Source organism: Balaenoptera physalus (genome assembly GCF_965194825.1).
Source record: "Balaenoptera physalus genome assembly, chromosome: 7".
In the NCBI taxonomy this organism is placed as follows: Eukaryota; Metazoa; Chordata; class Mammalia; order Artiodactyla; family Balaenopteridae; genus Balaenoptera; species Balaenoptera physalus.
Window position 1 is genome coordinate 36,963,504 of NC_138886.1, and position 471,626 is coordinate 37,435,129.

Here is a 471,626-nt window from a genome sequence, read left to right on the forward strand (position 1 = left end):
ACATTCAAATTCACTAGGAGTCAGGGACATGCAATTTAAAGTAATAAGGAGGGCTTCCCTGGTGGCGCAGTGGTTGAGAATCTGCCTGCCAATGAAGGGGACACGGGTTCGAGCCCTGGTCTGGGAAGATCCCACATGCCGCGGAGCAACTAGGCCTGTGAGCCACAATTACTAAGCCTGCGCGTCTGGAGCCTGTGCTCCGCAACAAGAGAGGCCGCGATAATGAGAGGCCCGCGCACTGTGATGAAGAGTGGCCCCCACTTGCCACAACTAGAGAAAGCCCTCGCACAGAAACGAAGGCCCAACACAGCCATAAATAAATAAATAAATAAATAAAATTTAAAGTAATAAGGAGGTACCACTTTACGTCCATGGTGGAAAACTGGGGCTCAAAGCCATTGGGAAACTCTGAGAGCCAGTGTAGACCAGTGCCCTCAGAGTTAGCCCCCCAGGGTGAGGTTGCTAGGGGGTACACCAGTTCTCACCAGTCATCGGTTGAGCTGCTCTGGTGCGAGATACTGATTTCCAGCACTTTCTCACTGCCTGCCAAAGAAAAGCTGCAAAGATGCTGGCAGTTGGAAGCCAGGCTGAAGCACACCAAGTGGAAAGACCAGGAGGACAGGGATGGCTGAGGCTCTGCGTGCCTGCGCCTGCATCACTCAGATCCACTCATGCTCCTCCTTAGGTCGCGCTGTCACTGCTTCCCCAAGGTCACAATTTCTTAAAAGTGGAGGAGGAAAGAGAGGAAGAAAACCTTACACTAGGAGGGTTAGTGGGACAAGCTACACTACCGTAGCTGGTGCTAAGGCTGCAGCGGAGATTCTTCCTTCTCTCCATCCATTCTAGACTCCCCCTCGCTCTCAAGCAGCACTTGATGCTGGTCTAGATGGCTTGTCTGGTGGGTAACCCAGACCTTCATTTCCAAGGGGTCGGAGCTCCGACAACTGTGTCCTTTTCAGGCTGGGGAGGTCACCGTTGCCCATTTGTGGATGATGTATCACTGGGCACGAAGCACCAAGGGGCGCCCGTGAATCTCCTGCATGCAGATCCGCTCCTCCTGCTCCCGTTAGGTAGCAGCAACCCTATCTCCTCATGATAATCAGGATACCTGCCAGGATAATCTCTCCGCTTTCAGTGTGTGAGAGAGTAGGAGCCAGGCACAACTGCTAAGCGTGGGAGACTCCGGGCACCACATAGACGCTCTGCATCCTTTCACCTTCTGCTCCCACTGCTACCTGAGTGCTCATCTCCATGTTCTCCCATTGAAATTCCTGAGAACTAAAATTTGATAAGCTCACATCCTCCCTGATTTCCAGGCCAGGCCACCCCGGAGGCCACTGGCTGGTCTCTGAACAGGCCAGCCTTGAGTTTGCCGTCCACTTAGTTATCTCAGTCAGCTGAGGTCAGAGGGGTTGGAGGTCACATAACACAATTTTGGGGGTCTAGGGCTGCCTCATCAGCAGGAGTTTGGCCCCCCTTAGAAGGGGCTGTAGGTGTGGCCGGCACAATGTTTGGCATATTTGGTAAAGAAGCTGTAGTCCTATGGGGCAGCCTTTTATCACCAGCCTTCCTAGTCATACGGTTAATTCATAATGAACTTATAGCCCACTGAGTGTAGTTTCCTAATTTGTAAAATAAGTGGGTCAAGCTAAGATCCTTCTAGCTCCAAAATGACTGATAACTGTCTCTCCCTTCAGACATTTATACATAAACTATTTTTAAGCCAGGACTGCCTCCAACCTATGCTTATATAATTTATTTTTTGAGCCCCAAGTTTCATTTTTCAATAGATTCTAGCTGTTTTATTTATCTTTATTATATTTCAGTCTGTGGTTGGAGCCATCATTTTGCTCTGCTGCAATGTTTGAATCATGAGTTTGCCTTTTGGTGTATTTGCTTTTCTTTAGAGCTCTGTGCCATCAGCATATATGAATGTGCTTTCAAGACAGGACCAAGCAGAGGCCTAGGGCAGTCACTGGAGACCTATTGGCACTCTGCCTTCAGTGATCAAAGAGCTGCACGAATCCCCTTAATAGTGTTGTCAGATGGCCCACAGTCCTCCCTCCTGACTCTGAAGCTATTTCAACAGACTTTTAGCGATGCTTTTGCTAAAATTAACACCTACTATATCTCCAGCCATGGACCCCTTGACTGATGTCAGATATCATCTAGAAAATCCCATATTTTACAGAGAGGAAATTGTGACTTGCCCAAAGTCACACACTGTGGCAGGGTTGGCTTCTTTATCTATGTTCTTTCCATTACATCATACTTCCTCCACAGTTCAGGAAACTTATCTCTTACTGCTGTAAAAAATTACCACGAATCTAGTGGCTTACAACATACAAGTTTCTTATCTTACAGTTCCGTTGGTAAGAGGTCTGACACATACCTCACTGGATTAAAGTCAAGGTGTCAGCAGGGCTGGTTGCTTTCTGGGGTCTCTAGGTGAGGATCTGTTCCTTCGCCTCTTCCAGCTTCTAGAGGCTGCCTGCATTCATTGGCTCGTGGTCCCCTTCCTCTAGCTCCAGAGCCAGCATCTGCAGGTGGAGTTCTTCTCATGTCACATCTCTCTGCCCCTTCTTCCATGGTTGAATCTCTTTCTTCCCATGGCCCTGAAAGCTTCATCCTTTCAAAGACCTGTGATTAGATTGGCCTCCCGGGATAAAACAGGATGATTTCCCCATCTAAAGGTCCTTAATCACGTTAACAATTTTGTCAGGTAAAGTAACCTATCCTGTCCACGGGTTCTGAGGATTAGATTGTGAACATTTGGGGGAGGCCATTTTTCTGCCTATCACATGCAATCTGTAGATTAGGACCTCCTGGAGTCAGTGGGTTAAGGTAATGAAGATGGACAGAACCTGACTTTCAGAGTCTCAGGTGACTTCCTTGACTTCCTGATGTTGGCTGGACTTCACGAAAGTTTATACAGATGAGCCCCCTTTTTTTTTTTTTTAAGGAACTTGATTTTTTTTTTTTAATTTATTATTATTTTTATTTTTGGCTGTGTTGGGTCTTCGTTTCTGTGCGAGGGCTTTCTCTAGTTGTGGCAAGCTGGGGCCACTCTTCATTGCGGTGTGCGGGCCTCTCACTATCGCGGCCTCTCTTGCTGCGGAGCACAGGCTCCAGACGCGCAGGCTCAGTAGCCGTGGCTCACGGGCCCAGCCGCTCCGCGGCATGTGGGATCCTCCCAGACCAGGGCTCGAACCCGTGTCCCCTGCATTAGCAGGCAGACTCTCAACCACCACGCCACCAGGGAAGCCCAAGCCCCTTCTTTAAAAAAAAAATTTTATTTTGCTGCACCGGGTATCAGTTGCAGCATGAGGGATCTAGTTCCCTGACCAGGGATCGAACCTGGCTCCTCTACATCGGGAATGCAGAGTCTTAGCCACTGGACCACCAGGGAAGTCCCTAGATGAGCTCCTTTCCACACAGCAAACTCTTTCCGAGGCCCTCATAGCTGGGCTCCCTCCTCTTGTTTACCGTAGAACCACTCCCTGAAATAAGCATGGAGGGGTCAGGAGAGGGCAAGAAATGGGCTTTGGTGTTTGTCCTCTAGGATCTCAGATGAAATTATGATCCTGGAAAAGCTGAAATGTACAGCACTGGCCCCTCAGCTCTGAGAAGCCCCCAGGCATTCCTGACATTTGGGTAGGTGAGGTGCAGCTCAGAGTTACAGCTGTCCTTTCTGATGTCCAGCCTCAAAAGGAAATATACATGTCAATATCGCAAAGACCCCATGTGGCACACATGGGGAAGGAGACGTACTCTGCTCTCATACCTTCTTCACAAAAGAAGGCCACACGACGGTCTAGGACTGAGGGAATGCAGTGTCATAAGGAGATGTGTATCCATCACCAAAAGAGCTAAAGAGGACAGAAACACAGACCACCTAGCCTAAGACATCCAAGGCATTGTGGGCATGCAGCTTAGCTCATCCAGTCCCATTTGGGCACCCTCCCTCCTAAAGCCTCCCCAAGGGTCGAGTTAGGCAGCATGCCCATTGATTCCTTTTTTGAGCACATACTCATTTGAAGCTTGGTTTTGGCATTTTACCTGGCATCCAGGCCCTGTTGCACATGGGTTCTGAAAACTGGGACATTATCTACAGTTTACAGAATTCCTGCAAGTGTTCCTGAAATTGATTTACACACACGCTGTCCCTACACCCCATGCCCTGTGCACCACAGGTACCAGTACCCTGACCACTCCTCCTCACTCCTGCCACCAGCTGCTCTATGCACTCCCACTCACTCTCACAGGCCCCTGAGGCCCCCAGGGAGTCACCAGCACACACCACTCTCACTGTCTGGGAGAGGGGGCTGGGGTGTTGGAAACTTTAATCAAGCAGGGACGGTTAACAGCTGCAGGGACACCCCAGGAAAGAGTTAGCCTTCAAAAGGAAATACTTATAGACTCTGTCCCCATGACCTTTTAAGACTTCTGAAAATGACCTGTCATTTCCCGCCATGGAAAAAAAACACAGCCGTCACATGCACCCTTCAGGCACCAGAATCCTCCATGCTTAACCCTCCAGGCAGGCTTGGGCAGAGATGCTCGCTTCTCACAGACGCCCCAACAGACTGCAGAGACCTGGGGATGCGGGTGCATGATCGCACACTCACACCCATGTGGATGTCTGCCTCTCCCCCCGACACGTTTCTCAGGTGACAAATGTGTTCTTCTGTGTCAGTGGGCACTTTTTTTTTCTGGGGGGGGCTGGGTGACACTGTTGGGCAGAGCTCTCATCAGACGCCTAGGCCTATCACAGCACCCCTCCACACACCACTAACCGTACACTACGAGCTGCTAGCATGTGGGGAGGATCTCTTTCTCCTTCCTTTTTCCTCCCTGCAGCTGCGGGTTGTGGGGGAGGGTTCTGAGGGGGAGGATGTCACCGACTCAGGGTGGGTTTTTCCCACCTCCATACCTTGTCTTGCCCCAGCCTCTTCTCACCTGCAGTGAGCCCTTCAGGGGTCACATTCTGATAAAAGAACTTTAGGGAGCCCTCTGCACCCCTGCTCAGCTCGCACACCCTCCCCCCTGTTTCCTCTCCTCCATCAGCCAGGCCTCTCAGTCCCTGGTCTTCCCCCACAAATGCCCCCTTTTTCATTGGGGCTGGGAGTAAAGGGACAGTTAGTTTCTGCTGTATAACAAAGTGAATCAGCTATACGTACACATATATCCGCATATCCCCTCCCTCTTGCATCTCCCTCCCTATCCCACCCCTCTAGGTGGTCACAAAGCACCGAGCTGATCTCCCTGTGCTATGCGGCTGCTTCCCACTAGCTATCGATTTTACATTTGGTAGTGTATATATGTCCATGCCACTCTCTCACTTCGTCCCAGCTTACCCTTCCCCCTCCTCGTGGACTCAAGTCCATTCTCTACGTCTGCGTCTTTATTCCTGTCCTGCCCCTAGGTTCTTCAGAACCATTTTTTCCCTTAGATCCCATATATATGTGTTAGCATACGGTATTTGTTTTTCTCTTTCTGACTTACTTCACTCTGTATGACAGACTCTAGGTCCACTGGAGGGACTTGTTAACGGAAGAATTTTACTAGGAAAGTACGAGAGAAGCCAAAACCAAACCAAGAAGAAAGCAAAACCTTGGCTGGTCCAGAGTCTGCCCGCTCAGAACCCAGCCCTGCTCTTTGCCTCCCCTCTGAGAAGCTGCAGTCCATCTTCATCCCCATGCAAGTCCTTTGCTCATCTGCTCCCTGACCCCCAACAAGGTGCATGAACAGTCAGTGCTGAAGGTTTTTCCAGAGGCACACAAACTGTGGTGTCCCTCACCCTCACTCCCAGCCTGGCCTTTCCCAGAGGTTCTGCCTCTTGGACTCACCTTGCTGGGTCTGGCTCAGATATCAGAACACAGGGGTCGCGTTAGTCTGCCAGAAGGCAGGATGGGACAAGGAAGAGGCTGACTGGCCACAGGTGTGATCATTAGGGCAACAAAGGTGGAGGAGGCCAGGGAGAGGCTGTGAAGCGAGAGTCTGGGGGTGTTTACACAGGACAGTCAGTTTGGTCCCAGATCCTCTGCATCCTCCAAAGGGTTGCCTCATTCCCAGGGAAGGCTTTGGACTGAGAACTTCTCTGTGTGTGGGATTCTCAGCAGCTCTGTAGGACTACAGTAGAAGAGGAGCCGGGCCCACCCTGAAAGCCCCCAAAATGATGGAGAGAAAAGTCCCACCAAATCAGGGATCCCCCTTCTGGGAACTCATATCTACTGGGAACCTCAGGATAAGGAGGAGCTAGGGCTTCACACTAGGACCCCTCAATCTGAAGGGGCGGATGAAGCCCCACCCTGGAGCAATGATTAGGGAGATCCTCTTTGGTCAGTTGAGCACAAAAGAGCTCCGACTGCACATAGAAAGCCCGTGGACTGAGCAGCCAGGAAAGAAGCGTGGGGCAAATCAGGGTAGATGATGAGGGTGGGCGTTCGGAGCCCAGCACTGTCAAGGTGGGTCTGGGATGCATGAAGGAGGAGCACAGGCAAGACACAGGGACAGCCCTGAGTATTGGTTCTGTGACACCCCACAGCCCTGAACCCCATGCTCTGGACCTCAGGTTCCCCTCCCCTGCCCCTCTGGCCGGAGCTCAGGGATGCCGTTTGCTTCGCTGAACCCATCTGTCTGAGGCTGGGTCACATCTTCCTCTTTTGTGACTGGAAGTCACAGGGCAAAGCACTAAGCTGTGCAGTCACAGAGGGAACACAGAGCCTAAGAGTGTGAAGGGACAGAGGGGAGAGTGGCAAGAAAGCCTGGGGCCGGTGGAAGAGGAGGGAGGCGAGTGGGAGCAGAGGTGCTCAGGACTATGGCTGAGGCCATCACCTATGCAGACCTGCGATTTGTGAAGGCTCCCCTGAAGAAGAGCATCTCCAGCCGGCTAGGACAAGGTAAGGGTGGATAAGGTGTCTCCTTGATTCTGCATCTCCATCCTCCTTGAAGACCCCACTCCCACCCCAGAGACCCCAATCCTGACCCCACCTTTTCTCTCCTCTCCAGACCCAGAGGCTGATGAAGACGGAGAACTCACCTATGAGAATATTCAAGTGCCCCCAGGCCCTGGAGGACCCTCAAGCTTGGCTTCCACTGGATTAGGGGACAAAGCAGGTCTGGAGACCCCAGGGGATGTGTGTTTATGGGGGACTGTGTCTTGCGCTGGGGAGTCCACAGCATTCTTGGGAGGACAATACCCTTGGAGAAAGGCTGGGGATTCTCAGGAAGAGAATGAGCACCAATTATGGGAGCTAAGGAAGGATAAAGCTCCCAGGGGGTAAGGTGGAGACCCCGGTGGGGAGCTAGGGCTCCACGGAGGGATCAGGGCAGCCCTGTTGGGGAGCTGAGAGCGAGTGGGAAATGGGGAGTCCCGGGAGAGAGAAGAGAGGGGAAGGGGGAGGGGGAGAGCACTCCCGGGGAGAGGGTTTTGGCAGGCAGATGAGGGCCCCCAGAGTAAAAGATAAAGGGAGACCCAGGAGGGTGATAGAGGGTCCCCAGGGAAAGGATAAAGTAAGACCCAGGAGGGACACGAGAGTCCCAGGGGAGATGCGGAACTCCGGAGAGGGCAAAGGGTGTCCCAGAGCAGTGGCAGAAGGCACCTTAGGACAGACTGGGGTCTCGGCGCGGTGGAGGGGGTGAGGGTGGGGAGAAGGGGTATTTCCTGGCTTTCCCACCTTCAAACTGGAGTCGATTCCTTCCGCAGGGGTCCAGTCGGAGCAGCCAACTGCCGCCTGGAGCCCCGTGACGTCACCGGCTGCCGGGCGGATTCTCCCCTGTGAGTACCCGGTCCTCCCCGCCCCGCGCGCGCCACCCGCTGCCCAGCTCTTCTCGGGCCTCCGAGTGGGGGCGGGGCGCGGCCTCGGGCTGGGCAGCCCTCCCCCACCAGGCCCCCCGGGGCGCTCGCGGAGTCGGGTGCTGGCACCGGTCCCCGCGGGAGGTGGTGCTGGGCCCCGCGGTGTGCAGGTCTGGCCCACGGATTGAGCCCGGGGCGCAGCCCTCCGGTCAGCCCGGGCAGCCCCGTGACACCCTCCCCTGCCGCTTTCACCCTCATCCTTACAGAGATCTTTCCGATGCATCAACCCAGATCTTCTGGCCCCTTTCCCCTTACTATGGTCCCCATTCACGTACCCCCCTCTCCGGTCTCCGTCTGAGATTTAGTTCCCCGTCCTACCAGGTAGTGCCCCTCAGTCCTTACCGGTAACAATCCCCAGCCCTTATTCTGGAACACCTTACCTCCTCCACCTGCGGAAACTCTGCGGGACAGAAACCACCGCGCGTGCTCCAAGTCCTCTGCGGGATGCTCTTTCCCGTGAATCTCCTCCACCCACACCCCTTCAGTCTATCAACTTTCGTGGGGCTCACTGCCCTCAACCCACTGTCTCCCTAAGGCTATGCATCCTACATGCAGTACCTCCTTCTGGGCCTGCTCCTCGCCTGCCTGCTGTTAGGGGTGGCTGCCACCTGCCTGGGAGTGCACTGTGAGTATGGCTGCCCCCCATTTCCCACTCACCCCAGACAACTTTCTCCCCCACTCTCCCCAACAGCTGCCCTTCCTCAGCAGGGCCCGGAATCACTACCACCACATCCTCAGCTTTCGTCTGGCTTCCAGCCAGGTCTGTTTCAGAGTGCCGTGACTTCCTAAATTGTCCTCACCTAATCCAGTACCTCCTTAAGCTTTAGGCAGTCAGATCTTATATTCCATTCCAGCCTGTTATGCAAAAAGTTGCAAGAAGCAGCCAAAGGACTGATGCTGAAGCCTCAGGGCACCAGAGCATGGCTGAAGATGTCCTCCAAATCTCTCTTTATGGCCAAACAGATTTCCAGGTGTCTCAGCAGCTCCAGCAGACGAACAGGGTTCTGGAAGCCACTAACAGCACCCTGAGGCAGCAGCTGCGCCTAAAGATAACCCAGCTGGGGCAGAGGGAAGAGGATTTGCAGGGGTCCAGGAGGGAGCTGGCCCAGAGTCAGGAAACACTACAGGTGGAACAGAAGGTTGGCCAGGCTACCAAAGAGCAGTTGCAGGCCTGCCAGTCAGATGGGGAGAAGACAAAAGAGGCCTTGAGAAATAAGGAGATACAAAGGACGAACTTGGAGCAGAAGCTGAGCAGCGTGCGGGACACACTGAAGCCCTTCTTCACATGCACCTCACCAGGTATCTTCTCTGGGAAAGGGGAGATGGTAGGACCTGCCATGAAGGATGGATTGAAGTGAGGGGTCTATCTATCTATTAGGGAGCCACTGAGTTGTTCAGGAAAGGGGTAATGAACCAGAGTGCTGGCTGACATGACCTGTGCACCCTGGGCCTACAGGGCGAAGGATCTAGCTGCATACTGGGTTTAGGGAGGGCTCACCCAGCTCTAAGGCTGATCCTGTAGGGGAGAAGAGGGTGGTAGCCAGCTGTACAAATGACACTGTCCAGAGCAGCAAACTCAGGGCTCACCTGGCTTGACATCAGTGTCAAGGATCTGGGAACCCCCTGAATTTGGATGTGAAATTGATTGTTCGCACGTTTTTCTAAAGAGAGGACCTGTAACTTTAATTAATTCTCTCTACATCTGAGATTCCCCAAAAGATTAAGAATTACTGATGGATGAGGTACAGTCTGGGGTTGCAGCAAGGCAGCTGAAGCTCTCGCAGTGAGGTGGGCAGGGGTGTTGTAGGACAGGGAATTAGGGTGGAATGCTCATCCCTTTTGAAAGGAAGAGTCCAGCCAGTGTGTGGGGATGAGGGAGGGGGACACATAGAAGGTCTGCCAAAATTGGCTGAGGTTGAGGCAGGGTCCCCAGCCCAAGGGGACTGGAATGTCCATGGACTGGTTGTCTAGAGGTTAGGCTCTGTCTATCTCAGGGGCATCTGGCTACTCCCCCAAGGCTTAAAACAGAGAGGTCCTGTACAGACACCCCCAGCCCTCATTTCTTTAACCTTCTCATTCTCTACAAGCCTCAGTTCCATGACAGTGCTGCCCCCTCCTTCCCCACAGCTGAACCCTAGACCTCAGCATCCCAAACTGCTCTTCTGCTGAAAGGATGGCTTCAGGTCTTCACTCTGACCACAGCTGGCCTTCTATAGGCTTTCCACACACTTCTTCTTCAACCTCACGGAGGCCTCCAACCTGCTGGCTCCCCTGTTTCCTCCCTTCCCGTCAGCCATCACCTGTCTTCACTTCTCTCTCTACCCATCTTGGATTTGGGGGCCCATCACTTCAGCCACCCCACTTACTCCTTGGCTCCATTGTCCTGGATGAATGCACATGCCTGTACCCAGGGGTGACAAGCTGTGCAGTCATTCTGCTTGGTGCCACAAATCTCTAGTCTCAACTTCAGCTGGGGCCCCAGCACTGCCTGCCTGGCAAATCTGCAGTGGTCGGCTGGCTCTCTGTACCCTACTACCCTCTCTCTCACTCTCAGCAGATGCCCTACTCTGTCAGAGAGGAACTCCCTCTATTTTTGATCACCAAGTCTATATATCCATTTGCATTTTCCCCCATCTTCATGTCTTGCAAGGATAACTGCAACAGCTTGCTGAATGTTTTTCCTAAACATCCCCCCTCCAAATCCACTTTTCATGTTGCAGCCAGAGTAATCCTTTAAAAACAAAAATCTGATCATGTCATCCCAGTTAAGATCATGTCATTTCACTTAATTAATTACATCAAAAGTTATAGAATACATACTATATGTCTAGCACTGTACCCAGGCACTTGGGATACAACCAGAGAACAAAATGCTTCGGTGTAAAACCCTACATTGACTTTCTCTTGCTCATAACAGAAAAATAAAAAATTCTCAACCTGGCCTCCAAGGCCCCCGCCTACCTTTCAGCATGCTGCTTATCTCCTCACCCTCCTCCATTTGGCCACACCGACTTGTTTTTATTCTTTTAAGTTGCTGTAGGACAGTAACCTAAGGCAGTAGCTGGGTGGGGATGAGAAAACGTAGACAGAAGAGAGGGAGCTGGAGGAGAAGGAATAATTTTTGAGTGACGGAGGTAGGACGGATGGGACAAAGCAACGGAGAGAGGTGGGTTGGGATCAGGAGCATAGACTGGGGTGTGGGATGTTAAAGAAAGAGGGAGGTTTATTTCTGACAGATAGTCAGGAAAAGAGGAACAGAGAAGAGACAAATTTTGAGGTGGAGAGGAGGAAAATGGAGAGAGTTCACACGTCAAGTGTCTGACAATTTCAGCAAAGCAGGCAGCAAGGTTGTCTACTTGTGGAAGAGTGGAGGGGAAGGTGGTGGCTAGCCGCTTGGGGAGTGTGGGAAAGTTTGAATATGCAGTGAAAAACGCTTTAGGGAGCCAATGAGATGAATGGGAGGCCTATTGAACACTTGTTTATCGGGGGCCCAGGTGAAGTTAGCCAAAATGGGGGAGTAAACAGCTATTGTTCAGAAATTGGGGAGAGTACCACCAGTCCTTTTCAAATAAACCTCCTACATTTTAAGGAGTAAAGTTGTTGAATGTTAAAGGCTTTTACTAAGTATGCACAGGTATGGCATTTCCAGGGGAAGTGAAGAAAGAAAGATTGCGAAGATTAAGGACCAGAAGTCAGTGAAGGCACTGAGGTTCGACCCCAGGGAACATTGTTAGCAACCAGATTGCTGAGTGATCACTTTCATCCCAAGTGTTGAGATCTCCCTCCTGGGTCTGGGCAGTGCTGTCACACTCTTTCTGCTTTTTAGATTCCTGCTGTCCCTTGGGATGGATACTGAATGAGAGGAGTTGCTTTTACATCTCAATTACTAAGAGAAGTTGGGAGGAGAGCCAAAACCATTGTAAATCTCTGTCCTCTGAACTGGCCAAAATCAGCGACATTTCTTATGCATATGGAGTAAGAAAACCCCTATTCAAAGACTGTATGGGTATTGTTGGGTAAAGGGACATATGTCATCAAGTCAGGGATGGCAGTGCACACAGGGAGTGCGTCCCTTTTCCACGCAGCTTCTCAGCACAGTGCTCCAGATGGCCCTATTAACTGATTAGGGTTGGCGTGAGAGTTGAAACTTAACGAGCCATCTTTACGTTAACCTGTTTCTCATCTCAGCTTTCTGGTCAGCTCTGGGCTGCTGAACAGGTTCTTTGACTCTCATGGCCTCTCAGGCAGACAGGTTCCATACCTGGTGGGCTGGATTGTAGGGATTGGTTCCTTGTGACCAGAACAGCCCACAGAATGACTCTTCTTCAAAGGCTGGCAGAAATTCTTACCCAGCATGTGTGCGTGTGAGCGCGTATGCACGCATGCACGCACGTGAACTGAAGGGTCAGCCTGCATCTGCAGGGTGGCACTTGAAGGATGCGGGGATGGTCACCGATGAGCCGATGTCATGCACCAAGGTCGAGCACAGTCCTCTTGCCAAAGCTCATAGCCTCTCTAGTGTTCACTTTCTTCCAGGTCCCCTCCTCCCGACACCCCCTCCCTCCTCCTATTCCAATATTTCCCATCACTCCTCACACACCTCTGGTCTCTCCGAATCTCCCTTCAGACTCATTATGCCAGAAGCTTACGTAAGGTGTTGGCACAAGGTGGTTCAGCTGAATCATACTGGATTGACTTCAGAAATAAGTTCTGGCAGTGGAGTGATGGTACAAGATACAATGGGTAAGTTTGTTAGGACTTTTGGGCAACAAAAATCCTCTATAATCCCTTCATAAAGACACAGTAATGAGATCTCCCTCCAGGTCCTACTCTCAAAACTTTTTCACAAATCAATGTTATAATTACCCATTTGTCCATTTCTTCTATTTGATTAATAACAGGCAGGCTTCCTTTCTATTCTATCCCCAGTACCTAGACATCCCTGGCACGTGCTTTACTTAAAAAAAAAAAAAAAAAAAACCAGTTTGGGACCTATGTCATCTTTCTCTCAGGGGGACAAGTTGAGGGTTTAGCTAGGGCTTCACAGCTGATGAAGAACCCCAGCCTTCTAACTTCTCAGCCCAGACAAGGCTACCCAAACTGAGGTTGTACTTTTTCAGTCAAGGCCACTTGGTATACTAGAGTTGCCCCAGGGAAGTGAGAAAGGATGCAGTGGGGTAACTTTGAGAATCAACCCCAGGGACCCTGAAACAGGGTAGTTACCTAACTGGAGTTTCCACCTTTAGGACCTTGGGTGATTTTTTCCCTCCCTGGTCCTCTAGCCTCTTCGGGTTGGGGTCCAGACACCTGTACCTGAACCATCCCACACACGGCTTTAGGTAGGCAGGGTGAGTTAGGACTTGGGTTAGGTTTGTGCAGGGCAAGAGAAGGGAGGACGGGATAGGAGGGGGCCAGAACTTATCCCAGTGCTACATCACCACCCTTTAGGTTTTATGGTCAAAGCCAAAAATGTGCCAAGGTAGGCGAGTGGCTGGCGAGTCTGAAGGCAGAGGACTGTCATTCTTCTCTTCCCTCCATCTGTGAGATGGAAGCTTTCAGGTATCCAGATGTGGACCACTCTTTGCACTGAGCTGGGTAAGTGTCGGGGATGGGACGGAGGCGTGGGAGCCCGGGGGCAGAGGGTCTCAGGGCAGGGGCCCAGAGGCCAGGGGGAAAACTTGTTCCTGTGACAGCCATGTCCACAGCCTTCAGGCTGTGCTTATGTAAGGGGGTGCTGGGCAGGGGAGGCTATGTGGCTGTCCAGGGAGCTGGGGAGGAGATGGGGTGAGCTGGGTGAGGGTTCTTAGGGACAGTCAACTGTGGAGCTCCCTGATGCTTTAATCCTCCAGATACTCACGCCAACAAGAGCCTGTGCCCTTCATCCCCAAGCTGTAGCCTGCAGGTCCTAAGCTCCACCTCCCTGCAGTGTGTCCTCACTCTGCCTGGACAGTGCCTGGCCAAGGGCTGATCCACGCCCAACATTGCTAGGCAAGCCTGCTGCCAATAGAGATCCTGTCCCACAAACTGGACTGTTCCCAGGGAAAGAGTGAAGAAGCTTCTAGAAGAGATTTTGGCCTCCCCCAAAACCTCCCATAGTGGAATGGGTGGGGAGGGCGCACGGGCTGAGCGGATAGGGGCAGCCCGGAGCCAGCCAGGCAGTTTTATTGAAATATTTTTAAATAATTTGCACGTGTTAGTCTCGTGTGTCAGCAACGTTTTGTCTGGTTCAGTGATCCCCACGGGAGAGCAAGCTCAGGGGATGCAAAGGAAATGTTGTGTTCCTCACGTCCATGCCGAGGTTCCCCTCTACAGGGAGAAGCGCTGCTCAGCCCATCCGGGGCTGGCACAGGCCAGCATGTGCGCTCTGTCCTCACAGGGCATCCTGAAGGCCAAGGGTGGAGGCCGGAGACCACAGGCCCCACTGCTAAGAGCGTGCCCCCGGCAGCTGCAGGCTGGTTGTGGGTGGCTTGGCGTGGTGCCCCCGGTGGCAGAGGAGACTGCCCGCCTCGCAGTTCAGGTTGCGGTAGCGGGCCACAGCTGGTGTGGGGCGGGGGCACATGGACAGGAAGCCAAAGCTGAAGGGGCCGAGGCAGCAGCCAGGGCAGGGCAGCCCCTCCTCGGACTCCCGGGGGGCTGACGGGGGCGGCGAGGCTTCTGTCCGCTCCAGGGCTGCTGCACGGGGCAGGCTATGCTGGGCCCGGTTCCAGGGCTCCCCAGCCCAGCCTTGTGGGGAGTTCACCACCACGGCTGGGGGGTTGTTGTTAAGCGGGGCTCCTGATCTAGGGGACCAGGGCTGGGAGGCTGAGGAACAAGTGCTGATGAAGTTGTCTGTGGCCACGGCCAGGGGCAGCTGGGGAGCTGGTCCCGGGGGTTCTGGCTCAGGGCTACTGCCCTCACACTCCATCCTCTCTTCAGCCGAGGGGCCCACAGCAGGAGGGCCAGGACCTGGCAGTGCTGTCTCCATACGTCGGGGGAGTTCAGGGGATGATGGTAGCGAGCGGCAGCGGCGGGCAGGTGTCCCAGGCTGGACCAAGGTCTCTGGAGTGGTCACCAAGGGCAGCTGGGTGGAGGGCAGTGCTGATGGTGGTACAAGGGGTAGGGGGGCGACTGGCTTGCTGGGTGTGTCCAGGAGCTTGATCTTGCCACCTCTGAGGTCTTCCCGTAGTGAAAAGGGGTTGACTCGAGTCAGATTGTCCCCCCAGTTGGGGGGCGATTCTGGCGACGGGGGCAGGAAGAGGTCTGACCGGCTTCGGGAGAGCCGGGGGTCTGGCCTGGGAAGTGTGGCAGAGGGACCCCCTCTTGGAACAAACCCTGTAGACAGAGAAGTCTGTGGTCACTGTTCTCAGCATTGATCATAGTTCCCTGAGGGTCTCATTATTCACCAGGAGGCTGGTGGGACTAGAGCTGAGAAAAGGGAGTCCCACAGGGTGCTTTGGAAAGGGGGAGATGTCCCCTCCAGCCCCCTTTACCTCTTCTTTCCTTCTTCCCCTCCCTCAGGCTCTAGAATTAGAAAACGATCTTCTCTGAGATGTCCTCTCACCCCACTCCCGCCCCCAGGCTTCTCAACTAATAAAAACACTTAGTCTCCCTGGATGATTCTGAGTTCTAAGGAAGAGAGAGGCAAAAGGACCCCAGTTGTGCTCACTTACCCTGACTGTGTGCCAGGGGAGCCCTGAGGAGGGGGGCTGGCTCAGGCAGCTGCTCCAGGATCCATTCCAGGTGCTGGGTGATTTCAGTGAAGGGAGCACGAGTGCCAGGTTCCATCTGATGGGGAGAGACGGGCAGCTTCACTCAGTGCTCCAGAAGAGGGTCCCTGAGTTTCCTCCTGTCATCTGGCCCGGCTGGCCTTGTCAGCTGGTGGGTGGGGGTCGGGGGCAGGGAGGGAGAGTGAGGCTCTTACACTGCAGCAGTGGATGGCCAGGAGCAGGAAGGGCAGTGGGCAGTCATCCCCTACCAGGGTTCGGAAAGCAGGCACATCCAGGCCAAAGTCCTGTGGGGACAGAGAGGAGGGGCCTCCAGGTCAGCCTTCCTCGAGTTCTCCTGCTGTCCCCCAGTCAGGACCTCACCCTCCAGGGAACCCTCCTTGGTTATGATGTGCCTAGTCTGGAGTTCCTCCTTTTAAACCTGGATGCATCATTCACCTCAGTACGGGGTAGGTAGTCAGGGTCCGCAGGTACTCGTGCGATGAGCTCACAGAGGACAATCCCAAAGGCAAAGACGTCGGCCTAGGGGTAGGAGCGAGTGTCAGGGGGAGGCATTGACAGTTTCATGTAAGAATTTTGTCAGAATACGTCAGAATTTGGGGGAGTCTTGACAGTTTTCCTGTGTTGGAAGGGGTGTGAGGGGTAAAGGGGATCTTGGGGGTCTTCTGAATATCTGGTAGGGCTGCTGAGGAACTTGGGATGGAGCCTTATAAGAGTATCTCAAAGGTCTCTGGAAGGCCTTGGGGATCTGAAGGGTTGATATCTTACCTTCTCATCATACAGCTCACCCCGCAACACCTCTGGAGCCATCCAGTAAGGGGAACCCACCACAGCCAACGGCTCCTTCCTTGCCCCTTCCCTGCAGGGGCAGGGGCAGAGTGGTCAGGAACATCCTACCCAGACACCCTCCCCAAACAAAAGAGCATGAGGTCAGCCCCCTCACTACCCCAAGGGAAATGTCCCTGTGGGCTTCACTTAGATAAGGGGCATCTGGGAGATTTAGGGGGATGGGGCATTCACCTCACCTATACACAGGAATCTTTTCAGCCAGCCCAAAGTCGCCCACAACAGCTGTGAAGCCTCGGTCTTCCCGCCGGATCAGACAGTTCTGACATACATATAGCATCCCCACATACCCATTACCTTCTGTTCTCTTTTCTCCCAAAATGCACCCCAAAGACCCGTCACTCCAGAATAACCCCAACCCTCTCTGATCTCCCAGTTTTCCAACGCACCCCAATCTTGCAACATCACCCGTCACTCCAAACACAGCATGGTACCCAGTCCCTCAGAGCACTCCCCTCACCCCAGTCCCCCATTCTCCAGTGTCTTGCTGCCCCAACATCTAATGCTGTCTATTATCCACATTCCAATACCCACGGGCTAGTTACAATCTAATCTCAAATCCCCTTTCATGCCTCCACCCACCTGGCCAGCCTACCTTGGATGTGAGGTCTCGGTGGAATACACCTTTGGCATGCAGGTACTGCAGGCCACGGGCGATGTCCAAAGCCAGGCGGAGCCTGACAGGCCAGGATAGGGGTTCGGGGGAGCTGAGCAGCTGTTCCAGGGTCCCCCCATTCATATACTGGGACATAGGGGTAGGAGAAGGGGAATGAATATCAAAGTTTCAGTCTGTCCTCTAGGTCTCCCACTTATAAGCCTGGGGACACTCAGGAGGATCACAAAAGTCAAGAGGGTGAGTCTGTGCCCTAGGGTCCCCCATTCATATCCTAAGGCTATCATGTCCCACACAGGTGCATCTATTTAAATTTAAATTATTAAGGTTAAATAAAATTAAACATTCAGTTCCTGTCACACTAGCCACATTTCCAGTGCTCCTTAGCCACATGTGGCTAGTGGCTATGGTTTTGGACAGCACAGCTATAGAACATTTTTATCACTGCAGACAGATCTGTTGGACAGCACCCTTCTAAAGGATAAAAAGGACTGGGACCAGCTGAGGCCTTTTATTTGTGGTTTGCCTGAAGGGAAGTTCAGGGAAGCCTCCCCCGGGTCCTGTTGCCTCTCATTACTCCTCTGTAGATGCACCAGGCCGCTGACTCTCTCTCCCCTTGGTGGTGGTTGTGGTGGAATCCCCCCCTTCCTGGCCCATCCTCACCTCTGTAAGAGCGTGCAGCTGCCCTTGGTGCACACAGACCCCCATGAACCTGGAAGAGGTTGGGAAAGATAGCAGGGTAGGCTCTAAGAGCCCCGGCCTCTCCACAGTTCCCACTTTTCCCGCGGGATCTTTCCCCTATCCCCCAGCAAGCTTCCCAGCAAGCGGCTGGGGCCGCTCACCTTAGAATGTTGGGGTGCCGGAGTCGGTTCATCAGCTGCACCTCCCGCAGCGTGTTTCCCCGGTTACTGGGGAGCCTGTTCATTTTCAGCACCATGACTTGCCCTGACTGTCGGTGCCGAACCTGGGGGCAGCAGGGGATGGCGAGTCCCGCGCAGGTTGGGCGGGTCGCCAGGGTCCGGGCCCCCTAGTTCCAGCCTGGCGTCTAAGTCTCGGTCCCGCCCCTCTGCCCTCTCTGCTGGTCCTACCTTGTAGACCTCAGAGAAGAAGCCGGCCCCGATCTTCTCGGCGCAGTGGAAATCGTCCACGCGCGCCAGGCTGGACACGGCGCTGCGGAGAGCCCGGTAGGAGGAGGGGCGGCCCCGTCCCGGGCCTCCGCCAGCGCCCCCCGGCCCCGGAGGCCCCTCCCCCGGCGCCTCTCCGGGCCCCGGCCCTGGGCCCCGTAGTGGGGGCCGTTCCCCGGCCATGGCCGGGCCCCCAGCCCGGGGCCTGCCTCACATGGCAGGGTCCCCGGGGCCCGGGCAGGCCGCGCTCGCCATGGGAGCGGGCCCAGCCCGATCAGGGGCGCAGGGGCTCCCGATCCCTCCCGCTCCCGCCCAGGAGAATGGAAGATACGCCGAAGAGCCTGGGCCCGCCCCCGCCGCGCCGGCTTGCTGGGCCCGGGTGGACGCCGCTCCGCTCCGCTCTGCGCAGGGCCTGGGACTGGGCCTGGGCCTGGGCCGGGCGGTGGCGGTGGCGCTCCCGGGCGCCGGCGGGCAGGCGGGCGGGCTCCCCGCAGGCGGAGGCGGGCGGGCGGGCGGCGGCTGCTCCGCTTCGCCGCTGGGGCTCAGGCTCCGCGGCCTGCCGGGGCGGGGCTGAGGCGGGCCTCTACTTAACTCCTTCGAGCCCGGCCTCCGGGCAGCGGCCACGCCCCCTCAGGTGCGCACCCCGCAACCAGAGGCCGCGACGCCCTAGGCGAGTGGGTCTGGGGCGTCGGGGTCAAATAAGTTCAGGCCTGAGCTGAATAACTGAAGGGAATTCAGGGCTGATTGTGCGTACGCGCAGGTCAAATGTCTTTTAGCTGCCCTGGGAGTCCTTTCTCCCCTCCCTCCCTCAGGTCACTGTCGGTTGAGGGTCTGGCTCCGGAAGCCGCCAGATTCCTGGGCTCCAAGGACCGGCAGGGCAGAAAAGTAGACCCCTCCGGCCCAGCTACAGTCGGAGGCAGCCCAGCAACCTACCCGCCTTCCCAGCCTCCGCCCTGCCCAGCCTGCCCATTTCCCAGGTCTCGACCTTTACACCTTAAACCTCTGTACTCCCTGACACTTTCTTCCTTCTTGGGCGGTTGTGATGCCCCGGAGCTATAGTGAGCCTTTGGCCAGCGCGTTCCGGGTGTGGCCCCGACTCCTCCTCACTCCATCCCGCCTCCCTCGAAAAAAGTTCAGATTCCAGAGCCTCTGTCTAGTGACCCACCCAGCCTGTACCTTACTCTTACTATTTCGTCCAAATGCCCCTCTCTCTCAAAAAAGAAGCCTCCACCTGTAGGGAAGCCCCTCTTTGCGCAAGATCCCACCCCTTGGCAAAACCCCGCCCCTCAAGGAGCCGTTCCCCTCGGAGACCCCTCTCTTTTTCAGTGAGACCTCTCCTCAGTATGGCACGGCCACCATCAGTGTGTACCAGAATCCCTCAGGGCGACACCCCTCCTTTGTGTGTTCCTCCTACCAAGTGAGACCCCACCTCTCAGAGTGACTCCACCAGTCATTGTGACCCCTCCTCTCGACGTGAGTCCGCCCCTCAGTGTGACCCCTCTAGGCAGGTACCGCCCCCATCATGTAGGAATCGGGTCGGCCCCCTCAGGCGGGAGGAGGACCTGCAACCAGCCTCTAAAGCGGTGCGGCGTCCTGAGTGCGCACGCAACGTTTCAGGACCCTGTGCGCTCACCGTACCCAACGCTTTCGGTTCTCCACTGGCTCCTCCTCCCCGTCATCGGCGGAATAGCCAATCATCGCCGGGAATGGGTGACGTCACTCGATCCCGGCGACTGCGCTGGGACTAGCGGTGGTGGGCGTCGGTGAGCCGCTTGCCACCTAGCGGCGGAGTGGAGGGAGGCAGTTGGGCCTCGGGAGTGAAACGGGCTGCGACAGAGCTTGAGGGAGCGAGGCTGAGTTCTTTTCAAATATTCTAAAGTACTATATTTCTATTTCTGTGGTAAGCTAAAAAGAAAATTAATTGCACAGTCCGCGTCCGTGTGGGTGACCGCCTTCTGACAGAGTCCTGTCCCATGTTTGTGGAGAGTTAGAGCCTCATACTATTTAATTGTCAGGAGCTAATGAGAAAAGAATAAAGGCAGTCTTAAATTATAAACGGTGCAGGAGGGTCGAGAGAAGGCCATATGCTGTCTCAGTACAAGCGAAGTTTTCGCACAAGGTTGGAGAGGAAAGAGCTGGAGAGATTCACAGTCCTTCCACAGCCAGTGGAGACAGGCCATATGCATCATATTCATTCTTCCAGAGGCAATTTGGTCTCAGCAAAACAAGCTCATTCGTCACATTACGTGTTAACATCTACAACTATGTAATTTGTAAGTTTGTTTTCTATAGTTGTATAAGATCTGTAAACACTAGGAATTTATGCCTCCTTTTGTTTAAGTAATAGAATAATTTAATCGACTCGTGTCTGACCGTTTACCCAAGTTTGAGAATATCTATAGCTGGTAATAGTAATTCTAAGCAGAGGAGCCAGGTTCCTGTTTTAGACAGATTACTGTGGTTGTATGGAGGCAGGGGGACTAATTAGGAAGGAGGTGCTGACAATGCTTCTGGTGAGGAGAGGATGAGGACTGAACTAGGGTAGGGATAATAGGGAAGGGGAGGAGGAAACAATCAACTAGAATGGGAAGACTTGATTGATTAGTATCCAAAGTCAGTCAGTCCTGTAGAGAGAAAGAGCATCAGCCAGGATAATTTTAAAGTTTCTAGCTTAGATGACTGAGTGTCAACTGAGATAAAGAATCCAGGAGGAGGAAAGGTTGGGGGCGGGGGAGGTAGGTGATTGCCATGAACGAAGGGGTGATGTGATGGTAAAGAAAACTGAAGGTGGATGCCATTATCCAAGTAGGGAAGGAGAGACAGGCTGACAATGGACTTCTAGGGAACACCAACAGTATTAAAGTGTGGCTGGATGAAGTCCATGAAGGAGACACAAGAGACATGCTGAAATATAGGAAGAGAATTTTTTTTTTGAGAGTGTGTAAAATTCTTTATTTAGAACAATAAAGCATAAGTGTTTATAATGTAATTTCAAATTCAAACCTGTATATAAAAGGGTCAGGACTTTTACCTGTTTTAAGAAGTACACATACGGTACACACATACACATCACATTTTACAACCTTTTTTATTTAATTAAAGTCATAATAAAACTGTTTAGAATAGAGTTGATGTATATTTACATTACAATATGCAAACTCCAGTCTATGACTCAACTAGCAATATATCTGTGCATCCATCTAAATGTCTGAATACTTTTCAAGTCCACTGATTTAAAAAATAGTGGCGGGACTTCCCTGGTGGTCCAGTGGTAAAGAATCCGCCTTCCAATGCAGGGGACACGGGTTCCATCCCTTGTCGGGTAACTAAGATCCCACATGCCGCGGGGAAGCTGGGCCCGCGGGCCACAACTACTGAGCCCATGCGCCCTGGAGCCCGTGTGCCACAACTAGAGAGAGAAAAACCTGCACGCCACAAGTAGAGAGAAGCCCATGCACCTCAGCGAAGAGCCCACGCTGCAATGAAAGATCCCGCACGCCTCAGTGAAGACCCCGCGTGCTTCAACGAAGACCTGACACAGCCAAAAATAAAAACCAAACAAAAAACAAAAAAACACTGGTGGCAAGTGGAATCCAAGGAATGGAGAGTTTAGGAAAAGTGGAATAATGAACAGTATTAAATAGTGCAGAGGGGTGTGCTAAGATGAGTTTTAAATGTTCCTTGAGTTAGGCTTCTAAAAGATCCTTTTGTTGTTTTTTCAAACTTTTTAGGATGGAAAATGTCAAACGTGAAAAAAAAGAAAGAACACAGAGAACAATGAACCCTTATTTACCTTGGGTAAGACCATTTTGTTGGAGACCCATTGTTCAAAATCACCCATGCCTCAGTTGTACTGTTGCCATAAGTGACAAGGCCGAGGTGAAAGTATCTGTTTTTATGTACCTTCTATGCCAGTGATCCTCCAATAATCAATTCATGGACAATCTTGTTTCATCTATACTCCTGCTCTTTCCCCCAACCCAGTTATTTGGTGCATATTTCTGACATTATATCATTTCATCAATAAATATTTCAGTGTGTTACCTCTAAAAGATAAGGATTCTTCTTTAAAACAAAATCACAGTACCATGTCACACCTAAAAAAATAATTCCTTAATATCATCCAGTATCTAGTTCTTCATATTTCCCCTGTTGAATTATACTTAGTTTTAAAAAATTGTTAATTTGAATCAAAATCTAAATAAGGTCCATGCTTTGAAGCTGATATGTTTCTTACATCTTTAACTCCATCCACTATCTTTTTTCCCTTACTTTTTTTTTTTTTTTTTTTTTTAAAGAAACCAGGGCATTTGTCCTGTAGAGTTTCTCAGAGTCTGAATTTTGCTGAGCTTCTAGTGTGATTTAGCATGTTCTTCAGTCCCCTGTATTTCCAGTAAATTAGTAGTTAGGGACAATTAGGTTTATATTTGATTATTTTGGCAAAACTAATTTGTAGGTGGTTTTAGCACTTTTATCATGAGGTATACAGTGGGGGTCTTTTTGTGATGTTAGTAACTGATGATGATCATTGTCTAGACCAGAGTTTGTCAAATGTGGCACTACTGACATTTTGGACTGGATAAATTCTTTATAGTAGGGGCTGTCCTGTGCATTGTAGAGATGTTTAGCAGCATCCCTGGCCTCTAGCCACTGGATGTCAGTAGCAACTCCCCCAATTGTGATGACCACAAGTGTCTCTAGACATTGCCAGTTGTCCCCCCTGGGGGCAGAATTGTCCCTGATTGAGAACCACTGGTCTTGGTTCATTAATATAGGAATTGGAAAATAACATTCTCATTCTGTCCTTCCTTCTTTATTAGGTAGAATACCTCTACGAAGAGAAACTTTTCCACGTTAAACTATTTGTTACTCAGAGATATATTTCATGTGGGAAAGGCAAGAAAAATGCTTGATTGTTTCCCTTTTATATTACCAGCTTCTCAAGTAGTGAGTTGGTTCTGTAGCATCCTCCAACAGTGACCAATGAGGTTTGCTTTTTTTAGTACCATCATGAACTCATAATTTAACACATATATGATGTGTCTCAATCATTGGCAATTTAAAAATTCATTTTTGATTCTTAAATTGTCCTTTTTTGGCCACTGGACACTTATTCAAGTTGGCTCCTGAGTCCTTTTGACATGACCCTTAAGAAACCCTCCCTTGGGCTTCCCTGGTGGCGCTGTGGTTAAGAATCTGCCTGCCAATGCAGGGGACACAGGTTCGAGCCCTGGTCTGGGAAGATCCCACATGCCGTGGAGCAACTAAGCCCGTGAGCCAAAACTACTGAGCCTGCGCGTCTGGAGCCTGTGCTCCGCAATGGGAGAGGCCGCGACAGAGGCCCGCACACTGCGATGAAGAGTGTCCCCCGCTCGCCGCAACTGGAGAAAGCCCTTGCACAGAAACGAAGACTCAACACAGCCAAAAATAAATAAATAAATAAATAAATTTATTTAAAAAAAAAAAAAAAAAAAAAGAAACCCTCCCGTAAGGTTTCTTGGATTTGATATAATAAAATGTTCCAGGCTCATTTTGTGCATTCCTAGACTGGAGCTGGTATCAGCTATTTTTTCCAATGATTCATGGTCCTTTCAGTTGGAAATGGTATTTAGAGACCACAATATGGGTACTAGGGATATAAGGTTATTTGACCTTAGGAAGAGCAACTAAATGAATATATTGATAACCTATTCTTTTCAAAACAGTCCCCTCCACCATATCTGTTTTTAAAAAAAATCTATTTATGTTATTTATTTATTTTTGGCTGCATTGGGTCTTCATTGCTGCGCACGGGCTTTCTCTAGTTGTGGCGAGCGGGGGCTACTCTTCGTTGCAGTGCGCAGGCTTCTCATTGTGGTGGCTTCTCTTGTTATGGAGCACGGGCTCTAGGCGCATGGGCTTCAGTAGTTGTGGCATGTGGGCTCAGTAGTTGTGGCACACGGGCTTAGTTGCTCCACGGCGTGTGGGATCTTCCCAGACCAGGGCTCGAACCCTTGTCCCCTGCATTGGCAGGCGGATTCTTAACCACTGCGCCACCAGGGAAGTCCTAACTTCAAGGCTTTAAATTCTATTTATACCCTAATGACTCCCATTTTTCTCCACCTCAACCTCTCTTCTGAACTCTAGACTCCTGTATTTAATTGCTTATTTATCACGTCTAGTTGGATATCTAGTTGGCTTTTCAAATTCAATGGGTACAAAACAGAGCTCTTGAATCCTCCCCCTCTTCCCCAGCTTTTCTCTAAGGCTTCCCCATCTCAATAAATGCAGCCTATTAGGTGCCCAGGCAAGACAATTTAGAGTTATCCTTGATTCCTCTCATTCTATCCTATGTCCAGCCCATCAGCAATTTATGTATGTTCTACGTTTGAAATCTATCCGTAACCTGACCACTTCTGACATTTCCACTGCCTCTAACCCAATCTAAGCCACCACTGTCTCTTGCCTGGGTTGTTGCAATAGCCTCCTTTATAGTCTCTCTGCTATGCCTTTGTCTCCTTGCAGCCTATTCTCTACACAGTAGCCAGAATACCCTTTTAAAGTGTAAGTTGAATCATTTTGTCACTCTGCTCAAAACCTGTCATCTCACTGAGAATCAAATCCAAAATCATTCCTATAGTTTTCTAATATTTATACCTTTGATTTCTATTCCTTTGCTTAAGACCTTCAATACAATGTTGAGTGAAGTAGTGGTAGTAGACACTCATGCTTGTTCCTGATCTTTAAAAGAATGCTTTTAATGTTTCACTAATAAGTTTTATGTTAACTGTAGGTTTTTTTTGTAGCTACCAATACCAATTAGCTATTATCACAGAAGTGCCATGTAACTAGCCATGTCAAAACTCAGTGGCATACATTTGCAGCTGCATGGATGGACCTAGAGATTATCATACTAAGTGAAGTAAGTCAGAAAGAGAAAGACATATGATATGACTTATATGTGGAATCTAAAATATGACACAAATGAACTTATCTACGAAACAGAAACAGACTCACAGACATAGAGAACAGACTTGTGGTTGCCAAGGGGAGTCGGGGGAGGGAAGGATTGGGAGTTTGGGGTTAGCAGATGCAAACTATTATATATAGAATGGATAAACAACAAGGTCCTACTGTATAGCACAGGGAACTATATTCAATATCTTGTGCTAAACCATAATGAAAGGAGTATGAAAAAGAATGTATATATATATATATATATATATATATATATATATATATATGTATAACTGAGTCACTTTGCTATAGAGCAGAAATTAACACAACATTGTAAATCGACTACAATAAAATTTTTAAAAAACTCAGTGGCATAAAACAGTTATTTATTCTCAGAAATCTGTGGTTTGACTGGGGTCGGCATTCTAAACTAGGATTGGCCACATGGCTTAGCTGTGCTCCATCTGTCTCTCACTCCTCCTGAGACCAGCAGGGACCAGCAGGATAGCCTAGGCATGTTCTTGCCGTGGTGATGGAAGAAGAGCAAGACAAGAACAGTTTTGCAACTGCTTTTCATGCCTTTGGGTCACATCATGTCTATCAGCATTCCAATGGCCAAAGCAAGCCATATGGCCAAGCCCAAAGTATACCGTCTATAGAGGTGGTGGTAGGAAGGGGAAAAAGATTTCTAAGCAATGGTACATTATATTCACTGTCTAATGTTAAACCAACTTTACATTTATAGAATAAACCCAACTTGATCTTGATGTATCCTTCCTTCCCCCTTCCTTCCTTCCTCCCTCTCTCCTAACCTCCCTCCCTCCCTGCCTTCCTTTCTTTCTCTCCTTTTTTTACATTATTAGATTTGGGTTGCTTTTCTTTGCATTTTACAATTCTATTTTAAAAGAATTTTTATATACATTTATTTATTTACTTTATTTATTTTTTGGCTGCGTTGGGTCTTCGTTGCTGCACGTGGGCTTTCTCTAGTTGCGGCGAGCAGGGGCTACTCTTTGTTGCGGTGCGCAGGCTTCTCATTGCGGTGGCTTCTCTTGTTGCAGAGCACAGGCTCTAGGCGTGAGGGCTGCAGTAGTTGTGGCACGCGGGCTCAGTAGTTGTGGCTCACGGGCTCTAGAGCACAGGCTCAGTAGTTGTGGCACATGGGTTTAGTTGCTTCGCGGCTTGTGGGATCTTCCTGCACCAGGGCTCAAACCTATGTCCCCTGCGTTGGCAGGCAGATTCTTAACCACTGCGCCACCAGGAAAGTCCCTATAATTTTATTTTTTAATCAGCTTTATATTGAGATATAATTCACCCATTTAAAGTTTATAATTCAGTGGTTTTTATTATATTCACAGAGTTGTGCAAATATCACCACAATCAATTCTAGAATATTTTCATCACCAAGGAGAAACCTCATGTCCATTAGCAGTCACTCTCTGTATCTACATCCATCACCACCCAAAACTCCCTTTTCTCCAGCCCTAGGCACCATGAATTCACTTTCTGATTTTATAGATTTGCCTCTTCTGGACATTTCATGCATGGAGTCATACAACATATGGTCTCTTTTATCTTGCTTTTACTTAGTGTAATGTTTTCAAGGTTCATGCATGTTATAGCATGTAGCAGTACTTCATTCTTTTTTCATTTCTGAATAATATTCCACTGTATGAATATACCATGTTTATTTATCTACTCATCAGTTGATGGTCATTTGGGTTGTTTCTACTTTTTGGCTATTATTAATGATGCTCCTATGAACAATCATGTACACGTTTTTTGTGTGGATGTATGTTTTCATTGTCTCATGTCGTTTTTGTTTTGTTTTGTTCCTCTGTTCCTCCTTTACTGCCTTCTTTTGGTTTAAATAAATATATTTTTTTAGCATACCATTATAATTTTCCTGTTTTTTAAACATATATTTTAATTACACTCTTAGTAGTTGCTCTAGGGATTACAATTTTGTCAAATTATTGAAAGACAAGTGCACAATGACCTATACCATATATAGTTGATTTGCTTTAGATAATCCTCTGAAGAACACCTATTCTGCCATAATGCTGGAAGCGCAAGTCCTCCAATGTGTCATCTAACCAGTAATGCTGGCTAATATGAAAGCTATTAATATTTGAATATATTTTTCATTTAATAAGCCATCTGATAATACTCTTATTAGTTCTTGTTGTTTTTCGGTTACTTCTCTGGGTTTTGTAGTTAAGCAGGTAAACTTTTTCTTCCTTTCCAACATTTATGGTTCTTATTACAACGAGCCTTTGGTATCTGAGGAGGGAAGGGGGAGGGGTTGGGGGGCTAGGGGGTTGGTTCCAGGACCTGCCAGAGATATCAAAATTTGAGGATGCTTAAGTCCCATAGTCCACCCTCCGTATCCGCGGTTCTGCATCATGAATTCAACCAACCACTTATCTGTAGTACTGTAATATTTATTGAAAAAAAAAGGTCCATGTGTAAGTGGACCTGTGCAGTTCAAACTCACATTGTTCAAGGGTAACTGTACGTTTTTTGTTTCATGCGCTGTATAGACCATATAGAACAATGTTGAATAATAAAGGCGATAGTGACCAGTCTTGTCTTGGTTCTGGCTTTTGTAAGATTGCCTAAAGTGAAGGACTATCAACTCTACATGCTAGCATCCATCTTATGCCCAGGGCAAACACAGCTAATCCTTAGCACTTTTTCCTGCTAAGCCATGACCCTATTTCAGAAACCTCACAGTAACATTCCCATAAGTGACTACAGTTAATTGGATTTAGTACAACGCCTAAGATCCGTTTGCCAGTCCTGGCTCTGGCTTCTCTCTTTGATGTAGTTTGATACTGGTTGTTCATTTCAAGTGTTCTTTATCATGTTTATATTCCTGGTTTACTAAAAATCCTTTAAAAAATAACAAATGGATATTTAATTTTATGAAAGATTTCCTCAACAGCTGTCAGGGTGATCAAATGGCTTTTATTTCCTTTGGTTTATTCATGTTAATTACATTGACAGAGTTTCTATTTTAATCACTGTTGCAGTTCTGAAATAAATCCTACTAGTTTTAATGAATGTTATTCCTTTACAATATTGCTAGATTTGTTTAGCTTATATTATGCACCAGACACCTGTGCTTGATGCTGGGGCTACAACTGTGAACAAGAGAGACAAGGTATCTGCCCTTACTGAGCTGTCAACTCAGGGGTGACAAAGAGCAGAACATTTGCCAGCATTGCCCTCATTCTGAACCTCTGGCAGAAATCACTAAAGATATGCAGAGCCTTGGGAGGTCTCAGAAAGTGGGCTGTGATCATTTAGTGGTAACTATTACTGGATGCAAGGAAAGAAGACCATGATGGCAAGCATCTTGCTACATGCTATTCCTGGCTTGATGTTTCATTTAGATTTTTCATCTATTGTAAGACTTGTATGAGGTTTGTTAGATCTTGAATTTGTTAGGTCTTGAATTAAATTCACACTAATTTTGTAAATTAAGTGTAGTGTGGGTCTTCTGGTAGGTGGCAGCTATTTGACCGCTTTTTCAATTTCTTCTATGGTTGTTATTTTATTTTCAGATATTCTGTATCACTTGGGTTGATTATGATTTATATTTTCCTACACAATTTTAATCTCAGTGAGATTTTCTGGTTTAGTTATATAGAGTTTCAGCTAGTATTCTTTTATAATTAAACAAATTCCTGTGTGTCTGTGGTTTTAGCCACTTCCTCATGGCATTAGGGGGTTTGTGTAGTGTTTTTTCTTTTGGCTACCTGTGCCAGTAGTTTGCTTATTTTGTTGTCTTTTTTTAAAAAACAGTTCTTATAGTAATAATTTCAATTGTTCTCCTATTTTCTGATTTATTGGTTTCTATTGCCAGCTTCATAAATTTTTCCTGTTTTCCTTAGCTTATGAGCTTCCTCTTTTTCTAGCTTCTTGAGTTGACTGCTTAGTTATTAGCTAGTTCAGTTAGTTGGTTTTAGACCTGTTTACCAGGCTAGTTTGTGTGCAACCTGTTCTACTGAAGCCATCATGGTCAGCACCACATGACCTTCTGCCCTCTCTGGCACAGCTAGTTGGTAAGTGTAGCCTGTTCATCTGCTGTGAGGCCAGGCTTGAGAGAGATGAGCGTGGCATAAATATTAGTGCTCATCCTATCTGCTTCTCCTTCCTTCCTGGGCACATGGAAGCTTCTCTGAGCTGCAAAATAATGGTAAATTGGTAAATCCATGCACAGGTCATATTTTTATTGCAATTTATCTATAGGTTTTTTTTTTCAAATAAAAAAGTTTAAAAAAAGTATACCAGGGCACTAATTTCCAGAATAACCTGGATAGGGCCAGGGATAAATATTTTATAAAATCACTGTAGTAATTCTGAAGCACATCCCTGCTGAAGAATCAGTTGTAGAGATGTTGGGGAAGAGGAGTTCGTTTCCTGATGAGCCACGTGCACACCGGAGTTATGATGTGGCAGACAAATCCATTTGGGAAGGGGAGAGAATGGGGAGGGGGCAGAAGAGAGGAGAGGGAGAGGGAAAGAAGGGAGAGAAGGAGGGAGGGAGGGAGGGAGAAGAAAAGAGAATGAGAGCATAAGAAAGAGAGAGAGATTGAGCAGGTGTACAGAGGGAAGCACATGGCCTCAAGGAGAAAAGAGCGAAAATAACTGCCTTAGCCCCTGTTAGCTTTCAAGTTCTCAATTCCAGTTTCCATGAGGCCTGGCTATAAAGCATGCTATACAGTCCTTTCCTTGGACACTGATGAAATCTAATTCATCCTTAAGATAACCTCTCTTCCTCTGTACTTGCTATACTTGGGCCAGCAGAAGTAGACAGTTGTTTCTTGTAACAAAAATAGCTCCTACTGGAACACTTGTTTAATGATAATTTTGACAGTTTATTAGGTACCAATAACTATTCTGTGTTACATATACCATTTAAATTAATCCTTATAGTATTACCATTCTCATTTCATCGATGAGGGAAAAAGAGATACAGAGAGATTTACTAATTTACCTAAAATTGTACAGTTAGCTAAGTGATGGATCTAGGATTAAGCCTATGTCCTTAGTCGTGATGCCAGTATACACTTGAGGCTAAAAATTGCCCAACGTTTAGACAATTTTTAAATGCCCTCTTAACTTGGGGCAAAGAAAAGGAGTGTGATTATACACCATCATTTAGAAATACATGAGAATTCAATCAAAGCTGAATTCAGAGGCAACTGGGGTTTTTTGTTTGCTCGGTTAACCTAATTTTTGTTTTTTATTTACAGGTTTGTTGTGTTTGTGTGAGAAAATGTGGCTTATTTGTGCTTGTTGGGATTTTTGAGATTTTTCTTTGTGACCTATTATAAAGTCAGTTGTTTTTGTTTAAATCTACATTGTGGTGTTTATACTGATTTTCTCTGTACCTCTCACTCCTCTTTAAAATTGTAAAATCACTGAGGTCAGGAATTATATCTTATTCATCTATTCATCTCTGTAGTGACCAGAAGGTAATTACCTAGCTGAGATGGTTAATGAAAGTTAGTGGAGGGACTTGCCTGGTGGCGCAGTGGTTAAGAATCTGCCTGGCAATGCAGGGGACACGGGTTTGAGCCCTGGTCTGGGAAGATCCCACATGCCACGGAGCAACTAAGCCCATGCACCACAACTACTGAGCCTGTGCTCTAGAGCCCGTGCTCCGCAACAAGAGAAGCCACCACGATGAGAAGCCTGTGCACAGCAACGAAGAATAGCCCCCGCTTGCCGCAACTAGAGAAAGCCCGCGGCTCAGCAATGAAGACCCAATGAAGCCAAAAATAAATAAATAAATATATTAAAAAAAAAAACAAACTGGTGCTGTGGATTTGAAGAATGTTATACATGTAAAAAGGCCAGAAAGAGATTCTGCCATTTCCTTTGCTTTGATCCATCCTCTATGCTCAGAGCAGTGATATCCAGATAGTGGCCTATTTTCAGGAAAATTTATAAGTTGAATAAGGCTCATTTGGAGCTGCATCCTAGGAGGCACATGCACATTTTAAAGTATGAAACTTTAAAAATATAGTTGCGTTTAGAAATGACTCTAATTAGCAGATGCAAACTGGTATATACAGAATGGATAAACAAGGTCCTACTGTCTAGCACAGGGAACTATATTCAATATCCTGTGATAAACCATGATGGAAAAGAATATGAAAAAGAATGTATATATAACTGAGTCACTTTGCTGTACAGCAGTAATTAACACATTGTAAATCAACTATACTTCAATAAAAAAAATGACGCTAAAAGCACATCAAAGATTCTGCTATTTAAAAAAAATCATATATGTATATATTTTATAATACATAAATATGAATATAAAATGTAAGATAAATATGTAATACATAAACATGTAAAATAATATGTATATATGTTTAAAGCCCATATAATATTTGCATTGGCAAATAGAGAAGGGAGTAGGAACTGGAAGGAATCTTAATAACAATCCAGTGCATCTCTTTCATTTTACAGATGTGGAAACTGAGGCTCAAAGTCTAAGCAATTTGCACAAGCCTGCTCTGTTAGGCAGGACTAGACTATGGCCAGTTTTTAAAGTTCCCTGTGTGTAGCTAATAAATCACCCTTATTCAGATTCTGTTCTTCTTTAATATTTTGACTTCTTTAGCACTAAAACCAGAAAGTATATTCAAGTCTTATCAATACCACTGTTTCTGATTATTTCTATTTGGATCTCCCCAACCCCACCCCATTCCACCTTTTTGGATGTCAAAAGCACAGATTTGGGTTATCATAATCCTTGGTTTATGATACACTTTCATCATTGGCCCATGGTTTAATTCATTCATTCATTCTAATGTGTAATAATAAGCATTTATGAAATCATCATCCCAAACGAAAACTGGGACCTTGACAATAGCGTACATCTAAACGTATGGTCTCCTCCCCCTCCACTGTCTCACTGCCATGCGAGGTAAGCATCTGAACTCATGCTCATCATTACCTTGCTTTCCTGTTCATGTAGTTTTATTGCATCTATATATTTTAATTTTAAAGGGTGTTCTGTTGTATGTAATCTTTTGGAGTTCATTCTTTTCACTTCTTGTTTCAATTTTGGTTGTCTCTTGATCTGAGGAATTTTTTCCAAAGGTCTCATGATTTTCTTTTAATTCATCCTCATAGAGGGGATTTATGCTTGCCCAGTATTGACTTACAATCAAGTGATTGATCTGGGATCTATGTGAAACTTTTTTGGCTGATAAACATTCTGATTTTTAAAAATTGAGATATAGTTAACACATACCATTATATTAGTTTCAGGTGTACGACATGATTCGATATTAGTATTTATTTATATGAAATTTTACAGCAATTCCTGGTCAGATCAAAGGCAGAGCACAAGAGAGTTGTAGACTGCCATTTTGGAGACCCAGCAGGCTGTGTGGAGTGAGCAGGGCACTGTCGTGGCTTTCCTAACTGGACCTTCATCTTGTAGATGGGTGTAATCTCAGCGAAACATTTCTCTCTGCTGCCACATCCAACACTGGCCGCTGGGTGTGGCAGCTGTCGTCAGGAACAAGTTGTGGGTAGGTTACCATGATGACTATCCCTCGGAAGGAGGCACCAAGGCAATGAGCATTCCTACAGGCCCCTCAGCTAGCTCTTCCACTCCTTTCCCAGGTTAGAATGTCCTTCCAATCTTCAGGGATTTAGAAATACTCTTTACACAGATGGAAACAATAATAGTAACAAGCCATTTCACCAGTAACAGTGAGCTGTTTCTTCACAAACCATGAATCTAAGACTAATTATAATTTGTTTCCTAACTTATATTAACTCATACCCAGATTCTAGCTGCCATGGTCTTTTCTGCAGAATTTGTTCCAGTCCCAGCATTCTAATCTACATCCCAATTTGAAATTCTAACCTTTCCATTTCTCAACTTCACAGACTCTTTCCCCTGAACTCCCAGTCTTACTACTTTTTTCTTTTCTCCCATCCTACCAAATTCTAACTAAACACAATGAATTGCTATTTACTTAGTAGCACTTAATGTAAGTTAGACACTGGGCCAGCTGCTCTTTTTTGCATAATCTCATCTACCGTATCCTACTCAGTGAGGTAGTAACATTAGTTTACCCATTTTATAGATGAGAAAACTGAGGGCTGATGAGATGAATTTGGCCAGGGTCCGTATCTCTAGTGACTAGGATTAGAACGAGTGTTTTTGTTTTGTTTTGTTTTACTTTTATATTATGATGTCTTTGGCTCTAAGTAAAAGAAAACTTAAAGTGGCCTTAACAATAATGAAATTATTTCATAAAAGGGTTGGTTAAGTCAGAGGCTCAACATTACCATCAAGGACCCAGGCCTTTCTATTCTGCCATCCACCCTGGATGGATTCAGGCTTTGTCCCCAGGTTAGCTTAGCTTTCCACAGGTTTCATGATGCCTGCCAAGGTTCCAGCATCACATCCACAGAATTTCTAGAGACAGGAAAAGACATCATTCCTTCTTGTCCATCTCTCTTTCTCTAATTTGTTGTGCATCTTCTTAAGAGCAAAGAAACTTTTCCCAGGACACTCCTTCACCCCAGCAGACTTGCCCTCATATTGTCCAGGTCGCCACAAGCCCATGCCTAACCAGTCACTGGCAAGGAGAATGGGACTACTATGATGGGCTTGGACTAATCAAGACTCATTCCTATGGCTGGCTCCAGCTTCCCTGAAGTTCCCGACTGCTTGGCAGAACGAAATTAAAATTCTGTTAGGAAGAAGGGAGACGGGGGTAGGGAATAGGTATGAAGTGTGCAACCAACAGTGTCTGTTACAGAATCCAGAAGTCCAGGTTGTTAGCCTTGACGTACTCCTGCTATTCTGGGCTCTCCCCTCAGCTCCCACCCTCACTCTAGCATATTTCCTGGGAGCCAAGTCCTCTCTAACTCTAGCTCTAAATGACACATACCAAGGTTGTCCTTGGCAGAACACTGAGGAACATGAAATGTATTCTTTGGGGCCCTCTTGTGCAATTCCCAAGAAGTCAGTGACACATGCTTGGTTAGCCCAGGCACTGGCACAGTCAGGCGTGGGGAGGAGAGCAGAGGCTCTGCCTCCTGGAAAGGTGGACCAGCCTGGCCCTGAACCAGCCGCAGAGTTCTAATCATGCTCCCCTCCCCCCATCTTTTTCCTGGTCTGTACTGCTCTTAGGATCTGAATTGTTTTCTTAACAAATTCTGATTTGCCCCCTCGTTAAACCTCAACATTACCTTCATATCTCCTTCCCTTGAACTCCCACAGTGAGAAAACCTGTAACCCCTGAATTTACTAACCATTCATTGATCTCCCATTTGTGTTAGACGCTTAGAGACAATACTAAACAACAGGAAAGGAAATTAAGTTTTAGCAGCTGGGTGCCAGGTGCTGGGGTAAGTTCTTTCACACACACTATCTGACTTTATTTTTAACACCACCTTGGTAGGTTAGGCTATTTTAACCTTCATGTTAAGAGTTTAGGGATTTCAGGTTCAGAAGAAGCCACCTGCTCAGAGAAGGTAAGGTCGGCTCAAGGTCACAAGCTATTAGGAGCCCATGGCTGCCTGACTTCACGTCTGTGCCCTTTCCCCTACCCCACCATTCTGGCTTCAAGGTGTTTGTTACAAAGCACATTTGCATACATTAATCTGAGCCTCACAACAGTAGCAGGGTGAATAGTAGCACCTGCATTTTATAAATGAGGATGGTAGGGTTCAGAGATACTAAATGACTTGCCCATAGGCACGTGGAGCATAGGCACGCTGACTCCTACTCCTCTGCACTTGCTGCCACTGTAGAGCGTGGCTGGCAGAGTGGGGCTATTTGTTGAATGGATGATGATCCGGAGTATAGTAGTAATTCTTGTCCTTACGTTACTGAAAATAAACAACGTCACTGCCTAGAGGCCTTTAGGTTCCTTTTCTCCCTATCACCTCCCCCCTGGGCTTTCCTAGGAACTCCGTCACCTTCAACCAAGACTCACAGAGAGCAGAATCCACATCTCCTCAGGCAGGTGCTCCGAGAGGGGCTTAAGAAGGAAGGGCCCTCTCTCGAGACAGAGCTCAATGGGCCTGTCAGTGGTTGCTCCCCCACCTCCCACTTCAGGGCTTCCTTTGGTTCTGCAGTGGCGAGGCTGTACGCGGCCTTCTCTCTGCCCCCAGGTGGCAGGGCTGCCCTTGATCCGGAGTGGACGGACCAGTGAGCCTCTACTCCCCTGCGGCCCGGGCCCTGACAGCCATCACACTAGTGCCCCCACCCCTCTCTCCTCCCCGAGCCCCGCCTCTCTGCCTCCCAGCCCTGGACATAGTCAGCACACACAGCCCAGGAGCTCGGCTCAAAGAGAAACGAAGGGAACTGCCTGGGTTCCCACGGCTATGGCTAGCACCTTCATACCAGGGCTGAACCCTCAGAACCCTCATTATATCCCAGGGTAAGACTTCTACCCAGAGTAAAAGGGTGCAGAGTTGTGCCACCTCAGCCTTGGGGGCCAAGTGGACATTCTGGTATGGGAGGCTTACGGCTGGGATGTCTATGATGTTGAATGGAAAAGGAAAAGCAAGGGAATAGTAGTAGCCGGGCCTGCTACGAAGCTTTGTGTTGTGCTCTCCATGGTAACAGGGTAACAGCAAAGGGGAAGGGTTGAAAACCCAGACAGAGAACTAAGAAACGCCTGCTCCAAATATATACACAGCTGAGTCCAGAAGAGATCAGGGCTTCAGAGGTCTCTGCTTCTGCCTCTGGGGATGGTGAGGCCGGGGGATTCTGGAGGTGAGTGGGTGAGACTTGTGCTACAGGTACACTGGACACTGCCCGCTACTTCGGTTCAGCATGGGCCAGACCTATGGGCAGATGACTGGGCAGCTACTTCACGGCTCTCCTGGCCTAGCCTGGCCCCCTGCCCACCGCACACTTCTGCCTCCCATCCGGCCTCCAAGATCTCCCGAGGGTCCCAGGAAAAGCCTGCCTGTCAGGCGTGGACACGAAAGGCTCAGCTCCAGCATGATCCCTGGGTACACAGGTATGTACACAGGTATGAAGAGGTATCCCCCATCCCAGAACGTGGGTCCCACACACTAACAAATCGTCCTTGCCCCCTGCCTACCTAGGTTTTGTACCCCAGGCACAGTTCATCTTTGCCAAGAACAGAAGCCAGGTCTGGGCGGAGGCTCTGAATGATTTCACTCAGTGGTATGGGGGACAGAGGAGTCAGGAGCTGCCAAAGGAGGCCGAGGGAGAAAAAGACATGGAGAAAGACCAAGAGCCAAAGCTGGAGGCAGAGCTGGAGACGGAAAAGGAGCCAGAGCTGGGGCAGGAGGCGGAACAAGTGAGACCGAGAAGGCTGATGGGGAGTACGAGGCGGGAGTGGGGAGCCTTACCTCTGTGTGGCCAGGTCTGGGGTGGTCATGTGTAGCATGGCTGTGGGACAGGGGATGTGGGCTAGACCGCCAGCCTCACCTCCCTGGGAGCTTGTGTTACAGCCCAGGGGCTGAACTTGATAGCCCTGTTTTTCTTCTATCAACTTCTCCTCAGAAGGCTTCCCCTTATTCCATGGATGACAGAGATCCTCGCAAGTTCTTCATGTCAGGTGAGAGGAAGTGGGTAATGACCAAAGGCCTGGGGGAGGTGCCCAGGAGGTACTGACTTAGTATCCCCCTCCCCTAGGCTTCACTGGTTATGTGCCCCGTGCTCGCTTCCTCTTCGGTTCCAGCTTTCCTGTGCTCAGCAACCAGGCACTGCAGGAATTTGGACAGATGAAGTCAGGGGGCAGATCCCAGAAGGATCCTAAACATCTCCCCTCACTTTCCAGGACCTACCCTCAGAACCTGGGCCTTTTACCTAAATATGGGGGCTATGTGCCAGGTGAGGACAGCCCCCAGAGGGAGGCTTTGGGGACTGGAATATTTGTGTGAGTGTGTGTGTGTGTGTGTGTGTGTGTGTGTGTGTGTGTGTGATAGGTGGAGGTGGTTTAGGGCTTGGAACTAGTAGATATGGGGGACCTTGGGTCAGCTTTATCACTGGGCAGAAAACGAAACTGACGTAGCTCCTAGTGGGTAGTTAGGACCAGATTTTGAAGGATAACTTGGAGGTTCTAGGCAACTGGCTGAGAAATAACTTTTCTATGCCTCTGGCTACAAATGACAGAATCTTTTGGCCACACAGGGTATAAGTTCCAGTTTGGCTGCACATATGGGCATCTCACCCATGATGCTCTGGGCCTCAGCACCATCCAGAAGCAGCTCCTGGCGTAGGTACCTAGACTTCAAGTTCTCTCTTTCCTTTTCATCCTATCCCAGCCATCCTTTTGCAAAGAAGAAAGATGGTCTGGAGGGTGGGAGAAGGCACAAAGAGAGAATGGTTTGGAGGCCGAGCACCTTTTTTATTAATAGGTGTAATAAATAAATAAATAAATACATAAACAGAGCCTGGGCTCCTCCTCCCTCCTCTGACCACCAGGCACTGGCCACAGCCTACTTACAGCTGGGGGCTTAGGGAACTGGCCCCAATACTGTCACCCATCCTTCTCACCACCTGGCCTAGGGAACCCCGCAAACGGGCCTTCTGGTCACCTCCCTCCACAGGGACATGCCTGTCTGTACCCATGGGAGGGCTGGCCAAGATGGTCTGGGGAAATTCTGGCAGCCCAGTGCTGCGTCCCTTCCCTCCTTTCCTGGGGGGAGATCTGGACGAGGTCACTGGGACAGTTAAGGGGGAGTAATCGATACTGAGCACAGGGATATGTGGCCCCCAGCTCTCGGTCTACTCTCTGTAACCAAGCCAGAGGGCTTGGGTAGGGCTCTCGGGCTATGAGTCTAGGGGTTGTGAGGGTCCCTGAGGCCACCAGCATGCACAGGGCCTCAGTTTTGGCTGCTTCCAGGGGTTGGACTTGGAGTTGGGGTTAAAGTCACATAGGCCAGAGGCACCAGGCCAGTGTCAGGGCCACGGCTGCAGCGCAGCCAGTCTCCTCCGGCTGGCCCCAGCACCCGCAGGACGTCTCCCTTGTGGAAGCTCAGCTGTCCGGGGCCTGTGGCCAGATGGTGGCACAGTGCCTTCACCTCGCTGGGGAAACAACAAATGGAGGTCAGAGAAACCCCACCCAGAGGAAAACCCAGCCCCCAAATCCTTCCGTCTCTCAGGGCTCACCATGGAGTGCTGGAAGGCAGGGCTGGAGAGTGTGGCTCCTGCAGGCTCTCCTTGGGCTCTGGCTCCCGGCGGGCACCCACTGTTTGCGCCACTAGCTGAAGCATGGACTTGTCCAGGCTGAGCCAGTCCGAGGGTAGCCTAGGGGATAGCGGCCGGGCTCTGGCTCTGTCTGTGCCCTGGCTTAGAGCAGGCCCCCCGCCCGTCTGTCTACACCAGGGGCTGTCTCTTACCTGTTTGTGGGCCGGGCCTCCCGCTGAGCCTTTCGGGACCCGAAGAGGTGTCCCCACTTGATGACCCCAGGTGAAGGCTCTAAGGCTCCTTCCTCATTTTCTGCTGGGGGGGCAGTGGACCCCTCCCTCTCCCGGCTGCGCCTCAGCTCAGCCAGTACAGAATCAGGGGGGCTCCCCATCCAGAAGGGCCAGCCCCTCTCCCGGCCAAGGGTCTCCTCAGGGGCAGGGCAGGCCTCAGCTCCCTCCACGACTCCCTCTCGGGGGGGCGGCCCCCCACCTCCTGTCCCTTTCTTTTTCTCACTGCTGCTGCCGCTGCTGCTATTGCTGCCACCCCGGGGGAACCTAGAACCCTCGGTGGAGCCATCGATGTAGACCTGGGAGCTCTGCATGAGCTGGTACCACCAGCCAGCCTGTCCACTTCGGGCCCACCTGCCACGCCCTGAGCTCCCAGCTGCCTCTGTCTCCTTCTCTTCTTCCTCATCTTCTCCACCTTCTGGGGCACCCACACCCTTCACCCGCTCCCCACGGGCCGCCCCGTCCATGTCTCCAGGGCCCTCCTGGCCCCGGGAGCGGGCCAGCTGCAGTGTCGAGTGGGCGGACAGCAGCAAGTCCTGGGACACCCGCAGCAGCTCCTTGTGCTGCCGCTGCCGCTGCCCACTCTGCAGCAGCCGGTGCTGGAACAGCAGGTCGAGGCTGAAGGGCAGGAGGGCCAGGGGCTGCAGCAGCAGCAGCAGCTCCTCCAAGAGGCCAGGGCACACCGTATGCGCTGCGCTCAGGAAGCCCCACGGCTGGTAGTGGGTCTGGATGATATCTAGGGGAGGAAGAGAGAGGGACTGAGCCACACAGAGAAGCAGGGCCCGGCCTGGGGTGGGCCTGTGAAAGGCAGCCTGGGTGGCGCCACTGCGTACTGCTGCACAGGCTGTGCGCCGTGCCACTTAGATGCACTACAGTGTAAACGATGCCTTCTGAAGTTGTGCAGTGCAGAAGCTCCACAATCTTAAGTGGCAGCCTCGAGTTCAGAGGGGAGAGGTTCCTGGCCACCCTGACTCCCAGGTTGCCTGAGTATCCTGCTGACTCCAAGGCTCTAACACAAGCAGAGGCTGGGAGAGGACTTGGGTAGAAGCCCAAGCCTTGAGGATGAAAGCTTGTGTGGTTCTCCTCCCCACCTCTAGCATCTGAAAGGACAGCTGTGCCTCCCTCTTTTGATCCTCCGAGGCCTGGCCTCTGTTGAGTTTGCAAGACAGAGCAGGGTTCTGAGCATTACCTTCATGGTTATAGAGGTGATTAAACCAGAACTCCAGGGACCGGATGCTGTAGGGAGATACGTGAAGAGAGTTGAGTCTTGTGTGGATATAGCCAGATGATAAGATACAAAGAAGACGGATATGGGGGGTCACACACAGGGCAGAGGTATAGGTGAACATCTCCCTGCTATGGCAGTGATGCTACCTGGTTAATAGGGAGGGGGTGAACATGTGATTCACAAGGCAATCACTTCCTCTGGGAATGGAGTTGGCTTGCCCATGACCCAAGAAGTCAGGGCAGCTGCTGAGTGAGAGTACAGGATAGCTCAGGACCTACGGGGATGACCTCGGCCCATACTTGAGAAAAGAAGGATACTATGATGTGGGTGCCAAGGTGAACTGGGTCAAGCAGGCTTTGGAAGCAGTGCTGGAATGGACAGGATCAGGGTTACAATATCCAAAGAAACTGAGAACCAGGTTAATTTCCAAATGAGCCAGATTATGGATTTGTAAAAGCAGAAGACCATGTTGGTGATCAGTGCCAGAGACTGATGGGTCTGGTGGGAGACCAGTGACCTACTGAGAGAGGCTGTAGCTAGGTGGGGAGAAAGTGAGCTTGGGCCCTGGCCAAAGATCCTGCAGATCCACCCTTTCTGACCCAGTCTAGGGAGCTGGTTCTTCAGAGGTGCCAGAGCCGAGGGGAGGGGACCGGTGGTTTGTAGATTTCCACACACTCACTTGAGCAGGCCGAGGATGAAGGCGTTGAAGCGCATGGTATGACTGGTGAGCTCTGGGAATTGGCTGACTTTGTTGTACAGGCCGTGCAAGACCTTGGTGGATGGGCCTGGGAGGAAGCCAGAGTTGGAGGTCACATGCCCAGTCCTAGAACCCTAAAATTCAGCCTGGGGTCCCTATCTTGCCAGCCAGCACTCACCTAGCTGTGTGGAAGCCTCAACCACACTCCACGGGGTGTTCTTCCGTTGCCCGATGATGACATCTAGCACAAAGGCCTTGAGCCCGTCCTCCAACACCGCCCGGACCGCAGGGCACAAGTACTTCAGAACCAGGTGGCCTACATTGGGGCTCACAGAACTATTCCCCAGCTTTGCCTGTGGATGCAGCAGGGAAGTACAGGGAATCACCTGGAGCCTGACCTTGGTCCCCTCTGACTCTCTTAGTCCTTACGGTGCTTCTCTTGCGATCCCCATCTCTAAGTACCCAACTCTGAGTTCTAGAAGCAAGAGAGCAAGGGCAGGTGGTAGCAGAGAATAGGTGAGGGTCAGCAGGGTAGAGCTCAGCTCTCCACAGTTTCTTGCCTACCTTTACCCCAGGATCCCGGCTTGTGCCAAAATGCGCCACAATGAGGTCTACAGCCGTGTTAATAGCTTTCACCAGCCCTGCAAGTGAGAATTTGATGTGACAGGTCCCTAAGCAAGTCCCTGGGCAACTCAGCTGGGACTGAGCCCTCAGTGGGGAGAGGGAAGGGCTTACACACACACACACACACACACACACACACACTCACTCTCTCTCTCTGTCCCTGCACACACACAAGGCCGTGGCCTCTTCCTGTTTTTGCCCGGTTCTCAAGCTCCTCCTGTTTTCGCCTCCCTGCCCAGACCCACCTCAATGATTCCATTGTCAAGACACTCAACATCCTCACTTCCTTGCCCTCTTGCTCCAAACCTGGATCACTCTAACCATCTGTCCTCTCCACTCTGAGAAACCAGGCTATTGGCTGTTGTTGGAGAAAGTCCAGCGCTACTCACACCAGTGCCTGGGAGGGGCACTTCTTTGATGTGTGCCTTGTAGCACCCTTTGCTATGCTCTCAACTTGCCTTGCCAAATCTTGACCCCTCTCTCAAGCCCTTGGTTCTACTTCACACAGAGAACAGAGGCCACTGGTGATGAATTCAACTTTCCTGTCCATCCAAAAGACAAAACTACATTACAACTATCTTCCTTCCCACCTGCCCTCTCTTAATCCCTTTCCAACTTGGAGGAAGGTGGCTATTCCCCTTCTTGCCTAAGGTTCTTCCCTCTCCCTAAACTCTGAGTCCCCCAGTCTGCCTCTGCGAGGGACTTTAGCTTCATCTTTCTCCCTTTCACAGGCTGCTTCTCTAAGGCCCACAGTTATGCTCAATCCTCTCCCCATCATCTCACTTAAACAGGTCTGCTAAATAGACTGGTTCCTTGTCAGTCCTTACCTTATTAGATGTTACCATCATGTTTACCCAAACCGCTAGAGCTTGTAGTACTTGAGCTCCCCCAGTATAGCACATGGGAGTCTCCCTCACTATACTTAGCTCCCTGAGGGAGGAAACTAAAACCTGATTCTTAAGCATCTGATAAAGGATCCTTGCCCACTTGCAAATACTCACGATCCACAGTACAAAGACTTCTACCTCTTGCCCCAGTACCTGTGCTCTCTAATTGCCTCCCAACACTTGGAGTTCTAAAACAGGGAAATATTCTGAAGGGCTAGATAGTAGGGCAACAGGCACAAATAGGTAGTGATAGCAGATTTCCCGTCCGGAGCTAGGAGAAATATTCACCTTTTTTCTGAAGCAGGTCAATGGAAACGGCCTCTGAGTTGCCGTCTGGGGACAGACAGAACTCAGCTGGAGGCTTCTCAGTCAAGGAAAAGGGGTCTTGGAAGTCAGGGCAGGTCAGTGGTAACGGCTTCACTACTTGACCTGAAAAGAAGAGAAAAATCAATCCCAAGCAATTCTCTTTCTGAGTTGCAGCTCAGTTCTGTGCCTCATACCCTCTGAGATGTGTGATTTTGGGACTGACCCCTTCTCTAGCCCCTCCCAGCTATGGCAGAGCCTGCCCTGGGTTTACTGGGGACCTGGCCCACACACCATTCAGCCGGCAGTTCAGATGGCCAGCAGCACCGAGGGAGCCAGGGAACTCAAAGATGGGGTTCCTTCGGGCCAGTCGACCATCCTGTGGCCTTCGGTCTAGGCTCCCTGACAAACCAGGTGGCCCTAGAGGGTTCTTCCTCCTGTATTCCCTCCACTTGAGTGCTTGAGGGGATAGATGATTGGCTGAAAGCAGAACAGATTAGCAAAAGAGACAGGAAATAGTTAGAAGACAGCATTTCATACCCACCCAGTGGGCCCATATAAAACATGAGGGTTGGGATGTCAGCCACAGAATCAAACATTGTAACCTCTGACCCCAAGGTGGAGTATAAGAAACCATTCAGTGGGGAGGTAGCTTGCTTGGGGTGGGGTGGGGGGCAGGCACTGAACCTCATACCATTATTGGGCCTGGAAGCCATGCTGCCCTCACCACCTCCCCGGGCCAGGCTCTCTGCCCGGCTGAGGCTAGATCTCCAGGAGCCCAGAGGAGGCAAGCTTCCTGTTCCATGGAGTCGGTACTCAGCCAAGGTCAGTATCTTCTGATGCTCCTTTTGTGGCTGCTGGGAGGTGGCAGGCCGGACAGCAGGAGGACAGGAGCGGGCCCATGGAGGTGGGCTTTCTGTGGCTGTGGTCTGCTCTGGGGGAGGGGAGCACGAAGTGGAGGCGGAAGAGTCGGTGCTGGGCCCAAAGGGGCCGGCACTCCGGATGGGGGAGTAGCTGCCCAGGGGTGACGGCCGTGAGGTTTGTGGCTCAGGCCCAGCTTTCCTGGCACCTCCGTTGGTGGATGCCTGAAACTCCCCTGAAGGAGCTTGGGCTGGGACCTGAGCAGCGGGGGCAGCCAGGGGGGCACGCTGCGGTGCACGGGTGCAGCCCGAGAGGCTGTAGAGCTGGGAAAGGCTGTGGAGGGCCCGGGACTTGGCCAGTTGCTTGGGGAAGTGGTGCTGGAACACGAAGGGCTGGATGGGCAGCGTGGTTGGCCTCTGCTCCTTGCTGTAGCGAAGGACGGGTCGGCTCTCAGCACCACCCCCTGCGGCAACAGGGATGGAGAAGGAATCAGACGAACACTGAAACTCACGTGAGAGGAAGCCAAGAAGCAGTCAGGAGATGCTGCTCCCTGGGGAACGGGGATGAGAGGGGCAGGACCCGGGCTGAAGGAACTGATGGGGTAGGGGGAATTCAAGTTTGTGGAATGTGCTCCTCCCGTCTTTTGTAAAACTTTTCCTAGTGTTTTTATGATATTGACCTGTCTTGTACCTCTTGACTGTTCAGCCCTTCTTCATTTTCTTGACTTCAAAGATGGGCGTATCTTAAGGCTCAATTCTTATATTTCACTCTACACTTTCTTTTTTTTTGTTTTTTGTTTACTCTACACTTTCTTCCCTGCCTTGTTCACGTTCAGACAGTCGCACAGGCGACTCCTGAACCCATGGCTTTAACCCCAACCTTCTTCTTGATCTCTAGATCATTCTGCTTTAAGGTTCTGCTTTCATTTAAAATTTGCCATTTTAAAACACCTCATTCATTCTCCTGATGATTTCCATTTCTGCCAATGGCAGAACCATCATTTTCTCTGTTTCTAAGGCCTAAAGACTTGGAGTTAGTAATATATTTTCAGGGTCAAGATGTTAATTTACTTCAAGCTTTCGCCCATCATCCCCTGTCTCCACTAGAGCCGACACATTTCATTTTTGAGCAGATCTAACTACAATAAAATATTTCTTTACTTGCAGCTAGAATCAGCCCCCTGTCACCCTATCCACCCTACTCCCGCTCTTTCATGATCCTGGTATTGGAGCCCCAGAGTCCACATCTGCTCTCTCTACATAGAGGTGTGTTCCCCAGGAGTGGTTCTCTCCTGTTCTTTCAGCCAATCTTCCAGTCAGTGTCCCTCAAAACATGGGTCTCACTCCAAAACATGGGACTCTCTCACACAACAGGACACTGCACAGAGGGAAAGTCTTTGTGTCTGGGCTGTGCTGCTAATGAAACACTGCACACACTGTAAACATGTGAATGAACACAAGGTGGCGCTATAAGCATCCCTACCACCTGAAACCCTGGGTGTGGCTCATTGGCACCCCAGGCTCAACATTCTGAGGAAGGAATTAGTATCCATACTTGAAAGATCTGGGTATTGGAAATTTAGAGATTAAGTCATTCGCCCAAGGTCACACAACTAGAAAGCGGCAGAGCTAGAATTCTGCCTAAGTCAGAGTTTGACTTTGGAGCTAATGTTCTCTTTACCACGTTGTACTACACATGAAATGGTATCAGGCTGGATTTTCCTATTCCTCGTCTTTCCCCATTCATTTACTTCAGCGAGTCTTAAGGGGATGGTGACCACAACCCTGTAAGGGAGATGTTTCAGATCCACTCTCAGTGGACACTTTCAGACTATACCCTCCTGCTTTTCCCAGTCAGTGATCAGAGAACAACCCTTGTCATTCTCCCTTGCTCACTATGCTCCAGCAATACCTTCTTCTGTCCTTAAACATGCCAAGTTCATTAACATCTCGGGGCCTTTTGTACTCGCTGAAATTGTCTCATCATTCAGGCATCACCTCAAGCATCACTTCATTAAGACCTTCTCTGACCACCCCAGTCCCTCTGGCAAGTCATGCTCTCATCACCCTGTTGTATTTCCTTTTTAGCCATTTTTCACTATCAGAAATTATCTTATTTGTTTATTGTCCATTACTCCTTATAAGGGCTCCAGAAAAGCAGGGATTTTTAAATTGTTTACTGCTGTATCCCCAGTGCCTAGAACAGACCCTGGTACATGGTAGGTACTGAATAAAGATTTGTTAAATGAATGAATCCTCACTGTCACCCTCTGTTCAGTATTGTCTCACTGCATCCAAATCTTCTTACATATACCAGCTTTAGGAAGTATTTTATTTCCTGTGGCGCTACTGCCCACAGAACAAAGTCTAATCTTCTCAGTCAGGTAGGTGTCCACACCTGCCACAAATCAGCTGCTCTCCCCTCAAACTTCCACACCTGCCATGCTCATTGACCCCACTCTTCCCGCCCCATTCCCATCTTTAAGCACACTGCTTTTCCTACTGGGAATGTCTTCATCCTCTCCACTCATTTAAATACCAAATTTCAAGACTGAGCTGACGCTGGCTATCAGAGTAGGCCCTCCCAATCCCAGCTTTACTGTACATGCTATGTAGAGTATGTCTGAATTAGACTATCTATTCCTACTCTTTTAAAAATCCTCCCTGCTAAGTTCTCAGGGAGTAAGATCAGGGAAGGGGGAGGGGTGGCTACTGTGGGGAGTGGGTATCAGTTCTACCCTCAGGGAATACAGGGAATAAGTTTTCTCATTTTCTATGTGACAGCCCTTAAGAAAATTGTAGATAGAGACCACATTCACCCAAGTCTGTTCTTCTGTAGGCGACACAGCCCCAGCCCCTCAGTTCCCTCTTAAAATGGAGTGTCCAGAACTTCCAGGTGGGCTCTAAGTGGTTCACAAGGGTGAGGGGGACTATCAACTCCTCCCTTCTCGAGTCTCTAAATGAATCCAACCATTTTAACTTTTTGGAAGCCCTTCCAAACTGCTGACTCATTCTGAGTTTGCAATCAATTAAATATCCCAAATCAACTCAAGTACAGCTTACATTATCAAAGTTCATATTGGTCCCTGAAAGAACAAAACATTCTTTCCCGACTTGGTAAAATCCTTTCGAATCTTGATTCTGCTGCTCAGAATCTCAAAGAGATCTCACTTCTTTTGTCATCATTTTTTGATATAAAAAAAAAGTTGTACAGAATCAAGAAAAAAGCCCTGTGGTAAGTCACTGGAGACTTATGGAACAAAACAGCATCTCAATATGAAAATTCTTATCTGATAGCAAAAACACTTTTAAGGCCTCTCCTCCCATCTCTGACCAGGACTGCTCTTGCCTTCAGAGTGCAAGCCACAGCACCCCCTGTGCCTAGATATCACCCAGCAGACACTGCAATCTCAGAAGAGCGTGGGTTCCAAAGGACTCTGGCCAATCCCTGATCTTTCTGACCCCCCTCTTCCCTAGAGACCCTCCTGCATCCCTTCCCCAAGGGCAGCTCCTCTGTGTATGTTTAGGAGTGTGAAGTCTTCTGATAGACTGTGATGTCCCTAACAGCAGAGATAACACCATTTATGATTTTTTAACCCCTTTCCTTTGAGAAGCCAACAGACCAACCTAAGGCTACAGACAGCAAATTCCCCTTTATCGACCTTTCCCCTGCTTTATCTCCCCTTTCCTTCCAAACCCTCTGAGATCTGGCTTCTACCCTGGCCACTCCCAAATGCTGCTTTTGGGATTCTTCAGCCTTAATCCTAGTGATTTCTTTTCAGAACTCATTTGTTGAACCTAACTCTTTTTGAAATGCTCCCCTCCTTTGGCTCCTGTGACTTCACTCTCTCCTGGTTTTCCCTCTATTTTGGCTAATTTTTCTCAGTCTCTTTTGAGGGTTGCTCTGCTCAACCTTAAATCACTGTATCCCCAGGGCTCTGTCCATCATTCCCTTTATAACTCTACACATTCTCCCTGGATGTTCTCATCCACTCATAGCTTCAACTACTATTTTTATTCCAATGACTCTCTGATCACAGTGGTCTCCTGACCTCCAGGGAGACATCCTTTCTAATCTACCTTCCACCCAAACAATCAGTGATCTTTCTAAAATGCAAATCAAAACATGCCACTATGCTGTTACAAACCAAAAAATGCCACTTCCCTGATTAAAATCCTTTAATGGTTCCATCCACACTCCACTATGGCTATACTAAATTATTTGCAGTTTCTGGAAAGCATAAAGATATTCTGTGCCTTTGTGATTTTGTATAGACTATTGTATGAGCCTAGAATGTTCTTTTTACGAGTCTCCACAAAGCCTATTCCTAATCATTTTTGTAGACTGCTTAAACGTAAACTGTATTAGCACTCCTCTGACATTCTGGTCTGTTTAGCTATCCCTCTCATAGACTAGTACCACACACTGCCATCTCACATTTTAATTTTGTTTCCTTTTTTGTTTCCACCCTTCATCAGAATTCCTTGAGGACAGAGATTGTTCCTCTCATCTATCACCAGCACCCACTTAACACAGAGCTTTTAAAAAATAATTACTTAAGTGTAATGAAGTAAATAGGGAAAGAGCTGGCCTGGGAGGCTTAAAGGTTAAGTGTCAGGTCTCAGGTTCTTTGAAGAGTGGCTACAATCACTGATCAAAGAATGAACTTACTGATACCCAGGGTGGTTTGCCTGCTGGACATTTCCCTTAAACACTGCAAATTCCTTAATGTCCAAAATGGAACTCATGCCTTATTCCTTTTCCAGTAAATCTACTTCTGTGTTTGCAGTCCCTAACCATGTATCAACATCTTTCCAGTCATCCGGGCTTAGAATCACAATCTTTTGAGTACGTCCTTTCCCGATACATCAGTCTCTAAGTTGTGCTGATTTTATCTCCTTGGTGTATTTTTTATTCTCCATCCTCCTTCCCCCTATTACAACCGTAGGACACGCTCTGGACTGGAAAGATGATTGATCTAGGCTGAGGAACCTCTAGTGGTATGCGTGGCGTGGTGGGCAGGGCCCTACTACTGAGGAGGCCATGCACACACCCTAGTATTCTCCAGCCTTTAAGCTCCTTACCGTCAGCTCTAGCTCTTGCATCCCTCTGGGTATGGCTGCTGGCTGCGCTCCCTGGGAGAGCAGGCCCTGGATCCATCAGCTGGGCCAGGGGGCCTTGCCCAGCAGCTCTGAGGCCAGCAGGTGGCATCTCACTGGACTGGGGGCCCTGACAGACCTGGGTGGACCAGGGCTCTGGGCCAACTAGGTCAATGCCTGGCCCCAAGGGCATGGGTGGTAGGCTATGGCTACGGTGAGTGCCCTCATCTAGTGGGCCCACCCTATCTTGCTGGGCTTCCTGGATGGGTGAGAACTCCTGGGAGGAGTCCCCAGCGCTCACTCGCGGCGGGGGGGAGCCAGAGCCTGCAGCTTTCTTCCGGCCCTTGGCGAGTTCAGCAAAGGAGGTGACCCGCCGAGGTGGGGAACTAGGCCCAGTCAGGGCTGCAGGGCCGTCACTCAGGCGTACTGGGCAACTCAACATGCGTTCCAGTGAGCCCAGGCGGATAGGAGGGCTGCGCTCTAGGCCGCGGTCGTAGCTTCGAGAGCGCTGACGTCCAGTGCTGAGGTTGGGGGGTAAAGTATTAGTGTACACCTGCCCCTCGATCACAGTGGGGCCCACGGGAGCTGGTGCTTCCACTTCGGAGCCCACTGCTTCTTGTTCCTCTGGCTGGACTTCTGGCTTCTGGAACAGGTAATACTCAGAAGGCTGGCTAGGGCCAGGGTCTGGGCCAGGGCCTGGTGCAGGACTTATCTTGGTGTGTTCCTCTGAGCAGCTGGTGATGGAAGAGCCAGCTGGGCTTGGGGATGATTGGGAGGACAGGTCACAGGTGACAAGTTTATAGTAATTCTGTGTGGCCACAACAAGACGGGCCTGGCTCTGGAAGCAGGCTGTGAGGTCAGCCACAGCTGGGCAGGGCTCACAGTGCGAGCGGTAGGAGTTGCAGTTGGCATCAAGCTCAGGAGACGAGGCATGAGGACAGCCATAGCCACCTTCCCTCCCTCCACTGTCAGGGTGGTGGGACTCACAGGACATCTTAGACTCAGCTGGGGAGGGCTGCAGGTCCAGGTAGAAGGCGCTGGGGTCTGAGTGGCTGCAGAAGGAAGAGTCGCTGCAAGACTGCGGGGCAGAGTTGAGATTGGCGTGGGAGTTGCCGTGCATCTTGTTGTAGAGGGTGCTGAAGGTGACCAGCACACCGTCTGAGCTGTTGCAGGAGGAGTCGCTCACATAGCCCATGGACTGGTCAGCCGCCTCGGACGGACTGGATGTGCTACTGCAGCGGCAGTGCTGGGGTCCTGAGCCTGAGCATCTGGGGTTCCTTGGGGATTCATCTGAACTGAGCTTCCACTCCTGGTCAAAGGAAAAGCCAGAGGTATCACTGGCTCCACCCCCACTGCCACTCCCACCAGGGCCCCCATACTCATCCAGCTCCATGGTCTCTGCTTCCGGCTCTGGCCGGCAGCTGTGGCTAGTGCTGCACTGCTGGGCATCCAAGGTGGTCACTGGCTCCTGTTCCTGCCCCTCCACCACTCCAGCCCGACTACGTGTTGCCCCCCATGGCCTGCCCACTCTGGGGCCAGGTGGTGGCAGCTGGAAAGAGGAGAGATGGAAGGTGGGCTGGCCGGCCCTGTGCAGGTGGAAGGACTGCTGGGTGGCACCATCACCAATGCTGTCATCATACAGGTCACCAAGTCTTGGCTCAGCCACACCCTCTTGCAGCAAAAAGGGATTGTGTCGTTTAGGGGCCCCGGGGCCTCTTCCATCCCGACCCCTGTTCTTGGTGCTGTCTGCAGATCGCGCAGATCCCCCGGGAGCAGAATGCAGACTGTTGTATAGCAGGGAGTCGGCTTGTCCCAGGTCTTGATCAGGCTGGGTGATGCCCAGCTCAGGTGGGCAGAAGGGATTGGGTCTTGTGCTCCCGCCACCTGCACTTGCCCCTCCGCAGCATTGCCTGTCTGGGACTTGACAGTGTACCAGGGGGATGTGGTGGACGATGAGGGTCTCTCCAGTCAGCTTTGGGGGACTATCCATTCTGGAAAGTTCGAACAAGGGCATCAACAGCACCAGACACTGCCCCCGGAGCCCAGTGGGGCAGAACACATTTCATCAGGAGAGCTTGGTACCTGGAGAGAGAGGGAAAGAAAGGGAACCTAATGTCACCTTCCCGAAGTCAGGGACATGCCCTTACCCATATCATTTTCAGATGGAGAAGAGCCCAAGAGGAAAAAAGATTCAGAGTCAAGATGGAGCCGGATAATACAGCCCGTCAGGGCACACTTTCTGCATTGCACAGGTCCAGCTCTTGAGTTCCCCTTCATTTTAAGTTCGTCATGCATCCACTTGCAACAAAATGCCACATCTGAAGGTCTGGGGAATCTCAGGGACAGCATTTTCTCCTTCTCTTTCTTAGCAGTAAATAACGACTAGTCCTGAGTACAAAAAATGTATGAATAATGACATAACTAAGAAAAAACCGTCTAAGATGCCTGAGAGGGTACTAGGCACTGAGGAGATACAGAGATGTCTTAGACACAGCTACAGCACGTTTACAGATGAGGGGGAAAATCACAAATAATGTATCATGTATGCATAGCAATAAGCTATAATTTTGCAAGAAAAATAAATTTTAATGCATTATATCATTTGACGCCAAGTCATCTTGGACACCCTTTCTCCGCCTCTGAGCCCCAGAATACCTGTCCCTCTCTGATGGCTGTGGGCTAAGGATCCTCACGCTCCCCACTACTGTACTGGAGCTTCTTGAATAGAGACCGAGTTAGGCCTCAGACTACTCGTATGGCTGATGCCAGCCTCTTCCTTCTCAAGGTGGGTAGGGGTCTGTTTTTATCTTTTTTGTGTCATTCCAGCACAACATCAGATAAGGCTTGGCAAACATGAGGCATAATATATCCTTTTTTTAAAAAAAATTAATTAATTAATTAATTTTTGGCTGCGTTGGGTCTTCGCTGCTGCGCACGAGCTTTCTCTAGTTGTGGCGAGCATGGGCTACTCTTTGCTGCAGTGCGCGGGCTTCTCATTATGGTGGCTTTTCTTGTTGCAGAGCACGGGCTCTAGGCACACGGGCTTCAGTAGTTGTGGCGCGTGGGCTCAGTAGTTGTGGCTCGCGGGTTCTAGAGCTCAGGGTCAGTAGTTGTGGCGCATGGGCTTAGTTGCTCCACAGCATGTGGGATCTTCCCGGACCAGGGCTTGAACCCACGTCCCCTGCATTGGCAGGCGGATTCTTAACCACTGCACCACCAGGGAAGTCCCCAGGCAAAAAATATTCTTAATATTTATCTAGCTCAGGGTACAGATCTGAAGTGCCCAGATTCTGCCCAGTTTTAGCCAAAACTTTAACTATGAGGGTCCCCTAAAAAGTCTTCTCTTCCCAGTTTTACCTCTGATAGGTTAAGGTCAAGTTCTCTACACAGAGCCCATGCTAAGCTTCTCTGGTCTCTTGGCTGGACCATGGCAGAATGGCCTCCTCAAGTTCTAGTCTCCTGTGCTACCAAGTTCAGGTCCCAAAAGACTTCACTTGCTCAGACTTCTCCTACCTAATTTCTCCTAATTCATTCATTTCTCTTCTTTTCCTTATCATTCCTGTCATTTTCCTTACCTACCATGAGTCTAAACCCCTCACTGCCTATAAGTTCTCCATCATTTAGTTGAACCCGTACACCACCAATTTTTAAAAGTGTAACTCATGTAGATCACAGGATCAGAGCTCTTCATGCAGAGTACAGTAAAGAGCCAGGCAAGTCACACATGCTCAAGGACATGAACAGGCAACACACAAAAGAAAAAATTCAAATGGCTAATAAATACATGTGCGAGGGACACTATTAAATATATTTTTTTGTGTTAAGTTAAATTACATTAAAATTAAAAAGCAAGTATTTACCTTCTTTCTTCCTCCTTTCCTTTCTGAGAGGAAGGCTCCTCTGTTGGACTTCCCAAGCCTTTGTGTGTTGATTGAGGTAAGGAGTAGATATGCAGAAAGGCAGAAATCAGAGAGGCTAAACTGAGCCACAAGGCTAAGAGTTACAGAAGAAAACATGGGAGTAAATGAATTATCTTAGATTAAGATTAAGATTGGATGCTTTCTTAGATAAGATACCAAAAACACAAGTGATAATAGAGAAAATAGATAAGGTAGATTTCATAAAAATCAAAAACCTTTGTGCCTCAAGGGAGACCATCAAGAAAGTGAAAAGACAGCTCACAGAATGAGAGAAAATATTTGCAAATTGTGTATCTGATAAGAGACTTCTGATTAGAATATATAAGGAACTCTTACAACTCAACAATAAAAAGTACATAACCCAATTAAAAAACTGGGCAAAGAACTTGAATAGACATTTCTCCAAAGAAGACATACAAATGATTAATAAGCACACGAAAAGATGTTCAACATCATTAGTCATTAGAGAAATAAAAACCACAATGAGATACCACTTCATTCCCGCTAAGATAAAAGGCAATAACAAATGCTGGTGAGGATGTGGAGAAACTGCAACCCTCAAACAGTGCTGGAGCCATTGTAAAATGGTGCAGTCACTTTGGAAAAACAGTCTGGCAGTTCCTCAAAATGTTAAACATAGAGTTACCATATGACCTAGAAATTCTACTCCTAGGTATATACCCAAGAGAAATGAAGACATATGTTCACACAAAAAGCTTGTATACGAATATTCACAGCAGCATTATTCACAGTAGCCAGAAAAGTGGGAACAATCCAAATGTTCATCAACTGATGAACAGATAAACATAATATGGTACACATAATGGAATATTATTTAGCGATAAAAGGAATGAAGTTCTGACACATGCTACTTACAGCATGACGGAATCTTGAAAAGGTAAGTGAAAGAAGCCAGTCATAAAAGCCTTCTTTGTATGATGTTATATGATTCCATTTACATGAAATGTCCAGAATAAGCAAATACACAGAAATAAAAAGTAGAATAGTGGTTGCCAGGGACTAAGGGACTGGAAGATGGGGAGGGGCTGCTAATGGGGATGGAGGTTCTTTTCGGGGCTGATGAAAATGTTCTGAAATCAGACAGCGGTGATGGTTACACAAGTCTGTGAATAAAATAAAAACTCCAGAGTTTTATGGAATGTGAATTGTCTCAGTTTTATAAAAGAGTGGATTTTACGGTATGTGAATCATACCTTAACAAAGCTGTTAAGATATAATTTTTAAGTAGGAAAAAAGATTAAGGTTTATGGGAAGAGGGAAGGGAACCAATGTTTTGCAGTGGAGAGGAATGGGTATTTGCAGAGACAAGATGAGAAAAAGAAAAGAGAGGAACAGCTGCCTTAAAGTATGGGATTTTGTAGAGAGGGATAAAGATAATTTTTAGGAAGTTTTGCTATGAGGTACGTGAGATAATTTCCCCTTCACTCCTTCCCATCTCTTCTCTTCCTTTGCCAAGAAAACTTTGAACTCAAATATATATGCCACAAGGATAACAGAAAGTTGGGAACACACTAAAATTCTAACAATAATCAGTTTTAAAAGTACAGAACAGGGACTTCCCTGGTGGCGCAGTGGTTAAGAATCCGCCTGCCAATGCAGGGGACACGGGTCTGAGCCCTGGTCCGGGAAGATCCCACATGCCGCGGAGCAACTAAGCCCATGTGCCACAACTACTGAGCTTGTGCTCTAAAGCCCACGAGCCACAACTGCTGGGCCTGGGTGCCACAACTACTGAAGCCTGTGCGCCTAGAGCCCGTGCCCTGCAACAAGAAAAGCCACCGCAATGAGAAGCCCTGAGAAGCCCGTGCACCGCAACGAAGAGTAGCCCCTGCTCACCACAACTAGAGAAAGCCCATGAGCAGCAATGAAGACCCAATGCAGCCAAAAAAACCCCCAAAAACGTACAGAACAGAGTATCATTAAAACAACGTTGTGTTAATTTGATTATTATTGACTTGAGAAAATATTCACAAGCTATTAAGTGAAAATAGCAGATTACAAACAGAATTTACAGTATGACACCGTTGTTGTAAATAAATATATCTATCTGTCTTAGTCCATTCAGGCTGCTATAACAAAATACCTCAGACTGGGTGGCTTTATAAACAGCAGAAATGTATTTCTCACAGTTCTGGAGGCTGGGAAGTCCAAGATTAGGATGAAGGTTCCAGCATGGTTGAGTTCTGGTGAAAGCCCACTTCCTGGTTCATAGCTGGCACCTTCTACCTGTGTCTTCACATAGTGTAAGGGACAAGGGATCTTTTTGTTTTATAAAAGTGCTAATCTCATTCAGGAGGGCTCTGCTCTCACGACCTAATCACCTCCCAAAGGCCCCACCTCTTACTACCATTACCTTTGGGACTTAGAATTCAACACATGAATGGGGGGGAGGGGACACACAGACATTCAAACCATAGCAATATACATGGAAGAAAACCTGAAAGCATAAACAGTACCAAAATCCAAGGGTGCTCAGGTCCCTTACATAAAATGGCATAGTATTTGCATATAACCTACACACATCCTCCCGTTTACTCTAAATCATCTTCAGATTACTTGTAATACCTGATACAACGTAAATGCTATGTAGATAGTTGTCAGAGCATGGCAAATTCAAGTTTAGCTTTTTGGAACCTTCTGGAACTTTTTTCCTGAATATTTTTAATCCTCGGTTGATTGAATCTATGCATGCACAACCCGCAGATATGGAGGCCTGACTTTACAACAAAATGTTAACAGTGATTATTGCTGTTGAGTGATTTTCGATTATTTTTAAATTTTATTCTTTTTGTTTCATCTAACTTTCTAATAAATATCTGTAATGTACATATATATTTTTTTATTATTTATTTATTTATTTATTTTTGGCTGCGTTGGGTCTTTGTTGCTGTGCGCGGGCTTTCTCCAGTTGCGGTGAGCGGGGGCTACTCTTCGTTGCGGTGTGTGGGCTTCTCATTGCGGTGGCTTCTCTTGTTGCAGAGCACAGGCTCTAGGCACATGGGCTCCAGTAGCTGTGGCTCATGGGCTCTAGAGTGCAGGCTCAGTAGTCGTGGCGCACGGGCTTAGGTGCTCCGCGGCATGTGGGATCTTCCTGGACCAGGGCTCAAACCCGTGTCCCCTGCATTGGCAGGCGGATTCTTAACCCCTGCGCCACCAGGGAATCCCCTATATACATAATTTAAACATTTTTTTTTTTTCCTTTAAGTGCTACAGATACTGTGGGTTTGGGGCTTGGGAAGGGGGCGTCCCCTTATGCACAGTACTAGGCTTCCCCAGGGTCCAGGCCACAATCTGAGGCCTGGACTAAATGGAGCATAAAGAACTTTCTTGTACACATGGAAGTAATTTTAGGAATACCTATGGGCTACAGCCATCACTTGATCTTCAATGAATACCCCTCCACCCCCTTTTATAGCACCATTTTCAAAAGGCATTCACAAGTAATACGCACATAAGAGTTTCTGATTCTGACCCACAAAACCACTGACTGGGTCAGATACGCATTCAAATAGAGAAACAGAGCAACACACAGAGTCTGGAAAGCTGACTCTCTGAATCAGGGATAAAGCACAAATGAATGTGGAGGGTGATGGAGAACCTTTGGCTGGAGGGCACTGAAGGTTTTTTATGTTATGTTTACGTATCTGTCCCCAGACTAGAGTGCAGTTCCTTGAGGAACAGGGTAGGGGCTGTATCTAGGGATACAGTCAACCCTGTGTCCCTAGAACCCACGCATAGTGCTTGGAACATGGTAGGCACAGTAGGTTAGTTATCGACTCCTGTTCTACCCATTTTAAAAACTGACTTGTCTTCTTATTGTTGAGTTGTAGGAGTTTTAAAATTTATTCTGGATACAAGTCCTTTGTCAGATGTATGTCTTGAGAATATTTTCTCAAGTGGCCTTTTCTCAAATGTGGCTTGCCCATTTGTTTTCTTAATGGTGTTTTTTAATTAATAGAAGTTTTTAATTTTATGAAGTCCCATTTATCTGTTTTTTTCTTTATGGTTAAATCTTTCTGTATGCTGTCTAAGAAAGTTTTGCCTGTCCCAAGATCATAAAGAAATTTTCCTGTTTTTTTTCCTAAATGCTGTATAGTTTTAGCTTTTATATTTAGGTTGTGTTGAATCCTATTTTAAGCGTAAAGCTCTTTCACTGGTTGATTTCATTTTATTTTATATTTTTGTATCTCGGAGAAAGTCTTATTCCTTCCTCATCTGCCAATAGTTTCTCCACAGACAACTCCAGTTCAGCCAACTAAGGTAAAGTTCTACAGACACCTCATTAGACTTTGTACTCATGCCTTTTGCCCCGACACTTTCACATTTTTTACAAAGCACTTCTTTATGTATGTCATCTCATTGATCCTCACAACAATGCACCAGAATAGGCAGAGCCATTTCTTTACTTAAAAAAATAAGGAAATCAGCACCTAGAAAAAACAAATGACTTGCCCAAGATCTCTCAATGGATAAATGACAGAATTAAGTCAAGAGTCAGGAATCCTAATGTTTGACCTTTTTTCTTGATCAGTTAGGAATGTAATGAGAGTATACTGTACACGTGACTTGATTTCAAACACCACAGAACACATTTACTGAGAGCATATCTATTAGACTTCTCTCCCAGGAGAGACATGTTCTATAACAAGACAAGTTTAATATTGTGGCCCATGAGCGCTAATAAAGGTGAAGAGAAAACAGTGAGATGGAAGATCTCATTCCAGATGCTTTTTGTACCCTGATTAAATGGAGAGACATGGGAGATGAAGATGGGGAAGGAACAGAGAACCCAGAATAGGAAGAAAGTGGAAGAAAGTGCTCAGCTCTGCCTGCCAGGTGGATAAAGAAGTGGTGGGCTTAGTCAGCATAAAGTTACGAGGTCTAGATCTCTAGAATCAGGGAAAGCTCTCCATGAGAGCCCTCTTCCTGGCCCTCATCACAAATGGGTGTCTCCTGGCCTATTATAATAATACTATTTATTAGTGATCATTTACTGAGAACTTACATGTAAGGTGTTTTACATATATCATCTCTAATTTCACTATAATCATTTAAAGTAGACATAATCATCCCCATTTTACACATGAGAAAACTGAAGCTTAGCAAGTGTGAGAAGTTAGCCCATAATTATACAGCTGAGATGGACGCAAATCCAGGTCTGCCCAATTCTTAATTCTTTCCACTACAACTGCCTCTCAGAGAAAAGATCAGGGCCACACCCTCTTCCTAAAGCCCCTACATTTACTCTGCTACCAAGGCAGATGCTTTCTACCTTTCCTGGATAGGCTCACACTCTAGTTTCCATTTACACAGTTTATACTTACCCACTCTACTATTCTCTGAACCCACAGTCCCTTTCATATTACTGCCCCATGCTCTAATAAACACTCTTCAATCCCACCTCCTGCCCCAGTTCCCAGCTCACATCTCCCTGCCTCATTCACAGTCCTCAATGCCCCTTTCCCCTGCTCTGTAGTTCACATTCCTAGGTGCTTCCTGGGAACTAACACCTCCCACAACTTCCCAATGTATTATCCAACCACATTTTGCGCAACATGGAACTACTGACTCCTATTAGCATATGTTTTTGAATCCTCCACCAAGGTGATCAATGGAGATGGGAATTTAAAGAACTCTTCCTATCTGCTCAGCAATAGGGTAACTCTGGGCAGGAAGATGTTCTAAACTTCAGAAGAAAGGTTTCCCTTGTCTTTGGTCTTCAGCATCTTTCTGCCAGTCATAGAATCCCTTCCCTCTTTTTTTAGCCTCCTGAAGGAGGACGGGGAAGATGGTGATACTCAGCTGTTACTCTCTAGCAATCTGACCTTGGCCTGAGGTCTGATGGGGAGCCTCAGTAGGACTGATAACCCTTTTCCTGTCTGGGTTCTGTCTTGGACAGGATTGAAGGGAAGAGAGCAGGAGGGTGGATTTGGGAGTATAAACTTATGCTTAGGTCTCTTCCTGTTAGGAATCTAAGCCTGTAGAAGAAGACCAATTATAATAGGTCAGGTGCCCTAGGCACTACTTCTCCCCACCAACCAATAATGTGGAGCCTCTTGGTCAACATTCTTTCTTATTCCATCCTTATCTGTCGCCTCCTGGCTCCCACAGCTCCAGAAGATATGGTATGTGTGTCTATGTGCATGTACATATGTGCATGGAGGTAAAGGGTGGACTCAATGCTTCCCAGTACCTCCTGTGTGGATCCCTGCATGTCTCCATCGTACACTTACAGTAGCTGTAGGGGTATCTCCTCCCTATTAAGCCTTTGTTTCTAGATCTGACCCCCTCTACGCTGACCCGCACTATAACAGCCTCATTAGAGATGCTCAGAAAGGAAGAAGGGGATTTTCTGCTTCTTGACAAAATAGCATTAGCCCAAGCCTCTGTTCTTCCCCATCTCTGCACCACAGCCCAAATGTATGCATGGATGAGCTTGTCTAATGTTTGCGCTTACGCTCGCTCTCACTCTCTCTCCCTCTTTCGGGAAGACAAAGCCAACCCTCGAAGCCAGGGCCCAAATGTGCTGATCAGTTATTCTAGCGTCTCTGCCCTGCCCCTCCCCCCAGCTCCGCTGAGCCATACCTCTGTAAGGAGCCTTAGCTGTATCTGGAAGCTTCTGTTCCTTTTGCACTCCGACCAAGCTCTATCTTGACAGTTCAAGCTGAGGCACTGTTCCACAGGACCACACAGGGGGAGCTGGGCTGATTTCCTAAGAGCTGATTTCTGCTAATACAATGGCATCGTTGCTAATGCAGGGAGGCTGCGCAATCCCAGCCCCAGTATCCTTGCCGCTGCTGCTGCCTCTGGTGCTGCGGTGACGTTGCTGCTAAGGGAAGGGGGAAGGGAAAGGAACAGGCATGCCCACAGTACAGCCGCTCAGCCTTCCTCCCTGCCAGTCCCCGTGGGCCCTTTAGCCTGGGGAAGGGGGAAGGTAGAGAAAGGAGTCAGCCACTGAGGGCAGTCAGCTGGAAGATGAGAACTCTCCTTTAAAGTGGCAAAGAAAAATAGCGAGAGAGCTGGGCCTCGCTCCTCTCTCATCCCTAGGAGTCTCAGGGAAAAGGTCTGGGAGGAGGCTTAGAGCTTCCTTCCTTCCTTAGGCCCCTCCTTTTAGATCTCAGCCAGAAACCTCTCCCTCCTCTTTTCACCCACTCTGAATGACTCCTTGTTTTCCAGCTTTTTCCCTTCACTAGGATTCCAGACTAGCCTCAGGGTGGAGCAGCCAGCCTGGGAGGGGGTTCCTGAAGCCCTGCAGGGAGGCTGTGGGGACCAGTCATCATTCCACCAGCAGTAACACCAAGTTCCTAGACTTGGCAATAGGCTTTCTAGGGCGTGCCCCTTCAGAGAAACGGGATCTCAGAAAAAAAGAGAGACTGGGCCATAGAGGCTTCTACATACAGGGTGGTAGTGAGCCTTAGGATCAAGTTGGCTACAGGCCCCCTTCCTACCACAGGGTCCACTTCAGTTCCCTGGATCTTCAGAGGGTCTGCTAGTGGGGCTGCTGTAGCAGAACCTTCCGCCCTCTCACCTACATCAGTTTTTGGTCAATACTGAGTGGGGTCCAGCTGGGCCTGTGGGAACGCAGAGTCCCTTTAGCCAGGCCAGGGGGCAGGAAGCCTATTTTCCTCGGGAAAGGAAGGCTAAGGAAAAGGAGTGGTCTTCCCCAGGCCAGAGAAAATTCTCAGTTCCGTCTGAAGACCTACAGAGCCCTCCACCCCTTCCCTGCTCCACCCTGGTCAGGTTCTGGGCCAGTTCTGTGGGAATCAGTAGACAGTGGAGAAGCCAGAGCCAGAGCCAGTTGTACAGTAAGTAGCAGCATGTCTCTGTCCAGTTCATGCCACTGCCGCCTGCTGCCATCCTTGAACACAGAGATGGTCTCAAGATGGGCTTGGCCCTCAAGCACTAGCCCTGCATAGAGCTCCTTCCAGTATTGACTACCATCTGGACTCCACAGGCAAGCCCTTGGATTTCAGGTCCCTAAAAAGAAGCCTTAGGTCTACTGGCCAGGACCACATCAGCTACCACTCAGGATCCAGAAGATACGTCGTTTCTTTCCCCTATTGTTGCTTCTATTCCCTGTGAGACTCAAGTGCTCAGTGACAGCATCCTAAGATGAACTGAGTTGTAGAAGAACAGAAGTTGCTGAAGACCCAAAAACCTATCTCCAACCTTGAAATAAATGTTTGAGGGGCCATGGCTTCTTGATCCTACAAAGCAGGAAACAATGAGGAAGGGAAGGAAAGAGGAAGGCAGCTGTTCATAAAACTAGCCATGAACGATCCCCTCAAGGACAGTGAAAGGTGTCACTGTACTTCCCTCTCCCCTAGCTGGGCTGTAGGCTGGGGCAAAGTCAATCTCCATGACCAGTGCTTAGAATTCCAGTAAGAGCTCTGGGCCCAGGGTCTTTGTCCTTGAAATTTTTGTGAGGCTAAGCCATGCATTGTACTGGAAAGCTACTACTTAGGAAATGTTTCCAGCTGCCTACAGAAGGTGGCAGCTATCATACTTTCAGTGCTTAACTTACTTCACTATATCACAGACCACGTCATCACCTACTTTCCACCAACTATGGCCAAAGATCTATAGGGCTTTAATGAGAAGATCAAATTTTTTTCTGGCTAGAAACAAAATATAAAAACCATCACATTATAAACCACAACTGCCTCCTAACTAGTCTTCTCACCTACAATTTACCTTCTATCTAGTACTGCCAGATTCATCTTCCTGAAGCCCCATCTTTATTCAACATGTCACTCCAGCCCCTTTTAATGGTTTCCCATTACCCAGAGAATCAAGTTCAAACTCATTTTGGCTTTCAAGGTCCTCCATCTTGGCTGTCTACTCCCTCTCTACCCAACCTTACTTCCCATCCCCGGTCATGTAGTCCTTCAAACCTGCTTCATAAGCTCTTTCCACTCTTTGTTCAGATTCTCCTGCCTGTTACACTTGGCTAAACCTATGAGGAATTATCCAAAACCTACAAGGCCCAGATCAACTCCTCCATCAAGTCTTCACTGATCACCTTGGAGCCAGAAATGATCTCTGTCTTCTGAACTGTGGCTGCAGGTTGTTGATTTTACAGACAAGAAAAAAATCCCACAAAAGCCAGGGGATCAATACGGGATTGCCAATTTCTTATATGGCCAAGTAAGATGATTAAACAACAACAACAAAATACACCCTACATCAACTATCACCATCATTTCATTAAAAAAGCACACTGTCATTATTTTTCTTATTTCATTGTGTACTGACGGATGCTTCATCAGAAACTAATATCAGTTCATGAGAGGTTTTGATTAAGTAAATCATTTGTCACTTGACATGGTTATGTTCTTTTTTGCATAGCTGCCTTAATGGCTCTTCTAGACTGCAAAGTCCAAGTTATAGTCATCTCTGTATCCCCAATACCCAGAGCTTAAGACAGTATCATTTTTATTTTGTGTTTCCTATAATACTAGCACAGTGTTTGGCTTATAGAAGGTGGTTAGTCAAAGCCTTGTTGAATAAGAGTAATACAAAAATAGTGAGAGAGTAAATGAAAGTAAGTGGTGGGCAGATCTGACTCAAAAGGCTGACAGAGAAGCCCCCTGCTGTTCATGAGAAAAAAAAAAAAAGGTCTGTTAAAAGAAAGCTTAGCAAAAAAAGGAATAATCCTTCATAACCTTGAGTTAGGTAATGCATTCTTAGACACGATACCACAAGTACAAGTGACAAAAGAAAAAAATAGGTAAGTTGGACTTCATAAAACTTTAAAACTTTTGTGCTTTAAAGAACACAATCAAGATAGTGAAAAGACAACCCACAGAATGGGAGAAAACATTTGCAAATCATATATCTGATAAGGGACTTCTATCCAGAATACATAAAGGACTTTTACAACTCAGCAATAAAAAGACACATAACCGGGGCTTCCCTGGTGGCGCAGTGGTTGAGAATCTGCCTGGCAATGCAGGGGACACGGGTTCGAGTCCTGGTCTGGGAGGATCCCACATGCCGCGGAGCGACTAGGCCCGTGAGCCACAATTACTGAGCCTGCGCGTCTGGAGCCTGTGCTCCGCAACAAGAGAGGCCGCGATAATGAGAGGCCCACGCACCGCGATGAAGAGTGGCCCTCACTTGCCACAACTAGAGAAAGCCCTCGCACAGAAACGAAGACCCAACACAGCCATAAATAAATAAATAAATAAATAAAAATTAAACTTTAAAAAAAAATAAAATAAAATAAACTGCAAAAAAAAAAAAAAAAAAGATACATAACCCAATTTAAAAATGGGCAAAGGATCTGAATAGACATTTCTCTAAAGGAGACATACAAATGGTCAATAAGCACATGAAAAGATGCTCAACATCATTAGTTATTAGGGAAGTGCAAATCAAAACTTAAATGAGATACTACCCCCTACTAGAATGGCTAAATAAAAAAGAGAGACAATAACAAGTGTTGATGACAATGTGGAGAAATTAGAACCCTCATATATTGCTGGGAGGATTGTAAAATGGTCCAGTCACTTTAGAAAATAGTCTGGTAACAGTTCCTCAATATGTAAAACACAGAGTTACCATATGACCCAGAAATTCTACTCCTAGATATCTATCCCAAAGAAATGAAAACATATCTTCACACAAAAGCTTGCATATGAATGTTCACAGCAGCATTATTTATAATAGCCAAAAAGTGGGAATAACTCAATATCCATTAACAGACGAATGGATAGATAAAATGTGGTATATTCATAAAATGGAATATTATTCAGTAATAAAAAGAAACACGCTACAATATGGACCTTGAAAACATTATGCTAAGTGAAAGATGCTGAACACAAAAGGCCACATATTGTTTGACTGCATTTATATGAAATGCCCAGAGTAGGCAAATCTATGGAGACAAAAAGTAGATTAGTGGGACTTCCCTGGTGGTGCAGTGGTTAAGAATCTGCCTGCCAATGCAGGGAACACGGGTTCGAGCCCTGGTCCGGGAAGATCCCACATGCCGCGGAGCAACTAAGCACGTGCGCCACAACTGCTGAGCCTGTGCTCTAGAGCCCGCGAGCCACAACTACTGAGCCCATGTGCCACAACTACTGAAGCCCACGTGCCTAGAGCCCGTGCTCTGCAACAAGAGAAGCCACCGCAATGAGAAGCCCGTGCACCGCAACGAAGAGCAGCCCCTGCACGCCGCAACTAGAGAAAGCCCACGCGCGGCAACAAAGACCCAACGCAGCCAAAATAAATAAATTAATTAATTCATTAAAAAAAAAAAAAAAAGTAGGTTAGTGGCTGCCAGGGACCTGGGGGAAGGGAAAATGGGGAGTGATTGTTATTGGGTTTGGGATTTCTTTTAGGGATGATGCAAATGTTCTAAAATTAGATTATGGTGATGGTTGCACAACTCTGTGACTATACTAGTAACAATTGAATAGTATACTTTAAAAAATTTTTTTATTGGATTATAGTTGCTTTACAATGTTGTATTAGTTTCTATTGTACAGCAAAGTGAATCAGCTTATACGTATACATATATCCCCTCTTTTTTGAATAGTATATACATATACATATATCCCCTCTTTTTTGAATAGTATACTTTAAATGGTGAAACAGATGTCAATTATATCTCAATAAAGCTGTTAAAAAAAAAAGAAGCTGCAGCAGTGAATGGTGTTGCTCAGCTCCACAGAGGCAGGAGTCTTTAAAGGCTCTGTGACTGGGTGGGCGTGGGGTGGCAGAAACTCAGGTGTACTAGAAAGCAGAGGGTATCACTGCCATGTCAACCTAAGGACCTTAGACAATTCCCCCTTCCTTCTGTTTTTTTCAATACCAAAATTCTTAGAACAATGAACTATGTTAATCCTACTTTCTCCTTAACTATTTCTTAAACATCGGAAGTCTGTCTTCTTTTAATTAATACATGAACTGTCTGAAGCAGTTCTAATTTTTAAACCCATAATATTTAAATTGCCGGACACTTAGCCATCCCCTCCTACTGAAACGCTCTTTTGCCTTTGGCTTCCATAACAACAACCCTCCTAGTTCTACTTCTTAGATCATTGTTTCTTAGTTGTTTAATACAATACCTGACCTATATTTAAAGGTAGATTTACAGCAGGGCTCAGACCTGAAGTCTTTTTCAACCTGAGAAATGTTTAGCCCTTCCCATTATACTGTTGATTTCCAAATCTTACATTCTTCCTGCGTTTCCAGAATCAAATCTCCAATACTGTATTAGATACTTCTCATTATTACCTCAAATTCAACATGTTTAAAACCAAATTGAGGGACTTCCCTGGTGGTCCGGTGGTTGAGAATCCATCTTGCAATACAGGGGATGCCAGTTCGATTCCTGGTCGGGGAACTAAGATGCCACATGCCGCAGGGCAACTGAGCCCATGCGCCACAACTACTGAGCCCACACGCTCTGGAGTGAGGGCGCCACAACTGGAGAGCCCGCGTGCTGCAACTACTGAGCTCACGCGCTCTGGAGCCCGCACACCACGACTAGAGAGAAGCCTGCGCACCGCAGTGAGGAGCCCGCATGCTGCAATGGAAGATCCCACATGTGGCAACTAAGACCCGATGCAGCCAATAAACAAACAAACAAACAAATATTAAGGAGACTGTCCTTAAAAATAAAAAATAAAAAAATAAAGCCAAATTGATTTTTCTATTTCAAATCAGCTTTCTTTGGACTACCAGTAACACAAAATTGAAAACACAAGAATCATCTGGACTCTCTCCTCACATTCAGACAATCACCAAGTCACGCTGAGTCTAACTTCTGCTGTTTTAGGCATTGATCTAATAATTTACTGTGCTCTTATTCCAACTACTATGCTAAGCACTTACATTATCTCATTTAATCCATATAACCACTCTCTAAGCTAAGTATTAGTATCTCTATTTCATGGATGAGAAATCTGAGGCTCAGAGCTATTAAGTAACCTTCCTAAGGTAACTCAGTCAGTAATGTCTGACCTGGGATTCAGACACAGAACTGTCTGATTCCAAAGTCAGTGTTCTTAACCACTTGTTACATTGCCTTTCAAGTTCCCATCCCTATTCCTATCATCCTAGTTCAGACCTGCAGCACCCCTCCTCTGAATTATTATATAGTCTTCTAACTAGCTTTCTTGCTTTCATTTTGGCTCTTTCCTCCCAGCTATCCTATATACTGACACAAGACTAATCTCCCCAAGTACTGCCTTCAATACGTCACGTTACTACTAAAAAGCCTTTAGTGGCTCCCAGCTGCCTACAGGATAATCCAAATTCCTCAATGTGGTATTCAAAGTTCCTTCCTACTTATCCAATCATGTTCTATCACATGCCAAATTTATTCTGAATTTTGAGTTTTGGCTCACTCCACTGGGAAGATATCTGGAATGCTCTCTCTCCCTATTTCCCTTGCCTTTTTTAAAAAAAAAGGATCTAGCTCAAATTCTACCATTTCTGGAAGCTCTTCTTTATCATGAAAGTCTTTTCTTCTGAACTTTTTCAATACCAATTATCTGTACAACTCATTTGGTACCAAGTCTTGGCCATTTTATTCTGTTACTTATCTCTTGATGACAGCAGACTTTTGGAAGGTGGGACTGTGTCTTATATCTTGATAAGTAATTCTGAGCCCAGAGCCTTGGCACTTAGTAGGTCACCACCAATGTTTGGTAAAGCTACTGGATGGCAAGCCCAGTGGGCTAGCTGGACTCAAGTCCGCTTTCAGAAGGTTAGCTTAGCCTGAGAATAGCATATTTGATAAGAGGTGAGGAAGGAAGGAAGGAAGATGAAAACCAAAAAGCTGAGCCTTAGTAAATAAATCTTCAAGGCCAAGATCTTAAACTCTTAACTCCTCATTTCTCCCTATTTCGTACTGAGAATGGAAAGATGACTGAACAGCCATGTCTTCAATCAGTACTTCCCCACCATTTATTCCCCCAGTCATGATCCTAGAGCAAAGGTTGCAAAGTGACAGCCTGATGGTCACATCTTGTGTGTCGACAGATTTTATGTGGTTTGCACAGTAAAAATGCCACCATAAATTTTTTTTTTTTTAACTTCCAGTTTGTGTTGCTTGAAAAATCAGAAGAACTGACCATACCAGTCCCTCATTCCTAGATGGTAACAATCAGCTGGAGATGTGGCTGCCCTTATTTATAAGATGGGCATGTGCCCTTCAGTTTGACATGTTCCCACCATTCCCTTTGGTTTTTTGTACTAGTCAGCTTCATTGCTTCACTTTACTCATTTGCTTTATTTGCCTGGATCCTACAAAGCATTTGAGTTTACAACCCTTCCCCAGAGGAACAGCTATGCTTTTCCTTTATATCCTCAACCTCCGATTTACCTCACATTACCACAATGATGTTCAATGCAGTATTATTTGCAACAGCAAAAACCTGAAAACATTCTAAATATCTAATAGAAAAATGCCTAATTAAATGGTGGTCTAGCCATGCAATGGAATATAATGAAACCATAGGAATTACATTTATAATGAATGTTTACTGGCATAGAAAAAGGCTTAAAAGCAAATAAAAAAAGTAGGATATCAAATTGTACAGAGAGACTTCTGCTTCCTGCAATTACAGTGAACAAGATATTAAAGGAGTTCCTTCTACTACAAAAAACTATATCCTGTATAACATATACTTTTTAAAGCATTTCAGGGCTTACAGTAAATAGGAAAAATCTCCAAGGCTACTTGCCCCACCCCCAAAAGGGGAAAAAAAAAAATCATGAGCTGTGGAATAAGCAAGGGGTAAAACAACAGTTTCTTGAGGGCTAATTCCCAAAGCATTCCTATTATGGTCAGAATGACAAGCCCTGGACCACTAGTAAGATGAGGGAGCCAAACCCAAGACCCCCATAGTAGGCTGAGACCCTTGAAGCAAGCTCAAGTGATCCAGGGTTGGTGGTTCCTCCCAACTTTTGGAGGAAAATATCTCCGACTTAAGTTGACAGCATTCTCAAAATTAAAGAGTAAGCAAAAATTAGTTTGTATCAAAGATCACAAATATACATGGAAACAAGATACCATGAATGAATAACAGAAAACAAATAATAGATTTAAACTGCAAGAATTTCAAATATTAAGAATGCCAGATACAGAACACGAATCAGCTATGTGTGAAATGTTTTAAATAAAGGATAAAATCTCAAAGATAAGCAATTAGCAAGAGACTTATTAGAGAGATCCAGGGTGGTGAAAATATATCTGAATATAACCATTGGCTACTGAGCATTCTTAGGCCTGGATCAGGCTATTCTATAGGGAATCACTAGGTGAAAAAAAGGATGTGGAGGCTAAGGGGAGATATTATACCTCATGCTACGGATCTGAACAGTCTACTCAAAACAGTGTGTGAAAGTGCTCTATAAATTATAAATGTTTTATAGAAATGTAATGCATTGTTATTACTCTTTAAAAATGCCAGCATCCACTGAAGATTTTTACCTGAATTAGTTATTTACTGTGATGGTTGAAAAATGATGATTTTCTCTCTATTATTCCTCCTACATTTATTAGCTGGCATTCCAATATGAGAAAGATTTCCCTTTTCCTTCCTATTTATTTTTTTGGTATTGGTATAGATTCTCGGCTTTTTTTTTTTTTTTTAATTCAATGGGTCATAATCTGTTGCTGGTATTATTGATTTTGTTGGTCATTATCTCAGATTTGGCACTACTTGGCATTTTTCTTTTTCATTGTGAAGATCTTCATTATTGTGTACAAATTTTTTTTAATTAACTATTTATTTTGGAATAATTTTTAGAAAAGTTGCAAAGATAGTTAAGAGTGTTCCCGTATGTCCTTCAACCAGTACCCCTAATGTTACCATCTTACATAATCATGGTGCATTTGTTAAAACAAAGAAATCATCATTGAATATATTACTATTACCTAAACTTGCAGACTATATGGATTTTGCCAGTTTTCCCACTAATGTCCTTTTTCTATTATTTGGCTTTTTAAAAACTAAACATATATATCACTTTTATAAAACATAAATTGATTAAAACCAAAACAAAGCCACCCACCTCCCCTTCAAAAGATATGTAGATGTATACTGGAGGCTACAGATAAACAGCTTGGACAGTGTTTTAAGGCAGCTTAGTGAAGAAAAAGATTTGTACGTCCCATAATCAAGACATTGAGTAGTTTTGGAAACTATCAGGCAGGTAATTTTTAGCGAAAGCAAGCAATACTGAAAAATAGATAAGGCTATGTTATCTTAGTACATTTCTGTCCCTAGTGTTTTCCAATAATCACTCTGCTTACCTTTTACCTCAGGACACACTTCTTTGGAAGTACTTTGCTTGTGTTGACCTAGTCAGGTATCCTTTACACCAGCAATAACCTATGTTAAGTAACTCCTTTTGGCCATGTTTTTACCTCAGACTGCATGACTGATTGCAGTAGGAAAGGTCAGAAGTGCCCAAATCATAACAAATAAAAATAAACTATGATTTACTATATACTCTCTTCTCTGATGTAGAAGCATCCCAAGGCCATTAATTAATATCATCTCAGGAGTCAATCAATCAATCAATCAAACAAGCAATCAAGCCACAAGTATTCACTGCATACACTTCTACTGTGTATAAAGCACTGTGCTGGATGTTTAGGGGTAAAAAGCTCAACTTGAGAGGCTCATAATTTTGTTAAAATCATTGCCAACATGTCTCTGGGGAGGGCTAGGGCAGCAAGAAAGACGTTTAGGATGTAAGACAAGGGTTAGAGCAGTGGTTTCAAACTTTTTAGCCCCAACACATAAAACAGAGCTATTCTGGTTGAAGCAGGGAAGGCCTAAGGCCCCATACACTCCAACTCCCTCTCTCCACTGCAAGGGCCCCCAAAGGCACTTCCAGGGGACCCTAGGGCTCAGAGGAAGAAATTCTGAAAACCTCTGGGGAAAGACAAAGGCAAGACTGAACATGGTTGGTTGGGGTCGGGGAAATGGGGAATGAAACAAATTATTAACTGAGAGAAATCATCTTTCTTTTTTCATGGCTCTCAAATCAAATATGTTTGGAAAATGATGTCAATTAACTGCACCAACAGCAGACTTACTTCTGAGTACAGAAAATAACCTTCTATATGAATTCAGAAAAATCAGTTTGTATAATTACCCTTCATGCCTGCTAAGGTTCTATGCCTTTATAGGCCATGAGATTTGATGGATACTCTGAATTACCTATAAAACAAATACTTCTGAAATGTGTGAGAGGTGCTGAAAGAATTTGGAGATTTAAGAATTGGTGGTAATAGTGATTCCTGTGGTGTCTGGGCTGAGTTGCAAGGAGAGAATAAATAGGCTGTTAGGTGCCTGAGAGCACCTGGCTATGGCATCAGGAGTCTGATTCACAAATGCAATAGCAGCCAATGCCCAGGAGCGCATCTATCTTTCCTCCAGGTTGTGTGTAGCTGCTCCTAGCTGAGGAGGCCACTGTTCCGAGCTGGTATTATACTATTTTGGACTCCAGGTGAGGCCAGCCAGCATGCTGCGAGTGTGTTAGAAGAGGCCTAGCCTGCCTCCTCACCAGGCCTCCCTAACGTAGTCTTCTTTCGAAGCACAGAGCTTGCTTTGCTTTTGGCTTCTCAAATATGTTACAGAGGGACTTCCCTGGTGGCACAGTGGTTAAGAATCCACCTGCCAATGCAGGGGACACGGGTTCGAGCCCTGGTCCGGGAAGATCCCACATGCCGCGGAGCAGCTAAGCTCGCGTGCCACAACTACTGAGCCTGCGCTCTAGAGCCCGTGCTCCGCAACAAGAGAAGTCATGGCAATGAGAAGCCCGCGCACCGCAATGAAGAGTACTCCCCACTCGCCGCAACTAGAGAAAGCCCACGCACAGCAGCGAAGACCCAATGCAGCAAAAAATTAAAAACAAAAAAAAATATGTTACAGAAAGGTTCAGCTAAAAGTCCACTCCCAAAAGTCAAACATGCTCTAGAAGAAGTTTGGTTCTGAAGTAGAATGGGCTCTTTCCTAGGACCACCTGGTGTGGGTTTATCTTCTTTTCCCCAAGTCTGTCACCTCCCTTATGAACTGGAAATATGCAGGCACCTTTAATGTAACCAAAATCACAGACAGAACATCTAGGCGTAGAACTCCAAACAAGTTCCAAGCCTCTTACCTCTCAGGCTCAGCTGAGAGGAGACTGCAGCACTAGGAATTATACCCACGAAAAGAATAAGCTAGAAGCCACTGACCTCACTGAGCTGTAAAGGGTCGCTTTCCTTTATTCCATAAAAATAAAATAATAATAAACTCAGCTTTGTTCCAGGTTCTCCTTCTGCTCAAAAGGGATTACACCTAGATAAATATTCTCTTCCACCAATCCAGCCAGCAAGGGTATGCCTTCCTCCATTAGATCAAGCATTTGATTCCCTCCTTAGTTCAACTCATAGCACCTGTTTGTGGAGGCAGAAGGCTAAATCAGATGACTTCTTAAGGTCCCTTTCAGCTCTAATTACAAACTAAGCCAACTTAAAACCTTGGGCCCAAGGGAAGGTTCCTATGAAGTGTGCTAATAAATGTCCTCCCTCTCACCCTCCTCCCTTTCAACATAAATACACAGATACACACACACACGTCCCTATACTTCCAAGTGCTTTGCTTCTAACTGCTACAGTTAGAAGTCTCTAAAGATTGAGAATTTGCTGTAAATCCTACCTCTTTTGAGGATGTAGGTTAGGGATAGAGAGGAGGACTATAGAGAATTAGGAAAGATTTAGTTCCTACCTTGATAGACTGATTTCTTCAGATGGAGGGGATGGAGGATGCAGCAGTGGATGAAGAGAGATAAAGCCTCCTAATGCTGGGTATAGGTGAGCAGTAAGGAGCAGGAAACCACCAAGACCAGAGACAGTGTGTCAGGGGTGGGTGTTGAAAGGTCCAACGTGGGCTGCTCTACTTGGAGGATAGCTCTCAAGTGTATATTTGCAAAAGCAAGTTAGCTGGGACAAAAAAGGCCCCTACGCTTCTTGACTGTTCAGCGTGGTCAACGCTTTGCTCTTCCTTTGGCTGTTCCTTTTGGCTTCTAGGCTCTAGGAAGCAAAGCCAGAGTGTTTTCTGCTTCCCCTCCCCCAAGGCAGTGGACTGAGTCCTGCAGGCTGGTAAGCTGTTATCCAATCAGACTGTCAAAGGCTGTAAATAAAAGGCCACATATGCACAGTGAAATAGGCTATGAGAAGAATCTAGATTGACTTACCACAAGCCAGTTGTGGAGACAGGGTGGGGGAGGTAGGAGAAAGGATAGAGACGTGTAACTGCCCTTCAAGGAAATATTTTCATTCAAGCACCCTCCTCCCTCAGCATGACTGCTAGAAGCCATCAAAGCCTTGCTCCCCAAGGAACTAGGTTCTAGTCTGACCCTATCCTCAGCAGAGGGGTCATAGTCCCAGAGACCCCTCAGTCAAGTCAAAAGCCTTTTCCCGGATGTGACTTACTTTCCAATAGACTTCAGCTGACAGTCTCTGAGTCCAGCTCACAGTGCTTGTAAGAGCACTGGGACTGCCTCACTAGCGGTCAGCGGCAAAGACCAGTTCTTTGTACCAGATACTGTATCTGCTTTGGTTATAAGACTAAAGTAAGAGTAAACTGATATTAAACAAAAAATTTTTAAAGCAGGTGTCTGGAGTCTTGTCTGGGTCTGGAATATTCAGGAGCCTAGGTTCTGTAATGATTCAGGGTATGGATTTTGGTGTTGACAGGTTTGGATTCAAATCTGACACGCTACTTGCCAGCTGTGGACTTCGGGAAGTTATTCAACTTCACTAAACTTTAGCTTCCTCATTTGTAAAACTGTCATGATATTTTCCCTCAAAGGCTTGAGGGAGAATGAAATAAGATATTATACGTTAAGTGCCTGATACAAGGTAAGTGCTCAGTTATGGTCACTATTATTATTATATCTTTGTCAATGACCAATGGAGTCCTTACCTCTCTCCTTTCCCAATTTCCCAGAAAACCTAAAGGCTCCAGGTCCAGGGAACTGGCAGGCAAAACCTCTTCAAAAGAGCCAAAGGAACTGGAAAGAGTCATGTTCCTTTTTTCCCCTCCCCTGCACTAGGACTGAATCAGTAATCCTGTGCCCATTACACTCTGGCCTGGCAGGCTGGCCCTAGGAGCCTAAGGCTTTCCCAAACCACAGACACTAATCCATCTCTAGTACTACCTGTTGTGGGGCATGCTCCCAGACTGCTGGTGCTTCTCCAGGGGCCCCAGATCAGATTCCAGTAGATGGAGGAAAGAAACAGTCTGATCCCAAGCTGGTAGGATAGGTCTGTCCAGGCTGTTGTCTGCCCATCACAGCTGCCTGTGAGGCCTATAGGTTAATAATAGCAACTCTGATGCCAGTGGATTAAGACAGCACTGTAGGAGGTGTTTATTTTTACACTCTGGCGTCAGTATCAAGTTCTACTGGTTACTGCCCAAATCTAGGGCAGCTTCCTGCTACAGGAGTGGCCTTAGGCTTCTCCAGGATGCTAAGTTGGATTCTGGAGGAAACAAGCCTTGTTTAAACAGTTTAGTATCAACAGGGACAGGGAAGGGGAAAAAGGAACAAACAGAGCTGTCATACATATGTCCAGCTGTCCGGTCCCAAATCTTCGGAACCAGGTGGAACTCAATTGAGAGCTGTTGTTCATGGCATTTTCCTGAGTCAGGTAGGCCCTGGACAAGAGACCTAATACATTGTTTTGGAAGGGCGGGCACACACACACACACACACACACACACACACACACACACAAAGGTGGGCACACACATACATACACACACACACAAGGGTGGGCACACACATACACACACACACACACACACACACACACGCACATTGGTAGCACTGAAATGACTTGGATAAAATCAAGGAAAGACTGTTACTGAACTAACCAGAAGCTCAGCCTTGTCAGTCACAAGTCCCAGATTAGTGCTGTGAGTGCTGACCTTGTGAGAAAAAGAAAAAAGCCCACCTGGGAGGGTTTTATAGGATATTTGAAAGAAAGGATGGTTAGGCTGGTCCTTATTTTATTTGCACAGAATTTTTAGCAGGTATATCAAATCCCTTGAAAATTTATTTGGCCAGAGCTTCTTTCCTAGAAATGACACAGTAGGATAGAAATACCAAGAAACCAGCTTTCATCTGGCGAGGAGTCAGTGCCCAGAAAAATCTTTCCTGAAAGCCTCTTTCTCCCCCAAGGCCTAGAGGTTGGGGTCCCAGGGACCTTACACTTTGACCACAGTATCTGGAACTCCGTGGATATACCACTCACGTCCCTGAAAGGCAGTTCCTAACACAGATTTCATCTTGTCCCATCAGGCAGACAGGGATGCGAGGAGGCTGGCAGCTGGATAGCTGATGTAAATAGATGGGGACTGGCCTACTGAGAGGTCATGTGCACAGCAGACCGCTGTGGAATGACAAAAATGTACCACATACCAGGTAGGAATGCTGAAGTGCAAAGAAAGCAGCCAAGCAGCCAAGCACACAATAACAGTGACTCCATCATCTTCCTGCCTAAGGCTGACTCATAACCATCATCAGAGACACAACATATCAACATCTTGAGGAGCAGGAAGGTAGGCTGGTGAACCATTCATTCAGTACTTTTTCTCCTGTCATTCAAGGCTTATCTACCTGGTCATCATAACAACAATGCAGCCTCAGAAACAATCAGATTTGATGACTAGAGATATAGGGTTTGATCTTAGCTCCATCTGGAAGCTACTCATGCCTAGGATAGTGGCAGGATGCCCAAGGATAGGAACACTGCTTTCATTCTTGGCTTTTTCTCTGACTTGCTGGGTCATCTGGAGGCAGGGTACCTGTCCTCTCAAAGTTCTAGGTTTACCATTTGGAAAAGGGGCTAATTGTATCTACCTTCTGGTGTTATGGCAAGAAAAAAATATTCGAACAATTAGAATATTAAATAGCAAAAATGCAGCTAGAGATAATCATACTAAGTGAAGTCAGAAAGAGAGACAAATAAGATATGATATCACTTATATGTGGAATCTAAAATATGACACAAATGAACCTATCTACGAAACAGAAACAGAATTACGCACATAGAGAACAGACTGGTGGTTGCCAAGGGGGAGAGGATTGGGGGAGGGGTGGAGTGGGAGGTTGGGGTTAGCAGATGTAAGCTATTATATGTGGAATGGATAAACTACAAGGTTCTACTTTGTAGCACAGGGAACTATATTCAATATCCTATGATAAACCATAATGGAAAAGAATATTAAAAAATATATATCATAAATATATTAAAAATATAAATATATAGAACTGAATATATATATATAAAACTGAATCACTTTGCTATATAGCAGAAATTGACACAACATTGTAAATGAACTATACTTCAATAAAAAATAAGTAGCAAAAAATTTAAATGCTATAAATTCTTTGGATAAAGTATTTTAGAAATATAACAACTGTCATTCATGCATATAGGTAGAGAGCCCTGGCCTTATGTATTTTCCTTCTTCTAGGTCACGGTGGCCATGTTGGGAAGTGAACCTGGTCTGTGCTTGGAGGTACAGTTCCTTTCTTTCAGGCCTATAATCCCCACCACTGGTTTGAGGAACGGTTGAAACAGTTAGGAATCTGTTTATCTAGATACAAGGTATTAATTTCCACTAATGTGTAATAGAGAAAGTAGAAAAATGCAAGCAAAAAGAAATGCCTCTACTCACCCACTTGCTCCATCTACAAACCTAATTCTCCCTTACACCTGGGCCCAGGACACTGATCTGAGACTTGTATCCCTTTGATACAGCACTGAACAGTAGTATTTCAAACTAGATTTAGCCTAAAGCCCTGATAAAGCAGCATTAATGAAAGGATGTATTCCACTGCTCAGTTAGAACAAAGGCAACACTGTATTCTAAACCCAACACAAGGCTTCACTCTTTCTGGCCCGGCAATCGGTTAGTTTGCCAGGTCTCCAGAGCTTTTGGAGAGGAGAAATAGAAATCTATTCTTCATTGATGCTGATACCTCTTTTTCTGCAAGTGCCTGCCCTAGGGTTCAAAACAGATTTTGCAACATCCTGCAGCTTCTGGTGAGCTTTCAGTAAACCCTCCTTTCAGCAAACTCTGTCTGTAAAGGGCCAGAGAGTAAATACTTAGGCTTTGTGGGCAATAAAGTTCTGCCACATATTCCAACCCACCCCCCCGCCTTTTTTAAACAATTCTTTAAAAATGTAAAAACCATTCTCAGCTTGTGTGAATGTAAAAACCATATAAAGTTACTCCGGCATGGGCCATAATTTGCTGACCTCTGCTCTAGACCTTAAAGCCCTCTCTATTCAAAGTATATTTCTCAAAATTCTGACTCTGCTGAGCCTGCCTAGGGATCCTCTTTCCTCTTCCCACAGGGCTGATGCATATATTTCAGAGGCAGCTCCCCCTTAAGAAGCCACTGAGGAATGTGAAGGAAGAATTCTGAGGTTATTTGTATTGGAGCTGACAGACTGGCTAATTCCCTTCATATAAAGTGCTTCAGAAACATCTGCGGAATTTAGCTTATTGCATTATCATTCTGGAGTGCAGACTAAGCCATAAACAGCCTTTATCCTTCTATTTTTGCTTAATAATACTATCCCATGCCTCTACCAGGCCTTTTTTTTTTTCTTTCTTTCTTTTTTTTTTTTCCCCTTTTCTCCTGCTCCCAGGCTCCAAACCCACACTTGAATTGACTTAGGTCTCAAGTCTTTCTCTCTTCCCTATCTCGCCCACTTTGATATGTGGTATGGTTGTGGACAGCGAGCAAACTATCAACAGTTAGATGAGTTTGGACATAGTAAACATGGATGCAAGGCCTGAGGGTAGGGGTGAGCTTATTTTGAGCAAAGACTTAAGGCTGTAAATCTAGGCTCTATCACAAATAGTAAAGGCTTTGTAAACAGTGATCAAATTACTATAGAAGCAACCTAAGAACAATGTGCGAAGGGTCAGGAACCACTGGAGTTATATCTCACCACACACCACAGGCTAGAAGGAAATGAATGACTTATAGATAAAGACTAATACTTATAATAATAGTAGCCCGCTGTGCTAGATGTTTGCCTAATACTTTATTTCAGGGAAGAAGCAAAAGCTACAGGCATGTCTAAGGCAAATCATAATTCATTGAGAAAGCTATTTGTTATTTTGAAAGATTCAAGTTACATTCAAAGTTCTAAAATGCCACATATTAGCTTGAGAAAATTATGGAAATAAAAACAATTAATATAAGAATATTCTTGAGAGTTGTGCCTGCCCATTTCATGAATAATTTAGTAAAATAACTGGTCACATCTAAAAAGGGGAGATTTTCTTGTATTTTTTTTAATCATAAATTAGCAAGCCCATAAGTTCACAGGTGGACATAAACCTGACGGTTACCTTTATAAGAGAGTTAAGAGTAAAAGAATTACATAAAGTACACAGGACTATAAAGCAAGGAAGTGTATTGTAATTGTTTATATACATTTTCTCTTTCCTCCTTGGTTGCATGTTAAGGATAGAGACTGTCTTATTCATCTCTGCAGTCATTTAACCTAGCCTAGAGCCTGGCACATGGCTTAAAATGTTCACTGAATTGAACTAAGGAGGAACTGAATCTTCACCAAAGTAAATTGGGAAAATTTCTTTTTCTAGAGCAGAATTTGGTTCATTACAGCTGTGGACATATTTACACACACTTAGCTCTAGTCCTCCCTGTTGAGGTGTGGGGTGCTGAGAAGATAAAGGCGGTACAGTGGTTGGCTTCTGGAATGTGCAGGGCAAATATCCCCCGGTACAGCTCCTCTCCCTTCACCTCAACACTGCACCCCTTCACTGCTAGTGCGAGCTGCAGCATGAGAATCAGAATAGCATGCTCCAGCCAGAATGACAGACATCCTCTCTCCCTCTTTCGTTATCTCTCCCTGCTGAACCTCACCAGTCTTCAACTCTATCCTGTTGGCTGCTTCCAACGGGGTTGCTGAGCATCTAGGAAAGAATGCAGGATGTGTCTCAAAAAATCCAGCACTAGCTGAGGAACAGTTTGTTTTTTCCTAAAAAAGGGCAGTCTGTAAAGTTACATAAGACTCGGCTCTCCTGGCTAGGAGCTTTTCCAATTCCAGCTGGAGAGATTCCTCAAGCTGTTTAGAGTTCAGGAAAAGGGTTTGGAATTCCCTGATTGGCTAACCTATATTGGAGCCATCTCTGGGTAGCAATGGGGAGGTTCCAGCAGAGTACACAGTAACTCTGTGTTCTCACTGCCCCTCAGTTGTGGCCCCACGGAGTTCTCCTGAGAACAGGAAATAGCATGATCCATTTACAGTTAATATCTCAGAACAAAGACAAGCCCCACTGCCAAAACCAGAGCCCCAGTGGCATCAAGCCTCTGGGGCCCCACCCAAAGGAGGCAGGACCTAGGGAATCTAATAGCCCAACCTAGAAGCACAACAAGGCTCTGGGAGGGCTTCCTTCCCTGCTTTGGGCAGACGTATAGAAGAATCTGTGGCCCTGAGAACCTCAGATGCCAGTCTTGCCCAAGGACTAGATGAATCAGTCAATAAACATTAACTGAGCACCTATGAAGTGCCAGGCACTGCACTATGTGAACAAAGCAGACCTGGGGCTGGCCTTCATGGAGCTTATAGTTCACCTAGGGAGACTAACAAATAATTAAATAACTATGACCATACAAACTATAAAGTAGGCTTTGGAATGTGCTATATTCAAAGGAAAGACAGCTAATCCAAAAAGCCATCTCTGTCCAGGGACGTCAGTTAGCATATTTATTAAATCAGGGACAAATTTATACTGAATTGACAACCCAAATTACCTGTGTTTTGGTTGAGAACTCTGACCCTTGAAGGAGTCACTAGAATCTCAATAACTTGCTCTCAGTTGAGCCCCATTTTTATGCCTATTCATTCTGCAGGAGTTCAGTCCCTATTTACATCACACACTTTTGTTTAAGGCATAGGAGCTCACTTCAACTAACAAATTACTGTCCATTTACAATGAAGAAATTGAACCCTGATTTGCTCTTTCCAGCTTCAGGCCATGCATTTTTATTTCTTTCTGGCCAACAAAGGGAGCTAAGGACTTCCCTGGTGGTCCGGTGGTTAAGACTTCAAGGTTCCAGTGCAGGGGACACGGGTTTGATCCCTGGTCGCGGCCAAAAAAAAAAAAACAAAGGGAGCTAAGAAAAAGCTGGTATATTAACTCTGCTCTTTTTTTTTTTTTAAATTTTAATTAATTAATTAATTAATTTATGGCTGTGTTGGGTCTTCGTTTCTGTGCGAGGGCTTTCTCTAGTTGTGGCAAGCGGGGGCCACTCTTCATCGCGGTGCGCGGGCCTCTTACTATCGCAGCCTCTCTTGTTCCGGAGCACAGGCTCCAGACGCGCAGGCTCAGTAATTGTGGCTCACGGGCCCAGTTGTTCCGCGGCATGTGGGATTCTCCCAGACCAGGGCTCGAACCCGTGTCCCCTGCATTGGCAGGCAGATTCTCAACCACTGCGCCACCAGGGAAGCCCCTTAACTCTGATCTTCAGGACTAATTCTGTAGCACTGGGCAAGTTATTTGATTCCCCTCAGCTTGGGTTTCTTCACCTGTACAATGGGGATTAATAATATCTCCTCTCACAGGGTGCTGGTGGAAGTTAAGAGATATAGAAACATCTAGAACAGTGATTGGTATTTAGTGAGGGCTCAGTAAACGGCAACTATAATGAACATGAATCAGGAATCTCTTCTTTCTTTGAACCTAAATCCCTCCTATTGCCTTTTTGAGGCTGCACTATTGTTCAACTTACCAACTCACACCAGGGAATCTTGCCACTGTCATACCCAGAGCTTTTCTTTTCAACAGGCACACCACCTCAAATTTTTTAACCCTCATGGCTCTGTTCTCTGTCCTCCTTAAAGTTGTAAAGTGGCTCTGTCCCAGAAAACATCCTGAGGGCAGGACTTCACTGGTGGCGCACTGGTTAAGAATCCACCTGCCAATGCAGGGGACATGGGTTCGAGCCCTGGTCCGGGAAGATCCCACATGCCACGGAGCAATGAAGCCTGTGCGCCACAACTACTGAGTCTGCGCTCTAGAGCCCACGAGCCACAACTACTGAGCCTGTGCACCTAGAGCCCCTGCTCCGCAACAAGAGAAGCCACCGCAATGAGAAGCCCGCGCACCGCCACGAAGAGTAGCGCCCGCTCGCCGCAACTAGAGAAAGCCTGCACCCAGCGACGAAGACCCAACACAGCCAAAAATAAATAAATAAATAAATAAATATATTACCAAAAAAAAAAAAATCCCGAGGAAATACATAGAAAGGAGGTTAGAGTAAATATGCAAATTATCTGTGAATCAAGAATTTCCCACCCAGTGAATATAGCGAATTCAGGTACATGACTACCTGAGTTGCTCATCTGTCAGCAGAAGACAGTGAAAGCGAGTCCTCTACATAAACTCATGGGCTGACAAGATTCTCCTTAAAGGGTCTAATTATTTCCAGACATGTATCCCAGGAGACCCTATCCAAGTCCCATAGTTTCTGCCGTAGAAAAGCCTCTCTAGTCTATCCTCTCTTCTAATTCCTACAATCAGTGCTCTAATTCCAGGCCCTCCTTCAACACCTCTTTCGAGGATTATTAATTCAGTCTTTGGGCAGATTCCTATCGGCCAGGAAGTGGTAAACAAAATAGATACTATCCCTGCCCTCATGAAGTTTACAATCTAGTGGAGGAAGGCAGACAAACAATCACATAAATAAAAATATAATTACAAAGTGTGATAAATGCCATGAAAATAAAGTACAGAGTATTAAGAGGATCTGATTAAGACTGACTAAGGGCTTGATTAAGAGGTCAAGGAAGGCCTCTCTGGGAAACTGATGTTTAAGTTCAGCCTTGAAAGGTGAGTTGAAGGGAATTTAAACAGGTGAAAAGTTGGGGACAACATTACAGGCAGAGGAAATGACATGTGTGAAAGGGCCTGAGACAGGAAAGTGGTTGGTGTCTTAGAAAAACCGAAAGAAAACGAGCGTAGTTGAAAGCATCCATTTTATTTGGCAACTGGGAATTCACTGGTGATCTTGACATAAGCAATTTCAGGGGCATGGTTAGTGGAAATGAAGCTAGACAGCAGAGGGTGCAAAAGTGAATGGAAAATTGAGCAGGTTGGCTGTTAAAGGAGACAGTCAATACCCAGAGGGTGATGTGGTGTCAGGGGATTTTTAAATTAATATTGATTTTATCAAATTAATATATGCACATGGTTACAAAGATAAATTGTAGTATAAAGTTTATGATGGAAAATAGCAGTCCCCAGCTCCACCCCTTTCTACCTCTGTGTCCTTCTCCAGAGACCACTACTTTCAAATCTTTTAGCTGTCTCATCTGGCATTTATGTTCATGTTTATAAATCATATGTATATTTAATTATTTCTTGATTTTAAACATTCTCTTGACCTCCTACATCCACCCACCTTCCTCACAATTTCTTTTTTTTTTTTTAATTTTAATATTTATTTATTTGGCTGCGCCGGGTCTTAGTTGCAGCATGCAGGATCTTTTTTAGTTGATCTTTGTTGCAGCACACGGGATCTAGTTCCCTGACCAGAGATCGAACCTGGGCCCCCAGCGTTGGGAACACAGAGTCTTAACCACTGGACCACCAGGGAAGTCCCCACAATTTCTGATTTAATTAATATCCAGTGTTTGCTATGACTCGGTAGTCTGTGGACCCTTATTATTACTGTATAATTTATAATTTAATTTTACTACTTGACTCTCTTTTGTTTAGTTTTCTATATATTTGTCCCTAAATCTTGACAAATTCTCTAGAGGAATGGTAAAAATCGTTCTCAATCTAAATCTAACTTTCCATATATGGTCAAACACAGTTCCTTTTTTTTCCCCCCGGAACATAATCCTTCTGGAACTTTCTTTTCTGATACATTCTGAATTGACTCTCCTCTCTGGCTTACAACACCACTTCATGCTGGCCTTCTCTCTCTCATCATGCTAGGAATTTCCTTTGCCTCTCTTCTGTTAGTTGCCCTGTGTTCTAGATCCCATGATTTCTTCTTTCTTGTTGGGAAGTCCCTGTCCTTTTAAAAAAAGGACAGATTAAAAATTTCTCTATATCCCTAGTTTTCTAGATTTTTATGATGAGGTACACTGGGGTAGGCTATTTTTATTTGTTGTACTGGGCACTCAGTGGGCCCTTTCAATTTGGAGACTTGTGTCTGGGAAATACACTTGTACTCTTTCTTTTATTTTTTTATAACTTTGCCTCCACTGATGTTGAAGGTTTAGAAAGAGAGGAATTAAATGATGAAGCAACATCCCTGAGAAGCAGTAGTGGCTCAAGAATTTCTCTATAGGGCTTCCCTGGTGGCGCAGTGGTTAAGAATCCGCCTGCCAGTGCAGGGGACACGGGTTCGAGCCCTGGTCTGTGAAGATCCCACATGCCGCGGAGGAACTAAGCCCGTGCACCACAACTACAGAGCCTGTGCTCTAGAGCCCATGAGTCACAACTACTGAGCCCACGCGCTGCATCTACTGAAGCCCGCGCACTCTGGTGCCCGTGCTCCACAACAAGAGAAGCCACCAGATGAGAAGCCTGCGCACCGCAACGAAGAGTAGCCCCCGCTCGCCGCAACTAGAGAAAGCCCACGGGCAGCAACGAAGACCCAACGCAGCCAAAAATAAATTAATTGATTAATTAATTAATTTAAAAAGTTTACATACAAATATAAGAAATCAGAATGGCATTCGACTTAACAATGATGGAATCTAATTAGTAAGCAGTGGAGCAGTACTTTCAGATTTCTGAGAGGAATTGATTTCTAGCCTAAGGTTTCATGCACAGCCAAATTATCAACTGTGAGAGTTTAAATATATATACTTTCAGACATTCATTTCAAAAATGTTCCTACTATGTATCCTTTCTTAGAAAGCTACTACGGAATATGCTTCAGCAAAATGAGCCAAAAATAATAAACAAATAAAAATAAATTTTAAAAAAAGGATTTCTATATAGGTTGAACTTAGGATCAGCAAACAGATCAAAAGAGGTGCATGGAAGTGGGGTGGCATCAGGGAATTGTCTTGAAGTTCCATTTGTATAGCAATCAGTGTTTTTACTCAGAGTATAGGTTTGTTTGGGGTAGTTTACAAAGTATTATCATTTAGGTATAATACTCTCTGCTGTATAAAAACATCTCAAAACAGCTAAACAATAGAGGGTATGCAATCCAGTTCACCAGGGAGAGATTAGCTTTTGTTAAGAGGTGAGATACTCCTTCATTGCAACTAGTGAAGAGAGGATGGCTATAGACAGATTTGCAGATGGGTGGTAGGAAGTAAGAAAGTTCATGTTTGATAGCTTCTTTTTTCTTTGAGGTATATGAGTCAAGGTCATCATAGAGTATATGGAAGGAAGATGGGAGGGTCAGAGGTTGAGGAGGGTAGTGAAGGTATAAAATATTTGTTATAAAGAGTAGAGGAATAACCTTGTAACAGAAATATAGTAAGACTGCTGGCCAGCATAAGTTTGGTGATGATGAAAGTGATACTAACTCTACTGGACTGTATAATTTTCTCTAGCTGTTTAGGTATAGACAAAGAAAAGGTGACTGGTTATTATTCAGAGTTAGGTTCATTACTAGGTGAGTACATTTTTAAAAGAATGATTGTAATATCAATGAAGTTTTAAGGAGGTTAAAGGACTACCAGTGAGGATATTTCAACAACTGAATAGAATACACTAAGCCATATACCATAAAGCCTAAACAGCAACGTGGATAAATGCTTATGAAACAAGGTTAATTAAAAGAAAGTAGAATACAAAATAATTTTAATGCTAACAGTTATATTCCTGCAAAATTATATATGCATGTAAACAGAAAGGATAGGCAGATAGGATTACAGGTGAATTAAATTTCTTTTATTTTGTTATTATTGTTTAATTTTTTAATTGTTTTTGTATATTTATCTTAATTTTTAAAACTCTTACTTATGTTCATGTTCAGCTCAGTTCATAGATCTTTTTTTGGAAAGGCCTTTATCTAGTGTACCAGTCATAACAGACCATTCTGTCTTCTTTAAAAGTTGCTCTATAGGGCTAAAACCAAACTCATCATGGGGCCAGTCTATAATTTCTGTGAGTGTCACTAAATTCATGGATCCTTGGTAATAGAGAAAAAAACCTCAGAAATGTAGCTGATTTGCTGAACTAGGCTTAAAGTCAGTTCAGCTGCCATAATTTATTCATTTATTCTACAAATATTTATTGAACTTATACTATTTGTCTGGCATTGTGCTGGGCACCAGTGAGACAGGCTGGGACCTGGGACCCTTTGCTGCAGGGCTGCAGTGCTTGCACCTGGACACACTTCTCCTCCAGCAACAAAATACAAAGAAACTGTCTGGGACTAAAAATAATTGCATGCCTGCAGTTAGGGTAAATTCTGGACCCAAAAGATACAAAGAGACCAAAAAAACCCAACTGCCACTTTTGAAGAGCCTGGAGCAAAAGCAGGGGGTGGGGAGCAAAAGCAGGGTACTGCGCACGCCCCCTGCACACACCACCACCTAAGGGGTGGGCAAAACACCTAAGCCACCCCTCTGGCCCGACCCCTGGACACACCCCTACCCTCACCCCATATAAGGAACAAGCTCGCCCCTCTCAGGGAGCCAACAAGCAAGGGAACCTGTTTTGTTTGTTCTCACTGCCCACTGCTGCAGCAGGGGCCCCAATAAAGCCTTGCCTGAATTTCTTGTCTGGACTCTGATCAACTTCTACTGATTAAGGAGGCCAAGAACCCTGGTTGGTAACGCCAGGAATATAGAGCAGAAAATAGAGTCTTTCACAAGTTGGGGAAAAAAGGACAGGAAAATCTTTGGCCCAAGACTGACAATCACAAAGGGTTTCAAATTAGCCTTTTATCCTTATTTACACATGAAGTTATAAATGTAGTCATTAAAAAACAAACAACTCTTTTGACATATAATTCACATACTATAAAATTCACTTTTTTAAAGGGTACAAGTCAGTGGTTTTTAGTGTATTCACAGAGTTGGGCAACCATCACCACAGTCTAATTTCAGAATATTTTATCACCCCTAAAACAAACCCTATATCCATTGATCTTGCATCCTACAATCTTCAATTCATTTATTTTTTTGTGGCTACCTTAGCATTTTCTATATACAAGATCATGTTATCTGCAAATAGTTCTACTTCCTTTTCAATCTGAATATCTTTTATTTCTTTTTCTTGTCTATTTGCTCTGGCTAGAACTTCTAGTACAATGGTGAATAGAAGTGTTGAGAATGACCAACTTTCTCTTATTCTTGATCTTAGAGGGAAAGCTTTTAGTTGTCTTTCACCATTAAGTATAATGTTAGCTACGGGGTTTTTTATAGATGCCCTTTACCAGGCTGAGGAAGTTCTACTTCTAGTTTGTTGAGTGTTTTTATCATGGACTTGTCAAATTTTTCTTTCTGCATCTACTGAGATGATCGTGTGGTTTGTCCTAAATACAGTCATTTTCATATTACAAAATGAATTTGTTAAGGTAAATATTTTAAATATACCAAAATTATTAGAATTCTGCTTTGGATTTCAATCATTTTTAATACATGAAGAACTTAAAAAATGGAAGCGATCAAGCTCTCTGGATCTTCCAGAGACCCTGGATTCAAAGACTATTCCTGCCCTCACAGAGTTTACAGCTATGTAAATAATGCGTTAACCGCTGTAATGGAGCCCCAGACAAGGCCAAATATGCAGGGGGTCATCAGGAAAGGTTTCAGAAAGGAGTCATATGAGTAGATTCTTAAAGGAGGAGTAGAAATATGCATGCAGGTCAGGGGAAGGATTTCAATCAGAGAGAACCATATGTATAGAATTCTTTATATTATTCAGCCATGAGAAAGAAAGAAATCTTACCAGTTGTGACAATATGGATGGACCTTGAGGGCATTACGCTAAGTTTAATAAGTCAGAAAGAGAAAGACAAATACTGTATGATATCACTTATATGTAGAATCTTAAAAGGCCAAATTCATAGAAACAAAGAGTAGAATGGTTGCCAGGCGCTGGGGGGGTGGGGGAAATTTTGGTCAAAGGGTAAACATTTCCAACTATAAAATGAATAAATTCTGGGGATCTAATGCATAGCATGATGATTATAGTTAACAATACTGTATTATATATTTGAAAGTTGCTAAGAGAGTAGATCTTAAATGTTCTCACCACAAAAAAGAAATGGTAATTATGTAAAGTGATGGAGATTTAACGACCCTATGGTGGTAATCATTTTCCAACATATGCGTGTATCAAATCAACACACTGTACATCTTAAACGTACACAATATTATATGTCAATTATATCTCAATAAAACTGGAAGAAAAAAAAAGAGAGAGACAGTTTGTCACAGAAATCTGTACCCAATAGCCTCAGACTCAGGACATAGATTCCCAGAGTATTTATTGAAAGAAGGTGTACCTAAGTCACAACAGAAAACTAAAGATTTGACCATATAGAAACTGTAAAATTCTAGATGTCAAAAGTCATAAACAAAATTAAAAGACAAATATTTGACACAAATATAACAAAATGCCAATATCCTTATACGTAAAGAATTTATGTGAATTGATTGCTAAAACCTAAGATCTTTTTGTAAAATTGTGGTAAGAACATATAGCATGAGATCTATTCTCTCAACAAATTTTTAAGTATAGAGTGCATTATTGCTAACTATAAGCATAATGTACAGCAGATCTCCAGAACTTATGCATCTTGCATAATTCAAACTTTATACAGGTTGAACAGCATCTCCCCATTTCCCTCTCCTCCAGCTCCTGGCCACCACCATTCTACTCCCGCATCTCTGATTTTGACTACTTTAGATTCCTCATGTAAGTGGAATAATGCAGTATTCGTCCTTTTGTGACTGCCTTATTCACTTGAAATAATAGGAAAATGGGCAAGATATGAGCAAACAGTAAGATTTAAAATACTATTAAAATACTATCTTTTGTTTATCAATTATCAAACAAAATAATAATAGTTAAGGGAAGGAAAGTAAAATAGGCATTTTCACACTTTGCCAATATAAGCATATTTATGAAGGTACAACCTTCATATTGAGGTTGGGGGTAAAAATATATATATATATCTCCAGTCTTAAAAACGTTCAAATCCTCTAACTCCACCTCTAGAATTCCATATTTAGGAAACTATCAGAGATTTTTTTCATAAAGTTATTAATCTGAACATTTTTTAGAAAAGAGAAAGCTATTTTTAAAAACCTCAAATGTCTAACATTTGGATTAAGTAAATTATGGCACAGTCAAACAATGGATTTGTTACCTAACTATTCAAAATTTGACTTCCAAAAACTGTTCAATGATGTGTCTTCATTTTATACTTGTCTGTATTTTTCTAGATTCTCAACAGTGAGACTATATTTCACCTATAATTAGAGAAAGAGACAAACCACTTTCTCAGAAAATATTTTTAAACAAAATAGACACGATATATTTGTTTCAAAGGAAAAAATATCATAGTATCTTTCACTTCATCTTTCCCCATAAAAAGACAGTTAAGTTTAAACATTTTCTAGGTTAAAATCTGAGCAGCTAATACCATTTCCTTAGGACTATTCTCCACAATCTCTTAATCTTCAATGAGTGATAGATTTATAAACCTAATCTCTAAAGGCAGAAAACCCAGTGCGGAAATGATATGCTCCAAATCACACTCTTAGTGGCACTATTTGGCCTTTGATTCTTGGGTCTTGTGCACTAGGGCTTTTTATTTTTCTATTCTTTTTTTTCAAAAACAAAACCAAAAAAACCAAAAAACCAACAAACAAAAACCTTTATGTTGATTAAATCTGAGAACCATTGATGAAGAGGCTGAGATTATAGTTTGGGTCTAAGAGTAGTTCTACTCAAAGTGTGGTCTATGGACCAGTAGAATCAGCTTCTCCTGGGAATTTATTAGACTGGTAAGTGCTTGGGACCAGTGCCAGATTTACTGAATCAGAATTTCAGGGGTGAGCCAGGTGATTTTTCTGCAGCCTCAGGTTTAAGAAGCACTTGTCTAGAGGAAATTAAGCAAAGAGGCTAACAGTATGCAAAGGGAAAGAGGTGCACAGCCCACCTAATGTTCAATGTATATTTTTTAAAGCATATACATTATTATATAATATTCTAAAAACAAACCTTTTTTTTTCTTATTATGAACTAGAAAGTATGGCTAGAAAAAATTTTCTTGGCTTTGGACTAAAAAAGGTTGACAGGGCTTAGGATTAAAGGGCAAAAGGAATCTAATTAATTCCTGGTTCTATGCAGCTCACTAAATTAAGGCTAAGGGTTTCACATAGGAATTTGGGAACTGTATGTATGCAGTAAATATTTTGGTTATATTTCTCTCAAGCCATGATTGGTTACTGGTGGGTGGTCAGTTGAAGATGACGGGATCTCAAACCCAACCGTTTCTTTCAACCTCTTTCCACTTTGGAGTCATGACTCAGTAGGCAAAATTCAGTAGTCATGCTTCCCTGGTGGTCCAGTGGGTAAGACTCCACTCTCCCAATGCAGGGGGTCCGGGTTTGATCCCTGGTCGGGGAACTAGATCCCACGTGCATGCCACAACTAAGAAGTCCGCATGCTGCAACTAAGAGTCCACATGAGACCTGGCGCAGCCAAAATAAATTAATTTTTAAAAATTAATTAATTAAAAAAAAACAAAGAAAATTCAGTAGTCATGTATCATCTTTGGTGACTGGCTTAAAGTGTGCTTTACAGAGCCCCCTCATTGACAATGAAAGGTAAGCGAAGGGGATGGAGAGGAAAGGAGGGAGAGAGAGATGAAAAGGTTAGACTCTACTTCTCCGAACCCCTTGCCTTTAACCAAAACAGCTCAGCTTTTACCTTTTTGTGTCCACTTTCCTGTGGAATATACTTGAACAAAGAGTTCCCCTCAAAAAAAAAAAAAGAGCTCCCCTCTAAAAAACATTTTGAAATTTTCCATTCTCTACTACATATTCTCACAATCCAGTAAAAAGCCATAACTGTCTTTTCCCCCCATGAGATCAATGCTCCTTGTTAACTATCTATCACCACAACCTGGCTGTCAAAAAGGACTCACAAATGCATAATGGGCAGGTGGTCCTGCTTCCAGGGCTCCTTTCTCCAGCCACTATCATTAGGGATGAATAATAATGTTGCAAGTTGCTGTGTTGGATGTGAGGCAAAGCATATTGTATAAATCAGCCTATAAACTGAAAAAGACACTGCCCTATCTAAGACGTTAACTATAGCTATAAGTATAAAGTAAAGAGAATAATATTTTCGAGAAGTAGAATAGCTCTGTAACACCAAGTAACAGAAATCCTTCAAAGTAGTCACCTTGGGAGACAATTCACTCCAGTAATGCTCCTATTTAAAACATTTCCAGAACCCATCTCTTGGAACTGCAAAAACCGCCTAGCCAACTCACAAAACTGTGAGACATAATCAGTCATTGTTTTAAGCCACTAAGCTTTGGGGTGTTTGTTATACAGTAATATATAAGCAAGACAGAAATCTTTAAATCACTATGATTTGGAGGATATTTAAAAGGAAATGTAGGGACTTCCCTGGTGGCGCAGTGGTTGAGAATCCGCCTGCCAATGCAGGGGACACGGGTTCAATCCTTGGTCCGGGAAGATCCCACATGCCGCAGAGCAACGAAGCCCATGTGCCACAACTACTGAGCCTGAGCTCTAGAGCCCGTGAGCCGCAACTACTGAGCCCGCGTGCTGCAACTACTGAAGCCCGTGCGCCTAGAGCCCATGCTCCGCAAAAAGAGAAGCCACCACAGTGAAGAGCAGCCCCCGCTTACCGCAACTAGAGAAAGCCTGCGTGCAGCAATGAAGACCCAACACAACCAAAAATAAAAAATTAAATTAAAAAAAAGATACTATCAAAAATAAAAAATAAAAAAATAAAAGGAAATGATTAGCCTTACAGAAAAACTCTAGCTATCTAGAACGTACAGGGACTAGGTTGGTCTGACAACAAAGTTTGGCTGTATCTTTAAATAAACAGAATACAACATCCTTCAGATAATAAGAGATAATAACATTTTGTGAGAGAAACAACTCTCGGATGAATGGGATCAGCAGTAGGTCCCCAACTCTTCCATCTTGAGTTTTTGCTTTTTCCCTTGGGGTCATCTGAATCTTATCTATACTGACTTTAGGAATATGCCAATCTCCTTTTTTTTCCTTTACCTGAACATGGATAAAAAATAATTTTCCATTTTTCCCTAAGTACACTAAATATAAGGCTGTATTTTCTTTCTTAAAATAATTATACAAGAAAAGAAAGGAAGCACAAAAGTATAAAAACAGGTAAACAAGTTAAATATAGATTTTAGGATCCTAAGATAAACTTAAGTATAAACTTCGGATCCTAAAATAACTAAATCTAGCCAGAAGTTGGCTGGCCCTTTTTTTCCCTCTCCACCCAGTTATCAATTTGTTGTCCTTGACCACAGGACCACACAAGAAGCCAAAAACACAGCAGACATTTCAGAGCTCACTGTCTCATTTCCTGGAGAAGATAAAAGACTATCTTATTAAACCAAGAATTCCAGAGAACAGAAGTTTTCTTCTTTAAGTATCAAAATTAATTTTTTTTAAACTTTAGGTATTTTGATAAAACTCTTTTAAAATGTACACTTTCACTTACACACTTTCGTTTTAATCACAGTGTATAGGCTATAACTTAACTTTTTCTTGATGACTCACTGTTAACACTAATATACTATGCTAAAATATAGTTTTGTTCTCAGCATCTATTATGGACTTACATCCTCAATCATCAAACCAAACCAATCATCAAACCCCTAAGACTGTGTGTTAAGAGTAAATATGGTTCACTTTTGCCACTTCTATTCAACATAGTATTGGAAGTCCTAGCCAGAGCAATTAGGCAAGAAAAAGAAATAAAAGGCATCTGCACCCCTGTTGGCAGATGACATGATCTTATACGTAGAAAACCCTAAAGATCCACCCCCCCCAACTGTTAGAATTAATAAATGAATACAGCAAACTTGCAGGACATGAAGTCAACATATAAAACATATAAAAATCAGTTGTGTTTCTAGACAATAATAATGAACAATCTGAAAAGGAAATTAAGAAAATAATTCCATTTACAACATATCAAAAAGAATAAAATATGTGGGAATAAACTTAACCACTGAAAACTATAAAATGTTACTGGAAGAAATTAAAGAAGATACAAATAAATGGAAAGATATCCTGTGTTCATGGATGGTAAGACTTAATATTGTTAAGATGTCAATATCTGCAATATTCGACAACATGGATGGACATTATGCTAAGTGAGATAGGCTAATCACAGAATGACAAATACTGCCTGATTCCACTTGTCTGAGGAATCTAAAATAGTTTAATTCATGAATCAAAGAGTTGAATGATGGTTGACTGGGAGAGAGGGAAATGAGGAGTTATTGTTCAATGGGTATAAAGTTCAGTCAAGCAAGATGAATAAGCTCTAAAGATCTGCTGTAAAACAATGCACCTACAGTCAATAATATATTGTAAACTTAAAAATTTGTTAAGAGGGTAGTTCTTTCCATAACAATAAAAGGATGTCAACCGCCCAAAGCAATCCACAGATTTAATGCAATCCCTTTCAAAATCCTAATGATATTTTTTGCAGAAATAGAAAAATCCATCCTAAAATTTGTACGAAATCGCAAAGGATCCTGAATAATCAAAAAAAGTCTTGAAAAAGCAGAACACAGTTGTAGGACTCATACTTCTTTACTACACAGCTTACAATCATCAAAAGAGTATGGTACTGCCTCATGCTGGTCAGAATGGCCATCATTAAAAAGCCTACAAATAACAAATGCTGGAGAGGGTGTGGAGAAAAGGGAATCCTCCTACACTGTTAATGGGAATGCAAGTTGGTGCAGCCACTGTAGAAAACGGTATGGAGGCTCCTCAGAAAACTAAAAATAGAATTACCATATGATCCAGCAATCCCACTACTGGGCATACATCTGGACAAAACTATAATTCAAAAAGATACATGCACCCCTATGTTCATAGCAGCACTATTCACAATAGCCAAGACATGGAAACAACCTAAATGTCCACCAATAGATGAATGGATAAAGAAGATGTGGTACATATATACAATGGAATACTACTCAGCCATAAAAAAGAATGAAATAATGCCATTTGCAGCCATATGGATGCAACTAGAGATTATCATACTAAATGAAGTAAGTCAGAAAGAGAAAGACAAATACCATATGATATCACTTATATGTGGAATCTAAAATATGACACAAATGAAACTATCTACGAAACAGAAACAGAATCAGGGGCATAGAGCATAGACTGGTGGTTGCCAAGGGGGAGGGGGTGGGAGAGGGATGGACTGGGAGTTTGGGGTTAGCAGATGCAAACTGGTATATACAGAATGGATAAACAACAAGGTCCTACTGTATAGCACAGGGAACTCTATTCAATATCTTGTGATAAACCATAATGGAAAAGAGTATCAAGAAGAATGTATGTATATGTATAAATGAGTCACTTTGCTGTACAGCAGTAATTAACACAACTTTGTAATTCAACTATACTTCAATAAAAGATAAATTAAAAAAAAAAAGTGTGGTACTGGCATAAAGACAGACACACAGACCAATGAAAGAGAACAGAGAGCCTAGAAATAAACCTGGCATATCTGGTCAAATGATACTCGACAAGAATGCCAACACTATTCAAAGGGGAAAGGACAGTCTTCAACAAATGGTGTTAGGAAAACTGGATATCCACATGCAAAAGAATTAGATTGGGCCCTTATCTTACATATCATACAAAAATTAACTCAAAATAGATCAAAACCTAACCATAAAAGATAAACCTATTTAAAAAAACTTAGAAGAAAACACAGGGGAAAAGTTTCATGACACTGAATTCGGCAATGATTTCTTGGCTGTGACACCAAAAGCACAGGCAACAAAAGAAAAAAATAGGTAAACTGGATCTCATCAAAATTTAAAACCTTTTGTGCATCAAAGGATACTATCAACAGAGAGAAAAGGCAACCCATGGAATGGGAGAATATATTTTCAAATCATAATATCTGATAAGGGACTTCTATCCTGAATATATAAAATACTATTACAATTTAACAATAGAAAGACATATAACCCAATTAAAAAATGGGCAAAGGATTTCAATAGACTTTTCTCCAAAGATATAAAAACAGCCAATAAGCACATGAAAAGATACTAGACATTACTAGCCATTAGAGAAATGCAAATCAAAACCACAAGATACCATTTCACACCCATTAGGATGACTATTATTTAAAAAACAAAACAGAAAATAAGTATTGGCAAGTTTATGGAAAAACTGGAATGCTTTACATTGTTGGTGTAAATGTAAAACAGTACAGCCACTGTGGAAAACGGTACGGCAGTTCCTCAAAAAATTAAACACAGAATTACCATATGATTCAGCAATTCCATTTCTGGGTATATATCCAAAGGAATTGAAAACAGGGACTCATATTTGTACACCAATGTTCATAGCAGTTTTATTCACAATAGCCAAAAGGTGGAAACAACCCAAGTGTCCATCGATGAACGTGGATAAAAATAATGTGATATATACATACAATGAATTTTATTCAGCCTTAAAAGGGAAGGAAATTCAGATGCAAGCTATCACATGGATGAACCTTGAAGACATTATGTTAAGTGAAATAAACCAGTCACAAAGAGACAAATATTGTATGATTCGACTTATATGAAGTACCTAGAGTAGTCAAATTCATGGAGAAAGAAAGTAGAATGGTGGTTGCCAGGCACTGGGGGAAGAGGAAATGAAGAGTTAATCGTTTAATGATTATGCAGTTTCAGTTTGAGAAGATGAAAAAGTTCTGGAGATGGATGGTGGTGATGGCTGGGCAACAATGTGAATGTACTGAATGACACTGAACTGTATATTTAAGAATGGTAAAAATGGTAAATTTTATATTATATATATTTACCACAACTTAAAAAAAAAACAGTAAACGTGGTACAAGAGAGGTTCTACTGTGAGTTGTTAGCTTTTCGTTAGAATGCACTCCACACCCCACCCTCATCCCTTGAAGTCAATCCAGAGCAATGTTTATATCTGGCCACTCAAAATAATATGCTCATTTTGCAAGACAGACTCATTTGACAGGAATACAATAGCATATGTCAATGTTTGATGGGTGTTTTCTGGGTAACCTCAGCACTGATCAACTGGACTGTCTCTACAGAGCCTGCCCTTACCCTAACATGCAGTCAGTGAGCCTCTCAGTCAAGTGACTTTTAATAGGGTGCTCAGTCATTGTGTATCAGCAACAGAAGAAAAGGATGAGTTATTGTCCTGAAGTTGCAGAGAGAAAAATAGAACACATAAGCCTTCCCATGAACCAGGGTTGCCAGATTTAGCAAATAAAAATACAGGACACCCTGCTGTTTATCTGAAATTCAAATTTAACTTGGCATCCTGTATTTTATCTGGCAACACTCTGAAGCATTGGAAGTGAAAAAAAAAAAAAAAAAATCAAACAGTCCAGAGTGTTTTGGGGCTACTGAGGTCTTAACAGGGATCCTAGACAGGGAAAAGTAGAAAAGCCCATTAAAAACATATTGGTTAACAAAAAAAAAAGTACTGGTCTCCAGATACCATGCCCCTGCTTAATTCAGCTCAGGAGCTCTTTCCTGCTTTCAGTATCTGTGATCCAAGACTTACTTTGTAAAGTTACAAAGATAAGTCAGAGAATGGGAGAAAGAAAAAGTAAAGAAGGATAAATCAAAGCTAGAAATGGGTGAGAACATACCCAGCTTCCAGTTAGGCAGGCCTTGCCTCAAAAAGGAACCTTAAACATTTAACAAAAAGGAACCTTAGACACTTAACATAAAAATCAGAGGAAATCAGATTTTGACCTGGCTCAAAGCAGAAAAGGAACAATGATGGTGAGTGTGCTATAGCCATACAGTAGGAGGGACACGGGTAGCAGAACACCAGAGACAGTGGTGGGATCTCCTCACTCCCCTAAACCGTATCACTGCTTAATTTCCATGGAGCCTGCTAAGAAACTCCAGTCACTATTTTACCTACTAATACGCTGAGCCCCAGTGACAATAATGCCACTATTAGTCAGGCAACTACTTCTTAGCTTATAAACTCCCACAGCTTGCCAGCCATTGTTTCATCACTCAGCAATATCATCTACTTCCCCACGGAACCGGGGCCAAAACTGAGGTCGCCGAACCCTGTCTTAGCTTCAGGAAACAGAATCTGTTCAGGTCATCCTCTTAGGAATCAACAAAAACAGGTTTCAGGCTTTCTGTTCTTTGAGAATCCCATCTTTAAAAGGCCCGTGTTCTTATCATTGTTGATTTGGTTGTGGTCATCCATGTACAATGCTTGGTGTCAGTCTATTTATCTCTTGTAAAAATAAAATACAGTGTGTGTGTGTGAAAAAAAAAAAAGGCCCGTGTTCTTGCTTATTACTGACACTGTTCACATAGCGGTAACCCCTGCCTGATTCTGGTCTACTGAGATATAAATGGCCCATATGGCCTGATCATACTTCAGTAGTATTTAGGAATCTTTGATATTTCTCACACTAGGGCAGCCTGGGATGTCTACCCCTCCAGTGGAGGAAAGGGGAGGGGAGGTATCCAGGAGCTAAAAGGGTAAAATAACTGAGGTCATTCCTCCAACCTGTCCTGAAGCACTAGCTGACCAGCTACACTGAGTAAGGTTTAAAGACTGTGGCTAGCCTCCACAGTTCTTCTCTAGAGGGAGAAGTTAGTCGCTAGGGCAAGAGGAGGGGCGTCACCTGGGTAAAGCTCTTTCAAGATTATCTGGGCAGCCTCTGAGGCACACTGACCAATAAAAATTTCTGCAGCCTTGGCCCTGACTTTTTTTTTTTTTTTGTAAACAGAACATAAAGGGAAATCAGCTGATAAATAGAAGCTTCTATGTAAATGACATTAGATGCATGAATGGAGAGACTGAATATGTTCAGTTCTATGCTCCCAACATAAGCACCACAAGTAATTCCCTAGATGCCCTTCCTTTTTTCCCACTTCATGTAACTAGTGACATTTTTCCCACTAAAGCACTCTGCCTCACAGCCTCTGCATTGGTCTCATTCATTCACCCACCCATTAAATATTTACTGAGTGCTACCATGTGCCAAGCACGGTGCTGGGCGCTGGAGATACAAATGAATAATGTATGGTCCTTGCCTCCAGGGCAGTCCCCTGGTGTCCTCGGGGCCAGCCTGGTAATCCCAAGCCAGCCCTGGGCAACGGGATCACGGTGCCCTTCGCAGCAGGTAAGAGCGGTAGCAGGGGACTGGCAAACTGCCAGGCCAAAGGTTTTCCCAAGGTAAAACTGGCTGTGAGAGCGATCCCAGCCCGGCTCAGGCAGACACCAAGTTGGGAAGCAGGGGCCAAAGGGGCGGAGGGCGCAAAGGACCCTGTTGTGCGGAGGACCCCGCCGCAGTCTCCGGGCTGGGTGCTGAGCGGCCGCGCTACCCCAGAGCCGTCACTGGAGATGTGGGTACAACGATGACTACTGGGCGCGAGTCAGCTGAGGGGGTGTCTCCGAAGGGACACTTTGAGGAGACGGTTGGGGTGGATCTGGGGTGACGCCCAAAACGATGGTTGGTCCTGGGTGTTTGAGGGTTCGGTGGATGGCAGAGCTGAAGGGTCAGGACAGGACTGAAGACAAGGTCGGTCCAGAGGGTCGAGGAAGACCGGAGGGTGAGGTTGCGGGGACGAGGGGGAAGGGCGGAAGGGAAGGGGCGCTAAGGGCTGGATAGGTGGGCAAACTGAGGGCTTTTCTCCTAAGGGAGCATTTGGAACGCGAGGGCAGTGGGTCTCCGGGACCTCTTCCGATCCCGAAGAGGCGTCCTACCTGGTTTCTCGCCTCAGCTTAGTCCGACGGCGTAGGCGGCGGCGTAGTCTCGCGCCCTGCAGGGGTCGTGTTGCAGCCTGGACCAGCAGGCGCCCCCCTTCTCTCAGACAGCTTGGTAACGTCCGGTCCCCCCTGCAGCTGTGGCGCCGATGGTCCAATCTGAATTGCCTTCATGCCGCCCCTCAGGACGGCCAGTAGTTCGGTCCGCTGGGGGCCAGCGGGTGCTCGCCCACCTCCCCGCTCCTGCTGCGATGCGCGCAGCGAGTCACGCGCAGTGCTTTCCCGCGAGGGGAGCGAGCGGCGAGGCTTCAGCCGTGGCCCCGCCTTCTGCGGCGGCGCCCCGCCCCTTCGGGGTGGTGCCGGGCTAAGCGGGCTGGGGTGTACTGGAACCCAGAGAATCCTCGCCCGCCGCCTAATTGGCCTGTGGAAGGCAGGTACATTTGCGCACCCACCTTAGCCTAATGCCGCGATTCTCTGCCTGACACCGCAGTAGAACCTCTTGGGAAAAATAGAAAAACAAAACTAAAGCCTGACCTCAGCCGAGACCAGTTGAACTGGAAGCACGGGTAGGGTGGAGTAGGGGTGGGATGGTGCCCAGCCTTGATATTTTTAAAAGCACCCCATGCGTAGCCAGGGTTAAAAAACCTGGTAAAACCTAGAACGGACAAAGACTGTCTCCTTTGGCTAAAAATTTTGTCAGGCTTTTCTGGGTCTGCCCTGGACTTAGGTTGACTTTGGGCTTTCCTCTTTGTCCTTGTAGAATCCAGTTTGAGCAAGGATCTCACTAAATCAGTTTATTGGAAGTTCTCCGCCCTTGGTATCTGACCATCCTTGGTATTTTATCACCTTGGTCTGCCTTCAGCAAGAATTCTGTTGAGTTGGTCTACAATCCCCCTTGGTAAGAGTTGGTAAGAATCCCCCTTACCCCTGATGTTTCTTCTTAGTAATTGCTATGATCATGTCCCTCCAAAATTCATATGTTGAAATCCTAACCCCCAAGGATTAGTAGGTGGGGCCTTCGGGAGGTGATTAGGTCATGAGGAGCTCGCATGATTAGGATTAATAGTTTTATAGAAGAGATCTCACAGAGCTCCCTAGCCCAATCCTCCAGGTGAGGAAGTCTGTGACAAGAGAGCACTTAGCAACCATGCTGGCACCTTGATCTCAGACTTACAGCCTCCAGAACTGTGAGAAATTTGTTTATAAGCTACCCAGTCTGTGGTGTTTTTTGTTTGTTTGTTTGCTTGTTTTGTTTTGTTTGGCTGCGTCGTGGGGCATGCAGGATCTTCGTCCCCAACCAGGGACCGAACCCGTGACCCTTGCATTTGGAGCACAGAATCTTAACCACTGGACCACCAGTGAAGTCCCTGTGGTGTTTTATTATAGCAGCCAGAGCAGATTAAGGCTGTAATTTTCCACCCACTGACCCCTACCCTGCTCCTTGGCTAATAAATTACCACTTGTCTTTGTTGGGGTCTGAGTTGAACTCAATCTCTCCCCCACTGCAGCACCCATTGCAGTGGTTCCTATAGCTACTCCATGGTCCCTGCCCCCCTCAGCCCCTGTAAATAAAATCTGCCTTACCATCTTTAACACGTATCATGAATAATTTTTACTTTAACGGAACTCATGCACTTCCTGCTCCTAGGCAGGGTGTATGTGGGATATTGAGGATTGTGTTGTCTTCTTCTTCTATCCAACGAGGGTTGGGGGCAGGTGGTCATTCAACAAATAGTTATTAGAACCTCACTAGGTTCCATCCTCTGTGAAAGAGTTGAGACTGAGACCCTGTGCTCTTCCAAGACCCAGGCTTGTTGGGTCAAGGAAGCAGATAAATGTCATCCTGTGTAATGCATCCTCAGGCTTCACAGAAGGCATGTGAGCTGAGCTTTGAAAAATGAGTGGGAGGTAAAGGGTGTGAAGGAATCAGCATGTGCAAAAGAACAGAGGGGCAAAACAACTGATATGATTGAGATGTGGGACGCGATGGAGAGAGCACAGCAGAGATGGTCAGGGGTGTGATAATGAAGAGCCTTCCATGACATACTAAGGAGTTGGGACTCATCCAGTAAGCAGTGGAGAGACACTTTATGTGAAGGCAGGAAGGGTAAATCAAATATGAATTTTAGAACTACAATTCTGGGGGCAAAGTGGAGAGGGCTAGGATCAGCCAGGGAGACCAATGAAAAACTGGATGTTTTTGCTGTTAAATGGTGCAGGGTGGGGACTTAGCCTAAACTAGGCCAATTGGAATCCCTTCCCTGAAAATTTGGATTTGGAGGAGAGAGAATTACACCCTTACTCATGGTTAGACTTATAACGGAAATTTGAGAATGCCGAGTGACCATCTTTTACTTGTCAAATGGCCTGAGTAGCAGAGAAAACCAGTTTGCTGAGACGTATCAATCTGTTGCCTAGAGAGGAGCCAAGTCTAGACACAAAGAGTCTACTCCCCAGCTTCCTGGGGCCTCCAGCAGCTGGTTCTACTTCTTACTGAGGCCAGCTTGATTCTTGCCCTAGGTTGATGACATATCCTTCTATCCATTCAGATAGTCTCATTTTTGGCTTCAGCAAGTGGGGGTTACCTCCTGTTATTTGTGTTAAGGGATAATTTTTCAAAAAGGTAAAATCGTGAGTCTTATACAAATATAAAATAAATCCATATTAAACTCACTAATTAATGAGAGAACCAGTAAGACACTAAGACTGGTTCACATGAGTATTTGACTTTTAGAAATGTAAATTCTCTACCAGACAAAATTAATTTGCATCACTGGGAATAGGAATTATTTGCATTGTTATGGGCAAAAATATTTTGCATTATTATCAGTATTTGAACAGATTTGAACTTTAGAAGTCTCGCTCTAGTTGGAGTGTAGATATTGAATTAGAGGAAAGTAAAGAGACCAGTTAGGAGACTGTGGTAATTTTGATGAGAAATGGGAGGGTCTGAATTAGGACAGTGGCTGAGGGGTTAGATAAGAGGAGATAGATCTGAGAGAGATTAAGCATATAGAATCCATAGCAGTGGTCCCCAACCTTTTTGGCAATAGGGACCAGTTTCGTGGAAGACAATTTTTCCACGGATGGGGGTGAAGATGGTTCAGGCGGTAATATGAGCGATGGGGAGCGGCAGATGAAGCTTTGCTCGCTTGCCCACCACTCACCTCCTGCTGTGTGGCCTGGTTCCTAACAGGCCGCAGACTGGTACCGGTCTGCAGGCCGGGGGTTGGGGACCCCTGATCTATAGGACTTAATGATTAATGTGTCATTGGGGGTTGGGGGTAAAGTAGAGTGAATAGTCTAGCATGACTCTCAGGATCCTCCAAACGCTGAGTTTTCTCCAAAACTCTTTGCACATATCTTAGAAGATTTGGAGCTAGAATTACAGGGAAATGTTGGGGCTAAGACAGTGCTCCCTTGTTTCTCTGTTTCTGGCAGTGGTAAATATGGTTATTTCCCCCACAGTTTCTTAAAGAAAAAGATGTAGGATGAGCCAAATGGTCCCGTGACCTCTCCCTGTTCCTGAGAAGCTGTAGATGAGGAACAAGTATAAGCCTATGTAAGTTGGAATCACCTCTCTGTTTTTGCTATTGGCAGCTATTCCATCTAGCTCAAGTGAAAAGATCTCATCACCAACCCAACTTCAGAAAAGCCCTCACGGGGTGCTCTCCTGGAATGAAACAGTGTCTTGTCTGTTTCCCTTTGGACATCTGCTTTATTCTTCTCTCTATAGACTAGACACATTGGCCCACTTATCTTCATACTTATAGCAAGTCATGGCCACTTTAAAATGGAGGCCTCTCCTTCTGAAACTATATGACCTTTTAGTAACTATTCTCATCACTGACTTAGTTTCTTGGAATTCTAATTCCCAGAGAGAGCAGGTATATTGGGATTATATATCCACTCTTCACCAGTTGTGGCTGGGAATAGTGGAGTCAACTGGCACAAATATGGGACCACCTAGACCCACCCCATCATCAGGAGCTGTGTGGGAAGAGTCAGTAATCTATGGATTTAGCACCATTGAGTAAATCAGTGGGCTCATTTGATAAACCAGTGCCTGCATCTTCTGTAGCCCACCCACAAAGTCTTTTGGTTTTATCTTCAAAATATATCCTCTATTCATCCACTTATTTTTTCACTGCTTCAACCCTAGTCTAAGCCACCACCATTCCATGCCTAGACAACTGTAACTGCCTCCTAAATAGTCTCCCTGATGTCACTTTTGCACTCCTATTGCCCATAGAATAGCCTGACCAATCTTTTCAAACTGGCTTTAAAGCCCTCCACTGCTTCTCATCAGACCTATCTAACCACACTCCCCTTTGCTCACCATGTTTTGTCCACATTAGGCTCCTGTTTCTTATATACAAAGCTTGCTCCTGTCTTCAGGACTTTACACTATTTACTCTGCCTGGAATGTCTTTCCATTAGGTTTTTGCAAAGCTAGATCCTTCTAGTCACTTAAGTCTCCTGTCACATGTTATTTCCTCAGAAAGTCCTTTTCTGACTACCAAATATAAAATTAGCTACTCCTCCCCCCTCACAGTCTCTCACTGTTAAAGCAGCTGTTGCAGTATCTTCATGGCACTTATGATCTGAATGATCTTGTTTACTTTGATATTGTCTCTTCTACTAGAACATAAGCTTCATGGTAGCAGAAACCTTTTTTGTTGTTTTCACTGTATTGGCAGCATCTAGAACAGTGCCCAGACATGGTAGATGCTCAATAAATATTTGTTGTATATGGATGAATGTGATGAAAGGGAGTGTGTGTGTGTGTGTGTGTGTGTGTGTGTGTGTGTGTGTGTGTAATTGGAACCTTGAAAGAATGGGATTTGTGGGGTCAGTTTAACTATAAAACCATTTTATTTTGTCTTCCACTCTTTTAACCTACTCATGAGACTTTTACTTCATGAATTTTCTGGTCAATGTTAGGTAGCAATCAGTACTTGTTACTTTAAGTTTCACTTGAATAATTAAGATGTCCGCACTAATGAAATTATTTTTTAAACTTCATACTTTAAAGCTTTTCCCATCTCTCAGCTTGGACCTATTGCAGGTGGCCATGTTCAGTGGGGCTTAGTAGCTGTCTATCATTTCCCACTATCTCTTTCCCATGCCCAAGTTTGCTAATCTTCTTTCTCCAGGGTTTGAGCAGGGTGGAGGGAGAAGAAGGTTCTTACTTGACTAATACTGTCATAAACTAGTTTTAGTGTTTGGCAGGTATCTAAACCTGACAGGAAATTGGATGTCAGTGAAGGCTCCCAGAGGAAGTGACCAAAGTCGCTGAGATTGAAGATCAAATACACATTAGCTAGATAAAGGAAAGAATATATTCTAAGAGGAGAGAACAGAAAGGGCCAAGGCACAGTGGTTTCTGAAGATAATGGAACCTTTGGGGAATTGCAAATAATTTAGTATGTGCAGCAGAAAGTGGCGATGAAGCTGGGGAGGTAGGCAGCACCGAGGCAGGAAAGCTATGATGATTCACTAAAGGACTTTAAACTGGCAAATGACATGATCTGATTTGTATTTTTGAAAAATCACTCTCTGTGGTGTGGATCATGGATTGGAAAGAAGCAGAATCAAAGGCAGGGAGACCTGAGAGGAGGATGTTGGCATAATCTAGGCAAGAAACAATGAAATCAATGGGATTGGGAACAAATAGGAAGAGAAAGACTTGAAGACATTTCTAAGACAGAGTATATGGAACTTGGTAACAGAATGGATTGGATTAGAGGAATGGAAGGGAGCTGTCCAGAAAGACTTCCAGTTTTTTGGTTTGAGCTACTGGGTGGTAGTGCTAGTCAGGGAAACAAGAAAAATAGTCAAAGAAGCAGATTTCAATATTCTTTCATTTTATTTGTTCATTTATTCAGTAGACATTTATTAAAGGCCCATTATATGTTATGAATAGACAAGTAAATCAATGATTACAACGCCCTGTGATAAGTGTCACTGACAGAGGTATACACAGGGGAGCAATTGAATAAATAGGACAGATACATAAAAGTCACACTGAGGAATTAGGCTAAGCTCTTGCAGGAGACAATGCCTAATCTTCATTTTTTAAAAATTGAGGTAAAATTCTCATAACATAAAACATTCTCATAACCCTTTTTAAGTATATGATTCATGGGCACTTAGTACATTCACAATGTTGTTCAACCATCACCTCTACTTAGTTCCAAATATTCCGAGTTTTGAAGGGTGACTAGGAATTTGCTTGATGAAGAAGGGGGTGAGGGAAAGCATTTTAGGATATGAGAACAGCATGCTTGACCACATGAAGACCAGAAATAGCATGACTGGAGTGAATGCAGATGGGGGAGAAGTAGAAGACAAGACTAGAGAGGGCCTAATAATAATATGTTCAAATTTTACCTTGATCCTGAAGGCGTGCAAAATTCTTAAAGGATGCTAAGCTGGGGCTTGACATGATCAAGTTTGCAGTTCAGAAAGATAACTCTGGAAATGGTACTGGTGATACTTTAGATAGGAGAAAACCAGGAAGATGAGAGGGGAGATTTTATGCAGTAATCCAGGTCAGAGATGATCAAAGTCTAAACGAGGACAATGGTAGTAATAATGGAGGGAACTGAAAACAAGACATGATGAAGATGCTGAATTTACATTACTTGATGACTTATTAGACATCAGACTATATAGGAGGAGTATTGTATGATTCCCATCATTCTGCTTTGGGTGAATGGGATGATGGTAGTGACATCCTGGGGTGCAATTTTGGGGGAAAATGTTTAATACAGGTTGGTGAGTTTCCTGAGATTCAACTAAGTGAAGGGTCTTAGAGTCAGTTTAATAAATGGATCTGTATCTCAGAAGAGAGATCTAGGATAGAGAGAGAGTTGAGAATCTTCTTTCTATTGGTAAATAAAGTCATGACATTAGAAGTCGTCACTCAGGAAAAGTGTACAAAGAAAAATGAGCAGAGAACCTAGGCCTGAGCTTTGGGAACTAATATTTAAGGTGTGCAAAGAGCTATATGGTTAAAAGATGTGGTCATACTGAGGCCAAGATAGAGTTTAGCAGCAGGGGGAAAAACTGGAATGGAAGTGAAAACGTAGTTGGGGGTGGGGAGGGAAATACTGGTCTCGTTCAAAAGGGGTCTATGGACCAATGATATTGCTTGGCCTAAGTTATTATCACTGGGGCCCCAACAGACGATACAAATCTCTCTACTCCAAAATCAGCAATTTATTACTTATCTATAAACTTGTTAGAAGCAATTTCCCAAGTACATACAGTTTCTTCTCAAAATAATTTTATGGAATGAAGACAAATGTTCACCAATTATGGCTTATGTCCCTCAAGAAAAGATTTTTAAAAATCCCCTGCAGTCTCCCCCTCCCAGTTCTGAGGCCTGAAAAGGTATCAGTTCTTGGGTCAAAGGGATCAAAGAGAAGAGAAGGTGGCAAAATCTTGAGCTGTCCTATCAAGGCAGGAACCACCTCCATTCTTTTTTTGGTCCAGAAACTCTCCTTTAGCTTCTTATGACCAACTTTTCATAGCTGCCTCTTCCTTTTGCTACCCAGGCCCTGAATCCCTCAGATAAACCTGAGAAGGGTGCCTGGGTAAATATGTTTGTGGGGAGCCCTGGCAAAATTTATGGTTGCTCTGGATGTGGGAAATAGGGCCCAAACTAAGATTCTTAGGTCCTATTTTCTTTTCCCTACCCCACATTCCCCCTCTTCACCCATTATTTCCACATTTGCTTGTATGGATTAAAACTTGGAAGGGTTGGTAGAGGGAGGCCTGACATCGCTTTTTCTTGAAATGCTGTAACTCTTGACAGATGTGTGTGTGGGGGGGGCCTTTACCTTTCCTTGTCTTACCTGGGCAAAGCCTTCTAGGGAATGAAGAAGCTGAGCCCCTGGAGTGAGAGTGGAAGAACAGGTTTATGCTGGTTTCCAGGGACTCTAATCTCTCCTTATTAAGTTGTGTGAATACAAGGGAGGAAGAGCAATGACTGACTCCTTTAGGGCTTCCGTAAAGGCCTCTACTTTTTAAAAGGAAAGCTGTTTTTCTTGGGCATTTTGGCCCTCATTGTCTTGCCGGAAGTGATGAGAGCCCCAAAGCCCTGTTTGTGGGAGAACGCATAGGCAGAACGTCGAGAGCTTGCATGTTTCAGTTTGGTCCGGATTGGGTGTGGCAGTGGATGTCTCATGCAATGATGAATTCTGTCAATAATCTAAAGCCAAAGCATGGGGGACAGGGTTTTTATCCACAGAGGCAAAGGCAAAGAGGGTCATGAATTACATCTGGGTAGATTCCCTGTTCCACTCACCTTGTCCACACTGACGGGCCAGAATAGTGGTTTGAGAAATTGGTACCCAATCACAGGCAACATACAGAGGACCACGCTGAGGACAATACTCAGCCACATTTGCGGCAGGTTCAGAGTGTTCCTGGCCACACCTGTAAACAATGAGCCAGAAGGGAAAGGCAGAACCAGAGCCTAGAGGAAGGGGGCTGTCAGCCAGAACTTAGGTATCTCTTCAGTCCAAAGAAGGAAGTTATTGATTTGGAGACAGTTAGTCTCCTGAGAAATAATATAAATGTGAAAGGATTGCACTGAGGTTAGGTCCTTGGCACAGCCAAAGTCACTGTGAATTCACATGCCTTTGTCTCCCTCTAAAGGCCGGGCAGGGCAGGAGAGGGGGGGGTAGGTTATAGGAATCCTAGAGCATTGGCCTGGACACAAAAATGGGATAGAGGGTTTTGGAAGGGAAAAATGAGTGGCTTGACAAGAGGTAGGAGCCAGCTACATCTACACGTCTACTCTGTCTGTATTTTGTCCTCATCAGAGTGGAGATGAGAGACAGGGAAATTAATGTGGGAGATAAGAAGGCAGTATGCCACAGTAGAAAGGACATTGGACTGGGAACCAGGAGACGTAGATTTGAGTCATTTTTTAAAAACCTCCAGTCTCTAAAACGGTGTAATAATCCTTGCCCTGTCTATCTCACAGGATGCTTGTAGAGACCAAATTAGGTTAAGAAACTTAAAAATATCTTAGAGACTCCAATGAGGTAAAATATTTCACCTAGCTAGATTTTGAGTCCTTTTAGGGCTGAGACCATGTCATAATCATATATATATCCACAGAGCCTAACACATAGTAATAGCTGCTCAGTAAACATTTATTAAACAAATGTACTTGGTTCACACTACCACCCCCAGCCCCAGCCCCTTGCCACAGACTGGGCAGAATCTTACCTAGGAACTGGAAGATGTTGGGGAACATTAGGCACAAGCCATCACTGTACAGGAAGAATAAGATGCAAAAGTAGAAACCCAGGCTACCCCAGGTGAAGATGTGGCTTATCATTGTCCAGTAGGTTGTCTCCAGGGCAATCTGAAAAGCACCCTCTTATGTTCATTAGTCTATAACCTGGGACCTGTCAGCCACCTCCCTTCTCCAATTTTGTAAAGGAGGATGCTCCCTTCCCACCTTCCCTCCCTCCTTCCCTTCCTCTCTTCCAGACAGGCTCCCCACCCAATCCCCTTACCCCACCACTGGCCACACCTGCATTGTGACCACACAGAGCAAGGAGGTCTGCACTATCACAGAGAAGGACTGGTAGTCGGAGATTTCCTTCCCATCACTGCGCACTGAATTGTAAACGGTCCCCATAGGGATAAAGAACAGCACTAAGGAACTGTAGATCCCATGCATTAAACACTTCACAAATTCCTTCTTGTTGAAATAGAGGTTGCGCTGGCCTGGCTCATACAGCTCTGGGAAACGTAGGCTCCATGTTTCATTCACATCCTGGAAGCACCAGAGGGTAAGAAGGAAGGCTCAGGGTCTCTCCATAGAAGATCCCATCTCTAACAGAGTAGAGGCTTCTCTACTGAGTCTGCTGTTAGGCTGCCTAGGAGTTTCCTCATGGATTACTTGAGAAGTGGAACCAGAGAACAGAGCAGTGACCACAGACCCTTCCTAAAGTCCTACTCTCCAGGCAAGGATATACGTGGTGGAAGAAAGCTAGAAGGGCAAGATGCAGAGTTAAGAAAGGGGGCAGTTAGGATTGGGAATAGCTGAAGGGAGGACTGGAGCTTGGGATGGGGAGGCAATTGGGACATGAGTCCCCAGTTTTAAGTGTTCCTTTAGTTGAGTATCCTTTGTGTCAAAAGCCAGTTGGAAGAAAGCGGGAAGCCAATGGGGACCAGTTAGTCCCTCAGAGGTATCTATGTTCTGTGATGCTCCTCCCATTCCCACAGCTACTGGGAAATTCAGGTGAGGGAATTCTCTATGTGGATGACATTGGATCATCTTCATCTCCTAAATCCGAAACTTTGGATAACAAAGCTGGAGGCTTGTTTTGAGAGGTTGTGGATCCCTAGAATTAGACCATTGAAGCTGGATAGGACTGACTGTTGAATGACATAATTCACCCCTCTTGTTGCTCTGAGGCTGGCAGCTACTTCACAGAGAATTTCCCTTCCTACCCCGATGGAGACCAGGAACCATGATCCCATGATGTCTTCTTTCAGCTACCTTATTCCTCTTTGGAGGCCCCTTTTCTATTCCGTGTGCCTAGGACTAGAGATTGGGTAGGAGAGGAGGGAGAGGTAGGGCACCAGGACCCTCAATGCCCAAGGAATTTCTGAGAGGGCTAAATGGTATCCCCTAGGCTGACTCCCTATGATTCAAGGTGTCATACCCATACTCCCGTGTTTGGCCTTCAGGATTCCCACCTAGGCCTCCCTGAATTGGCTTATCTCACTATCTCTCTATGGGTTGCTCCTTTCTTGAAGCCCCTTGCTTTACCTAGTCCTGCACCAATAACTCTATTTCCTTTCACTTTTGTACACACTCAATTTACTGTACAGCACAATTTCTGTGTTTCTCTCTACAAAGATAAAATTCACACAGGAAAACTTGGATTTCTACAACTGATGATTATTCTCTGTGGCAGAGGATTCTTTACTTTATCCAATGATACCTCTCTAGGTGATCAGCTCCCTCCCTTGCTCTATAAATTATTCCATTTATATTTGACTTTGTAGAGCTTGGCTATTGCTGTCCTCCTCACTCCTGGGAATACTCTTCAAGGGCCCAGGGGCTTCAGCCCTAAGAGGCTTGCTGCTGGTCTTACCTGGTCAAACAGACTCAAGCCCAGGACAGGGAGGGAGGTGTAGACCAGGTTGTAGAAAGTGATAAACCAGGTATCATAAACTGTCTGGAAGAATACCAAGGAGATTTCTTAGATTCGTCTCTTCTCCAAAGTCTCAGCTCCACCTCCCGGGTCCAAGAGAAGCCCTTCTGCCCTACACCTACCCATCACCATACTAACCTAGAGCAGGATTTGGATTTCCGAAATCTGACTGAGAAGGCTGACCCCAGACTCTGTTTGGTCCCTGGGTCCCAGGCTGGCATAAGCTCACATCAAACGTGTTTGTAGCCAACCTGACAAGGCTGATTTAGACCAACCTCACCATGACCTGTACTGCTTCTCCCTATACAGAAAGGACCCAGAGTGGCTGCTAGGGAATACTAGGTGTACCCCTGCACTGCCAGGCATGTAAGCCTCTGGGTTCTTTATCTGCTTTATGGCATTCAGTAGTTTCTATAACCCTGGACATTTTCTAACACTGGCAAGCAGAATAGACCCAATGACCCTTCCCCAGCTGGGTGCTTCATTCTGGGCCTAGAGAGGGCTCCTTTCTTTACTAACCACAAGAGGTCAGCAGTAACTAACACATACATACACATACACCTCCCACAAACCAGACTGGCTTTGTTAGACACTAGGGGTAGACAAGCCTACTATTGTCTGCTGACTGGTCTGTTTCCCCTGGAGCCCAAGGTGACAAAGGTAGTAGGGATCTCCCAAGATAATCATTCCTGAGGTTGTTTCTCTTTGGGAATCCTTGAGAGACTCCTGAAAAACTTCTCATAGGAAAAGGGACTTCTCGTAGAACATCAACATCCAAGTGTCACCTCTCCCCACTTCTGTGGGGGAGACTTCATATTCATTAGAGCAAAAATAGGGTGTGTTTGGCAGCGTGGTATGTCTGGGTGAGGAAGGAGAAGTAAAGGGAAGCTGTGTTTCCAAGTATGGCTACAGGTAAATGCCAGAACCAGCCTGTCTGGCAAGACCCAAAGGCCCCTTGAGACTTAGCCTGTTCCATAAAGATTACTCTGGATCCTAAAAAAACCCCTCCCAGATCCAGGAATCTCACCCCCACCCCCATTACATATGTTTGGAAATTCTAGGTCTCTATGTCATGGAAAAAATGAAAATATCTCATGGGAGAGTTCTGTTGGTAGGAGTCGAGGCCAAGTCAGAGCCAGGACAGAAAAGTTAGTGTTGAGAAATCTAAGGTTAAGTGTAGGGTTAGGAGATGGGATCATCATGGGTGAGAAGTTTAATGGATAGATGGCAGCATGTCATACACAGGTCTCTCGAGGAGAAAAGGGGTCTGAACTGGCTGAAGTGGGGGGTGATCAGAGAAGACCCAGCTGACGAGAGTGGGGAATGCCACTTGACCTCCTACCTGTGCAGAGAACCCGCTGTAGAAGGCATACCAGAAGTGCACCAGAGTGAAGGCAAAGTTTTTGTAAAAGAAGTAGCTGAGAAACTTGCACATGCGATTATAGGACCAGCGGCCATGGACCAAGAGTAGACGCTGAAGATAGCGGAACTGGGAGAAGGCGTAGTCGCTGTTGAGCATGGCCTGCATTCCCTCCTGGCCACTGATGCCGACTCCAATGTGGGCAGCTGCAAAGAAACCCCAGAAACTTCTCAGTCACAGAGCTTGTCTTCTGGGTTCCCAGCCTGGGAAGTGTAAAAGGAAGGCTGTAAAAGGAGATCATGTTGCATAAGCCCCTTATTTTACATTTGAAAAACACTGGTAGGACCAGCTCAAGGGGGCACTTACTTATGGAGTCTTTTCTCCTTAGTGGATTGCCCCTCCCCCACAAGTCAGACAACAACTCCTTCATCCACACTTTGTTTTGGATGCTGCCACTCAAGAACGCCACGTACAGCTAGTACTAGAAAACTGTCCTTGATGGTTTTGCACCTACTAGAGCCATCTGGGCTCTTCCCTACTGCCCAGATGCTGAGGTAAAAATTTCTTGATATCTCTCGAAGCCACTTAAATCAATTAAAGATGCAGGATGAATGTCAACCTAACACAGTTTTTAGTTACCTAAGTTTATCTAAGGAGCTAAAATCCAACTGTTGGGAGGAATATGTGATGTACATACTTTGTTAGTAAGAAACGAGTTCTTCAGGAAGCTTAAGGTGACTTTTTCTGGATAAAGCAAGGATTATGCTTGATGGAAGGTAAGACTTAAGTTTCTAAAAGTTTTAATCAGTCTGTTGTAATATAGGCCAAATTCTTTGATCTTCTGGTATATACCTATTACATTGCTTAACAGAATAATTGAAACCTCTAAGGCTCTAAAAGCCAATGAAGTTCTAGAAAGTGGGGAAGAGAGCAAGAACACTTCCTAGTATTGAAGCCGAGGCTGGAATATCTGCTAGTGTTTCCAGTATGGGGAGAGAGGTTGGACTAGAGGACCCCTAGATATTATCCATATCTCACAGAACCACAAGTTGCTGGAGGCTAACAACGTTCAGCTGAAATTAGCACCAGTTTCAGCCATTTGCTTCTGTTGGTCCGAAGCAGCAATAAGTTTGCTATTCTTCTCCAGCCAGGGGAGTCAGGGCAAGCTCTTGGGAATATTGCCTCAGGGAGGAAAAGATCCCTGCATCAGGCCGCACAGCTAATTCCCTGGTTGGGCAGCCCTGTAGTCTGTCTAACATTGCTCAGCCCTACAGCCTTCAAAAAAGGAACAGACCACGACTCCTGCCCAGGGGTCCTTTCTGTGGGCTTCGATGCCATCTCAGAAAGATGGTGTTGTAGTTGCACAGCCTGTTGTTCTATGAATATGCACACGTGTTCTTATTGGAGCCATGGGTATCTGAGTGTGTGTGAGTGTTACGTACATGAATCTGAATGTGTGTGCGTGACTGTGGATGTGGGCTGATGTAATGATGTGTAAACAAGTGGGAACTGAGGTGTAGAGGAACATGAATGAAGCTGCAAAACAGTATAAATGTACAATACATATGATATGCAGGAGAGTGAGCCAGCAACACAGTGCCACCCAGATCAGTTTTGCCCATGGAAGGAGGGAAGAGCAGGCCCGTGGCTAGGCACTACAGCCCTCCCAACCCCTCACATGCCTTTGATCATGCTGACGTCATTGGCCCCATCCCCGATGGCCAGTGTCACTGCCTTCTTGTACCTCTTCACCAGCTCTACCACCTGGGCCTTCTGAAGGGGTGTCATCCGGCAGCAGATCACTCCCTTGCACATGCACGCCGTTCGCAGCAGTTCCAACTCCAGGTTCCCTTCTAGAGCGTGGGCCTGCAGCACCAGGACACACCCACATTCCAGGCTTCCCCAAAAGACTCTTGGGACAGAGCCTTCCTAGGCCCTCTCCTTCCCCTCCATACTCCCCTGTCAGGCAGAGCTACTCCTCAGGTGCTCCACTCCCAAGGGCAGCCAAGCCCCCAAGCCAGTTCTAGGCATCCTGACCCAGCCTCCAGTGGAAAACCAGTGAGGGTCTCTCACTGGGTCAAATCAGTTTACTGGGTTATAAGGCCAAGTGATTTTTTGGAGGACCTGCTTCTGCTCACTTCCCCCCTTCCCCTAGGTGATGGGCCACATCAGTAGTGAAGAATTTGGATAAGAAAGGACTATACCCTTGGCTTCTCTTTCCTCATTATTCCTGCCTAGAGAAGGCTGGGGAAAGGTGTCTGACAGGCAAGGGCACCTGAAGGAAGGGGGAATAGGGTAACTCATGGAATAGCAAAAGGATCTTGAAATTTCCCTGAAGTGGGTTGGACCTAGGAAAAAAGTTCCTTGGAAGAAGAGAACAGAGTTGTAGGTCTGTGTTGCCCACCAGACTATAGCCATTGATGATCAAGCCGTAGTTGCCATTGGGCATCTCCTCGGGTATTTTGAAGGGCATTCGGGGATTTGTGGTGAGGTAACTGTTTACTGGGTCTGATTCCAGTAGAGACTCAGGTTTCATCTTTTCCCTTGCTGACCTGAAAGCCAAGAGTAATGGTTAGTGTCTGACCTGAAGCCCCAGAGCTTAGGAAGGAAAATGTGTCCCAAAGTGAAAGTGAGCAAGGTGGATATAGAGCCTCTGCAGAGCACCTCCCAGGGCCTGATACTCAACTGCCTTCTGAGACCTGCCACTGCCTTAGGTCCCAGACCATCTACATACAACACTTCTCCACCTCCACACTCCAACTCCTTGAGCCCTCATGCTTCTTCACAAAATTCTCTCCAATATTTTAGGTTTTTTGTTTTTCCCTCCCCCATTTCTCCTCTGTTCCTTCTGGTAACGTAAGAGCCACACTGGGTGAAGTGATGGGTGGGAAATCTTGGTCCCAGGGACAGGCTGTGGCAGCCCTCCTGTCGCACCTGAGTTCTCGCCGAACTGTCTCATCATCCTTGCCTTCCACGATAAACATCCCATCCATTTCATCCTCAAATATGTTACAGGCATAGGCAATGTTCACAGCAGTCTCTGCAGGGCAAGGGGGAACACAGGTCGCATTTTGGCTGGAACAGGGTCTTTACAGTGTACAGGTACAAAGGCACTAAACAGTGGCCTGCAGGGCCCATATGTCCATATTTGCCATGGATGCAGTCAAAGCGTGTTTTTCGTGAGCCAGTGGAGACTATACTCAAACATCCAGAGGAAACTGTCTACCTGCTACAGACTTGCAAGTTATTTATCAATAACTAGGATCATTCTAGCTTAGCTTTCTCTACAAAGCCTTCCCTTATTTCTTAAAGCAATTCCTGTCTGTATTCACTTCTCCCGGCAATCTGGGTATATTTCCTTGATCAGCACTGTGCCTGTTTCTATGCTAGATTTTATGAGGGACTGAGATATGTTTAGGTTGTAGTCTTTCCTTTGCATCAAGAAATCTGGAATTTGGAATAAAGTCATACTAAGGAAAACAATTTTTTTTAAATTAAGTCCTGAACCTTGGCTACAAGTAGTATCAAAATTCAGAGGAGAGATTGCAATTGTCATAGAAAGTTTCTTAGAGCAAGGCCTTAAAGGATGAGTAAGATTTGCTTAGGGGGAAAAAGAATTTCAAATGGGGAAACAATCCAAACAGAGGGCATAGAATAGGAATTGGTTTGGGACATAATGAAGATATGGTCACATTACGATGGAGATAAGGATGTGTAGGTAGCAACAGATTATCAAGGTCTTGAAGTCCAGACAGTGGAGTCCGACTTTACCATGTGAAGTTGCTGTAGGTACCTGAGTAGAGGAGTAACATCACAAAAGCAGTATTTTAGGAAGGTTAAACTGATGGTTGTATGTAGGCTATATTGAAATTAATAAGGTCAAGAAACAGATCAGTTCCGAAGTTTTTGCAGAAGTACAGCCAACAGGGTACAAAGGCTAAACTAGGGTGGTGGCATAGTTAAGAGGATTTTCAGAAGAATTAGTGGAACATGGTAAGAGAGTAAATCTTTGGGACAACAGAGAGGGTATAGTCAAAGACAACCCTAAAAGTTTTTAGCTTGTGAGTTCCTGGATGACAGAGGCCATGTCTGACTGATTCATCTCTGTGTTCTCCGTGCCTAATACAGTATCTGGCATAAAGTACTATATATGCTTAGCAAATTATATGCAAGACTGGGAGTGAAGGTGTTCTCTAAGGACTTGACCTGGGTTATAAGGTATTTGTCAAATAAATGGCTAAGAAAAAAAGGAAATGAAAAAGAAAAAGAAGAAATGGCTAAGGTGGACAGGGAAGAGGATTGGTCAGGCAAGGAGCTCCCCTTTACCTTGCTTATCTCCAGTTAAAACCCAGATTTTAATTTTGGCTTTGTTCAGGGTGATGATCGTCTCAGGTACTCCATCCTGCAGCTTGTCGTCTATGGCTGTGGCCCCTAACAGCTTTGAACAGAAATATCAGTGAGTGAGGCAAAGGAAGAGGCTCATTGCATTTAGTGGTACCCAACAACTCGACTGGCACCTCAGCATCCTCTTTAGTAAGCTGGCTCTGTCCTGGCACGAGGACCCCAATGGTATAAACCTCACTACACTCTGCCCCTCAACAGACAGCTTTTCAACCACACACTGAAATCAAATTTAGAAACACAGAATATAAGGAACCAAAGAGGGAAAAGACTCGCACAAGTCGTACATGAAGCTTTGTGCCACTTCTAAATCCTCTGTTTCTCAACACACTCTCACTTCTCCCTTGCTTCATAGCACGTTTCCTGGCTTTGGTCTCCAAAAGCAGTGGGTCCCAGACAAGGGATCCCCAAATCCAACTCCAGTTTTTCTTTCAACTCTAAAAGGGCTTGGGTGAACTTCATTTGTTTGTACCTACTGAGGGCCTCTAAGGTTTTCAAGGCCTTTCCCACACTACATTGAAAGTATGTTGGTCCAACATCGTGCCGTCTCTCAGTGATACCCTAATTGTACTGACTGACCACAGGGATGGGCAACAGCACTGGGTCTGAGAAACTAACAGCCGGACAAACTACTGACTGATTTCTGCTAGGCCTCTAAAAGGACAGACTAGAAATACTAACCACAGAACTGATTATGGAAGGAGATTTGTGACCTTTGGGATCTCTAAATTTTCCCATTTGGTATCAGCAATTTCTCTTTTTATAGCAGAGCCTGTATCAATCTGGTCAAAAATTTTGGGGTCATCCTTAACTTCTTTTATCATATTCTATAATCTAAACCATCAGCAAATTCTGTTGGTGCTACTTTTAAAAGTGTACAGAATTTGACCATTTCTCACCACTTCCACTACTTTTATCTGGTCCAAGCCATTATCATTTCTCACCTGTACTATTACAGCTACTTTCTTTCTTTCTTCTTTTTTTTTTTATTGGGGTATAGTTGTTTTACAATGTTGTGCTAGTTTCTATTGTACAGCGAAGTGGAGTTCCCTGTGCTATACAGCAGATTCTCATTAGTTATCGATTTTATTTATATTAGTGTATATAGGTCAATCTCAATCTCCCAGTTCATTCCACCCACCCCTTTCCCCCCTTGGTGTCCATACGTTTGTTCTCTACGTCTGTGTCTCTATTTCTGCCTTGCAAACCGGAACAGCAACTACTTTCTAATTGATCTCCCTGGGTCTGCATTTGCTCCCCTACAGTAATAATCATCTCAACATGGCAGCCAGACTGATCATTTTAAAAGCTATCACATCACTTCCCTGGTTGAACTCTTCAACTGTTTTCCATGTCTCACTATACAGGCCTGTCAAGACCCCTTACTGCTTCTCTGTTTCATGTCCTTTTGTTGTCTCCTCCTCACTTACACTGTACCAGCCACATGAGCTGCCTTGCTGTTCTACTAACAAATTAGGTCTGCTCCTGTTTCAGGGTCCTTGTTCTTGCTGTTCCTTCTTTCTGGAAAACTGATTCCCCAGAGATCTGCGTGGTTTGCCACCTTCTTCAGGTCTCTGCTCAGATGTCTCCTTCATAGTAAAGACTAAGCACCCTATTTAAAATAGCAATTATACTCTACCGTCTACAACACACACACATATGCTGATACTCCCTACCTTTCTTCCTGGCTTTATTTTCTTCCATAGAACTGTCATCACCTAACATACTGTATATATATTACTTTTTTGTCTGTTTTGCCTACTACTACATGCTCAGGGCTTAAAACAGTACCTGGCACATAGGAGGCACTTAATAAATATGTTGAATGAATGAGTGAATAGTATTGTCTTGATTATTCCATCAATTAGTTCTGGATCATCTAAGTTGTACATTATTCAGACCCTGATTTCTTAGCTTCTGTGGACAGCTTTGGGATAAGAAACATTGCCAGAAAGATGAAATTTACAACAAGTACATTCTTTTCTTATTTATGGATTTCAAAGATCCAAGATATCCTGAATCAGCTTGGATTCCAGTATCCAGAAAGAGCCTGAACCTATGATTTGCTAGAAGCCATTCTCAGAGCCCTTGATCAGTCTCCTGACTGCTCCCCCGCCCCCAATCCTGCCTCCAATCTGTCCCTGGCTTCCTCACACTAACCATCAGGTCTTTTTCGATCTCTTCATAGACCACTGATATTTTATCTCCCCGATTCTCCGAAGACAGACAGGCTTCACTGTGCTTGCTGCTCCAGTCCTGGAAGAATGCATTGTCCAGTTCTCGGTAGGCCACCATGAGGGTGCGAAGGCCGTCACTGGCAAAATCCTGGAAGACATGTGTATGCACTGAGTGGACTTGGGCTGGGTTAGGGCTGAGTTAAGGAATGACAGACTCCATCTGCCTGCAAGATAGGGTTTATTGGTTAGTATCACAGGGCTAGTACCTAGCCTAACCAGAAAGCACCTGTTGAGTTTTCTCAGTCAGACGTCCTAAGGATGGCGCCAGCATAGCTGGGGATAAAGGTTGAGAGTACTTCTGAGAGACAGAAGATTCTAACTTCCACTTGCGGTTAGGTTATTTGCTGTGTGACCCTCGTAAAGAATGACGCCTTCTAGATTTATTTCTTGTAAAATTGGGATAATAATTCACCCTCTAAAGAGAAGATAATGATGTCTATAATATGAGAAAGAAGAGAGTAATAAAGTAAAAAGGAATTCTTATAGCAAATAATCAAGGGTGTTACTGTTTTTTTACAGGCTTACATTCATTTATTTTCATCTCTCCCTGCCTTCCTTCATCAAGTATTCAATGGGCATCTCAAATAGCAAATTTGTGTATTTGTCTACAGCTGGTTGGCTCAGTTGATTAGTCATAGCCAGTAGTGTTAACGAGGCCACTGCTGAAATGCTCTCTGGGTGAGTTAGCATCTTTTGCTCTTTGGCCACCAATATATCCTAACCACGCATAGCTAACTATCTTGCGGAAGTATACTCTTGGTTATAAGGAGAGCTAGGTGAGAGTGTGGGCAGTTTAGGGCACAATTCATATTTAACTGAAGGAGGGTTAGAAGCAGATTTTGTGTGTTGAGAACTGCACATGAATAACAATTCTACATAATCACTGTTTTTTATTTTTTATTTTTTCTGCTGCACCGTGTGGCACGTGGGATCTTAGCTCCCCGGCCAGGGATCAAACATGTGCCCTCTGCAGTGAAGGTGAAGTCTTAACCACTGGACTGCCAGGGAAGTCCCCATAATAACTTAATAGTGAGCTTCAAAATAATTCACTTTGGCATCATAAGAGCAAAGAGAAACAGAATTTATCATCTTGATATTTTGTTCTTAGTTTTCTGTGTAACTCCTGAGTACTTCATGTTACCTGTCAGGTAAAATTAATACAAGGCAGTATCTGTAGAGAATGCTATCTCTTAAACCTCTGTACTGTTGGCAGGTGAAGCTATAAAAAAGAAGGCTGAGAGAAGATCTCAAGAGACTTCTTAAAAAGGAAATATCTCCATACTGTTTTCCATAGTGGTTGTACCAGTTTATATTCCCAACAACAGTGTATGAGGGTTCCCTTTTCTCCACATCCTCTCCAACCCTTGTTATTTGTCTTTTTGATAATTAAAAATAGAATCACCATATGATCCAGATCCAGCTATTCCACTTCTGGGTATTTATCCAAATAATATGAAATCACTAATTCAGAAAGATACATGCACCCCTGTGTTCACTGCAGCATTATTTACAACAGCCAAGATATGGAAACAACCTAAATGTCCATTGATGAATGGAATACTATACAGCCACAAAAAGTAGAAATCTTGCCATTTGTGACGAGATGGATGGACCTTGAGGGTATTATGCTATGTGAAATAAATCAGATAAAGAAAGACCAAACACCGTATGATTTCACTTATATGTGGAATCTAAAAAACAAACAAATGAACAAACAAAACACAAACTCATAGATACAGAGAACAGATTGGTGGTTACTAGAGGGGAAAGGGGTTGGGGGGGTGGGTGAAATAGGTGAAGGGGGTCAATTGTATGGTGATGGGTGATAACTAGACAAAGTGGTGATCACTTTGAAGTATATACAAATATCAAATTATAATGGTGTACCCCTGAAACTTATATAATGTCATATACCAATTTTACCTCAATAAATAAATATATCTATCTATCTATATATATTCAGCAATTTAAAATATACATCAGCCATTTTAAAAAAAAGAAGGAAGAGATATGGCAGAAACTGATTTTGCATGATACTGATAAGAGGACTTGGCAAGCTTAACAATACACTGACAGATTCTTAATCCATTCAACAAATATTTTAGCAGCCTGTGTTAACATTATTTTTTACTTATCCCTTACTTGTATGTTTTTTTTTTCTCTTGTGGTGGGCAAACTGGGGCCCTGGGGCCAAATTATGACTGCTGCTTGTTTTTGTGTGACCTGTTTGCTGGATTCCTGTCTTAGAGGGCTTGGAGCTGTGCTTCTGTGTGAGTGGGTTTCTGGAACTTGACTCTTATAGGTGTATCCTCAGTGGTTAATAGATTGTAGTGTTTTAGGCTCCACTATGGGTATCTGTTAAGGTTGGAAGCAGGTCAAAAGATCTGAAGTAGTTTTATGACCCCTCTTTGAAGCCAGTCTGTGGAAATGCTCATTGAGAAGATACCCTAATTCATGAGTTCTGGAAGGTTAAAAGACAAGTTTTCAGAGTAGCCCATAAAACACACACACACACACACACACACACACACCAAAAAAACAAAACTGTGGCCTCAGGAAACCAGTATAAGACATAAGAGTTGTCCTATGTGGGACGCTTCAATGACTTTTTCAAAAACTTGAGATACAATGTATGTACCATAAAATCCACCTTTTAAAGTATACAATTAAGTGGTTTTTAAATATATATATATTCATAAAGTTGTGCAACCATCACTATTATCTTATTCCCAAACATTTTCATCACCTCCAAAAGAAACCCTGTACCCGTCAGCAGTCATTTCCATTCCCTTTTCTTCTAGCCCCTGGTAACCACTAATCTACTTTCTGTTCTACAGATTTGCCTATTCTGGACATTTCATATAAATGAAATCGTAAAATATTGGCCTTTTGTGACTGGCTTTTTTCTCTTAGCATAATGTTTTCAAGGTTTATCCACATTGTAGCATTTATAAGTATGTCATTCCCTTTTGTGACTGAATAACATTCACTGTACAGATTTATCACATTTTATTTATCCATTCATCCATTGATGGGGATCTGGGTTGTTTCTACTTTTTTGCTATTATGAATAATGCTGCTATAAATATTAGTGTACACTTTTTTGTGTGAATATAAATGTTCATTTCTCTTGGGAATATACCTAGGAGTGGAATTGCTGGGTCATATGACAACTCTATGCTTAACTTTTTCAGGAAATGCCAGACTGTTTTACAAAATGGCTGCATCATTTTACATTCCTGTCAGCAATGTACGAAGGTTACAATTTCTCTATATCCTTGGCAGTGCTCATTATTGTCTGGTCATCTTTTCGATTTTAACTACCCTAGTGGTGTGAAGTAGTATCTTGTGATTTTTGATTTGCTTTTCCCTGATGGCTGACACTGAACATCTTTTCATGTGCCTTTTGGCCATTTGCTCTCTGACTTCTATGAGTTAACGTGAGGCCAAGCCAAAATGGCCTAGTAAAATAGCACTTCCTCCAACCTATTTATTCTTTAAAATATTTTTCTGATCTGCCCCTTCCCCATCACATCCCCTGTCCTATTCCCCCAACCCTTTATATATCCAGGTTTAAGGGTAGAAACCCCAGCGAGCATGAATCTGGTTTTCCCTTCTAATGTCAGCAGACTGGAGCCAATCTCTCTTTCTGATATATCTCAAGTCCTAAAGGGTGGAAGTGGGGCGGGGTAGGTAGGTACCCATGGGGATTCTAATCCTGTAAATAACAGAGGATGGTGTCAAACAGTCCTCTGCACAGCCCAGGCCTGGTGCCTTCTGCCCCAAACCCTAAAAGCAGTCTTTTCCCATCATGGCTGGTGGGGTGGGGCCTCCCATACCAGCAGGCCCTATTCTTTTAATTAATTAATTAATTAATTTTTGACTGAGTTGGGTCTTCATTGCTGCACACGGGCTTTCTCTAGTTGCGGCGAGCGGGGGCTACTCTTCGTTGTGGTGCACGGGCTTCTCATTGTGGTGGTTTCTCTTGTTGCGGAGCACGGGCTCTAGGCGCGAGGACTTCAGGAGTTGTGGCATGAGGGCTCAGTAGTTGTGGCTCACGGGCTCTAGAGCACAGGCTCAGTAGTTGTGGCGCACGGGCTTAGTTGCTCCACGGCATGTGGGATCCTCCCGGACCAGGGCTTGAACCCGTGTTCCCTGCATTGGCAGGCGGATTCTTAACCACTGCACCACCAGGGAAGTCCAGCAGGCCCTACTCTGAAGCAAATTCTAGATGTGAACACAGGACCTCCCGAGCCAGGAATCATAGAATGAACTGTTCTGACTGTGGTAAGTGCTCCCACAACACAATCCTCATCATGCCCCTGGGATCCTGGGCCACCCAACTCCTTCACACAGAAGTTGGCAATGTGGTCAGTGAGAATCCCACAGAATGGGGTAGTTTTTATTCTTCTATCAATTAAAGAGACACAGACACCAATCTACCCCATACTGAAACACACTGACATGGGGACATATATACAGACACACATCCAGATACACAGAGCCATCCACAGCTTCCCTCCCCTGCAACCTAAACACTTACATCTAAATGTTCCATGGTCACGTCTCTGAGGGATCTACAGGATGGATGAAGCAGCTGACAGAGGATCGTGTCTGCACCCTTGCAGAATAACATTACGCGATCTTCAGGTGTCCTCACTAAGGATAAGCAAATTAAGCAAAGTAACCATATAGGTCCACTGTTATGAGAACTTGTCTGGGACACTGAGAGATGGCAGGAGGCTGTTCCCATGACATTTGTTTCTGACACCTTTGGGGGCTAAGCACTCAATGAGTGGTCACACAGGATGAGTGATGTGGTGAGGGCTGGTGAGAATGAGAGAGGACCTTTTGGAACCAGTTTTTCCATGGGTTCAGTATCACCTATGGAAGACTCTGATACAGAATCACATTTAGCTTCTCAAGTCCAAGTTCCAGACCAAGGCCCACACCTAATAAGGAACAAGGATGAAAAATGACCTTCTTCCTCTTCAGCCTGAGGCCCAAACTAATTGAGAGCAAGATAGTATTAATTTCCTCTATATTGTCTGCCCCCAGTTCTTATTCCAAGTTCAGGCTTTATGGGTTTATTCTCTGTTCTTATCTTGGCTTTGAGGGTTCTGACAAGCCACTACCCAGGATCACTAAATAAGGGCCCTAGCACATGGCAGTAAGCTCACATATGTGTATATTAGAAAACATAAAGGATTATGAGAGAGAAAGTGGGAATGGCTATGTATTTGTATTTGAGGCAGAGTGCCTGTGAAATGGCATGTGGGCAGGAGAAAACATTTGTGTGTAGATAGAGGAGAAAGTCAATGTGTGAATGTATATGAAAGACAAATGAGGGGAGAGGACTGCCTAGGAGAGGCACCCACCAATAACAGACATCCTCTTGCGTACATTGTTGAAGTCCAAAATAGCCAGTAGTTGGTAGATTCTGGTTTCCCCCATTTCGACTACCATGACTGTCTCAGACGTGCGGGAACGGAACACAAAGCCAAAGTTCCTGGCAGCAGTGACCAGGGCACCTTCATCTGGGGACTGAGCCTGGTAAGTCAGCTCACCTGGCAGGAGAGAAGAGAGCAGCCAGAGCCCATTGAGATGTGCAGATGAAGTCCACCCAGAAGTGAGATTGTCTTCCAAGTGGCTTACATAAAGATGGAGCCCAGGAGGGGACATCTTTCTTCAAAATTTCCTCACAAGCCTGGCCCTAAAAGGCCAGGTGGCATAGAACAGGTCAGTTTTTTCATTCTTTCCAATATTCTCAACTAATTTCACAGACCTGAGTTAGTATTACAGAAGTACATGGAACATGTGTACAAACAAAGAAAACATAGGCAGTTGCTTTCCAACTTTAGCGGGTAAAGATGGCTCAGGAGATTGTTAAAAATGAAGGTTCCTGGGCCCCATCCAAACTTACTGAATCCAGAATCACAAAATCTGGGAGGATGGCCCAGGAAATTGAATTTTAACAAATCTCCTGAGTGAGTCTCATGCATATGGTCCTCCATAAAGTGCTCCTGCATAAGACTGGCCGCACTTTGATGAACACTGCTATAAGGTAATAAGATTGATAGTTTAGTAAACAATTAAAAAAAAATATATATATGAATGAGTATTGTCACCTTTGAAACTCTCACCCTGGGAAGGTAAATGACTTACTCTGTTGAATCAATCTTTCAATCTGATATTACTCAAGACATTTCTGTAACTCCTCTTTTAGAATAATCCCCATAACCTGAGATATATTTTAGATTATTTCTCTTTTGAAGGTTAATTTGATTTTTAAAAACAGTTATACATCATCAGAGTCTTATACTTGTGAATAAGGTAGGTGGGGGAGTATAATTTTAAGTCAGACATAAGATGTGTCTATGGGATAATAAGATTACTTTCTTGTGTGTTTCCTACCTTGTCACTCAAGGCAGTAAACATAGACAAGTCCAAATATGCTTCAAGTAATACCAACTTGTTGGAACGTCAGACCCGGAGAGGCTTGTGGAAGGGTGGGAGCTCATGGGGCCAGAAGACATGAGATTTGGGTTCTTATCCCATTTATACCTTTCTTAGCTATAGGATTTTAGTCATCACAATTTCTTTCTTTTTTTAAATTGGGGTATAGTTGCTTTACAATGTTGTGTTAGTTTCTGCTGTACAGCACTTAATTTCTTTTAGCTTCAGTTTCCTTTGCTATAAAACTAGGATCATTTTTCTTGTTCTGCAGAGGGCTGTTGTGAAGACTGGAAGGTAATATAAATGAAAGCAACTTGTAAAATTATAAAGTGATGTACAAATATAAGGTGTTACTCATGGTGGTATTATATTAAGACTACATTGACTTTAAAGAATGTGATTTACTTGGCTGCCTAAATTCTTGTTTGTTAAGGAAAAAAAGTCTTCTTAATTTACAATCAGTAATTTCTCAAAAAGATTTTGATAAATTCATGGATGACATAGTCATATTTGGTTACTAAAGAAATTAGGGTATATGGGGATACCTTTAAATTGTGAAGCAACAAGAGGATGACTCATCCTTCAGGAAGTCTTATCAGAGGTAGTGGGGTTGATCTTGGCAATAAATCAGATAAACTCTGTGACAGAATATTACAGAGTCTCAAGATCCGAAGCTCGCTAGATAGCACCAAGTTTGACCCCTATCCAATGAATGAATCTTCTTTAAGACCAAGAGGTTGTTTTCTACTTGAATATATTCAGTGACTAGGAGCCTACTACTTATCTTGACTATCCATTCCATTGCTGGACAACTCTTCCTATTAGAAAGTTCTTTAGATTAAGCCATTACAAATGATATCAAACCATCCCCCCTCCAATCAGCCTAGACTCTATGACATATTCTCAGTCCATGAGGCCTCAAGCCCCTTCTCACCTTCTACTTTCTCTTCTGGTATTACGGTATGACACAATGAGAGTGACAGGAAAAACAAGTGTACCCAGCGATCTCCCCTTTTCACTGCTTCCACCAAAGTCTTGTCATAAAATGAAAACTTAGGATCAGCCAGTTTGTTGTAGGAGAAGTCGACCTTTTCTGTTTTCTGGAACACATAAGCCAGAACAAACAGCAGCTTGACACTTTACAGAAGGTTGACCTGAGGGCAATTTCTGGAATGTGATGAGAACTCTTAGGAGGATGGGAAAAGAAAAGCAAGATAAGTGAAAGAGACCCTGTGCTGGTTTCTAAGGCCTCTGTAGCTCTGACCTGGACCATCCATTCACTTGGAGAAGATCCATCACACAGGAGACAAGCTAGCACTGCTTGGCAGACCCTTCTTGCCCTCTTTCTACTCTAGCTATCCTGAATGATTAGTGGCCATCTTCAGGCTCTATTCTTCCAAGTCCCAAATCCATGATAAATCAAACCTGAGGACATGAGAGAGTAACTGTTCCCTATTAGTAAATGGTTTCTGGAAAAAGTCTTGTCTCTGGCTGTCCTCTGCCTGATTTTGGGAACTGGGAAGGGAGCTAGGTACAATGACATCACTGTGTTGCACTAATCCTATTTTTACCCCACAAGGGGGCTAGAGAGGAATATTGCAAGACAGAGGCAAGGCTGTATGACAAGGAAGCTTCAGTACAGACTTCTTGTTCACAGACTTAATTTTATACCATTTTGCATACCTGATTCCTTCCTGCCTCTAGTCCTCAAGGTTATTGACCCTGCCTCAATCTGTGGACCTAATATTCACTACCATTTTCCTGGCTATGAGCTTGGCTCCTTTAGATGTTGACTAACGTTCTTCATGTCAGGTAGGCTGCTGGTAGGCACCTGGGGTAAACATTCTTTTCTGGCTCAATTTGGTCCTGAGACTCTCTTATGCCCACCCTGGAGTGCAGTGTTATTAACAGATTTCTCCAGCCCATATCAGAACTCTCAAGGATATTTCACCAGTTCATTGTAGTTGTGGTGCTACCTGGGCTGGGCCCCAATGTGTCAAGTACAGACACAATTGCGCTGCTTGGTGCTATGTTGGGGAAACGGAAGTTTGTAGTGGGCTATACTGGCTCTTTTCTATAACCCATCTAGAGGGAGTTTTGTCATGATAGTGAGGAAGTATGGTCAGGTCCAGAGCCAAGTCCTAGACCTGGCCAACCACAGACTTGTGAGCTCTGGGAAGTTTGTGGGTTTAGTAATTTAAGATAACTCATTATATAGCATCCTCTGAGGCTTTTCTATAACTGGGCTCTTGTACTGGTACATTCTTTGAAACTTAGAAGCTGGTGAGTGATGTGAGAGAAGTTGGAGAGGTAGATATGAAGCAGATCCTGCATTACCATCTTGTATGCAATAGGGAACCATAACAATTTTCTGCTGAAAGTCATATGATCATACAGTCCTCTGGTAGCAGCATGGAGAATATATTGGAAGTAGCAAGATGAAAAGCAAGGAGACCAGTTAGAAAGCCATTCAGTAATTCACAAGAGAAATGATAAAGTAGTGACAATAAATATTAAATTAAGGGTATGATTTGAAAATATAGAATTGTATGACATGGATATGACAAGTGAAAGAGAGAAACAGTTAAGAATTATTTTATGTATCCTAATTGGGATAGATGGTAAGACCATTCACTGAGATAGGATACCCAGCAGGAGGAGATTTTTGACAGACTGACCTGGCGATACCCGAAGGACATAAAGGTAATAATGAAAGCAGGCATATATAGTTTTGAAGCTCAGGTAAGAGATCTGAGCTAGTTTCTAATCTCCCCTTCCAGACAAGTAATGTTTGAGAACACTGGACCTGGCTGGGTACAGGACTGAGGCAGTGCTGGCTTGGAGTTGCAGTACAGCATGATCTGAGGGGCAGTATTCATGAATTACTCTGCAATTGAAAGTTAAACACCCAGTTGAATAAGACTGAATGGCAAATCCAGGTACTAGACAAAAGGATGGAAACTGGGAGTATCAGATGAGAAGAAACGAATTCAGAATGGAGGGTAGAGGAGGCAATTGAGGAAACTCTTTGAGATCCTGTGACATAGCTATAGATAGTTTTTATAGCTTTGATATCTTTTATAGCTTAGATATCTTTAGCTTTGGTCATGGATGGGGAGGGAGCTAAAAAGGTTCTTGGATATATGGATTTGGGGGTCATTAGTAAGTAGGCAGTAGTTAAAGTCAGTAAAAACACGAGACTATAAAGATGGAAAAGAGGTACAATAATAGAGCTCTGGGGGAACATCAGCACCTATGGCCAAGAAGATGAGAAAAAACAATCATACAGGAAGAAAAAACAAGAAGAGAGTTACTTAACAGAAGCCAAGGGACAAGAGAGCTTTAAGAAAAAGTGGTTTTAAGTGTTAAAATCTGCAGAGAAATTGGGTAACGACTTAACAACAAGGTAGTCATTAGTGACCTTGGCTAGTTTCAGTGGACATGATAGGACAGAGTCTTAATTATATAGGGTAGAATAAGAAATGAATGAAAGGTGAGGAGTTATAAAGACTGCTGTAATTGTCTATTTCCTTATACACTTTTCCTTTAGTCTGCCAACTCTGAAGGTAGGGAACAAATTTCTTTTGTTTTCCTTGAACCTTTAACATTTATTCAGAGTCTGACATATGGTTGACAATCAACATTTTGGACTGACTGATGGAGTCAGAGGGTAATGCAGGATGAAGAAAAAGTTCTAAGCGCTTTAAAAAATGAATAAAATAAGATGTAAACATTTATTAGTAGTGGTTACCTCTGGTTAATGGGCTAAGGGTTACTTTAACACATTTATTTTATTTTAAATTAATACTATATTTTTTAGAGCAGTCTTACGTTCATAAAAAAAAATTGAGCAGAAAGTAAAGAGAGTTCCTATATATTTCCTTTCTTCTTTCCACTCCACATTTCCCCCTATTTTCACCTTACATTAGTATGGTACATCTGTTACAATTGATGAACCAATATTGATACATTATTATTAACTGAAGTCCATAGTTTACATTAGAGTTCACTCTGCTTTGTACAATTCTGTGGTTTTTGACAAATGCATAATGTAATGAATCCACCATGACAGTATCACACAGAATAGTTTCACTGCCCTAAAAATTTCCTGTGCTTCATCCTTCTCTCCACCCCTCCCCAAACCCCTGGCAACCACTACCTTTTCCAGAATGTCATACAATTAGAATCATACAGTACATAGCCTTTTCATATTGGCTTCTTTCACTTAGCAATATGCATTTAAAGTTCTTCCCTTTTCTGTGTATATGTGCATGCATGGCTTGATAGCTCATTTCTTTTTATTGCTGAATAATATTCCATTGTATGCATGTAGTAAATGGTTTTTTTTTTTTTGTTTTTTTAAAGAAAGGATAGATTTGAGCTGAGGGGAAAGAATCATATAATGGGATAAGTTTCAGATATTAAGAAACACAGAATACAGGATTGACTGAGGTTCCTGAAGAAGTAGAAAGGCATGGAATCAGAATATATGAAGAGATTAGTATTGAAAGAAAAAGTTATACCTTTTTTTGAGACTGAAGGAAAGGAAGTAAAGGTGGGTTCTGATATTTGTACAGAAAAGGGTACTTAGCTGATAGTTTGGATTTTTCTCAGCAAAGTAGAAAACAATATCATCTACTGCACACTGGGGAGAAGGAAGTGGGATGTGGTAGAAGGCCCAAGAGCGGTGAATTTTGGAATAGCTAATATGGAAAATTAAGAATTAAGCTCACCATAAATAGATTAAAAAATTATCCAAGTGGCACTGGAAGCCCAGAAGAGTTTGGAGTCTCTGAATTTGTAATGGCTTGTGATCCCCAAAAAGTGCTTGGCACTCTGAGATTAGAAACAGAGAATGGTAGCTGGCTTGGTTAATTCAAGGTTGAGATTTGTTGGGCTATCAGAGAGGGGAAAAAAAAGGGAGAACTAGTAAGGTATTGAAGATGCTTATGATCTTGGGTACAGATGGGGGGCAAGATAGGAAAGGAAGTAAAGTCACAAGGGATTGATAGAGAAAAAGGAGAACAGAGAGTTTGTAAATCTTCCTGTGATAAGAAAGCAGGTATACTAGGAATCAAGTATCAAGAGAACTGGAAAAATAAGGTTTGTGATCAGAGATCATGACAAAGGAGTTTACAATTTCAGAGTAGTACACTTCTGGATGGTGACATGATAACATAGAAATGGATGATACAGATGTTTTTGAGTCCAAAAAGTCATTTGAAAGATATATTCTTTTAGACATCTGAAAGCATCTATGTTGCTAGATCATCCATAAATAAGCCAATACCACCCAAGATGATAGCAGGGATTGGGTAGAGAGGGAAAATATGAGCTAAGGTTTCAAGGTCCTCAGTGAATGAAGTGGAGAAGCCAGAAGACTTGTAAATGTCAACGACAAGAAGAAAGAGGAATACAGCTAGAAGTCATAAGCATCACAGGAAGAAAGATTATATGAGGGAGAAAAAGTAATAGTTTAAAAGTGGCACAGGAGGGGCTTTCCTGGTGGCACAGTGGTTAAGAATCTGCCTGCCAATTCAGGGGACACGGGTTCAAGCCCTGGTCCGGGAAGATCCCACATGCTGCAGAGCAACTAAGCCCATGCGCCACAACTACTGACCCTGCACTCTAGAGCCCATGTGCCACAACTACTGAAGCCTGTGCTCCTAGAACCTGTGCTCTGCAACAAGAGAAGCTACCGCGATGAGAAGCCCGTGCACTGCAACAAAGAGGAGCCCCCGCTCGCTGCAACTAGAGAAAGCCTGTGCGCAGCAATGAAGACCCAAGGCAGCCAAAAAAAAAAAAAAAAAGAAAAGTGGCACAGGGTAATGAGGACAATACCTTTGGGCTTTTGGTATGCGGAGTACGAGAGATGGAGGAAAAGGGATATCCTCCGGGAAAGTCATCTTTCAATCAAGGTAGAGAGAAGAAAGCATTTTAATGAAAAGATAAGGCTGTGGGTGTTTGCTTACAAGAGAACAAAGATTCCAGGGATCCAGAGGAAAATGTGTTATGGTCGATCAGTAGCAAAAGGAAGAGGAAGAGAAAGGTAACTCCAGGGTAACAATTTACTCCCTAGAAGCTATAACTTTGTTTATATTGCCAAGGTCATTAGCAGAGTCCCTGGAAGAGGATTTAAGGCAAATACTGATTTTATTTCCCATCTCCAGTCTCTCTGGATGGATAAGGGTGAGGCAGTAGTTGGGAGGCAGAGTTACCTGTTTAGTACTTAAGTCAAGTGGCTAAAGGTTTGGAATTGGTTCTAGTAGGAAAGAGATAGGGTGAGTAGTATACTGAATATAATGGAAGAAGCCCTATGAAGGGATGCTTAAAATCAAACCCATAAACAAAAGTTGAGATCCAATACTGGAAAAAACAGTAAAATTGAACCAGCCAGAGACAGGAAGAATGAAAAGGAAAATATTCTTACAATTGTGTGGGTTAGGACTATTGAGTATGTCATAAATCCTGAAGCTATAAAGGATAAAGACTGATAGAATTAATTACATAAATTAAAAACTTCTAAACAAAAAACTATAAACAAAAGCCAAAAGACAAAACTGGAAAAAAATAATTGTAACATATGTGCCAGACGAAGGAAAAGTTGGTATTTTTACTATATAAGGAGCCCCTTGAAATAAGAGAAAAAGAACAAAGAATATGAACAGGCAATTCACAAAAAAAGTATAAATGGGCAATAAAGTGATTGGGAAGAGGAAGGAAAATAAGCACATAAAATGATTCAATCTAATTAGTAAACAAAGAAAGGTAAATTAAATGAGATATCATTTTCACAATTAAATTTCTAAAGATTGAAATATTAATGCCCAGTACTGACAAGGATACAGTATGGGAAAAGAGGAATTCTCATATATTTTTGGTGGGATTATAAATTGATGCCATCTATCCAGAGAGCAATATGGCACTATTAAGTGCATTAAAAATCTAGCCACCCTTTGACCAACTAATTTTACTTCCAGGACTTTATTCTAAGGAAATAATTTTCAGAAGAGGAGACAAAAATGTATATACCTGGATGCTTACCATAATGCTATTTATAATAGCAAAAGACAACAGAATAAAAATAGGGGATTGGCTAAATCAATTAAGATACATCAATGTAATTGGCTATGACAGCCATTCAAAATGATGATGTAGACCTAAATATACTGACACGGAAGGAGGGCCACAATATAGTGTCAGGTGAATAAAAGGAGGCTGAAAATAGCATGCATGCTACGATCCATCCATCCATCCTTCCTTCCTACTTACCTACCTACCTACTAGACCTAGGTGTATATGTGTGTATATATACATATGAAAAGCATCTGAAAGGATAAATATTCCTAGATTTTATACTGGTTATCTAAGTGGGACTGAATGATTTTAATTTTCTTCTTCATACATTTCTATATTGTTTGAATTTTTTTTTATCATGAGCACAGATTATTTTTTAAATAGAAAAAGCCAATAAAGCTATTTTCATTTTTAATTAATTAATTAATTTGTGTTTAAAAGAAATTTTAATAGCACTATTCAGAAAACGAATAATATTCATACGTAGAACTAGAATTTATTCTCAAGTAACGTAATGTCTTCCAAAAAAGTATCTTAAACCACTATTCATTTGCTCTCCTAGATCATTTTTATGAGCTCAAGGACTCATCCCTTTGCTGGTTTCTTCAGACATTCCTTACTTTTAAAAAATTTATATATTATTTATATAAAATCACCTTCTTATAATAAGCTGTTTTCATTTTAAAACACACACCCAAATACCCTCAAATAAACAGAGTTCATTTATATAATACTTTCTGATATTATGGGGCCAATAACAGCTGTAATATTTAAGGGGCTCAGGGAATCCCAATCTGTGTTAAAGATGCTGCTGTGCGGCACAGCCTCACTCAGGTCCCACATGCATTTCACAGGGCGCTGTAATCACTCACCTCCGAGACTTCTACCCTCTGTCCATTCTTGTCATAGACAACACCTGTTGGTAAGTAAACAGAATACACACTTGGCAAGGGCTTTAAAGAAGGGTTTACATTTTTTTATTGTGGTAAAATATGTATAACATAAAATTTTCATTTTAACCATTTTTTTTTAAACATCTTTATTGAAGTATAATTGCTTTACAATGGTGTGTTAGTTTCTGCTTTATAACAAAGTGAATCAGTTATACATATACATATGTCCCCATATCTCTTCCCTCTTGCATCTCCCTCCCTCCCACCCTCCCTATCCCACCCTTCTAGGTGGTCACAAAGCACAGAGCTGATCTCCCTGTGCTATGCGGCTGCTTCCCACTAGCTATCTATTTTACATTTGGTAGTGTATATATGTCCATGCCACTCTCTCACCCTGTCACATCTCACCCCTCCCCCTCCCCATATGCTCAAGTCCATTCTCTAGTAGGTCTGTGTATTTATTCCCGTCTTGCCACTAGGTTCTTCATGACTTTTTTTTTTTTTTCTTCCTTAGATTCCATATATAGAGTCTGTCATACAGAATGAAGTAAGTCAGAAAGAGAAAAACGAATACAGTATGCATTTTAACCATTTTTAGTGAACAATTCAGTGGCATTAATATCATTCACAATGTTGTACAACAATCACCATTATATATTTCCTAAACTTTTTCAGCATCCTAAACAAAAACTCCTTACTCTTCCCTATTCCCAGCCCCTGGTAACCTCTAATCTGCTTTCTGTCTCTATGAATTTGCCTATTCTAGATAATTCATATAAGTAGAATGATAAAATATTTCTGATTGTGTCTGGCGTATTTCACTTAGCATAATGTTTTCAAGAATCATCCATGTTGTAGCATGTGTCAGAACTTCATTATTTTTTATGTCTGAGTGTTCCATTACATGGATATACCACAGTTAGTTTACCCATTCATCTGTTGATGGACACATGGGTTGTTTCTACCTTTGGGCTATGGTGAATAATGCCGCAATGAACACTGGCATACATCTATCTGATTGAATTCTCTGTTTTCTTTTTTTTTTCTGGTATGTACCTTGGAATGGAATTACTGCATCATATGGTAATTTAAAGGAGGATTTTTAAAAGCTTATTTCTTCTGATTCTATCATCCTAGACTTGCAGTTAAGCCCCTCGAATCCCTTCAGGCCACCTAGCTCTCAGTGCCCTATGAGCTCCTTTCCTCAAGCCAATGGTAAGAATAATGCTGCTTGGGGTGCAATTCTTCTCCTTAAGTGTGAGTGAGGTGAGGCTGGAGGCTAGTCATTTATGAGAGACTTCGTACCTCAGGAAGCCTTTCAATCAGAAAAGTTACCTAGAGGATATGTGAAAGTAGTGCTGGAATGTTTAGGATTCTTGGCCAGTAGACAGCATAGACAGAATGGGGGTGGAAGACAGTCTGATACCAAGCATAGAAACACCCATGACCCTTTTCAACCTTATCCTTACCCTTACCCAGTGTATGGTCAGGTCATACAATGAGTAAGAAAATTAAGATCCTCACCCAAATCAACCATCTAAAAATAAGCTTTCAGAGTTTATACATGTGAAAACTTGTTTGGCAGGGGTAATAGAAAATATTAGAGTGCTCTAGCTTTTTTTAAAATTTTAACTTTAATTTTTTTATTTTTTAAATTTAACTTAAAAATTTTTTAATTTAGGTGAAATTCATATAACATACAAGTAACCATTTTAAAGTGTACAACTCAGGGGCATTTAGTGCATTCACAGTATTTTGCAAGTTTCAAAGCTTTTTCATAATCCCAAAGAAACACCCCATGTGGTCCATCTTTTTAGATGTGATTGCTTTCCTTAGCTAGTTAGTGCAGTGGGCATGAATGTTCACACATATAAGGACTTAACACTATCACAAAAACAAGCTTATGCCTAAGGCAGGAAATAAATGAATAACTGGGCATGGGAGACACATCAAACTCTGAATACCCTTTGATGGCTTCTTTCTAGAGTGTTTATTGGTCTGAGGGGGAATCAGGAGAATAGCAGCTTCAGAAATATGCTGGTTGCACCATCTGATTTAATGTGAGAGTAACTAAGATTCCCCAGACATTGGGAATTCCTTGAGGACGGAGATTAATTCTTATACATCTTCATATTTTCAACATCCAACACAGTGGATTGCATCTAAAAGGTGCTAAATAAATGCTTTTGGTTAGAACTGAATGGGCTAGGTGAGCTTTGCTTAGTGAACAGAGCAGGTTGTGAGAATAAGAAGTAAATGTGAATTTAGAGGCATATAGATTTAGAGATAGATCATTCTTGAGAACAATCTGCAAAGTAATATTTCCCCAAGACTCAGGGAAAGCAGAAAAATATGCATACCATAGAATTTCCCATTAATAGAACACTTGTTGAAAATCATGATGTTCTGAGTCAGGGTCCCTGTTTTGTCGGAGAACACGTATTTGACCTGGCCGAGCTCCTCATTAAGGGTGGTGGTACAAGCCCGTGCTGGTGTGTTCTTTAGTTCATAAAACATCCTCCGATCCCAGTTGATATAGAAACTGTTGCCCAATCTTATTATCTCAACACTAAGGAGAAAGCAAGAAAAGAAGGGTCCTGGGTCAAAGCAGGGCAAGCAAATTCATCATCCTGGTTTCCTTCGTACCAGTCCTGTGGTAGAAATGAAAATCAGAATACCTTCCTTGGGAACCTACAATCTTGAAGGACCCTTCGTACTAGCCAACCCATTGTAATTCTGACTTTGACCATTATCACTCAAGGCTTTACTTGATTACCAGACATACTGATTAACTTTGCTGAGGCATACTCCCTTTACAGCCTTTCTTCCAAAATTTTTGAAATTCTGCAATAATGCAAGGCCTGCCAGAGTTAAGAGCTAATTTATAAAACATAGCCTAGGCTTAATTAGAGAGTTATTGCTGCTGTCATGTAAACTCATTGGTGGGGAAGAGAGAGAAACTTCAGACTTGAAATAGCACTTCTTTGTTTCAGAAGGGAAAGATCTGTGAGATTCAGAAACAGCTTACAGGAGCTGACCCTCTGATAAATTTCTAGGCAGATCCAGCCTGCCTGTGGGGTAGCTTTTCCCTAGAATAGCCTCCTCTTCATTTTATCCGAGTTTTCCCAATTGTGTTTGTCACATTCCACTTCTGTTCCAAATAACATGCGTATAGATTCTTTATGGTTAACAAGCATCTTCATTTTAAAACAGTGAAGACTTTTAAGTGGCTTCCTTCCTATCATCATTCATATTTAGTTTGTGGTAGTTTAGACTGCTTCATTAGTAATCCCTGTCTGAGACAACTGCATTGAGCAACACGGATTTTTTGTTTGAGGTGAGGGAAGAGGTGCTCAGGCCCACATTATTGACTTTATTAGTCCTCATGTGTTGAGTCTTGACCTCTCCCTTCCTTCACCATACCAGTCACCAGAGCAATCTCTCTAAACCCAGACATTTAATGATATTATTTCTTTCCTAAGAAAGATCTCTGCTGCTTTTAAGATAAAACTCAAACTCCTTGGCCTGGCATTCAAGGCTCTCCTGAATCTAATCCTAAATTACCATCCAACACCTTAGTCTAGGCTACTCACTGTTCTACGACCAGATCAAGCTTTTAAAAACCTCCAAACCTTTGTACATACTCGTCTTTCTGCTTGTAATATTCTTTTCCTACTTTCTGCTTGGTAAATTCTACTCTTTTCTCAAATATCAGTTTGATTATTACTTTTTTCTGTAAATCCTAAGCCTCTACAGGCAGAACCAACCTATTCCTTTTCTAGGCTCCCATAGCATTCACATATACATTTCTATTACATCATTCTTCATATTGTACCTTAATTATTTACTTAAGTATCTGTTTCCATGTCTATGTTGTAAGTTTATCTAGAGGAAGGGTTGTCTTATTATTCATGTTTCTTTCTCTGGCAGCTAATATAGTGCTTGGCACATAGTAGTTGTTCAATAAATATTTATTAAATTAGTAAGATAATTTAATTATATTGAGTGATTTTGGGGTTGGGATGCCACAGTGCAGGGTTTAGGAAACCTGAAAAGAAGGATGCAAAAAATGTGTTTGTGTGTGTGTATGTGAAAGGGAATGTTGAAAATAGAAAAAGGAGATCAGAGTACAGTAAAGACTTATTTTACCTATATTTCAAATTTTTGTCCAAGGTGCTCATGAAAAGGGGAAGGAAACATCCTTCATCTTCTCCAACTTTTAGGAACCAGAACTTAAGTCACAATTACACCTATCTACCATCTGCCACATTGTTTCTGTGGGAAAACGCATTCTGAGTTCTGAATGAACTGATTCACAAATGAATGTTTGGAATCTGTCTCACTGATAAACTAGGGGCTGCCTAGATTGTGCTTTAGCATCACCAAATTTGTGTGCATTTTTTTCTAATTATTTCATGTGTTTGTATGTCTTATTTAGTCATGTACATTACAAACTATTTGAGCGTTGGGATAATTTTCTTTTGTATAACCCACATAGTATCTAGGATGGTATTCTGGATATAGAAAGCATTTATGCAGTCTCTAGATATGTCTCCGAGTGTTTTGTGCACCAGGCACTGTGCAAAGTAAAGGGCTAAAGAGCACAGAATCTATGCTTTCTGAAAGTTCACAGTCTAGTTGGGGAATTAAGTAGGAAGTATGAAGTCAGCTTGTCCTCCAGTGGTCAAAGAAGCCTACCTGACGTAGAGGGAAATAGGCACCACGGTGTTGAGAATAATGAAGTAGGACCAGAATATAAGGACGGCAGAGACAGCTGATGAAGAGACATATTCTTTCCATGGCAGAAAATCCTGGAAGTAGTAGCCTTTCTTGTTTTCCCAAATGCAATGACCAACTGCTAGGACAAAACACATGCTGCCTAAAAACAGGAAAATCTAGAAATCAAAAAAAGAATTAAATTAACATTTCATCCAAGACGTGCTGCTTCAGTTCTACCGTTTGGAGCCTATCTCTCAACAAAGCCTCTCTCTTTTCTTGGAGGGCAGGGGGGCCCTGACGCTCACAGTCTCTAGGCAGTAGTACACAGGACAGAAAAGAAAGCCCAGCAGGAGCCATCCTTGGGATTTTGACAGGAGACAATAGTAACTAAAATATAGTAAATATTAATTAAGTGCCAATAATTGTGCTAAGTACTCTACCTGTATTATTTAATTTAATATTTATAATACCCTTCTTTTAATAACAGACAAGAAACTTGATATTAAGAATGGAAAAGTATTTTGCCTAAAGTCATTTGGCTACTAACTAGGATAGACAGGTCTTGAACTAGTTCCAGAACCCAATCTCTTAATTACTCCATTACTGAAGTGAGGTTCTGCTTTAAAAAAAAGTCTAAAATGTGTGGCATTGGCTTAGCAGCTGGGGGTGGGTGGGTGGTAAGGAAATGGATATAAAAGGCTGACAATATGGCAATCATGTTTACAGTAAAGAATATGGTAAAACTGGAAGACAGACCATGTGCCTACTGAGCCTAGAGCTCTAAGGGAAATGGTTAGAATTAGAATATTAGTGTGTTGGCTGACTTTAACAAAAGTTAAAAATAGGGGAAATAACTGGCCAATTTTAAGCAGAAATGAAAAGGAATAGCGTGAAATCTGGGTCATCAAAGGACTGGAAAAGCCTATTACTTTTAGACACCAAAGAGGAAAAAAGAGACAAGATTGAGATCTTAAGCAAACAAGGCCCAATAATTCTTTTCAGCTGAATAAAATGAATCAGGCTGGAGGCAATGTCCAGATTAAAGATGGCACCTTTTTACCGAACCAAGATTATTGTTCTAGATAACCTCAACTTTCTTGCCATTAGGTTGAGAGAAAAGGGCATGGAGGGGAAAGGATGCAAAGAAAGAAGACAGATTTGAGAACTATGTTTAGAAAAGAACTTTGGGGAGGAGGGGATAATAATCCTTAACTCATTTTACAAAGCCAGCATTACTCTGGTACCAAAGCCAGAGAAGGATACTATAAGAAAAGAAAACTACAGGCCAATACCCCTGATGAATGCAAAATTTCTCAATAGCCAACCAAATTCAACAGCATATTAAAAGGATCATACACCATAATCAAGTGGGATTTAGACATTAATGAAAGAAACTGAAGAAGACAAGTAAATGGAAAGATATCTTATGTTCACGGATTGGAAGAGTTAAGCATTGTTAAAATGTCTATACTACCCATGCTATCTATAGAGTCAATGCAATCCCTATCAAGATTTCAATGGCATTTTTTATAGAAATAGAAAAAAAAATCCTAAAACTTTTATGGGACCATGAAAGACCTCAAACAGCCAAAGCAGTCTTGAGAAAGAAGTAAGGTGGGTGCATCTCATTTCCTGATTTCAAACTATATTACAAAGCTATAGTAATCAAAACAGTATGGTACTGGTATAAAAACAAGACATATAGACCAATGCAACAGAAGTGTGAGCCCAGAAATAAACCCATGCATATATGTTCAAATAATATTTGACAAGGGAGGCAAATGGTGTTGGGAAAACTTGATATTCACAGGCAAAAGAATGAAACTGGATCCCTATCTTATACCACTCACAAAAATTAACTTGATATGAATTAAAGACTTAAGTGTAAAACCTGAAATCATAAAACTCCTAGAAGAAAACACAGAAACATAGAGAAAAAGTTCCTTGACAGCAGTCTTGGCAATGACTTTATAGATATGACACCCAAAGCACAAGCAACAAAAGCACAAATAAACAAGTGGAATTATATCAAACTAAAAAGCTTTTGTACAGCAGAAGAAACAATCAATGAGATAAAAAGGCAATCAGTGGAATGGGAGAAGATATTTGCAAACCACATATCTGATAAGGAGTTAATATACAAAATACATAAGGAAATAACTCAATAGCCAAAAAAAAAAATTCAATTAAAAAATGGGCAAAGGTCTTGAACAGACATTTTTCCAAAGAAGATATTCAAATGGCCGATAAGTACATGAAAAGATACTCAACATCACTAATCATCATGTGATACTCTTGGTGGGAATGTAAATTGGTACAGCTACTTTGGAAAACAACATGGAGGTTCCTCAGAAAATTAAAAATAGAACTACTATATAATCCACTTCTGGGTATATGTAAAGGAAATTAAATGACTCTCTTAAAGAGGTATCTCCACCCCCATGTTCACTGCAGCATTATTTACAATAGCCAAGACAGGGAAACAACCTAAGTGTCTATCAACAGATGAATGGATAAAGAAAATGTGACACACACACACACACACACACACACACACACACACACTACAATGGAACATTATTCAGCCATGAAAAGAAGGAAATCCTGTCATTTGAGACAAATGCCCAACTCTCCAAAAAACTGCCAAATGCTTTCCAAAGTGGCTGTACAATTTTACATTCCACCAGCATCATATGCCCACATACCTGTAGAGAAGACATGTATGATGTTATTGTGAACCACTTCTAAGTCTACTCAGGGGTCTTCAAACCTGTGCCCTTTATCACAAGGTGTGAATTGCTCAAAGCAACCCATCCCCACTGCTAGAAAATTTTAGGTCTCATCTTTGAGTCACTGATAAAAAGTCTTTGGAGACAAGAGTATGAAGGCAGGAGGAGAAGATCTAACTGGGACCATTCTCAGAAAATGAGATTAAAAAATCCTTATTATGAAAAATTTCAAACACATATTAATGTATATAAATACTATAATGAACCCGTATGTGCCCATCACCCAGCTTCACCAATTATCAATTCGTGGCCAGTTTTATTTTATTCCAAACCTCCTCTTCCCCTGTCCTCCCTTTTATTTTAAGCAAATTTCTCACATTATATAATTTTATTTGCAAACAGTTTAATATATCTCTTTAAAGGATCTTATTTAAACACATAATCACAATACCTTTATCACTTAAAAAGTTAGTAATAAATCCTTAATATCATTCAATATTTGAGATTTGAGAGTTGAATAAGGGATGGAGGAGAACAAAACAGGAGGATCAAGATAAAAAAGAATAAAATCTGCTTTCATTCCTAGCCTAATGCAGATTCATACTGAGTAGTTCCGCTCTTTGTGATGAAGGTTTCTTCGGGGCCATAAAACCCTTCTTAATCTTACTCCTCCTTCCTTATGCTTCTCTTTAATGGGTCATGTGAAAGCATGGCTTATCCTCATGGTTCAGATTAAACTTCAATGATGAGTTCTACTGGCTTTGCTTTCCTTTTGGACAGTCTATGTGGCCAATATTAAATCTGAGACCATATTCCTCTACCTGCCACTTCTCCAGGCCCGACCCCATCAGCTCCAGTGGGAAAAAGTGGGGAAGGTAAAATGATTATAATAAACTATTATTTATTTATAAATATAAATTTATTTATAATCTATTTGTTTATTATAAATTATTAGAATAAATAATTTGATACCCTCTAAAGCTGTGGAAGAAAATTACTGAGTGAACTTCAACACCCTTTCTGCTCCATACCTGTTGCCTGGACAATTGAGAATTACCCATCAATCATTTCCAGTGCTGTGCCATCCCTCCATTGTTAGACTATGAGTCCTCCAGAACCAGATCTTTCTGTTCAGATTTTTTAAAAAATTTATTTAATTAATTAATTTATTTATTTTTGGCTGCGTTGGGTCTTTGTTGCTGCCTGCGGGCTTTCTCTAGTTGCGGCGAGCCGGGGCTACTCTTTGTTGCAGTGCGTGGGCTTCTCATTGTGGTGGCTTCTCTTGTTGTGGAGCACGGGCTCTAGGTGCGCAGGCTTCAGTAGTTGTGGTGCACGGGCTTAGTTGCTCCACGGCATGTGGAATCCTCCCGGACCAGGGCTCAAACCCGTGTCCCCTGGCTTCAGTAGTTGTGGTGCACGGGCTTAGTTGCTCCACGGCATGTGGAATCCTCCCGGACCAGGGCTCAAACCCGTGTCCCCTGCATTGGCAGGCGGATTCTTAACCACTGCACCACCAGAGAAGTCCCTTTCTGTTCAGACTGAGCCAGCAGAAAGGAAGTCGGCTTTATCAGACCAAGACCCTGAGAGCAGGGCTTCCCCCCCTCAGAGAGGCCTGCAGGGGCAGGACACAGTCTGCTCTTTCCTCATTCCTAGAGCTTTTCCTGCCATCCTGAGGCTTTCTAAACCCTTGCAGATGTTCTCTTTCTTAAGAAACATTCATGTTGTGATGGAGTTTATTGGTACTTAGCCTAAAGCTTCAATTTGCTTCCTTTCTATAGGAAGAAAGAAACAAGAAATTGTTTTTTGCCACAAACCCCAGATGTTACTTGTTTATTACAAGAGCCAGTCAGACCCAAGAAGACCTGTGTGCAAGGAGTGGTTCCAGTAAAGGCTGAAAGAGATACTCAATTTTGTCAAGAACTAAGGCCATTGCTGGTCACAGTGGAGCTCCCAGGCGTCACAGGCAGTCTGTAAAAAGAGAGTACTCCTTGGTCCTTTGGCCCTTCACTTCTGTGCTTTTCATTGTGCCTTACCCAAGAAGTATATCCTGGATTTCTGGCATCATTCAAATTTCAAGCACTGTGCCCCACAAATACGTCCTACTTAAGAGACTAGGGTTCACAAAGCATTGTCATTGTGAGCTCTGGGGAGATCTGGGGAGGGGGAAAGGACCAAACTCCAGCTCCCCTGTGGACTTATCAGGAAGCAGTTTTACTAAACATGCTTCCTGTGTCTGTCAGATTTTCCCCTAAGAATCATTTCCAAAAATGGGAAAAAATGAAGTGTTTAAATCAGGAAGGATTTCTGCTTCAGCTTTGAGAAATGACAATGCATTGTATCTAACTACACTGACAATGTCTTGGCAAAAATACCACATAAACAAAACTGCTGAGCTGATAAGAACATAGCTAATTCAAGAACATTTCTTCATTTAATAACCATTCAAAAGATATTTCCTGAGAACCATTTTGGGCAAGGCACTCCCAAGAATATAGAGATGAATATGACATAATTTCTACCTTAGAGGCTCATAATTTGGTAGCTCAGGTATTCATTCATTTTTTTCACTAACTCAACACATAATAATGATGCTCCTACTATGTGTCAAACATAATTCTAGGGGCTGGGATACAGTGGTGATAAAAGACAATGCCTTAACTCTCAGGGAGTTTGTAATCCTGTGGAGATACGAGGAAAACAGATATGTTAAGAAAAGAAAAAATACAAATTAACTAGTGCTAAATGCTGTGAGGAAAATAAAACAAGTTAATACAATAAAAAAGGTCTTAGTGGAGGTGGCCACTTTAGATAGGGTGGCAGAGAAGGCTTCTCTGAAAAGGTGACATTGAATACTGAAAAGGAAGCAAGCCATGCAAAGGCCTAGATAGACATTGCCAGCAAGGGTAAAGGTCCCATGATAGGAACAAGTTTGCTTTCTCACTTGATTTGTAGTTTGCCTGAGTATAGATTTCTAGGTCAAAGTAATTTTCACTAAGAACTTTGAAGGTATGACCCTACTGGTTTCTAGGGCCCAGTAGTGTTGGTGAGAAATCTGATGCCAATCTAATTCTCATTTTTTGTTGGTATCTTATTCTTATCCCTATGAAAAAGTTAAGAGACTTCTATACACCATTGGAGTTCTAGAATTTCATGATGTTTAATGGATGCTTTAAATCTGAAATTCATATCCTTCTTCAATTCTAGGAAATATTTTTCTATTATTTCTTTGACAATATTGTCCCCTCCATTTTCTCTTTCTGATACTCCTGGGAGATCATGTGGGGGCTCTTGGTTTGGTCCTCCATTAAAAAAATGTATTTATCTCTTTGACTTTTGGTTTTATGGTCTAGTAGTATTCTTTGACTCTTTATTTCAGCCCTTCTATTGGCTTTTTAATTTCAATGATTTTTACTTTCCAAAATTCTTTTTGTTATTCTTAGATTGTCTTTTTTATTCTTTCATTAAAAAAAAAAATTTAGGGAATTCCCTGGTGGTCCAGTGGTTAAGACTCTGCGCTTTTACTGCCGAGGGCCTAGAGTGGATCCCTGGTTGGGGAACTAAGATCCCACAAGCTATGGCGTGGCCCCCCCCAAAAAATTTTAGCCTATTCTTATTTTATTTGTGCAATTGCTTCTTCTAAGAACACTAGTAAAATTCTTTTGAAAGTTCTTTTCTTTTCTCTTCCCTGAATTATAATCTGTTTTTTCCAGAGTCAGTTATTCTATTTGTTCATCCTCATCCTCCTCTTTTGTGCTCCTGGTTTCCTTCCAATTCACTTAAAAACAGGAGTAAAAGAGTAGTTTCATCATTATAGGTTGGTTTTATTTCCTTTGGTTAATTTTGTTTCTCTAGCAGGCCACTCCCCTGGATGGGAAGATGGAACCATGAGTTCTGTGTAGGTAGGCAGAATGTGTTATTTCACTGGTTTTACCCTAGAGTACACAAGGAGCTTGCTGGCAAACTTGAGTCCCCCAAATTTAAAATAAAGTGGATTTTACTCTGAAGTGATGACACCTACATTAGAAGCCCTAGCCCTCTGCAGATAGATTGTTAAATTTCTTCGGAAAGCAGTTCTCTTGTTTGAGACTACAGGTCAGATACATTTGTTACTGCTATATGTATGCCTATAGGGGTGGTAGGATGGTACAGAGGGCCAGGTGTTGTCCATGTTGTTTCATGGGCAGTTTTAAAATTAATTATCCTGATTATTACCCCCACATCTTACTCCTGCTCTCAATTCCTGCTGAATCTAGCTTGGAACTACTCTTGAGGAATGCATTTCCGCTGAAGCTTTCACTACTCTGGTTTATTTATCGGTATAATCTACCTACTTTCTGCCTTCCAAAAGCTCATCAGCATCTTGGGTCTGCTGACAGTTCTTCACGCTCTGTCAGGGGATTTATTTTCTATTTGTACTTCCTCACAGTCATTTTATTAGGCTCAAATAGGAAGTCTCAACGTCCTTCTTAAACTAGATGCCCAAAAGTGAACATGGGACCCAAGATAATATTCCCTACTTTCTGAAGGAATGATTGCATGAATGACCTCATAAATGTAGAAATTCATAGCAGCTACTCTGCTAGTTTAGCTGCTCTGGGCATTTACACCGCTTCTCTGCTGCATCCATCTTGTGAGAACTTGAGCAGAGAACTGCATTCTCTTTGGAGACTCCCATTGCAGATCCCTCTATACCTCTGCTTTAATCTGCTCTGGTGTTCTCTAGGCCTGCTATTCAGCCACCATCCTAGGACTTCCTTTCACTGTTCTCATGTTTCCTGGTTTCCATATCTTTCTTGGTTTATTCTCTTGTTTTGCTTGAGTATACACTAGAAGCTTCCTAAGAGAGGATACATGATAAGTAAATTTTTTTGAGTCTTTGCACATATGGATATTTCTTTATATTTGCATTTTATTGATAGTTTCAATGGATTTAGAATTATAGGATGCAAATAATTTTCTGGCAGACATTTGAAGCATTGATGTTTACCTTCTGCTGTTGCTGTTGAGAAGGCCAATGCTATTTTGATTCTTGATCCTTGTATATGACATTTTATTTCTCTCTGGAAGCTCTTAGGATCTTTTAAAAAAATTTATAATTTCTTCACATGTGGTCAATCTGCCATGTTAAACAGATTTGTCATGTGTTTTAATTTTGCCTCCCCAGGGAAATAGCAAGTATAGCAGAAACAGCATTGATTCTGAAAAGTTATGCCTAGATGGATAGATGTGATTATTAATAAAATTATGCATGTAAAGCATCTGGCACATATTGGTGCCCCATCTCCCAAAAGTGAACGTATATACTTGAGAGCTGGACTCAGGACTTATAAATCGTTATGATCCTCACAACATCTGGCACATACTAGGCACATACTAGATTCTCAATAAATATGACTTGATCTCACCATACACAAAAATAAACTCAAAATGGCTTAAAGACTTAAGTATAAGACATGACATCATAAAACTCCTAGAAGAGAACACAGGCAAAACATTCTCTGACAAAAATCGTACCAATGCTTTCTTAGGTCAGTCTCCCAAGGCAGCAGAAATAAAAGCAAAAATAAACAAATGGGACCTAATCAAACTTACAAGCTTTTGTACAGCAACGGAAACCATAAACAAAATGAAAAGACAACCTACAGAATGGGAGAACATATTTGCAAATGATGTGACTGACAAGGGCTTAATCTCCAAAATATACAAACAGCTCATACAACTCAACAACAGAAAAACAAACAACCCTATCCAAAAATGGGCAGAAGACCTAAATAGACATTTCTCCAAAGAAGACATACAGATGGCCAAGAGGCACATGAAAAGATGCTCAACATTGCTAATTATTAGAGAAATGCAAATCAAAACTACAATAAGGTACCACCTCACACTGGTCAGAATGGCCATTATCAAAAAGTCTACAAATAACAAATGCTGGAAAGGGTGTGGAGGAAAGGGAACCCTCCTGCACTGTTGGTGGGAATGTAAGTTGGTGCAGTCACTGTGGAAAACAGTATGGAGGTTCCTCAGAAAACTAAAAATAGAATTACCATATGATCCAACAATCCCACTCCTGGGCATATATCAAGACAAAACTGTAATTCAAAAAGGTACATGCCTATGTTCATAGCAGCACTATTCACAATAGCCAAGACATGGAAACAACTTAAATGTCCATCGACAGATGAATGGATAAAGAAGATGTGGTACATATATACAATGGAATACTACTCAGCCATAAAAAGAACGAAATAATGCCATTTGCAGCAACATGGATGCAACTAGAGATTATCATACTAAGTGAAGTAAGTCAAAGAGAAGGACGAATATCATAAGATATCACTTATATGTGGAATCTAAAATATGGCACAAATGAACCTATCTATGAAACAGAAAGAGAATCACAGACATAGAGAACAGACTGGTGGTTGCCAAAGGGGAGGGATGGAGTGGGAGGTTGGGGTTAGCAGATGTAAGCTTTTCTATATAGAATGGATAAACAACAAGGTCCTACTGTATAGCACAGAGAACTATATTCAATATCCTATGATAAACCATAATGGAAAAGAATATCAAAAAAGAATGTATATATATGCATAACCAAATCACTTTGCTGTACAGCTGTAATTAACACATCATTGTAAAGCAACTATACTTCAATAAAAAACATGATTTGATGACAATGAGTCTTTGCCATTATTTTTCTGTGGGACTTTATTTATGATATTTATCTTTACTGTGTCTCTATTTGCATATTTGTCAATGGGGAAAATACTTCTTGACTTGCTTATTGTTCATGTGTTGTGAAGCTGCAGTTAGTGAATGTGAAAATATTCCAAAAAGTTAAAATCCCACTACAGATGTCAAGTACAGTTTCTGGTCTCAAAGCTGAATGAATCTTTTTTTTTTTTTAACATCTTTATTAGAGTATAATTGCTTTACAATGGGGTGTCAGTTTCTGCTTTATAACAAAGTGAATCAGTTATACATACACATATGTCCCCATATCTCTTCCCTCTTGCATCTCCCTCCCTCCCACCCTCCCTATCCCACCCCTCTAGGTGGTCACAAAGCACGGAGCTGATCTCCCTGTGCTATGCGGCTGCTTCCCACTGGCTATCTATTTTACGTTTGGTAGTGTATGTATGTCCATGCCACTCTCTCACTTTGTCCCAGCTTACCCTTCCCCCTCCCCGTATGCTCAAGTCCATTCTCTAGTAGGTCTGCTGCATCTTTATTCCCGTCTTGCCCCTAGGTTCTTCTGACCATTTTCTCTCTTTCTTTTTTTTTTTTTTAGATTCCATATATATGTGTTAGCATATGGTATTTGTTTTTCTCTTTCTGACTTACTTCACTCTGTATGACAGTCTCTAGGTCCATCCACCTCACTACAAATAACTCAGTTTCATTCCTTTTTATGGCTGAGTAATATTCCCTTGTGTATATGTGCCACATCTTCTTTATCCATTCATCTGTTGATGGACACTTAGGTTGCTTCCATGCCCTGGCTATTGTTGAATGAATCTTCCTAATTTTCTAAAATCCCATTTATTAAATCCAAAGGATATAGAAAAAGAACTGTAACATTTACCATAATAAATAACAGAGAACACACAATTTATAATTCAGATATTGAGAAATGTACAGAAAAAGGGCACTTTTATTTTCTAAGCAATAGAGTAAAAATAAAATATAAAAAGTAATGGAATTAAGTATAGGCAGCATTGGAACCACTCAGTCATGCAGAGAAGCTGTATAAGTGAAGAAATTAATCTGTCTATATCTAACAAGAATAAAGGCAACCTGTATATAATAGCATGGAAATAAATTAATTAGTCTTCAATTTAAACTTCTATTCTCAAAGCTGATTATTATCTATTGAGTGCTTATAAAAATTTTTTATTAGAATATAGTTGATTTACAATGCTGTGTTAGTTTCAGGATACAGCAAAGTGAATCAGTTATACATATACAGATATCCACTCTTCTTTAGATTCTTTTCCCATATAGGCCATTACAGAGTATTGAGTAGAGTTCCCTGTGCTATACAGTAGGTCTTTATTAGTTATCTATTTTATATATAGGAGCGTGTATATGTCAATCCCAATCTCCCAATTTATCCCTCCTCCCCTTGCCCCCTGGTAACCCTAAGTTTGTTTTCTACATCTGTGACTCTGTTTTGTAAATAAGTTCATTTGTACCCTTTTTTAAGACTCCACATATAAGCTATAACATATATATTGAGTGCTTTTCAAATTTCATTTCTTAGCAGCAGAATCCTTTATTCTCCAACTGAGATCTTACAGAACAGATAAATGTGAAGCTGCTCTTTTTCAAGCAGGAATTTCAGAATGAAGAGGCCGAACAAAACTCTTGATCTTCTCTATTCCCCCTGCAGCAGACCTTAGACTCCTCCAAGGAAATAGAGTTTGAAAATCATCGGTTTAAGTAAGGTGATCTATTAGTCCAAGTAAGGTTTTATTAAAGTGGTCATGAGTAAAACTGGCTATGAAAAAAAAGTGTCTTAATTTCTAAAGCAGGGTCCATAGTCTATTCTGGTACCACTAATCAAAGTATCAAAGCTTCAACAAGTTATGACTGTCCTCCACAACAGAGGTATAAACTTGAGACTCCCTTGTCAATGAGTTCTGTTCTTTTCTGCTTCAGACATTAGTAGGTGGGGTCCTAAAACTGCTTGAGGTTTTCAAACAACTAAATTCTGACTTGAAAATACCAGCTACTGCTGTGGAAGGAAAGGAAGTATGCCTATCTGTAAAGAAACAGAAAAAAAGTCTTTAACTTACCCAGAGCACAAGGACATTCATGAGATGGTCTATGTGTGTCCGTTTAAAAGTGGACTTTCCACTGTTCTGCATTAATTTGGTGTCTGGTCCTAAGTGAAACAGGGAGACATCACCTCTTAGAATCACTGAATATTCTCAAGAGGATTGAAATTGGGTTTAAATGTACCTTTATGATCATTTTATCAAACCTCTTTCCAATGCTAGGTGATAAAGTCCTGGAGAAAGGCTCATGTTTGGTGCCAATAACTCAAAGAATGGAAAATTTGTTTCTAAGGATAATCCCAACTACTTCTGCAAAGCGCATCAATGCTTGACACCTCCCTTTCTTTGCCGCACCTTAGTCTAGTTTTTCATTGATAAGTCAGAATAGGAGTCACAAGCTTCTCTCTCATCACCATCTGGTTTATTTAGCTTAGAAAAGGGATTTTCTGATAAGGAGAACTTCACCTTCTTTTGAGGAAACCCATTGCTGGACCAGGCTCTATTTAAAGTTTCTAATTAAGAAATGGAGAAAGGAAAAGGCAATGGCAGTGATTTCTCTTGAGGTGGAAGCTTGGGAGCTGAGATTTCTCTGGAACTGAGACAGAGACTCTGCATTTCTTCATGACAAGGCAGATAGTAAGTAGAAATAAAGAGCTCTTTAAAAATAAAGAGCTTTTTTTTTTAATAAGAGCTCCTATAGGAACCAACATTTTTTTAAAAAAATTTATTTTTTGGCTGCATTGGGTCTACGTTGCTGCGTGTGGGCTTTCTCTAGTTGCGGTGAGCAGGGGCTTCTCTTGTTGCGGAGCACGGGCTCTAGGCGTGCGGGCTTCAGTAGTTGTGGCACGTGGGCTCAGTAGTTATGCCTCGTGGGCTCTAGAGTGCAGGCTCAGTAGTTGTGGCACACGGGCCCAGTTGCTCCGCGGCATGTGGGATCCTCCTGGACCAGGGATCAAACCCGTGTCCCCTGCACTGGCAGACGGATTCTCAACCACTGCACCACCAGGGAAGCCCTAAAGAGCTTTTAATGGCCACTGGGACTAGAGGTGGAAATTATTATCTTACTGTGGCTGTTGTCACCAATGCCCACTGTCACCGAGGGCACAGGGTGGCACAGAATCTTCCTCCATTTTCCAGCACTACATTATAACTCAAGAAAATCTCTCAATAAGTATAAGGGATTATGGTTCTAAATGCCATCTCAAGATGGGGCACTGCTAATGAGCCACATGTGCCTTTTCTCTGGCATGAACACTTCATATTGTATTTTATATTCTACATAATGACCACCGTGTTTATTTTTTCCCCATGGGAGCAATCCACATGTATACTCTCCCCTTTCACATGTTCCCCTTTCATATGCTAATACTCTGTGTACTTCTATGTGTATACCTTCTCTTGTGTCCAGATATGTTTAGAAAGACTTATGAATGCTCTGTGGTCTTGGAACACAAAGCCTTCCTCTAACAAAGGCAGGGCTGATATGCTGGCAGCTCATTGCTTGGAAAAAAAGTCATTTTTTTCTTAAATTATCCATCCATCTATCCATCTACCTGCCTTCCTTTCTATCTGTCTCAAAGCCATAGTGTTCTGGTACATATCTGAGCCCCATATCTACATCCTGAAAACTAAGTACCCACAACGTGGCTACGAATGGAATCCAGCAGGCTGGGGGTCTGTGGCCCCCACGAAGACGTACCAGTAAAAATTACCAAGCCATAGCACCAATCTGTATTCCTGATGATGCAGCCTCGGAGAATCAGCCTGTCATGATCCAGGATGTAATTTTTTCCTTTATAAATCAGTATTCCTGTGAATCTGTCCAACCTGTTATTGGGAGACTCACACCTCACTTCTCCTGAAAAAAAGAAAAAGAAGGAATAAGAGTCCTGACTCTGTAATCTTAATTCTTTCCTAACAGGACAGAGGAGGCTTAACAGAAAAGAGGAAAGAACATTCCCTTTTCAAAATATACACACATCTTTTTCCTATCCTTTCTCAGCCGCTGCCCATTTCTCACCAGGCAGACAAAGGGTTCTGGGCATCAGAGAAGAGTCATTCTGTGACACGGGTCATCCAGAGAGAGAACAACCCACATGATAACCTATCACCATCAGTACTTCTAGATCAAATGAGCTGGATCTGAAGAAATTTTAAAACTACTTAAAGCAAACCTAGTATTTTTTTCAAAATGGAAATAATTTGACTTTTTCATGATTAGTAAAGTAAGATATGCCCATTGTAAATACATATACAACATTAAAAGGAGAAAGGAGAAAGTAAAATTCACCCACTGCCTCAAAATAAGCACTATTAAACTTCTGCAGTACATCCTTCCAAGTTTTTTTCTATACATGTACTCATATACATATGTTTCCAAAAACAGGTTTATATTACACATACTATGCATAGTGTATTGCAGTCTTTTTTCACTTATTAATATGTTGTGAATATTTTTCCATGTGGTGAATAAATATCAACTTGCACATCGTTTTTAATAAGTTACATAGAATTCACTGTATGGATGTACCACACTTTAACCAGACATCTACTAATAAAAATTTGGGTTGGCAAACCTGTTTCCTAACTCACCATCAAAGGCAGACAGCAGCTTTAGGTTATCTTCCATCTCACTGGTAACTGAGATGGCTTGCTTCACTTTCAAGTTGGTTTCACTAGAGTAAAGAATGCACATACATAACAGCAGCACAGGTCCAATTTCTCCTACTTTAGAAAACAGTTGTTGCCAATAGAGCTTGGGCTATAGGCTTGAGCCGTGAGAGTCACTCCCACTGTTATCCTCTCTCAAGAAAAGTATTGAGGTGGGATGGTTCTACAGGGAAGCTGAGTATTAGCCCACTTGCTCCCCTCTCTCCCTGAAACACATATCAACTACTTAACCAACCTATGAGATCTTGCGGGTCAGATGCTCTAGGAAAGCCGAAGAAACATCACAAGACAACCTGGAGGGGGTACCTGCTCCCTTCAAGAATAAGGAGCAGGTCCTGGTAAGAATGTGCATATACCTCCCAGTAAGCATACTCCCCATCTCATAAATATTTACAGGACCCATGAAGGGATCCCACTTAACCATTTGCCGAGACAAGAATGCACAGAGACAGAAGTAAAAAAGAAGGCACATTTCAAAAAGTTTGTGGGCACCAAGAGGAATAGCTGTAAGGATGCAAATCGATACAAAACTCCACAGGACAAGCTCTCTGAAGATGGCCTCTATACTCCGAAGATCTTAGCTTTTGCACGTTAATGAATTTCCACCTTAAATCCTTTCTAGAACATGGTTTATCAGTACATAATTACCTCCATATTCATTTCCCCCCCTGGAAACTTTGGAACTATATTCTGAAATTTTACAGTTCTGTTAACGTCTTTCCTACCACTCAGCATTACTGAATATAGATAGTCAGACAAAATGTCTCCAGTTTAGAGATGGAGAATACAGAGTTTATTTGCCCAGATTCTGCACCAGTGGATGCTAAATTATTGCTGTCAAGAGCTCAGCCTTAGACTTGAGGTCCCAAGAGTCTGGCCTCCTATCTTATCTAGATATTTCTAGCCTCTTTTAGCACTTCATTCTCTGCATCATATTCTCCCTCAGTTAGAAATCACTCTAAGCTGGCTCAACCATCTTAATGGACTATCAGGAGGGAACACTCACCCGTCCAGTTCTGCTGTTTCTATATATGTCAGACTGTAGGGCTCACTGCTAGAGAGTAATAGTATATCAGCCTGTGGTCAGAAAAGTCAGAGAAGATAAGGAAGGCAGGAAGGCAGACTTTTAACATTACAGTGTGACAAAAGCAATTACCTCAGGAACAGATGTTCATCTTAAGAATATTATAGGCATTTGGTTTACTTTCTTTGTCTAGGACCCATCACTGCTACCACACACCCCCTCTCCAAAAACTAGTCATATTTTACCTGTAGCTATGGTGAGAAATGGACAAGAACAAACTTCTTACCACAGGAGATGTTGATCTCTGGATGCAAAGTGAGGAAGGTGAAGGTCACCAAAAGGAGTGGTCACAGAAGTTGCTAAAAGGGTTCCTATTCAAGCCAAAAGAGAAAAAGCCACAGCCCAAAGAGGTACTCACCGTGACAACCTGATTATTTTCTAGTTTTATTATGTCTCCCACTTGGACATTCATCCATTTGTCTGTCACTATCCTGCAAGAAAGTGAGCCTTGAATGCCTGCATGCCTGCTCTGAGAATTTCCCCACAGCCCTGTTTTGACAATCAAGAAGAAAAAAAAAAAGCTGAGATGAAGTCAAGGCTCAAAGGAGGACCAAACTGGGTTTGTGATACTCCTTGCTACAATCAAGAATGGGGCCCATTTCTCTTGACTTAAGGCTATAAGAGTTTTCTAAAACTCTGTAAAGGTATATGTAGACATACATGCACATTAATTTTTCTTTAAGTAAAAGCAATATATGCATATGGTAAAAAAACATTTCAAATAATTAAGAAGTATGTAAGGACTTCCCTGGTGGCGCAGTGGTTAAGAATCCGCCTGCCAATGCAGGGGACACAGGTTTGAGCCCTGGTCCGGGAAGATCCCACATGCTGTGGAGCAACTAAGCCTGTGCGCCACAACTACTGAGCCTGCGCTCTAGAGCCCGTGAGCCACAACTACTGAAGCCCATGTGCCTAGAGCTCCTGCTCCGCAACAAGAGAAGCCACTGCAGTGAGAAGCCCGCGCACCAAAATGAAGAGCAGTCCCCACTCGCCTCAACTAGAGAAAGCCCGTGCACAGCAACGAAGACCCAGTGCAGCCAAGAGTAAATAAAAAAAATTTAAAAAAAGAAGTATGTAAAAGGAAAAAGTAAAGTCTCCTCTCTCCCCAGATTTTAGTTTTGCTTCCCCCAAGGTAGCCACTGTGAGTAATTTTTTGCATTTCTTTCGAGAAAATATCAATCCATTTAATCACATACAAGATAAACATTTAAAAATTACATAATAGATACATAATTTTCTGCACTTTGCATTTTTCATTTAATAATATATCTGGGAGAACACTTATAGAAGATGTGGCTCATTCCTCTTGATAGCTAAAAAATGTGGCTTTCAACTAAAGATGTGCTTGTAGCCAGAATTACTGAGAAATTAAAGTGACAGAAATCACAACTTGAAAAACAAATTTTTTTCAGTAGTAGCTCTGCTCAAACTCATGTGCTCTAGAAAAAGAAAGCCAATTTTTGGAATATAGACAACTCACCTCAAGTGTTATATTAGTCAGACATTCACTGGCTTACAAAGTCTAACCACTAGGGCCCTGCTTGTGAACTCCTACTCTAAAACCACTCTATGACAAATTCTTCTCTAATAATCTTATAAAATCCAAGTGCTCAAGCTCCTTGGGAAGTTCATTTGACTAAATTCATTTGGTAACTCCCTAGCCTTGCAAATTTCTTATACACTCAGTTTTATCTTTTCTTTCTATTTCTATTACCTTCCTTCCTTTTTTTAAAATTTTCTCTTTAATCACAACTGACTTTTTTGGTGGTATCTTATGAGTGGCTTCAACAGACCAAAACACTTAGGGAAATAATCCACCATGAGTAAGAATCAGCAGACACAATAAATAACAGAATTAGATGCCCAAGCATGTCACATAATAGAATCATATGATTAAAACTATAGCTGCTGGTATATATACAATGAAATACTATTCAGCCATAAAAAAGAATGAAAATTTTGTCATTTGCAACAAGGATGGACTTGGAGGGTGTTATGCTAAGTGAAATAAGTCAGACAGAGAAAGACAAATACTGTATGATATCACTTATATGTGGAATCTAAAAAATACAACAAACTAGTGAATATAAAAAAAAAAGAAACACACTTATAAAGAACAAACTAGTGGTTACCAGTGGGGAGAGGTAATACAGGGGTAGGGGATTAAGAGGTACAAACTATTACATATAAAATAAGCGACAAGGATATATTGTACAACATGGGGAATACAGACAATATTTTATAATAACTATAAATGGAGTATAACCTTTAAAAATTGTGAATCACTGTATTGTACACCTGTAACTTGTATAATGTTGAACATCAACTATACTTCAATTTAAAAAATAAGTTTTTAAAATATAGCTCCTGGGTATTCTGTAAGGTCACCATGAAAAAAGCCTGGACCTCAATCTTGAATTCCTTCAGATTTGTGCTTCTTTGCAATCATGATTCTGCAAAAACTGGTCACTTTTCCTTTCATACAATTTCTATTTGTTGAATTCTTCCCCATCACTTAAGGCCCAGCACAAATATCACCTCTTCCAGAAAGTCTTCCTTGATTCCTTTAGCCAGCTATGATTGCTCATTTTTATTAATTCCTATGATAATTTTTGTACCTCTTATGATAATCTTCACATTTTGCCTTATATAGAAATCATGCCTGTCTCCCTCTATTCCTGCCAAAGGTAAATTGCTCAAATTTTGCAGGACCCCACAAAAAATACAAACATTGACCCAATACTGTAGATAGATATGACCAAACACTACAGCAATGGGGTCAACACCAATATTTTCTTTAGATTGTTAACAAAAAGATGTCCTAACCAAAGGCTACAGTAGAATGGTCAATAAGCCATGTAGAATCGATTGATGTTCTAAAGACAGGTGCCTCCATGCTGACCACTGTACTAGTAATAACCACTTGCATATTAATACCACGTCATAATTTATTAATTTCTTTAATATATATTATTTTGTTTTCATTTTCATAAGCATCCTCTAAGGTAGAGAATATTATCTTCACTTTATAGATAAGAAATATGAGGCCCAGAGAGGTCTGAGGTCACATAGGAAGTTCAGGGCATACTAGATCTAGAAACAAATTCTTCTTATGTCCAAACTGAGGCTCTTTTCACTGTCCTGAATCACTTTTACAAAGCACCCAGCACATCAAGTTTTAGCAAGGCCAATCTTCTCCCAGAGTTGGTCCAACCTAAACTGGCTTCCCTAGGACTTACCTGCCATCCATCAGCACCAGAACAGAACGACTGTTGACTTGATTGTCGTTTTGGTGCCTTTTCTAAAATTACACAAGAAAAAGTTCAGGAAATAGACATAAAGCAAACTGCAAGTAGAAGGTTAATATTTTGAAGTATTATTCAATGTAGTTCCCCTTCTTTGTAATTCTCCCTCACCCCCCTCCTTCACCCTCCCAACCCCAAGCCCTTCTACCATAAAAACCAGGCCAAGAAGCTGATTGTCTCTGAGAAGCTGGGGATAGAGGTCAGAAAAAGAACCAAGAGAGAAGAAAGAGACAAAATCTTGGCTTTAATATCAAGAGCCAAAGCCTGGGGTAATGAGAACAAACAACTTATGTCAAAAGCCACAGAGGGGAGAATGCAAAATGAGGGGTAGGACTAGAACCTCATACACCTTGGTAGGTGCAGGGAAGTTAAGTATTCACAAGCATACGGCTACCCTCACCCCCCAACCACAGTCAGCATAAGAAGCTTCTACCATGGATGCAGTGAGGAAAGAGGAATAGAGGTCTATTCAAAGACCAAATAAGAGGGTGACAAATAAGGGTATGTCCTGATGCTATGACTCACACAAATCCCCTCCTTCCAGTTGAGATTACTCCCTGCGAAAAGGGTAGGACTGGGAAGAGGGCAGAAAGAATCCTGAATTTGTCAGAATATTTATCCTAAAGAGACTGAGTTCTAAACCAGAAGTAACTAGGTGGGTTATCCTGAATTGGCAAGTTTACTTTTCAGCTTTCATTTAAAAGGGTTGAGATGGTGAGGTGCTGGTTATAAGCTACATTGAGTTTAGTTATAGAAAATTAAGTTATATTTTTGCACACCTGAGTTGTGACTGAAATTTCAACCACTATATGTGCTAATTCTGGGTTTAAAGAGTTACAGAGTTAAAGAGCCGGAGAAACACCCTGCTCTCAAACTTTGGTATAAAAATCTATCCTGTCAAAATCAGAAGGACTCTCTTAGGGAAGCTTCAAGCAGGTCAACAGGATGGACTTCCCAAATCCCACTAGTAGGCATAATGCTGGTTCCTCACCCTCACGCTTCCTTGCTGGGCCTGCTGTAAAGAAGCAAAGAGGAAGCCATGCAGCACTCACTGACAGCCAGCTTCTCCCTCCAAGGCCAGGAAAGGAGGCAGCCTCTGTTATGTCATGATGCTTTCTAAAACCAGAGGGTTGCTAGCTATGTGTACCTGATAGAACTGAAAGTTGGAAAGGGAAATAGGGAGAGTTGGAGAGGAGAAGAGGAATGTGGAAAGAGGAGATAAGAGCAGGAGAAAGCAGGGGGGACAGAGGGAGGAGGGAAGACGAATATAAAAATGGGAGAAGGGTGAATGGAGAAAGAAGGATGAGAGCAAACCCAGAGAGAGCGAAGTGAAGGAAGAGGTGGGGTATTAAAAAGGAGATGGAAGGAAACCTGGAAAAAGGTGGCAGTAGGAAGACAGAGAAAGGCCTTGCATTACCCCTTTCTGGCCATGTATGGCTCACCAATCTTGGGCTTAAGGGAATTTCATATTCCTCTGGGATGGATAAGGACATAGGGAAAGGAAACACCTCTTTCCTTTCAGTGCTTCTTCCTAGCAAAAGGTAGTTCTGGGGAGTCCTTCTTGCCCCCCCACAGCCTGACTAGGTACAGTGAGAGACTAGAGGCCCGGGAAGCCACTTCACCACGTCATCGATGGCATCTTTCACTGCTGTTATGGACAGCACCACCATCAGGGGTACCACAGTCGTGTACCATGCCAAGGAGGAGATCTGGGGAATCAACTGAAAGAGGGACGGGGAGAGAAACTTGGGTCAAAAAACTTAAAGGACAGTGTATTCCCTCCCAATCCCCACCCTACCACCATTTCCCCCTCCCTAGATTTATAATAAATTCAACTATCCTAGTTGCTTTCCATTGTTGCAGCCTCCAGACAACCACCCAAATATCAGTAAACACCTCCTAAGAAAGGATTAAAGAAGAGGAGATGGTAAATTGCCATGTATCTGTCCTGAACTCTAATACCTTTGTCTTGATGGCAAAGAGCCATTTCTCCTCTGATAATGAAGGTGCTGGGGGTGGGGCTGTAAGAGTGGACACTGGAAAACCACATAACCTCCCACACCCCTCCAGCACGAGGGGAAATGAGATGAACCGTCTCTCTCTCCCAACTTGTGCCTCCCCTGCTCGCCTTCCTTGCCCTGTGCTTGTGTGCCAAACCATTCTCCTCCCTCAGCACTCCCCTGTGTTAACTTTCTGTCAGGGAGGCTGGGACAAGAAGGAGGAATGGGATGGCAGCTGAGGTTGGGGTGAAGAGTCAAGTCTGTGGCCTTTTATGGTTAAGCTGCACTGTGGCCGTGCAGCCATGATGACGGAGCACCCCTTGCTCGGGACTTGGCGACCTTGTCCCCTTCCTCTTGTAGAGGCTTGTTTCACCCTGGCTAATCCTGACCACGGCTACTCTAGGAGACTGGCCTGAGACTCCAGCCATCCATTTGCCTGTTATCTAAAGAGAGAAGACATCTCTCAGTTTAAGGAGGAGAAGGACTGATTACATAACCTGACCCCAGAGAGGCTGATAAAATACTTTGTGGAAAAGGCCCTAAAAGGCAATACCTGTAGGAAAAGCAAAAAGAGGAAATATGCATTTGCAAGTCTCTGGAACTGTTCAAACAGGTTCATAGGCAAGAAGTTAAAGGCATTATATTTTGAGGTCTTGATGCTATTGTTCTGTGAGTAAAAGAACACAAGCACAATTAGACGAACGAAAGACCCCACCTCCCAGTCTTAACAAAAAGGACCAAGACCACTTCATAAAACAGGAAAAAGACACAGCTCCCCAATATAGTGGGGGAAGGAGGGAAGAAGTGTTTTTCTCCCAACCCCCTTTTCTTTGAGGCCTAGAGAGGCCTAAAGTATGCAAAGTTGGCAGAGCTGATCAATATGGGACATTTTTAGGAGGGGCAGGATTTATTTATGCCCTGAATAGAATTCTTTGTTTATTGATGCCATTGATAATAATGATAATAAAATCAACAACAACAAAAACTTACACTTATTGAATAGTTACTATGTATAAGGCACTATTCTAAGCATTTTATATGTAGCAACTTATTTAATTCTCACAACAACCATATGAAGGGAGTAATATACTATCAACTTTTGAGGACGCAGAAATTGAGGCACTGAGGTTAATTTATTTGCCCAAGACCACAAAGTTACTTGCAGAGTTGAGATTGTGCTGTCCCCTGAGCCCCAGTTCACTTGTACAGCCATCAAAATGCTTTTTTTTCTTAGAATCAGAAATCTTTCAGTTTCATCTTACCCTATGACCATAGGTCCTTCTCAGCCCTAAATAGCAGGCAAGTTTGCCATTTGTGTTAGCTCTACTCAGAGCTCTCTAATGAAGCTTTTCTTAGCCTGGCAAACCCATTTTGTTGTGCCTTTACATGTTGCTTTCAATGCTGAAGGATATCAGATGCCAAAAGCAAATTACTGTCTTTCAACCTTAGCCCACTGAAGGTTCCTACACTGGTTGTTGTCAGCATTGGAGACTCACTTGCCCCTTAACTGTCCTGACAGAGGTCTGAATAGTTTTGGCCTACATCTAAGCTATTATTTTGCTGAGTGAAAATGGGAACTTGCTACCTCTTCAATCCTGACCTCAAAATGTTGACAAGACCATCTTACTTTCTACTTTGTGATCTTCAGTCGTTTGACCTAAGATGTGAGAGTTTGAATCTAAGAGCTCAAGAAAAGCAGAAGAATGAGACCAAATAATCCCCTAAGGACAGGGCTTCTCCCCCACCGTCTCCACCTATAGGGCCTAATGAAAGAATAAACCCACCTGCAGTCCTGAAATACAGATACTGCTCAAGTGTGAAGAATCTCTTGCTGGGTCCTACCTTGGGAAGACATCTGAACTCTTCTGTCGGAGAACCAAAATCATTCTGTACTAAGGCTAAAACTTGCTTTGGAAGGCTAGATAGGCTACCCAGTCAAGCCTTGCCTAAGGTCTATTTCCCTAGGGAAGAGAAGGTGGTCAAACATTTTAGCACTTAGGAGTTTAAAGATCCAGGTTAAACCTAGGATTTCCTTCGTGTTTCTCCATGATTTTCCAATTAATGATCAATCAAACACTATACATTTCTCAAGGTTTTCTCTGTTCACAGCTCTATTATGGGCTATACTAGTAGAGGCTGAAAAAGAGTTCAACAAGATCTACCCTGGAGAGCTCACAGGTATGTCTTGAAAGGAGTTCTAACTAAATGACATCTAAGGTCCTTTCTAGCTCTGAGAGTAGGTTATTCTAACATAGAAATAGTTTTCTTTGATCATAAGATACTCTGAATTTCTCGGTGTCTAAGTCCAGACAACTCTGATACTTGGATCCAAAGTTCTTTTGATCTTTTGCCTTACTGAAGTGGCTGGCTTTCACTACTGATTTTCCATTTGATTTTATAGTTAATGTATTTCAGGTTTCTATTCACTTGGGTAGCATTTGTTTAGGAAACAAAGAAAAAGCTATCCTGATTCTGTCTCAAGATAAACATATCAGTACTTCTTTACTAACTTGGCAACTAGTGTTTTGTTCTACTCTTAAATGTCAAGCCAGAAGCAATATCTCAAGAATGTAGAACATCTGCTTAACTATGAAATTCCTCAGTGTTTGGTTCTTTTGGCATGATAGAGGTGGCAGATTTTGGTTTGGGCTATTTATTTATTTGGGCAGGAATACCTGTTTGACTGCTAAAGTGGGGAATAGAGAACAGAAGGCCAAAGATATAATGAGAATCAGTAGTTAAGGGATTGAGAAGAGGAAAAGGAATAGGAATGGAAGAAATTAGAGAAATAGGATGAAAATGAGCAATGGGTAGGCAGGGAAATGAAATGGTTGTTAAGTACATAATAGTCAAACCTGTTTATTTATTCATCAGCTATCCAGCATGTGTTTATTGAATGCCATTTACGTGCCAAATATTGTGATGGGAACAGTAGTTACAGAGATGAATGAAACTTGTACCCTTTTGTCAAGGGGTAATAGTTTCTTGATGAAAGAGAACTAACATTTCTTTTTTCACAACCATACTTAACTCTAACAATCACCATGTATGGTGAACATTATTATGCTCTTTTTATAGATGAGGGAACTGAAGAAAAGAAGTTAAATAATGTGCCTAAGGTTACAAGGTTAGTAAGGACTAGAGCTATGTTCAAACTCAGGTCTGTCTGATGCCAAAACCTAGTTTTACTGCACCACAGAGCTTCTTATGTAGCTCTAGAAGGTAGAGAGGGGGAAACCTGTTCCCATGGCCATATCCTAAATACTGTTATTATCCAGAGCCTCTCTAACTCAGAAATCATAAATATCCTACAGAGACTACAAATATGTATATCTATGTATATATATTATATACTTATAGCACTATATATATATATCTACATGTGCACAAAGTAACATATATGTAAAAATTGCTTGTAATTAGACTGGAAACAATCCAATGTCAATTTAAAAGGAAATGGTTACATAAACTATGCTAAATCTGCCTGGGAAATACTGTGCAGTTGAAAAAAGAAGGATAAAGCTATTATGAAATTATAATTATGAAAACATCTCCAAGACATACTGATAAGGTTCAGAATAGTTTAAGAAAGTGGGAAAATGAGAATATATATTTGTATTTGCTTTATTTGCACAAAGAAGCACTGCTGAATATACAAGAAACTAATAAAAGTGGTTCCCTATAGGGAGCAGAGATGAGGGCAAGAATAGGGTGTTGGAGCATGACTTTTAAACATATATCTTTTTATGAATTACTTATTTATAAATAAATAAAAAAGTGAAAAAAGAATCCAATAGAAAATGGGCAAAGATCATTAACAGTAGTTTCCATAAAAAGAAATACAAAAGGCTAATTAACATGAAGAGATTATTGCTCTCACTCAAAATTAAGGAAAGATAGATAACAAAATGTCATTTTTCATCTAAGAGTCTGGCAAAGATAAAAAAGATTGATAATATCAAGTTTGGCAGGAATATGGAGAAGTGAGCAGTCTTTACTATAGGTAGAAATATAAATGGATATAATCTTTTTAGAGGGCAATCTGGCAATATATATCACAAATTTTAATGTGTTTTCCTTTTGACCCAGCCAATTCACTTCAAGGAAACTCTCATAATGTATATTCACACAAATATGCCGCAGTATATGTAGTATAATGGTGTTCACTTAGGACCATTTATCATAGCAAAACACTGGAGAAATTTTTTTGGAGGGGACACCTGCATATAAATGGAGACATTTAAAATGATAATCAATAAGAAACTGGTTGAATAAATTAAGGTATATTGATACAATGGAAAACTATGCTGCTATTCAATGAATTAGGAAGGTCTACACGTATTGTCATAGAGAGATGTCTAAGTGAAAAAAGAAAGTTGTGGAACTACGCTTTCATTTGTGCAAGCTACAGTATTTCTTTTCTAGAAGATATATATAAAACCCAAAATTTGAGACACATTCTCCCTTGAGTCTACGTCACCAGATTAATTTGGTTTCTGAGCCCTCACTCTACCAGCCCTCATTGTATAGGAGCTTGAAAGAAAGTAGAACCTATGTTGTAGGATCTACATCTACAAAGAATTTCCTGCCTCACTGACAACGGGGATTATTAGAGGAAAACACCAGCCCCCTCCTGAAATAGCTAGAGACCTGATACTCACTGGATATCCAAACAGACTGTTAAATTCTCTGTTGTTGGCTTGCAGATATCTCTCTTGTTCTGAAAAAGAAGAGAGAAATGATGAGAAGGATGCCCCTCTGTAGATCAGCCTAGGATGCTGGCTGCTAATGAAGACTTCACTAGCTTCTCACACTTTCTCACTGACAATATCTGCCCACAAATAGGATTTTGTCTCTTTATTCAAAGAATCAAGAAATACAATAAAAATGGAAACCCTAAAGTGTTGAAGCTTTCTGGAGGCAAGAGGACAAGTAACTTCTGAGGAGTTCTCCACCATTAATGCTTCTAGTAATCCTAGATTATGTTTCCACAGACAACAGGCTGGTGTGCACCAACATTACTGCCAAACACAGAAACCCAGTCCTCCTTCATAAGTTAATTACAGAGCCATAGTTTAAGATATCTGAGGTTCTTTCCAAGGCAGCCTTTCCTAAATTTGCTTGACTAAATTTGAATTAATAAATAATTACTGAGGATCTACTGCACAGAAACCAGTGTGATGGATGCTGTGGGGAGATAAAAAGATGAGTAAGGCAGAGTCCTGACTTCAAGGGACTTGCAATTTAGTGGAGTCAGCCTGATAACAACAACACATAACAAAATCATCACATCAAAACACATAGGTGTTACAAACTATTACAAGTAGCCCATTATCAGGTTATGAAAAGTCTTTAAAGTGTATATTATCAATAGATCTTTCTGTCCTGAATAAAACATTCCTATAGCCTCCTCAATTCTTCATTGGTTCAACAAGCATTTACTGAGTTCTTAGCAGGTGTCAGGCCCTGTGTTATGAACATTCACGTACAAGTTTTTATGTGAACATGTTTTCATTTCTCTTGGGTATAAACATAGGAGTAGAATTGCTGGGTCATATGGTAACTCTAGTTTTAACATTTTGAGGAACTTCCAAAAAGGTTTTCACAGCAGTTGCACTATTTTACATTCTCACTGACAATGTATGAGAATTCCAATTTCTCCATATCCTTGCCAACACTTGTTATTGACTGTGTTTTTTATTTTAACCATCTTAGTGGATATGAAGTAGTATCTCATTGTGATTTTGATTTGCATGTTCATAATGACTAATGGTGACATTGAGTATCTTTTCATGTGTTTTATTGAACATTTATATATCTTCTTTTTTTGATTTGTTTGTTTTTTTAATGAGAAAGGAATTTTTTAATTAATTAATTAATTAATTAATTTTGGCTGCGTTCGGTCTTTGTTGCTGCCTGAGGGCTTTAGTTGCAGTGAGCGGGGTCTACCCTTCGTTGTGGTGTGTGGGCTTCTCATCGCGGTGGCTTCTCCTGTTGCGGAGCACAGCCTCTAGGTGCGCAGGCTTCAGTAGTTGCAGCACGTGGGCTCAGTAGTTGTGGTGCACGGGCTCTAGGGTGTGAGGGCTTCAGTAGTTGTGGCGTGCGGGCTCAGTAGTTGTGGCACATAGACTCAGTTGCTCCGTGGCATGTGGGATCTTCCCAGACCAGGGATCGAACCTGTGTCCCCTGCATTGACAGGCGGATTCTTAACCACTGCACCACCAGGGAAGTCCTATGTATCTTCTTTGGAGAAATGTCTATTCAGATTCTTTGCCCATTTTTAAACTGGGTTAATTATCTTTTTAATCACTGAGCTATGCATTCTTTATCTATTCTGAATAGAAATCAGTTATTAGATATGTGATTTGCAAATATTTTATCCCCCTCTGGTTTTAAACGTCATTTTTATAATGTACTAAATTCTAACATATTGAATATAATTCTGGGTTTTCTATTAAGTTCCGTTGTTCTATCCATCTTTAAAAAATTTTTTTTAAATTGAAGTATAGTTGGTTTACAATATTGTGTTAGTTTCAGGTGTACAGCAAAATTATTCAGTTACACATATATACATATTTTCAGATTATTTTCCATTATAGTTATTACAAGATATTTAATATATTTCCCTGTGCTATACAGTAAATCCTTGTTGCTTATTTTATGCATAGTAGTTTTTATTTGTTAATCCCATACTCCTAATTTATCCCTCCCTCCATTCATCTTTTAAATTATGTAACTTTTAATATAGGATAGCAAGTCTTCTTTTTTAAAGAAGACTTCTTGGCTATTCTTGTCTATTTTCTCTTCTACATAAACTTAAGAATCATTTTGTCCAGTTTGCTCAAGATTAGAGTTTTGACTAGAGGTGAAGACAAATAAAATTTTATTCACTAAAATTCTGTGGATGGAGTGAAAGTGGGTTATTAGAAAAGGCAGAGCAACCTCCCATGGGAAGAACAGTCCGGTCTGGAAAATCACACTGCTTTCCTCAGGGGGCTAAGATGGTAGACTTCTGAAAGCTGAGGAGAGAGCCAATGATAAGACAGGGACTTTTATAGTTCTTCATGTAATTTCCTTTATTCCTCCTCTGGTTGTCAACAAAAATTACTAAACATCATGAAATCAGCACAAGACTAAATTTCTTACAGAAAATATAAGGGGCCAAAGTCTGCACAATGGGCAGTGCTTTAAGTTCCGAGATTTGCACAAATTGTAGGAAAGGTGAAACTGGGATGTTTACCTCCTTTTACTCAAGGATTTGAGTATACAGATTTGGAAATTACACAGATTAATCTGGAGAGAGTTGACCTTTTTGCACTATTAGTCCCCCATCCAGTAGCATACTATATCCCTGGAGGGAGACTGGTGTGCCCCCAGGAAGCCACTTCTTTGTGCATGATGATCATGTCTGTACAATCAGCTTGCTAGCAATACATAAACAAGTGGCTATAAGTCTTCCCTGGGCTAGTTTACCACCCAGCTACGCAGCTTATAGTTTGTTCTCCGGGACTAGTGCATTTCTTTCTTGTTTCATTCTTGTGATTACTAGGATTAGCTGAATAAAGATAGGGGAAGTTGAGATGGGACTGATAGGATGTTTTGCTGTACTCTGTTTTGACTAGTTAGTGGCTTACTTACAATCTGGTGATACAAGAGCTTCTGCTAACCATTATAGCTTAGGTTATCCAAAGCAGTGGAACATATATGGCTCAGATAATTTAGCAGTGTCTAGGATGTAGAGCTGCTGCATGGCCTATACTCTTTCTGCAGGGACTTTCTCAGGGGCCCAGATGGCTGCCTGATTAGGGCAGAGTACCAGGGTAGTACTGGTGTTTCTACTGATGTTGAGATTTCCAATCCACGAGCAGGCTACTTTTCTACTGTGTTCATACTCAATTTGCTCAGGCAAATTGAATAAAATCAGTCTCTCTCATGCCATTTGCCCCTCCAACCATACCCAACAGACCAGCACAGCCTCTCAATTTATTCAAAAATATTATTTTATGCCTCTTGATAAAGTTCTAATATTTTCTTATTGAATTTCACATTTCTTATTAAATTTAATCCTAGATATTGAATCATGGTCAGATTTCTGTCCAAACCCCTCCAAAGGAGAATAATCACCTCCTCCTCCTTGTGGGAGTATCTACATAATCACAGAACAGCTGGACTGAAAGAGAAACCCCAGCTAAGACTAATTCTTTGTTGATCTTTCTAAGGTCAGCAAACAGGAGGATAATCAGCATGACTGAAGAGGGTGGGTAGAGTGCAGTGTCAAAAAGAACCTGGAGAGGAAGCTCTCTAAAACCTTGAATGTCGTGAAAAGTCTAGTTCTTGAACTACTGTAGCTCTCCTGTTACCATGCCTCTGATCATCCTCTGTAGCTTCACTAATTCTTCTGTCCAAGTTTCGCAGAACAAGACAAGAATTGCTCAAAGGACAAGACACTAAAGAAAAGAAACACAGTAAAAAGCAAAAAAAAGAAAAAAAAGCAAACCCTCATTTATTAACAGGATGTCATACAAGATTGTTTTGGCTGAGACAATTCAGGATGTGCTCAAAACCAAAGTCCCCTCCCCCTACTCCTCTTGGAGACTTTTGGTTTTTTCCTCTTTCCTCTCCAAGGGAGAAGATAACAGAAACATTAACTGGGAGATGGGAGTTGAGAGTGGTGCTTTACCATTCTGACCTCATTTGAAATGTAGAACTAATGATTTCTCATCAATGTGGTAAAGGTAAAATCCGTCATGTTTGACTGAACTACTAGACATCACTTTCAGTGCTTCTCAATCATAAAACCTTCCTTGGGACAGGAGATGAGAGGTTGGGAAAGTTATGATAAAGGCCATCAGAAACAAAATGCCATTCACACAAAGCTGGATCTAAGAGCAAACCCTGGTGATGCCAAAGAAACAATTTAACTATAAAAGATTCAAAATTTAATTCCCTTTGTTTAGCATTGCCAGATTTAGCAAATAAAAATACAAAAACAAGATATGTCCCAAATATTACATGGGGCATACTTACACTAAAAAATTATTCATTGTTTACTAAAATTCAAATTTAACTGGGAATCATGTATTTTATCTGGCAACCCTGACTTTTATTGAGGTCAAGGAAAGTTCCTACAAATTAATTCAATTGTTGCTTTAAATTTTCTAAACAAACAGAATTCTAGAAACAAACAGAATTCTAGAAACTATCTCTAAAAATTTTAGATGTCTGTTTTATTTTAAATAACTTTATTGAGATATAATGTACATTCTATACAATTCATCTATTTAAAATAAAATGTACAATTCAGGGGTGTTTGTTATGTTCACAGAGTTGTGCAACACTGATGTCTATTTTTTTGTGTTTATTTAGATGTGGTGTTGCATAGGATTCTACTACTAAGGCTCTGATTAATTTTCTGCCCTACATGCTGCAATATCTATGTCCTCTTCCTTCCTACTATTTCTTCTTCTTTTCTTTTTCTGTCCTTTCCTTCTAGTTTCTCCAACTTAGTTTTTTTTCCCTTTGTGATTACACTTTTTTCTTTAATTGTTTTTCAAATCACCAAAGTAAAGCAAACATATTTTACCTGTAAAAGATCCAAACTCAAAAATATATAGAGAAAAATATAAAGTTTCCTTTCCCACGCCTTCTCCCTTTCCTAAGGAAACCACTGTTAACAGACTGGCATATATCCTTTGGGGGTCCCTTCCTTAGAGTATTTACTTACAAACATATACATATACACAAACACCTATATGTGTTTTTTAAACAAATGAGATGCTACTATATGCATTGCTCTGCTAGTTGCTTTTTTCTTTTCATAATATGTATTGTAGATCTTTCCATGTCAATACATACAAGTGTATCTCACCCTTTTGAATTTACTACCTAGTATTATTTAACTACCTATCAATACTTATTAATAATTTTTACTGTTGTGTTGTGGTAGTGGTGATGATAACAATGATGATATTTGTATCCATATATGTGTATGGCTGGTAAAGCTGAGGGAAAGGAGAAGTATAATAAATGGGACAAGCTTGTAAACTCTCCAGGGCAGGGGGAACTCTGTAGGCACTGTGCTAGGTAGATAACTTAGTAGATAAACTCAACATATATGCAAAACAGTAAAGTAAAAGTTCAAGGCAGGATATTAAGATTTACAATGAATTGTAGAAACCCAAGAGAATTGAAGTCCACACAAAAACTTGTACATAAATGTTTATAGCAGCATTGTTTATAATAGCCAAAAAGTGGAAACAATGTAAATGTCTATCAACTGATGAACAGATAAACAAATAGTGGTGTGCCCATACAATGAAATGATATTCAGCCATAAAAAGGAATGAGGTACTAATATATGCTACAATATGCATGAACCTTGAAAACATTAAGTGAAAGAAGCCAGTCACAAAAGGCTACATATTACTTGATTCTATATATATGTGTATATATTATGCATATGTCATGTGTAGAATAGAGAAGTCCATACAGATATAAAATAGATTAGTGGTTGCCAGTGGCTGGAGGTGGGGGGAATTGGGAGTGATTCCTAACGGGTATGGGGTTTCTTTTGGGGGTGATGAAAATGTTCTAAAATTGAATTATGGTCATGGTTCACAATTCTGTGAATATACTGAAAATCACTGAGTTGTGTGCTTTAAAATGGTGAATTTTATGACAAGTGAATTATATCTTAATAAGGCTATTATTTTTAAAAATTGTAGAAATCAAGCACTATAGGAATTCAAGAAGGAAAGATAATGCCAGCGGGGTGGGGGGCACTGGTGGCTAGAGTTGCTGGAGAAGGCTTCATAGAGGACTTGCACTAAACCTAAAAGATGAATATAGATTCGATATATTGATAGATGTAGGGAACACGTATCTAGGCAGAAAAGAAGAACTTAATGAAATTTTCAGCACTGAGACTAGACAAGTTGTATGAAGTTGTACAGTAGGTAGGAAGAGTCTGAAGGAGGCAGGAAACAAGACTATAAAGTCAGGCTTTTAATGTAGGCTAATGACCTTAAATTTTATCTAGTAGCTGACAAGGAATCCCAGAAAGATTCTGAGCAGGGCAAAATGTGATAAAACTGGAATTTCAGAAAGATTAATATGATGTATTTACAGAGGAACAGATTGCAGAATAAAGACCACTTAAAAGATTGCTGCAATAATCAATGCTTGAAATAGTGAGAGCTTGAACTAAGAAAGTAGTGAAAAATAGAAAGGAGAGAGTAGGTAAGCAAAATGCTGGAACCAGTCAACATCCACTCTATGTACTATGTGTTTTCCAACCAGAACAGGCTGATAGCCTAGAAAAGGGCAGAGTTACCTGCCAAATACTGGGTTTGCCACTGTTATTTTGTTGACTCAGGCCAACAGGATGGACCAGGATTAACTGCTCACTGCTCCAAACAGCACAAGCAATAACTCTACTGCAGTAGGTAGACTTAGCCTATCTGAAGGAATTCAGACCAAGAAAACAGGTTCCAATTACTTTTCATTGGTAAAAATTTTGACTTTTTGAAATGACCCACATTTATAAACATTCAAGTTCTTAACTATCTTCCTGAATGGGAGCACCAAGCTCTTATAAATTACTTTTTACATAAATGTTTACCTAGTATTTACCATGTGCCAGATACTGTCCCAAGTGCTTTACAGATATTACCTCATTTAATCCTCACAACATCCTCATGAGGTAGCACTATTATTAGCCCCATTTTATGGATGAGAAGCTGTAGCATAAAGAAATTAAGAGATTTTACCCAAAATAACTGTAAGTGGTGGAGCTAGGATTCAAACCTAGACAGTACGGCTCCAGAATCCATGGTCTTAACCACTGTGCCTCCCATATGACCTTTACTTCCTAGCACTTACTGTAGATATAATTTGACATTTCTCTGTGCTATTATTTAATGTCTTATTACTTAATTAAAGGCTGTCCCTCAGTAAACCATAATCTCCATTAGGGCTGGGATTCTGTCTAGTTTTGTCGCTATTGTATTGCCAGCATGTAGCACAGTGGCATTTGGTGATCAATAAATATTTGTTGAATAAATTAATCAGTCTTTATTGACTATCACATTCTTCATTAACCTTGAACTTATTGCTCCCTAAAGTATTTTGTCCTCTATATTTTCTTTTCTTAAAAAGTTATTTATTTATTTGTTGAAGTATAGTTGATTTACAATGTTGTGTTAGTTTCTGTGGTATAGCAAAATGATTCAGCTATATATATATATATATATTCTTTTTTGGATTCTTTTCCACTATAGTTTATTACAAGATATTGAATATAGTTCCCTGTGCTATACAGTAGGACTTTGTCATTTACCTATTTTATATATAGTAGTGTGTATCTGCTAATCGCTAATCCCAAACTCCTAATTTATCCCTCCCCCTCCTTCTGCCTTTGGTTACCATAAATTTGTTTTCAGTTTATGCTTGGTTCTGTTTTGTAAATAAGTTCATTTCTATCATTTCATTTTTTTAGATTCCACATATAACCTGTATCATATGATGTTTGTCTTTCTGTCTGACTTACTTTACTTAGTATGATAATGTCTAGGTCCATCCGTGTTGCTGCAAATGGCATTATTTCATTCTTTTTTATGGCTGAGTAATACTCCATTGTGTGTGTATATATATCTATATCTTCTTTATCCATTCATCTGTCAATGGATGTTTAGGTTGCTTCCATGTCCTGGCTATTGTAAATAGTGCTGCTATGAACATAGGGGTCCGTGTATCTTTTTGAATTATAGATTTGTCTGGATATATGCCCAGGAGTGGGATTGTTGGATCATATGGTAGCTCTATTTTTAATTGAGGAACCTCCATACGGGTTTTCCACAGTGGCTGCACCAATTTACATTTCCACCAGTGTTGGAGGGTTCCCTTTTCTTCACACCCTCTCCAGCATTTGTTATCTGTATATTTTTTGATGATGGCCCTTCTGACCGGTGTGAGGTGGTACCTCACTGTAGTTTTGATTTGCATTTCTCTAATAATTAGCGATGCTGAGCATCTTTTTCATGTGCCTACTGGCCATCTGCATGTCTTCTTTGGAGAAATGTCTATTTAGATCTTCTGTCCACTTTTTTTTTTTTCTGTCCACTTTTTGATTGGGTTGTTTGGGGTTTTTTGTTGTTGTTGTTATTGAATAAGCTGTTTGTATATTTTAGAAATTAAGCCCTTGTCGGTCACATCGTTTGCAAATATTTTCTCCCAGTCCATAGACTGTCTTTTCATTTTGTTTATGGCTTCCTTTGCTGTGCAAAAGCTTATAAGTTTGATTAGGTACCATTTGTTTATTTTTGCTTTTATTTCTATTGCCTTGGGAGACTGACCTAAGAAAACACTGTTACGATTTATGTCAGAGAAATGTTTTGCATATGTTCTCTTCTAGGAATTTTATGGTGTCATGTCTTATATTTAAGTCTTTAAGCCATTTGGAGTTTATTGTTGTGTATGGTGTGAGGGTGTGTTCTCGCTTCACTGATTTACACTGTCCTCCATATTCTCTGTTCATAAGAAGATGCAGGAGAAATCGGTCAGTTAGCCTGTTTTCCTCAACCCTCTCTCTTTCAGCAGTTCTGAGAGTAGGAGAGGACTTCTTGCTCTTTCCTTCTGTTGGGAGCTCCCTGACTTCCTCTTCCTAGAACCAGGGCCTGTGCCCTTGGAATGGGCTCCTTCCAGGAATCAGACAACTGCATAATGACAGAAAGTAAAGAAGGTATAGTGTGGCCTTAAATCAGTGACCTAATTTCATTCTCTGCACCTTCTCCATTCCTCAAAAGGAAGTCTAAATATAGAACTACAGTCTGGCTTGCTTTCTCAAAATTTTATGTTAGAAAAAGATTTCTTTTTTCATGTCAGGCAGCTTCATTCTTAAAGGTGGCTTGGGTGTGATTACCCCAGCTCCTTTTAGTACTTTGAATCACCACAGGAAAGCACAGAAGTGGTACAGAAATCCTCTCTAACACCATAGCCAGATCCACTTGCTCTGTCTGCAAAAAGTCTGCAAAAGATGACTTAATTAGCCTCAGCAACTGCTTTTCACATTAACCACTTCTTTTTCAGCAGGAGGCAGTTGTGAAGGATGGGGAGAGGAAAAGGAACACATGCTTTCCTGATGAACTTCCAAATAAAAGTACAAAATAAAATAAGAGTACAGATAAAAAAACAAAAGATGAGCAATTATAACTACTCAAATTAGAATTCTCAAATGACAGAACAAGGGAGCTTGTAATTGTAAGTACGAAGTATTTACTTCTGCAAAGTATATTTCCTTTCCTGGTCAGTTTGCTAAAATGGTAGTTTGGTAGGTTGGCCAGTCTATTTATCTGTCATACGTGCAAGTGCACACACATGTGCGTGCATGTGTGCACTTTTTAGAGGCAACAATAATGACGTACAGACTTAGAGTTCACCTACCTCCATTTTGTTTGTCCTCACTTTCCTTTTCAAATACAGACATTGCAGAGTAGTTCCAGTTAAAATTCCCTGGGATTTCTGTAAAGGAAATAAAAAAATTTAGAATGAGAATTTCTTATTGCCGATACCATTTTACTTAAATGAATGTTTAAGAAACTTGGAACTTGATCTCTGAAATCCAAAATAAATCTACCTCTAAAATACATATGCTAAATTTTAGAATTCATTTCATACATCCTTATCATAAAGTTATATTTTCAAAACTTGGGAAACAGATTCTACTTCCTGGCAACCAAAATCTAAGCTGATAACTATAATCTGTCAGAAAAATTAGCTGAAACTTGGAAACAGGAAAAATAAATCATTGGGTGATCTTTTAGTGAAGTTCTGGGCTTACACCTTTGATTAGTTTTCTGTTGGACTATTCTATAACCACATAGGGCAGCAGTTAACTTGTAGATTTTCATCTAATATAGATATAAATATTTTCTCTCTGGTGGAAAAGATAACTCCAAAGGTTTTGATTAATGTACTTTAGGACTTTAAATAGTTTTGTATATAATTGAGAAATCTTAACTTTTTTTTAAATGAAATTGCCTATATATACACAGCTCCTAAATTTTTATTTGAACTGGCCTTAACATCTTACTGGTTCCCTCATTAATTAATGAGTTAAATAAAATCTGTGACACCTGTCCATTTTATATTTACATGAGAGTCATGTTTTTTAACCTTTTGAAAATTATCCTTTATCAAACTCCATGAGTATGCTACACAGAAAACCCTTCTGTCTCTCCATCCTTAACCCAATTCAAAAAAGGCCAATAAAGTATGTTTATTTTAATTAATTAATTTCTTTCAGGTCTCCTAAGTCACTAAGTGTACATAAGCCAAGACTAGAAAATATTACATGTATTTTCATCTTAATTATCCCAAACAAGGTTAGATGGGACAAAAATCCATAATTTTGGGGGGAGTGTTAAGTCTAAGTAAAAGAGTATTTACAGCCAAGAGATGTTTGGCTGTCAGAAAATAAAATTACCTGGGCAACTGTGATCACTTTGGAATGAGAATGCATCTTCCAGTTCTGCCCTCAGTGAGTCCCAAGTGACCTCATTAAGGATACAATTCATATTTCAATAATTTAGGCAGAGTTGCATCAAATAACTTGAGGAGCCAGGGAGTTAATAGCAGTTAGGTGTAAAACAACAAGAAATGAAGTGCTGGGTATTGTGACCAACTGGTGAGTGCATGCTTCCTATAAAAGCATCCAAATTTTTTAAAAAGTAAAATTAAATATTGTATAGGCAGAAAAAATTCACTTGTGCTGCAAGTTTTGTACCCCAACCTAAGGTCTGTTTCTTCTGTCAACAGAATCTGTGTGTTCCTAACGAACGTGAGCAGTTCTAATAGCACCACTCTCTAGGCACCCAGTCCTACCCTCAGTTGCCTGAGAATTCTCAGGGACCCCCACAGTAGGCTTGGGGTTCCTACTGCTGAGAAAGGAGAGCCAAGGATGGGAGGTCCTGAAGTTCTGGATTCTCTCCAACCCCTGCAGGGCCATCGACAGCTTTGAGAGGGTAGCCTGGCCAAATGCACACAAGCAGCACAGCTTGGAATTTGAAATGGTTGTGACACTTAATGGCCAGCCAGGGACCTGAGTAATGACTATTTAGCTGGAACCAGGCACTCACCCAAGCTTGTGATGCTCTCTACACGCACATCACATTACATAGCCGCCAACTGGAAAATACATTTCAGCTGTTTAACTCAGGGGAGAAGTAGGAGAATGTGAGGGAAGGGAAGAAGAAATGCGATGTGGGAGGGAAAAGGGAAGAGATGGAGGGAAAAAAAAGGATTAGGAGCTAGAGAACTGGGTTTCATTTCAAAGTTTGCTACTAATTAACGACAATGTGACTTGGGGCAAGTTATTAACCACTTCATGCCTTAAATTTCTTCTAAAGTGAGAATAATATTTTTTTTAAGAAACAGAAAATAAATTTAGCAGATACAAGATGGAGAAAGATCTGATAGGAATAAATTTGCCAGAGAGAGGTTTAGAGGTAATTATGTATTACAAACTAAGTACAACATTAGTTTCCATTAGGGAGCTAAGAAGAGCTGTGAGAGGATTAAATTAAATAATGTATGAAAACGTCTGCCACAGTACTTGACACAAAGTAGTCAATCAACAAATGGCAATGTTTTAAAATTTTAATATACACACCCACCAGATTAGTAAAAAAAAATTTAAGTCTAATAATATTGTGTTAGAAAGTGGAACCACTGGAACACTTACTTACATACCGTTGGTGGTATTAAAAATTGGACAAACCACTCTGGAAAACCATTTGGCCGTATCTAATAAAGTTGCTGGAGCATTTACCCTATAACCCAGCTAGTCCATCTTACTTATATACCCTAGGGAAACTGTCATAATATGTCACATACGAAGATGTGTGCAATAGCACTGCTCATAACAGCAAAACTGGGAAACCAACCAAATGGCTATTAATGATAGAATAGAGAAGTAACTTGTGTTATGTTCATAAAATGGAAAGCTACATAGTAGTGAAAATGAGTGAGCTAAGTTACACATATTAACATTGTTAAATCTCAGGAATATAATACTTAGGGAAAAAACAAATTGCAAAAGAATACATAAAATATTATTCCACTTATGTAAAGTTAAAGATCATGTAAAACTATATCATCAGGGATAAATACTTTCAAGGTAAACCTATAAAGAGAAACAAGGGAATGAAGAATACCAAATTCAGGATAGAGGTTAGGCAGAGGGAAGGGGATGGGATGGAAGAAGCATACGGAGTGCTTCAAGCTACATTTGTGCTCATGGTGTTACTCTTTACAACTTACACATTTGTGATAAACTTTATATCTATTCAATATATGATAATAACAAAAGAACTAAAAAATTAAAGTGAACATACCAGATAGGAAATACTCTTCCTATGAGGAAGAATAATTACTCTGGAGAGTAATTTTTATTTTTAATTTTATAATAATTTTATTTTATTTTTTTCAGCTGCGTTGGGTCTTCGTTGCTGTGCGTGGGCTTTCTCTACTTTCATTTAGCGGGGGCTACTCTTCGTTGCGGTGCACGGGCTTCTCATTGTGGTGGCTTCTCTTGTTGCGGAGCACGGGCTCTAGGCATGTGGGCTTCAGTAGTTGTGGCACACGGCTTAGTTGCTCCGCGGCATGTGTGATCCTCCCGGACCAGAGATTGAACCCGTGTCCCCTGCATTGGCAGGCGGATTCTTAACCACTGCACCACCAGGGAAGTCCTCAGAGAGTAATTTTTTTTTTTTATAAATTTATTTATTTATTAATTTATTGGCTGCGTTGGGTCTTTGTTGCTGTGCGCGGGCCTCCTCTAGTTGCGGCAAGCGGGGGCTTGCAGAGCACGGGCTCTAGGCGCACGGGCCTCAGCAGTTGCAGCACGCAGGCTCAGTAGTTGTGGCTCACGGGCTCCAGAGCACAGGCTCAGCAGTTGTGGCACACAGGCCCAGTCGCTCTGCGGCATGTAGGATCCTCCCAGGCCAGGGCTCAAACCTGTGTCTTCTGCATTGGCAGGCGGATTCTCAACCACTGCGCCACCAGGGAAGTCCTGAGAGTAATTTTTAATTAACACTTACTAAAAGAGTTGGCCCAATTCAGATTACTACATGAAAAAATTTTTTTTTATTTTCAGATAATTTTAAACTTACAGAAGAGTCGCAAAAATAGTATAGAGAATTTCCATACACTCTCCACCCACCTTCTTATGTTAATATCTTACATAATGATTAAACAATTAACAAACTAAGAAATTAACCTTGGTATAATACTATTAACTAACGTACAGAAAATATTTATTTTTTACCAATTCTTTCCACTAATGTCCTTTTTTGTTGTTGTTGTTCCAGGATCTAATCCAGGATCCCACATTACATTTAGTTGTACGTCTCCTTCAATATGTGACTGTTCCTCATTCTTTCCTTGTTTTTCATAATCTTGAGAGTTTTGAAGGGTATTGGCCAGTTGTTTTGTAGAAGGTGCCTCAACTTGAGTTTGATATGCCCTTCTTATTGCATCATATCAGGGGATACATGCTGTCATATGTACTCCTAGTGATGTGAACCTAGAACGCTTGGCTAAGATGGTGTCTGCCAGAACTCTCCACTGTAAACTTACTATTTTTCCCTCTGTAATTACTAAAAATTTGGGGGGAGGATCATAACATTTTAAAAAGAAGATTGAAAAACACTAGAGTCATAAATGAGTCATCAAGGAGAAGTCAAGAAATAACACCAGCCCCTATAAGACATGGTTACAGAAACTAAAGCTCTTAGACATGAGAATCTAAAGGTAGAAATAAGAGGTCCCACCTTGAGCTGATAATCTCCAAGCTGCCTAGACCTTGAATTGAGTCACATAATATAGAAACAAGAATGACCTTACTAAAACTTGGGGTTGAGGGTGGAATACTGGTCTACTGATATTTCAGCCTATAGAGTTCCGATTGGTATCACATTGCAAACCAACCACAAGTTCCCCCAAGCCACAGCTGTGATTCTGTGCTGCCAGCGTCCTGTACCCTCCCCACACTTCTTATATACAAAAAACTGGCAAATTTACTAAGTATAAAGTATTAGAGAAAGTCTTTATATATTTAGCTCAGTCTGAAAACTGCATAAACTAAAACACAATGCAGTCTAGCAATGGCATATTTGTGATACAAGAATAGCCAATGACTCTTAGTACTAGAATATCATAGACTGCTTGCACACAAGTCATTATTGGCTTTCAATGAACAAATCGGTCTTCCAGAGAGTAGAGTTCTTTTTTTTTTTTTTTTTTTTTAAATTTATTTATTTATTTATTTATTTTTGGCTGTGTTGGGTCTTCGTTTCTGTGCGAGGGCTTTCTCTAGTTGTGGCGAGCGGCAGCCACTCTTCATCGCGGTGCACAGGCCTTTCACTATCGCAGCCTCTCTTGTTGCGGAGCACAGGCTCCAGACGCGCAGGCTCAGTAGTTGTGGCTCACGGGCCTAGCCGCTCCGCGGCATGTGGGATCTTCCCGGACCGGGGCACGAACCCGTGTCCCCTGCATTGGCAGGCGGATTCCTAACCACTGCGCCACCAGGGAAACCCGAGAGTAGAGTTCTTTACCAACAAAGGAACACACCCCTGGTTGACTTGAATGCTTTTGGGAATCTGAGGAAAGGACTCTCACATAGAAGCAGATGTGCCCATCATCCCCTGACTAAAATAAGAACTACATTTTCCCCAAAACAGTTGTGTAATATCATGGAAGCTTCCAGTCTACTCCATTAAGGTTTCTCTGCGTTAGCTATTATATCCAATGCACAAATTCCCAGAGCTACTCCGGAAATCAATGTTCCCCCATCCCAATTCCCGCCCCATGAATCTCAGCAAAGGTAACAAAAGTTTTCTTTTTAATTTTTTCTTTTAAAAAAAAATGCAACAGAAGCACATATACTAAACAAATAAATAAATAAAAATAAAATAAAAAGCAAGCCTTACCCTGAAATGCTTTTAAACGGCACAGCCTGAGAACTGCCAGTACTCCACACTACACCTGTCTTCTCAGTTACAGTTCCTGCCTTATCCCCTCCTTATTTCAACCATAAATTCTTTCTGACTGGAAAACACAGATCTTCTAAACTTAGTAACTTTAAAACTCTGGGAGGGGTAGGAAGACGTTGAAACATCTACTAGTCTATGAAGCCATTTAGATGACTAGATCTCCTTCAGCTTCCTACGTCTGATTCCCGGCTTCTGGGAACTTGCCAAATTCTTTTTTTGTAGATTTTGAAATTCTGTTTCCTCTAGATAGGGAAAATGAAGAGAGTTTCAAAACCCTTGTTTGCAAACTGCTTCTTCCCAAGGTGGTTCATGGACCCCTCATAACCTTTCAATTAACTTGGATTTGGTTTCAAGTGGTTTAAAGCAAATAGCTGAAGATGAATATAAAACAAACTTCAAACACAAAATGGAGTAGAAAAAAACCTGCAAAACACTATAGTTTCTTAGCCACTGTTTTCATTTTCAAACTCATGGTCTTCCCCAGGAGTTACCTGCTCAGCCTATAAGGCAGGCTGTGTAAAGCTACTGTGTGCTACAAAACCCCTATTTTCTGCCTAGAGCTTTAAATTGGGTCTGAACAAATATTGGAGTCCACACAATCTCCTTCTGGCGCTTGTAATTTTGCAGTCTCACAGAGAAAGCTCCTTATTAGGTAGTATAATACTGATGCTTTGGGATAGTTTATTTTCCCTTTCTTTTAGTCTATAAAAATGAGTCAGTGTTTATTAAGCGGGTCTTAACTGTTTTGCACGTATATGTAGTTAACAAATATCTGTTGAATGGAATCTTAGAAATCAAGTACTATGTTCTTTTTTAAACAAATTTTATTTGTTTTAAAACTGGGGACAAGAGTGAGATAATAGAAAGAGTGCTGACTGTTGGGGAGTTTGAAAACTCCTGTTCTGTTCTCAGCTGGATTCCTAAATTATTTGTACCTAAAGCAAATGACTCTTTCCTTCAGTTCTCTAGCTTTTCTCATCTATAATAAAGGGCAATACCTGTCACTTCCCTTTGTCACCCCCCCGCCAAATTTAATGCAAAGCAGGGTTTTTTCAAATACTATTATGTACAGCAAGGAGGTTTCAGAACACTATTCTGAAGTGGATTAAGGGTAGAGGGGAGCAAGGAGGAGGAAAAGGGTACTCCCTCTCCTTCAACTTGAATAACTCTGATTTTATCTGGGATTTTCCTATATTCTAAATTGAAAAAGTAGTTTCTCCTGCTAAAAACAAAGTTGGAAGATCAGCTGGTGCTTCTGGGGTAAGTGCTTATTTGAGCAAGTTAAAATGTACATTTGTCGATGTAACTCAACCTCCAGCCAGGCCAGGTGCAGTTCAAAGTCCTTAAACAGCCTCTCTCAATGTACCTAAGATTGGCATCTATGTGGTCTTGGCACAAATTCTCAACAAAAGCTGGAACTTCTGGGAACCACTGAAGATATTTCACCTCCTCACCTCCATCTTTTCTATTCCCACAGTCACCCCATAGTTCATTAAGACACTTAGTCTTCTCCTCCCTTGTTTTCATGACAATTAATTCTCCTGGTTTTCCTCCTCCTGCCTCTTTGACAGCTCTGCAGTGTGATGTAGTAAATTTCCGCTGACCTAACTCTAAACCCTGGAGCCAACCAACACTGTCAAATGTATGACCTTGGTCTAATGAGATAATCACTCTGAACTTCTCCTTATCTCTCACATGAAGATAATCACTTCACCTTGGTTGCAAGGATTATATAAAATAAAGTATATCAAGCTTTTTTTTTTTTTTTACAACGCCTTGCACATAATAGGTGCTCTTCCCCCAAGGCATTGTTCTTATCCCTGTTTTCTGTGTGTGCTTTCCCTGAGTTATAATGTATCCTCTCATTGCAGCTCTAGCCCTGGCTCCTAAAACTATCTCTAGTCCCAAACTTAAAACTGTTGGACATTTCCTCTTAGGTGCTCACTCTCATCTCAAGATAAACATGTTCCAAAATGACATTTCTTACCTTCCCTGATTTTAAGCATATCTGATCCTCTGCCTTATTATTCTGTAACTCGTTCATAAAATTTAAGAGTTACCATCTATTCCTTCTCTGATCACCTCTCAGGTTCTATATATTACATTTGAGGGTCTCTTGAAGCTACTACCTCCTTTCTAATCCCACTAATACCATCAGATTCTTTATACCTTCCTCCTGGATTCAATATCCTGTTATTTGCTTCCAACTTTTATAAACTATCCACTGCTGCCCTAGAGCAGAACACTGATCATGACTTCTTAGCAGCTCAAAAACCTTCGATGGCTTCCCATGGGTTACTGAATGAAGTTCAGATATAGTATCAGCCACACATTCAAGATGCTCTAATTTGAACTGTTCTCTCATCTTTCTCTTCCACTATTTACCTTTATTCAAACTGGCCTATGTACTTTTCCCTCTATATGGCCCATGCTTTCCTGCATCTATGCCATTGCTCACACTGTTCCTTCCAAGGGTAATGCCCTGCTCTGTATCAGTCACAATCTTTCAAAAGTTATTTTATAAAGGCCTGCTCAAATCCCATGAACTTCTCAATGAAGTTTCTCTGCTCCCCCAATCCAGAAATAATCTTTCCCCCATCCCAACTCCCATACCATTTGGTTGATATTATTTTCCTAAAACTAATAGTTTTTCTTGTGTTATAATCATCTTTTTTTTTTAACATCTTTATTGGAGTATAACTGCTTTACAATGGTGTGTTAGTTTCTGCTTTATAACAAAGTGAATCAGCTATACATATACATATACCCACATATCTCCTCCCTCTTGTGTCTCCCTCCCACCCTCCCTATCCCACCCATCTAGGTGGTCACAAAGCACCGAGCTGATCTCCCTGTGCTATGTGGCTGCTTCCAACTAGCTATCTATTTTACATTTGGTAGTATTTATAAGTCCATGCCACTCTCTCACTTGGTCCCAGCTTACCCTTCCCTCTCCCCGTGTCCTCAAGTCCATTCTCTACATCTGCATCTTTATTCCTGTCCTGCCCCTGGGTTCTTCATAACCATTTTTAAATTTTTTAATTTAAAATATTTTTTAGATTCCATATATATGTGTTAGCATATGGTATTTGTTTTTCTCTTTCTGACTTACTTCACTCTGTATGACAGACTCTAGGTCCATCCAGCTCACTACAAATAACTCAATTTTGTTTCTTTTTATGGCTGAGTAATATTCCATTGTACATATGTGCCACATCTTCTTTATCCATTCATCTGTCGATGGACACTTAGGTTGCTTCCATGTCCTGGCTGTTGTAAATAGAGCTGCAATGAGCATTGTGGTACATGACTCTTTTTGAATTATGGTTTTCTCAGGGTATATGCCCAGTAGTGGGATTGCTGGGTCATATGGTAGTTCTATTTTTAGTTTTTTAAGGAACCTCCATACTGTTCTCCGTAGTGGCTGTATCAATTTACATTCCCACCAACAGTGCAAGAGGGTTCCCTTTTCTCCACACCCTCTCCAGCATTTATTGTTTGTAGATTTTTTGATGATGGCCATTCTGCCTGGTGTGAGGTGATACCTCATTGTAGTTTTGATTTGCATTTCTCTAATGATTAGTGGTGTTGAGCATCCTTTCATGTGTTTGTTGGCAATCTGTATATCTTCTTTGGAGAAATGTCTATTTAGGTCTTCACCCATTTTTGGATTGAGTTGTTTGTTTTTTTGATACTGAGTTGCATGAGCTGCTTGTAAGTTTTGGAGGTTAATCCTTTGTCAGTTGCTTCATTTGCAAATATTTTCTCCCATTCTGAGGGTTGTCTTTTCGTCTTGTTTATGGTTTCCTTTGCTGTGCAAAAGCTTTTAAGTTTCATTAGGTTCCATTTGTTTATTTTTGTTTTTATTTCCATTTCTCTAGGAGGTGGGTCAAAAAGAATCTTGCTGTGATTTATGTCATGGAGTGTTCTGCCTATGTTTTCCTCTAAGAGTTTGATAGTGTCTGGCCTTACATTTAGGTCTTTAATCCATTTTGAGTTTATTTTTGTGTATGGTGTTAGGGAGTGTTCTAATTTCATTCTTTTACATGTAGCTGTCCAGTTTTCCCAGCACCACTTATTGAAGAGGCTGTCTTTTCTCCATTGTATATAATTATCTTTTTGAATTTCATCTCCTCTATCAGATTGGTAAGTGTGAAAATGCCTGATTAATTTCTGTATCCTCTAAAGCCCTAGCACAGGGCCTGGCTTCTAAGTAGGAGATCAGTTAAAAAAATTTTTTTTGAACTTAAAAATGAATAAAGACCAGCAACAGGTGAGTTCATTAAGAATATCAGACCATGGAAAACCTTTCTGAAAAAATACATGTTACAAGATGTCTCCTGCTGATAACTTCATCAAGACAATTGCCATAAAGAATACAAACATTTTATCTGGTGATGTTTAAAGTCAGTTCCAGGATCTGTACATCTTGCAGTTAAAACCAATCCAAAGACACATTTCCCTTAGCTGCCCTACTTCGTTAGATACAAATATGGCAGCCAAAAAGTGGGAGCGTCTGTGACTAACATAACGCCAAATCTAAACCATGAGGGATTTTCGGGCCCCACATGTCACTTCTCTGCTGCTCGTCTATGCTCCATTACTCTACTTCACAGCAGAAGGCAGAACATTTCTAATGCTACCAGGTCAACAAATTGTGGGAATTTAAGTCACTCCAGTATGAGGTTCCCAGTCCCCATCTGTCCCCAGGAAATGGCTTTGAGACTAAACTGGGAACATCCCTGGATCACAGTGCCAACTACAGTTGTCAAGTGGTTTTCTCACATCATATGGGGTTTTATTGGGTCTAAGGAGAGTCACAGAGGGATCAGACTCAACTAAATTAAACTAAACCCAAGTGAAAAGAATCACATTGCCTTCCACTCGCACCAGGAATGTCTGGGCTGGGAGCCATCCTGGATATTGCATGGCCTCCCAGGGTCACTCTGATTCTGAAAATTACAGAATTTCACAATTGGAAAAGCACTGGGAGATATCTGGTCCATCCTTCCACCCAGAGCAGTCATTCCCTGTGTTCAGCAACCCTGGCCACCTTGCTTAAATACTTCCAGTGAAGAAGAAATCACTGTCTCTCAAGACAGCCTCTACATTTTCAGACAGCTCTATTTATGAATTCCTTTATTCATTAAATTTCTCCTGACTTCTATAAGCCCTGAAGGCAAGCAAGCACCAACAGTAGGGCCTGCCTAAATTCTACCTTCATCTTTTCCCAGTTGGTGAGCACTGACATGAACAAGCATCCAGCCCTTGAGTGTGCTACCTTATATATTACCCTTCACTCATCATCACCTTCCATCATGTGGTAATGTGGTCAAATGTACTGGGTGCTGTGCCCCAGGGTCCTGAGCCCTGAAATCTGGCTGATCCACCTACTACCTGAGCAGCAACCAATAAAACAAATTACGAGCACCTTACTTGTTTTTCAGCACAGATCTCGGCCATCTTAGCTTTGCTGCTTGCCCTGATTCTTTTTTTTTTTTTTTAACATCTTTATTGGAGTATAATTGCTTTACAGTGGTGTGTTAGTTTCTGCTTTATAACAAAGTGAATTAGGTATACATATACATATATCCCCATATCTCCTCCCTCTTGCGCCTCCTTCCCACCCTCTGTATCCCACCTCTCTAGGTGGAGACAAAGAACTGAGCTGATCTCCCTGTCTTGCCCTGATTCTTTTTTTTTTTTTTTTTTAAATTTTATTTATTTATTTTTGGCTGTGTTGGGTCTTCCTTGCTGCGCGCGGGCCTTCTCTAGTTGCGGCGAGTGGGGGCTACTCTTCATTGCGGTGCGTGGGCTTCTCATTGCGGTGGCTTCTCTTGCTGTGGAGCAAGGGCTCTAGGCATGTGGGCTTCTGTAGTTGTGGCTCGTGGGCTCTAGAGCGCAGGCTCAGTAGTTGTGGCGCACAGGGCTTAGTTGTTCCACGGCATGTGGGATCAATCCAGATCAGGGATCGAACCCGTGTCCCCTGCATTGGCAGGCAGACTCTTATCCACTGCGCCACCAGGGAAGCCCCTTGCCCTGATTCTTAAATGCACTCCACTCCAATCTTATTCAACCTCAAACCCTTTTAGGGATTTCAATTCTCTATTTTCTCTCTCAGAGATTTACAATAACCTTACTCTACATATTTCAATTCCAGTCCAACAAATCCAAATCATGTTCTAGCCGAACTGGTTGGGCCTACCCAGACAAATGTTGTCTAAAGCAAGAGTAACAGTTCTGCTCATTGCAGTTCTAACAACAGATTGAGCAGGTGGGCACAATTGTTTATTCTTACAGGTTTCCTCAGCAGCTCTAATTAACAGAGAATCCTGACAACCCTGAATTTCAGTAACTTCTGATGGACTTCTTCTGGGGTATGTTTAGTGGTCAGTTGTACCGTTGATCTCAGGAAGCTGTGTGGTGCTTGATAAGGAAGCTACAGGATCCAGAAAGACATATGTAGCAGAATTTGCGAATCAGATTTTAAACATGCTCACCCATGCCCTTGAAAGAAAGTTAACAAGAATTCAACATTCATGAATGTTTAACCATCTATGGAAATATTCTCTGAAGTAATCTGCTTAAGAGATGATTTTAAAATGTGCTGATAAGATTAAAGTACAGCCTAAATAAATCTCAGCATGGGGCTTAGGTGCCTCTCTAGAAAGGGAGGCATGAAGTTAAAATAGAACTAATCTAAGAGAGGCTCTACTTATTAAAACCAACATGCTGGTCATGAGAGAGTGAAGAAGTGACCGTTTTTAGAACAGAAAAGACTGAAACATTTATCACTATTTCAACCACTGCCTGGGGAAAAGTTTCTCTGATTATAATGCCTATCAGAGTTACTTGGAAAGAAATATCACTAGAACAGAACAGACTATCACACTATCAGAATACCATATCTTAATGTAAATACCACACAGCTACATCCAGTTCTCTTTGTTGTAATTCTGGGATCTCGAATTTGGTTTCCTGGGTAGAGGTGACCGCTAGAAGGCAATGCCCTGAACATTACAAGACTTCCCATGGTAAAACTTCTAAATTAGCTGTTTTGTTGATAAATTGTTCTTTCCAGAAAGAAAAGAGTGAACTGATCCCCTGGGACCTAGTCACTCCTAGGACAAGCTGTAAATTGAACCAAATTTGTAAACCCTGGATTGGTGATGACTACATCAGGATATAGATTTGAGAGGCCCGACCTTGGCAGTTTGTTGTCTCAGTCTCACTCTCTCACCTCTTCACAACAGTATGGTATTTTGTAAAACACAATGATTAGAGGCTCAGGAGATCTAAGATTTTAATTCAACCCTGTTAAGACTACTCTGAGTCTCAGTCTTCTCATCTATACATGAGAAGTTTGGACAAGATAACTTCTACTGCCCCTTCCAGTCTTGGAATCATTCTTGTTATTAGAAATAACAATATTTCAGTAAGGTGCCTAGTTACAAAATAAATTTACAACTAAACAGCCTTTCTAGATACTTATAAAAAGCAGTTGGAAAAAAAAATGGAAAAAGTGCCATTTAAATAGCAACAAGATTTAAAACATCTAGAAATATGCCTAACAATAAATGTATAGATCTATACAAAAAGCCACAAAGTTTTACAGATGGCCACAGAAGAAGACCTGAATTAACAGAGAAATATGATGTTCCTGAATAGGGAGACTCAACATTGCAAAAATAAACTGTCCACCAGATTAAGCCACAAATTCAATGTAATCACAACCAATAGAACTTTTTTGAACTTGAATAAATAATTTTAAAATGTATCTGTAAAGAAAGCACTCATTCACTACCTTTTCCAATCAGGGTTTCCTAGAGAAGGTATAATTTCATGAGTTTTTTGAATAAAAGGAAACACTTGTATACTTTCTGAGGGCAAAAAACCCCAATTTATATTTGCTTTAATACATCATCAAGCCTAGCATATAAATGTAGTTCTGTAAACCTGGTATTCTCAGGTTTAATAGTTGTGTAAGTCAGCTTTCATGAGCAACCTTGAAAGCTCACACTGTAGAGTGATTTTATGGAAGCATAAATCTGAATTGGGTGCTCTGTGAAGTTAGTGTGCAGTACTCAGTAAGACAGTGGGTGAGCCTAGCTGACTGCCTAGAATTTGCATCTCAAAGAGGCTAATCTTTTTGTGTGTGTCTATTAGCTATCATTTATGTAGTAATTTTCATTTAAGACCCAGAGGTTACTTACCTTTTCAGTTATATTTTATTTTATATTAATTTATTTTTATTCAATTATATTTTATTCTATGGGAAGAATTACACACTACAATGATATTCACAAATTTAGTGACACCTGACAATCTCATTCATGAATGGATGCACGCACGTACATAAACACACATGATGGTTGGTTGGCCATAAGGCTCTGAAGAAGCAGAGGAAGAGCATGACAAGTTCAAAGTGGGAACAAAAGTGGCTAGGGATGAATGGTCAAAGATCAGAAAGAAAATACAGATTGGGGGAAATGAAAGGAGACCGCAGAAACTTGTTGAAGTTTAAATGAAGTGAATAAGGTTATAGAGAGGTTCACTAATTCTTTTAGCAAATGTTGCAAGTATTACACTAGGGCTAGGGAATGCAGAAAAGGATCAGACACTATCCCTATTACTGCCTTGAAGTGATAGTAGGGGAGACATACAAGAAAAAATTGCTATATAGTATGGTGGGTAGTATGACAGAGGTAAGGACAGTGTGTTGTGGATGTGCAAAAGCGGAACATCTAAAACAGATTGTACGGATCTGGTAATGTTTCTTGGAGCACATCCTGAGCTGAGTTTTCAAGCATAAATATAAGTTAGCTTAGTGAACATGCTAGACAGAGTTTTCCAGGCAGGGGTGAGGAACAACATATGAAATGGCATGGAGTGAAGTACACTGCAGAATGCCACTGAATACTTTAAAAGGTGAGTTAACATGATCAGACTTGTGATTCAGTAAGATACAGCATCAGAATGGAGCCTAGCTTGACTGATGGCCAGGAAATGAGATAAGACGCTACTATTTGTTATCCAGAGGAAAAATAATGAATAGATGAGTTAAGGCATTTGTAATGGGGATGGGGAGAAGGTGTTATGTTTGACAGTTTTTATATATGAGGTAAAAATCAACAAAGTGGGATTTATCTTGGTGAATTTACTAAAGTCCAGGAGCTGGACTTCAGTTTTTAGACTCAGGAACTTGGTTTTGGCTGCTCATTGAGACTGAATCCATAATTCACATTAACATTAATAAGGTTTTAGAGGCTAATGTAAAACCAGAATGGCAGATGATTATTTGCAATGAAATAGGTTAACTGCCACAGTGACTATAATATTTACTTTGGCACATTCAGACATTTTCTCCTTGGAAAAACACGTATATGAGAAACCAATCATAATCAGAAGGTTGCTTGATCAACATGGAATTAGAGGTAGGGAAATTAAATTGTGTGTTTTAAACATTTAATAACATCAGGCCACAATGCAGAGAGAGGAATGTTCAAGTTTGTGGGCTACAATCTCTCCCTTGGACAGTACTTGCATAGGCACAACCAAAGTATGCTTCTCACTCTCCTGTTTCTATGCTGTCTTTGTTAACTAATAGCACTTCTATGAATATTCTTTAGACAAATATATTTAGTCAACTCTTAATCTGTCCAGCCGGACTTTTATGGGTGATTTTTGGGTAGCTTTGCCTTGATTTGTGTTGATGTTACCATTTAATTCTCAGTCGTAAATCTAATTTCCCTTATTTCCAAGATCTTAGAGATGAAGGTGGAGGAACAACTGACCTCTCAGTCACCATTTACTTCCTACAAACTTCAGGTGAAAGATGAAAAAGACAATGGAACAGAGAGGGAAATGGGTAGGATCCAAACAAAATGTAGTTTACAAAGAGAAGGCTCTTAAAGGCAATTAACCATAGGCTGAATACATAAAATTTCATAATTCAAACAAATCAAATTTATATGCAATTTACATGTGTATATCAAATAATCACACTGTACACCTTAAACTTATACAGTGTTAAACGTCAATTATATCTCAATAAAGCTGGGGACAAAAAAAGAACCAATCATGTACATGTTATAGTGAAATACATAAATGATTAAGAGTGTGAATGGGGAAGATAATTAGATCTAATGATACAAACAGATATAATGCAAAAATGATAAAAATGGGGGAGGGGATAGTAAACAAAACGCCAAAATGGTTCTGAGGGAGGAGTTATTGTAAGTAGAGAAGTCAAGAAAAGCTTAATGGGGAAAGTGGCATTTGTCTGACAGTAGCAGTGAAAGTCTTGGTAAAAACAGATTCAAATCAATTTTTCCCTTGATAATCACATAACCTTTTTAATCAAAGATATGTCATACTAATTAAAAATTTATTACTTATGAATAATTGTATCTAGTTATGAAAAACTTTATGGATATAATTTGATACATTTTAAAAAATGATAGATACAAAGGGAAAAGATAAGCAGAAAAGTAAATAAGGTGTCAAAACTTAGTAATTGTGCATAGACCTCTGTGGTTCCATGATTTTATTGTTACTCAAGATTTCCTTGTTTGAACAGCTCATACAACTCAATAACAAACAAACAACCCAATCAAAAAATGGGCAGAAGACCTAAATAGACATTTCTCCAAAGAAGACATACAGATGGCCAAGAGGCACACGAAAAGATGCTCAACATTGCTAATTATTAGAGAAATGCAAATCAAAACTGCAATGCGGTATTACCTCACACCAGTCAGAATAACTATCCTCAAAAAGTCTACAAATAACAAATGCTGGAGAGGGTGTGGAGAAAAGGGAACCTGGTGGGAAAGTAAATTGGTGCAGTCACTATGGAAAACCGTATGGAGGTTCTTCAAAAAACTAAAAATAGAGTTGCCATATGATCCAGCAGTCCCACTCCTGGGCATATATCCGGACAAAACTATAATTCAAAAAGATACATGCACCCCTATGTTCATAGCAGCACTATTTACAATAGCCAAGACATGGAAGCAACCTAAATGTCCATCGACAGATGAATGGATAAAGAAGATGTGGTATATATATACAATGGAATATTACTCAGCCATAAAAAGAATGAAATAATGCCATTTGCGGCAACATGGATGGACCTAGAGATTATCATACTAAGTGAAGTCAGACAGAAAGGCAAATACCACATGGTATCACTTACATGTGGACTCTAAAATGAGACACAAATGAATATATGCACAAAACAGAAACAGACTCACAGACATAGAGAACAGACTTGTAGTTTCCAGTGGTGAGGGGGTGTGGGGAGGGATGGGTTGGGAGTTTGGGATTAACAGATGCAAACTATTAAATATATGTATAACTGAATCACTTTGCTGTATACCAGAAACTAACACAACATTATAAATCAACTATACTTCAATAAAATAAATTTTTAAAAAAAGGTTTCCTTGTTTGGATCTTTTGGAGGTCAAGCAGTTTTCTTAGTAGTTGGCTCTCTCAAAGGGATGACCAAGAAATTGAAAAAAAGTTTTTTCTTCAAAGACATATTTGGGGGCTTCCCTGGTGGTGCAGTGGTTGAGAATCTGCCTGCCAATGCAGGGCACACGGGTTCGAGCCCTGGTCTGGGAAGATCCCACATGCCGCGGAGCAACTAGGCCCGTGAGCCACAATTACTGAGCCTGCGCGTCTGGAGCCTGCGCTCCTCAACAAGAGAGGCCGGGATGATGAGAGGCCCGCGCACCGCGATGAAGAGTGGCCCCCACTTGCCGCAACTAGAGAAAGCCCTCGCACAGAAACGAAGACCCAACACAGCCATAAATTAAAAAAAAAAAAAAAAAAAAAGATATATTTGGGGGCTTCCCTGGTGGCGCAGTGGTTGAGAATCTGCCTGCCAATGCAAGGGACACGGGTTCGAGCCCTGGTCTGGGAAGATCCCACATGCCCGCGGAGCAACTAGGCCCGTGAGCCACAACTACTGAGCCTGCGCATCTGGAGCCTGTGCTCCGCAACAAGAGAGGCTGCGATAGTGAGAGGCCCGCGCATCGCGATGAAGAGTGGCCCCCGTTTGCCGCAACTAGAGAAAGCCCTCGCACAGAAACGAAGACCCAACACAGCCAAAAATAAATAATAAATAAATAAATAATAAATAAATTTTAAAAAAAAGATATATTTGGTCTTAACCAACCCATGGATTTCAGAATTTTATAATTATACAATTCATTAAACTTCATTTTATTGCTTTAAACCTGCTCGATCTTTTATTTTAGTAGGAAAAGATTTAATTCACTACAGCAGTAACTAAGGGAGTAAAAACCTCTTAACTGTTATACTTTTCTCCCCCACCTGTTCCCTCTCTCTTCATTTCATACTCTCACAAACCCTCCTCATTCTTTATACAGAACGTTAAGAAATGCTCTTTGCATCTGATCATCAGAACTAGATTAATCAGTGCTTTTTAAAAAACTCCTTTAAATCTGTGAACCATGAATAAACCACAGATCACAAACCTTTTGAAGACTTTGTTTTTCCTTAGCACAAAAACTATAACAAGAAATAACAGAGAATCTCATCATTTGCATTTGTTTAGGTTTCATGGTTTATAAAAATCATCTCATTAAGCTTGAGATATAGGGAAAGATAATTACCCATTTACAGTTGAGAAAACTAAGGATCTGAGAAATAGTAAGTGGAAAAAAACAGACCTGGGAATCATGCCTTTTGATTCTAACCCCTGCAGTCAGAAGCCCCATTCCCATCCTTTCGCTGAACATTTCTCCACTTTTAACCACAGGGATTCTTTTTGTTCTGTACAGTGTCTCCCATTTGTTCAAGAAAACGAAGGTCTAATCTCCTGGGCTATCTTGCCTGAGCCACCACATGTGGCCACCCAGGTTGTACACTGCATATCTTTAGTGGTCACCATTCACAGACCACAATGGGAACTGTGTCCCTGGAGTTGTACAATGTCATGATACTGGTATTGACTTTCCTAAATACCTGTTTACAAGGCCTGTACTAGTACTTCTATCTTTAGTACTTGGTTGGTCTCATAGTAACAGCGTGGCAAACCCTCAAGTAGTCATGCTCAGAGAGAAGACAGTGGTATGGGAAATGAAATATTATACACAAGTAGCTTTGGATCTGTGACTTTTTTAGTAGCAGATTTAGTTTCCTAATTATGTTGGGTTTACCTCATGCCAAAAGTGTTTGAATTTGAAACTCCTTAAGGACTTAATTGAGAATGAAAGCAAACATATTAAAGGCATGTTGGCCACTGGGCAGCCAAAACTAATGACAAGTGTCTGTGAACTAAAAGCGTAGGCAGGGCTTCCCTGGTGGCGCAGTGGTTGAGAATCCGCCTGCCAATGCAGGGGACACGGGTTCGAGCCCTGGTCTGGGAAGATCCCACATGCCGCGGAGCAGCTGGGCCCGTGAGCCACAATTACTGAGCCTGCGCGTCTGGAGCCTGTGCTCCGCAACAAGAGAGGCCGCGATAGTGAGAGGCCCGCGCACCGCAATGAAGAGTGGCCCCCGCTCGCCTCAACTGGAGAAAGCCCTCGCACAGAAACGAAGACCCAACACAGCCATAAATAAATAAATAAATAATTTTAAAAAATAAATAAATAAATAAAAGCGTAGGCATTTTACTTATGTAGGCAACAGGAGAACTCTATTATTAAACTTAATAATCAAAGAGGTAACATTAATTCACAGCTCACTGTGTTGTCAGCACTTACATATCTTTTTTCATTTAACCCTTAAAATAACCTTACGATTTGTATACCATTGTATTATTATTTCCATATTACAGATGATGAAACTAAGGCACAGAAAGGCTAAGTAACTTGCCCAACATCACTCAGCTAATAAGTGGCAAAATCAATATGGAACACAGGTAGTCTGATTTCAGAGCCTGTGCTTTTAACCACCATATTATGATTAATATCAAAATGTATACCAACGACTAGGGGATAACCAGGAGTAACAGGAAAAATGTGGGAGAAAAGCTGTGAGAAATAAGATATAAAGAGAGAGGAAGCCCTCTTCTATTCTGTGTTCCCTAATGTGCAGTCACTCTGTATTATAACAACCCCTCACCCATAAAGTTCATATTTGGCAGAGAGCCAGCAGTAAGCAACAAGTAACCAATGAACAGCCAAGGTAGCAACGTGAAATCTATGCACTAAAGTTAAGTATTTCACTTACAGAAGAGTTTCTTAGGCCCTTAGAATCTATTTTTTACATATTTTACACACAATTGTAATAAGGAGATTGACTGGTTTATAGCTCGAAAGAAGACCAGACACAATGAATTAGAAGAATTCAAGGGATAATACAGGCAGACATAACAAGAGCAAGAAGTAAAAAGAAAGAAAATTACACAAAATAAAATGCAAGAATTCAAATATCACCAGTACTTCGGTTTTAAAATACGTCCACAAATTCTTTGGTACTCTTCTCTTCAAGAAGTGGAGCTTCAGCATGGGCTAGACTCAGTGACTCTTCTAACAAAGAGAATATGGTGGCAAGTGACTTTGAGACTAGGTCATACAAAGCACTGCTGCTTCCTCCTTGTTCTCTCTCTTTTATTACTGGCTCTGGGAGAAGGGAGCTTCCATGTCATGAGGATGTTCAAGCAGCCTATGGAAAGGCCCATGTGGTGAGGAACTGAGGCCACCTGCTAACAGCCAGCTGAGCGAGCCATGTTGGAAGGGGGTCTTCCAGCTCTAGCCTTCACATGACTACAACCCCTGCCTAAAACCTCATGAGAGACTGTGAGCCAGAACCACTCAGCTCAGTTGCTTCTGGATTCCTAACTCTCAGAAACTGTGAGGTAATAAACGCTTGTTATTTTAAGCTGCTAAGGTTAGAAAGTGTTCCATCTAAAATGGTTAAAATAGAAATACTGCTGATTAGAAAATACATTTTGTTATCTGAAAAAAATAATTTATTTCCCCATGATGTTTATGTAGTTTTGCCCTATTGCCATTCCACTCATTGGGAATCTTAACTCTTTGTTAGTCTATAATCTTGAAGGATGGGAATCATATTTTCTTTCCCTTTGCATACCTTCCAAAAAGCCTAGGGACTGAGGCTCTACACACAGTGAGAATTAGATTACCCTGTCTTTATGCAGAAGTAAGGGGCCATGAGATATTTCAAGTTATTTTCTTCTCTTTAAAAAAGTTCTTTTCCACAAATAATACATTAGTACATTCTCGTTTTTAAAAATTCACACAAGACAGAGGTGTATAAAGTAAAACATTAAAGTCCCTTTTCACAGTATCCACCACTGCATCCCACTCCCCCTTCCAGAGGCAATCATTGTTAATGGTTTGGTATTCATCTTTCTATAACTTTTCCTTTGCATTTACACACATTTATACAAATACAGTACATAGTTTCAGAATTTTTTTTCGCAAATGGGATCATATATTATTATTGTGTAATTTACTTCTTTCACTCAACAGTAAGTCTTAGAAACCTTTCCATGAAAATAAACATATATCTACTTAATTCTAAAGTAGATATAATTTATTTAACCATTTCCTTACTGCCTGACTTTTTTGTGGCTATAAAAAATGCTGCAATGAACATCCATCTACATGGTGCTTTGTTTGTTTTGTTTTGCTCAACATCAGTAATTATTAGAGAAATGCAAATCAAAACTACAATGAGGTATCACCTAACACTGGTCAGAATGACCATCATCAAAAAATCTACACACAATAAATGCTGGAGAGGGTGTGGAGAAAAGGGAACCCTCTTGCACTGTTGGTGGGAATGTAAATTGATATAGCTACTATGGAGAACAGTACGGAGGTTCCTTAAAAAACTAAAAATAGAATTACCATATGACCCAGCAATCCCACTACTGGGCATATACCCATAGAAAACCATAACTCAAAAAGACACATGCACCCCAATGTTCAGTGCAGCACTATTTACAATAGCCAGGCCATGGAAGCAACCTAAAGGCCCATCGAGGACTTCCCTGGTGGCACAGTGGTTAGGAATCCACCTGCCAATGCAGGGGACACAGGTTCGATCCCTGGTCTGGGAAGATCCCACATGCCACGGAGCAACTAAGCCTGTGCACCACAACTACTGAGCCTGCGCTCTAGAGCCCGCAAGCCACGATTACTGAGCCCACGTGCCACAACTACTGAAGCCTGCGCACCTAGAGCCTGTGCTCCACAGCAAGAGAAGCCACTGCAGTGAGAAACCCGTGCAACACAATGAAGAGTAGCCCCAGATCGCTGCAACTAGAGAAAAGCCTGTGTGCGGCAATGAAGACCCAACACAGCCAAAAATAAATAAATAAATTTATTTATTAAAATAAATAAATGAAGGCCCATCGACAGACGAATGAATAAAGAAGATGTAGTACATATATACAATGGAATACTACTCAGCCATAAAAAGGAACAGAATTGGGTCATTTGTAGAGACATGGATGGACCTAGAGACTGTCATACAGAGTGAAGTAAGTCAGAAAGAGAAAAACGAATATCATATATTAACGCATATATGTGGAATCTAGAAAAAAGGTACAGATGAGCCTGTTTGCAAGGCAGAAATAGAGACACAGATGTAGAGAACAAATGTATGGGCACCAAGAGGGAAGCGGGGGGTGGGATGAATTGGGAGATTGGAATTGACATATATACACTAACTAACACGTATAAAATAGATAACTAATGAGAACCTGCTGTATAGCACAGGGAACTCCACTTCGCTGTACAGTAGAAACTAACACAACATTGTAAAACAGCTACACCCCAATAAAAAATTTCTTTTTGTATTTCTGTACATTAGACACCTATAAGGAGCACTGCTAGGTCCTAAAGTCTGCATTTTTGGGGACTTCGCTGGTTGCGCAGTGGTTAAGAATCCGCCTGCCAATGCAGGGGACGCGGGTTTGAGCCCTGGCCCAGGAAGATCCCACATGCTGCGGAGCAACTAAGCCCATGTGCCACAACTACTGAGCCTGCGCTCTAGAGCCTGTGAGCCACAACTACTGAGCCCACGTGCCACAACTACTGAAGCCCGTGCTCCTAGAACCCGTGCTCTGCAGCAAGCCACTGCAATGAGAAGCCTGTGCACCGCAACAAAGAGTAGTCCCCCGCTCGCCACAGCTAGAGAAAGCCTGTGTGCAGCAAGGAAGACCCAACGCAGGCAAAAATAAAATAAGGTCTGCATTTTAAAATTTTGATGGGTGACCCCAGAAATAGTACCAATCTACATTATCACCAAAAGGATAAAAGAATATTTCCCACCATTGAGTAGTACCATAATTTTTTATTTTTGCCAATCTGATGGGCAAAAACAAAATTATATCTGGCTGTTTCAATTTTCATGATTGCTAGTGAGGTTGAACACATTTTAATGTTTGTCATTTTATTATTTATTTAAATTGCCTTTCCATAGCTTTTGTCCATTTATTTATTGCATCATTTATTTATTTATTTTTTAAATAAATTTATTTATTTTTGACTGTGTTGGGTTTTCGTTGCTGCGCGTGGGCTTTCTCTAGTTGCTTCCAGCAAGGGCTACTCTTCGTTGCGGTGTGCAGGCTTCTCATTGCGGTGGCTTCTCTTGTTGCGGAGAATGGGCTCTAGGTGTGCAGACTTCAGTAGTTGTGGCGCGTGGGCCCAGTAGTTGTGGCGCACAGGCTTAGCTGCTCTGCGGCATGTGGGATCTTCCCGGACCAGGGCTCGAACCTGTGTCCCCTGCATTGGCAGGCGGATTCTTAACCACTGCGCCACCAGGGAAGTCCATCATTTATTTTTTTCTTATTAATTTGCTGAAATTCCTTATATATTCTAGATAATAATCCCTTGGTTATGTCTTTTTCCCAGGATGTCATTTGCATTTATCTTTCTTTTGTTAAAGTTGTACAGATGTTTGAAAAAAAGAAAAAAATCAAATCTGGCAGTCAATTTATTCATGACCTCTAGAGACTTTTTCTTCTTTAAAAAGGCCTTCCTAACCTAAAGATTATACAAATATTCTCCCACATTTTTAATATTTTTGTTTTATTTTTCATACTTAGTTCTACCTGAATGTGTTTTATAAATCTTTATTCTTTAAGTTTTATACATCTTTATTAATCTTTTTTCCAGATGCATAGCCAATTATCCCAACATCATTCATTTCAGCATGAAGTGCTACCTTTACTTATATTAAATACCTCTGTATTCACTGGTCTCTTTCTAGATCTATTTCTATTCGTGGACCAACATCACACTGTATCAATTACTATGCTCTGTTTTGATATCTAGTAGGGCAAATCTCCTTGTTCTTATTCTAAAAAAATTTTTTTTTGCTGTTTTCTTATATTTTCTCTTTCAGATGAATATTGAGATCAAACCTTCATCTTCTAAAAATTCCTGTGGGACTTTTAGATTGGATTCCTTCAATTTGTAGATTAATTTGGAGAAAATGGACATATTTTCAACATCAAAAATTTCCACCATCCATTCTATGAATATATATTAAGTACCTAAGCACCTTCTTTGTGCCAATCATTGTTCTAGCACTTGACATACCTCAGTGAACAAAACAAAGAATCCTGTCTTTGTGGAGCTTACCTTTTGTAAGTAAAGGCAGACAATAAACAATAAAATAATAAATAAGTTAATTATAAATTATGTTGGAAAGTGAATGCTGTGGAAAAAGCTAGATAAGAGTGAGCAGGAAAATGAGGGTGAGAGGAGGTGGCAGGCTTATAGAAAAGATGAGATAGAGCAAAAACTTAGAAAAGGGAGTTGGCCAAGGGGCTGTCTGGAGGAAGAGTGTTTCAACCAGAAGGAATAATGACAACAAAGACTCTGTTTAAGTAACAGCGAGAAGGATGCACTAGCTGGAGCAGCAAGGTGAGGAGCTGAGTGGCAGGAGACAGAAGGTCAGGGAGGGTGTGGGCAGGGTATGTAGGGTCTAAAAGGCTACTGTAAGGACCCTGGCTTTTACTCTGAGTGAAAATGGGAGCCACTGTAAATCCATCTACGAACATGCCTATATTTTGCCATTTATTCAGGTCACCTTTTTGTCTATCAATAAAGTCTTATAGTTTTCTTTATATAGGTTTTGTGCATTTCTTTTTATGTTTACTCATATAGTTTAAGATTTTGTTCCTAATGCAAACGGAATCTTTCTTCTATTATATTTTATAATTGGTAATTGCTATTGATTAAGAAAACTATTGATTTTTTGTATATTGATTATATATCTAGAGGTCCCTTAATTTTCATGAGGAGGTTATCAACTTTACCCCCAGCTTGGGTGGTTTTTGGTATCTGACTCTGTCTTGTGCTCTTAACAGCTCCCTCCCCATATACTGGTGCCTTAAAAGGCTCTTAAAATGTACCACAGTCTCAGGGTCTTTCGAGGTTTTGTGTCCAAAATCTGCTCCAATACATTCATTAGGATTTTTTTTTTAAATCCACTATTTTTTTAAAAAAGCAAAAAGAGGGGCTTCCCTGGTGGCTCAGTGGTTAAGAATCCGCCTGCCAATGCAAGGGACACGGGTTCGATCCCTGGCCCAGGAAGATCCCACATGCCACGGAGCAACTAAGCCCGTGCACCACAACTACTGAGCCTGCGCTCTAGAGCCCGCAAGCCACAATTACTGAGCCCACGTGCCACAACTACTGAAGCCCGTGCGCCTAGAGCCCGTGCTCCGCAGCAAGAGAAGCCACGACAATGAGAAGCCCACACACCACAACGAAGAGTAGCCCCCACTTGCCGCAACTAGAGAAAGCCTGCGCACAGCAACGAAGACCCAACACAGCCAAAAATTAATTAATTAATTAATTAATTAATTATTTAAAAATTAAAAAAAAAAAGCAAAAAGAAAACTATTGGCAAAGATGTGGAGAAATTAGAATCCTTGTGCACTGTTGGTGGGAATGTAAAATGGTATAACTGCTTATGGAAAACAGTATGGTGGTTCCTCATAAAATTAAAAATAGAATTAGCATACTATCCAGCAATTCTACTTCTGGGTATATACCCAAAAGAATTGAAAGCAGGGACTTGAAGAGATATTTGTATACTCATGTTCATGGAAGCATTATTCACAATAGCTAAGGAGTGGAAGCAACCCAAATGTCCATCAACAAATAGTTAAATAAAATGTGATATATATATAGATAGATAGAGATAGAGATATATACAACAAAATTTTATTCATTCTTAAAAAGGAAGGAAATTATGACATGCTACAACATAGATGAACCTTAGGAACATTATGTTAAGTGAAATAAGTCAGTTATAGAAAGATAAATACTGTATGATTCTACTTATATGAGGCACCTAGAGTAGTCAAATTCATAGAGACAGAAAGAAGAATGGTGGTTGCCATCCCAGGGGCTGGGAGTTGGGAGAAAGGGGAGCTATTGTTCAATGGATATAGAGTTTCAGTTTTTTCGGTTTTTAAAAAAATTTATTTATTTATTTTTGGCTGCGTTGGGTCTTCGTTGCTGCCTGCGGGCTTTCTCTAGTTGCGGCGAGCAGGAGCTACTCTTTCTTGTAGTGCACAGGCTTCTCATTGCGGTGGCTTCTCTTTTTGTGGAGCACGGGCTCTAGGTGAGTGGGCTTCAGTAGTTGTGGCACGCAGGCTTAGTAGTTGTGGCACACGGGCTTAGCTGCTCCGCGGCATGTGGGATCTTCCTAGACCAGGGCTCGAACCCACGTCCCCTGCATTGGCAGGCGGATTCTTAACAACTGCGCCACCAGGAAGTCCTAGAGTTTCAGTTTTAAAGATGAAAAGAGTTCTGGACCTGGTTGGTGGTGATTGTTACCTAACAATGTGAATGTACTTAACGCCACTGAACTGAACTGAACACTTAAAAATGGTTAAGATGGTAATGTTGTGTGTATTTTGCCATAATTAAAAGATTTCTTTAAAAAATTCTGTTGCCTGTTTCCTGTTGCTAGTCTTTTAATTCTATGAGGCCCACTTTGATCCCCGGCCTAGTGCTTTGAACTCAACCTTCCTGACTGAACTTTGTCTGGGCCTGGAACTCCTTGAGTCCCTCAACATTCACCTTTACCCAGACTAAGGTTCCCCTTTTCTTGGAGCTCTCTTGTCAGTCCACTTTTTTTTAATCCAATCCTGTTTCTAAGACTCCCAGTTTGGGTCCTGTTTTTGGACCCCCCTGAAGAAAGATCTGAGAAATAAAGCACACAATTCTAGAATACAGACTACCTTTACTGCAGGCATAACTCTAAACTTAATGATGTTCAATATATATTAAAAGCTTGGGAAACAATATTTATGGAGAATTGCTTGAAGGATATACAGCTTATCCACTTCTTGGGATCAGTTAGATTGTTTGCTTGTTTTTTTGTTTTCTAAGCCAAGGCTCAACAGATGAGCTCTAGAAACTTTGTGAATCTTCTAAAATTGTCTATACCTGTGCATTTTTTCTGGGGAGGGGTCCTAAGCTTTTAGAAGATTCTTAATATGCTTTGTTATTTAAAAAAAAGAAGAGCTGAGAATCTTTCTCTATGTACTCTAAAACTTGTTGTTCCTTGGATTGAGACAGATCATCAAAGCCTTACCTCAATCGAATTGTTCTGCCCCAAGCTCAGAATGGCTTTTACTGAACAATGCTTTGGCACTATGCCAACAGCCTACATTAAAGGACATTAAAGGAAAACAGCTTCAGCCCTAAAAATGTGTTTAGGTAAATACTACAGATTCCGATAAAAACAAAGAGAGCAAGACAAAGATGGGCATAGATCTGCCTGGGTATCTCAAGATCTTAACCAGATAGGATGTCTGTAAAGGCACAAATGTGCTGATGCCACCATGAGACAAGAACAGATTATGAACAGGCCAAGAAGGGTAAAATTCCCTATGGAAGAATTACAGTCAAATCGAACACGAGTACTAAAAGGTCCTTCCTTCATAAACTCAAGCATGGGATTTGGAGAGCCACCAGTGCAGACATTAATGGCAATATGTGGGTAAATGTATATAACATGTTGCACATACACTGAGTATACATAAGGTTAAAAAGAGTTTAAAATACATAAGGTTTCATGTGAAATTTTTAACAACTCTCCCTTCTCAATCTCAGGTTAATTCTCTATTATATAACCCTCATATTCCTCTATTTAGCTAAAATCCATCCATCCATCCTTCAAAGCTCAGCTTTTAAAATTATAACAACAAATGTTGTTCAAGTGGAGCTGATTTTATTTTACTAAACCAAAAGCAACCTCCTCTCCTCCTCAAACACACGCACTCTTTGGAAATCTCATCACTCTTTCATTGTTTTTCAAATTCTTTAAAAGCATGTATGTGCACAACGAACTACGAGAGGTTTTCCTTCTGTTGGCGAGAACCCTCCCACACAACAATCAATACTTATTTGGTTGGAATTATGTGAAGAGTTTAGTTCCAGACCTTAGTAGAAAGTCCAAGCTTTCTCCAAAATAGCCATAGCAGAAACTAATATTAATATGATAAATTATCATACTAAGGATGCAAAGTATATGGCCTGGGATTGAAGAAATTAGTCATGAAGTTGGACCTCTATAAGAGAAACAAGTTCAACAAGACCCTTTTGGTCATCTTACCTTAAGCTCACATGGAAAAAGGAAGAATGTCAGGAGGAGTATTCAAATCATGATTCATCTTATATAATATCAATAATCCCAATTAATTCAATTAGCCCAGTGAAAGTCTCTGGACTATTCCTATTTCCCCTTGAAAGTTCACGGATGAGAAACACTCTCTCACCTTTAGCTTTTCCTGAAGACACTTCCACCATGGTTATCATAGCAGACGTTTGGCTTTCTCTCTTAAATACCTTCAAAATTAAAGCACTTACCTGTCTGCCTCAAGTCTTTAGGTAGAACATCCCTCTCATTGCCCTCTAAAAAGAACACTGCAACATTACTCTCAAATGTGAAATAACACCGTCAGTGGCTATAACCAAAGACTTTCTATAATAATTTCAACTTTATAATTTTTGTCCTCCCACCTTTGCAGCAAAAATAGTCTCAAGCCAGGTCAGAGGGAAGTCAAGTCTGAGTCTTGCACTAAGAAGTTTCTTGGAAATCCAAAACTGTAAGAAACTTCTTGGTGAGCTTCAGTTCAATCCTATGAATGCTCTGAGAGTACAAGCTGTCAATTTCCTGGCTTTGTGGGTAGAACATGGTACAGTATCGTACTAAGCAAATACTATTATTGATTGTTGAAGTTGGGATATCTCAGCAGATATGAACTGAGCACTTACCTGAAATAAAAGGTTTTATGTATTTCATCTCAGAGAAACATCACCTAAGAATAAAACAAAAACTCCTTGTCAGTTAGCTCAGGCTCTGCTGATATAATACCTACAATTTATCAAAATTTACTGTGTGCTAGATAGACACTTTACTACATGCTTTATGTAGATCATCTTGTTCAATTTTCACTAAAATCTGGGCCTAAAAAGAGGATATTATTCTTTTTCACAGATGAAAAACCTGAGGCTTAAGAAGGTTAAGTGACTTGCTCAGGGTCACACAATCAGAGAGTGGTGGAGTCACAGTGATAGAGATTTGAATCCCTGTTTGCCTGACTCCTCTTGCCCATGATTCTGTAACATCCCTCTTATAGATTTGGCCCCAGATGAAGAGGTGCTTGTCAAGTGGGCATCTATGGCAGTAACTGAGAACTGTAGTCAAATACATGATTCAGAAGAAGTATAATTTAAAGTCTTAAATGCCCAGATTCTCCTCTTTGGTAGATCTGGCACTGAGCTCAGGATGAAATCCACTATTCTACTATGACCACACATTTCATCATCCATTATCTCGTGAAGCCTTAGGAGTTCTAAAATGGGATAGGAGAAAAAGGAATTGGTAGTCAGAGCTTAAAGTCCTAAAAAAGTGACTGCAGAAGCCCTACTGGTATGTGTTTTGTAACCTGGACTCTTGTGTAAAATTTTATCTGAATAGATGGCTTTGCTAATTTAAAATAATAAAACCTTGGTTGCACAAGGGGAGTTTTAAAAAAATCTCAAGACCCAGCATGCATCCCAGACCAACTAGATCAAGTTTACGCGAGTTGCAATTTTCAGTGTCAGGTGATTCTAATATATCGCCAAAGCTGGGAACCGCTGCAATAACCTGATCTGCGCTTCCTCATTTGAGATAAAAGGAGAATAAGACCCAAAGAACTTAAAGGAGATCAGGACCAGAACCAGTATCTCTTGACTGCTAGCTCACCATGCTGTATTGTTTGCTCTCCTCAATCCAGAATGAACCAACTGTTCCTCTAAGGCATAGAGCACACAAACCAAAATTATTATGTAACTTCATATTATCAGAGCTCTCTGTACCTTTAAAGAGTACTTCATATACATTCTCTCTTTAGATTCTTATACAGGGGAAGTAGGCAGGGCAAAACTTACATGTTTTAGACATGAGGAAATCAAAGGTCAATTAAGTTAACTCTTTAAGCCTGCTTAAAGATAGGAGCAGAATTTAAATCTTTATATTCTAACTCCTGGATTAAGTAAATTAAATTTGGCAAGTGTTCACTGAGTGCCTAGTATGTGTTAGTTAAGACATGGTCAAAGATGCAAAAAATTAATAAGACATCATCCATGCCCTCAATTAGTGTACAATCTTCTTGGAAAGACAGAGACAACTAAAATACTGCACTGCCTTCACAGCAAGATCTTTTTTGACCCACCTCCGAGAGTAATGGAAATAAACACAAAAATAAACAAATGGGAAGATGGTTTTTTGGGGACCCTAGTCCGCCATCTCCTTGGTCTGTGGTCTTTCTGGATAAAGTCGTATTCCTTGCCTCAACACCTTGTCTCCAATTTATTGGCCTGTCGTGCGGCGAGCAGAGTGAGCTTTGACTCGGTAACACACAGAGCAGTTCAATCCAAGCTTTTATTTCTAAACGTGGCCATGGCCAAGCAGCAAGCAAAGAACCTTCCAGGTAAAAGACCTACTGCTGAGGAGACCGTCAAGATGGTGGAGGAGTAAGACGTGGAGATCACCTTCCTCCCCACAAATACATCAGAAATACATATACATGTGGAACAACGCCTACAGAACACCTACTGAAAGCTGGCAGAAGACCTCAGACTTCCCAAAAGGCAAGAAACTCCCCACATACATGGGTAGGGCAAAAGAAAAAACAGAGACCAAAGAATAGGGATGGGACCTGCACCTCGGGGAGGGAGCTGTGAAGGAGGAAAAGTTTCCACACACTAGGAAGCCCCTTCACTGGCGGAGACGGGGCAGGCGGGGGGGAAGCTTCGGAGCCACAGAGGAGAGCGCAGCAACAGGGGTGCAGAGGGCAAAGCGGGAGATTCCCGCACAGAGGATTGGTGCCAACCAGCACTCACCAGCCTGAGAGGCTTGTCTGCTCACCCGCCGGGGCTGCTGGGGGCTGGGAGCTGAAGCTCGGGCTTCAGAGGTCAGATCCCAGGGAGAGAACTGGGGTTGGCCGCGTGAACACAGCCTGAAGGGGGCTAGTGCGCCACAGCTAGCCGGGAGGGAATCCAGGAAAATGTCTGGAACTGCCTAAGAGGCAAGAGACCATTGTTTTGGGGTGTGCAAGGACAGGGGATTCAGAGCACTGCCTAAATGAGCTCCAGAGATGGGCACGAGCCATGGCTATCAGCACAGACACCAGAGACGGGCACGAAATGCTAAGGCTGCCACTGCAGCCACCAAGAAGCCTGTGTGCAAGCACAGGTCACTATCCACACCTCCCCTCCCGGGAGCCTGTGCAGCCCACCACTGCCAGGGTCCTGTGACCCAGGGACAACTTCCCCGGGAGAACACACGGCGCGCCTCAGGCTGCTGCAACGTCACGCCAGCCTCTGCCGCCACAGGCTCACCCCGCATTCCGTACCCCTGCCTCCCCCGCGCCTGAGTGAGCCAGAGCCCCCTAATCAGCTGATACTTTAACCCCATCCTGTTTGAGCGAAGAACAGATGCCCTCAGGCAACCTACACACAGAGGCAGGGCCACATCCAAAGCTGAACCCCAGGAGCTATGCGAACAAAGAAGAGAAAGGGAAATTCCTCCCAGCAGCCTCAGGGGCAGCGGATTAAATCTCCACAATCAACCTGATGTACCCTGCATCTCTGGAATACCTGAATAGACAACGAATTATCCCAAAATTGAGGTGGTGGACTTTGGGAGCAACTGTAGACTTGGGGTTTGCTTTCTGCATCTAATTTGTTTCTAGTTTTATGTTTATTTTAGTTTAGTACTTAGAGTTTATTATCATTGGTAGATTTGTTTATTGATTTGGTTGCTCTCTTATTTTTATATATATATCTATATCTATCTATCTATCTATCTATATATATATCTTTTCCTTTTTCTCTTTTTGTGAGTGTGTATGTGTATGCTTCTTTGTGTGATTTTGTCTGTATAGCTTTGCTTTTACCATTTGTCCTAGGGTTCTGTCTGCCCTTTTCTTTTTTTTAGTATAGTTTTTACTGCTTGTTATCATTGGTGGATTTGTTTTTTGGTTTGGTTGTTCTTTCTTTCTTTTTTTTAAATTACTTTTTAATTTTTTTTACTTTTAATAATTAAAAAAAATATTTTATTTTAATAACTTTATTTTCTTCCTTCCTTCCTCTCTCCCTCCGTCTCTCTCTCTCTCTCCCTTTCTTTCTTCTTTTCTCTTTCTTTCTTTCTTTCCTTCTTTCTTTTTCTTCTTTTTCATTCTTTCTTTCTTTCTCTTTCTTTCTTTTCTTGCTTTCTTTTTTTCTCTCTACCTTTTCTTCTGAGCTGTGTGGCTGACAGGGTCTTAGTGCTCCGGCCAGGTGTTAGGCCTCAGCCTGTGAGGTGGGAGAGCCGAGTTTAGGACATTGGGCTGCCAGAGACTTCCCGGCTCCACATAATATCAAATGGTGAAAGCTCTCCCAGGGATGTCCATCTCAACGCTAAGACCCAGCTCCACTCAACAACCAGAAAGCTACAGTGCTAGACACCCTATGCCAAACAACTAGCAAGACAGGAACACAACCCCACCCATTAGCAGAGAGGCTGCCTAAAATCATAATAAGGTGACAGACACCCCAAAACACACCACAGGACACAGTCCTGCCCACCAGAAAGACAAGACCCACCCTCATCCACCAGAACACAGGCACCGGTCCCCTCCACCAGGAAGCCTACACAACCCACTGAACCAACCTTACCCACTGGGGGCAGATACCAAAAACAACGGGAACTACGAACCTGCAGCCTGTGAAAAGGAGACTCCAAACACAGTAAGTTAAGCAAAATGAGAAGACAGAGAAATACAGAGCAGATGAAGGAGCAAAGTAAAAACCCACCACACCAAACAAATGAAAAGGAAATAGGCAGTCTACCTGAAAAAGAATTCACAGTAATGATAGTAAAGATGATCCAAAATCTTGTAAACAGAATGGAGAAAATACAAGAAGCGTTTAAGGACCTAGAAGAACTAAAGAGCAAACAAACAATGATGAACAACACAATAAATGAAATAAAAAATTCTCTAGAAGGAATCGATAGCAGAATAACTGAGGTGGAAGAACACATAAGTGACCTGGAACATAAAAGAGTGGAAATAACTACCACAGAGCAGAATAAAGAAAAAAGAATGAAAAGAATTGAGGACAGTCTCACAGACCTCTGGGACAACATTAAACACACCAACATTCGAATTACAGGGATCCCAGAAGAAGAAGAGAAAAAGAAAGGGGCTGAGAAAATATTTGAAGAGATTATAGTCAAAAACTTCCCTAACATGGGAAAGGAAATAGTCAATCAAGTCGAGGAAGCGCAGACAGTCCCATACAGGATAAATCCAAGGAGAAACATGCCAAGACACATATTTATCAAACTATCAAAAATTAAATACAAAGAAAAAATATTAAAAGCAGCAAGGGAAAAGCAACAAATAAAATACAAGGGAATCCCCCTAAAGTTAGCAGCTGATCTTTCAGCAGAAACTCTGCTAGCCAGAAGGGAGTGGCAGGACATATTTAAAGTGATGAAAGGGAAAAACCTACAACCAAGATTACTCTACCCAGCAAGGATCTCATTCAGATTCAACAGAGATAATAAAACCTTTACAGACAAGCAAAAGCTAAGAGAATACAGCACCACCAAACCAACTTTACAGCAAATGCTAAAGGAACTTCTCTAGACAGGAAACACAAGAGAAGGAAAAGACCTACAATAACAAACCTAAAACAATTAAGAAAATGGTAATGAGAACATACATATTGATAACTTCCTTAAATGTAAATGAATTAAATGCTCCAACCAAAATACACAGACAGGCTGAATGGATACAAAAACAAGACCGTATATATGCTGTCTACAAGAGACCCACTTCAGACCTAGTGACACATACAGACTGAAAGTGAGGGGATGGAAAAAGATATTCCATGCAAATGGAAATCAAAAGAAAGCTGGAGTAGCAATTCTCATATCAGACAAAATAGACTTTAAAATAAAGACTATTACAAGAGACAAAGAAGGACACTACATAACGATCAAGGGATCAATCCAAGAAGAAGATATAACAATTGTAAATATTTATGTGCCCAACATAGGAGCACCTCAATACATAAGGCAAATGCTAACAGCCATAAAAGGGGAAATCGACAGTAACACAATCATAGTAGGGAACTTTAACACCCCACTTTCACCAATGGACAGATCATCCAAAATGAAAATAAATAAGGAAACACAAGCTTTAAATGACACAATAGACCATATAGATTTAATTGATATTTATAGGACATTCCATCCAAAAACAGCAGATTACACTTTCTGCTCAAGTGCGCACAGAACATTCTCCAGGATAGGTCACATCTTGGGTCACAAATCAAGCCTTGGTAAATTTAAGAAAATTGAAATTGTATCAAGTATATTTTCTGACCACAATGCTATAAGACCAGATATCAATTACAGGAAAAAATCTGTAAAAAATACAAACACATGGAGGCTAAACAATACACTACTAAATAACCAAGAGATCACTGAAGAAATCAAAGAGGAAATCAAAAAATACCTAGAAACAAATGACAATGAAAACACGACGACCCAAAACCTATGGGATGCAGCAAAAGCAGTTCTAAGAGGGAAGTTTATAGCAATACAATACTACCTCAAAAAACAAGAAACATCTCAAATAAACAACCTAACTTTACACCTAAAGTAATTAGAGAAAGAAGAACAAAAATACCCCACAGTTAGCAGGAGGAAAGAAATCATAAGGATCAGATCAGAAATAAATGAAAAAGAAATGAAGGAAACAGTAGCAAAAATCAATAAAACTAAAAGTTGGTTCCTTGAGAAGATAGACAAAATTGATAAACCATTAGCCAGACTTATCAAGAAAAAAAGGGAGAAGACTCAAATCAATAGAATTAGAAATGAAAAAGGAGAAGTAACAACTGACACTGAAGAAATACAAAGGATCATGAGAGATTACTACAAGCAACTCTATGCCAATAAAATGGACAACCTGGCAGAAATGGACAAATTCTTAGAAAAGCACAACCTTCCGAGACTGAACCAGGAAGAAATAGAAAATATAAAGAGACCAATCACAAGCACTGAAATTGAGACTGTGATTAAAAATCTTCCAACAAACCAAAGCCCAGGACCAGAAGGCTTCACAGGCAAATTCTATCAAACATTTAGAGAAGAGCTAACACGTATCCTTCTCAAACTCTTCCAAAATATAGCAGAGGGAGGAACACTCCCAAACTCATTCTACGAGGCCACCATCACCCTGATATCAAAACCAGACAAAGATGTCACAAAGAAAGAAAACTAGAGGTCAATATCAGTGATGAACATAGATGTAAAAATCCTCAACAAAATACTAGCAAACAGAATCCAACAGCACATTAAAAGGATCATACACCATGATCAAGTGGGGTTTATCCCAGGAATGCAAGGATTCTTCAATAAACGCAAATCAATCAATGTGATAAACCATATTACCAAATTGAAAGAGAAAAGCCATATGATCATCTCAATAGATGTAGAAAAAGCTTTTGACAAAATTCAACACCCATTTATGATAAGAACCCTCCAGAGAGTAGGCATAGAGGGAACTTACCTAAACATAATAAAGGCCATATATGACAAACCCACAGCGAACATCATTCTCAATGGTGAAAAACGGAAACCATTTCCTCTAAGATCAGGAAAAAGACAAGGTTGTCCACTCTCACCACTATTATTCAACATAGCTTTGGAAGCTTTAGCCACAGCAATCAGAGAAGAAAAAGAAATAAAAGGAATCCAAATTGGAAAAGAAGAAGTAAAGCTGTCATTGTTTGCAGATTACATGATACTATACATAGAGAATGCTAAAGATGCTACCAGAAAACTACTAGAGCTAATCCATGAATTTGGTAAAGTAGCAGGATACAAAATTAATGCACAGAAATCTCTTGCATTCCTATACACTAGTGATGAAAAATCTGAAACAGAAATTTAGGAAACACTCCCATTTACCATTGCAACAAAAAGAATAAAATACCTAGGAATAAACCTACCTAAGGAGACAAAAGACCTGTATGCAGAAAACTATAAGACACTGATGAAAGAAATTAAAGATGATACCAACAGATGGAGAGATATACCATGTTCTTGGATTGGAATAATCAACATCGTGAAAATGACTATACTACCCAAAGCAATCTACAGATTCAATGCAATCCCTATCAAACTACCCATGGCATTTTTCACAGAACTAGAACAAAAAATTTCACAATTTGTATGGAAACACAAAAGACCCCGAATAGCCAAAGCAATCTTGAGAAAGAAAAATGGAGCTGGAGGAATCAGGCTCCCGGACTTCAGACTACACTACAAAGCTACAGTAATCAAGATAGTATGGTACTGGCACAAAAACAGAAATATAGATCAATGGAATAGGATAGAAAGCCCAGAGATAAACCCACACACCTATGGTCAACTAATCTATGACAAAGGAGGCAAGGATATACAATGGAGAAAAGACAGCCTCTTCAATAAGTGGTGCTGGGAAAACTGGACAGCTACATGTTAAAGAATGAAATTAGAACACTCCCTAACACCATACACAAAAATAAACTCAAAATGGATTAAAGACCTAAATGTAAGGCCAGACACTATAAAACTCTTAGAGGAAAACAGAGGCAGAACACTCCATGACATAAATCACAGCAAGATCCTTTTTGACCCACCTCCTAGAGAAATGGAAATAAAAACAAAAATAAACAAATGGAACCTAATGAAACTTAAAACCTTATGCACAGCAAAGGAAATCATAAACCAGACGAAAAGACAACCCTCAGAATGGGAGAAATTATTTGCAAATGAAGCAACTGACAAAGGATTAATCTACAAAATTTACAAGCAGCTCATGCAGCTCAATATCAAAAAAACAAACAACGCCATCCAAAAATGGGCAGAAGACCTAAATAGACATTTCTCCAAAGAAGATATACAGATTGCCAACAAACACATGAAAGGATGCTCAACATCACTAATCATTAGAGAAATGCAAATCACAACTACAGTGAGGTATCACTTCACAGTCAGAATGGCCATCAACAAAAAAAATCTACAAACAGTAAATGCTGGAGAGGGTGTGGAGAAAAGGGAACCCTCTTGCACTGTTGATGGGAATGTAAATTGATACAGCCACTATGGAGAGTAGTATGGAGGTTCCTTAAAAAACTAAAAATGGAATTATCATATGACCCAGGATTCCCACTACTGGGCATATACCCTGAGAAAACCATAATTCAAAAAGAGTCAGGTACCACAATGTTCATTGCAGCTCTATTTACAACAGCCAGGACATGGAAGCAACCTAAGTGTTCATCGACAGATGAATGGATAAAGAAGATGTGGCACATATATACAACGGAATATTACTCAGCCATAAAAAAGAAACGAAATTGAGTTTTTTGTAGTGAGGTGGTTGGACCTAGGGTCTGTCATACAGAGTGAAGTAAGTCAGAAAGAGAAAAAGAAATACCGTATGCTAACACATATATATGGAATCTAAAAAAAAAAAGGTTCTGAAGAACCTAGGGGCAGGACAGGATTAAAGACACAGACGTAGAGAATGGACTTGAGGACACGGGGAGGGGGAAGGGTAAGTTGGGATGAAGTGAGGGAGTGGCATGGATGTATATACACTACCAAATGTAAAATAGCTAGTGAGAAGCAGCCACATAGCACAGGGCGATCAGCTCGGTGCTTTGTGACCACCTAGAGGGGTGGGATAGGGAGGGTGGGAAGGAGACACAAGAGGGAGGAGAATAGGGATATATGTATATGTATAGCTGATTCACTTTGTTATAAAGCAGAAACTAACACACCACTGAAAGGCAATTATACTCCAATAAAGATGTTAAAAACAAAAACAAAAACAAATGGGACCTAATGAAACTTAAAAGCTTTTGAACAGCAAAGGAAACTATAAACAAGGGGAAAAGACAACCCTCAGAATGGGAGAAAATATTCGCAAACAAGTCAACGGACAAAGGATTAATCTCCAAAGTGTATCAACAGCTCATGCAGCTCAATATTAAAAAAACAAACAACCCAGTTAAAAAATGGGCAGAAGGGACTTCCCTGGTGGTGCAGTGGTTAAGAATCTGCCTGCCAATGCAGGTGCACATGGGTTCGATCCCTGGTCCAGGAAGATCCCACATGCTGCAGAGCAACTCAGCCCATGCACCACAACTACTGAGACTGCACTCTAGAGCCTGCGAGCCACAACTACTGAGACTGAGTGCCACAACTACTGAAGTCCGCGTGCCTACAGCCCATGCTCCGCAACAAGAGAAGCCACCGCAATGAGTCCGCGAACTGCAATGAAGAGTAGCCCTCACTCGCTGCAACTAGAGAAAGCTTGCACACAGCAAGAAGACTCAACGCAGCCAAAAATAAATAAATAAATAAAATTTTTTAAAAAAAGGGCAGAAGACCTAAATAGACATTTCTCCAGAGAAGACATACAGATTGCCAAGAAGCACATGAAAGAATGCTCAGCATCACTAATTATTAGAGAAATGCAAATCAAAACTACAATGAGGTATCACCTCACACTGGTAAGAATGGGCATCATCAGAAAATCTACAAACGAATGCTAGAGAGGGTGTGGAGAAAAGGGAACCCTCTTGCACTGTTGGTGGGAATATATATTGATACAGCCACTATGGAGAACAGTATGGAGGTTCCTTAAAAAACTAAAAATAGAATTACCATATGACCCAGCAACCCACTACTGGGCATATACCCAGAGAAAACCATAATTCAAAAAGACATGCACCCCAATGTTCATTGCAGCTCTGTTTACAAGAGCCAGGTCATGGAAGCAAACTAAATGTCCATCGACAGACGAATGGATAAAGAAGCTGTGGTACATATATACAATGGAATATTACTCAGGCATAAAAGGGAATGGAATTGGGTCATTTTTAGAGACGTGGATGGACCCAGAGACTGTCATACAGAGTGAAGTAAGTCAGAAAGAGAAAAACGAATATCGTATATTAACACATATACGTGGAATCTAGAAAAATGGTACAGGTGAACTGGTTTGCAAGGCAGAAGTAGAGACACAGTTGTAGAGAACAAACGTATGGACACCAAGGGGGAAAGTGGGTGTGGAGGGGCGATGGTGGTGGGATGAATTGGGAGATTGGGATTGACATATATACACTAATATGTATAAAACAGATAACTAATAAGAACCTGCTGTATAAAAAATAAAATTCAAAAACAAACAAACAAACAAACTGCCTGACTTAACCCTTGGAATAGCTGAAATGGAAAACCTTCCTTGATTGGCCTTGATGACAAAGTCCAATTCTCTTCAAATTCAGTCTGTGGCTTCTAATTTCTTCCTGACTGTGGCTATTAATTCTAGGGAACATAAGGGATTTGAATATAGCTATTGCATCTCTAGGCAAGGCCACGTAGCTGAAAATTCTTTGATACGGGTAAAGAAGAAAGAATGGAGCAATTTCACTGAGATTCATTTTATACTCTCCAAAGCCAAGGACATGACTCAGCAGAAGACTGGGAGATTCCAAGACAAAGGACTAGATGGAAAAGAAAAAGTATTCACAGAAATAATATTTTCTTTTCCACAGCATTTAGGTAACTGGACAGTTTACAACTTATGTTGTTGAAGATAACTACTGCACACTAAAGGGGAAAATAGTATGTAGGAAATAATATTTGTATCTATGATTCAGGATGATAGAGAAGGTCACAGATGGACAAGAGTACTCAAAAAAAACCTTTTCATGAGGAATTCATCAGACACTGCAAAATGCTGCCATGCAGATGTTATTATATAAAAGGTAATAAGAAAACCAGGAACCCATGTTTTATTTATGGATTGAAAAAACTGGCCAGGAATAGTCCATCACAGTTTTTCTCAAATTTTAACATGCATCAGAATCACCTGGAGGCTGGGTCCCTTTCTCCCCCTCTCCCTGCCCCTCCCCAGAGTTTCTGATTTAGCAGGTCTGTGGTGGTGCCCAAGAATTTATATTTCTTACAAATACAGGTGATGCTGATGTTGTTGGTTCAGGTCTAATACTTTGAGAACTGCTAGTTTATCATAAGGTCCACATTATACTGATACACACACACCTGTTGCAAATTATGGCAATTTAGTTAACTCTCTATTGTTGACTTTGGAAATGATACTCTCCTCACCAACCTAATAGCCAAAAATAAGACTACTCAGGAAGAAGTTATGGCTAGTCACGTAAGGAGACAATCTATTTTACAGCACAAATATACGTGTTTGGGCATTTGACAGAGGCAACCAATGAGGCACATCTAGCAAGTAGGAAACAACATTGCCTTTAAAAGCCTTTACCTATCTTGAGGCAGACATGAATTTTATTTCTTGTACTCGAAGAGAACACCCTTTGGATCTCTCTGTACCTTACACATTACCCAGGGTCCCATTCTCATTCTTCTTTTCTCACTATTCACTTTCCCTGAGTTCTCTTACCCATCCCATGGCCTCATTAAAAATATATCTATATATCTATATATCTATATCTATATCTATATCTCTCTCTATATATCTGTCTGTCAGTGGTTAGTAACTTTGTTCAGGTTAAGAAATTCCTTTGAGGGTTTCCCTGGTTGCGCAGAGGTTAAGAATCGCCTGCCAATGCAGGGGACACGGGTTCGAGCCCTGGTCCGGGAAGATCCCACATGCTGCGGAGCAACTAAGCCCATGCACCACAACTACTGAGCCTGCAAGCCACAACTACTGAAGCCCGTGTGCCTAGAGCCCGTGCTCTGCAACAAGAGAAGCCACCGCAGTAAGAAGCCTGCTCGCCGCAACTAGAGAAAGCCTGCTTGCAGCAATGAAGACCCAACACAGCCAACAATTTAAAAAATAAAATAGGGCTTCCCTGGTGGCGCAGTGGTTGCGAATCTGCCTGCCAATGCAGAGGACACAGGTTCGAGCCCTGGTCTGGGAAGATCCCACATGCCGCGGAGCAACTAGGCCCGTGAGCCACAGCTACTGAGCCTGCGCGTCTGGAGCCTGTGCTCCACAACAAGAGAGGCCACGTTAGTGAGAGGCCTGCGCACCGCGATGAAGAGTGGCCCCCACTTGCCCCAACTAGAGAAAGCCCTCACACAGAAACAAAGACCCAACACAACCAACCAAACAAACAAACAAACAAACAAAAAAATATATATATAAAATAAAATAAATTTATTAAAAAAAAGAAATTCCTTTGGGAATTTAATTAATGCTATAGACACTTCATAAAAATAAATATATATATGTATACATATACATTTTTATACCCAATTCAAGACATTCAGAGATTCTCACTCAAGTCCATAGGCCCCAGGTTGAGAATCCCTACTTATATGCTAATGTTTCAAAAACATGTATCTTCAGCCTGAATTTTTATTCTGAGCTTCAGTAGTACATATCCAAATATCTACTTAACATCTGCATTTGGATGTCACACAATTGCCTCAAAATCTACATGTATTGAGGAGTGACTGTTTAATAGGGATGGGGTTTCCTTTTGGGGTGATGAAGAAGTTCTGGAACTGGATAGTAATGATGGTTGTGCAACACTGTGAACATACTTAATGTCACTGAATTGTACACTTTCAAATGGTAAATTTTACATAATGTGCATTTTACAATAAAAAAATCTACATTTACAAAATTGAAATTATCTCTATTCTCTACCTCCCACACAGCCAAAATTTGTGCTTTCTCTTATATTTCCTGTCTTTGAACATGTTACTAGTCTTACCATTTACCTAGTTGCCCAAGCCAGAAACCTGAGAGTCATCTCTGACAATGCTCTCTTTTATCCTCCCACTTACAATTAATCATGAAGTTCTGTACGTTCTTCCTCATTAATAACAAGTTAACTTGGAATAGTCCTCTACAACTATCCCCAAAGCTTCTACTTAAGTTCAGGCCACCATGATTAGCCTCACAGTCTCCAGTTTTGTACCTTCCCACCCTCCACCTCAACCCCCCTTCAACTGACTCTTCCTTATCTTGCCAGAGTGAGTTATCTTTTTGCTTAAAAACCTACCATTGCCTTCAGGATAAAGTCTAAATTTCTCTTCATGACCTGGCCTCTGCTTACTTCTCTAGTCTTATCTCTCACCATCCTCCTACACAAAGCCAAATGTCCAGTGACATAAGCTACCTGCAATTCCCAGCTCATCACCAACTTTTTTTTTTTTTTAAGCCAAGTGCCAAGTGCACATACTACTCCAAATTCCTAGAACTTCATTTCCCTCTGTTTAGACCTGGCTAAGTTCTACAGTTAAGATTCAATTTACATCATCTTGCTCAGGAAGCCTTTCAGATGCCCCAAAGATGATGTCCTTACTATGAGCTCCCTTACTATGAGCTTCTATGTTCACTTGTATCTTAACATTCATACTTTAAGTTGAAGTCATCTGTCTCCTTTAAAGACCACATTATCCTTGAGGGTAGGGACTATATATCAATGCACCTCCAGTGCCTAAAACAGTATCCAGCATGTGGTATATTCTAAATAAATATTTTTGAATAAAGAAGTGATGCCCTAGTGAATAATAAGAACCCTGATATCAGAAGTCACACAACTTTCCAATGACTTCCTACCTTACTCTGTTAAAAGCCAAAGTCATTACCATGGGCTCTGACTTTATCTCCTACTATTCTCCCCTTCATTCACTCAGTTCCAGCCATACTTTGAAACCATGACTGGAAAAATATTTCAACCAAGGAGCCATTTAAGCATGTGCAAGAAGGAAGGAACTAAAATATACTGAGCCTCCAGCATGTATCATGCCCTGTGCCAGGCACTTTCACGTGTCATATCATAGAATCCTCACAATCACTCCGGGACAAAGGCATTGCTATTGCCATTTCACAACTAAGGAGACTACATCTTACAGTAGATTTTTGAATTTGAACAGAGGGAAAACTTTATTGGAAAGAGTCCATAGTGGTGACTTTTCCTTCCCTAGATACCTTTTATGCTGGTTATTCTGTTTGCTGTGCCTCCGCCCAGCCAACTCCCTCTGCCCTGTTCTGAGAAGCTGACCTCTATGAACTACATTACCCAGACTACCTTGCCTCTGGGCTTCTTGAAGGTAGTAGCTGGAGACCAGAGGGCAAGAGGAGAAAGGTTAGGGTATTTATTTCTCTACTTCCATGCTGCCTTGTCTAAGTTCTTGCTCTTGTCAGGCAGTCTGTCTTTCAGATTGTAGTTCTAACTGGGCCCTGGTAACAACACTTCCCTTTCTTTCCCTTGAGGCCTAGGAGTGCTACTGACTCACCACTTTTGGGTTTCACCATTTCTTTCTAGTTTCTGTTAACACTGACCATACCTCTGTAAATCATCCTTTGGTTAAACTCTCTTCAATTAAATTCTTTTGAATGCACAAACTTTTTCTGCAAGGACTCTGACGGATAAACTAGGAAAACAATAAATGGCATGTTATTCTTCTCCTTTGTTCTTACATTCATTCAATTTCCAGTATCTACAGTCAAGTCTCCTTCCTCTCCTCTGAATCTTCCCATACTTCCATGTCTACATGGCCTTCTAAGAAGTCTCTCTAAATACTCTATTACCTACAGAGCAACACTGCTGTTACTGTTATTATGCTGAATCTAGTGTGACATTAGCACTCTGTTGTCCTTGTAGTTCTAAGACTGTTTAGCTTTGTTAGTCTGACCTTCCTGGCAGGGCAATAAGCTCATTAGGGGTAGGGAACTTTAGCAGTTATAATCTCCAAACAAACATATTTTAGCTCGAAAGAACCTCAGAGTTTACCTTGTCTAACCACCTTATTTTACAGATGGGAAGGTTCAGGCTCACATAGGGAAAGACTCTCTCACAGCTGTACAGTGGCAGACTTAGGTTCATCATCTAGATTCTCCCTATTACTTCACCATGCTGTGATACTGTGCTGGGTGCTTAGTAGGCACTCAACATGCTGATAACCCACTCCTAAATTCATACAAGGGTTTTTGTTTTGTTCAGTGCTAGGCTCCGTGCCTAGATGAGTACCTGGCACATATTATGCGTTCAGCAAATATTTATTGATTTTGAACCCAGGACACAGCAAGACAAGTTCCTTGTAAGTTATCAGAGCTCAGAGGATCATTTGTAATAATGACAACAATCCCTTATACATGTATAGTATAGTTTTCAAAGTGTTTTCACATTTAAATAAGCCCATTTGATCCCTCTGAAGTATATATGGCAGGAATTCATAGTCCATTTAACAGATGCAAGCAACAGCCTCTGAAAAGGTAAAAGTCAAGGTCCCCTGAGAAGTATGTAGCAGAGCTGAGACTACTGTTCATGTTTTCTGACTCCCACTTCAATACCATCTTCACTACTCCATGTTGCTTCTTCAGCTTAGCCATTCTGCTTCAAGATATGCGAGGTTCATTCACGGAGCTAGTCCAAATATTCACAATGACTAGGTGAGTTATATACTTATGCCGACAGAAATGATTTTGCTTTTTAAAAAATCCACTATTAAAGGTACGTCTGTTCTACTTCTGATACAGCCTGCAGAATACCCCCAACTCTTGACACTACGAGGCCTGTTATTTCCCACAGAGAGGAGGGTTACAATCTATGCGTTCTGGAGTGAAGGAGACGGCACTTGTGAGACATCACTTCTGGTACAGACCAGAGCCAGGCCCTTTTAAAACCAGCTGTTCAAAGAGAAACAACGCCTTGTTCTTGGCCTGATCCCGCCAGAGAGGAGTTGGCACACGATTTCTTCAAGATCAAATGCACCAGGAAGCTAACTGCAGATATTTTGATTGAATTCTCTTATAAAAAACACTTTAATACAGATTTCACCCTGGGTTTTAGCTACTAGTATGATCTCTGATCCTAATCAGGGCATCACAGAAACCAAAGATAACCTAAACATATATAACATATATCCAACCTCTTTGAATTTCAGTTTCCATTAAGAGCTCGAAGTACTGGCACAGAAAATTACCAAAAGTCTTATATCAGGGATCACAAACTCAAGTGTCTACCACATACCAGGGAAATAATGTAAAGCCCAGAATGACAAAATAAGGAGTAATGGAGTCTATAATGAACTACAAAAAACTAATTTGCTACTTGCTTCTCAGCTCCAACCACCTGTCACTTTGTGGGAATGTCAGCTAAGAGTTAATAGTTCTTCTGATTTTTTCCTCAAAAGCTAGAAATACTCATTTTTAAAACGTAAAATCTGGTTTTAAAAAGTTAGCTACTAATTCAAATCTGCAAGCCTTTTGTAAGCTAGTCAGCCAGAGTTTGACTTTTCCTTATGAAGTAGATTTCCTGCTCCATATGACAGAGGAATGAGAGCAAATGTGCCACTTTCAAGTCAAATATGGTATAGGATTCATGGCTTCCCTCTCAGACAATCTGGATAGTGCTGGAAAAGTGGACAAAACTCCCTGAGTTAATAGGAATGTACCTTAGCTGGAGGTTTTGGGGGTGTCTGCTTTATGAGGTAACCAGATAAATGGATGCCCTCTGGGAGGTATTTGGGGGCTAAAGATCCCCTTTGCTAGGTATCTGGGCAGGTAAGTCTTCTCTGGAGCATCTAGGAAACCCGTATACTCGAGTATGGGGATGGGGAGTACTGGGAGAACAGTTTACACGAAAGTATGAAGCCGGACAGCTGTTGGGAAGTACACAGAGTGCTAGGAATGCGAGATAGTATGGGGGTACAGTCTCTCTTCAGTGTTGGGAGGGAAAAGGCGATACCCTCTCCTCGGGCGCCACCTTCGGGCGCCTCTTGCTCACCATCGCTCCGCAGACGCCAACTCCAACGACCGCCATCTTAACGCACCTTTGTGCGCAGGTGCCCCGGAGCCACACGATCCAGCCAGAGTAGAGCCCCGCCTCCGGCCACGCCCCTCCTCCCCAAGCCCGCCTCCAACCACGTCCCCTTTCTCAGAAATCTGTCCCCACTCACCCAGCGGTTTGAGGCTCCACCACTTGGGGGTGGGCGGTGGTGGGTGGAGAGCAGGAAAGGACCACTTGTCTAAAACCTATCATTATATAAGGAAGTCATTTCTACAGCTTTCCACACTTTAACAGAATTATCAGACCCCAAAGGCTGCTATAAGATAATTTATTACAGACTAGCCAATAATCTCTTGTAACAATGGCACATACAATAATTTAAAACAGCAAAGATTCCTAGTTCCTTATTTCATGTAATGGCCAATGGACAATGCAGAGTCCTCAGGAAGTCCAAGAGGCTGCTACTGAGGTTATCGAAGGCCCTTCTCTGAGCAAGGGGCCTGGGAAGTCCGCATGACCCTCTGGAAAAAGTTTGTCTCTGACCTCCCAGGGAGTGTTGAGGCCCCCCTTCATTCAGCCGGTACAGAGGGATCACAGTCAAAGTTCCTCCTGTAGGGTTGAACGTCTATGAGGGGAACTGCAGCTGACCTAGATGAAAGGGAGTGAGGACAAAGGCTGGATTCTTTCTGCAAGGGGGAGGACCGCCAGAAGGCAGTGGCCATAGGTGAAGAGGACTCTTTCTAGATTGATTTCCACAACTTTTGGCTTTGTTCAGGGCTTATTCACGAAGAAAATAGTCCTCTCTCCTGGATCCTTCAACTAGCTCTCAGGTGCATACACTTAAGAAGAGCCTCTCATGTCCTGAAGAATCACTCCTCTTCCTAAAGGAGTGAGGCAGGGGGACTCCTGGGCAGGTGGCCCCTGGTGCTTGGGTTCCAAAGAAATTCTGCTCAGGGCTCTGAAGCACCATGGGAACCTGGTTCTACTCATGACAGATAATCTGGGCAAGGGATTAGCAGAGCTCATTTCTGAAAGGTTTCTGGTTCACTTTCAATGCCTTGTACTCACTTGAGCTACTCTACACCAGTAGATTCTGCTCAAGGGACAGGCTGAATTCCATTCTGTGTGCTCCTGCCCTGGCCATACTCCAATCCAGACCACAGGGCTCAGCAATACCTGTAGACTCAAATGATTACTTACCTAATTAGGCACAAGCTCCAGGCCTTCTAAACTTGTTCTTCTAATGATTGGTATGTTCGGATCTAACTGGATAAGGTGTGGTATGGAGAGGGGTAGAGAAGGGGTGTGGGAGTGGAAGAACCTCTGCCAAGAATGGCTGACACTCTCAGAAACGTCTGCCCCTCTGTGGAAAATCTCCCTGCCTGGTAACCCCCACAGCCTAGCTCCCAGCATCACAGACCTGCTGGTCAGGGACTCATGACCCTTTCTGTGCAAAGCCATACTCACACCACCCCAAACTTTTCCTTAAACATCCTTAACGGAATGAGTCAGCCTCTTGACTATGAGGACCCTAAGATACACAGTAACTCCCATTAGCCCTGACTTGTGGAACTGGTACCATCTGGTTGGCACAGGAGCCTAGGTGCTCAGCTCCCCTCCTCCACGGAACGAGACTCCGATTTGAGCTTCACAAACTCTCGGGCCACTTCGTCATTGCTCCTCTGAGACAGAATCCGGAGAATGGTCATGCCGGTCTCATCCATGTGGATCTTCCGGCCCAAGGGGCACCAACAGGCACAGCTGCCCTTGGCTGCCACGTCCCTCAGAGGCATGACAGCCAGCCCCAGAACACGATCCTCCCGGGCAAAGCAGTAATCCTTCACACAGATTTGCAACTCATAGGCTTCTGGCCCCTCTTCATTTCCCAGGAGGCTGTGAGCACAGGGTAGATGGAAGGTGGGAGACCAGAGCTGAGGGCGTCCTCAAATGAATTCACCCCAGCTGCCATCCAGCCCATCCCTTCTCTCCCCTCTCAATTCTTACCCCCCAGATCACCCCCATCCCAGAGTCCTTCAGGCCCCCAGCCCATAACTTACAAGTGAAATGTCTCATTGTACTTGGGGGCCCAGTTGTTGCTTTTTGACTTGGTTGTGAACTTCCTCTTCTTATCACTTTGGTGAGGGCCAACCATGGTTACTTCCACAAAGGGCCGGAACATACCGGCTGTCTGCCACTTGAGGTCATTGGCAGCCACCACTGCACAAACATGGGAAACCTGTGAGGGATCCCATCAAGCATTCCCAGTTCTTGAGCCCCTGGCGGCATTCCCCTTGGAGGAGGGCTAAGCTGAAAGGCTGGGATAAGCAGTCCCTGCCTTTGACTGATGAGGCCACTGGGCAAGAAAAGGTCTGAGGTCTGTAAGTCCATGCCACTCACCTTTCACTGTGACCTTGTGCTCCCCAGTTCCAGGATGTGTAAACAAGTCCACCTGAATAGAGACTTCTCCCACAGGATCATCCACACCGGACCCTGAGGGACAGACGGACAGATGATTCCCCCATTGGAGAACTTTAAGACTTTAGGCCTAATTATTCCAGGTAAAACCGTGGAGTTGGGAGGCTACTATCCTACATCCTAAAGCAAGAAGTAATCACCCACAGAAGCTACGGGGAAGTAAGTAATGGGAGAAGGAAAAGAATGGGGATAAAGAATGAGACTATGTATTAAAATACAAATCAGGGTGACAACATCTTAGGCGAAGCCTCTTCCAAAACTGCACCTGGAATCTCTCAGGTTCCCCAAACCTCTCCTAGCCTGCAGAATTTTTCATTGAAAGATGCTGGGAAAGGACAGTGCTGCCACCCTGTATTTTCGTCTGAGAATTATGTCCACCCCATGGTGTCTCAGCAGAACAATGCGGGTCCCATCTAGCCAAAAGCAGCACCTTCCCGCCTGCGGAGGCCCCTTCTTGGGAGGCTGTCCTGTACAGAATGACTTTTTCCTGCTCAAACTTGGACCTCTCTGCAAACAGCTCCCCAGTCCCTCTGGCCGATTTTCAGCCTCCCCTCAGCAGAGGCCTCACTCTATTTTGGGAAAACACCAGTACCCTGCACCCCAGATAAAACTTCTTTGTCCTAAGATGGAGGGGTGGGGGAATTCTGAGGACAACTATTGTTAACCCTGTCTCAGACTGTATGAATACACTGCCCATCTCTGGAACTTGGGATAGAGCCTCTGAACTTTGACACCTGGTTCCCCCAGCCCCAACATAAGCAGCTCATTCTAGTTCACAGGGGACAGTGTTAGCCCATATTAGATTCACATCTGCATGGTATATAACGTACCCTTTTCCGGCTGAATGTCCTCATTAGCAGTAAACCTAATACCTTTCCCATCATGCACTGAGTGAGGACAGGCAAGTCAAGAGGTAGCAGCAGTAGGACAGAGAAAGAAGAATCAGTTAGAGGTCTACGGAGTTAACAGCCATTCAGAGCAGCTCTACACATATTCTGAGGGAGCACAGAGGTGGGGTAGTGTGGAGAGAGAGGTCAAAGAACTGGGGTCAATGCTCGAATGCTCCAAATTATACTTAACAGTTTGAAGATCAACCAAATCATGGACAGAAGCAGTAGAACGTACAGAGAGAAGGTTTCTGAGAGCCGCAGGGCACAAAAGAGAAAGTTGTAGGCTCTAATTTCCTAGGTCCTTAAATGATAAAGCAGTGGGTAGAAAACGTACACTCACAGTTGCATCCTCCCTGCAGTCGCCACCCCTGCCTGCTGTTACTTCATGTGTGCCCATTCCAGCCCCTCCTCATCTTTATATCTAGCTTAAAGCTCAATGTTTCCAAAAGGCCTTTTGGATTAACTCCTATCCTCCCTGTTACAGGCCTTTACATGTACTCAGCTCTGTGAAAGATCCCCGTCTCCTTGAGCAAGGCTCTTAACTTCTTCTGCTCTGTCTTCTTCTCACTCTGGACTTGAAATAAGAACATACGTGGAAAATGGAGCAGTACTGCAGGTCCCTTGTATTTTTCACCTTCCATCAACTCTATTCTAACTGCTTAGATCCCTCTTCCCCTCTGGGTCAGCTCTGTGCTCCAGATCCACAGCTCAGTAAGGCCTAAGCCTTCCCACTGCCCCCTCCACCAGGTTCACTTCTCCAGGCAGCATGCCCAGGTTTCCCTGGAAGGAGCAACAACTGTGCCTTGAAGGTCCTTTCCAGGAGGACCTTCCCAGGGTGAGGGTCAGAATTTCAGTCTGAGCCATGTCTAGGCAGATGTGTTTTGTTATGAATGGGCCTGCCTGGAGGCAGGGAGGGGTTCTGAGAACTGGAAGTCACTGGGAGAAAATCAGCTGCCTGGGTTCCCTGTGCACTAGCATCACCCATGAGGCCGGAGTCTCAGCTCTGCAGAGCCCCATGATCCGCACCCTCCCTTCAACTGTTCCCGTGGTTTGCCTCTCTTAGTCTTCTCCTCACCCACACTGGAGAATCTGGAAAGTCTTTTGCTTTCTCTCCCCTGGACAGCTTCCAACTTAGGCTCCTAAAGCTGAGTCTTCATGAGCGTCTCAGCCACTCATTCTCAAGGCTTCCTCACAGATTTTTCCTACCAAACAGGGTATACGCCTTGAGCTCAACACACATGCACTGGCCAGATGATGTCTGGGAAAAGAAAGCTCAGGCACATTTCCCAGGTCTCTGTGATTCCCCTATCTGGTATGAGTGTGGGGTGGGGGTAAGTACTGGGATCCATCAAGAAATCCTGGTGTCTGAGTTTGAAGGGCTTTCTGAAGAAGTACTTGGATCCTCCCTGAGGGCTACAGGATACCGACTCCCTAGGGACAGAGATGTATCAGGGAGGGGATGCGGGGACCCAAAGCCCTTAGGCCTTACCCTGGGCAATCTGTGAGCGCACAAAGGTCTTGATGAGTGTGTCTGTGGTCTGTGTGTACAGAGACAGGGCATAGCGTAGGGACTGCAGATCTGGGCTCTTCTCCAGGAAGGTTTTCTTCAGCCCATTGCCTCCTGCATGAAAGTATTGCTGAAAGACAAGAATAACTGCTAACTGCTACTGCCTCATCCCCTTACACAGAGGCAGCTCTCCAACAATGTAACTCAGAGAAATGACATCTGAGCAGAGGCTCAGCGAAGATGCTGGAAGAGGATGGTGAGGCATTCAATAAACAACAATATCAGGAACACCACACAGAGCCAGAGTCATAGTCTCTCAGGTTAAGAGTATTATTTGAATATCTGGCAGGAGTGGTAAGGGATGGCCACGTTTCTGGACGTGATGCTTGAAGGATGAATCTATCTGGACAAAGATATGCGACAGAAGCATTTCATGAAGAGAGTAGTCAGAAGTGTTGCTTTACCCCTGGGAATCCTTAGAGCACTTTATACCTATGACATACCTCTCCGAAGTGCCCTAAATCACAGCCCACATGTACCCGCCTTATTTATCACTTTACCAGGGTATAAGTATCTTGATGCTAGGAACCATATCTGATTCTCTGCATCCTTCATAGTGTTTAGTGCCCGGAACACATGTTGCCTGGTTGAATAAATGAATGTGTAATAGGAAAAAAAATCCTTCGAAAACCCAATAATGATTTTAAACATAAGTGAAAGGTCAGCCAGATGTCGGGTATTAGGATCTGGAAGATTAATTCCCAGTGGAAAATATTCATGAATGACAATGAGGTACAAAGTGAACTAAACTGTCCGCAGAACCCAAGAATAATGTTCTAGGTCCGTGGCGATTCACCTGAGACCACACAGGAGGTACCTTTTTGGTTGGTCCCCAGCAGGAATATGGAATAGCAGAGAAAGATATGGACACAAAAATCACTCTCTTCTGGATGTGGGGTGGCAAGAGCCCTAGGGACACCTAATCTGGCAGGATGGAATGCCAGGACCAAGAGGGTGTGGTAGTAAGATTGTCTGGAGGAGGGGGAGGTCTCCACCTTGATGGTGTCCAGGGCGAGGTCAAGGACAGCACACTGCTTTGGAGTGAGACTCCGGGTTTCCTCTCGCGCCATGTGGTCCTAGAACCCCAGAGAAAGCAACAGCATCAGGACAGCTTATGGCTGTCATCAAAGTCTTTCCCCCACCTGTCAGCCACAGCTACATGTTCCTCTCCTTCCCCTCTGCTTCAGTCTTCAAAGGTCAAATTTCCTTCCTTCCAGGCAACCCCCAGCCTCAGAAGGACCCCACACATCCAGAGTACCTTGAGTTTGGAAAGGTGGCTCAGCTCCTTGGCAGCAGTGAAGATCAACTGGGTGCCCTGGGCAGAGAGCGAATCAGTCAAAAGCAGAGAACTCCAAACTCAATCAGGAAGCGTGGAGCAGGTTCAGGGAGACACAGCAGGACGAAGTGGAAGGGAGGTGTCCTTACCGTCTGGTCAGTAAGTGGGGGCAGAACAATCATCCTCTCCATTGTATTCATTACCACCCGCCAGAGCTCCTTCAGTACCCGCTTCAGGACCGTCTTCTCACACACAGTGGCAAAAAGTGTGAGGCTGCAGGACCAGGCAACAGGTAAGGATGGGGTGAGTGCTTGAGAGCTCCCCCTCCCTGAGAGGCTCCTCTGTCTGACTGCTTCTGCCCTGTTCGTCCCTACAGGACAGTCCTCAGCGCTGTACTCACTTGCCATCCAGGAAGTCCATGAGGGGCCGGAGCACACTATCTGCATCTTGAGTCACTGAGGCCCGGGCGCTGGGGGATGCATTCCCTGGGCCCCGCACCTGGCCCAGGATGTCGGCCATTTGTCGAACACACTCATCAATCCGCACCTGGAAACTACACATGTGCCCACAGTGCAGCCCTCCCTGCCCCAAATGCACACTGTCCCTAAAGCAGCACCAGCTATTTGGTTCCACTCCAGCATACTCAGGGTGTGGCTCCAACAGGGACAGCCGGCAGGAAGAGGGGGAAGATCCGCATATGTGCGGCTGGATGGATGAGTGTGGGGCAGGGGATCTGGGATTGGCCAGGCACCACACCTGGCTCTGAGGGCCGTGTGTTCTGGGGCCACCGACCTGTTTCCAAACACCATGCTGAGCTCATCCAGAACCGTATTCAGTTTCACCTGCAGCTCCTTCAGACTGTCTGCAGCTTCAGGGTCCAACTGTATCCACAGGAGGCAGGCTTGGCTAAGCTGGTTCTCTTATGCTTTCCTCCCTTCCTGTGCCCCCACTCCTCCCTCCTAGGGCCTCTACCCCAATGCCTACTCAAATCTCTCAGCTCAAACCACTCCAGACCCCAAGCTAAACTCCTGGTCTATACCCAGTCAGGAGAGGGTGGAGTTCTGTGGCCAGGGAGCTCAGGAACAAAGGAAAAGTGCAGCAACCCCAAACCTTAAGACTTACCTCCTTGCCTCCCATGGCCTCAAACATTTTCTCCAGCTGGACCCTCAGTTGTTGCATGTTGTTCATCAGGATGCAAGGCTTTGGGGACAGAGGGAGGTGTTGAGTTTGGCTCTATTCAGCACAGAACTCATCAGTCTACAGTCCCTCCCTCTCTCACATTACTCCAAAAGCCACAGGGAATTTACAACACATATTACATGTGTCTCTCCCTAAGCACTGAGATCTGGAACCAGTGCAGACAGCTCTCCTTGAATGAAGACTAGAAGCAAATGTTTCTGCTTTTAAGCCGGGTGGTGGGCCCCAGGTGTTCATGGGATTACCCTTTATAACTCTCTGAATGTATTAAAAAGAAAGAAAGAAAGACTAAGCAAAGGCCTAGCTCAGTAGAGAATAAACTACCAAATGGAGGCACAAAGGAACTCCTCATCAGGTTCTTACTATTTTGTGGCATAATCTCAAGCCCAGCCCTGCTGGGAATCACAAGTCAGGAGAACCACCCCACCCTCAGCTCTGAGAATAGCTTCAAAAGCAAAAAGCCTAACCCTCACCATTTTCTCCTTTGTGCAATAAGCTGGGAAGTTCTTTGATAAGATGTCTGCATATTCCATCAGCACCTTCCCGATGGTCTGAGAAAAGAGGAGAAAAGGAAAGAAGGAACCCTTAGCTCTACCCACAAGGATCTTACCTGAGGTTGCACTTCTCATCCCAGAACAGTAACAACAGGTGTGTAAAGGGGAATGTCAAAGTAAGGGACAAATCACCCTCTCAACCCCAGAACAGCACTGAAACAAACCCACCTGTCTGCCCCAGACTCAAGTAAAGGAGAATGGGGTAACGCCAGGCTTAACCCAAAGGCCATCACAAAGAGGGGTTGAGCTCAGGCCTGTGGCTAGGCTGTGAGTGTGATGGAGGTAAGAGGGGAGGGGTAGGGAAGGTCATGGTCACCTTAGCAAATCTCCTCATGTAGTGGGCAAGGATGTTGGGGTCTGGGCATTCCAACTTCCGGATGATCTCAAAGCTCTGATTGAGCTGTGTGAAGACGTCCACCACAGAGCAGGAAAAGAGTGCGTGCTCTGATGTCTGCTGGAACTAAGGAAGGCCACACACAGGGTCATCTTCAGCTGCTACCTTTTCCCAAGTCTGTAAGGTTCTAAAGGGCTCTCTGCCCAGCAGGGGTGGCTCAGTGGCCCTCGACAGCCCTCCTTACGGACTCCACAAGGCAGGGACAGCCATCCTGGCTAGAGCCCAGGAACTTCTGCTGATAGCCAATTGCTGGGAGACCTGGCCTGACCCCTGTGAAGCCCAAGCCCCCGACTTACCCCATCCTTCTTATCTCGCTCCAAGGCCCCACGCAGAAATTCCAGGGACACATCCTCATTCTCATCCAGCCACTGTAGGACAAACTGCTCAAACCACCTGCAGCCAGGCAGGAAAATTGGGGGTTGGAGCTAGTGGTTGGCATATACCATGTACCTGACTGTAAGGATACTGGCCTTGTCCAACCGCTAAGCGCCCCTCTTCCCTCGGTAGCCCCCACATGATGACTCACGCTGGGTACTCAGGCACCTGCCCCTGGAGGGCAGGCAGATCCCGCATGTATTCATTGTGGAGCCACTTCACCTTGAAGTGCAGGTTCATGTAGTCAGCACTCTTACACAGCCGGTCTTTCTCATGCTCTAGTGGTGGGGAGGAAGGCTGGGTCAGGTCCTGGCAGTAGAGGCCACGGTTCCTGAGCTTTCCCAAGGCGGCAGATCTAGTCAGGTGGCTCTATCAAATGTCTGAGAACAAGGGTGACTCCCAAGCACCTCCTCACAGCTATCTCCCTCTAACAGTGGGTACTCTGCTAAAAGCCTGGCCCAAATCTTTCTTTAGAGACTAAGCCAGACACCCAGATAAGGCCCACAGTCCTTCCTGTGCTGGCTTTTGGAAGTGCAAGTGAGGTACTGGCCTCTGGTGAAGAAGAGGAGAAAAGGATGTAGGTGCTAAGGCTGATTAGTGGGGAAACTGCCCAGGACTGGAGAGGCATGATGGTTTTCCAGGGCTTTTCTAATCCTAGTACCTGAGCCATTTCCTCAGATGGACTTAAATGAGATGAGCAGTCGTATATGACATAAATGGGTCACTGACAACCACACAGACACAGGGAAAACCAAAATGGGCCCGAGCTGACAGAACGAGCAGTTGAGCAGCCATGGTGTAACAGAATCTTGAAGTAAACTGAAGGGTCCCAGAGCAGAGCTGGGACACTGAAAACTGAACGCTCAAAGAAGTATGCAAATAAGTCAGTTTGGAAACACAGCCAGATGAAAGGGCCATCCTGCTACAGAAAATGGGATGCTTATGGACTTGAAAGGTTATATAGCTGAATCTGCAGAGCCTTCTGGGAAATCTAGGATAACGATCACCCACAGCTTGCCCAGAGAGTCTAGCACTGGCCACACCCACAGGCTTTCTTCATCTACCCCCTTTAGAGATGAAGCATTAATTTGGACAATAAAAGCCAACTGTGTGCTTACATATAACAATGGTGAAAGCAAGCAAACTGGGGAGAGTACTGAGCAACAGAGAAGGGAAGGTCATCGTCCTTGGGAACTCTACTGCTCAACTCAGAGTTGCCATGGTGATGCTCCTCCTGGTCAAGGCAGAACAGCCAGTCTGGGGCAGCTGGCCCTTGTGAATGGGCACAGCAGACACTCAAGGAGGAAATGGGAGCCCAGGATTCAGCCTCACAAGGCTCCCTTGTCCCAGGAATTTCATCTCCTGGCATTGTAGGCAGCACCATCGCAACCCGGAGTTGCATTTGCAGTCTCTTCTAAGAAGCAGTGAGCAAGAGAAGAGGAAACAGGAGTAAGACTAGAGGCAAAGGGACAACAACCAGAAGTTCTTACCACCCAGAAAGAGGACTTTTCGGATACGAATGGCAGTGGATGCTTGTGACAGAGCAGAGACACCAATGAGCAATAAAGAAAGTGAAACAATCAGGGACATCAGAGAGACTCTCTCAGGGCTTGCCCCTTCTCTCCCGCCCTGCTGTCCTTAAACCAGGCCAAGAACCTAGAGACGTAACAAGGTACCACCAGGAGGGCCCCTCCTCCTTCCTGTCCAACAACCCACTAGAAGTGAGGCAGTGCTGCTCCGTCACTCCAGAGCTCCCTAACTGCCTTCTTCTAGGGACCTGCAAGTTACTGTATTTACAGAGAATTCTCCATCATCTGTACTCTGGTCCAAAACCCCAACTTCTAATTAACTTCCGTGGTACAAAAACTAACAGGACGATTGCTGAAACACTGGGCACACTTTAAACTATTCTAACAAGTCCCACAGAGCCATGCTCCAGTAGTCGCTTGAGGTTGTTGACGGTGGGGTGTGGTGATCAGGGCGTGGTTAATCTGTCAAAAGGGGCAGAAGGGTAGCTAAACCTTCTCCTGCCCGTGACTGCCACAATCCTCCCTCCATTCATCTTTTATCCTTGGAGAGTTCTTTCAACCTCATGATTTCAACTTTCCAGCTTGCTGATATCTCCCCGGTTCTGGTAATGTCTATACAAGGCTTTGATGGAACATCTCACTTTGCCTGGATTTAACTCCAGTCACCACCTTTTGCCATTTTAACATCTCCAGCTGAAGCTGAACAGGGTATACACACTAATCTTACCCTCTTGTTCAATGCTGAGCATCACCCTCAAGTCTTCCTTCTTCCTCTTTATTCACATCCAATTAACTCACCAATCGCTGTTGATTTCATCTCCAAAACTTCTCTGGGATTTATCCATTTCTTTCTAATTACGCTTTTACCTGTCTAGGTCTCATTACCACCATCGCTAACCGGCATTACCACAATAGTCTCCAAACTGGTCTTTCCTCCTCCAACCTATTCTCCATACTGTAGCCAGAGTGAGTGGCCTTTCTATATTAAAAATCTAGTTATGTTAATCCCTTTCTTAACATGGGATTGTTGTTCAATGCCTCTCAACTGCCTCAGGATAGAGTCCAAAATCCTAAACATGGCTTAAAACCTCCTGTATGATCTAGCTCTGTCCTACTTCTCTATCTTCACCTCTCACTCCTCTCTTCCCCTACACTCTAAAGTGCTAGTCACACTGAACTACTGCTTCCAGTTCCCCAAGCATGCCAGCTCTGTCTAGACCCCAGGTCTCTGAACATACTGTGTCCTCTGCCAAAAATGCCTGTCTCTCCCTTCCCTGTCACTAATGCCCTCCCTCCCCACCAGCTAAGATTTATCATCCTTCAGGTGTCAGTTTGTACATCACCTCCTCCAGAAAGCCTTCCCAGGTGCTCTTCCCAGGTCCAGGTTACATGGGTCTCCTCTCAGCACCCTATGCTTATTCCTTCGGTAGCACTTAACAACTTTAAATTGTAACTGCCAGTTTATAGGTCTGTTGTCTTGACTAATCTGGGAGCTTCTCAGGGGCTGGGGCTATGCCTCATTCATCTCAACTAGCACAGTGCGTGGCACAAAGAAAATACTCAGTACGCTTGGTGAATGGGGTGGGGATTTACTGCAAAGGGGCATGAAGAAACTTTCTGTTTATATTTTAATTGGGACAGTAGTTACACAGGTGTACTTATTTGTCAAAACTCATCAAATAGTACTCTTAAAGTGTTTTTATTTTATTGTATGTATATTATACCTCAATAAAGTTGACTTTAAAAATACTGGGTGAATGATAGCATTTTCACAGTTGGAGTCAACACTATCCTTTTATTAAACAGGTCTCCCTTTCTCTTGCCCTCCACCATTCTGACAATTACTAAGCCCTGTCACAACTTCCTTCCAATGTCTATCAAATCGCATTCTTCCTCTAATTCCTCTGCTCTAATCCCAGCCCCATCCCCTCAGCCCTAAATGATTACATTATCTGCACTCTGCTTCCAGTCTCTCCCTGTTCCATCTGCCCCCATTTTCCATTGAGGTAAAATCTTATCAAAATACTATTTTGTTAAAATTGCATCTCTGCTCATCAGCCTTTAATAAATGCCGGGCAGTATGCTAGGTATGTCACATACATCTCAGTTACTTCATTAGCTCAATGAAATAGATGCTATCATCACTCCCATTTTACAGATGAGAAAACGGGAGCTCACAAAAGTTAAGTAGCTCAGTCTAAGAACACACTGTTGAGTAGGTGGTTAAACTGAGATTTGAAACCAGGTCAACATTAGTTCTTTCTCTTGAAGCAGTTCAAACCTTTTGTGTTTGTTTTAAACATATATATGTTTATTTATATATAAACATATATATGTTTTAACATATATAAACAGATAGGAAATGCAGCTAAATAAGTGAGCACAGATGGGTATTGGAAGGTCTGATACAGGTAGGGAGTGATATCTTTGTGGACCAAAGTGGGAAATGAATAAAAGAATAAGCTGGATGAACAAGATGAGTAATAATTGGTCTGTGACCCTGTTCTATAGGAGAAATGAAGGAAGAAGTATCTTTCTGGCTTTGTCACACCAATCCAGAACAACTTTCAAGGAAAGTCAGGCCAGGCAGTCTACAGCGTGAGAAAATAATCCTTACCTATCTATGTATTTAAGGTTCTGAGATTCTGTAAAACTGTAAAGATAAGTTTCATAAGACCATTCTCTAGGGAGCGGGCCACTTGAGAATACCCTGCATGGGAAGGGTTGATCTCTGGGAAAGGAAAGGGCTGGGAAAGTTTTAAATAGGCACTTGCTCTAAAGCAGGAAGGAGGAACCTACATCCACACAGCCATTTCCATCATTCCTTTGGCTGAAGCTTTGCCTACCCAACGCCTCCTGAGGCCTATCACCCACCATGCCTAAAATCGCTCTAGTTTCTCACTGTATTATTCACCCAGAACTTGTAGTTGTCTGGGAGAAGAAAGGGACAGCAAACAAGGTGCTTGGACTAGGGGTCTGCAGCCCACTGCCTTGGGCACACCCTTACCCTCCAGTGCATATTTCATGTCTTGGGCAAAGAGTTGCCACATCACTTCTGCGCTGACTTTTCCCACATTCAACTCCTGAGGAAACCTGGATGATGGAAGAAGCCACAGTCAGAGAACATGGCAAGAACCATTTGATTTGATTGATTCCAAGGCTAACATGCCAAGTTCTTGGAGGTCAGATCGAAGAGAGGAGAAGCCTAGGAAACAGGGCTACTAGGCTCAAACTGCAGAAAAGGGACCCAGGGGCCAGTGGTAGGACAAGTGGGGGCAGAGGATCCCCTCAGGCAAGGTGGCCCTAGGGGAGATGATGCCTAGAAGGCAGGGAATTGTGGCCAAGAGGAGAAGTGTTGAGGTTGGAAGACAGGCCCAGGCTAAATAAGCGGGAGGAGAAAGGGCAAGGAGGTGGGTATAAGAAGGCCCACTTTATTCATAGCAGACAGACACATACACACATGCTCTCTGGATCCCCTGGGACTCCTATGGCAGCCATTCCCAGAGGTCTCTCACTCGAGGGAGGATGGCTCAGTCTGGGCAGGGCCCCCCATTATGTTTCCACACATGTCTCCAGAAACAGTTACCCAGACAGATACAAGGGACAGAGGGACAGATGGACGAACAGGAGGAAGAGGTGGCACTGCAAACACATAGAGATAGGAAAGAAAGAGGCTGTTAGACAGATGGACAAACCAACCACCAAACAGATAGGGCCAAATGAGGTGATACTTACTGGTTCAAAACGAGTGTGTAGGAATTCTTATCTTCCTCTATGATTGACACAACAAGCGTGATGAGTTTGGGCCAGAAATCCAGGTTCCTAATGCTGGGCCCTTGTTCCTCTGGAGGTAGCTCCTGATTCTTGTTCCCAAGGAGATGGTGATAGACAGTGAGAGTCAGAGTAGAATATGGAGAGTCTTCCTCTCTCTCTTCCCCACTCCATGCCCCTTCCTTGAGAATCAGGGACCCTTCCTCTCCTACAGCCTGTCTTCCACAAGACCACACCTGTTCTATCAGAGGGGTGACCACTGGGAGGTCTTTGGACACGAAGAGTCTGTCCTTGAGAACTTCTCTCCCCAGCTCCAGGGCACTGTTCTGATAAGTTTGGTCAGGCATAAAGATGCCTGTCCCCCTTCCTCCTTCTCCCAGTAGCTATGGATATAGTGACTTCTTGGCTGAAGTACGCAGCCCCTCCAGTCTAAGTAGGTCTAGTTCCATGTGACCCCCACTGGCAGTCCTTCTCTTCTAGTGATGGCCCTCCTCTAATATCACCCCCCTGCCCCACCACACACATGTACATCGCAACTCTGAAAAGCTCCTTCAGTTTCTGCAGGGGCTACGTAACAGACCTAGCATGCAGGTTGGCCCAGCCTTCAGTGAAGCAAAACTTCCCTTAACTTCCCTGAATGTTATTAGGGGGAAGAATTGCATCTAGAAAGTTATTTGCTTAGCTGGATAAGAAAAGACCACGGGGAGCCAAGAATACTCAATGGGGAAAGGATAGTCTCTTCAATAAATGGTAATGGGAAAACTGGATATTCACAGGGAAAAGAATGAAATTGGATCCCTACCTCATACCACCCACAAAAATTAACTCAAAATGGATTAAGGACTTAAATGTAAGACCTGAAACCATAAAACTCCTAGAAAAAAACATAGGGAAAAAGCTCATTGATATTGGTCTTGGCAATGATTTTTTGGATGTGACAACAAAAGCAAAAATCAGTAAGTGGGACTACATCAAACTAAAAGGTTTCTACACAGCAAAAGAAACAATCAAAATAAAAAGACAACCTACAGAATGGTGGAAAATATTTGTAAACCATGTATCTGATAAGGGGTTAATTTCCAAAATATTAATATATAAGGAACTCAGACAACTCAATAGCAAAAAAAAAATCTGATTAAAAAATGGGCAGAGGACTTAGACATTTATCCAAAGGAAATATACAAATGCCCAACAAGTATATGGAGAGATGTTCAACATCACCAATCATCAGGGAAATGCAAATCAATACCCCAATGAGATATCACCTCACACCTGTTAGAACAGCTGTTATCAAAAAGAGAAGAGAGGGACTTCTCTGGTGGCACAGTGGTTAAGAATCCTCCTGCCAATGCAGGGGACATGGATTTGAGCCCTGGTCCGGGAAGATCCCACATGCCATGGAGCAACTAAGTCCGTGCGCCACAACTACTGAGCCTGCACTCTAGAGCTCGTGAGCCACAACTGAAGCTCTACCTTTTCTGAGAAGTATTCCCTGACACCCCTGGTCTGGTTAGATGCCTCTCTCTGGGCTCCCAGAGCACCCTCTGTGAACCTCTCATATAGATGTAACAGACAACTACAACTACAATAGAATATAGTAACAATAAAATAACAAAAACCAATAAATGTAGTAATTTGCCCCTCACCTCCACCAAACAATGAGCTCCCCCAAAGCAGAAATGTGTCTTAATCATCTTTACATCCCTAGTGCTCAATCTGTTAAAAGAATGGATAGATGAATGAACCAATGACTGAAGGTCAGTAGAGGGAAATAAAAGACACCAAGGGTCTACTTCAGTACAAATAATGAATAATGAGAAAATGAGAGTGAGAGAAAGTAAAAAACAGTTAGCAAAATACAAAGGCTAAAGAAAGTCCCTGAATGGTTTGTAAGGCCTCTTTCAAAGTCTAGGTTCATCTCATGCTAGGGAATAGAGACCAACTATTCAGACAGACCTACTGCATACTTGAAAGAGAAAAGCTGAGAACAGTGTCTTTCCCCAACCAGAGAGAATCCACAGATGGATGGCAGAGCCTCGAGTGTGGCAAGCTAAACAAAGACCCCAGGAAAACCTCCCATGGACTTCAGAACCAGCGGGAGGTTTTACAGACCTTAAAAGGAGAAAGTTGTGGGACTTCCCTGGTGACGCAGTGGTTAAGAAGCTGCCTGCCAATGCAGGGGACACAGGTTCGAGCCCTGGTCTGGGAAGATGCCACGGAGCAACAAAGCCCGTGCGCCACAACTACTGAGCCCGTGAGCCACAACTACTGAGCCCGTGAACCACAACTACTGAAGCCCACGCACCTAGAGCCCATGTTCCGCAACAAGAGAAGCCACCACAATGAGAAGCCCGCACACAGCAACAAAGACCCAACGCAGCCAAAAATAAATAAAGGAGGAAGTTGTAAAGATAGTACCTGCACAAAAAGCAAACTTGACAATGCAAGCGGGGAGTATGAACAAGATTTTAGTCTTTACTAAGGTGCTCCTGGGAAGAATTACAAATTGGATGTCTTCACCAAAGGGTAAATGTCCCAGAGATTTAGGTTGTCCTCCCATCATTTGCTATCCAAATCCTACTGCCTTTCAAGGTCTGTCTCAAATACCCTTGTTTTATGTAGCTTTTCCCAATATCTCATCAAGAATGACTTCTTCCTCCTTCAATTTTATCTCTCTTTCAAGTCCCTTCTAACAGACTTTGGTTGGAGTTATGCATATGCTTATGGGACTGTGAACTAACTGAAGGAGCACTATGCTTCCTCAGACCTGGCCTAGAACAAACATTCAACACATACTCGTTGGACTGAAGGGAATCTACTCTGCAAATGTGTGCTCAGCAAGACATTCCTAAAATAGCAACTGTAACTGAGTAATTAGACCCAGAAGGAAGTCCTGGCTTTGAAATAAGAAAAAAAAGGATACCACTGGAAGGATTTAGAAAAACATACAAAGTCATCAGGTACTGAGTTAGGATGCCAGCCTAAACCAGATGAAGTAGCTCAGCCTCCCAGAAGGACAGGGTTAGCCTTGATAGTCAGCTAATGAGTATGTCTCAGAAGACCATGCAGTGCAGAGAAAAGTGGTCAGAGGGAAAAGTTAAACAGCCACAAGCCACTAGCTTAGATCTCAGGGGAAGGGAGCCTGGAACATAGAGGGGTTCACATGAGTCAGAATAAAATTAACCTCGGGGGAAACCAAAGACCCTGGGAAGGACTAAGAATTCACCTACTCACCCCCTGAACTGTTCTCAAATGTAGGTCACTTTTCTTCAATACCAAAGTGAAACTTATTGTTGCCACTTCTGTTCAACTCAGTTATGTCACATCTTGTCCAGTGGTTCCTGTCCATCCACAGATGTCTCACATGGTCTAGATGGTCCCCACTCCACAATTCACTCACTCTCGAGAACATCAAGGACTTTATCCTGAGCTCCCTTCCACCATGGCCACAGCAAAGGGAAGCTGAGGCTCCAAGAACGACTGACAGCTGGCCCCACCTGATCCCGAACCTCTTACCAGCTGGTACTGGCGGCTGTACAAGTCATGGCAGTTGTTGAAGATATACTCGTATGTGGAATTCAAACAGGCCTTCACACAATCCTTTACCACCTGGCTGGCTCTTGGAGGGCTCTGCAGTTCTTGCACCTGCCAATTAATAAAAAGAAATATGGGTCCAGGGTCCTGCTCACCTGAGTGGTTTCTCCTCCTAGAACTGCCCCCAAATTATTCCAGATTCCTTCACCCCTCTGTAGGTCCCTGGACCTTGCCCTGGGATGAAATTGTCAGGACAGCTGATGGGGAGAACTGCCTAGCTCATCCTCCTTGACCCATGGTCTTCTTAGAAGTAACTCAGGAACAGTTACTTGGAAATGTGGGCTTAAAGGTGATAAATCCTATAGCCTTAGACTATGCCCAGTGATTCTGATTCTCCATGTCCCTGTGGCCAGGTCCCCAGCCTAGCACTGCCCAGCCCAGTTCATCTCTTACCTTCATTCTGAAGAAAGTAATGCTGGTCAGCAAATCCACTGTGGACTTTAAGTCCTGAAGTCGCTCAGGGCTCCCAGCAGGGAAATTATTCTATTGCAAATCAAGCAAATGTAAGAAAGGAACAGAAGAATATGAAAGCCTTCCCTGCCAAAAGCAATGAAATCAGAAGCTTCCCTAAGTGTTACCCACTGGGATCTTCCCTAGTTGAGAGGAACAAAAAAGCTGTAAGACTACAGGTCTCCCTCTCTTTTCCACAGACACAGGCCCTTGCCAAAAGCAGGGGTTAATAACCCCCAGCCCAGAAAGCAACACATCCTACCCCCAACCCTACTTCCCATGCAACGTGTGAGCATTTGCACAAATGAACATACACTCACACACACACACACACACTTTTTTCTTGGGTGAAGATTCTTACACCCAATGAGTGAGTTCTTCAAAAGTTACAATCTAACTGTATATCCTGGAATATAAGTGGAGCCATACTACAGACCAGACTGGGATCCAAGACACGTACTTTCTGTATAATGGATCCCAGTTACTCTACCATTCTGGAGCCAGCAGATGGCAAAGCTCTGAGCAGAACTGCTTTTGGAGTGAGTTCCTTAGGATCTTCCCACCACGCCTCACTTCATTCTCTTTGGCAGGAGTTTTAGGAGGAAGCTGCCAAAGAAGGCTTAAGGACGATGCTGTGCCACTCTCCATTTTAAGGGTTGCTTTTTTAAACCTTCAAATGGCTACTTATATGCCAAATACAAGATATACAGTCAACTCTCCATTATTCGTGCAAATGGAGGGCACTGAAAGTGCAGATAATTAAAATCTCACTTCTTTTTGACTTTAAGATTGTTTTTATACTTACTTTTTAATGTGGGTATATTGCCTGTTCTGGAAATTCACAACACTTTAAAGCAAGTAATGAAGTCATTCTAAGAAGGCCTAACTTAGGAAGAACGGAAAAACTGCCCATTTCCCTGTCCTGTCCTAGGCACCCACCCTCCTACTACATCTATTTCCTCCCTCCATTCTAGAAATGGACATGACATCTGCTACAAATTACTTGCCCAAACCAAGATACTCTCTCTCTCCTTAGTCAGATTCTCACACCTCTCTTGGAAAATGAGGAGAATATGGAAAAATGCAATAAGGAAATATAATTATCTAATTTTTAAAGGGGGCTTTCTGGAAGAGATTATCCTTAGGAGACTCCTTGATGAATATGTCATCAGAGAGTTTGGCAGAGTGACATGAGTGGGGTTAGAAAGCCAACTATCTATAAAAAGCAGCCACACCTGCTACTATTTACACACTGCATGGTCCTTGGAGTTTGAAGAACCACAGGTGTCAGTGACGTTGGCCATATATGTGGATGTGATGACAAAGACCAAGTTTCCTTGCCTTCGATCTTTATAGTCATGATTGGTCCAAAGTCTCTCTAGACTGATCTTGATATTATCCTTTGTCCCACCCCACAGCCATGTCTTCACTCACCCTGTATGTAGAGAGGTCAATCCTCAGTGAGTTGTGCAGTTGGTCCAGTAGTTTCACAAATCTCTCTTTCTGAGGGTGATAAACAAATAATGAGGAACAGAAATAATCTATTTCCAAGCTCTCTAGACTGTAGCAAAAAGAGAATCATCTCTGGGTGAGAGGGAGACACTGAGCTGGGGACATACCCTGTCCCATATTTGCCCATGAGGAGAACAACAAACCACGCAAAAGAGAAATGGGATAGGTCTTTCCTGTTCCATCTCTTAGCACTTAAACTGGGGAATCGTCTCACACTGGCAAGAGGAAAGCAAGTCTCTGGGAGGGGAAACAGCTTTCTATACACATCAAGAGGAGATGACCAGTGCATCTCCATCCCTTTGGGACTCTAACTCATCTTAGTCAGATAAAAGGAAACTCTAAACACATTCTCCAACTTGTTCCTGTGTCTGTGGTGTCCTAACTTATCTTGGAATAGCTCTTAACAGTTAAACAGCCACAGCCTAGCAGTGACGATGGGAGAGAGAAATAGTGATGCATCTGGAAGGTGATCAGGGAGACACAAGGGGATTTCTCTTTAAACCACATTCTATATCATTTCCCTTAGTTTATACTTTTTAAATGTTAAAATAAACAACAAATACTATTTAATAGCTTATTTTTATAGAAAAGTATAATTAAACGTGGAATCATGTTCCTGTAAGCTATTGGTGCAGCACTCCTAGAGCTCACATATTGATAATATTATATATAGCATTAGATATTAGTTAAGTCAATATATAATGTGGAGAGACAGAATGGAACAGATATTTGACTGGCTTAATCAATGATACTAATTCATCTACAGAAAGACTATCAACAACATCAAAAAAGTGGTCAGCACCAAGAAAAAGGGCTCAGAGATCCAGTAGATTTGGGAGTAACAGTAATTTTATCCCTAAAGAGGTAATATTTGTGGTGGGTCTGATATATACCATCCAGTTTACACTGAACTTATGTCAGGTGACATTATGAGCAATGATTCAACTTCACAAGTACCTTAACAACAGGAAAGGGCATACCCTGGATCAGGAAAACTGTCCAGACACTAGAAAAGGGACAGCCTCTGGTATGCAACTGGTATTCTTGCTTAGACATCAGTCTCATATGAACTTAAGTGGTATGAATCTGTCAGAGAGAGACTGAATAATATTAAGAAGGTTCCTTTGTGAACCTGCAGGACTGAGGAACATGGTGACTCAACCAAGCTGTTGGCCTAGAGAGGTTCTCCCTGAGCCCAGGTAGTGCCCACCGCACAAACCACAGTGGTGCTATTCCACCTTTTCTCACTTATCCACGTCTGAGGAGAGTCTACTAGTATAGTCTAACTACCCATAAGGAAATAAGTTCATTATCTAGGTGGCAACTATCTGAATTTTAGGCATATCAGCTCTGCAGTACTGACTGAAAAATCAAACTTTGTTAACTGATAACAATCAGGTTACATGTTTTTACATCACACTCACCCCAAAGTTGGAGGCTGCAAAACGATCAGACGCAGAGACATTGGTGGAGGCGGTTGTGTGGGCATAGTAGGCATTGATGTTGGCCAGTAAGGTGCTCATCACTGCTGGCACACCAGGACACATGTACTTGGATGACAAACATGCAAAGTGCCTGAAAAACAGCACCTTCAGTCTCAAAGACTCTTCAGGGTTTGCAGCAAAGGTCAAGTAATCAAAAGATCTCACTCATGTGTGTGAAGCTTCCGATCACCTTGGCATACAAGGATTTTCATAATTTACTCACTCAAATATACATTCAGTGAACGTGTACTATGTGCCAGGCCTGGCACTAAGGGCCAGAATCCAAAGAGGTGACATTCTGGCAGAGAAAGCAAGTGTTAGAAAGTAAGTCAATAACCCAAGGCATGCTATGCAAAAATTCTGTGGACACACACAGGAAGATCACCTAAATTAGAATGGCTGGGGGCTAGAAGGGATTAAAAAAAGGCTTCCCAAAGAAGAGATGGTTGAAACAAGTCTTAAAGGATTAGTAAGAATCAATCAAATGGAGAAGTGTGCAGGCGAAGGGAAACTGTATTGCAAAAACAAATATACTCATGGAGAGAGTCATTCATTTGGGAAACCTCACTCAGGGCTACTGTTCAGGTGTTTGATAGAGGAGTACTACGAAATTCGAGAGGAGAAGTAGACAGAGAACAGATAATAAAGGAGTTTATCCTAGATGCTACAGTAAGTTTTTAAACAAAGGCATACTGTGATCAGATTAGTCTTTCAGAAAGGCCACTTTGAAGGTAAAAATTAGAAACGAAAACTTGGAGAGAGAGAAGACTAAGAGAGAAAGACCAATTGAAGAGTTATTGCAATCATGCAGAAAAGAAGCAATGAAGCACTAAATGGAACAGAGAAATGGTTAAGGGCACAGACCCTAGAGCCAGACTTTGGGTTTGAGTCTCAGCTCCAGTGCTCAGTGACCTTGGATAGATTACTTAAACTTCTTCATGCTTCAGTCTTTTTATCTATAAAATGGGAATAATAATGATATGGGGATTAAATGAGTTAACATTCATAAATTACTTAGACCAGTGCCTGGCACATAAGGAAATGGTACATAGGAGTTGTTGTTGCTGTTATTATTATTATCATTATTACTGAGCTATAGCAATACTAATAGATTAAAAACATTTTTAGGAAGTAGAATCTAGAGGTTTTAGAGACTGATTGAATGGTGGTAGTATGAAAGAAATGTTTAGGCTGACTCCTAAATTTCTGTTTGGATAACTGTGTAATAAATTGTTCCATTTACTAAAATAGGGAATATAGGAAGAATAGATTTGGTGGAGATAATGTTGATTTGGATTTTGGTCATGTTGAGTTTGCAATGCCTATGAGAATAGCCAGGAAGCAAATGAAAATGGATCTGAAACTCAGGAAAAGATCTGGTCTGGAGAAAGAGATCTGGGAGTCCTAAGCTCAGAAGTAGTGACTGAGGTCATAGGCTTGAATGAGCTCATCCAGGGAGAGTGAACAGAGTAAGAATGGCAGAGTGCCCATTCTCCAACCTCAATCCTCAACATGTTTCTTCCATCTAAACTAAACTTCTTGTAATTCTTTGAATAGTCTATGCTCTGTTGTATATTGGTATCCCTGCACATGCTCTACCAGAAATATCCTTCCTCCTTTTCTGTATTTCAAGTGTCAACTCTTCAACAGCTTTCTTCACAGGCCTCCCCTAAAATTTAGACGCTCTCATAATACACTGTGATTACTTCTACTATAGCACTTATTATATTATATTGTAATTGTTTGTTTACTGGTCTGTCTCTCCTGCTAGACTGAGTTCCCCAAGCACAGAGGCCCCATCTCATTCATCTTTGTGTTCTCAGCATGTGGCACAACGTATGACACACAGAAGGAACTAAGTAAAAGTTTGTAGAATAAATGAAGCACAGCCAGGGCACCAGCTACCCTCTGCTTACCTAGTGCTGCTTCTAATGGCAGCCTCTCCAGTACACAGACTACACCTCTTCTCATAGTAGGTGGGAATTTCTTTTATAGGAGTCTTGGTCAACTGCAGACACAGCTGCTTTCCCTACAGTTCAGTGCTCTTTCCGACTCCCAGGCCAGTTTATGAAAGCTTGTCTGTCACACACATATACCTGAGCACACATACCCTGTCTGCTCAGGCCGGTGATGTTTGGGCAAGTCTGTCCTTGTATACCCTCCCATGCCCTTTTCTCTTCCTACCTGTGAACTCTGGGGTAGACAGACAAACACCTTCTCCCTGAGTTACTGATAAACACACTCCTTTTATACATATACTCTCTTTGCACAGATCCACCCTACCCAGCTCAGAGAGGAAAGCAATGAATCACTGTATACTACCCCACTAAAGACCTGTCCACTCTGTCAGTGTACCTCCATTGTTAGCTACTCTAAATGTTAGTAGCCATTTCCTAGAGCCCCAGGGGAGCCTTACGTCATGGCCTGATATATGGACTCGATGCCATAGCGCATGGCAAATTCATCCACAATTTCTTGGGCAGTCTCATCAAAGTACACCTTCCACGCATCGTCTCCTCGAGCCTCAGGGATGTGGACTCCTCCACTGCCCTGAATGTCTGTGAGGTAATGGAAGAGGTTCTGTAGAAGACAGAGTAAAATATATATTGATATTAAAGACTCAAATATATGTTGGAGGAAAAAAACCCTGCTGGTAAAGGCCAGGAGAATGTGGATAGGGTTCCATAGAAATTCTGTCCTTCAAGTCATTGCTCAGTAACTCCTGTGGCCCCAGTAGGCTGTTCTCACATTAGTGAAAGAGAACTGAGGCTGCGACTCTTATGTGGGCTGTCCAGGGTAGCACAGTGAGCCAAGAATAAAATAAAAGTAGGCTCCAGATCTTCAACCATCTAGCAATCCTACTTATTGTCAAAGGCCCCTCCCAACATTGCTTTCTGGCATCCCATCTACCAAGAGCTGGCTCACCTCATGGAGACACGTATACTGCACATGATACGGGGCTACCTTCTCCTCCCCCTTGATCTCCACATTGATTTGTAGTCGGATAGCTCCTGAGACGGCTGATTTGTCTGTCCTCTTCTCTAGGAAGGAAAGAAGACTGGAAATTGACACCAATGCAACTGCAGACAGCATAGACAGCCCCCAACCTGGCTTAACCCAAGGAAAAGGAGGCACTGACCCAAGTGTTCACCTAATAGGTGAACTCATTCCAGTGACCATATAGTCCACAAATACCCCAGAACTGGCTGGGTGGGAGAAAAGAAGTGCTCAAGGGACTAAAGGCATTAGGGCTGAGTATGAAGATAAAAAGGCCTTCTGAAATCTGGAAAATGTCCAGCCAGAGTGAGTTCCAGACATCCCCACTCCTCTGTCCCCCATCTCTATGCATGGTCGGTTCCCTGTAGGGAAGGCAAGGCTCTGTATAGAGGTATGCTTTGGGGACTGAGTGGTGGTTTTGGTACATAGGAGTTTCCCCAGGTTCCCCATTCATGCTCTCCCTTCCCAGAAACTTTCTCTGGTCCTGCTTCCTCACCCAAGTTGTACCAGACGTCCATCTCGCCACTCAGTGTTCGAACCTCAATGATGGTTTGGCCAAGGAAATCATCAGACTCTCGCTTTAGCCGCTGCTTTACTCTTGACTTGATGTCATCATCCTCATCCCACACACGTACCTTAATGCGGTCAGAAGAGTTGTGGCACTCACTGTGAAAGAATTAGGAAGGCTCTGTTACGAAGAGACCCAGGAGCCCCCACTCTTATTACTTCCAATTCCCTCCCAAAGCTCTATCAGCTGCACTTGAGGCCCTGCAGAGGAAGAGAAGGAGTCAAAGAACAGTGGTACTCAAGTCCCAAGTGAGTCAGGCTATCCCAGCAAATGGCTCTTCATTCCTTAGCTTGGGTGGCTCTCTACATACCATTATCCAGTCCTTATTGCCCTGGGACAAAAGCGAGGAGGGGAGGAGTAATTAGGGACAATTCTGAGTTCCTATCAGCTAGCTGTACCAACAAAACCAACAGAAAACAGCCAGACGGATGCCGCAGAGCCCTAGGAAGCAGCTGCTAGTTGCCTCCCAGAATCCTATATGAAGTTCCTAAAGGTGTTAAATGTTCATGGTAAGTCCATCTGGTCATATATGCTTTAGCTTTCTACCTAACACCCCCATCTGTCTAAGAATGTGCTTGGTGAATTTCTTTTCTTTTTTTTTTTTTTTTTTGATGTCTGATCTTATTTATTTGTTACTCTTAGAACATCTCATTTTTGACTGGACTCAGACTTAGAAGTAGAAGCTCTCAGGGAGGACAGCCTCCGTCTCTTGGCAATCTGTTCCTGGCGTTTTTCTTTGGCCTCCTTCATTCTCTTGGCCAAAAGTTTAGCATATTCTGCAGCCTCTTCCTTATTTTTCTTAGTACGCTGTTTCTTCAGAGCAATTCGCCGACATTTGTGTTGCAGAACACGTGGAGTAACAAGACGTTGAATCTTGGGTGCTTTGGTCCTAGGTTTCTTACCTTCTTTGTTTAGGGGCTTTCTCACAACGTACTGGCGGACATCATCTTCTTTAGAGAGATTGAAAAGTTTGCAGATTCTGCTAGATCTTTTGGGCCCCAGGCGACGAGGCACAGTAGTATCAGTGAGTCCAGGAATATCCTTCTCCCCTTTTTTTACAATGACCAAATTGAGAACGCTCAGATTGGCATCCACAATGCAACCCCGTACAGATTTGCGCTTTCTTTCTCCAGTCCTCCTTGGTCTGTAACAGGAATGCCCCTTACTCAGTAGCAGGCGGACTCGGCCATGGGTCAAGACACCCTGCTTCATGGGGAAACCCTGTTTGTCGTTCCCACCACTGATTCGGACCACATAACCCTTCCATTCTTCACCCAGAGCGTCAGCAGCAACTTCTGTGGCCATATGCTTCTCATAAAAGGTACGAAGTTTTCGTTCATCGTCCACTTCAATGAGTTTCTGGCAGCCAGTGGCCGGGAAAGAGATGTTCAGCTTCATTCTGAAGCGGCCGACCGCCTCCGAGGCGCCACGAAAAAGAGCTTGGTGAATTTTTATCATTCTTTAATATCCACTTGAATTATCATTTCCTCTATGGTGTTTGCTTTGGAGGAGGTAGTTTGCCCAGGTTCCTCCCTCACTCTCTCCTTCCCCAGCAGTTGCTTTCTGGATCCCTGTTGCCTTATCCAAAAGTTGTACTTGGCAGAATCTGCTGCTCCTTACCCTATGTTCTCATAATATCTTTGCACATTCCATTAAAATATTATAGCATAGCTACTGGTCTTCTGAAAAATAATAGACAAATCATCAATCAGCCTCTTGAAGTCAGAGATTGTCTTATACATTTTTCGATACACAACATCATGTATAGTGTCTAATACAGAATACAAATTGCTTGCTAAATGATAAAAGTGGGCAAAATTGACTATAGAGCCAATTCATTTAGAATTAATCATAGGTAATATTCAAGCAGGAACCATTCAGCTTCTTGAAAAACAAGTGCTCCCCCCAGTAACTACTGCCTCTGGATTAGAGACTGATTTTATAGGCCCCAATCCCTTTCCCCAATCCCCTTCCAAGGAGCCAACACAAAAAGGTCTCTACATAAGCTGCCTGCCTGGCTGATTCAAAGTCCTGGTCCTAGGCATTAGGGGCTGTGACAAAGCATCTGGATTTACCAGACATTAGTCCAAGTCCTCGGCTAGAGCTTGCCATTTTTCAACAACCATCCCTCATTGTCATATGAAATAGTCTATAAAAAAGTGAGATAATGAATAAAGGAGTAGGGAGTGAAAGCTGAGGCAGAAAGAAAAGCAGAGCCCTTAAGGAAAATCGAAAATTCTCCAAATCCCAGGTTTCCATCTTCAAGCCAGAATTATCCAGTTGTAGGACAAAGATGTTCCCTCCCCACTCCCTAGAAGAGACTAACCCTTCCTAGGCAGGATGGCAGGGCTGGAAGGTACACAGTTGGGTGGGCAGTCCCTGGTTCTGTCACTCAGCAGTAGTACAATAAAATCTTCCTAGCACTAGAAAAAGCAGTATGGGACACCCAAAGGCCCCTTTAATAGCCCTAGTTAAGACAGGGCTTGGGTACAGTAACCCTGATACAATAGTCCATGAGAAGAAACCCAGAGAAAGAATAGCTGCTACCCAATTGAAGTATATGAGAAATGGGTTTTCTCCACTGCCTCTGACCCATCTCTCTTAGACCCCAAGCCCAGAACAATGAGATTTAATGCTGCTCCCAAAATATACACAGTCCCAGGTAAGACAAAGGCCACTATGACTTACAAATGGAACTTCTCCTCCCAGACAGGATTCAGGTTCCCAAAAATGGTCTTGGTACGCTTCTTGGTTTTGCCCACTTGCACAGTCACATAAGGGTCACTGGATCCTGTCTTGTCCTTGGCTTGTAGGCCCTGGGCACACACCACTGCAACCCAAATGCACATAGAAGGAGGCTTCAGAGTACACTCCAGAAGTCATAAGCCCTCCAAAGTATGACTCATATTTCCCATCTTAGAGCAGCCTCTGTCTGCTCCTTGCACAGGAGCAGATTTTCTCACTCCTCCACATTTATCCTTAGCCCTAAGCCACGAGGCTTTCCCTCAAAGCCTAGCCCAAGAATCCTACCTCCCCACTGGACCCTAACTGACCACTTACCCCTACACTTACCCCAATAGGTCCTTATCTGCTCTGATACATGCTTGCTTCAGCCATATCCACCCAGTTAGTAAATCACTGGTTAACTATTCACTGATCTCCTGCCTGTCCCCTTACCCCCACCCTCCCTGCTCTTATAATATCAAACTGTTAACCAAGTCTATAATATCAGACTGTTACCAAATCCTTGTAACAGTCATTCATATTGTTTGCAGGTGCCAGTCTTGCCTCTCCCAGCGCCCCCTGGCATCAGAGTCTAGGAGAGGGGCAGTGATGAACAATGAGGCCCTCCCTCTTCCTTCATTCTGTGCTCCTTCTCCCCAGCCCCTGCTCCCTCACACTCAGGATGCTTCTTCCCCAGGCTCCTCCTCATAGCCAAGGCCCTCCTGTCCTCTCAAACTCTGGCCTGCTCACCAGTTATGGTAATCTTGGCCGACCATTTGGAGGTGCCATCCAGCACACTCTGCTTCACTGTTTTCATCTGTTGCACATGGGCAACTTTGCTCACACTGAAGACATCCCGGATAACTTCAAAGATCTCCGGCTTATTCCGCTCTCGGATCTTCATGCGGTCCTTCATGGCCATGATAATGTTCTGTGTCCGGTCTTCCGCTCCATGTTTAGAGCTCTTTTCTGCAGCCCCTGAAGAATGGCCAGAGACAGAAAGTAGGGTAACCAACAGGCCACCTACCAGACCAAGGATCAGGATGAAGAATGGGGCCTGGGAGAGGTCACTGAGCAGTGGGAGAAGCTTAGGAAGACACTGGTATGTCTCTGGGAAAAGCTGATCTCTGTGGGGCCTGCTAGAGTTTAATGCCTAGCCAGTGGAGTTTAAAACGCAACTCAAAGAGTAGCAAAAAGTTGATCATCGTTATGGGGGTGTATTATTCTAGTCTCTCTATTTAGATATATGTTGAATTTTTCATCAAAAAAGAAAAACAAAAAATGTAGCTCAGTCTGCAGTTGTCTTTGTCTTTCTTCCATCTGCATGCTTGTTGAGAGATACCCTCCAAGTCTAAGGCCAAAATATCAAAATGGGTATCCCAGTTATCAGGGAGGGGTTGTGGATGGGCACAACAACTCCACCAATCTCATCCGAATGCCAAGCCATGATACAGATCTCAGAATTCGTCACAGCACATAGCTGGGTTCTGCCCCATGGCTCCAGTGTCTTTAATCTCAGAAAATAGTGTGGTATGGTAAGAAAAGTATGGCCTTTGGTATCAGACAGACTTGAGTTCAAATCCTGACTCCACTACTCCCTGCTGGGTAAGTAGGCTTCTTCTAAGAGAAGAGAATGTCACTTATCTCTCAGGATTTGTAATAAGCATTATATTAGATAGCATATATAAAGCATCTAGCCCAGTGCCTGCCATCTAGCACTGGGCTAGATGCTTTATTTATTGAGTAATAAACAGTCCCTATTATTGTTACCATCATTATTATCCTGGCAAGGCCAAGGGCCATTTTCACCAGCCATGACCCCAGCCAGCTCATCTCAAAGGTCAGTAAGCTTCCTCTGCTGTCCTAAGGATTATAGCAGAACACAGACTCCTCCAGTGTATTTCACCAACCAGGCTTCTCAGGGCAGAGGACCCATCCTTCCGTTATTGGTCCTTCAGACTGGCTCTTAACCTCTCTCCAGTCTCCAAAGACTTAGGCCTTAACTACAAAACTTGGAGCAAAGGACAAAGGTCAACATCTGCAGCCTAACCCTGGGAGGATGGAAAGCAGGTTTTCTGTCCAGTGAAGCCTACAGAAGGGCATTTAATTCCACTCTGTGCTTCACAGAAGCCTTAGTCAGAAGATATTTTCTGATAAATGAAAAATGACCTGGGCTGCAACCTACTCTTGCCATTTAGCATATCCCATGTAATGCTATTTACCTGGACTGGGACCTCTGAAAGGTTCTTAAAGGGAAGATGGACACCCTGGCTACAGAGCACCATTTCAGAGGCTTCCAGCAAGCAGCCTATGCAGCCAGTTGCTAGTTCTCGCAATTAAAGCAGGGGCCTGCTGGCACCTGTGCTTGTCGCCCCCTCATGATGGATTTGGGCAAAGTCATCACCAGCACCCAACTTCTGCTATGTTCTGCCTGTCTCTTCATGTCTACTATAGCCATGCCACTGACACCAATCTAGCATTCTTCAAAGAAAGACATTTTAAGTCAACAATTCCTCGAGGCTTCTTCCTGGGCCCCTTTTATGTCACATATCTTTCCTTGGGATAATGAAGTGCTGTGAGTCTAAAGGCGACCTTCCTTTCTCCTACCACAATCCTTGAAGCTTTCATTGCTATGGCTTGGCTCTGAGTAACACCTGAAGACCTGGAGGGGCGAGAAAATACTTTTCCACATCCCACATCCCCTACCCCTGCTCTTCCTGGGGTCTAGCTATAGCAGTGCAAGCCCAGCAGGAGTGGAGCAAGGAGGTAAGAACTTGGAGTGCTACCACTTCCTGTGACAGAGACTTGTTGCTTTTCCTGCTCCTGTTTTCCCCATTCTATGATGGGAGCACAAGTCACATATTTAGCAAGGGCCTTGGGAGTGTGGCACATTCTCCATCTGGACCTCTGCCTAATCCATTTGAAACTTCTGTTCTTGGCACTGTTGTCTAAATGCTCCAACTATAAGCAAGGAATAAATTCCAGCTTCCCTGAGTCCTAGGGTCTAGACCTCAGGAGGTTCCTCTGTGAGGCCTAGAACCTCACAGAACTCTCTCTTCTCATTAGTTTTAAACATGCTCTAGTCATTTGGGCTGATTAAACATGCTCTAGTCATTTGGGCAATATGGCCACCATGGTGTGTACAACACTCAAGCATAGCCTCTGGGATCATCTGAATCCTGGAAGGGATTTTTATCTCCATCAGAGGACCATAGAAAGCTCAACGGATTTTTCCTAAAGGTGCTTAAGAGAGTGCTACAAGACCTGTTATTTGGAATGGCAATGTCTCTTGACTTAGGACCCTACTTTCTCTAAAAAGGAAAGAACTTCAGAATCAGGTAGAATAGAGGGATGATGTCCCAGCCACCCTAGCTCTTTGTTGCCAGACTATTTTGGAGAGGCCCTGCTGCCCATGTTCCCCACCCGTCACCCCACAGGGACACTCACGCTGCAGGCAGTCGGCATTGAGCAGGTCCTGGCACTTCTCGTGACACTTGACTCCACACTCGCTGCAGCGCATGCCCTGCCGGGCAATGCCCCAGAGCAGGCCTTCACACTCATAGCAGTAGGTCGGGGTAGTGGCCGTCCAGACCTCAAAGTTGTGGGGTGTGGTGCACGAGATGGGATAGATTAAGGCCTGCAGGGTTTTCTTATACACATGGGATTTCTGAAAGACACATATCCCATCACCCACCAGCGACTTCAGTTCTCTGCTGGGAGATACCAGAACTAAGACCCTTGCAGGGCTCTCAAGACCCCAGTTTCTCCTCTGGCAATTGAGGAGATGTTTTAGCTTGGCCCAGCCCACAGCCCAACCTGGCAGAAAGAAGCCCTCCACATCATGTGCTCCTGGTCATCCAAGATAGGTCTGACCTGAATGCTGGGCCTGAGCCTTGTCCCAGTATTCAGGCTTTTTTAGAGAAACAAAGGGTACTAGGCTTACCATAAAACCCTGACACTGGTGGTCACATACTCCAACGTGAGATTAAGGTTTACCCCTGGTCTGGACCCTTGCCTCTCCCAGTGTAGAAAACTTGATGCTATCTGTTTCATTAACAGAGTGTGCCCAACACTTTTGAGTTCCCAGTAAGTTTGGCTACAGAGATGTTCACTGGACCATAGGCCAGTGGACTCTTGAAAGCCCATGGGTCACTTACCAGCTCTTCATCCTTGAGAGAGGTGCGTGTAGCCATTGCAGAAGTAATTCCTGCCTTCCGGGACTGGACCAATGACTGTGAGAGAAGATTTATTGTCAGCCCTGGCTACTACCAAGGGCTAGGCAAAGCCCTGGGGAGGGAGTTTCAGTGACCAAAGCTATTTGATGATAACTCACTATGTTCTCTCTATTTTTACTGTCATTCACAGGGGATTGCCATGGATAATAGGTAATAAGCACCTGAGGTCAATATCCAAATCCAAGGCCCTCAGGGACTGTTCTAACAATGACAGAACAGCACTTCTCTCAGGGTACCTATCATCCAAAGAGTTTTTAGGTATCTGACCCCACAGAAACTCCTTGTTTAAAGGAAGGCAAAGGAAAATGAAAAGTTTAGAATTACAGTCCGAAACAGGTCATTAAGAATAGGATAGACACACAACTCTGACAGAGTCACAGTCAAGAACCATCACTGGGAACTATGATTCTATACTATATCCTCTATTCTCTGGTACCACCCCCTGCCCACACAATCCCAGGAAGCTGTGGAGGCCAAAAGCCCAAATGAACAGGGCACTTGAAAGTGAAAGGGGCAATGTAGCCTCATTGAAATCAAGCAGGGTAGGGGGTTAAATGTGACAGCTATGATGCCCTGCTAGCCAGGCTCTTATATAGAGGGGCCCATGAATCTGCCAAGCCCAAGCTTCAGGGACAGCCCCTGGAGAGGCACATGGTTTCCCTAAAGCAGGGACACTAGGCAGACAGAAGTCACTGTATCAGCCTAAGCGGGCAGAACAGTTGGGATGTGCCCAGGTGGCTTGGGATATGGACTCTTATAAAGCACAGAAAGGGGCTCTGGAGACACTTACCATAGCCTGTGCAGAGGAGAGCAGAGAAAGGAACAACATGATGTTAAAGCCCCACAAGGGCATGAAAGCTTTCAGAGACAACTGAGAGGTTTCTTCCCTATAGTCCAAAGTAGGAAACATGTCCCAACCCCCTCTGCCTCTAGCCGCTAAAAACTGTCTTCAACCCAGACAGACCAGGGCCCAAGGCCTAGAAGGCGAGTTATGCCATAAAGCGAAATATGGGCAAAGTTAAAAGACAGAGGAGGGGAAACAAGAAGTGAATAAGATACTGCTATCCAATCAGTTAAACAAAAAAAAGCTGGTGAGCAAGGAGGGAGAAGATGAGAAAAAGTAGGAAGAAAAGAAAGGAAGAAGAGAAAAAAGAGGAGATGAAAGACAATGAAAGACATAATAAAGAAGAGATGACATCAGAATTTATCTTCATCCAACCAGCTTGATGAAGAGTTGGTGGGAAAAGAGGTGCATTAGAAAGGAGGAAAAAGGGAAAGATACAAATAGCAGGGGGAAGAAGAAGGAAAGAAAGAAATGATGAAGAGAAAATGGCAGAGGATACTTCTACTCAGTCAATTAAGTAGGGAGAAACTGGTGGAGAAAAAAGAGCACAGTAAGGAGGAAAAATCAAAAAAGGAGTGGATAGAAAAAACAAAATAGACTGAATACGGAGAAAAAAAGAAGAAAATAGGAGTAGAAAATGGTAATAAGAAAAAGGGTTCAAGTCTTACTGAATATCTGGCTCTGAGACTCTGAGATGACCTGGGTACCACTCTACCCCCACTACTCACTAAACTACAGAAAATTCCTTGAGCTGATTCTGCCTTAGGAGGTATGAGCCCAGATAGGAGCTTCTGGTCATGCTGGAGGTCCTGAGATCAGCTTTAACTCCTAAGCCTGTATCAATTCAATTCCACAAATTGTTATCACTACCTCCCAATGCTAGACATGAGGGTACAGAGATAGTCTAGAAAACCTATGTCTTGGGAGACTTCACTTGACCTCCAAGAAGGAGTCACATTTGTCATGCCCATCACACACGAATCTCAATTATCTAGGTCAGGACCAGAGGATGTTTCCATTACAGGTCATCAGAGAAGGCTATAGAGATACCTAGAGGAGATGAATAACTAGAAGATGACCCTGGAGCCCAGCTTTGAGGGTCCAAGCTACAAATGTTCTAGTAGGAGCTTCAGCTAATGAAGAACCTGGGGCTCTGACAAGGGAGTGAGGTAATGTAAGGTCCTACTGAAGCCATCACGAAGTCTCAGTAAAGCTTTAAATGATTGATCATCAGACTAATATTTGTCACTAAAGGCCCCACTTCCAGTCCTGAAAGCTTGCCAAGTCCCAATGGGGGATATCCCAAGGCTACAGCCTAAGCCTTCACAAGAGTCCTTACTCACCAGATCGCTGACAAGTGGCAGTGGCTTCTTTCTGCGTAGATCTGGCATGCTGTCAATGCCATAGAGCCCTCCAGCTGGCCTGAGGAGAGAAGAAAATATATCAGGACCTTTAGTCTCACCTTGAGTTACTGGCAGTTCAATGTTCCATCCTCCTTGCTCATCTTCTCCTCAGAGGAAGATGAACTGACCTCCACCGTGTGCCTTTAAGAGGGGTAAGGAGGACAGAAAGTGAGTGAAATAAAGCCATGGGATGACAAACAATGGAATCTGCTCTCAGTGTCTCCTTCTGAGGTTTTAGCCAAGGATTGAGAGCTCTTTTATCCCACTGTGCCAGTCCAAGGCTCCTTTGTTTATTTGAAGGCCCTTGTGCTCAAGAAAGCAAGGTGGGAATTGGTGGTTAAGATAGCTCCTCCTTACACTCAGGCCAGACTCAAGATAAGTCTTTGCTGACCTGTACTAGAACAGAGCCCACAGGAAGAGCTCTATAGAAAAGCTGCTGCCTAGGTGAGCAAGACTGACAAACAATAACATGTAGAAGGAGACCTTCTCCAACCTGAGTAAAAGAGTCACTAGTTCTGCCTATCCAAGCCTCCTGAAGAAAAAGGGTCTCCACGGAAAGAGGAGCCTGCATAATCAAATGGAGGCAGGGGAAGTGGATGAGAGACTTCCAAAAGATCATTTGGGGGAAAAAAGACCATTTAAGAAGGAAACAGCAAAGTGCCTCAGAGTCTGGCCTAGCCCTATGGTCACATCAACAGGGACCAGGAAAAAATTACAGCTGGAGAAATTTGAGATTTCTAAAACTTTTATACCTTTTCTATACTTACTAATTTTGTTGTTGTTTGTCTGTTCCTCCATAACAATATGCAATAAAAATACAGAGAATTTCCCCAAAAGAACACCCTTCTCACCTTGAGATAATCTGGATTTCATCCCCAACTCTTCTACTAGTTCACTACATGTCCTCTGCCAAACTTACTTCCTCTCTTTGGGTCCTGGTGTCACTTCCATAAAATGAGGAGGATGAACTATAAAACCTCTCTGACCTTTTGGAAGCTATTCTGAGCTTCAATTAAAATAACTCATGTACTTGGTTTTAATGAAAGCAACGAGGTGGGGAAATCAGGGTGGCTGGGTTGTACACCACAGCTGGTCTGAAAAGAGAAATGTCACAGAAGAATAAGTGTGTACTGCCAGCTATATAGGTCAAAAATGGAGCCACAAATTGGGTCAAGACCAGGAATTGGAACAGGCAACCCGATATGCTGATTTCTAATAATCTAGCTTCCTGAATACAGGCAGTGAACTTTGTTCTCAATGAGACTACCACACCTATGGTAGATCGAAACTTGTGACAACTTCCAAGGACTAAGCTGAAGGATGGGAAAGAAGACAACAGGGAGGCATTTAGAAAATCACTGCATGGCTCCATTCAAAAATAGCCTGGATATGTTCCACTGGCATGTATGGATTTTAAAAGTATTTGAAGAAAAAAGCTAAAGCCCTGAAGAAGGGCTGTTGAAGAAGCAACTGGTGCCACAAGTTTTTTGCTAATTCTGAAAACTATAAAATGCACTCCTTAAGCCGAGAAGTTTTTTTTTGCAACACAAGTGAGCTTTTGACAAAAGAAGGGTGGCTCTTTCACATGTTTAGCTCTTGCTATATAAAAGACAAATCACAAGGAAAAGGAGCACTTAAAAATATAGTAGATAACTTTATGATCTAATCTCTTCTCTTCCCTGGTGACGAGGAAGAGGAGGCAGCCACTGAGCATTTTGATGTCCGAAGGCCTTCGTGGGACAAGGAGGGAAGGAACGTTCTCACGCTCCTGAGGAGTGTATGTGCGGGTGTGGGTGGCGCAGGCGCTTAAGCGCTCTTCTCTCTCAAGCACAGTCAGTGAGTTACAGGCAGCAGTCGAGCAGTTTGAAATGCCTCTCTGGTGCGATCACATGGGTCTGAAACTCCCAGACAGACAGAACACACAGAGCTCCTACGGGATGCTACTTACGTCTTCACTACAGTGGAATGGAATAAGTAGGTGACTCACAACAGCTGAAGCAGGATGGAGCCCAGGGAGTAATCTAATCAGCGACACTATCAACAGTGGAATAGAAGGAAACTGTCTCTAAACGCAGATGTGTTTCTAGTTTGCTCATTCCCATACATAAAGGGTATATCACCACTATGATGCAATACATCAGAAATTCCAGAGGTAAGGATAGGGAAGCCCCAAAGTTCCCTCCCCTGCAAAGCTCTCTCTTCTGTCTCTGAGGAATCAGTCTGCAGAGTTCTCTCCTCTGCCCCAGAGAACCAAGCAGTCTCTACAGTGGAATCTCTTCCTTCCCCAGAATCCAGCTGATGAAGCTGTTTCTCCTGCTTCCCAAGGGAAAAGCTAGAAGCAGCATAAGATCCACAGAAACCTTGTAGTACAACACTTACCCTTCTGGGAGCCACTGGGGCAAAGAGGTATCACCATCATCTGCAATCTTTAAAGAGAGAGAGAGGAAAAAAAGTTAGATCCTGGGAGAGACAGGAGATTGCCATATTTCTTTGGTCAAGCAGTGAGCAATAAAGTAGGAAGCTCAGAGCAGTGTAGGTCACATACACCACGTGGTGACATAACCAGCCTGATGTGTAAGCCAATTCCATGATCAGCCAGGGCAACAAGCAGGCTGCTGAAATGAGTGGTACTTCACCTCCTTTCTCCCCAGTGAACAGGGAGGATATAAGGCCAAGCTCACAGAGATCCCAGGACTAAGGTCCACTGGGAATGTGAGAGCTGCCAGAACTTACAGGCCCTCACACAACCCACTGGTATATATAATAGTAAGCCAAAGCCAGGAGAAGGGTCCATGCAGGCTTCCACGCCTCACTAAAGCAAAAGGACAATTTCACATGGAGTCCAGTCTTCTTCCAGCTATATTCCTAAGTTCTGTTGGCTGCCCCAGAGTCAGACCTGGTCTTTCTGGATTCCTATCTCATCTTGTGATTTGACTTGGCCTAGGTTCCTTGAAGCTCTAACTCACTGACACTGAGTACAGTCTACATTTGATAAGCTCTATTTAACAAGAGAACCCAGGGCAGATTAGACACTCGGATTATCACTCTGGTGAATTTTATGAGCTCTACAATAAGAAGTTGAAAATTGAGGCACCAAATAACTCAAGGAAGGAACAGTTAGAAAACACGTTTTAAAGGTTTCTGTAAAAAAAACCCAAAGCAAATCCTTCAAGCAGTGTACAGAGAGAGTTCCAAAGCTGCCAGGGCTCTCCAGAGAACCAATGGTCCATGCTGTGAACCAATGGTCCATGCTGTTTAGGCTCAACAGACCTAGTGCTAGCGGGTCTGGGGTTTCCCATCCCTCCTTGTACCCCTCCACTCCCAACAACTTCCCTGCCTCCTGAGACCTGGGTCCAGCTAACTATCCTGAGCAAATGAGCTCCAGAACAAGGGAGACAGAAGTAAGCTGTTAAGCTCTGGACAGGGGGTGAAGTTTTGGGAGGGCTAAAGATGGGAAAAGTTACAGACAAAATGAGGCGAGAGTACAAAAAGGAGATGTAGGACAGGTTAATGAGTGATGTAAAAGTGGGTAAGAATGACTCTGGATCAGCAGTAGGCTTAAGATGAACTTTGGATTTAAGACCCTTTTCAGTAAGACCCTTCTCAGGTTGCCTGTACTCTAATCAAGCCTATCTGTCTACTACCTACAGCCCTTCATGACCACATTTCGCTGCTTCTGCCTGCTGTCCTGGTTCTATGAGTGGGATGATATGGTAGAGGGAGGGCCAGGCCCAAAAGGCAGCCAGAAGTGGTTGAATCAAGCCTCCTAAGGTTCCTGTGAGGGGTAGCCCATCCCTAAATCCCCAGATCCTACCAACCAGAACTTATCCTCCCTTTGGAAACAGTCACCGCACTGAGCAGATCTTTATTTCCTACCTAGAATTAGATGTTTGCCAGAAACCACTGGGCTTAAGGAAACAAAGTCACAAAAAAGCCTTTGGCAGCCAGAGTTCACAAGCTCAGATCATACACATTTCCTGTGCTTAGAGTGGACAATGGGTCTGCAGAAGCCTGCAGACACAGCATAGAGCATGCACACGCAGGGCACAGAAGGAGGGCCGGGGGAATGAGAGGAGGTCTAGACAAAGTGCCTATAGGAGGTACATTCTTAGACACCACTTGCACCTGAGGAAACATAGGTGAGCACAGATCCTGCACACACAGCTACAGAACATGTGCACACACCCATCTGGGGGAGGATTCAGTATTCACTAGGGCCCGAACCACTGGCAAAGCAAACCCTTACTGTCTTCAGGAACCAGTGCTTGCAGGCACAGAGCATTAGTATACCATGCATTCACATGGCATGGGAAAACCACATCACAGGTCTACAGAAGCTTGTGCTCCGAGAGAGGCTAGGAAGCCTGCTCAGAAGCACAAAGCACACATTTAGGCCCCAGGCAAGAGGTACAAAAAGCCTACAGAAACTCCTGCTCTCAAATACAAAGTGTGTATGCATGCTGGGCTCAGCAAGTGTTTACAGCATATGCCAATCTGCAGCAATAAGTAGAAAATGGACACACACTGTGCAAAGTAGGAAAAGAGGAAGGCAATCAGTATCTGGCGGAGTCAAACTGAGCACAAGTGTAAGCACACACATGCTACACTGAATGTGCACCATGCTGGCACATACATTCTCACACTGCTCCAGGGATGTCTGCAGGAGCACACACAAGCATGGAGCATGCACACAAACTGCTTTCAGGAAAAACAGACTAGCTGCACGAGCCAAAGCTCATGAGGCACAGATCATAAGCACACATGCGTACACACACACACACACACACACACACACACACACACTGTGCTCAGGAGGGAGAGGAGAGAATTGACAACAAAAAGGGCCCTAAAGGGCCAGAGCACAACCTGAAGGGCTCCTCGCTTTCCTTCTGCAAGGAGAGAAAGAGCATAAAAAAAGGGCAGAGAGGTTAGTAGATTCAGTTGTAAGTCAGCTAAACCTCATGGGACATGGAGGAGAGGGAGATGTCCTCTGAACAACTGGGTAGTTCACAGAGCCCAGCTCCCAGAATCCTTACCTCCTGTATTTGCTGGCCCCTGCTTTTCAGTTGAGAACCCAGATTTGGCTACAAAAACCAAAGGACAAAGTCTACCTGGGAATTTCAGTCACCCTTTCCCCCCTTTCCAAAGTGGTCTGCATGCAGGGTCAGGGCCACAAGACCAGCTTTGTTTGTTACCAAGGGTCACTCCAACAGGCCATCTGAAATGACTGAACACAGAGTGGGTTCCTTCCTCAGAAGCTACATGAGTTCACTCTGAATCTGGGATAAGTCCGCAAACCCCAAAGGCCTGGTGGCTGAGCTCTTTCCATTTTGTAATACAGTCTTGGCCACGTGTTTGCCCAACAAGCTCTGGCTTTCCCAGAGCCTAAGTTAAGTTAGGCCAAGTTAAGGCCTGGAATTAAGGCCAGGACCAGGATACTCAATGGCCATAGATTTGGAGGCACCAACTGGCCACTGCCCTATCACAAGTCACCATGATCTGGACAATAAAACCATAACTGCAATCCCTGAACCAAATCCAGAACAATATGTCAAAGGAAACTGACACTTCCAGAAGGACCCAAGCAAGCCACAGGAGAGGAAGAATAAAGTCCAGAGATTACTCCTTTCCTATTCGTCAGAGACTACACTGCCTTCTAGGCCACCTGTGCTTCACGTAGGCTTCCCTCTCTAAGGAAAGTCCATTTACCTGGGCCCATCAGCTCCCCTTTTCTTTTTTTCTCATCCCTTTTAAAGACCCACTGATATTACATAACAAGTAGAAGGGAGAATCATGGAAACTAACTCATAAGTTCCCGATTTTTCAAGCTACTTCTGATGACCTAATGGGTCCCCTGACTTGACAGAAGAATGAATTCAGGAACAGGAATCCTCCAAAACAGTGCAGCTTCAGAAAAGTGGGTGAGATAAAAAAGACACTTCCTGGAAAGGGGACATGTCTCTTCTACATCTACTCCCTACTTCCTTAGAGCACTCTATTCCCTTTGAAAAAGAAAATTAGGCAAGGAACACTTTAACTGACCCTATGACTCAAATTGGAAAGGATTCTCTCTTCCTCCACTATCTTAAATATCAATACATTGTACACATCATGTCAAAGTTACTTTGATTGCGTCCTTCTGTTCTTCCCAGAGTTCCCCATAATGCCTAAAGAAGAAAATTCAATCTACTGACAAGGCCATCAAGGCTCTCCATGACCTGGCCTCTTGCATCTATTGGGTGAGCACAGACTGATTCTTAAGACTTAGCTCAAAAAAAAAATTAATCTGCATGTGGGCTCCTCAGATACTGAGTTATTGTAATCCTGTCTCAGTCCGTGGGGAGGGAAACAGTCTCAAGAGGTGAACTACAGAAGCACAAAGGCCTTTTTCTCTTTTCTCTCTTCCCTACAACGTCCTCCTTCATATGGTATATTTTTAACTTGTGCTCGTCATTTTACCCTAAGGACCAAAGCTGAGCTGGCTTGAGAGGAGATTGTGTCTGTGGTTAAGAGACCACAGATTAGTGTAGGGAAGTGCATTTTGTGGTTCATATGGAGTTTTAACTTGGAGGCTGGCTTATTGGGTGTGTGCTGTTTGAGGGTTCCTTTCATTTTCAGGCACATAAAATGTCTTGGCACCTCTACCACGGCGCAGGGTGCTCCTTTTGAGAGTGTTTTCCGAGAAGCTTTAGGTAAGGGTGACCAGGCAGGGCCAAATTGTGTTGACGGGCTCCATGCACAATTAAAAGACAACAAAACAGTTCACGCTGACATCAGATGGAGGGCGTCTGGGAATCTTTGATCCCCATTTGAGACTTCTAAGTGTCTTCCTCCCTTTCCAACATGAAAATTCAGTAAACTTGAAAGAAAATCATCTGTGAGTTCCTTCAAGTTGTAACTCATAGTTGTGATAATCCAGAGGGAATATGCACTGGTGACTTTAAAGGCTACAATCTTTGACAGTCCCAAAGCAGTGCAGCTCTGTAGAAGGTAGTGGAAGGAAGTTTTCTTTCTACTTTGTTGAGGAAATTACTTAGGAATTTAGATGGGTAAAAGGTACCCTTGCCTTATTCCATTTTCTTATTTTCTTAGCCCCCTTTCCTTTTGAAATGTTTAACTGATTTCATGTCATAGTAGGGAATGCATTCTCCATCCCCATCCTTTGCCCTCCCAGGAAGTCAGTGTACTGATCATTTTCTTGGGCTTCCCCTCCAAAGGACCTTTTTCTGCACTGGAAGCCTCCACACCTAGCTCTTTGTTTCGTTACTGCTGTGTTTAGATTAATTTGGACAGATCTTTGTGCCACACAGGAATTTTTTGTTTTTTTAAGAAAAATCTATAGGTGAAAAATTACTAATGAAACTGTGTGTGTGTGTATGTGCGTGCAACATAAAAGTACAGTAGCGCCTAAGTAACCTGAATCTTGTTTCCTGTAAAACTGCAAATTGATGTGGTATTAATAAAAAAATAAAAGACTTAGCTCAAATATTAATGCCTCTATGAAAATTTATCTGCCTTCCTCTCAAAAACAGAATTAGATGCTTCTCTACTATGTATACATGGTACCCATGCTTTTGTGCTGCACACTTCTATGATAGTATGTTGTTAGTATGTTTCATTGTTAATTGTCTGTATAAACATCTCCCTTTATACACTGTGAATTTCTTGAGAGCAAGAATTATATATACTGTATTATTTCACCTTTGTAGTCTGAGGGTGTAGCACATCTAGCGTTTTTCTGTAGTAAAAGGAACTTGAACTTTCAGGACTTAGAGAACAAGAGCTTTTCTAAGAACATGTGTCTTCCCTCCCATCAGAAAATGTGCACAAGCTTTTTAGATAGCCTCATCCACCAGAGGGCAGACAGCAGAAGCAAGAAGAACTACAATCCTGCAGCCTGTGGAATAAAAACCACATTCACAGAAAGATAGACAAGATGAAAAGGCAGAGGGCTATGTACCAGATGAAGGAACAAGATAAAACCCCAGAAAGACAACTAAATGAAGTGGAGATAGGCAACCTTCCAGAAAAAGAATTCAGAATAATGATAGTGAAGATGATTCAGACCTTGGAAAAAGAATGGAGGCAAAGATAGAGAAGATGCAAGAAATGTTTAACAAAGACTTAGAAGGATTAAAGAACAAACAAACAGAGATGAACAATAAAATAACTGAAATGAAAAATACACTAGAAGGAATCAATAGCAGAATAACTGAGGCAGAAGAATGGATAAGTGACCTGGAAGACAGAAAGGTGGAATTTCACTGCTGCGAAACAGAATAAAGAAAAAAGAATGAAAAGAAATGAAGACTGCCTAAGAGACCTCTGGGACAACATTAAACACAACAACATTCACATTACAGGAGTCCCAGAAGGAGAAGAGAGAGAGAAAGGACCCAAGAAAATATTTGAAGAGATTATAGTCGAAAACTTCCCTAACATGGGAAAGGAAATAGTCACCCAAGTATAGGAAGCGCAGAGAGTCCCATACAGGATAAATCCAAGGAGAAACACGCCGAGACACACAGTAATAAAACTGGCAAAAATTAAAGACAAAGAAAAATTATTGAAAGCAGCAAGGGAAAAACGACAAATAATATACAAGGTAACTCCCATAAGGTTAACAGCTGATTTCTCAGCAGAAACTCTACAAGCCAGAAGGGAGTGGTATGACATATTTAAAGTGATGAAAGGGAAGAACCTACAACCAAGATTACTCTACCTGGCAAGGATCTCATTCAGATTTGATGGAGAAATCAAAAGCTTTACAGACAAGCAAAATATAAGAAAATTCAGCACCACCAAACCAGCTCTACAACAAATGCTAAAGGAACTTCTCTAAGTGGGAAACACAACAGAAGAAAAGGACCTATAAAAACAAACCCAAAACAATTAAGAAAATGGTCATAGGAACATACATATCAATAATTACCTTAAACGTGAATGGATTAAATGCTCCAACCAAAAGACACAGGCTTGCTGAATGGATACAAAAACAAGACCCATATATGTGCTGTCTACAAGAGACCCACTTCAGACCTAGGGACACAAACAGACTGAAAGTGAGGGGATGGAAAAAGATATTCCATGCAAATGGAAATCAAAAGAAAGCTGGAGTAGCTATACTCATATCAGATAAAATAGACTTTAAAATAAAGAATGTTACAAGAGACAAGGAAGGACACTACATAATGATCAAGGGATCAATCCAAGAAGAAGATATAACAATTATAAATATATATACACCCAACATAGGAGCACCTCAATACATAAGGCAACTGCTAACAGCTCTAAAAGAGGAAATCGACAGTAACACAATAATAGTGGGGGACTTTAACACCTCACTTACACCAATGGACAGATCATCCAAAATGAAAATAAATAAGGAAACACAAGCTTTAAATGATACAATAGACCAGATAGATTTAATTGATATTTACAGGACATTCCATCCAAGAACAGCAGATTACACTTTCTTCTCAAGTGCGCACGGAACATTCTCCAGGATAGATCACATCTTGGGTCACAAATCAAGCCTCAGTACATTTAAGAAAATTGAAATCATATCAAGCATCTTTTCTGACCACAATGCTATGAGATTAGAAATCAATTACAGGGAAAAAAACGTAAAAAACACAAACACATGGAGGCTAAACAATACGTTACTAAATAACCAAGAGATCACTGAAGAAATCAAAGAGGAAATAAAAAAATACCTAGAGACAAATGACAATGAAAACACGAGGATCCGAAACCTATGGGATGCAGCAAAAGCAGTGCTAAGAGGGAAGTTTATAGCTATACAAGCCTACCTAAAGAAACAAGAAAAATCTCAAGTAAACAATCTAACCTTACACCTAAAGGAACTAGAGAAAGAAGACCAAACAAAACCCAAAGTTAGCAGAAGGAAAGAAATCATAAAGATCAGAGCAGAAATAAATGAAATAGAAACAAAGAAAACAATAGGAAAGATCAATAAAACGAAAAGCTGGTTCTTTGAGAAGATAAACAAAATTGATAAGCCATTAGCCAGACTCATCAAGAAAAAGAGGGAGAGGACTCAAATCAATAAAATTAGAAATGAAAAAGGAGAAGTTACAACAGACACCACAGAAACAGAAAGCATCCTAAGAGACTACTACAAGCAACTCTATGCCAACAAAATGGACAACCTGGAAGAAATGGACAAATTCTTAGAAAGGTATAACCTTCCAAGACTGAACCAGGAAGAAACAGAAAATATGAACAGACCAATCACAAACTGAAATTGAAACTGTGATTAAAAATCTTCCAACAAACAAAAGTCCAGGACCAGAGGGCTTCACAGGTGAATTCTATCAAACATTTAGAGAAGAGCTAACACCCATCCTTCTCAAACTCTTCCAAAAAATTGCAGAGGAAGGAACACTCCCAAACTCATTCTATGAGGCCACCATCACCCTGATACCAAAACCAGACAAAGACACTACAAAGAAAGAAAATTACAGACCAATATCACTGATGAATATAGATGCAAAAATCCTCAACAAAATACTAGCAAACAGAATCCAACAACACATTAAAAGGATCATACACCACGAGCAAGTGGGATTTACCCCAGGGATGCAAGGATTCTTCAATATACGCAAATCAATCAATGTGATACACCATATTAACAAATTGAAGAATAAAAACCATATGATCATCTCAATACATGCAGAAAAAGCTTTTGACAAAATTCAACACCGATTTATGATAAAAACTCTCCAGAAAGTGGGCATAGAGGGAACCTACCTCAACATAATAAAGACCATATACGACAAACCCATGGCAAACATCATTCTCAATGGTGAAAAACTGGAAGCATTTCCTCTAAGATCAGGAACGAGACAAGGATGTCCACTCTCACCACTATTATTCAACATAGTTTTGGAAGTCCTAGCCACGGCAATCAGAGAAGAAAAAGAAATAAAAGGAGTACAAACTGGAAAAGAAGAAGTAAAACTGTCACTGTTTGCAGATGACATGATATTACACATAGGGAATCCTAAAGATGCCACCAGAAAACTACTAGAGCTAATCAATGAATTTGGTAAAGTTGCAGGATAAAAAATTAATGCACAGAAATCTCTTGCATTCCTATATACTAATGATGAAAAATCTGAAAGAGAAATTACGGAAACACTCCCATTTACCATTGCAACAAAAAGAATAAAATACCTAGGAATAAACCTACCTAGGGAGACAATAGACCTGTATGCAGAAAACTATAAGACACTGATGAAAGAAATTAAAGATGATACCAACAGGTGGAGAGATATACCATGTTCTTGGATTGGAAGAATCAACATTGTGAAAATGACTATACTACCCAAAGCAATCTACAGATTCAATGCAATCCCTATCAAATTACCAATGGCATGTTTTACGGAACTAGAACAAATCATCTTAAAATTTGTGTGGAGACACAAAAGACCCCAAATAGCCAAAGCAGTCTTGAGGGAAAAAAACGGAGCTGGAGGAATCAGATTCCCTGACTTCAGACTATACTACAAAGCTACAGTAATCAAGACAATATGGTACTGGCACAAAAACAGAAACATAGATCAATGGAACAGGATAGAAAGCCCAGAGATAAACCCACACACCTATGGTCAACTAATCTATGACAAAGGAGGCAAAGATATACAATGGAGAAAAGACAGTCTCTTCAATAAGTGGTGCTGGGAAAACTGGACAGCTACATGTAAAAGAATGAAATTAGAACACTCCCTAACACCATACACAAAAATAAAATCAAAATGGATTCGAGACCTAAATGTAAGACTGTACAGTATAAAACTCTTAGAGGAAAACATAGGAAGAACACTCTTTGACATAAATCACAGCAAGATCTTCTTTGATCCACCTCCTAGAGTAATGGAAATAAAAACAAAAATAAACAAATGGGACCTAATGAAACTTCAAAGCTTTTGCACAGCAAAGGAAACCATAAACAAGACGAAAAGACAACCCTCAGAATGGGAGAAAATATTTGTAAACGAATCAACGGACAAAGGATTAATCTCCAAAATATATAAACAGCTCATTCAGCTCAATATTAAAGAAACAAACACCCCAATCCAAAAATGGGCAGAAGACCTAAATAGACATTTCTCCAAAGAAGACATACAGACGGCCACGAAGCACATGAAAAGATGCTGAACATCACTAATTATTAGAGAAATGCAAATCAAAACTACAATGAGGTATCACCTCACTCCTGTTAGAATGGGCATCATCAGAAAATCTACAAACAACAAATGTTGGAGAGGGTGTGGAGAAAAGGGAACCCTCTTGCACTGTTGGTGGGAATGTAAACTGATACAGCCACTATGGAGAACAATATGGAGGTTCCTTAAAAAACTAAAAATAGAATTACCATATGACCCAGCAATCCCACTACTGGGCATATACCCAGAGAAAACCGTAATTCAAAAAGACACATGCGGGCTTCCCTGGTGGCGCAGTGGTTGAGAATCTGCCTGCCAATGCAGGGCACACGGGTTCGAGCCCTGGTCTGGGAAGATCCCACATGCCGCAGAGCGACTGGGCCCGTGAGCCACAATTACTGAGCTTGCGCGTCTGGAGCCTGTGCTCCGCAACAAGAGAGGCCGCGATAGTGAGAGGACCGCGCACCGCGATGAAGAGTGGCCCCCGCTCGCCGCAACTAGAGAAAGCCCTCGCACAGAAACGAAGACCCAACCATAAATAAATAAATAAATAAATAAATAAATAAATGAATGAATGAATGAATGAATGAACGAACCTGTAACTTTCCTTCTCTCTGCCTACTCTCTCTCTTCTGCCTGCCATACTTCTGGATATTATCCATCCCCTGTTTACAGAGGAATGAAATGCAGAATGTCATGTTTAAAAAAAAAAAAAAAAAAAAAAAAAAAAAAAAAAAAAAAAAAAAGACACATGCACCCGAATGTTCATTGCAGCACTATTTACAATAGCCAGGTCATGGAAGCAACCTAAATGCCCATTGACAGACGAATGGATAAAGAAGTTGTGGTAGATATATACAATGGAATATTACTCAGCCATAAAAAGGAACGAAATTGAGTCATTTGTTGAGACGTGGATGGATCTAGAGACTGTCATACAGAGTGAAGTAAGTCAAAAAGAGAAAAAGAAATATCGTATATTAACGCATGTATGTGGAAACTAGAAAAATGGTAGAGATGAGCCGGTTTGCAGGGCAGAAGTTGAGACACAGATGTAGGGAATGGACATATGGACACCAAGGGGGGAAAACTGCAGTGGGGTGGGGATGATGGTGTGCTGAATCGGGCGATTGGGATTGACATGTATACACTGATGTGTATAAAATTGATGACTAATAAGAACTTGCAGTATAAAAAACCAAACAAACAAAACAACTAATACTAAACTTTCATTGGTTTATCTGTATGGAAATATGTTAATATAAACGTTTCAGACATTATGTGAAATTTCTAAAAATCTTATATGTTCTGGTATAATGTTATAAGTCATAATTCTAGTTATTACTTTAAAATGTATATCTCAGAAATAACTAAATTTCCTTGTCAACTGCACTATTATGAACTTTCATCAAATCTTTAACTGTGGTCATTTTTAAGTCTTTTGTCATTTACAGACAGTTCTGGGTGTACTCTGATGCTTTTGCAAATATGTTCCTATAAAAGGGGTTCATCTTCAAGGAATTCATAGAAAAGACTCTGACAAGTACAGGTTTCTGGTAACCGTACTGCTGAACTGAATGAATAAGCATCTTCAGAACTCTAATGAAAAACTGATGAACTCATAAAAGTGCTAACAAAAGATCAAGATGAAAAAAAAAATTAATTACATGGGACTGAGTGAACTGATGAGGATGATTATAATTTTTGTGACTTTCTGTTTGAATTAAAAAAAAAAAATCCCAGGGCTTCCCTGCTGGCGCAGTGGTTGAGAATCTGCCTGCCAATGCAGGGGACACGGGTTCGAGCCCTGGTCTGGGAAGATCCCACATGCTGCGGAGCAACTAGGCCTGTGAGCCACAATTACTGAGCCTGCGCGTCTGGAGCCTGTGCTCCACAACAAGAGAGGCCGCGATAATGAGAGGCCCGTGCACCGCGATGAAGAGTGGCCCCCACTTGCCGCAAACAGAGAAAGCCCTCGCACAGAAACGAAGACCCAACACAGCCATAAATAAAAAGAAAGAAAGAAAGAAAAAAAAATCCCACAAGGACTTAGAGGCAAAGAATATACAAATCAATTTTCACTGCAAAGTAAAGGAGCTGTTACAGTGGAGGATTACTGGACTGAATGTCAATATTATGACATAGTGTGAGTGTGTTTCGTGTTTGGTAACTGCAATCATTGTTGCTTTTGTTGTGGTCATCCATTTACAGTGCTTGGTGTCAGTCTATTTATCTCTTGTAAAAATAAAATACAGTGTGTGTGTGTGAAAAAAAAAAAACAAATAAAGTGATGAAAGGGAAGAACCTATGACCAAGATTACTCTACCCTGCAAGGATCTCATTTAGATTTGATGGAGAAATCAAAAGCTTTACAGACAAGCAAAAGCTAAGAGAATTCAGCACCACCAAACCAGCTCTACAACAAATGCTAAAGGAACTTCTCTAAGTGGGAAACACAACAGAAGAAAAGGACCTACAAAAACAAACCCAAAACAATTAAGAAAATGGTTATAGGAACATACATATCGATAATTACCTAAAACGTGAATGGATTAAATGATCCAACCAGAAGACACAGGCTTGCTGAATGGATACAACAAACAATTTAACCTTACATCTAAAGGAACTACAGAAAGCAGAACAAACAAAATCCAGTTAGCAGGAGGAAAGAAATCATAAAGATCAGAGCAGAAATAAATGAAATAGAAACAAAGAAAACAATAGCAAAGATCAATAAAACTAAAAGCTGGTTCTTTGAGAAGATAAACAAAATTGATAAACCTTTAGCCAGACTCATCAGGAAAAAGAGGGAGAGGACTCAAATCAATAAAATTAGAAATGAAAAAGGAGAAGTTACAACAGACACTGCACAAATACAAAGCATCCTAAGAGACTACTACAAGCAACTTTATGCCAATAAAATGGACAACCTGGAAGAAATGGACAAATTCTTAGAAAGGTATAACCTTCCAAGACTGAACCAGGAAGAAATAGAAAATATGAACAGACCAATCACCAGTAATGAAATTGAAACTGTGATCAAATATATTCCAACAAACAAAAGTCCAGGACCAGAGGGCTTCACAGGTGAATTCTATCAAACATTTAGAGAAGAGCTAACACCCATCCTTCTCAAACTCTTCCAAAAAATTGCAGAGGAAGGAACACTCCCAAACTCATTCTATGAGGCCACCATCACCCTGATACCAAAACCAGACAAAGACACTACAAAGAAAGAAAATTACAGACCAATATCACTGATGAATATAGATGCAAAAATCCTCAACAAAATACTAGCAAACAGAATCCAACAACACATTAAAAGGATCATACACCACGAGCAAGTGGGATTTATCCCAGGGATGCAAGGATTCTTCAATATATGCAAATCAATGTGATACACCATATTAACAAATTGAAGAATAAAAACCATATGATCATCTCAATAGATGCAGAAAAAGCTTTTGACCTTTTGTCAAAATTTGACAAAATTCAAAAAATTCAACACTCATTTATGATAAAAACTCTCCAGAAAGTGGGCATAGAGGGAACCTACCTCAACACAATAAAGGTCATATACGACAAACCCATGGCAAACATCATTCTCAATGGTGAAAAACTGAAAGCATTCCCTCTAAGATCAGGAACAGGACAAGGATGTCCACTCTCACCACTATTATTCAACATAGCTTTGGAAGTCCTAGCCACAGCAATCAGAGAAGAAAAAGAAATAAAAGAAAACAAATTAGAAAAGAAGAAGTAAAATTGTCACTGTTTGCAGATGACATGATACTATACATAGAGAATCCTAAAGATGCTACCAGAAAACTACTAGAGCTAATCAATGAATTTGGTAAAGTTGCAGGACACAAAATTAATGCACAGAAATCTCTTGCATTCCTATACACTAATGATGAAAAATCTGAAACAGAAAGTAAGGAAACACTCCCATTTACCATTGCAACAAAAAGAATAAAATACCTAGGAATAAACCTACCTAGGGAGACAGAAAACCTGTATGCAGAAAACTATAAGACACTGATGAAAGAAATTAAAGATGATACCAACAGGTGGAGAGATATACCATGTTCTTGGATTGGAAGAATCAACATTGTGAAAATGACTATACTACCCAAAGCAATCTACAGATTCAGTGTAACCCCTATCAAATTACCAATGGCATGTTTTACAGAACTAGAACAAAAAATCTTAAAATTTGTATGGAGACACAAAAGGCCCCGAACAGCCAAAGCAGTCTTGAGGGAAAAAAACGGAGCTGGAGGAATCAGACTCCCTGACTTCAGACTATACTAAAAAGCTACAGTAATCAAGACAATATGGTACTGGCACAAAAACAGAAACATAGATCAATGGAACAGGATAGAAAGCCCAGAGATAAACCCACGTACCTATGGTCAACTAATCTATGATAAAGGAGGCAAGGATATACACTGGAGAAAAGACAGTCTCTTCAATAAGTGGTGCTGGGAAAACTGGACAGCTACATGTAAAAGAATGAAATTAGAACACTCCCTAACACCATACACAAAAATAAAATCAAAATGGATTAGAGACCTAAATGTAAGACTGGACACTATAAAACCCTTAGAGGAAAACATAGGAAGAACACTCTTTGACATAAATCACAGCAAGATCTTTTTTGATCCACCTCCTAGAGTAATGGAAATAAAAACAAAAATAAACAAATGGGACCTAATGAAACTTAAAAGCTTTTGCCAAGCAAAGGAAACTACAAACAAGACAAAAAGAAAATCCTCAGAATGGGAGAAAATATTTGCAAATGAATCAACGGACAAAAGATTAACCTTCAACATATATAAACAGCTCATGCAGCTCAATATTAAAAAAACAAACAACTCAATCCAAAAACGGGCAGAAGACCTAAATAGACATTTCTCTAAAGAAGACATACAGATGGTCAAGAAGCACATGAAAAGCTGCTCAACATCACTAATTATTAGAGAAACGCAAATCAAAACTACAATGATGTATCACCTCACACCAGTCAGAATGGGCATCATCAGAAAATCTACAAACAACAAATGCTGGAGAGGGTGTGGAGAAAAGGGAACCCTCTTGCACTGCTGGTGGGAATGTAAATTGGTACGGCCACTATGGAGAACAGTATGGAGGTTCCTTAAAAAACTAAAAATAGAATTACCATACGGCCCAGCAATCCCACTACTGGTCATATACCCAGAGAATACCATAATTCAAAAAGACACATGCACCCCAATATTAATTGCAGCACTATTTACAATAGCCAGTTCATGGAAGCAACCTAAATGCCCATCAACAGACGAATGGATAAAGAAGTTGTGGTACATATATACAATGGAATATTACTCAGCCATAAAAAGGAACGAATTGGGTCATTTGTAGAGACGTGGATGAATCTAGAGACTGTCATACAGAGTGAAGTAAGTCAGAAAGAGAAAAACAAATATCGTATATTAACGCTTATATGTGGAACCTAGAAAAATGGTACAGATGAACTGGTTTGCAGGGCAGAAATTGAGACACAGATGTGGAGAACAAACATATGGACACCAAGGGGGGAAAGCAGGGGGTGGGGCAGTGGTGGTGGTGGTGGGATGAATTGGGAGATTGGTATTGACACATATACACTAATATGTATAAAATGGATAACTAATAAGAACCTGTTGTATAAAAAAATAAATAAAATAAAATTCAAAAAAAAATTTAAAATAAAAAAGATAAAAATAAAAAAAGAACATGTGTCTTGCCTAAGAGAAAAGATAGGTCTCTTAGCCAATAATCTGTACCATTTTCCAGACCCCAAAGAACTGCTGTACTAGTCCCTTCAGTTTGTCCCACCCACTGGACAAACATTTTCTTGTTTAAAAAAACTTTTTCTTGTTAGGAATCAAATTTTTTGTGCTTCCTAACTGCCTAAAATGCCTTAGGATTTTTCCACTCAGATTTAGTTTTCAATTTAAGTGACATATGTCTATATAACACTTTCTTTGCAGGAAAATTCCTGACCCCTAAGAATGATCTCACTCTTCCAGATAGTCCACCTTATAAGGAAGTGACATACTTCCTCATTGTTAAAACAATCTTAACTCCATTACTTGGGAGTCAAAAGACTTGAGGCACTCATCTTATCTGAGCCTGCATTTCCTTATCTGTAAAAAGAGGATAAGACCTGCAATCTCCCAGGGTTATTGTGAGGATTCATCTCTTAAATACTTACTGAGAACCTACTGCACATTAGGTACTGTTCTCATGCTGATGCAGCAGTGAACCCTGATCTTGAGAAGTTTCTATTCTAGTAGGAGGAGCAGACAACTAATAATGATGATGAAGATGATGATAGTAGCTCACACCAAGTGAACACATTATACATCTGGCATTTTATTTGAGTAAGCTCATTTATTTCTCACAACAACCCTACTGGGTAAATACTATTATAATCTCCATTTTCTGTTGATTAAAATGAAGATCAGAGATGTTAAGAAAATTGCCTAAAGTCACAGCAAGTGGCAAAGCCAAAATTCAAAACAGGCATTCTGGTTCCAGAATCTGGAACTATGTGTACTGTATCATGTATGATGGGGACTCTGCTGAAAAATTCAGGTAAGGGGAGAAGATATTGTCCTCTGTGGTGATGGTATGCTATTAAAATTTTATAAAAGATTGTCAGGGAGTCCTCATCGATAAAGTGACATCTAAGCAGAGACCTGAAAGAAATGAGTAAAGAAGCTATTCAGAGTGGTAGGAGAAAAGTATTCCAGTCAGAACATACAGCAAGTGCAAAGCCTTAGGTGAGAGCATGACTGGTGTGAAGGAACAAGTTTGCCACAGAGTACCATTTCAAATAGGGCTCTACAGGCCCTTATAAGCACTTTGGCTTTCATTCTGAGTAAGACAGAAAAATCACTGGAAGGTCCTGAACAGAGAAGTGATATGATCTGACTTAGTTTTATGAGGATTACTCTGGCTGGGGAGAACAGACTGTAGAGGGACAAGGGTAGAAGCAGGGAGATCAGCTAGACTACCACAATCATCTAGACAAGAGAAAATGGTGACTTAGATAAAGATATTAGTGGTAAGATTCGCGATTTTTTTTTTTTTTTTTTATAAATAGGGTAGATTCTCTTAATGGCACAATGCTGATGAAACAGAACGAGGGTTAGCCCTTTCAGTGTCTATATGGATGCAGCCTGAGATGGTTTTTTATTTTTTAAATTATTTATTTATTTATTTATTCATCTATTTTATTTTTGGCTGTGTTGGGTCTTCGTTTCTGTGCGAGGGCCCTCTCCAGTTGCGGCAAGCAGGGGCCACTCTTCATCGCGGTGCGCGGGCCTCTCACCATTGCGGCCTCTCGTTGCGGAGCACAGGCTCCAGACGCGCAGGCTCAGCAGTTGTGGCTCACGGGCCCAATTGTTCCGCGGCATGTGGGATCTTCCCAGACCAGGGCCCGGACCCGTGTCCCCTGCATTGGCAGGCCGACTCCCAACCACTGCGCCACCAGGGAAGCCCAACATTCGGGATATTTTTTAAAGGCAAAGCAGGCAGAATTTACTAACTGATTGGATATGGGTTGTGAAAGAAAAGAAGTCAAGAATGACTCTATTTGGGCCTGAGCAGCTAGCTGCAAGAATGGAGTTGCCATTTACTGGTAAGGAAGACTATAGGGGGGCTTCCCTGGTGGCGCAGTGGTTAGGAATCCGCCTGCCAATGCAGGGGACACGGGCTTGTGCCCCGGTCCGGGAAGATCCCACATGCCGCGGAGCGGCTAGGCCCGTGAGCCACAACTACTGAGCGTGCGCGTCTGGAGCCTGTGCTCCGCAACGGGAGAGGCCGCGACAGTGAGAAGCCCGCGTACGGCGATGAAGAGTGGCCCCCGCTCGCCGCAACTGGCGAAAGCCCTTGCACAGAAACTAAGACCCAACACATCCAAAAATAAATAAATAAATTTATAAAAAAAAAAAAAAAAAAGGAAGACTATAGGAAAAAGCAGGTTTGGCAGGGCTTAGGGAGAAGGATCAGAAGTTTGGTTTTGGATACGTCAAATCTGAGATGCCTATTCACATGGAAATGTGGATGTTAAGTAGATGTGGAATCTGCTGTTCCTGGACAATATCTGGGCCAGATATAAATCTGGGAATGCTTATGAAAATCATGAGATTGAAACATATTACCTAGGAGGTGAGTATAAATAAAAAGTAGTAGTCAGGACTGAATCCTGGGATACTACAAGGTTAGGAAGATAAGGAGGGACTAGCAAAGATGACTTGAGAAGGAATGGTCAATAATGTTGGACGAGAACCAAGACAGAAAGGTGTTCTGGAAGCCAGGTGAAGAAAGTATTTCAAAAAGAAGAAATCAAGGGACTTCCCTGGCGGTCCAGTGGTTAAGATTCTGTGCTTCCAACACAGGGGGCACGGGTTCGAAACCTGGTCGGGAACTAAGATCCCACATTTGGCGTGGCGTGGCCAAAAAATAAAAAAAGAAAAAAAAAAAAGAAATTGAGGCATATGAATAGACTAAAGATCAATGGAATAGAATCGGGAGTCCAGAAATAAACTCTTACATTTATGGCCAGTTGATTTTTGACCATTCGATGGGTAAAGCATGTTCTTTTCAACAAACGGTGCTGAGATAACTAGACATACACATGCTTAAGAAGGAAGCTGGACCCTATCTCACACCATATACAAAAATCGACTCAAAATGAATCATACACCTAAATGTAAGAGCTAAATAAAACTATAAAACATTTAGAAAAAAACATAGGAGTTAATCTTTGTGACCTTGGATTAGACAGTGGTTTCTCAGCTATGAAACCAAAAGCAAAATCAACACAAGAATAGATAAATTGAACTTCATCAAAATTTAAAACTTTTGTGCTCTACTCCATACCCATATTATGATGGCTATTACAAAACAAACAAACAAAAAAACCAACCAGGAAGTAACAAGTGTTATTTAGCAAGGATGTGGAGAAATTAGAACCTGTGTGCACTGTGGTTGGGAATGTAAAATGATGCAGCCGCTGTGGAAAATAATATGGCAATTCCTCAAAAAAAATGAGAATTACCATATGATCCATCAATGCCACTTCTGCGTATATACCTAAAAGAAATGAAAGCAAGAACTCCAACAGATATTTGTACACCCATGTTTATAGCAGCATTATTTGCAATAGCCAAAAGGTAGAAGAAACCCAAGTGTCCACTAATGGATAAATGGACAAACAAATGTAGTATATATACATACAATGGAATATCATTCAGCCTTAAAAAGGAAGGAAATTCTGACATATGCTGCAACATGGATGAACCTTGAAGACATTATGCCAAGTGAAATAAGCCAGCCACAAAAGGACAGATATTGTGCAAATACACTTATATGACGTACTTAGAGCAGTCAAATTTATAGAGACAGAAAGTACAATGGTGATTGCCAGTGGCTGGGGGGAGGAGAGAATGGGGAGTTAGTTTAATGGGTACAGAGTTTCAGCTGGGAAAGATTAAAAAGATCTGGAGATTGAATGGTGGTGATGGTTGCACAACAATGTGAATAAACTTAAAATGATTAAAATAATAAATTTTATGTTTTGTATATTTTACCACAATAAATTTTTTTTTTTAAATTATGCTTCAAAGGACACCATCAAGAAAGTGAAAAGACAACCTACAGATTGGGGAAAAAATATATACAAAAGATTTGTATAATTTGTATATAAGGGACCTATATCCAGAACATATAAAGAACCCTTACAACTCAACAGAAAAAGACAAACAGCTCAATTTAAAAACGGGTAAAGGACTTGAATAGACATTTCTCCAAAGAAAACATAAAAACGGCCAATAAGCACATGAAAAGATGTTCCACATCATTAGCCACTAGGGAAATGCAAATCAAAACTAGAAGATACCAGTCACACCCACTAGGATGGCTATAATAAAAATAGAATGGCAAGGATGTGGAGAAATTTGAACTCTCATACATTGCTGGTAGAAATGTAAAATGGTGCAGCCACATTGGAAAACAGTCTAGAAGTTCCTCAAAAATGTTAAACACAGAGTTACCATATAACCCAGCATTCCATTTCTAGGTATATACCAGAGAATCGAAATATATGTCCATGCAAAAACTCGTACATAAATGTTCATAGCAACATTATTCATAATAGCCAAAAAGTGGTAACAAAACAAAACAAAACAAAAGTCCATCAACTGATGGATGGATGAACAAAATGTGCTATATCCATGTAATGGAATATTATTCAGCCACAAAAAGAAATGAAGTACCCATACATGTTACAACATGGGTCAATTTTGAAAACATTGTGCTAAGTTGAAGAAACCAGTCAGAAAAGGCCACATATTATATAAATCCATTTACATGCAATGTCCAGAATCCATAGAACTGGAAAGTAGATTAGTGGTTGCCAGAGGCTGGGGACAAAGGGGATTGGAGAGTGACTATTAATAGATAGGGAGTTCTTTTTGGGGGTGATGGAAATGTTCTAGAATTGATGGTTGCATAACTCTGAATATACTAAAGCCACTCAATTGTACATTTTTAAGGGATTTTAAGGATGAATTTTATGGTATATAAATACCTAAAAAGCTGTTATAATAAAAAGAAGTAATCAATTACATCAAGTTGCTGATTGACTAAGAGAACTAAAAATGGACCAGAAGTTTGGCAATATGATGACCTTGACAAAAGCTATTTTGGTAGTGGTAGGAATGAAAAAATGGAATTTTAATGTAATGCATGTGAGAGTACTTCAAATAGTGCCTGGTACGTACCCCACCCCACCCCCCCAAAAAAGGAAGAAAAAGCATAAAAAAAAATTTAAAAAAAAGAACTCTAACGGTAAGATACTACTAATAAGCTTAGGCCCTAAAAGGTCTTAAGCAGAGCAGTGAAAAAAGCTTTTTCAAATGTTTTGTTGTGGTAGCAATCACTGTTGTATTGAATCAGTTTACCAGGTTAGGGTGACTGCTCTTGTGGACTCTATAACCCGAGTGTATTGGTGGTGAGAGACCAGCCTGTGTGTTTATGTACCTTCCTCTATTCCTCCTGCTTTATGGCCTGGTGCTGCAGTCAGGCCGGACCTAGCACTGAAGAGATGCTGCCACTGCCTGGCAGCCTCTCCACCACCCCCTCTGTAGCCCAGAGACCAGACTGGATCTTGGTAAGCACCCAGAACTCTGGCTTGATCTCTTACTGGTGTTTCAGAAAATCTCCTTCGTCTCATTATCTCTGCTGCTGTCACAAGTTCCTGCATCGTCCAGCAGGATGTCAGCCCAGAAGGGAAGCTCTGCAACTTGAAGAACTGGGCCCCAGAGTTCTGGATGCTCATGCTAACATCAACTCTAGGCAAGGTTTAAAGAGTTAGTGAGGAAGTACTGTTTTGATATTTGTTGTTTCTACTGTTGCTGTAATATAATAATTTCTAAATGCCCAGGGAGAAAGAAAAGGGGCTGCAAAGTTAAAAGGAGACAGAAATCACTTGTAGTTGAGGAATTATAGAAAGCTTCCTGGAGGAGGTGATACTTTGGCTGTATGTTAAAGAATTGAGTAAATTTTGCTAGGCTGATGTGGTAAACACAGTACCTTAGGCTAGAAGGAAGGATGTATATGTCAGTATGCTGAAGACAAAGTACAAGGCAAATTTGTGAGACAGCAGTTTCTTTCTAGGTGGAGTGCAGTGGGACAATGGGAGATAAGCCTGGAAATGTAAACTAGAGACCAACGGTAGTGGTCTTGAATGCCAAATGAAGGAATTTAGAATTTTTTTGATAAGCTATAAAGAGTAGCTCTAGGGATATTTGAAAGGAATATGATTTTAATTTTTCAATTTAATTTTATGACTTGGTATTACATTCACATGATTCAAATTCTAAAAATTATAAAAGGGTATACAGTAAAAAATCTCCTTCTCATCCCACTAGTTTTTCACCTAATACCTTTCCCCATGGGCAATCCTGTATCAGTTTCCTATGTATCTTTGTGGTTTTTTGTTTGTTTGTTTGTTTGGGGTTTTTTTTGGCCGTGCCACGTGGCTTGCAAGATCTCAGTTCCCTGACCAGGGACTGAACCTAGGCCACAGCGGTGAAAGTCTGGAATCCTAACCACTAGGCCACCAGGGAACTTCCTCTTATGTATCTTTGTTAGATATTCTATACATATACAAACAGACATTGTGGGTTTTTGTGTGTATTCTTCCCCTCTCCTATTTATACAAATGTTAGCATCTTATACATACTGTTCTGCACCTTGTTTTTTTTAATATGTCAATATATCTTTCCATTTCAGTAAAGAGGTACCTCTTCCTTTTTATAGCTGCATGGTACTGTATTCCATTGTTTGGATGTGCCAATAAGTTATTTAAATAGCCTTTCTTAACGAACATTAGGTTGTTTTCAATCATCGCTATTAAAAACAATGCTTCAAAAATAAACTTGAACATACGTCCCTTCCACATGTGAAAATGTACCTGCAGGATATCTTCCTGGAAGTAGTGTTGGGGCTCAAAGGGTATACATAATTTTGATAAATTTTGCCAATTGCCTTCCTTAGAGGTTATACCAATTTCCACTCCCATCCCACTGGCAATGTATGAGTGCCTGTTCTCTCACACCTTTGCCAACACAATATGTTTCATAATGTTAATTTTGCCTTAGAAAGATTAATCAGGTTATATGCATAAGAGGACAACCCCATTTACATTTAAAATTAGATGAATAAAGCATATGCTCTTTGGATAAATTTAATTTTGATTGGGAGAAGTAATTTTAAAGCTACATATCATCTCCATGCTGCCTAGAAAAAAGTTTTCTTATTTCTTGTAGCCAAAAACCATTCCATTCTCTAGTTCTTAAGTAAGCACCCTTCAACTGGGGATGGAAGAAAGGGAATATGACCTGTAGAGAGCACAGTCAGGCTGGACAGCTCCAAGTTAGAAATAAGGTTCTGTATTGTCAACTCCAGTACTAGGAAGAAGACAGGTCGGGATAAGGGAAATTGCCACAGTGGCCTATGAGGTGGAGCTGCTGGAGAAATGGTAATCTTATCTCAGCAAGAAGCCCATGGAGAATAATTCTAAAATGCAACATAGGATTGCATCAGTCCCCTTAGCTCCTGTGAGAAACATGCCTCTTTTCCCCAGTCCTGCCTCCTACCCCACACCTACTTTACACCAGAATATCCGAAAAGTCCTGCAGCTGTAAACTATTTTTGCCCAGATGCCCCTTCCTCTTTTGAAAAGGTATTTCTAAAGCTCCTGCCAATAAACTGGAAGCCCCCTACAGACAAGAACTCCTTTCCTGTTGTTTTTCAACTCTGTCACTCCCAATTCCCACAGGATTCGCTTAACATCGATATTCCAGTAACTGAGACTGATTCAAGCTGTGGACCTCCCCCATCACCTTGTGAAACTCACCACCAAGCTGGGTCTCATGCTGGCCTGATGAAGGCCCTACCCAGCCAGCTGTAAACCCATTAAACAGAGACTTGAAATACCTGGGTGCATGTCTTCTACCGAGAGATGGTCTGTCTTCTGTACTAGCTCGTGCAAAAGTTTTTTCTGCCTCAGTCTTTTCTCTCTTAGAACATCTTTTAAATTGTTGATGCATTTGTTGAGGTAGACGGTCTCTGCACACACTTGCTCTAGGCTTAGTCTGCCCTGTTTGGGAGATTCAGGCCTGGAACAAGTTTCACTTCCCAGACACGGAGCCAGAGCAAAACCTGGCGATGAATATGCAAGAGGCAAGTTATTGGAAGCCAGAGAGAAGTTGCTGGGATCCTGAGAGGTTTGGTCTCCCTGTGTAGAGATGCCCACTCCACCAGACACCACACTGAGCAAGCTCACACTCCCCTGACTCCCAGGGCTCTCCACTGAGAAATCCTGGGCACCCCCTGAACTCACTGTCCCAAGAAGTCTATCACTGTTCTCTGACTGGGAACCACTCTCAATGCTTTCCAGGTCCTCAGGAGTCATGGACCCACTGTTCTCCAGCTTCTGAAATACTCCCTGCAAAGCTGAACGAAAGTGGTAAATTGCTCGGCCCAGTTTACTTGTGTAAAACTTGATTTCTACATCTTCATCCTCCTGCGAGCCACCCAAACAAGAGGACTTTTCAAAGACATCTTTAAGGACCTGTGCAGTGCGTTCCTCCTCTTCATTCAAGTCAATATGAACCATGTCATTGAAAGTCTCAGGTCCTATGATGATTTTCTCCATCATGTTGTCACAGCTCAGAGTTGCAAACCTTCTGGACTTATCTGTCAAAAGGTCCTCTAGCTGCTTTGAGCTCAAAATATCAAGCCCAGCTTCACAGGCCAGGAGTTTGTCCTCTGTCTTCAGCAACCCAGACAATGATAGGCAGCTGCTGGCCTCACTTTTATCACTGCAGTTGTTTTCTACTTTTGCTGCTTTATATGCTTCAAGTCCTTGGTTACACTGTTTGAAAACCTGGGGTTTCCCAGAATCCTCCTCTTTTGAGATTAACTCTAGGGAAGGTTCCTCAAATTGATGAAGGGTGGACAGAGAAGCCTCTCTCCCTGTCAGTTCACCACAGGTGCCACTGATAATTTGGGGTGTTCCTGATGTTCCTTTTACTTCGTCCCTCGGCTTAGACTCATCACTTGGCTTTGCTAAATCGTTCTTGGGTGGGAAGCAAAGGCCTTGCTGTTCAGGAGTCTGGAGTTCTCTATGTTGATTCTGAGCCCTCATTTGATATACTCCTGTTATTGGTCCTCTGTCCCCTGTTTCCACCTGAAAAACTGGTTCATCCAGGTTTAAAGAATTCAAATTACAATCCTGAAGTTGTTGTTCCAAAAATGATAGAGACTCCTTTGGGGGATTCTTACAGCACTGTGGCCGGCTTGGTTCTTCTCTGGTGGCAATCCGGATCCCTACACTCTGCAAGAGGATGGATTTCTGCAATATAAGGTCTCTATGCTCTAGATGGGCAAGCTTCACAACAATAGGCCTGGGGGCTGGCACTTTGCCTGCTCTGTAAGCCTCTTTAATGTACCTATTGCACTGCACGCCATTAACACAGAGGTGTTTGGCCAGGAAGCTATGCACCAGCTCCATGGTATTTTCCCCATCTTGCTCAGGAAGTCCATACAGATACAGAATGGCTTCCTCACTGGGTCGGTCCACATGGGGTTCCTGGGCCTTTCCCCCAACACACACCTTGGCCAGGGAGCTGCTGCCCACTTGCAAGCCTTCTATTTCACTCAGAACTGAGTCGACACAGCTAGAGACTTCTTCCACTGAGCCCCGGACTTGGCTCAAGTGCTGCCGCAACTCAGCAATTTCACTTTGGAGACGGCTGATGCCTTGCAGCTCTCTGATGATATAGTCCACTACATCCCCCAAGGGTTCTTGCTGTTCACGGCTACAGCCTTGGCCAGGGCCTCTAGACAAAAGGGGCTTGGCTTGATCCCTCTCTGAGGGCTCTTGACAGCTTGTGGTCATGCTGGCAGATGAGAGGTCCTGAGAGCCAGACCCTGAAACACAGGCAGTGGAGCCCAGAGGAAGCTGGCTGCTGGCCTGCTGCCCAAAGCTGCAATGCTGGGCCAGGCCCCCATCTCTATCCCCACCAATGGCTGAGGCTGCTGACCCACAGTGAGGGGACAGGAAGCGGTCCTCCGGTAAGGATCCAGCAGGGCCTGAGGACTTGCTCTTGAAGCCACACAGAGTCTCTGCCTTAGCTTTATCTGGGGAAAGCCTGGAGGAGGATCCCAAGGTGACCATGATTTCTTCCTCCGACTCTTGCAACAATCGCTTCATTTTCTCCCTCAGGGTCTGAGGGATTCTCAGCTTCTTCCTCTAGTTTCTGGTCAGGATGGTTAACAGAGATTGTGTTAGAAGGCAATACCCTGACCTGTTCTTTTCAGTCTATTTTTAGCAATTATTGCTGGCTGATGCCTTGGGCTTGGCCCACAGTGATGCTTACAATGGTCCCATGTGTGGTCTCAAACCTGGCACATGTTCCTTGATCCTAGCTTGACTCTAATCCTGCAGCTAGTGCAAAAGGAAAACAGTGCACTTGCATCAGAAGGCAGCAGTATAATATGAATCAAGCTGTCAAGCAGGAATAAGAACATTACTTTCTAAGACTGTAGGAGTCAACAGTGACCTGCCTCCCAACGCTAGACTTAAAGGTTATAAGCATTCAGTTCTCTCTCCTTGGCTTCCCATCAGAGTTTTGATGTAAAATCAGATCAAGTCCTTGTGTTCTGAGCAAGTAGCCAAAGTCAACAGGATCGAAACAAACTCCTGGGAAATAGGTGGGGTGAAGTCAGCGAGTGACTGAACCTTTACAAATTCAACATGAGGCTCAGAAATGAACATATAGATGTTTAACAACAAAAGCTCAAATCACATACACAGTAAAAGACAAGACGTGGAATGTTTCTTTTTTTTTCCCCCTCCAGTTTGTTGTTCTGGTGAAGGCTCAGCTACTTAAAAGTTTGCTCCTGCCCCTGCTTATAGCACAAAGTGTTTTCCCTTTGTTTAGTGATAGCAACCCTTCACTTGGAGAAAGGACCATGACAAGAAAGTGATTTTCTAGCACTGTCCACTGCTGGAGTAACAGAGGGTTGCTCTAGCCCACTGAATGGCCTGGAGAGAACAATGCATGTGGCAGGCGGGGAGCTGATTACATCAGAGAGAGCTCCAGGGCGCTCTACTGTTCTCCAAAAAGGTGAAAAAAGACCTGCCACCAGTCTTGCCCCTAAACTCTGAGCTACCAGTGACTGTAGCTTGGGCAGAGATGACTGTTACCTTATGTGGGGTGGGCATGCATTCCGCTTTTACTGGGAACATGCAGCCTGTAGGGAAGGAGCACAGTGGAAAGTATAAAGGATGAAGCAGACAGCCCAGGAATGCATGGGACTGCCAATACTCTCTGGCTCTGCTGGGTCAGCCCGGGACAGGTAAAATGAGTTGGTGGGAGACATGCTACCCTTCATGTTCTTCAACTGGAGACGGTTTCTCTATTTTCTAGATTTGACCTAGATTTCTAAATCTTCTAAAACCCCTGCCTCCTTTTCTTTTCCCAGTACTCAAGTTAACCCTAAAAAGTAAAAATTGCCTGTGAAGAACATAAGCTGACTGCTCCCATAGCAATTCATTTGCAGGAAAGGCCACCAACTATAGTCTGTGGGTCTGAAAATTAAAAGCACTGTGCTTCTTGAGTTACGTTTATCAAAAAAAAAAAAAAAAAAGCACTGTGCTTCTGCAGACTAAGAAGAACCAGAAGAACAAGTCACAAGACTTGAGATAAAGATGAAGCTGACCCCTTTTACTGGAAATAACTAGGCCAAGAATCAAGAGACAGAAACTAGATTAATTCCCTTTTCATTCCTTCCCTTCTTCTCTCTAGCTCATGTAAAAACTCTATTTCATCTAGGAATTCTTCATCTAAGAACTCTATCCATCCTGTGAGGCATTGGAGAGGCCTAATTATTGCTTTTTAAGCATTACTGCTTTACTCTGATGTTTTAAGGAGCCAGGATCAGCCATACCCCTAATGTGGTCAACTCAGTCTAGTCTGTGTGTGTGTGTGTGTGTGTGTGTGTGTGTGAGAGAGAGAGAGAGACAGAGACAGACAGAGACAGAGAATGCTCTATGTGCACAGTCAGAACTCCTGGGTCTCGGGCTTAGTGCCCAGCTGCCTAGATAGCAAAGTCCCCAATTCTAGGACTGACTCATCAAATTCTTCCCTCTCTCCTCCCAAAAGTACAAAATCTACATTTCCAAAGCCACCCATTTCTTTTCTCCCCAAGGTGCAAGGTCTGGGTACCCCGATTTGGTCTTGGCACCTGGTATTAGCTTTGAGCAATGTCCCTAGACTGATGGACTAGAGTTGGCAATTAGCCTTTCAAGTTTTTCTCAAAGAGAAAGACCGTTTACTAAACCAAGATGGAAGCTCTGCATATGACCACATGAAGCCATGAGCAAATGCTACTAGACTGAGAATCCAGAGACATAAGTTTGAGTCTTGCTTCACCAGTGACCTTGGATTAAACACTTCTCTCTGTGCCTTAGTTTCCTCATCTGTAAAGTGGGGGAGATAGTCACAGGAATGTTGTAAAGCTAAAATGAGAGACTGGTAATTAGTAAACTGTAAAACACTGCAGTGTTATTATTACTGACATGGCAAGACCCTGGGACAAAGAAGCAGGAAAACCAATATCTAAGCCAAGTGTGCAATTGCCTAAATGGTTTGACTTGAGTGAACCATGACTTCTATCCCAGCCCCAGACCCCTACCTTTCCCAGTCTCTTCTAATGGTCTGCAGCAATGCCTGGAACCCTACCATTACAGTGTCACTCTTTGTTAGTCTTTCTTTCTTCTAAAAGTTTTCTTTTTAAGGTAAGAAAAGGGAGGAGCAAAATAGTCACTCCCCAACATTTCATTCAGGTGACAGGAGGCTTGCCCTCAGGCAGCCTGAAAGCATGAGGAAGGAGAAAACTGCTACAGGAGGCAAACTTTTCCTTTCTAATGCTAGTGAGGCCCAGAACTCATTGCCAGGTCCTCCACGGCCAGCCCCACTTTGGTCTAGAGGAGGCAGTTTTCAGGAACAAAAATGAAGCTGGCTCTCCTGCTATGGCTTCAGCGCAGGCCAGGTTAACTTTGGGCCTACCTGCTTCTGCCCCTCAGATTAATATTCCAGATAGGGTTGGAGTCTCGCCAGGTTCCCCTCCAAAAGTGCAGTGCCTACAACACTGGCTGGCCAGCCACACAGAGGGCAGATGGCTCAGCCACTGTGTTCAGAGGATCCTGAAGGACTAAAGGCAGAGCTGCCTGGTTTCCTATATTAGTGACAAATAGGAAATTTCCAGCTAGAGCTGCCATAGCGACTCCTCCCAGCCTCAAACAAAGATGTTTGCTTTCATATTAAACAAACAAACAAAACCCTCTAAACCTTCTTCTGAATTGGTAGCTACAGCCCGCAGATGAACTCTAAACTTAAGAATCACCTCCGAGGGATATGGGTTCCCTAAAGGCACCAAACCCACTCAGTCATCCACATATTTAGGTTTTGAAACAGGGGACAGAGCTCACTGTGATGCCCAGAGAATCAACCAGTCACTTTGCTCAGAACCCAATAGGATACCAGAAGCCAGAATGGGCTGAAAGGGCAACCTGCAGAGCCAGGAGGTCCAATTCAAGGCCACCCCCTTCTTCAGCCTCTCTTTGCTGCTAATGTCCACAAGAATGAAACAACAGGGACCAAAGTGTGAGAAAAACAGTTTGATCTCTAAATCAATTCAATCGATGTGCCAGGCACTAAGCTATGTGCCAGGGATATAAGGCACAGTTCCTGCTCTCTAATATATTAAAGCTTGGAAACAGAGTTAGGCATATAAACAATCACAAAACAAAGTGATACATGTTATAATAGAACTTGTAATAGAAAGCAAGCATTTAATTCCAGGGGTGGGGAATGTGAAGGTGATGAGAAGCCCAGAAAAACCACAACAGGAAAGGCCACGGAGAAGAAGTAATATTTGAGCTGAGATGGCATAAGGAGGCCTCGGGGCCCAACCAGCTCAAACCTAGCCCTCTAGTTTCCTTCAAGGTACCCAGTGCTGTCACTCTGCTCTATCCTGTTGGCCTATCCACTCAAGTCAACTCTCCAAACTTCATATGTACATGCTCGAAAATGACCATACCTTTCTGCAATCTTTTCCTAAGGAATGCCTAAGGCTGGGAAAAATAAGGCAGCCCTTTCAAGGGATATCTGCTTTTGAAAAGGGAACATACCAAAACAAAATGAATTAATCAAAAGGAATAAAGCTTTAGTGATGGAAAACTGAGAACTATGTCAGGGAGTAGACCCCTTAAATCACACCGAATCAGCACCAGCCTACCAAAAAAAAGTCAAGAGGAAAAAAATCCCTCAGCTTTCTGAAATGGCTGATTCTTTCATCTCTCTCTGACTTATCAGTTAAATGTTATTAGGAATGTGGGTACTCCTCGTAAAATTGCCTCTGACCCAAATCTTGGCTTGGAGGAAACAACTGGGAGACCTCTGGGAATAGGCCAGGGCTCTGTGTACATATATCAAGCAGCCTCTCATTTTGTATGAAGCAAGCCCAGAAGGCAAAAAGCCAAGAGCTCTGAGCCTCCTACCCCACACATCACCCACAGCGGTCAGATCACTCCTGGGCCATTCACCAATTATTTTGTACAGCTAATATGGTAGGAAATGAATTTCTAGGGCCACAGCAGGTAGGGGTACTCTTAGGATATTAATCTTTGGGAAAGAATCAATGCTTACAGAGAATCTTGTCAGAGAAAATGATCAGGGTCACAAGGTATAAAGAGTGAGATTAGCCAAAGGGAATAAAGAGTGCCCAAATTAAATGCATAGCAAGGTCCCTGTCCTGTAGTTCCTAGGACTTGCCATCCCTCCTCACCTGCATTAGGAGGAACCCCACTTATAGGCCAGAAGCTGGACATGGTAAAGGAAAGAAAACTTCATGCATTGTACCCAAGAGGGGAGATAGAACCTCAGGGAATGTACAGTAGCATGAAAGAGGATGTAGCCTTCAGAGGGCTGGTATATCAAGAACTCAGAATGAAAACTGAATGTCAGTCAGCAGAGCTGGGTACTGTCCGCCCTTCCCAGGGCTCCCTTTCAGCAGTACCAGGGTTTATTATACCAAGAGTATAACAAACCGTAAAACAAATACATATGCACCTAGAATCTGATGCTCACGACAAAGACTCTCTTTGACTAAACTTCAGTCAGGCTCCTCTGAGTCCTCTTTCTGACCAGGCTCCTGTCCTTGGGCTCTGTTTAGTCCAGTTTCAGCAAGAATCTTGCTGGGTCAGTTTAGTGAAAATTCCCCACCTTTGATATCTGACCAAATTCCTTATCCCTCACCCTGGGCTGATTCCAGAAAAAATCCTGTCAAGTCAGTTTAGCCAGATGCCTCCCTTCCCCGGATGTTTCCTCTTAATTTTCCATCCAGTGACCCTCACCCTGTGTTCCTTGGCTATAAATTCCCACTTATGCTTGTATTCAGAGTTGGGCTCAGTTTCTCTCCTCTATTATAATACCCCAATATAATAGCCCCCCTGAATAAAGTCTGCCTTACCATTTCTAACAAGTATCAGAACAATTTTTTTCTTAAGCACTCATCATGCTCTTTTTTCCTTACTACCTATGACTCTTGTGAGTAGACTGAAAAAGGCATGTGAGCAGGAATCTAGCCCCTGAACACTCTCCTATCCATCCCCCCAAACCTCCATATTCTTTATCCCCTTACTCTGCTATAGTTTCTTCATAGAACTTACTACCACCTGATAGATCATATATTTGTTAGTTTATTATCTGTCTCTCTCCTCAACCTCTATCCTAGAATGTGAGCAGGGACTCTGTTTTGTTCATTGCTGTATCCCTAGCACCTAGTACAGTGCCTGGCATATACGGTGCTCAAACTAAAACAAAATAAATCTTGCCATGAATAAAAGGATCCGGGACACAAGATCAGAAAATGCTAGAGTTGGAAGAGTTCTTTAGAGAATATCAAGTCCTGGCATCTCATACTGCATTGTGATCTAGCCTATGGAGTAGTTTTTTTCGGATATCATACGTTTTTCTAAATTTTAATTTTGGAAATCTTTAGGCAGGGCAGCTATTCTGGCTTCCCCAAAGCCCTATTACCCAAGTTTATGACAACTGACCTAGAATGACACTCTTGTTGTTAATCTGTTTTACTTTGGCAGACACCTAAATGGGAGGTTCTTGCTTAAAGACACACAGTGGGTATGAACTCCATTACATTGAAAACTGTGCCTTATTTGTTTTTTAGTTCCCAATGCCTAGCACAGGGCATTACTATGCCAAGCATATGGCCTGGCACACAGTGAGAACTCAGTCCCATGGAAAGAATAAATGAGTGATGGCAGAGCTGATTTAGAATCCAAGTTTTCTGCTTTCTAGTCCACTTCTGCTCCCATAACAACATACCGCCTTCAAGTTCTAGGTTTTCTTCTAGACTGATGGCTTACAATCCCCTTTCATTGCAAAACTAAGTTGGAAACCTCTCCCCAAATATACTTGCTCACAATTTTAGGGGACTCACTCAGGGCAAATAAACAGAGTAGTGGCAGCACCAGCCTCTGCCAGACTGCCAGTTAGCTTGTGTCTTTCCAGCATACGAGACTGGTAGAAAGAGACCTTGTGTGGCGCCTGTCATCCCCAGGGTTGCCATCATGGGGCTTCCACTTGCCCTCCAGCTGGAAGAGCAGCCCTGATCCTTGTGCTGATCATGGCTCTAGAACAGCACTGTTCAATAGAAATATAATGCGAGCCACATATGTAATTAAAAATTTCTAGTAGCCACATAAAAAGTAAAAAGAAACAGATGAAATTAATTTTAATACATTTTATTTAACCTATTATCTAAGATATTATTCTTTCAACATGTAATCAATATAAAAATTTTATCAGGGCTTCTCTGGTGGCGCAGTGGTTAAGACTCCGCCTGCCAATGCAGGGGACACGGGTTCGAGCCCTGGTCTGGGAAGATCCCACATGCCGTGGAGCAACTAAGCCCATGGGCCACAACTACTGAGCCTGCGAGCCACAACTACTGAGCTTGTGTGCCACAACTACTGAAGCCTGTGCACTGCAACAAGAGAAGCCACTACAATGAGAAGCCCGTGCACTGCAACGGAGACCCAGTGCAGTCAAAAAATAAATAAAATTAAAAAAAAAACAAAAACAAACTTATAAAAAAAATTTATCATATATTTGCATTCCATTTTTCATACTGAATCCTTGGACTCTGGTATGTATCTTACATTTACAGCACATCTCAATTTAGACTAGCCACTCTTAAAGTACTCAACAACCACATGTGGCTGGTGGCTACTATACTGAACAGCACAGTTTTTAAAGGTTAGGGTGGGGGACACTCTGAAGAGCCTTCAAAACCTGGCAGCGGATGCAAAGAGCAGACTGCCATCTCAGGGTCAGTAGAATGTTCTATTCTTTCAGTCTTCCTTTAACCTGCTCACTTTGATCCTAGCTCGAAGCACCATATTTCCATTTTGTGACAGGCTCACTCCTCCTCAAGGCTGCAAAGAACATACTACTAAGGCCCCAACCTGCAGAGGATTAGACCTTATCTCTCTCAGCCTGACCCTTTCTAGATACCCTGTAGCTCTGTGTAGCTTCTGTCCAGTACTCTGAGCAAAACCACAAGATAAACCTAGTTACTTCAACAGAAGCTACACCTTCACAGGGAAGACTTAGAGACCTCTCACAGACAAGAGCATAATCTCAATGCAGCTGGGTCAAAGGTGTGCAATCCTAGACAACTCACACTAGAGGGACACATTACAAGAGTAAAATTACATTTGCTTAGAATTTTACAGTTTACAAGGTTCCTATTTTATCATCACAACAATCCTGTGAGGTAGGAGGGAAGGATTACTATTCTGATTTCATAAATGAGAAAAATAAAGCTCCGAGAGGCTAAATGACCTGGCCAAGGTCACTGAGTAGAGCTAGGATTTAAAAGGGGGTCTTCGATCTACAAAGATAGTGCTTTTTTCACCATACATGCAGGACACAAATGGACACATTATCTGTTATCCATGTGTGCACACATTTAACACTGAGAAAACTCAAGATGACTTTTCTGTTTATATGGAATATGCACACGAGAAGGATGAATTAATACTCACATTAGACAGAAGGACAATATACACACATAAACACACTCTCACACATTGGAAAAATGGAAAGGTTTCTGAATATACACCGGCCTATACAAGAATAGGAACGTTACCTGGGTATATGCATACGTGTATGAGATAAAGAGACGTATATACGTATGCACATGGAAGGAAAGATGGCTTGTGTATTTTATATAAGATGAATGAATGAGTTGTCTATGTATATGTAACACACAGGAGAGGAATGGACAGGTTATTTATAAACATATGGACATATCAAGAGGGAGAAACAGATTCTTCATATACAGGTATGCACATATCCAAAGGGCTGGATGGGTTATTTATATACATACAGGAGAGTACCAAGGAGGAATGGATGGTCAGATTATCAGCATATAAACACGTGCACGTGAAGATTCTACCCTTAGTGCTGAGTATGCTGTTTTTCACTCATTATAATGACCCCCCACCAGCAAGTTGGCTCAAGCAGTTATGTAATTAATGTAGCTGCTCCATATTCCACCCACAAATGCTTTGCTTTTGTCCCTGCTTCTCATTCAGAGTCAGTCATACACTCAATACCACTTACCTTGCTGCTGCAATCAAAATAAGAGTTAAGGAAATGAAAAGAAAAAAAACACATTAAAACCACAAATCCTCAAGTTTTAGAATGCAAGTGCTGTCTTTAAAAGGAAATCCATTCAGAAGCACTCCTTGGTTTGAGAGAGAAGCCACAGGATAAACTTCCTAAGCCACAGCACAGCTGCTTGCCCAACCAACATACAGAGCCAAGGAGCTATTATTCTCAGCTGCACCCAGCTGGCTGGCTCCCCGGTGCAAAGTTGATGATAGGAAAAATGCCTGGTAGAGAAATTCCCCCAGGGCTGGGCAGGAGTCTTGCTGGCTGCAAATCTAGGAATCCAATCTGGTCCACACTTCTCTGCTGAGGGGGATTCTGATGACCAGCCTGCTGAAGGTAACAGCAGCCAAACTTCAACTGGACGTGGAATTCTAACTCAGTCGATTCCGGGTTTTCAGACGGAGACAAAAAGCAGGGCAGCTACTGCTCCTGCTGCTGCTCCTCCTCCTCTCCAGCTGCTTCCTGCCTGCAACCTCCCATAGGGCACCAGCCCTCCTCACACGTCCCTGGCGCGCACACCCCCCTTCCCAGCACACTCACGCACACAGAAGCCTCGCCAGCAAGCTCACTCACACACCCTTGGTGAGTGTCTCTCCCTCTCCCTAAATATAGATCTTCCTCTTTCCCCTCCCCTATTTCTTCCTCTCGTTCTTCTCCCCCCTCCTTTCTTTTCCTCTGCCTATCCACCTCTCTCATGTCTGGGCTATAGGATATAAAGAGACATAACACAGAGCCCTACACTCTGAGGAGCTCCCAATCTCAGAGGCAAGACAGAACACAGCAAGAAACAGCCAGAGCATAATGCAAAGGGAGTCGTCCCTTCTACTGAGACAAGCTCTAGGTTTTTTGGTTTGGTTGACTTTTGGTTTTCCGTTTTGTTTTTGTATATATATAATGTACTGTCCGCATTTGGCAAAGCTGGAGAACAGGTAAAGTACCAAGGGCAGTTAACATCAAACAACACCAGGTTCTCAAAGTAGGTACCTAGTCCAGTTCCTCCTGAACAGCCACAGCAAGAGAACCAACTAGAAAACGAGACCTCCCTTAGGCTATGCCAAGGCAATGATTAGACAGAAGTAGAGGAAGCTGGGTGGGCTGAGGAAGACCCTCTACTCAGAAGTCAGGACCACAGAATGTTTTGGAATACAGAATTAGGAACTAAGTAACCTAAAGTAATATCATATTGAGCTAAAGCTACGTACAGTTCAAGACCCTGGTTTCATAGTCCCAAATTTCCCAGTCCTTTGCCAGTTGCAGCCCCACCTCCCTGGAGACTGGTTGGTCAGGCGGTTCTCATGTGGCCCTAATTCCTAATAACTCAACAATTCTAGTTGAATTATCAGGAAATTCTAGTTGAATTTCATCAGGAAATTGAATATCCTTATCTTCAAAGAGCACTCAAGTTGTTCATTGCAACATAATGCCAAACATAAGCCAGGGACCCTTGAAGCCCTGGAGCATTGACAAAAACATGAAATATATGATACCTCTTTCTACTCTGCAACCACTGGACAGGAAAAACACTGTTTGAGCCCAGAGAACCTCAGAATTCTTCTCAATATAGGGCTTCAATCAGCCAGCAACAATCCAGTGAAGCCATTCCTATTCTACCTCCTCTGAGCCTGATCTAATAAGATAAGCCCCCCTCCTCTTCCTCAGGCTAACATCACGTGGGCAAGTTTGATTCACCCATCAGGCCCAAACCAGGCTCTCGCTACTTCTGCTGCCCTGCAACATTCCTCATGACAATGCACAATAGAACAAGACCCTGTTAGCCAGGAATCAAGTGGTCTATGGGGGCCACCCTGGAATCTGTCATTACAGAACAGGCAGCCCTATATGGTAGATAAAACAAGCTTTTAAATTAAGAATGATTTCCTTGGCTTATCCAAGATCCTGAGGAGAAAGCGTTGAATCCAGAGCCAACATTTGCCTCCCTACTGCCTTCTTCCAATAACATTGCTTCCCCCTCAACCAAGGAAAAAAATTTAGATTCCAAGAGACACTACACAACCCATTTCTTAACCATCCACCTCATTATGCAGCCAACACTGACAGCAAAGCAAATACCTCCTAACCCAGTCGGGAGCTGGCTGGATGACAGAAGAGATAAGGGCTGACAGTGCAACCATAACCACATCTAAATACAGAAAGAAAAAAACCCCCTGAAAACTGTCAAATTTCAGTGGAAGTCACTGCAAATTTACTGTGAAGCTCCTCACATATTTCAGCCAGGAGAAAGAGGTAAAGGGTTTAAAACAAGAAATACAGGGAAGACTGATTAAATCAGAATTCCCTCCCCCAACTCTGCAGCCACTCAGAAAGAGCTCAGAGCAGTGGCTGTCATGACCAGGTTTGGGTCTGAGCTTCCTAGACTCAAGAGAAGATCAAATTCTCAAGACTGGGAAAGATCCTCAGAGGTAGGACATTGCCCAAAGAACCTACTTCTTCCTGCCTCATCCACCAGTGGCTCCAGGACCTGGCTAGGACCTCCAGAGGCTATAACTGAGGCTAATGTGACTGTCTTGTCCATCTGCTTACTCAAACACATTCAGTTCATCTTCTAAGCAGTTTGGGTTTTCCAGAAAATCAAAGGCTCAGACAGAGAAAACGTGTTTAGGACACGAGGCACAAATCAGCTATCTCTAGTTCCAGTCTTCAAACTTCACAAGAGCCCTCATATGGCTCTGACCATAAATTACCTTTGTATCTTTCCACCTTCCCATGTTTCAGCAAAAGAAAAAAGGGGCATAAGTGGGAAAGTGGTAAATAGCAGTCACTGTGAACTCAGTAAAAAAGCAGGGCTCCTTCTGTCACTGTTCAACAGAGCACAGAGAGTGCCAGACATCATATGACCAAAGGACAATCAGACCTCCTTAGTGGACTAGTCTTTTGGGATAGACGCAATTTCTGTTTCCTGAGCCATGTGAACAAACTGCAGCTCCCTTGTCACAGTGGATCTGTCTCTTGGGAATCCTGGGCAGGCCAAAAGGATGGGGGTGCATTATAGAGGTAAGAATTAGCACAAGCACCCACATTAGCTGGGAAGCTTCCTCAAAGCAGGGCTGTTCAAGAGCTGGCTGGGCAGAATTAGAAAAACAGATTGGGTTAAGAAGGAAAAGGCACTTATCCAGAAGCTGTGAAATGCTCTGAACAGACATTCTCAAGGTCTGGTTCCCAATTTAAATCTTTGCAGGGATCTTCGCCTAGAGACAGATGAGTCAAGATGGAAATTCAACATGAGATACTGACACTCACGCAGAGTTGTGGGAAGGTTCAGAGCTGCAGGAGCTCTAAAGGGGAACCAAATGGGTGGGTTAGTCGGAAGACCACCTGGTGCACAAAATTCATCTTCAGCTAAAGCATCTGAGTGGTGTCACAAGGATACTAGAGGAGGGGCTCACCAATCACAATTCTCTCCTCTTATACAAACCAATCTAGGTCTTGCTGGGCCCAGATACAACTGGTTCTGAAGCAAAGAATGTGCCTGCTCCAAACCTGGCCTGCCTTTCAGGTGTCACTGCCAGAGAGTGGCTGGGTCAGAACCAGCAGGTGCCTACCTTTTCTTCCAGTGTTAACAATCACATATGCAGGGTGCAAAGGATAGGTGGAACCCAAGTCTGACTTATGCAGGAGTAAGCTTGTGATGCTTCCTTCTCTACCACTAAGTAAAGCCAGAAGCACACGAACGGGCCGGTATATGGTCACACAGCTGGGATCTGTTTCATGAGGAAAACAGTTTGTTCTGGTGGCAAAGGAAAGTCTTTTTTCCCTCCTGTAGAATTATGTCCTCTATAAACTACTCAGAAATTACATGCAGCAGAGAATGATGGGCAACGGGAGGTGGTTTTCCTTCTTCCTTCAGAAACATGCCCCCCCAGGGGAGTGAGGAACCTGGCAGAGATGGGCTCACTTTACTGATGTGCTAAGACGTAGCTGCTACACAGCCTAAATCAGACTTGACAAGCTGCAAGGCAGGCCTAAGAAGTCACAAACTGCTGACAAACTTCAGCTCTATAATCAGGTCAAGCACCATCCCTGATAGCAAAATCGTGAACCTAAAGAGCTGATAAACTCTTCAGGACTGCCCAGCTGAACAGTTAGGTTTCCAGCCTATACCGCCAAAGCTTGTGGCCCCATTTCCATTCGAGGAGCAAATGATCAAAAACTCATATAAGCCAAGCAGTTTACATGTCCACTGTCCTCTTACATAAACCTAGTCAAAGTCATAGCTCCCAGATTTAGGACTAAGACTGGTGCTGAACTAGTATCTGCTTCTATATGTCCCAGTGCAATCCACAAAGTGCACTGAGCCTGCCTCGATCTCTATACCCCAAGGAAGCCAAGGGACCATAGGCTGAGGATTCTCTAACAGGAACCCAAAATTTGACTTTTCATGGGGAAGTGAACCTCTTGTACTAAAAAGAGACTATGTTCTAACTGGCTTAATATTGATCAGATATCCCCGTCAGCTCTTTGTGGCTTGTTCTGAGATATACCTTAGAGTGAACCCAGTTCTGGAAAATTCTCTTGCTGTAGGCCCCTATTTCTATAAGCTTTTCAAAATATGTCCCTAGCCACTTCCCCGGTAGTCCAGTGATAAAGAATCCGCCTTACAACACAGGGGACGTGGGCTCGATCCCTGGTCAGGGAACTAAGATCCCACATGCCGTGGGGCAACTCAGCCCGCGTGCCACAACTACTGAGCTCGCATGCCTCAACTATAGCCCACATGCCACAAACTACAGAGCCCACACGCCCTGGAGCCTGCGCGCCACAACTAGAGAGAGAAAACCCGCACGCCACAACTAGAGAGAAGCCCGCGCACCACAACGAAGAGCACATGTGCTGCAATGAAAGATCCTGCATGCCGCAGGACATGCAATGAAAGACCCGACACAGTCAAAAATAAATTAAATAAATAAATCTTAAAAAAAAAAATGTCCCTAGCCAACATACAAATCTCAAGTGTCTTGGGACTCAATGAAGGGACCCCAAAGAGGAGGGCTTTTCCCTGTAGGATTCTCCATATATTCAGAAATATCTGGCATGAGGCACTGAGTTATAGGAAACTAGTTAATGTGCAAAGGGGGAAGAGAAAACTTAAGGGAGACCTAATCTTAGTTGGGGATCTCTGACAGATTAACAGGGAAGCATAGGGGAGAAAGGGAAGTACTCAACTAGGTAAGTCAGGAGAGAGAAAGAGCTAGATTCAGCCTGAAAGCAAGGAATGCCAAGGGAAAGCCTGTTGTTGGTGTTGGCATTGGAGCCCTAGGCTGCCAGCTCACCCACACCAATCACAAACAGAGATGACCTCTCTGCTCAGACACAAGATCCTTGGAACCCCTATATTCTAATTCTCCACCCAATGACAGAATCCCCTGCAAAACCCTTTGTCCCCCTATCTCGTGTCACCAAGACTAATCTATTTTACCTTCCTACCTATAAAATCTGTCCCTTTCTCTACAACCCTTAGTCTATGCTTCATTATTTCTCACTCCAGTTGCTGTAAAATATTCATCCTAGTCTCTATTCCTCCAGAACCACCTCCCTCTCACCCCTCCCTATTCCCAATCCATTCTTGACAATTTGTTAGAGGGATATCTCTAAAATGTAGATAGATTTTTGTCACTCATTTTCTTAAAATCCTTCTGTGACTGCTCTCAGGAAAAAGCCCATGCTCACTCCTTGGCATATTATCAAAGTTCTTTCTTGACCTGTCCATGTCTAGAGGGATCCAAAGCACCCTGATATCCTAGGTTTGGTCAAACCAAATTCCTTACACTCACTGAATGTGCCATCCCATTCTCCTTCTTTCCATATGACCCTGTTTAGAGTGCTATCAGAGAGTAAAAACCAGTATGGTGAGGATGCTAAAAACCTCATCAAGTGCTTGTCAGAAAGCAAGACTTGGAACCAAAACAGTAAAAACTGCTTTGGTGTCTGTTATGGGTTGAACTATGTTTTCCAAATCCATGTGTTGAAGTCCTAATCCTCAGTACCTCAGAATGTGACCTTGTTTGGAGACAGGGTCTTTACAGATGTAATCAAGTTAAAGTGAGGTCATTAAGGTGGGCCCTATCCAATATGACTGGTATCTTTATAAAAAAGGAAATTTGGATATAGAGATAGGCATAGAGGAAAAACAGTATAAAGAGACACAGGAAGAAGAAGACCATTTACAAACCAAAGAGAGAGAACTGGAGTAGATTCTTCCCTCACGGTCCTCAGAAGAAACTAACCCTGCTAATACCTTGATTTTGGACTTCTAGCTTCCAGAACTTTGAGACAATAAATTTCTGTTGTGTAAGCCATCCAGCTTGTGGTACGTTGTTATGGCAGCCCTAGCAAATTAATACAGTATCTTTGAACATTACTAATACAATTCTACCAAAAAATTTCTAAAAATAAATAATAGAATTAATACTTATTAAGTACCTAAGCATAATACCAGGCACGATGAAAAGATATAATCCTTGCCATTAGGGAGTTCATAACCTAATGGAGGAAATGTTATGATATGAAGCACTGTTATACCCATATTATGAGGAGTGTTAGAGCTTGTGCTTGGGTGACTGATAGTACCATTTACTGATAAAGGACACATGAAAGGAGATGGAGGAGAAAGAAAAAACAATGAGCACAGTTTGAACATACGGCATCACATGCCTGTGAAAATTCTGGTGACAATATCCATGGGCACCTTGTCATAAGTCTGGAGCTCAGGAAAGAGGACTGAGGTAGAGAAAGAAATTTGGGACTCAACAGTGTGTGGGTAAAAACACGGGTGAGATTATCTAGAGAAGAGCATGAGGTTGAAAACAGAACCCTGGGAATCACCAAGTTTTAAGGGGCAAGCAGAGGAAAAGAAATGCTGTAAGGGAAACAAAGATGGAGCTGTCAGAAATAAGAAAAGGACTTGGAGGGAGAGATATTGCAAAAGCCAAAAAGGAAGAGTATTTTGGGTAGAAACCAGTCAACAGCTTTTATCTCACTTGTCATAAGAAATACTCCAGGATGTTGGTTTTCATCCAGAATGCCCTTCCTAACTTATCATCTTTGGCTATTTACGTCTGAATGTCCTCAGGTGTGGACCAAATAAACACATTTCCCTAGCATGCTTGAAGATGACAACCAGCAAAGGGAAATAGAAGCCTACAGAAATGGGGAAGATTATTTGTTACAACTTACCTCTTCCTTTTGGCTTCAAGATGTCTTATTTTATACACTGTGACTGTACTTCAGGACGTACCTGTTTTGGAATGGTGATAAATCTCCGCTGCATTGTTTATGGAAAGAACACAACTTGCCAGTTACAAGGAGTCATGGATCTCCTTAATGACATATGTTTGTAAACACAGGAAGCAAGTTACCCCTTGATTTCCATCTTTCTAAGCTATTACTTTATTTCTTGAACATTTCCTGATATTTAATAACAATTGTTGACTTAGCACCCTCTGGGAATTCCTCTGACAAGACTTCTCTGACTGTCTTAACTCAAAGAGCTTGCTCCTCACTTTAAAGTCTTATGACAACTATTTTGTTATAAGCATTTATCATTCCCTTTGCAACCAATTACTTACGGCCTTGTAATATCACTTCATACTTTTAAGCAATCTTCCCACAAACTTTGCTTGACTGTCTAAGTATCAGAAGCTATACTAGGGATTGTAATTAGTTCCTGACCTCAAGTGCAATCTAGGAAAGGAGTTAAAGCCTACATATATGCAAGGACAATGCAAGTAGAAAGCAGAAGTAACAAGAAAATAAGTGGCCAGGAATAGGATCTCTGAATCACTGAACTCTTTTTTTACCTAAATGTACTAGGCCCTCAAGGCATATTAAACAGAGAAGATACTCCAGGTGAATATTCACTCTTAATTCTTAAGGCTTCAGACTCAAACTCCTGCAAGGCCTCCTACCTTGATAAATCAGGCTGGGCCATAAGGACATCTTGAACAGAAGAACAATTCAAAAGACAAGTCAAGCAGTTTGCAACTTGACCCTTTGCTCCTGGGTCCACATCCTTGACTAGACATCTGAATTTCTCCCTGTGCAGGAGGAGGTACTAAAAAGAATATCAAAGGCCCAAATCAGTTTTCTCAACCTGCCTTTTCATGCCCCAGTTTACTCCAACTGCCAGTTTATTCCTTCAGCATTACAATTGGAGTGCCTATTCTTCGGGCCTGGAGTGAGAGGGCAGCCTTTGCAACTCCTAAAGGTTAGCATGAGTGATTAATATGTATCATAAGAGACCCAGGTGAAATGTATGAGAATTTGTAAGAGAAAATATTTCCATCGTTCAAGGTGTTGGTTTGGAAGAGAATCAGGGAACACTCCGTGAAAGAGGTGATAGCTGAGCTTGATCCTGAAGGATAAATAATATTTGGATATGTGGAAACTGAAGAGAAGAAAAGGCAGATGATACAGGATGAGAAAAGATATGAAAAGGACAAAAAGGAAGGTGTGATGCTGGAAAGGAAGGGAAACTAACATATACTGAATGTTAACATGCCAGGTCTTGCTCTATATGTGTTATCTTATTTAATCCATATCTATCCACTGAGGCAAATAATATCCAATTCAGAGATGAGAAAACTAAGTTTCTAAGATACTCAGTAACTGCCTAAACCTAAGGTTACACAGCTAGTAAGTGGTGGAGCCATATTTCAAATTCAGGCTCTTTCTGATTCCAAGGCTCAGCTTCTTTCAACTGTATAATGTGGCCTCTGGGTTAACAAAGGTTAGAAAAGTAGGTTGGGCCAAATCATGGTTGGTCATGGATGCCAAGTTAAAAAGTTGAAACTATAATTTAACTACCAGTGAAAAGAAAAATTAATGTTTTTTGAGGGGGGAAAAAACTTTCATTCATTCATTCAATCATTCACTTATTCACTCACTCACATATCTGTTAAGACTTGCTGGATGCCAGGCATCAGGGATATAAAGTTAAGTAGGCACAGTCCCTATTCTGTATTTCCATGCTCTTTTCATCTAGCTTTTATTTAAGTTATTTATTGAATTATAACATACATACAGAAAAGTACACAAATCAAAAGTATATTAACGTAAACAGAATTCAGATCAAGGACAGAACATCATCAGAATTCCAGAAGCCACTGCACTTATATCTAGTTACTACCAACCCCCTCACCCCAAAATAAGCAGTATCCTCAAGTTTGACACCACAGATTACTTTTGCCTGTTTCTGAACTTAATATAAAAGGAATCATGTAGTAGATACTCTTTTAAGAAATACATAATCTTGAGGGCAAATGCTCACACAATTCCAGGACAGTGTGATAAACACTAAAATTGACTGTATATGAAATGCTATAGAAAGATAGAAAAATGAGTATCTAACTCTACCTGGGGACTTTCCGGAAGACTTCAAAGGATGTAACATCTAAGTTGAACCCTGAGCATAAGTGGTAGCCATGACTAGTGCTCTGTTTCAGGAAGATAAATCTGATAGTGGTATACACAATGGATTCCAAGAAAAATAAATAAAAGCAAGGAAACCACTGGAAGACTAATACACTATAGTCTAAGCAGTAAAGAGGACCTGAATGCAGAGAGGAACAAAGAGGAGACTGATAAAAGAAATCACAGAGAGAAAAAGAGCAAGATCTGGCAAATGATCTAATGTGGGAGGCAAGAGAGAAGGAAGAATGACACCATAATTCTGAGTGGGTGTCTGGCAGAATGATGGTGACTTTCATACAAACAGAGAACAAAGGAAGAGGAATAGGCCCAGGAAGGAAGTTTCAAACACTGGGAAATTGTGGTGACAATAACGAGTAGATAACTAGAATGAAGGGTAGAACCTAAGGAAAAAAGGGAGGGTCAGAAGTATATATTTGGGAATCATCTGCTTAGAAAGGCTAGTTGGAAGTCTACTGGCTGCCTAGCACAGAGGCCAGGATCAGGCACAGTACCGGCCATACAGTAGTTCAATTAATGTACGTCAATTAATGACTCTGGATTAGAGGCTGAGGAAATGCAGATTTGAGATGAAAAGAGATGCTTTCTGTAGAAAGAAGAGACAGAGACAGACAGGAAAGGGGACAGGCAAGGTAAGAGAGGAAGGAAGAACTGGAAGAACCCAAGAAAATAGGAAGCTACAAGTAGGCAGTTTCAAAAACATTGTGGAATGCTGCAGAGAAAAATGAGCATGAAGACTGAAGAAAAGTGATGAAAAAAAGTGTTTAAATATTTAACTGTTAATTACTTCTATCTACTCTATGGCCTACAAGCTCACAAATGATAAGAAAATGCCTTGCAAATGGCCCAACAGCACCCAGTGGTACCCACTTATTAGTTGGCTTGATTTAAAATGGAATAATTATATTAGCTGCTTCCTTTTGGATAACTTTGGCAAAAGAATTTTCCCTTACAGAGCAAGAATTCCTTCACAGCCAGGATCAAATGTTCCCAATCACTGTGTGGTCACATAAGCAGCAAGAGTCAGAGAAAGTAGGAGAAAGCAAGAAGGGCTGCTTTACTTGTTATTTGGAAGCAAGTAATTTTGTACAGAGGTATCAATCAGACTTATTCCATAAAAGTTTACAAAGTACCTCCCTTTATTGACACTATGTCCAGAAAATACTGCCAGCTGGAGCTAAGGCCTGCTGCTGGTATCTGACACCCTCCTAGGACTCTAGCTAGGCTAATGATATCACGGCATTTCTCAGAAATGTTCTGATATGCTCCTCAGAAACCAGAGCCAAACTCCACCCCTTCAAACAAGCTGCCCCAAATTCCAGTCCCAGATGTGATGTCTTATAATTCACAAAGTTCAGTCACAGCCTAGAATGGGATCTAAGGATTATAGAAGACCAATCACAGATAAATACCCAGATCCAGGCCATAAACGTGTTCAGAATATTTCAGAGGGGGTGGGGAACCTGAGAAATGTTAAGCATTTCTCCTGACAAGTACACAAAAGCAGCGCTTGAAAAATGTTCCCACAGTGCCCAGGGTAGCCTTGGCCTGCTCCCCTAGACTCCTCAGGCAAGGCACTCCACTGACATTTTCCTCGCAGGTCCCAGAGAAGCACCAGTATATAGATAGCCTCATCTGAGTGATCCACATGGCAAGTTTTCCCAGGAACCCCCATGCCACCTGGTAGTCTAGATCCCTGTAAAAGCCTGAAATCCCATGGCACTGGCTCCTTGCCACTTTAACCATCAGAAGCAGTTTCACTGGGTTCCCACTCAGCAGCAAAGGCTCCAGCTGTGATCAGAAACACCTTTGGCAGGTTGCTAAGGCCTAGGCTTAGAAGGTCATGAGAAAGCCCTGAAAACCAACACTTCTGTAATAAGAGGCCCACTGGTGACTTAAGCAATTGTTTATAGAGCTTTGCCCTCAAAAATGCATTTTTCTATGATCTCACCAAAACTCTGTGAGAGGGGACAGTCATTATCCCTAATTTTATAGCTAAGGAGACTAAGAAATAGGAAGTGCTTTATTCAAGTTCTCTCAGATTTTGAGACTAAGCTACTGCAAGAACTCAGCTCTTTCTATTTCTAGTTGAGCCCTAAATTTTATTAGTAATAGGGATAAGAGTAAATGAATACAAAAGACACTGGGCATCATGAATGGGTCTGCATATACCAGCCTAGAGAACACACTTCCCACCAACTAGACCTTGGGAAATAAAGACTCACACGTGAGAAACACTGAAGCTTCTGTGCCATCTTCTTCCCCCTTCTGCCTTGTAAAGTATTCATTTGCTAGGGCTGCCATAACATAATACTACAGACTGGTGGTTTAAGGAACAGAAATTTATTCTTACAATTCTGTTGGCTAGAAGTCCAAGACCAAGGTGTTAGCAAGGTTGGTTTCTTCTAAGGCCTCTCTCCTTGGCTTATATAGGTGGCCATCTTCTCTCTGTGTCTTCATATGACCTTTCCTCTGTGTATGTGTGTGTCCTAATCTCTTCTTACAAGGACACCAGTCACATTTCAGTATGTAATTTGGATTTTTCATCCAAATTATCTCAATGTATCATAATTACCTCTTTAAAGGCCCTATCTCTAAATACAATCACATTCTAAGATACGGGGTGTTACGACTTTTAACATAGGAGGCAGGGAGCGGGGGACAACTCAGCCCATAAAAGGTAAAAAAAGGTAAAATCAGGGTTTTGGTGGCATAGGGAATTTAAAAGGCAGGGGAAGAAAGGAGATAATTCAGAACCAGAAGCCAGGCACCCTGGTGTTTTCCTTTCCTTTGTAGAGAGCCTTTGGGATAGAGGAGAAGGAACATTCCATCCAGCTGGTGGCTTTAGAGAAAGAAAACTAAGCCAATCTCAGCTTTCATCCCTGCTCTGGCCTGCTGCCTAACAGACATGGAGCTCATGAGCAGAAGGATCATTTGAGTCCTTTCTGGGTATTTCTGCTCTGTTCAGTGCCGATGGGGGTAGGAAAGGTAGAGGGCTATTCTTCATGTGTAAAAGAATACTTAAATCTTAATTTCTTAAGGATATCATTATTACTACCCACTCAGCTTCATCCCTGGAACTTCTTTCTGCCTAAGATTTTAGTTTTTACCAAAACAGTTAAGTGCCAAACACTGAGCTAGATTTGTATATTAGAAGAACAGAAAAGGAGGGGCTGAGACTAGCAGGCTATAGCAAGAACTGGCAGCTGAAGAGCATGCTTTTATTGCTAACCAACCGGGCAAGCTTCTCCCACACCCTATAAAAACAAACAACTTCTTATTGCCTCAGAGGCTCAGGTGATATTGTCAATTTCCCCACAGACATTTAAGAAGGGAGCAAAGAGAGAATTCAGAAAAGGGAAATTAAAGAGACATCAGAGAAGATGAGCACTGGGGATGGTTTCTTAGATGTTAAAACAAGGAGTGTGCAGGAGTGTCAAATATTGCAGCAAGGTCCAATAAGATAAAGACTTAAAAACAACCACAGGATTAGGTAGCGATGAGCTCACTGACTGACCTTCACAAACAGTTTTAATGAATTGACAATGAAATAATCTGAGACAGACTTTCCTAAAGCGCATTCCTTGGAAAATGATTCCTACAGGATGCTTTTCCGAAACAGAGTTTCATAGTCAAAAAAGTTTAATGCTGTGCATTTTTTATTCCCCTCTTGAAGAAACAAAAGAAGCCTAAATATTTTTAAGTTTCTGAGAAGTCCTTTGATAAAGCAATCTGTTGGTGTTGCACTCTACTGGAACTCAATGTTTTCCACATTTCTTTCACCATGAAACTCTTTATCACATGATAAAGAATCTATTAACATTTCTAGAAACTGGAGTCCTGAGAAACACACTTTGAAAAACAGGGTTCTAAGATTATGGTGGTAGATAGTAGTGTTAAGAACATAGGCTCTGCAGTTAAATAGGTCTAGAGTTGAATCTGGTTCTAACTCTTGCCAGCTAGGTGACCCTGGACAAGTTTCTATCTTTCTAAACCTCAGTTTCTTAATCTATAAAATGGGCTTAATAACATAAGCCTAATTCATAGAATTATTGTAGGAATTCAGTTGGGTAATACCTGTAAAGCACTGACAATAACAGTATTCAATAATGTGATTACTGGGCTTCCCTGGTGGCGCAGTGGTTAAGAATCTGCCTGCCAATGCAGGGGACACTGGTTCAAGCCCTGGTCCGGGAAGATCTAACATGCCGCGGAGCAACTAAGCCCGTGCCCCACAACTACTGAGCCTGCTCTCTAGAGCCCATGTGCCACAACTACTGAAGCCCGCATGCTTAGAGCCTGTGCTCCACAACAAGAGAAGCCACTGCAATGAGAAGCCCGTGCACCACAAGGAAGAGTAGCCCCCGCTCGCCGCAACTAGAGAAAGCCCACGCACAGCAACAAAGACCCAACACAGCCAAAAATAAAATAAATAAATAATAATAAAAAAAATAATGTGATTACTGTGATGATGATGATGATAACCACGAGGACTATGGAAAGTAATTGAGATTAGAAGGAAAACTGTGATGCACATACTAAAGTTTTCAGTGAGTGAACAGGGAGTTATGCAAAAGTTGGGATCTAATTTCAACAACGAAGGTGGGTGTGAGAACGGCTTATGCAAGGATCTAGTAATGGCCTCAAAGTGGCAGAGAGAGCCAGAGAAAACCAAGCCTCACTCCTGACCCAGAAATACATGGGGCTTTAAAAAAAGGCATAGTCTTCATACAAAAGGGTTTTAGCGAACTGCCATGTTTCAGCCAGTAGAAAATGTATCTGTTCTGGTCTCAGATATCAGGTAAGGACTCCAAGGTTTGCCAAAGGACAGAAGGGGCCCAGAGGGCTCTTGTCCAAGAGAGGTCTGTCTGGTTTATGAAACAGTAGTAGGGCCTTTCCTTAGGTAGGGCTTACCATAAAGTTTGAAGTGGGATGCTAAAAACTGTGGTTAAGAGAGGTCTGAAAGTATTGGGGCTTACTACAGGATTTGTATTGCAACACTGTGGTAGTAGCAAAATATTAGAAACAACTTAAAGATCCATCAATAGAGAACAGAGTGTACAAATTATAATACATCTACAGAAGGAAGTACTATGCAGCTATTAAAAAAATGCAGTAGCTCTATTTGTAATAAGGAAAAATCTCCAAGATGTAGCAGTAAATGAATAAAAGGTGAAGGACAATGTGTATAATATACACACGCACGCATGTGCATACACACATGCTTATAAATGCACAGTTTACCTCTGGACTGATTCATAAGACACAGGTAACAATGAGATGGGGGAGGTGGGGACTAGAGGCCTGGAGTCTGAAGTAGGAGGGAAACTTTGCATTATACATATCTTTTTTATATAATTTTATATTTTTACATTTCTTACTTATTCGAATCATTCTTTAGTGTTTTTTTTTTTTTTTTTAAAGTGTTACAGTAGCAATGGTTAGGGAGAAGGCTGAGAGACCGTAAGAAAAAGGAGGGATAACTGTGGTCTCCACAAGGGCAATGAGCTGAGGTAGTAGAAGTTAAGACAGGCAGCCATGATCAGAGCAAAATCCTGGAGTTTAAAATTATAGAAAGATTGCTTTCCTTGTGCAACTAAGCCTAAGACATGGGGTCCTCAAGGGCCCTCCCTCATTTTCCCAAGGGGAATCCATTTTTTAGGGCTTCAATAATAGCACAAGATGGACATCTCTTTGCCTGGGAGAGAGTCACAAGTAAGAACAGAACTTGCGCGAGACGGCTGATTCGTTCTATCTTAATGATCTTTCTTGAGAAAATGGTGATCCATCTCTCAAGCTAACCGGCTGCAATCTTGGCTCTCCTGGGATGGCTCCATTTAAACACGTACTTTTTTTTTTTTTTTAACATCTTTATTGGAGTATAATTGCTTTACAATGGTGTGTTAGTTTCTGCTGTATAACAAAGTGAATCAGCTATACATATACATACATCCCCATATCTCCTCCCTCTTGCGTCTCCCTCCCACCCTCCCGATCCCACCCCTCTAGGCGGTCACAAAGCACTGAGCTGATCTCTCTGTGCTATGCGGCTGCTTCCCACTAGCTATCTATTTTACATTTGGTAGTAAACACGTACTTCTAATCTATTTGCTCAGTTCCATCTCTTCTTACTGACTCTCCTCCGTCAGCTTTCTTTAGCAACCTAAGAGCTTCTGTCAAGGCTTCTTCATGTCCTACCTCCATGCCTTCTCGTTCACTGTCCCTTCCACCTGGAACACCCACCCACCTGCTGCCACTGCAGTCTCCGTTTCTAGAGCTAAAAAGTCTCACCTCCTCCCCCAGATTTTTCTGCAGCTAAGCCAAATAAGGTACAGAATCACATCCATTCCACCCACACTACCAACATTACTACCTCAACAGCATTAGCAATGTCAGACACTCATTAAGGACATATGGCCAGGTACTCAGCCAGTCCAGATACAGAGATGACCTATATGACCTCTTCCCTTAAGTTGCTGACAATCATACAGGAATGGCATAAGGGTAGCTACGTTCGTACGGCACTTACTCAAAGTCTATTGAATGCACTATCAGCTAAAGAAGTATAAATGACCTATAAACTTATGGGAAATATTCAAATCACAAATAATCAAAGAAATGCAAATTAAAACAACGGGATACCATCCTTCTGCCAAATTTGCAAAAAATTTCTAAAACGATAATACCCAGTGTTGGTGCAAGACATTTAAATATTGAAAGTATAAATTGGAAAAACCTTTCTGAAGACACATGTAGAAGTTTATCACAAGGCTTTAAAAGGTATATAGTTTTTTTTTTAACATCTTTATTGGAGTATAATTGCTTTACAATGGTGTGTTAGTTTCTGCTTTATAATAAAGTGAATCAGCTATACATATACATATATCCCCATATCTCCTTTCTCTTGCGTCTCCCTCCCACTCTCCCTATCCCACCCCTCTAGGTGGTCACAGAGCACCGAGCTGATCTCCCTGTGCTATGTGGCTGCTTCCCACTAGCTATCTATTTTACATTTGGTATTGTATATATGTCCATGCCACTCTCTCACTTCGTCCCAGCTTCCCCTTCCCCCTCCCCGTGTCCTCAAGTCTATTCTCTATGTCTGTGCCTTTATTCCTGCCCCTAGGTTCTTCACAACCTTCTTTTTTTTTTTAGATTCCATATATATGTGTTAGCATACAGTATTTGTTTTTCTCTTTCTGACTTACTTCACTCTGTATGACAGACTCTAGATCCATCCATAAAAGGTATATACTTTTAAACTCAGCAATTTATTTGAATCTACTTTGAGAAAGCTAAGTTAAAGAAATAATCAGAAATGAAAAGAAACTTATGCATAATGATACTCATCATAATATTATTTATAACAGTAAAGAAATAAGAGGAATTGTTAAGGAACATCTATCGATACATGATGGAATATTGTAATCTATTAATAATCATTAAATCATGCTTTCAAAAAATATTTAATAACCCAGAATAAAGCTCACAAAACAATGCCTAAGTGAGAAAAATTCTAAGTCCACACACAGTATTGTCCAAATTCAGTAACTTTATATTAATGTATATATAAATTATACAACATAGCTAATGTTAATAGTTAATATTTTGTTGCTATTGGCTTTAGGTGCTAGGCCTTGGGAAACTTTGTTTAAAGAATTAATTAAGAGAAGATAAAGAAGTACACGGAGACTTCTGTGGAAATGCTAATGGGCTTTTCTGACGTCTTAAGCATCCATAAAAGATTGGCTAAACACTCTGCCAGGTTCTATATTGGGCTCTAGAACACCAGCAATAAAAACCATAGCCCTGGCGTTCAAGGATCTTACAAGTACACAGGAAAGATGTAACAGTAAACAAGTAACTCCATTAAATGCCAATTTAGCAAAAGTACAGTAGTCTCCCCTTATCCTGGGACTATGTTCCAAGACCCCCCAGTGGATGCCTGCATATATGTATACATATGATAAAGTTTAGCTTATAAATTATGCAGAGTTAGAGATTAACAACAATAATTAATAAGATGGAACAACTGTAACGCTAGAGTTGTCCCTCAGTATCCACAGAGGATTGGTTCTAGGACCCACCATGAATACCAAAATCCAAGGATGCTCAGGTCCCATAGCTGGCCTTCAGTATTCAAGGTTCTGCATCTGCAGATTCAACCAACCAGAGATTGCATAGAACTGTAGTGTTTATTTAAAAAAACCCACATATAAGTGGACCCGTGAAGTTCAAACCCGTTTTGTTCAAGGGTCAATTGTATACTGTAATAAAAGTTATGTGAATGTGGTCTCTCTCTCTCTCACAAAATACCTTATTGTAAAAACTTAACGCTTCTTCCATTTTAACTAAGCACTTAAAATGTGGCCATAACTCTTTCAGTTTGAGGTATGACAGCAAAATTAGCATGAATTTCTTTTTCTTTTTTTGCAATTTCATGGATAGAAGATTCATCCTTACTATAGATCTTAGCAACTTCAGCATGTGATTTTTTTCTTTCCTTATTAAATCAATAACTTTCACCATTTCACTTAAAGGAAGCACTTTACAGCTTCTCTTTCGTATATATGAATTGCCAGACATATACACACACTATACATAAAAGATAACTAGTAAGAACCTACTGTATAGCACAGGGAACTCTATTCGGTGCTCTGTAATGACCTATATGGGAATGGAGTCTAAAAGAGAGTGCATATATGTGTATGTATGGCTGATTCACTTTGCTGTACAGCAGAAACTAACACAACATTGTAAGTCAACTATACTCCAGTGAAAAAATTAATTAAAAAAAAAAAAAGAGGAAAGGTAAAAAAACCAAAATGAATTGCCAGCATCATCACTCTTGCACTTTGGGGCCATTATTATTATTATTTTTTTTAAATTTATTTTTGACTGTATTGGGTCTTCGTTGCTGCACGCGGGCTTTCTCTACTTGCAGCGAGCAGGGGCTACTCTTCGTTGCGGTGCGCGGGCTTCTCATTGCGGTGGCTTCTCTTGTTGCGGAGCACGGGCTCTAGGCACATGGGCTTCAGTAGTTGTGGCTCACGGGCTCTAGAGTGCAGGCTCAGTAGTTGTGGCGCACGGGCTTAGTTGCTCCGTGGCATGTGGGATCTTCCCGGACCAGGGATCGAACCTGTGTCCCCTGCATTGGCAGGCAGATTCTTATCCACTGCGCCACCAGGGAAGCCCTGGGGCCAATATTAAGTAAAATAAGGGTTACTTGATCATAAGCACTGCCATCTCGTGACAGTCAATCTAAGAACTGAGATGGCTAATAAGTGTTTAATGGGCTAGACAAAGGGATGATTCACATCCAGGGTGACATGGAGTAGGACAGCACAAGATTTTATCACACTACTCAGAACTGCATTCAACTTAAAACTTAAAAACTGTTTATTTCTGGGAACTTCTCTGGTGGTCCAGTGGGGTAAGACTCCATGCTCCCAATGCAGGGGGCCTGGGTTCGATCCCTGATCGGGGAACTGGATCACGCATGCTGCAACTAAGAAGTCCGAATGCCACAACTAAGATCCCGTGTGCTGCAACTAAGACCCAGTGCAGCCTAAAAATAAATATTTTTTTAAAAAAAGAATTGTTTATTTCTGGAACTTTCCATTTAATATTTTTGCACTGGGGTTGAGTACAGGTAACTGAAACTGCACAAAGCGAAACCATGGATATAGCGAGGGACTACTGTATGCACAGAGTCTGGAAGCTTTACCCAAAAAACTGACACCTGACTGGATTTAAAAGATGTGAATGAAAAGTTAGCTATGTGGAGAAGGAAAAAGAGTATATTCCATGCATGGAAACAGCGAGTGCTTTGAACAAAAAATTTTACATGTTGGAAGTGTTGACTAAACAGAGTAGCAGAAAGAAGTAAAACTGGAAAGGCATATAGGGTCTGTATCAGTGCCTTTCAAATTCTTTTTGCGAAGGATCTGTTTTTTTATTCCTAATATGTCATGGACTGATATTTTTGGTCTATACCTCATTCAGTGAGACAAGGCCAGTGATCATGTGCTTGATGTCATGGCAATCCAAATTGCCTCTAAATGCTCCCTTTCAACTTCAGCACTTATTTCATCAGAGACTAGAACCAAACAGTTCCTGGACTGGGCTTGTCCATGGACCACATTGTGAGTCACACTGAGCTAGATCAAAAGGTTTTATTATATCATGAAGACACTGTGCAGTAACTGAAGTACATATATATATATATATATATATATTTTTTTTTTACTTTCTTCTTTTTAAATCATAGTTCTACTAGATAATTTACAATCCTAAGAGAAAGGTACTATTTTCTCCCCATTTTCTGCATTAGGAAAATGTGGCTTATTAAGGTCAAAAAACTTTATTATAATGGTACACTGAGAAAAAAATATTAGCAGCTCACACCACAGGCAAGAATTAATTTCCCTAAAACAGTAAAAAGCTCCTAGGAATCAAAAGCTCAATAGAAAAATGGGCAAAGAATATAAATAGACTGTTCACAGAAAAGTAATAGCCTTTATTTATATGAAACATGCTTAACTTTACCAATAATAAGATATGCAAATTTAAACTCTACTGAGACACCATTGCCTAGAAGACAAGCAAAAATCCAAAAGCTTAACAAGTCACTCTACTGGTGCGTCCGGGAAGAAAAAAGTACCCTCATGACATTACTAGTAAGAGTATACACTGGTGATGGTACTGGCACAAAAACAGAAATATAGATCAATGGAACAGGATAGAAAGCCCAGAGATAAACCCACACACATATGGCGACCTTATCTTTGATAAAGGAGGCAAGAGTATACAGTGGAGAAAAGACAGCCTCTTCAATAAGTGGTGCTTGGAAAACTGGACAGCTACGTGTAAAAGAATGAAATTAGAACACTCCCTAACACCATACACAAAAATAAACTCAAAATGGATTAAAGACCTAAATGTAAGGCCAGACACTATAAAACTCTTAGAGGAAAACATAGGCAGAACACTCCATGACATAAATCACAGCAAGATTCTTTTTGACCCACCTCCTAGAGAAATGGAAATAAAAACAAAAATAAACAAATGGGACCTAATGAAACTTAAAAGCTTTTGCACAGGAAAGGAAACCATAAACAAGACAAAAAGACAACCCTCAGGATGGGAGAAAATATTTGCAAATGAAGCAACTGACAAAGGATTAATCTCCAAAATATACACGCAGCTCATGCAGCTCAATATCAAAAAAACAAACAACCCGATCCAAAAATGAGCAGAAGACCTAAACAGACATTTCTCCAAAGAAGATATACAGATTGCCAACAAACACATGAAAGGATGCTCAACATCACTAATCATTAGAGAAATGTAAATCAAAACTACAGTGAGGTATCACCTCACACCAGTCAGAATGGCCATCATCAAAAAATCTACAAACAATAAATGCTGGATAGGGTGTGGAGAAAAGGGAACCCTCTTTCACTGTTGGTGGGAATGTAAATTGATACAGCCACTATGGAGAACAGTACGGAGGTTCCTTAAAGAACTAAAAATAGGACTTCCCTGGTGGCGCAGTGGTTAAGAATCCACCTGCCAGTGCAAGGGACAGGGGTTCAAGCCCTGGTCTGGGAAGATCCCACATGCCGCGGAGCAACTAAGCCCGTGCGCCACAACTACTGAGCCTGCGCTCTAGAGCCCGCAAGCCACAACTACTGAGCCCACGAGCCACAACTACTGAAGCCCACACACCTAGAGCCCATGCTCCGCAACAAGAGAAGCCACTGCAATGAGAAGCCTGTGCACCGCAACGAAGAGTAACCCCCACTTGCCTCAACTAGAGAAAGACTGTGCGCAGCAACAAAGACCCAGTGCAGCCAAAAAATAAATAAAAATAAATAATAAAAAGTCCAAGAAAAAAAGAAAAAAAACTAAAAATAGAACTACCATAAGACCCAGCAATCCCACTACTGGGCATATACCCTGAGAAAACCATAGTTCAAAAAGAGTCATGAACCCCAATGTTCATTGCAGCTCTATTTACAATAGCCAGGACATGGAAGCAACCTAAGTGTCCATCAACAGATGAATGGATACATAAGATGTGGCACATATATATAATGGAATATTACTCAGCCATAAAAAGAAATGAAATTGAGTTATTTGTAGTGAGTTGGATGGATCTAGAGTCTGTCATACAGGGTGAAGTAAGTCAGAGAGAGAAAAACAAATACCGAATGCTAACATATTCACTTTGAATGCTAACTGATTCACCTTGTTATACAGCAGAAACTAACACAACATTGTAAAGCAATTATACTCCAATAAAGATGTTTAAAAAAAAAAAGAGTATATGTTGGTGGAAGGCAGATACCCTTTAGGATAGTCATTAACGCTTTTCACAAATATCCTTCCCTATCTATTTCAAGGTATACTGTACCACTTGCTTGAAGTTAGACATGGTTATATAATTTGCTTTAGCCAGGGAAATGTGAGCAAAAGTGACATACTGTGTCTTTGGGGCAGAAGTTTTAAGAGCCAGAATGCAATCTCCTATGTTCTCTTTCATTTGTTATTTTTTCTTTCCCTCTAGCACCAATATTGGCAATGTTCTAGAAGCTGGCTGATCCCTTAGCCTGGGTTGCAGAGAAGATAACTTGAAGCAGAACTCCTCAACATACAGGATGATAAGCAGCATGAGCAAAATAAACCTTTGTTGTTTTAAGCCACTGATAAATGGAGAGTGTTTACTAAAATTACAAATGCATATCCCCTCAGATATACTTGCACACAAGCAAAATGACATACGTAAAAGGTAATCACTTGCAACATGGTTTACTACAGCAAATGACCAGAAACAACCAAATGAACATCAACAGAAGACTAGTTAAATACTTGCAGTACATTCATACAGTGAAATATTATGCACCTGTTTAAAAAGAAAAAAATTCTCTTAGAGCTAATATGGAAGAAACTCCAAGTGAAAAAGCAAGATGTTCCCAATGTGTATAGTATACTATCTTTTTGTTTCTAAAAAAAGGGGGGGGGATTAGAAAATACATTCATATTTACTTACACCTGCATAAGGAAATTCTATAATAATAAGAAACTAACAAAAATTATCTTAGGGCAGATAGGTGGAACTTCCAATTACTCAGAAAAAAAAAAATTCTTGGTGCCATACTTAACTTCTTACTGTCTCACAACCTCAATCAGTCAGCAAATCTCATCTTAAGTATAAATGGTATGCTTCTGCCTCTATCTTAAAGTGCTATCAGATCCCTCTTTAAACTCTGGCTTATCTTCCTCCTCTTGGGCACATCTAATCAACTTCCAGTTACATGACCTGTGTTAAGAATATATTTACTGTTGTTCTGGTATTCAATTAAGTTGCAATGGTTTTTGGTTACTCTTAAATAAACCATGCTTTTCTCTAAATGATTCCAAGCTTTGGCAACTGTTTTTAGCTATTCTTTTTGAGAGACTCTGAACTGCCTCTTAAAAAGTCATAAAAAACTGCTCCAATATATTCTTGTTTTTCTCATTCAGAACTTTTCTTCTACATGGAAGTTATTTTACTTTCCTTTATTATAAGAATTATGACCCTTACTCTGAAAAATTAGAAATAAAAAATTGATGGGAAATCTCTTCCTTATAGTAGTATGCCAACTAATGAATGTAGAAAGGATAATGGAAATAGAAAGTTACCATTTGGTGACCACCATTAGTGGTGGTAGATTCAGACAGGAGTCATACATGGATACTTAGCCTGTACATGGAGATTTGATGAGGAACAAGATACTGGCATGGTCTCAGAGTATTGTACCACAAAACACTTACCAATTACAAAAGGAAAAATGGTGTCGGAACAGTGGAGAAACCTGGCTGATACAAACATAACTAGGTGATTTTTTTTTTTGGCTATGCCGTGTGGCATGCGGGATCTTAGTTCCCCGACCAGGGATCAAATCAGTGCCCCCTGCATTGGGAGCATGGAGTCTTAACCACTGGACTGCCAGGGGAAGTCCCTTAACTAGGTGATTAAAGTTAACATTACAGGGGGTAGGACAGTTTGACAACATGTACTTTCTGATGCAGTTCACTAAAATGAGTCCAACATCATTTTTGTGTAATCCCCGCCAAGAAAGTATGGCCTGAGTCTAGACATGAGGAAACATTGGATGGACCCCAAATGAAGAATATGTTACCGAATGAAAGGCCTGTACTATCTGTTGAAGATGCGAAAGACTGAGGAACTGTTCCAGATTAAGGGAGATTAAGAGACATGACTGCTAAATGCAACATGTCAGCCCGGATTGTATCCTGGACCAGAAAAGAGACATTGTTGAGACAGTTGGCAAAATTTGCATGGGGACTTGATGACAGTATTGTGGTTGTTGATTTCTTGATTTGGATAGTTATATTGTGGTTATACTTGAGAGTAGCCTTGTTTTTGGAAAATACAAACAGGAGAACATCATGCCTCCAACCTTCTCTCAAATGGTTCAGAAAAAAGATTAATCATAATGGATGGAGGGCGATGAAGCAAAAATGTTGTAAAATGTCAACAACTGAGGCATCTGGTGAGGAGGATATAGGAGTTCTTTACTATTTTGGCAACTTTTTTCTAAGTTTGAAATTATTTCAAAATAAATTACTTTTTAAGTGTGTTTACACATGTGAGCATGCTTGCATTTTTAGTATCTGCCAGGTATTATACTACCGACAGCCACCTGTCATCATTTAAAAATCTCCTTTCACTAACACAACATTGTAAAGCAATTATACTCCAATAAAGATGTTAAAATAAATAAATAAATAAAATAAAAACCTCCTTTCTGCCTGAAAAGTGACTACTGACACACAAGTAAGGACACTTCAAACTTGCAACGCTGAAAATGAAAAATATTTCTATTTTTACTTTTTTACACTGTTTTAGATATTAATGTGTTGATGTTTGGGGCCTTAAATTAGGGGAGCCCGTAGAAATTTCTGAACACTAAATTTCTGAATAAAATTTCTGGCCCTGTAAAGGTCAGCCAGTGGTACTTGAACTGGCTGGCCAAGGGAAACGACAACTAATCCTAAGAGGCCTTGAAATAGTCTTCTATCCTAAACTCAAAATAAAATGGCCTCACAGGTGATAATGGTACTGAAAATAGCATTTAATTTTACTTTCAGGCTCTTAACCCACTAGGTCTACTTGATTTCCATTAATCAGCATAGAGGGAAGCCAATGGCTACCTGCCCATCTCTTAAGGCTCTAGCTTACTTGTCATGCATTCCCAGAAGCACACTGTAAGATGACTAATCACTGACTGCTTCTTCAGCACCATATGTCTCCCAATTTCAAAGGAAAAACTGTCCCATCTAGAACCAGAACAACAGATTTCCTACCTCCTGCAGCTGGAGTCGAACCTTGGTAACTGCTCGGATCCAGTGCGCTCTGGCTTGGGTAAATGGCGAAGATGCACTCTCCTCGGGAAAACTTGTAACAGAGAAAAGAATGTTCCTTAAAAATAAGCCCAGGCCACAAGATGACAGTGCTCAAGGCAAAACTGCCAAATACCTAAAATTAAAAGGTTTGTTGTATTCATGCCTATACTTATCTAGTGATTCAAGCCACTAAAACAGCATAGTCCTGAATATCCAACGTGAAAAAAATTCCTAAAATGACAAGTCCTTTTAGCTTTTCATCTGTTCCCTCTCTTTCTTCCCACTTTTCCACTCACCTGATGAGGCAGCTCATTGGGACAGTCAGGGATCAGGATACCAGCAGCAATGGCAAGGGCCCTAAGTCAATGACTAACATAGAAACCATGCAGAGAGGTGTGGAGTAACCCTCTCTCCCTACCTCTCAAGACCACCAGTCTCCCTTGAGGGTTCTACATAGCACCCTTAGGGCAGAATTTTGTTCCTACAAACCGTTCCTGCTCCATTAAGTATTTTGGAAGGCTTTCCCATTCCTAGACTACATCAAAGTGCTAAGAAAAAAGGCAGAGCCCTTGTCCTGCTGTGATCTTGTTCCTTGAGCTGCCTCAGGACCACCCTCAGAGAAAGGAACAATAAATATAACAAAGTAGCTGTGAGACAGAAACACTAACCTGTATTAGAACGAATCATCATCAGCTTAACTGTGGAATAGTGGTTAATTCTTGGTGATGATGCTTCTCCTCTCTCTCACTGGGGTCTACTGACAAGGCAGTAAAAAAGGACCCACCATCTAGACACTTAAAATATATGCTAGGCTCTGATGCCACCTAACTGGTTCCACTGTTTTAAAACATTTGTGGGCACTTCTGAAACTGGCCTGGACGTCACTTGCACAGCTAGGATCTGGGAGGACAGAGCCATTAGAGAAGGCCAGGCACCTTCTGCTGCTCGACCAAAAACTCTACCCAGACAACAGTATCTTTAAAGTCCAAGGTCGACAAAGAGCTATCTTTCCGTGGGTCGTCAATCCAGTAAAAAAGCTGGTCCAGAACTCAGTCTCCCTGATGTCTTGTCTACTAGACGAGCCACCAGAGATGATTAAAAATCAGGAAAACAAACAGAAAATAAGTTTCTACGTTCAAGTGGTGGAGTAGAGGCATCACCATTCTCTAACTTCTACCACATAATCAGCATTCACTGCTCTGATCTTCTCATGACCTTGAAATTTGAGAATTTAAGTCACACCTAGCCCTTATCACTCTACCCCAGTGGTTTTCAACTAGGGACAGTTTTGCCCCTCAGGAGAAATCTGGCAATATCTGGAGGCATTTTTTGGTTGTCACACTGAGAGTTGCTCCAGGCATCTAGTGTGCAGAGGCTAAGGATGCTACTAAAATACTACAATGCATACAATAGCTCCCCATAACAAAGCATTATCTGGCTAAAAATGTCAACAGTGCTAAGAATGAGAAACCCTGCTCTGCCCCAACCTATCAGCAACTCACTGACCAATTTAGCTCAATAAGAACAATACTCAAACTCTGTACTAAGCCTCATTATGTGACTGTTAAAAGGACAAGTTTTAAATTTTTCTCCTTATGGGTACCAACTGCCAGACATACTGCTAGGCCCCAGGGAGACAGAAGGGTGGGTTAGATCTGGCTTCTAGACCAATTCATTAACTCTTTCCCAGTTTTGTCAGCCAGGGAAAAAACAAAACAAAAGAAAAAAACAATGTTCACAGAAGAAATTTAAACATTAATCGGGTGGGAAGCCTATTTCATTCAAAGCAGCTCCTCTGAATGAAATGACCTGCAAGGCTCAGGTCAGTTTCAGACTCAAAGGCTGTCATATGTGGGGTCAACTAGTAAGCCAAGAACTGCAGACTCTAGAAGGCCTGGTACACTGGAGTTAAAATGTTCTTCAGAGATCCTCAAAATACATTGGAAATTACACCAAAAAGCAAAGGAAGCAGTGCAGAGACAAGCCTCAGTATCCTGATCACAACCACACCCAGCTGCAGGGAAACAAACAAAAAGCAACTGCATTCTGTTCAACAATACCATAGGGCAGGTACTGAGGAAACCATGTGAGCTCCTCAAGGTAACCATCACCTACCTCTCCTGGGGGCCTACGATGTGGTCTTTGTGTAGCACCAGATCTGGGGGTGGAGGGGTTGTAGCATCTTCTTTTGTCTCCTTGGGTTCACACGCTCCTCCCTTCTCCTCTTCACGTGCCACCTCCAAGGCTTTCTCTTGTTCTCCAAAACCTACTTGGCTGTCTCTGGAGAAGCTGCCAGAGCTGTGGCAGGAATGAATCAAGTCCCTCTCCCGACGGTCATCATCTTGTTCATGACACTGGTCTAGTTCACTCAGCTGAGAGCTTCCTTGACTCACATTACAGGAGGAGCCATACCTACTACTGCTGGTGGGGCTGTGAGAATGAGAGGAAGACACATCAGTAAATACATACAAACTAAGGACCAGAACAAAGTAATGGATAAATCCAGGAAATAATGATTCTATCAGTGGCAAGGATCACAAACAGGAGGTTCCTGGGAAGAGAGGACCAAAGTTCACAATCTAGAAGAACTAATCTCTGTTCAGCAAAATCACAACAGGAAAAATAACACAACATGCTGGGTTCTCCAATAGCACTTAACCTCAACCCTGCAATTGACTTTGAAGAATTCTTTATCTTAACGTGCTATTTTGTAAGTAGGTTTAAGAATTATTAAAATAGTCTGTTTATGCCTAAAATTCTCTACTCGGACTTCTTAAAAAACTTGTCCAGTGGCTGTGATTAAAGTTTTCTAATTTCCACAGAATAAAATGGATGGATGAAATCTACTCCCTTTTTCTACTACCTATTAAATTGAGATCCCCTTTTCTTCCTCTCCAATTGTAAATGTAAATGTCTGTTCCTCAGAATGAGCAAAGGAGAGTGAACATGTTCCTTCAATTATCTCTCAGCCATCTGTATGAGGTAATGGAAGCCACTGGGAAATGGAGGCTAGGACCAAGAAATTCCTCAGGGGAATGGTCTCATCAACATGAATGTTACAATGGTATCCCTGGCAGCACAGGGAGTGTCCCAAAGATGAACCTGCCCATCTATAGCTGAGTTGCTCTCAGGACATGGCTCAGTTTTGGACAAAGTGGACACAGTCCAACTCCAAGATCTGAGTCAGGGCCATATTAATGCATTTCTGTACCTGAAGAGAGGTCAGCCCACCCCTCTCTCAACCACCTGAATTCCCATACCCAGAAAGGAAATTTGTTGCGCTGGTATAAGAGGTAGCAGCTATAGCAGAGAAAGTGGCAGTGAATCGTGACCAGAAAGATTACTATTCAAAGTTACTCCCTTAAGCCGTATACTGAATTTGGGGGGTTCAGTCCTATTCAAAATGGAGGGACTTGGGGATGATCTATCAATACAAGATCTATCCTAGCCCATTTGGATAGTTCCATCCCAAGTCAGAGGCCCTTCGTTTTACTTCTGGTATTCTGCTGGAAAGCCTCCGTGCAAAAGGACAAGGAATTTCCTTGCCAAAGAGTCAAGCTTTAACTAAAGGGCTTATGTTTACTCGTGGTCAAATGAAGATAAATCATTATTGTTTTCCAGTGATATTTTCCCTATGATTCCTCCCAATTATCTGGTATTTCCAGGCTGATTTCTGATTCTTCATCCCATGGCAGCAGGATAGGTACCAAGCCACTGTTCTGAGTAGTTCCCAGCACACATATACACATGAACATGTGTGCGCACATACTCACATGATCTCCAAAGTACTTGACCAGCCTCTTTGGACTGGTTTGGGCCAGCGTTCAAGGCAGCATTCCTAAAATGCCCCGTATGGTGCTTCTTCTTAGGGGAAATAATAGTACCCTTTGCAGGTGGACCCTGCACAATGCTCCAGACTGAATACCTACAGCAAACGATAGCCCTGAGCTCCTGTGAGACTGTACTGAAAGCACTTATCAGACACCAGTCTCATGGGTAGTAAAATGCAGAGACTGGAAGATGCTGTGCAAATCCATATGGAATATATATAGTATAGGTTATTCCAAGCCATCCTTTGCATTTTGTATTTTACTTAATACCCTCATTGCCACTGGAGAAAGCATCTTAGAAGACTTGGAAAAGCAAAGCAAAGAAGGTCTCTCCTAGCTATTACAGATGTCTAAGTGCCAAAGGCCCAAAGAAGCATTCTAGCCTATCATGTGGTTGTAATTAATATATGCCACTCAATGACTTGCTGCCTCTTCTTGCCCTCCCTTCTCCATTCTGCATTATTCAAGGCAGAGCAAACCAGAGTGAGTAAATCTCACGACCTAGCCTTCCCTTTAAGCAGGAAGCTCCTTGTTCCAATAAATGAATTACATTTGGCAGAGAGAAGAGAAGATGACAATATCCACCTGTTATTTCTTCTCACTTAACCCCTAATTAACATGAAGCTCAGGTGCTGGGAAAGACACAGGAAGGATAAAAAGCAGGCTATGATTAAGCTACCACTAAGTCATTGCATCATAAATGGTCAATTCTTTAAAATCATTTATGATGCTTTAGTTGAGAACAGGCCTTTTGCTGGTCTTTGGTTCCTTGATGTCATGTAGAGCAACTGGCTGCTGTACATTCGAAACAGAGTCAATGCTAGCAGGTGCTGCCTCCTCTTCATGTGTTTCTGGCTGGTGAAGTAGCTCAGAGACAGTGCAGTGTTCTTCCTCATGACTCTCTGAAGGACAGGTGGGGTCAGAGAGGTTATCTTTAGTACCCCCGTGTTCTCCAGATGCTGGGATTTCCTGCTGGTTTTCCACTTCTCCAGGCCCTGAAAGCTCATGAGCACATATACTTGGCCTGGTCTCCAGCTGCCCAGAGGTCCCAGAGGGCTGAGTCAAAACCTTAGCTGGTTCAGCACTGGCCCCAGACATTTGAGAAGACTCCAAAGTTTTGTCAGCCTCACTGAATTTAAGGTCCTGATCACTGCTGATAACCAAAACTGGAGAGGAGAATTCTGCAGGCATTTGTTCAGGGTCCCATTTGTTCTCTTTCAGCCATGGGAATGAAAGATCCAGCTTCTTTCCAAACCTTAGTTTTGAATCAGTTGCCACTGCACTACTCCCTTTCCCCTCATTACCTCCCTCAAAGAGAGTTGACAACTTCTTAAAACTGGACATTAAACCAGTCTCTGCTGCTCTATTGCCAGAGGAGGAAGGCGAGGAAAAGAAAGAGCTCAGTGGTTTCTGATAGTCAGTAGCAGAGGATGGGAAATGGAGTTTTGGCCAATTGATCATGTTTGGGATTTCAAAATGAGGACTTGGCTGCTCCGTTTCCTTGGGGACTGCAGGTGGACCTTTCTGGGCATCAAGTATCCCATAGTTTTCTTTGGCACAAAGCACAGGTTCCTCCAACGGACGGTGAGAAAGGTACCCTTGGGTTTCCAGTGTGGCACTCCGGCCAACACTCGCCTCACTGAACACTGTAGTATTGGTTTCTAGTGAATTGGTTGCCTGTAGCTCTAAGAAGTCTTGGTTTGTGAAGGCAGACTGCATATCTGGCTCTGGCTCAAGAGGAAGAGGTAGATGAATCGGAGGAGGAAGCTCTTTGGCAATCCAGGTAGGTTCTGGATGCAACTGTGTTGGCAATGAGATATGCTCTGCTTCCAATGATGCCTCTGTGTCTGTACCCTGCAACATCCCCATGTCTCCTTCATCACTCAGAGACAATACTCCTTGCCCAGTATCGTCCCCTGAGACAGAAGATGCAGGCTCAATTGTTTCAGAACGTTGGGGTTCTGGAATATTGTCAGGAATATTATTGTTTTCCATTTCAGTTGTTAGGTTAGGATCAGCCGTCAAGGTCTCCAAGTCTGACTTTGCACTAACCACAGTCATTCTACAGTCACTGACGATAGCTTTTGAATTGAGTGCTCCAAAGGTAGCTTCTTTCCACAAATTTTCGGGAGGTACTGATTCTTCAGTATCTCTGGAACCACCATTTTGAAGCAATGCAGTAGCTGGAATAGATGATTCTTGTTTGTATGTCTCTGGTTTGGGACTTTTAAAAAGTCCAAATAACTCACCTTTGAGAGGCTGAGATGATGTACCAGAAGAAAAAGAGAAAAAGGAGTTTTTCTTTGGAGGTTTAGGAGAAGAGAAAAGTCCAGAGAAAGTTTCAGGAGGTTCAATTAAGGACCCAGAGAAAGATTTCACTTTGGTCACAAACCCTGAAAGCATTTCTACTGAAGAGTCCAACATTGATTTGTCTTCTACTTTATCTGCATCTTGACTCTGGAGGTGCCCTGTAAATCCTGGCTCCACAGAGGAAGAAGCTGGCTCCAGGATCTGTGTTAAGACCTCATCAGGGGCCTTTTCTAATGGCAAGTTCAGTGGGTCACTAGTAAATCTTTCACTTTGGTGGTAGGTAGTACATGGGTCAAAATGGTTAACCTTTTCAACCAAATGGCTATCATGTGAAAAAGAGCTGGCTGGTGAGTCACTCAGAAAGGTTTCCTGTATGAAAGCCTCTTCTTCATGGGGAGATACCTCAAGGGTCTCTGGACCAATGAGCAGTGTTTCAGACTGTGCCTGAAATTGTTGCGAATGAGGAACAATGTCTTTTTGTGACTGACTTACCTGGAAATCTTTTAAAGATGTCCCTGGTCCATTACTGGAACCTAGTTTTCCTGGATAGTCGTTTTCTACATTGAGCTCATCTGCAAGGGAGGTAAACTTAGTGGTGTTGCTAATGGAAACACAAGGAGCCATTTGCTGTTCATGAACTACCTCCTGGACTATGCTACCTCTATTGTCATTAGAACCTTCTCTAGTCATTGTATCACTCATGCCTACAAAAACACTTGGCTTCTTACAGGGCTGGGAAGTCACTGGAGCATCAGCTGAAAGGCTGTGTTTTTCCCCAGGAGTCTGCTGCTTTTCATCCAAAAAGGACAAGTTGAAGAAACTGAAAGAGCTATTACGAGAGGCATTCTTCTTGCTGCCTGAGTTAGCAGTGGAAAAAAAGGAAGGAAGTGTGAATAGCCCTTCTCCTTGAGATGTGGTTCTTGGTAGAGAAATAGAGGCTCTGTTCTCAGATTTTTCGGATCCAGTCAGGAAAGAAAATATACTCTTTCTGGTTGGTAATTCTGGTTGGGATGGAGATGTTGTGGCAGTTGAAAAACTCTGGTCTTTGTCAGAAAAATGATCTTGTTCATTTGAATTTCTTCTGCTCAGAATATCTGATGATATTTTATCACTTCTTGGAACTTCTGTCACTGTAGACACACCACTAGTCTCTACTGAAGAATCTCTGGAGGATTCTTTGAGACATCCTGTTGAGAAAGATGAATTTGGTGACTGGTGGAGTTGGTGGTCTCTGGAGGGTGCCTCTTCGTCAGTCAAATGATCACCCTGGATCTCCCTGATTGATGGTTCCTTTAGCTCACTGTCATCAATAGTAGTCTGCTTGTTCAGATTTCTAACTCGATCCTTCCCTTTAGAAGAAACTGGTGCAGCAGGAAAGTTTCCAACATCCTGTTTAGTTAGATGTGCAGGATTAGGACTTGACTTGACCTCATCCTTATTAGTCATTGAAGAAACAGACATATTTTCAGTTGTCTGTTTAGGAGATACATTGGTTTTAAAGAAATCCCCAAGGGAATCAAAAACATTTGAAACACCAGGAGATTCATTCTTTTCCTGAGATGATATCTTTCTATTTTTATCACCATTCTTTTCTAAATTTGGTGATCCTTCTTTATTCACCTGGGTTTTAAAGAAGTTCAAAAATCCAGATGCCTGTTTCCCGTTTGCTACTGCACTTACTGAAGAGTCTTCTCCCTGACCAAAGAGTTTCAGTGCACTTTTAAATAATGTTCTCTCAGACTCTTTGGAAGACTGGTCCTGAGGAGGCTCACAATTCTTGCATTCATCCCTACTAAACTGTGATACAAGAGGAATTGAAACAGAATCAGCCGTAATCATCTTGTCATCTTCTATATCTGATTGAGCCTGAGAAGTTGTTTGGTTTACCTGGAAAACAGATTTTAACAAATTTTGTTTTTTCACATGAATGCTTTTATTTAAAGGGAATTCTTTCTTCATATTTTTAGTAAATTCTGGTCGCTGAACACTGGATACCATTTGTCTCTCTGAATCCTTCTTGAGAAGACTTTCTTCCTCATTTTGGGAGTTACTCTCTAGTTGCTTACTCAAGATTAATGACTGAAGACCATCATTTGTGATCTCTGCTAAATTTGACTGCTGATCTATTTTCTGCATGGCTGAAGACTCTAAGGATTCATTCTTATCAAAATTCAAAGTACTTCCAGTTGAAGCACCCAAAGCAGAAAATGACGAAGTCACTTTGTTCAATGATGACATCTCTCCTCTTTGCGGTGGGATGTTAGTCTTATTTTCAGGATGAACCATAGAGGCAGCTTCTTCAGAAGACTGGATCCACTGGAAACTGGAAAGGTTAACTGATGAATCCTTCACTAGAGTCTGATTCTTATCTCCCTTTATAATTTGATATTTATTTAAGACATGATTACCAATCGTTTGGGGCTGATTTCTGAGATCCAATGTACACTCAAAGTCTTCAGAACCACCCAGCCTTTCTTTAAAAGATACAAAATCTCCTTTTGACTTTTGAGGAGTATAGCCTGAAAAATCTAATGGTTGATCCCTTTGGCCATAACTTGACTTTTCAAGTACTTGTGAAAACATTCCTAAATTTAGATACATTGGTCCCTCACTTCTTGGCAAAGCTACAGATAAATCAAGAGGGTCATCAATTGGTTCCTCTTCAACATACCACAGTAATTCGTCTTCCCTGTCAAGTACTTTAAAACTGTAAGCAGGAATAGTGCTATCATCTAATGTAATACTTGATAGATCATTTGTCTGTAAGTCACAATTCAAATACTCTTCATAAGAACAATCAGGTATAAATAAATATGCATACTGCCCAGTAGAATCAGTAAGGAAAGAATAGATATATTGACCATCGTGGAACATAAAATATCCATAATCTCCATCCTCCGATGGCCACCACACTCCATTTTCAAGACATGACAACCATTCCTGGTATTCATAACCAACACTTGAATAAACAAAGTTTTCATCCATTCTTAATGAGTCTAGATCAACTACGGGGCATGTACTCTTCTCATAACCTGAAGAACAACTTAAGTCAACGGGCAATTCTTCTAGTGAATTCTTAGTCTCATTAATTGGAAGATAACAAGAATTTCCATATAATGAGTTAGCTGCCCAAGTATCACCTCTCAATAAGTAATCTTCATTAAATGCTAACTGGTTGAATGATTCATGTGGTAAGTCACACCAAATGACACTGTTTAGATTTGTTCTCCACTCCAAGATATTTGCATTTTGATCTTTCTGGCAAAAATTTATTGCTGGATTTTCTGAGTCAGGCCACAAGAAAACATCGGCTGATGGAAATGTATTTTGATTCAACATATAATAAACTGGCTGAAGTTTTCTGGAATTTTTAGAGAAATCTTTTATATCAGAATCCCATTCATAAGAGAAAGGATTGTTCATCTCTTCAAAAGCCTGACAGTGGTTTGATTGACTAAGAATGTTAGTATTTAGCACAGGTGAATTTAACTTGTTAGAATTTTCATGTAGTTTTGCCTCAAGAGCGTGGTGTGGTGTCTGCCTCTTAGCCAAAGATTTCTCTAATAGGTCCTGCTGAGCAGTTGGAGTGCAGTGAAGTACACTGTTCTCAGAAGAGGGGAAATTCTTTTCACATTGCTGGTTTTTCCGTGTAGGAGGGCAATAATGGTTATCAACCCAAGCATCAGATAATGGTATGTTTTCTTTAGGTAAAGATAAGTAGCTTTTTATGAAGCCAGAAGTTTCCTGTTTTTCATGGTTCCTCTGATTCTCAAAAGTCACACATGAAGTAACAGGGATCTCATCCAAGGATAAATGCTTCTTTCCATTCAAACCCTTTAGGTCACCTAAAGACATGGACTTTGCTTCATCTGGTTTACAATCAGTCATACTGTTATTTGATATCAAATTAAATATTCCAGAGAATAAGCTCAGTGTATTATTCCTGTGAGGAGAGTCATCTTTCTTCACATTTAATTCTTGTTGACTAGACAAGTTTTCAAGAGAAGAAAACCTGTTAAACAGGCCAGAAAGGAGGCCTCCTTGGGTTCTTTTCTTGGAAGCTTTATCTACAAGTTTGTCATCACTCATTTCATCAACCAAGGTGGGTTTCAAAATGGTGGAAGTAAACGCTAATGAAGAGTCTGGTACTGTTGAGGATGTCACTTGTGTAAAATTCTTACTTTCTCCTAAAGAATCTGAAGGTATATGCTCTTTGGACACAACTCCAGGAATGTTTAAGGTATCTCTTTCACAGTTCTCTATTGCTGTGTGGTCACTTGAGTGTAATTCCTCTATACTCCCAAATTTCCCAAGATCATTATTAATATTTGGAGCCGAATCAGACTTTATTTTATTAAGTGTGACATCTTCAGGAGTATTTATTTGGTCACTCTTATTAGATGTCTTTATATCACCAAATTTCCCTAGATTACTATGAATATTTGGAACTGAACTAGATTTTATTGAACTAAGTTTGGCATTTGCATGGCAGTTTCTTTGGATCTCTTCATCAGTGGTTACTGCTGAGCCATGAAAACTCTGGTCATTGACAGTTTTATGGCTGTCAGTGAAAGAAAATTTAAACAAAGGGAACATGCTTCCTTTCTCTCTTACATCCTGCTGCTTTTCAGAATGACTAAGAACTTTGAAAAATGGAATATCTAATTTTCCACTAAAGGAAAAGGAATGCCCACATTTCTTAGGGCCCCTTTCCCATCCATCTTCCTCCAACTGGTGAATTTTCATAGAGTCTGACAAAGTCTCCTTTGAATAGGTCTCAGGAGAAGTGAGCAAAAACTGGCTAAAGGATTTTCTGAGTGGCTCAAGGAAATCATCGTCATCAGTAATTTTGTCCCCCTCTAATGGCTTTGAAGATGGTTCTTTATTTGCAGTTCTGCTGCCAGCTACGCAGTGATGTCTTAAAGTATCTTTGGCACATATTTTTGGTTGATCTGGTAACACAGACAGATCTGTACAGGGTTCTCTTTCCAACGGACTCACAACATCATCTTTCTTACTTGCAGAATGAGCTAAGTTAGAATGTTCAATGGCTGCTTGGGAAGACAACAAATCCTCACTTAGGGGCATTTGGTAGTGAGGAGTTTCTCTATCACTCCTATCTAAAGTGACAATGCTACTGTCATTGCCAAGGGTATCTTCCCTTTGATTTGACTCCGAACCACACGCAACAAAGTTTTCCTTTCTTGTTGGCTTGCTCTGGTCATCATCTTTTTTGGTTTCATCCTTTTCCAAAAAGATTTTTAATGGATTTAGCATGCTGCAAACAGACTTTATAACTGAACTCTGACTCTGTGAAGCAGAGTCCCTTCCAATAGTTTCTGTTGGATCCTGAAAGTTTAAACTTCCAGTTTTACTGTCCATGTGCTCATTTTCAGAGGTTTTGTCATGTTTGCCAACGTCCTTATTGTCAACTGTTTGAGAAGACAATGGAGATGGAGATTGTATGGAAAGATCCTTCTCTGATACTGACTTGGCTCTGGGTCTAGATGGCGAATTAATCTCCTCTGTTTGATTAAGAGTTTCTGTTTTCTCTGGAACTAAATAAACCAGCTTTTCCACAGAGGTTGTTAGATGCTTTGTGCTTGAACCCACCTTTTCTGTGAGTGAACTGAATAAAGAACCAACAGCACATTTTACTCCATTCAGCTCAGGGAAAGAGATGGCTTTGTCCTTGTCATTCCTGACAATGTTTAAAGATGGTATTTGATCCCCTGGCATTTTCTGTTCTGCATTATTAACAGTAATATTGTGTTTAAGTGCTTTCTTAGTTTTTGAAAGGGAGCCAAATCTATTAATCTCCTCTTCCTTCTCTGCTAAATATTCTGACACTGTTTCTACCAAACACTGAAGCTCACCCATTGTATCAATATAGTCCTCCTTGGGTTCCTCAATAGAGGAAGGGGTCATCTCTTCCATGGGGCACCCAGACAGATTTCCAAGTGTGTCTGTAGCACAATTCATCCTTTGTGATGCGAATGCAGGATTTGCTCCATAATATTCTTCTGGAAAACCTCCAATATGATGGACATTGGATGGATGACATGTTGGTGACAGTAAATCTTCCTGCTTATCAGAAACGGGGGAACCCAGAAGTTCATCAGAAGTACTGCTGGCAGAATCTTCAAGAATATCTAATGAAGTGAAATTAGTGACATGCTGGTTTAAGCCAGATGACTTTTCGCAGTTCTTAAAACAACCAGGAAGATCATAATCATGACTTTCCAAGTTAGTGGTCCACATGCCACTCTTAACCACAAATCCATTTTTGTAGGGACGTAAAACTGGGTAATTTTGTTCCTTCTTCTCAATGTGGCAAAGGTCACAATTTTCAGTGTTAGGATATGTACTTTTCAAGTTAGTCTTAGTACCTGATTTATCATCATATTGGCTTTTTTCACTGTCTTCAAAATGACTATATAAGGGTGTCTTTTTCCTTCTCCTATCTATTGTATCATATTTCTGAGGATATCTAGAGAAAGTAGATGTTTCAAACTTAAGGTCATAATTAAAGGCAGTAGAGAATTCTGTCTCTTGGCTTTGAGATGGTATCTTTTTCCAATTCTTATACTTTGGTTGTATTTGTTGGCTGTAATATTTATCAGTTTTTGAAAGAGTTCTCACTTCTTTTACCTCTGCGTCCTTTAAGTTTATGTTACTGTTTTCTAGAGCCTCTTGTGACATTCTCCCCTCTATCTCCTCATATATACCTTCTTGCTCTTCATAGTCAACATCAGAGAAATATGAAATAATCCTAATTTTGTCATTTTGAACGTGCAAGCCTTGTCTGACGTAAAGAGATAAAAATGGAGGAATAGTAAGGCAAGAAAAAAAGGAAAAACAGGGAAAAGGAAGAAAAATTATAAGATTTAGTACATATTCAATGAGAAAACTAAAATTAATAAAACTATCAATTTGATAAAAACCATTCAGACTGAAAAGACAAGATAAGGAAATCCACATGTCCTTAAGTCAGTATTATAGCAATGTAGTCAAAAAGTTTTTCCACATTAGAAAAAGAATACCTATAACAACTTTAAAATACTTCACTTGCTACCATTAACTATTTAGGATCCTTTTGTTTTCTAAGAAAGAAAGAAACAAACAAACAAAATGAACATATTCCATCAATATTTAGAATATATTTACAATGCCAAAGTTTAGAACTGTTATATATTCCATGAAAATATATCAAGGGATTTCAAGAAATCTAAATTTGTTGATGAATTTGGATCTGAAAAGCCGCCAAGCTGTTAACTTGCTGAAGGTTGTATTTTAGGCAGTACAGCCAAGAATATAGTCAAACATACTACTTTTAAAAAGAAAAATATGTATAAAATATAATAATAATCTTTGACTACCATAAGTCAAACCCTGTTAGAGTACCACAAAGAGAAAATTATTTAAAGCATCATAATTTGTCGTTTGTGAAATCTAAAGGCTATATGTATTGAGGATCACAGTGAAATGAAAATCTTTCCCTATACTGATTACAGAATCAGAAGCTACACGCCCAACTTAAGTCAGTGAATACAGAAGACAGCCAACCTTACTTTCACTGAAGTTAGAGACTGCCTATTTCCTGGGTACTGAGGTGGGGGTGGAGAGAGGGCCTGCAGACTCGGAGCTTGTCAGCTCAATGTGTTCTTTTATAGATCTAACAGCCATTAGCATTTATTTAGGAAACAGAAACAACATCAAAGTGGTCACTTAGTCACTAAAAATCGTCAAGAGTGAGACTAATATTCTTTTGACCCCTCTCAACACTAGAGATACTCTGGCTCTTTAATAGCTAGCAAAGTCCAACAGTATTGCCAAACCTCAAACTATATATTTTTATACAATATACGTGTATTTCCCATTATTCTGGTTTAATATATATATATATATTAAACATGCAGTTTCATCACTCTCAGACATCCTCAAAAATTCAAACTAAACTAACTCCATCCTGGAAGAAGTCTTTATCGTTCCAACTTAAATCAGTAGATAGCCATGGCTGTAGTAACTGAAACTATTTATTTTTACACTTCTAATTTACTGGAAGGTACTACGAACATGTTTGTTCCCTCAAAGATTTTAAATTCTTCCTAAAAAGCTCTAACTTAAGGTCTTAGACTACTTCCAAGAACTTAGTATTTACAGAAATAGAAGTTTAAAAAGCAAACTAGTGATATAATTTCTTCAAAAATTTTTAAAGAAAAATCATTTCAAAAATTTAAGTTAAAAATGACTATATACAACTTTACTTAAAAATCATGTTAACTTTTCCTCTGCTGGAGATGATAAAATATTTACTCTTTAACCTCATTTCATATACTGATACAGAAAACTAATCAGATTTATATGTGATCAATTAAAGAAAAATTTTAGGAAAAAAATTTACAACTTAAAGTACATCACTAATGCTCCTCCAAGTGTTACTTTTTACAGCAGTGATAACAGGGTAATGATCAGGTAAACTACATATTCTTCTGGACAACTGCAGTCATTTAGGTTGATGTACCATTATTATTGCTAGCCTGCACATTGAATGCTTACAAATACAGAGGGGAAAGAGGGCCAAAAGAATTTTTTTTTGCTATTATGTTTTTTTCTTAAAGACAATATAAACAACTAAAACCAAATGAATAAAATATGCAAATATGCAATCAATAAACCAGCAAGAAGTAGGGACCAACTTCAGTAGGATTCCTGTGACATTTCTTTTTAGATTCAAATTATGAAGAGTAAGAATTCTACATGATGGTTGATATATGAAAAAATTTCACTGAAAATACTCTCAGAGATGATAGTAAACTGAGTCAGGATGTTGTCTAGCAGGTATATGACCATCTGAGGTTCAGGATAAATATTCACCAGTTTGGTATGGTGGGCAAAAAAATGAGATCATTCTATAGTATGGTCAATTTAAGCAACCAAAAGTATGAGCTAACTTGGAATGGTTTTTTAAAAAACTAACCTCCAACCAGTAAAATATTGATTCAGCCAAGGATCATCAATGGGTGCTAAAATCAATGGATAAAAGGTTGTTGGAGAAACAGAATACTGACACAATCTCAGGTATCATCCCAGAGATCCTTAATTACAAAAAGAAAGGTAACTTTACATTGGAGAAATCTGGTATGTATACCAGATTAACCAAGAGATCAAACCAAACGTTAACAGTAATGAGACAAGGTAAAATGTGACTGCTGAGGCACTGTGAAGGAAACATCTATGCAGTGTTTTTGCCAAAAATGTTTAACCTGATTCTAAACATGAAAAAACAATCAGATCAAACCAAATTAAGAGGCATTCTCAAAACTGGCTGGAACTCTTCAAAAAATGTTAGTGCCTCAAAAGACAAAAAAGAATAAAAAAAAAAAAGTATGGGAATTTTGTTAGGTTATAGGAGACTACAGAAACAGGGAAATCACATGTAATGTACCATAATCCTTAATTGGATCCTGCATCAAAAAGGAAAAAATATATATAAAGAACATTATTGGGACAACTGGAAAAATTTAAATATGGTCTATATGTTAAATAATATAATTGTATTGTCAAATTTCTTGAGTGTGATCATAATATTAAGGTTATGTAAGAGAAAGTCCTCTTTCTTAGGAGTTACATGCTGAAGTACCTCCTGGTAAAGTAACATGGTATCTGCAACTTACTTTCAAATGGTTCAGAAAAAAAAAATGTATGTGTGGGACTTCCCTGGAGGTCCAGTGGTTAGGACTCTGTGCTTTCACTGCCGAGGGCCCAGGTTCAAGCCCTGGTTGGGGAACTAAGATCCCACAAGCTATGTGATGCAGCCAAAACAAGAAAATATGTGTGTATATAAACATATATTAGAGAGAATGAGATAAAGTAAATGTAACAGAATGTTAATACAACTGGTAAATCTAGGCAACATGAATATGTGTGTTCATTGTACTGTTTCTCTAAATTTTAAGTCTGATTTTTTCTAAAGTTGGGGGAAGAGTAGGGAGCATATATGTATGTATTTGCTTTTATACTCATAAATATATGATGATGGTCTACGGAAGGGTAATAAGAAACAAGCGTGGTAAGAGAACTAGGAGACAGGAAGGTGATGCAGTAGAGGAGGACAACAGGTGTGGGTGGGAAATTCTTTGCTGTATACTACATAGCACACCTTCATATATTTTTACATGTAAATGTTTTATGTATTTAAGAAATTAATAAAAAGGTTTTTTTTTTTTTTAAGTTCCAGCAAAAGTACTGAATCTGCTATAGTGAGATCATGTTGGTTTCTTCTGAAGTTCCCAGGGAAATATTTAGGTAGGAAGAATTATCCAAGCATGTAACATCTGTGATTTTCTATTTTTAATCTTGGTGAAAGGTGTATCAAAATCACTGGGCTGAGCAGAGAGGTGAGCAGGTTTTTTTCAGCCATCCACCCCAAGTGGGCCTGCCCTCACCTGATGATCATAAAGAAAATTCTTACTGATGGATATGCATAAATGTGAACATATGGAAGAGGAAAAAAAAAGAATCTACATAAAATGGCTGCAGGTTGATCCACCATGTTGCTATATTTCCTCTGTCACCTCAGGTTAAGGTACCCAAATCCTTGATGTCAGTTGCATCCTGGGACCTGCATACTAGGAAGAGAAAGTGCTTTGTTCCCAATACCCACCTGAGGGCCCGCCGCTCTGGATAATCGAGGTCATAACTTTGCACAGAGTCATTGCAAGAGTCCCGGGAACTGCCCTGAGGCAGCAGCTGCTGTGGCAATCGCACAGGCACAGGGAATTGGTGCACAGAAGCATTGGGCTGGGAAGTCGTATGGTAAAGAGGTGGGATGCTATTGCTGGCCTCACTGCGATAGTCACTATCTCGGTCATCAACGGCACTATCAGGATCTTCAAAAGCTGTGGAATAAGCACAGTCAGTCAAAGCAACCCAGCTTTATTTAGTTCTTCAGAATTTTTTTCTGCTTCTAACTTAGGTAGCCACAAGCCTGGACCTTGAGAACAAGAGCAAGCTGAGCTGCACATGAGCCCAGTGACCTCAAGTCATGCAAAAAACTGTCTCAATATCCACAAGTCTCTCTCCTTAACGAATGAGATAAGACACTTGGTTTAATTTTAGTGCTGATTCTTAGAGGAGTTCCAAGTTCCATTTTCCCAATGCAGAATTCTCTGGAATTCTGCTTCTCTAAGCTCTCATAACCCTAGTAAAAATCTGCTTTTAAATGTCTTAAATAGATTCTGGCCCTGTACTATTATCAAAATGGGGCAAAAGGGGGAGAAACAGTTTTTCCATCTCTTAGAAAAGAGAAATTTTTGTTTAAAGTTAGCATGGTGTTTTCAGACTTTAAAAACACATGGTTGAATCAAATAAGCAGGTCCACCATCGGAAGCTGGTCCAAGAAATCAGGAAGGTCAAAGCCAAGACTTAGAAGTCAAGTTAAAAGTTCTAGATGCAGCTGAGAACAGCAGCAGTCTTACTGTCTTGCTGCAACATTGGGTTTTTCTAATAATTTCTGTCGAGCACCCACACCCTGGGCTCAGAATTCCCATCCCAAGCCTGGGCTGAAGAAGAGGAAAACATGTGCACTGTCAATGGGGTCTTACTGACAATGCAGCCTAGTTTATCTAACAGCAATGACTACAATTTCATAGAATTATTTCTGCTTTTCAGGCCAGCACCTGACAAGCTACAGTTTTTTCTTGATGTTAGCTAAAATGACCACAGTTACAAATCCTGCTCCAAGCAAAAGTAAAAATATGCAATACTGTGCTTGGAAAGGGAGTTCAACCTAATAGTGTGTTGTAGTTTATTTTATATAGAAGCCATTTCTGATACCATATCCATATGTGTATAATTAATAAGGTCCCATATGTTCTTTCTTGCCAAGTTTCTATTAGGCTCACAATAAGGAAAAGGAACATTCACCATCCAAAGTGGAGATACTTTTAGCAGATGATGGACTCCTCATATTAGGAATTAAAAAAAAATCTTGGTAGCAATGTGGACAGTGGAAGCCTCCTAACGACCATAAAATTAGGCTTTTACAAGTAGGAGATAAGAACATATATTGACACAGTGGAAACAGAAAAGAGTTAATGAACCAGAGAAAAAAATCCAGACAGAAATGATAAAACCTGGGGACAAATGGAAGGTAATCCCTATTACCTTAACCCCTTGGCTTCTACATCAGACAACTTGGTAGATAATCCCACTAAAAGAGACAGGGAACACACAACATGTGGGTTCCAGACAACACTTGGGGTCACAGCTGGGAGTAGGGGTAAGAAGATCTTTCGAGCTTTGCCCACTTGAGTTTAAGGCAACATGTGAACATGAGAAAAGAAGAGAATGATCAGAACTCCAGGGGAAAAAAATCAGTATGAGAAAGAGACTAAGCTTCAAATGGTCAGGAACAATACCAATCAAACATAGGGGATGCAAAGCATTCTAATTACAAAGCACTCTGATCACACATTAGGAAAGAGAGACTTCGGAGGTACTGATTTTAGACCTTGTTGCATTTGCTGTTCTGAAGACAAGAAAGGATCAAGGGACAAAAACCAGTATGCCATCCAGACTTAATTCTTTCTGAACTCATGGAAGGAGTAAGTGTGAAGAAGTCAGTGCTGGATTATTCATGCATACAGATGAGGGGGCAGAGGCAACAAAAGAGACAAAGCCAAAAGTCTATTTAAACACTGGCAGGAGAATATGCTATTAGTTTATAATCCAGAGAACCAAGATTTAGTCTCCAAAGAAGCAGCAGTGATAGACAATCCTATTGCTTATGAGTCCAGGAGAGGGTAGCTCAGCCAGAGGTAGAAGCCCAGGATCCAGAGCCAGAAACTACCTGGATAGACCCTTAGTTTCTCACTGCATCTGACCTTAATAATACTCTGCTTTATTCTGTTAAGCTAAGGGGAGGAATATTCCAAAACATTCCTAAAGGCTGACACATTTCCGCACTGAAGGAATAAAGGGCAAGTACTAAGAAATAAAGTGTCGGGACTTCCCTGGTGGTGCAGTGGTTGAGAATACGCCTGCTAATGCAGGGGACATGGGTTTGAGCCCTGGTCCGGGAAGATCCCACATGCCTCGGAGCAAATAAGCCCGTGCGCCACAACTACTGAGCCTGTGTGCCACAACTGCTGAAGCCCGTGAGCCTAGAGCCCGTGCTCCACAACAAGAGAAGCCACCGCAATGAGGGGCCTGTGCACTGCAGCGAAGAAGCCCCCGCTTGCCGCAACTACAGAAAGCCAGCATGCAGCAACAAAGACCCAACGCAGCCAAAAATAAATAAATAAAAATAAATAAATTTATTTTAAAAAAAAGAAACAAAGTGTCTGTGGAGAGAAGAGGCCAGGAGTAGAAGAAAAGAGAGTATGAAAAGTAGGAGGGGACAGGAAAAAGGAAATACAAGGAAGTGAGGTGAGACAAAGGACAGGAGCAGAAAAAGGGTAGGTCAAGGGCAACAGCCAGCTTTTCTCCCCCTATACCATCCCCAGTTTCCTTATAAAGTCAATCTCCTAGCACCACCAAAGCTGATTAGAAACTAAAGAGGCAAATTAAGGAAAAGCCTTGAATGAAAGAATTGTACTTTCAGTGTAGCAGCAACAATCTCTTACTGGCTCTACACTCTACCCCACAGTAGTATTTCATCTAGAACGGAAAACTTCTGGCTTCACTGAGAAAGAGAGACTGAGTACAGGTTTGGTTACTCAGCTTAAGGCGGACTTGTGAGCTAGTTTGAGGGCAAAATTTGAAAAGTCCCTTTAAATTAAAAGGCTGGGAAAATTTACTCATTCAAATATTTATTGAGTGCCTACCAGTGAAGGCCAAACAACACAGAAGACTCAGCGTATAGAGTCAGTCTAATAGGAGAGAGAAAATATGGATACAAATACAAGGACATATCTATCATGAGAACAGTACTAACCAAATGCTGTATGAGTTGACGGTTAGGTCATTTCCTGTTAGAGTGAACAGGGAAATCATTATGGAAGATATGACTCTGAAAGACTGGAGGGTTTTCAATAGGTGAAGATGGGGGGCGGGGGAATACCTTCTAGAATCTGGACAAAAGCAATGGCATGAGTAAAGGCCTGATGGTGGAAAGGCTATATATATTTTGACAAAACATTCTGTAGCTCATTTAGCAGGTACATAAAAGGACATGGAAGGGAATGAGAGAAAATAAACCTGGAAGAGCAGGATGGGGGAAGTAATTTAATCTGGGGCAAACATGGGCCCCAGGCAGAAAGCAGGCACTCAAACAAAACAGAATGAAATACTGAACAACAAGGCTCTCTAGTATGTGGTGCTCCTGGATTAAGTCCCCATCTTTAAATACAGAATACAGGGAGAATTTTATCAGAGAAGGAAAGAGAATTCAAACCTTTTTTTGTTTGTTTCATGGCTTACTTTTTTCTATTTGAAAACCTTAAGTTATCTGAGCTCTCTTAGGCTGCCTTTGAGTAGTTTCCTGGTGCAAATACCCAGGATTCAGATGATAGAAAGTACATACCCCATGAGAAATTCCAGTGACAGGACAAAATTTGGCCTCTCTTAGCATCTATTGGATACCTAATCATTGGGACTCAATCAACCCACCCACCTCCCCTGTCAGATAGGTAACACAGCCAGTAATGTCAGCCTAGGGCTGTGAATCTTGTTGGAAAGAACTAGATGCCCACTCTCTAAGCTCAAAGTTGAACAAAGTTGGGCTTTAGCCTAGCTGGACTGCTCCAAGGAAAGTCAAACCACGTCCTCAGCCTCTTGTTCACGTCACAAAACCAATGACCTCTCCTAGAATGAACCTTCTCCTTCTAGTCACTGCACTCCTTAGCTAAGAGACCAAAGGAGAGAGTTTTCTCCAAAAGGTGGCTGATGGTACTACTTGTCTCTGGGGAAGAAAAATCAGGAGATCCTGTCACGATTATAACTGAAACTTTGGTTTGAAATGAAATTTCTCTCTCTCTCTTTCTCTCTCTCTCTCTCTCACACACACACACACACACACACACACACACACACACACACAGTCTTCAGGAAACCAGCCTGAAAGGATATAACTTTCCACTGCAGGTAACTGTCTCCTGAGATTCAAGTAGGGGAAGAGGAGGGAATGGAATTATATATGCTTATATGCATGAATATCCAGCTTCATAGTCAGAGGGAGTATGTTAAAGGGTATGATCAAGAAAATTATAAGGTATTCAAATTCTTACGTACTCTGTTGGTCTCCCCAGCCCAAATAGGTCCAGTGACCTAAGAAAACCGCAAGTGGTAGCAAAGAAGAAGAGTGATAGAGACAATTTTAGGACAAATTCAAAGAACATTTTCCATCCCACCAATTATTATATACCTTACCTTACTTGAGCCTACCCTACTTGTATTCCATTTATTTTTCATAACATGTAGAGGGCATCTGCCTTCTACCAAACATAAGACAAATCTACAAAGTACTCTTGCTCTCTGCAATTCACTATATAGAGAATAACAAAAAACTACTGCTTCCGGGGACTTCCCTGGCAGTCCAGTGGTTAAGACTCTGCACTTCCAATGCACGAGGCACGAGTTCAATCCCTGGTTGGGGAACTAAGATCCCACATGGCGCATGGCGCAGCCAAAAAATTAAAAAATAAATTAAAAAAAAACCTACTGCTTCCATACTCTTTTAAACCTCCTTCTGGCTGAGGTCTCTCTTAGGACAACATCACTGAGGAGCTAATATACCGTTCCATATTCAAAATGAGAAAAATTTAATCAGCTTCTAAGAAACCCTTCCTTATCTCTATGTTCACCAAACCTGAATCTACTACAGTATATCCATGAGAAGCTCAGACCTGGTTACAGTGGGAAAGTGAGTGATTCCCTTACCCAAGAGCAATGACATCCAATTTTGCTGCTCTCTATTGAAAGTTAAAAGGCCAAAGAATGGGCTTCCCTGGTGGCGCGGTGGTTAAGAATCCGCCTGCTAATGCAGGGGACACACGTTCGAGCCCTGGTCCGGTAAGATCCCACATGCCACAGAGCAACTAAGCCCATGCACCACAACTACTGAGCCTGCGCTCTAGAGCCCGCGAGCCACAACTACTGAAGCCCGCATGCCTAGAGGCCGTGCTCCACAACAAGAGAAGCCACCGCAATGAGAAGCCCGCGCACCACAACGAAGAGTAGCCCCTGCTCTCTGCAACCAGAGAAAGCCTGCGCACAGCAATGAAGACCCAATGCAGCCAAAAATTAATTAATTAATTAATTGTAAAAAAAGAATCAAAAAATTAAATTAAATTTTAAAATAAAAAAAAGCCAAAGAATTGTATTAATCTCTAGTCTTCCAATATGTAATAAAACACTGTAGCCCAATATGTAATAAAACACTGTAGCGGGGACTTCCCTGGTGGCGCAGTGGTTAAGAATCTGCCTGCCAATGCAGGGGGTACGGGTTCGAGCCCTGGTCCGGGAAGGTCCCACATGCCGTGGAGCAACTAAGCCCGTGCGCCACAACTACTGAGCTTGTGCTCTAGAGCCCTCAAGCCACAACTACTGAGCCCACGTGCCACAACTACTGAAGCTCGCGCACCTAGAGCCTGTGCTCTGCAATAAGAGAAGCCACCTCGATGAGAAGCCCGCACACCATAACAAATAGCCCCTGCTCAATGCAACTAGAGAAAGCCCACACGCAGCAAAGAAGACACAATGCAGCCAAAAAAAAAAAACAAAAACCACTGTAGCCTGTTGGGTGCTCAGAGATAGCCACTTTTTTCTGAATTGCCTATAAATTTTTTAAATAAAATCCATTAAAACACAGAAGCTTTGACAGAAGAAAACTGAAAACAATTCCTACTCATTTTTCAAGATTAAAAAATTCAATATTAATTAAATTTAAATCCTATCCCACAGCCGAACTGAATTTGAGGCAACTAATGTGACAAGGAAATCACTAAAAATGGGCCTTTATCCCAAGAAACAAGGAATAATGTGGCTTCATAGTTAAGAATATGGATATTGAAATCAAAGCTAAGTTCCTCTGGCTCTGCCATGTACTAGCTATAAGATCTTGAAAAGGTTATTATAGATGTTTCCTCATCTGTAATTTGAGAATGATAATGAGTCTCATTGGTTTCTGTAAGGATTACAAGAGAAAATCCATGTAAAGTACTTAGCACAGGTCCCCAGAAAATAGTAAGCAATTTGCATTTCTTGTTGTTTTGTCATGTTGCCAGATCTTTGCTTGCCTTATAGGTTCCTAACAAATAGGTAGCAAGAAGATCAGCACACTCCAACAGTTGTAATGTCAGCTGAGGGATCAACAACGTCTGGGTTAAAAAGTCCTCAGAGTTCTGAGGGTGCAGCTACCTTAATTAAATGTTTGCCATAAGACGCAAAATTCTGGAAGCACTGAATGATGCCAACACAGGCTGGTTTCACTACCTGAGTTAACTCCCAATCCTGGGGAAATGGGATTACAAATCAGTCACAGGCTGTTTGACTAAGAGTTAAACAGGGAGAGTTTTCTTCCTATGTACTTACCTTTTTCCTACCACCCATATCTCTTTCTTCTCATGTTAGTTTAGTGTGCAATTTTTAAATTTTTAATAATTTATTTAACTTTCTAACCATGGAGTGGAGGATAAAAATTCTCCTAGGCTATAGTGCAGTTGCCATAGCAACCATGAGAGGGTAATTACCTTGTTTCTTTTTAAAAGAAAACTGAAAAATAATCACATAGAACTTCAGAATACACCTATCAAGCTAGATGGCTTCAGGCAAGTGACAATGCTGCGTCCCACTGAAACTCTGGGCCCAAAGAGCGCTCTCTTTGCATTACACAGCCTCATTCTTAAACGCCCAATAGCACTGCATAGCAGTTTCTTGTACATAGTAGGTGTTCAATAAATATCTCTTGTATGAATAAATCAAATGAATAATCTGATCCCATCTACTGGGTCCATCCCTAAACCATGAAAATAACAACAGTTATGCTCTCTGACTAACTAGTTCCCTATTCTCACTTCAGCCTGGTACCACTGTAAGAGAAATAACACCAGTTTAATTAAGCCAAGTTTCCTTCCTCACCCCAAAAAAGCACTAAAACATCTCACTAGTCAGTAGAACAATTACTGTGGATAGTTAGGTTTTGCTAGGCATAAGAACCAAGAAAAGGAGGGCGGAAATGCTTCAGGAAAAGAAATTATACATTCAAAGGCCCATTCAGTGAACTGAAAATAGTTCCAGCGTATCTGAATGAGAAGCTGCAGGGTTATGGAAGAACCTGATCAAAGTGAGTCTTAAGTATATGTATGTTTAGAAATTTAGTAATGTTAGGAGTTTGTAATTATCTGGAGGATGATACAGAGCTATCACAGCTTTTAAGCAGGGGAGAGACAGGATCAGATTTGTCATTTCAGAAAGAGAATGGTGGTACAGTGTGGCCACTGGTTGGTACAATAGGTAGACTGAAAACGTGTCAGGGAGGCTAGTAAGAGGCTATTGCACTGACCTAATGATGGCTTGAACTAGGGAAGTAGCAGAAGGAGCAGAGAAAAGTAGATACATTCATAAGATACGTTGGAGGTAAAGTCAATAGGGTTTGATAAGTAACTGAATGTGGAAAGTGAGGAAAATAAAGCCCAGATAATATTGCCCAGGTTTTTAGCTTGAGCTACTGGGTGGATATGACATCATTCATTAAAAGAAATACAAAAGAGGGGAAGGTTGAAAGAGGTGATGATGAATTTAATGTTAGATGTATTTATCGGCTTTGTGGTATCTATGAGACATCTCAAATGACTATGTCTGGTAGACAGCTGGATATATGAGTAAAGGGATGTGGAGCAGAAGACTTGCATGTTTTCAGAACACAAGCTCCCATGAGGACAGGAATTTTTCTTCTTTGTTCCTTGCTATATCCTTAGTGCCTCAACAGTGCCTGGTACAAAGCAGAATCTCAACAAATATTTGTAACTGAATAGATAAAAATTAAATAAAAACAATGAGGTAGAGCGTATAGGATAAGAAAAAGACTGTATATAGGAGAAGGGGGGAAGCTATAGAACAGCCACATTTAGAAAGCAGACAGACAAGAAAAAAAAGAACTGACAATATAGTGTTGGTGAGGCTATGGAGCATCTAGAACTCTCATACGTGGCTGGCAAGAATGCAAGGTGGTAGGCCTCTTCGGAAAATAATCTGGGCATTTCTTATGAAGTTATACACACACCATACAATCCAGCAATCCCCTTCCTATATATTTACCCAAGAGAAATAAAAACATGTTCATACAAAATCCTATATACAAATGTTTACAGTTGCTTAATTCATATTCACTAAAAATTGGAAGCAGAAGTATCCTTCAACTGATGAATAGGTAAACAAACCGTGGTACATCCATACAGTAGAGTACTACTCAGGAATAAAAAGGAATAAACTAGTGACACACGTAGATGAGTCCCAAATGCATTGTGATAAGTGAAACAAGCCAGACTCAAAGCTACATACTATATAATTCCACTTATATGACTTTCTAGAAAAGGCAAAACTTAGGGACAGAAAACAGATTAGTGGTTGTCACAGGCCAAGAATGGGAGAGGTTGACTACAAAGGGTTTAAGGGAATTTTTAGGGTTGATGGAGCTGCTCTATATCTTGACTGTGGTTATGGTTACATGACTGTATGTGTTTGACAAAATTCATAGGACTGTACACTAAAAGGGAGAATTTTACTATATGTAAATTATACATTAATAAATCTGACTTTTAAAAAAAGGAAGAGTCCACAAAGGAGCCTGCAAAGAAGCTGGAGAGGAAGAAAACCATGGCATTGTGGTCCCTGAAGTCAGGAAAACAGGTTTCAAGGAAGGAGTGAGTGGTTAACAAGTAGCAGTGCTACAGAGCAGTCAAAATAAAACTGAGAAAGTCCTACTGAATTTAGAAACAAAAAAGTTACTCGTCATTTTTATGACAAATTTTAATGAATGAAAGCTAGAGCATAGTCTGTTCAGAAGCAAATGGAAGCACACGCAGTGGAAAAAGGAGACATCAAGACATTCTACAATTCATGCAGTAAAACGTTCAACGTAAGCAAAGTGGAGGGTACTGCTTATCACAGGACATCAAAAAGGTAGTAAGCAGAGAAAAGACACTGGCCAAACGAGTTGCAGAAAAACCTCCAAGTACATTAAAAGCGTATTAGAAAACCAGTAACATTCTCAAACTGGGCATTCACACATATCAAATGACTGTCAAACTGGCAATTTTAATGAACAGGCTAATGTTTCCCACCTCCCTGGAGCTTCAAACTTCTTCAAGCTCACATACTTAACAAATGAATAACCAATTACCCTCTAGCTCAGTGTCACCTGATGCTAAGAGAAAGGCTGTCTAGAAAACTAGAGCCTCTACTGGCAATGACATTTTATTTACAATGTTATGAGCTCTCTTCAGATATATTAGCATACCAAGTATACGACAAGTCCAAAACCACGGAACTCTGGACAATTCAAAACTAACACTTCAAACCTATTCCTAAAATTCCTCTCTACTTTATCTCCCATATCCAATCTGTCAACAAGCTTAGTAATTAAGTCCATTTAAGTCTCCTTCCTACTGTCCCTTCCTCATAGGTTTTACTCTCCTTATCAAAGAACTTATTACCTCATGCCTGAATTATTACGGATTTTTGACTGGACTTAAGACCTTCTAATCTCTGTCCCATTCAATCTACTTAGCAGACTGCAACAAGACGAATTTTCCTAAATCCAGCTTCTAATCACATCATTACCCTTTTAACAACTTACAACTCTTTATAAAAGAGTATATTTATCTCCCTGGCTTTCAAACCCCTCTATAATCTGATATCAAATAAATATCAAACCTCACTGTTAGCCAGTCCTGCAAAACAAAGTTTTTGTTATGACAAACAGATTGTCATAGTTCCTATGCTTGCCATACTCAGGAGATGGAGAGACGAAATGAGCCCAATTTCTCCTATCTGTCCCCCAACTTCTGAAGCTGGAATATCCTTCACTTCTATTCCTTCTTGGTGTAATGGAAATGGTATGAGCTTTGGAACCAAATAAACTTAAATTCAAAGCCATCTCTTACTAGCTGTGTAACCTTAGGCTGGTTAACTTCTCTACACTTCTCTTCATCATCTATAAAGAGTAATACCACTTACCTCTCAGATTTGCATAAGTATTGAAAAATCACATATATAGCATTTAATTACCATGTGCTAGACAAATGGTAATTACTCAATAAACATTCCTTATCCTCCCTTAAATAATTGGAATTCATTCTTAAGTTCCACTTAAACAACTCTCCTTAAACAATGCGCAACGACTCTAGTACAGCATCTCTGTTAACAATCAAAATAAGAACCATCTGTCTATTTCTTAAAAAGTTAAACATACACCAACCCATATGATCCAGCCATTCCACTCCTAGGTATTTAACCAAGAGAAGTGAAAACACATGATCATGTGAATGTTCATATTAATTATAATAACTGGAAAAAAAACCCCAAATGCCTATCAACAAGTGATTGGATAAACAAAACGTGGTATACCCATATAATAGAACACTACTCAATAAGAAGAAACAAATTACTGATACACTCAACAAAATGGAAGAATCTCAAATCCTTCTGCTGAGTGAAGGAAGCTAGACACAAAGGACTGCATGCTATATGTTTCTATTTTATATAAAACTCTAGGAAACCAAATTTAATCTATAGTGATAGAAAGCCTATCAGTGGTTGCCTGAAGCCAGGGGTTGGGAGAAGGATGAATTGCAAAGAGCATAAGGAAATGTTTAGAGATAATGGAAATGTTCTGTATTTTGATCATGGTGGTAGTTTCACTGGTATATACATCTATCAAAACCAATCAAAATGTACACTTCAAATGGGTGAATCTTCTGCATGTACATTATATCTCAACAAAGTTGATTTTTTAAAAACACCTGCCTTAGAATTTGATTCATTTTATTGCTTGCCTTAGTCCTATGCATCCCATCCCTAGCCTAGGTTGTAAGTTCCCTGAGTGTAAGAGCCAATCTTATACTCCCTTTATGGTCCTTCCAATGCTCGGCACAGAAATCCTATACTGAAGGAGTTAATAACTGAATAAATGCAGGTTCTTCTTAATCTTAGAAAGCAGTGTCTTTAAATTTTAAGAAGAATTACTTGAGCCTCTTGTTTAAAATGCAGTTTCCTAGACCATACTCCCATAGATTCTAATTCAAAATGCCTGGAGTGGCTCGGGCATCTACATTTGTTGTTGTTGTATCTGCCTTTTCAATAAGCAACTAATGCCAAATGATTCTTGAATTACATTTTGAAAAACACAGCTACAGGATTTGCTATATGAAAAAAGCCAGTCTCTTAGACAGAAGCATAGTGCTCCTGCGCTGATGGAGGGAGGAGACAGCCAGATGAGCTATCCTACTGAGCTTGGAGACCAGCTCACTGCGATCATACAGGGAAACGAAACAATTCTGGCAGGTCCAGGACCCAATTAAAAATGAATCCTCTTTCCAGTAAGGCAAAGGTTCTGCACTTATCCCTGTTGACTAGGCTACAGCAACACAGGCTTCTTCTGCCTATTTCATCCTGTTTCTAGTGGAAAATGTAAGAAATCAGAAATAGTCACATTAAAAAAATAAGGTCCATAAGTATCAAACAAAACCCCCCCAAACAACTATTACATCACCAATTAATAGTCCAGTGCGGGTCAGTTTTTCTATGACAATGAAATGACAGGAGATTTGAGCCCTAGACTTGAAGTGAACAGCCATCTGTCTAGAATAGCAGTGACAGGACTCACCTATCAATTACTAAATTGTAGTAATTACCAGGTAGCTCACAAAGGACAATAAAGTCAAACATTAGAAATTATTCCCTTCCTTTTTTGAGACAGTAGATTTATTTCCATGGAAAACAGTAAAGAACCTATAATTAAGAAAAGTACTTCAAACCTGACATAGGGGAATAACAAAAAGAAACTATTGACCAAACTTCCTTGTGAATATAGATATAAAAATCCAAAATAAAATACAAGCAAATCAAACATAGCATTATATCAAAAGAATACTTTTAAAAAATACTTTTACCATAATCAAGTAAATTAAAGGAAGGCAAAATGATTTATTAATAGAAATTGATTAATGCATTCATCGCTGTTTGTAAGTCAAAGGGAAATACCCATGAATAACTAGGTAAGTACTATTAAGGCATTTTGAAATGTTCAACATCCATTCATTTTTAATATGAAAGCTCTACTGAGTTATAAAATGCAGAAAAGTACACAAATGATAAGCATACTGCTCAATGAATATGTGAACACACTCAAGTAACCAGCACGCAGATCAAGAAACAGTATTACGGCACCCCCAGCAGACCTCTTGCTACCCTTTTTCAGCCAACTTGCTACTTCCCTCACTTCCTCCAAGTCTTTACTCAAAAGTCATCTCACTGTAGCTTGTATACTAACCACCTTATTTAAAATTATAATTCAATTTCAGTTCTAGCATTCCCAATTGCTTTTCACCATCTACTCTTTTATTGGTCCACTCTCTAACATCCTGTATAATTATTATGTTTATTGTCTACTGCCTGCCACCCAGGATCTTTGTCTTTTTGCTTCCTGATATATCCTAAGCACCTAAAACAAAAGCTGGAATGTGCCCAAAATTCTCTGTAGAAGAAAAGGACTCAGCGATACAGGGACACGGGGAGGGGAGGGTGAAAGGGCAGTATGGCTGGATGTGAGAAAAGGAGTATCAACACCAGGAATATAAACAGGTACAATCTTTCTAGTGTATGATTTGGCAATATCTAACAAAATTTTAAATGTGCATATTCCTTAACTCAGTAATTCCACTTAACAGAAATGCATTAATTCAACTAATTTTACTGAGCAAAGTTACTGGGGATACACAGATAAGCATTTTCCCTACTCATGAAATTTATGGTCTAGAGAAGAAAATAAATATTAATCAAATAATCATACATACCGAGTAAGTGATGTAGGAAAGGTAAATACATAGATGTACTAAAAGAATATATAATATGGGAGGAGGGATCCATTTGCACATTTACAAAATCGAGGAAGTTACTATCATAAAGTCGGAATAGTAGTTATTTTTACAGAGGAGGAGACTGTGATTGGGAAGAGGCATGTGGAGGGCTTTCTGGGGTGCCTAGCAAAGGTCTATTTTTTGCCTTATATTAATTCATTAAAATAAACATTTGTTTTATGAGGTTTATATATTTATATATATTCATTCTACAATTAGATTTTTTTAATGCATCAAGCAAACTGCTCACATCACTACAACCACCCACCACCTGATTGCTTCATTCTCCTGCATAAAGTCTTCAAAGGTTCCCCATTGTCTTCAAGATAAAATACAAACAGCTTGCTATGGCACTCAAACCCTTCCTGACATGAGCACTCTGTGCCTCTCTAGCCTCATCTCTAACCCCTTCCCCACTCTTATCTCCTGCCTTCAAGCCATCCAGAACTTAACATACTTAAGTGATGCTTTTTCATCTTAGTGTCCTAGTACCATAAACTCTTTTCTCCTTTCCTTGACTGACTCCGACTCATCTTTTAAAGCTCAGTTTATTTTGGAGTTTTGCAAGGAGGGGAGAATGGATAGGCAGACCACAGGAGAATTCTAGGTTAATGAAACTATTCTGTATGATACTCTTGGGGTGGATTTGTGTCATTACGCATTCATCAAAATCCATACAATATGTAGGGATGTAATGCACTACATGATAAATATAATTAACACCACTGTATGTTATATATGAAAGTTGTTAAGAGTAAATCCTAAGTTCTCGTCACAAAAATTTTTTTCTTTTATTTTGTATTTATACAAAATGATGGACATTCACAAAACTTATTGTGATAATCATTTCAGGATGTATGTAAGTCAAATCATTACACTGTACACCTTAAACTTATACAGTGCTGTATGTTAATTATATCTTAATAAAATGGGAAGAAAAAAAGAGAAAAACCCCATAGAATGTATAACACAAAGAGTGAACCATAATGAAACATATGGACTTTGATTTTAAACTTTTTTTTTCAATTTATATATCATTTTCTCTAGGAAGCTATTCCTAACCATCCCAAATTTGGATTAAGTTTTCTTCCTCTATACTCCTCTACCATTTACTTATCACACGGTACTAGCTACATGTTTCTTCCTCTCTGGACTTGAGCTCCTTGAGATCAAGGACTTTTAATCTCTATACCCCCAATGCCTAGCATGATTCTTGGCATGAGGAAGAGGTGTCCAATAACTGTTTGTGCAATGAACAAGTCTATCAATTGTTGATGTCTACCATAATTCTGTCAATCATGTTTTATCAATCAAACTCATTTCTTACCACTTTGTACCAATAAAATCTATAATAAGAAGCCATAAGATGACCATGCTTTTATGGGAATAACAGTCACTCATATATATATATATATACACAACACACACTATGCTCAGATTAGGTACTTAAATGTTATAATCAAATAAAACTTTGATACATTAACCTGACATTTTTAACATGCATAATTGTGTAACATAGTAATTGAACAGAAATGATAATGAATTGATGTAATGACTGCAATTAGCCACATCAAATTCTTTCTGGAAGATGGCAGGATATAAATAAATAAATAAGTGAGTCAGAAGACTACAATTAACATTATTTTTAACAGCCAAACCATATTGTATAGTCTCTCTTTTCTTTGTTAGTTTGCCAGCACCTATAATTAGCATCAGTATCAACTGCTCCCACCAATACCACATGTACAATGTATAACTCATCACCCACTCTTACTGACAGAAGTCCTAGACCCACTGCACTGCCCTACTACTAAAATAAGACTCTCTACACTCTAAGGAGGCCATAACTAGTATATTTTCCTGTCTGAGAGTCCGAGTCCTGGACGAGACATACCAGAAGATGTGGACTAATACTTTACTCCCACTACCCAGGAAAGAGTAGTTCTAGCCAGGAAGAGGTTCCTTGGCCAGGAGCGAGAGAGTGGAGTGGATTACCTTTTGAATTCTCCTTTCATACTTTTCATTTATCCTACTATGAATATCTTTCTTTTCAATTGGTACATTCTGATTAGCTTCTTCAAAAGTCATTTCTAAACTCATCTCTCTGGAAAGCCTTCTTGAACAAACTACATGCCATTCTTAACCATTTGCTTCTTTGCCTCCTTAACACTTCCCTCTCTATTTCCAAGGTATTACTACTGAAAACAAACTGAAAGGAATTGCCCAAAATTAAAATATAAGCAGAAACACAAGTTGATAAACCAGAGAAGGAAATTTGAACAGGACACCAAACAAAGAGGAGGGACCAGTTATTAAGAGCCAAAATAGGAAGTCAGGAAATAAAAGGCCCAAGACGGTAGAGGAAGAAAAGACAGGCTAAGCAGGCAAGCAGGAAGGAGATTCTGAATGAATCACAGCACAGGAACTGTTGCTTGTGGCTCTCTGCAACAAGATTAGTAGGAAGGCTGGCTATAACTAAAGGCCAGGGAGGAGAAAGCACTCTCATACTTTGCTAGTGGGGGTGAAAATAGTACAGCTTCTAGAGAGGACTATTTTGTAGTATCTTCCAAAATGTTAAATGCATTGTTAAATGTAAAATGCTTTGACCCAGTAATCTCACTACTAGCTATTCATCCAATATGTATACATGTATGAAATCATATATGTGAAATGATATCAACTGCAAGCACTGTACCAGCATATATTGGAAGCAACTTAAATGTCTGTTAATAGCAATTCCAATCCTAAGTATATACCCAATAGAATTGAAAACAGGCATTCAAACAAATACTTGCACATAATTGTTCACAGCAGCACTATTCACAATATCCAAAAGTTGGGGTAAAAAACAAATGTCCATCAACTATGAATGGACAAACAAAAGGTGGTATATCCATACAATGGAATATTCAGTCATTAAAGGAATAAAGAACTGATATGTGCTACAATTTGGAAGAATCTTAAAAACATGCTAACTGAAGAAGCCAGTCACAAAAGGTCACATACTTATGATTCCATTTACATAAAATATCCAGAATAGGTAAATCCATAGAGACACAAAGTAGATTAGTGATTGCCCAGGACATGGCATTAAGCAGGAACCAGGAGTGACTGCTTAAAGCCCACAGGGCTCCTTTAGGGGTGATGAAAACGTTTTGGATTCACATAGAGGTGAGAGCCCCACAGCGTTGAGAATGTACTAAATGTCACTGAATTATACACTTTAAAATGGTTAATATTATGTGAATGAATTTCATCTTGATTTCCAAAATGTCCATGTTAATAGGGACTGGATCCCAACATGTAGTATATATCATACATTGTTAAGTGAAAAAAAGCAAGGCATGTAACACGGTGCAAAGCATACTACCATTTGTGAGGGTGGTAAGTATATGTATATACTTATGTATCTATACAGTAAATGGCAATAGTGGTTGCTTCCGGGCAGAAACTGAATGGCTAAAGGATAGGGTAGTGAAAAAAAACTGTGCCTCATAGCATGCACTGCATCTTTTGATATAAAAATGAACCTTATGCATGTGGTTCTTTGGAAAAAAAAATAATAAAGTGGGGCAGGAGGAATTAGCCCTAGGTTTGAGGTAATCAGTTCTCAGGGAACACCAGAATGATTAGGATGCTTTAACAAGAGCCAGAATAGGAGACTCAGATAAAAGTGTAAATAGTGGAAGAAAAATGGCGAAGAATGAATATGAGCTAGACCCCTGTCTTCTGGGATCTGAGAAATGAGAAGGGGTAAAGAGGAAAGTGATGAGGTGGGAGAATCTGCAGGATAGAGGCCAGCTGGCCATGCAATCCTACTTTCCTTCAGGGCATGTAGTCCTTGGTAAATAAGTGAAAGTAATCAGTGACATAAAGCTTGCTCTTCTGCTTCCACTGTTCACAGAAATAGGTCTTTAGTCATAGCCACAAAAATTTTAAGTGGCACAAAACTTTCAATCCTACAGCAGATTTAAAAGGAGAGAGGATGCTATGTGACAAGGACACTAGGTTCAGAAATAAAAGAAAAGGCTCCCAAAAGAGTGAATCTGCCAAACTGGGCCAGCCGTGAATATCTTCACTCTTTGAAGAAAACTGTGTACAGCAGAGGGACTCAGTTCCTTCTGCAGATTAGCAAGTACAACTTTGACATCACTCTACTCCCTCTAAGCCAATATGCTCAGCATATAATTTGGCATTTTTAAAATCCTTTCCCCATACTTTTCATTTATCCTACTACGAACAAGCCTTCCTTTCAATCAATACATCTCAATTAGCTCCTTAAAAGTCATCTCTAAACTCATCTCCTTGGAAAGCCTTTTTGAACAAACTTATGCCATTCTTTACTATTTGCTTATTCCGTGCCACCTCAGCACTATACTCTCTCTTTCCAAGTTATTACTATGCACCCGCTGAAGGTCATTAGTTAAATAACATTCAAGGTGCTGCATTTGTGTATTTGTCCTCTTCTCACCTGTGTCTAGTTTATGAGCCAGGTCTCCCGATTTTTTGCATCCTCCCATTAATTCTTCCTTGGACCCCACAAATATACTCTCTGGTCTATGTATCTACTCAGTAAGAACAAGAATACTCCAAGAAAATAGAGAAACCTTTAGGAAGGAAGAAACAAAAAGATGTGATGGATAAACTTGTACTTAGGAGCCTTGGACTTCTTTTCTGTAAAGCTTGTCTGGAGTCTCAAAGCTTCACAAGAGAAATTAAGGAAAATATGACAATTCTCTTTCTGTCTGGCATCTGCTAAAAAGTCTTCATTTCTACTAAGGATAAACATGAGCACTCTCATGCTTATAAATTACCTTACAACATAGCTAACAAAGCTTTAGCTATTGTCGACCTCACATCTCAGTTACCAGAATATGAGTGTAGCAGCCTTAAATACAGAAGGATCCTAGGAATCTACAAGCTCTGGAGAAAATAAATTTCCAACCCTCCAAAAAAAGAATGCTATCTTCCAGCAAATACTGCAAATTACACTCTTTTTCAATAATAACTGTTTTCCTTTTTTTTTCCCAGAAAGGCCAAATTGTTTTTCCCTAAAATCCAGGTAGGATGAAGTCTCTCAGGCACAAACAACCAGGCTTCATTCCCTGGTATCTAACACATCAGAGAGTGAGACTAATAGCTGTGCAGATTCCAAAAGAAACAGAAGACCATGTCCCTACCTCCTGCAATTCACCAGGCTTGAGGAGAAAAAAAAATCCTGTCACTCGGGGAGCAATGGAAAGTCTAAGAAAGTTTAGAGTACATTACTAAACTCTATTAGAAAATAATGGGTGATGGGCTCATGGGTAGTAGTTCCATTATTATGCTCCCAAACTTATATATATTACATGTATTCTTTCACATATTCAAATAATCCATAATTAAAATTTTAATTTTTTAAAAATTAAAATGTTGGAAGAGTACACACTAAACTGTGAAAAGTAGTTATCTCATAGTAGATTGGACGGGGGTATTACAGAGAAATTTTTCATTTTCTATATTATACATTTATGAATCATTTTAAGATTTTTGTAGTGAAAATGTTGTGTTTCTCTTTTTTTAAGTTTAAAATAAAAGGCACTGATTTAGTATGCTGGAAAAAAATTCTTCACAACACCATGCAAAGTGACTACCAAGAATTCAAACTCAGTGAGGAAACTAACACATTCTGTGAAAATAAACTGCAGGAAGTTCTTAACCCAGTAACAAATGTGTGAAAGTCATTCTAGGAGGGTGAATGAGGACAGAGGAAATATTCCTATTGTATTCAAGGCCAGGATTTCAGGGAAACAGACTTTTGCCCTGGAAAGCAACCCAGAAAGTAAGCCATCTATTTCCCTATGGTTTCAATAAATTCTTAAAACATAGTAAGAATCCAAAAGGGTCACCGATCAAGAAGTATGCAAATCTCAAATACAGTAAGCTATGAAAATTTTATTGTAGTAAATGGTACGCAAGACCAATTCAAAGGATGGAAAGAAAAATCAAAAGATATCTCTGATGTATATATGTATGTTTAGACAAGTGTAAAACCTCTCAAATGACTCATAAGAAACTGCTAATGACGACTGTGAGGAGAGGGTCCAAACAGCTGGGTACGGGAATGGAAGGGACACCATTTTCTGTATTCCTTTTAACATTAAAATTTTTGGTACCAGTATACATATTATCTATTCGATAAATGAATTAATTTTAAAATAAAAAGGCAGGGACTTCCCTGGTGGCGCAGTGGTTAAGAATCCACTTGACAATGCAGGGGACAGGGTTTGATCCCTGGTCCAGGAAGATCCCACATGCCACGTAGCAACTAAGCCCATGTGCCACAACTACTGAGCCTGCACTCTAGAGCCCGGAAGCCACAGCTACTGAAGCCCGCGCACCTAGAGCCCACGCTCTGCAACAAAAGAAGCCACTGTGGCATCTACATATATACACTACCAAATGTAAAACCGATAGCTAGTGGGAAGCAGCTGCATGGCACAGGGAGATCAGCTCCGTGCTTTGTGACCACCTAGAGGGGTGGGATAGGGAGGGTGGGAGGGAGGGAGACGCAAGAGAGAAGGGATATGGGGATATATGTATATGTATAGCTGATTCACTTTGTTATAAAGCAGAAACTAACACACCATTGTGAAGCAATTATACTCCAATAAAGATGTTAAAAAAAATTAAAAAATTAAAAAAAGAGAAGCCACCGCAATGAGAAGCCTGTGCACCTCAAGGAAAAGTAGCCCCTGCATGCCACAACTAGAGAAAGCCCACGCGCAGCAACGAAGACCCAACACAGACAAAAAATAAATTATAATTAATTAATTAATTAATTAAAAAATAAAAAGGCAGTAGCCAATGTGTTTCTGAACAGCAAAATATTGGGTTGGCCAAAAATTCCTTTGGTTTATAAGTAAAAGTAAAAGATAAATTTTTCATTTTCACCAAGAACTTTATTGAACAACATATTCACCCTTTTATTCCACTACCTTCTGCCATTTTTCAGGCAACCTTATAATTCCATCTTCCCAAAACTTTTTATCTTTTTGAGCAAAGAACTGTTCTAGGTGCCTTTTACAATCTTCCAGGGAATTGAAATTTTTTCCATTAAGAGAATTTTGTAAAGACTGAAGTAAATGGAAATCCAAAGGTGCAATGTCTGGTGAATACGGTGGATGAATCAGAAATTCCCAGCCAAGCTGTAACGGTTTTTGCCTGGTCATCAAAGAACCATGTGGTCTTGCGTCGTCCTGATGGAAGATTATGTGTCTTCTGTTGACTAATTCTGGACACTTTTTGTCGAGTGCTGCTTTCAGTTGGTCTAATTGGGAGCAGTACCTGCTGGAATGAATTGTTTGGCTTTCCGGAAGGAGCTCATAATAGAGGACTCCCTTCCAATCCCACCATATATACAACATCACCTTCTTTGAAGACCAGCCTTTGTGTGGTTGGTGGTGGTTCATTTCTCTTGCCCCACAATCTCTTCTGTTCCATATTATTGTACAGTATCCACTTTTCATCACCCATCACAATTTGTTTTAAAAACGGAACGTTTTCATTACATTTAAGTAGAGATTCGCATGCGGAAATATGGTCAGGAAGGTTTTTTTCGCTTAACTTATGTAGAACCCAAATATCCAAGCGATTAACATAACCAAGCCGGTGCAAATGATTTTCAACGCTTGATTTGGATATATTGAGTGTGTCTGCTATCTCCCGCGTGGTATAACACTGATTGTTGTCAATTAATGTCTCGATTTGATCGCTATCAACTTCAACTGGTCTACCTGACTATGGAGCATTGTCCAGAGAGAAATCTCAAGCATGAAACTTCGCAAACCACTTTTGGCAGGTTCGATCAGTCACAGCACCTTCTCCATACACTGCACAAATCTTTTTTTTTTGCATTTCAGTTGCATTTTTACCTTTCTTGAAATAATAAAGCATAATATGCTGAAAATGTTTTCTTCCATCTTCAATATTAAAATGGCTACACAAAAATTCACCAATTTTGATGTTTTCTTTTTAAATGCACGCTGATATGACAGCTGTCACAATACGATCTAACAAAATTGTTTTGAAAGAAGTTAAAGACAACTAAGCGCTGCTAGAGCCATCTTACGGAAAAAAACCAAATGAACTTTTTGGCTAACCCAACAGATCCCATGAGATTTTTGCCATCAAGGGGTTGTACAGTGGAAAGAACATGGACCTTAGAGTCAAACGGAAGTTTTAACCCCAGTTCACCCACTTCCTAGAAATAAGTGATGCAGAAAAAGATAACCGGTTGGGAGATCTGAAAAAAATCTCTCCGTGCTGCTCTTCCCAATACCATGTAAAGTGGCTACCAAGAATTCATAACTAACAAGGAAACCAATATATTCTGCAACTTTTAATCACAGCTGACTTGAGAAAGCAGAATTTTAACCTAGAGGGCAATAAACAGAACCCTCAAAATCCATGATATATATTGAAATTCACATTATGACAAAAACGACTGTGAAAGTTACAGAGTTAAAACATTTCTTTTATGAGGTAACACTGCAATGGATAGAGCTAAAGGTCAGCTGGTGTAGGGACTAAACAGCCCACTTATAAAGCCTTGAACTTATGAATAGCATAAGTATTATATTATGGTTTTGAGGAGTAGATAAATTTGTATTTAAATGCAGGGTGGCAGTGTCCCAGAGGAGACTGAGGTACAGGATTGAGTTTAATAATTTCTCCGGTCTCCCAGTACTATCTTGGGCACCTATACCCCAATTTCAGTGCAGGGCATGGTTTAGAAAGCTAATAGAAATCCTGACAACTCAATATCAGAAAAACAAACAACTTGATTTAAAAATGGGCAGACATTTTTCCAAAGAAGACATATAGATGGCCAACAGGCACATGAAAAGATGCTCAACATCACTAATCATCAGGAAAATGCAAATCAAAACAATCTCACACCTGTCACAATGGCTATTATCAAAAAGATAAGAAACAAGTGTTGGTGAGAATGTGGAGAAAAGAGAACCATCGTGCACTGTTGGTGGGAATGTAAATTGGTGCAGTCACCATGGAAAACGGTTCCCAAAAAAATCTAAAAAGAGAACTACCAATGTTCCCCAAAAATCTAAAAATAGAACTACCAAATAGAAAACAAAAACACTAATTCACCATGTTTACAGCAGCATTATTTATAATTGCCAAAATATGGAAGCAACCTAAGTGTCCATTGACAAATGGTTAAAGAAGATGTGGGGGGTATGTGTGTGTATACACATATATATGGTGTGTATATATTTATACACATACATGCACACAATGGAACATTACTCAGCCATTAAAAAGAATGAAATCTAGCCATTTGCAGCAATGCAAGTGGACCTGGAGGGCATGATGCTAAGTGAAGTAAGACAGACAAAGAAAAACAAATACCATATGATTTCACTTATATGTGGAATCTAAAAAACAAAACAAATGAACAAGCAAAACAAAAACAGACTCATAGATACAGACAACAATCTGGTTGTTGCCAGAGGGGAAGAGGGTAGGGAGGTAGATGAAATAGGTGAAGGGGATTAAGAGGTACAAAATTCCAGCTATAAAATAAGTAAGTCACAGGGATGTAATACACAGCATAGGGAATATAGTCAATAATATTATAACAACTTTGTATGGTGACAGATGGTAACTAGACTTATTGTGGTCATCATTTCATAATGTATAAAAATACCGAATCACTATGTTATACACCTGAAACTAATATAATATTGTATGTTAATTATAATTCAATAAATAAAATAAAAATTTTAATAATTAAAAAAAGAAGTTCTAGCAGACCGTGCTAATGTCTTTTTTTAAATTTATTTTTACTGGAGTATAGTTGCTTTATAATGTTGTTTTAGTTTCTACTGTACAGCAAAGTGATCAGCTATAGGTATACATATATCCCCCCCTCTTTTTTGGGTTTCCTTCCCATTTAGGTCATCACAGAACATTGAGTAGAGTTCCCTGAGCTATACAGTAGGTTCTCATTAGTTATTTATTTTATACATAGTATCAGTAGTGTATATATGTCGATCCCAATCTCCCAATTCATCCTACCCACCCCCCTTGGTATACATACGTTTGTTTATCCATACGTTTGTTCTCTCTGTGTCTCTATTTCTGCTTTGCAAATAAGATCATCTATACCAGTGGTCCCCAATCTTTTTGGCACCAGGGACCAGTTTCGTGGAAGACAATTTTTCCACAGATCGGTGGGGGGATGATGGTTTTGGGATGATTCAAGCACATTACATTTATTGTGCACTTTATTTCTATTATTATTACATTGTAATATATAATGAAGTAATTATACAACTCACCATAATGCAGAATCAGTGGGAGTCCTGAGCTTGTTTTCACTTGCCACTCACTGACACGGTTTTGATATGAGTCTGCAAGCAACTGATTTATTATGGTCTCTGTGCAGTCAAACCTCTCTGCTAATGATAACCTGGATTTGCAGCCACTCCCCAGTGCTAGCATCACTGCCTCAGCTCCACCTCAGATCATCAGGCATTAGATTCTCATAAGGAGAATGCAACCTAGATCCCTCGCATGTGCAGTTCACAGCAGGGTTTGAGCTCCTATGAGAATCTAATGCTGCCACTGATCTGACAGGAGGCAGAGCTCAGGCAGTAATGCAAGCGATGGGGAGCGACTGTAAATACAGATGAAGCTTCGCTTGCTCGCCTGCTGCTCACCTCCTGCTGTGCAGCCTAGTTCCTAACCGGTCTGTGGCCTGGGGGTTGGGGACCCCTGATCTATACCATTTGTGCTAATGTCTTGAAGGGGCCTGCCATGGAACAGCAACATGACACTGCAAAAGGATATAGAGGATAGGCTGGGTTCTGTCCCTCCAAAAGTTATGGTAAGCGATTCTTTATCCCTTCAAGAAAGATCTACCTACTACATGCTCTTGAAAGCTAATACTAGTTGTGACTGTGAGGTCACTAAGTTCTGTAACAGATGGATCTCTTGATAGGCAGGGGCTATCAGCATGATGGCTACTGTCATCTGGAAAATACGTAATACAGAAAACAAATTGCTAAAGAACAGACCACAGGATCTGGTACCAGCCAAGCTTCCTTTTTATCTGGAGCTGCGCAAGATAGTTAGGTCTGATGGTCAGAAGTGTCAGGTCCTCTCAAGTTGGTCAAGTTGGTAAAGTTGGTAAAGTGCTAGAGTGACAGACAGTCCCATAGTTTGCTGTACATGATCATGCCTTGACACAGTGAGTATTTGCCAATTGGGTCCACTCTTTCCGGCATGGACCCACCAGAAAGAGGTGGACAAAATTTCATGTTCTGGGCTTCCCTGGTGGCACAGTGGTTAAGAATCCGCCTGCCAATGCAGGGGACATGGGTTTGAGCCCTGGTCTGGGAAGATCCCACATGCCGCGGAGCAAATAAGCCCGTGCGCCACAACTACTGAGCCTGCACTCTAGAGCCCGTGCTCTAGAGCCCGTGCTCTGCAACAAGAGAAACCACGACAATGAGAAGCCTGCACATCACAACGAAGAGTAGCCCCTGCTTGCCTCAACTAGATAAAGCTCATGCGCAGCAACGAAGACCCAACACAGCTAAAAATAAAAACAAATAAATTAATTTTAAAAAAATTTCATGTTCTGCTAGAGTTCACCATCACCTGACTAGGAAAACAAGTCCTGTTCCTCATCAAGAGGCAACGAGAATACCCCACAAGCATAAATCTAGTCTTGTTTGAGGTAGGTAGAGAAATGGAACTAATAGCAGCATTGGCTGTACCTGCCCAGAGTTTTGTATTTGGTTGATTCTAGCAGGGGAATTACACCATCATCTGTAGAGCAGGCAGTAATCTAATCTTTCAGGTGAGGAATATCTGGTATACATATAGAATGGCCTATTTCTCTGCCTCCCCAAACAGGTAGAATATTAAAAATAAGACAAGTCATAGCATGGCAGTGGACAGTTTTGGATGGAGACCAAGAATAATATGACATAAGAGGAATATTTGAGTGTAGTGCAGACTAGGGATACAGCATGTCAGGCCTGATGGATTAAGAGTAGTGGGAAGCACTAACACCTCATGCTTCCTAAGGATCAATAATATCAGCACGATGGATCACCAGGAAATATAACACTAAGAGTTGAAAAGGAAAAAAGGGCAAGACATTTTACATAAAAGTGTCTCTTCTGGGCATGCTGGTAAAAGAAATCCTTTTGAAGTTAGTGGTGGTCAAATAAGATATCATAACAAGGTAGGCAAACTGTATTACTGACAATGCTTCTGAATGTTTGGTCACTGTTATTCATACATGTGACTAACATCCAACTGTTCTGAACTGACGCATTCTTTAAGAAAAATTTTAAACAATATGTTGAGTTATGCCCTATTTTACTAATTTAAAAGACTGAGTCATACTCAGGAAATTTTGGTTTATGATCTGACACGGCACTATTAATAGGCAATATTGTAACAAAAGCAGTGAAGCAAACCTTTCATAGACAATCGGAGAAATCTCTTTGAAACATCAATGATGGGCTGTATCTCAATCAAAATTTCAAGCTCGCTTAAAGGTCATATTACAAATGAAAAAACAGGCCCCAAAACTTATTTCAGCCATAGTAATTTATTAGGAGAGACCTTACGGATATTACTAACAGAAGAGACACAACTTTAAGAGCTAGTTAGAACTCTCAATGAAGGAATCACTAGTACTGTTGAACTAAAAACTGTGTCAACCTCCACAACCAACCATCATTCAATTATATCTCAAATCCAAACTAAAAAAGTAAATCTACAGGGACTTCCCTGGTGGCGCAGTGGTTAAGAATCCGCCTGCTAATGCAGGGGACACGGGTTCAATCCCTGGTCTGGGAATATCCCACATGCCGTGGAGCAACTAAGCCCATGTGCCACAACTACTGAGCCTGTGTGCCACAACTACTGAGCCTGCGTACCACAACTACTGAAGCCCACACGCCTAGAGCCCGTGCTCCGCAATGAGAAGCCCACGCACTGCAATGAAGAGTAGCTCCCGCTCGCTGCAACTAGAGAAAGCCCGCTAGAGAAAGCCCGTGTGCAGCCAAACTCAGCCAAAAAAAAAAAAAAAAACTAAATCTACAATGACCTGTCTCTATATTGTCAGGCCTGGGATCTTTTTTTTAATAAATATTTATTAGTTTTTAAATTATCATAAAATAAATGCATTTGGAGAAAATTTAGAAAGTACAAAAAAGTATAAAGAAAAAAAAATTTACCCACAATCCTACCACCAAGAGCCACTATTAAAAATATTTCCTAGGTTTTGTTCCTATGCTTATGAGTATATATTTTTTAGATAATTGGGATCCTACTTAATCAGTTTAGGTTACTCATTTTTAAAAACTTATTCACATAATTGTTTTCTGTATCTTAAAAAATTACTTAAAAACATATTATTCCATTATATGGAAATGCCACAACTACCCATTCCTCCATTAATTTTGCAATTTTTCTCCATTATAATTAAAACCTAATCATAAATGTCCCTTTGCATCTCAAGTTATTTTCCCTGAATAGTTCCTAGAAGTGAAATTACTGAGTTAGAAGGGTTGTACTAATTTACACACCCTGGCAGAATATGTGAGTACTCATCTCATCAAGTCCTTGCCAGATGCTGATTCACTTTTGATTCATTTCTCAATTGCAGCCAGTGATACTGTCACTGATAATACAGTGGGTGGGCAAAGCAGACATGTATAAAAATTGAATATAGCAGAAAGTTGTAGAACTTAGTAGTCATAAGACTATTCGGTGTGGCAACACAGTGTGCTGCTGCATTCCTTGACAAGACATAGGTATAAATATCCTTACTGAAGATTGAAGTTTGAATACCTTGATTTCTAAATACCGTCCCCCACTAAAAGGAGCCAGGGTTCATTGGAGAAATGCCTTATTCTAGAACTGAGGCAGAGAAAGGACAAGATGAGCCTGGAACATCTTATACCAGGAAAGGAAGGAAATGGTCAAAAAAATGACGGGGTCACATCAAAAGAACACAGGATCTGATTTTAAAGGGACTCCCATAGGCCAAATTTGGAACAATGTGAGCATCAAAGAGAATGACAGAACTGGATTATAAAACATTGAGTTAAAAAAAGAATTCATGAGTCCATAGTGATAGTCATAAAAAAGGAGGATAGGAAAGGGAAAGCTCTTTACAGAAGATTGACAGCTGTAAAGCAACTATACTCCAATAAAAATTAATTAAAAAATGGTTGAGGGTTTTGAACCCAGAAAAAAAAAAAAGACTGACCGCTACTCGATGTAAAGGCATGATAGAAAACCATCATTTTGTGACCAGCAATGTATTGAATAATAATAAATTAAGGCCATAATCATAATAGATTCTAAAATTAATGGATGAAAGGCTATGAGAAAATAGGTTATACACACACAGTCTCAAAGTATTACCCACCTAGCCCCAACAGTTTACTTATTAATTACAAAGCGGAAAAAATACCTTAACAGTGGAGAGATCTGGATAACATCATCTGAACTAATAATTAACATAAGCATCACAAATAAAGCGACAAACTGACATCAGCTCTGCAGTAACCAGAACTAATTATGAAGAAACAATCAGACAAATCCAAATTTTAGGAAATTCTGAAAGGCAATTTAACTGGATCCTTGTCAGCTGTCCAGCAGAATGTTTATGCTGATGTGGGAAAAAACAACCTTTTGGGAGAGCAGTTGTTGGTGAAGAGAGGTTACACAGTCCCTTCTCCTGTTTCTCCTCTCTGATTCCAAGTGAGGAGAAGTTCCAAGATTCACAGACTGGGGTTGCTTGCAAGAATGGGAGCCAGACAGGTTGGAGGTCTACTTGGGTGGAAGAATTGTTGATCTGAACCCTGTACCTACCTAAGTAGACAAAAAGAGGACTGGAGAGACGAAGCAGAGCTGGGAGATAGAGAATAGAATGAAATTGCCTTTGTTTCTCAGAGCAAGAATAAGTGAGCTCCTCAGGAGTCAAATAAATTTTGTGGAATGTGGTTGGGCCTAAGCTGTCTTGATATTCCCCCCATTCAAAAAGCCTCTATGGGCTTTCCTGGTGGTGCAGTGGTTAAGAATCCGCCTGCCAATGCAGGGGACACGGGTTCAAGCCCTGGTCCGGGAAGATCCCACGTGCCGCGGAGCAACTAAGCCCATGCGCCACAATTACTGAGCTTGCACTCTAGAGCCCACGAGCCACAACTACTGAGCCAGCATGCTGCAACTACTGAAGCCCGCACGCCTAGAGCCTGTCCTCTGAAAAAAAAAAAAAGCCTCTTTGTGATAGGATACCAGCAGCAGCAAGCTAAGTACATCTATTGGTGGAAGAAGTCAATAGTGGACAAAAGAGGCTGAACCAGAGCAATCTCTCACATCCAGGAACTGGACCCTGAAGAGTACTCTGAGGTAACTTCTGGAGAGTCACAAATGTACCTCAATGAGAGAACAAGCATTCACCTACCCAAGAGAGGACAGGAAGAATCAAGCAGTATCAACCAGACAGGCAGCAACAACCAAAAAGAGAGGCTCAAGACCTCTCCTAGGAGGACTGATGTTACTGTTCTTAGAAAACAGAAACATCTTCAGAATCTCAATGTATGTCTTACCTATCCATGAAGACTGCTCCAAACACTGACTTAGTGTGAGAATAAGACATTGCAGTGAAGTGACTGCTCATGGCATAGGTATGTCTTTGTGTAATGGCATTCACTGAAATATCCCAGATGGCCTCTAGTCCTTGGTCTTTAGTACACAGAAAACACTTGAGACCTCTCTTAATCCTGCCCAAGTGGCTTCATTAGAACCAGAGTCTCACTTGCTACTTCTAGAGAGCCCAGGACTCATTCTGCAGCATGTGCGACTTGTTAGAGCATGGGAATCTCAATAGGGACCCACTGGACTAGAGATAGCATCCAGCCATTCCCTCTTTGGAGTCCTACTGTTCACTAGTACCACCCAGAAAGTAGACACAAGGTCCCAATGTGTCTACTCTGGTCAACCTCCTCTCCTCTCACTCAAGTCAAGGAAAGCTTCTCTTACTCAGGAATAGGGAGATTATGGTGAATCTCTGCTTCTTCCCATAACAGTTATTCAAAACATTTTGAACATTCCCCTCAAGTCCTAGGCTTTCAGTTACTAAAGCCCCGAAGACCATTTCTTCAGCTCTTGCCTTCCATATCTTTCCCTGAAGTAATGGGAACAAGAACTAGCAATAACACAGGGGATAAAAAAAACATGTGGACATAATGTAATATCACCCTATGACATATCTACATATATTACAGTTACCAAAGGAGACTAAAATATCCTAAGATAAAAGTGAATGTGAAGTGTTTTTACTGAATGTTAAATTCAGAAAGGTCTGGCCCCAAAGAAAACATTGGGAAGAAGCATATAGTTCGCCCCAATACTTTTAAAGAATCTCATCATTTTTAAGATGTAATTGGGGCCAAAGAAACTTTCATATCAAAGATAAGAGTAAGGGTTTCTTTAGAGCAGTAGCCCAGTGATTTCTGAAAATATTTTGAAGACATGTCACAAGTGAATGCAGAGAACTGACCCTAGCGGAGAAGATAGTGGAGGGACCACCCACATGAAGAAATCTCAGGACTAGGAAGTTATAGGGTCCCATGATATTACAGCTAAAAGAGTCCTAGAGATCATTTAGACCAACTCTCCCATTTTACACATCAAGAAATTGAAATAGACAATGGAAAGACTTCCAAAGTCTCTCAGAGAGACACCAGCAAACCCACATCTAGAACAAGGATTCAACTACTCCATTACTCTTGTTAATAACCTGTAACTATTAAAACTAGTACATTGTTAAATATTTACAAAATATAAGAAATGCAAAAAAGGGGTTTAAAAAGTCATAATCCCACATATCAGAGACAAATTTGGTTAGTATTTTAGTGCTTCTCTTTCTAGGTATTCTCCCCGTAATTGTACAGATATATTTACAATAAGTATATTAGTCTGCTCAGACTGCCATAACAAAATACCATAGACTAGGTGGCTTAAACAACAGAAATTAATGTTCTCAGTCTCTGGAGGCCAAAAAGCCAAAGATCAAGGTTCTAGCAGAGTTCAGTGAGAACTCTCTTCCTAGCTTACAAATGGCTACCTTCTCACTGTATCCTCACATGGCAGAGAGAGCACTGTGGTCTCTTCAGCTTTTTAAGAGGGCACCAGCCTTATCAGATTAGGGCTCAACCCTTATGACTTCATTTAACCTACAACTCCTCTTCACAGGCTCTATCTCCAAATACAATCACACTGGGAGTTAGGGCTTCAACATATGAATTTTAGGGGGACACAATTCAGCCCTAGCATTCTGCCTCTGGCCCCCCAAAATTCATGTCCTTATAACATGCAAAATACATTCATTCTATTCCATCAGCCCCGGAAGTCTTAACTCATTCCAGCATCAACTCTAAAGTCCAAAAACTCATTTAAATATCAACTAAATTGTATATGAGTAAGAATCCAGTTATGATTCATCCTAAGGCAAAATTCCTCTCCAGTTGTGAACCTGTGAAACCAAACATGTGCTTCCAAAATACAATGGTGGGACAGAAAGATAATCCCACTCCACAAGCGAGAAATAGGAAAGAAGAAGTGACAGGTCCCAAGCAAGTCCAAAATCTAGCAAGGCAAATTCCATTAGATCTTAAGTCTAGAGAATAATTCTCTTCGGTTCAATGACACACCTTCCACTGGGGTGGCATTGTCACTCACTCAGCTCTACAGAGTGGCCCTGGCCCCATAGCTCTCTGTGGTGGCCACCCTTTGAAACAAAAGGAAACATCTCTGTCCCTTGGGCCTGTGCTAAGACTGGCAGCCCTGATATTCTCCAAATCACCTTCCGGGTCACTCTTGCCTTTCCTCAATAGCACACGTTTACGTCAAATAACTCTCTGATCTAGTCTTGTAGAATCCAAGAAATCCAACAGCCTTCCTTCATTCCATCCCTCTTTCTCTGTCTCCTTTAGTTGAAACTGGCAATGTCTCTGCTGGTATAATTCCATCTCTATTCCTGGCTTCTGCTGATGGCTGGTTTAGTCCATGAGTCACACCCATGATCTCTTTAGTGTTTTCTTCAGAACAAGATTTCTCATTTTTCACAATATATAGGCTAAGGATAGGCTAAGAATTTCCAAATCTCCAAGTTCTGGTTCCTTTTTACTTAACAATTCCTTCTTCAATTCAACCCTCTCCTCTTGCATTTTATTACAAGCAGTAAGGAAGTCCCAAGCCACACCTTCATTGCTTAGCTTAGAAATCTCCTCTGCTAAACACCCAATTTGATCACTTATAAACTCTACCTTTCACAAAACACTCGAACAATTCAGCCAAGTTCATTGCCACTTTATAACAAGGATCACCTTTCCTCCAGTTTCCAATAAACCGTTCCTCATTTCCATCTGACACTTCTCCAGAACAGCCTTTAACATCCATATTTCTGCCAAGAGTCCCTTCATAGCAACCTTGGCTCTTTCTAGCATGCACCTCAGAATCCTTCCAGGCTTTTTGCCCATTACCCAAACTTCCAAAGCCACTGTCACAATTTTAGGTATTTGTTGCAGCAGCACCCCACCTCTCAGCACCAAAATCTGTACTAGTCTGCTCAGCTGCCATAACAAAATACCACAGACTAGGTGGTTTAAACAACAGAAATTTGTATCCCACAAGTTTAAAGGCTAGGAAGTCCAAGATCACGGTGCCGGCTGATTTGCTTCCTGATGAAAGTTCTCTTTCTGGCTTGCAGATGGCCACCTTCTTGCTATGTCCGCACACGGAAAGCTCTGTTGTCTCCTCCTTTTCTTAAAAGGGTATCAGTCCTATCAGATTAGAGCCTCATTCTTATGATCTCATTTAACCTATATCATCTCCTCACAGGCCCTATCACCAAATACTGGGGGCTAGAGCTTCAACATATGAATTTTAGGGGTATGCAAAAACTCTTAAGTTACATATGTACATATGTATATACATATACACATACACATATACAAAGGGTAAGAGTTTTGTATACTTTCTAACTTAGTTTCATGAAAATTTCCCCAATACATTATTCAAAGAATATTCAAATCTTATGACTATTATCATTTACTGTTGTTTAACTATTAAGTCATTTTCAAATTTTGCTATTTAAATAATTTTGCAATGAACATCTTTCTATACAAATCCTTGTCTGTTTCTTGATTATTTAGGACAAATTTCCAGAAATTCAACTGTTGAATCAAAGGTCATGAATTTTTAAAGGCTCTTGGTATGTACTGCCAAATGGCTTCCCAGAAACCTGTACTAGTGTACACTGCCATCTGCAGTACACATTATAATTAGAATAAAATATTTTTCTGATTGAAAAAAAAAACAGTGTCATAAATGACTAAAAAGGCAAGTTTTTTTTTAATTAAAGGAGTCAAAGATTCAGGACAACCAAATAAAAATGTGTGATTCTTGATTAGATCATACGCTGGTGGGGGAGGATGGCTATAAAAATACTTGGGGGACAATTGGGGAATTCTGAATATGAACTGTATATTAGATATTATTGTAGCAATGTTAAATTTCTTGATTCTGATAATGGTATTTTAGTTATATAGACTGTTCTATCTCTTAAGAGACACATGCTGATGTGTCATAAAGTCTGAAGCTTATATTCAAATGATTCAGAAAATACACATGTGTATTTTTACATATGTATATAGGGGGACAGAAATGGGAAAGAGTGGTAGGGAGGAAGAGAAGCAAATGTGGCAAGATGTTAATTACTGAATCTAGTAAAGGGTAAATGCCACTTTCCTTTTTAAACTTACAGTTTAAAATTTTTCAAAAAAAAATATATTAGAGAGTGTCTCCCCACAACTACGGTGCCTGCCGGCAGCTGGTGGGGGTCTCTGACCCCCAAGGAGACAGGAGGAACCCCAGAGTGAGCCAGTAGGACGTAGGGGGACCAAGGGGAGAGGAGAAGTGGAGGCCAGACAAGATGGGTGCCCCTGAGGCCAGGGAGATCAGGAGAGGCAGGTGGGAGGGAGTCTGGCCCACTCAGGCCACGGAGCCTGCTGAGTTCCCAAGCTGCTTCCCCCCAAGCCCCGTGCAGGCCGCGTGGGTCCTGGGGGCGCAGGAAGGAGGCCAAGGGGAGAATAGGAGAGGTAAGCGGGAGGGGCCATCCCGGAGGCGCGGAAGAGGAGAGGAGAGTGACTGCCCCACCCACTCAGGCCCATGGAGCCTACTGAGCTCCCAGGGCGATCCCCTGCCCTCCAAGCCCCCTCCAGGCTGTGTGGGTCTTTCTGGGCATAGGAGGGAGGCCGGGGAGATCAGGAGAGGCAGGCGGGAGGGGCCCTCCCAGACCCCAGACGGGAGTGGTGAGAGAGGAGGGCATTTGCCCCGCCCACTCGAGCCCAGGAAGCCTGCTGGGCTCCCAGGTGAGGTCCCCTGCCCTCTGAGAGCAGGGGTGGGGGGCACACCTGGGCCCCTACTGTTCCTTGAGCCTAAGCCCCACCCCACACAGCCCCCAGGGCCTTTTCCAACCCTGTGAGTCCTGAGCATTGGCCCCACCCACCACCCAAACCTCACCCTTGCCTAGGCCCCGCCCTCCACAGCCAAGGCCTTCCCCCACAACCCTTTTTTTTTTTTTTTTCTTTCCCTCCTCCTCTTTTTTACTATTGTGGTACTGATGTACCTTCCGGTTGTTGATTCATCTATATTTTTATTTTTACATTCTTTCTAACATATCTGTTAGTTTCCTAGTCTAATTTTATTTTTTACTTTGTTATTGTTCTCTTTTTTTTTTTTTGCCAGCTCAGGGTCAGGCAGAAGTTCCTGCAGTGGGAGCTCCAAGTCCGAACCACTGGACTAACAGAGAACCTCAGACCACAGGGAATATTCATTGGAGTGAGGTCTCACAGAGTTCCTCATCTCAGCACAAAGACCCAGCTCTACCCAACAGCCTACAAACTCCAGTGTTGGAAGCCTCAGGCCAAACAACCAGTAAAACAGGAACACAATCCAGCTCATAAAAAAAAAAAAAAAAAAATGAGACAGCAAAAAAATGTCACAGATGAAGGAGCAAGGTAAAAACCTACAAGACCAAATAAATGAAGAGGAAATAGGCAATCTACCTGAAAAAGAATTCAGAGTAATGATAGTAAAGATGATCCAGAATCTCGGAAAAAGAATGGAAGCATGGATTCAGAAAATACAAGAAATGTTTAACAAAGATCTAGAAGAACTAAAGAACAAACAAACAGAGATGAACAACACAATACCTGAAATGAAAAATACCCTAGAAGGAATCAATAACAGAATAATGGAGGCAGAAGAACAAATATGTGAGCTGGAAGACAAAACAGTGGAAATAACTGCCAAGGAGCAGAATAGAGAAAAAAGAATGAAAAGAATTGAAGACAATCTCAGAGACCTCTGGGACAACACTAAATGCACCAACATTCGAATTATAGGGGTCCCAGAAGAAGAAGAGAAAAAGAAAGGGTCGGAGAAAATATTTGAAGACATTATAGTGGAAAACTTCCCTAACGTGGGAAAGGAAATAGTCACCCAAGTCCGGGAAGGACAGAGAGTCCCATACAGGATAAACCCTAGGAAAAACACACCAAGACACATACTAATCAAACTAACAAAAATTAAATTCAAAGAAAAAATATTAAAAGCAGCAAGGGAAAAACAAAAAATAACATACAAAGGAATCCCCATAAGGTTATCAGCTGATTTTTCAGTGGAAACTCTGCAGGCCAGAAGGGAGTGGCAGGATATATTTAAAGTGATGAAAGAGAATAACCTACAACCAAGATTACTCTACCCAGCAAGGATCTCATTCAGATTCGATGGAGAAGTCAAAAGCTTTTCACACAAACAAAAGCTAAGAGAATTCAGCACCACCAAACCAGCTTTAAAACAAATGCTAAAGAAACTTCTCTAAGCAGGAAACACAAGAGAAGAAAAAGACCTACAAAAACAAACCTAAAACAATTAAAAAAGTGGTAATAGGAATATACATATCAATAATAACCTTGAATGTAAATGGATTAAATGCCCCAACCAAAAGACACAGACTGGCTGAATGGATACAAAAACAAGACCCATATATATGCTGTCTACAAGAGACCCACTTCAGACCTAGGAAAACATATAGACTGAAAGTGACGGGATGGAAAAAGACACTCCATGCAAATGGAAATCAAAAAATGCTGGAGTAGCAATTCTCGTATCAGATAAAATAGACTTTAAAATAAAGACTGTTACAAGAGATAAGGAGGGACACTACATAATGATTAAAGGATCAATCCAAGAAGAAGATATAACAATTATAAATGTTTATGCACCCAACATAGGAGCACCTCAATACATAAGGTAAATGCTAACAACCATGAAAGGAGAAATCGACAGTAACACAATAACAGTAGGGGACTTTAACACCCCACTTACACCAATGGACAGATCATCCAAACAGAAAATATATAAGGAAAAACAGGCTTTAAATGACACAACAGACCAGACAGATCTAATTGATATTTATAGAACATTCCACCCAAAAGTGTCAGAATACACTTTCTTCTCAACTGCACATGGAACATTCCCCAGGACAGATCACATCTTGGGTCACAAATCAACCCTTGGAAAATTTAAGAAAATTGAAATCGTATCAAGCATCTTTTCTGACCACAACGCTATGAGACTGGAAATCAATTACAGGAAAAAAACTGCAAAAAACACAAATACATGGAGGTTAAACAGTGCACTACTAAATAACCAAGAGATCACTGAAGAAATCAAAGAAATAAAAAAAATACATAGAAACAAATGACAACGAAAACACAATGACTCAAAACCTATGAGACCAAGCAAAAGCAGTTCTAAGAGGGAAGTTTATAGCAATTCAATCTCACCTCAAGAAACAAGAAAAATCTCAAACAATCTAAACCTACACTTAAAACAACTAGAGAAAGAAGAACAAAGAAAACCCAAAGTCAGTAGAAGGAAAGAAATCATAAAGATCAGAGCAGAAATAAATGAAATAGAAACGAAGAAAACAATAGCAAAGATCAATAAAACTAAAACCTGGTTCTTTGAGAAGATAAACAAAATTGATAAACACTGAGCCAGACTCACCAAGAAAAAAAAGGAGAGGACGCAAATCAATAAAATTAGAAATGAAAGAGGAGAAATCACAACTGACACTGCAGAAATACAAAGGATTATAAAAGACTACTACAAACAACTGTATGCCAATAAAATGGACAACCATGAAGAAATGGACAAATTCTTGGAAAGGTACAATTTTCCAAGACTGAACCAGGAAGAATTAGAAAATATAAACAGACCTATCACAAGCAATGAAACTGAAACTGTAATTAAAAATCTTCCAACAAACAAAAGTCCAGGACCAGATGGCTTCACAGGTGAATTCTATCAAACATTTAGAGACGAGCTAACACCGATACTTCTCAAACTCTTCCAAAAAACTGCAGAGGGAGAAACACTCCCAAATTCACTCTATGAAGCCACCATCATCCTGATACCAAAACCAGAAAAAAGGTATCACAAAAAAAGAAAATTATAGACCAATATCACTGATGAACATAGATGTAAACATCCTGAACAAAATACTAGCAAACAGAATCGAACAGCACGTTAAAAGGATCATACACCATGATCAAGTGGGATTTATCCCAGGGATGCAAGGGTTCTTCGATATATGCAAATCAATCAATGTGCTACACCACATTAACAAATTAAGGAATAAAAACCATACGATCACCTCAATAGATGCAGAAAACGCTTTTGACAAAATTCAATACCTATTTATGATAAAAACTCTCCAGAAAATGGGCATAGAGGGAACCTACCTCAACATAACAAAGGCCAAATATGACAAACCCACAGCAAGCATCATATTCAATGGTGAAAAGCTGAAAGCATTTCCACTAGGATCAGGAACAAGACAAGGATGTCCACTCTCACCACTCTTATTCAACATAGTTTTGGAAGTCCTAGCCACAGCAATCAGAGAAGAAAAAGAAATAAAAGGAATACAAATTGGAAAAGAAGAAGTAAAACTGTCACTATTTGCTGATGACATGATACTATACATAGAAAATCCTAAAGATGCCACCAGAAAACTACTAGAACTAATCAGTGGATTTGGTAAGGTTGCAGGATACAAAATTAATGCACAGAAATCTCTGGCATTCCTATACACCAACAACGAAAAATCAGAAAGAGAAATTAAGGAAACACTCCCATTTACCACTGCAACAAAAAGAATAAAATACCTAGGAATAAACCTGCCTAAGGAGGCAAAAGACTTGTACTCAGAAAACTATAAAACACTGATGAAAGAGATCAAAGATGACATAAACAGGTGGAGAAATAGACCATGTCTTTGATTGGAAGAATCAATATTGTGAAAATGACTACACTATCCAAAGCAATCTACAGATTCAATGCAATCCCTATCCAACTACCAATGGCATTCTTCACAGAATTAGAACAAAAAAATCTTACAGTTCGTATGGAAACATGAAAGACCCCAAATAGCCAAAGCAATCTTGAGAAAGAAAAACGGAGTTGGAGGAATCAGGCTCCCCAACTTCAAACTATACCAAAAAGCTACAGTAATCAAGACAGTATGGTACTGGCACAAAAACAGAAATATAGATCAATGGAACAGGATAGAAAGCCCAGAGATAAACCCACACACATAATGGGCACCCAATTTACAACAAAGGAGGCAAGAACATACAATGGAGAAAAGACAGCCTCTTCAATAACTGGTGCTGGGAAAACTGGACAGCTACATGTAAAAGAATGAAATTAGAACACTACCTAACACCATACACAAAAATAAACTCCAAATGGATTAAAGACTTAAATGTAAGACCAGACAGTATAAAACTTTTAGAGGAAAACATAGGAAAAACACTCTTTGACATAAACCACAGCAAGATCTTTTTTGAATAATGGTTCTGATGAACCTAGGGGCAGGACAGGAATAAAGACGCAGCCATAGAGAACGGACTTGAGGACACGGTGGGGAAGGAGAAGCTGGGACTAAGTGAGAGAGTAGCATTGACATATATACACTACCAAATGTAAAACAGATAACTAGTGGGAAGCAGCTGCATTGCACAGGGAGATCAGCTCGGTGCTTTGTGACCACCTAGAGGGGTGGGATGGGGAGGGTGGGAGGGAGACGCAAGAGGGAGGGGATATGGGGACATGTGTATGCATATGGCTGATTCACTTTGTTGTGCAACAGAAGCTAACACGGTATTGTGAAGCAATTATAGTCCAATAAAGATCTATTAAAAAAAATGGTAAAAAAAAATACATATATATATTAGGGAGTAGTCAAAAGACAGGAACAGTCTATGCATATAAAAACAAATTAGCTGGTAAACATATAAAAAATGTAAGAGAATTAATAAAGTTGCTGATTATTATAGCCTCTTATTTCCTCCTGCCCTCTAGGCATTTGCTCTTTAATCACGTGAACTGCATTTCATCAAATGGACCCAGGAAGGAATGGCAAGAGAAATCTCAATCGTTCTATTTCAGGTCTCATTAGCAGTCCTGGAAAAAGATTTAAAAGATTAAAAACTCAAAATTAGCTCATTGCAATGAGTTTTGGAAATGACCTATAGACTTTAATTCACAACTTGGTCTTCAATTCAGATTCTTGTGGTCTCCCATGACCCTAAATATTTGATAAATCCTAGTTTCTAAATGGCAAAAACAAAAGTAATAAGTCATATGAAAAATAGGTTTTCTTTAAATAAAGAAAAAGTGTTGACCTCTGCCAGTGGTCTTACTTTTATCAGGAAAGTAAGTAGCCAATAGAATGGAAGGCATCCAATGGATTTATAAACCATGAATGGAGGTTTTCCTTTTCAGAAACAATATGAAGGAAATAGTATAACATAGTGGTTCAATGCATGGGCTACAGAGTCAGATTGTCTATATCTGAATATTTACTTCACCACTTACTACCTATGTGATCTGTGGCAAATAACTCAATCTCAGTTCCCTCATCTTAAAAATGAGGAAAACAGTAAAATCTATGTCTTAGGGTTGTTGTGAAGATTAAATAAGTTAGTATATTTTAGCTCTTACAGCAGCATCTGGCATACGATAAAACCTCAAAATACGTTAGCTGCTGTGGTTCTTATTATTACTAGTATTACTACAATAACTACTACCACTATCACCACCACTATCAACCTGCAGTTACTAAAAGTTTGGCATTGATTCAGAAACACTATAGCAAAACAAAAGAAACACAACATATGCACACCCACCCCCACAGGTTGAAAAAGTGAAAGAGAACTGATTTCAAGTCAGTCCTTCGGTATCTCTTCAAGCTGTTCTGAGAGAAGCTGAGAAGATACCAATATACCAACAATGCACGGCTCATTTCAAAAAGGAATTTGTATGGTCTGGATAAGTTAATCTCAGAAGAAATGACAAGTTCTCTCACTCAGTTAATCGTTTATCAAACTTTACTGAGGCTTACTATACTATGTATCAGGTATTGAGCCAGATACTAGGAATACAAATGGAAGACTCTATACCTTTAAAAATTTTGCTTTCTTGTCAAAGAAATATACATAGATTATAATATATGATAGGTTATATGATGGATGTATGTACAGGATACTATGGAAGCAGAGGAAAGATCTAAGCTAGACTGTGGAGAAGGAGGAAACAGCATGAAGATTTCCCAGAGGGGGTAACATTTAAACTGAGTCTTAAAGGATAATAACAGATAAATGGGGACAGAATGGGAGAAATCATTCCTCCAGGGGTAAAAGCGGGCAAATGGAGAAAAAAAGAGTACCATTGCCCTACCTACAGCCACACAAAACCAAAAGATCTCTTCTTAAAGCTAAAGGACAGATAGCCATTGGCAGCGTGGGCCTGAATAAGGTATATTTCTGGAATATCTCCTGTTTATACATACCACATCTCCAACCTCCCCAACTCAAAATAAGCCACATTTGGAGAACTAACAGAAAGTTGTGATTAAGAAGAGATTCAAAGACAAGTTTCTCACTTACAACACTGGGCGGCAGCAGTAGGCAATGGTTTCCTCTGGCTTTCTTCTTGACTAGAATACTAGAGGCAGAAAGGAGAAAAAAAAAAACCAAACATGGTAAGAGGCCCAAGTAAAGAAGAAGGAGAAAAACAAAACAAAACAACAACAAAAAAACTATAGCTACCTATAAAAAGGTTTAGCATTTGACTGGAGTCAAATTTCTTATCAAACAGAAACAGATCGTCCTGCTGATTTCCCTGTGTGATCCTGACATACAGGCCAGACTATCAGATGTGGCATTGGCCCAATGTAACAGGCTAGAGCAGGATAGCAGGAAGGCTGTTCTGACCAAGGGCACCTGGGCACCATTCCAGCTCTACCAGGCAGCTGTAGAAGGCTTAGCCTTAGAAGCTCAGAGGACTTAGAAAACTCAAATAATATATAGATTTCCCCATTTGGGTGATGGAACTGAAAACCTCTCTGAGACTTGAGTTTTCTCCATCTTTAAAAAGATGAGGCTTCCTCCCTCACAAGGTCACGTGGGAAGTGAAATTACTTACGTAAGCATGTAATACAACATCTGGTATTTACTAGTGTCCCCTTCCCAGTTATACTCTAACCTCCCCAACACAACCCACCACTATCACCACCAAAAAACAGAGTACTGAAGCCATGAAAAGAAAGTTCAATAAAAGGGAGCCAAATTAAGTTCAAGTCTTGAAGATGGACAAGATTTGGAAAGGCAAAACAAAAAGAAAAAGGTATAAACAAATTAACACAGGTACACAGAGTCTGGAAGAAAAAATGGTTTGGTTCAGAGCCCATTGGAGGATTGGGAAAACATAACTTGGTCTAGCAACTTGCAAATATAAGTTGCAAATATGAGTTTTCATCCTGACTCTGCCATTTATTAATAAACTGTAAGATTCTGGGCAAGACAGAGCTTCTCTAACACTGAAGGAGTCATTCATTCAACAGATATTTCTTGAGTGCCTATTATGTGCAAGGCCTTGTTCCAGGCACTGGGGGAATAGAGTTTGTAATCATGGTAAAGAGTTTAGATTTTACTGTAGTCTATTGAGAAGGTATGTAAAGTTTTAAACACCAGAGGGATATGACTTCATTATACTTTAAAAATCACTCTGGCTTCTGTGTGAGAAGAACTGTAGGCAACCAGAGGGGAAATAAGACTAATTATTGCAATTGTCCAGATGAAAGTTGATGGTGGTTTACACATGAGTGTTAGTGGTGAAGGGCATTTCAAGTGGTTGGATACAAAATACAAAACACTTTTTGTATATAAATATACTTTTATATATAAAGTACTTTACAAGAAACAAACTACAATACAAATATCAGAGGTAGACAGTGCTATTACTATTTCCTTTAGGGGAAGGATCAGAAGTCAAGCACAGTTTAAACAATATAAGAGTATTAGTAAAACTGTCAATCATAAAAAAGTTCAAAACTTCTTAAAGGCTAAACAACCCACTCCAAAGTAACAAAGGGACTTGGTTATAATAACTATTATAAATAATGGTGATTTTTATAGGCAGTACACAGGCACAACAGTGACGAAATCATAAAACTTTAAGCATTAAACTAGAAGAATTCAGACTTAATAGATGAGAGTAGATATTTCCAGCAGACATATTTAATGAATCTCTTTCAGGTCCAAAGCAGAAAGCTGAAGACCAGCTAGAGCCTAATTAATAATATTAAGAGAGCTAAGGAAAAAAATCCATAATACCTATGTACAAGAAAATAAAAGTAGTACAAGTAAGGAAAATTATAGGCCAATCTCATTTATGAATACAGATGCAAAAATCCTAGATTACCAAACCAAATCATATGACATTTATTTATGATAAATAAGTCTTTATATTTCTGTGTGAATATGTACGCATATGTATGAATGCTGGCATATAAATTTTCATGTATCATGACCAGAAGGACTTTAAATGAAAGGACAGTTCAATATCTGAAAATCTATTCATGCAATTCACCACACAAACAGACTAAAGGAGAAAAACTATGTGATCGAACAATGCAGAAAAGATCTTGATAAAATCCCTTACTTTTTCATGACAAAATATCTTAGAAAATCAGAAAGAAAATGGAATTTCCTTAATCTGATAAAGCGTACCTATCAAAATCTACAGCAAATATCATACTTCAAGATTTATGAAGCATTCCCCTTATAGTCAGGAAAAAGACAAGGCTTCCCCACTTTCACCATTAAAAATTACACAGGATGTTTTACACAATGAATTTTTAAAAATAAGGGGTCACCAAAAACAAGGAAAGTCTGAGAAAATATTACAGCCAAGAGAAGCCTAAGGAGATATTACAACTAAATGTAACCCAGTGTCCTTTATGGGGTAATGGAACCAAAAAAACGCATGAAATAAAAACTAAGGAAATTTGAAAAAAAACTAAGGATTTTTATTTAATAAAACAAAATAAATAGAAATATAAAATATTAACCTTTAGTTAATAATAATATATCAATATTGGCTCATTAATTGTAATAAATGTACCATACTAATGTAAAATGTTAATAATAAGGAAAACTAGAGGGAGGGGGCGGGTAAGATGTGATATGGAAGCCCTCTCTACAAACTGCTTAATATTTAAGTCTGTTAATAAAAACATATGTAAAAATTTCACTTAAAATATAAGACATAAGTATTGAAAAGAGATAAAAACTTATTATTCAAAGATGCAAAAACTAAAAAACCCAAAGGAATCTCTAAACTAGTAGAATTAATAAGAGTTGGTGAATAAGATCAATACTAAAAAAAAAAAAATTGAGCAGCATTGCCTTATATAGAGAGCAATGACCTATTAGAAAGTGTAATTTTTAAAAATACCATTCACAATGATTAGGAATAAACCTAACAAAAGAAGTGTAAAAACTGCATGGAGAAAATAGGTTTTCCTCCTATAAGACTTCTCAACTTTTGATGCTTAACTATATTTATTACGTTTCCTGCTTATTGTCTGTCTCCTCTTATTTGATCCAAGAGGACGTTGATCTTTGTTTTAACTTCTGATGTATACCAAGCACCTACGACAGGGCCTGGTACATAGTGCTCAATAAGTTATCTGGTGAATAAATGACTAAATGAATGTCACCAATAAACGGACAAATGCAAATTTAAATGATAAAGCTCTAAACTCATTAGATTAGCACAAATTTTAAATCTGGCAATAACAAGTATCAGTAAGGATACAGAGCAGCAGAAAAACTGGAATATAAATTGGTATAATTATTTTAGAGAACAACTTAGCAACATCTAGTAACGTTACACAGAGCACATTCCACAACAAAGCAATTCTATTTCCAGATATATAGCCAGAGAATCTCCCATACATAAGCAGAGAGAAACAGGGTCAGAGATGTTCACTGAAGCATGCATTTATAATAGTGAAAACCTAATTTTCCATGAGTAGGAAAAGTAATAAATAGTGATACATTTCCACTCTGTCAAGTGGTAGATCCCTAGGCCAGTCTTGACCCAAGAGGCTGCTGTGGATGGGAACTGTTGCACACCATCAGAAAAAAAAAGATAAGATTCTACATTGTGTTTTTAAAATGGTTTTGCAGCGAGTATGACCATATTTTGATAATCACTGAATCTTGGAGATAAGTGTACAGGTTTCATTTTACTAGTCCTTCAACTTTTATATTTGTTTAAAATTTTTTCATGATAAAAATAGAAAAAAGAAAGGAAGACGCTCCCATTAACCAAAGATGAGACAAGTTTAGCATCAAAAAGAATAAAGATTGCAATGGATTGAAACACAAATATATCAAAATTCATAAATTGATAATAATATGCCACTAAAAAAAAGAAAACAACTCACTGGTCACCTTGAGAAGCTGCTTATGCAACAGCTCATTATTTTGAAAATTGCTAAAGAGAATGTTTTTCTTGCACGGACTTTATTTCAAGTGAACCAAATAGCTAATGAGGCAGACAAATCATAGATAATAAATGTTGAAGAGATGATATAATTAGAAAATCATCATTGTGCAACCCTAATAAAATAATGATTATTATTTGCTGCTAAAACCATTAGGTAAAAGGCTGGTAGGATCACTTTAAAATGGATGAAATAGGCTGACACCAAGTTGAGTCCACTGTGTATTTTTAACATCACTAAAAGTGAGGCAAGACATAATCTGCCTACAAAAAAAAAATAAAAAGATATGTTGTGAAGTCCTAATCCCCAGTACCTATGAATGTGACCTTATCTGGAAATAGAGTCTCTACAGATGTAATCGAGTTAATCCAATGACTGGTGCCCCCACAAAAATCAATGGAAATTTGAACACAGACACAAAAAGAGATGAGAATGTATCGTGAGGATAGGCAGACACAACCCAGGAAGGCATGTGATAGTGGAGACAGAGACTGAAATAATGTGTCTATAAGCCAAGGAACAGCAAAGACTGCTAGGAAGCACCAGAAAGTAGAAGAAAGGCATGGGACAGCTTCTTCCTCAAAACCTCCAGAAGGAACTGATCCCGCCAACACCTGATGTCAGAATTTTAGCCACCAGAACTGTGAGAGAATAAATTTCTGTTGCTGCAAGCCACCAGTATGTGGTACTTTGTTTTGGCAGCCCTGAGAAACTAACACACTCATCAAATCACTGCATTTTGGCTTCCCGTACTAACCTGTGGCTATTGATCATTAATTGACAAATCCAATGGCTCCACTTCATCACTCATCTTCTTTGCTCTCGGTAATATTTCACACTGTCAAGAATTTCTGCCTCAAAACTTTTTTTTCCCTTTGTTCCATAAACTTTTTTCTGGTTCTCCTACTCTCTCTTTCAGGCAGCTCTTCCTCAGTCTCTTTTGTTTCTCAGGATTCTACCTTTGATGTTTCCCAAGGTTTTGTCCCTGTTCTTCAATACTCTTTCTACATACTTTACCTGAGTGAGCTCTTCTATTCCTATGACTTCAATTGCTATAAATATGTTGATAAATCCAAACTCTATGCCCGACCTCATCATACCCTGAGCTTCAGATTCTCTCATGACGTTGCTTACCAGACGTTTCCGAACAGGTTGCCTACCAGACAAATTTTCTAATAGCCCAACATGCCCTAAAATAAGAAAACTTATCTTTTCCCTCCACCACCACCAACAAAAACATTCCCCATTCTTGCTGGCCCAGGGTGAGCTGATTGTGTTCTATTCTGTGCACAAAACTCATCTCTGGAAATAAGTTAGGACAGCGGGACTAAGCAATGCAATAGTCTAAACATTCCTAAAAAGAGCACACAATAAGGATACATATCCAAAAATCTGGGAATAAGCAGAAAAAAAAGGCTTCTGCTCATCTGTGTAACAAGAGGACAGATTCCCTAGTATAAGCTTGCTCCCCAACAGTCTAGAGCCAGACTAGTGCCAATTCAGCCACTTCTGGGGGACAATGGGAAGAAAAGAAAAAGCAGATAGATCTTTCTAATAATAGGCAATCTTCTAGCTACCTTTTTTCTTTAATGCAGTTTAAATTCTGTCATTCTTCAACATGTTCCTGGGTCGCTCCCTTAAAGTGTCCTATAAAGACACTCTTTACATTGTAAAAAACAGTTCCTACCTCATTGTCAGTTCCCAAGGCATTGATTTGCTCCAATTTGTAGGTCCAATATCTGGCTTCCTCCTCTGGGATATCTATCACAAAAAAGAAGAAACCACATTACCAGGTTAATAATTTTATCATAGGTTGATAATACTTTATTCAATCAAACAATCTAAGTTAGAAGGGTGGTGGTGATGGACTAATTTTACTGATGGCTTGGTTCTTGCCATGAACATTATCTTGAATCTTCACAAAAACCAAAATAATATATTATTATTCCCAATGGATCAGAAGATTTAATATTGTTAAGATGTCAATACCTCCTAAAGTGACTGAAAGATCCAACACAGTTGCTATTAAAATCCCAATTTTTTTTTTACAGAAATATAAAACCCTATCCATATGGAATCTCAAAAGACCCCAAATACCCAAAATATTCTTGAAAAGGAAGAACAAAGCTAGAGGACTCATACTTCCTTATTTCAAAACCTACTAAAAAGCTATAGTAGGGCTTCCCTGGTGGTGCAGTGGTTAAGAATCTGCCTGCCAATGCAGGGAACACGGGTTCGAGCCCTGGCCCAGGAAGATCCCACATGCCACGGAGCAACTAAGCCCATGCGCCACTACTACTGAGCTTGAGCTCTAGAGCCCGCGAGCCACAACTACTGAGCCCACGTGCCACAACTACTGAAGCCCACGTGCCTAGAGCCCGTGCTCCGCAACAATAGAAGCCACAGCAATGAGAAGTCCACACACCACACTAAAGAATAGCCCCTGCTTGCCGCAACTAGAGAAAGCCACGCATGGCAACAAAGAACCAAAGCAGCCAAAAATAAATAAATAAAATAAATTTTTTTAAAAAGCTATAGTAAATCAAAACGGTATGCTACTGACATAAAGACAGACATATAGACCAATAAAAGAGACTAGAGAGCCCAGAAATAAGGCCTTACATATATGATCAAATGATTTTTTTCAAGGGTACCAAGAACATTCAATGGGGAAAAGCGTCCTTTCAAGAAATGGTGCTGGGACTTCCCTGGTGACGCAGTGGTTAAGAATCCGCCTGCCAACGCAGGGGACACTGGTTCAAGCCCTGGTCTGGGAAGATCTCACATGCCACGGAGCAACTAAGCCCGTGTGCCACAACTACTGAGCCTGCACTCTAGAGCCCGTGAGCCACAACTACTGAGCCCACATGCCACAACTACTGAAGCCCGTGCGCCTAAAGCCCATGCTCCACAACAAGAGAAGCCACCACAACGAGAAGCCCGTGCACCACAACGAGGAGTAGCCTCCACTCGCCAAAACTAGAGAAAGCCCGTGCGCAGCAACGAAGACCCAATGCAGCCAAAAATAAATAAATAAATAAGTAAATTTATTTTAAAAAAAAAGAAATGGTGCTGCCACTACTAAATATAAACAGAAAACGGGGACCTGCTGTATAGCACAGGGAACTATACTCAATATTTTGTAGTAACCTATGAGGGAAAAGAATTTGAAAAAAAACAGATGTGTACGTATTATAACTGGATCACTTTGCTATACACCTGAAACTGACACAACACAGTGGATCAACTACACTTCAATTAAAAATTCAAAAATAAATAAAATCTTATTTTTAAAAAAAATAAATTTTTTTAAAAAAAGAGAGAGAGAAAACATAGGCAGAACACTCTCTGACATAAATCACAGCAAGATCTTTTTTGATCCACCTCCTAGAGTAATGAAAATAAAAACAAAAATAAACAAAAGGGACCTAATGAAACTTAAAAGCTCTCACAGCAAAGGAAACCATAAACAAAATGAAAAGACAACCCACAGAATGGGAGAAAATATTTGCAAATGAAGTGAACAAAAAGGGATTAATCTCCAAAATACACCAACAGCTCATGCAGCTCAATATCAAAAAACAAACAACCCGATCAAAAAATGGGCAGAAGATCTAAATAGACATTTCTCCAAAGAAGACATACAGATGGCCAAGAGGCACATGAAAAGATGCTCAACATTGCTAATTATTAGAGAAATGCAAATCAAAACCACAATGAGGTATCACCTCACACCAGTCAGAATGGCCATCATTAAGAAATCTACAAACAATAAATGCTGGAGAGGGTGTAGAGAAAAGGGAACCCTCCTACACCGTTGGTGGGAAAGTAACTTTGTACAGCCAGTATGGAGAACAGTATAGAGGTTCCTTAAAAAACTAAAAATAGAGCTACCATATGATCCAGCAATCCCACTCCCGGGCATATACCTGGAGAAAACCATAATTCAAAAAGATATATGCACCCCAATGTTCATTGCAGCACTATTTACAATAGCCAGGACATGGAAGCAACCTAAATGTCCATCGACAGGTGAATGGATAAAGAAGATGTGGTACATATATACAATGGAATATTACTCAGCCATAAAAAAGAATGAAATAATGCCATTTGCAGCAAAATGGATGGACTTAGAGATTGTCATACTGAGTGAAGTTAAGTCAGACAGAGAAAGACAAATATATGATATCACTTATATGTGGAATCTAAAAAAAAAATGGTACAAATGAACCTATTTACAAAACAGAAATAGGGTCACAGTTGTAGAAAACAAACTATGGTTACTAAGGGGGGGAGGGATAAATTGCGACATTGGGATTGACATATATATAAAATAGATAACTAATAAGGACCTACTATATAGCACAGGGAACGCTACTCAATAATCTGTAATGACCTATATGGGAAAAGAATCTAAAAAAGAGTGGATATATGTATATGTATAACTGATTCACTTTGCTGTACAGCAGAAACTAACACAACATTGTAAATCAACTATACTCCAATAAAAATTAATTTAAGAAAAAGAAAGAAAAGGTGCTAGGATAACTGAGTACCTACATGCACAAAATGAAGGTGGACCCTTATTTAACATCATATAGAAAAATTAACTCAAAATGGATCAAAACCTAAATGCAAGACCCAAAACTAGAAAACTCTTAGAAAAAAACATAGGGCCAAAACTGCCCAACACTGGATTTAGCAGTGATTTCTTGGATAGGACACCAAAGGCACAGGCAACAACAACAAAAAATAGACAAATTAGACTTCATTAAAATTAAAAACTTTTCTGCATCAAAAGACAGTATCAACAGAATGAAAAGGTAACACACAGAATAGGAGAAAATATTTGCAAATCATATATCTGATAAGGGATTAATCCCCAGAATATATAAAGAACTCCTAAAACTCAACAGTAACAAAAACCCAATTCAAAAATGGGCAAAGGACTTGATAGACGTTTCTCCAAAGAAGATATAAAAATAGCCAAAAAGCACATAAAAAGATGCTCAATCATTAGGGAAACTACAATGAGATACCACTGCACACTCATTGGGATGGCTACTATCAAAAAAACAGGGGGAAAAAACCCCAAAAAACAAAATAACAAGTGTTGGTGAGGATGTGGAGAAATTGGAACCCTTGTACACTGTTGGTGGTAGTGTAAAATGGTACAGCTACTATGGAGAACAGCATGGCGATTCTTCAAAAAATTAAAAATAGAATTACCATATGATCCAGAAATTCCACTTCTGGGTATGTACCCAAAAGAACTGAAAGCAGAATCTCAAAGAAATATTTGCATACCCATGTTCACAGCATTATTCATAATAGCTAAAATGTGGAAGCAACCTAAATGTCCATCAATGACTGAATAGATAAGCAAAATGTGATATATACATACTAGGGAATATTATTCAGTCTTAAAAAGGGAGGAAATTTTGACATATGCTACAGCATAGATGAACCTTGAGGATATTATGCTAAGTGAAATAAGCCAGTCACAAAAAAACAAATACTGTATGATTCCAATTATATGAGGTACTTAGAGTAGTCAAAATCAGAGATAGAAAGTAGAATGGTGGTTGCCAGGGGCTGGGGGCAGAGGGGAATGGGGAGTTATTGTTTAATGGGTATAGAGTTTCAGTTTTGCAAGATGAAAAGAGCTATGGATATGAATAATGGTGATGGTAGCACAGCGTTATGAATGTATTCATACCACTGAATTGTATATTTTAAATGGCTGAGATAGTTAATTTTGTGTTACATGTATTTTACCACAATAAAAAAAAGAGTAAAGAAAAATGGTACACATACCCTCATTGTATATATTTAAGATGGACTATAACAACTTCCAAAAAAATGAAACATCTTTTAAAAACATCAAATGTGGGCTTCCCTGGTGGCGCAGTGGTTAAGAATCCACCTGCCAGTGCAGGGGACTCGGATTCGAGCCCTGGTCCGGGAAGATCCCACATGCTGCGGAACAACTAAGCCTGTGCGCCACAACTACTGAGCCTGCGCTCTAGAGCCCGTGTGCCACAACTACTGAGCCCACGTGCCACAACTACTGAAGCCCGCACGCCTAGAGCCTCTGCTTCGCAACAAGCAAAGCCACCGCAATGAGAAGCCCGCACACCGCAAGGAAGAGTAGCTCCCGCTCGTTGCAAGTAGAGAAAGCCCGCGCGCAGCAATGAAGACCCAACGCAGCCAAAAAGAAATAAATAAAATTAAAATTAAAATTAAAAAATAAAACGTACCCATATATTCAGCACAAAAGAGAAACACTGAGACAAAATATGGATCAGGTCAACTTTGGTGACATTTAAACAGGTACACTTTTTAGCAGTCCACATGAAGGAATCAAATACAGTCCTTTCTCCTTTGTCCCTCCTATCCAAAATTTCACCTCCTTCCCCTCAAACCGCTCTTCAGCATTTGGTGGCAATATTTCAAAGTCTTATAATAAAACCTTCAAGTAATTTACTACCTAATTTGTACAGCACTCCTCAGCCATAAAATGGTTTACTTTGCACTTGTTGAAAAGAAGTGAGAGGGGAGGAAGAGCTGCTCTGCTGCAGTCTATAAGTTCTGATGTAGAACAAATTCACCAAGATACACTGTTAAGTAGAAAACAGCAAGGGACAGTGAATGTGTTAGAATATGCTACTATTTGTTTTTAATAGGGGTTGGGGGTCTACATATATGCTTATAGATTCAAAGACTGCCCCTGGAAAGATATACAAGAAAGTATTAATTGTGGTAGCCTATAAGAAAGAAAGATAACTGATTTGTGAGGGAGACCTAATTTTCCCTGAGTAACTTTTTAAACCATTGTGCATGTATTACTGCCTCACCCCTCAAAATAGCTTTAAGGAGAAAAATACAGAGCTACAAGGATGTTTACTGCAGTACTATTTATAATAGTACAAACTTTGAACAATCTAAGTATCCAACAAGAGGAGTGGTTAAATATATTACAGTTTAAATTAAAAGCCCAGGCTCTGGAGCCAAATCATCCGAGTTTCAATGCTGGCTTTACCACTTACTATCTAAATGACCTTAGGCAAAAGATTTAAATACTTTCTGCCTCTGTTTCCTCATCTCTAAAATGGAAATAATATTTGGGTCTACCTCAAAGGATTGAAGTGAGGATTAAATGAGGTAACATTTGTAAATGCTTCGTGATATACCCACTGCACACAGTTACCGGTCAACAAATGTTATTTTTATTATTATCGTGCATTCATACAATAAAATAAAATCAACCACTGAAACACATTTTATATAACATTTATATTATAATTATGTAATTGGTAAATAAAACACATTAAAATGTAATATATACAGTGCCATTTTATAGGAAAAACTGTATATGTGTATTAAAAAAACTAAAAGAAACATAACATAAAAAACATCTCTAGTAGGTGAGATCACAAGAAATCTTTGCCCTTTTGCACACCTGTATTTTCTGAACTTACAACATAATTATAAAAATTAAAAGTTACTATTTTTAAAAGATGATGGTATAAAATTTAATAGAATATTTCAGAGGTTTCTTAATTATCCAAAGGAAAATTCCTTTGCTGAAATATGGCATGCTGCAAGCCAAAATCTTCCTTAAGAAGGACCCTTTAGGGGCTTCCCTGGTGGCGCAGTGGTTGAGAATCTGCCTGCCAATGCAGGGGACACGGGTTCGAGCCCTGGTCTGGGAAGATCCCACATGCCGCGGAGCAACTAGGCCCGTGAGCCACAATTACTGAGCCTGCGCGTCTGGAGCCTGTGCTCCGCAACAAGAGAGGCCGCGATAATGAGAGGCCCGCGCACCGTGATGAAGAGTGGTCCCCACTTGCCACAACTAGAGAAAGCCCTCGCATAAAAATGAAGACCCAACACAGCCATAAATAAATAAATTAATTAATTAAAAAAAAAAAAAGAAGGACCCTTTAAGTTTTCAAAAACTATATCCCAAACATGGTTATCATAGAGACAAAAGCTTATTAGCACACTCACATTAACTCACAAAGACACTTATCTGAGAGTTTACCTTAACGTTTATTCAAAAAAAAATTTATTAGGTGCCTATTATGTGCCAAGAAAACACTAGAGATACCAAAATAAACTATGCAAGTGCCCTTATGAAACAAAATCTAAATAGAAATGTATACTACTCCCTATGACACAAAACAAGTGATGCAGTTTTGAAAGAGAGGAATGTTTACTTAAAATGCAATGGGGAGTGGACTGATCGACTTCCAGCATGGCAGTGTGAAGAGCTCCACAGATCTACTTCCTCGAGAATATACTTTAAAAAAATACCATTTAAAGTCTCTAGAAATGGTCCTAAGAAACATATATTCAAGAAAATCTACTACAACTTTAAGAATAGCCAATTTCTGTTGTATTTGAACCAAGACCCATCCCCACCCACCCCCCTCCCAATTCAACAAGACAGAAACTCCATTCCAGACTAGTACAGCTGAGAACACAGCATTAAGAATACAAGCAACTAAGCCACAAGCAAGAACTCCAATTACTTTTCTCTTCTCCTGCAACTTGGCCTACAGACACACAAGAAAGTCTTCTTTTCTATTTTTCTGAAGTAATAGTTGCTCTGAGTTTAGTTATTTCCGAGCTTACTGGGAAATCATGCCATTTTTGCTCAAATCACCATAAGGTACAACATATAAATAGATTGAAATCATAAGACAGCAGCAACAACAATAGTATACATGAATATCAGTAAACAGTCAAAATTAAAACTGTATAAAGTTAAATTAAATTAAACAAGATACCAACATTTAAAAATTGGGAAATTACAAAATGTTGGCAAAGATATGCAGAAAAGAGACACCTGAGACATAGTTGGTAGAAATATAAACTGGTACAATCTTTTTTTTTTTTTAACACAAGCAACTTGGCAGTACTATGAAGAGTAACGATGCACATACCTTTTGACCTATTCTTTATTTAATTAATTTTTATTGGAGTATAGTTGGTTTACAATGTTGTGTTAGCTTCTACTGTACAGAAAAATGAATCAGCTATACATATACATATATCCCCTCTTTTTTGGATTTCCTTCCTTTTAGGTCCCCAGAGTAGACTTCCCTGTGCTTTACGCAGTATGTTCTCATTAGTTATCTCTTACACATAATATCAGTAGTGTATATACGTCAATCCCAATCTCCCAATTCCTCCCACCTGCCCTGCTTTCCACCTTGGTATCCATACTGTTTGTTCTCTACGTCTGTGTCTCTATTTCTGCTTTGCAAATAAGATCATCTATACCGTTTTTCTAGATTCCACATATCTGCATTAATATACGATATTTGTTTTGCTCTTTCTTTCTGACTTACTTCACTCCATATGACACTGTCTAGGTCCATCCACATCTCTACAAATGACCCAATTTCGTTCCTTTTTATGGCTGAGTAATATTCCATTGTATACATGTACCACATCTTCTTTATCCATTCCTCTATTGATGGACATTTAGGTTGCTTCCATGTCCTGGCTATTGTAAATAGTGCTGCAATGAACATTGGGGTGCATGTGTCGTTTTGAATTATGGTTTTCTCTGGGTATATGACCAGTAGTGGGATTGGTGGGTCATAGGGTAGTTCTATTTTTAGTTTTTTATGGACCCTCCATATTGTTCTCCATAGTGGCTGTACCAATTTTCTTTCCCATCAACAGTGTAGGAAGGTTCCCTTTTCTCCACACCCTCTCCATTATTTATTGTTTGTAGATTTGACCTATTCTTTAAATTCTACTTTAAGGAATTTATCCTAGATTCATAAATGGGCATAGGTAAAGCTGTTCGTTGCAGCGGTATATCAAAAAAAAACTGGAAACAACCTACATGTCAATCAATAAAGGATTGCAAAAAAAAAGGATTGAGTTACAGAAAGATAGACAAGATGAAAAGGCAGAGGGCTATATACCAGATGAAGGAACAAGAAAAAACCCCAGAAAAACAACTAAATGAAGTGGAGATAGGCAACCTTCCAGAGAAAGAATTCAGAATAATGACAGTGAAGATGATCCAGGACCTCGGAATAAGAATGGAGGCAAAGATTGAGAAGATGCAAGAAATGATTAACAAAGACCTAGAAGAATTAAAGAACAAACAAACAGAGATGACCAATACAATAACTGAAATGAAAACTACACTAGAAGGAATCAATAGCAGAATAACTGAGGCAGAAGAACGGATAAGTGACCTGGAAGACAGAATGGTGGAATTCACTGCTGCGGAACAGACTAAAGAAAAAAGAATGAAAAGAAATGAAGACAGCCTAAGAGACCTCTGGGACAACATTAAACGCAACAACATTCGCATTATAGGGGTCCCAGAAGGAGAAGAGAGAGAGAAAGGACCAGAGAAAATATTTGAAGAGATTATAGTCGAAAACTTCCCTAACATGGGAAAGGAGATAGCCACCCAAGTCCAGGAAGCGCAGAGAGTCCCATACAGAATAAACCCAAGGAGAAACACGCCGAGACACATAGTAATCAAAGTGGCAAAAATTAAAGACAAAGAAAAATTATTGAAAGCAGCAAGGGAAAAACGACAAATAACATACAAGGGAACTCCCATAAGGTTAACAGCTGATTTCTCAGCAGAAACTCTGCAAGCCAGAAGGGAGTGGCATGATATACTTAAAGTGATGAAAGGGAAGAACCTACAACCAAGATTACTCTACCCGGCAAGGATCTCATTTAGATTTGATGGAGAAATCAAAAGCTTTACAGACAAGCAAAAGCTAAGAGAATTCAGCACCACCAAACCAGCTCTACAACAAATGCTAAAGGAACTTCTCTAAGTGGGAAACACAAGAGAAGAAAAGGACCTACAAAAACAAACCCAAAACAATTAAGAAAATGGTCATAGGAACATACATATCGATAATTACCTTAAACGTGAATGGATTAAACGCCCCAACCAAAAGACATAGACTGGCTGAATGGATACAAAAACAGGACCCATATATATGCTGTCTACAAGAGACCCACTTTAGACCTAGGGACACATACAGACTGAAAGTTAGGGGATGGAAAAAGATATTCCATGCAAATGGAAATCAAAAGAAAGCTGGAGTAGCTATACTCATATCAGATAAAATAGACTTTAAAATAAAGAATGTTACAAGAGACAAGGAAGGACACTACATAATGATCCAGGGATCAATCCAAGAAGAAGATATAACAATTATAAATATATATGTACCCAACATAGGAGCACCTCAATACATAAGGCAACTGCTAACAGCTATAAAAGAGGAAATCGACAGTAACACAATAATAGTGGGGGACTTTAACACCTCACTTACACCAATGGACAGATCATCCAAAATGAAAATAAATAAGGAAACAGAAGCTTTAAATGACACAATAGACCAGATAGATTTAATTGATACATATAGGACATTCCATCCAAAAACAGCAGATTACACATTCTTCTCAAGTGCGCACGGAACATTCTCCAGGATAGATCACATCTTGGGTCACAAATCAAGCCTCAGTAAATTTAAGAAAATTGAAATCATACCAAGCATCTTTTCTGACCACAACGCTATGAGATTAGAAATGAATTACAGGGAAAAAAACGTAAAAAAGACAAACACATGGAGGCTAAACAATACGTTACTAAATAACCAAAAGATCACTGAAGAAATCAAAGAGGAAATCAAAAAATACCTAGAGACAAATGACAATGAAAACACGACGACCCAAAACCTATGGGATGCAGCAAAAGCGGTTCTAAGAGGGAAGTTTATAGCTATACAAGCCTACCTAAAGAAACAAGAAAAATCTCAAGTAAACAATCTAACCTTACACCTAAAGAATCTAGAGAAAGAAGAACAAACAAAACCCAAAGTTAGCAGAAGGAAAGAAATCATAAAGATCAGAGCAGAAATAAATGAGATAGAAACAAAGAAAACAATAACAAAGATCAATAAAACTAAAAGTTGGTTCTTTGAGAAGATAAACAAAATTGATAAGCCATTAGCCAGACTCATCAAGAAAAAGAGGGAGAGGACTCAAATCAGTAAAATCAGAAATGAAAAAGGAGAAGTTACAACAGACACTGCAGAAATACAAAACATCCTAAGAGACTACTATAAGCAACTTTATGCCAATAAAATGGACAACCTGGAAGAAATGGACAAATTCTTAGAAAGGTATAACCTTCCAAGACTGAATCAGGAAGAAACAGAAAATATGAACAGACCAATCACAAGTAATGAAATTGAAACTGTGATTAAAAATCTTCCAACAAACAAAAGTCCAGGACCAGATGGCTTCACAGGTGAATTCTATCAAACATTTAGAGAAGAGCTAACACCCATCCTTCTCAAACTCTTCCAAAAAATTGCAGAGGAAGGAACACTCCCAAACTCATTCTATGAGGCCACCATCACCCTGATACCAAAACCAGACAAAGACACTACAAAAAAAGAAAATTACAGACCAATATCACTGATGAATATAGATGCAAAAATCCTCAACAAAATACTAGCAAACAGAATCCAACAACACATTAAAAGGATCATACACCACGATCAAGTGGGATTTATCCCAGGGATGCAAGGATTCTTCAATATACGCAAATCAATCAATGTGTTACACCATATTAACAAACTGAAGAATAAAAATCATATGATCATCTCAATAGATGCAGAAAAAGCTTTTGACAAAATTCAACACCCATTTATGATAAAAACTCTCCAGAAAGTGGGCATAGAGGGAACCTACCTCAACATAATAAAGGCCATATATGACAAACCCACAGCAAACATCATTCTCAATGGTGAAAAACTGAAAGCATTTCCTCTAAGATCAGGAACGAGACAAGGATGTCCACTCTCACCACTATTATTCAACATAGTTCTGGAAGTCCTAGCCACGGCAATCAGAGAAGAAAAAGAAATAAAAGGAACACAAATTGGAAAAGAGGAAGTAAAACTGTCACTGTTTGCGGATGACATGATACTATACATAGAGAATCCTAAAACTGCCACCAGAAAACTGCTAGAGCTAATTAATGAATATGGTAAAGTTGCAGGATACAAAATTAATGCACAGAAATCTCTTGCATTCCTATACACTAATGATGAAAATTCTGAAAGAGAAATTATGGAAACACTCCCATTTACCATTGCAACAAAAAGAATAAAATACCTAGGAATAAACCTACCTAGGGAGACAAAAGACCTGTATGCAGAAAACTATAAGACACTGATGAAAGAAATTAAAGATGATACCAACAGATGGAGAGATATACCATGTTCTTGGATTGGAAGAATCAACATTGTGAAAATGAGTATACTACCCAAAGCAATCTACAGATTCAATGCAATCCCTATCAAATTACCAATGGCATTTTTTACGGAGCTAGAACAAATCATCTTAAAATTTGTATGGAGACACAAAAGACCCCGAATAGCCAAAGCAGTCTTGAGGCAAAAAAATGGAGCTGGAGGAATCAGACTCCCTGACTTCAAACTATACTACAAAGCTACAGTAATCAAGACAATATGGTACTGGCACAAAAACAGAAACATAGATCAATGGAACAAGATAGAAAGCCCAGAGATTAACCCACGCACCTATGGTCAACTAATCTATGACAAAGGAGGCAAAGATATACAATGGAGAAAAGACAGTCTCTTCAATAAGTGGTGCTGGGAAAACTGGACAGCTACATGTAAAAGAATGAAATTAGAATACTCCTTAACACCATACACAAAAATAAACTCAAAATGGATTAGAGACCTAAATATAAGACTGGACACTATAAAACTCTTAGAGGAAAACATAGGAAGAACACTCTTTGACATAAATCACAGCAAGATCTTTTTTGATCCACCTCCTAGAGTAATGGAAATAAAAACAAAAATAAACAAGTGGGACCTAATGAAACTTAAAAGCTTTTGCACAGCAAAGGAAACCATAAACAAGACGAAAAGACAACCCTCAGAATGGGAGAAAATATTTGCAAATGAATCAACGGACAAAGGATTAATCTCCAAAATATATAAACAGCTCATTCAGCTCAATATCAAAGAAACAAACACCCCAATCCAAAAATGGGCAGAAGACCTAAATAGACATTTCTCCAAAGAAGACATACAGACGGCCACGAAGCACATGAAAAGCTGCTCAACATCACTAATTATTAGAGAAATGCAAATCAAAACTACAATGAGGTATCACCTCACTCCTGTTAGAATGGGGATCATCAGAAAATCTACAAACAACAAATGCTGCAGAGGGTGTGGAGAAAAGGGAACCCTCTTGCACTGTTGGTGGGAATGTAAATTGATACAGCCACTCTGGAGAACAATATGGAGGTTCCTTAAAAAACTAAAAATAGAATTACCATATGACCCAGCAATCCCACTACTGGGCATATACCCAGAGAAAACCGTAATTCAAAAAGACACATGCACCCGAATGTTCATTGCAGCACTATTTACAATAGCCAGGTCATGGAAGCAACCTAAATGCCCATCAACAGACGAATGGATAAAGAAGTTGTGGTACATATATACAATGGAATATTACTCAGCCATAAAAAGGAACGAAATTGAGTCATTTGTTGAGACGTGGATGGATCTAGAGACTGTCATACAGAGTGAAGTAAGTCAGAAAGAGAAAAACAAATATCGTATATTAATGCATGTATGTGGAACCTAGAAAAATGGTACAGATGAGCCAGTTTGCAGGGCAGAAGTTGAGACACAGATGTAGAGAATGGACATATGGACACCAAGGGGGGAAAACTGCGGTGGGGTGGGGATGGTGGTGTGCTGAATTGGGCGATTGGGATTGACATGTATACACTGATATGTATAAAATTGATGCCTAATAAGAACCTGCAGTATAAAAAAACAAAAAAACAAAACAAAACAAAAAAAAAAAGGATTGCTTAGATAACTTATGATATAAAGCAGCTGTTGAGATCAGCAAGATAGATCTTAAAGTATAACATGAAATGATGTCCAAGATAATATGCTTTAGTTTATACAATACTATCACCATATATAGTAGATAGAGTATGACCCAAATTTTGTCAAAATAAATTTCTAGAGAAGAAATTTCTTGTGCCTAAACCAAGACACAAGAAAGTTAACAGTGGTTTATTTCTGGGGAATGCAAAGGAGGTCAAAAGAAGTAGGAAGAGAAACTTAACTTTTTATCCAGGTACATTTCCATGCTATTTGAATTTTTATGAGGAACATGTATTTTTGTGTGATTTTTTCTTTTTTCTTTTTTTTGGCTGCGTTGGGTCTTCACTGCTGCATCGGCTTTCTCTAGTTGTGTTGAGCCTGGCCTACTCTTCGTTGCGGTGCATGGGCTACTCATTGCAGTGGCTTCTCTTGTTGCGGAGTACAGGCTCTAGGCGCCCGGGCTTCAGTAGTTGTGGCTCGCGGGCTCTAGAGCACAGGCTCAGTAGTTGCAGCGCACGGGCTTAGTTGCTCCACAGCACGTGGGATCTTCCCGGACCAGGGCTAGAACCCTGTCCCCTGTGTTGGCAAGTGGATTCTTAACCACTGAGCCACCAGGGAAGCCCTTTTTGTGTGATTTTTAAAATTACTTTGTAAATTACTATTCTGTTTATTAGTGCTACTTCAATGCTTAAATTGACAAATCACAAGGTATATATTCACTTCAAGGCAATAAATGTTAAAATATTATCAAAAGAATAAATCATTGATACTCTCTGACAAGCAGGTATTTTATTATAATAAACAGTTATAAGAAACTAAATGACTTGAAAAGAATGCTTTCAGTGTGGATTCTTTAATGAGCACCATTCTAGAATCTACTTTGCACATTCCTGAGCTAGGTGTTATAGGGAATGGAGTGGAAGACAGAATGCCCTGAAAGGAGATGGCTGACAAAAGACACAGTAAGAAAACAACTAACAAACAATTTCAAACAATGTGGTAAAAAGTATTAAATGGTTTTTTAAATCTAATCAGACTCACCAAAAGGCAACTCAAATCTTGTATCCAGCAAAATTTTATGGGGAGTTGGGTTTTTAGTTCCACAGATCTCATCATCTTTCATTAATGTCTCTGCCTCCAATGTGGACCATTCCCCAGGCCCTTCCTAGAAAAGAGATCTAAGATTAAACTTCACTCTTTCATGATTACCCTCTTGGTTAAAAGGCCAGGTCTTTTTCTCTCATTTTCGTTGTCAGAGAGCTTCTGAGGGCCATTCACATATCCTAATGAGGCAAACACATCAGAGTCACCACCTGCCTCTGCTGTATGTGGCTTCTGTTCTCCCTCTTTGGTGGGAGAGCAGCTTTCACTGTGCTCAGCTTTCTGCCAGCCCACCGAGGATAGAATTTCCAGAGCGCTAAACTCAAAAACAAAGCATCTCCATGGATCAATATTTAATCTGTACAATTCTTAATGACTATGTCACTTAATGTGTCACTATTTCTAATCACTAAAGAGCTAGTAACATTGCTAGTTAAGTTGACCTGAACTGGGATCACAGTGAAAATATTCAAAGTGAGTGTCATAGGGAAATGATGCTGAGTTATGTTCTAATCTGGTAAAGTGGAGTGGAAATTCAGTCTTGAAAATAGTGTATTAAGACAAGTGTGAATACCAATTGCCAAGCCTGTAGTTCCTTAAACTCTGTTAAGGTTATATGTGGAAGAAGGAAGACTGAAATCAGGTCCCTGGGATAGGTGACTCAAAGAGCTGGCTGAGGAAGTTTAATGGGACTCCTCTCAGAACAGTGTCTTAGAGGGAATGCAGAAGCCACAGGTATCCTAGATCTCTCTCTCTCTCTCTCTCACACACACACACACACACACACACACACACTCTCTCTCTCTCTCCCTCTCCCCCCACCCCTCTCTCCCCCTCCCTCGCACTCCCCTCCTTCACCCTGCTGATCCCACCCACCCCACCACCACCACACACACACAGAGTACTCAGAAGGGGCTATCTACCTTATAAGGCTAAATAGGTACTCTGGTACCTCTGAGTTCAGTCACAGGGCAGAGGGACGGTCAGACTTAAATAAAATCCCCTGAACCTCTGGGTGACATTAGGAATAAGCTGGTTTTATGTCCTCTAATTAGAAAGGGGGCAGAGAAATCTGAGCTATATGGATGAACATTAGCTGAATGGAGCTAGGATGCGGAGAAGCAAGGGCTAGAACCCTACCTCCAAATGGGCAATGCACTGACTGACCTCATCTGACTGACGAATAGTCTTCAGTGCAATCCACACAGTCCCCACCATGGTGTCCCAGATCAGTCCTTTGTTCCATACTTCCACACTTAGACCCAGGTCCAGGCGACTAATCTCACTGAAGGAAAGAAGAAAGCCCTTTTTTAGAAAACCAGGTAATATGAAAGAAACGTCTACATCTCCTGTTTTGCTAAACCTTGAGTATGTCCTGATCAGGATCCTGTCATCAGGGAAAAATCAAAATGTCCCTGATGCTGCAACCACTCTTTAGGTTCCTAGAAACCTATGTAGGGTATGAACAGAAAAATGCCTCTGTCAGTCTGTTCCCTCTCCTTTGGAGCTACAATCATGGTTAGACTAATACAGTTTCACAAGAAAAATGAAGCCAAGCAATGAGGGCATTACTGCCAGGAGTGTCTGCCTACAATCTCCAAACTTAAGCAACAGTTTTATATGTTTTATTGTAATACTAGCACTGCCTCCAACTTATACCTCTGGATACAGAGAACTATGAGGAAAAAGCAAGGCTTCTTTATAACAAATATGAAAGGGAATCCAAGCAAAAGTAAAAGGGGCCATGAGAAGATCTAAGTTTGATGGGAACATGTGGTCAGAGGCAGGTGAGGGACACTGGAGTGTGCTAGTTCATTATCAGTTAAAGCAGGTACTGTCACTTATAAACAAAATGATCACAGGATAATGATAAACACAATGATTTTCCTGTAATAATAACAAGGAAAAATTATTTTAAAAGAAATTATTCCAGAGAGCCAGGTGACCACTAAGCAAAAGCAGTGTCATACATGGAAGAATATCAGCTTGGAAGGGTTAACTCAAAAATAATTATGGACTTAAGGGGAAACAAGCAAACACTTATGTTAATGCTAAAAACATTCTCCAGAAAGCTCTTATGGAAACACAAGGTTATTTGAGGGGAAATGTAAGAAAGATGAGAAAAGGCCAATTCCAGCAGCCAGGAAAAAAAGGCCAATTTTTCCAGCAGAAAAGCAGAAAGGTATTCTCAGGAAAACAACAGCTATTAATCACATGTAGAAGTTTCAAGTTTGTGCTTTAGAGACAGCTTGGCTTCCCTGTTGTACTATTAAGATACATGTTCTCAGATTCACTAGTTTGGGATGTGGCCTTATAGCCATAAAATTCATATCAAGTGTGTTGAAAACAAGTGAAGCAAAGCAAATTTGCCTCTTTTACATAAATACAGAAGAATAGAAAAGTACTGAGTTCATTTTTTTCATTTATGTTCCCTGACATGTACAATTCATATGGCTTGGTACATTGGGGAAGACACACAATATAGGACCTAGCTCCTATCTCTAAAAACTTCCAAGCTATCTGGAGAGCTGTTCAAAACCAAAAAGTAGGTGACTAAACCCAGCCACTATGTTAGGGCATTCACAGTGGGGAAACTGAGCTTTTGGCACACAGTTTCATTCAGCCTAATTAATTGATTAGCCTTGGAAAAATATATGTAACAGCCCCAAATCTTTTGAATCTGGAAAAGAAAAATTGCTTGGGGATATATATACAATATTCCCAAAGCAAGTCCTAAATAGCCTCTCAAGCCAATAGCTAAAAGAAATAGCCAGAGGTCTTTACAGCTTGACTTGGACAGATAAAGAAGAAAATCTGTTCTTCAGGGAACTCTGGGGAATAAAGCCCTAACAATGAGGATATCTTCTGTGAGAAGTCTCTTATCTACATCTGCTCAGATGGCCCAACTAAGAGAAGTCTGAGAGCTCTGTTTATGCCTCATCCCCAGAGCTCTGGAGAAGTTTCTGTTCTGTTAACTCAATCGACAGTATATGTGCACACATGTATATAAGATTCTGAGCTAGGCAAATTCACAGTAAGTGAAGATGCCCTCCTTGCCCTTAAGAAATGAACAATTGGGCTTCCCTGGTGGCGCAGTGGTTGAGAGTCTGCCTGCCAATGCAGGGTACACGGGTTCGAGCCCTGGTCTGGGAGGATCCCGCATGCCGCGGAGCACCTGGGCCCGTGAGCCACGATTACTGAGCCTGCGCGTCTGGAGCCTGTGCTCCGCAACAGGAGAGGCCGCGATAGTGAGAGGCCCGCGCACCGCCATGAAGAGTGGCCCCCGCTTGCCATAACTAGAGAAAGCCCTCGCACAGAAACGAAGACCCAACACAGCCAAAAATAAATAAATAAATAAATTTTAAAAATAATCTGTTAAAAAAAAAAAAAAAAAAAGAAATGAACAATCTAGTCCTGGAAATAAGACAAAGAAATACTAAAGATAAATGAGAAGTACCAAAATGAATATTAGATGCTACCACATAATATATTAGGGAGAAAAAAAAAGGAGAAAGGGGAACAAGTGACCAGCAATGGAGTTACCAGTGACAGAAGAGCAGGATACGAGGAATAAGGAATAGGAGCAGTAAGGTGGATAATGTAGCTAATAAAACCTGTGTGTAGAAGGAGAGAGGACAAAATTCACACAGCATCTCAAGGTGGGAGACAGAAGAAAAGTCACACATATCACAGTAGGGTTGAAAGAGTAAGTGCTATGGGAAATTGGAAAATAAGTAAAAATAAAGCTACTATGCTTTATATGCTTTATTTGATCAGAGACTGCAGAAGATTGATATGTTTCACATGCTGGGAACAGTTATAACAGCGAGTGATTATTAGAGCCAACTGGAAATCAAAAGAAAGCAGGATTGCTAAGTTTATATACCACAGCCAGAACTGTGGTATGGCTAACAGGGAAGAGACTTGAAAAAACTGTTCATACTTGACTTTACACGAGTGAAGAAAGAAACAAATGGTCTCACTCTGATGTCAATATAACAGATAGGAAGAAATGAGGTTCATAATCTTGAGAGAGAGGCAACCAGTGAGAAATTTGACACCACTAGCCTCTTCTTGAAGCCCCAGTTCTTCAGCTTCCAGGACACTACTATCTCGTTTCTCCTTCTTGCTCTCTGTTCACTCCTTCCTAGTCCTCTTTGTCCCCTCTTTAAATGCTGGTGCTCTCCAGGCTCTACCCCAGGCCCTTTTCTCACCCAACACACCCTTCCTAAGCTTTCTCGTCTATGCCTATGGCTTCAACTGACCAAAATATTTCTCCAACCCAGGCTTCCATGAGTACCAGGTTCAAGTTTCTAACTTATCTTCCATAACTTTCTTCTTACCTGTCCTATAAGAACTTCAAATATAAGCTTGTCCATAACTGATATATTATTATCTCCTATCCTAATGAGTAGCACACCACTCACCCAATCATCCAAGACAAGTCTTGGTTCTACCTCCTTAACAGCTTCTATCCATCCTTTTCTATCTATCCTTCTGTTACTGTCTTAGCCCAAACCCTCATAATCTTAACCTTTAACTATTATAATAAAGTTTCCTAAATGGTACTATAAGCAGCAATATATTAAAAGCCCAGAGGATTGGAATGTTTCCCCATAAAGAGTCATCCTGTGTCTGAGATGGACTATAAAACTCGCAAAGCAATGTCACTTCAATCACAAATTTCACTGCAATTTTAATACATTTTCTTGGTTGACCCCCTTGTGCCCACCTCCCCAAAAAATAAGCATAACCTTGTAAGCGAGAGTAGACCTTTACAGATAAGGAAACTGACACTCAGAGAAGCTAAGTGATTTGGTCAGCCCTTCAAAATGATATTGTACATTTTTCTTCGCTTTCCTAGAGCAGAAAAAAAAAATTGTTGAAATTTAAGAGGAAAAAAGGAAATAGCAAGTTTTTGAAGCCAGAGCTTACAGTCATAATATACTAAATTTTGTGTCATATGCAAGCACTTCTACTAATATTTACTCATTTTTATTAATTAGATGAAGGTAGAACATTTTACTCCATAAAGCAAAAGGATTATAAGCACAGACATCCTCATCTTCCAAAGCAGGTGACTTGGAAACACACAGTCCTCACATGCATAACCACATTCCTTCAAGAAGCTTTCTGAGAATCAAAGAAAGATTAAGTTAGGTTTAATATCATGCTCCATATGTTATACTATACCTAATTCTGACCACTAGGAAAATCTGACTAGGTAGTGTTTTCACCCATGTAAACTGAGCATTTACTCAAATTCATAATTCGCCTCTGAAAATAGATTACAAATCGGGAGACAACAAAACTGCAGATGTACTTTACCTACCACACACCTCACTTGTTCCTCTCTCTAGTTTTCAAAAAGAATATTTAACATGCTATTAAAATGTGTTTTTAAATATTTAACATATTTTATAAGTCTTAGATATACACAAAATCTTCAGCCTCTACTTGTTTAATCCAATGTGATTACCTTGGAAATATTGTCAAATATTGTAGGCATGCTGCTGCTGCTGCAAAGTACTTACAACATAAAATCTTGTTCCCAGGAAGGTTGATCACCACGGACTGCTACAGTTGTGCTCTTCACATTTTGCACTTTCAGGGTCACATATGTGTTAAATTTGTCTTTGAAAAAATGCAAAACAAAGATATAATACTTAGTGCTCAGATGGTTATCCAGTCTCACAAAGTCCTTGGAATTAAGTAATGTCCAAATTACAGTATATGTAAGAAAAAATGGAATTATATATTGTACAATATAGCATCATTCTAAGAAGAGAGGTACAGAAAAATTAGAAAACACACACTGTTCTCTAAAGCATAATCTACAATAGTGTTTTTCAAATTTAAGGACTATATTTTATATTTGACCAGTAGATACACATACACACACATACAAACAAAAACAAAAGCTTTATGAAATGCAAGATGTGATATATTGATATTTTTATTCTAATTTTTAAAATATTAATCATAAGTAACTAAATTGACTTTATAGACCACCTGCAGTTTGAAAAAATAATAATCTAATTGATCTTACAGGAAAGATAAGATATGCAAATTAATAAAATGTATAAAGAAATAAGTACCACAGAGAAAGAGAAAAAGTACTAAAGGAAGGCAGGAGAGGAAAGAGTTACCTCTATTTGTTTACAGGGACAAGAATTGAGGAAAAATCTTCATAAAGGAAATGGATTTCAAGCTTGATCTATTCACCCTGGCCTAAAGCACAACTTACATTAAAAAAAAAAATATTATCACAGAGTCGGAAAAAGGAAATTCTCTAACCTGAGAGTATAAATTGAGTACCAAACAAAGGTAGGTGGCCTGGATCTCAAAACTCAGAAATCTGACCTAAGACTTAACACAGCACATTTTGTTACTTCCTTTGTATCAGCCATGATGAGGGACACTGAATTGAGAGTTCACTTCTCTATGTAAGAAGTTAATCATAATTTTATAAAATGAAAAAAAAGACTATCATTTTTGACTCATCAAATTGCCAAAGATTGCTTAAAACAATTACCTATGTTAGAGGTGTGAGAAAATGGTCACCGTCATGCACTTCTAGCAGAAGGTAAATCTTTCTCTTAAGTATCATAAAAAACTATGTAGTTTTATACCTACAATTAGTCTACAATTATACCAAAGATATATGAGGATACAAGCCCACCCACATGAGGGAATTCCCATACATATTTGGTAGTAGCAATGCAGTATACCCCTAAGCTGTTTTCTATCATAGGATTTTGTACTCCATTCCCCATATCCAACCATAGCTGACTAGACCAAAAGGAGATGCCACCCAAAAGCAGCCAGCCAATTCATAAGCTGACCAAAAGCTGAGACCCACATGATTCCCTCTCAAAAGATGTTCAGTAGGGAAAACAAAGAAATAGTAACAATTGATTGGTGCTGAAGCTTGAAGGAGAGGCATATAAATTCTACTGGAGCAGCCACTATGGGGTGTGTGCAAGACAGGTAAGCATAAAAAGCCTGCTGGAAGAGAAAGGAGAGCAGAAAAGCTTCTCAGAAAGAAGAGAAGCCCTAACCCAGAGCCACTGGAGAGAGCAGTAGGCCCAGAAACTACTTTAGTTCCTGTTGCACCCAGATTTGGTATTTCAGATTTTCTTGGCTTCCCAATCGTGTTTTTTCCCCCATAATCCACAGTACCCTCCTTTTGCCCCCAGAAGGAACTAGAGTAAGTCTTTATAACTAACTTGACATTCAGTTAAGAAAATGTGTATTAAAATAAGGAGATACCGGGGCTTCCCTGGTGGCGCAGTGGTTGAGAATCTGCCTGCTAATGCAGGGGACACAGGTTCGAGCCCTGGTCTGGGAAGATCCCACATGCCGCGGAGCAGCTGAGCCCGTGAGCCACAATTACTGAGCCTGCGCGTCTGGAGCCTGTGCTCCGCAACAAGAGAGGCCACGATAGTGAGAGGCCCGTGCACCGCGATGAAGAGTGGCCCCCACTTGCCACAACTAGAGAAAGCCCTCGCACAGAAACGAAGACCCAACACAGCCAAAAATAAATAAATAAAATTTAAAAAAAAAAAAAAAAAAAAAATAAGGAGATACCATTTTCACCTTCAAATGAGCAAAGATTAAAAAGTTTCATATTATCTAATATTGATAAGAATTTGGGAAAACAGACACCCATATACTTTTGGTCTGATTATAAGCTAGCAAAATTTTTCAGAAATGAAATTTGGCAGCAGCTACCAAATATGTTTAAAATACATACTTTGGCCCAACAATTCTCTACTTCTAGACTCTAGCATACAGATACATTTTCAAAAGCAGGCAATGATAAATGCACAAGAACATTTATTGCTTATAATAGCAAAAAAATTGAAATGACCTGAATATTCAATAAGGGACCTAGGGTACAACAAAATTCTGTATACTTTTTTTTTTACAGTAGGTTCTTGTTGGTTATCTGTTTTAAATATAGCAGTGTGTGTACAACACTTTGAAAGAAAGAACCAGATATATGTATACACACATATACACAAGAAAAGACTTTCATGATATGTTGTTGGAAAAAAAGCAGGTTGCACAAAGACATGTGTAGCTGATCCATTAGTGTATACATGCACATACAGAGTAAAATTCTGAAAAGGTATATAAAAGCCTCAAAATAGCTACTTCTGAGAAGCAGAATTGAGTTGGCCAAGAGGTAAGGAGACTAACTTTTCACCAGATTGATATAGATTTCTTTGATGTTTTACGATAGCACTGTTTTTTTTCAACTTTTTGAAGTGTAATTGGCAATTAAACATTGTATATATTTAAGGTGTACAACTTGATGACTTTATATATGTATACAATGTGAAATAATCACCACAATCAAGCTAATTCACATTCCTCACCACCTCATAATTAGCATTTTCTGTGTGTGAGTGTGTGTGTGTGTGTGTTGAGAACACTTAACACCTACCCTCTTAGCAAATTTCAAGTATACAATACTTGTTAACCATAGACACATTGTTGTACATCAGCTCTCCAGAAATAATTCATTTTGCATAACTTAAAGTTTGTACCCCCTTGACCAGTCTCTTCCCATACTGATTTTTAATTAATTTAATGAACTTAGTGAAGTTAACTAATTTAATCAATGAATCAAATGAAATTAATGATTTTTTGAAAGAATGCTTTTACATCACAGCAAGTATGGGGAGAAGAACATAATAATTAAAGGCTGGCCTTACCTGGTGAACCCTGGAATTTGGCTCTTTTAACTGCAAGAGAGAAAAAGAGGACACCGTGAAGAATTCTTGCAAATTAATTTATTTAACCAGCATTTATTGAGTAACTACTATGTGCCAAGACTAGAGTTAGGACTAGATTTTTAAGTCTAAGTCACTAGAGAAAAGAAGCTGGGACTTCTGATCAAAGCTTGAATGCAGAGAGTTAGAAGGGCCCTTAAAAGTCATCCAATCTAATCTCATACTCCATGCAGAAATCTCTTACAGCTTCCTGACAAAGAGGTAGAGGGAACTAAATTACTCCTACGGCACCCAATTTCATGTCAGATAACTTTCTAAGGTTTAAATTATTTATGTTCCTTATTTAAAACCCATCATAGGAACTCCCTCATTCCACTCATGCCAAAAGAAGACCTTAACAGGCCAGATCTGGACAACAGGTTTTAAACAAGAGTGAGAAGTGGGCTTCCCTGGTGGCGCAGTGGTTGAGAATCTGCCTGCCAATGCAGGGGACACGGGTTCGAGCCCTGGTCTGGGAAGATCCCACATGCCGCGGAGCGACTGAGCCCGTGAGCCACAATTACTGAGCCTGCGTGTCTGGAGCCTGTGCTCCGCAACAAGAGAGGCCGTGATAGCGAGAGGCCCGCGCACTGCGATGAAGAGTGGCCCCCACTTGCCGCAGCTGGAGAAAGCCCTCACACAGAAACAAAGACCCAACACAGCCATAAATAAATAAATAAAATATAAAAAGAGTGAGAAGTAACTTCTTTCTGGGAATAAGCAGATATCACGAAGAGTTCCTGTCCAAATAAAAGGTATCCAAACTGGAAGAGAAGAGGTAAAATTGTCATTATATGCAGATGACATGATACTAAATATATACTGAAAACCCTAAAGACTCCACACAAAAACTACTAGAACTGATAAATGAATTCAGCAGGGTAGCAGGATACAAGATTAACATACAGAAATTGGTTGCATTTCTTTACACTAACAATGAAATATCAGAAAGGGAAAGTAAAAAAACAACCCCTTTTAAAATCACATCAAAAAATACTTAAGAATAAACCTCACCAAGGAGATGAAAGACTTATACACCAAGAACTATAAAACACTGATAAAGGAAATTGAAGAAGATTTAAAGAAATGGAAAGCTATCCCATGCTTTTGGATTGGAAGAATTAATATTGTTAAAATGGCCATACTACCCAAAACAATCTACAGATTTAATGCAATCCCTATCAAATTACCCATGACCTTTTTCACAGAACTAGAACAAATAATCCTAAAATTTATATGGAATCACAAAAGACCCAGAAATGCCAAAGCAATACTGAGGAAAAAGAACAAAGCAGGAGGCATAACCCTCCCAGACTTCAGACAGTATTACAAAGCTACAGTAATCAAAATGGTGAAAGAAACCATAAATAAAATGAAAAGACAACCTGCAGACTGGGAGAAAATATTTGCAAATAATATGACCGACAAGGGTTTAATTTCCAAAATATACAAACAGCTCATACAACTCAGTTACAAAAAAACAAACAACACAATCAAAATATGGGCAGAAGACCTAAAGAGACGTGTCTCCAAAGAAGACATACAGATAGCCAATAGCCACATGAAAAGATGCTGAACATCGCTAGTTATTAGAGAAATGCCAATCAAAACTACAATGAGGTATCACCTCACACCAGTCAGAATGGCCATCATTAAAAAGTCTACAAATAACAAATGCTGGAGAGGGTGTGGAGAAAAGGAAACCCTCCTACACTGTTGATGGGAATGTAATGGTGCAGCCACTATGGAAAACAGTATGGAAGCTCCTCAAAAAACTAAAAATAGAACTGCCATATGATCCAGCAATCCCACTCCTGGGCATATATCCAGACAAAACTATAATTCAAAAAGATAACATGTACTCATATGTTCATAGCAGCACTATTCACAATAGTCAAGACATAGAAGCAACCTAAATGTCCATTGACAGATGAACAGATAAAGAAGATGTGGTATATGTATACAACTAATATATACAACTCAGACATAAGAAAATGAAATAATGCCATTTGCAGCAACATGGATGGACCTAGAGATGATCATACTAAGTGAAGTCAGAAAGAGAAAGACAAATACCATATGGTATCACTTATATATAGAATCCAAAATATGACACTAATGAACTTATCTATGAAAGAGAAACAGAATTACAGACATAGAGAACAGACTTGTGGTTGCCAAGGGGGGAGGTGGTATGGGGGATAAATTGGGAGTTTGCAATTAACAGAAGCAAACTATTATATAGAGAACGGACAAACAACAAGGTCCTACTATATAGCACAGGAGACTATGTTCAATATCTTGTGATAAACCATAATGGAAAAGAATATGAAAAGAATGTATATGTACGTATAACTGAATCACTTTGCTGTACAGCAGAAATTAACACAACATTGTAAATCAACTATACTTCAATAAAATAAATTTAAAAAAAAAAAAGAGAGAGAGAGAGAGAATTCCAATCCAAATGATCACAAAGAGCTTGGTTTCCAAAACATCAGTGAAGAACTGCAGAATCCTACATGCCAGCTCTTAGGAAAGCTCAAAGACCACACAGGCAGGAAAACTGCTAAATTCCAGAAAGCACCAACTATCTTTCTGTCAATGAAGATTAAGCCTAAGTGCCACAGGGGGAAAAAAAGATAAAAGGAAATCCCAAGACACAAGGCTTGAAAAGGATACTCAGAGTAGAGTACAGATCTGCCATTATCCTTGTCCTGCATTACAGCTGAAAGCTTCACCTTAGCTGACATCCAAGCCCTGGTTTTTCCAAGAGATGGGTAATCCAGCACCTTTTACAAGGCCTTCTCCATTTTCTTAGTGCTAAAATCTCTCTCTTTTTTTTTGGCTGCACTGGGTTTTCATTGCTGCGCACAGGCGTTCTCTAGTTGCAGTGAGTGGGGGCTACTCTTCATTGCGGTGCACGGGCTTCTCATTGCGGTGGATTCTCTTGCTGCGGAGCACAGGCTCCAGGCGCGCGGGCTTCAATAGTTGCAGCACGCGGGCTCAGTAGATGCAGCACGCAGCCCTAGGGCGTGTGGTCTTCAGTAGTCATGGCACGTGGGCTCAGTAGTTGTGGCTCGTGGGCTCTAGAGCGCAGGCTCAGTAGTTGTGGCACAAGGGCTTAGTTGCTCTGCGGCATGTGGGATCTTCCCAAACCAGGGCTTGAACCCTTGTCCCCTGCATTGGCAGGCAGATTCTTAACCACTGCGCCACGAGAGAAGTCTAAAATCTCTTTTCATTGAATCAAAGTATGTCTCCCACTGGACTGCCCCTTTTAGTCTTGTGTCAATTTCTCTTCCCAATTATTCTTCAATTTCATCTAATTCAAGACTTACTGTAAAAGCTACAGTAATAAAGACAGTGTGGCAGTGGCATAAAAATAGACACAGACCAATGGAATAAAATAGAAATATATATATATAAATATAGCATAAAATATACTATGTAATTATATAAATTATAATAAAATAATATATATTATCCTTACCTTGTGCCATATGCAAAATTTAACTTGAAATGAATCATTAATGGAACTAAATGTAAGAGCTAAAACTATAAAACATCTAGAAGAAAACATAGGAGAAAATCTTACTGGCCTTGGGTGATTAGGCAAAGATTTCTTAAATTGGATACAAAAAGCATGAAGTTTAAAAGAAAAAAATTGATAAACTAGACTTCTTCAGAAGTTAAAACATGTATTCCTCAAAAGACCCTGTTAAAAAGTTATAGACCAAGAGGAAATATTTGCAAAATGTATCTAAGACTGATAAAGGACCATAAAAAAAAATCTCAAAACTCAATATTAAGAAAGCAAAGAACCCACATTTTTAAAATTGGACAGAAGATTTGAACAGACACTTCACCAAAAAAAGATACACAGGTGGCAAATAAGCACATGAAAAGAAGCTCAATATCATTATTCATCAAGGAAATGTTAATTAAAAACCTAATGAGATAGCACTATACACCCACTAGATGATCTAAAATTTACAAATCTGACAAAACCAAGTGTTAATGAGGATGTGGACCAACTAGAACTCTCATATATTGCTGATGAGAATACAAAATGAAACAATCATTTTGGGAAACAGCTTAGAAGTTTCTTACAAAGTTCAACATATTTATCATATATTCCAGCAATTAGTCTTCTAAGTATTTACCCCAGAGGAATGAAAATTTATGTCCACATAAATACTTGTACATGAATGTTCATAAGAACATTATTCATAATCGCCAAAAACCTAGAAAGAACCCAAATGTCCTGATAAACAAATTGTGGCATATCTATACAATAGTATACTACTCAGCAATACAAATGAAAGAGTTACTGATACACACAACAAAAAAATGAATCTGAGAAGCAAATTTTGCTAAGTGAAAGAAGCTAGACACAAGACTACATGCTGTATGACTCCATTTATATAACATGCTAGAAAAAGCAAAACCATAATAGAAAGTACAGCTGTACAAAGAAACACAAGGAAACATTTTGGGGTGATGGAACTGTCTGTATCTCAACTATGGTCGTGTTTACATGACTATATTTATTGGTCAAAGATCAAAACTCCTAGCAGCAATTCCACACTTAGGAATTTACTCTATAGATAGATTCCACAGGTACAGAAAGAAGTTTATACCAGTTAATAAGTTGAAGCAATGTTTATAATAGCAAAAGATTAGGGGATTGATTAAATGTTAAATTATCTAAATGTGACAAGCAAAGCTTTAGAATTTTCAGAATAAAATATAAGGGAATGAATATCTCTGTATGATGGGTGAATGGAATGGATGGATGGATAGATATACAAGTTTTAGAATAAAAATCATGAAAGGAAAAACTGCATACCAACTTTGAGAGTGATTATATCCTGGGAGAGAAGGGATTGAGACTGTAAAGGATGTTTCAACTTTATCCATAATATACTATTTTTTTAACCTTAACTAATATGAAAAACATTAACATGTTAAATCTAGGTGGTGAGTACATGAGTATGTAATATATTATTCTCTATACTTTTTTCTTTTAAAAAATTTTTATTCTTGCATATGACATGGTCCTCTATGTTGAGCAGATGATATGATCATTTATGTAGAAAATCTGAGATAATCAACCAAAAAGCTTCTGGAACTAAATAAGCAATCATGGCACGCAAAATACAAGGTTACTGTACAAAAGTCAATCACTTTCCTATATACCAACAATGAACAAGTGGAATTTGAAGTTCAAAACACATTACCATTTATATAAATCTAACAAATAGGTATAAATCTAACAAAATATGTTTAAGATCTCTATGAAGAAAACTACAAAACTGATGAAAGCTATCAAAGAAGAATGAAATAGATATTCCATGTTCATGGATAGGAAGACTCAATATTGTCAAGATGTCAGTTCTTCTCAACTTGATCTTTAAGTTCAATGCAATCCTAATCAACATCCTAGCAAGTTACTTTGTGGATACAGACAAACTGATTCTAAAGTTTAAATGGAGAGGATAAGGACCCAGAACAGCCAACTCAATACTGAAGTAAAAGAACAAAGTTGGAGGACTGACACTAACCAACTTTAAGACTTACTGTAAAGTTAATAGTAATCAAGACAGTATAGTATTAGGAAAAGAACAAACAAACAGATCAATGGAACAGAACAGAGAGCTAGAAATAGACCCATGTAAATGTAGTCAACTGATCTTTGACAAAGAAGCAAAGGCAATACAATGGTAGTAGCAATGATAGTCTTTTCAATAAATGGGGCTAGGAGAAATGGACATTTACAAGTAAAAATAAAATGAATCTAGACAAAGACCTTCACAAAAATTAACTCCAAATGGATCACAGACCTAAATGTAAAACATAAAACTATAAAACTCCTAGAAAATAACATAGGAGAAAACAGATGACCTAGGGCATGTGATGGTTTTTTAGATACAAGAGGAATAATTCATGAAAGAAATAACTGATAAGCTGGACTTCATTAAAATTAAAAACTTCTGCTCTGTGAAAGACAATGTCAAGAGAATGAGGAAACAAGCCACATACTGGAAGAAATATTTGCAAAAGACACATCTGATAAAGGACTGTTATCCAAAATATACACAGAACTCTTAAAACTCAACAGTAAGACAACACACAGCCTGATTTTAAAATGGGTAAAAGACTTTAACAGACACCTTACCAAAGAAGATAAAATGATGGCAAGTAACCATATGAAAAGATGTTCAACATCATGTCATTAGGGAATTATAGATTAAAACAACTATGTATAAAATGGTGTTAAACAAGAAGGAAAAACTGCATTAAATGGATGAGGTGGCTATTTGTCCTTTGGGCTCCCTAGTACCAAAATACTCTTCCTTTTCTGAAGAAATCCCGAGAGAGGGGAAGCAGAGCCCTATGACTCACTGCAAAAGCCGAAGGCAAAAGACCTAGGTGTAGCAATCACATGCTCCCAACCTGAATCTTGAGGGACTGAAACGAAGTTGCAGAGCTGGCTAGAGAAAGTTGCAGAGAAGTTGGGATTCCAGTAAAAGAGCATGAATGTCCAAGGCAGTGGAGTTCTAAAGGACAACAGTTTACATCCAGTAATGTGAGAACACCAAAATGTACCATTCCTGTTCTTGGATATTGGGGTTTTATGTCAATTTTCCTTTTTATCTCCATTTTACAGGTAAGAAGAAACTTGAGCTCAGAGAGGTTCTGTGGCTGGGTCACATTAAGAATCAACTGGGAACATCACATGGATTAAATAATGGCACTAGATAAAGGATTCAGGTCGTCTGACTCTAAGTCTAGTTCTTTCCATTTCACCAGAATGCCACCATGGAGGCAGCTGGAGGAGGAGAAGAAAAAGAAAAAAACATAGTCACTACCCTAAGGAAGGTGAGAGAGACAGCAAAAACAACGCAAGCACACAGAGGAAAAGAGCTAATCATATAATTCGCTGTCAACTTAGAAACCAAAATGTAATGTTAAGATAAAATGTGCCAAAGAGAAAGGACAGATGAGTAAGGTTGGGATTAATAACCAAAGCTGTTATCAAATAGATAGAAGTAGAACTGGGATTAAGGAAATGGATAAAACATAGATAGGCAAAGAGAAGAAGGAACAACATGAGAAAAAGGCACAGAGCAGTATTTCAGTCCAATGAGAGGCAAAACCCATTAGCCCCACAAAATCTCTAAGAGTTTGAGTGCCAGGTCCTGGGGGCTAGTCAGGCAAAAGGCTAAAACAAGGGAATTGTGGTATCCTAAATCCAGAACTTTTCCTATTTAATTTCTTCAAGAATAAATCTTTCTACATCTCCTGCTTCGGAAAGACAGCATAAGGGGGCTTCCCTGGTGGCGCAGTGGTTAAGAACCTGCCTGCCAATGCAGGGGACACGGGTTCGAGCCCTGGTCTGGGAAGATCCCACATGCCGTGTAGCAACTAAGCCCGTGAGCCACAACTACTGAGCCTGCGCGTCTGGAGCCTGTGCTCCGCAAGAAGAGAGGCCGCGACAGTGAGAGGCCCGCGCACTGCGGTGAAGAGTGGCCCCCGCTCGCCGCAACTGGAGAAAGCCTGCACACAGAAACGAAGACCCAACACAACCAAAAATAAATAAATTAACTAATTAATTTTAAAAAAATTAAAAAAAAAAAGACAGCATAAGGGAAGACAGAGGATACCAGGACAGTCCAGAAATGAAGTAGATACATTTTGTTCCTTTTCAGTTTTTCCCAGGCATAGCCCATCTTTTTTATCATCACCTACTCCTCAAGAAACTGCACCAATATGCTTTCCCTCCCATCACTGTGTAACAATAAAGTCTTAACCTTTAAAATTACAGACTCCTTTGATAATTTAACAAAAGCTACACACCTGCTCTCCAGAAAAATGCAGGTACATCCACAAAACACTGTGTATATCAAGGGGAAATCCATGCAGGTTAAGAGCATCTGCTAATAAAAATGCTTTTATTACCAATGTTGTTCTCATTAAATTTGTTTTATTAGTTATATTCCTATTTTATATCTACAAAAGTCTGCTTTTACTAATTTGTCTTAGGTTTATTTGCTCTATTTAAATGGACTAATTACATGGTGTTTGGCTCAATAAGTATCTCTTTGGAATTGGATGGAATCATTGCTAATTCAGGGTCTTCTCTAGCCCTTGAATAATAAACATAGGCCCTTGAGAGAAATCATAGTTAGAGGAAAATGTTTTTCTAAGTATTTGTCATTATGAAGATACACCATCTAAAAACAAAGTGTTTTCCAATATTTCAATGATAACTTTTAAAAAGCTACATTAAGCCCATGGGAGTGGAGCAAAAGCTGCAGCTGCTAATGACTAGGAACAAGGAGGTCTTGATTCTAGACTTGGCTCTGACACTTCATTACGTGGGCCCTTAGACAAAAAGCGTAACTATCTTAGGCCTCAAGGTTTTCAGATAGAAATGAAAATTCTGTCTGTTCTGGAAAATGAAGATTTTTGTCAATCCAGTTTCTGTAAAATGAGGGGAAGAGGAGGTAAAAGAAATGATGTGAAAGGACACAGAAACATAAAATATTCCAGTTACCATTTTAAAATTAACTATTTTCATAAAATTACAATGTTTTGATGATCGTATTACACACACCAGATTTCAGTAAAATTCCAGCACAATTCACTTTTAAAGAAACATCAAATTGTGCTTGGTGTTACTTGCAAAATAAAATCCTCAGAATCCTGGTGGCCTAGTTTTACTAATTTATTCTGAATTTGGATATTAATACCTAGAGAGTAACAAAGACTGCTTCAGCTGTCACTACTTTAACCTTAGAATACTGTACTAAATTTGACATCCATTTTATTTTTCTTTACTTGTCATAATGTGTGCACATTTAAATATCAAGTACTCTATAACTATAATGTTATTTTTTAACTCTTGATACCAGGTAAGGCAAGAGACGCCTGCCTAGTTCATCAGTGCCTTGACTACTCTTTTTTCTGCATCAGTTGAAATAATAAGGATTTTTCTCTTTGATATTTTAATGTGGCTGTTACATACATGGGTTTTCAGATGATAACCAAATCTTTTTAAGTTTTAGAATCAGATTGGCAAGTTCCCAAAAATTAATGTTGAGACTCTGATCAGAACTACATTTAAATCTACAAATGAAGAGACTGTATGTTTAGAGACTGCATGTTTTTAAAATATTTAGGTTTCCTATACTTGAAAATAGCATGTCTCCCCATTTATTTACTCCTTTAATATCTTGTTTTATAATTTTCCACAAAATGGTCCCATACATCTTTTGTTAGATTTCTCTATGGCACTCTTTTTTGCTTTTATAAATCGTATTTTTTTTAAATATATTTTATTTATTTATTTATTTTGGCTGCGTTGGGTCTTCGTTGCTGTGCAGGCTTTTCTCTAGTTGCAGCGAGCGGGGGCTACTTTTCATTGCGGTGCGCGGGCTTCTCCTTGCGGTGGCTTCTCTTGTTGTGGAGCACGGGCTCTAGGCATGCGGGCTTCAGTAGTTGTGGCACGGGGGCTCAGCAGTTGTGGCTCGTGGGCTCTAGAGCGCAGGCTCAGTAGTTGTGGCGCACGGGCTTAGTTGCTCCGCGGCATGTGGGATCTTCCCGGACCAGGGCTCGAACCCGTGACCCCTGCATTGGCAGGCGGATTCTTAACCACTGTGCCACCAGGGAAGCCCCTATAAATGGTATTTTTATTGCATAGAAATGCAGCTGACTTTTGAAAATTGATCTTGTATCTAATAATTCTGCTAAACTCAATTCTATTATTTATGCCTTGATTCTCCAGTTCCCTACGTAGAAAATCATATTATCTAAAATTACATTTTTTTCTCTCTTTTTAAACCTAAAATATTTTGTTTGTCTGATATTATTGCATGGGCTAGGCCGACCAATAAACTTTTGAATGTAAATAATGATAGCTGGCATCCTTGATTTTTTTCTGATTTTAAAGGGAATATTTTTAAGGTTTCAGTATTGAATATGATATTTGCTATAGGTTTTTCAACTTTTTATTTTGAAATAATTATAGATTTGCAACAGACACTTGCAAAAATAATACAGAGAGGTCCCATGTAACCTTCACCCAGTTCCCCCTAGTAGTTAAATCTTACATAATAAAACTAGGAAAGTGACATTGGTACAATGTGTATGGTTCTATGCCATTTATCACACGTGTAGATCCGTGTAAGAACCACTGCAATCAAGATATAGAACTACTCCATCACCACAAAGATCTTTGTGCTACCACTTTAGAGTTATACCTACCGCCTCCCCTCAATATCCCTAATCCCCGGTAACCACTAATTTGTTCTTCATCTCAATAATTTTGTCATTTTGAGAACACTATATAAACAGATTCATACAAAATGTGATCTCTTGAGATTGTTTTTTTCCCACTCAGCATAAGGCCCTTGAGGTGCATCCAAGTTGCATGTATCAATCATATAATTGGGTTATGCTTTTATATCTGCTCTACCAAACTCTGTCTTTTAATTGGTATGTAGACTATTTATATTGTATGTAATTTTTTAAATGTTAGGGCTTAAGTCTGCTATTTTGTGGGGGGTTTTGTTCTCAGTTGTTTTTTTTTTTTTTTCTGTTTTCTTTTTCCTGCCTTACTGTAGGTTACTTGCACATTTTTCAAGAACTGTATTTTGCTAATCATCAGGGAAACGCAAATCAAAACCACAATGAGATATCATCTCACACCTGTTAGAATGGCTATTGTCAAAACGACAAGAAACCACAAGTGTGGGTGAGGATGTGGAGAAAAGGGAACACTCGTGCACTACTGATGGGAATGTAAACTGGTGCAGCCACTGTGGAGAACAGTATGGAGGTTCCTCAAAAACTTAAAAATAGAACTACCATATGATCCAGCAATTCCACTTCTGGGTATTTATCCAAGGAAAACAAAAACACTAATTTGACAAGATATATGCACCACTATATTTATCGCGGCACTATTTACAATAGCAAACATATGGAAACAACCTAAGTGTCTATCAATGGATGAATAAAGAAGATGTGGTGTGTGTATACACACACCCACACACACACGAACAATGGAATACTACTCAGTCATAAGAATAATAAAATCTTGCCATTTGCGACATGGATGGACCTTGAAGATGTTATGCTAAGTGAAATAAGTCAGAGAAAGACAAATACATATGATTTCACTTATATGTGGAACATAAAAAGCAAAAGAGGGCTTCCCTGGTGGCGCAGTGGTTGAGAATCTGCCTGCTAATGCAGGGGACACGGGTTCGAGCCCTGGTCTGGGAAGATCCCACATGCCGCGGAGCAACTAGGCCCGCGAGCCACAACTACTGAGCCTGAGCGTCTGGAGCCTGTGCTCCGCAACAAGAGAGGCCGCGATAGTGAGAGGCCCGCGCACCGCGATGAAGAGTGGCCCCCGCTTGCCACAACTAGAGAAAGCTCTCGCACAGAAACGAAGACCCAACACAGCCAAAAATAAATAAATAATTTTTTTTTAAAAAAAGCAAAAGAAATGAACAAACAAAACAAGACCGCAGATACAGGCAACAGAATGGCGGTTGGGGAGGCATAAAATGTATGAAGGGGGTCAAGAGGTACAAACTTCCCATCATAAAATAAATAAGTCATAAGATGTGATGTACAGCATGATTACTATAGTCAATAACATTGTAGTATATATTTGAAAGTTGCCAAAAGAGTAAATCTTAAAAGGTCTCATCACAAGAAAAAAATATTTTTTACAACTTTGGATGGTGATGGATGGTAACTACACTTACTGTGGTGATCATATTGCAGTGTATACAAATATCATGTTGCACACCTGAAACATATCAATTATACCTCAATTTTTTAAAAAAGAACTGCAAATTGATTTATCTACAGTATTTTTAGTGTATCACTTTGTATAGATTTTTAATGGTTACTCTAGGTATTACACTTTACATATACAACTTATCACAGTTTATAGAGGTCAGCATTTTACCAGTTCAAGGAAGTACAGAAGCCATCTCTCTTTAAGTCCCTTTTACTCTTCTTCCATTTATAATATAACCAACTTAAGTATTTCCTCTACAAAGATGAGAGCCACTAGGACAGTACTTCAATTGTCAAACATAATTTAGAAGCTCAAGGAAAGGAAAGTCTACTGTATTTACCCATATTTTTTCTCTTTCCATTATTCTTTCTTTCTGATGTTCCACGATTTCTTCTTCTATCATTTCCTTTCTGTTCCAAGAACTTCCTTAAGTCCTTCTTTTTTAAAATTTTGTTACATTTATTTTACATAAATAAATAAATAAATAAAAGACTTAAGTAGCAAGTATTTATTGAGCAGTCATCTCTGACAGGCCTGAGCCTCGGGGTCAGTGATATCACTGCCCTCTGCAGGTTGTCCTGAGACTAAAGGAGATGATACCTGGGAAGCCCTCCCTACAGCCTGGCATATTCACCAGGCTCAGCAAGAAAATGTGAGCACTTCCACGGTGGCTGTCATCATCATCTTTGAAGTCAGCCTTTTTGATGGCTGCAGGGATGTTCATTACCTGATCTATTAGTAACAGGTGTCCCTGTTTCCCTCCCAATCTAGTCTCTACAGCAGCCTGAATGACCCTATTAAAAACTATCCAAAACACATCATTCCTCTGCTCAAAACCTTGCAAAGGTTCCTGTTTCACTCAGAGTAAAGCCAAAGTCTTTACAGCTGTGTAAGGCCCAACCTGATCTGTACCACTACTTCCTCCTGCCACTCTGACCTCATGTCTTACCAGTCTCCCCTGACCAGTCTCCTCCACCACACAGGCCTCCTAGCTCTTTCCCTCCTGGCTCTGGGCCTCCCTCCTAGCTTTTCCACATGCTGGAAATACTCTTCCTCCAGATAGCCACATGGCTCACTCCCTTGCCTCCTTCATGGCTTTGTCCCATTTCACTCCTCGATTTGTTCCAGTGGCATTTCTATCTAATGTCACCCCCACCATGCCCCTGCTCTACTTTTTCCTCATAGCATTCACCACTCTCTAAGATAACTATTAAATTCATTTATTCTTCATCTGTACTTCTGTCTCACGCCCTACTAGAATGTACATTCCAAAAGAAACAGGGATCTTCCTGTCTTGTTCTCTGTTGTGTCCCAAGAACCTAAAGTAGTGCATCGCATTACAGTAGGCATTCAATATATGATTTGGGGACAAAAATCAATGATTTTTTTTCTTAAAAAAAAAAAAAGGTTCAATTCCCTACTGTTGAGTCGTTATCAGCTTTTTTCGACTAATATCCGCCATTGATTTAGCGCCCACCTGGGGCCAGGCGCATGCACTCTGCACACGCTCTGAGGTCCCCCTCAGTCCTCTCAGCTGCCCTCTGTGACAGAGACCTCTTTGTAGAAAGGTTCGGGGAGGCTCGGGGACCTGCCTCATCTTCTGCCTGTAGCATCTGCAGCCCAAGCAGTAGGTACCCTTAAGCCATTAGGGTAGTCTATTATTTTTCCTTCATCTAAGAAATACCGATTTCTCCTTTATTCCTGAAAGATATTTTCACTGGGTAAAGAATTTTGAGTTGACTGTCCTTTTCTTTCAGCCTTTGAAAGATGTTGTGTCACTTCCTTCTGGTCTCCATGGTTTTTGATGAGAAATCCATGGTCATTCAAATTGTTTTTCTCCTATATTGGTAAGGTCTAATTTCTCTTGTTGCTTTCAATATTTTCCTTTGTCTTTAGTGTATAGAAGTTTGATTATGATGTGTCTTGGTGTGGGTTACTTTGGGTTTACCTGTTTGGAGTCTGCTCAGCTTCTTACATCTGTAGATTTATACCTCTTGCCAAATTTGAGAAACTTTCAGTCATTATTTCTCTGGATACTTTTTAATCTCCATTCTCTTTTTCCTCTCCTGGAATTCTTATGACATGAATGTCAGATCTTTTGTTATAATTCCACAGGTCTCTGAGGTTGTCTTCATCTAATTTCTCTCCCCAATCTATTTTCTCTCTTTTGTTCAAACTGGGTAATTTCTATTGTCCCATCTTTGTGTTCACTGAATCTTTGTCCTCTCCATTCTGCTATTAAGCTCATCCATTGAGTTTTTAAATTTTGGTTACTGTATTTTTTTAGTTCTAAATTTAACACTTGGTTCTTCTTTATATCCTTTATTTCTTTGCCAAGAGTTTCCAGCTTTTCATTTATTTAGTTCAGTTACAAATGTGTTCATAATTATTCACTGAAGCATCTTTATGATGGCTGTTTTTAAATCCTTGTTATATAATTCCAACCCTTGTGTCATCTCATTGTTGGCACCTGTTTTTATTTTTTAATTGGTTTGAGTTTACTTAAAATTGCTGGTATATTTTGGAGAAAAGAATTGGTCAGAACAGCTTAAGAAGCCTGGTAAGCGGAGAACTCATCTTGTTTTATTTAGATTGTTTGCTCCTAACCCTCTCTAGATTGCAGTTAAGTCAACTCTTACCCCAGATGCTCTTTTTTTTTTTTTTTAATTGAAGTATAGTTGATTTACAATATTGTGTTAGTTTCTGGTGTACAGCAAAGTGATTCAGTTAAATATATATATTATTTTTCATATTCTTTTTCATTGTAGGTTATTACAAGATATTGAATATAGTTCCCTGTGCTATACAAGAGGACCTTGTTGCTTATCAGTTTTTTTTTTTAATCTTTTCTCTTGATGCTTTATTTGCTTAAACTCCTTTATTTATTTATTTATTTATGGTTGTGTTGGGTCTTAGTTTCCGTGCGAGGGCTTTCTCCAGTTGCAGCAAGCGGGGGCCACTCTTCATCGCGGTGTGCGGGCCTTTCACTATTGCGGCCTCTCTTGTTGCGGAGCACAGGCTCCAGACGCGCAGGCTCAGTAATTGTGGCTCACGGGCCCAGCTGCTCCGCAGCATGTGGGATCCTCCCAGACCAGGGCTCAAACCCGTGTCCCCTGCATTGGCAGGCAGACTCTCAACCACTGCGCCACCAGGGAAGCCCGCTTATCAGTTTTATATATAGTAGTTGGTATCTGCTAATCCCAGACTCCCAATTTATCCCTCCCTCCCTTTCCCCTTTGGTAACCATAAATTTGTTTTCTATGTCTGTGAGTCTGTTCCTATTTTGTAAATAAGTTCATTTGTATCATATTTCAGATTCCACATATAAGTGATATCACATGATATTTGTCTTTCTCTGATTTACTTCACTTAGTATGATAATCTCTAGGTCCATCCATGTTGCTGCAAATGGCATTATTTCATTCTTTTTTATGGCTGAGTAATATTGCATTGTGTATATGTACCACACCTTCTTTATCCATTCATCTGTCGATAGACATTTAGGTTGTTTCCATGTCTTGGCTATTGTAAATAGTGCTGCTAGGAAAAAAAAAAAAAAAAAAAAAATAGTGCTGCTAGGAACATACGGATGCATGTATCTTTTTTTTTTAATAATTTTTATTGGAGTATGGTTGCTTTACAATGTTGTGTTAGGTTCTGCTGTACAGCAAAGTGAATCAGCTATTGCATGTATCTTTTTGAATTATAGTTTTCTCCAGATATATGCCCAGGAGTGGGATTGCAGGATCATATGGCAACTCTATTTTTTAAATTAATTAATTAATTAATTAATTTGGCTGTGCTGGGTCTTAGTTGCCGCATGTGGGATCTTCACTGTGGCGTGCAGGATCTTTAGTTGAGGCATGTGGGATCTTTTTAGTTGCAGCATGCAGGATCTTTAGTTGCGGCATGTGGGATACTAGGGTCCCCTGCATTGGGAGCACAGAGTCTTAACCGCTGGACCACCAGGGAAGTCCCCTGGCAACTCTGTTTTTAGATTTTTAAGGAACCTCCATACTGTTTTCCATAGTGACTGCACCAATTTGCATTCCCACCAAGTTCCCTTTTCTCCACACCCTCTCCAGCATTTGTTATTTGTAGACTGTTTAATGATGGCCATTCTGACCAGTGTGAGGTGATACCTCATTGTAGTTTTGATTTGCATTTCTCTAATAACTAGCAATGTTAAGCATCTTTTCATGTGGTTATTGGCCATCTGTAGGTCTTCTTCGGAGAAATGTCTCTTTAGGCCTTCTGGCCACTTTTCGACTGTGTTTTTTTTTTAAATTGTATTTATTTATTTTGGTTGCGCCAGGTCTTAGTTGCGGCAGGTGTGCTCCTTATTTGTGGCTCATGGGCTCCTTAGTTGCAGCTCAGCAGCTCCTTTTTATTTAGTTGCAGCACGTGTGCTCCTTAGTTGCGGCTGGTGGGCTCCTTAGTTGTGGCATGCATGTGGGATCTAGTTCCCTGACCAGGGATCAAACCCGTGTCCCTGCATTGGAAGACAGATTCTTAGCCACTGCGCCACCAGGGAAGTCTCATGTTATGTTTTTGTTGTCAAGTTGTATGAGCTGTTTGTATATTTTGGAAATTAAGCCCTTGTCGGTCGCATCGTTTGCAAATATTTTCTCCCATTCTGTAGGTTATCTTTTCATTTTGTTTATGGTTTCCTTTGCTGTGCAAAGCTTGTAGACTTGATTACATCCCACTTGTTTATTTTTGCTTTTATCTCTATGGCCTTGGGAGACTGACCTAAGAAACCATTGCTATGATTTATGTCAGAGAATGTTTTGCTTGTGTTCTCTTCTAGTTTTATGGTGTCATGTCTTATTCTTAAGTCTTTAAGCCATCTTGAGTTTATTTTTGTGCAGGATGTGAGGGAGTGTTCTAACTTCATTGATATACATGCGGCTGTCCAACTTTCCCAACTCCAGTTGCCAAAGAGACTGTCTTTTCTCCATTGTATATTCTTGCCTCCTTTGTCAAAGATTAATTGACCGTAGGTGTGTGGGTTTATTTCTGGGCTCTCTGTTCTGTTCCATTGACCCACATGTCTGTTTTTGTGCCAATACCATGCCGTTTTGATTACTGTAGATTTGTAATATTGTCTGAAGTCTGGGAGGGTTATGCCTCCTGGTTTGTTCTTTCTCCTCAGGATTACTTTGGCAATTCTGGGTCTTTTATGGTTCCACATGAATTTTAGGATTAGTTGTTCTAGTTCTGTGAAAAAGGTCAAGGGTAATTTGATAGGGATCGCATTAAATCTGCAGATTGCTTTGGGTAGTATGGCCACTTTAACAATATTAATTCTTCCAATCCAAGAGCATGGGATATCTTTCCACTTCTTTGAATCATCTTCAGTTTCCTTTATCAATGTTTTATAGTTCTCAGCATATAAGTCTTTCACCTCCTTGGTGAAGTTTATTCCTAAGTAGTTTATCTGGCAGGTTGCATTTTTATTTATTTATTTTTAAATATTTATTTTATTTATTTATTTATTTATTTATTTATTTATTATTTTTTTTGGCTGTGTCAGGTCTTAGTTGCAGCATGCAGGATCTTCACTGAGGCACATGGTCTCTTTGTTGTGGCACATGGGCTTCTCTCTAGTTGTGGCATGCGGGTTTTTGCTTCTCTAGTTGTGGCGCGCAGGCTCCAGGGCACGTGGGCTCTGTAGCTGTGGCTCGCAGGTTCCAGAGTGCATGGGCTCTGCAGTTTGTGGCACGCGGGCTCTCTAGTTGAGGCACACGAGCTCAGTAGTTGTGGCATGAGGGCTTAGCTGCCCTGCAGCATGTGGGAACCTAGTTCCCAGACCAGGGATCGAACCTGTGTCCCCTGCATTGGAAGGCAGATTCTTTACCACTGGACCACCAGGGAAGTCCTGGCAGGTTGCAATTTTAAAAGTTACTGTTTTTTTACATTCCCTTTCTGATATTTCACTGTTGGTATAAAGGAATGGAACCAATTTCTGAATGTTAATCTTGTATCCTGCTACCTTGCTGAATTCGTTTATCAGTTCTAGTAGTTTTTGTGAGGAGTCTTTAGGGTTTTTGATATATAATATCATGTCATCTGCATATAATGACAATTTTACCTCTTGCCTTCCAATCTGGATAACTTTCATTTCTTTTTCTTGTCTGATTGCTGTGTCTAGGCACCTGCTGATTGTCTAACACAAATCGACAAAAATATTACCTTGAAACAATAGTTTCATAATAGTCTAAAGAGTATGAATAGTTAATATGAAAGGGTAGATCTGTTTTAGATTATGCCTCCCTAACAACATTTAACTATATGAATACCAAAGCATGACTGAATGTTCCAGGCAGGGTATTAGTTGATCTCAAAGTGGACGGATGCCTTATTAAAATGGAAAGCAAACTACAGCCTGAAAGTAATTGGTCTAGAGTTTTACTATGAATAGAGTCTGGAGAAATAAAGCAGCAGGCAGGGGTGACTGCAGGTAGACTCATAGGAAGTACTTCCCCAGAAGGAAAGTGTACAGATTGGAAAAGTAAAACCTTTCTTCTAACCACAGACTTTTAAAAGTATAATACATAGCTACCTACTGACTGGAAGAGATAACCAGGATGTATTGTCAAGTAAAAATATGATACACTTTGTATAAATATAATTCTACTTTGTGAAAGAAAACCAAAAACCCCATACCATATATAAAAATTAACACAAAAGAGATCAAAGACCTAACTGTAAAAGCTAAAACTGTAAAAACTCTTAGAAAACAACATAGGTGTAGGGGACTTCCCTGGCGGTCCAGTGGTTAAGACTCCATGCTTCCAATGCAGGGGGCATGGGTTCGATCCCTGGTCAAGGAACTAAGATCAACATGCTGTGTGGCACAGTCAAAAAATTTTAAAAAAAGAAAAAAGAAAACAATATAGTTGTAAATCTTTGTGACCTTAGATTAGGCAGTGGTTTCTTATTTATAACACCTAAAGTACAAGCAACAACAAAAAAATAGGTAAATTGGACTTAAAACTTAAAATTTTTTAATGTCAAAGGACACTTTTAAGAAGGTGAAAAACCACAGAATGACAAAATATTTGCAAATCATATACAGGCATACCTCGGCACTGTGCAGATTTTGTGTTTTTTAAAATTGAAGGTTTGTGGTAACCTGCATTGAGCAAGTCTACCGGAGCCATTTTTCCAACAGCATTTGTTCACTTTGTGTCTCTGTGTCACATTTTGGTAATTCTCAAAATATTTCAAACCCTCCACCAGCAAAAAGATTACAACTTGCTGAAGGCTCAGATGATGGTTAGCATTTTTTAGCAATAAAATCTTTTTAAATTAAGGTATGTACATAACATTTTAGACATAATGCTACTGCACACTTAACAGACTACAGTATAGTGTAAACGTAACTTTTATATGCACTAGGAAACAAAAAAATTCATGTGACTCACTTTATTGTGATATTCACTTTATTGTGGTGGTCTGGAACCAAACCCACAGTATCTCCACAGGGTATTGGAGATACACCAGTATAATACATGAGGTATGCCTGTAACTGATAAGGGTTTTTTATCTAGAATATATAAAAATTCTTACCACTTAATAAAAAGACAACCCAATTTTTTAATGAACAAAGGATCTGAATAGGTATTTCTCCAAAGAAGAAATATAAATAGGCAATAAACACATGGAAAAGATGTATAACATCATTAGTCATTACAGAAATGTATATAAAAACAAAGCTGTAAATCAAAATTGGTATTCACAAATGAGATACCATTTCACACCCACTAGGATGGCTAAAAGCAAAAAAACAGAATAACAACAACTGTTGGCTTGGATGTGGACAAACTGGAGTCTACATAACACTGCTGGTGGAAATGAACAATGGTACACTTTGAAAATCAGTTCACAGTTCCTCAAAACATTGAACACAGAGTTACCATCTGGCTTGTAGGAGCAGTTATATATCTGAGGGAAATGAAAACATATGCACTCACAGAAACATACACACAAACGTTTATAGCAGCATTATTCACAATATCCAAAAGGTGGAAACAACCCAAATGTCCATGAACTGATGAATGTATAAACAAAAGGTGGTATAGCCATACAGTGGAATATTATTCAGCCACAAAGAAGAATGAAGTGCTGATATATGCTACAACATAGCTGAACCTTGAAAACATGCTAAGTGAAAGAAGCCAGTCACAATGGACCACATTCTGTGATTCCTTTTATATGAGATAACCAGAATTGGAAAATCCACAGAGCCAGAAAGCAGATTAGTGGTTACCAGGGGATGGAGGGAGAGGGAGTGATTACTTAGTAAGTATGGTATGTTTTTCTCTAGTTTGAAAGAGAAAGGTGGCAATTGCACAACATTGTAATATACTAAATGCCACTTAACTCTTAAAATGGTTAATTGTATGTAATGTGAATTTTACCTCAATTTTTTTAAAAGTCTACACCAAATACTGTATACAAATATTCACAGCAGCATTACTCATAATAACCTAAAAGTGGAAACAACCCAAATGTCCATTAACAGATGAATGAATAAACAAAATGTGATACATCCAAACAATGGAATAGTATTCAGCCATAAAAAGGGACAGAGTATGATAAAACCTACAACTTGAATAAACCTCAAAAACATTACACTAAGTGAAAGAAGCCAGCCGCAAAAGACAAATATATTGTATAATTCCATTCGTGTGAAAAATCCAGAATAAGTAATTCTGTAAAGACAGAAAGTAGATTAGTGGTTGCCTAGACCTGGAGAGGTTGGGAGAAAATGGAGAGAAGTGATAGCTAATGGGTAAGGAGTTTCTTTTGAGGGTGATAATAATGTTCTAGAATTGACTGTAATGATGGCTACACAACTCTGTGAATCCAGTAAGAACCACTGGATTGTACTTTAAATGGATGAACTGTATGGTATATGAATTATATCGCAAGCTGTTAGAAAAAAAGTAAACCAAAAAACCCTAATAGAGGGGCTTCCCTGGTGGCGCAGTGGTTAGGAATCCCCCTGCCAATGCAGGGGACATGGGTTCGAGCCCTGGTCCAGGAAGATCCCACGTGCTGCGGAACAACTAAGCCCATGCACCACAATTACTGACCCTGCGCTCTAGAGCCCGTGAGCCACAACTACTGAGCCCGCGTGTCACAGCTACTGAAGCCCACACGCCTAGAGCCCGTGGTCCACAAGGGAAGCCACTGCAATGAGAAGCCCGCACACCGCAACAAAGACCCAATGCAGCCAAAAATAAATAAATATTTTAAATAAATAAATAAAATTTATAAAAACAAAAACAAAAAAACACCCTAATAGATGTGTAAATATGCTTGTATAGTTGTTGTGAATAGGAAGAAAGGTATGGAAAGATACATATCAAGTGGGCTGTTAACATTAGTTACCTCAGGAAATGAGATGGGGACAGATGTGAAGTTATCAGGTTTTCACAAGTTTTTAAATCTTTATTCACCATTATATTGTTCACTTATTAAAACTTTAATTTTAAAGTCTGAAGAATTTTGAGTTTGAAAAACATTAAATATATGATATTTAAAATAAGAAAACACTGTAAGGCTCTAAACTATAAACTATTCCCACAAACTGTTAAAAAATAACAGATTGATCAACAAACTTGTTATCCATCTAAATATGAAGTTAATTTCAAAGTAGTATTTTCACAGTCAAAGCTGAGAGGAGCTCCAGCTACAGCACACAATTCTCATCATCTAATTCCATGCTACTAACAGGTGTGAAAAGCAAGGAGAAAAGTAAAAGGTGCAAAAAAAGAGATAATCATGACTGAACACAAGCTCTTTAAGACTCCACCAAGCCGCGGAGCAACTAAGCCCGTGCGCCACAACTACCAAGCCTGTGCTCTAGAGCCCATGAGCCACAAATACTGAGCCCACGCACTACAACTACTGAAGCCGACGTGCTCTAGAGCCTGTACTCCACAACAAGAGGAGGCACTGCAATGAGAATCCCACGCACTGCAACAGAGTAGCCCCGCTCGCCACAACTAGAGAAAGCCTGCACGCAGCAACGAAGACCCAACGCAGCCAAAATATAAATAAATTAATTTTTTTTTTAATTAAAAAAAAAAAAGACTCTGCCAATATGAAAACCCGAGAAGTCAGGGTTAAAGAGAAAATGGACAGGCAGAGCATTTGGCTCCAGACTGCTTACAATTAAAAGCAAAAATAAGAGAAGATTATTTCTTTTTTTATTTACACTATGCCTAACCTCAAAAACACTATAACTTCAGCTCCTGACTTTCCTTGACCTTGCTGAAGAATCAAATCTACAACTGGCACCCTTGAGATTACAGGAAATAATCCTATTCACACTGACTCTGCATCCAGTGACCTGGTTCCTCAGGCACTGGGAATGGCTAACCTGCCTTGTTCTAGCCTGTCCTTCTTATGAAATAATTTCCAAAGCCTTGCGGCACTATTTCCCCTGTTTGTAACCTCCTGTTTTAGAATCTAGCATTAAAGAAGTGTCACCTGTCAAATATGATAACCACCATTTCCTTCTTATTTAAAAGTTAACATTTTAAAAGATAGGAATCATATATAATCCTACTGCCCTGTTTTCAATCTGCTATAGTGTATATATTTTTTTAATATAGTTGCAATTATTAATTTGCATATTTTGTTGTATTATACTTTTACACATGTCAAATATTTGGACATAAAGATGCACTAACTGTGACATCTGTCAAACAACTGAACACAGGAGTTGACTCCGGTGTTCTTACTGGCTAGCAAGATGTCCTTTTCCTTCCCTCTTCTTTATGATAAACTGTCAAGTGGCAGACCATTTTCTAGTGCAGCAAAGGTAGCTACACCAAGCAGATCCATTCTCTAGGAGAAAGTGGGACTATTCTGGTACAAAGCAGCAGGGCAGCCATACCAGATCTGAACCTGACATAGCAACTTTGCCAAATACAAATAAAATTCTACACAAAGAGAAGTTTCCCCTAATAAGATGATTTGCAGCCAGGGCTCCCTCCTCACTTCCTGAGGTTGCTGGATCACTTAACTGGCAATCAGGGCCTTATGTTAAAATCTAAGCGGAGGAGGCTTCTAACAGGAAATGGGAGAGTGAGACCATCTAAGAAATACCCTGTTTCTAGAGGGGAAAAAAGCTACATATGAATGAGTATCTCATTATTCTTGGGTGGAAAAAAATTTTTTAATTGTTTTTTAAGAATACCATAAAATGATTCTAAAACAATGTAATAAGAAAACAGCACTCAAAAGTAAACACTTTTAAAATTACGCATTGCAAAAACCAAAACTTAGTCAGTATTTCACAGCTTCTAAATATTTAAAAAATGGAGTCACAGAAGCAAAGTGAAAGACTAAAATAATAAGGAAGCCTGCTGGGAGGCAGATAAAAAAAGGAAGCTCAGTGAGATAAGAATATTAAGGTAAACATAAGAAAAATTATAGGGAGTTCCCTGGTGGCCTAGTGGTTAGGATTCTGGGCTTTTACTTTCGTGGACTGTTTTGATCCCTGTTTGGGGAACTGAGATCCTACAAGCCACTGCACAGCCAAAAAAAAAAAAGGAATAAAATAATGATAAAAATTTTTAAAAAGAAAAATTATAAAAATTCATTATAAGTAGTGAGAGAAGAGTCAACTTTGAAGAAACCGAAGCGATGATTTAAAGAAGAAATTTAAGAAAATCTCCAAGAATGAAAAAGGAAAAAAAATGAAGAGATTAATATAATTTTAAGGGGTGAGGGGACGGGGGAGAGAGTAGCAGAGCTCTAACACATTGATAATTGGAGTTCCTGAAGATGATACAAGAACAAATGGAACAGAGGTAATATTCAAATACAGAAGAAAGTTTTCTTCAGATGAAGAAAGAGCTCAAGCGTATCAGATAAGATTAATTAAAAAAAAAAAAAAAAAAAAGAAGGGATCAGTACCTAAAAATATTTTAGTGAAAAGCACCATCTATAGACATTCTTCTAATGGCAATCCAGGAACTCTATACCTAGCCACTTGGCATTCACCTATGAAAAGGAGTCCATGATGCTCTAGGTACCTTGCTAAAATAAACACTATCATTGACCCTGAGCTAGGAAAGCAACCCAATGCAATTCTTCATGTATTTAAGTACCTGTATCTACAACATGACCCCACCATCCTGGCCCTCTTTGATTAAATCAAGGGTGATCATCAGCCCCAAGGGTAGTCAATCAGTAGACTACATAGCAGCTCAACAGATGCTTTGAAAGAAAAACTATGCTAGAAATAAGCATTTATAAGGGACAGTGACTGACCAAATCAATCAGCACCTCACTTAGGGAAGAAAAATGTGAATCACACAGACAAGTCTGAGAAAAAGTGAGGACAAAAGTAGGAAAAAAAAAAAATCAAGGAGAAAAACCAAACACTTATTATGTCTCCACTCCACACTGACAAATTCCTGAGGTTCAAGTGGTAACAAGATAGCCTGTTTACTACAATTGCATTCATACTGAACAACCTTTTAATTCCCCAAGTAAGCTCTGTTCTCTTGAGGGTCTGATTCCTGTTCTTCCTAGGAAACCTAGATGTGTGGCTTTGCTGGTTTTCACAAGGGTAGGCTTACACTTGACAATTATCTTCATATCTTTACTCCTTATGTATCCAGAAGTGAGAAGGAAAACTGCATTTGAGGGATCTCTAGTAGTTCGATTATGGTTGGAACTTAAAGAGTGGGGACAGAAAATGGCAAGAGTAAAGGTGAAAGCCAGGGATGACCATCAAGTGCCTTGGAAACCAGTCCAAGAAATTTGGAGATCGACTTTATCCTAAGGGATTTTAAGCAGAGTAGTACCCTGATCAGATTTACATTTTAGAAAAGTAATTCTGGCTGCAGTATGTAGAATAAACTGGAGAGAAGCAAAAACCAATAAAAAGGCTATTGCAGAAGTCCAGGTGAGAGAGAGAGAATGGTAGCCTGTACCTAAGTAGGAAGAACTAGAAGGGAGATGAAGCTAAGAAGAATAAGGTGATGACATTCTTGACATGAAACCCAAAGACTGAGAAAGCTGGAGCAACCACTACAACTCATGGCTATAATCTCCTTGTAGAACTGGAGATGCACTGAATGCTGGCCACCCTATACCCACAGATAAGATACAGCATAAAGAAAGCAAGGAGGAAAGAGATGAGGGGGAGAGAGTAACAAATAAATAGCTTCTACTTTAACACCTTGCTTTCCCTCACCAAGTACTAAACAAGTTCGCCTTGAGAATTCCCTGGCGGTCCAGTGGTTAGGACTCAGCGCTTTCATTCCCATGGCCAGGGTCCAATCCCTGGTTGGGGAATTAAGATCCCACAAGCCGCATGGCATGGTCAAAAAAATTTTTTTAATTAAAAACAAAATTTTTTTTAAAGTTCCCCTTAAAGAAGCTTCTAATGTGAAGGAGGGCAGACTGCTGTTTGTGGTAACAAAATGTATAGTACTTACTGATTGACCCTTTAAACTATACACACATATAACTTTGATAAAAAAATTTTTTTTAAAAAAGCAATGTCTGGCAGGAAAGAACAAAGCAGAAAAAAGTTAAAATACAGATAATAGATATATGAGGATTAAGTTAATAAAGGTAAAGCACTTAGATTCTGGCACATAGTAGGCAGTCAATAAATGTTAGCTATGATGATAACTGTTAATGTTGTTACCAAAAATGGCAGAAAGCAATTATGCAAAAAAGAAAATCCATTAATAAACATAGGCTCCTGTCCTTAATAAGGACATTCACAATACACTTCATTTCCACATGTTCAAAATATTCATTCTTCAACACCAAACATTAATATTATCTCTCTTACCAAATTTCCCAATTTTTTTCCAACATACTATCAGTCAAAGATAGTCTCCTTGCTCCAAATTCCCACAGCAGTTTATATGCATCTCTTGCTTTCTATCTCCCCCTGGCAGTTATCTGTATCAAAATCTTAACTCCTATAATGGGCAAAAACTCTTTAAGGCCAGAATTCTTTTTTTACTCATCAGATTATTTCTCTAAAATTCCTTGAATGTAATCTTGGTAAGGGGTCCCTGAGACAATTCCTTTTTTGGAACCCATAACACTCCCCCAAACAAATACCATAAATACTTCTTCGCAACAAGACTTTCTTTGGTAACCAATTTGGTAACTACCAATTCCCTCACATAATTAGAAAATATGGGCGTTACATATAAAATTGATTGATGCAATGTAATTATAATAAGGCAATTTTGAGTTTACATGCCAATGCTACACCTAAAATATAAACATGGAATTGGCTTTTACTTATATATTTTTAGGAATAATGGATTATCTGTGCCCAATCCTTGAATGCACAGACATATTAAAGAGTAAAGGCCACATCTAGTTGGCCCCATAAAACATAGGAACCAATGGCCATTTCTCTGGGATAGTTAGAGACAATAGAACTAGTGGTTGAAGGACTGAGGTTCTTTGGGGACCCAAAGGCTGTCAGAAGAACTCTACCCATCATTCTTTGATGTTGATATACAACGAAACAAACAAAAAAAACCCCTCAATTTTCATATTTGGCAAAGGAATCCTCCCTTTCTTCCCCACTAGACCTTGGGAGACAATATTAAAGCTTGGTTATGCTTTATCCAGATTTTGTAAGTCTGTATTCTCTATACAAGGGGCCACTAATTTAGAGGCGTTAAACATTAGTCCTGGGCTTCCCTGGTGGTGCAGTGGTTGAGAATCTGCCTGCCGATGCAGGGGACATGGGTTCGAGCCCTGGTCCGGGAGGATCCCACATGCCGCGGAGCAACTAAGCCCGTGAGCCACAACTACTGAGCCTGCGCGTCTGGAGCCTGTGCTCCGCAACAAGAGAGGCCGCGATAGTGAGAGGCCCGCGCACCGCGATGAAGAGTGGCCCCCGCTTGCCACAACTGGAGAAAGCCCTCGCACAGAAACGAAGACCCAACACAGCCAAAAATCAATAAATTAAAAAAAAAAAAAAAATTAGTCCTTATTCAGATTAACCCAAATGTACATTGTGTGTCAAGTATACTAGGCGCTAGTGGAATACAAATTTAAAAATGGGTGTCTTAAAGTCTGTGGGTAAATACATGTAGAAATAGAAAGTTACAACACAAATGCTACAATGGAGATAAATACAAGACACTGGAATGGAATAGGATTATACTGATGATAGTGAGAACTGCGAAAACAACAACTACAACTAACAGTTTTGAAAACACAGTGCCACTTAATCCCTTAAATGCTGATTTAATCCCCACAGAAACTTTATGAGATAAGCAGTGGTATTATTTCCATGTTACACATAAGGAAACTGGGTTTGGGAAAGGTTTAAACAATTTGCTCAAGGTTACATAGCCAGTAAGTAACAGAGCTGGGGCTCAAACTCAGGCAGTTTGACTTCAAGACCTATCTACATTCTTAATCACTATGGTAAGTTGCCATTCTCCTGGTCTGGAGAGTATAGGTATCTTTCCAGTAGGTATCCTTGTTAGCTTCCTCCATTTTGATTGGAAGAAGCTTAAAGAATTTAGTAATCTTTTCATTTCTTTCCTCAGACCTAGAGAAGGGCTCAATAAGTGACACCATTATATGAAATGCATGTACACTAGAGGGCTTTCCTGAGGAATTAGATGAGAGGGTTGCAAAGGTATATTGACCTTTACATGGATGTTTTAATTGGATCTGGGTTTTTTTTTTTTAAAGGGAATCTTTATATATATATTTTTTAAATTTATTTATTTATTTATTTTTGGCTGTGTTGGGTCTTTTTTGCTGCGCGCGGGCTTTCTCTAGCTGCAGCAAGCGGGGGCTACTCTTCGTTGCGGTGCACGGGCTTCTCATTGCAGCGGCTTCTCTTGCTGCAGAGCATGGACTCTAGGCACACGGACTTCAGTAGTTGTGGCACACGGGCTCAGTAGTTGTGGCTCGCGGGCTCTAGAGCTCAGGCTCAGTAGTTGCGGCGCACGGGCTTAGTTGCTCAGCGGCATGTGGGATCTTCCCGGACCAGGGCTCGAACCCGTGTCCCCTGCATTGGCAGGCGGATTCTTAACCACTGCGCCACCAGGGAAGCCCTGGGTTTTTAAAATATATTTGTCCCTCTCTTTTGAAGCTTTTCTGCCTGCTGCTAATGATGTTTTCTCTGTGTGTGTGTGTGTGTGTGTTTGGCAGGGGGGAGTAGAAATACTGTATAAAAGAATCTCTCGTTACCAGAATGTCAGCTCTCCTAACTCAGGAATGTAATAGATTTAAAAAGTGAGAGATATATACTGGGAAGCCATTGGAAGATCAGGGTAGACAGGTAACATGATCTGAATTACATTTTTAGAAGACAGCTCTGATTACTGTTTGGAGAATGTACCTCAGGGGAGCACAAATGGAAGAAAGAAAATACATATGTTGGATAGCTATTGCAATGGTCCAGACAAGAGATGATGGTGGCTTGCACTAATGTAGTAGAGGTAGAGATGGTGAAAAAGATCTGAGAAAATAAAGTATGTGAAAGGGATTAAGAATTAGTTTCTGGAGCCAAGGCAGAGCAGATGAGCATTAGCAGTCTCTGCTACGCAGATGTTTTTACATTTTAGGTTCATTACTTCAATATTTATTGAGGGCCTACTGTCAGGCACTGTGCCAAGTAACACGGAGATAAAGATACCCTCTCCGCCTTCAAGGGTCTCAATCTCAAACTAGTATAGGAATGGCTGCACTAGACAATGTGCTATTGATGCCTCAGATTCTGTTTGACTCTAATCAAAGCTGAATGACATTCTCCAATTTCAAGATCAAATCAACAGTTTGATTTGCATCCAGGGCCTTGAAGGGTTACAGTACTCAACATCCAAAAAAATCAAAACCAGCAAAAGACCTGATATTCTCAACTCAGTCCCCAACTGTTTGCCTAGACCCATCTTAAACTCAATTTCCCAAACTGTAACTGAGCTCCTTGGCCTTCATTTCTTATTTTCACGGATCTAACTCATCCCTGCAATTTGATGATTGGTGCTGTTTCTCTAAATCTAAGTAGGCAGACTGAAGAAATTACAAAATTATGAGACTGGAAAATAGTAATTCTCTCTTTTCTGTACTCTTTCAACAGAGCACTGACAATGCCTTCTCCTTAGAAAGTCCCTGTGGCCCTAGGGATATAAGCAGTGCTAAGGCCAGAAGAAAGGAATCGAGGTAGTTTCTTAGGCCTGGATCTGCTCTAGGATTTAAAGGTGCAAGATAAAAACTGGGTGCTGAGATTTCCTCAGTTCCCTACTTTGCTCACTGGAGAAGAAAAGCAGAAAGCAGATATAGGATCAGGAATCAGGACAGAAGCCCTGGCTAAGACTAAAGAGTGTATATTAACCTGAATAATCTGCTGGATGTGTCTCTCTTAAGACCCCTAAATACAGTGAAAGGTATACAAAGGGAAAGCACAGAAATGTTCAAAGCAAAGGAACACTGAAAGGAAATGAGTAAAGTGGGAAGAACTTAGGAAAATATACTCACAATGGAGAAATAACTAGCATAAGCTCAAGACTTAAAAACCACCTTAGAGAAACTAGGGATTGTGAAAAGGGAATAACTGTGTTGATAAAGATGCCCACTAAGTGTTTTCATGGAAGATATACAAGAAAAAAAATTGGACAAAATTCTTAGAAAGGTAGAGAACATTTATAGGTATGAATGAATATAAAAACACCTTCAGTTCTTACCTTTTCAGGCTTCAGAAATGATGGCTAAGAAGCAGCTTTATACAAATGTAGAATAACGTAGAATAAACTGAACATATCAAGTATATACTTTTTAAAAAAAAAACATGAAACCATTTCATGAAAGGAGAAAAAAGGCATGCTCCAAAAAAAAAAAAAATCTACAGGACATAAAAAAATTTTCTTAGTAACAACCAAAAAAATACACTAAGAGGCCCTGAAGAATTAAAAGCAGAAATTTTTATAATAAATAGATTTGAAAGAGATTAATACTATAAAGTAAAATGGATAGTATGTTGTGCAAACTACAAGGTGTTTTATTCATTCAACATTTTATTGAGGGCCAATTATGTATAAAGAGACTTAAGGGAGGTCAGAAAAGTGACTATGACATCACCACTGCCCTTAAAGAACTGAGTCTAGCAGGGAAGCAGCCATATTATCCAAACAGGGAACAAGAACTATAAGAGAATTGTTGACACATATTTATCTCTACTTCCCCACCTCCCAGTGATTCTTAACCATTCTAGTCTGGCTTCCACTCCCACTACTCCACTGAAACTGCTCTCGACAAGCCCAGTCACCTCCATGCCACCAAATCCAATGGACACGTTTCAATTCTCATCTGACTCTATTGTAAATTGACAACTCACTCTTTGAAATAGACTCATCTTGACTTTCATGACATCTATTGATTTGTGTGCTGCATATGAGTTTGCTCCTTTACAGTCTCCTTTGCCATCACCTCCTCCTCATCTACCAACCCCTCAGATTGTTGGAGTTCCCTTGAGCTTGGTCTCATACCCTCTTCTCCCTTTATGTTTATTCTCTAAATGATATCATCTACTTCCACGGTTTAAAATACAATCTCTATGGTTACAATTTCCAAATGCCCATCTGCAGACCAGTCTTCCAGGTTTCTCAAACTTTGTATTTCTGTAAGTGAACTCTTGATTGATCCTCCCACCAAGGCTATTCTTTCACCCAATCTTTGGTACCTCAGTAAACAGCACTGCCATCCAGCTGCTCAAGCCAGAAACCTGTGAATCAGCTCTCAAGGACCCCTTCTCTGTCACCCTCCATTTCCAATCAATCAAGTCCTGTCAATCCACCTACTTAATAGTGCTCAAATCAATCCACTATTCTGTGTCTCCACTTCCATTAACCTAATAGTTTAAGCCATCCTCATATATCACCTGGTCTATTGCAGTAGACTACTAATTAGCCTCCAATTTTCAATCCTGCCCTCTCCAATGTATTCTACACCCATTCTACCCCATGAGTTTTTTGGGTTTTGTTTTTTGGGTTTTTTGGGCACACCACATGACTTGTGGGATCTCAGTTCCCTGACCAGGGATTGAACCCAGGCCATAGCAGTGAAAGCCCGGAATCCCAACCACTAGACCACCAGGGTACTCCCTATCCCATGATTTTTTTTTAATGTAAATTAGGTCCTTCAATGGCTGCCCATTAGAAATCGAAACTCTTTACCACGGCCTAAAATTCTGCCAGATCTGGCCCTGCTTACTTTTCAACTTCTCTGGCTTTACTCTCTTCCCTCTATTCTAGCCTATCATTGGGCGTTCTTTCAGTTCCTAGAATACTATAATCCCTTTTCACCCACAGGATCTTCCAATGGGACCATTTCCTCGATCTGGAAGGCTCTTCCTCCACCCCATCCCCAATAGTCTACTGATTAGCTCCTTCTCACTTTTCAGGTTTTAGTTTAAATGTCCACATTTCAGAGAGGTCTTCTTTAACCGTTCATTGCAAATATAAAACCCTCTTATTTATTCCCAGTTCTTTTTCTTTAAAAGATTTATGACGATTTATATTTATGTATTTATTTTTGATCACCTATTATCTCCTCATCCACTAGTCTATGACTTCCATGAGAGCCGGAACCATGTTCTGTTATCTACTACTCACTCAACCTGGCACCGTGTCAAGTGTCTACAACATAAAAGGCACTAACAAATACCTGCTAAGTGAATGATAAATGGATGTACGAACAGATGCTATAAGGGACCTAAAGAAAAAAAGATTCTGATTTTCAATTGGGATTTTCTTTGGATTTAGTTTGGTTTGGGCTGTGGAGAGGGAGGCAGATATAAGCAGGATCACAAAGAGGTAGCCATTCTTCAGTTGGAAAACGAGAATACAAGTAAGAGCATATGCAAAGGCATGGCACTATGGAACTGCATGCCTTCTATAATTAAAAGAGTATTTCACACACCTCCTTGGGGCAGAGTCCCAAGTGAGTTTTCTATAAAGTCCTGGAACTCATGGTGCTTTTTACAAAACACTAAGAACACTTTTAAGAATTTACTGAAATTACTGTAAGGAGGAATTCTAACCACAAGGATATTAATCACAGTTACATTTGTATTATCAAGAAAATGAAAATATCCTAAATTATACCCATTCATAAGGAAATATTTTAGTAAATCATGGTACATACAATGGAATATTATGTAAACATTTAAAACAATGATATAGACCTATCTTTATTGACATTAAAAGATATCCAAAGTTACATTAAGTGAAAAACCAATAAAAACACATGTAATATCCCACTCATGTTACATTTATAAACATATAAATACAGACTACACATACATATATATTTGTTTATATTCATAGAAGCTGTCATATAAAACAGCTAAACTTTCCTACAGGAAAAATAATAATAAATATTTACTGATTGCTACTAGTGGCAAGATAACATTCTAAGTGTTTTCAATGTATTTTGCCATTTATTCCCTACAATAGCCTTATTAGGTATATACTAATATTACCTCCGTTTTATAGATGGGAAAACATGATGTACAGATTAAATAACTTTCTCAAGATCACACATCTAAGTTACTATGTCAATAAAACATCTTCTAAATCACTGAGACACAGTAATACCAAAAGTCATAAAGTGAATTTTTTAAAAATTAGACTCTAACAACTGCTATCTCTAAGAGACCTGCTTTAAATCAACATAGTGAGACCAAAAATAAAAGACTGTAAGGTTAGATACATCTGAGAAATAAGAAAATTAAGAGCCCATATCAAGGCATTAGACAAAGTTTTTTTAACCAAAACAAGAGATAAACAAGGTCACGAATATTACAGGAAGAAATGCCTACTACATTTTTTTTAATGTTTAAATTCTTTGCTTTTGACCTGGCAATTCCACTCCTAGAAAGGTATTATGGTTTTTTTATTACAAAACTAGTATATATTCATTGTAGAAAACATTAAAAAAGATAAACCTTTTCCATAATTCTACCATGTTACCTAAAGTAATTATTTTAACATTACTATATATATATATATATATATATATATATATATATATATATATATATATCTTCACTTTTTTTCAATTAATATACAGTATTTCTACTTTACTGACCTAGTTTGGAACTTACTTTACTTAGTTGTTTTGCAATCTGTTTTCCCCATTAAAAATATTTTATAAACGTCTTTCCATGTTATTAAGTATTCATTTATAACATGGTTTTTATTAGTTGTTATTATAAACTGAATGTTTGTGATCCCTCAAAATTCTTATGTTGGAGCACTAACCCTCAGTGTGATAGTATTTGGAGGTGGGGTCTTTCAGGGTAAGTAGGTTTGGATGAGGTCATGAGGGTGGGGTCCTCATGATGGGATTAGTGTCCTTATAAGAAGAAACCAGAAAGCTAGCTTGCTCTCTCTCTACCATATGAGGACACAATGAGAAGGCAGCTGTCTACAAGTCAAGAAGAGGGCCTTCACCAAGAACTCAACCACACTGGACCGTGATCTCAGTCTTCCCAGCCTCCAGAACGGTAAAAAATAAATATCTGTTGTTTAAGTCACCCAATATTTTGTTGTAGCAGCCCAAGCTAAGACAACTACATAAATAATATTTATTTTCCACTATTACAGCACATTCGACTTCCTTTCAATCATCAAATACTACTGTTATGGGTTGAATTGTGTCTTCCTAGAATTCATATGTTGAAGTCCTCACCCCTAGTAACTCAGCATGTGATCTACCTTACTTGGAAATAGGGTCACTGTTGATGTAATTAGTTAAGATGAAGTCATTAAAGTAGACCCTAATCCATTATGACTGGCATCATTATAAAAAGGGAATATCTGAACACAGAGACATGCACCCAAGAAGAACACCATGTGAAGACAAAAGAAGAGATGCTGTGACAAGCCAAGGAATGCCACAGATTGCCAGCAAGCCAGCAGAAGTTAGGGGAGACTCATGTAACAGGTTCTCAAAAGGAACCAACCCTGCAGACACCTTGATTTTGAACTTCAAGCCTCCAAAACTGTGAGACAATAAACTTCAGTTGTTTAAGCCACCTTGTTTGTAGTACTTTGTTACAGCAGCCCTAGCAAACTAATGCAATTGTAAATAATCTTTGATCACTATCCTTACAGATAATCAGGAATGTGTAAAAAATGTATTTTCCTAGGATAAAGTCCTAGAAGTGGAACTGCAATCAAATAAGCAGCACCGTTTTATGGCTCTTATTACAGATAACCCTTCAACAACGCCAGAGTTAGTGGCCCTGACCCTCTGCACAGTTGAGGTCACTCCCTGTGCGCAGTCGTTCCGTCTGCGAGGTCTCTCCAGGTGGTTTGGTATCCATGGATTCAAACTGTGGGGACTTCCCTGGTGGTCCAGTGGTTAAGACTATGCACTTCCACTGCAGGGTGCACGGGTTCAATCCCTGGTAGGGGAACTAAGATCCTGCATGCTGCACAGCTTGGCCAAAAAAATTAAAATCTATGAATCATGTAGTACTATAGTATTTAGTACTACTGAAAAAATACCCATGTATAATGAATCCCAGCAGTTCAAACCCTTGTTGTTCAAGGGTCAACTGTACATAACATCCCATGTGACTAGTCTTTTCTCAACAGGCTCTCATATATTCTTTAACTTCTCTCTAGAATCCCCAGAGGTGGTTAGGACAAGAATTACTAGTCGCCTTTTACATACAGGAGAACAGACTCAGAAAATTCAGTGCTAGTAATCAAACCTAGCCTTCTTTTCAAAAGACTAGAGCGGCACTGTCCAGTATGATAGCCTGCAGCCACATGTGACTATTTAAATTTAAATTAATCAAAATTAAGTAAAATTAAAGATTCAGTCCTAGGTTGTACCAGCCATGTTCAAAAAGCTCAATAGCTACATGTGACTAGTGGCTGCCAATACCAAAGAGCACCGATGTGGAACATTTTCATCATCACAGCAAGTTCTATCAAATAGCACTGGATTAGAGCGTACTGAGAATCTAGAATGCAGGCTTACAATGCTTAGCACAACAGATCTTTGAATAAGTACTAAAACTGGTTAACCAGGATCTTCAAGAAATTGCTCATGATGATTCAGCAGAGGACATCTCTAACACAATAAGGGCAGGAGCCACGCTAAGACACATTGAAGCACAACTATAACAAAGTCCATCTGAGAAACCACAGGAGCCTCTCAAGGGTAATCACAAATGCTGTGACTCATCCTAGGAGAGCAGTGGGCAAATAACATGCATAGTAAGGTGGTAGATTCACACGTACAAAGAAAAATGTCTAGGTTGAAGCTCTGGTTCCATATTATAAAAACCGACGCTCAATAATTCTACTTTCTGGTAATAATAATTCTACTTTCTGTCTATACTGAACTGAAGTTTCATCTTACTGGAAATCCTGGAAGATCACCTAAGTAGGTTAAGCCCTAGTTCTCAGAAAGTTCATTGTTCTCTAGACCTCAAAACAATGTGCTATTTTTAATAGATACCATTGAGTATTTAATCTGTGCCATGAATTGTACACTAAACTTTGTAAAGAAATGTATGTTATTATTTAAATATTTTAAACATACAAAAAAAATTATGACCGCCCCTGTACCTAACAGCTAGACTGACCAGATCTCAACATTTTGCTATATTTGTTTCAGATCTTTTTTCCCCCAAGATTTAATAATACATTACAGATACAATTAAAATACCTACTTAATCCCATTCCTTCCCTCTCTCCCTCCCTTGAAGTATCCATTATCCTGACAATGATATGTGTCACTCCAGGCCAAAATATTTTTACTACATATATTTGTGTCCATAAACAATATATAGTACTGTTTGGATGTTTCTAAATGTTAAATATATGGCATCAAACTGTATCTGTCTGCAACTTGCTTTTCTACCCTTTTTGGTTTGAGATTTATCATTATTGATAAATGAAGCTTAGTTTATTCATTTAACTTAGTTTAGTTTAGCATTCTATTTGATGAACATACCACAATTTATTTATCCAAACTTCTACCGTGGGACTTTTAGGTTCTTTCCAAATTCTTGCCATTCAGATAATGCTCCAATGAACACCCTCCTGCATGTCTCCTTTGACATAAGCACATGGATTGGAACTCATTAGGATGTAAAGTATACGTATCTCAACTTTACTAGGTATTGCCAAATTGCGCTCCAAGTGGTCATATAATCGTTCACTTCCACCTACTGCATATAAAAATTCCCCAAACAGTACTTTCCCAAAAAACCTTTATGTGTTAAATAATTTTCTAAATAAGAAATAATTTTCCATGAGCAATAACATTTTGAAGTAACAAACCAGCTTTCAGTTTTATAGCTCTTGGAATAAAGACCAAAACTGTATAAATACAACAAAATCCAACAAGGCCAAAATATCCCTTATGACTTCTCCAAGGCTGTCTTTCTTTCAATGCCTATCTATGAAACAGGAGCTATGGTAGGCACTTGATCCTAACAACATTATAGAAAAATGTTTTTCAAACTTTTTTTTAACCCAGCCTATAGTAAGAAACATATCTTACATTGCAACAAAGTTCCCATCTGCTTACATTCATTTGTATTAATATATATGTATACTATGAAACAAAAGTCTCACAGAATAATACTTTCCCTTATAGCTGCAACTCTATTCTCTATCTTTTTCCCCTGATGCTGGTCACTCACTAAGCTGATTTCAAGACTAATGAATTGTACCTACAGTTTGGAAAAAACACTGCAGTAGAGTGTACAACTTCCGCTTTACATATTAACTAAAACAGAGGTTAAATAACTTACCCAAGGTCTCGGACTTAAATAAACAGTGAAATCTGGAATTCAAACCCAGTTTCAAAAGCCACACTTCTTGCAGTCCACAGCATTCTCCCTGCAATACACTATTAGTACTAAATCCACACCAACTGAAACAGCTAATGCTTTTTAATTTATGCTCACATGAACCAAAGCAAAGAAAAATAAATTCTGTAAAAATATGGTGATATGATTAAACAAAAGTTGCAAACCAGTAATATACATATGATTTCATTCATGCATTATATTCCTGAAAGAGTCAAATATCAGTGCTAATTTTCCACTTTACTATGCTATTTATCATAACTTAAGTATGGATGAAGTATAAATGTTACCCTGTCCTTGGAAAAAAATAACTTAATTTCTCAAAGAATCAAACATTTACTGCCTGTGAGCTCCTTCTCAAACCAAAAGACAAACAACTTACTTATGTCAACCTTTAACTAACAAAGCCAATGACTAATTCTAGAGTAAATACAGTCCAGGTTATAACTGAGCATGTGCAAGTGTGCAAATGTATCTTTTTCAATGTTTTCTAAATAAATAAACCTCAGTTGGAATTGAGTTTACATCAATACACAACCAAATTTCTATGGTTACTATTTATCAGAAATAATTCCAGCTTGGTTATACATGGATAGCACAAGGTCAGTCTAGCCATCTATCCACCTAATTCCTCCATTAGGCAGTTCATTCAGGCTACAGTAGAATGTAAAGAAAAATTAGAACATTATTTGATTCATTTGGCTTAATGTTTTAACTTCAATACCTAAAATTATTATAGTAAAATCTCTTATTTTGCACATATATCATAACTACTTCTTGGTCTTTATTAAAATCCATTAAATATCCCACAGGGGAGCCCACAGGTTATTAATTGCTCATAAATAGCTGATACATACACATACTAAATCAAATCAAATGTTTATTGAGCATTACTTATTATGTGAAAGATTCTGTGGCCCTGTTTAAAATATCTCAAACTAGCTACAAGCTAGAATTCTTCATTAATATATGTGTGCACGCACATCCACATGTGCTTGTGGTACAGTTTTTAACAACTCCCTTCTCCAGTTGCAACAAAAAGTATAGATCTAGATCTCAAGAAAGGTAGAGAACAAGTTTTCTGGACGTTATGGAAATAGCATTTACAGATCATAGCAAGAAACACCGGTTAACACCCTGACAGGAGAACAGAGGTTGTAAGTGACTTTAGACTGGAGTTCTGCTAGAAATGTCTGGATCATTCCAACCAAAGCAACAGCTACTGACACCACAAAGACATGTTTTGCAACTAATCCTCAAATATCAAATACTGGTATCATTTCATTTCAATGAGTTATTATGATTTCATTACAGTGATCTGTTTTGTTTTTTTTAATAAATTTATTTTTTTAATTTATTTTATTTTTGGCTGCATTGGGTCTTTGTTGCAGTGCGCGGGCTTCTCACTGTGGTGGCTTCTCTTGCTGCGGAGCATGGGCTCTAGGCGCGTGGGCTTCAGTAGTTGTGGTGCATGGGCTCTAGAGTGCAGGCTCAGTAGTTGTGGTGCACGGGCCTAGTTACTCCATGGCATGTGGGATCTTCCCGGACCAGGGCTCGAACCCGTGTCCCCTGAATTGGCAGACGGATTCTTAACCACTGCGCCACCAGGGAAGCCCTAATTACAGTGATCTCTTAACTGTAAGCAGATCGGCATTATTGATGCAGCAATTAATACATTCCCTTCCTTGTCTATTTTGTTTTTTTCAGAAACATTTTCGAATAGCTTATAAACTGCTATCACAACTTCAAATGAATCATTACGTTCACACCTCTTAGCTTACTAGAGGTTTAGCTTACTAGACATTCTACAAGATCCTTTCCAGTTTCCAAAAATTAAAGATATAAACCCAGAGAGGCCTTGTCAAGCTCTACTCTATATGGTAATATTCCACTAGGAAAAAATGTCAGGATAAATTGTATATAAAGTATGATGCAATTTTATGTAAAAGAAAAAGTTGATATATATATCTAAACACATACTACAAAGAAGACTGGTAGAATTATAATTTTAATTTTTCTCTTGATGTATTTTCCAAAATTTTTAAAGTGATCATATATTGCTCTTATAATGAGGAAAAATAATTGTCACCAAAGCTTTCCCTACCATCCCCCAGATGAAATCTGTTCCATTCTAGTTTTCCTCTGTAATGTCACTTATCATATTCTGTTCTATATCACAGTTACATTCTCTTACATCTGTCTTCCCTGTTAGAATGCAAACTAGTTGAAGAATGGACCGCATCTATTTACCTTTGTAAGCAACATAATATAGTGTACACAATAACGCCTTATATGTGTTCTTTAAGGCTGTATTGTGCTTCAGCTGAAAACAGTAAGGCATATTAAGCTAACTTCATAGAGAGCACAGGACAAACTGTGAACTTTAGTCTTCTTGAAAAAACTCCCACTGAATCCACAACAAAAACTAATACATATACTAAATGCAAGCATGTACCAACATGAGTTCTCTTAATCAGATATATTCAAGGCTAGTAGATGTTAAAATTTTCAAGCATCAACTGCCTAAGAACAGCAGACCAGCACTTTGCCAGACCTAGCTAAGAAAGAAAGTCTACAATTTTATTTCTTAAAGTGACTTGGTATATAATATCCCAAGACAATGATTACCTTTCTCATTTTACATGAACGGTGGCTGTATTTCAGGTATGTTTTATATCTTAGGTCAGGCTTTATGAATAGCTTCCAGCTCCTAAATTTTTCAAAACAATTATACCTACCATTCTGCACTGTCCGTTTTTGTTTTTGTTTTTTAACTGCAGAGTACTTTTATATTTACTGTCAATTTGACCCTCACTCCAACTGAGACTGGCACAAGTATTATCTTTACCATTTGACAAAAGATGATTGAGTGGAGAGACTTTTAGATAAAATTTTAGTCATTATCTAGTGAGACTCAAAACGGTTCTCCAAAATCCAAAGTCCTGGATTTTCCATTATTCCACATTTCCTCCCAAGGGAGAAAAAAGGAATTTAAGTTGTGAACACTATGAAACTAGAACTATAATGAACTCCCCAGTCTATAAAACACCTGCTATAATGTTGCCCCTGAATACATCCTAAGCAACAGAAACCACTGCTATGGTGAGACTCATTCACAGCCAATAGTGCACAAAGCCATCTTCCCCTAAACATTACTTATAAAATAAGACTCTTTTCTTGCTCCAAAGCAGTATCCTATATATTAATTTTGTATTTTATGGTTTATAGTTAGGCAGAAAAATCTAACTTCAGCTCTACAGTACATAAAAGTACTAATTTCTGTAGAACCAGTGCCCTCATCTATAAAATGAGAATAATAAAGACAAACTAAAAAGGTTATTGTGAGAATTAAATTATTAATCTTATCTGCTTATTAGCAGACAGCTTGGCAAAGAGTAAGGGCTCATTAAATGTTAGCTTCAGTATTTCACTGATCTAAGATGGTGGGGCATTTTCTCATATTTTAACAACTCTGAAATTAAAATGTGTCTTACAATCAATGATGTGTCATAGCTCAATCAATAGTATTTTTTCTTAATGGTACATAAAATTATGCTTCTTACAATCTCTGGCACCTTATACTTGATGAAATATATTATAATATTATATTATATTAAACATATAATAATGATGCTGCTGAGTAAATGTTTACCCTGCCACCATTCCTCTACCCAAAAGATCCACAAAAAATGGACCAAATCTACATCTCTAACCCTGATCTTCCAAGTCATGTTTCCATCTGTGACACGTGGACAGATTGGCAGCACCTCAAATTTAACAGGTTCAAAACCAAAGTCATCAGCTTCCCAGAAGCTGTTATTCTTTGTTTCCTATCCCAATTAATGACACCTTAAAGAAAAACCTGCACCTGAAACATCGTAAATCATCTATACTTCAATAAATAAATAAATAAAAATAAAATATCCTATAAATATTGTTACATACCTACAAGTTCAAATATTAAAAATGTTTCTGCAGCTTAAAAAAAAAAAAAAAGAAAGAAAAACCTGACTCTACCTTTACCTCCTCCCTCTTCCTCTCCCAGCTGAGGCCTTTCCTGTCTCTCAGTTGGAATCAAACACTCCGTCTCTGCACCCAATTTATTTTGTACCTCTATTTCAGAAATTACCAAACTGTATCTTGCAACACATTTAGTTGTATATATGGATGTTTCCCCATCTTGGCTCTCAGTTTCTTGAGGGCAAGGTCCATTTCTTACTCATTTTTATATACTCAGGGGAAATAGTTCGATGCCTCACCCATAGCTAAGTGCTCAATAAATGTTTATGGAAGTCATCACATCCTCTTTGTTTATAAGTTTCAGAATATTTAAGCCTCTATAAAGAGAGAAAAAGGGACTATCCAAGAGTAAAAGTTCCTTTAGCTTACAAAGGAATTTCACACACATGATCTCATTTAGGGTTTAATTCTCAACTCCTAGGCACACTGAACAGATAATAACACTTCATTTTTAAATTGTGGCTTAATAGTCAAGACGCCTGCCAAAAGTTTTCTGTGGTAGAAAAAAGAATTCAAACTCAAATCCAATTACAAACCCCATGCTTTCAGTTTATAAACTTTTATCCTTCTGCCCCTCCCCCTCAGTGTCATTCCCACTAACCTTCCACCCTAACATGGTCTACCAGGCCCTATAGTTGGGTCCTACCTATCTCCCTTGTCCTGACCCATGTTTTCCCTTCCTCTGTGCATACCAGCTATATTTGCCTTCTTTCAGCTCCTCCTTCTCACCACAAGGCCTTTGCACATACTATTTCTTCTGCCTAGAATATTCTTCTTCTTCCCTTGTCTCACTAACTCCTCCTCTTCTTCTAGATCTCAGTTCAATCTTCACTTCATTAGGTAATCCATCTCTGACCTGAGTAGGTAACTTTCCCTATCACATGGTCTCATAACAACACACACTCTCCTTTATAGCACAAATCATGGCTGTATTTTTTTCCTAGTTGTAATTTTACATTAATTTGTACTATTCCTATTTGCTTAATGTCTAGCTCCCTCACTAGTCTATATAACTTCCAAGAAGGCAAGAAATTTTTTAAAATCACAGTTCTGCCCCAAGTACCTGGCACAATAGCTGTTGAAAGAATATCCCCAAGCTTCCTAAATCATCCGAATCCCCCTCACTTTCAGCTAATCCTTGCATTCTACTTTACAGAGAAATCAGTTATTTTCTCTCCCTACCCTCAACTCATCTTTTTTTTTAAATTATTATTATTTTTTATACAGCAGGTTCTTATTAATCATCAATTTTATACACAACAGTATATACATGTCAATCCCAATCACCCAATTCAGCACACCACCATCCCCAACCGCCAGGGTTTTCCCCCCTTGGTGTCCATACGTTTGTTCTCTACATCTGTGTCGCAACTTCTGCCCTGCAAACCGGTTCATCTGTACCATTTTTCTAGGTTCCACATACATGCGTTAATATACGATATTTGATTTTCTCTTTCTGACTTACTTCACTCTGTATGACAGTCTCTAGGTCCATCCACGTCTCAACAAATGACTCAATTTCGTTCCTTTTTATGGCTGAGTAATATTCCATGGTATATATGTACCACATCTCCTTTATCCATTTGCCTGTCGATGGGCATTTAGGTTGCTTCCATGACCTGGCTATTGTAAACAGTGCTGCAATGAACATTGGGGTGCATGTGTCTTTTTTTTTTTTTAAACTTTTATTTTTTTTTTTAATTTTTATTTATTTATTTATTTTTAATTTATGGCTATGTTGGGTCTTCGTTCTGTGCGAGGGCTTTCACTAGTTGTGGCAAGTGGGGGCCACTCTTCATCGCTGTGCGCGGGCCTCTCACTATCGCGGCCTCTCTTGTTGCGGAGGACAGGCTCCAGACACGCAGGCTCAGTAATTGTGGCTCACGGGCCCAGCCGCTCTGCGGCATGTGGGATCCTCCAAGACCAGGGCTCGAACCCGTGTTCCCTGCATTAGCAGGCAGATTCTCAACCACTGCGCCACCAGGGAAGCCCCTGCATGTGTCTTTTTGAATTATGGTTTTCTCAAGGTATATGACCAGTAGTGGGATTGCTGGATCATATGGTAATTCTATTTTTTGTTTTTTAAAGAACCTCCATACTGTTTTTCATAGTGGCTGTATCAATTTACATTCCCACCAACAGTGCAAGAGGGTTCCCTTTTCTCCACACCCTCTCCAACATTTGTTGTTTGTAGATTTTCTGATGATGCCCATTCTAACTGCTGTGAGATGATACCTCATTGTAGATTTGATTTGCATTGCTCTAATTATTAGAGATGTTGAGCAGCTTTTCATGTGCTTCTTGGCCATCTGTATGTCTTCTTCAGAGAAATGTCTATTTAGGTCTTCTGCCCATTTTTGGATTGGGTTGTTTGTTTCTTTAATATTGAGCTGCATGAGTTGTTTATATATTTTGAAGATTAATCCTTTATCCGTTGACTCATTTGCAAATATTTTCTCCCATTCTGAAGGTTGTCTTTTTGTCTTGTTTATGGCTTCCTTTGCTGTGAAAAGCTTTGAAGTTTCATTAGGTCCCATTTGTTTATTTTTGTTTTTATTTTCAGAACTCTAGGAGGTGGATCAAAAAACAACTTGCTGTGATTTATGTCAAAGAGTGTTCTTCCTATGTTTTCCTCTAAGAGCTTTATAGCATCCGGTCTTACATTTAGGTCTCGAATCCATTTTGAGTTTATTTTTGTGTATGGTGTTAGAGAGTGTTCTAATTTCATTCTTTTACATGCAGCTGCCCCGTTTTCCCAGCACCACTTATTGAAGAGACAGTCTTTTCTCCATTGTATATCTTTGCCTCCTTTGTCATAGATTAGTTGACCATAGGTGCGTGGGTTTATCTCTGGGCTTTCTATCTTGTTCCATTGATCTATGTTTCTGTTTTTGTGCCAGACCATATTGTCTTGATGACTGTAGCTTTGTAGTATAGTCTTATTCTTTGAAGAATCCTTGCATCCCTGGGATAAATCCCACTTGATCATGGTGTATGATCCCTTTAATGTGTTGTTGCATTCTGTTTGCTAGTATTTTGTTGAGGATTTGTGTATCTATATTCATCAGTGATATTGGTCTGTAATTTTCTTTTTTTGTAGTATCTTTGTCTGGTTTTGCTATCAGGGTGATGGTGGCCTCATAGAATAAGTTTGGGAGTGTTCCTTCCTCTGCAATTTTTTGGAAGAGTTTGAGAAGGATGGGTGTTAGCTCTTCTCTAAATGTTTGATAGAATTCACCTGTGAAGCCATCTGGTCCTGGACTTTTGTTTCTTGGAAAATTTTTTTTTTATAAGTTTATTTTATTTTATTTATTTATTTTTTTTAATTAATTTTATTTATTTATTTTTGGCTGTGTTGGGTCTTCATTGCTGTGCACGGACTTCCTCTAGCTGTGGCAGGGGCTGCTCTTTGTTGCAGTGCGCAGGCTTCTCATTGCAATGGCTTCTCTTGCTGCAGAGCACAGGCTCTAGGCACGCGGGCTTCAGTAGTTGCAGCATGTGGGCTCAGTAGTTGTGGCTCGCGGGCTCTAGAGCACAGGCTCAGTACTTGTGGCACACGGACTTAGTTGCTCCGCAGCATGTGGGATCTTCCCGGACCAGGGCTTGAACCCGTGTCCCCTGCAATGGCAGGCAGACTCTTAACCACTGCGCCACCAGGGAAGCCCCATCTTGGAAGATTTTTAATCACAGTTTCAATTTCATTACCAGTGATTGGTCTGTTCATATTTTCTATTTCTTCCTGGTTCAATCTTGGAAGGTTATACCTTTCGAAGAATTTGTCCATTTCTTCCAGGTTGTCCATTTTATTGGCATAGAGTTGCTTGTAGTAGTCTCTTAGGATGCTTTCTATTTCTGTGGTGTCTGTTGTAACTTCTCCTTTTTCAGTTCTAATTTTATTGATTTGAGTCCTCTCCCTCTTTTTCTTGATGAGTCTGGCTAATGGTTTATCAATTTTATCTTCTCAAAGAACCAGCTTTTAGTTTTATTGATCTTTGCTATTGTTTTCTTTGTTTCTATTTCATTTATTTCTGCTCTGATCTTTATGATTTCTTTCCTTCTGCTAACTTTGGGTTTTGTTTGTGCTTCTTTCCCTAGTTCCTTTAGGTGTAAGGTTAGATTTTTCATTTGACCTATTTCTTGTTTCTTGAGGTAGGCTTGTATAGCTATAAACTTCCCTCTTAGAACTGCTTTTGCTGCATCCCATAGGTTTTGGATCATCGTGTTTTCATTGTCATTTGTCTCTAGGTATTTTTTGATTTCCTCTTTGATTTCTTCAGTGATCTCTTGGTTATTTAGTAACGTATTGTTTAGCCTCCATGTGTTTGTGTTTTTTATGGTTTTTTCCCCTGTAATTCATTTCTAATCTCATAGCATTGTGGTCAGAAAAGATGCTTGATATGATTTCAATTTTCTTAAATTTACTGAGGCTTGATTTGTGACCCAAGATGTGATCTATCCTGGAGAATGTTCCGTGCGCACTTGAGAAGAAAGTGTAATCTGCTGTTTTTGGATGGAATGTCCTATAAATAACAATTAAATCTATCTGGTCTATTGTGTCATTTAAAGCTTCTGTTTCCTTATTTATTTTCATTTTGGATGATCTGTCCATTGGTGTAAGTGAGGTGTTAAAGTCCCCCACTATTATTGTGTTACTGTCGATTTCCTCTTTTAGAGCTGTTAGCAGTTGCCTTATGTATTGAGGTGCTCCTATGTTGGGTGCGTATATATTTATAATTGTTATATCTTCTTCTTGGATTGATCCCTTGATCATTATGTAGTGTCCTTCCTTGTCTCTTGTAACATTCTTTATTTTAAAGTCTATTTTATCTGATATGAGTATAGCTACTCCAGCTTTCTTTTGATTTCCATTTGCATGGAATATCTTTTTCCATCCCCTCACTTTCAGTCTGTACGTGTCCCTAGGTCTGAAGTGGGTCTCTTGTAGACAGCATATATATGGGTCTTGTTTTTGTATCCATTCAGCAAGCCTGTGTCTTTTGGTTGGAGCATTTAATCCATTCATGTTTAAGGTAATTATTGATATGTATGTTCCTCTTGTGTTTCCCACTTAGAGAAGTTCCTTTAGCATTTGTTGTAGAGCTGGTTTGGTGGTGCTGAATTCTCTTAGCTTTTGCTTGTCTGTAAAGCTTTGGATTTCTCCATCGAATCTGAATGAGGTCCTTGCTGGGTCGAGTAATCTTGGTTGTAGGTTCTTCCTTTTCATCACTTTATCATGCCACTCCCTTCTGGCTTATAGAGTTTCTGCTGAGAAATCAGCTGTTAACCTTATGGGAGTTCCCTTGTATGTTATTTGTCATTTTTCCCTTGCTGCTTTCAATAATTTTTCTTTGTCTTTAATTTTTGCCACTTTGATTACTATGTGTCTCGGTGTGTTTCTCCTTGGGTTTATCCTGTATGGGACTCGCTGTGCTTCCTGGATTTGGGTGGCTATTTCTTTTCCCATGTTAAGGAAGTTTTTGACTATAATCTCTTCAAATATTTTCTCTGGTCCTTTCTCTCTCTCTTCTCCTTCTGGGACCCCTATAATGCAAATATTGTTGCGTTTAATGTTGTCCCAGAGGTCTCTTAGGCTGTCTTCATTTCTTTTCATTCTTTTTTCTTTAGTCTGTTCCATAGCAGTGAATTCCACCATTCTGTCTTCCAGGTCACTTATCCGTTCTTTTGCCTCAGTTATTCTGCTATTGATTCCTTCTAGTGTAGTTTTCATTGTAGTTATTGTATTGTTCATCTCTGTTTGCTTTTTCTTTAATTCTTCTAGATATTTGTTAAACGTTTCTGGCATCTTCTCGATCTTTGCCTCCATTCTTTTTCCGAGGTCCTGGATCATCTTCACTATCATTATTCTGAATTCTTTTTCTGGAAGGTTGCCTATCTCCACTTCATTTAGTTGTTTTTCTGGGGTTTTATCTTGTTCCTTCATCTGGTACATAGCCTTCTGCCTTTTCATCTTGTCTATCTTTCTGTGAATGTGGTTTTTGTTCCACAGGCTGTAGGATTGTAGTTCTTCTTGCTTCTTTTGTCTGCCCTCTGGTGGAAGAGGCTATCTAAGAGGCTTGGGTAAGTTTCCTGATGGGAGGGACTGGTGGTGGGTAGAGCTGACTGTTGCTCTGGTGAGCAGAGCTCAGTAAAACTTTAATCCGCTTGACTGTTGATGGGTGGGGCTGGGTTCCCTCCCTGTTGCTTGTTTGGCCTGAGGCAACCCAACACTGGAGCCTGCCTGGGCTCTTTGGTGGGGCTAATGACAGACTCTGGGAGGGCTCACGCCAAGGAGTACTTCCCAGAACTTCTGCTGCCAGTGTCCTTGTCCCCACGGTGAGCTACAGCCACCCCCCGCCTCTGCAGGAGACCCTCCAACGCTAGCAGGTAGGTCTGGTTCAGTCTCCCCTGGGGTCACTGCTCCTTCCCCTGGGTCCCGATGTGCACACTACTTTGTGTGTGCCCTCCAAGAGTGGAGTTTCTGTTTCCCCCAGTCCTGTCGATGTCCTGCAATCAATTCCCACTAGGCTTCAAAGTCTGATTCTCTAGGAATTCCTCCTCCCGTTGCCAGACCCCCAGGTTGGGAAGCCTGACGTGGGGCTCAGAACCTTCACTCCAGTGGGTGGACTTCTATGGTATAAGTGTTCGCCAGTCTGTGAGTCACCCACCCAGCAGTTAAGTGATTTGATTTTCTGTGACTGCACCCCTCCTACCATCTCATTGTGGCTTTTCCTTTGTCTTTGGATGTGGGGTATCTTTTTTGGTGAGTTCCAGTGTCTTCCTGGCGATGATTGTCCAGCAGCTAGTTGTGATTCTAGTGTTCTCGCAAGAGGGAGGAGAGCACATCCTTCTACTCCGCCATCTTGGCTCCTCTCTTCCCCTCAACTCATCTTAACTTTCTCCTTCTTATAGATCCCTTCCCTTTGGGCTACAAACATTCAAATTTCCTTTTACTTAAGACCACTCTCACCCCTCTTTTTTTTTGTTGTTTTTTTGGCCACACACCTAGGCATGTGGGATCTTAGTTCCCCAACCAGGGAAAGAACCTGCGCCCCCTGCAGTGGAAGCACTGGAAGCGTGGATTTTTTTTTTTTTTTAAGATTTATTTGTTATTTATTTATTTTATTTATTTTTGGCTGCATCTGGTTTTAGTTGTGGCACACGGGCTTCTCTCTAGTTGTGGCGTGCAGGCTCCAGGGTGCATGGGCTCTGTAGTTGTGGCATGTGGGTTCCAGAGCCCGTGGGCTCTGTAGTTTGTGGCACGCAGGCTCTCTAGTTGAGGCGCAGGCTCAGTAGTTGTGGTGCGTGGGCTTAGTTGCCCCGCAGCATGTGGGATCTTAGTTCCCTGACCAGGGATCGAACCCGTGTCCCCTGCATTGTAAGGCAGATTCTTAACCACTGGACCACCAGGGAAGTCCCTCAACCCTTCTCTTTATTGCAAAACTTCTGAATGAGTAGCCTACACTTGCTGATTCCACTTCTTCACTTCCCAAATACTCTTAAACTGCTTTAATATGATGCCTACTCTCACACTACTCTAATGAAACTTGCTCTAGTTTTCAAATCCAATGACCTTGTTTTTCTTTATTCTCAACCAGTATCATTCATCTCTATCATTTGATCATTCCTTCTTGAAACTCCCTTTAGCCTAGGCTTCAGACACTGACACGGCACCTCCGTTTTCCTACAGTTCTGACCACACCTATCAATTCTTCTGCCCATTCCCATAGGTACAGCATTAGCTCATTTTTCTCCTCTCTTATCCTCTATATACAATTTTATTCACGCTAATGGCTTTATTACCAAATACCTACAACTCCCAAAATTTATCTCTAATGCAGGCTTCTCTACTAAGCTATAGATCTACAATTTCAGGTACCATTTTCAAGGGTGATCTGCAACAAGACAAATACTTCCCAACTCAACATATTTTATAAGTAACTTATCTTACAGACACCATGAACTCAACTGAACCTAACAACTTTCCTTCCTCTCTATATATTTTCTTCCTCAATTCAGAAGTCTAGGATGACTTCCTGACTTAGATAAATAAATGTCACAGAGCAGAATGAAGATCATTAACACTATTTTCATATTAAAATAAGTGCTCACTCAATGCCTGGGATAGTGCTAATCATCTTCCCAATTATCTCCGCAATACTTTGCTATAGCTATTTTCACCATCTCTAGTACTACTACCTTAGCACAAGCCTTTATCCATCTCTCACCTGGACACTCCAAGTGGACCCCCTGCTTCCACTGTTGCTAGCCATGGCTTCCCACTCCAGTCCATTCACTACAAACTGGACATTTGCAAAATATAAATCAAAGCATCTTCGATTTACAGTCTCTGCCTGCCTATTGGAAGAGTCTATACCACTCGGAACCAATAACCCCTTCCTTTTCTCCTTCACCTCAAAATATTTGCTTCCAATTCACTTTGCATGAAAAACTTACCTCAGGTCTCTGATGGTTCCTTCTCATCAATCAGGTCTCAATTCAAATGTTACCTCCTCAATGAGGCCTTCCTTGAAAATCCTACTTCAAATAGCTCTCCCACTCAGATCACTCTCAATCCCTTTATCCTACTTTCTTATCTTCACTGTACTTATCATTGCCTGAAATCATAATATTTTTTATTTGTGTATCTCCTTTTAATAGGAGCTTCATAAATACTTTGAATGGATGTATAAATTTTAAAGATTTAGAAATTAAGGTTCAATGACGTTAAGTAACATATGTAAGGATATACAACTTATAAGTGGTGGAGCTGATATATTCACCAACTCAGGTCTGCCTAAAACCAAAACTTTTAACATCTATCCTATATCACACTAGTAAAGCATAGTAAGAGTAAAAGCTAGAAAGACAGACTGGGGAATATAATCAGATAGTCAGATAATGAAGTTTGAAATTATAAAAGCAGAGCACCATTCCAAGGAGTGACATGCTCTATGACGTGATCATGGGTTTAGATGGCTGAAATGAGGTGGACAGAGGTTTATATCTGTATCATTCCTGTCCTCTCCTTGGGAACCAGACTTCTTGTATCCATTTGCAGATGAAGGCTCTACAAATCTGGCTCATATCTAATACAGTAGACAGAAACACAAGTGAGCTAGCCCTTTGAATCATCTTTATCCCACTCTGAATCACATGTAAAAGCAATTACCTTCCCACTGCCCAGCCCCTCCTTAGTTGCTAGGCAGATCTTCCTCATTCATGGCCCTCTGGCCTCTTCTCAATATCATTCATAATAAAACACTATGGAAATTAATAAAGCAAACAGTTATAAGAGAAAATTAATAGCCTAACACAATCCACAGGCCTATTTGTTCTCCAGTCTCAAGTAAGTACTAAGAACTAAATGGACAGAAATAGAAGAAGTAATAGAATTTAAAAAAAGATTTTTCTTTTTGGAAAGCTGTACTTCCTAATGATTAAGAATTGATTTTTCCCTATTTTATATATTTAGCAGAATACAGTTTGTATACATACACCTTAGCACAAACTTTCTCCTGTCATATTTTTACCACATATTTTATCACTATGGGGTTCACTAGCACAAAAAAAAGAAGCCCTGATGACTCTTTTTCCTTTGATGTCATGGGCTGCTCTCAAATGTTCAGTGGATAGTTGCTTTTGAAGATTACACCTGAGAATTACCAGTTCATTTTTACTGAAGAGACAAATAGAAGAATGAAACAATTTCCTTTATGAAGCTGAACACAAAATTCTACCACATGCCTACATTTTTATTTCATTTCTCAGTAATCACAGAAAGGATCACAACAAAGCATGAAATGCAAAGCTGGTTATCTAAGCTCCCTCATCAGGAGCAGCTACACCTAAGTATTCTATACAGAAGGAAATAAGTTATTTTTCAATAGCCCTAGGAAAATGGAGCTCACTGCTCTTCTGTGACAGTTCAAATCTCATCAAAAAATTTCGTCCCTTAGTATTCTCCAATAATTACCAATTAGTTGCTGTTGTTTTCAGTATTATGAAGTCACGGATTTAAGCACAGTTGATATGCTTCAATTCTTGTGGTTGTTATCCTTACTGATATTGCAACTTGCCCATCTTTGGCCATTAGGAGCCTCTCACTGATAACATCTTGATATGTATCTTTTCAGCCTTTTCCCCCATATAGTTACATACCGTTTGACCATTCTCCTCACCGCTTTTTTCTTTTTTCATTGAGCTCCATTTTCACATGAATTTTCTCATGTCAGTAATTTTTTTTAATTTTTTATCTTGAAATTTCAGACTTACAGAAAAGTTGCAAAAATAAAAACATGTTAACTGATCTCTTTAGAAAACGATATTCTTTTTTAAAAGTATGTAATGCCACTAAGTTCAGGGGCTATGCTGTTATCTTGTTCAGGATCATAAACATGAACTCAATATTTCTTTCAAAAAATGAGGGCCACAAATGATGTGAGGCATCATTTTGAGCATAATGGATCTCGTCAGGTCATTAAAAAAAAAAAAAAAAGACATTACCAAGCCTACAGGATTAACATGTAAAAAGTATGTATTAATGCCTGGGAAGTGGTTTGAGAACCTGGCCAAATTCCCTTTTTTTAAAAAATGAATATTAGGAATACAGTTACTAGGAGGTAGATTTTGGAAAACTGTTTTATATTATCAGCTACAGTTGAACATAACCAATGACCAAGAAATTTTAATCCCAGATATATATATATCTATTAGATATACATACAAAGGTAGGACTAAAAGATACAAAGTACATTTGGAGTGGTATTATAAAATCAGAGTCCAAGATGGAAAACAAATATGTCCAGCAAAGGTAAATAAACTGTGGCATATTCATACAATGAGATATTACACAGTAATAAAAATAAACTACTGCTAAATGCATAAAGAGGAAGCATCTGACAAGCATAATGTTAAGCAGAAGCAGCCCAAAAGAAATATTGTATAATTCCATTTATGAAAAGTTCAGTATGTCAATAATACCTCAATTTTAAAAAGCTCAAAAACAGGCAAAATATACTCTATCTTGCTATGAACCTAAAACTGCTCTTAAAAAATAAAGTTTATTAATTAAAAAAAACAAAGCTAAACTACAGTGTTAGAATAGGATAATGTTACCTTTGGGAAGATGGAAGGAAGTAATGACTGAGAGGAAGGGTACGGTGGGCTTCTGGGGTGTTAGTAGTATTCTATTTCTTGACCTAGGTGGTGGTCACATGAGTGTGTTCACTTTGTGATAATCCAGTGAGCCATACAGTTAAGATTTGTGTATTTTCAAATATAAACTCAAAATGGATTAAAGACCTAAATGTAAGGCCAGACACTATAAAACTCTTAGAGGAAAACATAGGCAGAACACTCTATGACATAAATCACAGCAAGATCCTTTTTGACCCACCTCCTAGAGAAATGGAAATAAAAACAAACAAATGGGACCGAATGAAACTTAAAAGCTTTGGCACAGCAAATGAAACCATAAACAAGACGAAAAGACAACCCTCAGAATGGGAGAAAATATTTGCAAATGAAGCAACTGACAGGGGATTAATCTCCAAAATTTACAAGCAGCTCATGCAGCTCAATATCAAAAAAACAAACAACCCAATCCAATCCAAAAATGGGCAGAAGACCTAAACAGACATTTCTCCAAAGAAGATATACAGATTGCCAACAAACACATGAAAGAATGCTCAACATCACTAATCATTAGAGAAATGCAAATCAAAACTACAATGAGGTATCATCTCACACCAGTCAGAATGGCCATCATCAAAAAATCTACAAACAATAAATGCTGGAGAGACTATGGAGAAAAGGGAACCCTCTTGCACTGTTGGTGGGAATGTAAATTGATGCAGCCACTATGGAGAACAGTATGGAGGTTCCTTAAAAAACTGAAAATAAAACTACCATACGACCCAGCAATCCCACTACTGGGCATATATCCTGAGAAAACCATAATTCAAAAAGAGTCATGTACCACAATGTTCACTGCAGCTCTATTTACAATAGCCAGGACATGGAAGCAACCTAAAGTGTCCATCGACAGATGAATGGATAAAGAAGATGTGGTACATATATACAATGGAATATTACTCAGCCATAGAAAGAAACAAAATTGAGTTCTCTGTAGTGAGGTGGATGGATCTAGAGTCTGTCACACAGAGTGAAGTAAGTCAGAAAGAGAAAAACAAATACCGTATGCTAACACATATATATGGAATCTAAAAAAAAAACAAAAAACAAAAAAGGTTCTGAAGAACCTAGAGGCAGGCAGGAATAAAGACGCAGACATAGAAAATGGACTTGAGGACACTGGGAGGGGGAAGGGTAAGCTGGGACAAAGTGAGAGAGTGGCATGGACATATATACACTACCAAATGTAAAATACATAGCTACTGGGAAGCAGCCACGTAGCACAGGGAAATCAGCTCGGTGCTTCGTGACCACCTAGAGGGGTGGGACTGGGAGGGTGGGAGGGAGACGCAAGAGGGAGGAGATATGGGGATATATGTATATGTATAGCTGATTCACTTTGTTATAAAGCAGAAACTAACACGCCGTTGTAAAGCAATTACAGTCCAATAAGGATGTTAAAAATATAATAAAATAATAAAAATGAATGACTAATCAAAAAAAGATTTGTGTATTTTAATATACATATGTTATAAGTCAATTAAAAACATTTTAATACACAAATATCAAATCTTCTCTGAACTTTATTAAAGACAGTCCACTATAAGATATGTATAAAACACCTCCCAAACTTAAAGAATCTTGCTTTAAAAGTTAGAAAAAATAGTGCAGTATTTCCCCACTCTAGCAGGAACTTAACTTACTCTGCTTATCCCAGATCAGACCTAATAATCCTAATGGATTCTGAGTTTATCTAAGAAAGGAGATATTTTAAGACCTATGTAGATTGCTTGGGCTCTTATCTACTATATAACAAGCACAGAGAAGGTACTCAACAAATATTTACTAATGATACACAGCCCAAACTTTAAACAAACTCACATAGCAAAATCTGAAATACCTAGCACTGGTAAAATAGGATAAACACTCTGTCTGTTGGCCTAGAGTGCAACTTCCAGGAACCCCACCTCTAGAAACTAAAAAAATTACAGAATGTACCACTTATATGGAAGAACACAATTTATGACACTATCTTTGGCAGAGGAAATTGGTCCTTTCCCCCTTCTGCCTGGCTCAGACAAGGCACAATCAACTTCCTGATGCCATAGCTAAGCAAAAGACACCCAGAAGCAACTCTGCCTGGAAGGGCAGGGACTACTTGAACGATGATGTGATGAAAACCTAGCAGTAAGGATTTAGCTGAGGCAGATGACAATGTTGGAGAAATAAGATGAGAAGAAAGCACTTGACCAACCTGTTCTTATACCTAAAAACTCTAAAATCATTACTATTCCTACTTTCCAGAGTGGTAGTAAATCAAAATATATCTTTGGAGTCTCCCCAGGCTAGAATTAACCCACAATCAATAGGTGTCCTGAGTGTCCATCAGAGTTCACCTCCTAAGAGTTTCCCAGCAGTATCTGTTCAGTTAGTTAGATGGCTGATATGTAATGATAAATTATGATAAGCTTTTCTAAGGGCAAGTCACAACATACATCGACTTGGTATAGTTCTCATCACTAGTGACATTGTTTTGTTCTGTTTTTAAAACACAAGTAATAAATGTTCAATATAGAAAAAATAATTTTTAAATAATACAAAGAAGATAAACAAGAAAAGTACATGAAAATCACAGGTCAAACTTAAAAGAGCTGAGATCTTTGGTATTTCTGGTAAGCATAAAATATTACCTACTGGTGAAGGACCTGCTTCTAATAGAGGATTACTGATATGAGAGATGCTGAGGCACTTGGTTTGCTAATGGGTCCAGGTGAGTGTAATTATTATGCCAAGAAAACAGCAATGAGCAAATCACACAGAAAGACCAGGTGGAAAGCGGATTGGCGATCTCCAAACATAATAAAACCATCTATAGGGATGTTCATTGTAGCATTGTTTATAGTAGCAAAATTATAAATTATATTGTTTATAAAGGCAAAATTTATAATAGCAAAAAAAATTCTGATCATCAATATGAAACTGGTTAAATTATATATGCTCGTATAAGGGAATAGTACTCCATAGCCATTAAAATGAACGATTTAAACTCACATAAGCTGATAGGAGGGACCCCCCTCGTGGTCCAGGGGTAAAGAGTCCGCCTTACAATGCAAGGGACACGGGTTCCATCCCTGGTCGGGGAACTGAGATCCCACATGCCACGGGGCAACTAAGCCCTCACGCCACAACTACTGAGCTCACGTGCCTCAACTGGAGAGCCTGAGTGCTGCAAACTACAGAGCCCATGGGCCCTGGAGCCTGCATGCCACAACTAGAGAGAAGCCCACGTGCCCCAAGAAAGAGCCCGTGCACCGCAACTAAGACCCAATGCAGCCAAAAATAAATAAAATAAATAAATAATAAATCTTTTTTTAAAAAGCTTATAGGAAAATATATTATTAAGCTTTTTAAAAAGTTGAATAATATTGTATACCTCCAACTGTAGAATCTATATACTCATACCTAATGAAAATTTCTATGATGGCCAAGAAAGAGTAAACAGTAGTTATCTCTGGGGAGTAAGAATAGGGAATGGAGACAGGAGAACTTTTTCCTTTCACTTCACATCCTAAATTGTTTGAATTTCTTATCACGCATATATATTATCTCTATAATAAAAACAAAACAATGAAAGCAATGAACAAAAAACTTAACAATGGTGTTGAGTGGGTGGTAGGACCATGATGATTTTTATTCTCCTTTTTACACTCTCCTGCATTTTCTCAATTTTCTATGATTAACAATATATTAGCATATATTGCTTTTTATACCTCCAAGACTATTTTTTTGTTTTTGATTTTTTAACAAGTCAAGTGTAGTCACTTCTGGTTCAAATTAGGGAGAGAAATCCAGCGCTCAGTTATAAACACTGTGGCAATTACAAAGAAATATGGAAAGACTCAATTCTCAAAATGCTTATTTGTTTGGAGAAAATAGTCATGAACACCAAGACAACAAAAGTTAAAGAAAATCATTGATTTAATTTACTGGAGTTGTTTATGTGGTACTGGCTCCTATGGAAGCAAAAAGTTATCAGTATTGTGAAGAAAGCTGTGCCAAATGTTTGAAGAAAGACTAAGTGAATTCTATAAAAGGGTGTTTTTTAAAATTCAAGTCTAACCTCCCACTCAACGTCAAAATTCCTTTTACCACTCATTCAGTCTATGCTTAAAGTAACCTATGTCAAAAAATCCTCAAAAGTAGTCCATGCCATTAGTTAAGAACAACTCTGTTAAAGTTTTTCCTTATGTTAAGCTAAAATCTAATTTCCTATCATTTTCAATCACTGGTCAACTTGTCCTAGTCTGTCCCCTGGAGCGATAGTTTAGACAATTTTCATTTACTATTATGATCCTCCCTCCTCTTAAATCTTCTCAAGAACTAAACCTCTCAATTCCTCAAATGGTTTCTACACCATTATTCTAATTATTCTCCTCTGAAGAAATTCCAGTTTCTCAGTGTGCCTCTTAGAATCAAATACCCTGACTGAACACAAAATTCCAGAACCGATCTGACTAGTGCTTTTTTTTTTTTTTTTTTTTTTTTTTTTTCTGACTAGTGCTTTTATCTCCTTTGTTTGGGTCACCATGAGGATAGTACAGACTAGTTGCTAGGCGGTATACAATTCATTGTCAATTTAGTGGCACTGTTCAGACCATAAGTAATTTATGTTTTAAGGCATTTAAGAGTTTAAAGAGTGTAAAGGAGAAAGATCACTGTGGACTGAGGAACTGAGGACATTTTCAACAACAAAAGTAGACTGTAAGCTGGGAAAAGAAGAATACATTTTTGATAAGCGGAAAACATGAAAAGACTATTTCAGAGAGTATAAATGTGGAACACTGCCAAGGCAGGAATGAACAAAGTTAGTGCTAATAAGGACAGGCAAGAAGATAGGACCAAAAGGAGGGCTGGAGTCAGACTATTGAGAGCCCTTAAACTGCAGGGAATAGGCATGATTAAAGGGTTAGACCAAGAAATTGACTTCTTGATTGAGATATCTGGAGATGATTAAATCAATACCAGTTTGCCAAATTCTACATCAGGTTAAATACTGTTTGAAATTTTTTTTCTAAATTGAGGTATAATTTACAATGTTGTGTTAGTTACAAGTGTACAGCAAAGTGATTCAGTTATAATATATATGTATTCTTTTTCAGATCTCTTTTCCATTATAGGTTATTATAAGATATTGAGTATACTTTCCTATGCTATACAATAGGTCCTTGTTGTTTATTTATTTTATATATAGCAGTGTGTATATGTTAATCCCAAACTCCTAATTTATCTCTCTCCCCCAATCCCTTTTGGTAACCATAAATTGTTTTCTATGTCTGTGAGTCTATTTGTTTTGTAAGTTCATTTGCATCATTTTTTTAGATTCCACAAATAAGTGATATATTAGTATTTGTCTTTCTCTGTCTGATTTACTTCACTTAATATGATAATCTCTAGGTCCATCCATGCTGCAAATTACATTATTTCATTCTTTTTTATGGCTGAGTAATACTCCATACTCTGTGTGTGCGTGTGTGTGTGTGTGTGTGTGTGTGTGTGTGTGTGTGTATACATATATATCTCACACCTTCTTTATCCATTCATCTGTCGATGGACATTTAGGTTGCTTCCATGTCTTGACGATTGTAAATAGTGCTGCTATGAACACTGGGGTGCATGTATCTTTTTGAATTAGAGTTTTCTCCAGACATACGCCCAGGAGTGGGATTGCAGGATCATATGGTAACTCTATTTTTAGTTTTTTAAGGAACCTCCATACTGTTTTCCATAGTGGCTGCACCAATTTACATTTCCACCAACAATGTAGGAGGGTTTCCTTTTCTCCACACCTTTCCTAGCATTTATTGTTTGTGGACATTTTAATGATGGCCGTTCTGACTAGTGGGAGGTGATACATCATTGCAGTTTTGATTTGCATTTCTCTGATAATTAGCAATGTTGAGCATCTTTTCATGTGCCTATTGTCCACCTGTATGGCTTCTTTGGAGAAATATCTGTTTAGGTCTTCTGCCCATTTTTTGATTGGGTTGTTTGTTTTTTTGTTATTGAGTTGTATGAGCTGTTTGTATATTTTGGAAATTAAGGTATTGTCAGTCACATCATTTGCAAATATTTTCTCCCATTCTGTGGGTTTTCTTTTCATTTTGTTTATGGTTTCCTTTGCTGTGCAAAAGCTTTTAAGTTTAATTAGGTCCCATTTGTTTATTTTTATTTCCATTACTCTAGAGAAAAATATTGCTGCAATTTATGTCGAAGAGTCTTCTGCCTATGTTTTCCTCTAAGAGTTTTATAGTATCCGGTCTTACACTTAGGTCTTTAATCCATTTTGAGTTTATTTTTCTATATGGTGTTAGAGAATGCTCGAATTTCATTCTTTTACATGTAGCTGTCCACTTTTCTCAGCACCACTTATTGAAGAGACTGTCTTTTCTCCATTGTATATTTGTGCCTCCTTTGTTGTAGATTAATTGACCATAGGTGTATGAGCTTATTTCTGGGCTTTCTATCCTGTTCCATTGATCTATATGTCCGTTTTTGTGCCAGTACCATACTGTTTTGACTACTGTAGCTTTGTAGTATAGTCCGAAGTCAGGGAGCATGATTCCTCCAGCTCTGTTCTTCTTTCTCAAAATTGTTTTGGCTATTTGGGTCTTTTCTGTCTCCATACAAATTTTAAGATTTTTTTGTTCTAGTTCTGTGACAACTGCCATTGGTAATTTGATAGAGATTGCATTGAATCTGTAGATTGCCTTGGGTAGTATGGTCATTTTAAGAATATTGATTCTTGGGCTTCCCTGGTGGAGCAGTGGTTGAGAATCTGCCTGCCAACGCAGGGGACACGGGTTCGAGCCCTGGTCTGGGAAGATCCCACATGCCGCGGAGCAACTAGGCCCGTGAGCCACAATTACTGAGCCTGCACATCTGGAGCCTGTGCTCCGCAACAAGAGAGGCCGCAATAGTGAAAGGCCCGCGCACCGCGATGAAGAGTGGCCCCCGCTTGCCACAACTAGAGAAAGCCCTCGCACAGAAACGAAGACACAACACAGCCATAAATAAATTAATTAATTTTTTAAAAAAAAGAATATTGATTCTTCTAATCCAAGAACACAGTATGTCTTTGACTACATGGAAAAAGTTTCTAATTCAATTCTACTCCAAGATGAACTGAAATTGAGTTGTTATATAATATCATTACACAGGTTTCTTTCTAAATATGAACAACATTCCTAACTGCCAAAATATAATACAAGGAATGTCACTTTAAAAGGATTTATTTTTCAGCTCGGTGCTTTGTGATGACCTAGAGGGGGTGGGATAGGGAGGAAGGGAGGGAGGCTCTAGAGGGAGGGGATATGGGGACATATGTATGCATATGGCTGATTCACTTTCTTGTACAACAGAAACTAACACAGTATTGTGAAGCAATTATACTCCAATAAAGATCTATTAAAAATAACAATAACAAAAAAATTTTTTTAATAAAAAGATTTATTTTGATCCATTTCTGTAAGCTTCCCCAGCATGAATACCTTGCCATTTAATATGAGTACTTCTGTACAAGGTAGCCACTTGTTTCCATAATTAATCATCTTCAGGATCTACATTCAAAAGACAATGACCTGCTGGTCTCCAACCCTCCAGGTTCAAAAGGAGAAATATGACTAATGTAACATTAAAGAGAAAGAGCTTAGTTAGCTAAACAGAATTTCTAGAAAATGAAAGCTTCCTGATATTAGAACAAATGAAAACAGCAGCAGCTCCTTCTCTAAAGTTTAAATTCAATTAAATAGGAATTTCTGGTTCAATAATGCTCCTGCCTGAAGAATCTTTCATAAGGGCTAGTTCTGTAATACAGTGTGGCAGTAGAGATTTCAACTGTCCAAGAGACATTGCAAAACCCAACCTCTCCCAAATCCTGCTACTCAACAGCAGGGATCTAAAGGAATAAATAGATTCCCAGCTGCTGAGAGAAAATGTCTTACTAAAAGCAAAGCAAAATTCTCATTAATGAAAAATCAACCATGAAAGAAGAAAATTTCTGTGTGTCTCATAATCCCTGGAAAGAGCCAAATCCATTTTGGGTTAAAGCAGATTTAACAACAGTGGAAGAGAAGAGAGGAAATCAGTTCCATTTGCCAGAAGCTGGGGGAAACGCTTAACAGAGACCACAAACAACAATGCTTCTAATCCACAGAGCCAAAAGAAACATGAACCCTATCCAGTAAAAGGTGCCAGGAAAAGGTTCTTGTGGATAAATTCTCTCACTCACAACAAAGCCACCTTATTCCACCTAGCTCAACACAGATATGATAGGTTGTAACTTGAATTTCCCAAGATCAAATTCAATGGGTAATCCAAACCCTGCTTTTTCTAATCAGATAATCTCTAAAATCACAGTTCCTGCATTCATTCAAAACCAGCATTGAGCTTCTACTACGTCAGGCACCCGGAATACAAAAACCATCAAGAAACAGTCTCTACCCTCATGGAGCTTAGTCCATGCACCTTGCCTCATCTTAAACCCCAAAGCTATTGCCTTAAAATATTTTCTTACGGGGGTCAGTGGAAAAGCAATAAAGGACTTCACCTTTAGTTACTGTGATAGAAGTAAATAAATAAATCATACTTCTTATACTCTGCTCCAAAACGAGAGAAGCCGACACACCTTTCCAAGTCGAATATGAGCACATTCTTAGCCTAGAACCCACAGGAGGAGCAGGGGACAAAGACAAGCAATAGAGGGGTGCAAGCCAAGAAACGCTGGAAGAAGGGATGTGACAGCTGTACCACTACACGTTCAAAGCGTGATTAAAAAGAACCTGCTACTAAGCCGACTGAGGTTTTACGGTGCAGGGAGAAGGAAGAAAAGAATAGGGGGCTGCCCGCTATGAACAGACACCAACTATCCGCGGTCCCTAGCTCGTCCACTCTCACTAGAGGAGAGCGCCAGACACTGTTTAATAGGATCTGGGCCTGCCAGCCAACAGCACTGTCACATGGCCACCGGAACGGAGAGCTAACAGTCCCTCATAGGAGCATGAGGAAAAACAAGAGAGAATGCAAAGAACTCTTTAAATGTTCAAAAACGAGTTAACATAATGGTTCCCCGAGGCACGGATTGGACGTAAAGTTTGGAAAAGGTGGTAACCCGACGCCCACTGGAAGCCCGTGGAGACCCCAGGGCGATGTCCGCCCTCCCACCCCAGTCCGCGCACTCACCGCGCACACAGAGCAACGACATGGCCGAGGCGCCGGCGAGCCTCCGCCGCGTCCCAGCCCCGCAGCTGCGCCGGGCCGCTCCCTCTTTCCTCTCAGCAGGTGCAGCAGCTGTTCCCGCTATCGACCCCACGGGTCTCTCCGCTCCTCATGGTCCCCTTCGCAGGCAGCCTCCCGCCGCTCCCTCGGACCCGCTCCAATTTTCACCGTCTGAGCGGGCTCCCGATAGTGGTGAGCACCGGCCGGCAGGCGGGAGACTGGGCGCGGCACCGCGGCGCCATCGCTGAGAGGCAAGAGCGACCGGGACACCCTCCCCTCACTCCAGCCGGGATCCAGGAGAGCGCCGGGACAGAGCCAACCAGTTGCGCCCCGCCTCCCAGCCAATCAACTCACGCCCAGTCCGCCGACCCCGCCCCCTCACGGGCACGTAGGAGGTGGGGTCCCCTTCCGCTTTTCTTAGTGAAAGAATGAAGGCAGCTCCGCACACTAACTAGGCTGACGGCAGAGAGGGGCGGGCTTCCCCCTCACCTGTGTGGGCGGGAATTGAAGCCTTCTGCCCCTCTCACGTGGGCGGGGCTTCCACCCAAGAACAGATTCTTTTCATTGAGAATTTCTATCGGACTTCCTTCTGAGTCTATCCCTTGCAGCTTACTGTAACAATCTAAAAAGATCGTACCACACTTTGCTGTACACCTGAAACTAACATAATATTGTAAATCAACTATACTTCAATTTTAAAAAATGGACTTTAACAAGAAAAAAAAGCTTTTGTAACTTTGTATGGTGATGGATGGTAACTAGACTTATTGTGGTGATCATTTTGCAGTGTATACAAATATCAAATCATGTTGTACACCTGAAACTAACATAATGTTATATGTCAACTATAACTCAATAAAGAATGGGCTACTGTGCTTCCCTGGTGGCACAGTGGTTAAGAATCCGCCTGCCAATGCAGGGGACACGGGTTCGAGCCCTGGTCCGGGAAGATCACACATGCCACGGAGCAACTAAGCCCGTGCACCGCAACTACTGAGCCTGCGCTCTAGAGCCCCAGAGCCACAACTACTGAGCCCACGTGCCACAACTACTGAAGACCACGCACCACAACAAAGAGAAGCCACCACAATGAGAAGCCTGCGCACCTCAACGAAGAGTAGCCCCCACTTGCTGCAACTAGAGAAAGCCCACGCACAGCAACGAAGACCCAACACAGCCAAAAACAAACAAAGAAATAAATTTATTAAAAAAAAAAAGAACTGTCATGGCACGGGTGGGTGTGTCATTTAGCATGCTAATATGTTAGAATGAGTGTATAATGAGGCTCAAGATCTACTGGAAGTCAAATCTTGCACCATCTTGGGCCTAGTTGGTTCTAATTTTTGTTGTATCCTCAATGGCTGTGTCATTCTTTTAATGGTTGTGCCCTGCCCCCTTCCCTCCTGGGTCACTTACATGCATGTAATCTATTAGTGCTTACTAAATAATAAAGTATGTTCTTTTTCTATATTGGCAAGAATCGGTCTTTTTGCTAGCAGGATTGTTTTATTTCCCCAGTAACAGCAACACAGTAGCCAATTTAAAAACAAAGCAGGGACTTCCCTGGTGGTGCAGGGGTTAAGAGTCTGCCTGCTGGTGCGGGGGACACAGGTTCGAGCCCTGGTCCGAGAGGATCCCACATGCCACAGAGTAGCTGGGCCCGTGAGCTGCAACTACTGAGCCTGCACTCTAGAGCCTGTGAGCCACAACTTCTGAGCCCATGTGCCGCAACTACTGAAGCCCATGTGCCTGGAGCCCTGCTCTGCAACAAGAGAAGCCACCGCAATGAGAAGCCCGTGCACCGCAACGAAGAGTAGCCCCGCTCACTGCAACTAGAGAAAGCCCACACACAGCAACAAAGACCCGACGTGGCCAAAAATAAATAAATAAAATAAATAAAGCATGTTTCCCATCAGCAACCTGGGAGTGATATACTGATATGTACTCTGTAACACTGAACAGTAACATTTAAAAAATCTTTGTCAATTAAAGAAACTATTTCAATATTATCTCAGTTTCTGTGGGTCAGGAATCTGGGTACGGCTTAATCGGATCCTCTGGTTCAAGGTTTCTTACAGACTGCAAGCAAAGTTTCAGCTTGACTGCAAAAGGATCCACTTCCGATTTCACTCATATGATTGTTGGCAGGTCTCAATTTCTCCTGGGCTCTTGAACTGAGAGCCTCAGTTCCTTCTTGGCTATTGGCTGCTCTAAGTTCCTTGTCATGTGGACCTCTCCAACATGGCAGCTTGCTTCCTCAAAGCATGCAAGGTGAGAAGTCAATAAAGTCTATGAGCAAGAGGGAAGTCACAATCTTTTGTAACCTAATAACAGAAGTGCCGTCTCCTCATTTTTGCTGTATTCTATTCATCAGAAGCAAGTCACACTCAAGAAAAGGGAATTCCACAGGACACGAATACCACCAGGAGGCAGGATCATTGGGGGGCCATCTTAGAAATCTGCCTGTCACACCTGGGTTTGAGTCCTAGCTCTGGCACCTGTGACCTTGGGCAAGCTACGTGACCTCTATTTCCCAGGAAATAATAACAGTATCTACTTCATAAGAGGGTTTTGAGGTTTAAATGAGGAAATGCATTTAAATTACCTGGTACATACTAAATGCCCAATACATGTTCATTACTACTTAGGTTGTGGACATGAGGGGGGAATGCAGCTGGGAGGTGCTAAGCAGAGCAAGAGTCAGTGTCTGAAGGTTGTGATGTAGGCTCTGAGGCACCCCAGTTTCCCAGTTAAAAGTTCAAAGAAAGGCACTAAGGTCCTCTGCTCTCTAGGCACTTGATCAGGACCAGCTATAATCATCAGCAAGGTAAGGATATCTTCAGAAGCAACTCAAACAGGGATAAAAAGCCAGAGCCTTCTTGTCCCACTGTCTTCGTTAGTTTTTCCAGTACACTACTTGAAAGTTCTTCAGCATTTGAGTGGAATTCACACTTAGATTTAGCTGGCAGGTAGCTGACAGCTAAGACTCTTTGAGATTCAGGAAATGAGGAGGAAGGAGAGAGGGATCAAAGAAAGTAAGTAATAAAGGAAACTCAAAAATCTCAAGACAATAAAGCCAAAATACCCAGGGTTGGCATTGCTGCTGTCTTTTCGGAAACTCTCAGGCAGAAGCAGCAGAGTAAGAACCCTGCTGCAGGGGAACCCTCTACTGACTTTATGACCATCTTTAAGTCATGCTCCAAGGCTATTAAAAGTTTGCCCTTCTTGCAAGTTCCATATCTTTTGGGAAATGCTTCCCAATGTCTTCACAGAGAAATTTAATATAAATAACTCAATTCAAGACTTCCCTGGTGGTCCAGTGGTTAAGACTCTGCACTCCCACTTCAGGGGGCACGGGGTTTGATCCCTGGTTGGGGAACTAAGATCCCACATGCCACACAGTGCAGCCAAAAATAAATAAATAATAAATAAATAAATAACTCATTTCAACAAATATTTATTAAATACCTTTTAAGTCAGGCATAGAGAGAGGATACAAAAGTAACAAATCATAGTTCCTATCCTTGAATAGTTTATAAGGTGATAGGAAAGATCTATAAGAGATAATGAGAAGAAACTAAACTAGGGCAGTAAATATGGAACTGAGGGGGAAGGAAAGGGACAATCCCCCAACACTTCCCTCGTGTTAAGGAGCCAGAAGTGATATAACTTGGCACACAATGACTATGAATATAGTAGAGAATATCCTTTCTTTTGTAGCCAACAACTGGGTGAGAAGGCAAAGGAGAGAGTTTTAAAGTCAGATTGGGGAATTCCCCAGCGGTCTAGTAGTTAGGATTCCGTACTTTCACTGCCTTGGGCCCTCTTCAATCCCTGGTCGGGGAACTAAGATCCCACAAGCCGCAGGGTGCAACCAAAACATAAATAAATAAATAACTAAAAATAAAGTCAGATTGGCTAGGAAGATGATGATGCTACAGTTAATGTAGTTTTGGGGAGAAAGATGTGTTTCCTTTGGACACCTATATTAAGTTTGAGATTGCCTGGGATAACCTTCAGATATACCCATTAGACAGTGATGCATAACTGACCCTAAGAGAGCAGTCCAGGCTAGAGGTAGAGATTTCAATCAATAAAGGTATAACTATTTTAATCCCTATTTTGTTGATAAAGAAAATGAGGCAAAGCCAGAATGCAAACCCAGCTGTATCGCTCACCAGAGCTCAAGAAGTTAGCCATAATGCTATATCATCTTTCAAGTACTAGAGGAATTGAGCAGAAGCTGTGGAAGGAATCAAGATAGGTTTCACAAGGGAAGTAGCATACGGAGGAGATGGATCTCAAAATATAGATAGGACTGGACATGCAATGATGGAAGAAAGGGCATTCTATACACAGAGAATAAGTAGCACAAACAAATCAGGAAATGAAAACATTCAACCTGTACAGGTATTTAAGAAGAAGCTGCAAAGAGCTTGAGAGTTGGCACTATAATGTTGCCAGGAGGCTATAGAATGAGAAGGGAACAAAGGTCGGCTTGCAGAGGACACCTACCAAGAGTAGGGAGACAGGAACGGAATGGTCAGAGAGGGAAAACAGGAAAATAAGTAAACCAATTGTATATACTTCCATTATAAATCTTATCTTATTGAAGAGTAATTGCACATCTGTCTTTTCTTTAGACTCAGCACGCCTCAACAGCAAAGGATGTTTTCTCTATCTTTCTGTAACACATAGCACAACATTTGGCAAAGGTGCCCCCAAAAGATTTGTTGACTAGAATAAATGAATGAATGAATGAGTGAGTGAGAATGCTTTAAGGATTAGTTATTGTCAGAGATAAAGCTGAGGGACATCCCTGCTGGCGCAGTGGTTAAGAATCCACCTGTCAATGCAGGGGACACGGGTTCGAGCCCTGGTCCGGGAAGATCCCACATGCTGCGGAGCAACTAAGCCTGTGTGCCACAACTACTGAGCCTGAGCTCTAGAGCCCACAAGCCACAACTACTGAGTCTGTGTGCTGCAACTACTGAAGCCCGTGAGCCTAGAGCCCATGCTCCGCGACAAGAGAAGCCACTGCAGTGAGAAGCCCACGCACTGCAACTAGAGAAAGCCCATGCTCACCGCAACTAGAGAAAACCCAAGCACAGCAATGAAGACCCAACGCAGCCAAAAATAAAATAAATAAATAAACAAATTTATTTAAAAAAAGATAAAGCTGGATACTAGTCAAAGTGGTAAGGACAGATTTCAATCAGTAATATACTATTGCAATAGGGAAAATAGTCTAGAGTGAACTGAACTCAACTTCAATTTGTACAGAGATGACTGGGAGAATGAAGGAACAGGGAGGAAGTTGGGGGGTTGGGCTCAGTAGAGTCAGAGAAGTGAAAAATTACAAGACCTAGGAAGGAAGGGGATTGGTCCATGCAAAACCCAGCTGGGTTTGCTAACTAGTGCTTACTGAAGTCAGGCTCCTACCCTCCCACAGAGACTGGGAGACAGGGGCCCTAACTTTAGGTGTTGGCTGGAACAAACAGTAAATTTTTTTGGCAGCCTTGAGTTTTCTCAGGCAGGTGCTTTAAGAGTCATCCTTAGGGATGCAACCTTGAGCTATTAGAAACTATGTTAGTGTTTTTTTCAGCGTTTGTAGGCTGAGGTTGAGGACAAGCCAAGAAGAGGGCTCAGAGGAGCCCAGCTAGAGTTTGGTCAACAAGAGAATCTTTGTCATTACTAAATATTGTTGAATGCTGCAGAGATTTCTTTTCAATGGCTTTATTGAGATATAATGTACATATCATAAAATCCACCTGTTTTAAGTGTACAATCCAGTAATTTTAGTAAATTTTCAGAGTTGCACAACCATTACCACAATTCAATTTTGGAATATTTCCGTTGCCCCCTCCAAAGGTCCCTTGTACCCATTGCAGCCATTCTGTGTTCCGATCCACAACCCCAGGCAATCACTAGTCTACTCTATGTCTCTATAGATTTGTAAACAGTTTTTGGCAGGAAAGAGCTCTCTGCAGGAGGCCCTTTGTCTTGCCACTAACCTTAAACCAGGCACCCCCATGCTCTACTCAACTTTGGCCCTAGCACAGCTTTCAAATCTTTTCATCACAGAATACATTGCCTAACTTATTGGTGCTTTCCATAGATCAAAGAAATAGAAATGAAAAATAAGTAATTAACAGATGACCAGATCTCTTCCCTAGCTTCTCCTTCAGTAATCTCGCCAACAAACTATATGAACAAACTGTGTGACAAGATAGCATCTACAAGCCTGTGAGACAAGCCTGCACACAGTGGGGGACAGCAACGACTCTGTCCCCCTATCTCAATGATTAACTGAGATTACTTCCCTTTTACCCTTTAAAATTTTTCATCGCTGAGCAGAATCTTCAGAGGTGGTTTTTGGGAGACACTGAATCCACCGTCTCCCCAGATTGCTGGCATTCTGATTAAAAGCAACTTTCCTTTCTACCAACATTTGCCTCTCTTGAGTATTGATTTTTTTAAAAAATATTTATTTATTTATTTGGTTGCACCAGGTCTTAGTTGCAGCAGGCGGGCTACTTAGTTGCAGCTTGCGGGCTCCTTAGTTGTGGCACACAGGCTCCTTAGTTGTGGCATGCAAACTCTTAGTTGCGGCATGCACGTGGGATCTAGTTCCCCGACCAGGGGTCGAACCTGGGCCCCCTGCATTGGGAGCACAGAGTCTTATCCACTGCACCACCAGGGAAGTCCCCGAGTATTGATTTTTGCGCGGCAAGCAGCCGGACCTGATTTGGTCACAGATTTGCTTTTCTGTACCTTTCTTATAAATGGAGCTATACAATGACACAAAGACCTATGTCTTTTGTGTCTGGCTTCATTCACTTAACATAAGGTTTTTGATATTTATCCATGTTGCAACATTTATCAATACTTCATCCTTTTTATTGATGAATAACCTTCTATTGCATGGGTAGAATTTTGTTTATCTGTTCATCATTTGATGGACATTTGAGTTGTTTCCAGCTTGGAGCTATTAAGAATAATGTTGCCATGAATAATCACATATAGGTCTCTGTGTGGACATAAGATACTGTCAAACTTTTTCAAAGTAGTTACACCATATTTCATTCCCACCAGCAATGTATAAGGATTCCAATTTCTCCATATCCATACCAGCACTTGGTATTACCTGTGTTTTTTATTTTAGCCATTTTAGATATGTATGTATGTAATAGGATCTCATGGTTTTAATTTGCATTTCCCTAAAGGCAAATAATGATGGGCACCTTTTCGTATGCTTCTTAAACATTCATGTATCTTCTTTGGTGAAATGCCTCCTATTCAAGTATTTTGCCCATTTTTAACTAGGCTATTTGTCTTCTTGTTATGCTGCAGAGATTTTGAGGACTGGGCAAACGCCTTTGAATTTGGCAATTTGAGGTCATTGCTATGGTAGACAACTGTCATTTTGGGAGCTTCACAATATCTCTAAACACATTATGGATGACACTTTTCTCGGAGCTAGAAATTCATTTTCCCAGTTTCCCCCTGGCTTCCTTCCCCCACCTCAGGCTTCAAAACAGAAGGAGCCAGCATGAGGAGGCAGGTGCCCTATGGGATACATTTTCTGGAGAAGGCAGTGTTTGGGCCTCCAACTTTCAGAGTCAGTAGTGATAGATGGTCTGGTCTAAGTGACCACTGTGACATTTGTTGCGCAGTGGGGTCTTTGCTGGTGCAGTTCTGTGGTGTAATTTGGGTACTTCTTGTTCTTGACTGCTTAGCCTCTAAGCCTCCCAGAGATTAAATGAACTTTCCAATAACCCCAGTTTTTTTCTTCCTAAACTAGCTAGAGTGCTCATTTGCAACTCAGAATCATGACTAATATAACAGGTGACCTTTGAAAGGTTTCAAAGGCAGAGACCGAATCTGTACTGAAAAGTGATAAAGAGTAAAAGAAGTAAAGGTAATAAGTTGTAGACACTCCTTTAAAATGTCTAACATTTAGGAGAAGATTCATTAACCTATAACAAATTGAAAAGAAACTGCAAATTAAAACAGCCAACAAATGACTTTCAACCTATAAAATTAGCAAAATTAGAAAAAAGTTATAAATCCCAAAGCAGCAAAACTAGAGTAGAGGGACTTCCCTGGTGGTCCAGTGGTTAAGAATCCGCCTTCCAAAGCAGGGGATGCAGGTTAGATCCCTGGTTGGGGAACTAAGATCCCACATACTGCGGGGCAACTAAGCCCGCACACCGCAACTACTGAGCACGTGCACCACAACTAGAGAGAAGCCCATATGCCGCAACTAGAGAGAAGCCCACGCAACTAGAGAGAAGCCCGCATGCCACAACAAAGACCCAACGCAGCCAAATAAATAAATTAAATTAAATTAAATAAAAGGAAAACAGCTTGAAATAATTTGCTTTTTTATTTTTTTAATTTTTAAAATTTTTAAAATAAATTTATTTATTCATTTATTTATTTTTGGCTGTGTTGGGTCTTCATTGCTGCATATGGGGTTTCTCTAGTTGCAGGGTGAGTGGGGGCTACTCTTCGTTGTGGTGTGAGGGCTTCTCATTGCGGTGGCTTCTCTTGTTGCAGAGCAGGGCTCCAGGCACATGGGCTTCAGTAGTTGCGGCACATGGGCTCAGAAGTTGTGGCTCACAGGCTCTAGAGTGCAGGCTCAGTAGTTGCAGCTCACGGGCCCAGCTACTCTGTGGCATGTGGGATCCTCTCGGACCAGGGCTCGAACCTGTGTCCCCCGCACCAGCAGGCAGACTCTTAACCCCTGCACCACCAGGGAAGTCCCTGCTTTGTTTTTAAATTGGCTACTGTGTTGCTGTTACTGGGGAAATAAAACAATCCTGCTAGCAAAAAGACCGATTCTTGCCAATATAGAAAAAGAACATACTTTATTATTTAGTAAGCACTAATAGATTACATGCATGTAAGTGACCCAGGAGGGAAGGGGGCAGGGCACAACCATTAAAAGAATGACACAGCCATTGAGGATACAACAAAAATTAGAACCAACTAGGCCCAAGATGGTGCAAGATTTGACTTCCAGTAGATCTTGAGCCTCATTATACACTCATTCTAACATATTAGCATGCTAAATGACACACCCACCCGTGCCATGACAGTTCTTTTTTTTTTTAATAAATTTATTTCTTTGTTTGTTTTTGGCTGTGTTGGGTCTTCGTTGCTGTGCGTGGGCTTTCTCTAGTTGCAGCAAGTGGGGGCTACTCTTCGTTGAGGTGCGCAGGCTTCTCATTGTGGTGGCTTCTCTTTGTTGTGGTGCGTGGTCTTCAGTAGTTATGGCAGGTGGGCTCAGTAGTTGTGGCTCGCAGGCTCTAGAGCGCAGGCTCAGTAGTTGTGGCTCACGGGCTTAGTTGCTCCGTGGCATGTGGGATCTTCCCAGACCAGGGCTCGAACCCGTGTCCCCTGCATTGGCAGGCAGATTCTTAACCACAGCCCACCAGGGAAGTCCCTTTTTTTTTTTTTTTTTTTTTTTTTTTAATAGCCATGACAGTTCTGAGGCTGACCATAAAAGGCCATAAAGTAGGCACTGGCCCAACTCCTGGAAATCCCCACCTCTTTCCCCAAATAATTGGAATAATCCTCCCACTCATTAGCTTATGAAATTACCCGGCCCATAAAAACTAACCACCCCCACAGCCCTGGGCCTCCCTCACCTTCTGAGAGGGACCACATTCTCTCTAAATAAATCCACTTTCACTTTACTATGGCTCACTCTTTTTTTGGTTGTGCCGAGTGTGGCATGAGGGATCTTAGTTCCCTGACCAGGGATCGAACCCATGCCCCTCGCATTGGAAGCATGGAGTCCTAACCACTGGACCACGAGGGAATTCCATGGCTCACTCTTTTTTTTTTTCTTTTTAACATCTTTATTAGAGTATAATTGCTTTACAATGGGGTGTTAGTTTCTGCTTTATAACAAAGTGAATCAGTTATACATATACATATGTCCCCATATCTCTTCCCTCTTGCATCTCCCTCCCTCCCACCCTCCTTATCCCACCCCTCTAGGTGGTCACAAAGCACCAAGCTGATCTTCTGCTATGCGGCTGCTTCCCACTAGCTATCTATTTTACGTTTGGTAGTGTATATATGTCCATGCCACTCTCACTTTGCCCCAGCTTACCCTTCCCCCTCCCTGTATCCTCAAGTCCATTCTCTAGTAGGTCTGCATCTTTATTCCCGTCTTGCCCCTAGGTTCTTCTGACCATTTTTTTTTTCTTTTCTTTTCTTTTTTTAGATTCCATATATATGTGTTAGCACACGGTATTTGTTTTTCTCTTTCTGACTTACTTCACTCTGTATGACAGTCTCTAGGTCCATCCACCTCACTACAAATAACTCAGTTTCGTTCCTTTTTATGGCTGAGCAATATTCCATTGCGTATATGTGCCACATCTTCTTTATCCATTCATCTGTTGATGGACACTTAGGTTGCTTCCATGTCCTGGCTATTGTAAATAGAGCTGCAGTGAACATTGTGGTACATGACTCTTTTTGAATTATGGTTTTCTCAGGGTATATGCCCAGTAGTGGGATTGCTGGGTCGTATGGTAGTTCTATTTTTAGTTTTCTTTTTCTTTTTTTTTTAAATTTATTTATTTATCTATTTATTTTTGGCTGTGTTGGGTCTCCGTTTCTATGCGAGGGCTTTCTCTAGTTGCGGCAAGTGGGGGCCGCTCTTCATCGCGGTGCGCGGGCCTCTCACTATCGCGGCCTCTTTTGTTGCGGAGCACAGGATCCAGACGCGCAGGCTCAGCAGTTGTGGCTCACGGGTCCAGTTGCTCCGCGGCATGTGGGATCTTCTCGGACCAGGGCTCGAACCCGTGTCCCCTGCATTGGCAGGCGGATTCTCAACCACTGCGCCACCAGGGAAGCCCCTATTTTTAGTTTTTTAAGGAACCTCCATACTGTTCTCCATAGTGGCTGTATCAATTTACATTCCCACCAACAGTGCAAGAGGGTTCCCTTTTCTCCACACCCTCTCCAGCATTTATTGTTTCTAGATTTTTTGATGATGGCCATTCTGACCGGTGTGAGACGATACCATGGCTCACTCTTGAATTCTTTCCTGAGCAAAGCCAAGGACCCTCACTTGGTGGCCCATCCCAGGAACTCACCTGAGACCTGGGACATGACCATTCTCTTGTTCTCCCTTTTTCTGCAACATAAGGTAGCCTGAAAAATTAGAATAAAATCTCACATAATTTATACAGCAAAGCAGAAGAAAGAACAGTATCTCTTCAAGCGACAAAAGGCTGCACCTCTTAATAATCTCCTATACATCTCCAAAGAGACCCTTGTTTAAATATCTAGAGATCATTGGTCCACAACCTAGGAGATATCTCTATATTGTAAAAACTGGAGACTAGACTTAATCCCTAGAGAGATTTATCTTTATTCCCAAGGCTAGAGTAAGGACTCAGATTTACCATGTCTCCAAGAAAACACTCTAAGAAAGAGGAAGAGGGTGAATCATCCCTTTGCCTTTTATAAATGGAGAAAATAATTTTTGTTTATCCTTAAGCTTCCAATGTCCTCAACTCTCCAAGCAAATGTTCTCACCAAAAGGTGAATAGTTAAAATTTTATTTTCTTTGGACATATTTCTTCAGCTACTACAATCAAACATTTCTTTGCAGTGGGCGTACCAGGGAACACTAAAGGAATCTTTAATTGTTCAAACCATTTTGGATCAAAAAATTGATGTTTCCTGAAGTTTGGAGGCAAACTCCAAAAGAGTATGCTTGCAGCCTGGGCCCTGCAGACTAGTGGCCTCTACTACCAAATAAGGGGAAAGGGGCAGCAGGGCAGATGTCAGCTGTTCTCAGATCTTTTACAATCTCTCCTGAGGCAAAACTGAGGTCTCCTTAGTGACACACATTTACAGCTCTCCTAATTCACTTGAGAAACAATTCTTTAACAGAAAGATAAAAAGCAAATCCGCATTATCTCAAAACAGAGGTCTTTCAACAATTTGTAAGTATTAAATGTTTCTTTTTTTTGTTATTACAATATATGGCCTATCTTCTGGGAAAGGAGGCACACAGATCTTAAAGTAACTTGTTTTAAAACAGTGAATAATGCTCCAATGAGCTGCTAATTTATTTTCCTTACCAAAAAAGAACATATCCCTTCAGGATTAGGGTCAGAGAGACTAAGGTTTTCTTTAAGGGTTTTGTCTTCTATAACAATGAGCCTTTTGATATGCAAATATAAACTCCCAGAAGAGATGGGTATGGAAAATTTGTTTGGCTTAATAAAGCATTGTGAATAGAGAGATGTGGGTGGGAATATGAGAGAGGGTCAAAAAAATATCCTGAGATGTATCCTGAGATGGATGAAGGACTTTTAAAAATATTTAAGGAACTGGGATGTTCAAATATTCAATTTTAATTGTTTGGGTTGATATCTTTCTACCCCTTACATCACCCTCCAAAGCTTCAGTAAAGCCTGCCATTCACAAATGCCTCCCATGAGAGGTTTTGGGGGAAAAAAGAATTCCATGTCTAGGTTAGAAAAAAAAAAAGAAAGATCAGCTGTGGGAGGCGAAACACCAGTGAATTACAGATTCAGCAAGGGCCAGGGACTCTAGGCCAAGAATGGTCATGAGAAATCAAGGTCCTCCCCAGTCCTGGAGTTCACAGAAGGCTCCAGGATGGCATTGACTTCCCACTGAATATGGGGTAAAGGGCTAGATGCAATTTTATTTAATCTCAAAGGAAACGGTGACCCCCAACTACCATCTCAGTTTCAACTAAAATAGGGAAAGTTTGTTTCTTCACCAACATTATATCTATAAAAGCAGGAAGGCTATTTGAGTAAGCCCTGTGCATAGACAACATTTACACAATCTCTCCTTCTCTAAAGGAACAAGCTGCAAATAAACTATATAAAACATGTCTTTTTTTTTTTTTTCTTAGACTTAGATCTAAAGAATCTGAGACTTTGAGAAAACTTTAACAAGTCCAGTCCATCGCACAGCCATCAATACCGCCGGCTCCATAGAGAAGCCCGCCAGGCACTGGGCTCAGAGCCACTCAGTTCTTCAAGGGCCCTGTGCTGCCATCTACCGGTAGCTCGTAAAGCGTCGCCTTCCCCTGCTGTATCTCGGGAACCCGTGGGGCTGGGGGTAGTTGTAGAGAAGATTCAAGAGCTAATTAAATTACAGAATATATGTAACTGTCACATAGTTCAATCGACACTTGTACAAAGCAAAGGCTCTTCTTTTCTCCGGCGATTGCAGGCTCCCATAACTCCGTATTAACATTTAGGTTCATAAATTTACAGACTTCTTGCTGACCTACCTCCACAGGTACAGATCTGACTTGTACTGCCAGCCTCTCAGAACTCAGAATCTCCCGCAAAGCGTAGGCTGCAGAAACTGGTCATCCTCACAGTCTTGAGACCCCGCCAATCAGATTCCCGCATTTTCACAGAATCCTGAGACTCATGGCACTACTTTGCAAACCCCACAGACCTCCCCCATTAGGGCAAATACGCGCGCTAACGTAGACGGCTTCACTAAGAGGTTCAAGTTTCGCAGGCAGCTCACACCAGCTCGAAAGCCTAGGAGGGCCCCAGCCAGGCTCGGCGCCCGCAGGCTGACGCTTTGGCGCCGGTTCTGGCTCCCCACCTCTGGCCGGATCCGGTCAGCCTAGGCCGCCCACTGCGGGCCGAGGCCCCGCCCCTCTAGACCTGTCATCACAGAA

General features: G+C 41.2%; 6 protein-coding genes, 3 long non-coding RNA genes and 1 pseudogene across 25 annotated transcripts; 4 read left to right on the forward strand and 6 right to left on the reverse strand.

Moving 5' to 3' along the window:
* The first annotated feature begins 6,819 nt into the window (after positions 1-6,819).
* On the forward strand, positions 6,820-29,639 carry CD72 (CD72 molecule). The gene is made up of 9 exons (XM_082468473.1): positions 6,820-6,902; positions 7,012-7,119; positions 7,709-7,780; positions 8,394-8,483; positions 8,822-9,157; positions 11,685-11,833; positions 12,486-12,601; positions 13,307-13,453; positions 21,876-29,639. Exons 1-8 carry the CDS (start codon positions 6,821-6,823, stop codon positions 13,446-13,448), a joined length of 1,095 nt encoding a protein of 364 aa, XP_082324599.1. The 5' UTR covers position 6,820; the 3' UTR covers positions 13,449-13,453; positions 21,876-29,639.
* Positions 14,005-19,338, reverse strand: TESK1 (testis associated actin remodelling kinase 1). The gene is made up of 10 exons (XM_082468397.1): positions 18,109-19,338; positions 17,863-17,984; positions 17,684-17,732; positions 17,003-17,149; positions 16,587-16,669; positions 16,330-16,420; positions 16,000-16,083; positions 15,759-15,848; positions 15,508-15,622; positions 14,005-15,169 (listed from the first exon to the last, which is right to left on the reverse strand). Exons 1-10 carry the CDS (start codon positions 18,325-18,327, stop codon positions 14,283-14,285), a joined length of 1,887 nt encoding a protein of 628 aa, XP_082324523.1. The 5' UTR covers positions 18,328-19,338; the 3' UTR covers positions 14,005-14,282.
* A 2,750-nt stretch (positions 29,640-32,389) lies between the features above and the next one.
* On the reverse strand, positions 32,390-37,423 carry LOC309663857. Its single transcript, XR_014265499.1, has 3 exons — positions 37,287-37,423; positions 36,463-36,819; positions 32,390-33,541 (listed from the first exon to the last, which is right to left on the reverse strand). It is a non-coding gene; the product is annotated as an uncharacterized lncRNA (long non-coding RNA).
* Positions 33,548-37,507, forward strand: CIMIP2B (ciliary microtubule inner protein 2B). 4 transcript variants are annotated; one of them, XM_082468450.1, is made up of 6 exons: positions 33,548-35,516; positions 35,881-36,104; positions 36,193-36,410; positions 36,617-36,671; positions 36,894-36,946; positions 37,247-37,507. In XM_082468450.1, the coding sequence occupies exons 1-6, from the start codon at positions 35,152-35,154 to the stop codon at positions 37,484-37,486; spliced, it is 1,155 nt and encodes a 384-aa protein (XP_082324576.1). In that variant the 5' UTR covers positions 33,548-35,151; the 3' UTR covers positions 37,487-37,507. The 4 variants fall into 4 exon arrangements, with proteins under 4 accessions (XP_082324576.1, XP_082324579.1, XP_082324577.1 ...); XM_082468453.1 differs by having other exon boundaries at positions 36,620-36,671; positions 36,749-36,946; XM_082468451.1 differs by having other exon boundaries at positions 36,620-36,671.
* Positions 37,443-96,316, reverse strand: RUSC2 (RUN and SH3 domain containing 2). 3 transcript variants are annotated; one of them, XM_082468368.1, is made up of 12 exons: positions 96,181-96,316; positions 48,217-50,313; positions 42,966-43,595; positions 42,566-42,751; positions 42,257-42,397; positions 41,022-41,098; positions 40,636-40,810; positions 40,440-40,545; positions 39,722-39,768; positions 38,458-39,268; positions 38,228-38,365; positions 37,443-38,143 (listed from the first exon to the last, which is right to left on the reverse strand). In XM_082468368.1, exons 2-12 carry the CDS (start codon positions 50,243-50,245, stop codon positions 37,942-37,944), a joined length of 4,542 nt encoding a protein of 1,513 aa, XP_082324494.1. In that variant the 5' UTR covers positions 50,246-50,313; positions 96,181-96,316; the 3' UTR covers positions 37,443-37,941. The 3 variants fall into 3 exon arrangements, with proteins under 3 accessions (XP_082324494.1, XP_082324495.1, XP_082324496.1); XM_082468369.1 differs by lacking the exon at positions 96,181-96,316 and adding an exon at positions 58,758-59,253; XM_082468370.1 differs by lacking the exon at positions 96,181-96,316 and adding an exon at positions 52,092-52,149.
* LOC309663860 lies at positions 72,352-175,078 on the forward strand. The gene is made up of 5 exons (XR_014265502.1): positions 72,352-81,263; positions 96,172-96,614; positions 96,941-97,088; positions 169,175-174,346; positions 174,671-175,078. It is a non-coding gene; the product is annotated as an uncharacterized lncRNA (long non-coding RNA).
* LOC309663830 (phospholipid-transporting ATPase FetA-like) lies at positions 103,385-215,675 on the reverse strand. 6 transcript variants are annotated; one of them, XM_082468372.1, is made up of 29 exons: positions 215,412-215,675; positions 198,387-198,430; positions 169,526-169,603; positions 159,748-159,806; positions 155,640-155,753; positions 154,709-154,807; positions 153,021-153,082; positions 150,140-150,212; positions 149,704-149,774; positions 148,620-148,702; positions 147,727-147,885; positions 146,046-146,134; positions 134,495-134,691; positions 132,157-132,365; positions 129,776-129,819; positions 122,761-122,926; positions 120,749-120,937; positions 119,914-120,029; positions 115,294-115,458; positions 113,059-113,170; positions 111,667-111,772; positions 111,137-111,284; positions 110,415-110,598; positions 108,715-108,938; positions 107,313-107,396; positions 105,737-105,982; positions 105,427-105,565; positions 104,495-104,625; positions 103,385-104,398 (listed from the first exon to the last, which is right to left on the reverse strand). In XM_082468372.1, exons 2-29 carry the CDS (start codon positions 198,412-198,414, stop codon positions 104,207-104,209), a joined length of 3,567 nt encoding a protein of 1,188 aa, XP_082324498.1. In that variant the 5' UTR covers positions 198,415-198,430; positions 215,412-215,675; the 3' UTR covers positions 103,385-104,206. The 6 variants fall into 6 exon arrangements, with proteins under 6 accessions (XP_082324498.1, XP_082324499.1, XP_082324501.1 ...); XM_082468373.1 differs by lacking the exon at positions 215,412-215,675 and having other exon boundaries at positions 198,387-199,019; XM_082468375.1 differs by lacking the exons at positions 169,526-169,603; positions 198,387-198,430; positions 215,412-215,675 and having other exon boundaries at positions 154,595-161,147.
* A 90-nt stretch (positions 215,676-215,765) lies between these two features.
* UNC13B (unc-13 homolog B) lies at positions 215,766-458,976 on the reverse strand. 6 transcript variants are annotated; one of them, XM_082468355.1, is made up of 41 exons: positions 457,880-458,234; positions 396,744-396,773; positions 393,555-393,654; positions 389,188-389,305; positions 387,961-388,084; positions 373,647-373,720; positions 368,052-368,109; positions 327,516-327,750; positions 312,825-313,139; positions 310,671-310,761; positions 254,329-254,376; positions 251,672-251,718; positions 249,233-249,311; positions 246,968-247,042; positions 246,258-246,477; positions 243,561-243,788; positions 242,775-242,916; positions 240,015-240,184; positions 239,447-239,562; positions 238,938-239,101; positions 236,462-236,612; positions 234,960-235,028; positions 233,469-233,558; positions 232,998-233,126; positions 229,446-229,573; positions 228,718-228,803; positions 224,333-224,459; positions 224,103-224,199; positions 223,729-223,872; positions 223,332-223,409; positions 222,784-222,861; positions 222,454-222,542; positions 222,062-222,214; positions 221,811-221,934; positions 221,644-221,700; positions 221,381-221,461; positions 220,308-220,455; positions 218,759-218,815; positions 217,851-217,943; positions 217,511-217,670; positions 215,766-217,346 (listed from the first exon to the last, which is right to left on the reverse strand). In XM_082468355.1, the coding sequence occupies exons 1-41, from the start codon at positions 457,899-457,901 to the stop codon at positions 217,061-217,063; spliced, it is 4,881 nt and encodes a 1,626-aa protein (XP_082324481.1). In that variant the 5' UTR covers positions 457,902-458,234; the 3' UTR covers positions 215,766-217,060. The 6 variants fall into 6 exon arrangements, with proteins under 6 accessions (XP_082324481.1, XP_082324485.1, XP_082324482.1 ...); XM_082468359.1 differs by lacking the exons at positions 218,759-218,815; positions 254,329-254,376 and adding an exon at positions 315,288-323,339 and having other exon boundaries at positions 457,880-458,976; XM_082468356.1 differs by lacking the exon at positions 254,329-254,376.
* Positions 240,670-241,559, reverse strand: LOC309663848 (small ribosomal subunit protein eS6 pseudogene; annotated as a pseudogene). Its single transcript has one exon. The product of its transcript is annotated as a small ribosomal subunit protein eS6 pseudogene (transcript).
* On the forward strand, positions 254,476-368,037 carry LOC309663862. Its single transcript, XR_014265504.1, has 3 exons — positions 254,476-255,531; positions 360,183-360,241; positions 361,777-368,037. It is a non-coding gene; the product is annotated as an uncharacterized lncRNA (long non-coding RNA).
* Positions 458,977-471,626: the final 12,650 nt, after the last annotated feature.

Coding starts and splice junctions, on each gene's coding strand:
- CD72 (XM_082468473.1), top strand. CDS start 6,821: ATGGCTGAGGCCATCACCTATGCAGACCTGCGATTTGTGAAGGCTCCC. Junction 7,781..8,393: donor TGCCGGGCGGATTCTCCCCT/GTGAGTACCCGG, acceptor TGTCTCCCTAAG/GCTATGCATCCTACATGCAG. Junction 9,158..11,684: donor CTTCACATGCACCTCACCAG/GTATCTTCTCTG, acceptor TCTGCTTTTTAG/ATTCCTGCTGTCCCTTGGGA.
- TESK1 (XM_082468397.1), bottom strand. CDS start 18,327: ATGGCCGGGGAACGGCCCCCACTACGGGGCCCAGGGCCGGGGCCCGGA. Junction 16,421..16,586: donor GAAAAGATTCCTGTGTATAG/GTGAGGTGAATG, acceptor CTGCCCCTGCAG/GGAAGGGGCAAGGAAGGAGC. Junction 15,170..15,507: donor TCCCCTGGCACACAGTCAGG/GTAAGTGAGCAC, acceptor CTCTGTCTACAG/GGTTTGTTCCAAGAGGGGGT.
- CIMIP2B (XM_082468450.1), top strand. CDS start 35,152: ATGGGCCTGTCAGTGGTTGCTCCCCCACCTCCCACTTCAGGGCTTCCT. Junction 35,517..35,880: donor AACCCTCATTATATCCCAGG/GTAAGACTTCTA, acceptor CTTGTGCTACAG/GTACACTGGACACTGCCCGC. Junction 36,105..36,192: donor CATGATCCCTGGGTACACAG/GTATGTACACAG, acceptor CTGCCTACCTAG/GTTTTGTACCCCAGGCACAG.
- RUSC2 (XM_082468368.1), bottom strand. CDS start 50,245: ATGCCCTTGTTCGAACTTTCCAGAATGGATAGTCCCCCAAAGCTGACT. Junction 42,398..42,565: donor TCTGAACTGCCGGCTGAATG/GTGTGTGGGCCA, acceptor TCTTCTTTTCAG/GTCAAGTAGTGAAGCCGTTA. Junction 38,366..38,457: donor GAGGCCCGGCCCACAAACAG/GTAAGAGACAGC, acceptor GCTATCCCCTAG/GCTACCCTCGGACTGGCTCA.
- LOC309663830 (XM_082468372.1), bottom strand. CDS start 198,414: ATGAAATACATAAAACCTTTTATTTCAG. Junction 154,808..155,639: donor TCTTTTTGCTTTTCCTACAG/GTATTGCCTTTT, acceptor TCCCTCTTTCAG/TTGATTCCCCAGATCTCCTC. Junction 107,397..108,714: donor ACAGCGGGTTCTCTGCACAG/GTAGGAGGTCAA, acceptor GTATTCTTCCAG/ACAGTTTATGATACCTGGTT.
- UNC13B (XM_082468359.1), bottom strand. CDS start 457,901: ATGTCGTTGCTCTGTGTGCGCG. Junction 249,312..251,671: donor CCCCAGTGGCTCCCAGAAGG/GTAAGTGTTGTA, acceptor TTCTCTCCTCAG/GCCAGCTGGAGGGCTCTATG. Junction 239,102..239,446: donor AGTATACGTGTCTCCATGAG/GTGAGCCAGCTC, acceptor TGTCTTCTACAG/AACCTCTTCCATTACCTCAC.